The 458541-nt window shown below is 39.2% G+C and overlaps 10 protein-coding genes and 2 long non-coding RNA genes across 36 annotated transcripts; 6 read left to right on the top strand and 6 right to left on the bottom strand.

Moving 5' to 3' along the window:
• The first annotated feature begins 10068 nt into the window (after positions 1-10068).
• TAF13 (TATA-box binding protein associated factor 13) lies at positions 10069-17482 on the top strand. Of its 2 annotated transcripts, none has more exons than XM_014835248.3 (4): positions 10069-10192; positions 11031-11109; positions 14374-14471; positions 15947-17482. In XM_014835248.3, exons 1-4 carry the CDS (start codon positions 10166-10168, stop codon positions 16115-16117), a joined length of 375 nt encoding a protein of 124 aa, XP_014690734.1. In that variant the 5' UTR covers positions 10069-10165; the 3' UTR covers positions 16118-17482. The 2 variants fall into 2 exon arrangements, with proteins under 2 accessions (XP_014690734.1, XP_070343070.1); XM_070486969.1 differs by having other exon boundaries at positions 10138-10353.
• Positions 17483-24545: 7063 nt separating this feature from the next.
• On the top strand, positions 24546-79376 carry WDR47 (WD repeat domain 47). 4 transcript variants are annotated; one of them, XM_070486967.1, is made up of 16 exons: positions 24991-25230; positions 37103-37143; positions 40242-40408; positions 42575-42658; positions 45067-45151; positions 46487-47289; positions 51103-51229; positions 56609-56787; positions 60643-60903; positions 62904-62979; positions 64768-64925; positions 68780-68949; positions 69495-69665; positions 70390-70521; positions 75813-76031; positions 78016-79376. In XM_070486967.1, exons 3-16 carry the CDS (start codon positions 40251-40253, stop codon positions 78156-78158), a joined length of 2766 nt encoding a protein of 921 aa, XP_070343068.1. In that variant the 5' UTR covers positions 24991-25230; positions 37103-37143; positions 40242-40250; the 3' UTR covers positions 78159-79376. The 4 variants fall into 4 exon arrangements, with proteins under 4 accessions (XP_014690712.1, XP_014690713.1, XP_070343068.1 ...); XM_070486968.1 differs by having other exon boundaries at positions 24993-25230; positions 51106-51229; XM_014835226.3 differs by lacking the exon at positions 37103-37143 and having other exon boundaries at positions 24546-25230.
• A 2787-nt stretch (positions 79377-82163) lies between these two features.
• Positions 82164-117880, top strand: CLCC1 (chloride channel CLIC like 1). 15 transcript variants are annotated; one of them, XR_011494878.1, is made up of 14 exons: positions 82298-82433; positions 89144-89221; positions 91727-91867; positions 92269-92370; positions 94628-94735; positions 102872-103093; positions 103333-103473; positions 104727-104820; positions 106114-106211; positions 106485-106631; positions 108290-108583; positions 110143-110403; positions 113033-113211; positions 117392-117880. XR_011494878.1 is itself a non-coding variant. In XM_044749228.2 (13 exons), exons 3-12 carry the CDS (start codon positions 91739-91741, stop codon positions 110371-110373), a joined length of 1566 nt encoding a protein of 521 aa, XP_044605163.1. In that variant the 5' UTR covers positions 82295-82433; positions 89144-89221; positions 91727-91738; the 3' UTR covers positions 110374-110403; positions 112289-112606. The 15 variants fall into 15 exon arrangements, 11 of the variants coding, with proteins under 11 accessions (XP_070343059.1, XP_070343066.1, XP_070343064.1 ...); XR_011494879.1 differs by lacking the exon at positions 89144-89221 and having other exon boundaries at positions 82164-82433; XM_044749228.2 differs by lacking the exons at positions 113033-113211; positions 117392-117880 and adding an exon at positions 112289-112606 and having other exon boundaries at positions 82295-82433.
• Positions 113121-160985, bottom strand: GPSM2 (G protein signaling modulator 2). Of its 4 annotated transcripts, XM_070486953.1 has the most exons (16): positions 160704-160845; positions 150337-150639; positions 142549-142770; positions 142092-142227; positions 141588-141730; positions 140893-141016; positions 140667-140782; positions 137893-138048; positions 136867-136975; positions 135855-135984; positions 128410-128480; positions 125443-125619; positions 122505-122664; positions 121382-121599; positions 116882-117011; positions 113541-114363 (listed from the first exon to the last, which is right to left on the bottom strand). In XM_070486953.1, exons 2-15 carry the CDS (start codon positions 150390-150392, stop codon positions 116907-116909), a joined length of 1923 nt encoding a protein of 640 aa, XP_070343054.1. In that variant the 5' UTR covers positions 150393-150639; positions 160704-160845; the 3' UTR covers positions 113541-114363; positions 116882-116906. The 4 variants fall into 4 exon arrangements, with proteins under 4 accessions (XP_014690632.3, XP_014690633.3, XP_070343054.1 ...); XM_014835146.3 differs by lacking the exon at positions 116882-117011 and having other exon boundaries at positions 113121-114363; positions 160704-160972; XM_070486954.1 differs by lacking the exon at positions 150337-150639 and having other exon boundaries at positions 160704-160836.
• A 2264-nt stretch (positions 160986-163249) lies between these two features.
• Positions 163250-218003, top strand: AKNAD1 (AKNA domain containing 1). Its single transcript, XM_044749225.2, has 15 exons — positions 163250-163373; positions 177564-177679; positions 182564-183655; positions 185695-185734; positions 185893-186038; positions 186134-186196; positions 192319-192452; positions 200821-200977; positions 206025-206110; positions 209173-209270; positions 212262-212393; positions 212488-212595; positions 214705-214786; positions 216860-216989; positions 217726-218003. Exons 3-15 carry the CDS (start codon positions 182672-182674, stop codon positions 217855-217857), a joined length of 2292 nt encoding a protein of 763 aa, XP_044605160.2. The 5' UTR covers positions 163250-163373; positions 177564-177679; positions 182564-182671; the 3' UTR covers positions 217858-218003.
• Positions 205591-218457, bottom strand: LOC123277578 (uncharacterized). The gene is made up of 3 exons (XR_006514619.2): positions 218323-218457; positions 207928-207976; positions 205591-207062 (listed from the first exon to the last, which is right to left on the bottom strand). It is a non-coding gene; the product is annotated as an uncharacterized lncRNA (long non-coding RNA).
• Positions 218458-221842: 3385 nt separating this feature from the next.
• STXBP3 (syntaxin binding protein 3) lies at positions 221843-284325 on the bottom strand. The gene is made up of 19 exons (XM_070486955.1): positions 284062-284325; positions 270732-270781; positions 270043-270124; positions 268067-268143; positions 265305-265383; positions 263852-263952; positions 258799-258953; positions 255904-255994; positions 252815-252939; positions 244039-244134; positions 243847-243904; positions 237765-237830; positions 236895-236975; positions 235356-235494; positions 234959-235065; positions 234322-234414; positions 232560-232645; positions 225151-225299; positions 221843-224103 (listed from the first exon to the last, which is right to left on the bottom strand). Exons 1-19 carry the CDS (start codon positions 284108-284110, stop codon positions 224009-224011), a joined length of 1779 nt encoding a protein of 592 aa, XP_070343056.1. The 5' UTR covers positions 284111-284325; the 3' UTR covers positions 221843-224008.
• Positions 284326-288237: 3912 nt separating this feature from the next.
• Positions 288238-322716, bottom strand: FNDC7 (fibronectin type III domain containing 7). Its single transcript, XM_014835137.3, has 14 exons — positions 322513-322716; positions 318881-319145; positions 318353-318371; positions 312526-312780; positions 311247-311507; positions 307809-308066; positions 304847-305101; positions 302823-303080; positions 302036-302290; positions 300591-300845; positions 298716-298976; positions 292900-292929; positions 289176-289244; positions 288238-289090 (listed from the first exon to the last, which is right to left on the bottom strand). Exons 2-13 carry the CDS (start codon positions 318953-318955, stop codon positions 289213-289215), a joined length of 2214 nt encoding a protein of 737 aa, XP_014690623.3. The 5' UTR covers positions 318956-319145; positions 322513-322716; the 3' UTR covers positions 288238-289090; positions 289176-289212.
• A 5895-nt stretch (positions 322717-328611) lies between these two features.
• On the bottom strand, positions 328612-339073 carry PRPF38B (pre-mRNA processing factor 38B). Its single transcript, XM_014835186.3, has 6 exons — positions 338500-339073; positions 335580-335648; positions 335126-335277; positions 334985-335045; positions 332440-332663; positions 328612-332101 (listed from the first exon to the last, which is right to left on the bottom strand). The coding sequence occupies exons 1-6, from the start codon at positions 338773-338775 to the stop codon at positions 331243-331245; spliced, it is 1641 nt and encodes a 546-aa protein (XP_014690672.1). The 5' UTR covers positions 338776-339073; the 3' UTR covers positions 328612-331242.
• Positions 339074-339120: 47 nt separating this feature from the next.
• Positions 339121-342055, top strand: LOC106827380 (uncharacterized). Of its 2 annotated transcripts, none has more exons than XR_001397118.3 (3): positions 339121-339388; positions 340267-340421; positions 340731-342055. It is a non-coding gene; the product is annotated as an uncharacterized lncRNA (long non-coding RNA). The 2 variants fall into 2 exon arrangements; XR_001397120.3 differs by having other exon boundaries at positions 340727-342055.
• Positions 342056-358430: 16375 nt separating this feature from the next.
• Positions 358431-371558, top strand: HENMT1 (HEN methyltransferase 1). Of its 2 annotated transcripts, none has more exons than XM_070486365.1 (8): positions 358431-358590; positions 359590-359690; positions 360609-360740; positions 364104-364216; positions 364944-365078; positions 368974-369156; positions 369916-370093; positions 370819-371543. In XM_070486365.1, exons 2-8 carry the CDS (start codon positions 359670-359672, stop codon positions 371323-371325), a joined length of 1269 nt encoding a protein of 422 aa, XP_070342466.1. In that variant the 5' UTR covers positions 358431-358590; positions 359590-359669; the 3' UTR covers positions 371326-371543. The 2 variants fall into 2 exon arrangements, with proteins under 2 accessions (XP_070342466.1, XP_044605426.2); XM_044749491.2 differs by lacking the exon at positions 358431-358590 and adding an exon at positions 358809-358949 and having other exon boundaries at positions 370819-371558.
• A 14939-nt stretch (positions 371559-386497) lies between these two features.
• Positions 386498-458337, bottom strand: EEIG2 (EEIG family member 2). Of its 2 annotated transcripts, XM_044749147.2 has the most exons (12): positions 457793-458337; positions 419562-419682; positions 414723-414752; positions 409751-409867; positions 405788-405834; positions 398204-398307; positions 394826-394921; positions 394281-394470; positions 394053-394180; positions 393196-393265; positions 392277-392351; positions 386498-386948 (listed from the first exon to the last, which is right to left on the bottom strand). In XM_044749147.2, the coding sequence occupies exons 1-12, from the start codon at positions 457930-457932 to the stop codon at positions 386906-386908; spliced, it is 1161 nt and encodes a 386-aa protein (XP_044605082.1). In that variant the 5' UTR covers positions 457933-458337; the 3' UTR covers positions 386498-386905. The 2 variants fall into 2 exon arrangements, with proteins under 2 accessions (XP_044605082.1, XP_014690715.1); XM_014835229.3 differs by lacking the exon at positions 392277-392351 and having other exon boundaries at positions 457793-458308.
• Between the last annotated feature and the right edge of the window lie 204 nt (positions 458338-458541).

The raw sequence follows: 458541 nt of genomic DNA, 5'->3' as shown, positions 1-458541 counted from the left end.
CATCACATATGATAAGAATGTCTCATTTACAGTAGTCACGAGATTGCTTTGCTGGCACAGCAAATTGGTGAACACAGCAGGTCAATGGTCACAATTAATTAATCCTTAGTTCAGAGAGAGATGCTTATCCTTAAAGAGATGCTGATACGGGGGGAAGTTACGTCGCTATCTTTAAAGGCATCATTCTTGTCTTTGGGACATGGTAAATATTTAAAGCAGTTATACAATGCATGTACAACAGGCCACGTCAGGCCCTTTGGAAAAACAAGGTCAGGCCGAATTAGTTTTAACCCAAATGGCTTCCTTATTTACTCCATTTATTTATCAACATACAGACAAATCCCCCTGCCCAAAAGAACTGCTCAGGACCACTCAGAAAAAACAACAAAACAAAAATCCCTAATTGTCTTGGCCTTTGAACCTTTCATCGGTTGTTATTGAAAACAGCATTCAGCACTAATATCATCACCAGCAACTGACTGTTAATTCCCTGAACCACGGCTGGATAAAGACCCCAAACTAGGGGCTGGCCCCATGGCGCAGTGGTTAAGTGCGCACATTCTGCTCCAGCCGCCCTGGGGTTCACCGGTTTGGATCCTGGGTGTGGACATGGCACTTCTTGGCAAGCCATGCTGTGGTAGGCGTCCCACATATAAAGTAGAGGAAGATGGGCATGGATGTTAGCTCAGGGCCAGTCTTCCTCAGCAAAAAGAGGAGGATTGGCAGGAGTTAGCTCGGGCTAATCTTCCTCAAAAAAAAGACCCCAAACTATTCTAACCACAGCCTAAAGAAATTTATATTCACTAATTGGACTGAATCACATAGCTCATCTTCATCTAAAAAATTTCTCCTCTTTCTTGGACAATATGAAACTACATTATCCTCGCTGGCCTGTACCTAACTGTTGTCTTTACTCAGGTTCTTCTTCCACTTAAATATAGATGTTTCTAAGATAACCAGACCCTCTTTTTCTCATTGTTAACCTCACTTTGCGACCTATTCTTTTCCATGGCTTCAGCTACCACCTCTACGCACAGTTCTTCAGTTGACGTCCACCCAAGCCCCAGTTCTACATTTCTAACAGATGTTCTTCTGACAGCTGAAATGTTTAAAGCCAAACTCATTCCCCCTCTGATTTCCCAGTTTCTCTGATTAATATTCCTTTTCCCTTAATCATTAAATTTAAAATTTGTAAATAATATTTGAATCAATTAACTCTTGTTTTCAAAATGTCATTCAAATTGCCCCCTTTTCAATCCTACAGCCATCACTTTAGTGATTTTACCATTTCAGTCTTTTTTAAGCATCAATTATATCTTCCAACAATGAAAACTTACACTTGTATAACATTTTTACATTTTCATAGCAAACATACCTTTGTCATATTATCTTATTTAATCCTCACAACTGCCTTATTACACCTATTTTAGAGAGAAACTGAGGTTTAGGGTAAGGACTGTCCAGTATCAAACACAAACAATAATTCTGGTCTTCTGAACTCAGGACTAGAAAATTTTGCTCCACACTACAACTGCAGTTTCCTTTAACAGCAACCACTGCCTGCTGAGTATATGTCTGACTCTGACTCCCTACCCTGCTATTAAAGGCCTTCCAGCAGCATTTTCCACTGTTCCCCTCTCTGGACTTTAAGCTTCAGCTGCGAAAAGACTATTCTATGCTATTCAAATGTTCTCTTTGCCTTCACATTTTTGCTCATGTCATTTACTCTTTTTTTTTTTTTTTAAGATTTTATTTTTTCCTTTTTCTCCCCAAAGCCCCCCAGGTACATAGTTGTGTATTCTTCATTGTGGGTTCTTCTAGCCGTGGCATGCGGGACGCTGCCTCAGCGTGGTCTGATGAGTAGTGCCATGTCCACGCCCAGGATTCAAACCAACGAAACACTGGGCCGCCTGCAGCGGAGCGCGCGAACTTAACCACTGGGCCACGGGGCCAGCCCCATGTCATTTACTCTTTTGGAGATAACTTTATCTTCTCATTTTGTACTATGTGGAAGCCACTCCAATTTTTGTCATGCTCTGAAAGTTAAGTCTTTCCTCCCCTGTCACCCTCAGAGTTTAAGAATAAAGTTTAATGGGGGCTGGCCCCATGGCTGAGTGGTTAAGTTCGTTCTCTTTACTTTGGTGGCCCAGCGTTTCACTGGTTCGAATCCTGGGCCTGGACATAGCACTGCTCATCAGGCCATGCTGAGGTGGCGTCCCACATGCCACAACTGGAAGGACCCACAACTAAAAATATACAACTATGTACTGGGGGGCTTTGGGGAGAAAAAGGAAAAGTAAAATCTTTAAAAAAAAAAAAAAAAAAAGAATAACGTTTAACGAGCCAGCCCTGATGGCGTAGTGGTTAAAGTTTGGTGCTCTCACCACTTCAGTGGCCCAGATTTGGTTCCTGTTTGCAGAATCGCACCACTCGTCTGTCAGTACCCATGCTGTGGCGGTAGCTCACATAGAAAAACTAGAAGGACTTACAATTAGAATATACAACTACGTACTAGGACTTTGGGGAAGAAAAAAAGGAAGAGGAAGATTGGCAATAGATGTTAACTCAAGGTGAATCTTTCCCAGCCAAGAAAATCCCAAGTCATACTTTAAAAAAAATAAATGAATAAAAATAGACTTTAAGGACAAAGAAATCACAGTTGAAGAGCTGGTAAGAGTAATTAGTTGGCTAATTATTTCAAAGGACAGTGATAGACCACAATATCTTACTTTGATTAAGCAGTTATTTTTAACTCTGCTCAGAATTTACCCTTTTCTGTTTCTTCTTTTTCCATATGTCTGTCTCTCTTTCTTCTTCTTCCTACTCTTTCTTCCCACTCTTACATTTATTTCCGTCCTTCTTTCTCCCTCCACCATAGTTTTTCATTTCCTAGGTTTTATAAAGCATTTTACCTTTATTATTGAATAAAGTGAATCTCAACAGATTTTTATTTCAAAATAAGCTATACCAAGAATTTTATATTTAAAAAAATTACATTCTGTTTTCTCTTGGTAAAACTGGGTTATAATGATTTCTTCTTCTACCATTGTTGAAAGATTAAATGAATTACTATTTACAATAATACCTGGCATGAAGTCGGTGCTCCACAGATGTTAGCTATTACTGTTGTTCATTTGTTTAAAAAATACTTACCAATGTCTACTATGTGTTGAGCACTTTGCTAGATTTTGCAGGAATAGAGGTAAAAATGAGTCCCTGCCCTCAAGGAACAAAATATATTGGGGAAGATAGATGAATAAACACATTTCAGCAGAGCACAGGCATTGTGTTTGTAAAGATATTATCTTTGATCTTCACCACCGTTTTGCAGAATATTTTTTTCAATGAGAAATCTGAGGCTCAAGAAGACACATGGGTGAGATCACAGAGCTAGTTAGGACCCAAACCCAGGTCTGTCTGACTTCAAAACTCCCTTCCCCTTGTTATCACACTGCCTCAAATTAGTATGATACCTCCACTGATACTGATCTTTGATGATTTTATTCCAAGCATTACTGTTTCTCTCAACCTGAAAAGCCCCACAGCCTCACATCAGGCCAAAGCCTGGGTCATTGGCTCTTGCAGCCCAACTACAAGGAATAAATAGAGCCCCACTGGCAGGGGACTCAGTTCATTTCAGCCTCCACTGGAGGACGGGCAGTTGTTGCCAAAAGCCTGTCAGTCAAGAACAGTGGCCTGTTTGTTTGGGTTGTTGCAGTCCCTGTGCGAACACTAATCAGTCATGGAGACCATAAGGATGGCATTCTGGTTTAACCAAAGAGTAAGTTCAGTCCCAAAGGCACAGCTTGCAACAATAGCTTTATTTGAATTACAACATATTTGAAAAGGGATGTCAAACAGGCATTAATTTATGCTACAGATATTTGTTCTGGGACTTCTAAGGAATGTGCTAGCCTCTGGGAGCCCAAAGATGAATGAGAAACAGACTCTGTTCTTAATAACTTTAAGATTTAGTAGACAAGATAAGCTCTGTGTATAAATAACTGGAAAATACAGTAGAAAGTGAGAAGTGTTGAAGGAAAATGAAAACTAAGTGCCGTGAGAAGGTAAAGGAGAAAGTTCTTTCAGCTGGAGAGCTCAGCGAAGGCTTTATGGAGCAGGAGCAGACATTTTAGCCAGGGCTGAAAGGCATGTAGCGTTTCAATAGAAAGGAAAGGTATTCTAGTGGGAAAGGAGTAGAGTGATCAAAGGCATGCATATGGGAAAGTACAAGATAAGTTTGGGGCACAGCACTCTTCCCTTCCCCCTTCACTCAAGACCTCTGTTCACTCTCAGATCTCAGGTCAAACCTCACTTACTCAAGGGAGTTCTCTGACCTTGGGTCCCCTTCCCCTATTGTAAGCTTCCAGAGCATACAATACCATTTTAGCCACAGTCCCATAGCAAGTACTGAACATTTTACAGGTGCTGAATAAGTATTTGTTGCATGAATAATTGAATGTGGCCTTGAGGAACTGGAATGTAGAGTTCATGAAGGAGAATAGCAGAAGATAATGCTGAGAGGTTGGTTCTTGAATAAAAACAGCTGACACATAGCAATGTTTACTACATGCCAGGTACTACCCAAAGCACCTTATGGGTATTAACATCTCTAAGCCTCACAGTAACCTTATAAGGTTGGTAACTAGTATTATCCCCATCTCACAGATGAAGAAGTGGATGTACTGAGAGGTTAAGTAATTTGTCTCAAAGTAACAAAGCTTATGTCATACAGCTAGGATTTCAAACCCAACTCACCTGACCTTGGAGCCTGCCTGTTTAACCAAGGAGTGTGGGCATTATTTGGTAAACGATGATATGGTTAAGACTGCATTAGATTATTGTGGAAATTCTGAAAGCCATTTAAAAAATGACACTATCTCACTAAGCCTCAAACAGGGAGCAGCATTGCAGAGGTCTGTACCCTGGGGCAGAGGGGTAGGAGTCAGGGTGGAGGGTGGGACTGCACAGTTTCTGCCTGGATTTGGCGTCTGGTTGGTACTTCCTGCCTGCCCTCTCCCATTATGCCTCAAGTCCACCACCCAGCCTTCTGCTTTCCTCTTTTCTGATAGTCTTGCCCTTGCCATTCCTTCCAAATTATTCTCACAACCCAGCTCTACTTCTCCATTCTATAAGTTTCCCCTGTCTGCCTCTCCACTGACTCTATTCTCCTGTGAACAGACCTCTTTTGTCATTAATGTTTTCTTTAAAAGCTCATTCCACTTTTTTGCTATAATGCAAACCTGGCTTTTCCCAGCTGTTAGCTAAGTGTCTGATGCAAATTCACAGCCTTATTATTCATTCAATAATAATTTATTCAAAGCCCACTTTCCTTGATCCTACTGCACTCTTAAGGTTACTTTCCCTCTCTTTGTTTTTCTACCCTTCAGTATCCAACTATACACTCATTCCTTAACCTTTTATAATCCGGCTTCCATCGTCACCATTGCCCTCAAACTATTTTGTCCAGATTATTCTACCACCTCCTGTCAAATCCAGAGCCTTTTCTTAAATCTCTCTTTTATTTTTTTTGAGGAAGATAAGCCCTGAGCTAACATCTGCTGCCAAACCTCCTCTTTTTGCTGAGGAAGACTGGCCCTGAGCTAACATCCATGCCCCATCTTCCTCCACTTTATATGTGGGACGCCTACCACAGCATGGCTTGCCAAGCGGTGCCATGTCCGCACCCAGGATCCAAACCGGCGAACCCCGGGCCGCGGAAGCGGAACATGTGAACTTAATCGCTGCACCACCAGGCCAGCCCCTTTAAATCTCTTCATCTCTGTAGCACTGAGCACACCGGGTCACTTGCTCCTTTTTGAAATTTTTTTCTCCAAAATATATTCTTCTTCCCTCCTCCTCTGTCTCTTCCTCCTCTTTCCTTTCTTTCTTTCTTTCTTTCTTTTTTTTTATCTTTTGCTACCTTTTGCACCATTCTTCCTGTCTTTCCTGTCTCTTCATGTACCATTTCTAAGGATCTGCCCTTTGCCTCCCTCCCCTCTTGCCTTTGTTCCTGTACAGTCTTTAAACTATCACCTTCGTGTTGACGTCTCCCATACCATTTCTCTAGTCCTAATTTCTCTGTGGATTTCTAGGCCCGCACTTCCAATTGTCTTTAAGACATCTCTAGACTCTCAAACTCAGATTGAACTCATTTTCTTCACTCCCCGGTTGCTTTCCCCTTTTACTTTCCAATTTATATTTATAGCATTCCACCCATCTGGATGTAAAACTCTCTCTCCATAGCTCTCAGATTCATTCAGTCACAAAGTCTTGTAAATTCTCCTCCTAAAGTTCCTTCTTCCTCTTAATTCAGGTTCTAATCATCTCTCATCCTAGGTGGTCTCCCTGTAAGTGATCTTTTTTAAAAAGAGAGGGTCATGTGACTCTTCTGTTTAAAGACCTCCCTCTGCAGTTTGAAGTTCATTCTCTGAAGAGAACATTCAAGGCCTTTCACACTCTTAACTCTAGATTCATTCCAGCCACATTTCCTGCATCCCCACCCAGCAAACTTGGCTCTGGCAATCCACCCAAAACAACCTGTAGAAGCACACCATGACTTTTCACTCTTTGTGCTTTATTTCTGTTCTGCTCACAACACTGTAGTTTTTTTCCTCCTTTATATTTTGCTTTTTCTCCCCAATTCCCCCCAGTACATAGTTGTATATTTCAGTTGTGGGTCCTTCTAGTTATGGCATGTGGGACACCGTGTCAGCGTGGCCTGACAAGCAGTGCCATGTCTGCGCCCAGGATCCGAACCAGCAAAACCCTGGGCTGCCGAAGCGGAGCGCGCGAACTTAACCACTCGGCCACGGGGCCAGCCCTTCCTCCTTTATGTTTTGGATCTCAGGTTCAGCAGGTCGAATTATTCACACTCCACAGTTCATGACATACTCTCATAACTGACCCTTCCAAAGTCCTTCACCTGTTATTTATCTATGCATTCCCTTTATCCCTATTCTCATCTCTCCTACCCCGCAACTGTTCTAATGTATTTAATGTGTAAGCTTTTTTGTATGTTACTGTAAAACATGTATTTTTTGTGTATGTATATTTAATTTACATAAAAGGTAGTGTGTTGTAAGTCTCATTGTGCTTCTTACTTTTTAAATTTAGCACTATGTCTTTAAATTTTGTCTATGTTCCTAATCTATTACTCCTGATTGTTGCACAGTACTCCCTGGTGTGCATCCAGCACATTTTACCTATCCACTCCCCTGATAATGGACATTGTGAATGCTTTATACCTAATCCCCTGGACAAGACCAGCATTTCATCCCTACCTAACACAGTTCTCAACTCTATCAGACTCAACAATCTTTCTGTGTGTGTGTGAGGAAGATTTGCCCTGAGCTGACATCTGCTGCCAATCCTCTTCTTTTTCTCCTGCTTGAGGAAGACTAGCCCTGTGCTAACATGTGTGCCAATCCTCCCCTTCTTTGTACATGGGATGCCTTCATAGCATGGCTGATGAGTGGAGTCGATCCGCACCCAGGATCTGAACCCGCAAACCCTGGGCTGTTGAAGCAGAATGTGTGCAACTTTAACCACTTGGCAACAGTGCTGGCCCCAACAATCTTCTTAAATAACAAATATAATGTATGTTTTATTATTCTAAAATGAAATTCACAGATAATATAACCTACTGTGGTAGGCAGCCTCTCAGATAACCCCCAATGATGTCTGCCTCCTGGTATGCTTATCCTTGTGTAATCCCCTCTCCAGGAGTGTGGGTTGCGCTTATTGACTTCTAGTGAATAGAACAGGACAGAAGTGGCGGGATGTCAGTTCCAAGGTTAGGTTACCAAAAAAAACTGTGGCTTCTGTTTTGGGTGTTCTTCCTGGTTCTCTCCCTCATCTGCTCTGAGAGAAGCCAGCTGCCATGTTGTAAGCCGCCCTATGAAGAGGACCAAGTGGCAAGGAACTGAGGGAGGCCTCTGGCAACAGCCAGTGAAGAACTGAGGCCCTTAGTCTAATAACCTGAAGGAACTGAATCTTGGTGAAAACCATGTGAGTGACTTTGCAAGAGGATCCTTCCACATCAATACTTCAGATGAGACTGCAGCCTCAGCCAACACCCTGACTGTAACATAAGGAACCTTGAGCCAGAGGCACGCAGCTAAACTGCACCTAGATTCCTGACCCACAGAAACTGTATGATAAATGTTCATTGTTGTAAGCCACTAACTTTTGGGATAATTTGTTACACAGCAAAAAAACTAATACACCTAACTACCCACATAATTAAAAAATAATATATAATGCCTGAACTAATATAAAGGTAAAATAAAGACAGTAAATTACAATATGTTTCAATATGTAAATGTTCAGGCATGAGTACACTAGAGAGTGTAATGGTTTCAGATGCTTGCACCTATATGTAGCATCACCATGAAAGCAGGAGCTACAAATGCAGACTGATTCCAGTGAGTATTGGCCAAATTATTACAAGTGATGCGGCTTTTGGTGACATTATTTCCTGAAATGTTTCACAGCCCTTGGTAAGTTCCAAACAAAACAAAGTATAATATCCTTCCAATTTCAGGGTAGTTTCTGTTCCGGGAAAAACTCCCAGTTCTTTCCTTCTTGTGTGTTTTTATCCTTTACTTTCATACAGAATACTTCACTTCTGACACTTCTGGTCACCAAATGTGTGCAGTTTTTTTCTACACCAAGCAATTTTCTGATACCAGCTGGGTGTTCTACAGTTTAACTCAATTCTGACACTGTCTACCTGAAGATAGTGTCAGATCCCACAGGTTAAAGGCTCAGTCCCACAAGACAGCCTGCCACTCTAGATGCCAATTGCAAGCAGTAGGTTTCCCACAACTTCTGACCAACTTGGTTGCAAATTGGAGGTTCTCACAACCTCCTCCCTCTTGGATTCTATTATTTGCTAGAACCAGCTCACAGAACTAAGGGAAACACTTACATACACCAGTGTATTAAAGGATATGATAAAGGATACTGATGAACAGCCAGATGAAGAGATACACAGGGTGAGATCTGGAAGTGTCCTGAGCACAGAGCTTCTGTGCCTGTGAAGTTGGTGTATGTCACCCTCCAGGTATGTGGACATATTCCCTAACCTGGACGCTCTCTGAAAGCCCTACCATTGAGATTTTTATGCTTCATGTAGGCACGGTCAATTATTAAGTCCATTTCCAGCCTCTCTGCCCTCTGTAGAGAACGGGTGGGTGGGGCTGAAAATTCCAAGCTTCTAATCATGGCTTGGTCTTTCCAGTGACCAGCCCGCATCCAGGCACCCACCCAGAGTCACCTCGTTAGACCAAAGGATGCTCCTAGTGCTCTCAACGCTTAGGAATTTACGAGGCTTTTAGGAGCCCTATGGCAGGAACTGGGGACAGAGATAAATATATGTATTTTCTATTATCTCACAGTTGCATTCCTAGAAAACTCAGCGCACCTTAAAAGCATAGGAAAATGCTTTGTGTTTATGTGTTAACAAAGGTTCTAGGCTCAGCTAATTATAAACAGATTTTTTCACTCACAAAAATGTTTAGCAGGACATTCAGAAATAGTGTTGTCCTTGTGTGGCATCATCTCTTGCATTGCAGAACATCTTATATCTCTAGCTTAGCCTTATAATGCCCGTTGTTTTCCCAATCATTGTTCTGACCCCCAAAAAGCCACAGAAATTTAAACCCTGTCTAAAGGGTGGTTCCACCTCCCTGAGAAGTAGTATCAAAGAACAATATCCCTAATAACCAATACTGTGCTTCGCAATAAACAATAGTGGAACTCTAAATTGCTGAAATTGTTTTAAGTACGCCCTCCAGGCAGCCAAGGACCGCTGACTAGCCCCACGATGATCCACAGCTTCGCAGTCCCAACTCAGGAAGCGATGATCCATACGTAGAAACAAATTTAGGGTGACAACGAAATACACGCCTCCTATCCCATGACTCCCTTCTCTTTGCTAATTTTTAATCCCTTCTTCGGGGTTATAGAGCCAATACCTCACCACGCCTGGCCTAAGCACCGCCTGGTTCCACCGCTAGGTGGGACGCACACGTTCCTCTCCCGCAGGCGGGGCGGCTAGGCCCCGCCCCGGCCCCGAGCGTCACCGGAAGTGGGGCGGCGGAAGTAGTAAAAGCGGGTCGGACCGAGGCGGCTGGGTCTTGTAGGTTGCCTGCCTGGTGAGATGGCAGATGAGGAAGAAGACCCCACCGTGAGTGACCACTTCTGTTCCAACCCACTTTTTTCTTTACTCCCCCCGGCACAGGAGCGGAGGCCGAATTCAGAATCGGGTCTGTTTTCCCTAATGAATTCAGCCGACAGAATCGGGGACTTGACGCCGTGCGAGCCTTTCCCTCCGGATTCATGTCTTTAGTACGTGGGGTAGGACGTGAAGGCAGAGTAGGAAGGTGGCCCCTTGCCCTTAGCCTTTGGTCCATATTTGCCAGACACACTTTGAAACGCCTAGAGAGTCACTAGAGGACACAGCTAATACGTCTTTGTTAGCGCTCCTTATGAACCAACAGTTCAACTGCTATCAAAACGCTATACTTATTGTAGTGGAAAAATAATAGACGGAAAATCAGGAAGCCTGGATTTCAAAATCCTTGTTCTCTGTGAGCAAGTTACTTAACTTTGAGCCCCGGTTTTCCTGTCGTAAAATGGGGTTAAGTCTTACTTGACGAAAGTTCCTAGCACTGTATAAGCAGTGATTAGTAAATACTAGTTTTGCTAACTTTGATTTAAAACCACCTCTTTTAATAGTAAAACCGTGTAGCAATAGGCCAACTTAGTTGGTTAAAAAAAAAATATGGTCATTAGCATACCAGAGGCAGTAGGATTATTTGTTAGGGACATTGCAGAAGCCATTCCTGCATGAGTCAGAACTTAGACTGGATAGTCTTTGAGGCCCCTCAGTTGCTACGGTTTCATGATTTTTTGCTGTTTGCTTTAGGCTTTCTGGCCTGATATCAGTGTTAAAAATGGAAAAAAATGTTAATTATTAAAAAATCAAATGCAGTACTTGACATTTCTATACATACATCTTCTAGTTTGAGGAAGAAAATGAAGAAATTGGAGGAGGTGCAGATGGTGGACAGGGTAAAAGAAAGAGACTTTTTTCTAAAGAATGTAAGTAGTATTTGACAATTATTTTATTACAGATGATAAAGATTTTTGGACATAGTTGTTCAAAGTAGATATATCTGTTCTGAATGTGTTTCCCTGTGGGGACAATATTCTCAGACTTGCCTATAAGATTCTGCTAAACTTGTGAATCATAGATAGTAATGATGCTAACCCCAATTTATATGTGTGTGTGTATAGTTTTTTCTTAAGGAAATATGATCAGTGTTTCAATTCAGGGACTAAGAACATACTTCCATTACTTCTCCTTTCCCTTTATCTTTGCAGCATTAGGAGCAGGGGCTGCTTTCATTGGAAGACAAAAGTTGTGATGGATCCTGGAACAGGTGGTGAGGGTAGGAAGTAAGTTGGGGTTTTGGACTAGGACAAGGCAGGAAAGTGGTGAATGGTGTGAGGCATTACAGTGGCGTAGAGATTATAATGTTTTAGTCCTCTCTTCTACTCTCTCAGTAGACAGGTTTGACCCTTTTTGGGCAGCAGCAATAGGGAGAGCTGCTGCTAGTGCAGATGGCCCAGGCCAACCCCTGAAAGGCACTGTGAGAATGTACTCTCCATCTCTCAGTACTGGGTCCTTTACATACAGTTATGTCTGAGTACTGACAGATGAGGCAACACATGAATACCTGGTTTATTTATGCTGGCTCAGACGTAAGCAGTTCCCAAATGCTCTTGAAACTGCAGAATGAGTGTGTCTTTTTTTTTTTTTAAACCACTCAAATTCTTCTCCATATGTCAATTCCTAACCTAAAGCTGACCACTCCTTATTCCATCTCTGATGCTATTTCCTCCATTTGTATGTGGTTGGCTTTGGTTTTTATTTCATCATAAGAAGGGGATTCCTACACCAGAGCATCCCAGAGTGATGCTTGCATAGTCAGTTCTTAGCAGAAACCTTTCTTCCACTTGGATTGTTTTATTTTTGTAATGACAAGAATGTGGAATCTTCACAGCCTTCTCCTTGTCTTACCTGAATCTTCGTATGTCTTATTAACCAAGATATGTTCTCCTAAACCATCTTTTTAAAACAATTTTTGCTACTATAACAGATTTTCGGAGCATTCACTGGTATTTGTCTTTACAGACCCTTTAACTAAATACAGTTTACATACTTCCTATCTAATATAAGTTTCCCTTTTCCAGTGAAATATATTTCACTGCTGGTGAACTCTGCCCATCAAAATGTTAATGACAAAGTACCTTCTTCAAAATATTTAAGGAAAAATAGTAATCTTACAGTGGAGAATCCTGACAGACAGTACTTTACCCAAATGATCAAAGTTAATATCACCAGTAATATATATTGGCATCATGTACCCTTGATATGATGCATAAGAGGGCATCACCTCTGTGGTACCCTTGCTAGGAATGCACAAGCACAATCTAATCATGAGAAAACATCAGAAAAATCCAGACTGAGGGACATTCTGCAAGATAACTGACCAGTATTCTTTGGAAGTGTTGAGGTCATGAACAACGAGGAAAGTCTGAGAAACTGTCACAGATCAGAGGAAATGAAGAAGGCATGACAACTAAATAGTGTGGGATCCTGGAACAGAAAAAGGACGTTAGTGGAAAAACTGGTACCATCTGAATAAGTTTGGTACTTGCACCAGTGTTAATTTCTTAGTTTTAATAAATGTCTGTGGTTATGTAACATATATACATAAGGGGAAGCTGGCTATAGGGTATTTGGGAATTCTGTACTATTTTTGCAACTCTTCTGTAAGTCTGAAATTATCTCAAAAAAAAAAAGGCAAAAAAATTTTCAGAATCCTAAAGAGAGGATATTGGCTTCTGTCTTTCTTTTCTCCCTCCAGTATCTGAACCTAAAGGCTCTTCCCAGTATAGCCCCTAGGGATACCTCCCTATCCCAGGCTGGCTTCCAAGTCACCCCTTTCTTTTCTTCCCTAGGCCTGGTCTACTTTCTTCTCTTTTCAGTTCTACCAGCTTTTGCTTCTGCCTAAATAGGAATTATCCTTAATGTACTCATTCATGCCTTTAGAAGTCTTCTAAGAGTTCGTTCTTTTATTTTTTTAAAACGTGCAACTTACAGACAATAAATTGTACTAGTCTTAAGCGAACAGCTTGATGAATTTTACATATATACATATACTTGTAACCACCACTTATGTCAAGATATAAGACATTTCCAAAGTATGACAGTTTCTTTACGTTTATATCTCTTTGAGAATCTGCTGAGTTGATTTTTTTCCAGAAAAATGCACACACACAAATACTGTATACAATTTTTGCATATAATTTCAGGAGGGTTCAAGGACTTCTTGAAGCTTGTCAGTGGACTAACTGGGAGTTTATAGATTATAGAATACGAATCCATATGGATCCCATCTGCCCTAAACTACCAAGAAGTATAATACTGTTGCGGATAGGAGTATAGACTCTGGAGCCAGATCAGCTGTGTTCAAATTCAGGTTCCATCTCTTACTGTCTGTGTGACTTTAGCTAAGTCACTTAACTCGTGCCTCAACTTCCTCATCTGTATAGAATGGGGATAATAATAGTATCTACTTCAAAGGATTGTTGCGAGGATTAAATAAGTTAAATATGTGAAGGGCTTAAAACAGTGCCTGGCATATAGTAAGAGCTGTGTAAGTTTTAGCTGTTGGCAGTTATTTTTACTACCTTGTATTAAACTTTTCTCCTCTTTTGCATTTTCTATGGTTCCTTCAGCCTTGAAAGGGCTGGCAGTTGCATTGATCTAGGGAATGAAATGTCAAGATACTGTATAGTAAGCCCTTTACTTTTTCCTTTTGATTACCCTGTCCTTCCTCTAAGAAGGTGATTGGAGCACTTTTTCTCATGTCCTTTTCCCTGTAGTCGTATCAGAAAGGATTTTGCTGTTTCTTTTCCAATGCCCCACTGCCACACACAGAGAAAACACTCCTAGTAAAGGCTGAGCCAATGCTACTCCTCCTGTCCCTGCCATGGAGTTTCCTACTCAAAGGTATTCTGGGGTTGTAGGTGGGTAGATAATAGAGGTTAGGGAAAGAATAATGATGTCAGGGTTCAGTAGCCAGGAGGGAAGAGGAGTTCCTACCTAGGGAAAGCTAGGTAGGAACAGTTGGTTAAAACCTTTTACACCAAAACCCATTCGTTGAGACAACAAATACAACGTAAATGTATTTTTATACTAATATCTTCTATAACTTGCTTCAGTTCCAATTGGAAAAAAGTATTGGTCAGATTGTTAAATTTGTTCAAGTAAACAAAATGACTGTTATTTTACAGTACGATGTATGATGTATGGGTTTGGGGATGACCAGAATCCTTATACTGAGTCAGTGGATATTCTCGAAGACCTTGTCATAGAGTTCATCACTGAAATGGTAAGTTGTTTTGTAATTCATGTTAGTTAATTGAGGAATTGATTTGAAATTCTAACTTTTAGATAAGACTAGAACTATGGCATCCTTTTGAAATAAGCTATCCATTTAACAACCTGTTTTATAGAAGTTACTATTTATCATTAAGGATGGAGAGATAGAGAATATATACACACATATACACAATATATATTCCACTCCCCTGAATTTTATTTATTAGGATTTAAGATCCTTGAATAAAATTTAAAATATTACCCATAATCCCACCATCCAACATGTTTCCCCCTTCCAGTATTTATTTAAAGGTATACAATGTTTTCCATAGTGGTGATCATCGTAAACATTCTTTTTTGTTCAAAATTTTATAATATATATTTCCCATGTCCTAATCACAGTTATTTTAGTAGCTATGTAAAATTCAGATTGTATACTTAACCATTTCTCTATTGTATAAGTTATTACAGATTATTTTTAACTGAATAGATAATTTTGAATGACCATATTCATGAAATTTCCCCTCTGTCTCCTGTGGATATATTCACAAAGATAGGAATACTAAGTTTGGTTGTGTTCAGTTCTTAAAAATTTTTACCCTGTGTTTTTGGATCATTTTCTTAGTACAGAATAATAGAAGTTAAATTACTGGGTCAGAGTGTGCATTTTTAAAAATCTTTACCTACTTATAAAAGTAATTAATATTGATTAAATTTAGAAAGCATTTAAAAAGTGCAGGGAAGAAAATAAAAATCTGTAATCCTTCCACCTAGAGACAACTGATGCTAAGATTCTGGTGAATATTCTTTTGTCTTTTTGCACATATTTTTAAACTTTATAAAATTGAAATCATATAGTATATTACAGTCTTAGAACCTTTTTTTGTCTTAGGGAAAGTCTAGAACATTTTCCCCATGTCATTGCATAATACTCTATAATATTTTTAATGGCTTCATAATATTAATTGACTGGATGTGCTCAAATTTGTTTATTCAATGCCTTGTTAAATATTTAGTTTCTCTTTTTTTAGTTATTAGAAATAATGCTATGATCAACTTTTGTTTTTGTACAGGATGGATATATAATGATAGGGGCTGAGATTTGGTTTTAACAAAACCCCCCAATATTTATTGGCTACTGAGATGTACACAAAGCTTAAATGAAATGGATGGTTACCAAAAAATTATAAAATTATTTTATACAAATGAAGACAAAAAGCCAAATATATCAAAAAAACAAACATCAATAAAGTTGATAGTTTTAATGTAATTAATATTAAAAAATGTCTGTAAAGCATTAAGAGAAATATTGTTAAGAACACAGTAGAAAGTAGACAAAGGACATGAATAGACAATTCACAAATGAATAGCTATAATTAGAAGAGAAAGTCTTCAAACTCACTAGCATTAAATAAATGCACATTAAGAGTAAAATGTTAGATTTTTTAAAAAATTGATTGAATTTAATATGTTTCTTTGCAATAGACTCACAAGGCAATGTCAATTGGAAGACAAGGTCGGGTACAAGTTGAAGATATCGTCTTCTTGATTCGAAAGGACCCAAGGAAGTTTGCTAGAGTTAAAGACTTGCTTACAATGAATGAAGAATTGAAACGAGCTAGAAAAGCATTTGATGAAGCAAACTATGGGTCTTGACATCTTTTGTACTTTCTGAAGCTTCATTATCTTTTGGGGAAACCATATATAATAACTGTATGTTTTCCACAATAAGGTCCTGATATCTAGCCATGTAAATGAAAGATGGGGAAACACCAAGTTTCAGCCTTTATTTTCATGTCTTCGATTTTAGAGTGATATTTGAGCGGTCAATTGCCTGCCATTATATTACCATACTTGAATTACTTACTGGGTTTTAATGACCACACGTAAGTTGAAGTACCTTGCAAACCCTTAAGTTCCTTCTGACTTTTGACTCTGTAAATGATAAAGTAGTATTTATGTATCAGGTGTACCTGTATCCTTTGTAGGCTATACTGTAGCTGTTTAATATGTGAAATCTAAATGGCACCTTTGACTTTATAATAGCTAAGTCATTTCATGTATTCTAAAGTTTTTAGACTACAGTAATCTGAGAGGTTATTAAGATAGTGAACTGGTTTGTGTTTCTTTTAAGGAGAGGATGGAGAAGAGGAGAAACAAGAGAAAATGAGAAAAATACAGTCTTTTCTAGGAGTGTTTATTTGTCTTAAGACAAGTTGTGTCAATATTCTTTTAGATAAGTGATTTTTTTTTTTTTTTTTTGGAGAAACTAAGTTTCACGTGAATGCTTCCGTGTTGGAAGCTTTTTTGATTTAAAACCTTTTGGGCTTAGGATATACTACTTGTCAAGTTTTAAGAGAACTCATTTTCTCAGGTCAGATTAAAGCTTCTAAAAGTAAACGCTTTCAGTAACAGGAATGGCATTGCTCAAAAAGCTGATGGCAGGATAAGCATTTGGGGTAGTGTTTTATTAACGTATTTGTCGGTACTTGTTCATTGTGGAAATGTGTATGTGACTAAAACCATATGAGACTACGGAAACCACTTTTGTAGTTCAGGATATACTGGTTTTGTGTGTATTTAGCTTATTGTATAAATTATTGCACTTAGCTTAAAAGAAGGATTAAAATTGCATTCAAAGGGGTCACTGAATATTACTCTGTGAAACAATGTCTTGTGTGCCACTTATAAACATTATCTATAAATCAGTACTTAGGAAAATTTTATTTTCTTAACCTACTGATACAAGGAATAAAGTATGAAAAATTAGAAAGATTAACACTTGAATTTGACTATGTGATTTATCAGCTTTTACCCTCATTACTGGTAATATAATTCTAGTTACTTAATCTCACTAAAGACTGTTTTCTGTATTGTAATGCTCTTGAATTGATAATGAGATTTAAGATAGCTAGGCTGATCTTTTTGTTATTTAAAAAAGTAAACCCACTTGAAAAGCTACTCCATTCTAAGCTGAAATCAAGAATGGGAACGGAATAATAAAAGATCAGTATGTCACTATTTTTGTTAAGTTCTACTTCACCCTAAATAGAGGAATTGGTAGTAATGGCACTAGGGCAGTTATACTGGGTGTCTGTATTAGTCAGCTTGGGTTGCCATAACAAAATATCCTAGACTAGGGGGCTTAGACAACAGAAATTTATTTTCTCACAGTTCTGAAGGCTGATGTCCAAGATCAGGGTGCCATCACGGTCAGGTTCTGGTGAGGACTTTTCCTGGGTTGCAGATAGCTGCCTTCTCACTGTGTCCTCACATGGCTTCGAGAGAGCTCTGTTGGTTCTTACTCTTTTTTTTTTTTTTTTCAAGATTGGCACTTGAGGGGCTGGCCCGGTGGTGCAGCGGTTAAGTTCACATGCTCCGCTTCAGTGGCCTGGGGTTCACTGGTTCGGATCCTGGGTACCGACATGGCACTGCTTGGCAAGCCATGCTTTCGCAGGTGTCCCACATATAAAGTAGAGGAAGGTGGGCACGGATGTTAGCTCAGGGCCAGTCGTCCTCAGCAAAAAGAGGAAGATTGGCAGCAGGTGTTAGCTCAGGGCTAATCGTTCTCAAAAAAAAAAAAAAAAGATTAGCACTTGAGCTAACAACTGTTGCCAATCTTTTTTTTTTCCTGCTTTTTCTCCCCAAATCCCCCCAGTACATAGCTGTATATTTTAGTTGTGGGTCCTTCTAGTTGTGGCATGTAGGTTGCCGCCTCAGTGTGGCCTAGACAGCAGTGCCATGTCCGTGCCCAGGATCTGAACTGGTGAAACTCTGGGCTGTCGAAGTGGGGTGCGTGAACTTAACCACTTGGCCACGGGGCTGGCCCCAGTTCTTACCCTTATAAGAGCACCAATTCTGTCAGATCAGGGTGCCACCTTTTTGACCTCATTTAACCTTAATTACCTCCATAAAGGTCCTATCTCTAATACAGCCAGATATGGGGTTAGGGCTTAGACATGAATTTTAGGGGGATACAATTCAGTCTATAGCAGTGCCATTAGTCTTACTATTGCTAATAATCCTGGCACTCAGGAAATTTTTTATGGGACTTTGTATTAAGACTTTAGGTTGCAATTGATGGAACTTAACTCAAAAATAGCATAAGCAAAAACGAGGAATTTATTGGCTTATATAACGAAGGAAGGGATGGAATTGACTCCAGCGTTGACTGAATCTAAGAACTTGAGGAGAATCGAGACTCTGTCCATCTTTGTCATAATTTTGGTTTTACTTCCTCAGGAACCTCAGTATGTCAAGGGAACATGATGGCCAACAGTTCTAGGGTTCCATCCACACAACTCCTGATGGAGGGCACTACTTCACTTCCTAGTACAGAAAATTCTGAGCAAGGAGTTTGATTGTCCTGGCTCTGGTCATTCTTGAACCAATCACTGTGGCCAGGAAGTTCTATAGCCTGGATCTCATGCCCCACCTCTGTGGTGAAGAATGATTTGGATTTGGGGTGGGAAGTGGGTACAACTATTAGTAAGAAAGGTAAAGAGAGGCTGGGCAGACAAAAATAACAGATGTGCACTCGCTTCACTTGATTCATGAGCTTATAAACTCAATTCTAAGAGTAAGGCAGCATGGCTCTCTTCCCATATCTGGAGCTGAGCTGTGTAATATTGTAGCCATTAACCACAGGGGGCTATTTGAATTTAGTTAAAATTAAATAAAATTCCTCAGTTTCACTAGCCATATTCCAAGTGCTCAGCAACCTCATGGCTAGTGCTACTGCACCGAACAGTGCTGATATGCAACATTTCCATTATCACAGAAAATTCTTTTGGACAGTGCTGATCTATAGTGTTCAAGTGCTCTCTCCTAAGTTAATTCACTTTTTAAAAAGCTTGCTATTTAGTTTTTTAAGTTTGCTCTCAAGTATACACAATAGAATAGTATCATGAGCCCCTAGCTTCAACAATTAACATTTTTCTGATTTTTTTTTTTTTTGAGGAAGATTAGCCCTGAGCTAACTGCTGCCAATCCTCCTCCTTTTGCTGAAGAGGACGGGCCCTGAGCTAACATCCATGCACATCTTCCTCTACTTTATATGTGGGACGCCTGCCACAGCATGGTTTGCCACGTGGTGCCATGTGCGCACCCGGGATCTGAACCGGCGAACCCCAGACCGCCAAAGCAGAACATGCGCACTTAACGGCTGCGCCACTGGTTCAGCCCCTCTAATTTAATATCATATATTTCCCCACCGTTTTTGGGGGGTGGGGGTGGGAGGGGCAGTATTTTTTAAAGCAAATCCCCGATAGTATTGTATCATTTCATCTGTAAATACTTCAGTATGTATCTCTAAGAAAAAGTTTGAAAAGGTAGTCCAAATACTATTATCATACCCTAACAAAAATTAACACTAATTCCTCAATATTCCTTCTAATACCCAAACAGTTTCAATCTCTTGATTTGTCTCAAAATATCTTTTTGAGTTTGTATATTAATGTTCTGTTGCTGCTGTAACAAGTTACTGCTAATTCAGTGACTTAAAACAACACAAATTCATTATCTTACTAGTTCTCTAGGTCAGAAGTCTTTCACAGGCCTCAATGTGCTAAATCAAAGTACCCACAGGGCTACATTCCTTTCTGGATGTTCTGAGAAAGAATCTGTTTACTCGCCTTTTCCAGCTTCTAGAGGCTGCATTCCTTGGCTCATGATCACTTTGCAACTTCAAAGCTAGTGACGTTGCATCTCTGACCCTTCATTCATGGTCATATCTCCCTCTGACCCCAGCCAGGAAAGGTTCTGGGCTTTTAAGGACCCTTGTGATTATATTGGATCCACCTGATAACCCAGGCTAATCCCCACATGTCAAGGTCCTTAACTTAATGACACCAGGAAAGTCTCTTTGCCCATGTAAAGTAACATATTCACAGGTTTTGGGGATTAGGACGTGGACATCTTTCGGGGGCTGTTATTCTACCTACTACAGTTTGTTTGCAACGGGACCTAAGCAAGGCATCACCCGTTGCATTTGGTAGGTATATCTAAATTTCTTTTAATCTATAATAGCTCCCCTCCCCCACTTTGTCTTAAGTGAAGCTCTTGAAAAAAAAAATCTTTTCTTTTTCTAGCTAGTATGTTTATTAGATGCTCAAGCAGAGCATGAAGTCATTGGTTTTTACTGTATTTGGACTGGTTTTCTTAAGTAAAAACTGTAATATTAATTCTAAGTGTAGAAATTTAAAAATCAGGGAAATAGTTCACTTGGCCTCTCATCAATGGAGAGAGATGTTGTCTTGGGAGTCATTTGGCTGCTTCCCAAAAGGCCTCAGCAGGTTGCATTACTTGGGAGAATGTACTACAGTCCAGAGTTTGATTTGCAGCATTGCAGGCTCAGAAACCGATTTCATTAGCAAATGGAGAGCACGTCCATCTCTCTGGGTGGACTCACAGAAACCAAGCTCATAAGACCAGTGTATGAATATGCATGCCAACTTACAGATGTAAGTAAAACCTGTACCTGTATGGCCAGCTAATTCTTCCCTCTCTAGGCATACACAAGTGGGAAACTGAGGGTGAATAAGAATGCAGGAGTTAGATGAATGCATTGGCTACAGCATCAGGTAAGATAAGTAGAATTAATACAGAAACAGGAAAAATGGCTCTCCAGGGCCTGAAGCAATGCAGAGGGGTGTATTGCCTTGGGAGCTACCTTCAAGATTGCCTTGTTACTGACACTGGAAACTTGGCTTGAGTTTTCACTTCCACTGACAATACCCATCCAAGCATTGTCTGCTTGTAGGCTTTAAGGTGACTTTGTGTTTTTCTACTCTAATTCATTTAATGATCTCAGAGGTAATTCAAAGAGGGCAGTTTTTCTTCCAAGTTCTTCAGGGAAGCCTCAAAGAGCTGACAACACTGAGCATTTTACCTGAAAATCAAGAACTTTTAAGAGCTCTCCTTGCATCTCAGAACATTCTCAATTCTCTAGGCTTGATTTTCTTAGGGTCCCTATGCTTCCTTTCTTACCACAAATAGAGACCGAGGGGTAGATGACCAGTGAGCAAGGTGTTAAATGTGTTGTTGAAAGCTGCTGCTTTTCCAGGGTCCTGGTAAATGACTACATGAGCTAGTCAGACTGTTATAGGACAGGATCAAGGCAAACGTTTTGATACATCAGACAAGTATTTATTAAGTACCCATTGTACTTGAGGCATAGCACAGTTACCATTTTGCTATATGGTATCTGGATTAATGGAATTCTAAAGTTATAGAAATAAAGAAAGGAGCAAATTTATGTGTTACCAGTAGATTGATAAGAGTTTCATTTTGAACTTTTGTACAAAATCCCAATTCATGTTGTTTGTAGTACTGAGACTTCTGTGCACTTACTCATTTTATTATACTTACACAAAAAGCCTGGTAAACTGCCTTGAAACGCTTGGGTGTATTCTTTAGGATAGGAAGAACAATTTCTAAAACATAAATCATTTTTTCATTTGCCTTTGCATGGCCATTTTAGATAAATAATTGAAAATTTATTAGGAAAGAACCAACTTAGTTACTGACAGAACTCTAAAAGAAATGCTAATACTATACTTAATTTTTCTGAAATAGGATTTTTATAAGTATTTTGGGGGCACACAAACTTACAATAAGACATCTACCTAGACTCATTTTGCTGAATCTCTGCTTTTCTTCTATTTTTACAACAAGTTCTACTAAATGGTCTCAAGGTTATTACTAGAAACTTACTAACCTTATCCTAAAACACCCATCTGAAATTATGATATTTAATGTGCCTTATGTATTATTAACTTTTCCTAACATATAGTTCCCCCTTTTTTCGATTTTGAAGTATTTCAATAACAATTAAAATGGAATCTTTTTCCAAAATAAAATATTTTATTTACTTTTCTATATAACATCCAGATACTTACTTACTGTAAATAAAAGCACATCTCTTTTATGTTGAAACAAGAATATATTTTTCTTGACTAGGTTTAACCATCCACATATAATGTAAGCTTCTGTTTAGGGGTCTAGACAGGAGCAATGGCAGACCTAGTCTTTTTCCTACAGAATCCTTAAACCTGTTTGAAGGAGAAGCAGCAGTGGTGATACTTTCTTCTCCCAAACCAGGACACTGCTGGCTCTGAAGCACACAGCTCTTTGGTGTGGGTATTTATGAGTGTGTGTTCTAATGATGAGAGTGGAGCTTTTAAAACAAGTTGCTTCTTCCCACTGAATTTTGGCTCAACAGCCTGAAGCAAGATTTCCTTAGTCTTGTACTCAGGTTCCTTTCTACTATTTGGGGAAAGCCAAAAACTTCCATTTCCCTTTTTAGATAGATTTGAGAATCATATTAAAAGGAATCCACCTTAGCCTATAGGCATTTATGTCACAAGGCACCATGAATCAGTCTGTCAAGTTAGAACCTGCATTTTCAAATGATGCCTAACCTAGTTCCTGATCCAGAGTAGGCATTCAGCAAATATTTGGTGAATGATTGAGGCAGTACCTCGGGACCTAAGGACAATCCTTCATCTAAGAAAGCCTTGTCCTTTCTGAACAATTCACTGCTTTGCAACAACTAGAGTGAAAGACAAGAAGATCTAATCTTAACCAGTGTGGCTGAGCACAGAAGGAAAGGTGATACCTTAGGCTAACAGCTATTAAGGTTGTAGTGTAAAACTTGATGTTACATTAGGAAGCAAATACAGTCAATGCATTTATCAGTGTACAAGTGATAAGATGTACCAGATGTCTTGTATTTCAGTGCCTGGTTTCTTTTCTCCTCCCATCACCTTTTTCTGGAAATATAATGGTTACGCATTTACTTCTAAGAATTCTGATTACTATTTACTGCAAATTTGGATGCAAATAACACTATGCCAACGGTATGGGGAATACAAACGTGAAGATCTCTTATTCCCTCTACCTTGTCAGAATAAAGTCCATTTTCTTCAAGCTAAAATTTCTAGTCCTTACGCAGTGAGGTGAGGTGGACAAAGACAGATTTAAGATTCAGAATGGTTAGAGTCTTGACTCTGCTACATTATCAGCTGTTTGACCTTGGGCAAGTTATTTCCCTTAATCTCTAAATTGGGAATAATTAACAGGTATTTTAATAAGGGAGATTATGAGGCTTTAAATGAGAACATAGGCAAAGCACTTCATTTTGTGCTTAATGAATGCAAAACCCAATCTAGTACCAGGTCAGCTTCTTTTGTTTTTAGCAAGCTGCCCCTAATAGGTGGTCAAACGTTTGTTAGATTGTCCCTGATTAGTAACTTCTAGATCCAGTTGAAGATTTAAATATTTAAATAGTGCTGGTTCTTGCAACTGCTATTGTTTGAGAATCAAGATTGAGAATCGGTTCTCAGGTAAACTATACTGGCAAAATAATCGACAGACTATTTATTTCCAGGATATATCATATCTGCCTACTTTTTTAATTTAAACATTCTGTAAAGCTTTTTTTTTTTTTTAAATATCAAGACCCTGAGTAACATTAAGTCGTGTTTATATTTATTTGTCTGTCACTTTTCACTGAAAGGGTTAATGACTTTCTTCCAGGGGTTAATCAGGACTCTGCAATTGAAGTTTTGCAGTTCAGCTTTTGTACTTAAATTGTTTTCCTTGAATTTGTAAATATTTTTCTTAGAATCTTTTCCCCAAGCTATCACTTTGATCTTGAATTGGATCAAATTCTTCCTATCCAGAAATGTTTATGATGTTTATTCTTACCAGTCTCTTTTACCACAATGCCCCACTTTGGGAGGCCCAGCTCACTCTTCGCTTTTCGCCTTCGTGTGGATGAGGTTCTTACAGGTCTGCATCACCGTATTCTTCCTTTACTCTACATGGTTATATCCCCTGAACCCTTAATTCAACTCAGTTGAGCAACACGTATATTTGTGGAATACTACTACACCCACAGGGAGGGAAGTAGTGAGGTTTTGCTGCCAAGGGACTTACAACCAAAAGCGGTAGTCAGAAACAGAGAACATGTTAAGTTTAAGTAACGGAAAAATCCTTCGAGGCCAATCAGCATCACAAAATGGAAACTCAAGAAAGGGGCAAATAAGCTGCTGGAGTTTTCAGGAAGGAAGTGGGGCCTGGGAAAGCGGAGGGTGCGGGGAGGAGAAGAGGAGGCGGCAAGATTTCTTTCATTAGCCTTTATTAATAAGTTATCGGGAAGGAGTAGTAAGAGCCAGTTCTAACGCGCAGACGACTCTCGATTCGGAGGCGACAACCCCTCCGCGCTATTTCTGGACGCAGGGTCACCGACCCGTAGGCGGTCTGCGTCGCGGCTGCCGGTCTCCCCCGCCTTCGCCGCGCCCGCTCTTCCCCCGAGTCCGGCCGGTCCTTACAGCGCAGGCTGGCAGCCCATCCATCCAGGCGGGTCTTCACCTCGCCCCGGGCCTGGGTCCGGCCCGCCGACTCTCCCTTCGGCGCAGGCACCTGCCTGGCCGCCCCACTCGGCGGGGTCCTGAGGCGCCTCGGGGAAGCGCGCCGATTGGCTGAGGCTCGGGGCTGGGGCTCGGCTCCAGCGCCGCTTGACAACCGCAGTCTGCCAGAGGCTGAGCGGAGCGGTCGCCGGCCCGGGAGGGGCTGAGGCGGGGAAGGACGACTGACGAACTGATGGATTGACGCGCGGGTGGCAGGAGGGAGGACCGACGCCAAACCCAGACCGCCGCCCTCGCGCTCCCTCCTCAGCCCGGAGCCAGCCGCTTCGGGGCCGCGTCTGTCGGCCGCTCAACTGCTTTCTCCGCCGCCGCTTCTCCAGGCTCGTCCTGGAGCCTCAGGTGAGCGACTCCGGGAGGCGGGGTCGGGCCGCGCTGCACACCTCGGGTTGCCATGGTCACCCATCGCCACCTGTCACCACTAGACAGGGTTCCGACCCAGGCGACCCCAAGGGCGTTCGCGGCCCCGGGGAAGGGTCTTGGGTGGGCTTGGATGCTGACCCGGTGGGGACTGGGGTCGTGGGTGAGGCCCGGCGCCGTCGGCTGAGGACCTGGGAATGGCCGGGCCCGGATTCGAGGTCGCCGCTCCCTGCCAGCCCAGCTCTGGGGGCAGAGCGACGCCCCTTGCTCTGGCACGACTGTCCCCTCACCCTGAGCAGGAGGCGAGCGCAGCGTTCGTGCCCACCTCGCCAACGCTGAGAGGCGGGAGGAGAGCTGACTGCGCGGATGCTTCCCCCTGCCGAGCCCGGGCGAGGACCGAGGGGCGCGCTCGCGTCCCTTTCTGGGCACGCCTTGGCCGGGAGGAGGGGAGCAAGCTGCGGGACTGGGAGCCGCGCCTCGGCGCGGGGCAGCCCCGCGGCGGCCGGGTTTGGCCTTTCTTACGTCAGTGGTCGGTGGGGGCAGGCCTTTGGGGGTATGGGCGGGGGTCAGGGAGAGGGCCAGCGACTGGATTTGGAACCCGGGTTGTGCCGGGGCGGGGGTTGGGGGGCTGCCTGCGTAGAAGACGCGGGAGCTTGTAGAACTCATAGGGTTAAGCCGCTTTCCTATATTGGGGAGAAAGAGATTGGGGCTCCAGCTCTAGGGCGAGGCCGGGGGCAAAAGGGGCGGGGGGGTGGGGGGATAGGCAGCGGCGGTATTTGACCAGCCTTTGATTTTTTCTCTATACCCAGACGTGCAGTCAGTAACCACGCATGGTGTCTGAGCGGAGCGTTTTTGGCAACTTGGTTCTCTCTGCATAATGAAACGAGAAGTCTTTGTTCCACCCAGATTCATGGGTTGTGATCCTAACACTTAATTCCCTTTGTTGTAGACTTCATAGAATGCTTCAAAAAGTTAATGGCACGGAAATTAACATGTAGGTTTTTAATATGCTATAAATCTTTTTTCGAAGTAAGTCCAAATAGATTTTTTTTTTTGTCTCCAGTGTGGGCATGTGTTGCACTGAAATTTTACTAGAAAGGAGAAACACGTTAGAGCCCGTTTTCCTTTATATGGCATATTCTCGAGGTCTCATTTAGGAGGAAGATGTAATGAATCCTTAGGTTTCAGGGGGTAGATTGCTTCCGCACAGGAAAGTAAAATTATTATACAGTGACCAAGCAATTAAGCCGTAATGTTATATTGTTAGGTAAAAAACCAAAAACGCTTGAATTTAGATGCCGTTATAAATATGTAATTTTCTGTGAAGGGATTTTAACCTGTTTTTTTCCCCACTCTCCCACTTCCTAATTCTTTTCTCTCTTTTTAAAAAAATCCAGTACCAGGAATGTATCATAAGAGAACAGGGGTACTGTCCCATGTTCGTTACGTAATTGTGTTCAGCCTCTTTTTCTGTTTGTGAAATCGAGTTTATCAGTTACTAACTGAATGGACAGCATAGGATAAGCTTCATGTATGCTGCAGTTTCAAAATGAGTATGAAAAGATGTGGTTTTCCTTAGTAGCTCAGTAAGCTGGAAATCAGATTGCCTGGATTTAAGATTCCCTTTGCTGCTGATTACAATCTTGGAAGAGGTACTTAACTTACTATTAATGTAACTTCTAGATCTGTAAAATGGGGATACTACCTGCTGTTGTTTTAGTCTGGGAATGAGCTCTGAAGTTGAACAAAATAATGTATTTGAAAGCATTTTTGGAAAAAAATTTAAGGCATCTGTTGAATATCTTTTAATAGAGTAGAGCATTGGCAAGAATAATTAAAATTTTCTGCGTGATCTATTTAGCATTTCTAGGTCCAGAACCTTATTTTGTTACAATGACCTTAAAGGGCTCATGGGAAGTATTAAGGTGCATCCTTCCTCCTTGGCAGAGGTTTTTTATTACTGTGGTACCATGCAGAAAAGGGTGTTTCCTCCCTGTATGTGGGTCAGGATTGCTTTCCTGCTTTCAGTAGGATATAGTCTCATATTTTAGAAAATAAGGCTGTGGACAGCCTTCCTCAGCAAAAAGAGGAGGATTGGCAGCAGATGTTAGCTCAGGGCTAATCTTACTCAAAAAAAAAAATAAATAAAAATAAAAATATTTGAGGGTCTACTCTGCACTAGCACCATGCTGCATCCCCGGGATACAGTGATTGAGTTAGCTTCATTTGACTTGATGAAGTCAAGTCAATGAGCTTCATTTGTGTTAAATAATCCTTAGTGTGGATCATTGGTCCTTGAATAATCAAGAAATAGCTTACTTTATCCTGTCTAACCTATGCTTTTCAAAGAGGAGTATTTGCACTGTTAGAGATAAGCTGCAATGTGCCAAGAGGAAAATCTGTGGTCACATAACATGGCACACACTTATGGAGTTGTCATCAATTTCACTTGAAGACTTGAATAAAAAATATTGTTTTGATGTTAAAACACAAAAAGATGATATGGAGAATGTAATATTCACACTAATTTCTAAAGTAAAATTCAAAGACTTCTAAGAAATTTCATGCTTAAGAGTTCTCTGGGTGTGTGTTCAGTTTCTTCTGCCTTTAGGGAGAAAAGTTTAAGAAGCATTGCCATAAGCTCAGCTCATCAACAGCAAACCACTGCGTAGTACAGGAAATAAGTTGAATTCCAATACCTAAAACTTTGACTGACATTAAGCTCAAGATTGCTTGAATCCTGATTATCCCCTCTTGTTTTTGCTGCTATAAATGTCAGAATGTTGTAATGGAGAGGTCACAGGATTTTATTCAGATAGACCCACCTGATCGTCCTATTCTTGCTTCTGTACTTTTTGCTGTGTGACTTTACACAAGCATCTGACATCTCTGAGTATTAGTGTAATCATCTGTAAAATGAAATAGAGTTGTAAGAATTACATAGATAATGTCTGGGAATATTTAGCATAGGGCTTGACATAGTTGATGCACAATAAATGTTAGAACCTTTTCCCTTCCCATCTCTGCATATTAGGGTATTAACAATTTTTCAAACTTGTTCTTAGCAGGAAACCTCTTTACTCTGAACTTCTGTAGCATTTTATTTGTAATTCTTTTATGGTACTCTTTATATTTTAGGTATATTATTTTTATACAGAAGACTTGAATCCAAGTCTCCATGCTCCAAATCCAATGCTGACCCATGCCTAAGAGTACTTTTTTTTGCCATTTAATTTTGAGACCATTACATTGAATAGCCAAAGCCTACATATTTTTTCAACTGACTTTTCTTCCTTTTTGTTTTGAGTTTGTTTCTGCTTGACTGAAAAGATACCCTTACAAAACACCACATACTTTGTTGTAAGCTCTTCTTTTGCGTTTTATCATCTTTTCACCATACTAACTCAATCACTGTATCCCGGGGATGCAGCATGGTGCTAGTGCAGAGTAGACCCTCAAATATTTTTATTTTTTATTTATTTATTTATTTTTTGAGGAAGATTAGCCCTGAGCTAACATCTGCTGCCAATCCTCCTCTTTTTGCTGAGGAAGGCTGGCCCTGAGCTAACATCCATGCCCATCTTCTTCTACTTTATATGTGGGACGCTTGCCACGCGGTGCCATGTCCGCACCCTGGATCTGAACTGGCGAACCCCAGGCTGCCGAAGTGGAAGGTGTGCACTTAACCGCTGCGCCACCGGGCTTGCCCCTCAAATATTTTTAAATGAATACTGACTTCAGACATTTATTACCACAAGTGGGAGTCTCTTCATGTTGCATCTTTAACATAACTGATCTAATCAAGCTTCCCAATATTTTTAAATTACACAAAAAATATTTTTAAAAAACAAGGTAGACTTTTTCCAAAATAAATTTTTGTACTTTATCCACAGCACTCTAGCTCTCTCATAGCATGTTATTAGCAGCCCTTTTGACACATTGTCGTTACCAAGAGTATGAGCTCTGAAGAGGAGGAATTTCTATTTATTAAGCACCAATCACATGCTTGCCACTCTGCTGGGAGTGTTATCTCACTTCGAAAATCAACACCTTATTTTATAGAGAAACAGTGCTACATGAAAAAGGACATACAAATATTATACTATTTATACTTGATATGTTTGATTCAATAATTAATTCTATGAAATGAATGAATTTCTATGACTAAGTACCATGTTTTGTGACTTTTGTTGATGTGTTGGAAAAGAAGATGGAAACAAAATCTGCGAGAAAACTTTATAGAACTGAGCTAAAATGGAGCCTTAATGCCCATTTTTGGCTTAACTTTTTTTTTCCTAACAATATTTTGAAAGCTTGGAAATAGAATTGAGTTGGTTTTCTTTCCAACTTTAAGAAAACCTTTGGAAATGAAATTCTAGGAAGTGCAAAAACACTATCTCAGGAACAGGTGATGATGTAAAGCAACTTTTCGTGTTTAGGTGTGTTCATTGCGTAGTGCCCACAGCATGGGAAGTGTTAGTCTCCCTGTAGACAGTTGCTGACCAGATCACACCTGGAGTATTCTACTTTGGGTGCTTTAAAGAGGGAGATTAACAAATGTTCAAAGGAGAATGAGCAGAATGGTGGGGGATCTGGAAGCTGGTTCCAGAATGGTTGAAGGAAGTAGGGGAATAGACGTGATATGGTCAGATTTAAATGTGTGAAAGTTTTTTACGTAACAGAGTTGTATTATGCTGACCCTGAAGACATAACTAGATGAAAGTCACAAGAAAGTAGATTTCAATTCAGTACTAGGGGGAAAAAACCCTACCTTTTTATATTTGTGGAAAAAATTGGAGTTCTGTATTATCTATTGTGCAAAAATTACCCCAAAACTTAATGGCTTAAAATAACAAATATTTATCTCACTGTTTCTGAGGGTCAGGAATCTGGGCATAGCCCCGCTACGTACCTCTGATTTAAGGTGTCTCTTGAGGTTGTAGTCAAGCTGCCACAGGGACTGTGGTCTCTCCTGAAAACTCGAGTCAGGGATGAGGTCCTTCCAAGCTCAATGATGTGGGCCTCTGTTCCTTGCAGGCTGTTGGACTGAGGGCCTCCATTCCTCACTGGCTGTTGACTGGAGGCTTCCCTCAGTTCTTTGTCACTTGGATCTTTCCACAAGGTTGCCTCAAGACATGGCAGCTGGCTTCTCCCAGAGTGAGCAGTCTGAGAGAGGAAACATGCCTGCACTCAGGACAGATATTGCAGTCTCTTTATAAATCTTGGAAGTGACATCTCAATACTACCACTGTACTCTTGGGTAGAAGTGTCACTAAATCCAGCCCACACTCTAGGGCTAGGGACTACAAAAGGTTGTATTGGTGGCCATTGTAGAGACTGCCTTCCACAGTGGCCTTAGAGGGTATAAAAGTTTTCTGTCATTGGAGGCGTTTATGTAGAGATTGGCAGACCATCTGTCAGAGATAATTATTCAGATATTCTCTACTAAATAGGAGAGTGGACTAAAGTACCTTCCAAATCAATTTTGTGATAAATATATAAATGTTAAGGAACTAGAAAAGCTAAGGATGGAAAACTTTAATAGGTAATTATATAGTATATACTCTATTGTATTTCTTCCAGTAGTTAATGCTTGTATAATTTTGGCTTTGTCAGTACATTTTAAAGTTTTTGTGACTCTTGGTTCAGTACATTTCTTTATATGTTTCCGAATGTTGACCTACTGACTTAAACCATTTTTTATGTAGTTCAGCTTTTGAAGCGTACTCAAATATCTTCAGTTTTGCTTTTCTCTTTGAAGACAAAAAAGTAAGTGTGGGAATAAAAAAAGAACATGAAGGACAATTTTAATCTATTTTACAAAGCATACTTTTGGTACCTTGACTTTAGGTGTGACAGAAAACTATACTGGACATCTCATCATATAGTAAAAGGGGACGTTATGTCCTTAGATAAAGCATCCCTTTTACCACAAATAAAACACAGAAGCAAATAAATAACGAATACTGTATGAATTTATATGCATATTTTACTTTGATCTTAGTTGATGTAGCATACATTTGTGATTAGAGTTTAAAATTTTTATTACAAATATTAGTATTAAAAACTTTCCACATTTCTTATTTACATGTGTTTATAGGTTGAAACTCTGCTTAATAAACATTTGAATTTTCCCTGTGAGCTGCTGTGATGACTTAAGGAATAAACTGTTTAAAATGACTTTAATTCTTTGCATGATTAACACCTAAAGCTTTTGCCTGGGAGTCAGGAGACCTTGAGTTCTTAGCTCTGCCTAATGTCTAATAATAATTGTATAATCAAATGGTGGCACTGTTGCTCACTGGTAAGAAGCATTCACATTTTGAATTGTTTTAAAGGATGGATTTGCTTTAGTCTGTCCATACCTAACCCACCAAGTTTCTCTTGAGATTAGTGACACAATTTGTGAGCTTTCTGACTGTAAAAGTATTCAGTCTGAGACCAGAGAACAGAGCAGAGGTCTGATGGGTCTTAAACAGATCCGCTGAACCATGCTCTAAGCAAATAAGCTAAAGAGTGTATTGTTTAAGAATAAAATAAAATTCTCTACACATTTTGTTTTTAGATCTGAGATTCTTATGCCTTAAATTAACACCCTAATTTTGCTTTTAGTTATGCTAAAAAAACTAAATTACGTTTAGTAGTAAAGCATTGTAACAACACAGTTAAAATTTATCTAGATTTATCTGGATTTCCCATATTTGGTGTGGTTTTTAATAGATTTTGAAAACTCAAATTTGTTTTAAACTTGAAAGTTAAACTGTTAAACTTTAGAGTTCTTAGATCTAAATTTTTCTCTTTGGAGGTTCCCTCCCTCCCGATCAGTTTCAGTACTGTTTATTTTTTGATGGCAGTATTCATTTAGGTAACATAATTTAAAAATTAAGTGGAGTTTATTAAGTAAGAGTTAGGAAGTATGTTTTGTCAGACCTGGAGAGACCTTTTAGAATAAGAAGCCGAAAAAAAAAAAAAGCAATCTTTAATTTCATTTTAGTTTCTTACACAGTTGAGCTAATACTTTTTGTCCAGCTAAAAGTGCATGTTTAAAAGTCTGGTTAGATTGTTATTAATGCAGACTTCTAGTTTGATTACGTACCCTATTAACATTGTTTAATATAAAAATAATGTGAAAAATCATAGAACTAGGAACCTGTGTTGGAATCGTTTTTAAAAATTATTTCAGTACTATGAAGCGTTTTCATTTTGGCATATTTAGGTGACTCTATCCATATCCATTTTATGTTTTTCTTTGTTTTTGTAAGCTATCTTTGCCCTTCCCTTTCTTGAGAATCAGTGTGATATAGTAGAAAGAGCTTTAGAATCTGGTAGACTTATGGTTGCAATCTTGCCACAGGGTTGTAACCTTTGGCTTCTGTATTTCCTTCCTTTCTTCTCTCCCTCCTTTCCTCCTTTTCTACGTCTTTCTCTCTCTCTCTTTCTCTCTGTTTCTCTCTCTTTGCCTGTCCTTTCTGTCTCTGCATTTCTGTCTCTTTCTCAGTCAGAAATTCTAATTTTCATTGCTACAAAGCTTAGGATATGAATTGAGGAAGAGGAGACAGTTTCTTCTCTGGCTACCAAGATAAGGCAGCCCAGATGTTTAAGAAACTAATGAAAAATTGATTTAAAAATTAATCTAAAAACATTCGTATTTTTGCCTCCTCTTTGCCCTTTGGTTGTTTTGCTACCCTTTTAAATAGGTTCCCTCTGGTACTTCTGAAAGATTTCCTGGATGGTGTTGACATCGATGCTGATATCAGGACTTATGTCCTGACACAATTCTGAAAGAAGTATTCAGCTGCTAGTGAGATGTGTTTAGCCTTCATGTAAATACTAGGCTAATTCTTAACCTTACAAAGCCAAGTGTAAAATGAGGATGAGCTTGCCTATCTCATAGGATTGTTATAAGGATCAATTAAACAATATAAGTAAAGATCCTAAAAAAAGTCTCCCTTCAGTCGCTTTCCCTTCCTAGTTCCTGCCCTCCATCCATTCCCATTCTTCTCTTTAGAGGTAACCACTCTGAACAGTTTGATATGTATTCCTCCAGACCTTTCTTTGTTATTTATTTAGGCATAGCGATATCATGCCCTCCCTTTTTAAAAAAAATAATGGGCCTATTTATATTCATCCAGTCAGCAAATATTGATAGCTGTATTGTTCTGTGATGTGCCTTTCCATTGTTAGGATTCATGGATCTACATCGCTGTGTTAGTATTCTGTAGTATGAATTTACCATAATTTAACAGTTTGTCTATTGATGGGAGCTCAATTTATTTCTAGTTTTTCTTTATTACAAACAAATCTTCAAGGTACATCTTTGTATATGTATCTTTGTATATATTTGCAAGTATTTTTGCAGGATAGGTTCTTAGAAGTAGAACTGGAATTGGTAAGTCAAGGAGTATATACATTTAAAATTTTCAAAGAGAAAAATTTTATGCTGTCAAACTCTCGCTCAAAAAATCTGTCCCAATTTACATTCTTAACACAATGTATGAAAGGGCGTTTACCCACATTCATGTCAACACTAGATATTATCAGGTCTTTTTTATTTTTGCAAAACTGGTAGGCCATAAATGGTATCTTATTTTAACATCACTAGTGGGGTTGAACATCTTTTCATAAATTTATTGGTCATTTGTAGTTCTGTGAATTGCCTGTATTTTTTGCTCATTGTTCAACTGGAATTTTTGGGGGGGGGGGCGTATTGATTTGGAGATGCTGTTTATGTGTTCTGGATGGTAACCATTTAACTGTTCATGTGTGTTGTTTTTAGTCCTAGCTTGTTCCTTGTCTTTTAAGTTTGTTTTTGGCAACTTCTGTTAAATGGAAGGTTTGCATTTTTAGTGCCAAATTTGACAGTTTTTTTCTTTACTTTTTCTGCTTTATGTGACTTAATTACACAGTCTGTCAAAAATAGCTTTTGCTTCTCTTGTAAATTTTTAGTACTTCAGTAATTAAATATGTTTTTAAAGTATTTGTGGGTTTGGATATGGAAAGAACACAAATACTTTATCTCATAGAGAAAGATGGAAGTAATATTTGAGTCAGATCTGAGAAGAGGGTTTTGGGTTATGAAAAAAATACAAATCACTCTGAAATGTTATTACTTTATTACATACATATTGAATTCATTATATTACTAATTCCTTCCAGTTATTTGCGATTGGAAATTTATTACTTGTTTCATATTTGTTTTTAAATTTTTTGAATAGGTAATATTTGTACGTGGTACAAAATTCAAAAGGTACAAAAGGGTTTATAGTGAAAAGTCTTCTCTCAGTTTTTATTCTTTGATTATCTAGTTTTCCTTCTTGGAGATGACCACTTTTGTCAATTTCTTGTATTTTTTTCCAGAGATATTTTATGCATATATACAACATATCATTTATGTTAATTGAATTCTTTTCTTTTTATAGTTATATAAAGCTGTACCTGCTTTTAACGTAATTTGTTCTTTTGGCCAAAAATCATTCACAGTTCCAGAAGGTAAATTATAATAATTGATGAATAGAGAACAGCTGTCAGCAGTAAGAAGGAACACATGCTGCATCCACATTACAGACGTTAGCTGATTAGCAGTCATGACAGAGCTTTGCAGTTAGAAGGGCTTTTCTTTTGTTTGTTTGCTTAAATGATCTAAACCAAATCTATTTTCCTTCCTCTTATTAAACTGACATTATAGATTAGAGACTTTTGGTTATCCCAGACTTGATATTTCCTGTTAAGAATATATACTTCCTATTATTGAAATGTGAGTTAAGGCAAATTATAAAACTCGAAGGGAAATCATAGAAATTAGCCAAACTAACCCTCTTTTTAAAATTTTTTTTATTTTTTTATTTTAGATTTTTATTTTTTCCTTTTTCTCCCCAAAGCCCCCCAGTACATAGTTGTATATTCTTCGTTGTGGGTCCTTCTAGTTGTGGCATGTGGGACGCAGCCTCAGCGTGGTTTGATGAGCAGTGCCATGTCCGAGCCCAGGATTCGAACCAACGAAACACTGGGCTGCCTGCTGCCGAGCACGTGAACTTAACCACTCTGCCAGGGGGCCAGCCCCAACCCTTTTTTTTTAATGTATGAAGAAATTGAGGCCCACAGACATTAAATGACTTGCAACATCACATTTAGATTCCTGAAGGACCAGACATTTACAATTAAATGACCTAGCGGCAGCATAAATTTTTGGAATGCTATTTTATTAAAAAGATAGGTAGCAAATTTTTTTCTCGATTTTTTTTTTTTTTTTAAGGAAAAGGTATAGTAGTCTTGTGTTGTAATTTGATATTTTATTTAAAAGCTTCATAGTACTTCATTTCCTTATCTGCATTTTTGCCTGTAAACTGGAATGGTAAAGCACTATTGTTCAGTGGTAGGCACTCTGTAATACTTGGAAGATTAAAGAGAGTGGTTTTGTTGTTTGGGATGGAGTTGGGGATTAATGGAGCCTTCCTTAAGCACTTTTTCCTTGACTATAAAATTTATAATGGCTGTGCCCTAATTCTCTTAATCTTGTACTTCTGAATCATTCTTAGCCTTTTGCATTTTGCTTCCTTCCTAGTCTGTATCATAAGTAAGTAAAATAACCTCATTGCAAAGGAACATTTATTATTTTTTTTTTTAAGATTTTATTGTTTTTCCTTTTTCTCCCCAAAGCCCCCTGGTACATAGTTGTATATTCTTAGTTGTGGGGCCTTCTAGTTGTGGCATGTGGGACGCCACCTCAGTGTGACTCAATGAGTGGTGCCGTGTCTGCGCCCAGGATTCGAACTGACGAAACACTGGGCCGCCTGCACCAGAGCGCGCAAACTTAACCACTCGGCCATGGGGCCAGCCCCTGCAAAGGAACATTTAAATTGTATTTATTTATATTTGGTTAGAAAATTCCCACTGATAGATATATTTGTTTTCTCCCCAAAGACCCAGTACATAGTTGTATATCCTAGTTGTGAGTCCTAGTTTTCTATGTAGGATGCCACCAGAACGTGTCTTGACAAGTGGTGTGTAGGTCCACGCCCAGGATCTGAACCTGTGAACCCCGGGCTGCCGAAGTGGAAGGCACAAACTTAACCACTACGCCAGAAGGCCAGACCCTCCACTGATATTTTTTTAATGAAACTTTTTCCATAACTATGTATGGAAATATATATAGAAGTCGATATATTTCTATTGCCATTATTTTTTTCTTATCTATTCTTTTTACCTTTAATCTTAGATTTCTAAAAATAATTTTCTTTCCCCTTAATACATCCTTCTAATCTTGATTCACTAAGATAGTAATCTGTAGGAGTCCACATAGGGACCCCATCTGGAATTTAGTTTCTGTAGGTGTTAATTGCATCCTAGTACTAAAATGCTAACTACCTTCCAGCTGGAAGCTGGATAAACTTGTTTTTATTTTACTTATTTATTTATTTTTTTGAGGAAGATTAGCCCTGAGCTAACATCTGTCGCCAATCCTCCTCTTTTTGCTGAGGAAGACTGGCCCTGAGCTAACATCCATGCCCATCTTCCTCTAGTTTATATGTGGGATGCCCGCCACAGGATGGCTTGCCAAGCGGTGCCATGTCCACACCCAGGATCCAAACTGGCAAACTCCGGTCCGTCGAAATGGAACGTGTGAATTTAACTGCTGCACCACTGGGCAGGCCCCAGATAAACTTGTTTTTAAGGAATACTCTTGTTTCCTTACCTCACCTAGTCCAGATATTTGGATATAAGTAAAAATTTACTTCTTAAAGGAAAATCTATAGAATTATGTTTTCATGATTTTTTTTTTACAGTTAAATCTGTCATTTAATAGGGAAATACTGAAACGTTCTGATTTTTTTTTCATTTTATTTTCTATTTTCAGTGGAATACACTTTATTGTTGGCCTTACATAAATTCTGCCTGGTGAGTAATTGTTCACATGTACCATGGGTGACAGTCTACCTAAGATGTTGTTCGAGTTGACATTGGCTAAATAGTCAGATTGAAGGGCCAGAGCTCTATCCTTTTGAATGGCTTTTAAAACAGTTAGAAACAAAATCATCTCCTCTGTACTTTTTTAGAGACATTTCTTCATTGCTTTTTGCATCTTAAGTTAATTCAACTAACACTTATTGAACAGTTATCATGTACTGTACATCTCATTTTATAAATAATTTTAGTACTTCCTAAGCTAGTTAAATCTTACTGATTTCCAGCCTCTCTTGAGGAGCAGGGGAAGAAGCATTTGTTATTGAATTCTACTGCTCTGAATTAGAGAAAAATTCTGGCTTTGTAGTGATTAATAGTTTAAGGAAATTTAAAAATGTTCGTGAAGTTTATATGTTATCTTTAAAAATACATATATCGTGTATCTAGCTTCTAAATTACATAGCTAGGATTTTCAGACCTTTTACAAATGTTGTAGTAGCACAGGGTAGTTAGAAAAGAATAATTCTAAGGTAAAGTCCTTAAGCCTGTGCCTATGTTTTATACTGTATCCAGCAACAGTGAAGTTTATAAGAATTAAATTCTGGGTTGGGTGATTAAAATACCATACTTTTCTACTGGGAATTTCACAGTATAGAATTAAAACTTGTCTTTTTTTAATTAATTAAAAAAAAAACCCTGAACAATTCTAGGTTAATTAGGATACATTTTCTGTATCTATTCAAAATTTAAATGTAAAGTCAGTTTAAAATATGTATTTGTAAGAATATATTTCTTCTTTTAGGCTTTAGTGACTAGAAATGATGGCAACATGCAACTTGTAGTTATGATTTAAAGTGGGACTATTGCTGTAGATTCATAGTAACTCCAGAGTTACCTAGTATTTAGACTGAATGTTGAATAATATGAGGCCTATAAAATGTTTAATATCATTGGTTGTTTTAAACAACATTAGAAAATTGTAGTCTGAGTTCTGCACTAAGTTGTATGATTGGTATATAGTGATATAAGTGAAGTACCCTCTAAGAACTTAGAGATGGGGGGGAATACAACTATTTTTCTGAGAGTTAAATTTGTAAAAGCTGTTGTTTTGCTGGTAAGAATTATGAATATTTGGGGAATGCTAAAATCACTAATCAGTGTGATCTAGGAGTAATCTCAAGGAGACAGTTCTGAAATGTGCTTAGAATTTAGTGGGTGGAAATATCATTAATTTTATTGTATCTTCTTTTGGACAAAGTCTATCAAAACGCGAGTGGTGCTCAGCTCAGAAAATAGCAAAGAGAAACACAAAGCATGAGGAATTGGGTTGCTGGCCCATCGGGAGACAGATTTGTGATTTGTCTGTTTCCTGAGGCAGGCATGGCCTTCTTGTGGAGATGGGTATTTGAGATTAGCTTAGTCTGATGCCATTAAATATTTAAGTTGTATAGGGGCTGGCCCCGTGGTTGAGTGGTTAAGTTCGTGCGCTCTGCTGCAGGCAGCCTGCTGTTTCATTGGTTCGAATCCTGGGCTCGGACATGGCACTGCTCATCAAACCACGCTGAGGCTGCGTCCCACATGCCACAACTAGAAGGACCCACAACAAAGAATATACAACTATGTACCGGGAGGCTTTGTGGAGAAAAAGGAAGAAAATAAAATCTTAAAAAAAAAAAAAAATTTAAGTAGCGTAATTATCTTCCCATGCTTTGTCCCTTGTTTACCCTACCACCTTCTCTACCTAAGAGGGGAAAATATACTCATCTGATGTGAGCATTCTAGTCTGCTAGATATTTACATTTCTCATTATGCAGAAATAAATTGACAAAATAGCAAAAAAATTGAAAAAAATTAACCTATGTGCATACGTGTACGTGTTTATGTTTCTCTGAGCTTGGTTAAAGTTAGTTGGTCCTCTGAGAAAGATATGCTTACAGTCTATTTCATCTGCTGAGGTTTCTTTGCAGCTAGTCCCCTTTGCATGGTAGACTTTTGTATTACTGAGCCTTAACATTTGAAAACCGCAACAATTTAGGTAATTTAACTTGTATGAACTTGTCTGTAAAACGAGAATGTTGACCTAATGCTATGATAGTACCAGTATGACTTAAAATTGCACATTGTAACCAGCCTTGTTTTATTTGCCTCCAAAGTACAGGGTACAACATTTTATGTGTTGCTGTTAGAGTATAAGCTTCTTAAGGACAGGGCCAGTGTCTCCTGAGTACAGGACAGTGCCTAGTGAGTACAGGACAGTGCCTATCACAGAGAAAAGGCAATAAGTGCTTATTGAATGAGTGTATTAGGGCATACCTAGGGCAAGGTATTTAGGACACAGTTAAATGTGGTTTGGTAATTAGTGACTTTTTAAAATATACTTCATTATAGCTAATTGTAAATGTGTAAGAGTAGATGATATTATTGTCTTATTCCATTTGGGCTGCTATAATAGAATACCATAAACTAGGTGGCTTATAAATAGCAGAAATTTATTGCTCACAGTTCTAGAGGCTGGAAGTCCAAGATCAGGCTGCCGTTGTATCCTTACAAAGTGGAAGGGTTGAGCTAGCTTTCTGGTGTCTCTTTTTATCAGGACACTAATCTCAATCATGAGGGCTCTGCCCTCATGACCTAATCACCTCTCAAGGGCCCCACCTCCTAATACCATCTCTTTGGGGGTTTGGATTTCAACATGTGAATTTTGGGAGGACATAAATGTCCAGACCATAGCAAACTTAATGAACCTCCATTTACTTGTTACCCCACTTTAATAGTCATGATTGTTCTTATTTCATCTTTACCTCCTCCCACTTTCCACCTCTTGTATTATTTTGAAGCAAATCACAGACTATTTAATCTATAATTATTCCAATATGTATCTCTCAAAGATAAGGACTTTTAAAATCATAGCTATACCTTTATCACACATTAAAGAGTGACCTGGTTTTGATAAATATTAAGTTAATTTCACTTCAGAATACTTGTACTAAATATTTCCAAGAAACCTGTTATATGTAGTTTCCAGACAGTTAATAACACTTATAAATAAAGTAATAGGACTAATTTTTGTTTTTGTTTGGTTTAATATTTAGGCTTTCAACATGACGGCTGAAGAAACAGTGAATGTAAAAGAGGTTGAAATCATTAAGCTAATTTTAGACTTCTTGAATTCAAAGAAGCTTCACATTAGTATGTTGGCCCTTGAGAAGGAAAGTGGAGTCATAAATGGACTATTTTCAGATGATATGCTTTTCCTGAGGTATGATTTCATTAGTACTGTGAGGTTTGTAGGTCTTTCAAGGAAATATTAAGTATTAATAAGGTAATATGTATAATATAGGTAGATCTTTAAATCGTGAAAAGGCTATGTAAGTATAATTTTTTAAAATGTTTGTTTTTATAATAGAACATTTACAAAATAATGTTTTCTGTAGAATGTTTTCAGTAGTAAGATCCAGAGGTCCATTAAAAAAACAAGAGTCACAAACTCCATTTTGGTTGTGGCATCATCATAAAAGATATTTGATTTAGAAATCAGAGACCCCAGAAAGATAAAGAAAATATTTCTGAAATGCCTTTTTTTGGCTGTAGAAATAAAACATTCTCATTATATAAACATATTCTTTATAGAAAATATAGAAAAATAAAGAAGAAAAATCACCCCACTACCCAGACACACTACTGGTAATTTTCTGTGCATATTTAAAAAAAAAAACCCATAGCAATTCTGTTGCATTTATAATTTAGTATCATGCTTTATCCTTTAACTTCATAAGGATTCTCTGTGTGATTACAAATTTATACTTAGAAATTTTTCAATTTACTTAATTTCCTAATGGTTCCCCTATTTTTAGACATTTAAATTGTTTCCAATTTTTCTTAAATACTCTACCGAGCATCTTTTATACATATGACTTTTTCTATATCTTGGACTGTTTCCTTAGAGTGAGATTCTTGGAGGTGGAATTTCACAGCAAAAGGGAGTTAACATATTTGCCAAAATGGAAAAATTAAATATATCCTAACTTGAATTGGACGGCAAAAGAAAAACCCAAATTTCCAGACAGAAATGTACTCTGTGCTTATGTGATACCAAATGTCCTTGACAAGGAGTACAGATTCTTGGACATGTGGCATTTTGTGACTTGGAAAGCCTTAAGAAACGAAGTGCTCCTAACTCATGACAAAGGAACTTTTTTTAAAGAAAGCTTTATTGCATTAGGGGAGTTTACTCGTTGCACTTCCCTTTATTTGGTGCTACGAATGTCATTCAGCCCCAGGGAGCTTAGTCAGTGATATGGTCAGGAAACAGTGCTGAGGCAGTATCTTCTGGCCTTGTCTTTCAAGCATTGCTACTCCTGGAATTTAGCAGTGGCTCTCAAATATCCCCCTCCAGGAACCTCTTGGTATGTGATGAAGATTTACTGGTCTGAGGTGAAATGCAAAGAATTATAGAATAGTAAATTTCTCGTTAAATTAAATGTATTCATCTTAAAGGGCTGGCCTTTGAAATTGTGTCCCTTCTACTTTTTAAATATTGTGTCCCTTTATAAAATGATTATGATATATATTGTGATTGCTTTTTATTAATAGTCCTTCTTTATAGAATCAAAAGTTGGCAATCCTATATGGATCCTCCTGCCCATCTCTTCTTTTTAAAATTTTACTGTTCTAAAAATCCAAAAGTAGGGAAATTACTATTATAAAACAAGAACAGCAATAAAAATGCCTTAAACTTTTGGAAGTTTTATAGACCACTAAAGTAGAATGAAACCTGATCTTATTACTTATTATTTCATTCTCAGAGTGTAAACTTTAGTGTCAAATGCCTCAAAGATGTAGAATTCACAGTTTAGAGTAGGATTTCTCAACCTTGGCACTATTAACATTTTGGGCCAGAAAATTCTTTGGGGGGGTGTGTGTGTGTGTGTATGTGTGTATGGTTGTCTTGTGCATTATAGAATGTTTAGCTGCCTCTCTGCCAGTAGCAGTTGTGACAACAAAAAATGTCTCCAGATAGTGCTAGATGTCTCCTGGGGGTAAAATTGCCCATGGTGGAGAACCACTGATTTAGTGAGACTGGAACATACCCACACACTGTCCTCTAAATAAAACAGAATAACTTTAAAACTGTAAGATGAATAGGGAAATAAAGGAACTTTTAGACTTAGTCCAATGTTTTTACATAGGTGAAAAATCCACCTATATATTAGAATAAGGAGTGGTAGTAGATTCATAAATTCTTCTCATATAGCATATGTTGTTAAAAATAAGTTGTGAAAAAATTTTATTATAGTTTTTAGGAATCAAGTAAAACATTAATCTTATTATCTGCTTTGTAAAATTTTAATACTATCTTGTCATCTATTCTGCTTTTAACTAGTATAACCTAAATTTGATGACATGTGAGTTTTTCTTTATATAGGCAGCTAATACTTGATGGTCAGTGGGATGAAGTGCTTCAGTTCATTCAGCCTCTAGAATGTATGGAAAAATTTGACAAAAAAAGGTAAGATTTCATCTGAAATTTTTAGTATCTTATCATTGGTAAAAGCTTAGCAAAATAAAACAATAAACAAAAATTAAAAAATGAGACTCTTAGCTTTCCCAGAAAATAATATATTCAATCCCATGGATTTGGAGCATTTCTAGAGGACAAGTTGCATAGTACTTCAGTTAGTTCAAAATCTGATATCTAAACCTACTTAGTCAACAATGCCTATATACAAAAAGTCACAAGGGCCATATCTGAGGCAGTTGTTTCTTCAAAATAGTGAAAAGATTTTAAAGATGTCATTCCGTTGTCTCCTGGCCTCCAGTATTTCTGACAAACAGTTATCCTTATTCTCTTGTATGTGATGTTTCTTTTTTTGTCTTTCTCTTCTGGCTGCCTTGAAGTTTTTCTTTTTATCACTAGTTTTTCAGCAGTTTGATTATGATGTGCTTAAGTGTGATTTCTTTGTATTTTGCTGAACATTTTGTGTCTGTAAATTAGTGATCTGCTCATAAGCAATGAATTTTTCATTTCAAATATTGTACTTTTCAGTTTCAGAATTTCCTTTTATTTATAATTTTTCTGCTGAAATATTCCCATCTGTCTGTTCATTGTAATTATATTTCCCTTTAAGTTCTTGAACATATTTATAGTAGCTGCTTGTTTGCTAATAGTCCTTATTTGGTAATTCCATTCTAGGTCACATCAGGCTCAGTTTCTATTGATTGCCTTTTCTCTTAACTATGAGTCACTTTCTTTTCCGCCACATATCTAGTCATTTTTTAATGTACTCTGCACATTGTGGGTTCTTTGTTGAAACTCTAGATTCTGTTATCTTCCTTTGAAAAGTGTTGATTTTTATTCATGTAGGGAGTTAACTTGGTTACACTGAAAATGCAAACTCTCTCTCTTGCCCAAATGAATGCCAGGTAAAATCTCTGCTCAGTTATTTAACCTTCTTTCTCTTGCTTTCCTGGGCTCCTTGGAGTGTTCCTTGCATCTTCACAGTTTCAGGGACAGCCAAGGATTTGGTCAGAGTTTATGTAATAGGTTTTGGTGTATTTCTCATTGTTGCTTCCTCCTTTTTTGGGTCTCCCTACTCTCCCTGCTGCTTTTCAGCTGTTCTGACAGTACCAAACTTCTTGCTGATTTCTCAAGCCTGTAAGACTGCAGCTTTCTGCTTGAGTTCTAGCTCCCACTTTGTGGACTGGGGAGTGCCTTCAGCTGGAAGGCTTTATAGCCTTGAATCTCACACCCTAAAGTTCCCTTTTTTCAAGGATTGACTTCCTGCTAGTTGTGCCAGGTTTTTGTTTTTCTTCAGTGCTTTCAAATAGTTATTTTTTGTATTGTGTCTAGGGTTTATAATTCTTATCTGTAGAAAGGTTAGCCAGATACACGTTACTCCACCCAAAAGTGGAACCTCATATTGTTTTTTCATTCTCCATTCATACCATGCTATTTGATACCTCTTTGCTTTTGTATATTCTTCGTTTGTCTGGAATACTATTCCTTTCACCACCACCTGCCTTTACATAGCTCACTCTTGATCATCTTCCAGGAGTCAGTTCTCATAAGATTTTCCTTTTACTTCTTCCCTCTTCTCGTAGAATTGGTTTCATACTCCTTTGAAACCTTACTGAACCCTATATGTATTTCATACAATTTATTAGATGACCCTCTTCATGAAGGCAGGGATTTTGTTTTGTTTGACATGTATTTGCTACTACAACAATGTTGAAAGAATGACTGAAGGTTCATTATTGTTTCCTTTCAGCCCTTAGAAATACTTTTTCTTTAAAGTGCTTAAGGCATCCAACATTTTTTGATTCCTAGAGTAGTCAAGTGGACTCTTTGTTCTCCTTTCTCCTCACTGAAAAATCCCCATTAAAAGTTTTAAGTCTATAGTTATTTTGTGACTTTTTAGAAATCTTGTTCATTTCTTCTTACCCTTTCAGCCCTTATTTTTATTAGACCTTTCTCATGTTTGAAAAGAAAAAAGGACATATTTGGAAAAACAAAACATTTTGAATATAAAAGATTTTGATTTCATATTGGGTGACATTTGACATCTATAAAAACTTGATTTTTGTTTAGAATTGATATTGGAAATAGAAATCCCTCCTTAGAGTATTAAATTGTGATTACTTGCTGCTGAAATTATTTTAATTGTGGCTTCAGTGTGATAAGCTTAGTAAAATATTTTCAGAATTTTCTGAAAGCAAAAGTACTTACAGTAACTTATAAGTATACTTGTCTTATGAAATATTGGAAAATTAATTTAAAAAATTATTTTTTTAGAGAAATAATCCCTTAAAACAAACTTGACTTGTTTTGCTTCATGAACTTGTTTCATTTCTTGTTTTTGACATTTCTGTAATTCAGTTTTTTAATCATTTTAATATTTCCTATTTTATGTTTCACAGGTTTCGTTATATTATCCTGAAGCAGAAGTTTTTAGAAGCTTTATGTGTTAACAATGCAATGTCGGCAGAAGATGAACCCCAGCATGTAAGATTTTTATTCCTGAAGGTTTGCGCCATAGTCTTGTTTTAGTCATAAGTATTTTATTCACTAAAACAAGAGATTAGTATCATGAGTTGACAAGGTTTTTATGAGCCAGGATGAGGCAAGATCTGCTCTTTTCTAGCTGTAGTACTTTCAATCTGTAGTGCTTCTAAGTTTGGTGATTTAGGCAAAGATGATCAATGAATGGCTGGCTGGTTGGAGAATGTATGCTCCCCTCTTGTTTATGGTTTATATAGTAATAGGTGTTTGACTTGATGACTTTACATTTTTATTTCTTTTCATATCCCAGAAATTGATTATCTTTACCTCCTCTTTCTGTCTTTTCAGTATTTTCTTTGATCCGGAGATTGTTTTTTGATAAAATGTTTATGTCTTTATGACAATTTAAATTTAATGGTATTATTTTTGATTAGAGTTACTTTTAAAGTTTTAATATTAGTATCGTTACATCCAAAACCAAGGAAACTTTTATTAAATGCCAGTTAAGTGTTCATTGAAGTAAACCAAAAGGATATTACAGTGGGGACTTTCATATATGATAGAGAAATGTTTACCAGATAGTGATGTTCAAAAGTGGAAAGACCACTGGAATATGAGTTAAAATACCTAATTTTTATTCTATCTTTGTCACTGACCAACTGAATTAACTTGGTTAAATCTGCAACCTGACTTTTCCCATATGTTAAGATATGGACTACATAAGCTCTAAGGTTCCTTACATCGTTAACAGCTTATGATTTCTTAGATAATATTCACTAACAAATTATTGCTAATTTGTCTCTCAGCTAAGTTTTCTTTTGTTCTATCTCTGGACTGTTTTTGTAGTAAATGAACTGTAGATGATTTGCTTTGTTTCCCCACACAGATTTGTTCTATGGCAAGTTTGAGCTAAGAGAATGGCTCTTTTGCTCTTGAGTAAGCTGGAGTGATAGCAAACTATATAAACAATTGGCATGTTTCAGTTTTCATTTCTAGAAAACTCAATTATTCTTACCCTTAAAAAATTATACATTTGAAAATGATAGTCTTAAGCCTGAATTAGAATACTACTTTTATAGATAAAAGTTTAATGTGCAAATTAACCAAATTATTTAATCTTTTTATTGTAGTAGTGAAAAACATTTTGGTTCCTGACTTGAAAGTTGTTAAATATCCTGCAAATTAGATGAGTATTCTGTGACACTAGAGTTTATCCTTTTGTACTTGAATAGTTTATGAAAGTTTGTAAAGTATCTTTGAATTTGAATAAAATACTCTCATTGTTTTCATATTTCACAGCATCTCTGTTTATAGTGACCAGTTATATTTTTCTTACAGCTGGAATTTACCATGCAAGAAGCAGTGCAGTGTTTACATGCCCTAGAAGAGTACTGTCCTTCTAAAGATGATTATAGCAAGCTCTGTTTGCTTTTGACTTTGCCTCGTCTCACCAATCATGCCGAATTTAAGGACTGGAATCCCAGCACTGCACGAGTTCACTGTTTTGAAGAGGCTTGTGTCATGGTTGCAGAATTCATCCCTGCTGATAGGAAGCTAAGTGAGGCTGGTTTTAAAGCAACTAACAATCGTTTATTTCAGCTTGTAATGAAGGGCCTACTTTATGAATGCTGTGTAGAGTTTTGTCAAAGTAAAGCAACTGGAGAAGAAATAACAGAAAGTGAAGTACTTCTTGGCATTGATCTCTTATGTGGTAATGGTTGTGATGATTTGGATCTGAGTTTATTGTCATGGCTTCAGAATCTCCCATCTTCTGTCTTCTCTTGTGCTTTTGAACAGAAAATGCTTAATATTCATGTTGACAAACTTCTGAAACCCACAAAAGCTGCATATGCTGATCTTTTGACTCCTCTTATCAGCAAACTTTCTCCCTATCCATCATCTCCAATGAGAAGGCCTCAATCAGCTGATGCCTATATGACCCGCTCTCTGAATCCTGCTTTAGATGGCCTCACTTGTGGACTCACCAGTCATGATAAGAGAATCTCAGACCTTGGGAACAAAACTTCTCCAATGTCACACTCCTTTGCTAACTTCCATTATCCGGGGGTACAAAACCTCAGTAGAAGTCTCATGCTTGAGAATACAGAATGTCACAGTATTTATGAAGAATCCCCTGAACGGTAAGTATGTGCTCATAAAAATGAGGAAATCTCCCCAAGTGTGATATAGACTAATTGTTGTAGGTGTGTGTTTTTTTCTTAATGTTCAAATCCCTTTAGTTGAAAGTTAGTCCTTAAAACTTTACAGGATTTTAAAATTTTTGATAATTAAAAATATCAGGGAAAATCTTTGTTTTTATATTCCGTATTATTCTTTTGCTGGTTGTAAAGGCAATATATGTGCATTGAAGAAATTTTGGAAAATATAGAAGAGTATAAATATGATAATTAAAATCTTACACTTAGATTACAAGTCTTTTTTCTTTGAATATATTTTTTAAAATTGGAAATGTACTATATATATTTTCATATAATTTTCTTTTTTCACTTGATCATTAATATTTTCCCATATTCTTAAACATTTATTGGAATCAGTGACTAATGATGAGTGCAGTATTCCATTATGTGACTGTGTCATAATTTTAGCTAATTCCTTATTGTAAGGCAAGAGATTGCTTCCATTTTTTTCTCCTGTAAATAGTACTTATATTGAACATGTGTACATAAAAATCTCTGACTGTACCTAGCTTTTTTTTAGTAGTTCTTTATATATGTGAAGGAAATAAGTGTTAAAGCCACCATTTAGTTTTTCCTTCAAACCTGGCATAAAATAATAATTTTCTCATTAATAGTTCTTTATTTCAAGGGTTAGGAGACTTCCAGCCTTGTTTTTCCAGGAAACCCATTGGGACATAAGGCTGGTTTCCTATACTCAGAGTTGATACCATGAAGTATTACTATTGACTGCAATAAATTTATTGATTGAGCACAAAAGAGTGCAAAAACTAAATCTTTTCTCTTTCACATAGGATAGTTGGAGGTATTCTTTATTGAGGAAGGAACACTGGACTTGGAATTTCTGTTTCTAATTAAAGCAAGAGGAGATCTTTAGTTAAGCACAAGAAATACAGGATAAATATATACAGAAGGATTTTCTTTTAAGTTACTGTGAGATTACAGAGGAGGGGAGGTTGTGATACTTTCTTTAATGTCCCGAAAGAGGGGGGGATTCTAGTTAAGTAAGGGGACTTCCTAAAACCTAGGGTGACTTCTTAAGGCATCTTATTGCTCTATATTTCATATTTGAAAGATTAGAAATGATACCTAGTGATGAAAATGGATGAGTATAATTTACTATAGCAGCATCCTATTATCTAAATTCCAAAGGAACAGGGAGTCTTGAGCATTGGTAGAGACTATCTTAAACTTTTCTTGGACTTTCCAGTCCCTTTAGAGAAATTGTTATTGTCTGGAATGCTGGGCTTCAATTCTGGGGCATCTGCTGATATTCTTCTGAGTACATAAGATGACAGCTGCTTCTTGGTCAACATAATGAATGGCATGTTTGGACTTGTGCACCAGTGGGATTGTCTTTATAAAGAAAAAGGACGCAAATCCAGTCAAATCTGACTCTACATGTGCTGTTGCCTACGTAAAATGGTAGAAATTGAGGAATGACTAGATAAAGATGGAAAGAAGTAGAATATGAGTTAATAGACCATTATAGATAAGCAGAGAGGTAAAATGTGACATGTCAAGAAGTAAGTAATACACTTGTTATTAGCTGAGCAGTAGCAATAATCCAGAAAACATCTGTCATGCCTCTGAAATTGGAAAACTTTATGAGGCAAAGCAGTGTGGAATTTAGTGAATAGATCATGGTCTTTGGAGTCAGACTTGGGTTTGCCATTTACTAGCTGTGTGACCTTGGGACAGTTACTTAATCTGTCTGAGCCTCAGTGACCTCCTCTATAAAATAATGTTGACTTGCAAAATGAGATAAAGCTCCTAGTAGTGTGGCAAGCATTTGATTGGTACTTAATCAGTATAAATTCTTCCCCTTCAGAGCCTATGTCCTTGGTAAGGACATTGCATCAAAAGGGCTGCTAATAACATGCTATGGGAGAGCTAGTATGCTGTGGATAAACTACAAAAATTTACTTTGGAAAAAGTTTACCTTGTTTTTAAAAATATTTTTGGTGTAATTTAAAAATATTGGGAAGCTTGATTAGATCAGTTATGTTAAAGATGCCACATGAAGAGACTCCTACTTATGGTAATAGATGTCTGAAGTCAGTATTCGTTTAAAAATATTTGAGGGTCTACTCTGCGCTAGCACCATGCTGCATCCCCAGGATACAGTGATTGAGTTAGTATGGTGAACAAGATGATAAAACAGGAAAGAAAGGTTTATAAAGGAGTGCATGGTGTTTTGAAGAATATCTTTTCAGTTGAAGAGAAACAAAGTGAAAACAAAAAGAGAGAAATCTTAGTTTAAATATATAAGCTTTGACAACTCAAAATTAAATTGCCAAAAAACAGTATCCTCAGGCATGGGCTAGCATTGGATTTGGAATCTGAAGACCTGGATTCAAGTCCTAGCTTTATTTATTAGGTATGCAATTTTAGGAAAATTATTTGTTTTTTGAGTCGGTTTCCTCTTGTGTGAAATGGAAGTTATAATGTATTTTACAAGTTATTCTGCAAGTTAAATGAGATAATGCAAATGGAAGTGCTGTATAAATTGTAAACTTAAATCAAATGTTACTTTTTGAAGGTCATTTTATTCTATCTCTATACAGTTAATAACTCCTACAGATTCTATTTTGTGGACATAAAATGAGACTTCTTATGGTCATTAGCAGCATATAGCACAGTCTAGTATCTGAAGACTCTTCCCAGGTCTTTCTGGTGCATATTACATGTATGTATGTTTAGGTACTTATAAGTACAAGGCTCCTAACTAAGATGCCTATCTAGCTCTGCTTTCCTGAACCCTAGACCTGCATTTTGATGTGTCTTACTTCTGCCTGGGAGGCCATTATGAGGCTACCTGATAATCAAATTCCTTGAAGACAGGGATCATTTTACTTTTGTACTTGTTTTCATGCTGCCTGGTACCAGTACATAATGTGTGTAAATGTCTGTGGTATTCATCATCTTTGGATGATGTTAATTACTAAAAATTTTGAACAGAGTTACTATGAAAAGTAGAAATTGCTCATGTTTTAGAAGAATATTAGGAACAACCTGACGTAAGATGTCAGGCTTACTAATTAGTATACGTTAAAAATATTGGAAAGGTATATGTTTAGCTTTTATGTTAAGTGCAAATAGACCAAAGAAAGCCTTTTAATAAATCTCAACAATTCTTAAAATTTTGTTCAAACATATTGGAGGAAAGAAATAAATGTTTGGATAACAAAATCACAGATTAAGAGTTCATAAAGAGAATTTAAGCATTAGATCATCCAACCTATTAAGAGTCACGTGCTGCATAATGATGTTTCAGTCAATGACGGATTGCATATATGAGGGTGGTCTCATAAGATTAGTATCATGTAGCCTAGGCTGTGTGTAGGCTATACCATCTAGGTTTCTGTAAGTACACTCTGTCGCTTGACGGTGATATCGCTTAAGGACGTAATTCTGAGAACGCATACCCATCGTTAAGCGATGCATGACAGTACTCAGTTTATAGATGAAACTGAACCACAGAGAACGTAAGTGATTTTCCCAAGGCCACATGGCTTATTTTAGATGGAGCACCTACCTTTCTTGCTTAATAATACAGTGCTCTTCCTTTATAAGCATATTCTATTTTTTAAAAAATCTCTTATGTACTTAAGAAAGGAAAATAAAAAAATCTATTTTTGTGCATTTGGTCAACACTTAGGCTAGATATTCATTGTTTTAAATTAAAATTTTTCTAACTAAAATATATTTTCCTTCACTCCCATCTTTTCCTGTTTGTTTTTTGCACCTTTCTGGAAGAAGTGATACACCTGTTGAGGCACAGCGGCCTATTAGCAGTGAAATCCTGGGCCAGAATTCAGTTTCAGAAAAAGAGCCTGCAAATGGAGCACAGAATCCAGGACCAGCTAAGCAAGAAAAAAATGAGGTAATATTTACTACATCTAATGTCTTTTAGAGTTATTCTCTTTGTAAGAAGTAATAGTATTTGCTCAGATAGAATTTTTAGAGAATTTTCTGATATTTGGGAGTAGGAGAGAGAATATCTAGATTTTCTTGTTATTAGTTCATTTTCTCCCCTCTCCCAAAAGAATATATGCTGTTTTCAGTTGTCGTTGTGTATTTTGGAGCATTTTTAACAGGTGGATTTATTAACATTCTAAAATACCATATAAAATACCATATACCATATATTGATTGACATTAATGTTCCATATTTCAGGGCTCATGTAATTGGACTCACATTAAATGTGGATAGCTTGTATTTTTAAGATATATGCTCTATATTTTACTAATTAGATTTAATGAATAAGAAATCCTGACATTTATAATATAGAATAATACTTTAATCTTTTAGAGTTCGAGGTTATTTTTCTGTGCTATTTTGGAAAGGAAATTGTATTGCGAAGTAAGGTGTAAATTTTATCTTATCCAATTTATCATTTAGAAGGGGTAAATAGGTAGTTTTAATAAGTTGAATAAATTTTTTGTTTGTTTTCAACTAAATATTAAGGATGAAGTAGAAAAATTGCTATTAAAAGTATATATGGATATGCACCAAACATGAGAATCCAAAAATATATGAAGCAAGCATTGGCAGAGTTGAAAGGAGAAATAGACAGTTCTGCAGTAATAGTTGGAGACTTCAATATCCCACTTACAGTAAAGGGTTCAACATCTAAACAGGAGATCCATAAGGATATAGAGGACTTGAACAACACTGTAAACCAACTAGACCTTGCAGACGTCTAGAGAACACTCCAACAGATAGCAGAATACACATTCTCCTCAAGAGCACATGCAACGTTCTTCAGCGTAGACCATATGTTAGGACACAAAACAAATTTCAGTAAATTTTAAAAGATTAAAATCATGCTAAGTATTTTCTCTGGCACAGTGGAATGAAGCTAGAAATTAATAACAGAAGGAAAATTGGAAAAAATCACAAATTTGTGGAAATTAAACAACCAATGGGTCAAAGAAGAAATCACAAGGGAAATTAGAAAACACTTGGAGACTAATGAAAAATGAATACAACATACCAAAACATAGAACATCTCAAACTTATAGAAGGCAGCAAAAGCAGTACTCAGGGGGACATTTATATCTGTAAATGCCTAAGTTAAAAAAGAAGGGGCTGGCCCTGTGGCGTAGTGGTTGACTTTGGCGTGTTTGGCTTTGGCGGCCCAGGTTTGCGGTTTTGGATCCCGAGTGCAGACCTACACCCCTTGTCAGCCATGATGTGGTGGCGACCCACATACAAAAAGAGGAAGATTGGCACAGATGTTAGCTCAGGGCTGATCTTCCTCAAGTAAAAAAAAGAGGAAGGTTGGCAATGGATGTTAGTTCACAGTGAATCTTTCTCAGCAAAAACAAATAAACAGATGATCTCAAATCAATAACCTAACTTTATACCTTGAGGAACTAGAAAAAGAAGAGCAAATTACACCCAAAGCTAGCAGAAAGAAGGAAGCAATAAAGATTAGAAGGGAGATAAAATAGAGAATAGGAAAATAATAGAGAGAATCAATAAAACCAAAAATTGATTCTTTGAAAAAATGAACAAAATTGACAAGCCCTTTGCTAAACTGACAAAGAGAAAAAGAGAAAAGACACAACTAACATCAGAAATGAAACTGGGGACATTATTTTTGACCTTAAAATAATAAAAAGGATTATACGAGAATACTGTTCCAATTGTAAGCCAACAAATTAGAGGACCTAGATGCAATAGACAAATTTCTAGAAACACACAAATTACCTAAACTGACTCAGGAAGAAACAGAAAATCTCAGCAGACCTATAACAAGAGATTAAATCAGTAATCAAAAACCTCCTAACAAATACAAGTTCAGGATCAGATGGCTTACTGGTGAATTCTACCAAACATTTAAAAAAGGGTTAACACCAATCCTCAAAATCTTCCAAAGAAATAGAAGAGGAGGGCACACTTCATAACTTATTCTATGAGGCCAGGATTACCTTGATACCAAGGCCAGATGAAGACATTACAAGAAAAGAAAACTGCAGATGAGTATCTTTTATGAATTTAGAAGCAAAGATCCTCAACGAAATCCTAGCAAACTCAATCCATCAGCATATTAAAAGGAGTATACACGCTGACCAAGTGGATTTATCCCAGGATGCAAGGGTGGTTCAACATTAAAAAAATACATCACATTAATAGAATCAAGGAAAAAATACATGATCATCTCAATTGATAGAGAAAAGGCATTTAACAAAATCGAACACTCTTTCATGATAAAAACTCTCAGAAAACTAAGAGTAGATTGGAACTTACTCAACATGATAAAGTGCATTTATGAAAAACCCTAGCTAATATTATACTCAATGGTGAAAAACTAAAAGCTTTCTCTGTAAGATCAGAAACAAAGACAAAGATGCCTGCTTTCACCACTGCTATTCAGCATTTACTGGAAGTTCTAGCCAGAGCAATTAGACAAGAAAAAGAAATAAAAATCACGCAAATTGGAAAAGAAGAAGTAAACCTATCTCTATTTACAGATGATATGATCCTGTATGTAGAAAATCCCAAAGAATTCACAAGAGAGCTGCTAGAGCTTATACAGAGGTCTGCAAAGTTTCAGAGTACAAGATCAACACGTAAAACTCAATTGTGTTTCTATACACCAGTAATGAACAATTCAAAAAGGAAATTAAGAAAGCAGTTTCATTTACAATAGCATGTAAAAGGATAAAATACCTGGGAATAAATTAAACGAAGGAGGTGAAAGACTTTTACACTGAAATCTACAAAACATTGCTGAAAGAAATTAAAGGAGATCTAAATAAACGGAAAGATATCCTGTGTTCATAGGTAGGAAGACAATATTGTTAAGATGTCAGTCCTACACAATATAATCTACAGATTCCATGTAATTCCTATAAAAATTCCACAGCCTCTTTTGCAGTACTGGAAAAGCCATTATTCAAATTCATATGGAATTGCAAGGGTCCCTGAATAGCCAAAACAATCATTCAAAAAAAGAACAAAATTGTAGGACTTAAACTTTATGATTTCAAAACTTACTACAAAGCTACAGTAATCAAAACCATGTGGTATGTGCACAAGGATAGACATATAGACCAATGGAATAAATTGAGGGTCCATAAGTACTCCCATATATCTATGGCCAGTTGAGTTTTGGCAAGGGTGCCAAGGCCATTCAATGGGGAAAGAATAGTCTCTTCAATAGATGATGCTGGATCAACTGAATTTCCACAAGCAGAAGAATGAAGTTGGACTTCTACCTCATATACGAAAATTAACTGGAAATACATCAACAACCTAAGTAAAAGAGCTAAAGTGTAAAACAAAAGAAAACATAGGGGTAAATCTTCATGACTTTGAATTTTGTAATATGTTCTTAGATATGATACCAAAAGCATGTGTAACAAATGTAAAAATTGATAAATTGGACTTCATCAAAATTAAAAACTTTTATGCATTGAAGGACATTATCAAGAAAGTGAAAAGACAGCCTATGGAGTGGAGAAATATTTGCAAATCTTATATCTGATAAAGGTTTAATATCTGGAATATATAAAGAACTACTGTAACTACTATAACAAAAAGACAACCTAATTTAAAAAAGAACTTGAATAGACATTTCTTTAAAGAATATATGCAAATGCCCAATAAGCACATGAAAAGATGCCTAACATCACTAGTCATGAGGGAAATGCAAATCAAAACCACAATGAAATATAACCTCACAACTGCTAGGATGGCTACAATCAAATCAGTGGAAAATAACAAGTGTTGGTAAGGAAGTGGAGAAATTTGAACCCTCATATGTTGCTGGTTAGAATGTAAAATGGTGTAGTCACTGTGGTTTGGTGCTACCTCCAAAAGCTGAACGTAGAATTACCACATGACCCATAATTCCATTCCTGGGTATATACCCAAAAGCACTGAAACAAAGACTTCAACAGATATTTGTACATCCATGTTCATAGTAGCAAAATTCAAAATAGCCAAAAGGTAGAAATAATCTAAATGTCCATCCACAGATTAATGGATAAACAAAAGTGGTATATCCATACAATGGAATGTTATTCAACTATAAAAAGGAATGAAGTTCTGACATAAGCCACAACATGGATGAACCTTGAAAACATCATGCTAAGTGAAATAAGCCAGACACAAAAGGACAAATATTGTATGATTCCACTTATATGAAATATCTAGAATGGGCAAATTTATAGAGACAGAAAGTAGATTAGAGGTTACCAGGGGTTTGGGGAAATGGGGAATTATTGCTTAATTCTTAGAGAGTTTCTGTTTGGGGTGATGAAAAAGTTTTGGAAATAGGTGATGATGGTTGCACAACATTGTGAATATAACTAATGCTGCTGAATTGTACACTTAAAAATGGTTAGAATGACACATTTTATATTTATTTTACCACAAAAAAACTTTTTTAAAAAAGGACATATAATTTTCTCTCAGAGTTATTGCTATAAGTTATGAAATAGAGGAAGGTTGTTATTATTTCCTGGAATAGGGAGACTGTTTTAGTTAACTGTGCAAGACTCTTGGTTAAGCCAATTGTCAGTGTTGGCCAATTTTAGAGATGATTGATTTGTTGCAGGTAACTCCAGTGCACCTGATCCGGGTAATATGACCAGACTCCAGCTTGGCAGGGCAGTCTTTCTTTGCCAATATTGAAATTCGCTAAATATCTAAGTCCAACCTGTATGTTTGAGTGCTATACAATTCTTTTAGAAGAGTGAAGTAGGAAGGTTCAGACTGCTAAGTTTAACACCGGTTTATTCCACTTTCTTGTAAAAGGCCCTTTGAAACCTGAATTATTGTTTTTGAGGGAAATTTTATAAGTTTCTCTCTACAGTAACCTATTAAACCATTTACATGCTTAAACTAACTGCACTGGACAAGATTAATGTTGAGTTTACTAAATATTAATGCAGTCCATCAATAAATATTTTTTCAAGTAATATAGATAGGTTTGTATTAGTCATGTTCTCTAACCGTGTCTCCTTTATGACCACTATAATTTGTATTTGTATTTTAAGGTAGTCAAGGATCCAGGAAGGCCATTCATTTTGGTCAGTCTCTTGCTGTAACATAAAGCAAATTAACTGATCTACTTGACTATTAAGACTCATGGATACTGTTATTTTTCAAAGAGCAGTATATTAACTATTTTCTAGTTGTTAAATATAGCTACTTGTGTATTTTATTCAGCATTTATGTTACTATTGAGTGATGACGTATTCTGTCATAGTCTCCTCAAATATATTATTTTTTTCTAATATTTTTAAGCTTCGAGATTCAACAGAACAATTTCAAGAATATTATAGGCAAAGATTACGCTATCAGCAACATTTAGAACAGAAGGAGCAACAGCGACAGATATACCAACAGATGCTGCTTGAAGGAGGTGTGAATCAGGAGGATGGTCCTGATCAGCAGCAGAATCTCACCGAACAATTCCTTAATAGGTTTGTCTTTTAGTCACTTTTTAAAATATAAGGAATTATTTAAAAGCTGTTTAAAACATGTAGCTGCTACTCTCCATGTATAGTTTGAAACTTTTAGGCTTTTACAGTATTTCATGGAGTGTAACATGGAGTTACATAATATCTTTATTATTAAAGTGTAATGTGGAGTTACATAATATCTTCCAATCACAGCATTCTGAGGGCTTCATCTAATTTCATCTTCCCCTTTTAACGTCCTTTCACATCTTAGCGACAAGACCAAATGAGTGTGGTGCACAGGCTGGAAGCAGACTGCCAGGTGAATCCAGCTCTGTCCCAGGGTAGCTGAGGACTTAGGGGAAGTTACTTAGCTTCTTTTTGCCTGTTTCCTCATCTCCTTCATAGGATTGCCATGAAGCTTAAATGAGTTAATATATATAAAGTTCTTAGAAGAGTACCTGGCACTTAGTAAGCACTATATGAAGTGTTAATTGTTATTTTTATTGTTATTTTGAGTGCTTAAACTTTCATATTCTTTTGAATTCATTATGTTAAAATGATTCTCTCTTATAGTTTCTGCCAGACAGTATGAACTTATGTTGCTTTTAATTATAGGGTATATATATGGTAATGTGTTTTTTAAAAAATCAGTAAACCAGAATGTGTATTTAAATGAGCAGTTGTTGTTGGCAGATTAAATGAGTTACTATAATAAAGTTACTTAGAATAATTCCTGGCATAAAGGAAGTGTGCCATAAATATTGGCTATCATCATGATTATGATTAGGCAATGCAGTGGTGACTGTCAGTTCTTTACTTAGTTCAGTAATATTGGAAGTAATCCGTTTGACACTCTGAGGGTTGTGGAAGTCAATGAGCCTGAAATTGATCCTATCTTCAAACCTGCACACAAGGAATGTTTATAGTAGTGATATATAAAGTCTAAGTAGGCCTCTGAACATTGAATTTTGAGACCATTTTCTTCCTTTTTTTTTTTAAAGATTTAATTTTTCCTTTTTCTCCCCAAAGACCCCCGGTACATAGTTGCGTATTTTTAATTGTGGGTCCTTCTAGTTGTGGCATGTGGGATGCCACCTCAGGGTGGCTTGATGAGCAGTGCCATGTCGGCGCCCAGGATCCGAACGGGTGAAACCCTGGGCCACCGAAGCAGTGCATGCGAACTTCACCACTCAGCCACGGGTCCGGCCCTGTGAAGACCATTTTTGTATCACCTCTGATCAAGTGGGTTATCAGAATTATCCTAATTTGATGAATTACCACTTCTGGTTCTTGCATGTCTTCTTCATATCCATAAAAGTCATTGTTGCAATTTGACTCTCTGATCACTTTATTTTTTAGTAAAAGCAGATAACTAGCAGTAAGTCAGAAGATGAAGTAGTAAGGTTCTGTGATCCCAAAAGTGTTAGGGATGTACTTCCTAGGAAAAGAAGGTAAACTATTCAAGATGGTTTATCCTTCCTTTAAAGACAATCCTAAATAGAATTCAAATTCTTTCTTATAATTTAGGTTCAGTTTAGAGCATATTTATTGTTTAACAGCTGTTCTCAATTTCTTTAGAGATCAGAGTTTAACATTATATTAAGAGGTAAGTACATTGGGGGCCCAGCCCTGTGGCATAGTGGTTAAGTTTGGCACACTCTGCTTTGGCTGCTCAGGTTTGCAGGTTCAGATCCTGGGTGCAGACTTATGCCACTTATCAGCCATGCTGAGGCAGTGACCCACATACAAAAATAGAGGAAGATTGGCACAGATGTTAGCTCAGGGCTAATCTTCCACAAGATGAAATAAAGCTGAAGATTGGCAGCAGATGTTAGGTCAGGGCGAATATTCCTCACCAGAAAAAAAAAGGCGAGTATGTTATAACAATCCATAGGATAACCAGGTCTATCATAAGTGTGAATAGATGTTTATCCTAAACTTTTGTAAATTAGTTTCACATAAATTATGTGTTGTACTCTTAACCTTTTCTTATCTATTCCATTTTCTAACTCTTTAATGTAATACTTTCATTTCATCCTTTTTTTCTATGCCTGTAGTTTTATATATCTGAGCCTATACCAGAATGTTAAAGTACCTGACTAATACCAAGCACAACTTGAATAGAGATAGAATGTATAAATTAATATAGACTTTTTCCCCTTAATGTTTTATTCTTCCAAATCATTCTAGGAGCAGAGTCTAGTTTCCACATTTAAATTTTGCTTCTTCCTTCCAAGAGGCATAGAGAAAGAGAAATTAAAGTCCTGTTATATAATAGGTCTTATTGAAGTAAATAGGATTTTTATTAACGGTACTGTATCCTACTTTATACCTCTTAATATTTTGTTTTTATTAATACTAATAATTGGCACCACTGATTTAGCACTTATTAAAGGTATATTCTGCCCCTCCGGCATCCTCCCCACTTTTAGAGAGCTAAATGATATATGAGCATTTTAGACTCTTCATGCTTAACTCAACATTTCCCAAATTTATTTGACCTCAGGTTCTTTTCTTATGGGGAGCATTTCACAGGATTAGTTGTTTCATAGAACACAATTTGGGAAATGCTGCCTAGTTAAAATTTTTTTTAACTTTTTATTAAGATTATGATAGTTTACAACCTTGTGAAATTTCAGTTGTACATTACTGTCAGTCATGTTGTAGGTGCACCACTTCACCCTTTGTGCCCTCCCTCCACCCCCCTTTCCCCGGGTAACCACCAATCAGTTCTCTTTGTCTAGTTAAAATTTTTAACTGATAAATATTTAGTAATGGCTGCCAGTTCCTTTAATAATATTGAATTGCTCTTTTAAAGTCTTTTTTAAGCCCTAAACACACACATACACTAATGTTTAATGTAGGAAAATTAGAAAATACAATGAAACACACCACCTCTTGGTAATCACACTCTTTGTGTAGTCCTCTCTTATATTGAATCTAGGCTGAAGAAAGTGATGCTGGACCACTTCTGGGTCTAAATTTTAAGAGGGCCTGGCAGCTTCCTCTTTGTGCTCTTTGGAGCCCTGAGTCCAACATAGGAGTCAGGCTATCCTGTTGTAGAGAGAGTTGTGGTGAGGGAAAGGCCCTGAAGGTAACTTGTTTTGTTTACTGTTTTATCTCCCTGGTGCCCAGATCAAAGCCTGGCAAATAGTCTCTGTAATATGAGTGAATAAATGTATGCATAATAGGGATGACACTTGACTTTGTCCCATCATAGTCTGCTCTAGTCATCCATTTCCTAGTTGATATGGTATTATTAGACAGATTAAATGAAAATGGCTTGTTTAGTTGGTGAGAAGTTTGGTAGTGGTGATATTTTTATTGACTATTTTGAGAAATTGTTTTAAATTGAAAATTAAACCGAAGTTATACTGGAGAAGAAACAGATTTTTTTTCCTGTTTTTATGATAAAAGATGCTTTTAAAAAGTCGGAGAGGCTGGCCCCGTGGCCGAGTGGTTAAATCGCGTGCTGTGCTTCGGTGGCCCAGGGTTTTGCCAGTTCAAATCCTGGACACAGACATGGCACCGCTCATCAAGCCATGCTGAGGTGGCATCCCACATGCCACAACTAGAAGGACCCACAATAAAAATACACAACTATGTACTGGGGGGCTTTGGGAGAAAAAGAAAAAAAAATCAGGGATACCCATTATACCTGTCTCCTTTACAGTGGTGTACTGTGGAAAAGTTTGGATCTTCTGTCAGTATGTTGGTTATGTCTTGAGCTGATGATGGTAATTTTGTAGTAGGAAACTTGCCATAAATTATATATTATATGTGCATGCATTTATCTTCTTAAACTTTTAATCTCCTATTTGTTAGGAATGTGATTAAGTTTTTATTTTAATATGATTGCACTGTTTTATTTTATAGGTCCATTCAAAAGCTTGGTGAATTGAATATTGGAATGGATGGCCTTGGTAATGAGGTATCGGTGCTCAACCAGCAATGTAATGGGAGCAAAGGCAATGGATCTAATAATTCTTCTGTAACTAGTTTTCCTACACCACCCCAAGACTCTAGTCAGAGATTAACACATGATGCTTCAAATATTCACGCAAGCACTCCTTGTAATCCTGGATTAACAAATCACTTACCGTTTCTTGAGGAATCACCTCCTTGTGGAAACCAAATGTAAGTGCTTTACTTTGTAAAACCTGGAAATATTAACTTTCTATTAATAAATAGAAACATAGAAAGTTGAACTTCTCTTTGAAGCCTTACAAATAGAAGCTTTTGGAACTCATTACCTACCAATTTTTTTTTTTATCTGCCTTCATTTATCTACATTCTTTTCTACTAACTTTTAAGTCTCTTAATAGTCTTTATTCTCCTATTACTCTTTTTGCTTTCTTACCACCAAGACAATTCTGTTTTTTATAAGCCACCTTACTCAGAAATCATAGTTTTAGCTTTTCTTCTTCCTGATTTTTTTCTTGCCAAGTAGATCTAGCTACCATACTCCTTACCCACAACACACACTCACTTTGTATACACCTTCTTTCCAATACATATCAATTTTTGTTCAAATCAGTATTCAGTTTTAACATTACTACAGTCATGTAAATGTTATTTACAACTGAGTCATATAGTATAATATGATTATATTTCCTTTTTCTACAACTTTTTGTTTTTCATGGGGACAGTAATTGTCTCATGTTTGATGTGCGTGTATATGTGTGCACATGCATAGTTTTCTTAGTACCTATCACTAAATTATCTGCAGATGCTTTGTCAGAACTTTAAAATCATAAAACTCCTTTCATTATGGTAAAAAATAACAGATACTTTCTCTTTACTTTTTTTTTCCCTGGGAGACATCCCAGCAGGATCACTGCTGCTTCACTTTATATTCATTGTTTTTAGGCCATTTTATTCAGGCCTAGAGAGTCTTGAGACTTCTTTTCGTCATTTTCCTAGGAATTTCCTTTGCCTCTTCCTTGTATTGGACCCCCTGTTTTCAGGATCTCATGTAGTTTCCTGAAAAGAGATACATCAGAGGTGATGTTTCCGAGACCTTGCATGTCTAAATATTTCACATTTGATTTGTTAGTATAGCTGGGTATAGAATCATAGGATGGAAATCATTCCTCAGAGTTTCAAAGGCATTGCTACATGATCTTTTAGTTTCAGTGTTCTTATTTAGAGGTCTGATGTCATTGTGACCTGATCCTTTTTATGAGGCTAGCTGCTTTATCCACTGTGGAATTTTTTAGGACTTTCTCTTCCCCGATGTTCTGAAACTTGATGATGATACACCTCTAGCTGGGTCTGTTTTCACTTCATTCTGCTGGGTACTTCATGGGCTCTTGTAAGCTGGAAACTTAAGTTCTGGGAAATTGAAAAATATTATTTATTTAGCATTTCCTCACCTCCAGTTTTTATCGATTAAATTTTTTTCTGCTACCATATTATTTTCTAAGCTCCTTTTTATTCTCTAATAGTCTTAAAAATTTGTTTTTATGTCTTGTTCTTATTTCCTGGATTCATCATTTCCTCTTATATATCTAAAGATTTTAATTATGCTTTTGTAGCTTTTGTTTTCTGAATTGTCTGTCTTCTTCCAGATTCCTTTTTCTGTTTGTTTTAGTCTTTGACTTTTATCTAGGCTGCTTTCTTCAAGTAACTGGAAATCTTTGACTATCTGTAAAGAGTGAGGCATTTAAAAAAAATTGGTTACAATGAAGGGCTACATATATGGATGGATCTGTCTATCTGTTAGCCTCACAAAAAAAGTGATCAAGTGGAAACATTCTATTATTATGGGACCCTCAACTGTCAGTTTCTGTTACTCTTTTCTCCTGAAAAGCAATCTGAGTTCCTGCCTGGGGTAGGATTTAAGCATAGAAGCAAAGATTCTGGAAGTAAGCAGGGGAAAAGTACTTGACATCTCACTGTAAAATTTGTGGACTTTGACTTAATCTCCTTTCCAGAGTGGCTTCTCATTCCTTATGACTATGCTTGGTGTCACTGAGTCCAGAGCCTCTTAATAAATGGCTCCAAAGAGTAACTTTGACTGGGGTCAGTGAGGGTCGTTTGCCAAAAAAATAAATAGTAGAGATTGAAAGGATAAATTAATTTCATTTCTGTTTTGATATTCAGAGTAAACTTTGTTTGAATTTCTGCTCACACAGCTCATCAGAACATTCGGTCATTAAGCCACCCCTTGGAGATTCTTCAGGGAATCTGTCACGGTCAAGAGGGGAAGAGGTAATACTGTGGGGAAGGAGGTTTCGTTATTTTTATATATACTTGCAAATTTTGCTAAGGAATTCTCAATTCAAAAAAAGACCATTTTTAGAAATAACCATTATTGTTAATGCTGATATTTATCTCAAGGTAGTTGAGCTTTCACAGGGCTAAGTGAAGAGGTTGCCTTAGAAAGCACATTTGAGAGTATTCATGTTAATGGCCCAGTAGTGATCTTGGCACATGAGCTGGGGCTGTGCACTACTCTCTGAACTCGGTGGTTAATTTGTTCAGATATTATTTGTATCTCCTTTGGGCTTCTCATCAATGCATCTGTTTTTTGCTTTGGGACCACACATCCTTCCCTAACTAGTATACAGCTTCACTCTATCTTATTTTCCCTAGTTCAGATTTTAACCTCATAAACAAAGTCATTATTTCAGATGCTTATGGGGCCAAACAAGTAACATAAATGAATAAAGTTCATCAGTTTTGTGATAAGCACGTAGGAATATTTGTCCTGTGCACAAATAATTATGCTCGCCTAGTGTTTCCAGTTCTTTGGATTTTCAAGAAGAGCTATAAATGTAGATTTTCATGTGTAATTTATTTTTTAAATGGCAACAAATTTAAAAAATTTTAAACATACTGGAGAAGAACAAATAAAGTTAATTTGTGGCTCTGCCACTTTTGCTATAAAGCAACCCTTAGTAATTATTATTAATTTACTATAGCCCATTTAATCAATTAGTCATTCCCCTCCATTTTTCTATTATCTACTGTGCTATTCATTTGGCAAACAGTCACATTTCATATATATGGATTAATGGAAAATGTAGCATTTCTAGTCATAAATTCATATGAATAGTATAAGAATTCAGTTCAATTACATAAGACAAACATAATGTGACATATCAGATTTACCTCCTACTCCCCCCTGAGGATGTATTACATGAATACATAAAAGTCTGGGTAGGGAGAGATATAATCTCTTCATCACTATAGTCAATTAGGGTCCTAGAGCTCTGAGGATGCAACCAGAGCTGAAGTGATTTGCCTTTGTGTGTGTACACTTGACATTCATACTTCCCAAAGATAGCATTTGGTTGGGTCTGTTGACTACATGCAGTCTGGAGGTCCCTATTCCAGGTACAGTCAGTCCTGATCAGGGTAGCAGGATGATTTCAAATGATGCCAACAGCAGGAGTCACCAGAGCTTTTATACAGAACTGCTTCAACTTGCCTTCCTCAGAAGAGGGCTGTGGACAGACAAGTCAACAGTTTAAAATAAAAATGAGGCTCAAATTAAATGTTCTGATTAAAATTATTTTTACAGTTTTAAAAGGGTATTTTATAATTTCAGTTTGAAATATTAAAGTATTCGTTGCTGGAAATAATGGCAATTTTTTTAACCCTAAATGGATTAAATAGTTGTCCTTTATACTTCCTATTTTTAGAAAAAGGCGATGCTCCGTTGTTTTTGTAGAACTATATATGTGGGCTATTTTTTCCTTGACAGTTAAAGAGAATTTAATATGGGAATGCATAGTCTTATATTTTGTCATAGTAAGTGAAGAAAAACTTGAATGTCTTTGAGCTCTCTGAACTTAGTTTAGCAATGAGTAGCAAAAAATAGAAACATCAGGGTTAATTTAGATTTACCATTTAAAAGATTATATGATTGTAAGTAGTGAACATAAGGTGATAAAGTGAATAATATTGTTCAAATGAATTTAAAATGGGATAAAGATGAATTCTTTTGAATTCATTTTTTTAATAGGATAACTTTCATGTTCCTTCTTTCCATAGGATGACAAATCAAAAAAGCAGTTTGTTTGTATTAATACCCTAGAAGACACACAAGCTGTTAGAGCAGTGGCTTTTCATCCAGGTGGTGGTTTATATGCTGTTGGTTCAAATTCAAAAACTCTGAGAGTATGTGCCTATCCAGAAGTAATTGATCCAAGGTAAGGATAGATGGTTTGTACTGTCATTCTTGCTTCATTTTTTAATTAGTTACATTGGTCCTTTTTTCAGAATTGCCATTCAGTACTGTTTAATTTTTGTTTCCTTTTATTAAATCTTTTTTTTTTAAAGATTGGCACCTGAGCTAACAACTGTTGCCAATCTTCTTTTTTTTTTCCTACTTTTTTCTCCCCAAATTCCCCCAGTGTATAGTTGTATATTTTTCAGTTGTGGGTCCTTCTAGTTGTGGCATGTGGGACACCACCTCGACATAGCCTGATGAGCGGTCCCATGTCTGCACCCAGGATCGGAACTGGTGAAACCCTGGACTGCTGAAGTGGAGCACGTGAACTTAAACACTCGGCCATGGGGCTGGCCCCAAACCTTTTTTTCTTTTTAAAAAAATTAAAAAAATTTTTTTATTTGGTGGGGAAGATTGTCTCTGAGCTAACATCTGTGCCAGTCCTCTTCCACTTTGTATGTGGGACGCTGCCACAGTAGGCTTCATGAGTGGTGTGTAAGTCTGCCTGGGATCCAAACCTGTGAATCCTGTGCCACCAAAGTGGAGCACGCAGCTTAACTACTACACCTCCAGGCCGGCCCCTCTTTTTATTAAGCTTTAAAATTTTTATTTTCAATGCTTACGAAATACACATAAGAATCATAAACTAACTTTATAAGTTTTTTCATAAAAGGTTTTCAATTAGGCCATTGTTCATTCAATACTCTAGTCTTCTTTATTTCCATGGCTTTTGTATTTTTTTATCTGAAAGATCCTTATATTCCAATTAAATTACATAAGATAGAGACAAAGTAATGCTAGTTATAGACTTTGAGAAAATAAAAAATTTCTTACAATAATAGCTTCAAACAAGTATTAGGTTGAACTATATGAAATTGCTGATATTTGACCATGTTGAAATTGGTCAACCTAACCATGATTTTACCCTCTTGTTTTAACAGATTATGGGATTTGAAAATAAGACATATGTCTATAAAGGCATATGCCACTAAAAATGGGCATATGACCTTATCTATAAGGGGTAAATTCTTTAAAGTTACTAAGAAAGCAAATAGATTAGGTACAACCTCAGAGAACATTGAATTTCATTCTTTGATCAGGTACTCTTTTTGTCAATTTATTTGTTAAGCCTTTTACTATGAAAATAAATTGGCGGGACTGGCCCTGTGGCCGAGTGGTTAAGTTCACATGCTCCGTTTCGGTGGCCCAGGGTTTCGCCGGTTCGAATCCTGGGCTTAGACATGGCACTGCTTGTCAAGCCATGCTGAGGTGGCATCCCACATGCCACAACTAGAAGGACCCACAACTAAAAATACACAACTATGTACTGGGGGGCTTTGGGAGAAAAAGGAAAAATAAAATCTTAAAAAAAAATAAATTAAAATTAAAAAAATAAACAGATTGGCATAATAGAGATAATGAGCTATTTTGTAGATTTTGTGACTAGAGAAATGAATGCCACAAATGGAATAGTTTTCATACCAGTAGACAAAACCACGAAACAAAACAAGCTACAGAACTTTAAAATTCTAAATATAAAAAGCAGTACATGTCATAGTATGTTTCGGAAATGTTTTACAACTATTAAGACTTTTTTATTATAACCCCAGTTTGGAGAACAGATAGCTGAGATTATTTATTTGCATTTTGGGGGGTATCTTTTTATCTGAAACCAGAAATTTAGGCTTTTGGACTGCAGTAGCATTTAAAGGTTGGGAAAGCGAATAGGGTTCATGTTAGGTGATAGTATTATAATTTATTGGTGCTCATTGTGTTAGTCAAGTAGGAATACATGAGAAAGAATAGGCTGAATTCCAGATCAGGGAATGGAAAATAGCAATAATTATGGAGGCAGAGCCAAAGACTTAGATATTTAGGCTTAACCTGATCTCAAGGTAACTTTCTTCTCTTTTGTATTTCTTCTGCTGGCACAGATGTTTCATAGACTGTTCATGAAGAAACTGATTTTTATGAAAATAAGTTTGTTTATTTAAGCAATATATTTTGAGCTCCTTTTATGTGCTAGTTACTATTCTAGGCTGTAGGGATAGTTGTGAGTAAAACAAACATGTTCATTGACTTCATGGAACTTCTGGTTTAGTGGGGAAGATGGATATTATGCAGATAGACACACCAATACGTATAATTATTCATTGTGGTAAGTGTTATGAAGAAAAAGTACAAGGTGCTGTAACAGAGTAAAACGGGAGATAAGAGGACTGGGGAGTCAGAGAAAGGTCTCTGAGGAAGAGGTATTAAAGCTGAGGATGAGTAGAACCTAGCCATGTGAAGAGAAGGGAGAAGATAGTCACCAGGGGGGACATAAGTGAGAAACAGCTTGGCCTTTTGAGGAACCATAATAGGTTCAGATTGGCTGGAGTATTGGGATCTGGAGTGTGATGAGGCTACAGGGATAGTCATGAACTAAATTATGCAGAGCTTTATAGCCATTTTGGGTTTTATCCTGAGTGTGGTGGGAAGCTGCTGAAAGTTTTGAACAGAGCTGTGTTGTGATCTAAGTATATTTTGAGATGATCACTCTGGCGGTGGGTCAGATGGCAGTAAGAGTGGTTGCTAGGAGAAGGGTAGGAGGCCGTTGTTGTCGATGGCAGTGGAGATGGAACAAAATGGATAGAGGTAAAATCTTTTTAAAAAAAGAATTAGTAGGCCCTGGCAGTGAATTGGATGTGTGACTAACAAGGGAATCTTTTGATTTGATCTATGTTCCAGATCAATATTAAACACCTTCTATGTTTTGGAGATTTGTCAGTCTTCTTTCTTGTTTCTTAATTTTGAAAATTTTCAAGCATACACAAAAGTAGAGACAGAAATCCAGTAGTTGTCAAGATTTTTATGTTTACTTCATCCGTTTTGTTTGTTTGTTTACTAAAGTATTTTAATGAATCTCCAAAAGCGTACATTTTCTTACATAGACTTGATGTTATATACCTAATAAAATCTTTAGTATCCTTATATTAGTCTGTGTTTTAAAGTGTAGATAAGATGCTGCTACTCCACTGAACCAGTGTTTGACTTCCATTAAAGGCTAAACTCTTGAGGAGCGAGGCATTTAGGACCTTCCACAGCTGTGCCTGCAGCTCCTCACCCACCATTCAGTCTCCAGAATGCCCCGGGCGTCTCCCCTTTAGCCCCACTCTTTCCCAGGCTGAACGCTCAGCTGGTAGTTTCCCTATTGTATTTTTTCTTCACTGAAGCTATTTTCCTGCCTTCATGTTTTTCTGTAAAAATGTCTGTAAATGTAAATGTAAAAATTTTAAATGTAAAAATCTTCTGTAAAAATGTAAAGCTGTCCTTTAAGGCCTAGTACTTTGTACTGGACTGTAACACTTATACTTGCCTTAGTGTTGTGACAACATCTACCTCTCCCAGATTTTAGACTCTGGACAGAGCTCTTGCCTCTTTTATTTTTTATCTGTTTCTGGCCTCCCCTCGGCCCTAGGCAATTGGATATTATATGTTTAATAAACATTTGTTGAGCTTTTTGAATTTGGAAACATTATTAGCTTTTTAAAAATTATTTTCTTTTGTGTTTCTGAGTTAAAAATCTATGAAAAATATGTGAAATGGAGACTTTAATATCCTGTTTCCTATATGGTCTGAAATAGATTAGTCTAATAATGGTTTATAATTTTACTTTTGGATTTCAAATATGCTTTAAATTTATTTCTTCTAAGATTTTGAAAATTGTTATTAACCTGTTGTATGATACTCTTTTTGCTCCCACCCTCAAGAACAACCATAATATAGAACGCCATATCCATTAACTTTAGCAAGCAAGAAATTGAAATATCTTTCTGTAATTTTTCTTTTTAGTGCACATGACATCCCTAAGCAGCCAGTGGTACGTTTTAAAAGGAATAAACATCATAAGGGATCCATTTACTGTGTGGCCTGGAGTCCTTGTGGACAGTTACTAGCAACAGGATCAAATGATAAATACGTGAAAGTGCTGCCCTTCAATGCAGAGACTTGTAATGCAACAGGTAGGGCCCAAGTATGTGAACAGTAGCTTACCAATGTATTCTTTATGTTTTCCCCATCTTATATCTCTGACATACCTCTGTATTGTCTTTAATAAAATCTAAGAATATAGCCTTAAGAAGCATTTTTTTACATTCTAATTGCTTTGTTATATTTGTGAGGCATTATTTTTTTCAGTAAGTTCTTACAGGTGGCTAGGTGCTACCTAATCCTTAGAAAATTATTATCAGAAAAATAACTTTTAAATAACTACCAGATATATATTAATGAATATTTTCTAGAGAGTATCTGTCTTCTCTTTCATTTCTTTGGGATGAAAGACAAGATGGGTCTGTTTTAGGGATGATGGTAACTGATCAGTATTTTGATTTCTTGAAGTTCTTTGCTTAGCAAAGTGAAATTAATTATAATATTAATCCCTAAATGAAAACTTAAACCATACCATTCTACCATTATTCTTGGTCAGTTCTGAGGCAGTTTAACAATCTCAAATTATCATAGTAAGTTGAGCAGCATCTTTTTTTTTTAATTCTTATTGCTGTTTCAGGACCGGATCTGGAATTTAGTATGCATGATGGGACAATTAGAGACTTGGCATTTATGGAAGGCCCAGAAAGTGGTGGAGCTATTTTGATAAGTGCTGGAGCAGGAGACTGTAACATTTACACAACTGATTGTCAAAGAGGACAGGGCCTGCATGCTCTGAGTGGACATACCGGTATGTGATTCAGTCTCAGGTGCTGCTTTTCTTTTTGTTCAACTCGTGCTTTCCCCTCCTCTGTGTTTTCACTAATAGAGTATATTTTATCAAAAGAGATTCCCTCAAGACAGGACATTTTTATTTCCAAAATTTAAATTGTAACTTTATTAAATTGTAAATTAAATTGTAACACAGCAGTGATGGCTAACATTTCCCTGTGTGCTAAATCCTTTAGTGCACGTAATTCCTTAATTTAATCCTCACAACAACCTTATGAGGCAGTAAGTTTTATCCCCATCTTACACATGAAAAAAGCGAAACTTTAAAAGGCAAATGACTTGTCCAATATCTTAGGGGTAAACGTGGCAGAACTGAGATGTGACCCCAGGGTCTGTCTCTTCCAAAGCTGGTGATCCAACCCCACAGTCTTGTGCTTCCTCTGTGGAAACTTGGCTATAATTTCAAATGATAATTTTTTTTCAGTAATAATTATGATGCCCTGAAATACTGAATCACCAAAAAAGATTAAGTTTCTTCAGTATGGTTTTGAAGCTGTGTGTTTTACTGAATTTTAATTTTTTGAAAATAGCCAATATATTTGGTATATGTGGAAAATCTCTACCACATAGTATATTTGATTAACCAGACCATCACATGCCCAATAATAAGGAGTACTTAGCTATGAATGTGTTATAGAAAAGTACTATTCCACAGTAATAACCGAGTGTATGATCTTTTATAGGGCATATTTTAGCACTTTATACCTGGAGTGGCTGGATGATTGCATCTGGTTCTCAGGATAAGACTGTTAGATTTTGGGATCTTCGAGTACCAAGCTGTGTTCGTGTTGTTGGCACAACATTCCATGGAACTGGTAGGTTTTTCTGGAATTTAGATGAATTTATATGAGAAAGAAACTTTATAAATTGCACTTGCTTACCTCCTCTCCCCTGCAACATATATGTTAAAAAAGGTAGGAACAATAGTAAAATAAATACTTGGTATTTTATTGATTACTTTAAATTATTTCAAAATGCTTTTATCTGTTACTTTATTTGTACACATAATATTCAGCCTAGGAAACTGAGGCCCAGGGAGATTAAGTATCATGTTCCAAATTATTCTCTTAGCCAGGGCCATTGTAGAACTAAGACCTTTAAAAAACATTTTTTAAAATGCATGCACATGACAAAAATTGAAATTGAACAAAAAGGGTATACCATTTTCTTCCCACTCCTGTTCCTTGGTGTCTTTCCCTAAGGGACCAGTTTCTTATTTTTTCTTCTGGAAATATTCTGTAAGTATGCAATCAAAAAGCTTATATATGTCATAATTTCTTTTCTCCTTTAAACACACACACACAAATAGTAGCAAGTAATACATGCCTTGCTTTTTTTTTTTTTTTGGTAAGGAAGATTGGGCCTGAGCTAACATCTGTTGCCAGTCTTCCTCTTTTTTTTTCCTCCCCTTAGTCCCAGTACGTAGTTGTATTTCTTAGTTGTAAGTCCTTCTGGTTCTTCTCTGTGGGATGCTCACAGTGCATGGCTTGATAAGTGGTGTGTAGATTCACGCCCAGGATCTGAACCCATGAACCCTGGGCCGCCGAAGCAGAGCACGTAAACTTAACCACTATGCCACTAGGCCAGCCCTAGCCTTGCTTTTTCGACTTAACAATATATCTTGGTTTGTTGCATGTAAACGGAGGCTACTGCTCTTTGCATTGTCTCACCTTTTAAAACACTAAATCTAAGAGTGACACAATATTCTGCCATTGTGTTTATTTTACTTTAGAGTCTTTTTTCTGCCTTTGTAGTTTTTTTTTTTTTAAGATTTTATTTTTTTCCTTTTTCTCCCCAAAGCCCCCCAGTACATAGTTGTATATTCTTCCTTGTGGGTCCTTCTAGTTGTGGCATGTGGGACGCCGCCTCAGAGTGGCTTGATGAGCGGTGCCATGTCCGCACCCAAGATTCCAACCAATGAAACATTGGGCCGCCTGCAGCGGAGCGCGTGAATTTAACCATTCGGCCACAGGGCCAGCCCCCTGCCTTTGTAGTTTTTAATAGCAATTCTGTGGCACTATTCCAAGTGAAAAGGCCTGCCTTATATACTTAATTTTTGGTGGGGTTTTTTTTGATGCTTTATTTATTCTCTTGACTTTAATGGACCCTTTTCTCTACTTTGATTTAAACCAGATTTGATTTGTTACAGCAAATTTGAGTCTGGAACACACACGCACATGTATAATTATATTTTTATATCTGAATATGTGATCATTGATTTGTTAAAGTTTAGTTGGCATTATTATCAAAGTTAATGTATAACAGTTGAAAGAACTAAATAGTTCAATAAGGCTTATTATTAAGAAAAACAGCATTGCCCTGGGATTCACCCCTGCCCTCCAGCCCCTGCCTCACTTCCCATTTCTCAGAAGCAACCAACCATTTTTAACTTTTGTAGCAGTTTTATTTTTGTGTTTATTTCCATATTTCTAAATAACATTCCTGTAACCATAGTTTTAGGATTTATTTTCTTCCCACCATAGAAAACGAAGATTTAACTTTTCATGTCCCTTTCTGACTCCTACCATCCCTCATCCACTTACATACTCCATGTCTCCCATCCTTTCAATGTAGTTTTATCAATTTTGGTAAGATCAGTATTCATTGTTTACTTTATTTTAACCCCAGCTGCTGTTCCTATCTTTTTTTTTCTTTTCTTCCATATCTTTTTGTTTTCCTTGGTGTTAAAAATTGTATTTTTTTGTTTGTTTGTTTGCTTAGTTTCTATACGCTTATCACTAATTTATCTCCAAACTCCCCCCTACTTGTCTAAATTATTTTCAATCCCTTTTCTCTCCTTTTCAGGGTCTTCATTTTTTTATCTTCTTTCTCTTGCAATATTAACATCTCCTTCTCTACTGGATCTCTCCTTCTCTACCATATATAACAAAAATTTTGTAGAATTGGCAATGCCTAAAAGTTCCCCTGTTGACCTCCGTATTCTCCTTCTAGCTCTCACTCTAAATTTTTGCTCCCTTTCTTACCCAGCTGTCTCAAAGGTCTTGCCTATATATGCTGTTTCCCGTTTTCCCATCCTCAGTCTACAACTTACTCCAGTCTGTCTCCTGCTGCAACCACTCGAACAAGAACTGCCTTTTTTAAGATCACCAGCAATCTTCGTGTTGTCAGATCACTTTTGAATTCTCATTTTACTGCAGCTCTCAGCGGCATGCAACACTTGACCTCTTCCTCTTTTCTTTTGGGTTTTCTCCTCTTTACCTCTTGGAGAACTACCTCTTTGCTGGCTCTTCCTCCTTTGCTCAATCTCTAAATTTAGGCATTCCCTAGAGCTCAGGACTTTTGTCTCCTCTCTTTCTCTAGATGAGTACATCTATTCCCAGGGCTTTAAGTATAACTCCTGTGCTGACAGACCTTAAATTTTTATCTCTAGCCCAAACCTCTTCTGTGTGCCAGGCTCACATTTCTAACCCATCTTCTTGATGTCTCCTTTTGGATATCTCACAGAACACTTCAAACTTAACATGGCTTAAACCAAACTATTGAATCATGACCTCTCCCCTTAAACAAAACTGCCCCAGGCCTCCTCACCTAAGTGGTACCACCCACCCATTGTTCATGCCCTAAACTGTGGAGTCTCCCTGGATCCTTCTCTCTCTCTCCTTTCCTCCAGTATCAATCTATAAACAAATCCTGTTGCGTTAGCCTCCAAAATCTATCTGAAATCCATTTACTACTTTGCATCTTTATTGCCGCCACTCTAGGATGAACCACCACCATCTCTCAACCACTGCAATAGCTTCCTCACTCTCCTCTGCACTTCCTCTTGTGCCTCTTCCAGTCTGTGGTTCACACAGCAGCCAGGGCATATGATACCTTGCTTGCAACACCTCAGTGACTTCTCATTGCTCTTGGGTTCAAGTGCAGACTCTTTACCATGGCCTATGAGACCCTGCTTGATCTAGCATTGTTTACCCATTTAGTCTCATCTCAGATCACTTGCTTCTTTCCTTCAGTTCCTGGAATGCGCCAAACTCTTTCCACCTCCAGTGAATTCACGTGTTATTTCCTTGACCTGAAATGCTCTTCCTTTTCATGGTCGGGTCCTTCTCATCTTTAGGTCTTAGCTTCGGTAGCACCTTGCCAGAGAGGCCTTCTTTGATTGCCCCAGTTGGGACCTCGCCATTATTTTCTATCACTCAACTCCATTTATTTCCTTCATAGCTCTTAACACTATTTAAAATAATATATTTGATTACTTGTTTATTGCTGGTCTCCAATAGATTGTAAGTTTCATAAAGGCAGCAATCATATCTGTTTTATTTCCCAGAGTAGATTTAGCACCTGCTGTAGTATTGGCCCAAAGGAGTAGTTATCTAATAACTTTGTTGAATTAATGAACCTGGATTTCTCTTGGCACCATAAAGTTTGAATGTGTAAAACTAAACTCATTATATTTCCGCTGAAAATCAGCTCTCCTTCCCATTTTCCCTGTTTTTGATAATGATTCTCTTATTTCCTCATGCAACTAGATTTGAAATCTCGACTCATTTTTCACTCCTTTTTTTTGTGCCCATCTAGGCAGTTGCCAAGACTGTTGATTCTTTATTCAGTTTTTTTCCTAGAATGTCTATTTGTCCTCATTCAGGCCCTTATTCTCTCATTATTCTATTATTCTATCTTGTCTTCAGTGGCCTTCTGTTTTCTATAATCTGTCCATTTTAATTTGATACACACATTTTTACATAGATTAAGCTTCCAAAAGTACTGCTTGGATCATGTAATTCTCATGTCTAGAAATCTGTAGTGATATTTCACCATAAATAGGAAGAAGCTCAAACTGCAGTTTAGCCTTCAAGATGCTTGATGGTCTGGCCTAACCTGCCTTTTATGTTGCAGCTACAAGCTGCCTTTTTTTTTTTTTTTAAAGATTTTATTTTTTTCCTTTTTCTCAACAAAGCCCCCCAGTACATAGTTGTATATTCTTCGTTGTGGGTCCTTCTAGTTGTAGCATGTGGGACGCTGCCTCAGCGTGGTTTGATGAGCAGTGCCATGTCTGCGCACAGGATTCGAACTAACGAAACACTGGGGCGCCTGCAGCAGAGCTCGCAAACTTAACCACTCAGCAACGGGGCCAGCCCCTACAAGCTGCCTTTTATGTTAACTTGTTAAACCAAGTAACTCCAGCCAAACTAAGCTAAACATTTTTATACTTTTCTTCTAAATTTTCTCATGTAATTCTTCCTGATCATAATAGCCCTCTTCTTTTCTCTATCAAAATTTCAAGCAAAGATGATTTTTAATTGCATATGTGTATAATAAATACAAACATACACACATTCTCTCTCTTATTTATATTGATTGCTGTTCTTCAAGATCTAACTTATGTCCCTTTTTTCTGTGAAGTCTTCCCAGGCCACTTTGGTCTGCAGCAGTGTTCTTTAGCCTTGTTTTCGTTATTGCCCCCACAACGGAGAAAAACTAATTTTTTTCCTAACAAGAGAAATTAAATACCAAGGACTAAGATTTTTTTGGATAGGATTGAGCTCTGAAGGACTACAAATCATTGTTAATGTTTAAGATTTTTTTGTTCCCTGAGAAACATTTTGCATCCCCTTGTGGATGTTATTCCTCCCACTGAGAATGCATAGTCTAGAGTTAGGGCTCCAGCCTGTGGAATCAGAGCTTATTTTCTGTTCAGTTCCTATTGACAGTAAATCACATGTTGCTTTGAGACATTTCCTATACTGTGTCCTAAAACATATTTGTTATTTAATTTCTGGGTCCACCAACTAGACTCTAAGCTGGGTGTGGGAGTATTTCTGGACACTTACCCAGCAGTGAAAAAGTGAATTAGGAAAAGTGGGTCATCTCATCTATTGCATTATAGGTAGTGCTGTCCCAGGGGTTCTCTCAAATGACAAAAAAATGAACCTTTTCATTTCTCACAGAATCTTGCCTCATATCTTACCCCGAAAAAGGACACAAGTGTTTATTGGTTGACTGTTAATTTGGATTTTTCCATAACTGAGCAGTATTGATAAGCTACATTAAATTTTTAGTGTATGGTTCAGTGAACATAATTAGCTGTTGCAGTTAAGCTATATTGATTTTTTCCATATTGAAACTTCCATTCCTCCTGCTACAGGCAGTGCAGTGGCATCTGTAGCTGTAGATCCCAGTGGCCGTCTCTTAGCCACAGGACAAGAAGATTCCAGCTGCATGTTGTATGACATAAGAGGAGGAAGAATGGTGCAAAGTTATCACCCTCATTCCAGTGATGTTCGCTCTGTTCGATTCTCTCCTGGAGCTCACTACTTGTTAACAGGATCCTATGATATGAAAATAAAGGTGACAGACCTACAAGGTGATTGAGATTGACCTCTTTCCTTGTTTTCAGTCTCTCCTGTTCTCTTTGGGGTCTTTCTTTTTGTTAGTGTGATCAACTATACACCATTTTCAAATTTTAGTTTTATATACTGAGCAAATTACTATTACTGTATTGAGATGAGTTGTAGCAAATTATTACATAAATTGAGTGAATAGTCATTTTTATTAAATAATTTTAAAAATATTTAAGAGAGTCAACATTTATTACACTGAATCATTCTGAGTTCAATGATGGTAGATGTTAAAAATACACATTTATGTACTGCTATTTGCTAATACCTTAAAAAACTTAGTTTATAATCTGTGTAATTATGTCTTTGTATCTAGTTTTATTTTTAAAGATTTATTAAGCAAATATTTATTGTGTACCAACTAGGGACACACAGAGAGATGAATAAGACAGGTAACTTCCTCTTTGATGGAGCTTATGTTTTAGAGGTCAATAAAAAGTAAGGCAATAAAAATGTAATTTTAGGTATTGGCAAGTGCTATTATTAAAAATTAGCAAGGTGTAGGAAAGAGTAACTAGGGTGGGTAGGGAAGGCTATTTTAGATTGGATAGAGAGGTCTCTCCAGGGAAGTGCCATTGCGTGGAGACCTGAATGACGAGAAGAAACAAGCCATGCCAGGACCCTAGGAGAAGACCAGTGCACGTGTAAAGGTGCTGAGGCAGGAACAAATGTTGCACGTTCATGACACTGCAAGAAGCCAGTGTGGCGGAACTTCATGAATCAGGGGAGAGAGAGACAGGAGAATACATCAGAGGCAGGGGTTCATAGGGATTTTTAAAAGCATAATGGAATCCTTTGGACGATTTAAAACAGGGAGTGATATGATCTAACTCAGTTTTAGTTGTTTTTTTTTCCTTGAGGAAGATTAGTCCTGAGCCAACATCCGCCGCCTTCCTCTTTTTGCTGAGGAAGGCTGGCCCTGAGCTAACATCCGTGTCCATCTTCCTCTACTTTCTATGTGGGACGCCTACCACAGCATGGCTTGCCAAGCGGTGCCATGTCTGCACCTGGGATCTGAACCAGTGAACCCCAGGGCCACCGAAGTGGAACGTGCACATTTAACTGCTGTGCCACCGGGCCGGCCCCCTAAATTACTTTTAAAGGATGATTTTGAGTTCTATAGGGAGAATGGACTATAAGTATAAATATCAGTAAGGAAGTTACTGGAATAGTTCAGGTGAGAGATTATGGTGGCTTGGACCAGGGTGGTAGAGGTGGAGGTGGTAAGAAGTGACTGAATTTTTCCGGATATATTTTAATTTGTTTGGATTAAATTTGGGAGTGAGGAGGAAAAAGGAATCAATGCTGATTCCTAGGTTTTTGGAATGGGTAACCAGTTGGTGCTATTGAGATGAGGAAGACAGGTAGGAGGAGGAACTGGTTTGGGCAAGAAAATCAAGAGTTTGGTTTTGAACAAGTTAAATTTAAGATGACTGTCAGGCAATCAAGTGAGAAGTTGAATAACTATTTGGATACTAGTCTGGAGGTCAGGTGAGAAGTCAAGGTTGGAGATGAAATGTGTGTGAATTATAAGTATATAAATGGCCATGGTATCATGGTACTAGATGAAATTTTGTAGCAAGTGAGGTATAAAGGGAACAAGAAATCTGAGGGTTGACTCCTGGGATTCACCAAACTTTAAGTCAGGAAGAGAAGAGAAACCAGCAAAGGAGTTGGAGAGGCAGTGGCATCGAAGTCAGGGAGAAATCAAGTTGAGAGAGTTTCAAGGAGAGAGGAGCAGCTGTGTCACATGTTGCTGTGCATATGTTACCAAATTCCGCTAACATAATTAGGTATTCATTAATTTAACCTTGTGTAAACCTTTAGTATATTAATGAAGTTTAGGATTTTTTTATATTGTAATGTCTTAAAGTAACAGGAAGTCAGTGAAATCTATGCATGTACTTAATTTGTATTGTAAATCAACGTCTCTTTTCTTTTTCAATTTAGGAGACCTCACTAAGCAGCTTCCTATCATGGTGGTGGGGGAGCATAAGGACAAAGTGATTCAGTGCAGATGGCATACCCAGGACCTTTCCTTCCTGTCGTCCTCGGCAGACAGAACTGTAACCCTCTGGACTTACAATGGATAGAGTACACCTGACGTCAGTCTATGCAGTGCAAGCACAGAGGCTTAAGACTACTGAGTTGTGAAAATTACAGATTTGAAGAACACAGACTGACTGGGAAAGTGGCTTAGCACGAGGAGGCCCCTTCTTACCGTAGATCCCTTTGCTAGGAGGTGTTGGGTGGTGTTATTCTGCAGTGCTTTCAGTCTTCCGTTGTGAGCTCGTGCTGCCGTGACCTGCTATATGTAGTCTTGTTGCCAAAGTCTGCGAAGAGCTCTTGTTGTCAGTGTGCACTCCAAGTCAAGGTGGATGATGTGTTTACAGTTTAGTATTAAATGCATTCCTTGGTCTTTGCCCAAATAACAGTTTTATATACACATTGAAACGGAACTATACTTTAAGCATATTATTACATGTAATGCAACCAATTCTACACAGATTAAACATAGGTGTTCAGAAATTACTTTTGCTTTTCTCACAATCCAATGATATTGTATCATTTGTCAGCTAGAGGTCAGAATTTTACATCTCTCTCAAAAGTTATATGGTTGTTTTCACTAAGGGTCATTATGGAATTTAAAGATGGATGGAAAACTGCTTCCTAGTTCATTATGTGGTATAGGCCTTTTTTTTTTCTTAAACCCAGGGATATAATTACTATTTAATCACACTATTTTGTTTCAGGCTTAAAAGGTAAATGTGTTTGCTTCAGAAACTTGTTAATTTCAATTTTTTGAATGCAACAAGATACCTCCCTTCTAAACTGTACTGTAGAAGCAGGCAGCAGCGTTACGTGGTGCCACACCCGATGGTACAGTAAACTTACTGGCTAGCATTTTTCCTTTTAAAAATTAAAAACTTTGCCATAGACTATAGCATGGCTTGAAATGCTATGTCCGCATGATAATTTAAAATGGAAAATTTAAACTTTGCACTCCAGAAGCTTATTTGGATTTTTTTCTTGCACTGTTTTGTGTAATGCAGAATAATGATTTTATTTCTATGGCATTGTAGATTCTAACATTTATGTATCTTTATTTTCATATTGTACAGTAATTTTACTTTAAATTATTAAATAGGCTATTTTATTTATTCCAAATGCAGTTGAGTTGTTTCTAATTATTGAACTGTCTGTGCACTGTATGTAGCAAGCATTTTTAATCTATTGTATACAAGTGGAAAGGGTATTAGAAGTGTAACTGTGCTATTATTTCAATAAAGACCTCTTGACACCTGAAACTATCCCCATTTCTCCGTGTCTGTGGCTTTCATTTTAGAGTGTTATTTTTTCCAGTTTACTTGGAGGTAGTGTTGTCCAACGGATGAACTCCACAATCAGTTTCTTACATTTCTTTCTACAGCTCTTCCACTAGCTTACTTTTTAACTGCATAACTTTTGCATGTCTTCTCTCTCTTTTATTGAAGATCTAGAGAACTTTCCTGAATATATTGCGAAATTGATTAATCGAAGCTCAGCAAAATGTATAAATTCTAACTTAGACTACAAATATATTAAATTGAATGCTTTAGAAAAAAATGAAATCTAATTAGCTTGTGGGTATTCAATAGGTGCATAGTCTTCCTATATCTCAGGCATGCAGACGGGAATTCTGCTAAAAATAGGCCATAGTTTCTTCTTTAGTTTACTTTTATTCTTAATTTCATGCATTTTAGATATTATAGCAGGTCATTAGTATTAAGTTTAAAACTAGGAAAATTTCTTGATATAGACCAGCTCAACTTCATGGTAAAAAATTTTCATAAAATTATGTATTCCACCTTCATCACTGTCAGGGAGAAAACTTCAAGATCCTCCTAGATATGCGGTATGGAATTCATTTTGCAGCACATTAGATAATATGCACTAGAAATTGTCTTATTTTAATAAATATCTGGTTATATATGTCCTTTTTCCTGTGCCTCCTATACTGTCTTCTGCTTGGAGGTGAATAGATTATTGGAGGTTCAAGAGAAAGAGAAAATAAGGACTGAAGTACCTACCTTCTCTGAACCCTCCTCAGTTGGGGGTGAGGGGAAAGAAAGTAGAGATGAGACAGTGGTGCAAAGGTTCTTAACTTCTCCCCGGCGGAAGCTTCAGGTCTGATTCAAATTTTATTTTTTAAATATTTAACTAGTTTTAAAAATTGTAACAAGCCAAAGGACACAATCAACAGAGTGAAAAGGCAACCCACGAAATGGGAGAAAATATTTGCAAATCATATATATGATACAAGTTTAATATCCAGAATATATAAAGAACTCCTCCAACTCAACAACCAAAAAAATCAACCTGATTTAGAAATAGGATTTGAATAGACATTTCTCCAGTAAAGATAGACAAATGGCCAATAAGCACACAAAAACATGCTCATCATTAATTATTAGGTAAATGCAAATCAAAACCCAATGAGGTATCACTTCACACCTGTTAGGATGGCTACTATCAAAAAAACAATATAACAAGTGTTGACAAGAAGTGGAGAAATTGGAACTCTTGTGCACTGTTGGTGGTAATGTGAAATGGTGCAGCCACTGTGGAAAACAGTATGGTGGTTCCTCAAAAAGTTAAAAATAGTATTACCTTACGATCCAGCAATCTGAGTATATACCCAAAAGAATTGAAAGCAGGGTTTTAAAGAAATATTTGTACATCTATGTTCATAGCAGTGTTACTCACAATAGCCAAAATGTGGAAGCAACCCAAGAGACCATCAACAGATGAAGAGAGAAACTGTGGTATATGCATACAGTGGAATATTATTCAGCCTTTAAAAGGAAGGAAATTCTGAAACATGCTATACAACCTGGATGTCCTTGTGGACATTATGCCAAGTGAAATAAGCCAGTCACAAAAAGACAAATACTATATGGTTCCACTTATATGAGGTACCTAAAGTACCTCATATAAGGTCAAAGACTACTTTGACCTAAAGTAGTCAAATTCAGAGAGACACAGAGAACAGTGATTTTCAGGGGCTGGGGGCGGGGGGCAATGTTAAGTTGTTTAATGGGTATGGAGTTTCAGTTTTACAGGATGAAAAGAGTTACGGAGATGGTGGTGATGATTGCACAACAATGTGGATGTACTTAATAACACTGAACTATCCACTTAAAACTAGTTAAGATGATAAATTTTGTCATGTGTATTTTAATTTTAAAAAATTGTAGTAAGCAACATGCACAGGTGTACACACTTTAAAATTTTTAACACTTTTTAATTTGTTGCAAATAACTTTGTGCACACCTCTCATTTCCTCCTATTATGTAAAACTCATTTCTTCTTTGGAGATTCCTGAGATTCCTGAGATTGCAAGGCCAGCAGTTAAAGACAAGAACAAAACAAAACTGACTACAGATCTTCCTCCACTCATGATGGGGTTACATCCCAATAAACCCATCCTAAGTTGAAAATATCAAGCCGAAAATGTATTTAATACAACTAAGCTACCGAACATCATAGCTTAGCCTAGCCTACCTTAAACGTGCTCAGAACACACACATTAGCCTACAGTCTGACAAAATCATCTAACACAAAGCCTATTTATAATAAAGTGTTGAATATCTCGTGTAATTTATTGAATACTGTACTGAAAGTGAAATAGAGAATTGCTCTAAGCGTACTGGTTGGTAACCCTCGTGACCAGCTGGTTGAGGGGGAGCTGCGGCTTCCTGCCTTCCCAGCATCAGGAGAGCCTATCGTACTGCTTACCTCTAGTGGGGAAAGATCAAAATTCCAAGTACGGTTTCTACTGAATTCGTGTAGCTCGTAAAGTCGAAAAATGCTAAGTCAAACTATCCTAAGGGGAGGGCCAGCTGTATTTCCAACTACTCCATAGAGTGCAAACTCCTCCTCTTCTGTTGCGTGCCAATCCAAGTCTATGGTTCTCATCCATCACCCCTCATTGAGAAATTATGCTCAAAATAGATTTCCGGCTTTGACTGCAAACGTCACACATTCGAACTAATAAAACAAGTTAATAATTAAGAAACTACGTTTTCTATCCACTCTATGTATTCGGCTTTCCCATCAGATTTCAATTGCACAGAGTCCCGCAGACGAGGGCCTAAAACAAGCCCACAGACGCCGGCCCCCACCGTGGGTCAATCAGCCGCCGCCCAGGCCGGCCCAGCGAATCGAGGAGAACGCGCAGGAGGACGGCGCCCTTCCAGTGACGCCCTTCCGGTGGCGCCCTTCCGGCTCGGGCCGGGGGCGTCTGGGCGTCGCCAGCCGGCGTGGGAAAGGTGTCGGTTTCCCTGAAGAGGCAGGGGGCGACGAGGGACGTGCGTCCGCGCGGAAGGGTGAGTTTGTGCGGCGTCGGGGTGCGGGTTCGGCCCGGCGGGGCCTGCGGAGGACTTGGGAGCGCTGCGCTAGCAGGTTGGGTGGGCGCCCGGCCCGTGGATCGCCCGGGCCGGTTGGCTGCCTTATCTCTGGCGTTGCGCGGTTGTAACCGTTGCGTTACACGGTTCAAAGAGCGGCCTAGGGAAAGAGGCAAGCAAGTGCTGAGCGAGACCCGAGCCAACGGTGAATTTTGTTGTCTTTGGTTATCGCTGAAAACTGTTAAGCACGATTTGAAGTAATATCGTTAGCAGAATAGCTCAGATTTGGTGGTAGTTTTTTAAGTTTCCAAGTCTGATTTGAGTGTAAAAAAAGTTATAGATGCATATTTATCAGTGGGTAGTGAAAAACAGTTCAGATTTTCTCTCTGTGACTGGTTATGAAAGTGTGGTCCCCAGACTAGCTTCATCATCCTTGTCCGAGAACTTGTTAGAAATGCATATTCTCGAGATTCAGAGGCACAGCTCCAGAAACTACACACACGCACGCGAACTAAACTGCAGCCCCCCGACTTTTATGCCGTGCTGCTTCTAGGTCGATACAGAGCTTGACTCTGCTTCCAGATTAGTCTAGCCCCTCTGGCCCCTCAGGCCTGTAAGCACCTTGCACTGGAGAAGCGGTTTAGTTGGAGCTGATCCGGTTTCCACCACTTACCAGCTGAGGGGCCTGCGCAAGTTACTTGTTTTCCTAATCTATAAAATAAAGATAACAGTATTGCTACTTCCAGGAGTTTTCGTGAGGATTAAATGAATGAATGCTTGCAACAGTGTTTGGCACATAGTAATCAAATGCTATACATTATAGTGTTGATAGCCTGAAGCAGATTAAAAAATGATAAATATAGTAGGAACTGGGGGAGAGAGACGATTTCGGACCAGTAGTTGAATGACAGGTGCCACCATTGAACTAAACCGATACAGGATGGTTACTTTTCCTTAACGCTTTGCTGCTCAGAGTGTGGTCTGTGGGCCATCACTTGTTAGAAATGCAGAATCTCAGGCCCACCTCAGACTTAATCAGTCTGTTTTTTAACAAGATCCCCAGCAAGTTTAGATGCAGTTTATTTGGAGGAAGTGTGAGATCAGTAAGAAGATTTCTCAAGGAGTTCCCGCCTTAAGTCAGTGGCCCCGGGGATTTGGCCAGAGGGCTTGGATTTCCAGCTGATTCCACTATTCTCCCTCACCTCCTGGTCTCCCATGTTTCTGCACTGCTAATTTCTAGCCCGGGATAAAGCTCTACATCTGTTGATCCTGATTGGAGAAAGTAACATAGTTGCCAATAGCATGGCTTTGTAGGGGTCATAGTCAAAACTCAGCTGCTTGACAGGCTTTTGGTTCATCTCCCTTTGTATGATGACCCCTGTGGGTGCTGCTTTTCCAAATCTCCATTCTCTCCCATCCCATCCTCCCCCCACGCAGTGACACTCCTGGCTTTCTAGCAGACTGTTTCAGCAGCCTCTTGATATCATATAATAATGTGAACTCTTGTCAGCTTCTCTTCTTTTTGCTTTAGAACCTTTATTTCCATCCCTCCTCATTCATCTCTATTTATGACGTAGTGTAAAACCTCATTACCTATGAAAAGGCTTTCCTGTAGCTTTGATTTCCTACACTCCCATCTTCTTGGAGCCTCTGCTCAGTTCAGTCACTCCCTTTGTCACCTGTTTGGTTTTTAAATGCTTAGAACTAGGCTTCTTCCTGTCATTCTGTGAAAGTCATTTCATGGATGACCAACTAATTAACCAATCCAGTGGTCTTTTTTCAGACGTTATTTTCCTCAGCTTCTCTAAGTATTTAATATAGTTGACTAACACCTCCTTCAAATTAATACCCTCTTGGTTTCTACGCATTGTATTTTTACCTTGCCTTCTATTGCTCTGAATCGTCTTCACTCGCTTCTCTTGTATTTGGTTCTTCCGGAGGCTTAATTTCTCAGCTTAGCTCTTCCTCCCCCCATAAAGTATACACTTACCCAGTGTTTCTGAGTATCTCCAGAGTGTGACGGGGATCTTAGGATGCCTTTCCTATCGTTATTGTTATTTAGTATTTTAGTTTTACATTTTTAAACACAAAAAGTCGGGATTTTTTTGTTTGTATCAAATTTATCAATATATTTGATCCGTTCCTGTGCTCATTGTTGTTTCTTTTATTCACACCTTTCCTCACTGAAGTTAAACTTCTTTAACATATCAGGAATCTATGGGTTGTAGACTTTCTTCATCTTTTTACGTCGGAAGAAATCTGTATAATTTTGCTAGAGCTGCCATAACGAAGCACCACAGACCGGGTGGCTTAAACAACAGAAATTTATTTTCTCACAATTCCAAAGGCTGGAAGTCCAAGGTCAAGGTATTGGCAGGGTTGGTTTCTTTTAAGGCCTCTCTCCTTGGTTTGTAGATGGCCATTTCTTCCCGTGTCTTCACATCATCTTCTCTCTGACCCATCTGTGTCCAAATTTCTCATATCAGGACATGAGGCTTACTGGATTAGGGCCCTTGCTAATAACCTCATTTGAACTCAGTTGCCTCTTATCTCCAAATACAGTCTCCATTTTGAGGAACTGGGAGTCAGGACTTCAACATATGAATTTGGGGGGATACAATTCGGACCATAACAATGATCTTACTCTTCCCCATTTTAAAAAACCTTTTGTAAAATGTGACGTATAGCACACATACAGAAAAGTGTGTAAAATATAAATGTTCACCTTAGCAAATTATTGAGAAGCGAACACCCTTTCTACTACTGTCCAGGTTAAGAAATAGAACGTGGCCAGTGTCCAGTAACCCTCCAGCGCCTTCTCCTTGTCTCATTCTTGATCTCGCAGGAAAAGGTTTCAGTATTTACCACCAAGTATAGTGCTTGCTCTAGTAGATACTCTATCTGACAAAAAAAGTTTTCTTTTATTCCTGGTTTGCTAAGGGTTTAATTTTAATCATGAATGAGTTTATCCTGTTTCATTCTTGATAATAAGTTTTTGGGGCCTTTTTCTTCATTAATCTTACTATGGGTTTATCAGTTGCGTTGGTTGTTTTCAAAGAACCAACTTTTGGCTTTGTTATCTTTATTACATGTTTGTTTTCTAATTTACTAATTTTTACTCTATTTTTGTATTGAAGTCTTTCAGTGGTTCTTCCTGAGGCTGTAGGTACTTTCCTCATATGTGTGTACTGAGCAGTGCCTTGCTGATACTCAAGGGGGGTTGTTCTCATTCCAGTTCACTGACACAAACAGGATGTCCTACAGTTCAGTTCATTTCTGACACTAAATACCCAGAGTTAGTGCATGCCCAACAAGTTTGGGCAAAGTCCTTTACAGGATAGACCCACATTAGACACATATCTTGGGGGCCACCTGCACTTCTAACCAACTAGCTATAGATTTAGGGGTTCCCATTACCCCATCAAGTTGGATAATTTTCTAGAACGACTCACTGAAAGAACTGTACTTACAGTTTTATTACAAGGAATATAGATCAGGATCAGCCAAATGAAGAGATGCATAAGGCAAAGTCCGTGGGGAAAGATGCAGGGCATCTGTATCCTCTCCTCGTGGAATCCAGGCTTCTGCCCTCCCAGCACATCAGTGTGTTCAGCCAGGAAGCTCCTCTGAACCTAGGTGAATCAGAGTTACAGGACACTGATGAACTCATTGGCCACCTGATTGAACTCAATCTCCAACCTGCCTCTAATCCCCAAAGGTTGGATGGCTGAAAGTTCCAACCCTCTAATCGTGTACTGGGTCTTTCTAATGACCATTTCCCCATCCTGAAGCTGTCTAGGGGCCCACTGGAAGTCAGCTCATTAACAGAACAAAGACATTCTAGCACTCAGGAAATTCCAAGGGTTTTTGAAGGAACTGGGGACAGAGACCAGATCCTTTATTATATTGCAGGGACCCTCTGCAGATCTCTGGAGCTCCCTCTCTATGCAGCTTTCTCCTACATTGGTACTTTATCCTGTCAACTCCAGTTGCCTTGGTCTCCCCAGACTCTCAGCTCCATCTCCTCAGGGGGCCTTCTGGACTCTGCCTGAGTCGTGTCATCATCCCCCATGCCCCCCGCCCCCGCCCCCGCCCAGTGCCCATGGCCTGGAAACTCTTATGGCGGTAAACTGGGGCAATGGAAGAGCTGTCCTTGTTTGTCTCCTATCTTTCAAGGACAACTATTCTTTGTTGTCCATTGTGTTGAAAACCATTTAATATATTTTGTGTGGAGTTTTCGGTTGTTCAGGCAGGAGGGTAAATCTGGTCCCTGTTACTCTGTCTTGGCCAGAAGTAGGAATCAAGGGAGTGCTTTGGAGCGTGGAGTTACTGAGTCATCTTGACCCAAAACCTCTACCTGAATTCTTCATTTATTCCTGTCAGGCTCTTGTCCCTACCACTCTGTTAAAGCTGCCGTCCCAAATCCACTGGTCACTTTGCTGCCCTCTGATCACCTACCCTTTCAGCAGTATTTGACCTAGTTATCTGTTCCCTCCTTTCTTCACAGACTTCTGAAATACCAGCCTCTCCTGGTTTTCCTTCTGCCTCACTAGCACTTGTTGGCAGTGTCCCTTACCAGCTGCCCCTCTTCTTTCTGACCTCCAAATGTTGGCATGCCCCAGGACTCAGTCTTTTGTCTCCATAATAGATCTTTTGGTGGTCTTATTCAGTCCATGGCTTTAAACCCCATGTACATCCTGATGGCTCTCAAATGTATTTCTGTAGCTCCACTTCTCTACTTAGCTCTGTGCTGTGTGTTCATCATCTCCACTTGGTCATCAGTAGATATCTGAAATTTACCATATCCAAAAAAAAATCTTGACCTGTCGGAACTTCCTCTCTGTCCACCTGAGTACCCTCAGTCTTCCGCATTCTCCCCGTTCCCCAGGTCACAAACCTAGAAGTCATCCTGAATCTTCGCTTGTCCTTACTTCTTACATCCAATTTACCAGCAATTTCTGCAGTGTATTTCTGTTTTGGTTAGGATAGCACAAGGTGGTATAAAAAACAAATCCCCTAATCTCAGGACTTACCATACAAGAAATTTATTTTTGTTCACGTGAAAAGCAAACATCTTCCCACGTGGTGGGTGACCTTCATGTGGTCATTTAGGGACCCAGGCTCCTTCTGTAGTTTGGCTGCCCTCCTCTAGGGCTCAGTGTCCTCCCTGTTCCCTGGTGGGGAGGGAGAGCTGGTGGAGGATCGAGTGTGGGAGGGTTTCATGGGCCAGACCTGGTTGTGGTGCATATCACTTCCACTCCTGTTGCATTGGCCAGAACTTAATTATCACATGGCCTGACTTAACCAGAAGAGGGGCTGGGATGTGTAGTGACCATGTGTCCAGAAAGAAGAAGAAGAAATGTGCTTGGTGACTTATTAGCTGGTCTTTGCTGCCTGTAATAGTGTCCACCTCCATTTTTAAAATCAGATCATTTATCATCACCTTTGCTTCTCTCTTAGTTCATGCCACCTTCGTCTTTCAGCTAGACTGCTGCAGATCCTCCCAGCTAGTCTCTTGCTTTGATTCTTCCATTCCGATCTCCGCAAAGCAGCCACAGTGATTTATTTTAGAATGTTACCCACATTCTGTCATTTCCCTACTTAAAACCCTCTAGTGGCTTCCTGTTAGAGTAAAAACCACACTCATTACTGTGTCCTATCCCCAACTGCCAACTCATTCATAAGACCCAGCTGTTCGCCATCTTGCTGTTCTTTGAATGCTTCAAACGTATTCCCTACTCTGAGCCTTTATGCTTGCTATGTCCTCTCTCTGTCTGTTCTTTTCCCAAGTCTTCCTAAGGTTAGCTGCTTCTTGTTTTTCTTTCTTTTTTTTTCTCTGCTTTATCTCCCCAAACTCCCCTGCACATAGTTGTATATCCTAGTTGTGGGTCCCTCTAGTTGTGGCATGTGGGACGCCACCTCAACATGACCTGATGAGCAGTGCCATGTCCGCACCCGGGATCCGAACCCTGGGCTGCCGCAGCAGAGCACACGAACTTAACCACTTGGCCACGGGGCTGGCCCCTTGTTTTTCTGCTTAGATGTTGTGGTTATCTACTGCTGTGTAACAAACCACCCCAAAGTTTAGTGGCTTTAAGAACCATTTTATCTCTCATGAGTCTGTGGGCTTATGGGGCTTGACTGGGCTCAGCTGGGTAGTTCTTTTATTCCACGTGATGTTCAGTCACCAAGTCAGTTACTAAGGGATTGGACTGGAAGCACCAAGATGGCTCACTCGCATGGCTGGCTGTTGATGTTGGCTGTCAGCTGGGAGCTCACTGTACCCCTACACATGACCTCTTCACATGGCTTGGCCTTTTCACAGCATGGAGGCTGAGTTCCAGAAAAGCTTTCTCTGGAGCAAGTGTTCCAAAGTGATAAAGTAGAAGCAGCTGATCCTCGTATAGGCTAGACCAGCCAGAACCAACACAGCAACACTTCTGCCACAGTATTTTGGCTAAATAGTCACATAGCCAGCCCAGATTCAGGGGGACGGGAAATAAACTACGTCTCTCACTGGGAAATTGACGAAGAATTTGTGGCCATCCTTCATCTCCTCAGAGGCTTTCCCTAAAATACCCAACATCACCTAATCCAACCGTACTATTGTCTTGCTTTGTATTCTTCATAGGACTTATCACTCTCTGAAGTTATATTTATTTTTTTGCCAATTTATTGTCCTCTTCTCCTAGAATCTAAATTTCTTAAAGAAGACCTGGCTGATCTAGTTTCCTGGTATTCCTTTTACTTAAGACAGTGCCCAATATCCGGTATGTATTTAGTAAATGTTGAACAAATGCCTGCTGAACTTTTTCCCAAAACCATATTCTCATTCTGAATTTCATTTTTTTGGTGAGGAGGATTGGCCCTTAGCTAATATCCATTGCCAATCCTCTCTTTGCTTGAGGAGGATTCTCTCTGAGCTAACATCTGTACCAGTCTTCCTTTATTTTGTACGTGGGCTGCTGCCACATCATGGCTTGTTGAGCGGTATATAGGTCTGTGCCTGGGATATGAGCTCCCAAACCTGGGCCACTGAAGCAGAGCACGTGAACTTAATCACTATGTCAGCGGGCCAGCCCCTTGAATTTCTTTTTTTAAATTAATGATAGCAGTGCTTTTGTTAGCTTACCATCGTTCTTTTCCTTTCCTTCCATGTGCGTTAGTTGCTGAGGTCTGTAGAATTAATTTCAGAATGTGCCACATGTGTTTTCTGTTCTCATTGCCACCACTCTTTCAGACCAACATCCTTTTTCTACTTCAGCCTCCTTCTTGGACTCTCTGAATCCAGTCTTTTCCTCATTCTGTACACTTGCTGCTAGTGTCATCTTCCCAGAATGTAACTCCCATCACCCTTGAAAGTTATTGTTAGCAGATGAAGTTAGTTACAAGCTTTTTACTTTGGCATTGTCATTGCAGCCTACCTCTCCATCTCTACGTCCCACTGCATCCATCCTCACGTTTACAGTTTCTGAAGCATACACTTTGCTCTTCTGCCTCTGCCTCCCTTATCTCACACTCTTAGACTGTTACCCATACTTCAAAATCCATTTCCTATGCCCTTTCCTCCATGAAGTCTTCCCAGTTTCTCCCAATCAGATGTGCTTTCTTCATCCTTTGAGCCTCTAAAACCTTTTGAATCCCTGCTATGGCTTTGATCATTTGCATCTGCTGCTTAACAAACATTTACTGAATGTCTTTCATGTGCCAGCCAGTGGGCTCGGTGTTGCCCTTGGAGAGGTCATTGGGAAGGTGAATTCCAATTTGAGCAAGATGTTACCCTCCCCTGGGAAGGTTCACATTGGAATGCAGCAGTTTTCTACCGTTGCTGCATACTGGGACCACCCGGTATGCATGACATGCCCAGAAGCTCCCAGGTGATTCTAATGCACAGCCAAGATTGAGAGCCACTGTGCTAACTGAGGAGACAGACCAATAAGTGGCTAATTTCGTTGTGTGTTGTGCTGGAAGAATAAGCAGAGCAAACTGGGAGCACAGAGGAGTGTTTAATTTAGCCTGGAGTTACCTGTATTCTTACAGCTAGACTGGGAGCCCTTTATGGGCAGGGCCCAGGGCTTTCTCATCTTGGAATTCCCTTACCTGATTCTCATATGTAGTGGGCATAAGACAAGCTGTCCAACAGAACTTTCTGCAGTGATGGAAATGTTTCGTATCTGCACTGTCCAATATGGTGGCCGCTAGCCACTGTGGCTTTTGAGCACTTGAAATGCAGCTAGTCTGAACGAGAAATTGAATTTTTAATTTTACTTAATTTAAATTTGAATAGCCACATGTGGCTAGTAGCTACTGTATTGGACACTGTTGAATTGAGGAAGTATTAAGTGTTGAAGTGGTTTGAGAGTGTTTATGCAGAGGCTTAGATGGAGCAAATTATTTTTTCTGAATGTTTGGGAGTTCAGTCACCTCATTTGAATCTTAATTTTGCACTTTTCTTTTGCATTTGTTAAAAAAAATGGGAAGGTTTGGTTAAAATGCCTGTTTTATTTTTTTTACCAGTTTACTGAGAAATGATTCACATACTTTACAATTCACCCATTTAAAGTGTACAATTCAGTAGTGTTTAGCATATTCACAGATTTGTACAACCATCGCCACTATCAGTTTTAGATCATTTTTCATCACCTCAAAAAGAAACCCATTACCCTTTAGCTAGCACCCCTCTGTCCCTTATATATCCCCAGCTCTAAGCACCTGCTAATCTGCTTTCTGTCTCTATAGATCTGCCTATTCTGGACATTTCATATAACTGGAATCATATAATATGTGGTCTTTTGTGTCTGGCTTGTTTCACATAGCATAATGTTTTCAAGGTTCATCCATGCTGTGACATGTGTCAGTACTTCATTCTTTTTTATGACCTAATATTCCATTGTATGGATATATCACATTTTATTTATTCATTCATCACTTGATGGACATTTGGGTTGTTTCTACTTTTTGGCTTTTGTGTATAATGTGGCTGTAAACATATGTGTACAAGTTTTTGTGTGGTCACATATGTTCATTTCTCTTGGGTATATGCCTAGGAATGAAATTGCTGAATCATATGGAAAAAGACTTATTTTCTTTTTGTCTCAATGAGAATGTGTGCCTATGTGTATGTATTTCTATGTGAATACCATTTTATTGAGTATTTTGATTTCAGTTGTTATTCAGAAGGAAAACATTGTCTTAGCACTAGGAGGAAGATTTTATTACAAAACAATTTCTTCTAAAAATAATTATTTTATTATATCTATTAAAAATTTTTTTAGCCCTCATGCAGGATGCTGTGTTCTCTGCTCCTTTGTGAGTGTCTGTGGCTGATAACTGGTTATGCTCATGATGATGACTGGATTGACCCCACAGACATGCTTAACTATGATGCTACTTCAGGAACAATGAGAAAATCTCAGGTATTAAAGAAAACGCATGTGTGAGTGTGAGCCCTTATCAGTCCTACGATGGAAATAGTCTATTTTTGTTATTGTTTTACACAGAGCTGTGAGAGTCATCTATCAATGATTAGCAATCAGGCAGAATATCTTTCTGACTCTCTTAGTCTAAGATGATTTCAACCCCTCCTGGTTATTTCTGTTTCAAATGTAAATGTGAAGCCCATCAAGCAGCAAACTGATTTTAGTTCTTAGCTAGTATATACATTTGAGACTCTTACTCTTTTGGTGGTTCAGTACAATTGAAGAGTGTAACAAGCAAAGTCATAAAATGATGAAGCCAAATTTTGGTCTTCGTTAGCTGCAGGTTGTTTTTACAACTGAACTGTAAAGAAATAAAATCTCTCTCTCCTTTGCTTTAGGTGAAATATGATATATCAGAGAAAAAAGAAATCAGTTCCGACTTGTCATATGCTGATGAATTGTCAGAATGTTACAGCAAAGTTGATTCTTTAACTCATGAGGTTAGATTTTTTTCATTCTTGAATTTTATGCTACTTATAGTATGTTAAATTGCTCTCTATTTTCCTGTCTTTGCTAACATAATTTGTGTTTCTATGTGATGTGCAATTTATATATGTATAACTTTTTCTTTAGTTACTCTGGCTTTGGGTTTTTTTAAATAGTACTTTTATGTTCCGGTGATAACATTTATCTCACTATGTTGTAATTATTTCTTTACCAGACTGAAAATTTCTGGGGACAAGGAATATATTTATTCTTTCATGATTCTCTGTCACCTGTCACAGTGATGGGGCTTAGTAGATTCATGACAGATGTAGCAAATGAAGAAATGAGCCTATTACCAGCTTATAAGCATAAGAGTTACTCTTACAAATATAAGGGATTACTATAATTTAGTGTATGGTAGCTCTTCCTTCATTTATTCAATCCTTTTATTTATATGGCTGAAGTGGAGTTTATGAGAAAGGAAATAAGTCATGATTGTTAAGGGGTTTGATATCTGTTATGCCATGGGCACCAGCCTCTGTTGGTTGTGTGGGTAGGGTGGGCTGGTGGCATCTGGAGGGGGCCTGGGATGGAGAGGGGGTGGCAGAGGTCCAGCAATGCTGAAGGCTCCGATTGTGGCAGTGACAGGGGTTGAGGAGAAAAGGAAAGCATTCAACTTTTCCAAGGTAGAATAGGCAAGTTTTGGTATCTGAGGGAGGAGGAAAAAAGGAGAAGGAAGAGTTAGAACAAGGGAGCTTTCCAGCCTGAGAGACTGGGAGGGAGAGCTTGGTAATTGAGATGCCACCATGTCTCAGGTCAAGAACCCTAAGCACAGTGTGTGGTTCTTATCAAACGTGAGTGTTGTCCCGCCCGAGTGTTAGCAGAGACGTGCTTGGATAAGATTGGCCTCAGTTTGACTGCGTTTTGTGTGTAGTGAGCTAGTTTGGCTGCTCAGTGGAAAGGCAGAAATGCCATTTTATAGAAATTTTTCCTTCCATTATTTGTGACTTTGGTTCAAACATTGTAAAAACATGATTGGTAAAATGGAGTCTTGAGTCCTTGTTTTAAAAAAAATGGTTTCTTTTAAAGAGAAATTTACAGAGTCCAGCCTGGTGGCGCAGCAGTTAAGTTCACACATTCTGCTTTGGTGGCCCGGGGTTTGTCAGTTCAGATCCCGGGTGCGAACCTATGCACCACTTGTCAGGCCATGCTGTGGCAGGCATCCCACATATAAAGTAAAGGAAGATGGGCATGGATGTTAGCTTAGGGCCAGTCTTCCTTAGCAAAAAAGAGGAGGATGGGTGGCGGATGTTAGCTCAGGGCTAATCTTCCTCAAAAAAATAAAAATAAATAAATAAAATAAAAAAAAAAAGAGAAATTTACAAATTTTAAAAGGTTTCTAAACCTTCCTGAAACCAGAGGAAACTGACACATGATTTCTCTAGTGTCCTTCTGTCCTGAGTCTGTGTGCTGCTCAGTTACTGTCATGTTTTATCATCTGAAGCCCATTTCAGTGCTCAGCTCAACTCGTGGTCCACACTCAATTTAAAAACAAAAGTTGCTTATCACAAGGTGTAAGGTCTGTAAAATAGTCACTGCCCTCCCTCAGTGACCCTGCGGCATTTGTAGGGCCAAGGGCATAGGAGGTCTGTTCTAATGAAGAATTATGTGCTGAGGGGTTGCCATGTGTAGGACACTCTGGAGAAGCCGTGGTTCCTGCCTTCCTGAAGCATCCCTTATGGGAGGGGATGATCACTTGTTGACAGGAAAAATTAATGAAAGGCCAAAAGTAATATGCACATTCAAGAAACTCTTTTCTGTGTCCTTCATTTCATTTTCTGGCTTCACCCTGTCTCTATTTCTCTTTCTCTGTCTCTCCGTCTGTTTTTTCTTTCTTTCATTCCTCCTTTCATTCCTTTGTTCGTTAAGTCATTACTTTGGAAGTAGGAAGAGGCAGCTTGCTCCAGGTGCTCTGCTTATCCACAGCTCTTCCTCTTGCTTCCCGATTTTCAGCTTTAAAATTGCTGGAAGTCAGCAGAAAAACTGCCGTCAGGGTGAAGTGCTGGACAGGAGTTCCTCATTCCTTGCCTGCTTGCCCTTGGCAAAGAGAACCTGCAGCAAGCTTGAGCAGGCAAGCTCCACATTTCAATGCAAGCTTGATAAAACTAGCCAGCTCTTTACCTTGATCTTGTTGGGGCCACTAGGCTAGAAACTTGACCCTTATGTTAAACTTTGATGCTAACTAATGTTGTATTTATTTTGTGATTACAGATTGATGAATGTGAAAAGAAAAAGAGGAAAGACTATGAAAGTCAAAGCAATCCTGTTTTCAGGAGATACTTAAATAAGATCTTAATTGAAACCAGAAAGCTCGGACTTGTGAGTATCTGGTGGTGTCACACTTATCAGTATAGTGGATGTTTTCGTTATTTATTAATTTCAAATTATGTAGAGCAGTGGGAAAGCATCATTATACTTTAACAGAGAACATGTGACTCACCCTTTTATCAGAACCTGTTCAAAAGGTACCAGCCTGCTTTACAGGGTCTGGTGGAAGACGGGCAGGCAGTACAGACCACTCCTTTTTTATCTTATAGTTCATGGGGAGTTACTTCTTCAATTTTGTGCCCTGCAGTATCACTTAATTGAGTTGGGAGGGTTGTTTTAAATTTGCTATTAAAACTTTACTAAATAGTTGGAAACTTAATAAACTCCTGCCTGGTAAGGAAATTCTGTCCTGGTCTTTACTTCCTGTTCTCCATCACTTCCACACTTACTTATTCAGGTGATGTAAGATCATTATGTGTTGAGGAAAAGAAAAATGTTTTAAGTAGTTTGTTCCCCTAGCTGTTTACTGTGGCAAGTGCTGCTTTATCGAATTATGTATTGTGTGCATATTGTTCATAATGAATGTTAAGATTCCCCTTTTTAGAACCATAGTTTTCATTTTGGGAGTCAAAACATCAAGAAAACTTAAGGGAAAGGAGTGTTAGATGAATGCTTTAATAATCCCACTGTATTTTGGAAATGTAAATGTTCTTATATGTGTACCCTTTGATTCGAGTCTTAGAACTCTGTGAGAGGTGAAACAGGACCTCTTTTATAGATGAGGAAATGGATGGAGCCAGAAAATACCTAACAGGGAGATGCTTGGAATATTTGGTTCCTGATTTTTAAAAAATATTCATCAAGAATGTCAGCATCGTGGTGGAATGAACTTTCCCAGGACTTTCTCCCCTCCAACATACAATGAAAAGGGGCATACAATGAAAAGGCCATACTCCAGCAAAGGACATCCTAGCATAACACAAAAATGTCAGAGAGACATGCAGCCGTACAATGGAGGGTGGAGAGGCTGGAGCCCCACTCAGAGGAGCTGGAACGGGGTAAGAGAGAACTTCTCTCCTGCTCCTAAAGACTGCAATAGCAACCCTGGGAGGATCCATGAGAGAAGGAGTTGGGGAGGGGAATGCTTATTCACAGGAACAAGGACTCCCTAGAGCCCTTGTAGTCTAGAGGGACCCCCTTTAACAGGGTGAAGGCTTTTACGGGGTGGGGGGGGAGTGACCTCATCAAGCAACACCCCAGGAGACCAAATAGTGAGAGCAAGAAGGCCCGGAGAACACACAGGAGAAAGCGCTCCTCCCCGCCCCCCCGCAGCCAGTTCCACTGCCTGGGATCTTGGCTGAAGGCAGAGGGCTCAGAATATGTGGCTCTTGGCCCCCACCCAGTGGCAATAGATGGTAACTGCAGGCGAATAATATCAGATTGTGAAAATCCCTACCCACCTCCTGTAACATCAGACACTACATCAAGTCTCCAGACCAGAGAGAAAATGACAGACACCCAGAATTCAGTCCTGAGGACACAGAAATATGAAAGCTAATTGACAATGAATTAAAAATAGCTATCATCAAAAAACTCAACTAGGTAAAAGAGAATGTAGACAAACAGTTCGACGAGTTCAGGAGCTACTTCACAGAAGAGATTGAAACTATAAAGAAGAACCAATTAGAAATATTAGAGATGAAAGATACAGTGGAAGAGATAAAACAAAATATGGATTCCCTGAATGCTTAGGCAGACATCACAGAGGAGCATATCAGCATAATCAAAGATAAACATGTGAAATGCTCCAGACAGAGAAGGAGAGAGAACCTAGACTAAAAAGAAATTAAGAAAGTCTCTGAGAAATATCTGACTCAATGAGGAAATGCAACATAAGAATTATAGGTATTCGGGCTGGCCCTGTGGCCGAGTGGTTAAGTTAGCGCGCTCCGCTGCAGTGGGCCCAGTGTTTTGTCAGTTCAAATCCTGGGCGCGGACATGGCGCTGCTCATCAAACCATGCTGAGGCGGCATCCCACATGCCACAACTGGAAGGACCTACAACTAAGAATATACAACTATGTACCAGGGGGCTTTGGGGAGAAAAAGGAAAAAAATAAAATCTTTAAAAAAAAAAAAGAATTATAGGTATTCCAGAAGAAGAGGAGAATGGAGCAGAAGCATGTTCAGAGAAATAACAGAGAACTTCCCAAATCTAGGGAAAGAGAGGGAAATCTGTGTGGAAGAGGCTTCCAGATCTCCTAGATTTGTCGATGTAAAAAGACCTACTGCAAGGCATATAGTAGTAAAACTAGAAAAAATGAATGACAAAGAAAGAATACTAAGGGCAGTAAGTCAGAAGAAAATAACCTACAAAGGAACCCCTATCAGGCTTTCAGCAGATTTGCCTGCAGAAACCTTACAAGCTAGGAGAGAATGGAACAACATATTCAAATCTTTAAAAGATAAAAATATTCAGCCAAGAATACTCTATCCAGCAAAAATATCCTTCAGATATGAGGGAGAAATTAAAACTTTCCCAGACAAACAAAAGCTAAGGGACTTTGTAGCTGCGAGACACCTCCCCTACAAGAAATCCTCAAGAAGGCCCTCATACCTGAAGGAAAAAAATGGGGGAGAAAGGGGGTCACAAAACACAGAGTAAGGAGATAAATAGGTAGACAGAATCAGCATAGGATAGCAAATATTCAACTATAGCATTAAGCTAAAGGGAAGGAAAACACCAAAAATAAAGATAATCCTGTCATTTTAACCACAAACTCACAACACAAGTTGGAATAAGATATGAGTAAAACAATCTAGGAGAGGAGGAGGAAAGGGACTGAATCAGTTTAGACTAAGGGAAAAAGAAGCCATCAGAAAATGGGCTATCTTATACATGAGATTCTGAATACAAACCTCAGGGTAACCACTAAACAAAAAAGCAGAGCAGAGATGCAAAAAATAAATAAGGAGAAAACAAAGAAACACATCATAAAAAACTACATAATTCAATGGGTAGACTAAAACACACAGGACAAGAAACAAAGGAAATGCAGGAGAACCAGAAAATGCGTGATAGATGACATCATTAAGCCCTCATGCATCAATAATCACCCTCAATGTAAACAGATTGAACTCTCCAATAAAAAGACGTGGAGTGGTGAGATGGATTAAAGAGCAAGACCCAACAATTTGCTGCTTCCAGGAAACACATCTCAGCTCCAATGACAAACACAGGCTTTGAGTGAAGGGGTGGAAGATGATACTCTAAGCTAATGGCAAACAAAAGAAAGCAGGTGTCATGTTACTTATATCAGACAAAGTAGACTTCAAGATAAGACAGGTAAAGAGAGACAAACAGGGGCAGTATATAATGATCAAAGGGGCACTCCATCAAGAAGAAATAACGCTTATAAATATCTATGCACCCAACATGGGAGCACCAAAGTTCATAAAGCAACTATTAACAAACCTAAAAGAAGATATTAATAACACAATAATAGTAGGGGACCTCAACACTCCATTCACATCAATGGATAGATCATCCAGACAGAAAATCAACAGGGAAACAGTAGAATTAAATGAAAAGCTAAACCAGTTGGGCTTAATAGACATATATAGAACACTCCATCCAAAAACAGCAGAATACACATTCTTCTCAAGTGCACACGGGACATTCTCAAGGATAGACCATATGTTGGGAAACTAGGCAAGCCTCAATAAATTTAAGAAAATTGAAATAATAACAAGCATCTTTTCCAATCATAATGCTGTAAAGCTAGAAATTAATTACAAGAAAACTGAGAAAGGGACAAAGATGTGGAGACTAAACAGCATGTTATTGAACAAGCAATGGATCATTGAAGAAATTAAAGGAGAAATCAAAAAATATCTGGAGACAAATGAAAATGAAAACATAGCATACCAACTCATATGGGATGTAGCAAAAGCTGTATTAAGAGGAAAATTTATCGCAATACAGGCATACTTTTACAAACAGGAAAATTCCCAAATAAGCAATCTCAAATTACACCTAACTGAATTAGAAAAAGAAGAACAAACAAAGCCCAAATTCAGCAGAAGGAGAGATAATAAAAATCAGAGCAGAAATAAATGCTATTGAAACAAGAAAGGTGGTAGAAAGGATCAGTGAAACAAAGAGCTGGTTCTTTGAGACGATAAATAAAATTGACAAACCCATAGCCAGACTTGCAAAGAAAAACAGAGAGAAAGCTCAGATAAACAAAATCAGAAATGAAAGAGGAGAAATAACAACAGACTCCACAGAAATACAACGGATTATAAGACAATACTACAAAAAACCATATGCCAACAAAATGGATTATCTAGAGGAAATGGATAAATTCTTAGACTCTCTTACAACCTCCCAAAGCTGAATCAAGAAGAAACAGACAATCTGAATAGACCAATCACAAGGAAAGAGATTGAAACAGTAATCAAAAGCATCCCAAAGAATAAAACCCCAGGACCAGATGGCTTCCCTGGAGAATTCTACAAAACTTTCAGAGAGGATTTAATACCTTTCCTTCTCAAGCTATTCCAAAAAATTAGGGAGGATGGAACACTTCCTAACACATTCTATGAGGCCAACATCACTGATAGCAAAGCCTGGCAAGGACAGCACAAAAAAAGAAACTACAGGCCAATATCACTGATGAACATGGATGCAAAAATCCTCAACAAAATTTTGGCAACCCAAATTCAGCAATTCATCAAAAGGATCATACATCATAATCAAGTGGGATTTATACCAGGGACACAGGGATGGTTCAACATCCGCAAATCAATGTGATACACCATGCCAACAAATTGAAGAATAAAAACCACATGATCATCTCAATAGATGCAAAGAAAGCATTTGACAAGATCCAACAGCCAGTTATGATAAAAACTCTTAACAAAACGGGGATAGAAGAAAATCACCTCAACATAGTAAAGGCCATATATGACAAATACACAGCCAACATCATACTCACTGGGCAAAAACTGAACGCCATCCCTCTGAGAACAGTAACAAGACAAGCATGCCAATTATCACCACTCTTACTCAACATAGTACTGGACGTTTTGGCCAGAGCAATTAGGCAAGAGAAAAGAATAAAAAGGAATCCAAGTAGGGAGTGAAGAAGTGAAAATCTTGCTGTTTGCAGACGACATGATCTTATATATAGAAAACCCCAAAGAATCTATCAGAAAACTAATAGAAGTTATTAACAACTACAGTAAAGTTGCAGGGTACAGAATCAACTTACAAAAATCAGTTGCTTTTCTATACTCCAATAACAAACTTACAGAAAGAGAACTCAAGAATACAATTCCATTTGTAATTGCAACTAAAAGAATAAAGTACCTAGGAGTAAATTTAACCAAGGAGGTGAAGGACTTATACAATGAAGACAATAAGACATTGCTGAAAGAAATTGGTAATGATATAAAGAGATGGAAAGAGATTCCATGCTCATGGATTGGAAGAATGAACATAGTTAAAATGTCCATACTACCCAGCGCAGTCTACAGATTCAGTGCAATCCTAATCAGAATCCAAATGATATTCTTCACAGAAATAGAGCAAAGAATCCTAAAATTCATATGGGGCAGCCAAAGACCCCCGAATTGCTAAGGCAATCCTGAGAAAAAAGAACAAAGCTGGAGGTATCACAATCCCTGACTTCAAAATGTACTACAAAGCCATAGTGATCCAGATGGCATGGAGCTGGTACAAAAACAGGCACACAGATCAGTGGAACACAACTGAAAGCCCAGAAGTAAAACTGCACATCTGTGGACAGCTAGTCTTCGACAGAGGTGCCAAGAACATAGAATGGAGAAAAAATAGTCTCTTCAATAAATGGTGTTGGGAAAACTGGACAGCCACATGCAAAAGAATGAAGGTAGACCATTATCTCATGCCATACACAAAAATAAACTCAAAATGGATCAAAGACTTGAAGATAAGTCCTGAAGCCATAAAACTCCTGGAAGATAATATAGGTAATATACTCTTTGACATTGAACTAAAAAGCATCTTTTCAAATACCATGTTTTCTCAGACAAAGGAAACAGAAGAAAATCTAAACAAGTGGGAGTTCATCAGACTAAAGAGGCTAAAGCAACTAGAATGAAAACAAAGAGACAGCCCACCAAGTGGGAGAAAATATTTGCAAATCATATATCTGACAAGGGGTTAATCTCCATAATATGTAAGAAACTCACACAACTGAATGATAAAAAAAACAAACAACCCCATCAAGAAGTGGGCAGAGGATATGAACAGACCTTTTTCCAAAGAAGACATACAGATGGCCAAGAAACACATGAAAAGATGTTCAACATCACTAATCATCAGGGAAATGCAAATCAAAACTACACTAGGATCCCACCTTATGCCTGTTGAAATGGCTATAATCCCTAAGACTAAAAACAACAAATGTTGGAGAGGGTGTGGAGAAAAGGGAACCCTCATACACTGCTGGTGGGAACGCAAACTGGTACAGCCACTGTGGAAAACAATATGGAGATTCCTCAGAAAACTAAAAATAGAACTACTGTACGACCCAGCTATCCTACTACTGGATATCTACCCAAACAACTTGAAATCAACAATCCAAAGTAACATATGCACCCCTATGTTCATTGCAGCACTATTCACAATAGCCAAGACGTGGAAACAATCCAAGTGCCCATCGACTGATGATTGGATAAAGAAGATGTGGTATATATATACAATGGAATACTACTCAGCCATTAAAAAAGACAAATTCATCCCATTTGCAATAACGTGGAAGGACCTGGAGGGAATTATGCTAAGCAAAATAAGCTGGACTGAGAAAGACAAGTGCTAGATGATTTCACTCATATGTGGAATATAAACAAACACATGGACAAAGAAAACAGTTCACTGGTTACCAGGGGAAGGGGAGTGAGGGTAGGCACAGGGGGTGAAGGGGAGCACTTATGTGGTGACTGTCAAGAAATAATGTACAACTGAAATCTCACATTGATGTAAACGCTTATGAACTCAATAAAAAAAATGTTCATCAATGACTGCTTTTTTTATGCGTACTGATGATTTGCGTTATTACATGACAGTTTGGTCTTTCTCATTTTACATTTTTTTATATAAATATCTGCATTCACTCCTATAAAAGAAAAAAGAATTCCTCTTATTTGTATTAACTGGTTAATAAATGTAAAAAGTTTATAGTGATTTTGTTAACCTGAACTCACACTAATAAAGATAGTTATAAATGTCATGCATGTTCTTGGGATCCCAGATTTTGCTGCTTTTTGAGGTCCCTTTTTTTCTTATTTGTACTGCTGCAAATTTTAGGCAATCTGAAAACTGTGTCGGCAAATGGAAAGTCATAAACTGAATCATAAAATAGACAGTCGCTCCTCGTTATGGTGGATTCTGTATTTGCGAATTTGCCTACTCACTAAACTTTATTTGTAACCCCAAAATCAATACTCGTGGTGCTTCTGTGGTCACTGTTGGATATGCGCAGAGCAGCAGAATATTTGAGTTGTATGATAAGCCCATTCTCAGCTGAGGTCAAACAAGGCCACATTCTGCCTTGTTTCAGTTCTCATACTATAAACAAGTACTTTTTCCTGGTCTGTTTAGTGCTACATTTTTTGTGCTTTCTTTTTTTTTTTTTGGTGGTTTTGCTGTTTATATAGCTCCCAAGTATAGTGCTGTCTAGTGTTCCTAAGCACAAGAAAGCTGTGATGTGCGTTACAGAGAAAATTCCCTTGCTAGTTAAGCTTGGTTCAGGCGTGAGTTACAGTGCCGTTGGCCATGAGTTCAGTGTTAATGAATCAACAATATATATTAAGATGTCTTTAAATGGAAGCAGGTGTTCAAGGTGACTTTATAGAACATAACTATTGTAGATAGCGAGAATCAACTGGATTTTTAGTAAAATGTACTTGCATGGAGTTTTATAATTTTTGAAATGTTTTTCACACATGTATTATCTTTGATTTTCATGTTGGCCTATGAGACAGACAAGTAGATATTATTACTCATATTTTATAGGTGTTAAATACTGTAAACTAATTGTATATCATTTCCAAATTAGCTTTTGTCTTAAAATATTTCACTGAGTAATATAACAATAAAACTCCTTTTCTGTTTTTTTCTCTTTTTGCAAATTTAATTCAGCCTGATGAAAACAAAGGTGACATGCATTATGATGCCGAGATTATACTTAAAAGACAAACCTTGTTAGAAATACAGAAGTTTCTCAATGGAGAGGATTGGAAACCAGGAGCCTTGGATGATGCCCTAAGTGATATTTTAGTTAATTTTAAGTTTCATGATTTCGAAGCATGGAAGTGGCGATTTAAAGATGCCTTTGGAGTGGATCCATATAATGTGTTGATGGTAAGATGGGATGAGGTGGACAGATTAACAGTTTCTTTTTTAGATACTTTTAAAACTCCACCATAATTGGGGTAAGAACTTGTACTAAGTCACTGATAGTGCATTGAACGTGCAGGAAAATGCTACACGTGATTCTGCGTATTTGAGTTCAGTTCTTTTGGTGTTGCTGACAATGAGCGTTTTCTGGTGGGGAGAACGGCTTGGCAGTGACCCTGCTTTCTCTTCTCTCTGTTTTTGAGGTGCTTCTGTGTCTGCTCTGCGTCGTGATATTAGTAGCTACCGAGCTGTGGACGTATGTTCGTTGGTACACTCAGTTGAAACGTGTTTTTGTCATCAGTTTTGTCTTCAGTTGGGGATGGAATTGGATGTATTTATATAAGGTATTAAATAGGTGGAAGGTTTTAAAATTTAAAAATGTTTTATAATAAGACTCTCATCCATTTGGAGCTAGTATGTAATCTTGCCTCAGGTGAGGATGGGAGGCAGTGATTGGAGATGGTTGGGGGAGGAAACTGGCAACTTCTCAGGTGTACCTGGTTTTTTGGGTCCTTGACCAGTTAGTGGGGAAAAAAGTGCAGTCCTAGTTTTCATAACCCAGTTCCTGATGGGTGGCATCTGGACAGCTAAAACAGAATAGAGCTAGGTAGACACATTTAAAAATTCTTATGTAGGTAATTTGGGGTATGACCCTCTATTCTTTGGTAGAAATGATACTAAAATATCATTTAAAAAATTGAGGTTATTTTCTTAATATAAGTGAATATAAAAGTTCATGGTAGAGAATTTAGAAAAGACAGAAAGATACAGAGAAATCTAGTTTTTTAAAATCACCTATAATTTTATCACCTGGAGATAATCATTGTCAATATTTTGAGGTATTTATTTCCAATCTTGTTTCTGAATTTGATTTCTTGCAAAATTGGGATCATGCTATATATAGAAATTCAAAGAAAGCACTACTGTTCCTGTCAAAACAGCATAATCGTTGAAGGAAAATTTTAGATCTTTCTAGCAAGGTCAGAGTCTATTAGCCAACTGTTTTCATTGAATTCATCTGATTAAATCATTATGATATTTCATTAACATTTTCTCTAAGTTCTATAGCTTCTAGAACTACTTATTTATAAATTGGAGGAAAGGATGTTGTTTGGTTGAATATTGTTATCTTAATGCTTTCTCCTGAGGCTTCGATTTCTAAAGCTAAATTATCTTTATATTGGTCATTTGTGCTGAAAACCATCCAAAGCAAAACACCATTTTGTCATGAATTGTAAAAGAAAATGAGTAGTCATTTAATATGTATAGCTATATTTGGGGGCATGGGATGAACTATATTTGAACTAATTTTTAAAACAATCTTGTTAGGAAAAAGGTTTTCCTTCCTCATCATAATTACTTACAAAGAAGACAATTGTAGTTGGTGCTTTATCCTTACTTGTTGCATTAAGACTGTGCTTTGCCATGAGCTGAAAAGAGCTACTCTTAAAAAATAATATTTTTTTTTCTATTAAAAATTGGCAAACAATCTGGTTTGGATGAATGGGGAAGATACACTTTGAATGTGGGTTTTTGGACGTGTTGGCATAATGGCCATCGTTAGTAGCCTTTGATGTTCCCTTCTGGTCTTGGTCAGGTAGCCTTCGCACAGCATCAGGCCGAAGTTGCCAAGATGAAGCCATTAGACAATGTGTGTGTTGAGAAGATGGACTGGACTGGAAGTATCTGGGGTAAGGTGTTGGTTCACTTGGCCTTATTTTAAGTAGAATTTCTGAGAATGAGAAGACATATTCATAATTACAAAAAAATGATAAAATGCCAGAAAGAGGATTTCCATGACTGACTCTTTAGTTTCAGAAGAACGTGCAAGAAGAGACTTAGTTTCAGACCAGTGACTTGTGTGTTCATGTAATAGCAATGCCACAGGGAAGGAGGAGAAGCTGCATACATGCTGTCTGACGTTACTTGTCTCCTCCTTTAGACTGAAGGAGCCTGTGCCCACTTGTGTTCATTTAGTTCTTAGCACAATGCTTAGTGCATTCTGGGTCCTCAACAGAAGTTTATTAGAGAAGGGAATCAATGTATATAGGAATTAATATCCATCTTAGATTTAATCTCCTTATATTGACTTATGAAATCTTATATTCTAGCTTTACTATACTATTTTTTTTACTAAGGGGAAAATTATTTTACTTTCATTTTTTCTTACAGATTTTTAAACATTCTCACTGATATTGACTGCCTTTAATTATGTATATCTAGCAATGAGAATGGTTTAATGTTCAAAGCCACTTCATAAATGCAAGTCTGTAATGACTGACCCAGAATAGAATCTCAGCAGATTCTACGAATCAAAGTGTCCACAGTTAATGTTTCTTAAAAAGTTGTGGGAATGAAATCAATCCAGCTTTGTTTCCTTGCTTCAGGGGCCAACTAAATGCCTCCTCTAGCTCAGACTCGTACATCATGAATATAAGCCTGATTTTAAAAAATTGGGAGAATTAATGTTCTACTTTATTTTGTGAAATAAATAAATAAGTGACTTTTTAAATTGAAAGTTTATTGAGATAATTGTAGATTCACAGGTAGTTGTAAGAAATAATACAGTGAGATCCTGTGTACCCTTTGTCCATTTCCCCCAATGGAAACCCCTTGAACAACTATAATAGTACGATGTTACTGCCAGCATGTTGACTTTGATACAATCCACCAATCTTATTCCGATCTCCCCAGTTTTACTTGGATTCATTTGTGTGTGTAAAGAACTGCTTTTAATCATCTGCCTTTTAGAAATCTTCATAAAATATATTTTATCTACGTAAGGCTTGTATAATTTGAATGAATTTTTTAAATAAACATTTTGGACAGAAGATGAAAATTTTAAAAATCACCATGAGAAGGAGTCTATTTGTAAAACATTGTAAAATTGGAGGAGGAGGAGAGTTAAAACCAAAATATTGTCTTATTTGGGAATGAAATGTTTTTTTTTAATGACTCAGTGTTTTGTCTGTTTCTCTAAATAGAATGGTTTAGAAGTTCATGGACCTATAAGGATGACCCCTGCCAAAAATACTATGAGCTCGTATTAGTCAACCCTATTTTGTTGGTCCCACCAACAAAGGTATAGAATATATTTTGTAAAAATTACGTATATAAAAGTAAGTAAAAAATCTCTTGTATCTATTAAAAATTGTTGTTTTAGTCATTTTGCTAATAGTAAACCTTTGTTCTAGAAAAATACTTCTGGTACACAGTGATTTTCACATTAAACGCATCTGACAACATTTAAATTTATGTAACATAATCTCGGCCTCGGTGCACAGTGAATTTTGGCTCATTGTAAGTGCCTCAGTCCTTTGAGGAAAAAGTTAAGTTGCTTGCTTTTTTGTTTTAGGCACTGGCCGTTACATTCACCAACTTTGTGACGGAGCCGCTGAAGTACATTGGAAAAGGGTCTGGTGAGTTTATTAGAGCGCTCATGAAGGAGATCCCAGTGATCCTGCACGTTCCGGTGCTGATAACTATGGCATTAGCTGTCCTGGTGAGTAGACATCACCAGTAACAATTACAGGACTGACAGAAAAGAGACAATTCTAAAATGATTAGGCTGCTTTGATTGGATGTTATAAATCAGGCTAAATCATGCTTAATGGTATGAAAAGATTTTTAAGTGATAGAAATTTATTTATACTTACATGTGTATTCCTCTGAGCAAGGAAGTGGTTCTCAAGTTTGATTGTGGATGTCAAAGCAGTGATTTAGAATAATAACCTCTTTTTAAATTTATTCTTTAAGCTTGGTAAATTAATACACATGAGATCAATTGTTTATATCATCTTTGAGAAAGGGGCCCTTCTTATTTCACTCTGAGTTTTTGCACCACTGAGAAGGAAGCACCATTTGGTTTAACACAGAATCAGAAAGAGATGTGGAAGAAGGTAGGTGTATTGAGAAACAGTTTGGGGATCCAGCAGCAGACATCTAAGAAGAAATATTACTCATCATTCATCTACAGTCTCTTCAGCTTTTTTGTTGTTGATTTTCAGCCCTCACCCAAATATAGCAGCTGTCACGTAAAACAACATGTAAAGAACTCGTGTGTGCCATGGGAGATTATTAAAGTATTGTCTTCCCTAAGGATACAAAATTCACCATGCCCTATTCACTTGGGAATTATTACTGCTTTGCTTTTGTTTTTTGGCTTATGATTACAGGATTTAGTAGTTTAGAGGTATGGTTTTGTTAGTTTCTGCAACTGAAATTAAAAGCAAAAACCCCATCATCTCTTGTTCCTTCATGTGCTGCCTAAGAAAAGGCGTTTTGCTGCTTCTGTCTTCAAACAGTAGTATCTCTAAGGCAGGGATTCTCCCCCTTTTTGTTCTCAGGACCCTTTTGCATTCTTAAGAATTGAAGCCCACAAAGAACACTTGTTTATAGGGGTTTTATTTATTGATATTTACTATTGTTAGGAATTTAAAATTCAGAAATATCTAAAATGCAAGTATACCCAAGCACACAGCCCGTGAGCCATCAGAGTGAGGAAGTCATTCTAGCCCCGGAAGACTCCACTGTACACGCAAAGTGAAGAGTGAAAAAGACTGATGTCTTTGTACTATGACAAGTTTGGACTTCACAGGTCCTTGAAAGAGTCTCAGGGATTCCCCCAGGGCTCCCTGGGCCACACTTGGAGAACTGCTGCCTAGTTTTTCCCGTGGAATGTGACTCAAAGCCTCTTGAATTTTAGCTGTAGCTAAAGCCAAGTTTGTGTTTGAAAAAAAAAAACTAACTTATAGGAGAATGTTTACATGAGGTACAACTTTGAATAATTTTCAGCATTTACCTTATATGATCCATGTGGATATAGACAACATATGAGCAATTATCAATTAATACCTTCCAATTTAAATTTCTAGGCTTTAGCCAAATTGCCATATTATATAATTCAGTCAAAATGTATCCAGCTGATTGAAATGTCTACTCAATACCTAGTGATTTCTCAAATTTTATTGGCTACTCTGGTCCTTATTTATCTAAAGAAGAGATCTCTAATGAAAAACCAGTGAAATTAATATGTTTATGCGTATAAATGCCACAAGTTAAATTACATAATTTTGTTAGCACCCTGAGTGAAACACCTCATAATTTCATTTTAAGTCAGCCATTAAAGTACTCAGGAATATGTGTGTCTTTTCCTTCTAGAGTTTCTGCTATGGTACTGGAAAATCACTTAGTATGCTGAGACCTTTAGGTGGTCCTGAAAGAGAACCGCCCCGGCCACTTCAGCCAGATGATAAGAGACCCCTTGGTGGAGCAGGTGATGCAGATTTCTATTATAGAGGCCCTTATGACAGAACATATGAGGGTAGAAGAGATGTTTTGAGAGAGAGAGATGTTGACTTGAGACTTCAGACTGGCAATAAGAACCCTGAAGTACTCCGGGCCTGTGACTTACCAGACGCAGAGGCGAGAGAGCATCCCAAGGTGGTACCCAGTGTAAGTCAGCAACTGTTTATTTTGCTGTCTCTTCATACTAGGCCTAAGTGCTTCCTGTAAGCTTTTGATTAAGTGTTTTTACTCTGACTTTGACTCTTCACAGTTAATTATATCATTAATAATATAATTATTCAATACTCTCTCTGCTCCTTTCTGGTCAGAAGTTAGTCCAGCCTCCTCAGAAGAAAAAAATGAGATTTAATTTTTATGTTAAAAAGAACTTACCAGTGGTTTGCTAGAACAGATGGTAACTCATGAAATTTCATAGGAAACCAACAAGTGAGCACGACTGAAATGTCTGCCTTTGGAGAGAGAGAGAAGATTCCTCACTGAAGCCCAGGAGCCCTCGGGAACCCCAGGGGAGCCGTGAAGGCTGAGCTGGGTGGAAGAGTGGGCTGGGGAGGGATCAAAACCTTCGCTTCCCTGAATCTTTTATATCATTGGCTGGCTAGTCTGTCCTTTTTAACTGCGGAACGGTGAGGTGTTTTTCCACCATGATTGGCCATTTCTGTTTGAGAGGAATTTGTATTGTCATTTGCAAAGTTTAAGTTACAACTATAAACCTTTGAGAAATAGTTGTGAGCACAGTAGAATCTAGGACAGTATAGAATCCCTCCCCATGGAGCTCCCGTTAAGGAGAATAAGCGTGTCTGCATGCACTAGAGAACTTCAAGACGCTCCTTTCCTTTCAGCCCTTAGAGTTAATGGTTATCTCTTCATGGTTATCACATCTCAGAGATCCTCCAGTGACTTCTCATCTCGCTTGAAGGGAAAGCCAGAGTTATGCCCGTGGCCTAGGGCTTCCTTGATCTGCCCACGCCCCTCTCCCTTACTGCACTGATGTCTTCTCCTGCTCTCCCTCCACGCTCATTCTCTGCTTTAGCCACAAGAGGCTCCTGACTATTCCTTGAACTCAGAGCCTTTGTACTTGCTGTTCACTATCTAGGATGCTGTTCCCCTACATATTCATATGGTTCATTCCTCCATCTCATTTCTCCAAGTCTTTACTCACGTCATTCCTCCATCTCATTTCTCCAAGTCTTTACTCTCGGATCACCTTTCAGACCACCCTGGTTTGAATAGCAGTCTGACCCCACCACCCCCATCCCACTTCCAACATGATACTTTGTTAGTTTGTTTGTTGCCTGATTGTCTCCCAACCTGAATGTAAATTCCAGGGAGGATGTAGGGGTGTTTGTCTGTTTTGTTCCTGCTGTATCCCTAGCACCTGGAACTTCACACCTGCTCAATAAATTATTGCTGAATGGAGGATTCTCACAAGGCAAGAGGAGTTACACATACTGGTCACCAATCCTCTTGACCTTCCTAAGCTGGGTCACTAGACCACCTAGCATATCCTAAGTGTGCCCCTCCTCCATGTACAGTTCTGAGGCTTAATGACATTTGTATTACAGTGCAGAGCTAGAACCAGGATTTGAAAGAGTTCAGCATTTGCTACAATAGATCTGCATAGGAATTTGTTAAACATGTTTGATTACTGAACCTTCACATTACATTAAACAATTAAAACAAAATGTAATTCTCTTTTGGATACAAAGCCCAAAGACATTGGTGGAATCCCAGAAGAAAGCAGTACTAAAAGCAGCCAGTTGACTAAGCCTGTCTCTGGCCAAGAGGTGTCAGAGAGTGCGGAAGGTTCACCGGCAGTGGAAAAGGCCCAGCTCAGGACTGATGCCAGAGGCAGCCCAGAGGAAGGCAGCGCTTCCAGCCCAGCAAGCACTGCGGTGGGAGCATGCGGAAAGGATCGGGATGGCGGCCCATGCGGCTAGAGGAACACAGACTTGGACCACAGCTCTGAGGTCATCTTTGAGTTTTGTAAAGTATACTCTTCACAACTATTTACTCTTCTCTACAGAGATTCTGATATTTACTACACAGGTGCCAACTTATTAGTATTTTTATTGACAATCAGAATTAACAAACACATGTATTTCTGTTTAATCTCATCTTCCATCTGTTTAATTTCACTTTCTCTTTGATATGAAGATACATCCCATAAAGTTTTGAAGTGTTAATTTGGGAACAAGATCTCATAGGTGAACATATGGCAGACATCACTGATTCTGAATAATTAAGGAGGCCAGTTTGAATTAGAGGACATTGAAAAAGAAGTTTTATTGTTTACAGGCATATATAGGAACTAACTAACCAAAGTGTGTACTTGTGGAAGTCCTGTAATACCCACTTTAATTAACAGAATAATTAGTTGTGCACTGGATTCAAAATGTTTCCAAAAGTGGTAGGTATTCAAAAACAATGTGGGCTTTTTTTGCTGAGGGAGATTTGCCCTGAGCTTATATCTGTGCCAGTCTTCCTCTATTTTGTATGTGGGTCCCCACCACAGCATAGCCACTGATGAGTGGTGTAGGTCTGTGCCCAGGAACCAAACCCAGGCCACTGAAGTGGAGCATGCTGAACTTAACCACTAGGCCACAGTGCCAGCCTCTCAAAAAACAATTTTTGAGGAAAGTCCACTATAGTCAAGAGTGCCCTCTCTTCATGCACTTCAGCATCTTAAGGCAGCCACAGAGGCTACATCACCAGCGTCAGTTTGGCTCTGTGTAGGCTGCCCACGGATCCAAGTGGCTTTGTACTATCATATCGTACCTTCATCTCTCAACTCTTGGCAGCTATTACTGGGTCTGCTTTCCTATCACCCCTTTCACTTTATCTTTAGATAAGACAGAACTGAAGACTGCCAGGGGAATTTAGATAACATAGCTTGTTAACTCAGTAATCTCAGTTTTTCGCAGTTAACAGACCTATTTTCCTTGCTACTCAGAATCCCAGCAGTTGAGACTGTTAGACGTTACTGTGTCCTTTTTATATTATAGCAAACCATACTGTCCAAGTCACACGAAGTTCTGACTTTTAGAGATCTAGACATAGAGAATACTCTGATAAGGAAAACAGACTAGGGTGTTTTTCTTAACTAGACAGGTGATATAATCAACATTTTTAAATATTCTGATTTTAAAAACTATTCCTCACCGTAAATCTTTTTTAAAAAGCAGTTTATGAATCTTGCACATGTACCTGGCTGGGAAGATTTCACATTCAGGTGTCCTTTAAACCTTCACACTACAGGCTGTGTCCAGCTGCTTACTAAAAATGATACCAGTGAGGAATAATCTTAACATTTTCATGCAGGCTTTTGTTTCAGGAAAAAAGACACATTCAAAGCATCTACTTTTTGATATATTTTTTACATGAATGCAGAATACCCCTTTTTGACTCCTAGAAGTGTCACTTAGATGCCCTTAACAATTTTACATGTTAATATTAGTTTCTAGCTTAATATTGCAAACATCTTTAGTATTTCATCAGAAAGGTAATAATTTTTTCCAAAAATACAAAAGGATTTTATATAAAAATCTGTAACAGTAGGTATGTAACAAGTGAACTAATGAGAGGACGTTTGTGGTTTGGAATCGATCCGTGCACATCGGTGTGTATGAAGTAGTCTCTCTGGGGGCAGACCTGTTCACACTGATCGGTGACTGTGCTCCCAGGGTGGGAGTTCTCCTCTGAGCTGTGATCCGATTCTGAAGAGAAATACATGCACCAGGTGTTAAACTATGAGAGTAGGCTTATTGCTCTTTGCCTTCCTGCTTTTTCTCAGTCCCCAAATGGATCTTTAAAAAAAATTAAGTAAAATTTCATCTTTGTATTCTTTTATTACAGATAACCATTTGGGGATGAAATCTACTTTGACAGCTAGCAAGGCAACATGCTACTGCTGTTGAATGATCACAGCAATTCAGGGAAGACTTATTAAAGCAAACTGAACACACCAAGGCCATTTTATAACTAGAAGAGATAGGCTTGTTTATTGTCCAGCCAATATTTATCATTAAAATCAAGGATTACAGTGACAAGCTTTTAGGAAAATCAGAATGGGGTAGACAGCTTTTAAAAGCAATTTTTAAATGGAATAATGTTCAATGTTTACAGGGTCTAAGGAATACCATATATACAAAATAAACATTTATTTTTACCTTACTGTAGTTTGGTATGCTGTCTTTGCTCATGGGATAATTTTCTTCCCCCTTCTCCCCAAAGCCCCAGTACATTGTTATATATTCTAGTTTAGGTCCTTCTAGTTCGGCTACGTGGGATGCTGCCTCAGCATGGGTTGATGAGCGGTGCCATGTCTGTGCCCAGGATCTGATCCGGCGAAACCCTGGGCTGCCGAAGCGGAGAATGCTAATTTAACCTGGCCCCTCATTGGATATTCTTATAAGAAAAAGTCCCATGAAACTTAGGTGCAGTGTTTAAAAGATGCCATGCAGGACATTATACCCTATATAAATATATAAAACATAATATAATCCAAGTGTTTGTTAACTGAGTACTTTTGACAAAATTTCTGTCTGATCTTAGAACCAAGAATAATCTTTTTTAATTAAGCACTTAATGTGATTCCAGGTTGGGTACCTTCTTTTTTTACACATTGGCCATTAGGCGAAGTGGTTCTCACTGTTTGCCAATCAAAATCACTGAAGGATTTTTAGAAAGAAAGAACAGAACAGCAGTCCAGATGCCCAGATCCCATCCGTGCAGAATCAGAAGCAACCAGCAGTGGATGAGGTGCCAGCTTGTTCCAGGTGTGGCATTTGTATTATGCAATTCAGCCTTGTAGTCCAGGCCCTGCTCTGTCCTGTCCTTGTTCTGCTTTTGCTAAACTTACTTTATGTTATGTTCTATTACGCAAACTACCTCCAGTTGCTGGGACAAGGGGGGCAAGGCTTAATGACAACTGAGGTCCTAACCTACATTGTTCATGCTTAGATTTTGTGAGTTTTCATCTGTTTTCTGTTTTCGTGGCCTAGGCTCTTCACATAACCAGATGACTCTTTTTTTTGACATTAGGTCCTAAAAAGTTTTACAGCAGCATTTTGCAACAGAAGATACAATATTAAACAAAGAGCCCAAACATGCTAAAAGAAGTTTATTTCCTTAAGAGTTTCTTTTATAATGGGTTTGGCCTAAAAATGATATATTGAAAATAGATTTTCTTAGAGGGAAAAAACCCTAGATTTTCTTACAACTACTTTACATAACTTTTTTACACAGTGGTCAAGTACATTATTTTTACTAAACAGCATAATTTCTCACGACATCCATGGTTAAGTATAAAAAAACACCATTTCAATTAAGATTTTAAAAAATTATCTCAGCAAAAGGATTAAATTCTAGTCTAGAATTCATTTAACTTCCTAATTTACAAGCACTAGGTAAAGTAATCTAGCAAGTTGCCAAAGAACACAGTCCCAAGAAGTAACCACAAAAGTTGAGGAAGCACCTTATAAGACATCCACCGGAAACGAGTGAGTGTCCAGAGGAATGTAATTAATAGTATACTCTTAAAGGTTAAATATTTACATCATTCTAAAAACATTTTAAGTGTATTACAGTGCTATAATTTCTCCTCTTAAGGAAAAAAGTAATAACATTGAATTTCCCTGCAGTGTTCTGAAAGGAAATAAGGTCGCTTTTAAAAGATATATTCATAGTAACTAGTGGTTTGCTTATTTTTTTCCTGAATTTTTAAATTCTAACAAAGTATTACTTTGCAAACAGTCCTTCAGCCCAAATTCAGTGTCTCTGTTTTGATCTCTTTGTAAAAGAACTCTCTGCTCATCCATTCTCTTCGCCTGAGACCGTAAAATAAGGCTAAAAAAGTCCTCATCTGGTACCGTCGGTCCCTTTGTGGCAGCAGGTGGTGGAGCACATCTTTGATCATCTAATCTGGACCCCTAAAAATTTATGAGAAAGAGATTAACACACAAATACTGTAGGGAAGGAGAGCACCAAGCTATGTTATGCCTGCCATTCACAACAAGAAAATGTGGCTTTAAACAAATTCCCTTTTTTGCCTCTTCTCAGAAATTTAATCTTTAGACCTGCAACCTAGTAAAATTTTTTCTTTAAAATGACTTACATAATCAGGATGTAACATGTATCTTGTAGAAGTGTAGCCATAGCTTCATGGCTTTGATAAGATTAATTAAGACCAAGGTGAACTGTCCAAGCATGACAATTCAAGATTATAATCCTGCCATAAAAGGCATCAACAAATACAATTTGCCAAATCCTTACAAATAAAATGTTATGTACAAAAATACTGTCTTAGGCCAGAGCTCAGCAAACTAATCTACTGCCAGTTTTTCTAAATAAAGTTTCATTTTCATTTCACCATGACGCTCATTTGTGACCTGTGTATGGCTGCCGGCCTGCTGCAGTGGCAGAGCTGAGCAGTTGTGACGAAGACCACAGGGCCCACAAAGCCTAAAATATTTTCTATCTGGCCCGTTACAGAAAAGTTTGCCTATCTCTGTCTTAGGCATTTAAATCTGTTAAGGAAATAATAGCCCAGACTGAATTTTGCCTTCAAGTTCTAATTTAGGATTCTTATTTTAGAAGTACATTAGAAATGTTGTTGATCAAATAAAAAGTATAAGCACTTAAAAGTCTACAGTATGGTACCTGGTAACAGCTGAGAATAAGAGGAGGAATGTGAGAGCTGGCATTCGCGTGCCCACTACATTGCTAGGCACTGTGCACTTAGGTGCCCTAACATTTAACCCCACAACCCTGTGAGGGTACAGTTGATTGGCCTCCTAGTTGGCACCAACCCCTACACATGCGCCTCACTCACTCTTCATCATTTCATTGTCCTCCAATTCATCCAAAACTCGTGCACTTCAGTTCCTAGACCTCCTTTCTTCTGTGTTTTCATTCTTTACTGTTGGCTTATCCATGAGTTCCCATGGTAACAGGCCACACTCATTTTCATTAATTGCACCATCTTTAAAATCAGGATTTCAAACACCCCATGTTAACCACCACCTCCTATTTTTCCAGATCACATTCCACCATTTGTAAGTGTACAGTCAGTATCATTAAGTACGTTCATATTGTTGAGCACCCATCACCACCGTCCATCTCAAGAACATTTTTCATCTTGCAAAACTGAAACTCTAAACCCATTAAACAACAATTCCCATTCTCCCCTCCCTCCAACCCCTGGCAACTACCATTCTACTTTCTGTCTCTATGAATCTAACTACTCTAAGTACCTCATATGAGTGGAATCACCCAGTATTTGTCCTGTTGTGATTGCTTACTCTCAGCATAATGTCTTCAAGGTTCACCCACTTGTAGCACATCAGAATTTCCTTCGTTTTTTTTTGTTTTTTTGTTTTTTTAGAATTTCCTTCGTTTTTAAAGCTGAAAAACATTTCACTGTATATGTGTACCACATTTTGTTTATCCATTCATCTGCTGGACACTTGGATTACTTCTACCTTTTGGCTATTGTGAATAACGCCACTATGAATATGGGTGTACAAATATCTGATCACATCCCTGCTTTCAGCTGTTTTGAGTATGTACCCAGAAGTGGGATCACTGGATCATATGGCAATTCTATTTTTAGTTTTTTGAGGAACTGCCATACTGTTTTCCATTGCAGCTGCACCACTTTACATTCCCACCTGCAGTGCACAAGGATTGCAATTTCTCCATATTCCTTGTCGATACTTGTTATTTTGGTTTTTTTTATAGCAGCGATCCTAATAAGTGCTATAAAATGGGTGTGTGGTGGTATCTCATTGTGGTTTTGATTTGCATTTCTCTAATGATTAGTGATGTTGAGCATCTTTTCCTGTGCTTATTGGCCATTTGCATATCTTCTTTGGAGAAATGTCTATTTAGGTTCTTTGCCCATTTTGAATCAAGTTTTTTGTTGAGTTTTCGCAGTTCTCTATATTTTGGATTAATCCTTTATCAGTTACATAATTTGCACATATTTTCTGTACGTTGCCTTTTTAGTGTATTCATAGTGTCCTTTGATGTACAAAAGCTTTAAATTTTCATGAAGTCCAATTTGTCTATTTTCTCTCTTGTTGCCTGTGCCTTTGGTGTCATAACCAGGAAATCAGTGACAAATCCAAAGTCATGAGCTTTCCCCTTATAATTTCTTGTGAAATTTTTATAGTTTTAGCTCTTAGATTTAGGTCTTTGATCCATTTTGAGTTAATTTTTGTATACAGTGTTACGTAGTAAGGGTCCAACTTCATTCTTTTGTATGTGGATATACAGTTTTCCCAGTATCATTTGTTAATAAGACTTTGTTAATAATACTTTTCCCATTGAATGGTCTTACACCCTTGTCAAAGTCATTTGACCATATATACAAGGATGTATTTGTGGCCTATTTTATTGCATTGGTCTATATGTCTATCATTATGCCAGTACCATAGTTTTAATTACCATAGCTTTGTAGTAAGTTATTAAATCAAGAAGTGTCAGTCCTCCAACTTTGTTCTTCTTGCTCAAGATTGTTTTGGCTGTTTGGGTTCCCTTGAAATTCCATATGAATTTTAGGATAGATTTTCTCCTTCTGTAAAAAAAAGTCATTGAAATTTTGATAGGGATTCCATTGAATCTGTAGATCACTCTGGGTAGTACTGACATTTTAACAATTTTAAGTCTTCCAATCCATGAACATGGGATGTCTTTCCATTTATTTATGTTGTTTTTAATTTCTTTCAGAAATACTTTGTAGTTTTCATTGTACAAGTCTTTCACCTCCCTGGGATACTTCACCTCCTAAATATTTTATCTTTTGATGCTATTTTAAGTGGAGTTGTTTTCTTAGTTTCCTTTTGGGGCTGTTCATTGTTAGTGTATAGAAACAGAACTTACTTTTGGATGTTGATTTTTATATCCTGTTACTCTGCTGAATTTATTTCTTAACCTTTTTTTTTGCAAAATCTTTAGGGTTTTCTACATATAAGACCCTGTCAGGGGCCAGCCCCATGGCCAAGTGGTTGGGTTCACACGCTCTGCTTTGGTGGCCCAGGGTTTTGCCGGTTTGGATCCTGGGCACGGACATGGCACCGCTCATCAAGCCATGCTGGGGCTGCATCCCGCATGGCACAACTGGAAGGACCCACAACTAAAAACAGACAACTATGTACCTGGGGGCTTTGGAGAGAAAAAGGAAAAATAAAATCTTTAAAAAAAAAAAAAAAAGACCCTGTCATTTCTGAACAGAGATAATTTTACTTCTTTCTTTCCAGTTTAGGTGGCTTTTCTTTTTCTTGCCTAGTTGCTTGGGCTAGAACTTCCAGTAATATGTCGAATAGAAACGGCAAAAGTGGGCATCTTTGTCTTGTTCCTAATCTTAGAGAAAAGCTTTCAGTCTTTTACCATTGAGTCTGATGATAACTGTGGGTATTTCATAAATGACTTTTATTATGTTGTGGTAGTTTCCTACTATTCTTAGTTGGTTGAGTATTCTTATAATGAAAAGTGTTGAATTTTGTCAAATGATTTTTCTGCATCAATTGAGCTGATTGTGTGGTTTTTTTCTCTTTCATTCTATTAATGTGGAGTATTACACTGATTGATTTCCATATGTTGAACCATCCTTGCACTCCAGAAATAAATCCCACAAAGTCATGGTGTATCATCCTTTTAATATGCTGCTGGATTCTGTTTGCTAGTATTTTGCTGATGATTTTTGCATCCATGTGCAAAAAAGGCTATTAGTCTGTAGTTTCTTGTAGGGTTTTGTCTGGCTTTAGAATCAGGGCAATATTGGCCTTGTAGAATGATGTAAGAATAGGAAGTATTCTCTTCTCTTCAATTTTTGGAAGAGTTTGGGAAGGATTGGTGTTAGTTCTTCTTTAAATGTTTGGTAGAATTCACCAGTGAAGTCATTATTAAAATCACTCCCTGGCATATGCTTCTCTCCCCCTCTATCCTATTCTCCTGACAAAATACCAACCTTGATCAAATCTGTCTCCCTAAGCAGCTGGTTATGATTGGAGAAAATAGACAACTGTACTGACTGGTCTTACTTTAGTGACCATGAACTTCAAGTGAGTCCTCATCACAACTCAGCAATTCTATTATTTTCTTCTGGTCAATAGGCTTTCAGTTCCTCAAAGTCATGTTCTATTTCCTCTCTCTTTAAAATTAGAATTCTCCAACCCCAGTTTCAACTAATAGCCCTACTTCTTACTTTACTGAGAAAATAAAACCAACCAGAGGAACACCTACTTACTCCCACCTCCAAATCTGTATATATATACTGTTTTCCTTCTCACCTACACAAAAACTGTATTCTTCAATTATCCCATACTCTCATGCATCACTGGTTCCCCTCTCTACTTGATCATTTCCATCAGCAGACATGTTATGTTAACTCCCGAAACAAGAAAAAACCCACCTTTATCCCCCCTCCAACTAATGATTCATTTCTTTGCTTTGCTTATAAGCAAAACCCCTCCAAAGTTTTCTGTTTACTATCTCTCCTTTTATACTTCCCATGTTCTCAACCCACTCACAACCCTTTGTCCCCATCATGCCACTAAAACAGTGTCTTTCAGTTACTAATAATCTCCATGTTGCCAAATCTAGTAGCTCAGCAATCATCTTACTCAGCTTCTTAGCAGCGTTTGACACAGTTGAACATTCCTTAAAAGACTTTGTTCACTTGACTTCTACTGCACTCTGGCTGATTGCTGCTTTGCTGGCTCATCTTCCTCTCTTCAATTAGTAGATTTTGGAGTGCCCTAGGTTTAGATTTCCTGTTTCCTTTCTATTACTTAGGTAATCTCTTCCCAGGGCTTTACTACCAGCTATATGCTGATGACTCCCAAAGTTACTTCTCTCTTGGGCTCCAGATTTTTTTTTTTTTTTTTTTTTAAAGATTCTATTTTTTCCTTTTTCTCCCCAAAGCCCCCCGGTACATAGTTGTGTATTCTTCATTGTGGGTTCTTCTAGTTGTGGCATGTGGGACGCTGCCTCAGCGTGGTCTGATGAGCAGTGCCATGTCCGCGCCCAGGATTCGAACCGACAAAACACTGGGCCGCCTGCAGCGGAGCGCGCGAACTTAACCACTCGGCCACGGGGCCAGCCCCCTTGGGCTCCAGATTTTTATATCAAATTGCCTACTCAACATCTCCACTTGAACATATAATTAGATATCCCAAATTTACATATCTAAAGTAGAACTCTTGTTTTTTCTTCCCAAACCTGTTTCTCCTCTAGTCTCTTCCATTTCACTAAAGGGTGCCATTCATTTGTTCATTATTCAAGCCAAAAAGGTAGGAGTTATCCTTGATTCTTTCTTATACTCTCCATCCAATTTATTAACATGTCTCGCCATTCAACCATTACTTCAAAATATATCCCCCATTCTGACTACTTCTCATCACTACCACCACCACACTGTCAGAGTCACCAGTATCTTTTGCCTGAATCACCACATTAGTTTCCTACTAACACTTGCCATTCTACATTCTTTCAGTAGTAGCCAGGATGATCCTTCAGAACCCTCCAATGTCTTCTATCACATTTGGAACACAAGACCTCATCGTGGCTTACAAGAGCCTATGTGATCTAGGCCCTGATTACTTCTCCATCCTCATCTCATACCACGCTCCCCTACCCTTTATTCACTCCACACCAGTCACACTGACCATCCCGCCATTCCTTGAACCTGCTAAGCTTTTATATCAAAGAGGGGACTTGCTGTCTCTGCATGCAATGCTCTTTCACTAAATATTAACATGGCTGACTGCTTCACCTCATTCAGTCTCTATTCAAATGTCAATCCAGAAAAGTCTTCCTCCTTAACAACCATATCTGAAACAGACACTCCTCCAACCACCACAACCACCCCTGGTTACCCACTACCCCTTTATCTTGCTTTAATTTTCATTATACTATCTATCTGCACACATACACAGACACACTTATTCAGTCTCTCCCACTAAAATGTAGGATCCTTTAAAAAGCAAGTGTATCCTCAATGTCTAGAATAGCACCTGAAAAATAATGGGTATTTGATAATTTTTTGTTGAATGAATGAGAGGTAGGTACTACCATCATCATGTCACCTTTTTTTTTAATTAAGATTATGATAGTTAACAACCTTGTGAAATTACAGTTGTACATCATTATTAGTCATGTTGTAGGTACACCACTTCACCCCTAGTGCCCTCCCCCCACCTCCCCTTTCCCCTGGTAACCACCGATCAGTTCTCTTTCTCTATATGTTAACTACCACCTATGAGTGGAGTCATACAGAGTTCGTCTTTCTCTGTCTGGCTTATTGCACTCAACATAATACTCTCAAGGTCTATCCATGTTGTTGTGAATGGGACAACTTTGTGCTTTTTTATGGCTGAGTAGTATTCCATTGTATATATATAGATCATGTCGCCTTTTAATGAATGAGAAAACTGAGACAGACAGAACTAGGGTCAGGCAGAGGAAATGTCTCTTTTCAGTGAAAACAAGTATTGTTTTTCTCATGGTCCTGTCCAAACCATTTGAGATATTCCTTAACCACGTTGGTTAATAACTATTAAAATAGCTAAAATATGAAAGCTATCTCAATATATACATTTCTCCCAAATGGTAAACTGTCTAGACTCTAGCCCCAGCTAGACTCTCCCCATATTAATCACTGGTTGCTCTTGATGCTATCCCCTAAAATTCAGAAGAAAGGGACTCTCTTCTAGGTTTCATCCCATATCCTGTATAGTCTCCACCACAGCTCAGAGGGAGTCATCAGCAACATCCGAAAGGAATACACAATAAGAAGCTATCACAAGGGATCTATAGTGTCTGATGGACCCCTGAACTATTAGCCTCCCCAATACAAATGAGCTCTTCCAAATTAGAATTATAAACTGCCAAAGCTCTCAACAGCATCTGAGCTATATACAGAATGAAAAAAATACACAAACATACTTGACATTTTACAAGGATGTCAAAGAAGTCTTCATCAGGTTCTTTGTTGTCATTAGTCATCAGGTGGCCAAGAACTGACTGACTGTTATTTTGTGTCAGACGAAGCCCCGGCAAATTACTGAAACTGGCCCTCTGGTCATCCAGACGGCGGCTCTGTGAGCTGGCAAGAAGATCTAAAAACTCATCCGTGTTAGGGGACACCATGGAAACAGGTGGAGCTATGAATAGGGAAAAAAATCCAGAATATTACAAAAATACTTAAGCACACTTGTTAGATACATGGAGTTCCTTTCTGCCTTGTTCAGTCCGAACATGAGCCCTGCCCTCTTGCTCTAGCTCTTCACAGAGAGTCCCTGATAGGCCAGGGCCCGCCTAGGTGGATGGGGAGGGGAGAATCAATCCCATAGGACTTCATATGACCCACGTGGAGGTTATTCAGATTTGATTATATTTCCCTTTATCTAATGTCCATCCAAAATGTAACTTTACAAGATACAGGGCTAGATTTCTGAAGGTAAATAAACTGATTTTCTTACATAATTTCTCAGTCCAGGATGAGTGGGACACTGTTTTTATTCCATGCCCGGGACAGGAACCATTTAGCTAACTAAGAGTTAAGCGCTGCTGGCAAATCTAGGTCTCTGCTAGAGGAAATCTTCTGCTAGGTGAAATAGAAACATTTAAGTAACTATTTTAGATCTAAGGCTCAGGCAGGCCTTAGCTGCAGCCTTAACTGTAACTTCCTCTTTAGTCTGTCTTGGCTTTTCTTTTTTAATCCAGGTATGAAACTTTTGCATTTTACATACAGATATAAAGCACAGATAACTATAATTTTTTCCTCATTATTTTTATTTTTTAAAGTTAGATTTTATCCCAAGCCCAAAGAAACTAGGAAGGCAGTGTGATACAATCAATAGAAAGTGCAATGGACTAGAAATACAGACAAACTTAGGGGAACTGGAATGAAACCTTGTTTTGAACTGTACGAATACCTGCATTTCAGATATACCTGGATTCAGGCTGACTTATCATACCTCCTATGATGAGAACTAAATTCTCAGAAATAAATCACAAGACTATCAAAGGGAACTATTAAATTGGAGGAGAAGCCTAGATAACTTACTTTTTAGCATCATTCTAGGGGGAGTGGAAGAAGCTGCAGTTGAGGCTGGTCCACAGTTCTTTTCTTGTAAGCAGCACCTCTGATCATCCATCCGACTGCTTTGAAATCGGCTTAATAAATCAAAGAACCCTTCATCTGCAATAGTATCTGCACTGATTTTCTGAAATATTAAGAGAAAATCTAAATATTCCAGCAGCATTTCTAGATCATCAGTGGAACAATATCATGATATACTCCAGTGCAAAAGCTAAAGGATGAAGATTAAAAATAAAAACTGAGGGCTGGCCTCGTGGCCAAGTGGTTAAGTTTGCACACTCCACTTCAGCGACCGAGGGTTTCACTGGTTTGGATCCTGGGCGTGGACATGGCACCACTCGTCAAGCCATGCTGAGGCGGCATCCCACATGCCACAACCAGAAGGACCCACAACCAAAAATACACAACTATGTACTTGGGGGCTTTGGGGAGAAAGAAAAATTTTAAAAAAATAATAATAAAAAAATAATTTTTTTAAAAAGTTGATATGTTTTAAAAAATAAAAATTGACCAAAAGAATACAAGATGGCAACATTGGTAATAAAAACTTATTTTAATACAACTAATAAAAAGCATTTCTAGTTATTTTAGTTTTTAATCCTTGTATTTCTAAGGCTAAAGAAATGTACCTCAGACTCAGGGGAACTGCTTCAGATGCTGAATGAATTATGCAAGTGTTAGTGATGCAGGCATGTACCCCAGGCTCAAAGTGCAGTTCTTAGATTCCACGACAGAATTTAAGTAAACTAATCTAAGAACCGATAAACTAAATAAGAAAGCATGTGTATTTTCCCAGCATAGTGATTTCCAAGGTATTTTATTATATTTAAAGGTTGGAAGATCCTGAAAAAAATATAAACTTCAAATAAGTGAATATTTGGGGCAGAGGGTAACCTGCCACACTTTATTTGGAAGGCTTCAAAACTAAGATGATGAATGCAATGTTTAATAAAAGTAATTACTGTATTTTTCATAATGATAGAGGTACATATACACAAAATGTTATGGGCCTTGGGAGAAGGGCATAACTAATTCTTAGGGGAAATAAGGGAAACTACGTGATAGTTGAGTCGGCTCCTGAAGAATGAATAAGCACTGCAGGATAGAGATGTTTCATATTGATTAATACGCAATCCCAAAGGTTTGTGGGATTCAGGGGACACTGAACTGAAGGGGAGGGGTGGGGAAGAGGAGGGGAAGGAGCAGACAAAACAAGGGGCTTTGTAAGACATACTAACAAGCTAAAACTTCATCCTATGTGAAATAAGAGGAGCACTAATAAAACAGTCCATTGTAAGCAGTTTTGTACAGAAGCAGAACTGGCCCCTCCAGTGAGCTGCAGGGGTTAATAATGCAGGGAGAGAGATCAGTTCAGGTGCCTATTCCAGAAATCTGGTTAAGAGATGAAGCAGGACACAGAACTAAGACACAGTAGCAGAAATTTAAAAGGTGGGGTGGGGTGCAGATCTGGGGGACACAGGGATTGAGTGGATGTGGTCAGTGAAGGAGAGGGAGTCTAGAGTGACACCCAGGCTCCTGGCTTGGGGACAGAGTACATGGCATCCCTTTAACTGAGATAAGGAAACAGGAGGGGTTGAGAGAGTACAGTTTTTAACATGTTAAGTTTGAGGTTTGGGAATGATAAGTATGTATGTAAGCTACAGTCAAATGCATCTAACAAAAATCTAACAAAAAGACTTTTTCCTAGGGGCAAAAAAAGCCTATAATTAAAAATTCTGAATGGCAAAACACAGTAAGGCTCCAGAAATATGGACATTTTCAGTTGGGCTAAGTGGGCTTAGTTAAAACCTCAAACCTTGAACAAAGGTGTGCCTTCCAGTTCTGCTCTGGATCCACAAAAATACTCCTGAGCCATTTTTATATAGCCCATAATGTTTCCTTTTGTTAGTCATACTTGCGTAAGAAATGTGTGTAAAAAAAACTACTGATAAAAGTCAAGGCAAAGGACATTACAAGGGTGCAGATATAGATGGAATGATGACAAGAGGGCCAACAGAAATCTCTGTTAAAAAAAATAAAAGACAATTTTTTCAAAGGCTCTCATTGCTTGAAAAATGGACTTGATAATTTGAAGTATCTTTTTTGCAATTTATTTTGATCCTTTTATCAGAGTGTAGGGTAGCTAGATTAGAGATACTCCTGATACTTATCAGTAAACCCTTGGTATTTTTTTATTTCTAAGTATTTTAAGTTTTATTTAATAACCTGATTCTTGCATTCATTTTTCATCAAAATAGTTTTTAACTCTATTATGTTCAATAATATAAATAGAAGTTGATCCTAGCAGAAACTCTTCATTTTACATTAGTATTTAAAGATCCTTGAGCTGGCCCCGTGGCCGAGTGGTTAAGTTTGCGTGCTCTGCTTCGGCAGCCCAGGGTTTCGCCGGTTCTGATCCTGGGCGCGGACATGGCACCGCTCGTCAAGCCATGCTGGGGCAGCATCCCACATGCCACAAATGGAAGGACCCACAACTAAAAATACACAACTATGTACCGGGGGGCTTTGGGGAGAAAAAGGAAAACTAAAGTCTTTAAAAAAAAAATCCTTGAACATCTGAATTTAGTTTGTTCTGACTGCTAAGCTGAATGGAGGACAGTCTTAATGGAAGACACTGCAGTGAAATAAAAGGTAGTATTTTTGGCAAAAAAGTAACTTGAAACACCAAGAAATAATTACTATCCAAAGCAGTGTAGCAACTTATTTATGAATGGAGTAATTACAGTTTCTAGCTTTGAGGAAATATGGAAGACCTCTTTAGATACCAAAGATATTTTATATTAAATGTCTAATATAAATTACCGAAAATTCAGTATGAATACAAGAAAACTAAAATGTAAGTACTCAAAACATGATACTCAAAAACTTATTTTAAACATACCCTCTGAGAACTTGGAATTCGGTGATCAACAGAATTACTGGCATCTTGGAGAACTTTAGCGGAGGAATTAGTTTTGTATTTTTTCCCCTTCCATCTGTTGACAAAGAGCAGCTTTGCAGAAGGTTTGGCAATAAGAGGTTTTTGTTTAGCTAGAATTTCACTGTTCCAGTTCTGTACCTACAAAATTATAAACATAAATAGAAAGCAGGATATGAAAAAAAAGAACACCAAAGCTCTCTCTGGTTTCCCATAATCTTAACTGGACACCTGCAGTCATTTGGTATGGGGGGTGGGGGTGCAAGGGGGGGCGAGTGCTTTAGATCTCTTAAATTCCCTTTTGCCAGTATATCACTTATTTTCAACAGCTTGTACTGAATGTATACTGTGGATTTCTCATTATCAAAACATTAAAATGGTGGGTTCTAAGAACATAAAATAAGAAAGTTTGCCAAAATCCCATAAAAATAAAATTTGAATGGTCAGAAAAGGAGCCAAAGTTTTATTCTGGATGTGAGTTACTTAAAAATCTACTACAACTGGAAATTTTGGATGTATGTAGAATTTTTAACCATAATTAACATCTACAACTGATATAGCGGTAGTAATTTTTTGTCGATGAAACTGTATTGTTTTCACTAACTAACAGTACTAAATTCTCAACAGGTAAAACATCTAATCAGCAATTTACATAGGTCTAGATCTGGTTTAAATATACATAACACCTGTAAATAAGAGACTCAAAATAAGAAATATTTATTGAGTGCAAAGGAAAAATATACAGAACATACAATAGCTATGTGACATCTGCAACTTTAACATTCAGTCTTAAGTGTTTGCAATTAACTCTAAAGGTCCATGTTATGTAGTAACTGATCATTTGATGAGGCACATACGGTCAAATGCACCGATTTTAAGTGTGTAGTTGAAAGTTATATAACCTCTTCCCCAATCAAGACAGAACATTTCCATCAACCAGAAATTCCCCCATGAGGCACAAATCAGAATTAACTCCTGCACTGAGGCTAATGTGCCTGGTGAGGCAAGGACCTGATAAGTGCACTGAGCCAGCTCTCTCCTTCACAATGAGCTTGATTTTTCTTTCTCTATTCCTTTTCTCATATACGTTATATAAGGGGAAATTATTTACTAGAGTGGAATTCTTCAGGGTCTACTGATTCTAGAAAAAGTAAATGGCCCTTGATGTTAGAACATAAAACCGCATTTAAATCCCATGTGAAAATGTGAAAAATTTTAAATGTTTCCTATAACAGTTATCTGGACTTCTCAGCAAAAACACTGAAGAATACCGAGTGGAACAGTGTCTTCAAAATTATGAAGGAAAATTATTTCCAACCAATAATTCTATAGTCAGCAAAATTACCAATCAAATGTGAGAGTAGGAAATGGCATTTTCCGACATCCAAGGTCTCAAAAGTTTCCTCCAACTGTACTCTTTCCCAAGAAGCATCTTAAGCGAGAAGTCTCCCTTTTTCTTTATATATACTTCTTTACTTTGTTACGAGGAATGAATGATGAATTCTTTGACAACTTTATTATGAGGAAAAGAAACCAACACAAAGAACTAATTCCACTCAAACATATTTTAAATTAAAGCTAAAACTTCCTCATGATTCGGCCCTTGGAAGATGACAGGGTTGAACATGGTCAGTTCTTACGGGATTCCCCGCTAGTACCACTCGGGAGGCAGGCACAAGGTAGAACATTAATTTTGCTACTTGGTAGTAGGTTCCTACAAGAAGGAGGAAAGGAGACATCAACTGACTTAAAAGTTTTTGTGTTCTAGTGTTTTCTTAAAAAATAATTTGTAGATTTAACAGATCTGAGAATCACTCAGAAGGTAAGAGTTGGATATTTTGGGAAAATCACCACATCCTTCATAAGTTAACCAGAGTTTTTAAGCAACACGTCATTGTTTGGAATAAAAAAATAGTGGATATAAGTTCAAATCAATTAGATGTTAGTCTTGTGAAGACTATTCACACAAAAAATGTCAATATTCCAAAGTTATATGGCTATTATTATAACAATAGGGTGGCAGGATAAACATGGAAAGATGTTCTTCATATATTACTACATGTTATAAAATAGTATCTATAATATGATTAATATTCATATGGAAATGCAAGATGAATAAATACCAAAATATTAATTGTAGTTACCATTGGGAGGTGGGGTTACTGGTAATTTTAATTTCCTTGTTGGAATTTTCTGAAGTTGTTATAATGAACATATTTTATAGAAAGTATTTTAAAAAATACACCAACAAGAGTGTACTTAAACAATGTAAAATTAAGTTAAATGAAAGTGGAAGAAAGCAGCCTATATAAAGCCTATAAAAGCTTTCAATAACCTTTTTCCAATTCTAAAGTCCCTACTCTGTTACTTAAAAGAAAACAACAAAAAGCCTAGAGAAGATGCATCTTGAATAAGAAGTTATTAGTTAAAAAAGTGCTTTTCAAAAACGCAGCTAGAAAACCTAGCTTGATCATAAATATCACTAATCTTGCCAATAACATTGCTGTTGTTTAGTTGGAAAAAAAAAAACCTCCTGACTCTTTTTTGATTTTCCTGGTCTTCTTTTAATTAAAAAAAAAGTAATACATGTACACTGTAAAATATTCAAACAGTTCAAACTGGTATATAAAGTAAGTATTTCTCCCAACTTGTACACCCAGTCCTTTTCCCAGAGGCAGTCATGGTTAGCAAGTTTCTCACACATTCTTCCAGAAATATTTTATGCATCTACAAAGGATATACATGCATAAACAGATAGCAGTATACTGTACACCTTTCGCACTGTGCTTTTTTCTGATTCTCTTTAAAGGAAAAATTTCAAGTGACATTCATATAGGACAAGTCTTATTTAAACTATTTCATTTAAGTTAAAAGTTACCAAAATTTTCTATTATAACAGTTCAAGAAATTTAAAACACAAAAACTGCCAACCTTTTCTGGTGTTAACTTCATAAGTTCCATATTTTCCATACTGTGTCGGCGTCCAAACTTAGGGCGTGCACCTTAGTAAAAAAAAATTGATTCAAATAAACCAGGGAGCACTTAAGACTACAAATTCAGCATCACTACATTATTCAATTTTAAAGTCTGTTACATAAACGCATATGGGAGGAGAAACGTACAAACACGTGTTCTTTTAACTATAATAATTTTCGATACCAACTACATAAAAATAGACGATACACTCCCTCTAAAATGGTTTGATGTAAGGAAGTTACATTTTGGTTGGAAACTAACTTTGATTACTAACATTACCCCTTAATTTAGAAAAGGCATTTTATAATAACTAGTTTTATACTATCCACACAGTCTCTTAAAAAAAAAAAAACCCAAACAAACTGTACAGTGGTTTAAGTAAGTAAAAACATAAGGAAAAGGATTTAGGCCTTCTATTTTGAGATAATCAAAATAACATTCCCAGTACTATATTGTTACTCTTTTCTGAGTTATCCATTTCCATTTTAAGATCTCATTAGATGACAGACTTACTGCCAGTTGGGAAACAAGTTAAATAAAAAGGTTCTCAAAAAATTTTTTCAATAAAGTTATCAGTAAATATAGAGAATTTTCATATCCATTCAATCTTTCAAAGATTAAGCAATATTTTAAAAGGCATAATATAAGTAATACAAGATACCTAATACCCAGCTTAAGAAATAAACCATTACCAACACACTAACTGCCCCCATAACTTGCCTCTTCCTCCCTGTAGTTTATATTTTCATTACACATGTGGATGTCTCTAAGCAATACAGCTTATATATAAGATTATATAAAACAGTCTCATTCTGTATATATCCTCCAACTTGCTTACTTTGAGCAACCCTACATTTGTGAGATTCATCCAAGTTGATATGTGTAGCTTAATTTTCATGACCAATTTAGGACTAAGAAATTATTTATCCATTCTATTGGAGACAGATATTTAGGTTGCTCCCAATTTTTTGTTATTATAAGCAATACTACTACAGTAATTCCTGCAAATGTCTCTTAGTGTACATAAGCGAGCGCTTCTTCAACTTTGGGTATCAGAGGTATATAACCGGGAGTGGAGGTGCTGGATCATATGGTTGGCACATCTTCGATTTTACCAGAACGCTGCCAGACTGCTCTTTAGAATATATCAATTTCTATTCCCATCGACACTGCAGAAGAGTTTCCAATACCCACATCGTTTCAATGCTGATATTATCAGACCTTTTAATTTTCGTCTGCCTCACAGGTTTTCAATATTACCTCACTGTGGTTTTCCCTGATTAAATGAGTTCAGTATCTTTTCATATATTTATGAGCTATTTGTATTTCTTCTGTTCATTGTTTTGTGTATTTTTTAGTTAGGTTATTTGTCTTGTTTTTAATTCATAGGAGTTCTAATACATTGAGGATACAAGTCCTTTTTTAATCATAAGTCTGGCAAATGTCTTCTCAGTCTGTTTTCTCTCTTTATGGTTTCTTTCAGTGATATGAAGCTCTTAGTTTCAATGTCAATCTTGTCCTTAATGGTTTTGTTTTTGTGGCTTAAGAAATCCTTCCCCTCTCTGATACCATGAAGATATTCTCCTTTATTTTCAGAGGTAGGACAGCACACTGACTAAGCATGGACTACTCTAAAATTAGACCACTCACTCAATTGTGATATGACCTCGGGCAATTACCTCTCTGTGATTCAGTTCTCTCATCTGTAAAGAACAATACCTATTTCATATTGTATGATGATAAATGCATCATTATCTCTACAAGGGTCAATTAAGCATTAGCCAGCATCACCACTATTATTGCTTTAAATCTGTCATATTTAAATCCTTAATCCACCAAGAATTTATTTTGTGAGATATTAGTTTTCATATATGCAAGGAATTAAAATATAGGCTCTATATTCCATTCCACTGGTCTATTCCAGTAGCACACCATCTTAATTACTGTAGCTTTGCAACCTTTCTATCTGTATAGAAAGCCCATGTCATTTCTTGTTTTTCATCCAGATTGTTTTGGCTTTGAGTTCTCAAACCATTTTTCTTTCATATACATTCATGAATGACCTCATCAAGTTCCACAAAAGAACTGTTGCGATTTGCTTGGCAGTGCATTGAATTTATATCAATTTGGGGAGAATTGACATCCTTTATAATATTTAGTTTTCCATACTTCAAAATATCTGGTTTTCTGATACGAGCAAGTACTGAGAGAAATATGTTAAAATTTCCCATTATGATTCTGGATTTTCCCATTTCTCCTTTTAGTTTGGTCAGTTTTACTTTATGTACATTGAAGCTTTGTTATTAGGCTTAGTAGGCACATACAAATTTAAGGCTTTTATCTTCCTAATGATTTATTAACCATTGTGAAGTGACCACCATCATTTCTAAAAAGATCTTTTGCTAAAAAGGTCTGAGAACTCAAAGCCAAAACAATCTGGATTAAAGTACATTTTATTTGCTATTAATACTGCTATACCAGCTTCCTTTTGATTAATTTTTCCATGGAATAGCTTTTTCTATCCTTTTACTTTCAGGCTTAATACATCCTAACATTTTAGATACTTCTTTTGTATTTAGTTGGATTTTATTCTTTTTCCAATCTGATACTCCTGTTCATTAAATGGAACATGTACATTTAATAGGGTTACTGATATATTTGGGTATTTGGACTATTTCCTCCTTGGTGAATTACATTAATTGATTTTCTAATGTTCAATCCACTTGAATTCCTGCTTATTTAAATAAATTGCTAGATTTGGTTTGCTAATATTTTTAGAATTTTTGCATCTATGTTCATGAGTAAAGACTTGCATGTAATTTACCTTTCTTGTATTGTTCTTGTCTAGTTTGGATATAAAAGATTATACTGCTCTCAAAAAGACTGAGGAAGCGTTCCCACTTTTCCAGTTATCTATAAAATTTTGTGGAAGGCTGGAATCAATTTTCTTGAACGTCTAGTAGATCTCACTTGTAAAACCATGTTGGCCAGGTATTTTCTTAGTGGGAAGATTTTAAATTACTAATCAAATTTCTTTATGGTTTTAGGCATTAAGGATGCCATTTACATTACATTCTACCATTAGATTTTTCTAGATTCAGTTTTAAGTTGTTTTTCTAGAAACTGTCCATTTCACCTAGGCTTTCAAATATTTTGTCATAAAACTATTCAGGATAATCCCTTACCTTTTTAATCTCTGTTGCATCTATAGCATAGCCCTCTCTCTCTCTTTTCTTGAATAATCTTGCTGTAGACTTGTTAGTCTTTCTAAAGAACCAAATCTGGGGTTTTTAAAATTCTTTCTATTGAATTGTCATTTAATTTCAGTTATTATTTCTTTAAGTTTATTTTTTGTTTTGTCTTTTACTTTTTAAAACTTGAAATATTTAGCTCAATTTTCAGCCTTTTTCCTTTTTAAATATCACACAATGTAAAATTTGCTGTCAGAACCAATGTAAGTCATATCCCACAAATTATAATTCAGTCCTAAGTTATTTTTGAATTTAAGATTTCTTCTTCAACCCATAAGTTAGAGTGTGTTTTTAAGTTTTTAAGTGAATATGTTTTATACATTATCTTCTTGTTAATTTCTAACTTAACTGTACTATGCTCAGGGCATGAAATCTATGTGACACATATTCTTTCAAATTTGTTGAGATTTGCTTTATTGACTTAGCATGTGGTCAAATTTTTGGAAATGTTTCATGAATGATGTAAAAGAATGTAAACTGATCAATTTCTAGGTGCAGTATTCTATATATCCATTAAATCAGTGGTTTTCACTTTTTAACTATGACCCATATTAAGAAATACATTTTGCACTGCAACCTGGAACACACATACACAAATGTATAACAAAATCTTCACACAACAGTCCTTGCTCTTATCATGTATGATACCTTGGTTATATGTGTGTGTGAGTGGGTGTGGATGTATTAATGCTAGTTGCAACCCGACATTGATTTTACAACTCAGTTTGAAAAATACTGCACTAGATCAAGCCTATTAATTGTGCTTGTCAAATCCTCTATATTATTACTGATATCTGACTCCTGATTGATTTTTACCTATCAATTACTGAGAGGCAGGTTAAAATCACATTAAGACATAAATAAGATACAGATCCTGAAGCCAGATCGACTAGGTTTAACTCCCATTTCTATACTTACATAGGTAACCCTGGTAAATTTATTTAACCTCCCCTGCTTCCATTTCCCCATGTGTGAATTAAGGATAATAGAAACTTACCTCCTAGAGTTGTTATGCTTAAATGAGTTAAAACAGGTAAAGCACTTAAATCAGTGCCTGGCACATAGTAGGCACTCAATAAACGTTAGCTATTATTACTTTTTTTCAAATCTGCCTGATCACTTTTGTTCTTCCTTTATTTCAATCCTGTTATTTCTGTAAACATTTAACCATAGTCATTTTATATTCTGTATCTGATCATTCCAGTATCTGAAGATCTTGGCGATCTAATTTTGCTGTTTGTTCTCTTACTCATGCTGGCTTGTTTCTCTATGTGTTTGATATTTTGTTGTTGTTGTGAGCCTTTATAGATCTGGATCAAGGATGCTTTCCTCCAAAAAATATGTGATCTTACTTCTGCTAAGTCCCTAGGAGCATTTCTAACCCAAAAGCACTTTAATGGATTGGGGTTTTACACTGAGTACATAGAATAAATCAAATTCCAAACCAGCATGTAGGCAGGCTTATGAATTCAGATTCTTAGGGAAGATTCCTTTTACTCTACGCTGAGCCAAGACCAGAAATACACAAATTTCCCTTGAAGTTCCTTTAGCCAGCAGACTTTTCCTAGCACTGAGGATACGGCAATGAACAAAAGGGACCAAAAAATACCTGTTTTCATGGAGCCAAAATGAGCAAGGGGAGAGTGGTAGGAAATGATGCTGAAGAAGCAAGCTGGGTCCAGATTACAAAAGGCCTTTTAAGCACAGTAAGGACTGAGGATTTGGTGCTAGGTGTGATGGGAAGTCACTGGAAGGTTTTGAACAGAGGAATGACATGACATGAGTTACTTTTTTTTTTTTTTTTGGTGAGGAAGATTTGCCCTGAGCTAACATCTGTGCCAATCTTCCTCTGTTTTGTATGTGGGATGCTGCCACAGCATGGCTTGATGAGCAGTGTGTAGGTCTACACCTGGGATCTGAACCCACAAACCCTGGGGCACTGAAGTGCCCCATGTGAACTTAACCACTATGCCACCAGGCCACCCCATGATTTACATTTTAAAAGAGCACTCTGGCTGCTGTTTGGAAAAGTCAGTGTGAGGGGTCAAGAATGGAAGCAAGGGAAACAGATGGTAGGCTAGTACTCTACTGGGAGATGCTGGCAGCTTCTACTAAGATTGTTGCAGCATATGTTCTAAGTGAGATTAGGGATATACTTTGAAGGTAGGGTTTCTGATAGGTTGGATGTAGGAGTGAGTGGAAGAAAGGGAACAAGGACAACCCCTAGGTTTTTGGCCTGAACACTTGGGTGAATGGTGGTACCATATCCTGAGATGGGGCCGACTGGAGGAAGAACATGTTTAGGGAAAAAAAATAAGAGGTCCTGTTTGGACATGTTGACTTTTAGATGCAAATTAGACGTTCAAATGTAAATGTTAAATAGATGAATCTCAAACTCAAGAGAGAAATTATGACCGGAAATATCAATCTGAAAATCCTCAGTATATAGATGATATAAAAGCCAACCAATGGAATGGTATCATCTAGAGTTGTTCTGTCCGATACAGTGGCCACTAGCCACCATGTGGCTTTTAAACTGTTAATTAATTAAAGTTAAATAATATTAAAATTTCATTTCCTCTTTTGCATTAGCCACATTTCAAATGCTCAACAGCCACATATGACTAGAGGCTATTATATTGAACAGCACAGCCATAGAACATTTCCATTTTCACAGAAAGTTCTATTAGAAGCACTGAGGGTAGGATAAGAGGAAAAAGGATAAAATCAGAAAAGGGCTAGATGGATGAAAAATAGGGAGGAAGAGAGGGAAGGGGCAACGGGAAGGGGAGAAGAGGTCCAAGAACTGAACTCTGGGCAGTACAAATTTCAAGGATGGAAAGATGAGGAGAGGGGAGAGTAATGAAGACTGAAAGTGGCCAGTGAGGGGGAGGCAAATCAGAAAAGGAGGGTAATTCTGGAGGCCAAATGAAGAAAGTATTCTGAGGAGGGAATGATCAGCTGTAAGGAATATTGCTAAGAAATCAAGTAAGCCGACATCTGAAAACTGATTAATGTGTTTGGTAAAATGGAGGTCCTCTCTGGTAACCTTGAAGAAGTTTCAATGTCCTGATGGGACCAAAGCCCGAGTGGAGTGGGTTGAGGAGAGAATGGGAGGTGAGGAAGTAAAGACAATGAACATTGATATTATCTTCAAGTTTTATTATAAAGGGGAACAAAGGAATAGGTTGATAGCTAGAGGTGTCCACAAGGACAAGTGATAGCTTGTTAAAATATGAGAGTTATTTATAACCTATTTGAAAATTAAACACAGGAAAACTTTTTAGCTCATTGTTCAATTGCAAAGCACACAGTCACAATTTATTACACCACTCGTACTTCAGAATTTTTCACTAAATGTTCTTTCAAAGTCTTAATCAGATAACTAGCCACTAACTTCTTTTCCTTCTTCCTTTTCTTTATATGGGTTGAGAAAAGGAAATTGGAAAGGTAAAAGCCAGATTTTTCACTGACTTTCAAAACATATGTCTGTGTCAGTATTTTTTTTAGACTGAGAACTTAAGCGTAGGCCAGATCGTTAAAACGGATCTCACAGAGTCATGCAGATGATATTCAAAAATTGAAAATTCTAATCATGTCCCTTTTTATTTCTTTAATCAAAAGTAGGGTTATTTTTTCCATTTAGAAACAGAGACATTATAGCACATTTTTCCCTGTAGCAGTATCAAACTGAATCAGCACCTAAAGAAAATTTCCTAAGTTTTCTGAATTAAAAAAAGAAAACAATCCTAAGAGATTTCACCTCAGAAATGAAATGGGGAAAAAAGAGCTAAGCAAAAATCAAATATGGGAAAACATTTGAAATAAAAAGGATAAACAAAACAATAAAATGTTTTAATTTTAGCATCTTCACATTTATAAATTTTAAGGTGAGCCTTCAAACACAGAATTTAAATATATTTTTACAAAAGAAAATAATTATACCCTTACCATTCCTAAGTTCATGAGAAAAGCTATAAAACACCGTATTCTATATTGATAAATTAATAGGACTGTGGTAAAGCAAAAACGTAAAAAAAGTTGAGTTTCCTGTGTTATATATTCTCTCTGGATATGGTAAACGTGATCGGTAATTTAAATGTAAATCGTGAAGATAAAGAAATTAGGTTTTGAAGACCTATTACTTACCATGCAAACTGTTATCAATTTCAATATTTTCAGACATTATTGAATTATTTGTGCTGTAACTCAGACCAAGTACCATCTGAAGATCTGAGAGATTCAGTCGTGCTGTTAGCTCACCACTTCTATCCCCAACCTACAACCACAAGCATTTATATTTTAGAGTAGTATTTAAAGACAAAGAATGGTGAAGATTAGTTGACAATGTTGTGAACCTAAAACTGGAATAAAATAGAGAAATGAAAATGGTTATAATAGAATTATGAGACTATGAATGAAATGGGTTTTTTCACTAATAGTTTTTTTTAGAGAAAAAAGAAAAGGGAAGTTTCTAAAATATGGCAATAGGACAGCTAATTGTAGTCTATCAGTTCTTTAGTTCTCTAAATATTCGATTGCTCTTAATTGCTATGATCATATTAAATGATAATGCAGATTATTCTGTGATGTGTTAACTTGGATCACGTGAATAAAATTGTCTTAGAATATTTTATTTTCATTCTGTAGTAACAGTTAACATTTATTTATTAAACCAGAACTAGACATTATACTAGGTACTTTTACATACATTGTCTCTAATCCTTATAATGATTTATAAGGTAGATATTATTATTATTACTATTATCCATAAATGGGAATAAGAAAAATGAGGCTCAGAAAAGGTTTCTAAGCTCAAATAGGCAGCAAGTGGCAGAACTTGATTCTAGAAACCATGTTTTTCCTCCCATACCATGCTACTTTTCCGTGGAGAGAGGAGATATGGTGGAGGCATATTTTAGTAATCCTTCCATGCCCCCATGCCCGGCCTTACCCTCCTGTCCTCCTACATCAAGGCCAGTGCAACCATATCTCTGATCTGTATCTCAGAATGCTTTGTGCAGTTCTTATGCCAAGAGAACAACGTATAATTAAATTTATTACTCAGCAATATAAGAGCGATCTAGAGAAATAACAGGGCTTTCCTCCCTGCTGATTTGTGGGTCACAATAGCACACAGAGCAATTTTTTAATTTCATACCTCTCTTGAAATTTCCAAGTGCTTTTCAGCAAAATGCATGGCTTGATCATGATTTCCTAGAGCTGTGTATGCATTTCCTAAGCTCCAACATGCTCTTCCTTCACCAATTCTACAAAATAATTCAAAACTAACATGCAGTTATCTGAAAGGAGGTCTGTGTGTGGACTAAAAGCTACCCAGCAAAAGTTAAGATATAAACAATGCTTTGGATTTATTTGGTCTTTCTATCATAATAATAGAGACATATTAGAATACCCAGATAATACTGAACTCAGAGACAAGTATTAAAATGGAAAACATCCTTTAAAAATATGCAATGTATTATAAAATAAGCAAATCTCAGGGATTTGGTCTTGTAGTTCAACTACCCCATTTTCTTTCTATGACCAGCCCTACCAGGTAATCATTTGGTCCATGTTTGAACACCTCCAGAGACAGAGAACTCACTGCCTCTTGAGGTAGCATACTTCATTTTGAACAATTGTATACAGAAGTTCTTCTTCAAACTGAGGAAAAATCTCTCGTTCTAAAGCACAGATATGCTGTTTTTTTCATACAGTTAAAAACCACTAGCCGTTAACATGTGAAAGTCAGAAGATTTTTATATAAAACTCAGGACTCCAGCTTCTCTTGAAAAAAGAGGAGGATCTGGACATAACGGACCCTCATTCCTGTCTGGCAACAATTAGCTGGAGTTGCGTAGCAGCTGCCCCGTTTATATTGGGCCTTATCTCTAAGTTTCCCACACTAATCTAATCAGGAGGACCTGTGTTGGCAACTGTTTGTGACCTAGTTACTGATCTTGGTTCAACTATATGGAAGGAGTCTAATCCTCTAACACAAGATAACCTTTCAAACAATAATATACAGAGGATGTCACTGAAACAGAGGAAATTCCTTAAAAAGGAATTAAAAAGAAAACAAAGGAAACAAACAAACCAAAAAGAAACTTAAAGGGAAAATTCTTAGCATTAAACAATGCATCTATATTTTACCATAACTATAGTAAAAAGGTGTACAGCTTACCTATCATTTAGCTCTTGAGCAATTGCTAAGTGCTTCAGATGATAATCAATGGCCTTTTCGTAGTCCTGAAGTAAAGTATATGTGTTTCCAAGACTGTAGCAAGACTGTGCCTCTACAGCCCTGTCTTTAAGCTGTCGAGCCAACAGTAGTGTCTTTCTAAAAGAAGAAATTAATTCTTACATAATGGTCATTTTAATTTTTGGCTATAATAATCAAAAATTAAAACTCTCAGTTTTCCTCCTGCCTTTAAAGTAAATCTGTTTTAGAGCTTAATATGCCATACTTTATTACGTTTAGACAAAATGAAAAGATGTCTTTGAAAACACAAAAAGCAAATTCCACTTTTAGAATAAATTTGAAAGTCCTACTTATTCTCCAGAGAAAAGGAGTACTGACACATGAGATTGAGTGCCTTTAAAGATTAACATAGTTATTTTTAACATTAAAAAAAACTTTCCCTGTTGCAGTGGCAATAACTTAAACTAAGAGACTTTTATCCACATAACCTCTTTTCAATCATAGTGTTGCCTTTACATTTGTCAAAATTTAAAATACTTAGTTAAAATTCTTATACGAAAGGCCATTAGTTACTGATTTATGAAAAATATTAAATACTACATTTAAACATTAACCGAATTCTACCTAACCCATATGGAATCGTCAATGAGACGCCAGTGTAGCAGTTAAGAGCATGGACCCCAGAGCTAGACTGTCTGGGTTCAAATCCCAACTTTGCCAGTTACTAGCTCTGTGATTGGAGCAAGTCACTCAACCTCTCTATGCACTAGTTTCCTCATATGTAAAATACTTCACAGGGTTTTGTGAGAATTAAATGAATTAGTATACATAAAGTGCTTAGAATAGCATCTTGCTCACAGATGCTAATAAATGTTAACACTGTTTTGTTATTATTATCAGTGCTTAAACCTACAGATGCTTTGGGATCCAATAATTTAAATGACTCCTTATAACTTCTGCCAAATAGTATAAATACTTCATATCATTTATAACTATATGAAAAATAAGTATATGATAATGCGATATTTTTTTTTAAGAAAACAAACCTGAAATTATATATTTAACGATGATACCTTCAAAGCTGTCACCATGGGAGGCTACACACTTATTCTAACATTGCCTTTGGAATTGCCTTCAGCTCCTCTGGTGTGACCCTTTCTGGCACACCATTATTCTTTGAAGGTATGGTTAATTTGTAAATGGTCAGAAGTCTTTCTGGAACCACATTCAATTATTAAAGGAGGTTTACCAAACTACTGCTTTCTATCCTGTAGGGTACAGATCTATAATGTTGATAGCCTTCTTGAGTGGCCCTGAAAACAGTTCTGAAGCAGAGTTCTACTATATATATATATATTTTTTTTTTTTTTTTGAGGAAGATTGTCGCTAAGCTAACATCTGTGCCAATCTTCCTCTACCTTGTATATGGGATGCCGCCACAGCATGGTTTAATGAGCGGTGTGTAGGTCTGCACCAGGGATCCAAACTGGCAACCCCAGGCTGCCAAAGCAGAGCACATGGAATTACCCACTACACCCCCAGGCTGGCCATGTAAAATATTTTTAACCAAAATTTTTGGAAGGCGGGGGTTAAGTTTCATTACTTTATACTCATTCTTTTTTTAGCCAAATAGACACCATCCACTTGATTACAGAACTTTTCAGTATTTTATACAAGTACACCATTTATCAATTAAGACTTTTCTATCTTTTGGCTTTAAAATATAAGAAACTTTTATATTTAAAATCAAAATATATACTCCTTATATAATGATGTATTTTATTTGGGAGGATATTTCATACCTAACTAATCAACCAACAAATATTAACCATCAGTCAATGTTTAAAATAGGGTGGGATGACATTCTAGTTTTTCAGATGTACTTAAAGCAATTTTACCTTTTTTTTCAGGTGACAAACTATCTAGAACTTTCTCACACTGGCTTCTTTAATGATAAAATACAAATCAATCACTGTGTCTCTGGTTCAGTCAAACTGGCTTCTACCTAAGGTCCGTATGGGCCTTCAATCCCGATAATTAGGGAAAGCTCCAAACAATTTAGAAAGCACAGACTAGGGAACCTGAAGCAGTCTAAACTTTGCTATCATCTATGCTTTCAAGTCTACTGATAGGTTAAGAAGACCCTGCCACAGAAGACGCTGGGATTGCCCGCTCCTCAGGTAAATGAATGAGGCCTCAGTTTACAGTGAGGATCAAAGATGGGCAGAGAGGGTGGGAGGAGAACTGCTCAACACGAGGGTGCGACGGTGGGGAAAAAAATTCAGTGATCACTGGTGGAAACTAGGGCATATTTTTGTTACCAGGCTTTCTTATGGCCTCCCTGCAAACCCATAATTGAGTGGAAAAAAGGCGTATAAATATACACACCACACATGCTAAACAAATTTAAAAGTTAAGAATTTCATTTAAAACAATTAGTTTTAAAGATAAAAACTAATAAAAATATAAAGGGGTCATACTGTTGCTATTAAATCTTAGGTACAATAATATTTACTGAGCACTATGTGCCAGGACTGTGCTAAGTAAGTGCTTAATATATTCTTTCTTTCAATCCTCAACAATCCCAAAAGCAAGGTATTGATATCTTCCATTACAGATGAGGAAACTGAGGCTTAGACGCCCAAGGTCCTGCTGCTAGTATGCAGCAAAAAGCAGGGTTTAAACCCAAAGCCTATGATTTAATAGGATTGCAAAGCTACTCATTTTACATTTATCTACAGAAATATTAGACTAACTTGTAGTATTCAGAGGCAGTTTCAAATTCACCAAGAAATATATATGCATTTCCCAGGTTGCTATACGCTCTTCTTTCAGCTGCTTTATCTCCAAATTCTTTTGCAATAAGGAGACGCTGAAACAGAAAATTTTAATTAGATATAGCTATAATGTAAAAAAAAAAAAACCTAAAGAATAATCTAATCATTGTTCAAGCACTCATGGAGAAAATGGCCTGCACTGTACCTGCTCATGAGCTATAACGGCATCCCTGAAGTTGCCAAGAAGGTAATGCGTGTTTCCAAGATTTCCAAAGGCACGTCCTTGGGCTGCTCGGTCACCCAAAGCAGTCACTAGTGACAGGTTTTCCCTAAGTGATAACAAAAAGTTGTGAAAAAATAAGTTTGAGAAAAAAATTTATTGATGAGAAAAAAATTTAGTGATTTGATTTACAAATCTAATTCTTTTTATCAGAAAAAAATTTAAATAAGCTTACAGCCATGATGTGCCACATTTTAAAAATATATCTGTGATGGAGGGTGATTACAGGAAACAGCTATGAACACTTGACTAACCATTCAGGTAGGCTTCTGCCCAGAGTCAAGGACAGAGTTAATCTTGGAACTCCTATAGTTAAGAAGTTCTATGAAATTCTATTGATAAAAGACTAAATTTACTCCAAATAACTTAAACGAACCATTGATATTTCTTGTTTTTGCCACTAAGTGGCACTGGTCTGCAGTTTAAATGAAAGCTTTCCTGGGGAGGAAATTACCACTACTACAATACTGTAACATTTGTAATGATTTTTTGATTTATTTTTACTAGTTAGTCCATAACTTTAAAACCTTTGCCAAACCTAAAAACTTACCACCACATACAGAATAGATAGAAGAGCCATGGCTGAGGCGGGCCACATGGACGACATCAGAGCTACTCACTCATAATAATCCACGGCTGCCTGCAGAGCGTTTCTCACTTCTTCAGGAAATTCTCCTACATCCTGAGGACCAGGGCAGCCAAAACTTTTCCCTTTCGCATGATACACATTTCCAAGATTGTAAAGTGCTCTTGCTTCTCCCACCTAAATGAAGATAACAGCAGAGTTTACATTTTGAAATCAGAGGCTAGGTATTATAATACTTATCAAATATATTTATTTGTAATATCCTTGCTATTATGATCAATAGAAAGAAACGTTTACATTGGCAATCTGTACAGAACTAAACAAATGATTACTTAATGAAAGAAGGACCTCTCACTATTTTCTCTTTTTCCTCTATTTAAAAATTTTTATTATGTTTCTCTTTTTCTTCTATTTTTCTACGAATATTTTCTTTTCTGGTATAAACTTTTAGATAAACTACAGAATAAAGAAATAGTATTAAAACACAAAACAATTTCAATGAAAACATCTGGCCTACCATCTAATGTTTCCTTATTACCTTGTCATTAAGCTCTCTGGAAATATCCAGGTGTCGCTGACAACAAACTACAGCTTCATCAAAATTCCCAAGGACCTTTAAGGTGTTCCCCAGGTTACCACTAGCTTTGGCTTCCCCCAGCTGATCTCCAATAGTCCTGAAAAACAAAGCAAATGATGTTAAAATATAAAGCAGCCAGAGTACAGTTTTCCCTAGAGGACAACTGATATGCTTAAGGTAAGAAAGATCTATTAGCCTTGAAACCTACTATAAATAAAAATTTAAAACTTCCATTTCTGTATTTAAATTTAATTAATTTTTATTCATTTAATTAAACTCTAGGATTATTTCACTACTATTCATTCATTGAATCGGAACTCACTAAATGTATTGTCAGCTTTTTTAATTGAAAGAAATTATTTTTTAAAGTGACAGTTAATTTAATGAGAAAGAGTATTAAAAAACTTTAATTAATTACCTTGCAAGAGTTAAATCATGATGATGGTATTCTAATGCTTTAGCATAATCATGCAAATAAAAATAAGCATTGCCCAGCTGGCTGTAAATAGCGCTAAGTGTTTTTAGGTCTTCAGTTCCAACTTGAACTGCAGCTTCAAAGAAGGACACCCCAGCACGGCAGTCTCCTGACTTACACAGACGCTCCCCTTCCAAGGCCAGTTCTAGGCAAGAAGCTTCCATTCTATAAAATCACACAGGACAGACATTTACAACATTACATTACAACACCCCCACAGTGTTTTTAACTTCGAGTAATATAATTTAAATGTGGACTGTGGCTACTCTTCCTCAGAACAGCTGCCTCTATAATTAACGTATATATACATTATTGATAAAACAGTAAACTATTATTTACAGCAAGACCTAATTTGCCCATTCAAATATCTCTGAACCTCCAGAGGTCTTTTATATGGGATAGCTAAATATCTTTATGTGGAGCCCATTTTAATTGGCTCACCCAGAGCAAACCACTTTACCAATGAAAGAACCTAAAGTAGTGTCTCCTAAACTGTTCTGAGTTGTGGCAGACTTACGGACTTCCTGAGAGTTGGGGAGAAGAAGGGTGCCTGCGGAAGGTGAAGGCCCCGAATACTCTTCTCTGTCCAAGTATCCAGGTGATCTACTTACCTGTCCCATCAACCCCTCCTACCATCCATCTCTCTTTCTCTGTCTCCTGCACTCATACACACACATACACACACACACACTCCTTCCTCTTCTTACCACCAAAGGATCACCTGTACCTTAGAAAAACAGAGGAGCAAAATATCTTGATCCACAAGGCACACTTCCATAAGAGAACTAAGTGTCAAGAAACTTTACATTAGAAAGTAATGATTTAAAGATCTGCAGAGATTCTAATTCTCAAAGTCTGCCACTGATACTTCAGGTTCTAATCCTGAACTTCAGTAGATGCCCTTCACCAAAGGTGCCATTGTCTTTCTTCAACATTTCCATGATTTCTGCCAAGTCTATGTACTACCTTATCATTCACTTAAATATGTTTCTATAATTTGGCAAATTTCCTTTAAATTGGCACAGTTATTAAAAAAAAAAACCTAGCTTCATCCAAAGCAGTATCCATGAAACTATGAGTTTGATATGATATTTATGTTTATCTTCTAATGCACATTAAAACAAAGATGTAACTATTAAAATTAAAAAGAGAGTAATATTACCTTATGCGCCACCAGTGGTATACATATCACCCTCTGGAAAACTGATTTAGCTCATCCAGCATTTTAATTTCTGGAGCAGCACTAAATTGCTCCTTACTAGAATTAATTTTGAGCAACTCTAACAGAGCAGTGGTTCTTAACCCTGGCTGCACAAAAGCAGAATTCATATGGAGCACTTTTTTAAACTCTCAATGTCCCTCCCCTTCTCTGGGTGTGAGGTCTGGCCGTCAGTATTTTTTAAAAGCCCCCAGGTAATTCCAACGTACTAGCCAGGGTTGAGAATCAGTGCTTTAACAGGAAATGTGAATTAAACCACCACTCACCCTGAAGTCATTCAAATATGAGTACACTTTTGTACTCCTAGTTGCAGGTCAATTACCTTGTTTCTTCAGGTGCTGTCTTTTAGCCTATAAAACCTCAAAGTTCTTTAGAGCCATAAATTTAAATAGAACTGTAAAAGTGGCAAATAAATCTGATGAAGCTAAAAGAAAAGTCTGGACTACGATTAACAGAGCCAATTACAAAGGTTCAAAGCAGACTTTTGGTTCAGAATAAGCAGATTTATGTAGTCATCTCTGATAGGTAATTTTCAAGTTTTATATCCAGGCATCTTTTTTTATAATTCAAGTGATTTAGCTAAAGCTGACTGTTCACAGTTGGAGCAGTGATTTCACCCTCACTTTACGGATCTAGGCAAAATAATGCAAGCAAAACTCTATTTAACATTTTGCTCCAACATGAGACCAAGTCAAGATATAGGAGGGAAGTTCTAAAGTACATGGAAAAATAAATGAGTTAAAGCAGAAACCTTAAATTGCTAAATTTATATTTCTTTATATGTCATTTCAAATTAATAAAGCTTGTTTTTGTTTTTCACAAGTGAAAACTGCCCTTTAGAACTGTATTTTGAAAATGTGATTTCATAAAAGAAAAACATTATCTTTGTTTAAGATTTTATGAGGTTACTGGTGTATTCTGTGTGTAAAGAGAAATGAGTCAGCAAAAGATTAATATATAAAAATGTGATTTTATTCAAGGGTTCTTTTGCTAGATCAGGTACCTGAACTAGTTGTCTTTATTTGTCTAAATACTGAAATCATTCAGCTTCTAAGAATTATCATAGGGGAAAAATTGGAAAACACATATAAATATATATATTTTTTTTTCCTGAGGAAGATTAGCCCTGAGCTAACATCTGTGCCAATCCTCTCCCACTTTTTATATGTGGGTCACCGCCACAGCATGGCTGATGATTGGTGTAGGTCTGCACCCGAGATCTGAACCCATGAACCCAGGCAGCCAAAGAGGAGCATGCCGAACTTAACGCCACAGGGCTGGCCCCAGAAAAGATATTTTTACATATAAAATATATTACTTTTTCTATTAAGATTTTTTAATTTAAGCATGATTCCAATTATGTAAAAAAATTATACAGTGAGCAATTTCACTGCTAGGAATTGATCTTAAAGCTATATGAACAGAAATTCAAAGATATATGTAAGAGGATATTCACAGCAGCAAAAAACCACAAACAACTTAAATGTCCATCAATAGAGTATTGGTTAAAAAAATTACATGCTACCATACAATGAATACTAATGATGGCACATGATTTCACTGTGGGAGACGGAGAGAAGTAGTCACACACAGCAGCACCATCAGGATGATCAGGTTGCAGGCCAGGAAATTAGAGATAAGGCAGAAGTGGCTCTTCATATTAAGACATGTAAAAATTGGAGTTTACAACAGTGTATCCTATAGCCATATAAAACAGGGAAGTGTCTTCTTCAAATAAATATCTTCACCACAGATATCTGACCTTCTGGATTTAAACCTATACAACACTATACTGGAACCATCAATACAAATGATGTTGCATCTAACAAAATTTAGCGATAGACTGAATGGTGTCTACAAATTTTCAAAAAGGCATTTTACATAATTCTCGTTAGAAAGAGTGATAGCAAATTAGAGCCCTGCTGGCTACCCAGCCATCCTTGAAGTCCACGCAGTGAAAATGCCCCATAGGAGAAACTACCTTAGAAAAGTTACTTCAGTAACTAATTCCCGAAATGAAGTCCAAAACTCCCTAGTTTATGATTAATTCTGAGATATATTATGACTTTGGCATATTTTATTAGAAAAGAAGTCAATATTCTGGCAAAATCTCCAACAACGCAATCAAATATACCTAACTGCGAAATAGTCAAGGAAGGTTGGTTTATAAATTTTTCAGAAGATCATTAAATAGTAACAGAGAAAGTAATTTCATATCCTCTCTATCTCTATGAGAGAATAGAATTACTTCATTTGTTTACCAGTTGAGTTGAAAACAAAGAACATACCCAGAGTAGAAGGCAAACCAGGAAAATACCTCTTCATTAAAATACATCCCATGAGCAATGTTTCTTTTATTCTTCCTAATGGCTTATCTAGTTGTATAAGCAAAGAAACTACATATCTAATAACAATAAACAAACACAGTACTATCTTTGACTGAAATGTTTTCATTTTTGCTAAGAGATTGAACATTATAGCTGTAATTCCTCATTTTCTGCACAAACATGTCATTTCAATTTCTCTTAATTTTTATATTTTATTATTTTTACTTCTACTCTAGAGTTTCTTCTTTACCTCCTTAATTTTGTTTTTTTGCATTCATAGTATGTCAGTGAAAGCAAAAGAAGATTAAAACTTTGATGCTACAGCATTTTAAAAGATTTAATAATGATGATGTCCAAATCTGACTCTCCCCTCAAAGGGCTTACATACTTATTTAAGAATAAATGAGGGGCTGGCCCCATGGCCGAGTGGTTAAGTTCGTGTGCTCTGCTTTCGCAGTCCTGGGGTTCACTGGTTTGGATCCTGGGCGTGGACACGACACCGCTCGTCAGGCCACACTGAGGCAGCATCCCACATGCCACAACTAGAAGGACCCACAACTAAAATATACAACTATGTACTGGGGGGATTTGGGGAGCAAAAGCAGGGGCAAAAAAAAAAAAGAATAAATGATGGGAGGGTTGCCCACGTGGCCTAGTGGTTAAGTTTGGCACGCTCCACTTCAGTGGTCCAGGTTTGGTTCCCGGGCACAGACCTATAACACTCATCAGCAACCACGCTGTCGTAGTGACCCACATACAAAATAGAGGAAGATTAGCACAGACGTTAGCTCAGGGCAAATCCTCCTCAAGCAAGAGGAGGAAGATTGGCAATAGATGTTAGCTCAGGGCGAATATTCCTCAGCAGAAAAGAAAAGAATAAATGATGGGATTCAGGACTTAAGATTCAAAACAAGAGTGCTCTGATGGCATCTTCTCTATTGTGCTGTCTGTCTTCTGTGGTTGCTAAATCTCTTTTTATGGACTTTAGCTCCACCTTCCATGTATTCTAATTGGGCACGGACCTTTTCTATTACCAGTCCTAGCCCCCATAAACAATTTTCACCCATTCACTTTACCACACATATCTAGTTATTCCAAAATTATCTTGATTTAAATTTTGATTGGTAACTTAGTTTTGAAAGTGATTTTACTAGATATTATATCAAATTTAGTTCTCAAAATTACCCTCTGAGATAGGTATTATTACAGAAGGAAAAACTGATGCTCAGACAGGGTTAAGTGACTTGCTCAAGATCATACAAAGGCAAAGATGAGAAATGAAATCCTGTCTTTGTCTCCAAAGCCAGTGTTCTTTCCACCACTCCACATTACCTCAAACTATTCTTCAGGAAAGAATATTATTAATAACTACATTTATCTAGCAAAATTGAAGTATTCAATACCAAAATTATACTCCTTTACAACTTATGTGCAATACTCTAATTTTACAACATTAATGTATTGAAATGCTTATTATTCATAGCAACAAGTATGAACAAGGAAATACCAATGCTTTTCAAATTCAAAACTAGAGAAACTAATGTAATGAACCTGATATATCCATCTTTCAACATCAACAATTACCAATATATGATATACTATCAATATATGTTTCATCTCTACTTCCAACCTCACTCTCCACCACAGATTCTTTTGAAGTACATTCCAGATAGCATATGATTTAATTTGTAAATATTTTAGTATGTATCTCTAAAAGATGAGTCATTTTCAAAAAAATATAATCACAATACTATTGTCATAACTAAAAAAAATTAACAATAATTACTTAAAATCAATCATATACTTTTTTAAAGTTTAGAAACTATTCCATTTTACTATCATTCTCCACTTCTCTCTACCTTCACAAAGAGGTTGCAAAATATTTCATAAAGCATTCTGATTATCTCTCAGGAGGCTGCTTAGTGTCCAAAGAATTATTCCATTTCAAAATTACAAACTCATTGTGCCACAGAAACTCCTCCACGGACAGATGAGGACCTCCACAATGAAAGAACCAGATGGACAAAACATTACATCTAAGTGTTTACCAGAGCAGAAGAGTAACTTATAGTAGGCCATGCCTCCTAACATAAAGGCTTCAAACTACTGCCTGCAATTATAAACCAATCCAATGGATATACAGAATACTGATCGAAGAGCACTGATGAAGGCAGAGAGTTGTTTGGTATATTCTTACTAAAAATAGTTACAGAGTTTTAAGTGTCTTTTGGGGAAGTCCTATACCAATGTATAACCACATTTGACCTATGCTGTATCATGGGAAAAGGACAAATCCAAGACCTTCCTACAGGCAGAGGTACAATCCGCTCCTCCTTATCTACTGCTCTTACAGTATTAAGAGGTATACTCCTCTTGAAAATGTTTAGCAAGATAGATAAACATCTTACTAGGTTCATCTGATGGTTATGTCCAGTGAAGTTCAATACACATTCCATCAAATGTGGACTATGAGCCAGACAACATGCTAGGCATGATGGCTGCCCTAAGGGAGCTAATGGTCAAAGAAGGGATTGGGGGGCGGGGAGGAGACAAATATATAAACAGGTACATTGAATTCTAATATAGTTGGTGCTAAGAAAGAGATATGTACAGGATGTCATGTGAGCCCAGTGAGGGCACATAGCCAAACTATGAAGTTTAGAAATGGTTTCCAGGAGAAGATAATCTCTGAGTTGAATGTTAGATATTGAGTAGACTTAGCTAAACAAAGAAAGTGAGAAGGGTATTCAAGTCATAGGGTATAGCATGAGCAAAGACACTAAGACATGGAACAGCATGACACGTACAGGGAACCAGAGCTCAAGTTCAAGGTGAGGAAGGAAGTAAGGACAAAGGAATAGGTAAAGGCCAGATAATGGAAGATCTTGGGTACTATGTTAAGCCTGGCTCTGCCCTACAGGTGAACAGGAACACCCATAGGGATTAAGCAGAGGTTACAAGGTTAGCTCTGTGTTTTTAGACTGAGCCCTCTAGTGGCAGATTAAAAAGATGGATTCCAAGAGGCTAAGAATGGGATTCAAGGGAGTCTGGAGTGAAGACAACGGGGGCCTGAACTTTAGCAGTGGTGGGGAGGATTGAGACGGGTAGATGAATCTAAGCAACATTTAGGAGGTGAAACTGGCAAGGCTTCACGCTAGATATAGGGAGTGAGAAGGGAAGAAAATATGTAAAATAACTCCCAGGCTTCTAGAACTATGCCCAAAAGGGTAGAGTGAGGGCATTTCATATATTAAAAGTTCATTTTAAGTATATTGAATGTCTTCCATTTTCTTTTATTTGAAACATTTTTATTTTTAATAGAAATGCCCTCACCTTACCTACAGAAACTTCCTTGGCACCATGCCCTAACATGAACCATCTGCTCCAAAGGATGATAAATCTCCTCATCATGTCTTAAAAATGTGTTAAGACATCTAAGATTTGGCAGTAAACACCTTCACTCATTAGAGATTCTGAATACTATTCATTGCTATAAGTTCTGATGTTTATTTAATATTAACTTGTAAAAACTTTGATATAGAATCTGTTAGTATCTAATCACCTTACTAATAATTACATGTCTTCCATTCTAATATTTGTGTTTATTTTATAGTTTAGTGCAATGGCTAGAACTTCCAGAACAAATGTTAAATAATGATGCAGATATCCTTGCTCTGTCCCTAAATGTATCAGAACTATCATTAATATTTTATCACTAAATATTAAACTGGCAATTAGTTTATCATGTTTAGAAAGTACCCACGCATTCCAATGTTAATACCTTTTTAAAAAGCTCATTTATAAAAGATGACCATTTAAAAGTTGTGACACAAAAATTAGGTCATTCAGCTGACCACATTACAAAATTCATCTTTTACCCCCAAAGATTTAGAAACATACTTCATTTTTATATTTGCATATTATATACAGTTATAAATATAGAGTAACTATTCATAAACTCTTCCACAGATTAATAAACAATATAATTTGACTCTACTACCATTTTCTTATAGAAAGGATATAAAACTTACAACCACAACAAAAAGAAAACATTGTTTTCAGGAGACACTAACTATGGCTGGCACATTTTGAATATTTTCAAATTTAAATTTGAAATGATCAGACTTAAACACATTTAAATAAATAAAGATTAAAAATCGCCCACTAAGAAAGCAGTAGTCTTACCTGTAACGAACATGAAAAGAATGGTCTTCCCTCATGCTTATCAAATTTTCCTCCATTGAGTCATATTATAAAGCTGAGTATAAATTGAAATTATTTTATTTTGCCAATCCAGTCCTTTACAATGCAGAATTGTTGCAGAACATTGTCCAGTTAGTATATTAATGAGTTGGTGTTAATACATCCTAAGCGCCTGCTTCTTCTTTGTTAATAATAAAAGGAGGTCAATGTCAGACAGCTTAAAGGTTCAAATTGTGTCCCAATCCTTGCATCTCTGGCCCTTTCAGCAGCACTTCACCAACATTTCTGCAAAAGGAATACAAGATGCTTTGCTTGAAGTCCTATTTTCAAAGAATATCCTAAAGTAATTCCAAGCTGTACATAATCACACAGCTAAGTCCACAGACTGCTGTCATGTCAGTCACAGGAGAAAAACAGCAGAGGGCTTAACTGTCACCATGAGCTTCTAAATACGGATGTGAAGGATGAGATTTATTTGAGAACTGTACTTTAGTTTAATTTTTTAAATTGGCTTGAAATACAATAATTTTATGTAACATTTTCTATTATAAACAAAAATAGAAGCATATTATGATCTTAGTATCTAAAAACAAAATTTTGATCCTTCAAGCTTTTAACAACTGCTATTGGCCCAGCCCCGTGGTCTAGTGGTTAAGTTCAGCTCGCTCCGCTTTGGCAGCCTGGGTTCAGTTCTCAGATGCAGACCTACACCACCTGTCAGCGGCCATGCTGTGGTGGCGACCACCATACAAAAAAGAGGAAAACTGACACAGATGTTAGCTTAGGGCGAATCTTCCTCAGCAAAAAACAAAACAAAACAAAAACTGCTATTAACAAGTAAAATGAAAATTCAATAATTATTTGAACAAGTCAGTTCTAAACTGTACTTTTATTTCTTCAAAGAAGATATTTGTGCTGATAATTAGATTATACTTGTAGTCATTTGCTCTCAAAGTATATTCTATTTAAACTGTTTAAGGTCTTTAAAATGTTTTTATTAATACTGGGTAGGTACAAAAGAAATTTAGGAAATATGTGTATGATAGAATGGCACAATAAGCACTTATACAACACCACCCAGTTTAAGATAAAGAACATTATCACCACCTTTGAAGTCTCCTGGGTGCCTCAACCTAACCCATCACCTTCCTTTCCCCTCTAACGTCATCTCTAAACTGAATTTTGTCATTATTCCCTTGTCTGTCTTTATAATTTTGCCGCAAATATCTGTATAGACCTAAATAATGCATCACTTAGTTTTGCACGGCTTTGCTTAACATTATTTCTGAGATTCATCTCACTTCTTGTTGCATATAGCTAAAATTCACATACTTTTATTGCTATATTATATTCTATTGTATACCAAATTTATTTTTCATTCTGTTAATGGGCAATTGGATTGTAGTTTTTTGGATTTTCTTTTTTCACTACTATTCAAAATATTGCTATGAACATTGAAATTAATAACTCATATACTGGTTAAACAGCAAAGCAGATAAGCTAAGGAGAGAATGAATGTCTAGAAGAATATCTGAAGAAATTATCCAGACATACACAAATAAAGAGATGAAAAATACAAAAGAGTAGTTCAGAGAAAAGGAAGACAAAATGAGAGGCTCTAACATCGGCCTAATTGGAGTACCAGAAGGAAAAACAGTAAGAGGAGTAAAGACAAAATCTTCAGTGATAAAGACAGAATTTTTCAGAATTGAAGACAGACATGAATTAGCAGATTGAAGCACACTAAATCCTAAACAGCATAAATAAAAATGAATCCATACCCAGATATATCATGGAGAAAGTACAGACCATCAGATATAAATTATAATCCTTAAAGTAACAGGTAAGAGAGACAAATAGGTAAGATTAAGATATACGTGTGTGTATACATAAATTAATTAATACAATTAGTATATATAAATTAATAGATACAATCATAAAGTCCTGGAATCTCAGTGTTATAAACAACCTATAGGTCAGTTAGTCCAACATTTACTACAACATTCCCAGAAAGGTCATAAGGCAGCTAATCCTAATTTTGAATAGCCTTTTTAGAAAGCTGTTCTGTACTTTGAGTAATCTTTCCATTTCTACCCTTTTCTTCCTTCTGCTGCCATCTAATAAAGCCTAATTCCTTTTATACATAACATCCTTTTAAGTATTTCAGCTATAACATAAACCAGACTCTAAATAACACACCCCCACGGCTTTGTTAATTAAATACAGTTAGAGAGAGGTTACTAGGGAACAGAGTAGTTAGGACCCGTGAGGAGGAGGAAGGTGGAAGGTGGAAAGGATCAGCCTTGGGAATATTGACAAGCTTCCCTGAGGAAATCAGGTTTTCATATTGATAACCAGTTTTGCACATAAGAAATACAAAACAGTATTTCTCTTTTTCCCATTCCTTGGCCAACAAAGGAAGCAGTGTCTTAATAAAGGAGGAAAAGATATGTAGCAGCCATTAATCCAACAAATATTCTCTTTTCCTTCTGTTCAGAATTCCATTGTGCATCTTTTTTCCTTAATAAAAAACACTATTAAAGGAATTAGTGTAGATAGTCATAGTAATAGCTGCAAAGTGCATCTATATTATACAACTAAACTGTCAACCAAACTATCTGCCACTATCTACTTGAGGTTTAGGCTGTAATTTATAAAATGGGGCAGAAGGTGAGATATTAGAATTAATTTAACTTAGAATTAAATTAAATTATAATTTAATCGAAATATTTTTTCATCCATGAGAGTGTAATGAAAGTCTAAGTTTTACCAATCATTAAAAATATGCTAATTTCATATTTATTAAAATGAAGTAAACATGTAGCCAAATTAACAAATGTATATAAATGGAGTTGTAAAATACCTTACTTGATTAAGACTGCATAAAGAACCATTTTAAAAATAATTAAAACAAGCAAGAAGGCAGAGAGAATGCTATTCATCATTTTACTAAGGACAATTTATAACATGGTTTTACTGTTCTCAAAAGAAGAGTATCCCCAAAAAAGTCACTCTTACATTATAATCTCCGTAACAATTAAGTAGCATTTCTTATCTTACAATTATTCACTGAACAAAAAAGCAAGTCTTGATTCAAGGATTCACGTTATAAGAACTCTCTAACCAATTCAGTAACAAGGTGTTCATTCATGCTCCACATTACCTGGAGTTAACAAACCCACTTCATATTTAGCACATAGTTTACATAGGACCAGTATAATACTAATAAAATTTGCAACAAATATTAAATTATGAATTGCTCATTAGCATAAGAAAATTTAATGACAGGACCAGGAAATGGAATGGAAATTATAGGTTTGAAAGAATATTAAGAACTCAGTAAGTTCAACCTTCAACGTCCATTTAGACTTACAATTTGCAAGGAACACAGATGTCCTTAATAGCATCTCCCACGTTTTAACAAACAATGCTCCAAAAACCTCACTGCTAACCAAACTGTTAGCTCATAGCATCTTTTGGTCTGACCACAGAGAAATAAAGAGAAAGCAACAATTTGTTCCCATATCCTAGAAACTGACAGAACATATAGAAAAATCAACTGGTACATAACTCTGATTGCCTCACATTTAATTCCCTAATTAGGAAGTCAAAATAGGCAGACTCCCGTCATACAAGTAGGTGGACTTCTAGGCACTGTCCAAGGTATGCAATCAGAATGAACAATAAATCCTAGCCCTGCTTTACTCCATTGGCAGTAAAATATTTGCAAACTAGGTGATGGAGAAAAATATAGGATAGACAATTACATTTATATGTTCTGTCCTTCTTTCAATTTATCTAAACTATCTACTCCTGACTGCAATGTAAATGCCAATAAACTTTGTTCTGATTCTTTAAATATCTCTAAAAACTGGTAACACCCATCAAACAATAAATATAATTTAACTTTTCTTGCCTCCAGGTTAGATAATCTAAATTCTTTGAACTTCTCTTATCCTAATAATTCCCTGTAAGGTACAATATCCAAATTCTCCAAATCCCTTTCAGTTGTAATGTTCCAAGTCAGATACAGTAGCCCTTTATCAATTTAAGCAAGGATTAACAATGGAGAAGAATCAAGAACATATAAGTTCTTTCACATTAGAATTTAGGGTACAGGTTACAGTAACAAATACACATCATAGTAATAATGAGCCTAATAAAGTAGGATGCCAAAACATCCACTTATAAAATAAACTGAAGTAACTATCCTAAGTAAACTAGTTATTTTCTGCAAAATTATGTGTCTGTAAGCAGACAGTAACTTATTTTTAGATGGACTAAATACGGCTTGTCATCTAGTCCAAACTTCTATTTCTAATTACATTTTATCTGAAAGATATAGTAGAAATCAGATAGCAAGTATAAGGAACAATACATGCAAAATCAAGAGTAGGAAGGTAAAAGCAGGAAGTGTCCACAGATTAATATGAGAAGAGGGTATGAAAAGGCCATGGGTGTAGTGAACAAAGTCCAGCAGAGAGAAGGTTCAGAGCTTGACTTCAGTGTGGCCGGTGTTGAGGAGCCAATTAAAGGCAAGAAAAATTATTCTGACATCAGAATATACGACTGATGTGGGAAATTAGTGCCTAAAGCAAGAGAAGTCAGGACCAAGAAATGCTGGGTACCTAAGTAATCTGGCTATGAGTACCCAGAGAAAAATGGAAACAATGCTCACTGATTAGATGTGAGAGGAAAGGTCACGCAGTAACAGAGAGCTTACAAGACTGCCAATTTTGAGGAAGGTGCAACGGTAGCCATACACACGATGACTGACAAATTGGACTGCAAAAGTGACATTTCAGAGAGGAAAACATGGAATACTTATATTAAACTGTACTTGGTAAATGCTACATTCACCAATAACAGCTGAAGGAAAAATAAAGATATCAAGCTTGAGATAACTTGAAATCAGATAAAATTTGATAAATGGGGAAGGATCTGGGGAGGGGAGAGTAAACCGAGTGACTGATAGTTTTGAATTTCTGCACATCTTTAGAACTAAAAATTTTTAAAGTACCAATGAAATCTAAATGTTAACACTGCAATAGGTCAGTGGCAAAATTAAAGAGAAATTCCAATAGAAGAAAAAAAATTAAAGCAATGCATAAAAGTTCTGATTCTTTATTCTACATATTCAATCTCTAAACCAACAATATAATCTAACTGTTGCATAATACTACTGTGAGCTAAAGATAACTCAAGACTATTTCTGTGTGTGTATCTGCGTATATCCACCTATAGTGGAGAATATGGTTTTAGCGTTAACTGATAATTGCCATATATATCAAATGTAACCTACTTTACACACTCCCAAATTAATAAACAATCATAGTGCTTAGTTAAGCAGATCATTCTATTCTCTATCATTCTCAAGAAAAGAGAATATACTACAGATTATGCTGTAAAAACTGTATTAATGCAGTTTTTCTTAAGCAAATATATAATCCTAAAGTATATACTCCAATTAAGGTTAAGTCTTAATGTATCACTAGCCTTTAAGTTTGCAATAATCAATGTTAGTCTGTGAGATGTTAGGCCAAAATAGTTTAGAAAATAAGTGTAACTAACAGCATAAATGCTAATTAAACCAAATTTTATTATAAAATTTTGTGTTTGTGACTCACCAGCTAAATAAATAGAATAAAATTCAAAGGATAGATTGGAATAATGGTTCTAGATTCTAAATAAATCTATACCTTAAAGGTGCAGCACCAGTCACAAGGGCTCCCAAGTGTAGTATCTGAAATTAATTCTCATGGGTCATTATAAAAGATATCAAATACATACCAAGGCACTATCAATTTCAAACTCTCATTTTTATTCTTGGCAGCTTTAAAAAAAAACAACTCGGGTCCAGAGCTGTGAACATTAAAAATGTAACACAATGAATGGAACCATTTCAGAGTAAAATAAGCCAAAAATAATTTTAGTAATAAGAAATAAGAATGCCTTTTCATGTTTTCAAATGCTTACACCTAAAAGCTCACCATTCTAAACAAGTAAACTATATATAAACTTCCCTTTTTTTGGTGAGGAACATATATAATTTATCCATCACATAAAGCTAAAGGACTTCAATGAATTACGCTCCCTGGACAACCAAAACACTAATAAAAGCTACATATGAAATTTCAAATTAGATAAATCCTAAAATAAAATGTAACCTAGGAGAAAGATTTGAATATTTCAAGCCTTCATCTTAGCAGTGTTGTTAAGCAGTGAGAAAGGACCAAATGTATGAGTCTACTTAGGTGAGAGATGCTGAATGCTTGTAGTTCAACAGTAGTTTCCAACAGTCTCTACACAAAGCACTATGGCTATAATAATTACTACACCAGCAGCCTCGCAATGTCCTAAGGTTTGGTAGCCCAGGATAAATCAGGAAGAAGTTGAATATTGAACATTTTTTGGAGGGTGATAAACTAGAAAGGGGCTCTATTTTTAGGTTATACATGGAATCAATGTGCATTATGCCAGTGACTACACTAATCATTAAAACTGTTGTTTTATAATTAGAATACTCAGTGACTACAATAATTCAATAGAGCATGAAGCAGTTGCTTAAAAATTTCAAGGACAAAAGGAAGATTACTTTTATGCAACATCCCTAATCTTGGTTACCTTTTTCCCTGCAAAGCAGTTACCGAATCAAAACTCCTACTCCAACAAGATTACTTATTTATATTTAAGACTATAAATATGTCTGACTAAAGGACAAAGATCTTATATATGTTCATTAGAACAAAATTAGTATTTTTCTCCCTAAAACGTGGTTTTATTTCTCATCAAACTGAAGCCCAGAGTTTACAAATAACGTTAATTTTTCCTCCTATAATTTTAAACAGAGATGGTCCTTTTAATCCATTAGTAAAACTAATAACCTGTTGCAAGAGTTTCAATTAGACACTTGCATAAGAAAAACGATTTCTAATTTATTATAAACACATAAAATTGGATGCATATAAGTATTATAATACTGAGGTTATAGAAAACACAATGATGACTTTAAAAAAAAAAGACTTCTAAATTTTAAACAACCCCAATTATATTTTCAGTCCTTTCCAAATGACTACTCAGGTTATAAGACCAGGAGAGCACAAGAAAATGTTTATAATCCAAAAACACTGATGATTCACACTAAGACCAATTTCTACAAAAACCCCCTAAATATATATATTTGTCCTTGCCCTTTTCGATCTGTAATGTTTTGTTAATAAATATATATGTTTATTTTTTTAGGGTCTATACAAATTATTGGACAAACATGATGCAATTAATAGGAGCTCAAAGAAGTAAATTCAAAATATATAGTCTTACGAAGACATTACTATGCCAGAAAAAAAAAATACTTATTAATAAACAATGGGGAGAATACAACTTCAAGAAAAACTGGTTACCAAGTCACCAGAGAATAGGAACCACAGCCACTTACTACTGATGCTGGTCAGCCATCAGCTTAAATCAGTTAATACATAGATGAAAAACTCAGCAGTGAAGTAGAAAAGAAGTGGTCCTTTCTACTGAGCATTGTTCTTGACTTAGTAAATGACAATAAATCAGTTCTCTTAAAAGAAGGACTTTAAAAAGGCAAAATTGGTTTCAAATACATTTTTAAGCAGAAATAAATCCCAAATGCAAAAGGATTATAAATGCCTAAAGAGTATCCCTAGAGACTTTGAATTTAGAATTCTTCATAGGAAAACATAACTCTATCTTCCCCTTCTAAAAGTTATCACCATTCTGTGGAAAAATGTTTCTATTCAATGCAGTAATGTTATGAGAAGATATGGGAAGAATAATTCTAAGTAAAAAGGGCCAAGAAAAGCTTTTGGGAAGCAAGGAAATCTGCACTGCACCTTGAAGGATGGGTAGACCTTATTAGGCAAACGGAGAAAAGCCATTCCAGCACGGGGAAATGGCTCAAGCAGAAGCAAGGAGGTGGGGATGCACAGAATGTGGGCCAGGAAAAGCCCATTGGGTCGGGAGTTGGGAAAGAGCAGTCTAAGGGGGCACTAAATTGTGAGGGACTCTGAATACATATGTGGCTGAAGCACATATTCAGCCTTGTATTCACATAATGGGGAGCCTCATAATTTTTGAACAAAGGAACAGCAAAGTTGAACCCGTGTCAGGAAGATAATCTGGTAGCAACACATAGTGCAGGACAAGGAGACAGATGAAAAATACTGTAAAAACTCCAGAAGCAACTATTGAATAGGAAGCCTTCTAGTGCCATCTTACACTACCAAGGAAATGGCTTTGCATATAATTGATGTCCAGCAAACTTTTTTTGATTTCTTGCTTGGGAAGAAGATAAAAACTACGAAGCAGCAAAGAATCCTATAATAGTGAGAAAACCGGACCTTAATACATTTCTGCTCCACAGTAAAGAGTACATTCATATTCATGTAAATAACTCAGGAAAGTCTTATTCTTAATTTTTTACTGTTTTTATAAAGATGATTAAAAGGATATTGAAATTGTTATGTAATTTATAAGGTATTGTAGGAAAGAAAGAAGTTCTGAAATAAGGACTGGAATGTTTGTGCATAGTTCACAACAAAACACAGCACCTACAGGCATCTTAAAAGTAGGATTATGTCCCCACAAATGGAATCCAGAGACCTGGAGGAGAGTTAAGTAAACACCGAAGCGATACAGCATGTGCTTTGGGATCTGGCCATGGTTTGAATCCCAGCACAGTGACTTAGTTACATGATCTTGAGCGAGTTAAACTCTCAGAGTTGGTTTGGGCACAATGATACTTACCCGACATGTGTTGTGATGATTAGAGATCTGATTCATAAAGCACCTAACTCAATGCCTGGCTCTGGTACTTAAAAGTACTCAATAAAGTATAGTAACAATAATAATAGCTATTGTTATTATTATAAAAAAGAACATGTCTATTAGAATAGATTTAGAAGTCTAAATCTATGCCAGGTTTTCCATTTTAAAATTCCAGAGAAGTAATTACAAAACTTTATCTTTTAGGTAAATCTTGGAAATACTTTATCCTTAAGAAAAAGGCCATTTAAAAAGCTACTATATCCTATCTTTGTTGCAATTAGCCTAGTACCAAGTCTGAGATTTATATTAAGCAATAATACTGTAACACTGCATGTCTGATTGAATAACAGAAGAAAATACACCTGAACTGCTTATCTAGCTAAAGAGGATTGGGGGGAAAATGCCCCGACAACAATATCGCCCAACTTTGTACTTTGTATCCGCTCCACTCCTAACATTATAAACAACAGCCTGAGAAAGCGCTTGCCAGACGAATCCACGGAAGGGGTAGGGTAAGGAAGAGTAGGACTGTCCCTCGTCCCCCGAGCCCCCACTCCTCACACACATGCATGTCAACCAACAGTGATCGGTCGCTCGCTCACTTCCAAACAATCAACCAAAGCTGCTTCTTGAAAAGTGACAGCTCACGCAGGAGTGGTATTTATCAGAGGTAATCGCACTGTGGCTATCAGGCCGGAAATCTTCCGTGCACCCTTCTCAAGCGGCAGCTTGAAAGTTCAGCTCGGTCGGTATGCTGACTTCCCACACACACCACGGGACGCGCCAACACAAGCCGACGGAAGGCAGAGGCAGGAGCCTACTTCGCTTAATTCCACGGCAGGGTTAAATTATGCATTAAGGCAAATAAAATTTCCATCCTTACTCGTTTGCATTAACCGAGTTCAAATGACACTAGTTAAAACGATCAAGATAAAACAAGGAACTTACAGATTTTCCACTTTTTACTATCCGAAGATATTCTACGGGTTTTCAGAAAAGAGCTTTCTTAACATTCTATGCTTACGAAAACTTCTTGCAGCAACTACCGATTTCTACGGTAAATCGACAGGTTGGTGCCCAAAAGGTTCTGAATTTAAACGTGGTAAACGCAGGTGTTTGACAAAAGCTGCCCGGTTTAGACGGCAAGCGCACGACTGCAAGCGAATGCAATCTGCCCGGGATCCAATTCCACGGGGATTCGGATTTTTCAGGGTTGTTTCTCCCATTCAGAATACGTGAGAAGTCACTGTATCCCGACATACTTATTAAGAAAATATTAGGGAACAAAGTTCTTAAGCTTCGGTGTCATTTTAAAACCTCCAACCAGAAAGCAACTGAGCGCTCGTGCGGGACGGAGCCGCTCCTCACAGAGTTTCTGGTTTCTCACCCGCGTCCCCGCCGCGCCGGTCCCCGCCGACCGCCCCGGCTCCTCCCGCCCCGAACAAAGGCGGTCGCCCCCAGACCCCGGACACAGAGCTCACCCCTCACACGCACACACACGCCCCCTCCCTGTCACCCCCCGCCGCGGGCGCCCTCAAACGCCCCTCGGCACTCACCTCCCGCGGGCCGGCGAGTCCGGGGAGCGCGGAGGACGCGGCGGAGCTGCAGCAGCGGCCGCCTCGGGCGACGGGCGGGCGGCGGCGGCCCCTCCAGCCGGCGGCTCAGCGCGCCGCGGACGCCGCGCCAGGCAGGGGCACCGCGGGAGGCCAGCGCGCGCCCCCGACCCGGCCCCCGGCAGGTCACGTGGGCCAGAGCTCCCGGGACTCTCCTCGCCTCCGGGCGCGTCCCACGGCCGACCAGGGGTCCGCCGCGCCGCCCGCTCGCTGCCGCGCCCCTCCTCTGCGCCTGCGCCCCAGCTCCAGGCGCTCCCGTTCAAACCGACACCGCCCCGCGACTTTCGGACCCGCCAATGGCCGGCGCGGGGGGCGGGGCGGGGCCGCCGTCTGCGCGCGGCCTCCGCCTCCTGGGTGGGGGGGGACTGCGTCGTGTCAGGCTGAGGGGGACCTTCGGTGACTCGGTGCTCTGGGATCTGCCCTCCACCACCAAATTGAAGTTTCTCTCCTGTCCTCTTATTTCTTCTTCAGACAGGGAAGGGTGGAGCGATAAATACCGTCCAGAAAGAGTTCTTCAGAGGGGCTCTTGCCCGGACCCCTTGAAAAGACGCGAGCCCCAAACCGGTGCCCCCAGCCCTTAAGGCTGGGTCCCGGCCTAGAGAAGGAGGGTCCCCAGCGGCGTGTGCGGGGTGTGTAAGAAAGCGGGCTCTGTGCAGGGAACAGAGAGCCCCGTGTGAAGTCCGAACAAGGCAGCCTCAGTTCTCGGCGCTGTCACAACTCTGGCGTTTCCAGCTGTTAAAAAAGCAAACTTCTGTTGACTGCAGAATCGCTGGTTCCCAGGAAAACCGGGGAGCTGTTTGACTCAGTTTCAGGCAGCTACATTCCAAATACACTTGGAAGAATAAATCTTATTTCCATTCACTTTCTCTCCATATCAAGTCAACCAGAAAAATAAGTTTCAGCTGTCCTCAAAAATTCCAAGGCTATAGTCTCTCTGGGCTGAAGAATCTGATGAGTTCTATTAGAGTGTTTCTCAAATAGGTATTTCTCCGCTGAAATGAAATTTAAGTGTTTCTACGGGCTTAAGGATATGTGAAAGAAAACCTCGGTTTCAGTCTCTCTCTGAATGATGGCCACAACCCGTGATCCACGCAGCACTTCTATTGGGAACGTGTTACGGCAAATTGGTTAAAATAGCTTTGGCATCCAACTAGACCTGGATTTTGAGTCCATCTCTGCCACTTACTGTCTAATTGACGTTGAACCAGTTACTGATCCTCTTTAGACTTAGTTTCCTCAACTGTAAAATACAGATAATAAACCCTCTTCTAATAAGGGCGGTTGTGATGCTTCAGTGAGGTCAATATTGAGTGGTTAACATAGCGCCTGACTGCTCGATAAATGGTACCTATTAGCGTTATTATCAACGACTACCTTGAGTATCAGGTTCTTAGAAACAAAAACTGAATTAGCTGGCTGTATTATTTCAGGGGTAGATATTATCATTCTTTCTTAATCATAAATTCTTTTTTGGGTGTTCATATGAAAGCCACAAAGGAAGTACAACATATCAAATTCAACATGTCCAAAATGAATCATTATTTCCTCCCTGCAAATCTTCTCTTGCAGTCACTTTCTATCATTGACATTAATCTCCATCTTCCCAATTACTCAAGTTAAATTATCTTTTAAAAGGCAAAAATCAGATATGTCATTCTCCTACTTGAAAATCTTCCGTGACTTCTCATTTGATTTAAAATAAAACCTAAATTCCTTACCATGGCTGTCAGAGCCCTAAGTCATCTTGCCCTGCCCACCTCTCTACTTTCCTTTATTTTTCTCTCCTGCTGGCTCACTTCCCTCCAAGTACACAAGACACTCCTCCGGTCTTGGATTAGACCAAGCCTCAGGGCCTTCTCCCTGGCAGTTCCCTCTGCTTAGATTTTTTTTCCCCAAGCTCTTTAAATAGCTGGCTTCTTTTCATCCTCCAGCTTTCAGCTTATTCATTACAGTATTCAGCAAGTATTTATTAAGTTTCTGCTATGTGTCAGAAACTGATCTGGGTGCTGGGAATATAGTAGCGAGCAAGACAGAACACACCCCCTGCTGTCATGAAGTTCAATAAAAATAAATGACAAGGAAAATATCAGGTTGTGATAGGTACCATGCAGAGAACTCAAAGGAGGATGATGTGAGAGTGGGTGACTGAATGACTGCTTTAGACTGAGGGTCAAGGTAAGAAAGGCCTCTCTGAGAAAATGGTATCAATCTGAGATTTGCATTACAAGAAGGAGCCAGCCTTCAAGCAAAGCTCAGGGAAGAGCGCAGTAGGCAAAGGAAACAACTAACGCAAAGTCCTGTGAGGACAAGCTTTGTGGGTTTGAGAAACTGGAAGAAGGCCACTGTGGCTTAAGCAAAGTGAGGGAGAGAAAAAGTACAAGATGAAGTCATACCAGATCACGTGGGCCTCTGTAAGCCAGGGTAATGAGTTTAGGCCTTATTTTCTGAATGTTGTAGTAGCCAGTGGAACATTTTAAACATAGGACTAACTTCATCTGATTTATATTTTTTAAAAGAGCCCTCTGAAACATATCCAGAATTTGAGATATTCTACAAGAAGTCTAGGCCGGACTCTTCATAAACGTCGTTGTCATGAAAAACAAAGCAAAAAAGGTACGTGAATCTTGACGGAGTCCTGCATCAGAGAGAGAGAAAGAGAGAGAGAGACTACAAAAGACATTTAAGGAACAATTGGGGAAATTTGAATATAGACTGTATATTAGGTGACATTATGGAATTACTGTTAATTTTCTTAGATGTGAAATGGAATTACATTATATAGAATTTCTTTATTATTAGGAAATGCAAGCTGAACTGTTTAAGGGTAAAGAACCATGACTTTTGCAACTTATATTCAAATGATTCGGCAAAAGACAGAAAGAAAGAGAGAAATACAAACCAAATATTAACAATTGGATTTAGATGAAGATATATATATAGCATATATACACTATTCTTGTACTATACTATTCATGTATTATTCTTTTACCTTTTCCAAAAATTTAGAATTTTGCAGAAGAAAAACTAGGGAAGAAAATTACTGTTATAGGCTGAATGTTTGTGTTCCCCCCAAATTCACATGTTTAAACCTAATCCTCAATGTGATGGTATTTGGAGATAGGGCCTTCGGGAAGTGATTAGGTCATGAGGTGGAGCACTCATGAATGGGATTAGTGCCCCTATAAAAGAGATGCCAGGGAGAAACCTTGCCCCTTCCACCATGTGAAGATACAGCAAGAAGGTGGCCCTCTGTGAAGCAGACACTGGATCTGCAGCCACCTTGACCTTGAACTTCCCAACCTCCAGAACTGCGAGAAATAAATGTTTTGTTTAAGCAATCCAGTTTATGCTATTTTGTCAGCCCAAGTTGACTAAGACACCAACTTAACCCAGACCCCAAAGATTTCCACAGAAAATGTTCCAAGAAATGTGAACTTTCACAAATCTCAAATCATACAAAAAAACAAGGCATCCTGTGCAAGAATTAGCAGAAAACACAGATAACAGAATCAAACTCATAGAGACATTGAAACAAGAATTATCAGTTGTAAATTATAAATATGTTTGATATATTTAAAGAAATAAAAGATTGAAAATGAAAATAAAGGCCAAAATTCTGCAAAAAATGAACAGGCAGGTTTAAAAAAGAATCCAATAAAAGTTCTAGTCTTTAAGAAAATGTAATAATTGGAATTTAAAATTCAATGGACAGGTTTAACAGTAGATAGACACAGCTGAAGAGAGAACTAGCAAACTGGAAGAGAAAACTGAAGTAGTTTTTTCACATAAAAGATAAACATGGAGGATAGAGTGAGATGCTCTAACACATGTCCAATCAGAATTCTGAGATGAGAAGAGAATCAGACAATACTTTAAGCAGGATTTTTATAAAGAAGAAAGGAAAAAAGAAATTTACACCTGGACATAAAATAATGAAAATGAAGAGCAGCAAAAACAGAGAAATAATAGTTAAAACCAGTGAGAGAGAAAAGGCTGATTACCTCCAATGGAACAATTAGACTGGCAGGTGACTTAGCAACTGCAAAAACATAAACCTGGGGCCAGCCCTGTGGCCAAGTAGTTAAAGTTCCATGCTCTGCACTTTGGCAGCCCAGGTTTGTGGGTTTGGATCCCAGGTGTGGACCTGATCCACTCGTCAGCCACACTGTGGAGGCATCCCATATACAAGTTAGAGGAGGAATGGCACAGATGTTAGCTCAGGGCTCATCTTCCTCAAGAAAAAAAAAGTAAACTAGAAGAATAATATCTTTGATGTGCTCAGAGAAGATGACTGTCAACCTACAATTATTTATCCAGTGGAAATGTCTTTCAAAAATGAGAGTGAAATAAAGGCATTTTCAGGGAAAGAAAAACTGATTTTGCCACCACAGACCCTCACTAACTAAAATTATAAAGGTTCTCCTTCAAGAAGAAAGAAAATGGTCTTACATGGATGATTAAAGATGTAGGGAGGAAACAGTGATATTATTAAGTGGTCAATTGTAAATATAAACAACTGTAAAAATAGATAACAAAATAGTCATGGATAAATACCAACAACTTTTAACTGATGTCGCTACTTTTTCTTGCCTTGTGAATTCACACATTCATCTGTTCAAGAACACATGTTTAAATGCCTATTATGTGCCAAACACTTTGCTCGGTGCAAGAGACACAGCAGTAGAGTTTTTACCACACCATTTCCGCAATACGAGGTGAAACTCCATGGTGTTGACACTGCTGACAGGCTTCCTTGACCATTTTCCAATGCCATGGAGTAGGGAGAGAGCAATGAGAGGGCAGGGTTGGTAGGATAGACCAAGCTTAGCTTTTCTTTTTAAAGATAAAGCCAGCGTGGATGGACTTTTCTCTGAATTATAAATGACCCCATTGAGTCAAGGCAAATTTGAATAACCAAGGAGATAACACCTGTTGCTTTCCTTTCCTATCAGAGAATTATAGTGTTCCCTTGACTGAAAAAAAGAAGATCAAGTGTAAAGGAACCTCAGCAAGACTGTGGACTCGGCAGCTCCGCCTTTCGGAATACGAGAGGGAAAAAATTAGGGGGTAGGAGCTTTCCAAAGGAATACCAAAGAAAAGGGGCATGAGAGGGAGACTTCAAAATGCAGGGGAAACAGGCTGTTAACAGGCTTATTCTTTCATTTGAAATGTGGAGTGAACCAATAAATAATGGTAGCTAAGATTTATTGGTGCTAAATATGCACCAGGACTGTCCCAAGCACTGTATAGTTTGAAGATTACACCTGGACACTGACTGATATGAGAAAGAAATGAATTAATACATGTAGAGTGCTTAGGACAGCGTCTAGCACATAGGAAGTGCTAGATAATTTTTGCTATTACTATTACTTTAATTATTATTTAATCTTCACAACAACTCTATAAAGTAGGTACTAATATCATCCCCATTTTACAGAATCTTGGCTTGCTTTCCCTCGATGAAGATCCTGAGACAGGGATTCAGATCCACCTGATTATTGAGGCAGGGCTCCTCAGGAGGAATCTGTAAGGAAAGGAGAGAAGCAGAATAGAGAAGAGAAAAGAGCTGAGCAAGAATGGATCTTAAGAAATTTTCACCTTGGTCTGATTCATAGAGGGAAGGCTCTAGAGTCTAGAGCATAATCACACCATAAAATTAGTCCCCACTTTACAAAAGGATGCTGGCTTTTTGTCCCCCTGTATCAGGATGGGGTGTAACTTCCCCAGGTGTGACAGCTCCCTCTGGCACAAATTCTCCAGAGAGGGGCAGCTGTAATCCTTAGTAGCCAACCTCACAGCAGCTGGAAGGTGGGTGTACTGGCCAGTAAAGGGCATCTGAACAGGGCACCTAAACAGCATCCATCACAGCTGGTGAGAGGCAGAGCCAGTCTGTCTCAGGGGCCACGCTTTTAACCTCTCCCTATACCACCTCTTATGAAGTCAAAAGGAAAATGATAAATGGGGACATGTGACTGACAAAGGGTTAATACTAAATACTTAATATTTAAAGAGCTCTTACAATGAAACAACCCAATAGAAGAAAGGGCAACAACCCAATAGAAAGGCAAAGGACAGGGACCAGCACTTGACAATGGAACCTTGAGCGACCACAATGAGCCCACATATGAACTTCAGCTTCACTCTTGTTTAAATAAATGCAAGTTAAAATAACAATGGGACATTGTTTTTTGCCTATCAGATTGCAGATGAAAAAGAATGATAATATTTACCGTTGGTAAGGATATGATGAAATTACCCCTCTCATGTGCTGTAGTTGGGGCTGAAAATTAGTATAACCATTTTGAAGGGAAACTTTATAGTATATACCAAAAACCTCAGTACCTCTTGACCAAATAATTCCATTTTTTAGGACTTTACCTATATTAAAGATCAGAAAAGTGTGCAAAATAAATGTACCAGATGTTCACCACATTCATCACACACCATTTTTAATACAGAAACATTAGGCAAAACTTTACATGTCCAGAACATTGGTGAAAACGGTTCTCGTTAATCTATACAAAGGAATATTATGCAGCCATCAAAACTGATGGCTTAGATGTATACTGGTTGACATAGAAAGGTATTCATAGTGTATTGGTTTGAGTTCTTTAAGGAGTAGGTTATAAAACGCTATAAATATTAACCTTTTCTAATACACTTTAACAATGAACATGTATTACTTGTTGTAATAAAAAAGCTAATCATATTGTGGATAATAAATAAATGAGCAAAGGACCAAGATAACTCACAAATGAAGAAATAAAAATGGCCAATAAACATATGAAAAATGTATAAACTTACCAGTTATCAAAGTACTGCAAGTTAAAACAGCATGGAAATATCCTTTTTAATTGACAAAGATTTTTAACATGTTCCTGTTCAGAGTTGCAGAAAATATCATTATATCACTCCTATGTTGCTGATAAGAATATATGCTTGTACGGACTTTTTTTCCTTGAGGGAGATAAGCCCTGAGCTAACATCCACCACCAATCTTCCTCTTTTATTGCTGGGGAAGATTGGCCCTGAGCTAATACTGCTGCCAATCCTCCTTTTTTTTTTTTTTTTTTTTTGCTGAGGAAGACTGGCCCTGAGCTAACATCTGTGCCCATCTTCCTCTACTTTATATGTGGGACGCCTGCCACAGCATGGCTTGATGAGCAGTGCATAGGTCCACGCCCGGGATCCAAACTAGCGAACCCTGGGGCACCAAAGTAGAGCACACAAACTTAATCACTGTGCTGCTGGGCTGGCCCCTTTTACAGACTTTTTGAAATCAATTTGGTATATATATATTAATAACATTAAAGTACTATATTCTGTCCTAATACTTCTCCATCTAAGAATTTATGCTAAGGAAATAATTTAAAATATAGGCAAGGATGTTTACTCCTACGTTATTTAAAAATCTTGAAAAATTGGATACAACCTAAACGTCTGTCATGAGGAAAATGATTGATTAATTATAGTATAGCCATGTAGTGGATATTACTGTTAAAAACAGGTATTTATTTCAAAGTTTTGATAACATGGGGAAATGTTAAGTGAAAAACGTGTGCCGCAAAATTGTTTATATATTATGACCACACCTATGTAAAACATGTTTAATACACACTAGAATTATGCTGAAGCATTCTAACTCTGCACTTTTTTCTACTTGTCACATTTCTTTCTTTTTTTTTTTTGAGATTGGAACCTGAGCTAACATCTGTTGCCAATCTTTTGATTTTTCTTCTCCTCCCCAAAGCCCCCCAGCACACAGCTGTATATTCTAGTTGCAGGTCCTTCCAGTTGTGGAATGTGGGACGCCACCCCAGCACGGCCTAATGAGCAGTGCTAGCTCCGCGCCCAGGATCCGAACTGGCAAAACCCTGGGCCGCCAAAGCAGAGCACACAAACCCAACCACTCAGCCATGGGGCCAGCCCCTCAGATTTCTTATAACAAGCACAAAAACAAAGCAATTTTTTAAAAGTTTAAAAACTAAGAAAAATTACTGTGGATTTGCATATTCTCCTCTGTCACTTCCTTCTGTTGATTTTCTATAAAGAATACCTAGGTATCAAATGGGATTAAGCGCTTAGGGGTGAGGGGCTAACAGAGCAGTTGGGGGTTTGGCAGGCCTGGGGGAATCTGTCCTGCACTAAGGAGACTAACCATTCCCGGACTGAGGGGTCCCAGGATGCAGAACTTGCTGTTTTAAATCCAGGACGTGAGTTGATAAAGGCAGGGGAGCAGGGCAACCCTTTAGGGCTTGTGGAACAGAGAAGGTAGGTTTAAGAAGCCTATGAGAGGGGCTGGCTCTGTGGCCAAGTGGTTAAGTTCGTGTGCTCTGCTGCAGGCGGCCCAGTGTTTCGTTGGTTTGAATCCTGGGCGCGGACATGGCACTGCTCATCGAGCCACGCTGAGGCAGTGTCCCACATGCCACAACTAGAAGGACCTACAACGAAGAATATACAACTATGTACCGGGGGGCTTTGGGGAGAAAAAGGAAAAAAAAAAATAAAATCTTTAAAAAAAAAAAAAAGAGAAGCAAGTAAGCAATTCAGGGCTTTAGCCAGGAAACGGCCCTGTGCTCTTCCACAGGGTTCACTTTGGCGTTCTCTAAAGTTGAGGTGGTCAATATCACTGCTTAACAGCAGATCTGGAGGCTGCCTGTTAGCAAAGCAATCAAGTGCTCAGATGCCAAAGACGTTGCCCAATGAGTCTTATTTACGATCCCTATTATTCCAAAGATCGCTTAGTAGGGAGGGTTGCTTGGAAAGGAAGTGAGACTCTTATGACTACCCTAGCAATCTTCCATGCGCCTGACTTCCAAGAGCCTGTTTGCCTTTAGGATAGTATGCGTACTCAGATGTCCTCCTCTGAAGACAATACCCACTGTTTTATGACGGGATTGTCAGTCTTAATTATGGGATTGTAAATGTGCCCAGAGGTTCCCTTTGACAGCAAATCATATGAACCTCAATTGTAGTCATTTAGAACTCTTCTTACCTTAGTGGTAGACTCAGATAGGTGCCACCGACCCTTCCCAAACTATGGGTTTTTTGCATCAGTAGGACCTTGGTGTGACCTTGATCTCAGAGACATAAAGGACTAAATAACTTTTAAGAGGCACCTCACTTCCCAGTTAGCTCAAATCCCTCCCAAGAAACCAGGTGTTGTCATGCTACAGATATTTGCTGGCCTGCTGGAGGGATTGTACAGAAAAGAGTAGATCTTTTAAGAATATTGAGTAACACTACCACATCAGTGTCTGTGATGTCTCTTTATTGCTTCTCCTCACAACCCATTACATCTGGCCACCCCCTGACTACAGGCTTTCTTTAAGACATTTGTGAGTTCTCAGAGCCTCTTGAAGTCATTTAGAAGGCTTGTAGATGTTCTCCTCTCTATCTAGCTGAGGATAAAGGCTTTTTAAGTCCAGCTTTCTCACTTAAATTTCTATATTTACAGGCCCTTATGTTAGGGGAAGAGGAGGGAGAGAGGCAAAAAAGATGTGACATTTATTGAGCACCCCGCATGTGTCAGACACTGAACAAGGCACTCCATATATTCATCTCATTTATTCTCTGCAAACACTCTTTATCCCCATTTTGTGGATGAGGAAACTGAGGTTCAAATCTCTTAGATAACTTATCCAAGGTCCTCAGTTAATAAGGAGCAGAACTAAGAGTCTGGTTTTTTAAAACGTGTGCTCTTTCCACTCTCCTCAAGCTGTCAAATGGGTCTTCCTTCCCTCCCTGCCCCCCTTCCCCCCCTCTTCCTTCCTCTCCTTCCTTTCACAAGTATTTTCTAACTGTGATAAATGCCGTTAAAGAGATACACAGAGTGCTCTGAAGGCTTATATCAGGGGAACCAAACCTAGTACAGGAGATGAGGGAAGGTTCTGGAGGGAGTGACATGCTAAGGGACAAGTAGGAAACAACCAGGTAGAAAGGAGGAAGGTGGGGCAGACGCTTTAGGCAGAAGGAACAGCATGAAGGGTAGGCCCTAAGGTGGGAAGGAGACAGGGTGTTTGAGGAACAAAAGAAATGAAGTGCCAAGCATAAGAGGGCAGAGGGAAACCTGGCTGGTGAGGCGGCAGGGCCAAGGAGAGTGAGCGCTTGGAGCTGAGGGAGAGGATTCTGGTCCTTCACCCACTCTACCTCACGCTCACCTGAAACACTAAGGAAGAGGAGTATTTTCGGCCTTCACAGAGAAAACACGTTTTATCTTTAGAGCAGTGTTTCTTTTTCTCCTTCTTCTTCTTCTCAAAGCCCCCCAGTACATAGTTGTATATTCTAGTTGTAGGTCCTTCCAGTTGTGGCATGTGGGACGCCACCTCAGCATGGCTTCATGAATGATGCCATGTCCACGCCCAGGATCTGAACCAGCAAAACGCTGGGCCACGGAAGCGGAGCCCGCGAACTTAACCACTTGGCCACGGGGCGGCCCCTTGAGCAGTGTTGCTTAGTGAAGGCCCTGCTGGCACTTTGGATGTGATAATTCTTCTTTGTCCAGGACTGCTCTGTACCTAACCTCCGCCCTCGCCTCCAGGTACTAAATGCCAGCAGCAGCGTCCCTCCTGCCCAGTCCACCAAAAACACCACACGCGTTTCTGAGGTCCCCTAGTGTGGTCCCGCATCCTGTTGAGAATCATGGCTCTTGTTTGGGCTGCAGGAGTGTCATTGCCATCAATGTCATTACCATGCTTGACCCCTTCACCTATCAACATCCAAACTCCTCTTTTGGTGGATAACCTTCCCTACAGACATCCCAATGGCTCTGATGTTTGTCTCTATGACAGACTGGGAGCATTCCCAATTCCGTGCAGTAACTATTGAGCCTCTGCTATATGCCAAGGTTGGGAGTACAGATAGGCTAGTGACAGAGACAGATGTGAAACAATTAATTACAATATGGTGGGGAAAGGGTAACCGAGGAAGCTTGAACAACCGACGGAGGTGGCGGAGGAGGAAGTAATGACCTCTCCTGGATGAGGAGGCCAGGGAGGGAGGGCATTCCAGGCGGGGAGGACAGCAGCACACGAAAAGACATGGAGACATAAAACGCCAGGTGAGCTTGGGGAGCTATAAATAGCCTGGCATTGTTGAAGCACGAATTTCAAGTCAAGGTGTGGCAGGAAGACAGGTTGGAGAGGTTGGCAGCCACAGTTCACAAAGGCCTCATATGCCGTGCTAAGGAGCTTAGATAATATGCAAAATAAACTCCAAAATGTGTTATACTTGCAAATATTCAATCGTCCTGAAATGATACCATCTGAATGAGGTATTTAAGAGTTTTCTGAAGAGCTATATAGATAAGGTTACTGCAGTGTGACACAAGTTTCTCTCGGGCTCTATAACCTCGCTTACGCAGTTCCTGTGTGCCTTGGAGGATTTTAAAGTTTTTTTTATGTATTGTTATTTTTTAACATTTTATTGAGCTCTAACTGACTAATATAATATAATAAACAGCACATGTTTAAAGTGCATAATTTGTTAAGTTCTAAAATTTGTATGACATGTGTATACACCTGTGAAACTATCACCATGATCAACATATCCATCACCCCTAAAAATTTCCCCCTGCCTCTTGGTAAGTCCTCACCACCCCTCCACCCCAACCCCAGGCAACCACCGATCTGCTGTCTTTCACTCTATGTTAGTTGGCATTTTGTAGACTTTTACTTACATGGAATCATACAGTATGTACTCTTTTTTTTGGTCTGGCTTCTTTCAAGCAGCATAATTATTTTGAGATTCATCCATGTAGTTGCATGTATCAATAGTTATTTTTTATTTTTTAGAACTTTTCATTTTTGAGGTACGCTCTCCTACAGTATTTACTATGTTTCAACAAATTTGCTGTCTGACCAAGCTCCCCATTAGGAAGGGCTTTGGAGGCCACCATCCCCTCTAGAGTCTACAAGAGATGCTGCTTAGGGATGACATGATAAGGCATAAATCCAGTTTTCTAAGAATTCTCCAAATTATAAAAGAGTACTGTGGTAAGCAAAATAACATCTTTCAAAGATGTCCCTGTCCTGATCCCTGGAAACTGTGAAGATGTTACTTTACATTCAAAACGGCCTTTGCAGGTGTGATTAAGTTAAGGATCTTGAGGTGAAGAGACTATCCTGGATTATCTGGGCGTATTATCAATTTAATCACAGGGGTCCTTAAAAGTGAAAGAGGGAGGCCAGAGGGTCAGAGTCTAGAAGAGATTTTAAGATGCTGTGATGTCGGCTTTGAAGATGGAGGAAGGGACCACAGGCCGAGGAATTCAGGCAATCTTTAGAAGCTGAAAAAGGCAAAGAAATGGATTCTTCCCCAAAGCCTGCAGAGGGAATGCAGCCCTCCGACACCTTGATTTTAGCTCAGTGAAACCCATTTTCAGACTTCTGACTTCCACAACTGAAAGACAACAAATTTGTGATGTTTTAAGCCACTAAGTTTGCGATGATTTATTATAGCAACAATAGAAAACTGATATAATTACCAATCCTGTAAAAAAAATATATAACGCTGGTGAGTCTGAACACCTCTCTTTCTTCTTCTACTTTTTGACAAGTGGTCTAATAGGAGTGAAAGCAAGGCAGCTTTGGGATCAAACGACCCATCCTAGCTGCTCCTCTGAGCTCGTTCCCTGTCTTAAAGGAAGGATGATACAGAATTCACCGAGGGGGGCTGTGGAGACGATTGATGAGATGATACACAAAGCAGGCCCTCAATAAAGCTTTGCTTTCCTCACTTCCCACCCAACACTTGAATCAAAGGGACTAAATCCTCGATGCCAGTGACTGGCTGTGTCATTTTGGCTAAATTTCTTTCTCTCCTTCCATCTGTTCCACGAGGTTATAGGGAGATACTTACAAGTCTCTGAGAGCGTTTAATTAGAGTTTGTAATGTGGCTGGATGCTCTTGGTTAAAAAGTGTTATTTAGATGCAAAGTGCTGTTATCTTTTGAGCAAGTAATTATTTCCGGTCCTAAATTGCTTAGCACTGTACTGAGGTTCCAGCTCCGAGATGATGATGTTGCTTGAGAGGGTGAAGAAATACCTCACCGTGGTGTTGGGAGTCTTAATTAATTAATGTTTATTAAGCCTGCACAAGCCTATCATAAAAGGCTGAATGTTGAGTGTTGTTTACCTTTGTATGGTTGTCACTTCCGGTATTTTAATATAGCCGCTAAAATTGTCCAATAACAGTTGGCATTTCAATATTGGATTAGATAATATTTACTTCATAATCATGTTGGGGGGTGTCTGATTAGTATTTAAAGAGCTTTATGCTTTTTACAAGAAAGAGACTAGGGAAAAAGTGTGAGCTAACATTTTTCTATAAAGGCATAATTTATAACAGATTTACATTTCAAATCCTTGTTTCTTATATAAAACCATACCGAATGACTAAAAAGCTAAAATTCTGAAGTACTGAAAGAGATTTTTTTTTGAGGAAGATTAGCCCTGAGCTAACACCTGCTGCCAATCCCCCTGTTTTTTTTCTGAGGAAGACTGGCCCTAAGCTAACATCTGTACCCCTCTTCCTCTACTTTATATGTGGGACGCCTACCACAGCATGGCTTGCCAGTTGGTGCCATGTCCGCACCCTGGATCTGAACCAGCGAACCCCAGGCTGGCGAAGCAGAACGTGCGAACTTAACCTCTGTGCCACCAGCCCGGCCTCTGAAAGAGATATTTTATGTAACAGTTAATAATAATTTTTTTTAACGATTGAGCGTATTGCCAATCTTCCTCTTTTTTTTTCTCCCTCCTCCCCAAAGCCCCCCTGTACATCGTTGTATAGTCTAGTTGTAGGTCCCTCTAGTTGTGGCATGTGGGATGCCACCCCAGCATGGCCTGATGAGCGGTGCTAGGTCCACGCCCAGGATCTGAACTGTAAAACCCTGAGCCATCGAAGTGGGGTGCGTGAACTTAACCACTTGGCCACAGGGCTAGCCCCAATAATAATTTTTTACAGCTAGTATTTCTCAGACTTTATGTGCCGTACACTGTTCTAAACCCCATGCATGTGTTAAAGCTCAAATAGGCATCATCCAGCTCCACTATGCCGCATTTATTTAGAGAGCATTACTATCTGCACACATTTCTGAATACACAACTGGTTCATCAGGATTATTCATCTTGGGGTGAGGGTGGAGGAGGATTTATACTGCATTAGGACTCAGGTTACATTGTAATGGCTGCCATTTATTGGACGTACTGCCTGACAGACACTGAACTAAGTAAATGCATTATCTTATTTCATTCTTATATTAACCCTTTGAGGTAGAGATGTCATCACCACTTTTTCCTACTTTTTATAAAGTAGGAAAATAAGGCTCAGAGAAGTTAGGTAAATTGCCCAAAATTATGAATCTAGAAAGTGGCAAAACCAGGGTTCAAACTCGTGTTCTGCTGTCCCCAGAGCACGAGGTGCCTGAACGAGGGTTAGACAACTATGGTACGTGGCTCATAAGTACTCAGCAAATGGTAGTTGGCTACAAGTATGTTTAAACTATAGAACAATGTGCTCTAATGAAGGTGACCATCTTTCCACGTATTTAGATAATCATCTTTTCATATTTTTAAATGCTACATGTATTTCCTTTTCTATTGATTCATGTGCTTTGCTCTTTGGGGTCATTTTCTTATTGGTTCAAATGAACTTTATTATAAAATACTTGGACAATGCAAGAAAGCATGAGCAAGGAGTCAGGATTAATTCCTCCCTCACCTTCACCTACCTCTACAAGCAAATTGTCAGGTTCTGTTGATTTTTCCTCCAAAATATGGCTTATATCTCAAAGACATTCATTTCTTTAATCTTCACGCTAGCTCCCTTCAGCTTCCCAATACACAAAGTTTTTTTTCACACGTGCCCCTCTGCCCAGAACGTTCTGCCCCGACCCTTTCATGGCTGGCTTGCATCCTTCAGGCTCCAGGTTGAAAAACAGGTCCTCAGAGAGCCTTTCCCTGCCTGTCCTCTCTCAAGAAAGTTTTCCTTCCTTCTCCTAACCTTCATAGCACTTACCGCCATTTATAATATACAATATTCTAAATCCTTTGCATGCAAGTAATGAATTAATATTTGTAAAGTGCTTAGAACAGTGTAAGGCAAATAGTGCTATGTAGGTGATGATTTAAAAAACTAACTCCCATAATCCGCACAACCCTATGTGTGCTATTAATATCCTCGCTTTACAGACGAACAAATGGATGGACAGACAATGTAGAGATGAACATTTTACAGAGGAACAGAGAAGTTAAACAACTTGCCCAAAGTTGTACAGCTAGAGAGTAGCGGAGCCAAGCTACAAACCCAGTCTGGCACCAAAGTCCACACTCCTAACCAATTTCTGTTATTTCCTTTTCAATCCAGGACCTAGCGTAGTGCCTTGCACCTAGTAGGTGTGTTCAATAAATATTTGTTTAATAAATGAAGGAACAGCTCTAATAAGAAAATAAAATTTATTTTCTGTAATCACACCACAGAGAGATTTTGGGAGTCATCCTTTAGATTTTTTTTTTCTAATGCAAGGACAAACTTTTAGTCAAAATGGTAACTTTTAGAAATCATTCTGAGGAGCACAGATCAGGCATCAATGTACAATATGTTTGAGATTTTATTCCTTATTATTATTTTTTAATTATAATTTCAGGTCAGTGTTCCTTCTTTAGGCAGGGGATGGAAGGTCAGGGAGAGAGGGATAAGTCTTTAGATAAAAGAGAAAAAAATTTCCTAAAATATTCTGGCCCTTCTTATCTCCAGACAGAGGTTGCCAAACTTATACTAGAAAGTTTAAGGAAGGGATGAGATTTAAAAATATATATATATACTTCTTTAAATCAGTGTCTTTTCAAATTTGTCATTAGAAGTATTTTTAGAACATCAATTGGTAAGAGTTTTCTAAAGGTTCCCAAAGTACAGCAAAGGTCCATGGTTTACTGTACAAATTAGACAACTTGTGATGATTACGTGGCTATATCAATGGGAAAATTGGATAAAAAGACAGTGCTGACCCCCAAAAGGCAAAAAAAATCGGCAAAGTCTGCTGGTAGGACACTGAGAAGAAGCTTTGCCAAATACTGGTTTGTTCACAGTTTCAAAGATTTTTTGTTCTGACTTTTGAAATAGTTTCAGGATAAATAATTTGTAACAGCTGGTCATCAAATTCATGCACGTTCACGGAAGGCCTATGTCTCTAAGACTGACTATAAATAATATATCCATCTGGTTCCCAAGGGAGTATTGGGTTGATTTGCTGCTCCATCAGAGTGTCTTCCTTCTGCCACTCAACAATAACAGGATGAAGCCAGACTCCCACGCTGAATAGTATATGGATACAGTTACAGACATTGCATTTGTGGGCACCCCACGTTTCTGAGATAAAGTTAGCTGGTAGGATTACCAGAGTGTAATCAAATGCAGTCATTGCAGCGGGAGCTTGTATCACATTACCTTTGGAAATATTTTAATCTAGAAACACGGTACACGGGATACAAAATCCACGAATACCTGACCTCTGGGCGTGGCCTAAGGACATGCTATTCTGAACCATCTCCTATTTGCTTTCATGGGTAAATAGAAATCTTGAGCTAGGAATAGAGGGAGAGAATTTGAAAATTAAAACAGAGTCAAACTAAGTATTTTTGAATGCCCTTAAAAGATTAAAAAAATAATAAAGACAAGTTTAGATCACATCAGAAGTTCCCTATGTGGTCTTCAGGGCTGATTTCTTGCAATTGAAGGAAGCCCAGAAGAAGGAGACACACCATGACATTGAAGCTCACTTATTGTTCTATTATTCATTTGCAGCTGACTTCCAACTATTAAAAAAAAGAAACATGATTTGGAATTAAAGGATTGCTCCTCTGTATTACAAGGCCCTTCGACCAGTTCACTCCATGATGTCCAGAGACCCCAAGATGGAGGTGAGTTTCTATTGCTACTGCTGTTGTCTTAACCTCTTTGTGTTGACTGAAGCGGGTGTTGGTTGAAGACTCAGAGCAGCACATTGCTTTTCGCAGTACAAAATATTGTTGGATCGTGTACTTAAAGCTCCCAACTGTCATCTATTCGCATTCTTAATGATACACATATAAAGGAGTAAGAAGAATTTGGATGTTGAATCATTGCCTCCAGGAGTCAAATCCTATTTTCATTACAGTCTGTAGGGTTGATCTTAGAAGAGTGAGGTTCAGGACCTGAGAGTATTAAGTGGCTGGTACTTTAGTGGAGGAGGCAGGGGAGGGTGCGTGGAAACAACGCCTGCTTTCTCCTCTATCTCTGGTCATATACACCCTGTCTGGAGGTACCAGAGGTCTAAACACAGAAGAGAGGGTATTGGGGATGAAGTTAAGAGCTTGTCACAGGCACATGGCTCCTCAGTTTTCCTTTGAATATGGAGACAGTCCACCGATATGATAAATACCATTTGTATTACTAAGATAATAATGGTAACAATAATAATAATAAATGGGCTTAGTGAATAGAACAAATATCACTTACCAGCCAGAAACAGTGATTCACTGATCATCTTTGACCTCTAATCACTAAGGAGTTTTGGTTTTCCCATCTATAGACACTCTTAATTGATTCCATCAAATTCCCTGTCATCCCAACATGGTTATCCTTCTTCTCTTACACTAGGCAAATTGGTGAGCTTAAGTCAGCACTTCAACACTAAATTCAGACTTCATACTAACATAGACCACACAAGGAAGAGCCATCAGCATAGTGAGCCCCTTGTTCTTCACCCCTGCTCTGGGCCCAGACTGAAGTGTTTTCACAGGGCTGGGTCCCTGGGAGGTGCTGGCTGCATTTGCTCAAAGTGCTCATGCTCAGGGTGATTTGTGAGCTATTGCTGAGCACATAATGGTCAGTATGGCTGCATAAGCTGTCGTGGCCCCAAATGTGCTCACCTGAACTCAGTAAACCAAATCGGGTTCTATAGAAAGATTCTGTTGGGTTCTGACCAGAATCTCTTCAGATGCGCCTTTGAACTTCAAGATTGAGCTGGGTATTGACGTGGGGAGATGTTCCAGTTCCTTCCAGCTGCCTGTAAGGGGTTCGTTACAACGCTAAGGATGTAGATTGTTCTTTTACAGAAGAAATCCTTTTGATAGTTTGCAGGGACATAAAAAAATGACAATAACAATAATAATAACAGAAGTTGTTTTCCTGTGTGTAATGAGAGAGTTTCTCAGGTTTCTGGCTTATCTTGGCCATCTCTCTTTTTTTCTTAAGAGTCATAGCAAAAATTAAATTTTATCAGTTTAAATGGAATGATACTTTAGAAACTAGGATCTGGCTAACAAAGGGTCTTTTTTTCCTTAGCAAGAAGTTCATAGAGCTCACCAATAAGCACCTCAGGATACAAGGAAGGCATGAGATGAGTTTGGGGCTGTAGCTTAGGTCATTAAAAGTCCTACAAAACTAGAATTCATCTTTCTTTTCTCTTTTCCCTGTAGGCACTTAAAGATTCTCTTTTTTTCCCTCAAAAATTAGACAACGTTTTTTTAATTGAAACATATTTGACATATAACATTGTGTAATTTTAAGGTGTACAACATGTTAATGTGTATAAATGATACATTTGTATATCATGATATGATTGCCATTATAGCGATAATTAGCACCTCTATCATGTTACCTAATTATTGTTTCTTTTTAGTGTTTGGAATAACTAGGTTCTAATCTTTTAGCAAGTTTGATGATTATAACACAGTATTGTTGTCTCTATTCACTATACTGTGCATTAGATCTCTAGGGGTTATTTATTACTCGTTGCGAGTTGTTGTGCCCTTAAACAATATCTATCCTATCCCTCCCCGACCCCATCCCCTGGTAACTACCATTTTACTCTCCGTTTTTATGAGTTTGGCTTTTTGATTCCACATAAAAGTGATATCATACAGTCCTTGTCTTTCTCTGGCCGACTTAGCCTATTGTGCTCAAGGTCCATCCACGTTGTTGCAAATGGCAGGATGTCCTTCTTTCTCATGGCTGAATAATATTTCATTGTATACATATTTATCACGTTTTCTTTATCCATTCACCCGCTGATGAGCACTTAAGTTGTTTTCGTATCTTGACTGTTGTGAATAGTGTTGCAGCAAACATGGGAACGCAGATATCTCTTTGAGATCCTGTTTTCATTTCCTTTGGGTATACACCCAGAAGTGGAACTGACAGATCATATGGTAGATCTAATTTTAACTCTTTTTTTTTGTAATTAAAAAAAAATTTGAGTTCATAATGGTTTACATCATTGTGAAATTCCAGTTGTACGTTATTTCTTGTCTGTCACCACATAGAGGTGCTCCCCTTCACCCCCTATGCCCACCTGGTAACCACTTCTCCTGGTAACCACTGAACTGCTTTTTTGTCCATGTGCTTGTTTATATTCCACATATGAGTGAAGTCATCTGGTGTTTGTCTTTCTCAGTCTGGCTTATTTTGCTAAGCATGATTCCCTCCAGGTCTTTCCATGTTGTTGCAAATAGGATGAACTTGTCTTTTTTTATGGCTGAGTAGTATTCCATTGTATATATATACACCACATTGTCTTTATCCAATCGTCAGTTGATGGGCACTTGAATAGTTGACATGTCTTGGCTACTGTGAATAGTGCTGCGATGAACATAGGGGTACATGTACTTTTAAATTTTTGAGGAACCTCCATACTGTTTTCCATAGTGGCTGCACCAATTTACATTCCTAGCAACAGTGCACAACGGGTCCCTTTTCTCCACATTCTCGAGAACATTTGTTATCTCTTGTCTTCTTGATGATAGTCATTCTAACAGGTGTGAGGTGATATCTCATTGTGGTTTTGATTTGCATTTCCCTGATGATTAGTGATGTTGAGCATTTTTTCATGTACCTGTGGGCCATTTGGATGTCTTAGACAATGTTTTATTAAACATTTAAATTTTTGTTAAAATCATTTAGTGATAGTTTTCACCATCAAACATTGTATACATTTACAGGTAGATTTTTAAAAATAGTTTTAAAGCCCTTATAGAGATGATATATGCCATTTCTTCCTTTATCCTTTAACTAGCCCCGTAGATAAAGAGTACCCAGCCTTCTGCACCCGGGCATTCTCCAGTATTCCAGCACTGAGATTGGTTGCGTCTTTCATTTTTAAGCAACATTTATTGAACGTTCACTTATACCAAGCACTACGCCAAGAGCTTCACATGCATTATCTCATGTTCATCTACCAAACCTGTGAACTAAGTATTATTATTACTGTTTTTCAGAGGAGGAAACTAAGACTCAGAAAAGTTAAGTAACTTGCCCGATGGTATGTAGCTAATGAGCAGAGAAGCCAGAATTCAAACCCAGGTCTCGCATCACCTGCTCTCCCACTGGGCTTTTGACTTTCCTGGGAAAGATTTCCCTGGTTCTTCAACTTGGGTTGGAGCAGCCTGTAATTCTGTTCATGAAGATATACCACACTTGACAGTAAATATTAGATACTGTAAATGATTTAAAAGTAATCCTATAGTGATTCTGCTCTCTCTTCATCTATCTCTACTGCTTTAAACAAAATGTCTTTTTGACTTGAGTTTTCTAACATTGGTACATATCTATAAATTAAGATTTTTGAACAATGCTTTATAGACGTCTTTACCACATTTAGTTTGTGCTCCTTTTTTCTTGGAGAATTTAGTTCAATTATTTGGTCAAACATATTACTTTAGCTTTTTGGGCTGCCTAATAAATCACAAGTTCACAGACTCATAAAAACGTAGATGGGGAGAGGACCTCAGAGATCCGCTCATCCAACTCCGTCATTACGTGAGCAAGGGAGGCCGGCCGGTGACTGCGGGTCCCCTGCTTGAGTCAGAGCCTCAGTTACTCCGCCTAAAACCGGAGGAAATTTCACTACTTCTAAAGGGAGTTGTCCTGAATGTTCACAAATCAAGAAGAGCTATCCAAATGGATGTTTTCAGTTTTATTTAAAAGAAAAAAGACATACCAAATGGCAGCTGGTTTTGCTCTGACCATTTTCAGGAGTATCCCCAAATTATACTGCTACCACTAGACTGTGGCAGTTTGTTGTGACTGCTCAGAGCAAGGCATCCTCTCTGACTGGGTTCTGCCTGGGTTCTAATCAGAGGAGGGATACCTAGTGGCAGACTAGCCTTCAGGTGTTCAAAAGGCCTTTTTATTCCTTGTTCGTATTTCTGTCAGTCTTTCTGTGCCTTTCTCCCACAAACGAGGGAAAATCAGGAGAAGGGGACCAGAATGTCTGGAGGGACAGATGAAAAAGCACCAGAACAGAGAAGGATGGTGGTTTTGTTTGCGCTGAGCCAACTTTCAGTGCCACACAACATGGAGGCCCACCAGTGATGTGTGGACAGGGGACTGCCACGGTACTTTAAAAAATCAATCCTTTACTTGCATCCCAAGTTCCCATTTCAGAAGAAATTCCAAATAGCATTTCCTAAGATAAATATTTCATAAATATTTATATATTAAATATATTAAAGATTTTTATATTAAAAATTTGATAAATATTTGGTCGTTAATTAGAGACCAATGTCTCCCTCAAAGTTTAATGAATGAAAAATTTAAAACCTGCGCCCTCTCTTTTTTGAATTCCTTGCTTATATACCACTGATTATGTTAATATGGTATTTAGAATGAGTTAGCTCTTGACTGAGCTTTCTGCCTTCATGTTTATAAGTGAATTTCTCTAAATGAGAAGCATCCATTTTGTTCTGGCATAGACACCAGGATAAGCATAGTTACACACATTATTCCGATATATTTAACAACGAGGCTCCTCTCGTTTTGCACAGAATGGGACACACAATGAAGACAATCCATGAAAACCAGAAGATCTACTCTTACAATTGAGAACATCAAGACCAGGCTGCAAAGGACAAAGGAGGTCAGGCTGCACATACATGGATGAAGCTGATTTCTCAGAAGATACAACTTCTAAGCAACAGGAGGATTTGCCTTATGATGGAGATTTCTCCCAAGTTAAGATATACAGTGATTGCAATTTTACCTCAAAAAATGACATCCTTGATGTCTCAAATCAAATTACTTTAGTGATAGATGACCCTCAAGAAAAGACTACACATAAGGAGACTTGCAGGAACGAAGACATGGCCATGTCTCTGGATAAAATGACTGAAGATGCTGTCAACAGAAACTGTAATGAAGAGAAACAATGCACCGTAAATCTTCATATTCCAGCTGATAAAAGACACCCTGCAAAGTCAAACATTTCTGATATTTTACTCCATCATCTTTCTAAAGAGGAATTCTTAAAAGGTCAAGGCATTAATTGTGAAACTCTCCCAGAGATCTCTAATGCTGACAGTTTTGATGAAACTATTATTAAAAACATTATTTTGCAGTATGTTAAGCATTCTTGGCCAAAAGAACAAACCCCAGAACTCACTGACCAACTCAACCCCAAAGCGGATGATGAAAACAGCAATAAGCCCACTTGTTCTCCAACCACGACAGAAGGAAACAGCTCTGATGTAGAAGAGCTGTCTGGAGACAGCAGCCAGCAAGAAAAGTCAAATTTTCCAACTAAAACCGAGAGTCCAAGTGATAAACAAAAAAGTTGCCAAGGGCAGACACCCCAGAAACAGCAGACTGAAAAAGCAAGTTCAGGCAATGGGTTTAAACATGGCCAAGATCAAGTTCATTGCCTGCTCTCTGATTTCTCTAAGGTTGCTCCCAAAGTAAAAATCCCTAAAAGTAGCATAATTGAGGAACCAATTACAATAGATAAACAAGCCAACTTTTCTCCTAACTGGAGATATAAGTCAGCTATTATGCAAGATATTTTAGAAAACATGTCTAGGTCAAATTGTGTTGAAATACAAGAGCCGAAAATGAAGACTACTGAACCATCGCAACAGATAGAGGTAAGTAACAGTAGTCTCCAGGAAATGTATAATCAGGGCCCCCACTCATCTGTATCAGTGTGTGTCTTTGGAAGGCACATGAAACTGAGTTCTAGCTCTGAGGTTCTGGGTTCTAGTTCTGGCTGAGTGCCTTGACCTCTCAGAAGCTCAGGGAGCGTCCTGATGGGAAGATCAGGGGCCAGACTAACAACAACACATAATAGAATAAAATCCAAATTCTTTGACTTGGAATTTGAGTTTCCCCATTATTTTTGCTTTATCCTACCCTTCTAAACTTAGGGCCCCTTCCCCAGGAGTCATTCTCAGTTACCTGGCTGGTCCCCCAACCTCTCCTTAGGCCCTGAACTCTCTGAGCTCCTGCCTTACATGGAAAATCCCGTCTCTGCTTACCAGAGACCTGCTTGTTTTCATGGCCTCCTTCAAGTCCCCGTTGGCCACAGAATTTTTCAGGTCCCCCCAGTGACAATCTTTCTCATCCTTGTTTTTTCCGTATGCTGTCAGAGCGTTTATCTCAGCCTGCTGTGAATCATAATAATTTGGGAATATCTGTTGCTTCCACTAAATTTGAAAACTAGAGGGCAGCAATCTTGTCTTTATCTTTCCATTACCTAACTTCCTCCAGAGGCCTGGCTTTGGATCTGGCATATGTTATGCCCTTAGTTATTAATGCTAAATTGGATTGAATTAAGATCTTTTTAACCTATTCCAAGATTGTTATATTGGTAACTATTAATTTTGTTAATGCCTAATGTATATTATTTCTCTTTTCCCCATCTTCCCATCTACCTACCCAACTTCCCAACATGCTGAGGCTCAGGGTCTTGTTGATTATTTGAGGTTCAGTAGCTGGGAAAATTCATATTAATGATCAAAGTATATATTTTAGTTTTCTGGCACTTTTCCAGGACTATACACTTTTTTTTTTTAAGCCCTATATGAAGGGCATCCTGGACTGAACAACACTCTCTGTTTCCATTTCCACCCCTTCATACTTTAACTCCCTTCTCTTTCAACTGAATGCTCTGGGGAGTTTCAGCAGAACCCATGCACACACACACCCCCGGCCTGACTGGGATGCTTCTCTAAGTCTTGGAGAAATCTGCACCCTGTGACATTGGGAAGTCTCAGGGTTCCCCATTCTGCTTGCAGGAGAACACCCCTGGGTGTGCACAGTTCTCAGAGCCCCGGTGTTGTTAGTAGGAGCAGAATGGATATCAGGCTCATCTCCCTCTGGCAGTGGGAGTCTGAAGTCAGGAGTCTGATTTACTCTAGTCCTGTCAATTCAGGTTGGTGAACTGGACTCTATCGTCTCCATATCCATCATATAATTAAGGTACTCATAATAACCTTAGTCTAGTTTGACCACTACCATTTAGCTCTCTGGCGCTAGTGTGTTTCTGAACTTTATGTGTTGGGAACAATGGGAGACCCTCATGGTGAATCACTTTGGAGTTTAAACTCCTGTCCAGTTAGCCTGTGGTGAGTAGAAACGCGTCCTGTATAAACAATTACTATCTTGACACACGTTTTGGAACTTAATGCATACTGTTTTATGTTACTGTCCAGAATGCAGCTGTCGTGTGTTTGGTGTTAGTGAGAGCACCAGCAATAGAGCTGGTGATGAGCTCAACAATGGTTCTTGCCCTCGTGGATCTTATGGTCTAGTTTTAGGAGAAATGTTTGAGCATTCCACGGAGTAGTATCAAATAGGATAGTAGTAACAGCTAGCAGATATTGAATACTTACCATGTGCCAAATATTATGGCAAATACTTAACATTTAATCCTCATAACAATCCTATGAGGTAGATTCTATTACTGTTTTACTGCTGAGGAATTTGAGGTTAACCATGATGCAGTCATTGCCCTGGGTCACCCGGCAGATAAGTGCCAGAATGGAATTCAACCTTGGCATCAGGGCCCCAGCTTTTGATGCAACACTGGGCTGCCTCCACAATGACCATAACATCAGGTCATTCTGAGTAATGGCGTCGTTGATCAGTATCAACAGTAATGTTTTCTTATCCTTTAATTGTGCAGATGGAACCCACAATACGTATCCACCAAGAACATCTCACAGGTATTCGTGTTTTTAAACTTCTTTGATTTAGATATACATTTTGAAAACTTTTTAATAACAAATGGTGGTGATTGACACAGACTTCTCTTTTCAGTAGTTAATAAAACTGCAATGGAGTTGGGATGAATGGTGGCCAAAATTTATTCTCTCTTATATAGGACTAAAACCTGAGACAAGTCTCTTTAAGTTGTCATCAGCTTCTCAGAAAGACCCTTCCTCAAGTTCTTGTATATTTCAAAAGATATCCCAAGGGAAACAGATGTGTCAGAAGTTAAAAGAACAGACTGATCAACTGAAGACTAAAGTAATACCTTTAAAGCTTATTATGAACAATAAAAGTAACCAAATTTAAACATAAGATACCATGCCATTAATGAAATGTTGCATTTTTCACTGCAGATACAAGAATTTTCCAAAAGCATAGCACAGGACTCTTCCTATCGTTTTCAAGACAAGAGGCTGGTAATAAATTTTATCCAGTTTTTTAAATCTTTATTAGAGAATTCGCCATGGGTAAATACAAATGACTTTGTATCCCCAAGTTTTCTCTATACTGGTGGGAGTGGAAATGCTCTGGCAGGATATTTCTTGCTGAAGACTAAACTATCTTTGTGTTACACAAGCTAAAAGAGCTTAAAATTCTATTTCTATGTGTATTTAGCCCTCTCTCTTTCTCAGGGGATCTATTCCTTATGACTGTTATTTGTCATCAGTCACCCCATAGTAAATCTGACACCATGGGAGGTTCGAGAGAATAACATGTCAGCTGTTACAAAGGGCAAGCCTGTCCGTAGTTGGGGGTCCTTGTGGGTGCAGGTTATAGAGATGGCGGTATCTGGCCGTTCAAAATAGAAAACTTTGAAAACTTAAACTCTATCTTGAAGCTATGCTTTCCAGATCAAACTCTTTGACTTTCACATCCTTGCTTGTTGTTGCATTTCATCAAATCACTTATTTATGTTGTAACCATTACAGCCGTGTTCATTAGTGCCAGGATCGTGGGAAGTGGGGGTGGAGCATGGCAATGGGGCAAAAAGCTGAGACTGGTAAAGCCAGAAATGTGCGAAGTTGAAGATGTAGTTTAGGCCATTGGGTCAGCAACAAGGCAGGGGGTCAGAAATCTTGACGTAAAGGACACAAGCAAAGCTCAGGGCAGCCTATGCTTCAGAAACCAGACAGCATAGACAAAAACCAGGAGGACCTGAGTGTTAAGAGATACAGGTCATTACTCATTCATTCATTCATCAGATTAATTAAATAACTCATTCATTCATTCAGCAAAGACTTATCAGTTACTTCCTATGTCCCAGACTCCGTAACAGGCACTAGGGATTTGGAGATGAAGAAACAATTTCTTTTTCAAGCAGTTTATAGTCTCCCAGGAACAACAGACTGGTAAACAGACAAATTCAGCTTGAGAATTGTTACAGATGATACTAACGGCAGCCTAGAAGAGGCTCACCCTTGCCGATTAGAGCAAGGCACTTTAAAAGGCTTCCTGGAAGTGACTTATGAGCTGGGCATTATAGGGGGAATATGGATGCTCTAGGAAAAGGAATCAGCAGGTGCAATTGCCCACAAGAAAGTGCTGATAGTGTGAGGAACTAGATGGCACTGTAATTGACCAGGTGGAGCTCAGGGTACATGCGGTGAAGAGGAAGGGAGGAGGCTGGGGAGGTAGATGAGGACTACATCATGAAAGGCCTTTACACCGTGCTAAAGAGTTTAGATTTTATCCTGAGGTTGAGTGATGGGCTAACAATGGAGGATTTAAAGTTGAGAAATGGTGAGCACCGTGGGGGCAAGACTGTCGGCACAGAGACTGGTTAGGAAGCCATAACCCAGGCAACAAGTTATGAGGGCCTGAACCAAGGCTGGCAATGAGGATGGAGAGGAGGACAAATCTAAGGGTTTAAGGAAGTGGCGGCAGACTGAAAGGGGTGAATAAAGGAAGGGAGGAGGCTTGGCTGACTTCCAGATTTCTCGTGTGAGCAACCAAGGTCAGGAATAAAAGTGGAAGATCCAGTTCAGAATGGGTGTGGGAGGCAGGCAGGAGGCAAGATGTCAAGTTGAGCTTGGGGCATTTTGAGGTCCCTATGGGACATCCAATTGGAGGTCTGGTAAGCAATTAGAGCAATGGACCTGGATCTCAGAGGAGTTGTTTGGGTCAGAAATGTAAATTTGGGTATAGTTGTGGGTTGAAGCTATGGGGTGGATGAGACTGCCTAGGCAAACATGCAGAGTAAGCAGTGAAGAAATCCAAGGATAGGCTCATGGGAAACAGCAACTAGGAGCAGGTAAAAGAAAAGAGGTCCACAAAGGAGACCGATGACTAGTGACCTGAAAGTTCAAGGCAGACTTGGAAGGAGCAGAGCTGTAGAAGCCAAGAAAAAAGAGGCTTTTAAGAAGGGGGAGGGGGCTGCACCATCTACTGTTGGAGTAAGGAAGGGAAGCAAGATGTGCATTGGATGGAAAGCAACCAAGAGGTCATGGGGGACCCTGGCAAGACTGGTTTCAATGAAGTGGTGAATCTATGGAAGCCAGATTACGGGAGTTAAGGGGTGAATGACAAAGGGGATCTCCAAAAAGCCAGGCTTTCAGGAACTGGGAGAACCCAGAATTTTAAAGGGCCGAGCAAAGCAGACGGAACTGGTTCAAGGCATGAGCCTCCAGAGGCCTTGATTCAGGAAGTTACTTCCTGATGTTAGAGGGTATGTGGGGATTTGTGTTGGGACTGAGAGGAGAGTAAGGATGACCCCTCACAGAGAGGTCCAGGCCCATGTGGTTCAGTGTTGGAAGAAGGCTGGACAGGGCTAACACTAACCATCTCAGCATGAGCTGCACCACATAGTAGAAAGCATTTGGATTTTGGAGCAGAAATCTTAGTTTTATGTGTTGGTTGTACAATCTTAGACTCCCATCTCAGAGTTTTTATGAGAATTAAACGATGTATAGTTATGGCTAGAAAACTTGCCCTATCTTCTTCTGAGACTTAACACAACTTAAATTCCAAGATCCTAAATTATAGCTCATAATTGGATTTCTTCTCTTTTCTCTTTCCTTTAAACACCTAATTCCTTCTCATGGCTTTAACTGCCATTTTCGCTACCAATTCCTAACTAGTCCTAACTTCTCATCTATAGCTCCAAATGTTTGTATCTTCACTTGGATATCCCACTGTTTTTTTTCAATGTAAAAGATTTAATGCAATGCAAAAAAAAAAAAAAAAAAATACAGGGTAAACCAGAAAGTCCCTCTTTTATCCCCAACTCCCTATTTCTAATCTCTTCCTCTGAGATAACCGCAGAAACATGGTTAATAGTTTGGGAGTACTTCTCCATTACATTTTCTATGCACTTATATTTCCATATATGTGTTATATATATGTTTCCATAATAACACATACAACATATATGTCTTACTCTACATCTTGCTTCTTTCACCCATCAATTTGCCTTGGAGATCTTTCAAAGTTAGTACAAATAGATTTATCCAATTCTGGTAAGGCTAAGTTATTTTGCACTAACCATTTGTTTGATTTAACCTAGTTTCACATTTTGTAGATAAGCATATGTGAACAATGTTTATTTATTTATTTATTTATTTATTTATAAATTTATTTTTTATTAAGGTTATAAAAGTTAACATCCTTGTGAAATTACAGTTGTACATTATTATTAGTCATGTTGTAGTTACACCACTTCACCCCTAGTGCCCTCCCCCCACCCCCCTTTCCCCTGGCAACCACCAATCAGTTCTCTTTGTCCATACATTAACTACCACCTATAAGTGGAGTCATACCGAGTTCGTCTTTCTCTGTCTGGCTTATTTCACTCAAGGTCTATCCATGTTGTTGTGAATGGGACAACTTTGTCCTTTTTTATGGTTGAGTAGTATTCCATTGTATATATATACCACAACTTCTTTATCCAATCATCAGTTGCTGGGCACTTAGGTTGGTTCCATGACTTGGCTATTGTGAATAATGCTGCAATGAAGATAGGGGTGCATAGAGCTTCTGAAATTGCTGATTTCAGGTTCTTAGGATATATACCCAGTAGTGGGATGGCTGGGTCATAAGGTATTTCTATTCTTAACTTTTTGAGGAATCTCCATACTGTTTTCCATAGTGGCTGCACCAGTTTGCATTCCCACCAACAGTGTATGAGGGTTCCCTTTTCTCCACAGCCTCTCCAACATTTGTTACTCTTGGTTTTGGATATTTTTGCCATTCTAACAGGTGTAAGGTGATATCTTAGTGTAGTTTTGATTTGCATTTCCCTGATGATTAGTGATGATGAGCACCTTTTCATGTGTCTATTGGCCATCCGTGTATCTTCTTTGGAGAAATGTCTGTTCATGTCCCCTGCCCATTTTGTAATTGGGTTATTTGATTTTTTATTGTTGAGTTGTGTGAGTTCTTTGTATATTATGGAGATTAACCCTTTGTCGGATAAATAACTTGTGAATATTTTTTCCCAATTAGTGGGCTGTTTTTTTGTTTCAATCCTGTTTTCCCTTGCCTTGAAGAAGCTCTTTAGCCTGATGAAGTCCCATTTGTTTATTCTTTCTATTGTTTGCCTCATGTGAGGAGTTATGGTGTCCGAAAAAATTCTTTTGAAGCTGATGTCAAAGAGTGTGCTGCCGATATTCTCTTCTAGCAGACTTATTGTTTCAGGCCTAATTTTTAGGTCTTTGATCCATTTTGAGTTTATTTTAGTAAATGAGGATATCCCACTCTTACTGAAAATTCTATCTCATCCGACATTGGCATCTTTCTTCAAACTTGTTAGCCTTTCCAAATTCCTCATTTTAGTCAGGGGTTTCACATCCTTCCACCTCCTAGTTTAGAAACCTGAGCATTACCTGTGAGATTTACAGTTATCGGTCAGTGTCCTGACAGGAACTAGACGGTTTACTCCATTGGAGTAATTGAGGAGAGCTTAATAAGGGAAACAAATAAAGGATGGAGAACATCTCACGGAAGGAACAGTGGGGCAGAAAGGACAGAAGAAGAGCAGATACTAGAGCCTAAGGAGAGTAGTTATAGCTGTGGGAGAAGCTGTCAAGCTCTGTGGCTTTTGGCAGAGAGACACAGCCAATCTATGATGATACAGACAGGAGGAAATGAGGGAAATAAAGACCCCTACCTCATCCTTCTTCAATTCCTTTCTCTTGCTGTTGCCTCCCATTGTCTGAAACCAACCAAAGCCAGGGGAATGGGAGCCTGTTGGTGCAGCCCATTGAAGGTCAGCCTCCAGGCTGGGACACAGAGAAAGATGGAGGATGATCTGGGGGGAAAATAGAAAACATCTACCACATTTGCCACTTTTTATACCTCACAACCAATATATTTCCAAACTTGATTATTCATTTTAAATAATAATAAGAATTAATAAGAATGATGATGATAGCTACCATCTATTAAGTATGTACTATGCTCTCAGCACTAAGCATTCTCATTTTCACAATATAAGGTAAGGACTTTTATTATCTGAGATGAGAAAACCGAAGCCTAGAGTTCAAGTTGACTAAAATCATACAGTTAGTAGGTGACAGAGTCTGAACTTGAACTCTAGTGTGTCCGATCCTGTAACCCCACTATGCTATATTCCTGCCCTTGGCAGTATCTTTCTAATTCATCCTTTCCTCTCCATTCCCATGGATGCTGCCTGGTTCAGACCCTCCTGAGCATACTTCAAGCCTCACTGAAGTCTTACTTCTTCCACTGAGCCATGGCAAAGTACTCCAATCCACGGTCTCTTTTCCCAACTGGAATAAAATCCCTGAGACCAGGGACTGTGGCTGATACAACTTTTGTATCTCTCACACTTTTGGCCCAGGGCCAAACATAGGCAGTGCTCAGGGAATGTTTAGTGACTGGGCCAGCTGTGCTGAAGCCTCTGTACATCAAGACCAGACCCAACTTACACAGTTTAAACATTCGTCTGCTCGACGATGTACGTGGTGACATCTGGAGGACACATTTGGAGCTTCTGGCTAAACTTCCTGCTGTTCCTTTCCCATCTCACCCTCCAGGTGCCACAGACTGAAACGCAAACCTCAAACTCAAACTCAAACCCAAATCTCAAACTCAAACTCAAACCCCTGACTTCATTCTTTTTAAGATCCTTGTGGCTTCAGGTATGTTTCTTGGAGCTCCAATTTCCTCCTTTATAAAACTGGGATAATGAAATCTACTTTGCAACATTTACAACATTGTTGTGTGGATTAGATAAGATAACAAACTGGAAAGTGCTCTATAAGCTAAAAATCATTCTGCTAATATGTAGGATTATTAATGTCCCATTAAGGAAGTTCGGAGGCCTCTGAGTGGGTTCTGGGAGAGAAATCAGAAGGAACTGTACTTCTCAGCTTTGTGCTATGAGGGTGTTGTAAATGCTGAGATGGCTCTTAGCTGTATGTACATTAGATGGCAGACTCCGAAACCAAACAATTGCCGGGAGAAGGATGGCAGCTTCATTCTGACACTACTGTAGGTCATACCCTCATTGTGTTTTTGGGAGAAACAACTACACACACAGGCTTACACGTGAATGATTCCAGTGACTTCACTGCTACAGGTCCTGGAGAAGCTGCAGGGACGTCTTGAACTGCTGGAGCAGGAATTTCTGGCCAACAAGGAGAAGCATCTGAGTTTGAAGCAGCAAGTCCACAAGCACGAACCCCCAGCTGTTGGTGACTTTGATCCAGAAAGGTCAGGCTGAAATTGTGTGAGGTGGAGGAATAAGAGGTGACTTCCTTTAGGTGGGATTCTGATATGGCTGCTGGCTTAGCTTTAACATTTTCGTTTTATCGGGATTTGTGGATCCCTCACCCCAACATTAGCCAATCTAACAATGATCCTTTCTTACCCACTGCCCCTTTGGAATTGTCTGTTAATGGGAAGGAAAAAGGGGAAAAAAGAGAGAGAAGAGAAAGCAAAAGAAATAAAGTCAGGAGTGGGGAGAAGGAGAGGACAGAAGGAACTTGGAAAGAAGGCCCTCTAGGGTTAGCGTGTGAGTCTTTCTAGCATTTTCTTGTGCTCCTTTGGGTCTCAGAACCAATTATAATGACATTCAACAAAATGCAATATGGTGGCACAATATCTCTCCTCCAGAAGAAAAATGTTCATTTGGGGCACTCCGTCTGGGTCAGTGCCCAACACAGGGCCTTACACATAACAAGAAGTCCATAGTACCTGTTGCATAGGGTGACACTTGTTCATTGGTGGCAGAGTTTTTGCTGATGCTAGACCAGTGGCTCTCAAATGATTCCTGAGTTAATTCACATTAGAAACCTAATGGGTGCACCTTCGTATTGAAGTTTCCAACTAGCCATTTTTATGGCACCATGCTCCTCTCTCTCCAATCCAAATAATCTTAAGATGCATTCCAGGACTCAAGGCTAGGATTGTTTCCATATAATTTCCTGGTATGAATTAAAAGCATCCATTTAGTAGATTTAATATTTGTAAGTTCAACTCTTTCTATTCAGAGCATTTTAACACGAAATCATGCTTGATGCCAAAATATTTTAATGGTTTATATTTTGGCACTAGCATCCTGAGGTATTTTTCCCAAAGTACAATTTTACTTTTTCAAAATGAATGAACTCTCTGTCTACTGTTATTTCAACACTGAGTAATTAGACAGCAAGGATGGGGTTTTAATATTGATTTTCTTCCCACAAGGGCTTATTTTTTTTTCTGGGAAAAAAAGATCTCCACATGCTTTCACTGTTTGTTTAAAAATTAAGAGTAAGGATATTTATTTTCTAAGGGATCCCACTTGTTTTGGCAATCGTTTTAAAGACAGGCCTCTGTGCACATGAAGGCCAAAGTTATGCAATGCCTTATTTACACCCTGGTTACACCCACACTGTGCCTGGCCCCAGCACAAATCAGAAGAGTTTCAACTGCAATTATATCCCAGTACAGGAGAAGCTTTCAACACTTGGGCAAGGGAAGAACCTGGCCTCTCCCCAAACTCAGTTAAAGCCACCTCAGAGAAGCAAAGACTGCTGAGCTTGAGATTGGTCCTCTTGTTCTTGCTGGGCGTAACAAGGCACTGAGCAGAACCCCATACAGCCCTTGAGGGCTTGGCTTGTTGAGAACCTTCTAAGTGTTGAGTCCAAAGGCCATTGTGGATGGCTTTCTGTAGGGGGAGAAGAACTTTGCAAATTCATCGGCTAATCACTTGTTTAAGTCAGCTACTGTGCTCTTACTAAAACCTTTTATTGCTTTTAAAAGGTAATATGCAAAAATACGTTTGGATTTAAAGCACCTTGTTTGTCAGAATGTAGTCTGTTAGTCATCTGATTCTTTCACACACGAACACCAGAAGCCAAGGAGTCAAGAAATGAGGCTCTAGGGGCTGGCCCCGTGGCCGAGTGGTTAAGTTCGCGCGCTCCGCTGCAGGCGGCCCAGTGTTTCGTTGGTTTGAATCCTGGGCGCGGACATGGCACTGCTCATCAGACCACGCTGAGGCAGCATCTCACATGCCACAACTAGAAGGACCCACAATGAAGAATATACAACTATGCACTGGGGGGCTTTGGGGAGAAAAAGGAAAAAATAAAATCTTTAAAAAAAAAAAAAAAGAAATGAGGCTCTACCTCCATCAATCCCCCTTTCTGATACTATCAGCGTATGATCTCGTCTTCTGCTCTACAAAAAAGATCACAAATTCCCTCAGAAATGTCCTTTCTCCATCCCCAAGTCTGCATGTCTTCACCTCCTCTTTCTTCCTTTACTCACTTTCCAAGCGTGGTCCTTGAGCCCATCTCTTCACTCTACTTTGCTCCATCGTTTCACTTCCTTTCCATTTTCAGGCTCTCCTTGTCCCCTGCTTAATTCTCTTCTGCCTGCTAGATTAGAACATATTTCCCTGTGTTTTATTTGATTATCAGTATGGTTTTTCATGCTTAGGTCTTTGTCCCACCACTTATTGACTAGGGCAGGCTTTCCCCACTGGTTGAAAAAGCCACTTTTATCATATACAAAACCTCCACATATGGATGGACTGGTTCTATTCCATCCCATTGATCTATATTTCCATCATTTCATTAACCACACAGTTTTAAATTACTATAATTTAATGTATATTTTGAAACGTTTCTTCTTTTTAAACTTTCTTTAGCTATTCTTACACACTTTTCTTACTAATAAACTTTATAATGAGTTCACCAAGTTTCCTTAATAAAATTCCATTCGAATTTTGTTTAGGATTGTGTTGAATTTACAGATTAGTTCAGGAAGAGTTAAAATCTTTGTAATGAGTATTCTCATCAAGGAGCGTGTTTTCTTCATGTAGATTTCACACATTTTTTGGTTAGATTTACTCCTAGCTATTTTATAGTTTTTCAGAGTATGGTTAATAGATTTTTCCCTGCTCAATTAACAGGAAATAAACAAAATTGTGTATTTAACTTGTACTGGCTACCTTATGCAATTCTGTTCTTAGTGTTTTGTTGATTTTCACTTTATTATCTTAATTTTTAGGTACCACAATCATAGCATCTGAAAATAATGATGCATTCTCCCCACTCCCATTTTCTGCCTAAATATTTATTCTTTATATCTTTTCTTCCCTCCAGTTCTTATATATCACATTTCTTTGTATTGCTTCATTTTATTTACTAGGTTTTCCAGAACAATATTGAATAATACTAATGAAAGCAAGAATTTTTGTCATGTCCCTAGTGGTACTGGGAATTCTTCCAAGTATGATGATTGCTGTAGGTTCAAGTAAGCTTTATCAAGAAAGTTTCCTTCTATTCCTAGTTTACTAGGACTAGGGTTTTTGGTTTTTTTAGTTTCCTTTTTAAAGATTGGCACCTGAGCTAACAGCCATTGCCAATCTTTCTTTTTTCTTCTCCTTCTTCTCCCCAAAGCTCCCCAGCACATAGCTGTATATTCTAATTGTAGGTCTTTCTGGTTGTGCTATGTGGGATGCCGCCTCAGCATGGCCTGATGAGGGGTGCCATGTCTGCACCCAGGATCCAAACCAGTGAAACCCTGGGCTGCTGAAGTGGAGTGTGCGAACTGAACCACTGGGCCACAGGGCCGGCCTGGTTTTTTTTAATTTAAGAAAATGTTTAAATGAGATTTAGAAATCTATTTTTTTTTTTTTGAGGAAGATTAGCCCTGTGCTAACTACTGCCAATTCTCCTCTTTTTGCTGAGGAAGACTGGCCCTGAGCTAACATCCATGTCCATCTTCCTCTACTCTATATGTGGGACGCCTACCGCAGCATGGCTTTTGCCAAGTGGTACCATGTCTGTACCCGGGATCCCAACCAGTGAACCCTGGGCCTCTGAGAAGGAGAATGTGCAAACTTCACTGCTGCCCCACCAGGCTGGCCCAGAAATCTATTTTTATTAATTTTTATTAGTTTATTAATCTCCTTTAATCTATTAATGTTGTGAAGTACATTAATAAATATCCTAATTTTAACTATAGAATGAGCTGGGAAATTTCCTTCTTTTTTCATGTCCCAGAAGAGTTACTTAAACTCTTTGAAGTACTCACCCATAATCCCACTTGCCTTTTGGGGGGTAGATTTTTTATAATCTTTTCTATTTTTCTCTGGTTATTAATCCTCTCAGATTTCCTACCTCTTTTTGACTAGATCTTAATAATTTATATTTCCCTAGTAACTTATTCATTTCACTAGATTTTAAACTATGTTGATATGAAGTTGTTCAATTCCATTTGATTTTAAATTTTTCTTCTGGTATTTTTCCTTTCTCACTCTTTTTTTTTTTCAGTTATTTTATTGAGATCACCTTGGTTTATAACATAGTATAAATTTCAGGTGTACATCCTTATATTTTGGTTTCTGTATGGACTGCATTGTGTTCACACCGAATGTCTAGTTTCCATCTGCCACTGTACATATGCGTCCCTTTGCCCCTTTCACACTCCCCCAACCCCCCTCCCCTGTGGTAATCACTAATCTGTTCTCCGTATCTATGTGTTTGTTTATCTTCCACATATGAGTGAAAGCATGTAACATTTGTCTTTCTCTGTCTGACTTATTTTGCGTAGCATAATTCTCTCAAGGTCCATCCATGTTGTCACAAATGGCACAATTCCTTTCTCATTCTTAGTGTTATTTATGCTTCTCAGTCAGACTTTCCAGTGGTTTATTTTATAAATATTTTGAACAGAATGTTTTATTTTATTGATCAAATTCTTTTAAATTTAATTTATTTCTCCTTTTGTGCATCTTTTCCTTTCTTAGGTTTATTTTGTTGTTATTTTTATGCCTTCTTGTTTTGGGTACTTAGTTTATTGATTTTTGAATTTTCACTTAATAATGCATTTTAACACTGTGAATTTTCCTCAGAGTACTGCTGTAGCTGTATCACGTTGGTTTTCGTATGTCATTCTCTTATTTACCATCCATTTGTAAATTATCCCTAATCTCCGTTTTTATTTTCTATTTAACCCTAAAGTTATTCAGATGAATGTTAAAAATTCCAATTAGATAGGTTTTTTTTGCTATCTTTTTGTTATTGATTTCTAATGATCAGAGAATGTGAGTGGTATAACTTTTCAAAGACTGTTTTAAGAGCAATTTAGGTTCACAGCAAAATTAAGAGGAAGACACAGAGATTTCCCATATGCTCCCTGCCCCAACACATGCATAGCCTCCCCCACTATCAACATCCCTCGCCAGAGGCTTCATTTGTTACAGCTGATGAACCTACACTGACACATCACCCAAACTGCATAGTTTACATTAAGTTTCACTCTTCCTGCTGTAAATTCTATGGGTTTGGACAAATGTATAATATGTATCCATCTTTATAGTATCATACAGAGAATTTTCTCTGCCCTAAAAATGCTCTGTATTCTACTTATTCATCCCTTCCTATGCACCAACCCCTAGCAACCACTGATCTTTTTATTGTTGCCATAGTTTTGCCTTTTCCAGAATGTCACATAGTTGGAATCATACAATATGTATGTAGCCTGTTCATATTGGCTTCTTTCACTTAACAATACGCATTTAAGTTCCCTCCATGTCTTTTCATGACTTGATAGTTCATTTCTTTTTAGTGCTGAATAACATTCCATTATCTGGATATGCTATAGTTTATTTATCCTTTCATCTACTGAAGGACATCTTGGTTGCTTCCAAGTTTTGGTGATAATGAATATAGCTGCTATAAACATCCATATGCAGGGTTTTTCTTAAATTTTTTTTAAATTTTATTTTTTGAGGATGATTGGCCCTGAGCTAACATTTGATGCTAATCCTCCTCTTTTTGCTGAGGAAGATTGGCCCTGAGCTAACATCTGTGCCTATCTTCCTCTATTTTGTATGTGGGATGCCTGCCACAGCATGGCTTGATAAGTGGTGCTAGGTCCACATCTGGGATCCAAACCAGTGAGTCCTGGGCCACTGAAGCTGAGCACATGAAGTTAACCACCATGCTACTGGGCCAGCCCCCATATGCAGGTTTTTGTATGGACCTAAGTTTTCACCTCCTTTGGGTAAATACCAAGGTGCATGATTGCTGGACCATATGGTAAGAGTATGTTTAGTTTTAAAAGAAACTGCCAAACTGTCTTCCAAAGTGGTGTACCATTGTGCATTCCCACCAGCAATGCATGAGAATTCCTATTGCTCTGCTTCCTCGCCAGTATTTGGTGGTGTTAGTGTTCTGAATTTTGGCCATTCTACTAGTGTATAGTGGTATCTCATTATTCTTTTAATTTGCATTTCCCTGATGACAACCGATGGGAAGCATCTTTCCATATGCTTACTTGCCATCTGTATATCTTCTTTGGTGAGGAGTTTGTTAAGGTCTTTAGCAGCACATTTTTTAATTGAGTTATTTGTTTTCTTATTTTTGAGTTTTAAGGTTCTTTGTATATTTTGGACAATAGTCCTTTATCAGACGTGTCTTTTGCCCATATTTCCTCCCAGTCTGTGGCTTGTCTTCTCATTCTCTTGACATTATCTTTTGCAAAGAAGTTTTTAATTTTAGTGAAATCTAGCTTACCAGTTATTTATTTCATGAATGGTGCTTTTGGTGTTCTATCTGAAAAATCACCGCCATTCCCAAGGTCATCTAGGTATTTTCCTATGTTCTCTTCTAGGAGTTTTATAGTTTTGCATTTCACATTAGGTGTATGATCGATTTTGAGTTAATTTTTGTGAAGAGTGTATAGATTCTGTGTATAGATTCATTTTTTTTGCATGTGGATGTCCAGTTGTTCCAGCACCATTTGTTGAAAAGATTATCTTTGCTTCATTGTGTTGCCTTTTCTCCTTTGTCAAAGATCAGTTGACTGTATTTATGTGAGTCTATTTCTGGGCTCTCTGTTCTGTTCCATTGATCTATTTGTCTGGTCTTTCACCAATACCACTCTGCACTGATTACTGTAGCTTTATGGTAAGACTTAAAATTGGGCAGTCTCAGCCCTCCAACTTTGTCTTTCCTTTCAATATTGAGTTGGCTATTCTGGATCTTTTGTGTCTCTATATACACTTTAGAATCAGTTTGTCAATATCCACAAAAGAACTTGCTGGGATTTTGACTGGGATTGCATTGACTCTATAGATCAATTTGAGAAGAACTGACATCTTGATAATATTGAGTTTTCCTATCCATGCATGGGATCTCTCTCCATTTATTTAGTTTTTTGATTTCATTCATCAGAGTTGTGTAGTTTTCCTCATATAGATCTTGTATATATTTCATTAGATTTATACCTAAATATTTCATTTTTTTGGATCCTAATGTAAGTGGTATTGTGTTTTAAATTTCAAATTCCACTTGTTCATTGCTGGTATATAGGAAAGCAACTGACTTTTGTATATTAACTGTGTATCCTACAACCTCGCTATAATTACTTATTAGTTCCAGGAGGTTTTTTTTTTTCAGTTGATTCTTTTGGATTTTCTACAGATGATCACATCATCAATGAACAAAGATAGTTTTATTTCTTTCCAATCTGTATACATTTAATTTCCTTTTCTTGTCATATTGCATTAGCTAGGACTTCCCGTGCAATGTTGAAAAGGAGTGGTGAGAAGGGACATCCTTGCCTCGATCCTTGCCTTGTTCTTGATCTTAGTGGGAATGCAGTGGTATAATTTTTAATGTTTTGGAATTTGTTGAAATTTTTCTTTTACCAGTTAATACATGTAAATTTTTGTAACATAATGCATTCAAAGAAAATGGATTATCTTTTTTGTGTGAAATGTGTACATATATGTACATATACCTATACATCAAGCTAGCCAGTCCTGGTGGCCTAGTGGTTAAGATTCACTGCCCTCACCACTGCAGCCCAGGGTCATTTCCTTGTTAGGGAACCACATGCCCCATCCGTGGGTTGTCATACTGTGGTAGCTGCGTGTTGCTGTGATACTGAAAGCTACACCGCTTGTATTCAAACACTAGCAGGGTCACCCATGGTGGACAGGTTTCAGCAGAGTTTCCAGACTACACAGACTAGGAAGAAGGACCTGGCCACTCACTTCTGAAAAAGGTGGCCATGCAAACCCTATGAATAGTATTGGAGCATTGTCTAATATAGGAACAGAAGGTGAGAGGATGGCTCAGAAAGACCAGTCAGGGTTTCACTCTGCTATCCACAGGGTCTCTAGGAGTCTAAATTGACTTGAAGGCACTAACAAAAATAGATCAAGCTCATTAATTAAATTATTCAGATACTTCATGGCATTCCTCTTTTTCAATTGATATAAAAAATTATTTGCATAGAATCATAGCTCTTAGAACTATAAAGGACCTCAAAATAATCAGATCCAGATAAGCAAAATATTGTTTTCCTATGTTATAGTTGAGACATTGGAGGCACAGAAAGATTTACTGATTTACCCAAGGACACACAGCTAATGAATAACAAAATGAGGATTAGAGCCCAGGGCTTTGGAGTGAAACTATAAACAGGATGCCTGTCAGGGCAAGTGTCCATTATCCTTCCTGTTTGAAGACAGACCACATTAATAATATGGATCAATGCTACATTCAAGAACTGTTGTTACTAATTAGACTGTTTACTGCGTGCCCTATCAGATGCCTGTCTCTTTATGTTTTCTTAGAAAAGTGGAAGGTGAAATCTTCAAGTTGGAGATGCTACTTGAAGATGTTAAAGAGAAAATTGATAAAGGCAAATGCACTTCAGCTCTCTCTCTTCCTGTGAGCTCTCCAATCATCCTGGATGAGTTGGCATCCACATCCTCTCCATCTTTAAATGAGGTAATACAGCAAGCTACAGCCTGATTTCACGCCAGGAAAAATGGGTTTTATGCCTTTATAGAATCCTAATTCATGGAATCCCTGAAGCCTATTTTAATATTTCATGAAAATTTAACTTCCAGAGTCCTATGAATCATATTATTTAAAATGGAACCAGTTTTTAAAAATTAGAAGCTATTTCAACTGTTGGTTTTTGAAATAGCTCATGAGTTTAGGACTAACAACGCAGTTTAAACTGATGGACCGCTGAAGAGCGATTTCTTCTGGATGAATGGTGACGTTTTTGTGGATGGTGCCGGAAGAAATCAATCTTCTTAAGAGTTTTGTACTCCCTCTTCTAAATAAAAGTAACACGCTCAGAGAAAGAACTATTTCCCATGAGCCCACTTCTGCATCTTCTTTCTCTCAAGTTAACTCTTTCCAATTGTCTACACATGCCAGATTAGGAATTCAAATCAATCACCTTGTCTTTCTACACTTTTTTCTGTGGCCTCAACTATCAGAACATTTCAGACTAAATTAAAATTCTGAGAAATTTAATCATCTGGATAATTGCCTTAAATTGACTCTTTTGTTTCAGACAGTATTTGAAGACTCAGCCTACGGCTGATATTCAAAACTTGAATTTTTTTTTTGTCAGAGTTGAAGACAAGATGGTAAAGATTACATAACTGTCAGCCTTCCAAAGAAGTGTGTTTGCCTCCTCAAAACACTCACTGGCCCGGCAAAATCGCATTCATTTAAGGCCCAGCTTCAGAGTTAGGCCATTTCTATGACCTTGACATGCAGCCCCCACCCCAGGCAGAATTCTTTGCTCTGGCCTCTGTTTCCCCACAGCACTGTGTCTCATCTGTCCTCATGCCTTCACACCCATCTTTGTATCCCAAATATCTGACGGAAGGCCTCGTATAGAGGGAACGCTCAGCAGAGTAAACTCTGAGCCACTGTTGATTTAACAAATGATTTCAACACTTCACAAGCAGTCTCCGAGGTTGGCAGCATGTCACCCCTCGAGAACCTGAACGCTCTTCAAGGTGGTGTGGGGAGCCTAGTGAGTCAGCCCGGCCTTCTGCCCAGCAGCTCCCTCAGGTCTGGGTTTGTTCTTTAATTGGTCCCAAGTTTGCAGCAACTATTGTGAAATAATGAAAACTCTATAATTTTGTGATAAGTAGCCCTGAAAAGAGAGTCTACTGCTAGTGTTATTCATTCATTCAGCAAATATTTATTGCTAAATGCTAGGCACTTGTCTAGGTATGGCGGATTCAACATAAGTGATGCAGACAGATCACCACCCTCAAGATGCTGGCATTTCTGCCAGGGACACAGACAATGAACAAAGAAAATTACAGAATGTTAACAGCGCTATGCAAGAACTAAGAATACATTCCTTATGACTCTGAAGTCAGACCACCTGTGTCCAAATACTGGCTCTGTCACTTATTGGCTTTGTGACCTTGGGAAAGTTATGTAACCTCTGTGCCTCAGTTTCCTCCTCTGTAAAATGAGGATAATATTACCTGCCTAAATTCCAACTCCTCTTCTGCAAAAAGTCTTTACAAACTGTAAAATTCTGAACCAACAGAATTATTTGCTTATTTTAATTTTGTCATTCTCGTTCTAGACCCAGGAGTTTTTAATCTCAGTATTTCCAATTCACTCATAATGAAATAATTGCAAAGTGTGGTCAACAGAGTGGCAGCATGGCATCACCTGGGAGCTTGTTAGAAACTGTTACGATGTTGAAAGGAGTTGATATAGGTAAAGTACTTAAAACAGGGCCCGGCTCATAGAAAGCACGTTACCTGTGTGTTAGCTGTCCATGACTACTCAGTGATGGGATATGACCGAGAGTAACTCACTGTGGGAGGGTAGGGCCACTAGAGAAAGGTGGTTGGGAGGGTTTTCCAGAGGTGGGATTTGAACTGGGTACGTACTGGGGGATGAGAAGGAGGCAGGTAGTGAAGAGTCTGGGGAAAAGGGACTCCAGCAGGATTGATGGTGCCTTAGGGGTGTGTAGGGACGCTCCACTGATTTTGAGTCACCTCCCGTGGGATCGCAGCCCCAACAGCGAGTCCCTCTGTGCGGCTCCCCAGATTCCGGAGGAGCACTCCGGCCGTCCTTTGGGGTCCCCACTACCCTCTTCCTCAGGTTGTTCCTTCCCACCATCCCAGGAATGCTGAAATTAAATTCATGACGACTCTTCACCAGATTTTTAAAAAGCCAAATAATCCCCAAAAGTGGGGCTCCCGGTAACTTAAGAACTGATTCTAAAATTCAAACTTTTTTTAACCAGACCAACCAGATCAAACGGCCAGGAGGTCGTCTTCTGATTCCAAGGTTACGTCCAGCAGACGAGGTCTGGCTCCGTTCAGTTCATTCCATTGGCTCTTGAACCGTAACCAGCATTGCTGGATGTGACTCTGAAATGGGCATGATTGAGATCACTAGCTCTTAGACTAATTGGCACCCTGGATGTTAGTGCTGGCGGCAGCAGCCAGTATCGCTGACATTCCCCACTCTCAGCACTCAGGAGGGACTTGCCCAAGGTGCCTGTTCTAGACTAGGCTTCTCCAACCGGAGTGGGCCGGGGAACCATCTGCACATCTTACTGAAACGCGGGCTGCTCTGGGGACCACGCTTTGAGATTATTTCATTCTGAATGAATTGGAAATACCGGGATTAAAAACTCCTGGGTCTAAAATGATAATGACAAAATTATAAGGAGCAGTAAACAATAATAATTCTGTTGGTTCAGAGCTTTACACTTTGCGAAGACTTTCTGCAGAAGCAGAGTTGGAAGCTTAGAAAGGGGAGATTGGCCCAGGGCAGATGGCAGGGGATCCCAGGTCACAGCTCAGGCAGAGGGCAGCTCCCTACAGTCTGCTCATTAAATCTGCCTTAAATGCAAGGTGCAGAGGCAGCCCTGTAGGCCTGGGAGACATAGACGAGAACACAGGGGGAAGATAGGGGGAAAAAAACCTTTATTTTTAAAATTATAATATATGCTTATTGCAAAAAAAATTCAGAAAATAGAGAAAAGTATAAAGAACATTTCACTGAGAGAAAAATCATTGCTAATATTTTGGTGTATACTGTCCAGTCTTTTTTTCTCTGCATACACATACCCATTTTTGCAAAAATGGGATCATACTATATGTATTGTTTTGTGATGTCCTTTTTATTTAACGTTATATTGTGGGCATCTCAACAGTCACTCCGGATAAACCTACAGCTTCATTTGTAACGACTGCATTTATTTCAGTGTATGGGTGTACCCTGATTCATTTAACCAATCCCTTATGGATGGACATTTAGTTTTTCCCAGTTCTTTGATATTATAAACACTGCTTCAGCACATCATTTTACATGCAAAGTTTTAGTTGATTATTTCCTTAGAATAAAAACCTAGGAGTGCAGTTAATGTTTCAAAAGTGAGCAGTGAAAATTCTGATAAACTGGCCATTAGCAAGGCGGTGCCCGTTCACAGGCCTGCAGCTGTGTGCATGGTCATGGAGGTATTTCCAACCTGGCCTCCCCCATCCCCCAGGGCATATGTTTTCTTTTTCTTTCCAACCGTTGCTAAAATGATAAGTGAAAACTGGTATCTCACTGTTTTAATCTGTATTTTTTTTACTATTTGTGAAATGTAACCCATTTCGATATGTTTCTTGCCACCACCTCTTTGACAGCAACAACATGGTAACCAGTGTTTGCAAAATTGAAACCACAATCTTTTTAAAAAAATAAAGGCAGACAACTTGGAAAGTATTAAGAGCAAATACTGTGTTCAGTGTTGAGATTTTTATGGTACCAAGTGCTCTGACAAGTGCACGAAGGAGCAGCGGAACGGTGGTTAAGAAGGCGGGCTTACTTACAGGCAGGCAGAGGTTCGGATCCCAGCTCTGCGCCGACTCCCTTGTGGCTTTGCCAAGTTGCTTCAGTTCTCTAAGCCTCAGATTATTCATCATTAAAATGGGGACAACGTGCCAGGAAGGTGGGAAGGAACAAAGGAGGCTACATGAGAAGCACCTGGCACACAAGCAATCAACAAATGGCTGTTTTTATTAAAAAGTAAACCCTGAAACCCTCCAAAAAAAATAATGGACAAAGTTTATGAACTAGAAGTCACAAATAGGAAACACAATCAATAAAGAAGCATATGGGAAAATGTTTCTCCCCTTTAATAAGAGAAGAAATGGTAATTAACACAAGGTGCCACACCGCCTTTTTAAGTTAACAAAAACATTTTTAAGTGACAATTCCTGTGCAGAGGAAGGTGTGGTCAAACCGAGCTGCCCACATTGTTGGGGGCTGTGTAACTTGTACCACTTTTGTGGAAAGCATTTTGGCAATATGCATCATCACACAAACATGTTCGCAACCTTTGACCCAGACGTTTCCCGAGGAAGTAATTCAAAATGTGGAGAAAACTCTTTGGACCATGGTGCTTATGCGGCCCTGCTCATAATGGTGAGAGAAGTACGCCTATTTTCTGTTTACATAAAAGGGTAAAACCAGAGTAAAAAATACAGGCTGGGGGGTGTCATCCCTTTCAATTCAGCAGTGTAACTTATTTGTGCTAAAAGGGGACATAGAAACAAGAGTTTAGCCCTCCAGATAGTCCCATAAGCTTGTTTTAATTCATAGTTGAATACATTTCTTTGGAAAAGCTTTTAGAGCTCTAATAATCAGCGGTCAGATTAATAGATTTTAAAATTATCTTCTTAAATCTATTCATCCTCTGGTACAGCTTGGGGTAATTTGAAACAAAAGGAAAGGAAAAAAGGGGGAAAGTATTCTCTCATCTGTAAATGAGATTTTTAAATGTTTGGAGAAAGAAGGCAGGCAAGCCAGTGTTGACGCTTTCTTGCTCTGAGCCCCAGCCATGACAGCACAGACCCCACGGAGCGAGAAATCAGAACCAGAACAGAATCCTGAAATGGTGCGCTCGGCCGAGTCTGAGCTGCTTGCCGGGCTGTGCATGGGCCGCCAAGCGATGAGTCACTTCCTCGGGCACATCCACATCTGTGTGTGCTTTGTGGCGCAGGAGGACCCCGGCACCGCCTCAGGAGGGCAGGAACGTGCAGAGAGAACCAGTCCAAGCTGTGCCTTCTGCCTCCGGGTCCTTGAATGGTGAGGGCTTCTTGCAGCTAAATTCCCAGGATGGGTGGGAGAGTGGGCGTCAACTAACTGAAGGGGTGCCAGAAGCCACTGGCTGAGTTATAGAATTCCAGATCTCAGAGCTGGATGCACAGCCCGCCCTCCCTTCTGAATGACAAATCCCTCTGGCGGTGGTTCTCAACTGGGGAGAACATCAAAGTCACCAGGGAGATTTTTAAACAAAGCACGGGCCTCAGCCCCACCTGCTGTATCAGCCTCGCCAGAGGTGGCGCCCTGGTAGGAATATGTCTTTCAAATCTCCCCAGGTGACTTCAGTAACCCCTTGGGTAAGGACCGAGCTACAGTACAGGGAGGGTGGTTTGTCCTGTAGGCTCTGTTTGAACATTGCCCAGACAGGAGATTTTTAGACAAACACCATTGTGCACCAGCTCCCACAGTCACTGCACTCTCCTCACGATGAGTAAATATCTACCCTGTTGGATCCCATCTCTGCCCCCACCCCCCACCCCGGTCCCACCAGAAATAAGCCTAATCTCGCATCTCAGGGCTTACTTCTCCCCTGTCCCCAGCAAAAAATCTTCCAGAAGTAACAAGCTGTAAATTGTGTAAAAACCTGCAGATGTAAAATCCTCAGGCGAAATCCTTAATGGTTTTGAAACGCTCTTTGGATCAACTGTTAGCTCATGTGGATTCAGAGTCACTTATTTGAAGCTTCGGTGAGTTAATGAGAGGCGCCACCTCCAAGCGCAGGCGGCGCTGTGGACTCGGGCCAGAGCTTGGCTAATTTACCTTTCGAAGGTCAACAGTCAAGGAGGGAGGAGCTGTTTAGCAACCACAATTACATGTACTTAATGGGTTCTAGTAGAAGCAGATGACAAAGTCTGAAAGACTGAAGCTTCCTGGTGGAAAGCATTCCACCACAGGAACGGGCACTTATCATAAATGTTCCATTGATTTTCCGCCCCTGAAAAAAGGGAACAGCATGGTGTTTGTGCTAAAAATTACCATGTGCCATCTGGAGTGGACCATTACCTTAACCCAGCATGACGTCAATCATTAGCTTTGACTCTCCTTTAAATACAGGGGCACTAAGTATGCTCACCCAGAGTCATCCCAGGCCAACTATTTTTATTAATTGTATTAAAATCTAGATTTTGGGGTCTTTTTTTTTTTTTTAGGTTTTTAAAGGATAGTAAAAGTAGTTTGACATCTAAAAAACATTTTGATTAAACATTTAAGGTACAAAATGTTTCTCTTCTAAATTCCTGGTCTAGATGCTACAGAACCACTTAAGTACCAGGACAGGGACCAATGTTCCAGACTAAATTTACTCTTTTATGATGAACAAGATAGAAAGAACAGCACAACCAGTGTAAAATCAGATCCAACAGTGAATCTGCTGCTGGGGAGGGAGAGGAGGTGGCCATGATTTACGAATTGGGGCGTTGGCGAACTGCGTAATCGCTGAGGAATTACTTGAAAGGAGGGCTTTCCACGCTTCACTCTTTTAGAAGATTAGACATCTTTCCAATGGGACCGGTTCTTTATGGAGCTTGCTGATGTACACACTGTTTGTGGGATATTTGCAAAGTGCCATATAAATGCAGACGAGTAACATATATGCCACATGCAAAATGCTTATCCCTTTGTGTTATTGCTGATGCAGAATTTAGGATTTAGGAGTACACTTTAGCTACTTGGTCTTGTTGAAAAACCATCTTCTCCATTAGAATTGCCCTTAGCAGTTATGTTTGGCAAGAAGATTTTAAAGTGCACAAAGAAGTTTAAAAGACGCAGAAAAGGAAAGTCATGTGTTGGGCTGAACTCACTTGAGTGAAATCCAAGTTTTCCACTTTGGAGAGTAGATGTTCAAATGCCCTGGAGGAGGAGGGTGGAGACAGAAAATGAAGTGTGAGAAAATCTGTGACTCAGGAGGAGAGCATGTTTTTCTAAAGAAGGGAAAGGACCTGGCTTCTTGGGCCCCCAAGCCCACACACTCCAAGCACGGCACCTCCATCCCCGTGGCAGGCCTGGGCACAGGCAGGCGCGCACATGTCTGCCAAGCAGCACCCCAGCCTCCTGCCCCATTCCCGGGAATCAGTCTCGGTGCTGCCTCCCCGCTTGGTCCAGGATCTCTGGGGCACGGTGCCCTCCACAGTAGAAATGAGCAACTTTCCCCAGGGGCTGTTACTGTCTCCCAGGGGCTGAGCAAGAGCTTTCAGAATTGTTACTAATTAGAATTCTTCTGGAGGAGTTAGGATTTCTGTGGAGGGAGGCTGAAGCTATAGACAGGTCAGAGGAGGTGTTCTGGTAGATGACAACTGTAGGACATCTTTCTGATGCCCCCTGGTGGCCTTGTACAGCTAAAATTAAGCCCACATGCTCACATAGCCTTTAGCCCCATAGACACTGGACAAAATCCACCTTGCTGGACCTTCTGGATACATTCAGCTGGTACTTATAAAGCCAAAGCCACGTGACCCGGTATTGACACATATCGCAGCTTCTTCCCCCATAATTGATTTTGAGACATGAATATGAAGAAAACTCCAAATTTTATAATCCCATACATCAGATATCTATATTGTGTATGGGTATATGATGATTAGATATTATCCTCTGGGGAACATAACAGATTTACCTTTTTTTTCTGAGGAAGATTGGCCCTGAGCTAACATCCACGCCCATCTTCCTCTATTTTATATGTTGGACGCCTGCCACAGCATGGCTTGATAAGCAGTGTATAGGTCGGTGCCTGGGATCTGAACTAGCGAAACTCAGGCCACCAAAGCAGTGTACGCGAACTTAACCGCTATGATACCAGGCTGGCCCCAAAAGAGGTTTATTTTGAACGCTTGGTGTGTACATTCTTATCAGGCCAAATTGTGCTGGATACACACATAGGGAAGCTCTCAAACAGGCAGGAAGAGGGGATCTCTGTGTCGAGGATGACATGCCACTCCTACGTTGTTCCAGGCTCTGATATAGTAATTAACATTTTTCAGTTTTACCACACTCTATCTCTATTAGAAGTATACTAAAAATTTATGGGATCTTATGCACCTTTTTTTTAGGAAGCAAAAAATGGAGAAAGAAGGCCACAGAAGAATCAACTGTGGAAGGTTTCCCAATGGCATTCAAGACAAGGCACGGCCCGCAGATTCCATTCTCCGTAAGTTGTGGACCCTGGCGCTATGGGTGCTCGGTCTTCGAGGTCCCTCTCCGTGGGGTCTGCTCATGGTGGACGCCAGCTTGCCAGCTGCCAGTCCAAATGGTATTGCCCTAGACTACAGTGTTGAATGTTATATTTTTTTTTGCACAATGTAAAGAATGAATAATTGAATCGATTTAAATAAGATGTGGTCAAGTAGGGTGAAAGTGCCAACATCTGCTTCTGGGTGGAATCGCAGGATTCCACGGACTCAGTCATTAGGTGGCCTCAGGTCTGCGTGTCGTCATCTGTCCAGCATGACCCATAATCCGGCACCTGGTCAGCTTACCCACCCGGGAGAGCTGCTGCTGACTGGTCCACACATCTTTCAGAGAAGCAAAGAGCCTTAGAGCTTCGAGGAGCACGAGCACACGGAATTTGATGACTTTGAGTCATAGGAGCCTTTCTCCAAAGACAGTTTAAGCAGAAAAACATCTCCTGGCAGAACTGCCCTGGGTGAGGAAGAGGCGGGGCCGAGGCCTGCCTGCTCAGGCCTGAGCATGAAGGTCGCCGCCCGGGCCCAATTTACCCAGGTTATACCTGAGGACACCAGGGGCCAGAGAGCTAACAGGGGTCGCTTCAGTTCATGCGGCCTGTTAGCCGAGAGCCTTTCCTCCAACTCTGTATCTTTCTGTGAGGTCGTGTTTCGTTCCATTTCTGCTCTGTACATGATACATTTTCTAATAATAATAACAATAATAGGTTTCATCAATTGAACACTTACTACAGATGCTGTTAACAGAGCAGAGATTTTCAAAGTGTGGTCAGAGGGCCCCTGTCACCCTTTCAGGGGGGCCATGAAGTCCTCTCCTTTCCAGCCACATATCTGTGCAAGGCCAATATTGCAACGGATGGGATGGAGATGCGGCTGTGGAATCCAGCTGCCTCTATGAAGCCAGATATTCAAGATTCTTGCCAAAACATAAAACACTGCCACTCTTCTCATTACATTTTTTTATTTTCAAACATAGCTATTTTTCATTACAAAAAATGTGGCTTTGTGAACATGAAATGGATTATTGTTGTTTTTAAATGACATAACAAATAAATTATTCTTTAAATGCCTCAGTTTAAAATTCTAAAAAAAAAAAAGCCTCAGCACTGACCTTTCAGTCTTAAGAAGATCTGAAGGACTCTGCACAGCAAAAATGACATGAAACTTATACCTAGATACGTCTCGACCAGTCCGTCCTCAGCTGACCGAATGCTGGATGACAGCTCTTCTCCAATGCAGGGGGAGATTTTTGCCACAGGCATAAAGGATGGCAAATATTAATGATATATGGTAGATAGAAACTATAATAAGCAAAAGCTCGTTAGGGTTCTCAATTTTAAGAATATGAAAGTGTTCTGAAATCAAAAGTTTGAGAACTGTTGACATAGGGCATATCACTTAACTATCACACCCCTGTAAGGTAGGAATCATTATTTTATAGATAAGGAAATGGAGGCTCTGAGAAATTAAATGACCTGCCAGGGTCAAAGAGCTGGCATATTTTCTATTGCTGCTTAATGAAGTAACTCCAAACTTAATGGCTCAACACAACAAACATCGCTATCTCATAGTTTCTGTGGGTCAGGAATTCGGGAGCAGCTTAGCTGGGTGGTTCAGGCTCAAGGTCTCTCCTGAGGCTGCAGTCAAGATGTTGGCCAATACTGCCATCATCTGAAGGCTTGACTGGGCCTGGAGAATCTGCTTCCAAGATGGGTCACTCCCGTGGCCTTTGGCTGGTCTCAGTTTGTTGCCATGTGGGTCTCTCCAATAGGCTGCTTGAGAGTCATTACAACATGGCAGCCAGCTTCCCCCAGAGCAAATGATCCAAGAGAAAGACCAAGATGGGAGCATCACTGTCTTTTATGACCTAGTTTTGGAAGTTATACACCCTCACTACCACTTTATCTATTTGTTAGAAGCAAGTCACTAAATCCAGCCTACATTCAAGGAGGGAGGAAATGGTTCTACCTTTTGAAGAACATGTCAATTTGTGGACATATTTTTAACCATCACAGCTAATAAGTGGCAGGGCCAGGCTTCTGAACCTCATGCTCTTTCCACTGTACAACACAACCTTCGCAGGGTAGGCCCCCGTCCTCTATTTATAATTTCCTTGAGTTCTAGATCGAGAAGGCATTCAATGACTATTGACTGAGATTTGGGAAAGAAAAAACTTTCCTAGAGCTCATTCCATTTGTGACTTCCACTTTGAAAGATAACGTCACAAACGAGTGTATCATGAGTGCAGCAGGGCAGGTGGCACTGGCAGAGGATTTGTCCCCTGGCTTCATCTCTCCTGGAGCTGACACGTTGCTTGGACACCCAAACCTGACATACTCACCTGCCTGACCCAGGCTTCCATGCTCTGGCCTTACCTGGAGAGCTCCACTGCCCACAGCCTGCCTAACGACTTCTAGACCTGCACCAGACCCACCTGCCCTCTACTATTAGCTTTTCCGTGGCACTGATGAGGGTAAAGCTCTGACTCAGGTTCCCACATGGGCTTATGAATTCGATGTGGAGGAAAACCATCTTTCCAGTTGCCTGGATGACAACACACAAGCTCTTAGCCCCAGCAGGGTCTGAGAAGAGAATATGGATGTATCAGGGCAAATTGGAAAAATAACCCCAATTGCAAGATTGTCTGATAATTCAGAGGGCCAAATTCCTACGGATCCATCCATTCAGCAGACGTTTGCTAAGCACCCACATGCTCTAGGCAAATCTTGAGACTTTCCTGTCAGACTGTTACTCATCAAAACATCTCTCAGTTGTCAGAAGGGGATCCCAAATGTCTCCCCTAGGCTGGCAACTCCCCTTGGTAACACGGCCGGGGAAAGCGAACACACTGGGGCCTAATGCTTACCTTGCACAGTTGGAGCTCTACTCTCCACACCAGATTTTATGCCTACAATCAAGAAACTCACACTTCCTCTGTGAAACTTGGGCTCTTTCAGGTTATGATACGGTACACAGCTGCTATTCCTGCTATTCTACTTCGGGCACTGGACTGCAGAATAACAAACGTGAGGACTGCGGCACTAAGACTCGTAACTCCAGAAAAGTCTGCGGTAAAGAACCAGCTAAAGGTGAAGGGAACTGGGGAGCCTCAGAAAGAAGGCACCAGTGGGGACAGCTGTTGTTCCTGGGCAATTTGTTGTATTTTTAATCTTTTCTTTTTAGAATTTCATTATAGATACAACATCCCAGGACAGAACTACTTGAATTGTAGCGAAAGAAGAGCCTGTGTCCCGCTCTGCTTTTTAAATGAAAATAAAAATTCTTCACCTTGTAAGTATATCTCCTGCATGATCCCATCTTTATAAAGCTAGTCTCTCAGGTGTGGGAGCCCTGTATTGCACTGGTCATTGCTCCCATCTGGGGAGCCCCTGCTGTCTCCAGTCTCCTGCCTGGGTCTCCAGCACTCATCTGACACTTCCACGTCCAGCCCGACGCCTGGATGGCAAGAGGCTGTGCTGGGGCTGGGAGACATGAAATCCCACTGGTACTAAGTGTACCAGCAGTGTAAGCTGGTCATGAATCATAAATATTTGCTGAACAAATGAACAACTGAGTAATCACAACTATTATTATTATTCAGGAGTGGCAAAAGCTTTAAATATTATCTCTACTAAAAGTCAGCATGGAAAGAAATAGACTATTTTTACACTCCTTAGACATCATATTGCTAATTTCAATGCAAAATTTTGCTGTCTTTGGAAAAAATTAAAATCCCACAAACATTTATTTATAAAGATGAATAAGACATGGCTCCTCCCTCCCAAGGACTTTACAATCTATTGCGAGAAAGGAACTCATGCCCAAATAAGGAATGTTCATGGCAAAATGCGGTAAGTGCTAAAAGCAAAGTCAGAGTGTGCTAAGCACACAGAGGAGGGAAGGAAATGCTCCTTGTTTTGCCTTGGGACAGCCATACCTGCTTCTCAGACAACCTTTCCTTGCGGGTGAGTTCATACCATCAGAGGTCTTTCTCTCCCTCTCTGGAGACAAGGCACCAGGGAGAATGTTTCTTACCTTTCACAATTACCAGAGTCCAAGACTAAGAATGTCATTTACTTGACTGACCTCAGCTGTGTCCCCTCTTCCCACTCCCAGCTGCCAAATCTTCCAATTGGATGTATTTTCTCCAGGCAACAGTCACTAACACTCTGCAGAAGCAACAGGGCAGATTTCTTCACTATCTCTTTGGTCTTTGGGTCTACAGCCCATGAGACCTTTATTGCAATGTATGAATGAGGAAAGTAACTGAGTCATCTGAAACGTGATCTTGAACTTCATTAGTAAACACTAGTGGCCAAGAGGGTAAAAGTCACAGGGAGGTGTTTTTTGCTCAATGTTAAAAAAGAACCTTCCAGCAATTGGGACGGAGAGAAAATGGAGTCGGGTGTTGCAGGAGGTCGTGAGCCCCATCTGTAGACTGGGAGACAATGTACTTCGTCAAGATGTTGTAGATCTGTAGGCTGGACTAGAACTGGACCATATGACCCTATAGTCCTTTCCGACCCTGAGTTTCTCTGTTTCAAATAAAATCCAAACTTATCTTGAAAGACTACCAAAGGACGAAGAATGAGCTCATTAGTGCCTCTGTTCATCATGACTCCAGTCTAGGGGGTCAGCAGGACTAAATTTGGACTTTCTGGCTTCTGCTCTGCCTTCCACGGCTGAGGGACAGTCTTTCCCAGTTTCCTTGTCAAATGAGACCCTCCTGAGGGGGAGGCAAGCCTAGCTACTAGAGACGAGTGAATGAGACAGCAGAAAGGGAAGGAGAAAGAGGAGAAGCTGAGAAGAGCAGGAGGAAGAAGGGGAAGAGAAGAGGAGGGAGCCCCAGCGACAGAGAAGGCAGATTTGTTGGCCACTGAGTTTTCTCTCTTCCTTTCTCTGGCTTTCTTCTGGTCTTCCATGGGGACTTGCCTACATTTATCTTCTTCTCTGTTTATTCTCTATTTTCTAGAATTGTCTTAGTGACATAATTGTTAGTTTCTGACTCCTAGAATCCTTTCTCCTGAAGTTGGAGAGGACTTCAGGGATCCACTGCGCCAACCTCTTGGAAGATATCCCTCCATTTTTCAGATGAAGCAGTCGAGCCCAGAGAATTTAGACAACGTGCCCACGCCCCACAGCTGGCACCCCGGGAACCTAGACTCCTGGTCTCTTGTCTGCTAAGAAAACTCCTTTTAAAAATTTAATTTCTTTTCCTGAATTCAGAATACTTGATAGAAAGTTCTTGGTTTTCTCTGTTCCCTAATTTTCTTATTTATTTATTAAAATTTTATGAAATATTTCATTCATACACAACAGTTCAGGAAGTGATACCTGTATATCCACCATTTGGGGATCATTTTTGATGCTCTGCATTTAATCACAGCTAACATTTTTCAGCTCATTCAAAACCAAACTGGATCTGTTCCCAGAGAGCGAATTCAAAATCTTCTCAAGATGAACGCGAGCCCATACCAGGAAAGTAAGTCTTATTTTATTACAAATGGTAACAAAATTGCCTGCCTACTGGTTGGCGCATAATTACCTGACCAAGATCACCTAGATCCTTGGCAGGGCCAGGATTCAAACCGAAGTCTATCAATACTTTAATCATTCATTTATTCGTTCGACAAATATTTGAGTGTCAACAGCAGCAGGGTGCTAGGCTAGGTGCTGAGCACACAGTGACAAAGTCAACAACTGTCCTTGCCCTCAGAGTCAGTACTTAGGAGCTGGCTTTTTTGGGATTGGAGCCAGTCTTTCTAAGTGCCAAGAAGGGGGCATACAGAATGCTAGCACCCAATTTGGGGGTGCAGGGAAGCCAAACTAGCAAGGGGATGGGGGGGTCAGAGCGAAGAACGTTCAATCTGAGAGCTTCCTGGCATGGAAGGCCCTTGGCAAGTTCGGGAGCCATGTGGCTGGAGCCTAAAAGAGGGAGTGGCGGCGGGGCAAGCTGGGGCTGGGGAGGGAAGGCTGGTGAGGTGGGCAGGGCCAGACTGTGCCCGGGCTTGTCAGTTACAGGAAGGATTTCAGACTCTTAGGTACAATGGGAAGCCAATGAAGTTTTTTCACCCAGAGTTTAAAATTTTTTTTAGTGTTTTAAAAGATCACTCAAGCTACTAAGAGAGCGGGAATGGATTAGAGGAGTCGGGTTGGAGCACAGAGGCCAAATGAGAGGCTTGTGCAATAATCCAGGTGTGATGACGGCAGCTTGGCCAAGGTGGTAGAAAAGGAAAGAGACAAGTCCAGTGCTGGACTGCCATTCAGGAGGCAGAATCATTAGTGTAGCAGGAGGGTTAATAGATCAGGCTCTGCAGTCCCACTCAGCGTGAACCACTACCCACCACCACAGTGCCGTGCAGGGTTTAAGGATGTGGCCTCTGGGGCGTTCTTGGGTTTGCATCTTGGTTCTGTCTTCTTGGGCAGGATGCTTGACCTCTCTGTGCCTCCCCTTCCCCATTGTGCTTCCCCACTATTCCCCATATGGGAACAATAATAGTGCTGACTTCATTGAGGACTGAGTCAATACATATAAAGCACTTAGAAGGTACGTGGCATTCAGCAAGTGATGGCTATTATCACTCTTGATAGTGGTGAGCGATTGGATGTGGGGACATAGAGGACTCCAAAGCCCACGCTCTTCCTACTGCACCACATGGCCACACTCTGCCTAGTTTTTCATTATGGGCCCTGACACTGATCACCTCTCTCAACTGGAGGATAGATCCAATGTGTTCAACTAACCTGCAGAACCAGCTGATGTTAATGTGGTGAGGGGAGAGGTATAAAGAGAGGCTTTGAGCCACAAGCATTTGAAGTCAGACTTTCTGGAGATGATACCGCTCACAACTATTGTTTGTACCAAAGGAGGAATCTCAAGCCAGGAAAAGCTGTGAGGATGGCGCCATGGCCCACTTGTCAACAGGCAAGGTCTTGTGGCATCCCTTAGGGCCACTACTCATGGTTGTGCAAAGCGGAACTCCAGGCAGTGCCTTTCACACAGACTTTGTGAATGGAACTCCCTAGAGCTCTGCAGTGCACACCTGAACAACCATACACTGTGGCCCTGGCACCCCTCATTCACTCAGACCATCGCTAAGAGAGAGTCACAGTCATAGCGGAGCAGTCCAGGGAAGCCTGTTTACTTAAAGAGGCTCTGCTTTTACTTTTCTACTACTGCTGCCTCCTTGCTATATAAGCTCACTGGTGCTAGGATGAACTCATCTTGAAGTGTCTGCAATTGGCAGATTTGCGGGTTTCATAAATAGTGGGGTAGAAGGTTGGCCTCCAAAGAATGAACTGAATAAGAATTTCTTTGGAGTCTTGCCTCTTTCTACGCCAAGGAGACAGGTTCTGGGAGGAAGTGTCCTTCATGGTCATGGGAACAAGCTTTTTCTGAAGCTCAGGTGTGGTCAGCCACCATGGGACTATGAGAGCTGCGAAAGGCAGAGGACGTACAAACTCCTCACTTCCAACACACACACACACGGCCACTGCTGAACCACAGAGCTGAGGGTGGTGCTTTATACAAGTATCAGTGTGCTCTTCCTTCCAGAAAAGATCTTAAGGCTTTCATGACCTACAGTTCAGACCCTGCTACACCTCCGCCCCATTTCCACTCCTGCAGGATTTCTGGCAGCACATCCTTAAGCAACTTTAGCAGTACAGAAGACATGGAAGCTGAGGTGAGGACCTAGAATAAAACATTCTAGAACCCTTGCATCTTGTAAGTTTGGCCTAGATGACCACAGAAGTGATGGCTTTTAAATTATTACAGTATGAAGGCATCAGAAAACAACCCGTGCTCAGCACTAAAATAAAGCCTGAGTAGTCATATGGTTTGTATTATTCCTAAATTGGTTCCAAGGGAAATTTCCTGGAGAAAGGGTTTTGTGGGTGGTGGCTCAGCTACAGAATTCCTCTGGCCCAGGCATGAAGGCACTGAGACGTTCCCAGCAGCAGCTCACAAGTCTGTCCCAGTGACAGTGGGGTAAGAGCTGCCAGTGGTTTCCCATTTTCCAATCAGTTCGCTCTAATCCCAGGCCACTTCCAAATGCATCTGCTGTGTCCCTGGGTGCCCTCAGTGGTGACAGCCCCTAAATCCCCTGCCCTGGCCTCCCAGCAGCTTTTCTTCTTTCACTGCAGTACGGGCACAGCCCCGCAGGAGCTGACCTCACCCTCTGATTCATGTTCATCAGTCACGTGTTGGTCTTTTTTCTGTCCCTTTCCCTAAAAAATATATTCCATCTCAGACGGTTTCCTAGGAAACCAATTCTCAAAAACACAAATAGACTAGGTGGGAAACAGAATACTCCAAAAATCCCACCTTGCAATGTTTAATAATGAAAGAACCTAATTAAAATTATGTAATTTTATGTAGTAAATTTATGTAACTAACATGTGTGGACTTTTCCTCCGCAGATTTTAAACTCGTCTTTGGATCACGCCCTAAGGACGGCAACCACTTTGAAACAAACTACTGATCAAATGATTAGGACCATAGCAGAAGATCTTGCCAAAATACAGAGATGGAGGAATCAACTGAAATATTAGTTTGACGTAAGGATTAAAAAAAAAAAAGCAAAGAAAATTTGACCTTCCCCAAAAAAGTATTTTATTTATAACCCAATTTTGGAAGATGACTTTCCAGAGAAAACACCAAAACCATAAGAAATGGGGGATACAAATTGCTTAAATGACAAAAAAAAAAGGACCTCTGATTCTTAAAATCAAAATCAAGTAATTATTTTATAACAAATCTGTTATTCTTAACATAATAAAAGAAATAAAAAAATATACTTTTACCTATTAGCATGGCAAAAACTAAAGTCTGAAAAACCCAGTGTCATGGAGGATGGGAGAGACAGGTACTCTCATTCACTGCTGGTGGAAATGTAAATTGGTGCAACCTTGTTGGAAGGCAACTTGATAATATCTATCAAATTCTACAAATTCTAAAAACACTCACCCTTTGAGCAGCAATTGCGCTACTAACAATGTAGTTTATAGGTAACTCACCCAATAGGCCGTGGTATGTGTACGAGGATGGCCACTGGAGCATGACGGGAATGGCCCCCAAGAGGAACCAATCTAAATACCCCATGTGATGATTCATAAATAATGACAGGCAATCAATTAATACTCTGCAGCCACTGCAAAGAATGAGAGTGGGTTACCTCAAGATAGTGAAAAGGAGCACGATGCCTAATAATATCTAGAGTGCGGCCTCATCTGCGCATGTTTTCAAAGGGCGTACATATTTTGTAGAAATATACACAAAGTATTCAGTGGACTGCTAGGAAATGGACCTGGGCGTTCTGCACGGAAGGGAGCATCTTTACTTTTCATTGACTTTCTGTACCGTATGAAATTCTTACAATATGCTATATTATAAACTGTTCAAAGATCTCCTGAAGTCAGAAATATGCAAAAACAATAGTCCTAGATTAATGAAATTTGGGGCAAAAGTGAAGACAATTCATTAAAACTACGTACCAGGGATTAAGTCAATTTACAGCATTTCTCGTAGAATGCCAGAACGAGATTTTGATTTGCTTCTTGAAGACTGATTTATAACCTCCTTAAAGACAGAGCAGCAGAATATGGCTCTTTCCCTCTTTCCCAAGGCCTCCATTGACTCCAAACACTCAACAAATGGTTTCCCAACCCCCAGAGCTTCGCCCAGTGGTAAGGAGAGTTGAATCCATTCCCACTTGAAGCTTTCCGTGGTGGCCAAGGCAGCTGCTGTTTGTCTAGCTGGCTGGAGAACGGGCTATTTTTAACTTTGGGGGTTGGAAATTGGTTTAGGGTGTCTTGAAAGAGAAAAAGCAGAGACCAGACTCAAGACACCTCTGACTTTGTAGCTAGACTTATTTTAAGCTGTAGCACTTATTATAAGGAGGATAGTGAAGACCAGCAGTGGTAACTTAAGAGAAAAAAAGGAGCTTACACTGTGTATGTGCTAAGAGACTTCTAGAAACCTAAATTTAATCACAAGATGACAGCCTGTTTTGTGCGCTAAGCATCATTATCCTGTCCCCAAGTTTAAAATTCTACACTTCTCTGGCTTGGTTGAAGTGTTCTTATATGACTGATTAGTTCTTAACCCTTTTTGGACTCGACCCTCTTGGAGAAGCTGATGAAAGCTCTGGAGTCCCCCTCGCCCACGCTCCGCTCTCCCATGGAAGAGGGATATGTGGACACGTATGATTCCACACACAATTCTTAAAAGTTCAAGGACACCTGAAACAAATCCGTGGAACCCAGAGGTTAGAAAAAACTGCCCTATATGAATGCTCCTAATCCCTTAAATTAACCCTTATAGAAAATATACTATTGTAATCATTTTTGATTTAAAAATATGGCCCACCTCTGCTTTATTAAACTGTATTCTAAATGTAACTTTACATTTCTTTGATGATTGAGGATCATTATGACAATCACTGCAACACACTTAATCCAAGAAACAGAAATAGGGCAATGTCCTCATGAAGTTCTGGAAAAGTGCTAGGCTCTGATTTATAAGGATAATTTTATATTTACTGAATCTGTAGCCTTGGCTGTCTCCTCCCTCATGCAACTTGTGTGTGTTGATTCTGAGAGACCTCTCCTCCAGTTCCGCTGCAGTAATAACCCAGAAAAGCAAGCTTATTAACTAAAAGCAGTTGGATCGCTAATGCTGAGTCAAGGGGCTCAGTGTAGACACTTTGCAGTTTCCACGGTGCAGAGGCCTCTCTGTGCTTCTTCCCGTGTGTGGCTGTGCTCCGGCTGCTCGAGGCACCCAGGAGCCGGACAGCAGGATGAGGTGAGCCTGTGTAGAAGACCTTCACCTCTTTAAGAGAAAGTTCTGGCCATCCACTTTAGTTAACTATTATACAAATGGAAACTCATCTTTTTATCATTCCTTTCTATTGTAGTTTTTTTTTTTTTTTAAGGATTGGCACCTGGGCTAACAACTGTTGCCAATCTTTTTTTTTTTTCCTGCTTTATCTCCCCAAACGCCCCCTGTACATAGTTGTATATCTTAGTTGCAGGTCCTTCTAGTTGTGAGATGTGGGACACCGCCTCAACGTGGCCTGATGAGCGGTGCCATGTCCGCACCCAGGATCCGAACCCTGGGCCACTGCAGCGGAGCGCGCGAACTTAACCACTCGGGCATGGAGCCGGCCCCTCTATTGTAGTTTTATTGCTTATGAGTTATTTAAAATAGACCTAATTCATACTACATATCAATATATATTTATGTATATTTAATACCCAAAATGTTGTTTTGGTAGTAGGAATTCTACTGTGGGAGGGAGAAATTTCTTGCTCCTTTGATTTTAAAACAATCTCCGTGCGTGCTGCTGGGATTCACGAGGGTACAAACACCGAGAGCAGAACTGAGTGATGGAGGTGTCACGTCTTACAAAGGAAACTGCTAGGAGCTGGGCCTTTTGGGCTCAAATCCAAGAATTTTTTTCTGTGTGAACTGTTGCTGTGAATTTTTGTGTGTGAACCATTATATTTTGTAAATATGGCTGAATAATGTGAATCCACTATATTTTATAAACCAAGCACATTTCAACAGGAAGCAAAACTGTGCTTCCAAGATAGGGAGTGAATGGTTTCAGTTAGTTGCAACAACAAAAAAGTCTTTTTTGGGGTCTTGATATCAGGATCTATAATTGCTAATCATGAACGGAGAATCAGCTTATACTAGGAATTTATGTGAGATGACCTCTTATGTCTTCAAATTCAGTAAGAGATTTAGGAAACAAAGGGTCTCTCCAACGATAAGCCTGAAATATACAATGTAGGTCTCAAAGGATCTCCTATCAGTGTGATAGGGCAAAGTGATCACTGGGGTGTGAAGTGACTGAGTGAATGGACCACTGTTTGCTGTCACCACACTTTTGCTTCCATTTGTCACATTATTCTAAATCTCTGTTCCAGACGTGTACTAACCCTGGACAGATAGTTACCAAGGCATAGAAGGATCTGAGACAAAACGCAGACACTAAAAATTAACCCTCTCGTTAGCAATGTACTGTTATTATGCTCGATATGCAAAGAGAGCTGTTTATTAATGTCAAGCCTTCCTCTCCACATACACAGCCAGGTTAAATTACATAGCCTCTTTGTGCCTTAATCTCCTCCGCTTTAAAACAGAGATAATAACAATAGCACCTATCCTCACAGGATTAAATGGGGTAATATAAGCACTTAAAAATGGGGCCTGGCACATACAAAGCACTAACTAAGCATTTTCATGTTATTATTTTATTATCATTACTTAGTAAAATACCAAGTTATGAAATTAATATGTCAAAAGCACTAATTTTTCCATATATAAAAAATCTGTTTGAAAAGAATAACACCAAAAAAAGATCCAGTTCACACGGAACCACAAAAGACATTATGGCAATGTGCAGGACCTATATGAAGAAAACGAAGATTCTGAAGGTCATAAAGATTTAGGTAATTGAAAAGACATTCCATACTCCTGAACATCAAGTTTCAAAATGATAAAGATGTCCTTCTTTCCTGACTTAACCTATAAATTTACTGTAAACCTAATGAAAATACCAAAATACTTCTGGTATTAACAAATGACACTAAAATTCATTTAGAAAAATGCAGTAGCCAGAAAATTTCGGAAAAATGACAGCAATTTAGGTGAGGGTGGAGTAGAGATTACGTCCATCACATATCAAAAACACCATGAATTAAAATAGGGAAAAAGAAATACAAACTGTAGGTCAATAAAACAAAATCCAGAAAAACACCAAACTATAAATACAAATATAAATTTAGACGAAAATGTAAATACTATGATAAAGGTAGCATTTCAGATTAGTTGGGGAAAGAGGGTTACCCAGTAAAATCTGGTACGGCATCTGGCTGTTTAGAAAGAAATTATGCCAGCTCCCTGTGCAATACTGGATCAGTCAGGGCTCACGGTAGGAACAGAAACTCTTCTCAGATACTGCAAGCAGAGAGGGATTTAATAGAGAATTAGGTCCTTAAAAATCATGGAAAAAGTTGTAGGGGCAGAAACTTGGGGCCACTATGGTTTTAGACTCAGTCATATCGCCATCTGCGATCCAGGGAACAGGAAGCTAGCGCTGCTGACACCACATTGCCTCACACCATGAAGCAGGTGACAGACACTAACTCGGAGTCTGGTTGCTGCCAACAACTCCCCTGGGCAGGAGCGTGTCCACTGCCACAGCCACGGGAGACGGCCTCTGCCTCCTTTCTACCTTCCAGATCTTTACCAAATGCAAACCACCGGCAGAATCTAACCTGTTTAGAACTCTACTTAGCTTTGAGTCTGCAAAACTTCATTTTTAGCCTTTCATGCCTGTGGTAAGAGATGGGGAGGCATGGGACATAATAATGTCAAGTGCTAAGAGACGATATCTAGCTTACAGCCTCACGCTACAATCAGTTCCACATGGAAGCTACCTGCAAAAAATAAAAATGAACCTATCAAAATGTTCTAGAAGAAACAACGGGTGAATTTATAATCTTGGCTGCAAAAGGTATTTCTAAGTACAACATAAAGTTCAGAGGCCGAAAAGGAAAAGTGATGAAAAGTGATCTACATAAAAATTAAAAATGGTGATGTCCATCAGTATTTTAAATGCACAAATATTCTGACCAGAAATGTCACTGCTAGAAGTTTATATTATAGAAATATCGTGTAAGTTTGCAAAGGTATGTACCCAAACAACGCAGCATTATCTGTTAAGAGCAAAATCCTGAAGACGAGTGATATATAAAATTATGATGTATCATATAACAGAATACTATGAGGCCAGGTAAAAGGAGAGATTTGAAATGAGGTATTCTCTTTGTGTATCACACGTGCTCAGATGTGTAACATGTGTTCCCTTTGTGCAACATATGTACAGACACATCTTATCCAACTGTATACAAATATACTATTTTTTTAAAGTCAGCAGGGGTTAACTTGGTGGGAAGATTATGGTGCATTCTTTTCCTCTTTGTAACTCTCTGATTTAGAACTTTTAAACTTTCCAACTTCCCCTTCCTCCCCCATAAAAAAAAAAAGATAATTTTTGTAACTTATATATTTATTTTCTCTTAGAATGTTTGTGATTATTTTTGGTTTTCTAATTTAAACATACATGATTTCAAAATTATATAAAATTGTGTTCTTTAGGAGTATCTAGCAAGATAGTATACATTGTGAAATCATTCTATTTCTACTAATGACTGAATTATTTTACACATAAAAGAAATTAGGAATTTCAGTTGAAAGAAAAACTGCACTTACAGGAAATCACTCTATCATACATACACATTTACAGTTTTTACTTTTACAACCTTTTCATTTAAAAATTCTTTTCCCAAAAACTATACTTTAGCATAAGACAGATAAGTATCTAACAAGTAATTAGTATGTACATAGGTGGCTGTGACCTGCAACTCTAATATATTCTGTTCCAAAGGTGAAAAAATTTCCTTCTACAAAGCATTTTAACATTTCTTCTCATCATCTACAAAGCAGCAGCAATATTTAAATTATTAAAAATGGCAAATCCAATGACAGGTAATCATAAACAGTGCCTTAAGAAATATATGTGAAAAATCATTACTCCATAAAATATTTACATTGGTTAAATTACATGATAGCAACTTATCTTGATCTAGTTTAGTTGAATATATGAATAAGAATTTCCAAAAAGAAAAAAAGCTATTCATCCTTAATAAAGGAGAGTTTATCCTTGGATTTATTCAGCATCTTTATATCATCCAACAGCTTTTTGGGTGTTAAAATATGAGTAGAACCTGGCAGAGGAAAAGATAAATTTTCAAAGGTCAGCAGTTAAATCAACTTTCACTGGCTAACTGTATTGTCCTTCAAATAAGTAAAATGCAGTAGCTTGGGGCAATTTAACAAAATTTCTATAGGACAGCTTCCTGAAAGCTGCCTATACTATATTTCAATCCTTCCTCTCCATTGAGCATGCTCAGTAAGTCTTCAGACACACTGCCCACTCCTAGTGCTTTGTCTACTTTGTGCTATATACTGATGCACTGAAGAGCAAAATTAGTCACTCTATCCTCCTGACAGAACAGGAAGAGTCACTTCAGTCAGAGAACCGCTCAGCAGCGCTGCAAACCCAGGCTCATACAAATGCTGCACCTCTGCACGTCAGGAGAGCTTACGTACCAGTGGCTTCGACTGAAATTCTTTTTTTTTTTAAGGAAAGGATTTTTTTTTCCTGCTTTTTCTCCCAAAATCCCCCCAGTACATAGTTGTATATTTTAGCTGTGGGTCCTTCTAGTTGTGGCATATGGGACGCTGCCTCAACATGGCCTGATGAGAGGTGCCATGTCTACAACCAGGATCCGAACTGGCGAAACCCTGGGCCACTGAAGCGGAGCGCGCGAACTTAACCACTCAGCCACGGGGCTGGCCCATGACTGAAATTCTTAAAATTAAATTCCATACAGGCCTTGCCAATGTCAGGTCCACATTCACAAAAAAATTCTAAATATTTCTGTAGTAGAAATGTATTTCTCTCTCAAAAATCATTTAATGATGAGAACAAGAAAAGTATGGAACATTATGTTTTAAAGGACATATTTAATAATATTTAAAGAATACAATATTTTGAAGCTCATTCCCTCAAAATTAGAATATTTAAAAATAAAATTATCAAAAGCGTCAACCAGGAAAAAACTCTAGGACATCAGATAAAAGACATTATGATTAAAAAAGGTTTTTTTGCATGCAACAATTTAGTCCTAAATGTAAAATATAAAGTTTTACTTATATATTTTTGCATTTAGAGTTTAAAAAAATAGAAAAGAGGAAAGCAAAAGTCTTACCAATAATAACCTCACAGGATTTATGTGCCTGAGAAACTTCATAAGCACAACGCATTTCAGAGTACGTAATTCCTCCAATTACAAAGACAATCAGCTTTGATCCAGTTTTTCGGTCCTCTAAATAACTAGCTCTGGGCTTCTGGCGAGCACTAAAAAATAAAAAACATAAATGTGTTAAAAACATTCCCAAAGCCACACTGCTTGCAGACCTTTTAAAAAGCTTAACTCAAGCAAGCTCAAATTGGGCTCCAATTACACTGATTTTTAAGGAAATGACTTCACTATGATATGACCGGAGCACCACGGATTAGGCAGGACAGCTGCACTTCAAGTTTGTTTTGATCTGATAGTGTGAACAACTCACTCATAATCTAGCTCAGTATTTTCACCTATAAAAGAAAGCTAACACCCTGTCTTATTTATTTCATATGAAGAAATAATATACTTGAAAAGTCTATAACTGCTTGAAGTTAAAAAAAGGGGGGAGAGGGGAGTGGCACTGAAACAAGAGAGTTTTAAAGACGTGCAGATGGGGCGCAGGTACAGATGGGAGCCGACGTGGTGCTGGGACGTCCCTTGCTGGAATCAGTCAAGTATGACAGCAGGAGACACTGAAGACATATCTGCACTCCCATGTTCACTGCAGCATTGCTCACAAGAGCCAAGATATGGAAACAACCTAAGTGTCCACTGGCAGACAAATGGATAAAGAAAATGTGGTGTATATACACAATGGATATTATTCCGCCTTAAAAAAGAAAGAAATCCTGCCATTTGCAACAACATCGATGAACCTGGAGGACATTCTGCCAAGTGAAGTAAGTCAGACTCAGAAAGACAAATACTGCATGACCTCACTTACATGTGGAACCAAAAACAGTCAAACTCAGAAGCAGAGAACAGAATGCTGGTTGCCAGGGGATGGGGGGAGGAAGAAATGAGGTGATATTGGTAAAAGGGCAGTTTCAGTTATACGAGATGAGTAATTTCCGGAGATCTAATGTACAGCATGGTGACTAAAGTTAACAAAACTGTATTTATACTTGAAATTTGCTAAGAGAGTAAATCTTAAATTAAGTCATCTCACCACACACACACACACAAAGAAAGAAAACGGTAATTATGTGGAGGTGAGAGATATATTAATTAGCTTGTGATGACAATTTCATAATATGTATGTATCAGAACATCAAGCTGTACACCTTAAATATATTCAATGTTATTAAGTCAATTATACCTCAATAAAGTTGTTAAAAAAAAAAGAATTTCACCCGGTTTCAACTCTGTTGGGGGGGAGGATTTACCTATTACTTTTACTTTTCTCATTTCTATTGCATTAATTTTACCTGTTTATCTTTACTATAATTTCCCTCTTTCTAGTTTGTTTTCTTCTTACTGGGTTTCAACTCTGACTCCTTCTAATTCAATATGAGTTTCAGCAAGTTACTTACCCTCTCTCTTAACCTCAAGGATTGTTTTCAGGACTAAACAGAATAATTTACAGAATACACTAAGTATGGAATCTGGTACCAGAAAAACACTCAACAAACAGTAGCCATTATCTCTACCATTTCCTCCCTGAGATTGCTCTAGATCTGCACTGTCCAATACAGTAACCACCACCCACATGATGCTATTTAAATTTAAATTAATTAAAATTAAATACAATTAAAAATTCACTTCCTCAGTCACACTAGCCACATATCAAGTGTTCAATAGCTACATTGAACTAGTGGCTACCACACTGGACAGTACAGACACAGAACATTTCCTTCACTGCTTCAGTTCTACTGGATAGCACTGCTCTAGATCATAGGAATCACTTTTTCTTTCTTTTTTTTAATTTATTTTTTTGAGGAAGATTAGCCCTGAGCTTACATCTGCTGCCTATCCTCCTCTTTTTGTTGAGGAAGACTGGCCCTGACCTAACATCCGTGCCCATCTTCCTCTACTTTATATGTGGGACGCCCACCACAGCATGGCTTGCCAAGCGGTGCCATGTCTGCATCTGGGATCCGAACCGGAGAATCCCAGGCCGCCGAAGCAGAATGTGCAAACTTAACCGCTGCACCACCAGGCTGGCCCTCTTTCTTTATTTTTTTAAAGCTTCAGTGCATATTGTGTATCCTAGTTGTTAGTTTAGTTCTCTATGTGAGCTGCCACCACAATATGACAACTCACAGATAGGTGGTGTGGTTCCACGACGAGGAACCAAACCTGGGCCGCGATGGTGAAAGCCAGACTCTTAACCAGCAGACCACCAGGGCTGGCTCAGGAACCACTTTCTTTTTCCCATACCCCACTGGTCAAAATTCTTAGCTTTTATTTGAAGAGTAAACAAATATTTCAAAATAAACATTTATGTACATCTATTAAAAACATATTAGTTTATAAATTATACATGTGTATCAGTATATAAATAAAGTTTAATTTATCCCTTTTTTAGGTAAAAATAAGTACCCAATAGATCATCCTGTTACCCACTTTGAAAACCATGTCCTAGATGACCACAAATGCTACAATGTGGGACCCAACAGTGAACTTTCAACAATGTCTTAGTCCAGCATTTGGAATGATAACTTTCATCTACCATCTTAAGGAATGACAAGGCAGTAAACAACAGGAAAAAGTAAAGAGAGTTAGTAGCTGGTTTTGAAAGATAAAAGAGGAACAAGATACATTCTTGGTTCTCATACAAAATAAATCAAGGACATACTAAAAGTGCTACTTTGGTTTAAAAACCTTTCCAAAGAGAGAGAAAGAGTAAGAAAGCAAAAGAAAAGGAGATAATACTACTCAAAACAAGTATGTGATTCTAACAATTTTTAAACTTCTGAATAGCAATTTTAGGCCAATGGGATTATATTTAATTTGTTTCATATACATGTGTAAGAACTGTGCTAGTGTTTTATACTCTGAGATACAAAAATAATGACTAAATCCCTAGGTCCTGAAAATCTCACTCGGGAAAGTTCCTAGAAGTATTAGTTAAAATAAGAGCAAACATCTTTTTAAAACCACAGCTGAAAGTAAACAAGTAAGAGAAATCTCCAAGAGCCAGCAGTAAAAAGGAAGAGAAAAACTGGAGTAGTGGGGCCAGCCCGGTGGCACAGCGGTTAAGTTCACACGTTCTGCTTCGGTGGCCTGGGGTTCACCGGTTCGGATCCCAGGTGCAGACGTGGCACCGCTTGGCAAGCCATGCCGTGATAGGTGTCCCACATAGAAAGTAGAGGAAGATAAGCATGGATGTTAGCTCAGGGCCAGTGTTTCTCAGCAAAAAGAGAAGGATTGGCAGCAGTTAGCTCAGGGCTAATCTTCCTCAAAAACAAACAAACAAACAAACAAAAAACTAGAGTAGTAAATTGAGCTGAGGCTTGGTCTGCCTCATGGAGTGTTAGTCTAATCTAGGCAAACACATGGCTTGGGTGTTTACCTGTTTAATGAACAAAGAAGACACAGCCTTAGGTACTGTGCAAGGTAGGGACTGGGAGTCTGCAATAAGGTTGGGACACCCTCAAAAGCAAGGGGAGAGCCAGCCCTGATGGTCTAGTGCTTAAAGTTCGGCATGCTCCACTTGGGTGGCCCAGGTTTGGTTCCCAGGCACAGAATCACATCACTTGGCTGTCAGTAGCCGTGCTCTGGCAGCAGCTCACACAGAACAACTAGAAGGACTGTCAACTAGAATATAAACTATGTCCTGGGGCTTTGGGGAGAAAAAAAAGAGAGGAAGATTGGCAACAGGTGTTAGCTCAGGGCGAATCTTTCCTGGGGAGGAGGAAGCAAGGGGAGACCACGAAGAAGCTTCTCCCAATAATTGCAACACAGGCCTTTCTGAGAAATTAACATATAAAAGAAAAAGTCTCTAACCCCAGCAGAAGCAAACACAAAACCTCTCTGAAGGCACCCACTTCTCAACCCTGGCTACTGGAATAAGCTCAGAATCCAAAATTACATGAAACACGTAAGACTCTACCATCGACAAACCCACACTGAAGGAACTTCTAAAGGATATACGTCAGAAAAGAAGGTAACTGAGCCCAAAAAAGGTGATGTGAGGAGCAGTGGTGAGCAATAACTGGTTAATACACACACACAACTAAAAAAGATAATAAAGCTGATCATTAATTTGGGAAGTAAAAAAGATATAAGTTGAGCAAAACTAAAGTATTAAGATAACATTTAAGGGGTGTTATGTCAAATTCATAACAATTTGAATTAAGTTGTTCTAAGGTTCTTGTATTGCTCAAGAGGAGGGCAAAGATACTAATTAAACTCCTACTTTATCGAGTCAAAGTAGTATACTAAAATTCTAAGGCTAACTGCTACAAAAATACAAATAGGCTATATAACTTCCCAACCAGCAGAAAAGGAAAAAATAAAGCAAAAGAAACAGTCATCAGTTGAAAACAGATACTCAAATACACATGAATGTACAAGAATGCTCACTGCATACTGTTTGTCATGGCACCAGCTTTGATACAGCCTAAATTATCATCTTGTGGAAAACAGACGAATAAACTGTAATACTTATAAGAATACACCAACCAGCAGTGAAAATCTATACATGTATGAATCTGGGATAAATTTCACAAACATAATGTTGAGGAGAACAAAAAAACCATGTTGCAGGAGGACACAGAATATGACACCATTTACATTAAGTTTAAAAACATAACTGCAGAGAGAACTTGTGGTCGTGGTGGAATGAGCTGGTCAGGAGACTCCCCTCTAAGAAAACAAGTGTAAACCTGGAGGAAACTGGGGGAAAAACCATTTCAGGTCAACTGGAAATCAACTACAGGCAGACAACAAATTAAGCAGCGTTTACTCTTGAATATATGCTAGCATATCAAGTAAGAACGGTGGTGGTGACTAAATGACCTTCTAGCTTGAGGCTACACCCAACCTCCACTGTTCCTCCAACTCAGTTGGCAAAAATTATAGCTTTATTGACTTGAGACTAGCTGTGAAAATCAGCAGCTTTACCGCCAGAGGTGGAAGACTTGATTCAAGGTAGGGTGGGAGAGGGAATACGAAATCCTGCAGCTCTGCTGGTTAAAAGTTGTGGCCCTGAGCCAACCCTGATGGCCTAGCGCTTAAAGTTTGGCATGCTCCACTTCAGCGGCCCGGTTCAGTTCTCAGGTGTGGAACCACACCCACGTCTGTCAGTTGCCATGCTGTGGCGGCAGCTCACACAGAAGAATTAAAAGGACCTACAATTAGAACATACAACTATGTCCTGGGGCTTTGGGGAGGGTCAAAAAAAAAAAGAGAGAGGAAGATTGGTAACAGATGTTAGCTCAGGGCAAATCTTTCCCAGCAAGAAAAAAAAAAGGTGGACCTGGTTCAGAACAGAAAGACCTGCAGCTTTGGTAGACCAACATTTCAGTCCCAGTTTTGGGTAGGCAGCAAATCAGCCAGAAATTTAATGGGGAAATTCTGGAAGTAAGAAAGCCAAAGAATGCAAGGACAAGCTCTCCACACATCTTACGTGACTGCTAAACTATGCATGTGGGGGAAAAGCCTGAGAGAGTCAGGGAGAAAAGTGAAAAAAAAAAAGAAAGGGGGACTCAAGAACTGACTGTGACTTGGAAGGCATTTCTTTTTTATGTGGGCTGCCACCACAGCAGGGGTACCGAGTCGTATAGGTCTGTACCCAGGAACAGAACCTGGGCCACGAAAGTGGAGTGGCCTGACCTCAACCACTAAACCACAGGGCTGGCCCCTGGAATGCATTTCCTTTTTTTTTTTTAAGATTTAATTTTTTCCTTTTTCTCCCAAAGCCCCCCAGTACATAGTTGTGTATTTTATTTTAGTTGTGGGTCCTTCTAGCTGTGGCATGTGGGATGCTGCCTCAGCATGGCCTGATGAGCAGCGCCATGTCTGTGCCCAGGATCCGAACCTGGGAAACCCTTGGCCACCGAAGCAGAGCATGCAAACTTAACCACTAAGCCACGGGGCCAGCCCCCTGGAATGCATTTCTTAATCCACACTCAGCTTGATCAGCAGAGGATGGAAGCTTTACAGGCTCAAGCTATCTAAACACAACCTCTGCCCAGATAACTGGCTGACCTCAAACTACAGAGACACACGGGCAACCACTAGAAAACAAGCCAAAAAATTAAAATTAAAAAAAACCTCAACAATGACATCAGTGGCTACAAACTGCAGGGGAGAATAATTTCACAGCTTAAGTCCACATGAGTTATAAAAACAAAAAACAATTTAGTGTTGCTATAATACATTATCAAAAAGGTCCACTTTTCACCTAAAAATTAGTAGATATGCAAATAAATAGTAAAGTGTGACCCACACTTTGGAAAAAACTAATCAATAGAAACTGACCCTGGGTGGACCCAGATCTAGGATCTCACAGACTTCAAAGCAACTATGATAAATATGATCAAAGAATTAAAGAAAATAATAGGGAATCTCAAAAGAGAAAATTTAAAAAAAAAGGAAATTCTAAATGTGAAAGGTATGATAACTGCAATGAAAAATTCACTCAACTGCTGAACTCAACAGCAGATTTGAGATGTCAGAAGAAAGAATCAGAGAACAGGAAGACAGATCAGCAGACATTACCACAGCTGGAGAACAGAAAGAAAGACGATGAATGTAAACAGAGCCGCAATAACCCACGAAAACAACGTCAAACCTTCCAACACGTACGTAATGGGAGTTTCAAAGGGAGAGGAGAGAGACACAAATGGCAGAAAACAATTTGGAAGAAATAATGCGTGAAAACTTTCCAAATTTGATGAAAAGCATTAACCTGTAGATCCAGGAAACTCAACAAACCCCAGACAGAATAAACACAAAGAGAATTCCATCTAGACACATAGTTAAACTGCTGAAAGCCGAAGACCAAGAGAAAATCCTGCAAAACACAACTCTATACATCATTTAGACACAAATATATGCAGAAAACGTATAAAGATATATAGGTGAATGACAACCATCAAATTCAGGACAGGGAAGGAAGGGAGAATAATAAAACCAGAGAGTGACTTACAGGAAGCTTGAATTATATTTATAACGACTCATTTCTTAATCTGGACACTAAGTACAGGGTATGCATTAGAATATTCTCTATAGCTTTCTGAATGTTCCAAATATTTCACCACAAAAAAATTATCAAAGAAGGATTAGAATGTCTTCTGCTATGTGAAGAAAAAAGAGACAAAGGGGAAATCTTCTTTTTTAGTTTCATGAAAATATTTTTTTTATAATAAAACATATTTTTATATTACTTACCTGGACTCATTTACACAGGTTACAGTTAAAGAAAAACTGCTTCTTAAGTGACTATGTGCTTCAAGGAGAGTTGCCAATGTAAGAGTGCCTTTCAATTATTAGTCTGCAACATCACAATGAAAACTTCACTCACTTTCAATTATAGGTTTTACCTTACAGCTCCTGAGCCATTCCATACTGCGGGACACTGGGAACAATATGGCCATTCTTTTGAATCTAATCTATTATCAATGGCATCCTAGGGAAGAAAAGAGTTAAAACCATCAAGAAAGCGTTGTAAATTCCAGGATTTTGTCTGTCTTGCATAAAACTCAAAACTTGTATTTACAACTAAAGAACATAAGGATATATAAATATTCAATAAAATAAGGTCAGTCCTCTCTTTGAAATTCACAAATCTTACTTGATTCAAAAATTAATGCAATCATTTACTTATTTATTAAACCAATATTGATTGCATGCCTTTATCTCTTCATTTGGAGCGTCCCCACATTGGTGTAAGAATTCTGGGCGCCTTACCAGGACCTTTATCTCCAGAGTGCTAGGGGTTTCTAAATACCACCCTAGTCCTGACACACCTCTTAGGCTCCTGGAGAGTCTAAAGCAGTAGCTTTAAAATAGGATGTGCATGCCTGGACTAGAGGTATTCAAGACAATCCAATGGAATGAGGAAAGTTTTCCTTTTCACTTCATTTTAAAAATTTTCCTCTTTTTTAGGGTTACATTTTATGATATACTTATGTGTATGGATATATTGTATACAGATTGTGTTTTATTAATACAGTAATATATAGTTTATAAATAAATAGTCATATACTGTAGGTTCACGTTCACATTTTTTATGATTAAGTGTCCAGGATCAAAAACGTTTGGAGACCGCTGCTTTACAGCATGGTAGTACAAATGGGCATAAGGAGTGGGCAAAAGGTACTCAGTAGTCCAAGAATATTTCAATGAGACTGCAAGAAGCGAACAAACCAAGTTTCAGGAGAAATCCTGAAGGCCTTAGGCTGCTACTGAGCCAAAAGTGGATTTTCTGAGTTTAACATGCAAATCCCTGTTAAAGGATTTGAGAAAGTCAATTCTTATTTTTAAAATACTAGCCAAGAAAAGCTACTTAGTTCTACATCCTTGTTATGGGTAAAGAAAAAAAATCTTATGTTGCAGAAAACAAAGTCTAAATTCTTTAAATTTTTCACCTATGATTAATTAAGCATGTGTGAATGACAAAATTAGCCAAGCAAAACAGAAAAATTATAGTAATAAACTATACACAATTAGTTCCCAAAGGAAAGTAGAAACTGGGGTTTAAGCCGAAGGAAAACCGGAATAAATGGAACTATATGATTATGACCGAAGAATCAACGTCATGATTTTGAGTTCATAATGCAATTTTTAGTAGTTCATTTTCCAATTTCCTCTAATGGAATAGTATTTTCTCAAAGCAAAGAGTACTGAAGACATCAACCATCTGGATCTAACAGCAAACTACAATGAGGTTTACATTTTAATCACAAATACATTTCCAAGAATACTGGAGTCTAACTTTCTAATAGAGGTCACATACAAATGTTATTTGTTGAACTTTCATTCAAACAATTATTTATATTTCTGTTACATACAGTTATTTAAAACAATGGCAGCTTTTTTTCCAAAAAGGACATGTGTGCTCATTTCTTTCTTTATTTTGAGGCAGTCAGTGGAGTGAGTTTGTCTGAAGTTTTCAAGGAAAGAGTCTTCAAGAGTTTGTTTCTTCCCTTGACCCCAGATACAGTCTTGTTTTGTGAACCCTCCCAGTGCTGCAGAAAATTCCTGACCCACAGATATGCTCAGACGGACAGATAAATATACCAAGAGTAAAGAACACTCTGCAGAAGGGCACTTGGGGTATAGGTAAAATTTAATGACTCTTACCTCCAAAATATCTTTGATAAAAGGTGTCCATCGAGAGAGTTGAAAAGTTTCTTCTGCAGATCGATCCTTTCTTAATGGTTTGCTTTGTTGAGACTAATGTCATTAGAGGAAAAAAATTAAAAACCACTAATTTTATTTAATGATAGTGTCTTATTAACTCTTCTAACAAAGATATTTAATTTACAGCAAAGAGTATGTTTATTTGACTTAAAACTAAGAGTGGACATGTCTACTCAAAAAATGTGAATAGGTGTGGTCACATAACTTCACCGAACAGTATTTTGTGCTTTAATGATAAAACTTATAATAGTATAAGAAAATACGTTTACTCAAAATGCTATAAAACTCGGAAAAGAGTAAGATTCTAAACAGAGTTCTTTCAAAATTTGCTATAAATGAATGATAAAGAGAATAGCATAAACAGCAAATTACAACAGAAGCTATAAGATATAAATCCACTAGAAAAATGTATTTGTCGAAATTACTTGTATATGGAAAACAAAATTTTAAACTTTTTACTTATAATTCTATAGAATGAAATCAAGAAGACTGTCCACATGGATTTCCATATAAGAAAATGTATTTAATGCAAACGACCGCATATATATTAGTGTAAACAGAATGTAAGATTTCTTACTGGGGGGACAATGGGAACACCCAGGTAACTCCAGTTACGAATCATGTCACTTTCATTTTCTATCTTTACATTCTGGATCAACCTGTCCAAATTTTCTTCCGTAGTTCCTAAGATAAGTAAAAGTATGAGTGCACAGTCAGATAATTGCTACCACAATCATTTCTAGGTCTTAGGTAGTAACCATAAATGAAGTTTTTTAGATAAAAAGCAAACATTTAAATTACATACCCTTCAGTCTTCTCCCAATTTCTTACCTTTCCTTTTATTTATCTTAACCAACTTCAGCTAACTGAACTTTCTACGATTCTCTATGATCAACAGCAAATCACTTATTATACAGTGCTTTTAGAGCTGTGCATTTTACTATATTCAGGAAAATAAACAAAATCTCCATTACCATTAATACTGAAGATATAAAGTAGGATTGCTCTTATTTTATCATAATTATCATGATTTTTGTTGAGTAGAACTGGAAGGAGTACTCGCATAGAATCTTTCACCTTCTGTCCTTCTGCATCAGTTCCAAGTGCCAAGTCCTTAATGAAGATGAAATACAGTCAGCGGTCTATAATCCAAATTAATTTTCAGTTAAAAATATCTATTATTAAATCTTGTCAAATTTTAATGGAACACTGATGACATTTCACAAGAAAATGCAGACATCACTTGTAAGCGATTGACTATAGAAAATGTAAAAAGTGAAAAAAATAATTCAGAGAAGGAAATCATTAATCTAAACCTGTGCTATCTAATATGGTGGCCATTAGCCCCACGCAGCTATTGAGCACTTGAAATGTGGTTAGTCAGAATTAAGATGTGCTATAAATTAAAACACAAGATTTGGAAGACTTGGTGTGACAAAAAGAATGCAAAATAATTCACCAATAAGTTTTATATTGATTACATGTTGAAAGGATAATACTTTGAGTGTATTGGGTTAAGTCAAATATATTATTAAAATTAACTACACTTGTTTCTTTTCACTTTTTTTTTTCCTGCAGGGAAAGATTTGCCCTGAGCTAACATCTGTTGTCAATCTTTCTCTTCCCCCCCGCCCCCCAAAGCCCCAGTGTATGGTTGTATATCCTAGTTGCAGGTCCTTCTATGTGAGCCGCTGCCACAGCATGGCGACTGACAGACAGGTAGTGTGGTTCCATGACCAGGAAACGAACCTGGGCCACCAAAGCTGTGACAGCGCTGAAGTTGAATCATTAGGCTTGTCAGGGCTGGCTCTCTTTTTACCTTTTTAATGTGACTACTACAATATTTAAAATTATATATGGCTTGCACTCTTATTTCAAGTAGACAACACTGATCTAAACAGTTTTGGCATTATACAAGAAGCCTCTTCAAACTAGTTAAGTGTACCTACATGGTGTTACATTAAAAGCTGCAGCGGGCTGGCCCAGTGGCACAGTGGTTAAGTTTACAAGTTCTGCTTCTCAGTGGCCTGGGGTTCGCCGGTTCGGATCCCAGGTGTGGACATGGCACCACTCGGCAAAAGCCATGCTGTGGTAGGCATCCCACATATAAAGCAGAGGAAGATGGGCATGGATGTTAGCTCAGGGCCAGTCTTCCTCAGCAAAAAGAGGAGGATTGGCAGTAGTTATCTCAGGGCTAGTCTTCCTCAAAAAAAAAAAAAAGCTGCAGCCACCAAGAAAGGCCTGCCAACACTGCTACCCTGAAATCATGCTCCAAACACTTAGATCATCCTATTCAACCAGAAATACATAATCACAGATTAGGAGGGACTGCTATCCATGATACTGTATACGTACTGGTGGGGAATGATGTTTTAAATACTGCCTAGGTGAGTCCCCTTCTAAGAGAGATTCTGTAATTCAGGGCACTGTACTGAACAAAAAGTTAGGCTTTACGTTACAAAGTTCATTCCAGAAATCTACGATGAACACAGGTACTTTGGCTCTGCACATACCTGTTCAGTTTTGCAGAGCTTTTCTATATTAGGCTTGAACTTATTCATGCAATCTTCTGCTAAGTTAAGATGGACAACTTGCTGAAAAACAGAAGACATCAATCATTAAATTATTTTAATTACTTCTCGTGCAATTGATAACATTAAACTTTTGAGACGGGCCTGAAGGAAAGTATCGGCTTAGGTGGAAAGGAGCTACCACGTAAACATGGGAAACAGCTCAAGAAAAAGAAAAAGAAAAAGTAAGAATTAACATGATCTATAGGAAACAACCAACAGCAAAAAATCAGAATGGAAAGGTTGAATGTGTGTTGGGTTTATCAGTAATGAAAAATAAGGTGAGAAAAAAAATAATGAAGTCCTGAAAGTCCAGCAGAAAAAGTCTGAATTTGTATTATTGATTCTTGACTAGGGAGCAAGAGGATAAAAAAAAGTGTGAAGATTATTCTGATAATGACTTGTAAAAAGGACTGGAACACCAAAAAAAATTTTACCTGCCCACACAGCTTAACTGCTCTTAAATCTACTAGCACATAACTATTAATTTAAAGAACTAAGTAGAATAACCACCACTGGCCAATCCAATGTTGAATTTTCTTATTAAGTTGACAAATAACTAAATTTTGCGTTTGGTTATTCAAGACAAATATGTAAAAAAGTTTAAGCTGGATTTGGATAAATCTGGATTATACATAGAGAGAAAATTATTGAGAAGCTTAGATATTTGGGATAGTTCTTAATCCTAGAGTACAATTTTAGAGGACAACTAACACCAAGCATTCCATGATACCCACTGCTAAACCTGACTACAGAACAGGCTGGACTAATAAACTAAAAATGATAAGGTATCTTATACAAAATACTGCTTACCTTAGTAATCTGTTTACGGAAATGGGGCATCTTCTTCATCAGTTGGGTAAGGGCACTAAGTGATGTCTAGGAAAAATCAAACATTTTTAAAGCAAACTTATGATTCAGTTATTCTATATAATATCTTTAAAATACAGCAGTTTTAAATATTTGTTAATTTACTAAATATCTGGCAAATTAAAAAACAAAAACAAATTCAAGAGGTTTCCAGTTTCAGCCACAATAAAGCAGCTAATATCAAAATTACTATTCATCCATAAATAAAAATAAAATTTGACAAAATAAACAAGACAACAGCTTTTAGGAATGGATTAAAAAAACGGGCTCACAGCTAAGACACTTGAGCAAAGGAAAGTACAAAAGGCGATCCCTGCCCTCACCCTGGCTTTTCCCTGGGACATTTTCAAAAACACAGTGAAAGGAAGTAGAGTTCAAGTAGAAAGCAACCATCTCTCTGGGCAGAGGAAAGAGATCAGAGTTTGGGTCTGCTGACGTAGGGTCTGGGGGCAGAGTGCTAAAGGGAGAAAAGCCAGTCACAACATAACCCAAAGAGGTGTAGAGGGGTTGCCTATGGATTCCTGGCCAAACTCTAAGCTGCACATGGACAGGGCATAACTCTTAAAAGCCAGCAGAGAATAGGCGGTGAGTGGCTAAATGCTAGACGGAGATTTCAGAAGGGTCCTAGTGCTAAGAAAACACTGGCATTCTCTGATTCAGACAAAACAGAGTCCTAAGTGAACATCCCAAACATTCAGTCCTAGGACTATGTTTTTGGACTAAGTGCAAAAGTGAAATACACTCACCATAACAAAGTCTGACATGAAATCTCAACAGAACCAAGGTTACTCATCAGAAAAATTAACTGCCTACCAGAAGAAAACTCAACACTCTTTGCAGAGAGAATATCTTCTAGAGCCTGTGCAATGTATCATCCACAATTTTTAATGTTCAATAAAATATTACTGGCCATGTAAAACAGGAAAAAGTGATCGATACTCGAGTCATAAAATAGTCAATAAAGTAGACCCAAGATGATCCAGATGCTGGAATTAGCATTCAAGGACTTTGAAATAATATATTTATCCTAAAGAAAACAGAGGAAAAGATGGGCTAAATGGAGGAAAAGATAGAGTACTTCAACAGAGAATTAGAATTTGTTAAAAAAAAGATTCAATGAATGTCCTAGAACTAAACGCAATATTTGAAATTAAAAACACAATGAATGACTCTCATTCTCTGCTGGTGGGACTGTACAATGGCACAGCCACTTTAGGAAAGAATTTGGAAGTTTCTTATCAAGTTAAACATACATTTACTATATGACCCAGTAATCCCACTCAATCATTTACCCAAGTAAATAAAAACATCTGTTCACACAAAACCTGAATGTTTATGGTAATGTTTTTTGTAACTGCCAACAACTTGGAAAAAACCTAAATGTTCTGCAACTTGTGACTGGATAAATTGTGGTACATCCACACAGTGATTATTTATTTAGCAATAAAAAGTGATGAAACTACTGTTAAACACAACATGGGTGAATGTCAAGTGCATGACACTAAATGAAAAAAGCCATACTGTATTACAGTAGCCCCTCCTTATCTGCAGTTTCGTTTTCTGTGGTTTCAGTTAGCCATGATCAACTGTGGTCTGAAAATATGAAACAGAAAATTCCAGAAATAAACAATTCATAAGTTTTAAATTGCACACCATCCTGAGTAGCCATGTGAAAGAAATCTGATGCCGTCCCACTCTGCCTTACCCAGGAGGTGAACCATCCCTTTGTCCAGCATATCCACGCTGTATATGCTACCCCTCCATGAATGGTCACTTAGTTGCCATCTTGCTTATCAGATTAACTGTTGTGGTACCACAGTGCTTGTGTGCAAGTACCCTTATTTTACTCAATAACGGCCCTAAAGTGCAAGAGCAGTCATTATGGCAATTTGGATATATCAAAGAGAAGCTGTAAAGTGCTTCCTTTAAGTAAAAAGGTGAAACTTCTCAACTTAATAAGAAAAAAAATCATATGCTGAGGTTGCTAAGATCTACGGTAACTTTTATAATAATACACTGTTATAACTGTTCTATTTTATTATTAGTCATGGTTGCTAATCTCTTACTATGCCTAATTTATAAATTAAACTTTATCGTAGGTATGTACGTACAGGGAAAAACAAAGTATATATAGGGTTTGGTACTATCTGTGGTTTCCGGTATCCACTGGGGGTCTTGGAATCAACCCCCGTGGATAAAGGGGGACTACTATATTTCACTTAGATGACATTCTAGAAAAGGCAAAACTATAGGAACAGAAAACAGATCAGTTGTTGGTAGGGAATCCGAGTTGGGTAAAGAGGTTGTCTACAAAGGGGCACAAGGAAATTCTGGGGGGGGGGGCGGGGTGATGCAACTGTTCTCGTTCTCTCTCTCTCTCTCTCTCTTTTTTTTTTTAGGAAGATTAGCCCTGAGCTAACATCTGCCGCCAATCCTCCTCTTTTTGCTGAGGAAGACTGGCACTGGGCTAACATCCATGCCCACCTTCCTCTACATGTAGGACGCCTGCCACAACATGGCTTGACAAGCGGTGCATAGTTCCACACCCAGGATCTAAACCAGCGAACCCCAGGCCACTGAAGCAGAACATGCGGACTTAAGCACTGTGCCACTGGACCAGCCCCAACTACTCTATTTCTTGACTGCGATTATATGATAGGAAGCATTTCTCAAAACTCATGGAATTGTATGCTATAAAGGGGGAACTTTACAACTCAATTTAAAAAAGAAAACGGAATGAGTTTAACAGAAAATTGGACACAACAGAGACAGAAGTAGGGGACTCAAAGTCAGGATAAGAGATAATATTCAATTAATCTTTTAAAAAAAGGAAGAGAATGTAGGAGATGTAGAATATAGTCAAAAAATCTAAAACACAAGTGACTGGAGTCCTGGAAGGAGAAGAGAGAATAGGACAAAATCAAGATGTGAGAAAATAATGGCCAAGAATTTTACAAATATAGTCATGTGCTGCATAATGACATTTCAGTCAACAACAGACACTGATCCCTTAAGACTATAATGGAGCTGAAAAATTCCTGTCTCTTAGGGACATCACAGCCATAGTAACATCACACAGCTGAAGAAGAGGGAAGAAAAAGGAAACTGCAGGAGAAGAAGAAGAATCCCCAAGAAAATTCACAGTGAAGGGTCTGGCAGAAGCTTTTGTAGAGCTCAACAAGCTCCTTAAAAAAAGTTGGAAAACATGGAACCCAACACTGAAAAGTTTTCATTAATGGAGGGGAATGTTCAGGGTGCATTATCTGCTTAAAAGCACATCTGTAACAAAAAAAAGAGACCAACCAACCAAACCACCACGGACATATTTCTTAAAAGAGTGACACTTCCTCAAGAACAGCCTCAGGAGGCTGGCCCCAGGGCCTAGTGGTTAAGTTCAGTGTGCTCCACTTCGGCAGCCTAGGGTCAGTTCCTGGGTGAGGACCTACACCACTCATGGATGGCCATGCTGTGGCAGTGACCTACATACAAAATAGAGGAAGACTGGCACAGATGTTAGCTCAGAGCGAATCTTCCTCAGCAAAAAGGGGATGATTGGCAATGGATCTTAGCTCAGGGCGAAGAGCCTCAGGCAGGTCCTTCAGGAGGTATTCCAGAAGAAGGTATTGTTATCATAGAAGACGACAGCTCTGTGTGTGTTACTGCCCCTGAAGACCCTCCAGAGGGACAAGATGTGGACGTGGAAGACAGTGATATTGAGGATCCTGACCCTGTGTGGGCCTAGGTGAATGTGTTTTTGTGTCTTAATTTTCAATTAAAAAGTTTAAAAAGTAAAAAGAAATACGTTTTTTAATAGAAAAAAAGTTTATAGAATAAAGATACAAAGAAAATATCTTTGTACAGCTGTACAATGTGTTTGTGCTTTAAGCTAAGTGTTATTACAATAGAGACAAAAAGTTAATAAAGTAAAAAAGTTATGGTAAGCTAAGGTTAACTTATTGAAGAAAGAAAATATATTTTTATACATTTAGTGTAGCCTAAGCGTACAGTGCTTATGAAGTCTACCCTAGCGTACAACAATGTCCTGGGCCCTCACATTCACTCACCACTCACTCACTCACTCAGAGCAGCTTCCAGCAGTGCAAGCTCATTCACGGTAAATGCCCTATACAGGTGTACCACTTTCGCTTTTATACTATATTTTCACTGTTTCCTTTCTATATTTAAATATTTTTAGATACACAAATACTTACCATTGTGTTATAACTGCCTACAGTATTCAGTACAGTAACATGCTGTACAGCTCTGTAGCCTATGAGCAGTAGGCTATACCATGTAGCCTAAGTGTGCAGTAGGCTACACCATCTAGGTTTGTGTAAGTACACTCTGTGATGTTCGCACAATGACAAAATCACCTAACAACGCATTTCTCAGAATGCACCCGTGTCATTAAGCAATGCAAGACTGTATGAAGAAAATTACCAACCCAGTGATTCAAGAAGCTCAACAAATCCCAAGGAGAATAAATACCAAGAAAAATACAGCACAGTAAGGCATATCATGGTAAAATTTCTAAAAATCAAAGGTAAAGTGAAAATCTTCAAAAAGATATATCTTCAGAAAATGACAATAACATGACAGCTGATTTCTTTAACAGAAATTATGGTAGCCAGAAGATGATGCATTGAAATCTTTAAATTGCTGAAAGGAAAAAAAAACCCTACTAACTTTGAATTCTAAATCCAGCAAAAGTGTCTCAGAAAAACTTGCAAAACAAAGATATACTCAGATAAAAATAAAAGTTGAGAGAATTCATCCAGCCCCAATGCGAAAACTGAAGAGCAATAAGGAGTAAGGAACAGCAGATTTCATAAATATGTAGGTAATATACAAATCTACAGAGTATTTAACACAAAAATAACATCTTGAGTTTATAACACATTTTGAAGTAAAACATGACAACAATAGCACAAACAAAAGAGGAAGGGGGTAAATGAAGTTAAACTATTACAAGGTTCTTGAATCTTAGGACTTGGCAAAAGTATATCTTAAGATAGACTGTGATAATATAAAGATACATTTTGTAATACCTAGCATGATGACTATAAGAAAGATACTAAAAGGTAAAATAAAACTCTATGCTGGAGACTAAATGAAATAGTTAAAAAAAAAAAAAAAGACTTACTACATAAATACTATCGTGTAACCTTCTGGAATGATGGAAATGTTTTTATCCTGATTTAGGTGGTGGTGCCACAGGTATATATATATATAAGTAAAAAATCATTCAGTATGCACTTAAGATTTGTGCATTTTACTTAGATAAATTATACCTCAATAATAAAAACCTAACAAGAATGCACTGATGAAATTAGGGTAAATGGCATTTTAAAAATAAACTTTAATGAAGCAAGACAGACAAAATGCCGCTAACTGTTGAGGCTAGCTAATGGTTTCATGCGAGTTCATTTGCTCTACTTTTGTAAAAGTACGTTAGAAATTTCCTGGGGCCGGCCCATGGCCAAGTGGTTAATTTTGTGTGCTCCGCTTTGGTGGCCCAGGGTTTCACCAGTTTGGATCCTGGGTGTGGACAAGGCACCGCTCATAAGATCATGCTGAGGCAGCATCCCGCATAGCACCACCAGAGGCACTCACAACTAGAATATACAACTATGTACTAGAGGGGCTTTGGGGAGAAGAAGAAGGAAAAAAACAGAAGACTGGCAACAGATGTTAGCTCAGGTGCCAATCTTTAAAAAAAAAATTTCCGAAAATGGAAAGTGAAAAAGACAAAATAAAAATTTTAAACAAACCTTAAAATTCACCTTCATCATTTTTCTTTCTTTTGTGCTGAGGAAGATTAGCCCTGAGCTAACATCTGTGCCAATCTTCCTCCACTTTATATGTGGGTTGCCACCACAACATGGCTGACAAGTGGTGTAGGTCCACGCCTGGGATCCCAACCTGCGAACCCAGGCCGCCAAAGTGGACCATGCCGAACTTAACCACTACACCACGGGGCTGGTCCCTCTTCATCATTATTTTGAGAATTAAATAAGACTCTTACCTTTCCTTCTGTTGCTTTCTTTGTTGATGAAATTTCCTTCATAAGCTTGGGAATTTCCCTGTCAAATTGTGAGAGAATTCTTTAAATTTCTAAGGTGTAATTCTTTACAGAAATGTTTTAAGATTACAAAATGTATTATCATGTATCTAGAGCCTAAAAAAACAGAATAAAAACTAAAATAGGTTCACATACTCTAATACAACCGCAATATGCCGATGTCGAATTCTGACCCAGAGGTCATCATCTTCTTCCAGGACTGCCTCCTTTTCTTTCCCATCTGTTTTATATCTACAAGTAGAGAGAAGTACAAAACTTTTGGATTATTTTTCCCCAAAAAAAGTGGAGGAAACATTTTTACAAACAATGAGTTTAAGACACAGTGCAAAAAACTGAAGAGTACACGTATTCAATCCACTATTTTAGGAAGATAATGAATACCTACTCAAAACTAAGGCATATTGCTATCCTTAGATTAAAAATCTAAGTATTATGCTTACCAAGACATTTTTACTTTTAAAAGTTAGGTTTAGCTGTCATTATTATAGAGTTTTAGCTCAGCAAAATGGTATCTTATGAAACAAAAATTCAACAATCAACTTTAAGAACAAGACTGAATATACTAACAATTTGTATTCTAAGTGCTTAAAACACTATTTTGATGTACTAATAACCATCAGCACAACTATCAAATATCCACTAAGTGAAGAACAGAAATGTCACCCCCAATAAAGCATATTAAATACTGCAGGTGTTTCAGAGTTGGTACAAAATTCACAAACATATATCATCTGTTCCTATATTCTTCCCTAGCCCTATCACCATATGTCCTTTATAGAATAGGAAAGGAAATGAGAGAAAAACTAATGCAGCCATAAAAAAACTGATTGTTTTAATGAGTTCTGCTGAAGTGAGCAGCAACTGAAGGGGTTCATGAAATTACTCAAAATGAGCTTCCTGACTGCTTCCCCAAATGTAGTTTCTCCCTTCTCTTTTTATGCTGATAGCCTCCTCCAATTTCTGGAGCTAGGGGGATTCAATCATCCTTGAGACCGTCAATTTCCTGAGTCAAGATTAGAAAGGACAGCAATGAGCTGTCCTAGCTCTGGACTGAAGACAATAAATGTGGATTTCTGCTGTATGAATACAATCATTTTCATAGGCCCTTAGAAAATTACAGGTCTCACCTATAAAACCACCTACCTATGTGGTCTTAATTACAGATGCCCCAAGGTAGAAGGACTGTGCTTAATTATAAGACTACACTAAGGATAGAAGCCCTTTTGTCATTTAAAATGCCACTTTGTACTTAACACAATACTTTAACCTTAAGTGATTTATAAACAAAGATTAAGGTAGCAGCCTGAGAATTCGAAAAGATGATGACAATCCCATTTTAAGAGTAAATTTAAAGAGGTCACCAAGATGAAAAATAGAATCTGGATACTTAGAACTTCCTGCTTTGTTTTCTGTTTCCATTAAAAATTGTGATGGAGCACAAACCACAGAGGTTCATGCTTCCATCTACTAGTCACATCCCTGGAGTTTTTTGATTCATAAAAAAGGGAGTATTGCTGGCTGTTTGTTTGTTTGTTTTTTTCAATTTTTTTTTATTGAGTTATTGATAGGTTACAATCTTGTGAAATTTCAATTGTACATTAATGTTTGTCAGTCATGTTGTAGGTGCACCACTTCACCCTTTGTGCCCACCCCCCACCCCATCTTTCCCCTGGTATCCACTAAACTGTTCTTGGTCCATAATTTTAAATTCCTCACATGAGTGGAGTCATACACAGATTATCTTTCTCTCGCTGGCTTATTTCACTTAACATAATTCTCTCAAGGTCCATCCATGTTATTGCAAATGGAATGATTTTGTTCTGTTTTGCAGCTGAGTAGTATTCCATTGTATATATGTACCACATCTTATCCATTCGTCTGTTGCTGGACACTTAGGTTGCTTCCACGTCTTGGCTATTGTGAACAGTCCTGCAATAAACATTGGGGTGCACAGGACTTTTGGGATTGTGGACTTCAAGCTCTTTGGATAAATTCCCAGTAGTGGGATGGCTGGATCGTATGGTAGTTCTATTTTTACTTTTTTGAGGAATCTCCATACTGTTTTCCATAGTGGCTGCACCAGTTTGCATTCCCACCAGCAGTGTATGAGGGTTCCTTTTTCTCTGCAACCTCTCCAACATTTGTTGCTATTAGTTTTAGATATTTTTGTCATTCTAACGGGTGTAAGGTGATATCTTAGTGTAGTTTTGATTTGCATTTCCCTGATGATCAGCGATGATGAGCATCTTTTCATGTGCCTATTGGCCATCAGTATATCTTCTTTGGAGAAATGTCTGTTCATGTCTCCAGCCCATTTTTTGATTGGGTTGTTTGATGTTTTGTGGTTGAGTTGCGAGAGTTCTTTATATATTATGGATATTAAGCCTTTGTCAGATATATGACTTGCAAATATTTTTTCCCAGTTAGTGGGTTGTTTTTTTGTTTCAATCCTGTTTTCATTTGCCTTGAAGAAGCTCTTTAATCTGGTGAAGTCCCATTTGTTTATTCTTTCTATTGTTTCCCTTCTCTGAGAAGGCATGGTGTCCGAAAAGATCCTTTTAACACTGATGTCAAAGAGTGTACTGCCTACGTTTTCTTCCAGAAGCCTTATGGTTTCAGGTCTCACCTTTAGGTCTTTGATCCATTTTGAGTTTATTTTGGTGAATGGTGAAAAAGAATGGTCAATTTTCATTCTTTTACATGTGGCTTTCCAGTTTTGCCAGCACCATTTGTTGAAAAGACTTTCTTTTCTCCATTGTATGCCCTCAGCTCCTTTGTCAAAGATAAGCTGTCCTAGATGTGTGGGTTTATTTCTGGGCTTTCAATTCTGTTCCATTGATCTGTGCACCTGTTTTTGTACCAGTACCATGCTGTTTTGATTACTGTAGCTTTGTAGTATGTTTTGAAGTCAGGGATTGTGATGCCTCCCGTTTTGTTCTTTTTTCTCAGGAGTGCTTTAGAAATTCGGGGTCTTTTGTTGCCCCATATGAATTTTAGGATTCTTTGTTCTAATTCTGTAAAGAATGTCATTGGGATTCTGATTGGGATGGCGTTGAATCTGTAGATTGCTTTAGGTAGAATGGACATTTTAACTATGTTTATTCTTCCAATCCATGTACATGGAATGTCTTTCCATCTCCTTATGTCGTCATCCAATTCTCTCAGAAAGGCCTTGTAGTTTTCATCATATAGGTCCTTCACTTCCTTAGTTAAATTTACCCCAAGGTATTTTATTCTTTTTGTTGCAATTGTGAATGGTAATGTATTCTTGAGTTCTTTTTCTGTTGGTTCATTACTGGAGTATAGAAATGCTACTAATTTATGCAAATTGATTTTATACCCTGCAACTTTGCTGTAGTTGTTGATTACTTCTAAGAGTTTTCCAATGGATTCTTTGGGGTTTTCTATGTATAAGATCATGTCGTCTGCAAACAGCGAGAGTTTCACTTCTTCCCTCCCTATTTGGATTCCTTTTATTCCTTTTTCTTGCCTGATTGCTCTGGCCAGGACCTCCAGTACTATGTTAAATAAGAGTGGTGATAGAGGGCATCCTTGTCTCGTTCCTGTTTTCAGGGGGATGGGGTTCAGTTTTTGCCCACTGAGTATGATGTTGGCTGTGGGTTTGTCATATATGGCCTTTATTATGTTGAGGTAGTTTCCTTCTATGCCCATTTTGTTCAGAGTTTTTATCATAAATGGCTGTTGGATCTTGTCAAATGCCTTCTCTGCATCTATTGAGATGATCATGTGGTTTTTATTCCTCAGTTTGTTGATGTGGTGTATCATGTTGATTGATTTGCGGATGTTGAACCATCCCTGTGTCCCTGGTATGAATCCCACCTGATCCTGATGTATGATTCTTTTGATGAATTGCTGAATTCTGGTTGCCAAAATTTTGTTTAGAATTTCTGCATCTATGTTCATCAGTGATACTGGCCTGTAGTTCTCTTTTTTCGTGGTGTCCGTGTCAGGTTTTGGTATCAGCGTGATGTTGGCCTCATAGAATGTGTTAGGAAGTGTTCCATCTTCCCTAATTTTTTGGAATAGCTTGAAAAGGATAGGTATTAAATCCTCTCTGAAAGTTTGGTAGAATTCCCCAGGAAAGCCATCTGGTCCTGGGGTTTTATTCTTTGGGATGTTTTTGATTGCTGTTTCAATCTCTTTCCTTGTGATTGGTCTGTTCAAATTGTCTGCCTCTTCTTGAGTGAGCTTTGGGAGATTGTAGGAGTCCAAGAATTTATCCATTTCCTCTAGGCTATCCATTCTGTTGGCATATAGTTTTTTTGTAGTATTCTCTTATAATCTGTTGTATTTCTGCAGAGTCTGTTGTTATTTCTCCTCTTTCATTTCTGATTTTGTTTATTTGAGCTTTCTCCCTTTTTTTCTTTGTAAGTCTGGCCAGTGGTTTGTCAATTTTATTTATCTTCTCAAAAAACCAGCTCTTTGTCTCATTGATCCTTTCTAATGCCTTATTCGTTTCAATAGTATTTATTTCTGCTCTGATTTTTATTATTTCTCTCCTGCTGACTTTGGGCTTCATTTGTTCTTTTTTCTCTACTTCAGTTAGGTGTGCTTTAAGGTTGCTTATTTGGGATTTTTCTTGTTTGTTAAGATGTGCCTGTATTGCGATGAATTTTCCTCTTAATACAGCTTTTGCTGTATCCCATATGAGTTGGTATGGCATGCTATCATTTTCATTTGTTTCCAGGTATTTTTTTATTTCTTCTTTAATTTCTTCAATGATCCATTGCTTGTTCAGTAGTGTGTTGTTTAGTCTCCACATCTTTGTGCCTTTCTCAGCTTTTTTCTTGTAATTAATTTCTAGCCTTATAGCACTATGATCTGAGAAGATGCTTGTTATTATTTCAATTTTTTTAAATTTGTAGACGCTTGCCTTGTTTCCCAACATATGGTCTATCCTAGAGAATGTTCCATGTGCACTTGAGAAGAATGTGTATTCAGCTCTTTCAGGGTGAAGTGATCTATTTATGTCTATTAAGTCCAATTGTTTTAGTTTTGTCTTTTAACGCCACTATTTCCTTGTTGATTTTCTGTCTGGATGATCTGTCCATTGATGTGAGTGGGGTGTTGAGGTCCCCTACTATTATTGTGTTGTTTTTAACATCTTCCTTTAGGTCTGTTAATAGTTGCTTTATGAATCTTGGTACTCCTGTGTTGGGTGCATAGATATTTATAAGCGTTACTTCTTCTTGATGAAGTGTCCCTTTGATCATTATATATTGTCCCTCTGTGTCTCTTTTTACCTGTCTTATTTTCAAATCCACTTGGTCTGATATGAGAATTGCAACATCTGCCTTTTTTTCCTTGCTATTTGCTTGAAGTATTGTCCTCCACCCCTTCACCCTGAGTCTGTGTTTGTCCTTGGGGCTGAGGTGTGTTTCCTGGAGGCAACAAATTGTTGGATCGTGTTCTTTAATCCATTTTGCCACTCTGTGTCTTTTTATTGGAGAGTTCAATCCGTTCAAATTGAGAGTGATTATTGATGCATGTGGACTTAATGCTGTCAATCTGTCGCTCATTATCTTGTTTTCCTGTGTTTCTTTTCCTGTGTGCTTTAGACTACCCATTTAATACTGCAATTTCTTATGCTGGGTTTCTTAGATTTTTCCTTATCTATGATTTGTGACTCTGTTCTGTACTTTATTTTAGTGTCTACCTTGAAGTTTGTATTTAGAATCTCGTGTATAATAGACTATTCTCTGGTGGTCTCTTACCTACTTGACCAATACTGATTTAGACCCTTTGCTCTTCCCCTCCTAAATAATTATTTTCATTTTTTTATTCCAACTCGTCTTATTAACTTGTAGTTAGACTGCTAAGATCGTCCTTGTTTTGGTAGTTTCCTTACTTTTACCCTAATGCTATAATTGAATATTTGCTATCCTGTTCTGGTTCTATCCATCGGTCTCCCTAGTCTGTGGATTGTGTCCCCTTTCTCCCTTTTTTCTTTTTTCAAGTATGAGAGCCTTCTTGAGGATTTCTTGTAATGGAGGGCTTTTAGTTACAAATTCCCTTAACTTTTGTTTGTCTGGAAAAGATTTAATTTCTCCCTCATATCTGAAGGAAATTCTTGCTGGATAGAGTATTCTTGGCTGAAGGTTTTTATCCTTTAAAGCTTTGAATATATCACTCCATTCTCTTCTAGCTTGTAGGGTTTCTGTAGAGAAATCCGCTGACAGTCTGATAGGGGCTCCTTTATAGGTTATTCTCTTTTTTTTCCTTACTTCCCTGAGTATTCTCTCCTTATCATTCCTATTTGCCAACTTTACTACTATGTACCGTGGGGTAGCTCTTTTTACATTGACAAATCTAGGAGATCTAAAACCCTCTTCTACACACATTTCTCCGTTGATCCCCAGATTTGGGAAGTTCTCTTCAATAATTTCGTTAAGCACACTTTCTGCTCCATTTTCCTTTTCCATATTCTCGGGAATTCCTATGATCCTTATGTTCTTACTCCTCATTGAATCCATTATCTCTCGGAGATTTTCCTCATTTTTTTAAATTCTTAGTTCTCTTTCTTCCTCTGTCTGGCGCCATTCAGCCTGTCTGTCCTCGATTATGCTCATTTTCTCCTCTATGTTGTCTACACGGGCATTCAGGGAATCCGTATTCTGTTTTATCTGGTCCATTGTGTTTTTCATCTCAAGTAATTCTGTTTGATTCTTCTTTATGATTTCAATCTCTTTTGTGAAGTAACTCCAGAACTCGGCTTATTTCTCTATCTTTCTCTCTACCTCATTGAGTTTTTTGATTATAGCTGCTCTGAATGCATTATCACTTAGTTTACCTAATTCCAAGTCCTCAGGACTTAATTCTGTGTTTTTATTGTTTTCCTTCTGGTCTGGGGCTTTTATAAATTGCTGGATGGTAGAGGAGTGGTTTTTTCGCATGGTGGTAGCATTCAGTTGCAGTTACAGCCTGTTGCCACTAGATGGGGGTTGAGAGCAGCATGTTAGCTCTCCGCCTTGGGGCAAGATGGCTGTGCCCACTGGCTTTGCTGGGGGGGAGGGGCTGTTACTCACACTCGCTGGTCTGGGTTCAGATCAGTTCTGTTCTCTGGTCTCCCAAGGCCCTTGATTCATAGGGTCCCCACAGATGGAAGCTTTCCGCCCCCATCAGCGGGTCTCCACTGAATCAGCGGCAGGAGTCCTGGATGATCCCCCGGTCGCGCGGCCCCTCCCCGGCTCCTTCCCGACCCGCGCCGCAGCGATGGCAGACTCCAGGGGAGGGAGCGATGTTCTCACCTACTGTTCCAGCGCCTCCGAAGGTGTAAAGCTAGGTTTATGATCTCCGCCTTCTTGGTATTGTAGGTCTATAACGAGCTGGCATTACGTTCTCTGAAATTCAGTTCTTCCAATCTTTTGTTGTATTTTGGAGGGGAGAGAATCCCGGGTCAGTTCACCCCGCCATTGCTCCGCCCACCCCAAAAAGCCTGGCTGTTTGTTTTTTTAAGTCTCTCCCTTACTCTTAAAAACTTAAACCTTGCTTTGCTTGCCAGCAAACTTAAGAGAGATAAATATTTTAAATACTAGGTTAGAAGTGTCTCAAATGTATGTCTATAGTCTGGAAGCAAATCCTTTAGTATCTATCAGTTTAATTCTTTTATAAATCTCTTAAGCAATACAGGTTTAGAGAGTTAAAGGATAAGAGATATCCTTTAATAACGATAATAGCCCTTCTGAAAATTCTGAATACAGTCACGTGTTGCTTAATTGACGAGGATACATTCTATAAGATATGCGACTTTAGGAGATTTAGTCGTACGAACATCATAGAGTGCACTTACACAAACCTAGATGGTGTAGCCTACTACACACCTAGGCTGTATGGTACTAATCTTATGGGATGACCGTCGTATATGTGGCCCATCATGGACTGAAACATCGTTATGCGGTATATGACTGTAAACTGCTTGAAACTACTTTTACGTTAGAAAAAGAGCTATGTTGATTTCTCTATGTCATCTGACATTAATACAAATAACACAGAGAAAAACTAAGAAGCCGAGATTTGACCAGAATGCAAATAAAAACAGAAAATACAAAATTAGTTTAACAATATTTGGTTTAAGAAAAAATATTAAGTATTATAATTATCACATGTTTGAATCTTTTTAATCTATTAAAATTACTAAATTAAACATAAAATTTTACAAAAATGCCTAATTTTCATTTTTAATACTATGCTCAAGCAGTAAATCTTAGCTGAAAAATGCCAATTTGGATTTAGAGATTATGATATCAAATAAAATGTAGTATGTATACACACGCACATATATACACACTCATAAATGACACACAGATACAGTAAAATGGTTCCTTGACAGAAAAGACATTTCATTTAGCTTTCTATTTGACATTACTTTTAAAGTAAATATGCTTATATCAAGTTAAATCAATAATAGGTACCAAATTGGTAAAACTGTGCCTATACTCAACAGCCATCCTATTTAGTTTTCCAGTCTTCTAATCTTTTTCAATAAACTACATTGACAAGACACAGATACTTTTGGGTGTGTGATTCAGAATAATTACAGCCTAATCAGTTTGAATATGGTTTCCACACTTCAATAAACACAGTAGTGGTCCTAGTATTCACTCTTAACATAAGTGAAAAGTCAAAATCCACCTGTTTAAATGTAGCTTTGTTTTAGACGTAGTTAAGGAAGTAAATACACCAAAAAAGCTTCAAAGCAGTGAAATTATCCATTAACTTACAAGGTCAAGATATTTTTAATAGATTATGACTACAGGGGTAAGAGAAGGATAAAGTTTCTGAACAAAAAGGTAGAGGGGCTTTAGGTTTCTGGTACCTACATAAATCATTAAATGCGTGTATCCTATCCTGTTTGTATATGCCCTTTATAAGCCCTTCAGGTTACACTTACTTGTATGTATCATTCTCAATTGGCAATAGATCATATGCCATTGCCTGAAAGGTCAGTTCGTGCAGAACAGTAGACACAGGATCAAAGCCACGATCAATTATTAGGAGCTGGGAATGAGTTTTGCCCTGGAATAACAAGATAAAATTATCTTAGGAAACTTCAATTTCTTTGTGTCAACATGTTTTTAACATCTTAGAAAACAAAAGCTGACTCTTCTAAGTTCTGTCCCTGCCCCCCACGAAAACACACAAAAAGAAACAAAAAAACGGCTAATTACCTTAAGAATGTGAAATTATATTAAAACAGAAAAATCTGAGTGGCACAATAGAAGAAAAAAACAAGATTACAAAACCAAAAGCTTTCATAATTAGATTAAGGGGCTATGCACAATGATACTGTGAAAATTCCTTTAAAAACGGTAACATCTGGCTTGCACTAAATCTATTTTCTTAAAAATTCAGCTCCATAAACATTAAAGCTGATAAAATTATGAATAGTAGCTACTACTTGAGCTCTTTGTGCTATACATTGTGCTAAACAAGAAATACATATATTATTTAATTCTTATACCAACCCTGTGAGACAGTATGTATTATTATCTCCATCTGACAATAAGGGCATTAAGGCTTAAAATTAAGTAACTTGCCCAAATCACATAGCTAGTAAGTGGCAGAATGGAGAGTTAAACCCAGGTCAGCTTTACTCCACAGCCTACGTTCTTAACAATTGTGCTACTTTAAAAGATTATATTGATGCCAGATAAGATGATAAATCATAATGAAGGCCTTGTCATCATTAACTCACAAATGGCACTAATCATTAAAGAGTGAATAATAGTGCTGGAAAAATTGTTAATATCAGTATCTTTCATACTTCATTTTAAAAAGTAATAAATTCTTTGGATTATTACTCAAAGTAGTAAGAGATAACTATAATCATTACACAATACTTCCTATTTATTTACATATAGCAGAGGTAAATTACATAGACTAGATCTTCAAAAAAATTTTTAAATTAACCATTCACTCATTTAAATAAACCTTGAGATAGTACGATATAGTGGTAAAGAGCACAGCCTGTGGAATCAGATAGATCTGGGTTTGAGTCCAGCTTGACCACTTTCTTGCTGTATGACTCTGGAGAAATCGCTTAACTTGTTAATATCTCAGTATTCTCATTTGTAAAACAAAATATAACTAGAACCTCTGCCTTATAAGATTATTGCAAAGATTAAATGTAATAATATCATGAAACATTTAGCACAGTGCCTGGAACTCAGTAAGCCCTCAACACTACATCTAAGTTATGAGTCTTCAGAAAGACGAATAGGAAAAAAATAATGCAATACAAGTGCTATATCAGGGCCTGGGGTTATGACAGTATGTGGGAGGATGCATCACTTGACCTGAATAGTCAAGAAAGGCTTCAAAAAAGAGGTGACACTTTATCAGGCCCTTGAATGGAGGAAAGGTATCAAGCATTTGTAGGATGTCTAATTTCTCAAAGAATGGAAAGAACAAGTTTGTTTTTTGTGGATTTTGCCTTTTTTCATTGAAATCATGAAGAACTAATAGGATATTTATTAATATATTGATTGAATATCTCTTCATTCAACACATATTTGTTGACTGTCTATGTGTCTTCAGCGACTGTCTTCATAACTACAACCAGAACAGCTTTCACTAGACCTCCGAAACAAAAACTAATACTTTCTAAAGTTCTAAACTAACCTTACATCTAAGCTTACAACTTCCATTCTAGTCAACTTGTTTCTCTGTGAATTTTGCCTTTTCTCTATGCCTCTGCCTAAAGAATCCTGTTATCCAAGCAATAAACTCCCTCTTCTATAATGTTATACTCACTCTTCAAGCTCAAGGGCCTCCTTCCTCTAGGACGCCTTCCAAGACTCCAGTTGGAGTAAGACAGCCCCCACCTACATTCCCATTGCATTCTACGTATTCTCTCATTCCACCTATCACAGAGCATTGTACTTGGTGGCTTCCTTGCCCATCTCCTCTTCCAAACTATCAGCAGTTCCTTCCTTTCATTCTTCAGCTACTGCAACATGGCTTCCTAGCTTTCCAGTACCAGCTCTGTCAGTCTCCTCAGGCTCTTCATTCTCCAACCCAAGCCTAAATGCTGGTATTCCCCAGGTTCCAACCTTAGTCTTTGATTACTTTATACTATCTTCATAAGATAATAACAGCTGCCATTTATTAAACTTCTACATGTGCCAAACACTTACATGTTAACTCATCTAAGTTTCATGCCAACCAAACAAGCTACATATTATCTCATCCATTTTACAGATGAAAATACATCTCAGAGTAATTTGTCCAAGGTCACAGATTAGTAATAACAGGAATAACTATATTTATTTATTTTTATTTTTTTTAAAGATTGGCACCTGAGCCAACAACTGTTGCCAATCCCCTTTTTTCTCCTTTCTGCATTTTCTCCCCAAATCCCCCCAGTACACAGTTGCATAGTTGTGTATTTTAGTTGTGGGTCCTTCTAGTTGTGGCATGTGGGACACTGCCTCAATGTGGCCTGACGGGAGGTGCCATGTCCGTGCCCAGGATCCGAACCATTGAAACCCAGGGCCGCCAAAGCGGATCTTGTGAACTTAACCACTTGGCCACGGGGCCAGCCCCTAACTATATTTATTAAATAACTAAATTTATTACTCAGTGGCAAGTATTATCCTATGAACTTTACTGTATTAAGTCATTTAATCCTCTCACTCATTTATAAAATACGTATTCTCTTATTATCCCCATTTTATTGATAAGAAAACTTAGGCACAGAGAAGTTATATAATTTTCCCAACTGACATATCTATAAATTAAATGGCAGAGCCAGGAATTGGACACAGTGCTTACTTGAGAACCCATATCTTCCCCACTAAACCACCCTGTCTGTTAAGGTTTCCACGACCATCTATATTAACGAGTCCCAAGTCAATACTGGGGATCTGTGTTAATGATTCCCGACTCAATACTGGAAAATGAACAAACAACAGTGTCTTTGGCTTATAAAGAAATAAGGCACACTTTATGCATAATCTCTGTTTGCCTTTTATACATTACCTTTATTAGGCTCTTTTCATCAATCTTGTAGTAGTTTTCAAGTTTTTTTTCAACAAGCTGGGCAAGCTTACTGGCATTATCTAGAGGTTTACTAGAAAGGGAAAAAATGTTCAAACAATTATTTTTCTTTCAAGACATACTTTACAATATCATAAAGTTGAATTCTAAAATTAAACCATGTAACTTATTTTTATTTACTAATTTATTTTTTTGAGGAAGATTACCCCTGAGCTAACATCTGTGCCCATCTTCCTCTACTTTATATGTGGGATGCTGCCACAGCATGGCTTGATGAGCAGTGTGTAGGTCCACACCCGGGATCCAAACCAGCGAAACCTGGGCCACCAAAGTGGAACATGAGAACTTAAACACTGCACCACCAGGCCAGCCTCCATGTAATTTATTAATTTAGAAGATATTATAAACATGGAAAAGCTCAGATAATATATCAAATACAATGCTATACCAATTTGTCTGTATTTACAAATGTAAACCTTATCATGTGTACTTCAGATATTTATAATATAAAGGAAATAAAATATTATAAATAAAATTGCAGCTCCCTTTATTCCCCTCCCAATTCCTGGTCTTCTCCCCTACCACTATTCCCCCACCAAGGCAACCACTATGATGAATTTGGTGTGTATTCTTCCTGTCATTACTATTACATATTTATAGTTCAACATGTTTTAACAGTATATGTTTTTACTGTTATATACATATTTGAGATCTTTGTTGACACATTTATCCGAATTTATTTTTAGTTCTATATAGTATCCCATCATATGATTTTACTTGATATGTATTCATTCTCCTAAAGATGGACATTTAAGTCATTCTCAATTTTATACTATTGCAAACAACATTGAGACAGATATCTTCAGACATATATCTCCATTTACATGTTTCTCTAGATATATTACATCTAAAAGTATAATTGCTGGGTCACAGAGTATGTACATTTTTAACTTTTCTAGATATTACCATTATTAACTCTCCAAAGTAGTCAACCAATTATCCCGCCCACTAGCAGTGTGAAATTTTCCCACATTCTCCAACATTTAGCCAACTTTCCAATATAGTCTCTTGCATAAAATCTTGTCTATGACTGTATTCTAAAACGATAAAATTGTATTCTAGATTGTAACTTCATGACCAGCGGCATTAGTGTAACTTTCAAGTCTACAAGAAAAATATTGGAAAAGGCTCTTCAAATAGCACGCCAATCTCAAAAATGGAGGGTCTCATTGTGAGGGCTTCAAAATGTTAAAGAATCTTTAGGTTTTATAGCTTAAAAATAAATAAAGCAGGAACTACAAGGAATAATTTATTACATGATTTGCTTTAAAATATTTTCAAAAGGAAATAATTTCACGTTAGAATTGCACTTTAAAAGTCCCTAAGACATACAGTTATACTTTGTGAAAGAACAGGTAGGATTTTAAAAGCCTAGATTATTATTTAACTAGTACAGTAAGTCAAAACGGGTCCCTAGGTGAGCTATTAAATTATAAACTGGTTACATTTACTCATTTCCCTGAACACAGCCAATCACCAAGAGCAGAAGCTTGAACAGAGACCGAACTCTAGCAGAAGATAAACCACTTAGCTCAGCTCCACTGAGTTCAGAATGTAATTAGCATTTCATCTACAAGGAAAAGAATGTTTCCAACATCTGAGGTATGAATAAAGAGCTTGTCTGTTAACATCTGAATTAAGGAGATTTACTATTTACTATAATTTTTCTAAGTAATTAATAGTAGATTTTCTAAATGGTTAAGGATAATGTAACTTGAATGTAAAGCACTACATGAGTTTGAAATTAAACAATTCAGTCAACTAACTTCACAAATGCCAACATTTCAAGAATCTTTTAAAAGAGAAACGTGTGATAATATTATTAGCAGTAGTACAGTGTATTTACTATTACCATTTTATTAATGCCATGCACTATTCTGAGTGCTTTACAGATATTAACTCATTTAATTCTAACAACAACCTCATAAAGTGGGTACTATTACCATTCCCATTTCACAGTTATATAAGGAAACTGAAGGCAGACGACTCACACAGCTAGTAAGTAGCAGAGATTAAAATCCAAGCTGTCTGGCTATACAGAACAACATGGATGACTTTCAGAACATAATGCTGAATAAAGAAGACAGAAACAAAAAATACCATATGATTCCACTTATACCAACTTCAAACTCAGGCAAAACTAAAATATGCGTTAGAAGTCAGGATAGTAGTTACCTTTGGGGAGTGGGAAGGAAGTGGTGACTAAAAGGATCATGAGGGGAGCCTCTGAGATACTGTTTATGTCTTACTTCTTGACCTTAGGGTTAGATGGGTATGTTCACTTTGGAATGATTTATCAAGCCATATATATGTAATTTATATGCACTTTACAGTAAAGCTTATTTTTAAAAAGAAGGAAATAAATAAAGGTACACAGTGCTAAAATCAAACTTCACCTCTTAAAAAAGCCCTGACATCTATTTTAAATGGCCACTGGGATTAGATACTATACATACTTAGACACCATAACCAGTACCCAGATAACATCGTCATTTAAATTTGGTGGAAATTTAACAAAATATTAAATGTAAAACTGTACCCCCATAGGACAAAGACATTTCCTCTAAGCATTCTTTAAACTCATGAAAAAATACGTCCATAAATCATACTAAATTTAAGCTCTAAAATTTAGTAACAGAGGCTATTAGTCACTCTAAAGTTTAAACCTTAAACGTAAAATCTCCTATATGTACAGTATAGGTTTACAGGGAAAATAAATTCTGCAAACCAATACACAAAAGCACAGAGACATTTCTTACCTCTATACTGGAGAGAAACAGAAAGCATAACCTATACAGACACTACTGAATGTCTTACCTTTTATATCTTACTCCAGGATTTTCATCCAGGGTAGCACATACTGTAACTATCTGCTCAGCCATCGCTTCCATTATGGCATCTTTTCCATTTGCATTACTAGGGTCTGGACTGTAACAGTAATAGAATGCATCTGGTACATCAAGAGTATATACCTAAGTTAGGCCAAAAAAAGTGACCTTGTCAATTTGGAGACTTGATTAAAAAAAAAATCTCAAGAAAAATGTGGCTATTATTTGGGACATTAAAAAAATACTTGCACTAACCATGCTGTTTCCTGAAACAACTGTGTCTTTACCTTAATCAAATCTCATTTTCTCTGTCATCTTGATTTCATCCTTTATTTCTTTTCTCTCTCTCCTTTCCTGCTTAGTCTACCTCTCTCCTTCAATTCTTGTTTCATATACAGAGTGTACTGTATGCTTTTCACTACCTGTGCAACAGATGAAGGAATCTGAGGCAGTCAAACTAAAATAAAAATCTAATACCTAGCACAAAGAATACAACAAAGCCAAAACTGGTCTGTATATTTGACGTACATTAAAAATCCTAACCCATTAGAGAATAACCTAGAAACTTTCCATAGTTGACATATATCTTCACTTCTTTAGCTTATACTCTTCACATCCTTAAAATAGAAATATACTTCCCCAAAAGATATGCCACTGTGCCAGACATAGCATTGGTCTTACCATATATACAGTGAAACCTCACAGATGTATTTCTTCAACAACAAAAGCATTTACTTACGTGTGAAAAATTGGATTAGAGATTTACTATTATTGTGTTATTTGAACAACACAAAAGAAGCAGCTCTCTATTTGGGGTTGAGAGTTCCCCCCGATAAAATAATTTTTGGTTTTTTTTAAACAATGATAGTTATCCCTCTTAGCCCAGGATAATGTATTGAGTGTAACAGAGGTGTGTAATAAACATCATAGGTTAACTAATGAATTATGAATAAACTTCCCTGCATTTCTTTTCATACAAACTCATTCACTTCTCTGAACATAACTCACCAACTGCAGCAGCCTGAGCACGGACTGAGATTTAGCTACAGCTAATTTACTTATGTTTGTGCTGCTCAAAGCCTTGGATGCTGTATTAACTACCAACAAGCACCCTATACAGCTGGACTGTGGCTTCCTCATAGTCTACTATCCCACTGCAGTAGATAATACTATTTCTTCAAAAATATTTACTGCCTCTCCCCCCAGGGCCTCTCCCTATGGGAGTACACTTCCCACTCTCTGATGTCAGGCTTGGCTATGGTCATTGGTATGTGAGTAGAAGTGAGATGTGTCACTTCCCCACAGAAGCTTTAAAAGCCAATTTGTGGCTCCACCACCTCTCTTCCCTCTTCTATGTCCCAAACAGCAGCTACTCCTTCAGCCTCAGTCCCAGAATGAAGACGACGTAGAGCAAAGCCCCAGTCAGACCACGATGGACAATGAGATGAATGAGAAATAAACTCTGTTATTGTAACGCACTGAGAGTTGGGAGTTGTTACCACAGTTTAATACTCCAATGAACCAAAAAGAATTTTGGAGCTGCTTTTCATTCTACGCTCACATTTCTTCCCTTTCCCTCCTTCTCCTCCTTCTCCCCACTTTCCATCACCACCATTACAGGTTCCTTTAGACTATTACCAAATGCTTTCTTCATCTTTGTGACCCACAATCAGCTCCTTAAGTACAGACATCCCCCCAACTTTCGTCTGCTTTTCTTGCAATCTATAGCTAACTTAGTTCTTTCTACCTAGACACCTTCTAGCACTCTCTCCACTAACTATACCAGATTCTGTACTCCCTAAGGGTCCACTGTAAACAAACTCTCCTATATTCTTGAATGCTTTCCAACTGCCTTAACATATATGCGATAGCATTAATTACCTTAAACCCTCTGAAAGAGAGAGCTTTCTTTAAACCCTTTGACTCATGGATTTAGGAGAAGTGAGTCAACCTCTTTCCTTTCCAAGCAACTTCATGGCTCAATGTCCAACTTTTCTTCTTTAGAGCACTATCATATCCGACTTCACCAATCTGTCCCCAGTGATCTCCTGAGTTCTACTTTTCCTTAAAGACTTTAGGACTAGTCCCACAATTTTCTGCACCAGCCCATTTTCTACCATCATTCTTGATGAGACCTAGAGGTTCCTACAACATGGTCCCAGCCTACCTAAAGAGACAGCCGATCTATCATACCTTTATCCCTTATAATCCATATTCCTCCTGCTCCTTTGCACTTTTCTGCTTCTGTATCTTTACACTCAGGCTGTTCTCACTTCCTAAAATATTCTTTCCCTCTTCATTACTATCTTATGAAATTCTATCCACTCTTCAAATGTTTTCCCATTCTCCTAGTAAGAATTAATCTCTCTTCTCTTGTGGAAGACTGCAAGCTGCCTCCCAAAAATCATTCTTTCCTTACTCTTCAGCGATCATACCAATTCTTTGGGAAAAGCAGCCACATGCCCAGCCAAAAGACTACCTTTCTCTTTCCTATGCACTTAAGCAGCAATGTGACTAAATTTTAGCTAATAGGATATAAATGAAAATTATGTACTTCGTTCTTTCTCTCTTTCATCCTGCTTCCTCAAATGAAGATGTAATAATTCTACAGTCATCTTGGATCATGAGGGCCATGCCTAAGAGACTAGGCCCCTGACAATTTTGCAGAGCCAGTATACTAGCCTCATATAGCCCATTTCCTGACTTATATTACCAAGAAATAAATTTCCATCTTGTTTAAGCCACTGAAAGTTTAAATTTTTGTTATGTGCAGTTGAACCTAATCTTAATTGATATCATTTTTAAGGTGTATAATACTTTGTATCTCTTTTACAGTGTTCAGGTGAGGGTAAGGCATGTCTCTCGCTCATCTTTTCACAGCAGTTTGCTTTGCACCTAGCAGACAATGTCCACTGAACACGATCTTGATAAATGCTCATATAGGCCCTTGCTCATAGCTCAAAGCACTTAAGTAGTATTTCATTTATATCTTCACTTGTAAACAAACAAAAGTTCAAAATATTTTCACTGTAATTTCTCCATAATAGTTAAATTTATTAAGTAAACCCTCTTAAGATGTTTACCAAGGAAGTAAATTAAAAGAAAAACTTCTTAGGGGAAAAACAAAGCAGACAGGATCTTAAATAATCACAGCATTTTGCAAAGACTGATAAGCACAAGATTCCCATGAGATTTCTCTATACACACAAAAACAAACTATTTCCTTCGGCTGTCAAATTAGTCAGATATTTTACAAACCTCTCCTTCAAATACAGCAATCGCAGAATGTTAACGAAATGTTAGGCTAAAACTATATTTATCTTCTGTGCAGCAAGATGCTCTGAATATGTTTATAATATTTATCACACTACTGTTTACATCCTACATCATTTTAGGAAGCCCATTTTCACCCTACACTAAATTTACACATCATATTAAAAGGAACAGGTCTAAAGGTAACATTTGAAAAACAGTTTAATGCTAAGCAGATATCTGAAAATTTTACAATTTGGACTCTAATCTTTCTTTGTCAAAAACAGCAATAACAAAAAAGAAATCCCTTATCTAGGGCCTTTCTTTTTTTTTTAGTTAATAATGGTTTTTTTGCCAAAATATTTTTCTTTTAGGTGTACACTGTAATATATTTCGAATTCTGTGTAGATTACATCATGTTCACCACCCCAAAACTAACTATAATCCATCACCGTACATGTGTGCCTAATCACCCCTTATGCCCTCCCCGCTCCCACCTTTCCCCTATGGGAACCACCAATCCAATCTCTGTTGCTACGCGTTTGTCATTCTTTTTATCTTCTATCTAGGACCTTTCTATCTCTTATGGTTCCAAACAACAGTACACTATTTCAATTCTGTGAAATGCTAAAATCCAAACACAGAGAACAGAACACAACAAAGCTGAACAATGCACTAGCTGTGTGATGTGGGGCAAGCTACGTACTTAACCTCTTTGATTTCCCCATCTTTAAAATGGAGACAGAATTACCATCTATTCAAAGGGCTATTGTGAGGATTACATGAATACATTTAGAAAAGTGTCTGACACAGTATGTATTTGCAATTATCATTACTATTAATTGGAGGCTCATTCCCAAGGCAAAACAAATCAACAAAAATTCTTTATTTTACAAATCAAAATAAATAATTTATATAATGTTATATAAAAAGTTTATTAAAGAACATTTGTTTTAATATCACAAATGGTTACAGAAGCTAAAAGTATTTATTTCTTTGGAGTCTTTTAACAAAAACTGTGCTCAAAATCTTCTGATTTCATAATCTAAGAGTGTGTGTAAAACTTTACATACACAAGACTTAGCGGCAGATGTGAAATTTAAGCTCCACTTTCATTATTAATGTTGTATTCCAATTTAGCACTCATGTCCCTCCCTTCATCATGGGAAATGTTTATTTATGGACTGTTTAAAATTCTGGGTATACTGGGTATTTATCCCAAGAACTTGAAATCAACAATTCAAAGAGATTTATGCAGCGCTATGTTCATTGCAGCATTATTCACAATAGCCAAAGAGGTGGAATCAACCCAAGTGCCCATCAACTGATGAATGGATAAAGATGATGTGTATATATACAATGGAATACTATTCAGCCATAAAAAATGACAAAATCATCCCATTCACAACAACATGGATGGATCTTGAGGGTATTACGTTAAGCGAAATAAGCCAGACAGAGAAAGACAAACATGGTATGATTTCACTCATATGTGGAAGATAAACTAACACATGGACAAAGGGAACAGTTTAGTGGTTACTGGAGGGCAACAGGGCTTGGGGGTGGGTATAAGGAGTAAAGGGGCACATTTTTATGGTGACTGACAACTAACAATGCACGACTGAAATGTCACAACGTTATAAACTATGATGAACTCAATAAAATTTTTAAAAAATTCACCAAACACATAATATAAAATATCTTTAGGACATACCTTATTAACAAAAAAGCTCACAAAACCAAATCTTAAAATCCATTATAAACTAAATAAAAATAAAAATAGAAAGTACCTGAGATTCAAGTGGAATGAAGGAAATATTTATTTCTTTACATCTTCTTATTGACTTGGAGCAAGAAGTCTTAATTTTGTTAAAGAGACTATCAGGGCAAACTGAGAGGAGGGGAAAAAAATCAAAGTATATAACTCCACCTAAATTTTTATTCTTTTGAACAAATCATTCCAACATCCAAGAATATTTATTTTTTATATATAATTACTGACTTTCACAAAGTAATTTGCTATGAGGACAGAGATAATATGCAAATACTATTCTTCACTTTATAGAGCAGATGTATTCTAATTAAGAGGTGTGTAACAGAAATTCCATTTCACCATTCATATCCACCTTAAATAACCTAAGGTATATTTCCTTAGAGAGCTACTAACACAGCAAACTAACATTGCTAGGAAGGAAAATCAGGTCCAAATGCATGACTTAATAAACTTTTGGTGGACTTTCAGAACTTCTCAGGAACTTACACCGCTTTTATAAATCTGCTATGAAGTGCAACTGTACCACATAAATTAATGTTTCCTTGAATTACAGGAATTTCTCTAATATAAGTAAATTCTAAGACTCTAAACTAGTCCATTCTGGACCTGAAAGCACTTTTTTCTCCCTTTTACCTAAATGTTTACAGTTCCATTAAATCTAGGTTGGAATATCAACCACTGGCTCCTAGTGTCTTTCAACATGATGTTCTTTAGCTTCAAGATTCCTTAAGTTAAAAGAAGCTTCACATTCATTAAATTTTATCATCCATAAACATGAATTGCTGTAATAGTATTATTTAAATGGAAAATACTTATGACATTTTAAAAACTGCATACTACTACTAGGCATGAGATAATAATTTACAGGAAAAGTAATATACTACTTAAAATAATGAATCTCTAAGAGCAGAGACCAAGATTTAACTTAGATAAATGGCATTTTTATTTTGCAATATAATTATATAAGGTACAACACAAAACAGAATTATATGTGTCTCTGGACTTCTCCGTGATTAATTTGGCTGCTTTCTATTTGAACATATGGCATAACAAGAGAAATACGATAGATTTTTCTCCCTTAATATTTGCCAAACAGATGGCAGTTTCTTCAGTGCCCTCCCAAAGGGTCTTATTTTTTATTATATAGTCAAATCCCCAATTGAAACTCTGACTTAAAAAAGGATTCTTCTGTTATCAGCACAGAACCTGAGAGAGCCCTCTCCACCAACCCGCCACCCCTGTATACCAGTGAAAATGACTGTCTTTTGAAACTAGTTTGGAAAGATTTCTTTTAATTTTCTATCACCTTAACTAGAATTAGGATAGCTACATCCTTGTATTTTTTAATTCTTTTTAACCTAATTAGAACAAATAAATAGAAAGTCACCAGCATTGGAATAGTATAAGAAATATTTTATAATTTATAGGATTTTAAACAATGAAGCAATAACTTTTACAAAGCTACTTACAGTCAGTGAAGTACAAATATGCTGCTTTATATTTGTTCTCCGATTTACTTGCAAAATCACGTAAAAAACAGTCTACAGACTTAAAAGAGGTTAGATGTTAATATACATTTCATCAAATACTAACTTACACATGCTAGCTTCAGAAATAACTAAGATTATGTTATTTCAATGATAAAATAAAACCTTAATTGTCTAAACGTTTAATTTGTAAAGTGATTTTTAAGATGCTATGTTGTCTAGCAAGTGATTGCTAGAAACACAAGCAGTAAAGTATCATGTGTATGAAGAGAGTCGTGTTTTGGCGATGAAGAGATCTAGGAACGATCAAGTGACTGGGAAGCTGAAACAACACAGAAGACCAGACCACCGGCAGAGAAGAGCTCAAGGAACCGAGAAGTCAAGGAATGTGGAAGTACTATCTACATGGATAGCGAAACCACCAAGACTATGAGTGTGAGTGGCGAAGCGTTTAAGAAAGCGACAGCCAGCGAGGAGCTAAAATTGTCAAGGGATTAGAATGAAAGACCCACAGGCTGGCAGACGACTGCAAGGAAGAGGAACAGCGGTGATGCAGCCTGGTAGCACACGCCTCAACGCTGGTGGTAGCAAAGATACAGTGGTCTGGAAGCAACAACGAAGAACAAAGAATTTAATTCTCTCTCCTCCATCTGCTCCCTTTTCCCCTTCCGGAACTCCTAGAACTGTACTTCTGTTAGATCTCACGGATCTACCCTGCATCTCTTATCTTTCTTGTCCATTATTTCCATGCGCTTTTTTGCTTTGAGATATTCCATTTTGATCTTCTAGCCTATTAATTAACATTTCAATAGCAATTATCCTCTTCTTCAATTAACTGTTTAACTCAGAAGGCATACTTTTGAGCTTCAGAAAGTTTCTCATGTGCTACACCAGACTCTCCTTATGTGCATTATTTTTCTTCAGGTTGTCATCCTTCTCTCCAAGCAGCTATATTTTGCCAGATGTATGTTTTCTTCATTCTTACAGAACTTCCTCTCTCTGGCAGCTTGACCCACTTAGATGTGTGGTTACTTTCCTTCATCAACTCACTTCAGGCTTAGATTTAGTTGCTGGAGTATCCTAAATAGAGGCAGTTCCAAAAGAGGAGGAAGGCAAAGAGGTTTCTCCTCCCAAGGGCTGCAGTGTGTGCGTAAAACCACCAGGGATTTCCTGAGATACCCAACTGACCTTTCTCCTGGGGTTCACAGATCTCTTACAGTCAATGTCTTCCTGAAATCTGTCATTTTATGATCCTTGCCTGGGAAATCTTTAGTCTCCAGGTGCGCACCCAGCCTGAGGAAGGAAGTCTCGCACCAGGCTTCTCCATTAGTGCCCAAGGAGCCCAAGGCCTTACTTGCACCCAGACACCTAAGGACCCAAGAGGACTTGCACTCAGAGGCCTACAGGACCAACAGGTAATTGACTCAGGACAAGAAGAGAAACTGCAGTTGGCTGTAGTAGAAAAAGGAGTCCCACATTCAGGTACCATTTTCTCTGAATCCTGCACTCCTTTATTAAATAAACGATTTTATATCCTGCTTTTGTCACTTAACATTAAAAATGAACATTTACCTACATCATTAAAATTTCCTGGAAGCATCGTTTTCAATGGCCATATGGTCTTTCATACCATTATCTGTTAATGCTAAGAATTTAATTAGGTTTATTTATTACCAGGAATTTAATTTGACCATTTACTGCATTATTTCTTTACAATAAACTCAAAGATGTAAAACTTTTAAGGTTCTTGATAAAGAATGGCAAATTATTTTCCAAAAGGCTCTATCAATCTATACTCCCACTGGCAGTATAAAGACGTTTCTGCTCCATTACCCACTGACAGCTAGAATATGAGATTTATATACAGACGGCTACATCTATCTGTCAAATAAGTATCTGTCCATTTATATATAAAAATACACACATACTTTTTTTTTTAATCCCTCTGCCAATTTACTAGGTGAAAAATGGTGCTTTTAACTTGCATTTTTTCCAATCATGAATTTTATCTTATGGAATTACACCACAGATAAGATATAAAATGTCATTAAAACCCACCAGCAGCCAATACTAGAAACTAAATAGTGAATATCTAGGTTTATTCCTACTGCCTGCTAGAGTTAGAAGAAATGAAACTGGAATTGCCAAATTAACATTCTAGGCGAGAAAAAGCCATAGGATGTGTTGGAAAATGTATTCTTAGATACTGTACAGAACAAAGAAATATGATACTTTATCAAGCTCTAAAAGTTTGGCTTTAAGTATGAGTTAAATCACAGTTGGATTATAAACTAAAGAAATTTCTTTGACATAAAAAATAAGTATAAACATATGCATATGCACACATGTGTATACACATACAGATATGTGTGCTATAGGGAAGTCATAAGAGAAAGAATTAATCCAAGACTATTTCTTTTATGTACATTTCCATCCTCCCCAAAATTATGATTGAATAGTAACTGCATAAGTAACAAATTATTCAAAGAAATTCTATTATTTTATACAGTTAAATTTAGCTTTAATATAGGAGGGAGAAAGGAATTCTGTCACTTATATATTCTCAATGAGAAGAACACAAATGAAACAATCTTCTAACAAAGAAAAACTTTCCTAAGCAAACTCGTTAATGGCACTATTTTTCTAATAAATGGTATTTTATTACTTTGAATTTTCTATGAGAAAATCATGTGAATGGTGAGAATATTGAAGAATATACTTTTTAAAAGATTCAAAGTACTCACCTTTGATGTTGGAGAGATAAAATAAAGAGCTTTCATTTGTCTGACAGGTTCTCGATTCTTATAAATATTCTCCACAACTAACAGAAAAAAAGTCGTTTTATATAACCAAATATTTATACACTTGAAACAATTTTTAAATAAACTTTACTGTACTTGTTATTTATAATAATTCATTCCTATTCATTTTCTCATTCCTAAATTTCTACTAGTAAAGTATAGGTTTATCATAGCTTCTATTAGATAAGGTATCAAGGAAGATTTCCAAGGAAATATTTAATTTTATTTTTATCTCCATTCCCGACAATTGTAATTTTACCTTTAAAAGATCAAGGTTAAATCTGTGTTAACTTACTTTTATTGCTTAATACTCGAAATGAAGTGTCTTACAGTCATCTTATGCTATATATACTATTACATTCGGTGAATAATATACATGTGAAAATACTGTGATATGACTTAGAACAGAGACTTTGAGAATATTCTGAAATGTCTGGTTATCAATAGCGGAAAGTTCCACTTCTCCAATTCACTGAAAAGTGGATATCTATTAAATTATTTAAAAAAAGAAAGGTTTTTATAAGTACTCCTAGAATAGTGACAAAGGAATAATCTAATTCCCAGTCTATTTTTTTAACGTTTTTCTTTTATTTTATTCTCCACTGAAGTAGCATCATATGCACGTTTTTTCATCTAAGTTTTAAGACTTCTAAGACACTACTGAATATTTTCACAAATGACCTGAATGATGACAGAAAGTCTGATCACCGAAACTGTCAATACCAAGTCTAACAGAGGGGTTCTCAGGAGAGCTCATGTGGAAATCAAAAGGACCATGACCAGTTCAAGTGAGCAGACATGATCATGATTAAACCAGAGCAGACCTGGGTGACTCTGGAGCACACGGAGAACAGTCCGCAGCAACGTGCTCTATGACACACAGTCCTATGAAATGCTTCTCAAAAAAAGCTTTCTGTGGTCAAATAAGTTTAGAAAACTGAATACTATACCTGTACCCAGGGGACCCACATACACACTGGCATATAAAAAACTCTGAAAAGTCCTAAAGAAACCTGTTTAGCTTTGTTTAATGCTGTTTCCCAAACTTACTTGGCCACAGAATCCTTTCCTTGAAGAATATCTATCAACACTGAATACACAGTAAGAAACGATGGTCTACAAAAATTCAGTCAACCTTCCTTACAGTGCAAAATGGTTCTGTACTTTCTTACTGCTTTCACACATATTATCAAATGGTTCTCACTCTAGCTGCACACCAGAATGACCTCTGGAAACTTAAAAACTTAAGTGGTTTAATCAGTATTATACTTGTACAGTAGCAGAAAAAAATCAAGGCTTTACTCTTCTAATTTCTGGTTTAGAGCTTTTTCTACTGAAGGTCATAAAGACTACAAACTGAAAATGTAATCCACAATAAAAGATTATATAAAATATAAAAAAGTAAATATTACAAAAATTTTTAGATAATTCTCCCATTGCACACACTGTTCAGGCTTTGTTGAAAATAGTGGATGTACTGTCGAACTTCACAAGTTAGGAGTGAGAGAGGGTACATATACTACATTAGGATCCAAAATATAAAAGAATTATATTTGACTTTGAGTCTCAAACCACAAACATTCATCAAAACACTGATAAACCCAGTGCAGAAACATACAAAACTATAATAAATATGTAAGAGTAAAAAGTTTAGAGAACAAACTCAACAAGGCAACTGACAGTCTTGGTTAAGGGCATTTAATTATATGTCTCTGTTGAGAAAAAACTTGACTTACAGAAGCTATTCTGAAGATTCACAGAAAAAAGAATACTATCCAGTGTAATTATTATGGCTAGAGTTATTTACAAAAGAAAACATAACCTCCTCAGAAACACAATTACTAATTAAAATTTATTAATATTTCAAACTTTCCCAATCACATTAAAAAAATTTCATGAGGAGTATTGGTAATACTTACCAGTTATACCCTCTGCTAGAAGATCTGTCATTTTGCAACACGATGCCAAAAGCTTAGTGGTAAATTCATCTAAAAGCATTATCTTAAAGTGAGAACATAAATTAAGAAACTATAAGCATTTGATTGCCAAGAATTCACTAAAGACAGAATTTCATCTGTTACACCTACTCAAACATGAACTTTTTGTAACATAAAATTAAAATATCAGGACAGTAGGCAAAATTATCTCAACTCATCTTTTAACCTGCATGAGCAAGAGATTGATTTTCTCAACGTATGTATCTATAGTATTTTACATAAGTAAACAAATAGAAATATTTCCATTTTGAAGCAGAGAACTCGTTCATTTTAAATGTATCTGATGTTTAACATCAAATTTTCTTAAAATTATAAATGCCACTTGTGGAATAACATAATTGTTCCAGGCACTGTTGTAAGCATTTTACATGGATTAATTCATTTACTATTTACAACTACCCTACAAGGTTCTACCATCCCCGTTTTATAGACAAGGAAACAGAGGCACAGAGAGGTCAAGTAATATGGCTCAGAAGCCATAGCTATTAAGTGGCGAAGCTAGGATTTGAATGTAAGCAGTGTGGTTCCAGACTATACACTCTTACAGAAGTAAACAAGGACAAAATTATATTGAAGTCCTTCACATAAAGGGCAAGTCACGTAAATTCTACCTTCCATTCGTCTTCTTTCTTGCAGTCATCAAATACTGCTGCTTTTATCTCTGCAAAAGAAAAATTATTTAGGCATCTTAATCAACAGAAATAGAATAATACGATACTCAAATAACAGAATACACAAAAGGTCCAAGATGGCAGGGGAAATAACCAATTTGAAAAACTGTTAAGAGGCCGGCCCCGTGGCAGAGTGGTTAAGTTTGCGTGCTCCACTGCAGTGGCCCAGGGTTTCGCCGGTTCGGATCCTGGGCGTGGACATGGCACCGCTTGTCAGGCCACGTTGAGGTGGCGTTCCACATGTCACAGCTAGAAGGACCTGCAACTAAGATATGCAACTATGTACCAGGGGGTTTGGGGAGATAAAGCTGAAAAAAAAAAAAAAAAAAGATTGGCAACAGTTGTTAGGTGCCAATCTTCACAAAAAAAAAGAGAAAAACTGCTAAGCCACATAAAAAGCATACACATGTACTTGTTAAATTCTAAGTGAAAATCCAGTTCTCTTTAATACCTAACCTATATGGTACATTTAAACTGTAATATATTTTTAAACTTTTGAGAATAAGAGTATTATAAAAAAGGCTAATATATTGAAGTATACAAACATATCAGGAAAATATTTTTTAGAAGTATTATCTGATTTGGTTTTTCCTATTCTACTTAAATCCCAAGTAAACAAGATGAGAACAAAACCCATAGCAAAATCCCTAACTAGATCATTGCTAAATTACATCTGACAATCAAAACTGGATAAGTACTTTTCTTCCTGACTTACTACAATTTTCAACAATATATAGCACAGCATTGGGATACACATATGCAGTCTTGATTTATAACCAATAAATATTAGTATGTTCCTTGCAATGATTTTCAAAATTAATCTAAATATATTTTTTAAATTAGCTCACTGATTTACAAAAACTTTTTTATGTATTAAATAAAATAATTAAATTAATAATTAAAAGTACATAAATAATTATGTATTTTTCTTATGTATTATTTATGTGTTAAAAGAATACACATAGGCAATTCACACAAATATCTGTTCTCCTACTTTATGAGACAATTTCCCATATTTAATGTTTTATTAATTTTCAATTAATTTTGAAAACTGCAGTAATACATAGTATGTAAAATATAGTTAAAAAATAAATAATAGTAACTTTTCTGTCTTTCATTGATTTTTGGTAGTGAGATGTTCATATAATTCATTTAAACTTTTCTATTTCTTGATTTATATTTAAGTTAAGCCTTTTGGAAATTTACCATGAAGTTTTTGGCATCATGTTAAAAAATGACATGTTAGAGGGGCTGGCCCCGTGGCCGAGTGGTTAAGTTCGCGCGCTCCGCTGCAGGCGGCCCAGTGTTTCGTTGGTTCGAATCCTGGGCGCGGACATGGCACTGCTCATCAAACCACGCTGAGGCAGCGTCCCACATGCCACAACTAGAAGGACCCACAACGAAGAATATACAACTATGTACCAGGGGGCTTTGGGGAGAAAGAGGAAAAAAAATAAAATCTTTAAAAAAAAAAAAAAAAAAAAAAAATGACATGTTAGAGTAGAGAGTATATTTTAATACGGGTTACTAATACTCATCATAAGAATTGTGATCTGGAAGGTTTTAGTCTGATTGGGAAGATTTGAAAGTGTTTAGAAATATTAGTTAAGGTGCTTATATACTTGCCAGGAAGATTATAATGTTATCTGAGAATTATGGCAAAAGCTTGAATTATTTAACCATAACATGACCCTAAAGCACTAGTTTCTGGTACTTCACAGGCAAAGATGCAGGATTTTCTCAAGCAGAGCCCTGACACTGAAACATCATGCTACTTCCCTTTCTAAGCTTGCTTTATTCTTGTATACCTCAAACAAGCTGAAAATCAAAGACAGTTTGCTTGTTTTTATAGGATTTGTGTCTTTCTCTTAAGAAATGAATGCTTGGGGCCGGCCCCGTGGCCAAGTGGTTAAGTTCTCGCGCTCCACTGCCGGCGGCCCAGTGTTTCGTTGGTTCGAATCCTGGGCGCGGACATGGCACTGCTCATCAAACCATGCTGAGGCAGCGTCCCAAATAGCATAACTAGAAGGATCCACAATGAAGAATATACAACCATGTACCAGGGGGCTTTGGGGAGACACAGGAAAAAATAAAATCTTAAAAAAAAAAACCAAAAAAAAAGAAATGAATGCTCACGGAATTTATGGAGCAGACTGAAGAGCTCCCTAGGCAGAAGTCATCTCATAAGTCTTTAAAACCTTAGAAATTACACTGTCCTATATGGTAGAAACTAATCACATGTGGCCAGTAGCCCTTGAAATGTGCCTAGCCTGAACTGGGGTGTCCTGCAAGTATAAAATACACACCAGATTTCGAAGATTTAGAAAAAAGGAATGTAAAATATCATTAACTTTTTATATTGATTACCTGCTTAAATGATAATATTTTGGATATATCAGGTTAACCAAAATATAGTCTTTTTTTCTAAAGGTGTTCTTTTTTTTTTTTGGAGGAAGATCAGCCCTGAGCTAATATCCACTGCCAATTCTCCTCTTTTTGCTGAGGAAAACCGGCCCTGAGCTAACATCCATGCCCATCTTCCTCCACTTTATATGTGGGATGCCTACCACAGCATGGCTTGCCAAGCAGTGCCATGTCTGCAGCCGGGACCTGAACCGGCAAACCCCAGGCCACCTAAGTAGAACGTGCGAACTTAACTGCTGTGCCACCAGGCTGGCCCCAAAAATATATTCTTAAAATAAATTTTACCTGTTTCTTTTTACTTTTTTTTAATGTGGCTACTAGAAAACTTTAAATTACATATGTGGCTTGCGTTATATTTCTACTGGATAGTGTTACCTTAAAATCTGAGGATATCTAGACAGTGTTAGCATCTTAAAAATAAATAAAGAAATAACTAGTTCTTTGGACAAAGATTAGGAGTATTCAGAACAAGTGATATGGTCACAGGTAAGGTATGTTTGGAGAGGAGTCAAAGGAAATACACCAACTAATATTCAGAACTAAAAAAAGGTTCTTCCTCTAAATACTAATGAAGATTATTTGACCTTCTATCCATTTCTCTAGCACCCTAAATATGGATGTATCTCAAGACTCAGTTCTCTTACTTTTGCTCTGCTTGCAGTACGCTCTTCCTCAGAGATCATACTCGTCATCAAAGTTTCATCTATCAGATCAGTCCTTCAATATTTCCCCCAACTTTATTCAGATATAACTGACATATAACATTGTGTAACTTAAAGGTAAATAATATGTTGATTTGATACAAATGTATCACAATATAATTACCACTGTAGCGTCAGTTAACGCCTCTATTACCTCACATAATTACCATTTCTTTTTTGGGGTGAGAACATTTAAGATCTCTTTTAGCAACTTTCGAGTACGCACATATACTATCTATAATTACATATATTATAGTACAACTATATATTGTTGTACTCTAACAACTATAGTACAATATTGTTATCTATAATCACGATGCTGTGCATTAGATTCCCAAAACTTATTCATCTTCTAATTAGAAGTTTGTTCTCTTTGATCAACTTTTTCTTTCCCCTAAACCCCAGCAGTTCTTCAATTTTCCACAAATCCTACAGCCCATCTCTCCCTGGACTTCTTTCAACTACATAATAAGGTTTAAGCACCAACATGCCTCAAATTGAGATTACAGTTCCCTAATCTATGAGTTTTACTGTCATTTTCTTACTCATGGTCTGGCTATTTCCTCCTTCACCCATATCCAATCATTAGGCAGTACTGATTTTTCTTTCTGGTGACTGCCATAGTCACCAGCATTGCCTTGATTCCCAACATCTCTCACGGAACTACTGCAACAGTCTCCTATCTGGATTTCCTGCTTTCCACCTCCAATCTCTGCCTTTTCAATCTGTTTTTCACACTGCTGTCAAAGTGATCTTCCACAAGCACAACCCTTCGTTTATATCAACACCTACCTCAAAATTTCCTCAAATGCGCACTCTTGCCTACAGAATAAAATCTACACTCTACTATTCCACATCCTCCACCAACTGGCCTCTATCTAATCTCTAAGTTGATTCAAATGCTACCCAAATAATGATCTATTGATACCAACAACCCTATCTTTGCTCATTCTGTTTCTCCTAAACGCAAAAATAAATGTATTTAAAACTGTAATGCCAAAGAGGAAGGGAAAACATTGAAGGAAATACAAGAGTGGAACTAACAAAGTAGTTAGTGTGCAGCATCAGCAATGCTGATGGCATACTTGCACAACTATTTTTTTTGGGAAGATTAGCCCGGAGCTAACATCTGCCGCCAATCCTCCTCTTTTCGCTGAGGAAGACTGGCCCTGAGCTCACATTCGTGCCCATCTTCCTCTACTTTCTATGTGGGATGCCTACCACAGCAATGGCTTGCCAAGCGGTGCCATGTCCGCACCCAGGATCCGAACTGGCAAACCCCGGGCCGCCGAAGCAGAATGTGTGCACTTAACTAAGGCGCCACCGGGCCAGCCCTGCACAACTATCTTAATCACAGAGAAACTATTAATAAACCTGATAATAACAATGCAAGAGAAACTGATTTGTCTGGAAAATAGGAAATAATCTATGAATAACAGAGTTTTTAAGGAAACAAACAAAAACCTAGCAGTGTGTAAGCCATAGTTAAGGAAATAAGGGGGTAAAAAGCCAGTACTAAAAGATAATCTCAATATGGACCTGGAAAAGGCAGCCTCTTCTTTTTTCTCCATCTGCTCTTCTTATCTACATCCATGGCTTCCATGACCACCTACACGCTGTGCCCTAAATCTGGATCTCTAATTCAGCTCCCTTTTCTGAGATTTAGATGTATCTATCTTCAAATGCTTACTGGATACCTCAACTTGCCCTTAAAACTGTGTTCTAAACCTAAACTATTTTTTCCCTCCAAAATTGTTCCTTCTCTTTCCCTTTATCAATAAACAGCATCACCCACTATCTAGCCTCCTAGATCTGAATCCTAGTCTAGGATGACTCTCCTCCAGCTTAAATCCTATTGATCCTACCTCCTAAATCTCTCTCATATTCTCACTCGTCTTTTCCTCTCTATCTCCTGTGCCAGAGTTCAGCCTTCCCTCTCGGACCAACACAGTAACCAAGTCTCTTTGCCCCTCACTCCAGTTTATCCGCTAAGTGCACACTCTCTTCTAATCTCTAAGAGTTTTTTTTCTAATAATCAAATTATTACAAAAATGGAATCAGCATATACATATCACTATGTCATTTGCTTTTTAACTCAACAGGCATCATAGATATCCTCCATATAGAATATAAACATATAAATATAAATCATTCTTTTTAATAACCACATAATATTCCTTAGTGCAGGCACACTATAATTTACTTAACTATTCTATGACAGGCAGTCGTCCTGTTTCCACCTTTGCCAGTATAACGCTGCAATGAAGATCTTTATACATATATCTTTCTTTACCATTACTTTTATTTCTGAAGCAGAGGTTCCCATGAGATTGCTGGCATCAAAAGATATGTGTTTCGGGGCCAGCCCGGTGGTGCAGCGATTGGGTGCACACGTTCTGCTTTGGCGGTCCGGGGTCACCGGTTCAGATCCTGGGTATGGACATGGCACCCCTCGGCACACCATGCTGTGGCGGGCGTCCCACGTATAAAGTAGAGGAAGATGGGCATGGATGTTAGCTCAGGGCCAGTCTTCCTCAGCAAAAAGAGGAGGATTGGCAGATGTCAGCTCAGGGCTAATCTTCCTCAAAAAAAAAAAACAACAACAAAAAAGATGTATGTCCCTTATTTTACCACATTTTGCCAAATGCTTTTTCTAAAATGTTATAACAATTCACATTCCACCAACAAGCTTCCCAACCACTGCATGATATCAATCACCCTAATTTTATCAATCTGATGGGTTAAAAAGAGTAGCTGATCTTGATTTGCACTTCCCAGGTTACTACTAGCCAGTCAAAAACAATCAACCGAATGTCCTCATCTGCAAATTGCCTGTTTACATCCTTTCCTCATTTTTCTATTGAGTGATTATCTTTTCCTTATCAATTTGTAGGCACTCTCGCTATATAAAGCCTTTCTCTCCTACGTGTGGTCAATATTTTCTTCAAGTCTATAGTTTACCTCTTGATTTTATTCATGGTATCTTCCACCACACAAAAATTTACAAATTTTATTTAATAAAATCTTTTCTGTTATGGGATCTGGGTTACCAGTTAATTTTTTAAAAAGTCTAACCCACATTATCCTATATTTTCTCCACGTTTTATTGTATTACTTTTTACATTTTTGATATTTAATATATATAAAATTTATTTATTTTTTTTTTATTTTTTAAAGATTGGCCCCTGAGCTAACAACTATTGTTTTTTTTGTTTTGCTTTTTCTCCCCAAATCCTCCCAGTACATAGTTGTATATTTTAGTTGTGGGTCCTTCTAGTTGTGGCATGTGGGACACTGCCTCAACGTGGCCTGGTGAGGAGTGGGTGTCGTGTCCAACCCCAGGATCCGAACTGGTGAAACCCTGGGCCCCTGAAACGGAGCGTGCAAACTTAACCAATCCACCACAGGGCCGGCCCCAAAATTTATTTTTAATTTGCTAAAGTTGGACTAAGATCATGGCTAAGTAAATAAAAGAGCAAAGAACTGGGCCCAGCCTGGTGGCGCAGCAGTTAAGTGCGCACGTTCTGCTTCGGCGGCCCAGGGTTTGTTGGTTCGGATCCCGGGTGTGGACATGGTACCACTTGGCAAGCCATGCTGTGGCAGGCATCCCACATACAAAGTGGAGGAAGATGGGCACGGATGTTAGCTCAGGGCCAATCCTCCTCAGCAAAAAGAAGAGGATTGGCAGCAGATGTCAGCTCAGGACTAATCTTCCTCAAAAAAATAAAAATAAAAATAAATAAAAATACACAACTATGTATCAGGGGGCTTTGGGAGAAAAAGGAAAAAATAAAATCTTAAAAAAAAAAAAAGGAATCTTTATAAAGGTAATCCCTGGGGCCTCGGGCAGAGGCAAAGGCAATACTCATTATGGGTCAGTTAAATAAAAACAGACTGAACTGTGCATGGGAAAGACCACTAGAACTTTCAAGGTACACTGTTTAAAAGCTGTATGAAAGTAGAACACCGGAAAACTGAGGACTGCTATAAACCCAACTAAATGTATACAAAGGCAAACAGTAAAGTAATCATTTCTAGGTAGACATTAGTAAATTCTGTGTCTATTTCTTAAAGAAAATAGTTAACAATAAAGGATCTGGAGGATTTGTCTCTTAAACATAAAGGTATAAAGGCAAAAAGCCAACCTTTATAAAATTACTTGATGACAATATAAGTCATAACAGTAGTTGCTCTGGGGGAGAGGGTGGCCTTTGGACCGGGAGAGGTTATGGGGTACCCGGAAACGTTCTCTCTCTTGATCTAAGAGGCAGTTACATGGATAAAAATTCACCCAGCCGTACACTTAGCTGCTTACTTTACCATTATACTTAATGAAATCTTAAGAGTCATTTCCTTCAAACTAGGAACAAGAAAATGACTTCCTTTCCGCATTGTTTTAATCGCATCCCCAAAGCACTAGTGACCGCTATTTGAGAAGGAGGGGGAAAAAATCTTCCATCTTTAATGGCTCCCCACTGCCTAGAGAATGTCTACACCATTTAGCTCCAACCTAGCTTTTATTCTTTGTCCTCTTATTCCTTGCAACAAATGCTCTGTACTCAAAAGGAAGTGTTCCCTTTTCCACCAACAGTCATGTACTTAGTCACCCTTAGGCCTTGGCTCAGATTTCCCTGTCTGGCAAAACCCTACTACCTTTCAATGTTACCTCCTCTTTGGAGTCTCCCTGATCCAATCCCAAAGAGGACATAATTCGCTTTTCTTCTCTTCTCCCATGAAGCTTTTCCATACTGCTAATACGGCACTGAGTACTTGTATACTTGTCTTCTCCCACCGATCTGTGAATTCCAGAAGGTCAAGGAATATGCACCTAGGGTAGTGTGTAGCCCAGGGCAGATACTAATAAATATTGATTTAAATGAATGCACAACTGTGAAAATATACAAAAATTAAAAGAAAATTTTGCTCAACATAATAAACTTAAAGTAGAAGCGATAAGAATGAAAAATAACATAAAGCAAAGATAACTGATTAAAACAAAAACATATTTCATACATGATTATATTTGCATAGAAAACTTTTAGAATTTATGAAAAACCTAAGAATAGTTGTCTCTGAGAGGGAGGCTGGGGGTCTGGGTTGGAAGATTAATTTTATTTTATAATCTTTTCTGCTATTGAAATTTTTTGCCACATCAAGGTATTTAAAAATGATAAAAATGTTAATTACAGGGGCTGGCCCCGTGGCGGAGTAGTTAAGTTCTTGAGCTCCGCTACTGTGGCCCAGGGTTTCGCTAGTTCGGATCCTGGGTGAGGACATGGCACCACTCATTAGGACACACTGAGGCGGTGTCCCACATCCCACAACCAGAAGGACCCACAACTAAAATATACAACCATGCACTGGGGGGATTTGGGGAGAAAAAGCAGAAAGAAAAAAAAAACAGAAGATTGGCAACAGTTGTTAGCTCAGGTGCCAATCTTTATAAAAAAATGTTAATTACAAAGATTATGAAGGAGTATGGAAAATGTTATGTCAACGTTAGGTGTTTAAAAAAAGCAAGTCACAAAATGACAAATAAAAAATTCATCGGGATCTATATAAGGACTAGAAGGAAAATGTGAAAAAGCGGAAGAGCTTATGATTTAATATGAAAAGAAGTGGCTCAAATAAATACATTCTGATTACTTTTATTTAAAAGCATTTGTAATTCTCCTATGTTCATTTTCTCTAACAATTCCTCTAAAACATATGATATGAATTACAGACATTAGACTACTGTTTATAGACAAGAAAGAAGAGAGACTGTACTGAGTAATATCATGAATAAGGAAAAGAAATGTCATAGGCAGTTTGAACTTGCTTTGTACTTGATTTAATTACTGTTGTTTTGCGTATTTATTTTTTTAAAAAACTCCATCAAATTTTTATTTAAAACCTTTTATCAGTAATATTTTTGCTACCACTTCCCTTAGCAAAAAGTGGCAAATGAGCAATACCAAGCACTAGAAACTTACTGATTTTAAGTATGGGAATTAGTTTTGTAAATAAATGTAGTCTTTTGTGCTCAAAATACTTAAAAAGCAGTTTTAAGGTAGTCCCTAAAGGCTGATTCCTTCTCATGTTTAGGTCTCAGCTCAAATGTCACCTACTCAGAGGAACCTTACCGGATCCAGCTACCTAGAGTAGCCCCCTCTCAGTCTCTTTATAAATATCACAAACTGAATTAATCATGTTTATTCTTTGTTTACATATTTATTTTCTATTATTCTCCATTTGAATGCAAGCTTCGAGAAGGCAGGGAACTTGTCTGCCTTCTATTGCTGTATTCCCATAGGAATTCAATAATACTTATTAAATAAATAGGGGACTTTAGGTAGCCAAAAACGGGGGAAAATTATAAAACTAATATCCTGTTTACTTTTTTTTTTGAGGAAGATTAGCCCTGAGCTAACTACTGCCAGTCCTCCTCTTTTTTGCTGAGGAAGCCTGGCCCTGAGCTCACATCCATGCCCACCTTCCTCTACTTTCTACTTTCTACACCTACCACAGCATGGCGTACCAAGTGGTGCTATGTCCGCACCCGGGATCTGAACCAGCGAACCCCGGGCCGCTGAGAAGCCGAACGTGCGAACTTAACAGCTGCCCCACCGGACCGGCCCCTACTATTTACTTTTAAGCACTGTTATCCATTGCCTTCTGCTAGGGCCTATTAGGAATTTAAAGCTCTAGAAGACACAATATTGGATCTACTTCAAGAAGCTTCTCAGGAGACCCACATTAGACAGTAGTGAGAAGTGCCATTCAACAAAGATAAATTAAATGCTACAGAAACATAAAAGGCTGAGTTAAAATGAGAAGCCAATCTGGAGGTAGTAGCGTCATTTGAGCCAAGACTTGAAGGTTGGCTAAATTTGTAAGGGAAAAGAATAGGGGTGAGGGGAGAACTCTAGCCAGAGGAATCGGCATCAAGACGTAGAAGATTTTGAGAAGAGTAAACAATACAGACTAACTGAATATCAAGATGATACAAGGAAAAAGTAGATAACGTGGTAGGTCAGGGCCAGGTTATAAAACTTCTAAAGCAGACTAAGTGTTTGAAATGATCTTTAGGCAACTGGGGGTCTCCCTCTGCAGGTCTTCAAGCAGGAGATGAGCAAGATCATAGCACAGCACTGTTACAGGAAAATTATTCTGGCAGCAATCGGCCAGACGGACTGGAAAGAGGAAGATGAAGGGCTTGGAGGCTCAGTTAGGAGGCTACTGCAACAGACCAGGAATAAGAGAAGACTCTGAACTAAGGTTTAAATATTATAGAAAGTTGCAAACAGGTCAAACATTAACTCTGCAGCCAAAAAGGGCGGGGCATGAATACTAAGTCTACATTTAACAGCTGTACTGGGCTTTAAAAAAATAGCTTTATTGAGGGGCCGGTCTGTTGGCATAGTGGTTAAGTTCATCCACTCCACTTTAGCGGCCCAGAGTTCACAGGTTCAGATCCCGGGCACGGGCCTACACACTGCTCATCAAGCCACACTGTGGTGGTGTCTCACACACAAAATAGAGGAAGGTTGGCATAGATGTTAGCTCAGCAACAATCTTCCGCACTAAAAAACAAAAAAAATAGCTTCACTGAAATATAATTTGCATACAGTATAATTCACCCAATTGTAGAACTGTGTACAATTAAACGGCTTTCAGTATATTGAGAGTCGTGCATCCATCACCATAATCAATTTTAGAATATTTTCATTACTCCAGAAGGAAACTATTCTCCTTAGCCATCATCCCTGAAGTGAAGCTCTCCATTACCCCCAGATGTAGGCAACCACTAATCTACTTTCTGTCTCTGTAGGTTTTCCTCTTCCGGACATTTAATATAAACGGAGTCATATAACATTTGGCTCTTTGTGACTGGCTTCTTTCATTTGGCGTAATTTTTTCAAGGTTCATCAATGTTGTAGCATGTATCAGTCCTTCATTCCTTTTTATTGCCTAATAATATTCCATTGTATGGCCACACCACATATTATTTATCCATTCGTGAGTCCAAGGACATTTGGGTTGTTTTGACTTTTTGTCTACTATGAATAATGCAGCTATGATAATAGCTGTACCAGTTTAAACATCTGTGAAATAAGAGATAATAATTCTCATGAAGTTTTAATACATGTAAAGAATAGTGCCTGGCACAGAGTAGACGTTCAAAAAATATTAGTTCCCTTTTCCCTACTTTGCAGGTAAATCGAAGGTTGTTATTTAGCTTTCTACTCTCACCTCACTGTACTATCTTCAACCTAGCAAAACCTTTTCCCAGTCAAATCTATGATTTTCCTACCTCTTAGGTGATTCCTTCATCATTTCTTTCAGACTCTGTCATCTTTTGCAAACTGAACTCAGGCTCCCGCTCTCAAATGTTGAATGAGAATATCATCTTCTTTGGTTAGGTTTCTATCTATATAAAGATTCAAAGAACTGTTTTTCAACCCTTATATCTCTTTCCTTCCATTCAGTCTCCCGTCTTTTTTTTTTTTTTTAAAGATTTTATTTTTTCCTTTTTCTCCCCAACGCCCCCCGGTACATAGTTGTGTATTCTTCGTTGTGGGTTCTTCTAGTTGTGGCATGTGGGACGCTGCCTCAGCGTGGTCTGATGAGCAGTGCCATGTCCGCGCCCAGGGTTCGAACCAACGAAACACTGGGCCGCCTGCAGCAGAGCGCGCGAACTTAACCACTCGGCCACGGGGCCAGCCCCTGTCCCGTCTTCTTTACCATACAATACACTCCATCTAGATATCCTGGTGCGACCTCAAGTTAACAGCACCTCCAGTTAACAGCACAACATGGAAATTTTATCTCTAAGCTCCCTCTCGCCTAGTTTCCATGCTATCAAAACTAACAGTACTACCATTAAACCTTTTTTGCTGACAAATACTGATGTTAAGGACCATATATACCTTGGAAATTATTTATACAACACAATTTGTTATCCATTTTCATATAAATGTATTTAAATGTCATTGTGATTTAAAAATATTACCAAATCTTAAAAATCACCCATGTAAATCTTGAAAAACAAAACGCCAACCTTATAATTATACAATTTTTAAAAAGATCTTTTCACAACTTCTTTCTTTGTTATTTTTCCCCCTCTATTTATACACTTGTTTTTAGTACCTGGCACGTTAAGCACTATGTCAGTTACTGATTTGGCGTTTTATTTTATACAAGGAACTCTGCAACTCCCAGAATTTTAACTCGGTCATTTCTGTTCTTAGTGCAACAAGCCGGAGTCAGAAAGACTAATTAGACGTTACTCTCCACTACTAGACTATAATTACTTTGAACCCAGTAACGCCAAACGATGATGGTTCTTCCTGTTTGGGGGGTTCATTTCTTCTCTAACCTGGCAGACTAAGGTTTGGAGCGATCTTTATTAAAGTCGTAGATGATAAGGCAGAATGGCAGAACATCAACAACCAATAAGCAGTACGGTCCCAACAGCAGGGAGTGGCCCAGAGAGTGCAAAGGGAGAAGCGAAGGCGCAGCCTGGCCCCGGCTATGCAGGGAGCCGCCACAGCAAACAGTTCATCACTCCAGTGGTCCCCTCTCGAGAACTCTTTAGAAAGTGGGCTCCTCTAGGAGTAGAGGAGGAAGGATCTGTTTAACTGGGTTTTTTTAAAAGACAAACATTGCAAAGTACGCTTATAAAACCCTCCCTGGTACCAACACAAATGCGCAGAATAAGCAGTCTTCGGAAACCCGGGCGTGGGGAGGCGGGGAGGGGCGGGATAGAGAAGCACAGCGCCCAGACCTTCTCGAGCGGAGCGACATCAGCGACAGGTGGGCCCGGAGGGAGCCGAGCAGCTCGCGGAGCCCGGCCGAGGAGACGCGCGGGGGCTGCGGGGGAAAAGCCGGGCGGAGGGCCGCTCGCCCAGGGCGGGGCTTCGGGGCCAGAGCCCGGGCGAGGCGAGGGGCTGCCCGACGCGAGCAGGAAGGCCGCCTCCCAGGTGCAGGCAAGGACTAGGGCTGGGAAGGGAAGCGGGAGAAGTCCTAACAGGGGCGCGGATCCCAAAGCAACAAGTGCCCGCGGCACCTCCCCAAGAGCCTGTCGGGCTGGGCAGGAAACCCAGGCCCGGCGCGCGGCCTCCCGGCCTCCCCTCTCTCAGCCGCTGCCCCACCGCACTCACTCTGCCACACGACGCTCTTCAGCCCCCGTTCCGTCACCGGCGGCGCCATCTTCCCAACGCGGCGGAGCTGCAGCCGCCGCCCCCAGCCCGTAACCTACTTTTTAGCTGTGAGAAGGGAACTTGGGCTGGCCCCGCCCCTCGTTGCGGGGAAAGCCCCGCCCCACCCACGGGCCGCGCCCTCCGGTGTCGTCACGCGCGCCCGCACGAGGATTCCCGCCCACCCCTGGACGGAGGCTGCGCATTGCGGCTGGAATCTCCCTGGGCAGTCTCGCTTCTCCTAACGGGAGGCTGTGTCAACGCGAGCTCTACGAACCGTGCCGTCGTGCTCTGAACTAACACGATCTAAGCAATTTCGAGTTCACGCTTATGATGCACCAAGAGGGAAGGGATCCTTTGCTTTACAAAAGAATTCTTTACTTTGCGAAGCGTTCATAATAGACTTCCGTCTGTAGCCAGCTCAACTACCAAACGGAAAATTTACACCCAAAAATGTTTATTTGGGGCCAGCCCTGGTGGCTTAGTGGTTAAATTTAGTGCGCTCTGCTTCTGCGGCCAGCCGGGGGCGCGGACCTGTATCACTTGCTGGTCAGCAGCCATGCTCTGGTGGCTTACATGCGAAAAGAGGAAGATTGACAGTGGATGGTAGCTGGGGGCGAATCTTCCTCAGGAAAACAAAACGTTTATTTTATTCATTTTTCAAGGACATAATAATTGTGTGGAAGTGTGAGGTACCCTCGAGTGTGCACAGAACTGTGCGTAACTTTCAGAAAACTCAGAGAAATGAGAGACCCACTTCTGAAGAATTTAAAATCAAATTAGCTCAATTCCTGGCATGTTGAAGGTAGTCAAAAGTTAGTTGAAGAAGTGAATGCCTTAATGATGACAATATATGTAAATGAACCAATAAAACTGATGAGTTATTTAACAAACAAATTCGTATCAAATTGTATGAGAGAGACTATCACTGCTTTAGGATTTAAAATAAGGGAATTATCATTAGCTGATTCACAAATGGTGGTGACTTGAGCTCAGACTTGAAAGTTTAGGCAGAGATCTGTTTCCTGAGGTGGTCCTTTTGAGACTCGAAATCAAAGTAATCAGTTTAGTTGCTGAGGGCTCCAACTGTGACATACCATCACATACACTAGAAAGTAGACTTTCCCACAGAGATTTGCAAGGAACTAATGGTCTGTACTCAAGTTGGTCACGTAGGGAAGTGGAAATGGTTAGTTACTACTAGTAATAATGGCTCGTATTTACTGAGTGCTTACTATATGCCAGGCACCATGCTAAGCGGATTATCTCATTGATCCTCAAAACAAATCTTACGGACAAGGCAACTGAGGCTTAGTGAGGTTAAATAACTTGCCCAGGATGCACGGCTAGTGGTGGAGTGGGAACCAGGATCAGCCTTGAGCTACACAGGAAGCAATAGGGCAGTCTGCGAGATACCTTGCAGTTTTTGCCCTTCAGGAGAGAGAAGGAGAATGAAGAATCAAAAGAGCACAGCCTAAGGTGTGAATGGTTTTTCCATTCGAGGCTTATACGGTAATGGAAGCTGGAGCCCTGGGCCCCTTTTAAATCTACTTAAATGGACCCAGCTGCTCAGAATTTTAAACAAATACACACATTATTTCCCTCTCCCTTTGCAGTTTTAAATCAGATTCTGCTTAGTATAGCAGGGTGGAGCCCCAAGCCATAATAAACAGACGTGACAATGCAGACTCACCCTTCTAAAATGGAGCTCCTTGTCCCAGAGGGTCAAACCAAAACAGAGGAGTGGGGCGGGTGAAGTGCCTCCATCTCCTAACCTTGAAGGAGAATGACCAGGTACTAGGGAACAACACAGAAAGGCCCTTCTGGGTTGGAAGTTTGACTTGAGTCACATGGGTTACAGCTGTGGCTCATGCCTCTGAAGGCCAGATTCCAAGGTGGCAGTGGGGCATAGTGCAGCCAGCATGGGCTTTAACCCCATGTAGACACAGGTCCACGTCCTGCAACTCCTGGCTCTGCCTCTTAGCAACAGTGTGACTTCAAACATTCACTGCATTTATGTGTTGAATACAATATTTCAAACCTCACAACAGCCCAACAAGATGACAATCTTTTTTGCTATTTCACAGATGTGAAAAGTGAGATTCAGGGAAGTTAAATCACATGAGACCTCAAGATGGCTCCAAGACCATTGGCCTTTCCATCGTACCATAATGCCTCCCCTCCCTTGCTCCCCTAGTTTCACATGACCTCCCTGAGCTCTCTCTCTTGTCTCCTCTAGTTTGTTTGCCTAAACAAATTGAACAAGGAATTTTAGTTCCTGAACATGACATGGCAGAATGAAAGGTAAAATCCACCAACAATGGTCAGAGATGAAAAATCTGCTTTGCATAATTCACAGAGCAGATAAACAACCAAAATAACTGACGGCTGAACGTAAAAGCTCTCAAGTTAGGGCAGATCACTCACTCCTGGTCCTGTTCCCAGGTCTTCTCTAATAATTGTTGACTTAATCATGATAATCCAGAGAAATATTTTCCATGAAACTATCATAGATTAGCAGGACCAATCAATGCTATGTACTTACTTGGCTCCTGAGAATTTGTGTTTCACCTGGTTAGTTTTGTGACCATAGATGTGTTACTTGACCTTTCTGGGTCTCATTGTCCTTATATATACAAAGAAATAATCTAATAATCTGTATAAAGGAATAACCCTAGCTCAGAGGGTTGTTATGAGAATGAAATAAGTATGTGGAAAGCACTTAGAAGCACGTAGTATGTGCTACATCCATGTTTTGGTTTTATGTTCACCAAGTATGGACCACATTGTCTTCTGTGGAATTCTGACCAAAGCAGCCCAGCCTTAGATGCCTAGCTAAGTAGATGGCCATTTCATTTTCTGTGTCCTGGTATTTATAGGATATGGGTGTATTGGTCTCAGCTCCCTAGTATCCCAGGACCAGGGATCCTGGCCTTCCATTTGGCCTTTGTCCTTGGCTGTTTGGCCATTCCAGTCAGCCATGGACACGACACAATCCTGCACAGAGGGCACACCCTGTCGGCAAATGGGTTCAGCACACAGTCTCACATGGGCTCTGGATCACAGCCCAGAACACTGCCCCAGTTCATGGTTGCCCTCACTGGGCATAGACCCCCTCTAAACCCTCCAGATCTTCTCACCAATCTTCCCTCATGTGCCACAACCCTCTAACTTTTGTTAAATTAATGAAACAAGGAGGCCCATAGACTAGGGTGGTTCTAATGCCTTAGCAGCCTATATAAGTAAACCAAAACCTAAGCCTTTAAATGCCTCAAGCTTAAGAAATCAAAATCTAAGGACACCCAGTCACAAACAGCCAACTAGGCTTTTCCAAAAAAGGCAACCGCTTAAGCTATAGCCAATCAAATAATATCTTTGTTTTCCTTCTGCCTCTTCTCCACCAAAGTCTTTCCCCCAAGAGAGCTCATAACCACTTCCTGTCTGGTGCTATTGAATTCAAATCCATTTCTGCTCAAATAAACTCTTAACATTTTTAATATGCCTCAGTTTATCTTTTAAACTTCTCGGCCTCCCATCACTGAAATTGTGCTTCAAGGAAGAGCTCACCAAGGCAACCCTTTTAGGGTTCCCAAACCTGGCCATATGTAAGAATCACTTGGTGAATTTGCTGAAAATATAGATTCCCAGGCCTAGTCCAGACCTACTGAGTTAGACTCTCCAGGGGTGGTACCTGGGAATCTGTATTGCATAATGACTTCCTCAAGTGATGTGGATGCAATTCGCCGAACCCTTGTTCATTCACTGGTGTTTAGGAACGAAAGCAAACTAAACTCAGCCCTACTCTGTGTGTGTTCTCAGATGCAGCAAATTCCATTTTTCCAGATCTATGTCTTTGGCTTGTCTCTTTTTCAAGTGCAGATGCTCCGGGGAGCATCTCTTATCAGTGACACATTATGTATCTCTCCTCAGTCTTACACAGAAAGGGAAAGGAGACGTAGAAAGGGAAGTTTGCCCTCCCACCCAGCTTACCTCAAGCCTAACTCCTTGTTCCAATTCCCTCTGGGTAGGGTTTTATGGTCGTTCCTAACTACAGACATTCTTGGCTCCACAGCTGTGCTTCTGGGGAGTAAACACTTTAGTTGCGTGTGTATCACAAAAATCCTGCTCACAGTATTTTTTAATAAGTTTACTGGTATTCGAAGCACAAACATTTTTCTGGGTACAAGGGACTTATATTAGATATAATTGCCTTTCCTCTCCAAAGATGAAAAAAGCATTTACAGTATGATTGAGGGATACAGCCAACAAGATTGATGGTCCTCCCTACAAAAGATGCACATATGTCAGTCTGCCAGTTTGAGGCTCTGTCCCTCTATCTGAAGTCTTTGCTCACTCAAAAACATGACCGCAATCCTTCTAGCAACAGGCCAGCAGCTCTGCTTTCCCAGACACTCACACGGAGGTCACACCACGTGATGCTTGACTTGGTGAACCGTGCAAGCAGTTCAGCTTCCTCCTAACTTGAGATGAAGGTGTTGGCTACTACACATTGCCCTGGAAGTTGCTGCTATCCAAACCGTGGAGGTTTGTCTTGGGATGAGCAGTGTCTCTGCATGGTGGCCTTATTTCTCTGGGAGTGAATGTTTCAGCCCTTGAATGGCTGGAAGGCTGCATGGCAAGTGCTGGGGTCGATAAAGACTTATGAAGTGGATATGTTGAAGTCTGGTGTATGTCTGGATGTAAATTCTCAGAAAGACTTTCTGCTAAGCAGATTCCTTTCACGTGTCCAGGACTCTCCCAGAGTGCTGGCTCACTCTGGCAGCCTTCCAGAGGACTTTCTGGATCCATTTCTCTACTGAGTCCTCTTGGCAGCAGATCTTGAACTCTTCTGCAGGTGAGGACATACTTGACCTTGCCCTCAGGAGGTGGAGTCAGAGCTGTTCTTCTAAAGGCCAAAAGAGCTTGTCCTGTCCTAGAGGCATTTTGTACTCTAATAGATCTCTTCTATCTCACCCTAACAATTGAGACGACTCTGCAAAAGATATGGAAAGAATTTTTAAAAACAAAGACAAAAAACCTTGCCTTCAAATCATGCCATTTCAATTTAAATCACTCACTGGGTCAAGTCTCTGTTTTTCTCTGTGGCTCACGATGTCATTCTGCGTTTCTCTTTCCTCTGTAAATCACTGAAAAGAGCAAGGAAGGGAAGAAGCCACATGATACGTTAAGTATGGAGACATTTTCTTAAATTGAAAGCCCTCAAGTGACCCTGAGATTTAGGTTAGTATTTTAATCTGAAATGCTATTTTTGCAGTACTTCACGGCAAGTAAGCAGGAAATTAAGACAATCTGAACCGTTCAGAGGACAAGAAGACACAGACTAGCAGGTTATGACTAACCAGTATGAGCTCTCTCCCGCTTCAGGAAATGAATCCTTCCTCCCAGAGAATCTCTTTGAGCTCAGACTGCTGACTCGGGACAAAGAACTTCCCTCGCCACCTTTAGGCCAACTTGATGTGTTCTCAGAGAGCTCCAGGATTTTACTGGTTCAGAGAGTTGTGTAGAGAGAACATAAGCCTGTTCAACTGCTGAGGATGTGGCGGAGGGGAACTTTCCCGGAATGTGCAGGTGACACTGAAGCAGGCTGGATGCGGAAGACCATGTATATCTCCATGGAGTCCTGTCGGGCACAAACCCCTCCAGGCTACCTCCTCTTAAAGCCCCTTCACCTCAAATATTGCTTTCCCTCACCCTTCCAACTTGCACCAAACTTCCAGCATCAAAGTAAGCTTCCTTAAATTAGAGCCATGATTCTCAAACTTTAGCGTGCATCAGAATCACTGGGAGGGCTTGTTAAAACAAAGATCGCTCGGCCTCAACCCCAGAATTTCTGATTCATCAGGTTTATGGTAGAGCCCCATAAATTGTATTTCTAAGAAATTCCCAGATGTTGCTCATGCTGTTGGCCCTGGGACCACATGTTGAGAACCAATGAGTTAAGGTATTATGAGGACTGGGATTAAAATGCAAGTAGCTTTAGATAGAAGTAGTTAGAAGTAGCACATTAAAATGTTAATAACTGGCACACAGTATAATAGAGTGTGATATGGGCTCAAGCTGATCCCGAATTAATAACAACTACAATTTAAGTGCTTACTATGGTCCATCACTGTGTCCAACAATTTACATCTCATTTAATCCTCATGACATCTTATCAGGTTATTATTCCAGTTTTCAGATGAGGAAACCGAGGCCTAGAGAGAGTTGAACAACCTGCTTAAAGGTAAGTGATAGCATCGGGATTTGAACCCAGATCTGTCTCTTAAAAATCCATTGACAGGGGCCAGCCCATGGCATAGTGGTTAAGTTTGGTGTGCTCCAATTCAGCAGCCCAGGTTCACAGGTTTGGATGAGGACCTACACCACTTGTCAGCCATGCTGTGGTGGTGACCCACACATAAAGTGGGGGAAGATTGGCATGGATGTTAGCTCAGGGCTAATCTTCCTCAGCAAACAAAACAAAACAAATCAAAACAATTCATTCATGCTGTTGAAAAGCTTTAGGATAATCCAAGAATCAAAGAAGACCAAAAATCTTAAACCAACAAGATTCCCAAGGCTTCCTTTGGTGTATCTGGAGACCCCATGTCAGCCAGGGGTATAATTTGACTAGTCCTGTGTACAGGGAGGAGAAATGCTGAAATTGGAAACAGCACTTTAGAATTTCTCCCTAGATGTAAAGAATTCCATATGATGTACAGGTCCTCAAATTACCTGGCTTACTCTTATTTTTGAGGGTCTTGCAGGATTTCTATAGGGATCTACTTAAAGAGAGGGTCAGGTTTCATGTTGACAACTTAACCTTGCTAAAGAAGGGAGAAGCCATGATCAGGGGAGCCCAGAGGGACAGAAGAAGGGGAGAGTAGTGACTTAGAGCAGTGCTCCTCAAACTTTGAGAGTATCAGATTCACCAGGAACCTGATAGAAATACAGAGGCCCAGGCCCTATCCCACATCAACAGGCCTGGGCCTCAACACTGTTAGCTCTCCAGGAGATTCTGATACACACTAAAGTTTGAGAACTACTCCCTAAGCAGTGTTTCTCAAATTGGAATATGCATGTGAATCACCTGAGGATTTAGTCAATCTGGTGGGCCTGAGAATGTGCATTTTGGGCAGGCTTTCTGGTGATGCCAACCAGTAGCAAGGTCTAAGAGTGATGGTTTTCAAGTATCTTTTTAAAGTATAGCTACTCTTTCTTTAACAAAACCTTAGGGAAGGCCGGTACCACTCCTCTCCTCCTAGGGCCCCCAAGACTCTTCCACTACCCCTCTATGATGGAGGGGAACACTGAATAACAAGCGCCACAATACTGGGAATAGGTTCCAAGAATGCAGACCTTGGCCTGCACACATTTCACTGAAGACCAAGCTTATGGTCATTAGCACTTTGGGAGTTTTTTAAAGTAATTTTTTATAATTTAGAAGTTTCTTCACCGCTTGTTTTTGATAAGCCGTGTCTGTTTCCCTGTTGCCACTGGAAACAGAAACCCTTTAAAAATTAATAGGGATTGTGCTTATTTCAGACCTGCAGGTGGGGTAAGAGATGGAAAGCATGTATCCTGCTGTGCTGCTCAGAGAAGCAATGGGCTGGGAGAGGAAATAGAGAACAGGCAGTGGAGAAAGAGACTCCGACCCAATCCCTGCCAGGAGAAGAACATTTAGATGGGGAGCTGGCCCAGACTGGGAGGCTGTCCAGTGGTAGGAAAGCTTCATTTCCACTCACACAGAAGTCAGCCACATCTGACTGGGCGGCTGTGTGTGTGTGTGTGTGTGTGTCCTGTCTGTAGCTTAGGGTTGATAATATTCCCTGGGAGTTTTCCCAAGGCCCCAAACCTAGCAGGCTCATAGAAGAGTATGGCAAGGGTTCCTCGGGAAGCAGCACAGGCTGCTTACTGGGTCCGCACACACAGCTGTGTGTGATCATCTCTGCAGCTCGGCCCATGAGTAGCCTCCGTGGGGCACTGAGAATAGCCTAGACGGGATCAGCCCTGAGCACACCTGAGGAGGCAGTGAGGGTTATCTTTACCCCAATTCCCCTTTCAGCACCCCTTTTCCTCCACTGGGCATATCCCCCATGCAAACTGGAAGCAGACATCTTAGCTCTCTGCAGGCTGTTAACAGATTCCCTCCAATACCTGGCTACTAAAAAAGTATGGTCAGATCAGCAGCAGCAATGTCACCAGCATCACCTGGACTTTGTAATAAGTGCAAAGTCTCAGACCTTCCCCACCCCGACCAAATCAGAATCTGGTTTTAACAAGGCCCCAGGCGATTTGCATACAGGATAAAGTTTGAGAAGGACTGCTCTAAAGCAACAGTCTTCAGCCTTGGCTACACTTTAGAATCACCTAAGGAGCTTTTAAAAATCTAGACTTTACCCCAGACCAATTAAATCAGCCTGTCTGGGGATAGAGCCTAGGCATCAGTTACGTTTAAGCTCTCAAGGAGACTCGATGTACAGCAGGGCTGGGACCATGCTCTGAAGTGAGGGAGGAAGCGACTGCCTCTCCAAAACATATTTACATTTTCCTGTGGGACCCTGGAAGACTGACAAGACTTCAGAATGCAAAGGAATCTCAACTGGTGGAATCTGAGGGGAGGCATTGTAAGAAGGGAGAAGGAGTTACGGGAGCGGGGAGCAAGAACCCCTCAGGTCACAGCAAGGAAGCATTTGCCTTTCTGACTAATTGAAGTCGGGTTTGATCCTGAGTTTATCAAGTTACACTAAAGAGCAGCAACAAAAATTTCCTTCTATTATATCCATGAGAAAAATGACTTACCCATTCCAAGTTTACTTCCTGAGCAGGTTACTGTAATAAATAAAAACACAAGCATTTAAAATATACTCAGGGGGCTGGCCCTGTGGCTGAGTGGTTAAGTTTGTGCACTCTGCTTCCGTGGCCCAGGGTTTTGCTGGTTTGGATCCTGGGTACGGACATGGCACTGCTCATCAAGTCACGTCGAGTCAGCATCCCACATAGCACAACCAGAAGGACTTACAACTAGAATATACAACTAGGTACTGGAGGGCTTTGGGGAGAAGAAGAAGAAAAAACAGAAGATTGGCAACAGATGTTAGCTCAGGTGCCAATCTTCAAAAAATAAATAAATAAAATATATGTATTGCTGTATTTAAGATGGTGAGGATATAACTTAACAAATAGACAATTAATTTACACAAAGGAGTCAAGAATATACAATGGGGAAAGGAAAGTCTCTTCAGTAACTGGTGTTGGGAAAACTGGACAGCCACATGCAAAAGAATGAAACTAGACTACTATCTTACACCACACACAAAAATTAACTCAAAATAGATTAAAGATTTAAGTGTAAGATCTGAAACTATAAGACTCCTAGAAGAAAACATAGGCAGTATGCTCTTTGACATCAGTCTTAGAAATATCTTCTTGGATATGTCTATCCAGGCAATGGAAACAAAAGAAAAAATCAACAAGTGGGACTACATCAAACTGAAAAGCTTCTGTACAGCAAAGGAAACCATCAACAAATGAAAAGATAACCTACACCAAATGGAAGAAGATATTTGCAAATCATATACCCAATGAGGGGTTAAATCCAAAATATATAAAGAACTCATACATCTCAGCCAAAAAAAACCCCCAAACAACCCAATTAAAAAATGGGCAGAGGATCTGAATAGACGTTTTTCCAAAGAAGACATAAAGATGGCCAAAGGCCCATGAAAAGATGTTCAGCATCACTAATTATTAGAGAAGTGCATATCAAAACCACAATGATATATCACCTCACACCGTTAGAATGGCTACTATCAAGAAAACAAGAAAGAATAAGTGTTGCAAAGGATGTGGCGAAAAGGGGACCCTGGGAGCCAGCCCCATGGCTGAGTGGTTAAGTTTGCTTGCTCCACTTTGGTGGCCCAGGGTTTCGCCAGTTCACATCCTGGGTGAGGACATGGCACTGCTCATCAGACCATGTTGAGGCCGCGTCCCGCACAGCACAACCAGAAGGACCTGCAACTAGAATATACAACTATCTACTGGGGGTCTTTGGGGAGAAGAAGAAGAAGAAGAAAAAAAGAAGATTGGCAGCAGATGTTAGCTCAGGTGCCAGTCTTTAAAAAAAAAAAAAAGGTTTTTTGGGGCTGGCTCCGTGGCTAAGTGGTTAAGGTCGCGAGCTCCGCTGCAGGTGGCCCAGTGTTTTGTTGGTTCGAATCCTGGGCGTGGACATGGCACTGCTCATCAAACCACACTGAGGCAGCGTCCCACATGCCACAACTAGAAGGACCCACAATGAAGAATATACAACTAGGTACTGGGGGGCTTTGGGGAGAAAAAGGAAAAAAATAAAAATCTTTAAAAAAAAAAGTTCCTTCAAAAAAAGAAAAGGGAACTCTGTACACTGTTGGTGGGGATGTAAATTGGTGCAGCCATTACGGAAAAGAGTACGGAGATTCCTCAAAAATTAAGAATAGAGGGGCCGGCCCCATGGCCGAATGGTTAAGTTTGCGCACTCTGCTGCAGCAGCCCAGGGTTTCTCTGGTTTGGGTCCTGGGCACGGACATGGCACCGCTCATCAGGCCACGTTGAGGTGGCATCCCATATGCCACAACTAGAAGGACTTACAACTAAGATATACAACTATGTACCAGGGGGATTTGGGGAGATAAAACAGGAAAAAAAAAGATTGGCAACAGTTGTTATATCAGGTGCCAATCTTAAAAAAAAAAAAAAAATTAAGAATAGAATTACCATATGGTCCAGCTATTCCACTTCTGGGTATACATCCAAGAATATGAAAATGCTAATTTGAAAAGATATATACACTCCTATGTTCATTGCAGCATTATTTACAATAGCCAAGACTTGGAAAAAGCCTAAGTGCCCATTGATGGATGAATAGAAAAAGAAGATGTGGTGTGTGTGTATATATATGTATATATATATATACATATATATATGTATGTATGTATGATGGAATACTGCTCAGCCATAAAAAAAGGTGAATGTTGCCATTTGCGACAAGATGGATGGACCTTGAGGATATTATGTTAAGTGAAATGAGTCAGACAGAGAAGGACAAATATTGTATCATTTCATTCGTATATGGAAGATAAAAGACAAAACAAAACAAAAACAAACTCACGGAAACAGACAATAGCTTGATGGTTACCAGAAGGGAAGGACGATGGGGGGAGGGTGAAATGGGTAAAGAGAGTCAATTGTATGGTGACAGATGGAAACTAGACTTCTGGTGGTGAGCATGCTGTAGTGCAACTTCTGTAGAAGCTGAATTATAACGTTGTATACCTGAAACCTATATAATGTTATAAACCAATGTTAACTCAAACAAAGAAACAACGAAACAAAGAAAGAAGAAGAAGAAAGTGAACCAAAGAATGAATGAGAAGGAGCTTGGGTGATAAGAAGAGACACCCACTAGCAGTGTGACCGTGGGCAAGTCACTTTTCCGTGCCTCAATTTATCTATAAAGTAGTAAGAATAAGAATGCCAACCTCATAGGGTTGCTATAGGATCAATTGAGTAAATACACATAAAGTCTTTAGAGTAGTGCCTGGCACATAGCGCTCAATAAATATTAGTCATTATTATCATTTACAACATTGTCCTAATTATCAGAGTAAGGCATCACTGATATTGAAAAAAACCCTCAAAAACAAAAACAAAAAGCTTCCCCCAATGCATGGTTTTTACTAGGGAGACAGAGCAAAGTTAACTTGAGTCTAGACACCCAAACCCTACTAAAGTGAAGTGGCTGCAGGCTTGAGGTGGCACCTCACCAAAGGGTATTCAAGTTCCGACTAACAAGAACTTCTTGTGGCTAACAAACCAACAGAGGAATGGCTCTCTAAGAGTTGGATTGTGGGTATGGAGCAGGAGAAAGAACAAAAGATTTGTATCACTTATTTACTGGCTGTATGATCACAGGCAAACACATAAACTCATTTATTCACTCTTTTTTTTTTTTAATTTAAAATATACTGGGCAACAGCTTTGTGCTAAGTACTGAGAGTTCAAGAGATTATCATTTATTAGGGGAAATACACATTCAACTCACAGTAATATGGTGTGGTAAAGATAAGAGTGATGTGGGGTCATAAAGGAGGGAGAGAGAAAACTCAGCCTATGGGGAAATGGAGAAGACATCACAGAGGAGGAGAAATCTGGGCTGATGGAGTTCCTTTGGTTGAGGCGGGGAGGAATTCCAGGCAAAGAGAAGAGTATCACATTAGCTGAGAAGCATGATGTGACATGGCGTGTTTGTGCGGCAAGGGCCGGTGCGTGTGAATGATTCCATGTGACTAGACTAGCGAATAGAGTCCTTCAGGAAGGACGCTGAGGAATGAGCCTAGGATTGTACTGTCCTAGATAGCAGCCACTTGCACATGCAGCTACTGAGCACTCAAAATGTGGCTAGTCTGACCCAGGCGTCCTATGAGCATTAACTCAACACCAGCTTTGGAAGATTTAGTACGGGGGAAAAAATGCAAAAATTTTATAGATACTATGTTGAATTTATAATATTTTGGATATATTGGGTTAGCTAAAATATGTTCTTAAATTAACTTCACCTATACCTTTTTCCCTTTTTGATGTGGCTACTAGAAAATTTAAATTTTTCATACATTGATTGCATTAAATTTCTATTGGACAGCACAGGTATAGAAAGACACACTGGGGACAGATTGTGAGAGATCTTGAATGCCACACTCAGAGGACTGAATCTTATCTTATGGGGCAATGGAACACTTTTGAAGATTTTGAAGCATCGAAGTAACACAATCAGATCAGTGTTCTGGAATGTCAATTCTAGTAACAGTATGGAGGCTGGTGCGAGGGCAAGAGGACAAGACTGGTACAGCAGTCTAGGAGAGAGGTGGTGAGGGCCTAGGGTATAGCTGCAGCTGCAGGAATGAAGAAAAGAAGTTGGATTTAGAAACCACCATGAAGTGAACAGGACAGGACTCGGAGACAACTTAGACATGGAGGGTGAGGATGAGGGAAGCTGACTCCAGGGTTTTCAGCTCATGTACCTGAAACAAGGATGATAGGAGGAATATCAGAAACTGCAGAGGATCAGGAGTTCCTTTTGACCCTGAGGAATTGAAATAACTGGGGTACCTCCAGGTAGAGGGATCAAATTTGAAAGTGGATCTAGAGGTTAGAAGAAGGAAGTGTTATAGATAGAGATTTGGGAGCCTCTAAGCCTGAGTTTTCTCGTTTATATTTTGGAGACAATCAAATCTGTTGAACCGACCTCACTGAGTTATTTTGAGCATTCAATGAGGTTTTTGGTGGCTTTTTTTTTTTTTTTTTGGTGAGGAAGATTGGCCCTGAGCTAACATTTATTGCCAATATTCCTCTTTTTTTTTTTCTCCCAAAGCCCTAGTACATAGTTGTATATCCTAGTTGTATGTCCTTGTAGTTCTGTGTGGGACGCTGCCTCAGCATGGCTTGACGAGCAGTGCTAGGTCCGTGCCCAGGATCTGAACCAGCAAACCCTGGGCCCCTGAAGGGGAGCGTGCAAACTTAACCACTACACCACTAGGCCAGCCCCTCAGTGAGATATTGAACGTGAAAACACTTGATAAATTGTAAAACATTATGCAAATATCATGAAGTATTGTTATTAATCTATCAGCTTTTCCTTCTAAGAGCTCATCCTCACCCCAGGAACCTATTCCTGTCCCTTCCCATTGGGCCATGCTTTGGGCCAGCTTGTTCTGTGGACAAGATAATGAAAAAACAAGGAATCAGAGCCTGACAGCCAAGGACAGTGAGAACACCCCCTCAAGAGGAACTGGCCTGGTTCTGTCACCAGGAGCCATCTTGAATTTTCTTGTCACCTATACATAATTGGAAATTTTAGGTTCTGGTTATAAGTAAAGGTTTCTCAGCCAATATTTATTCCTCTTCCTGTGTTTACCTGCAAAGGTCTTAGGCTTCATCATCTCTTTTCTTTTTTTTAAATTCTAAAAACATATGAAAAATATATGAGTATGCCCTGGGCAAAGTAGAAGAAGGTCCTAGAATACGGAGTAAGAGAATTGCTAATGTTTTTATGCCAGCTTTGGTGAGATGGCAGTTGCTGACAGTCATGTTTTGTGATCACAGACTGTCTGCCCACTCATATTTCCAAATCTAGCTTATGATTTATAAATTTGTTTTTTTCTCATCCTCTGACTCTTCCTCAGTCATAAGTCTGACTGTGCAAATAGAGTCAAGTCTCTTAATTTCCAGCATTCTTGGATGTCTATCATTATCTCTGAGACTATGTTAAAAATCTACCCCAAATCTCAAAGCAGACAATCATTTTAAATCTGCTTTACTGTTTAAACAGAAAGCATCTTGTCCTTTTTCTCAAGGAGAAGAGAGGGACAGGGAAGAGATGAGTGTCTCCAAATCAAATAACAATAAAGCATCCCAATTCCAACGAAGCTTGGGGGTCCCAGGGAGCCAGAATCTGCCTGCAGGATGTAGAAATTTCACACCCTCTTGGACCTTCCTACACAGCAACTAAGTGTGATTGCACTGAGCCTTCCTTCACAGATTGGGTTGAGGGTTAGTTTTAAATAAAGGGTCATAACTTGCTCTACCTGAATATATTTTTTTTGGACAGAAAGTAAGCTTCAGTCCTGTCTCAGCAACTGGTGAGACCATCACGGTATATACATCCCCACAGGGTATCTCGGTGACATCACAGAAACTGAGGCCAGCGCTTGGGGCGCATGTGAAAATGCCTTTGGAACCATAGAGGTCAGTGCTGTAATTGGCAGAGCCCCTGGAGGCTTGCCAGTAGATCCGGATGCCATTAGGGCCCAGCCTATATAATTTCACCCCCAAAGGGCAGCAGGCACCTGAAGGATAAAAACAAACACACACCAATCACTCATTCCACCATCACATAAACATGGCCTTTATTACTGTGGGAAACAATATCAGTAACATATTCTAAATAATGCATGATAAGAGCAACATCTGAGGAGGTCCTCAAGCTCTTTCTGTGGTGGGCAACACGATTGGAAATCCATGTGTGTGGGCAGGGGCATGAATTTTTAATAGAGAACAACATGAGTCAAAAAGTTCACACTTGGCAGACACATATTATATATGACTCAAACTTTATGAGTCAAATGCATAGGATCCTGGACAAGATCCTTCATAATGCCTTAGTTTCATACGATTTTAGTAGGATTAAATTTAGATATAATTAACTGCATTCAACTTTCGTTGAAAAGACCTACTTTGCTGAACTGTCTAGCATGATGCCTGGGGAGTCGTCACTTACACAACAGGCAGGTGGCCAAGCTTTGCTGGTCCACACTTTGTCCGTGCTAGCTGACTAGGTATTTTTTTTTCTTTTCTAAATTCCTTGAGCAGGCCACACCTTAGAAGGGCACCAAATGGTGGATTCCTCAGTAACTAAAATAAAGATGTCATTGTATAACAATAAAAATTAAGTTATAGATAATCAGGCTTATCTGATTTAATTTTTTTAAAAAAAGGTTTTTTTAGCTGTGAAGATCAGCAATGGGCCATATTCCCAGAACTGGATATGAGGGTGAGAGCTTAGGCAGCAAACCTGATGAAAGATAACGGGCCAAAAGAAGACATAAGCCGGCTTACATATGTGTAGCACGTTATAAGCGCTTTCACATTATCATCATTCGTATTTCTCTTATCAGTGAGGAAACAGAATCAGGGAAGATAATGCCACACAGCTTATAAGAAGCCACGTCTTTAGACTCCTAGTTGAAGACTCTGCCACCTCTGGGATGGCAAAATTCTGTTTCGAGTCTCTCATGCCATGCCCCAGGGCAGGTACAACTAATGATCAGTGTACACTTTCCTATTAAGCCTGGGAGGCATTCTCAAGAGATTTTTTTTCAAAACAGTGCTCCAAGCAGCCACTTTGGTGGACTAGAATCATGCGAGAGGAAACCTATTTGCTAACCCTGTCCCGCTTCTACCTTCCCCTGCTATTCCCTGGCGGTTTGGTCTTTGTGAAGAACAAGGCACAATACTGTCGGGAGACAGTGCTCTCTCAGCCGGTTGAAATAAGAAACCCTAGAAGGAGCCGGAGTGGTTTAGAAGAGAGAAGTACTGGTGTAATAATGAGAGAAGAAAAAAATTTAAGCCAAATAGAACGTATGATCTAAATGCTGTATGAAAACTCTGCCAGACTGAGTTATCCTGGGCTGCAGGTAGCCGTGTCCTACAAAAATCTGTCTTCCCTTCAGAAACAGTATACCTGAACTTTGTTACCAACGGAGTTAGTTCACCAACTACCAACAGAAGCCTCCGAAGCTTTGAGGTTCTACGTCTAGAGGAAAACCAAGCATTTTAGAAAGTAACCTGAATTTATAATGTGAGCTAGGTGGAGGCGCAGCATCTCTTTAAAGGAGAAGAAAGGCCTATGTCTAGATTTATAATAGTCAAAGTCCGGATTGCTGAGTTGAGAATTCACTTACTAGAGGAATAACTTTGGTAGGCACAGTCCGTAGTCAGCCCGGTGGCACTAATTGCTTTTAATGCCACTGTGTAATTGACGCCACAGGCAATGCATCCCAGGAGGCAGTGGTTCTGAGGGGTGAGACACTTAGATTGTCCAGTGCGTGAGTCCAGAACTGTCACATAGCTTTGGGCCCCGGTCCCGAGAGTCCAGCTCACATTGATTACTGATTGGGTGACCTGCGTTACTGTCAGACCAGCTGGACAGCATGGCACTTAAATGAGGAAAAAGAGAAAGAGTTGGGGATTTATTTCCATTGAGAGTTATTTGTGAAAAACAAGCAAGAATTGTATTTTGCCTGTGTTTCATTCAATATCCTAAATTTCTCAAACCTTCAATTGTTTATCAAAATTTCCTTTTGTTAGGTAAAATCTCATTTCCTCTGATGCATCATTTAACATCAGCTGTATACAGTGGGTGCTTTCCCCCAGGATGCAGCGCACGGACGGGCTGTGGGTAGGTGAGGTTCCCCCCGATTTGTTTTCAGAATAAGAAAGAAATCTCAACTTTAACAATTCCAGTTGCACATTTCAAAGCACTAATTGCGTTCACCTCTTCTTGAAATATAACATTTCATAGCATTTGCAATTAAATGTATTTTGCCCTTTTCATCCATTTCATAGCACATAACTCATAGAAAATCTTGAAATATTCTTAGCCAGCTAAGAATACCACAGACAATTCTCAAATTTTCAGGGACCCATTAGATAGGACACAGGATATCTAGAATCTTCCTGTGTATTTAGTGTTGTCTCCATTGTGCTTCTTTTTATGTTTCAACTTTTATAGTGAAAGGTGCCATCTATCATTGTATATAAGAGAAAATAATGTCCAGAGGCTTTAAGGAATTTGCTAAATTTCATTCCCACACAATGCCACGAAGCACAACCAGCTTTCTTTTATCAAGCTCTTACCCTGCATCAGCACTGTGGTAAGTGTTTGCAGCATTTAACTTAATATTCGCAACCACTTGATGAAGCCATTATCCCCTTTTTGCCAGTTAGGAAACTGAAACTCAGAAAGCATTTTTTAGAGAAAGATTTGAAAGGACTGAGCCAAAGAAATAAACAATAAACCAGCTCCTTTGGTCCCTTGTTAGTTGTTTTGGTAGATGGTGTCATGGGGAATATGAATTCAAATAAATGTTTTTGCAGAGTCAATGTGTTCCCCCTTTGATGTCAGTGTATGAATATATTAGAGTCTTGAGACTTTTGATGATATTTTTATAGAACCTGTGTCCAAATGCTGAAAGTTTTATTTTCTAAGACCAGGGCTCTTTGAAAAGCTCTGAGTTTAATGTGTTTCTATCACACTTAGGGTAGATCAAATAAGAAAGTTCTCGTCTTACAACAATTCCTAAGGATCCCACTGAAGTCAATGTTCAGGCAGGTGGTGGCTACATACCTGTTTCTAGGGGCACACTGTAGCTGGGGAGGCTCTGTCCTGCCTGTGTTTCGGCCACAGCAGTGACAGAGAAGACTGAGCCGCAGGGCAAGCCCTCGATGGTACAGGACTCTCCCGTGCTGCTGCACCGATGCAGCCCTTTCTCTCCCTGGGCAGTCACTGTGTACGTAGCATCATCATTTGTGGATCGCCAGTGCACAATAAACACGGAGAAGGCATCCCTCGTAATGTTTTTTATTTCAGGACTGCAAGGAGCTAAGAGATTTTAGGTTATTAATTGAAACAATGAGAGTGAAAAATATCACGTGTGCCATTTGGTCTAAGACTGATTTTTTTCCCTGTTACTTTCAACCATACCATGCATGTAGGACAAATTCATAGAACCTTTGTGTGGAAACCTGTTGACATTGATATATGGTATTGGGTTTCCATAGCGTCGGTCTAACTGGAAAATGTGAAGGAACATTTTGAACTCCAAAAGCAAAAACAATTGAGACTAATATTTGCAGTCTTAACCTTCACAATGTGAAAACAGGCCTGTCCCCCACGGGTAGGAGGAACTGAATAGCTGAGTGACCACTCTCCCCATGGTCTCCTTTTTTGTTTTCTTTTTTTCCACTTTCCCTCTTCTGCCTCTCCTTAGTAAGACAGGGCCTCTAATGGTCCCCACAAAGAGTGGTTAATGGGAGTTAGCCTTTTTATAGTTCTTGCTGAATGCCCATCCTGAGGGACATAGCTGGGGTGAATTGTTCAGACAGCAGTGGATGAAATCATAGCTGTATCTTACCTGTGGTTATAAATTGGGAAGTACATGACATATTGCTGCCCCGGACTTCACTGAAGGAATACACTGTGATATTGTACTTGGTGTCACACTCTAGAGCTGAAAGGGTGCAAGCAGGAGCGGTGTCATTGCACTCGACCACATTGAACCCATCTACAGCCTTGGTTTCATAAAGTTCGGCACCACGGACAGGAGACCAGACAATCTCTACTCTGTCACTGGACACCAATACAGGGTTAATGTCACTAGGACAACAGGGAGCTGAAAGCAGGAGCAGAGAGAGAATGGTCAGTGCAGGAGCAATGATGTCAGAGGGGGCATTGAGTCCTGACCTCCTTGTGCCCAGAGTCTCTGCTACTGCCCTCCTAAGTTACAGCAAGGACCTCCTACACGTCGCTCCAGCTCTGATCTTGGCCTCACACCCACTACAAAGAGGATAAATCCTCTATGCGTGACATTCAAGGTCATTACAAGCTGTAGCCGGTCTACATGCTCAGTGGTGCCTCCCTCCACCCCCTGCCACACCAAGCTCCTCAATGCTCCACCCCACATGTGCTCTCGTTTTCCTTTGCCTCAAAGACTGCCAACCCCTCTCCTGGAGTGCTGTTCCCCTCTTCTGCTTGACAAAATCATACTTAGTCTGACTGCTAGATTCCATCAGTCTTTCCAGACACTAAACCAGATAAAACTGGGGGAGATGGGAGGGGAGCAGATCTACGTGTACAATGATGTATTATTAGCAGATCTCAGAAGAGACCCTACATTACCTCATGGACAAATTCTGAGAAATGCTTGACTCAGTTTGGAGTTTCTCTGGGATGCTCTTTGCCCCATCTACATTCTATTCATCCTTAAAATTCCAGTTCAAGGCCACTCCTTCTGGAAGGCCCTCCTGTGCTCTTGAGACTTTATTGATAGTTCTTACTCCAATTTCCAAAGGCGCCAATTATTTGAGTCCCTCATCCCAGCAAAATTTATTGTAATCCAGCTAGAATTGTTATTTACATAATTATAGTATAGTATTCTTATTTGTAAATGTAGTTAATTAATTTTTTTAAGGTTTTATTTTTCCTTTTTCTCCCCAAAGTCCCCCAGTACATAGTTGTATATTTTTAGTTGTGGGTCCTCCTAGTTGTGGCATCTGGGACACCGACTCAGCATGGCCTGATGAGTGGTGCCATGTCCGTGCCCAGGATCTGAACCGGCAAAACACCCGGCCACAGAAGTGGAGTGCATGAACTTAACCACTCGGCAATGGGCCCGGCCCCTGTAGTTACTTAATTTCAAGTCACTTACTCTACTCATTCTTCAAAAATCAAGCATCTCCCCTATGCCTATCACACTATGATAAGCATTGAGGATGAAGAGATAAAATATAATCCCTGCCCTGTAGAAGATTCACGCCTAGTGGAAGAGAATAATAGTAACCAACAATGATGCTAGTAAAAGTATCTGCGTTGTGCTTTACCACATCCAAAGACGTTTTTATGTTTGTGTTCTTGTGATTATTTGTCTCATTTTGCAGTGGAGTATACCAAGGAACTAGCAAGGTAGACGTCATAATCCCCATTTTGCAAATGAGTTAGTGGTCAAGTTAGGACCTAGACACAGGTTTCTCACTCCAGAGCCTCTACATCATGAAGTGTCTCTGACTTGCATCTCTGTTTCTCTGGTCTCAGAGAAAGCGTGAACTCCTGAGACGAGGGGATGGATCCCTCAGCACCCGGGAGAAGGCTGAACTGTGAGTATTTCTTGGTGGAGGGTTCAATTTTTCAAAGCAGAGTTGAACCACTACATTCTCTCCCCTCGTTTCACTCCTAAACCTTACATTCTTGATAAACTTGAGTCCATGAAGCCAAAATTCCCTAGTCTGGAAAAAATATGAGAGAAGAGATTCACTTTCCACCCTTGACCCCAGAACGACCCCCAGGCAGTCTCTGTAAGTCAATAACTGCAGTAGGTGATCGATTCTGCTGCTGAATTTAGTAAACTCAGAATTCCCTTTACAAGGGTCAAGTGCGACTTACCTGTAGTATAATTGAACACGTCACCCAGAGGACTCTGCCCCGCCTCGTTGTAGGCAAAAACGCTAATAAAGTAAGTGAAGCCGCACTCAGATAGGAAATTGCACTGGGTGAGGGGTGTGTTGCAGTGCACTTCCAAGCCATCATCACTCTTCACAAAGGCCACATAGTGATCACCCAGATCTGCGCTGGACCAAGACACAGACAGGCGACCAGGGGGATCTTCTTGGATCATCACTCTTGCAGGTGCACAAGCAACTAGGAAATAATAAATAATAAACCGATGTGAGAGTAACGCAAGGGATTTTCTTTGTATCTTTGCAGTTGTCCAGGATTTCAAGACAACCAAAATTGGCAAATCTGAGCTTTGTAATAGACTGAATTTGGTGCACGACACACAAAACTGTGTACCAGAAGCATTAGAAGATTTTCTTTATAGAACCAAAGACTATGATATAAGGCCCAGGCTCCTACAACAAACTCCAAAGACCTGTCCAAGTTCTCTTGTTATATGAAATATTGTTTAAAATAATAGACCATCAGAGTTTAATAGTCATTTTAAGATATGGGGATTTTCATTGTTAGAATATTTGTTGAAAGATTTGACCTCAAGCAGAGATGAAGCCAGACGGTCTGAGCGGAATAGTGAATATCCCAGAAGCTATCCATTTTAGAGATAATAGCCACCATTCATTGTGCTTTCTATTAATTAATTAATTAATAATAATAAATTAATAATAAATAATTAATTAATTCTAATTCTTTCAACAATTATCATCACCTTACAATCGAGGAAACTGAGGCCCATAGAGGTTGGGTGACTTTTCCAAGCTCACACAGCCAGCAAAGGATGGAGCTGGGTGTTTCTGAGGGCTTGTGTTCCAAACTTCCGTAGCACAGGAAGTTCTAACATGCACTGAGTGACAGAACACATTCTTATTCCCATGACTTCCTTCAGGGAGAGTCTTAGAGAGTTAAGATACCAGATGCTATGGACAAGGAACAAATAAATAGTATGTGCAAACCAACGAGGCATTCTCACGTTCTAAAATTTATCTCACGCAATACATGCTAGACTATGTCAGAAACAGGCACAGATCACTTTGGTTAATACTGCCTGCATTTCTGTGTTAAGGCAATGCCAGGATCAGCATAGAATAAAGCCTCCTGAAGGAATGAATTCAAATAAAGGTCATTCTTTCAAGCTCTAAGCTTTTAAACATTTAGTCATCTCTAATGGGAACCATCCTAAGACATATGACACAATTCTGGGATCCAGGAAACACATAATACTTTCTAAACATAGTTCTTTTATTGATAAACCAAGGTCGTTTCCCTGATCATGATTGATTGTGTTCTCCACAAACCACGGTGGTGCCTCTTGGACTGATAAGTGTGCAGGACTATTTCAGTGGCACTTTACCTTGCCTGCACATTAGAATCAACTAAGGAGCTTTTACAAACTATTCATATCCAGACTCCATTCCCAGCAACTGCAATTTAATTGGTCTTTAGGTGAGGCCTGGGTATCGGGATTTTGGAAAAGCTCCCCAGATGCCCTTAATGTGCGTCCAAGATTGAGAAACACTGATGGTTCTTTTCTGTATTAAATGACTAACTTGGAACCGCTGTGCTTTTGAAAATATATTTATCTCTTCCCTCAACTCAGCTATCCCGTCCTCATAACCATTTCTAATGTACCGTTCGCATTAAGTTAAAGTTGTCAAAAGAGAAGCTGAATCACTAAGTTTGTTACCAGGGACCTTAATTTAACATATCTATAAGGAACTGTGGATCTTGGGGTTAGCTGTACTTTTTCCCTGTGAAATACAGTGCATCAGCTTGGTGACGGCTCTTTTCCATTGTGCTCAGAAGCCTCTTAAACTTAGAATGACATAATTCTGACTGTTGGATAAACTGGGCATTATCGTAATTATCTTCACTTTCTTTGGCTTAGTGGAGTGAAATCAGGCAAACATGGGCTTGAATCCCAGCTCTACCACTTACTATTGGTGTGCCCTTGGGAAAATTATTTCACTTCTTTGAGCTAGGATTTTCTTATAGGAAAAAAAAGATAGTAGCTTCTACCTCACTGAGTTGTCATGAAAATTAACAAAATAATGTATTTATAGTGCCTAGTACATAGTAGGTCTTCACTGATTGTTAGTTTCCATCACCAAAACACATAGATATTTCTTTTTTTTCTTTTGAGGAAGATTAGCCCTGAGCTAACATCTGCCACCAATCCTCCTCTTTTTGCCGAGGAAGACTGGCCCTGAGCTAACATCCATGCCCGTCTCCCTCTACTTTATATGTGGGACGCCTACCACAGCATGGCTTTTGCCAAGCGGTGCCATGTTCATACCCGGGATCTGAACCTGTGAACCCTGGGCCGCCGAAGCGGAACGTGAGAACTTAACTGCTGTGCCACCAGGCCGGCCCCGGGGTATTTCTGAATAGAGGAATAAACCTTCACATATGTAAGTCCTTATCTTTCTGGTAAGAATGAAAATAGGAAGATATCTAAACACATATTCAGAACTATAGCCATCTCATTTATCTTAAAAAATAGCTCCCACTAAACCTAGGCCTGTGAAACACGATGTAAAGAAGAGACTGCTATCTGTTCCGCACAGTTAGAGCTGTGGATAACTCAAATGGGGTCTTCAAAGTTTTACAGCTTTACAAATGAAACAGAAAATAAACTAATTAATGAAAGACCTGGAATAGGAGCCAGGCCTCCTAATTTTCAAAGAAGTGCTTTTTCCAGTGCACAATATCTAGTTTCACTATCAACACTGTTCAAAGTCATCAGAATGTCCAACTCAATGCTTTCATTTAGACCAGGCTTTCATTTTCACTTCTTCCAGAGTGTTCTGGAACATTGTTGGGTGATTATTTGTTTCCCTTATGGCAGCCGCTTTGGCTCACCAGCCCCGCATTGATCTCACTCTTGTTTACATACCGGTCTTCAGGGTCACTGCTGAAGCTGACTTGCTGGATCCAGCATCATTACTTGCTAAAACTGAAATCAGGTACTCAGTTCCACACTGGAGAGAGGAGATGATGCAGGAACTGAAAGTCGTACTACAGCTCAGCTCCGAAGAGTCGCTCAAAGCCATCACAGTATAGTTGAAAGCTCCTTCCGTCGGTGCCCATGAAACAGACGCCTTCAGAGCCCCACTATCAAAAGAGACTTGAATATTGGCAGGAGCACGAGGACCTACATTTTTGAGAAACAATTAAGATTTTGCAGCAGCCTCAGGAACCCAAGTAAGATTTGGCCTGACAACGTTGCAGAGATTGGAGATGAGGTATCCCAGTAGTAGGATAATTGCAAATGTTCAGAGCATAAAATTGGGATTTAAGGTACCTGGAAACTGGTGGCATATCTGCCATTAACTATGCAAACTCACAACTATCTATGTGACATTGGTCATGTTATTTAATCTTTTTATTATTTAATTTTTTTTCATCTTTAAAATGGATCCAATAAGATCAACCCCAAGGTGCTCAATAAGCATATTTTGAATGAATGAATGAGTGAATGTACAACTTGACAAGTGATGGAAATAATTAAATGAAATAATAAATGTGAGGGGCTAAAAGGGCCATGTGGGAATGTGATTATGAAGTGGTGGGTCAAATAGTCTCTCTATTATCAATTGATGGAGCTAAACAGATCAACTTCAACAATATGCCGTCTTTACTTTTGGAAACCTGCTACGACTTTTTCTGTAAGAGCTTTTAGGTCATAATCATTTCTAGAAGAGCAAACTCTCATTCCATTCTAAATCAAAATCAAAAGTAAGGAAGGAAAGTATCAAGTGTGATGATCACATATTAAGGCAGTCTTACTAGTGTCTCCAAAATGCTTCCCTCTACATTCTCAAAAACATGCCTTCCTTTCTTCAGCCTTATCTCCCTGAAGAAGCTGGAGGGGTGTTCTCCTGGGCTGGAGAGAGGAGAAGTTGGCCTCAGTTCTCTGGAATCTGAGCTATAAGAAGGCCCATCTGGCAGGCCTCATAGAACTTCTCGGACAGCTTGTGAGTAGAGAACAGCACGCTCTGGACACACATGGGGGTAAACAGGGAGGACCCTGCTTGAGAAAACAGGGACTCAACTCATCCTCTGCAAGGCGGCCACCTGCCATGTTTCTCCTGCCAACCATCTCGACAGGACTCTTCCCCTGCTTCGTGGTCAGCTTGTCTCCAGAGGCAAACCTGCTCTGGGGTTCTGCCGAGCCCGAGGCTGGGAAAGGTAGCCGTAGTGTTTTAGGACAACCTGCTTTGCCCACATGGGGCGTGGAAGAACCAGGAAAAATAAGCAGGGAAGTAGGAGACTGTTATGGGCTGAATCAGTCCCCTCAAAATTCCTGTGTTGCAGTCCTAACCCCTAGGACCTCAGAGTGTGATCTTATCTGGAAATAGGGTCTCAGCAGATGCAAATAGTTAAGACGAGATCATTAGGGTGGGCCTTAATCCAATACAGCTGATGTCCTTATAAAAAGATGAAATTTGGGCCCAGGCATACACGCACCGGTGGAACGCCATGTGAATGTGAAGACGGCCATCTGCAAGCCAAGGAGAGATGCCCGGAACAGATCCTTTCCCACAACCCTCAGAAGGAACCAGCCCTGCCGATACCTTGATCTCATACTTCTAGCCTCCAAAATTTTCTGTGAGACAAATTTCTATTGTTTAAGCCACACACCTTGTGGTACTCTGTTGCGGAATCCCTAGCAAACTAATATAGAGGCTAAATCTAAACTCTCTGAAACTTTTTTTTTTTAAGCAAGATTAGCCCTGAGCTAACTCCTACCAATCCTCCTTTTTTTGCTGAGGAAGACTGGCCCTGAGCTAACATCCATGCCCATCTTCCTCTACTTTATATGTAGGATGTCTCCACAGCATGGCTTTTCCCAAACGGTGCCATGTCTGCACCTGGGATCTGAACCAGCGAACCCGGGGCCGCCAAAGCAGAGCGTGCACACTTAACCACTGTGCCACTGGGCCGGGCCCTCTCTGAAACTTTTTAAAACATAGGAAACAAATAAAGAGAAAGGCTCTAAGAAGAGTTGTCTCTAGGAGGTGGTTCTCCCTGCCCCCTAGGCTGATGCAGATGCTCCTCCTGTGCCACTCTGCGCCTGTGCGTCCTGCTATCAAAGCACTTGATACACAGGACTGAAACCATTGATTTACACACTGGTCTCTCCTAGGACACAATCAGGTCTTTGAGTGTAAGGTCATGCTTTATTTAATTTTGTATCGTCATCAGCTAAACTACATGCAGCACACAGTGGGCCCTCAATAAATGTTTGTGGAAAGAAGGAATGAATGAATGAATGCCTGGAAAAGACCCAGTGAGATTGGTTTGTCTCAGATACCCTGACTCACCAGGTGCATTATGACTCACCTTAGGGCCACTTTTTCGCTCTAAAGAAGTCTTATAAAAGGCAAACCCTTCCCTTCTCCCTGATTTCCTGCCTTGACCCACTGGCAATGGGGCTTCCACTTCCTTCCAAACTTAGGGAATGGTGGAGAGAACATTTCTGGTTTCTTTCCACCCTGTCTTTGGTCCTCCCCAAGGGATGAAACAGTTCATCTGTTGGTGAGTCTGGCATCTATTAGGCCATATTGTCAGTGAATGGCTTACTCTGCCTCAAGAGAAGAAAAAAATCTCTCTCCTTCTCTTTCTCTCCCTCTCATTCTTTTGGGTCACTCCAGCCGCTCAGTGTGGGCTTCCAGTTATCACACAGTAGGATGCCCTGGTTGGGGTATCCCTGCGATGGGGTTGATGAGAGATCATATACCATGCTCTGGCTTCTCAGCCTACAACTGTGGGAGAGGTGATGGAAAGCCCCATGTTGGCCTCAGGCCTAAGTGGAGGCCTTGGGAAGTGTTTCTGAAACACTGCTTGCCGCCACAGCATAAAGTACCTATAACAACAGGAACTTTGTTTTGTTTGCTGCTGTATCTATAGTACAATGCCTGCTCAAAGTTGGCACACACTTATTAAACGCCTCCTGAATAAATGAATTCCTGTTTGTCCCAATTCTTTACTATTGGTCTGAACCCAGGAAGGGACAAGTGGTGCCTGTAAACCTAACAAGAGTCGTCTCCCGCTGTGTGATATTGAACGTGTGCTGAGATGAAGTTGGGTATCAGAGGGGGAGTGCTGTGCTCCGTGTATTCTGAGCAGCATCTCTTTATATATGCAGTAAGCATTCAAACGACTGAGGAGGAATCGTCAAAGCACTATTAATAAACTCATAATAAATTTAAATAGCTGCTGCCAGCTGCTCTGTACTTATCACTTAACACGGCTCTTGATGGCTACAACGCACAGCCCCTCTCATGAATCAAAAGGGAGATTGTTTGGGGCTGAGCCCAGAAGTCCTTACTGGTTCTCTGATTGCAGGTGGAGTCATCCCCAGGGGTTCCATTGGCATTCCATGCATAGGCCTTTATGGTGTAGAGAGTCCCAGAGTCTAAACTGGTGAATGTCAAGGAGGTGTTTGTGGTATTCTCTTTCCATATTCGCCCCAAACCGTTGGCTCGCATAACGGACACAGAGAATCCAATTGCCATATATACAGCTTCCCACTGCACAAGGATAGAGTCAGGACTGGGAGAGCTCACTTCCAGAATTGGTGCTGCCAACACTACAAAGACAAAAACACATGCATTTGTGTTATGAAAGCCCAACAGAGGATAATTCATATTTAGGAATAAGTAATTTGAGGTTGATTATCCATATTATGAAATAATTATTTGCTTTACAAAAGGATTCATGGCAGAGTCCCATTAAATAATTGCTATCTAAACCTATATTAATTATAAATGACTCGGCAGAGGGATGGGGAACAGAGAAACTCTAATATTAGGCATTAATTTCAAGTGGAGGTTGGTAAGAAATTCGATAAAACATCCCTGTAATCATAATACAAGTCAATGGGGGAAATGATGGTTTATACTGTTTTAATGTGCATACAACTTTTCAGAAATATGCCTAAGTACAACTTTATCAATTCAATGTAAGTAACGCCGATGACAAATTCCAAATGTTTTTACTTAAACAAGTCAAAGTGCAGCGAAATCCCTTTGTGTTCTTTTTTTTTTTTTTTTTTTTGAGGAAGATTAGCCCTGAGCTAACGTCTACGGCCAATCCTCCTTTTTGCTGAGGAAGACTGGCCCTCAGCTAACCTCCATGGCCATCTTCCTCTGCTCTATACATGGGACGCCTACCACAGCATGGTTTTTGCCAAGCGGTGCCATGTCTGCACCTGGGATCCCGGCCGGCGAACCCCGGGCCGCCGAGAAGCGGAACAAGCGAACTTAACCGCTGCGCCATGAGGCTAGCCCTCACTTTGGGTTCTTTCTTTAGCATGGTCTTAATGGATACCTAAGGTTAGAAACAGAAATCCCTTTTTCAGAGATTTAAAAGGAGGGATGCTATCAAAGATGCCCAGAAATGGGTTTTATTTTCCAGCACATCTGGAATTTAAATATCCCTCTCCTCCACAGATATCTGAATTCCCAAAAAAACATTATCTGGCTTCCACTCCTGGGCCCTGAATCATAGGCACTCTCATGACACAAAATTACTTGACACATGTGCAGCCTCAGTGAAACTAATCCAAGTCACAAGCAATCGCTCAACAGAGGATGAGCATCCACTACCTGTCTTTGCCTGCTTTGGAGGGGATGCCTGGCTTCTCCCAGCGGCGCTGATGGATCTCACGGTGATTTGGTACAAGGTCGCAGCCTTCAGCCCCGTCACCGTGCCTGGGGAACTGGCCACCATGGTTTCAATGACAGTGTCCCCATCTTTGGCGGTGAGGAGGTAACTGGTGGCCCCTGGCACCGTAGCCCATTCCACGGTGATACTGTTGCTGATTTTTGAATATGCCTGATCAATGGTGGGTATTTCAGGAGCTGAAAGAGATTTTGAAGCTATACATTAGCTAAGATACCTATCAGGATTACTTTTTTCATTTTACTTTTCAAACTAAATTATTCTCGTGGCATCCTTCAGACATAAACTTTGCCCTTATTTTCCAGATCAAGCAAAAACAGAGAAAAAGAAAGGCAAAGCTACACTCTAGAAGAGAGCCAAAAAACTCAAACCTCTCATTCAGGATGAGATTTCAAAGGCTTTTCCCAGTTGCCTCCAGGATAATTTGCATTTTTTGTATTTTTAAAAGAGTTAAACAAGAATGGAGAGTGATTGTGGGAAAGAACTCTGAGAGGAGGGAGAGAGTAATTGAGGGGCTTCATGCCAGAGGATTCTACTCTGTTTTGGCATTCTGTGAATTTCCCAATCTGCTTTGCCCTCAGCTCCCCCCCACCCCACTCCCTCCAACCCCTCACCACCACCCCCCCCCCCCACCGCCCCATGAATCCGCTCCACTGCCTCCACGAGGGTCCTCTGCCACAGTGGCTGCGGTGTCCATCTCATGCACATTTCCCAAGTGTCGTTTAATCTAATGGAGGAAGAGGGAGAAGCGAGTTCTTTGTTTTATAATTGCTCCGTTGTACTTTCTTTCATATTATCACAGTGAAACCATTTTCAGATCCTTCTACATAAAATAAAAATAAACTTTATTCCCCCTTTGTCTATCAAAACATCTTCCCCAGCATAAGAATGTGATGCTGTGGCCCCCTCCTCATCTGGGCCTGGCCATGGTTTGCCAGAGGGGTACGGATGCTTATGTCATGAGTTACACAAAGCATTCCCACGCTTTGGATGTGCGGTAGGAGATACAGCATGGTAATCAGATTTACTACTTTACAAAAATCCACAGACACAAAAATGCCCTGGGTGTTAGAGATCCAAGTGAAAGAAAAGGTCAAACAAAAATAGCTGCATTTTAGGTTTGAAACTGGCACTTGGCCTTTTTTGTTTAATGTACTGCATTTGCTGGGTAAAATCACTCTATGCCAAATTCAAAACTAAAGGGCGAAATAAAACTATAGAGCAAAGAGGAGAGAGAGTAAATACAGACTGACTGTGTGATTTGCCAGCATCAGCTCCCTCCCCCGGCAAACCCCCACCTGCCCAGTCCCTAAGCGCCTGATACAGACAACCTTCTCTTTCTGGCCCGATAGCCCAGAGAGTTGGCTTTAGCGGCATCTCAGAAATAGCCATGCTGCAAGAATGAACAAAGGCTCCACTGTGCACTGGCCAGACATTCCTTGAACATCACCCAGGACTGTCTGCTTTGCCATTGAAAGGAAACTACGATGGTTGTATATGCTGGGGAAAAGTTGCAGGCCTGCTCATCTTAGCCATGTGCCAGCAGAAGCTGACTCTGCAGGAAGAACTGATGTCCCCTCTCCCTTCTGCAGGATAGAAAGCCCCACTAGGGGCTCCCATTTCATCCTTCCCACATACTCATCGATTTTCTGCCCACCCCCCCTGAGTTATTTATCCTGCGTTGTGCGCCTTCTCTCCTCTAACTTCGTGGTGGCTTTCAACTCCTTCTGTTTCCTTTGGCCCCATGGTTCATCTTATCTCCATGTTAGCCAGTCCTGCTCATTAGAATGGGCTAACTTCCTGGAAAAATGACAACCGAGCTAGCCATTGACACAGGAGGCCTGACAGTGCATCCATGGGAGTGGTTTGAAAGGCATGTAAAAGGCTAGCATGACACAGACGATCTCCTCACAAGCCTGCCAAGGGGCCTGAGGATTCCACCAAACTCCACCAAACTGAGCTGGGAGAGGCACATTTGCCTGGAAGGAGTAATACATGAAGCCAGGATCAGCAGGATGAACCACGGGGCTTCAGGGACTCTGGGTTTGAGCCCTGGCTCTGCTGTTTATTTTTGTGTGTGAACGTGTACAAGTCATTTAACGTCTTCTAGTCTTGGTTTTCTCCCTTGAGAAGTCGAAATTAATAATACCTACATCTTAGGATTTACTTTGAAATGTAAAATACCTAGATTTTAGGATGGTTTTAAAGATTAAGCGAAGTACTACTGTATGTAAGGGGACTTTGAAAGGTAGGAAGGGTCGCTGTTTGTGTGTGTGAACCAGGACGAGCAAGTTTTGGGTTTGGAAAAGCCAGACCACACGGCACTGCTATGCAGGGTGCCAGGGAATGTGTGATTCTGGGGAGTCTGGGGGGAGCACAGACTGGGCAGACAGATGGCCCGTTTTACACTCGGTGCTAGGGCAGAATCTGACCACTAACTGCAATGAAAGAAGATCCACACCTCTGGACTATGTTTCCCTTAAAGAGACGAGAAGCTTGAGTGGGCTGTGTGAGGCTCCATAAATTAGCAGAAGTTCTTCACTCTTTTTTAGTTCTGTGTTTGGCCCACTTACTGCTTTGATGAAAGAGAAAACTTTATTCCCTAGATGTGCAGTCAATCACTTTGATCAGACAAAAGTGAAACTGTTTGATTCTCAGCATCTGTGCATTCTACCAACTCAGAGATCTAAATTAGCCTATGTGGCCCCAGTGGCCAGACACAGAAAAACAGCCAAAACAGAGCCGAAAGAGAATCTAAACACACACACTCAAAATGAAACCTCCTACGCAGTTCAGTATTCCCCCAACCCCAGCCATATCTGCAGATGATTCATTCAAAGATTCCCAGTGGGTGCCTGAAACCTTGGATAGTACCGGACCCCATATATACTGTTTTTTCCTATACATACATAGCTATGATAAAGTTTAATTTATAAATTAGGCACAGTAAGAGGTTAACTACAACCACTAATAAAATAGAACAATTATAGGTAATCTTGGTTCCACATCTGCGGATTCAACCAACCCCAGATGGAAATGCCTAGGATAGTTGCATCTGTACCGAAGATGTACAGACTTCTTTTCTTGTTAATATTTCCTAAACAATACAGTATAACAATGACTGTCATACCATTCACATTGTATTAGGTATTATAAGTAATCTAGAGATGATTTAATGTATATGGGAGGATGTGTGTAGGTTATATGCAAATACTATGTCTTTTTAAATAAGAGAGTTGAGCATTCGCAGATTTTGGTATCAGCAGGGATCCTGGAACCAATCCCCCTCGGATACTGAGGGATGATTGTGCTGTAATAAAAGTTACCATAGATCTTAGCCACCTCAGCATCTGATTTTTTTTCTTTCTCCAGTAAGTCAAGAACTTTCGCCTTTTCACTTAAAGGAAGCAATTTACAGCTTCTCTTTGGCATATCCAAATTGCCAGCACCACTACTCTTGTGTTTTAGGGCCATTAATAAGTAAAATAAGGGTTAATTAAGCATGAGCACTGCCATGTAGAGACAGTCCATCTGATAACCCAGATAGCTACTAAGTGACTAACAGAGGGTAACACATAGAGTGTGGATATGCTGGACAAAGGGATGATTCACTACCCGGGCAGGACAGAGTGGGACAGCATGACTGCATCATGCTACTTAGAACAGCGTGCAAATTGAAACTCATGAACTGTTTATTTCTGAATATTCCATTTAATATTTTTGGACGATGGTTGACTGCGGGTAACTGAAACCGTGGAAAACAAAACCTCAGATAAGGGGGGACTGGTGTATCCATAAAACACATCCTGGAAAAAACCAACAACAACAACACATCCCTGGGCTGGCTCCCTGGTGTAGTGGTTAAGGTCATGCACTCAGCTTCCACGGCCCAGGGTTCGCAGGTTCGGATCCCAGGCAGGGACCTACACACCATTCATCAGGCCATGCTGTGGCAGCATCCCATATACAAGGTAGAGGAAGATTGGCATGGATGTTAGCTCAGGAACCATCTTCCTCAAGCAAAAATAAGAAGATTGGCAACAGATGTTAGCTCATGGCCAACCTTCCTCACAAAAAAAACACCCCACATCTCATCTATCGACAAGCCAGGATGAATCAATGAACAGCACCATCAGTGTCTGAGCCAACCAACTCTTTCTTTTGAATAGTGTGAATAGTGTGAGACTAAAAAGATACCCATTCTGAAGGCTCAGCATGTTCTGGGTATCCTGGGACCTTTTTTTTCTCCCCAAAGCCCCAGTACATAGTTGTATACTCTAGTTGTATGTCCTTCTAGTTCTTCTATGTGGGACACCACCTCAGCACGGCTTGAGGAGCAGTGCTAGGTTAGGTCCCAGGATCCAGACCAGTGAACCCTGGGCCACCCAAGCAGAGCAGACGAACTTAACCACTTGGCCACGTGGCTGGCCTAGGACCTTCCAAGAGAAAACAGAGCTAGATTTTGTCTATCCAAAGACCACTTATAAAACAAAAATCACTTCGTACATGGCCAAATAGTCCTTCTCATAGCTTCCTGGTCAATCCTGAAGGTTTCTCAAGAATAAGATAAGTAAATAAGAACAAAGCATGAAATAATAATTTTTAAAAACCGGGGGCCAGCTCCGTGGCTGAGTGGTTAAGTTGGTGCGCTCCGCTGCGGCGGCCCAGGGTTCGGATCCTGGGCGCGGACACGGCAGCGGTCCTCAGCCCACAACCAGAAGCACCTGCAACTGAGACATACAACTATGTATGGCGGGGGGGGGGGGGGGGGGGGGGGGGGGGAGTGGTGTTTGGGAAATAAAGCAGGGAAAAAAAAGATTGGCAACAGTTGTTAGCCCAGGTGCCAATCCTTAAAAAAAAAAGGAAGATTGGCAACAGTTGTTAGCCTAGTGCCAATCTTTAAAAAAAAAAAATTTTTTTAAACCTATGGTATATGCATGGATTTTATGGCTCAGCCATATATCTATATCAATTTTTAAAAATTGTATTATTTACACTTTCTTTTCTGTGGTAGAGACAAAATAATAAGTAAAAATTGTTCTTATTTATGTTAAATTGCTATGAGAGTTTGTTGGTGATATAATCGATATTATATGGCTCCTCCAGATAATCTAAATCCCTTTGAACATAAATTTCCATTCTGGAGACTTAGCTTTCTAGAATGTAGGAGCTAGAAGAGGCCTCTAGAGAAATTACCCTTGCCTTCAGTCATTTATCCGAGAAAGATGGAAATAAATTCTTTTTAAAAGAAAGCCTTTGTCCAGCTCTGAATTATCATTGTCTATATCTTAAGGATGCAATATTAGAAGTGTAAAATCCTTTTTTTATTAAAGTAGAGATTCTCGAAATTTTAATCAAAAATGTTTCTAGTTTTCTCCTCTAATTCCTCAGAAGACAAATAAGAAAATTTAAATAAATTAGATTCTTCACTATTTATGACTAAAATTTTGTTTCTTTGACTGGAACAATGATCATTGTAATATTTTACTAATGGCTAACTGTATTTGAGAAAATTCCTGATTACATGACTCTGTACATCTCAGCACTCAATGAGAATATCACACAAGTACTTAAATCTTTTAAGTTTAATCCATGTATTTGTCTCACCAGTTACACTCACAGTGTGAGCGCTCAGAAAATGCTGAATATTTTTCCTGGTATAGCCTTTATATTTCAGGGCAGCCCAAGAATTAACAGTGGAAATTAAAATCAAATCTGGGGAGGGAAAACTTGCATTTCAGAAAATTTTACCTGTTTTTGCTGAAGCAACCTGAAAAGGAAAGTTTAGAAAATTAGAACGGTAAATAAAAACACCATTTGGGGAAATGTAAAACAGAAATCAGAGCAATAACCAATTTATCACAACATTTTTATACGTAATGTGAGCAATCTTTCAATCCATACAGAACATTTATTTGCACAAGTCATTTCCCAACACTCAAATCTACCACAAAGCAAACCTAAATAGAAGTTCGAGGCTGGAGGCAGATCACGTTACTATTTCATTTTTCTCCCTGAATCTGTCTATTGAACTAAGTCAGTAGCTGCTGACAGATTTTTCAGAAATCTTTGTTCTTAAAATATAATGATGATCTTGTTTTCGTTCTCTAGTAAATCGCATTAAATTTCAAACACGCAAACATATACTATCTTGGCACGATCCAAAATATTTTGATTTCTATCTCCCCACGCTGTAGGCCCTCAAAAAAAGAGAAAGATAGTAACTATGTCTTTTGTCCCCCCTCAATAGTTGCAGGTGGGTCAGAATGGTGAACTCACCATTTTAAGACAGATAAGACTGAATCCGATCAAAGACAAACATGTCTTGGGTCCACCAGCCATCCTGTTGGACATCGCACTCACATGGCACACAACAGAGTGATCAATGTCCTCTTTGGTCCCCAGGAGGGCAGCACTGTTGGTCGCTGGGATGTGGGGCTGTGATGCTGCGAACAGACCCTGGGAAGTGGCTCCTCCCCTTTGCTGTGGAGCTGATCAGTAACTTGGGGCACCTGGAGACCGGCAGGGACAAGTATTGCAAAGACTGAAAAAAAGAAGAGAGTTGAAGAAAGCCATGCCAAGTGGACCCCGAAGTTACTGTAACCTGGGTTTCAAGGTAATATGTAGAATGCTCTCCTTTTGTTCTAAATAAAAATTTTACAAAGCTGTATAGAAAATTGTTGATACGGTGGAATGATCATTTAAAACTTGGGGATCCTGACCAGCTTTATTTATTCTTTTTCACTTTTATTTGTTGTTGTTCTTATTGCTGTTTCAGTACAAAGTGATCGGTCTTGCTGTCAGGAGCAATTTGCTGCAAGTCTTCAATATCTAAGATGAAAGGGTGGGAGCGGCAGGGGGAGGAAATTGCAGAGATGTTGTTGAAGGGTACAAACTTAGACCTAGTAGATAAATAAGTTCTGGAAATCTAATGTGCAACATAGTGATTATAGTCAACAACATTGTATTATAAACCTCAAAGTTACTAAGAGACTAAATCTTTGTTCTCAGCACAAAAGGAAAGGATCATTGTGTGATGTGACAGAGCTGTTAGCTAACGCCACTCTAGTAATCATAGTGCAATATGTAAATGTATCGAATCAACAAGTTGTACACCTCAAACTGACACAATGTTATACGTCAATTAGAGTTAAGAAAAAAAAAAAAAAGACGAAAGTGGGACCTGCTCCATGGCATAGTGGTTACGTTCAGTGCGTTCTGCTTTGGTGGGCCAGGTTTGCAGGTTCAGATAGCAGGTGTGGGCCTACACCATTCATCAGCTATGCTGTGTTGGTGACTCACATAGAAAATAGAGGAAGGTTGGTACAGATGTTAGCTCAGGGCTAATCTTCCTCAGCAAAAAGAAGAAAACTTGAAAGGCCAGGAGCATGTCTCTGTGCTGAGAAAGACAGTGGGAGGTCCTTGACGAGCACATTTTATTCATTCATGCCCAGTATCACCCTGCAGTTCCAGCACCTTTTATTTCCAGAGCTATCTTTCTAGCTTAGGCTCTTAATAATAATTAGTGTTTAGTCCAAGCACTATAACATTTAATTCTAATAATAGACAAATAATAAACATTACTAACTGACTTGTACAGAATCACACAAGTTTTAAATGGTGGAGCTGGAATTAAAACTCATTAGTCTGCCATCTGCTTCCAACCAAGATAGGGTAAAAGGGACTGGATTTATCCTCCCTGACTTCAAGATTTATTATAAAGGTACAGTAATTAAGACAAAATTAATTACAAGGATTGGCATCAAGATAGATAAATAGATCAATGGAACAGGAAAAAGAATCCAAAAATAGAGCCACACATCTATGGATAATTTATTTTCAACAAAAATGTGAAGACAATCCAATGGAGAAAGGATAGTCTTTTCAACAAATGATAATGGAAAGATTGGATAGCCATATACAAAAAACATGAACTTTGATCCATACCACACCATGTAAAAAATTAACTCGAATGATAGACCTAAGTGTACCTCCTGAAACTATAAAACTTCTAGAAAAAAATAGAAGAAAATTTTCATGACCTTAGATTAGGCAAAGATTTCTTAGATACAACACTGAAAGCATGATCCATTAAAAAAATTGATAAATCGAACAATATCAGGAACTTTTGCATTATAAAAGAAAAGAAAAGACAAAGCACAGACTAAGGGAAAATATTTGAAAATCACATATTTAGGATAGAGGACATGCATCCAAAAGATTTTTAATTAAAATTATGTGTGTAAGCATGTATATATATATATACATATTCTCCAAACCCAATAATTAGAAAAACAAGCAACTCCATAAAAATCAGGCAAAAGATTTGAATAAACACTTCACAAAAGAAGCTATAGACATGGAAAATAAGCACATGAAAAAATCCTCATCAACATCATTAGTCATTACGACAATGCAAATTAAAACCACAATAAGACACCACTACACACTTCCTAAACGTCTAACATTAGAAACACTAACTAGACCAAATGTTGACAAGGATGTAGTGTGACTAGAAATCTCATTCCTGATGGGAATGCAAAATGGTGCAACCACAAAAAATTTGGCTATTTCTTAAAAAGTTAAACACACACCTACTATATGATCCAATTGTTTTACTTATAGGTATTTACCCAAGACAAATGAAAGCGGATGTCCATACAAAAACTTCTACACAAATATTCATAGTAGCATTGTTTTTAATAGCCCCAGACCATAAGCACATTGAATGTCCGTCAACCAAGGTGAATGATAAACAAATGGAATACTGCTCAGTAAAGATAGAAGTGAACTGTTGATACACACAATAATGTGGATGAATCTCAAAATAAGTATGCTGAGTGAAAAAATCAAGACCACAAACAAAGAACATACACTGTTTGATTCAGTTATATAAAATTCTAGAAAATGCAGAATACTCTAAAAGCAGAAAGCAAATCAATAGTTTCCTGGTGACAAGAAAGGTGGGAGGGAGGGATTACTAAAGTGCAAGAGGAAACTCTTGGGGATGAAGCATATGTTCATTATCTGAATTGTGGTGATGGTTTCATGAGTGTACACATGTGTCAAAACATATTGAGTTAATGCTTTAAATATGTGCAATTTATTGCATGTCAGTTATATCTCAATTAAGTTGTTTTAAAAAATCAGTCTAACTCCAACACTCTAAGATCCTTCCGCTAAACCACTCTGCCTTCTATGAATTGACTACTATGAATTCAAGGCATTTTCGTTTGGGCATTCAACAAGTATTTTCAAGTACCTACTGTATACCAGGAACTATTCTGGACACTGAGGATATAAACATAACCAAACCAGAGTCCGGCACTCAAGGAGCATACACTCTAGGAGAGGAAGGCCAAAATAAGCAGCTGAAGTAACAAGAATCTCATATGTCAAGTGTTGCTAAATTATGAAGAAAAATAAAGCAGAGTAACAGGAGAGACTATTGAGGGATAGAGTTTAGTTTATACACTGTGGTCAGGGAAGACTTCTGTAGCAACGAGGCGCTTGAGCACAGACCTCAGGGAAGTGAAGACAAGTCCTTCGGCAACGTAGAAAATAGCCAGGCGGAGGAAAGAGGAGGGGTGGAGGCCCTGAGGAGCAAGAGGGCTTGGCTAGAGCAACGTGCGCGCTCATGTCCCGGCTGTGGGGAGTGTTGGTGGCTGACAGCGGTAGCTGAGTCTCCCTTGGACTGGCCCTCGACTGAGATGCCTTGCCCAAAGACACACCCTCTTCCCTGGCACAGCCACATCCAGTGACTGAGAGACGAAGGCGTATAAATGCCCCTTGTCTGAATTCAGAACAGCTCTGGAGGGGAGATCTGAAAGGCTCACTATAGCATCCGCTAGAGCCAGGTGAGGTTGAGGCTAGAGAGGCACTTAGAGAGCAAAATTTAAGGAGGCACTCACTCTCAGGTTCACAGAAGCCAAGAGTTCCAGACGTTTGCGGCCATGAATTTAAAGAGACACCAGTCAGCGTGATTGTACATTTTCTGCAGTCATGTTCAGTCACTTGTGCGGAGGGCCAGCCAGCCGAGCGTTGTATTTAACGAGGACGAGGGTATTACTAGACAAGTATGAGGGAGAGAGACTGCAGCAAGGGAACTGAGGTGATCGGTCCAGCACTAGGGAGTGATTTACAATATTGGGCAGTGGAAACTCAGCTGGGTCAAGGTCAGTATATCTTTATATACAGATAATCCTTTTGACGATCTAAGCCTACAGGAAATGCAATACAGAGCAGTAACCTAAACAGAAACCTAAACTTACAGAGGAAGTGGAGGAGAATATTGTTTACTAAAGTTGTCCATATTTGGGTTCCTCAGGAAACTGAATAATACTGAAATTTAAGTGTAATGGGGCATGAAACAAAATGCAAATTGTGTGCTCAAAATTTCAGCTTGAACTATCGAGGACCCTCAAATCAGCACTTGGGTTTTTTCTGCATGTGGATTTTTCAGTTAGGTTTACAACGTTTCATTCAATGAATGGACTGCCTGAGATTTTGAGGTTTGGAAATGATACATCATTATCCATCAGGGGGGTCAAGAGGATAGCTAAGGATTAATGCCATTGTTTCCTTGAACCCACAGAGCATCCTAATTCAGATATATTCTTTCTCTACCCTTTTTTCTAATATCTCCTCCTTCCCAGAGGGAGAGAGAAACATTATTTAATAAACAATAAAATCTTCTTTGGTTTTCATGTTCTTCTCTCAATTGTGCAAATGTGGGTGTGAAAAGGACAGCCTGTAGTGTACAACGGAGATGGAAAAAATTGTCCAACTTGGCTAATAAAATGTAAAATAATATACCTTAGATGAGGCTTATGAAGATTGCTGAACAATGTGATAAAAAGCATAAAGAACTGGAACCCAGGAAACTAGTCCACCGCCTAGTTTTGTCACCTCATGCAGATGACACTTTCTGGGGCTCAGTTTTGTCCTTTATTAACCTACTTTAAGAGAGGTTGTGAGGAACTAGAGGAGATTAATAGCTTGAAACAAATACAGAACTGGACAAAAGCAGGCTATTATTGACTTTGTGTTATTTTTACTTGTCAGCACGTGAAAGCAGTCCCTTATGAAGAGCATTGGACATAGAATCTGAATTGGAACTTCTCTGGTCCATATTTTCTTTATCTATAAAAGGGAGCAATGCCTCATATGGTTTCTTTGGTAAAAGGCTATTGTATTGATAGGGGCTAGTTATTTGTGTCAAATAACAAGATTACAGGACTTTTTTTCAAAGCTCCAGCTATCATATCAAAGTTCAGCAGAATTCAGTAAGGGGAGAAAGAAAAGAAAAGATGAATTATATGCTCTTAATGCTAAATTAATATAATTGCCCCTTTACTGAGGAATACGTAGCTTCTATATAGTGATTTATTTGGTACAGTAATAAATTGTCTCTGGAAAACTAGGTCCACAACTCAAAAATGGTCTCCAGGGACTACAGAGTTCTTAGCAACTTAACACCCTCTGTCTATGAGAATGAGAAGAATTAAGTGCAAATGACTTAATATGCAGGTGCATATCGAGGCATGGAAACCAAATGACAAATGCAATTTTAGATCGGATAATCCATGTTCTTTAAATAACCTTTGCTGTGCAAGGTTAAAATACTGTGAGAAAATGGAAGTGTGAAAAAATGGTTTATTAAATATTCGTTCTTGAGCCTCAAGGCATCCACGCCTTCATGCATTCGGTGACGCCTAGAAAGCTTTAAAATCATACCCAAAAGAAAACCTGGTGACTCATAACCAACAAGGGATTTATGTATATATTTTATAAAAAATTCCTTCAAAAGAGTACGAAAACATGAACAAATCAATAGAATAATGGGTTTTGAGTATGAACAGGCAATTCACCAAAGAAGTACAAATGCCTAATAAACACATGAAAGGATGGTGAACTTCACCCACTAAACATATAAGTTAAAATAAATATGATTTTTTTCAAATCAGATTATAAAAATTAAAAAGATTGATATTGACAACTGTTGGATAGGTATGGAGTGTGGGGAAATGAGCTCTCTGTTATATTGTTGGTGGAAGTAGAAATTTGTACAAACTTTTGAAGGATATTTTAGTTTTTCCTATTAAAACCCAAAAAGTACATATCCTATTACTCAGTAATCCCACTTTGAGGAATCCATCCTGTGGACACAGTTACATGAGAATGTAAAAATAAAATAGAGGATGGTCATTACAGCATTGTTAGTCACAGCAAAAATGTACTAACAACTGAAATATCTACTGATAAGGGAACAGTTAAATGAATGAAGGTATAGACACAAAACCACTGCAGCCATTGAAAAAGGAGCATTGATAGACAGGGTTTCCAATGCACTGGCAACATTCTTTTTCTTAACCTGAGTAGTGGATGAATGGATGTTCACTATGCATTTATTTATTTTTTTATATAATTGTACATGCTTCTGAATTTTCACCAAAAAAGAGAAGTTCCAATTCAGATTCTATGTCCAATGCTCTTCATAAGGGACTGCTTTCACGTGCTGACAAGTAAAAATAACACAAAGTCAATGGGGTTAGAAAAGAAAGAACAAGGATAAATCTGTATGAACTATGATTCTCTAGGAAAAGATTGGAGACTGCAAAATTTATAGTGGCCCTAATTTACACTCCATTCTTCCACCAGACCCGTATCTCCCCGGTCTGTCCTTGGGCAGATCATTTGTACCAAGGAAAAGCAATTGTACTAGAACTTCTTTTTTTGACTTCTTTGTCAAGTCTAAACAAGTAGACAACATTTTCTTACTGGTGCTGAGCACAGACGGATAAGAATTAAATGTCAAGATATGTCAGGAAGGCTTTCACTGATCAGGAATCCTTGATGGTTATGACAAAAGAAACCAGAGACAGGCTTGTGAGTTCCAAGGAAGAGAAACAGCCCATTTTAAGGAAAACAGAGAAATTGCAAGGATATCCACTGACCAGACTGAAAAATAACCCTAGAAAGTCAGCAGGAAGCAAGGCAGCTTCAGGGTAGTTATTTCTTGTGCTATCTCTTTCACATGAGCATCCTCATACGACAAATACACAAGTCTTGTCCATTCTTGTAAGGACTGGACAATTCTTACTCAATTCTTAGTCAAAATTCTGGAAGAAGCCAGTCTGATTTATTTACATAATTCTCAACAAATTTATTGGGTTGAGTCCTTCGTCCTAGACTACACCAGGGGTTATCAACCAGTCTAGTGAAGCGGCATCTTTATGACTGGTATCTTAATCCAATGTATCAGTCAGGGTCCAGTCAGGAGACAGAAAACAGCTATTTGAACAGGGAAAGTTTGTTATAATTACCACCCAGTAACACGGGATTAATTACTAAGGGTAAAGAGAACACTTCAGTATACAGGAATAGTGACTACAGGAGAAGCCCCTCTGGGGCTGAGATAGAGGACCCAAGGGAGGAAGAAATTTGGAAGAGATTCCCTTGCAAGACTGAGACTCAGACTTTGTTGGAGAGGGTGTGGCTGTGACCCACTGTTTGTTGAGGTACTGAAGCCTGGGGCTGGAGAGAAGGGAATGTCAACTAGACTAGTTAGAGAGCCACCCACTGGGGTACCACTGAGACTTGCTGTGAAGTTGCCTGCTGGAGCACCAGCAAGACTTGCTGGGAAGCTGGCAGGAGGACTAGTGGATTTGCTGGGAAACACCCTCCCATGAGTGCCACTGGGTGTCCTACATACCACTGTCCCCTACACACTGCAGAAACAAGAAAACACACTGAAAACACACCGGAACCAGGACGAGAAGCTCCTTTCCTCTGCAGTATCCCTCCAGCATCCTCTAGTGACAAGTTTAACATTGTGCCAGCAGGCAAAAGAGAAATGTTTAAAGGGCTCAGCTCCAGTATCACAAAGGAGAGCAAGGAAGGGTGGACTTGGGAGCTGAGAAGGAATAAATTGATAACTGACTCATCCACAAATCAGTGGCAGTCCCGGCACAAGGCTCAGCATAACTCAATTTTTCCAGAACTGGGGTTAGAGATAGAGCACTTTATTCAGGAATAAATGTTCCTGAACCAGTACCTGGACTGGCTGGATGAGCCCAGCATTGAAGAAATGTTTTCTGTTGTTACTATTGAACATCAAGGGCATTGGTGACTTCAGAATTTCTAAATAGGGAGGAAGGGGAGAGGGCAAGAGAACTTCTCTTGCATCTGGCCAGTAAGCAGTGTGTTTTATTTTCATTAGATTGTATGTTTATTCAGGACGTATATTTATTCGTCGGGGGGCGACTACATCCACTGACCCAATAGAGAAATAATTCAGCTTTGGAATGGCCAGAAGAAGTACTGACCAAGGGAAACCAACCTTAGCGTACTTTAGGTATTTGCACATCAGGGAAGCTTAAGTGAGGATTTCCCTGCAATAGTAATTCTTTCCCTGATCCTTGTGATAAAACCTCACGGCTTGTATGTTGTATGAAATGCTTTAAGGTCACCTGTTTAACTTGAATAAGTATACAGCACTCCTCCCTTGCCCACGCTTTCACTTTATGCAGTTTCAGCTACCTATGGCCAACCGTGGTCTGAAAATATTCAATGAAGAATCCAGAAATAATTCATTCTGAGGAGCGTGATCAAATTTCCCTCCGTCCCACTCTGTCTCATCCAGGATGTGATCCTTTCCTTTGTCCAGTGTATCCACGTTGTCTACACTACCCCCTCATTAGTCATTTAGTAGCTGTCTCAGTTATCACATCAACTGTCGCGGTACAGCAGTGCTTGTGTTCAAGTAACCCTTAGTTTATTTAATCATTGCCCCAAAGTTCAAGAGTAGTGATCCTGGCAATTTGGATAGGCCAAAGAGAAGCCTTAAAGTGCTTGCTTTAAGTGAAAATGTCTCTCAAGAAAAGTCATATGCTAAGCTTGCTAAGATCTATGGTAACTTGTATTACACTATAGTTATAATTGTTTTACTATTGTAGTTAATCTTACTGTGCTTAGTTTATAAATTAAACTTTATCATAGATATGAATTATAGGAAGAAACATAGTATATATAGGGTTTGTTTGTGTCAGGCATCCACTGGGGGTCTTCGAATATATCCCCCGAGGGTAAGGGGGACTACTGTAACCCATTTTTGCAATAGGCTGAAAAGGCAACACTCTCCAACTTGAGTATATTTTATCTGTGCAATACATTTATGGATCCTGATTATGTAACAGATCCTTGGACTATCAATACTCTGAGAAAAAGAATAATGGATTTTAAGTCAGCAATGATGGCAACATTTTTCAGTTGACTGCATTCATGCTGCCATGCTTCCTACACAACAAATATTGATAGCCAGTGATCCTAAAATGAAAAATGCCACTTCAGAAGTATTTGCAAAGTGCTGGGAGAGCTCAAAGGATGGATTTCAGAGCCTGAGACTATGGGGAAGAAGTGGTTCCTTCCCCATAAACAGCTCTACTGAAGAGGTCCTCTAATTGGATTAGTCATTCACGGATGAATTCAGCATTTACGAGATAATAGAATCAGATTAGAACCAGAACCAATATAACCAGTGAGAACTGGTCAAATAGTCAGTGTTTATCAGAGGCCGCACACTGCAATCAGTTGAAAAAGAAACTGCTGGCCCAGCGTCTGGGCCTCCTCTCTGTGCTACTTACAATCATCAAGGACTTTTCTGTGGAAGGGAATTAAGTGACCACCACTAACCTTTGCCCCTCCCCCCTTCATCTTTTAAGAGAATAAAACCAGCTGTTGCCTTTGGGACACTCCCAGGAACTGAAATTTGCTATTCATTCCCAACTACTGAACATCTAAGGACAGCTTTTAAAAAATCAGTAAACAGCACAAAAGCCCTAGGGCAGTTTCTTTCTGAAATTACATCCAAATTTTGGAGTACTTTTATGTTTCTAGACATGATTTGTATCGTTTATTAGATTCCTAAGGGACCCATAACTCAAAGGTTAAGAACCACTGCCTTAGAGGAACAAAGGAAATAAACCCAACTAATAGATTATAAAATGGGCAGCATTAAAATGGAAATTTTATATTAAAATCTCAAGATTGATAACATACTAGCCCATGAATAGAATTGAATTGCAAAGTAAACATTAGAAAACAGATGAAAGATACTAATACATGGAAAAGTGAAATCATTTTAGTAAATTGAGAAGACCGGATGCAGGCTCCTGTACTAAGCTCTATCAAAAGCTTTTCAAGTTTTCGAATGTTACAGGAAATAATCCTGAGGCGTCCTTCACAGCCACTTGTTTTCCCAGTCTTTTAGGAAACATTCCTAATTAAATCATATATATATTTGACATTAACTAGTATTATTTACATGTTCTCCTATCAAAATGTTCCTCAAAAGAAAACCTAACAATAAATCACAGGAAATCAAATGCAGCTTGTGATAAGTACTTTCACCTCTTTGAAAAATTCTTTCCACCTTTTACTTAAAAGACACCGCTGAGTTAACATTTCAGGTGGGAACTATATTCAAGAGTAGCACCATTAATTGAGGTATGCTAAAAATATTTTCAAATGTAAGATAAATCTACTGGCTTTCATTACTCAAGAATATACCTTTCTAACACGTTAATTCACTTCATACTCAACTTAAAAGACAAGATGACTGCATCTTCTACACCTCAAAAAAATCACAGCGTTTTCATATAGGAATTCCTTCATTTAATGAGATTTTCTGGAGTTAGGTAGGTACAAATGTTAAGCCCACATATTAAGGACTCTTCCAAGTGTACTCCTTTGCTCCATTTAACACTTTTGCAAGGTGGCTTCTGATTGTCAGTTGGCCAATATGAAGTGAGATAGGGGCCAGCCCGGTGGCGCAGGGGTTAAATGGGCACGTTTCGCTTCTCGGCCACCCGGGGTTTGCCGGCTTGGATCCCGAGTGCGGACATGGCACCACTTGGCACACCGTGCTGTGGTAGGCGTCCCACATATCAAGCAGAGGAAGATGGGCACGGATGTTAGCTCAACGAAGAGGAGGATTGGCAGCAGTTAGCTCAAAGCTAATCTTCCTCAAAAAAAAAGAAAAAAGAAAAAAAAGTGAGATAAATGTTAACATGGTAAACACTACCAGGAACACTCACTTTTAGTCCTGGTCCTGACTAAACAAATCACTTTGGGCCTCTATTTGTTCTAAAAAGAACTGGATGAGCTATCTTACAAAAGTTCTTTCAAGTCCAAATTTCAAATGATTCTAATATGTAGTCCAAGCGCAAAGTACCTTAATAAGCACCTTTGATGTGAAACTAAGTTATCACCCAATCCCAGGAACCACCTAGTGACATACATAACACCCCCCGACAAAGGGAACTGGCGTTATTAAGAACTCTAGTAAAGATTATTGAGATAAACCTCTACACAGTGTGACTCTACTAAAATTTTATGAATTTCCACAATAAAAAGACTTTAAAAATGTTAACAAATGGGGGAAAAGCCAACACCCAAGATAAAGGATTTAATCCAGTATTTATTCCACACTCATGATCGTTCTCTGTAATCAGAATACAATTCATAAGAACAATCTATCAAATAATTTGCTGATAATCTTAAATAATGCAGCATAGCATTACTTTTAATACTTCTCTCTTCTAGATTAAGTTTAAAAACTCAAAGAGCAATCTTCATTATCAATAAAAAAAGTTTTGAATTTTAAAAAAAGGACACTATATCAAGCTGTTTCATAATTTACGTATTTTCCATTTATAAAAATGCTTTGGAAGCTTGAGGCTTGAATCTATTTCTCTAGGATCTGCCCCACCCCCTCCCAATTTCACGTTAGTACAGGGTTGCTGCAAGAACACTAGGCTTTAGACATTAATTTTTCCTTTAATATAGTACTTTAAAATCTGAAAAATTCAAGAAAAAAAGATTACATGTCATGTATTTTTTCAAATAAAAAAGGAAAACTAAGTGAATAAATTTTAGGCATACTAACAGTGTCCCTTTGAGGTAGAATGCTAAAAGGACTTTTGATCAAATCACAGCCTAATTTAAACCTCTGCATCAGAAACTAACTTCTCATAAATTCTCTCTAAAGTTCACTGTGGAGAATATTAAGTATAACATATTAACAAGAGCCTTCCAAGATAATATACAGTGGACAAGAATGTTAATCCTACAACTGCTGCCTTCATGTACACTGAAAGGACATAATTCTCCTATAGTAGACATCCAAGATCCATTCTCAAAGTCTTTAGCATTCTATTACGAAAAGCACAGCCATGCTAACTTCAGTACACAAACCATAATCCCACACCTACAAAACAAAAATAGAATTAGTGGCAGTTTATTGCCTTATACAAATTTAACCAACATGGCAACCATGCCAAAGGAATTAAAACATTTTCAGGACATATGTACAGACTGTACATCTCAAAAACAGTTAAACAATAAAAATGCAAGAACAATCTGTGCATCATGTATTAAACTCAACAATTGGGTGAAAACATCAATGCAATAAATGGGATTACAAAGGCACTTCCCTACACAAAAGAGGAAATGAAAACGCAGCCTACAGGGAGCTTGAAGAGTGCGTAACTACTGCACAATCTCAACTTGGGAGGAGGGAAAAAAGCAGATTTAATCAAACATTTATAGGATTCAATGTGATCCACTTTTACAAAAAATTTTCACACAGTCTCGTCTTTGTTTTTAAGTTGTTTTTCTTGGCTCTCTGGTTCTATACTTTGGCTCCTTCGACGATCATGTTTGTCAGACTGGTCCTTACTATCACTGTGATCTCGTTTGTGGGAACGTTCTTTGCTTCTGCTACGCTTCCTAGATTTTTCTTTGCTGGGGCTGTGTTCCCGTTTTCTCGATTTCTCAGCACTGTCAGTTCTTCCTTGACTGCCACTTCTACTTCGCTTGTTTGCTTTCTCTTTGTTTTCGTTTTTATGTTTACTTGATTTCTCTTTGCTCCTGCTCCGACTGCGTTTCCCCGCGTTTCTACTTCTACTCCTACTTCTATGCTTCCTTTCTCTGCTTCTACTTCTACTGTGTTTTTTCTCTTTCTTGGAATCTTTTTTGTCATCTCTATGCCGCCTGTCATCTTTGTCCTCTTTATGTTTCTTTTCTTCTACCTCACCCCTACTTCTCCGTTCCTTGGACCGTTCTCTTGATCGCTCTCTCTCCTTTTCCCGGTCATTACCCCTTTCCTTATCATAGTCACGATCTCGTCTTCTGCCTCTCTCATTCTCTTTCTCTCTTTCCCGATCCCTGTCCCTTCTATCCCCTTTCCTATCACGACTCCGACTCCGACTTCTATGCCTTTCCCTACTCCTGCTACGCCTGCGTTCTAAGCCCCGATCGATACTTCGGGATCTTCGCCTTTCTTTCTCCCTTTCTTTGGCTTCACGCTCTAGTCGCTGGCGTTCTTTCTCTCTTTCTAATTCTCGGTCAAAACTAGAAGATCCATGACCCTCCCGATGATGGCTTCTACTTCTTGATCTTCTTGGGGACCTCCGTGGACTCAGTGATCTCCTTGGAGACCTAATGTTTAAGAAATATGGGGAGGGAAGCAGAAAATTTGAATGAATAAAACATAACAATTTCACTTTCATCAGTGTTATTTATTCAGATCCCCAGCTTACATAAAGATCTGAAGAATAAATAAAGCAAAAATTTGCTTGTTCTCATTTACAGATGCACAATTTTGTTGAAAATGCCCAGAAAGGCAGAAAATGACCTTTTGGGGGGGGGGGGCGAGGAGCGACAAACTAATGAAATGAACAGCATAGACATAATTTCCTAAGAACTTGCTACTGATTTCCAAGGACCTTTGTATAAAGCATATTTTTAACGTGAATGTAATTCAAGAGTAGAATTACCTAGAACGTCTGCGTTCAATATGTCTATCTATTTCCTCTGCACCTTCCTTCCCCTCTTTCTTGATTTTTCTAGGCCGAGTTTTAATCTGTTGATCGATGTTCTTCTGAACTGGAACAGGAATTCTTGGAAACAAGGTAGAAAACCACTCCAGTTTTGTCAGAAAAGACCGCAGCATTTCTCCAATGGTCATTACACAGCCTCCACCAGCCTTCACATCTAGGTCCTACAGAAACACAAAAAATACCCTAGCCGTCAAAAAAGTTATTTCAACATAGACATGAATACTATAAAAATATTACCATCTTTGGAATCTCAATACAAAAATATTCTAACAGAAAAATTTCAATTTGTGTACCTTTCTAATCTGGTAATGAATGATACAGAGAAATATTTGGGCTTAGTGTGTGCATGCAGGTGAGAATAAACCCTGCAGCCTCATGGGCATGGAGAGAACTGATCTCACTCAGTTAACTAGACTAGGAAACAGCCCCTTACATTACTGAACTACGTAGAACAATCAACTTAAATTTACATTCCACATACCTACTAGGTATATATTTAGTTCTGTGGATACGTTTGCATACATCATTCCTAGAGTGTAACCTAGCTACGCATGAACTGCTTCAGACAATTCCTGTCTAACGATTAGCTTTTAATAGCTCTAATATAAAATGAAGCCCTGATAAAACTGGAAGCAATAGCAAACCAACTGCCATGAAGCAGTGAGGTTTCTAATTTAGAGTTATGTAGAAAATAAATAAATGAACAAATAATTGGAAACGCATAATCCATGATGACCATTGTCTCTGAAAAGGGTCATTACCGCATGAAGGCCTTCTTGCTATGCCCTCTCACAGCTCAGGACATGTTAGTCAGCTATTGTCAGTCCCAAACCTATAGTGCAAGCACACAAGGAAAGTGAGATTTGTTATCTAAACAGGAAAACAAGAGCTAAAGGTAAAACTGCTTGCACTCACACACATTTAAGTGTTCAGATATACAGTATTTCCAAATATAATCGCTGCAGATATCTAAGGAAGAAAACAATAAGTTAGCTTAAATAGAGATCCTCAGGTTTGTAAACACAATAAAAAAACATTAAATAGAAACATTCAGAAACAAACCTAATACAATACCCAGTATGAAGAGGGACATGCTTTTTAAATACAGAAGGGAGAAGTGCTTCAGCTTGAAAAATCTCATCTAAAAAGAAAAAAACTTTAAAGACTGTGATTTATCCTCTAACACACTTTTTGCTGTTTCTGATATTAAACAGCTGAGCAAACAGGCCGAAAAAATGTAGAGGAAAAGTTCTCCATGTCTACATGAGTGAGATTTCTTTTTAGGTGTGCACATAATAATAAAAACACACTAGAAAGATTTCCATTAGGCCTATGCTTTAATTCAACAAATTCTTTAGATAAACTTTTAAAATATGACTACTGAAACAGCACTCAAAGTTTACTTTAGGAACCTTAAAATATAAAGTGGTGGTGGGGGTAGATATATGGGCAATACAGCTCATTATTAAGTATCTTTTGAGATCCTGGACTTCACTGTCTAAGCATTAATCTGATACAGTAACGTTTCCCAAAGTAACTTTTCTTTTCTGAACATATCTAACAAGCTTATCCTTATTAAGCTTGAATAGCAAACCAGATTTGCAACTTAAAAAAAGTCTAAACTACTAATTTAAAGAAAAGGTTTTCTTATAGCTTTATAAACATGAATAGTCTAAGTCAGAAAGCTAGAATTGAAATACCGGTCACCGAGGAGCCGGCCTGGTGGCGCAATGGTTAAGTTTGCACGTTCCGCTTTGGCGGCCCAGGGCTCACCGGTTTGGATCCCGGGTGCGGACACGGCACCACTTGGCACACCATGCTGAGGTAGGCATCCCACATATAAAGTAGAGGAAGGTGGGCATGGATGTTAGCTCAGGGCCAGTCTTCCTCAGTGAAAAGAGGAGGATTGGCAGCAGTTAGCTCAGGGCTAATCTTCCTCAAAAAAAAGAAAAGAAAAGAAAAGAAAAAGAAATACTGGTCACCTTGAATAAGTCATCTAAACACTCAGCCTACTTAAGCCCCATTCAGATCTTCAATTTTGCACTTCTATTCAAGTGGGAATATTAATATTTGGAAGAAGTTAGAGGGTTCTGGAATTGAAAAGTTCTAGGGAAAAAAGCTATAATTAGTATTCTATGTGCATGCCTTATCACCTCAATCCTGAACACGGCCCACCTTAAAAAGTCACTACCAACTGTTCAAGTCAAAGTCAATACAATACAGAGAACATAATAAGGAAGATAAAATTTTCAATAACTACCAAAACACATCTAAACAATTTAAAAATAAAACTTAGGAAATTTAACCTAAGATATGTAAAATTCACCAAGTCTTAGTAAAAGGACATTAATTCCAAAAGAATCTGAGTGAAATATATTTAACTACAGAAAATTCTAGAAGACACTAAGCTGTCAATAAATAAAAGGTATTAAAAACACAAGAGTAATCAGAAGAAAACTAATTATTACCCTTGTTGACATACCTCTTCATCATCAAGGAAGGATTCAAACCAGTCCCATAGATCTGTAGGGGGCTGCGTGTACCTAGAATTTCAAAAGACGGATTCAGCTTATGTGAACTAAAATGAAATATTTACTAGCAATGTAGATAAAAGCATGCTCACCTTATATACATAAATCCAAGAGCTCTAATATATGGAGAGTCTGTGTGTGTTATGAGACCCATCACTTGCTTGCGAGTTAACTTCAGAGTAAATAATTTATATAACAGGCAAAATGCCGTAGAAACAATTCCTCCTGTTCCAACACCTCGAACCTTTAGGGGAAAGAGTTAAGAAAATGTAGTGAAATAATTAACAGACACTTAACACCAACTGATTAATCCTATTAGGTATTAACGATAAAAAAAATACAGAACTGAGAAAGGAGCATAAAAAAATAACACTTTTTAAACCACATTCGTGGGACACTTGAATTTAGATTAAAAAAGAAAAAACACAAACTTTTAAGATTTGCCAACTGTCGTTTGAATGTTTAATTGACAGACTTTTAGTTTTTGAAATATAAACTTAGTTATCAGACACAGAAAAACTGAAAAATGCACGTACTTCTACTTACCCCTCCGCACATCCCTGTCTGGCCCGCTGTTTTCCTGCTTCCTTTCTCCCATGGTTCAACATGCGTGACCTAGAAACAGAAAAGAGGAACACAACAAACATTCACACTTTGACTGTTTTTTAAACCCTGATTAAAGTAAACAGAAGTCCATAATAGAGCAGCTCTTCCAAAAGTTGGAAGCTGGATATTTTGACATGATGTATATATTTTGTTTATGCACATTATGTAAACCATCTTTGAAAAACCGCTAGGATATTTATAAGAGCACCAATAAAGCTACTAAGGTTTAACAAAACCTCAACAACTTTAGAGAGTAGAAATCCCAACAAAGTAGCTTCGTAGAGAGCTAACACATGTGGAGCCAGGAAATTCCTAATCTCATAGACTTGTAAAAAATATCTGATAACATATCAACTGTGTATCCTATTCTGAGCTGCTTAAAAAAATTATTTTAAAATGGATTTAAGGTTCCAACTTAAAGCAGAAAGTATTAATGAAGTTTAAGCACTTATTTCAAAAAGAATTTTTAAATACTCTTAATAGTTCAATTTTATGGTGACTTCAAACATAAAGAAAAATGACTTGAAAAAAGTATGCTAAAATGGTAACAGAAGTTACTTTTGATGCAAAATTATGGAACTTTATTCATACATTTTTTTTTACCATGATCAGACATGTTCATTCCTGAGTAAAGAAGAAATTACAAAGCCCACACCTACACAGAGATCATTCTTGTTAGTCAGTGTGTAATTTATTTTCATAATTATGTGAACCAATTCAATTGTCCCAGTATATAAACTGTCAAAAACTGAGTGTGACTAGTTATTATACTAAGTATACTCAAAGATACAGCACCATCTTTGCTAAGGTGGGCACCCTATAAAAACCAAACTTTACTTAAAAATAGCAAATATTAGCTCTACAACACATACAACTTGAGAAGGTCTTTTGGAAAAATAAAACCCATGTTTGTTTCTTAACTTGAAACAAAAACAAAATAAAATTTTGTTCTTTCACTATGTATTTCTAAAACTGTATTTCCACCCACCAGTGGTTACATTTTATAGTCTTTCTCAGTGGCTTCAGAGGAGCATACATTTAAATGTAACCACTACACTATCCTGCTCAGCAGACTCCTGCGCTGCTTTACTATTCCATTTCCCTCCCCCAGCTTGCTGTATACAAGATGTTCCATCCAATCCCTTAAAGGCTGCCAAATGGGTGAATGCAATACAAAATTGCCTTAGAAAACTGGAAGCCTACATATTTCAACATAGTTATTTGATTTGGACATCCTGATAATAAAATCTGAGTCTTCAGTTTTATAACTAAATTTAAGTAATTTCTACTAGAATCTTAAGTTGTTTCAAAACACAGTATTTGAAAACAAGCTTTTCCTCTATCGCATTATGCCTAAGTTATTAGACAGATTAATTAATTATGGCAAATGCCTACGTTATTAAACAGAACCTGCCAGTTTAAAAAGAGCAGGAACCCAGTTTTTAACTCTTTGAAGTTTACTACATAAATAAAGGGTTAAACATTCGCCATACTGTATCCATGCTGACAAAGGCCTTACCTTTTAACAACTAAACAAACTAGTTCATCGTATTATAATTAATTACAATACTTTTGTAAAAGGATATCAAAATATACCCAAAGTTGAAGTGTATTCTCAAAATACAATTTCCTATCAAAAGCAACTAATATCTCAAAAATCCTTCAATAACCTAATGCCATAATTGGGGAAAAGGTGGACAAAACATAATCTAAAAGCACATAAAGAAAATTTCCCTGTCAACACCTCTATAAATATGTTCAGATCACAGAAAACACTTCAGTGGTCTATCAACTGTTTCAAGAATCACTATAAAACAAACGGATTGTATTATATTACATGCTCTAGCTAAAATATTTAAAGACCATTAAGGCTACTATTAATATTCTTCAAAATATAAATTAACCTTAGGAGGCCTGGAAGACATTTTTAAAACTGCATAATTGGCAGGGAAGTGGAGAAAGCCTATCTAAGTGGTAGAGACAAGACCAAAACCAATGGCCAAAAAAAAAAAAAAAAATCTAATCAGCCGTTCATTTAACCAGGGAAATGCATTTATGGCGATTGAGCATGATTAATAGTGCATACCTCTACCTGCGACCCTGGGCTGCTCCGAGCCTCGCTGCAAGACTGAGTCAATCCTGCTAACGAAACAAGAACTGAGACAAGAGTGCAGTGAGGAGGCGCCAGGTGAGCTCCCCAGCACAGCCAAGCCAGCACCGACCCTGCCGCAGAAGCCCAGGGCCCAGATAATTCTAAATAAGCCCAATGCACAGGGAACTGAGACCACTTACTCCTGACTTCCTGCTGAGAAAATTTCCAGGCCTTCGGTACACCTCTCGCACTGGCACGTCTCCACCCTCAACCCTCCCACCCCACCCGACACACGCACTGACCAGGTCCCTGTCTGGATCGGACAATGAATACCAACAACACGAGGCCAACAGTGAAGTCAATACACGCCCTGGCCCGGGGTGAGCGGGAGAAGACCCATGAGCTGGCGCTGAGTAGATCCACGTCAAAAGGAATTAATTTTAAAGCTGTAAATTGGAGAGGCTTCCGGTAACTCTTTTCTCCTCTCCCCCACCTCTCCCCTCCAACTCTCCCCAGGGGTGGGCAGGAGGTTGGGGGAGGAGAGAGATCAATGGTGGCGGGCTCTCTCGGCCCTAAAAATCTGAGAAGGAAATGAGGGGGCGGCCCCACTTTGACCCCTCCCTGGCAGATGCTGGCCACCTCTCCCCCTCCGACCAACCTTCCCCCACCTACAAAGAAATCCTCAGCCCTCGGGGGCCGCCTCCGCGCGTCTCCTCCATGCCCCCTCCTCCGAAAGGAACCCCCCACCCGGGCCTGGACGCTTCGTACCTTAAAGTAGATCTCGTCCACCACCTCGTGGTAGGTCTTGAGCTCGTAGAGCTGCACTTTGAAGTAAGGCGACGACAGGATGTTGGTCAAAATCATGGGGTTGAGGTTCATAGTCTTTTCGTTGCCCCACAGCGGCAGCACATTGCCCTGCTTGCCCGACACCACCGGCTTGGTGGCGCCGCCGCCGCCGCACTGCTGCTGCTGCTGGGCCGCCGCCGCGGCCGCCTGGTGCTGCGGCTGTGAGTTGCCTGTCAGCGCGGGGCTGTTGTTAGCCATGTTGCGGCGGAAGGAAGGAGGGAGGGAGAAGGGAGGGGGAGGGGGCCAGGCTCGATCTCGCTCTTCGGGACAACGGTCCGGGACCCTACTCCATGGAACGCCGTCGGGAAAGGGGGCCGCCTCGATATGCCCCGGCCGGGTGAGGGAGGGCACCAGGGACGCCAACAAACGCCCCCGGGGCAAGAGCAGACGCCGAGACGCGGGCCGCGAGCACTCCCGGCAAAAGGCGAGCCGGCGGCCAGGGAGCGCGATCTCTTCCGCCAACTGCCCCTGGGAACAAGATGGCGGGCCCGGCGGATGTGACGCCGCACGACCCAGAGTTCCAGGCTTAGCCGGCGGCCAATCAGAGACGCCCGGCTGGCCTGGAGATTCCTCTTCCTAGTTCCGCGCGTTCGCTGCTCGCTGCGGTGGCCTCCGGTGCCCGACTGTTTGATTTCCACTGGGAATTTGGGGGCCAAGGGAGGGGGTTGTAGGTCGAATTCGTATGTTAGTATTTCCACTGGGGGCCTGGTTTCTCTCGAAAGCTGGGCAGGAAAGGGTTCGCATGGCTCTGTGCTTGCAAATTCGTGACTCTGCCTCCTGCGGAGTAGCCGAGTCTCCTGAGTTCCCAATTGTAAGATTTTCTGGAAGGCCTGATGGTTAGGACTTAACTCCTCCTTGTGATTGCTATGAAAGGTCTTTACGTCCTCCGCCAGGCTGTAGCGTCCGACCAGAGGTCTTATTGTTAAATTTGTTCAACTGTAAGATCGAGATAACATCTTGCTGCGCATTAAAAAAGCTACCATACCTGTAACGCCTAGTAGAATGCTCAAGGCATTTATTAGATGCCTTTTCTTTCCTCCATATTTGAGTTCTAACACTGCGGATACGTTCTGTGCGGTCAACGTTTGGCGAGGCACCGAATAGGGGGCGAGGGGGTGGGAGGAGTTGGGGAAGAGATGTAAAAATGAGTCCGAATCAGTCTCATCTCTCAATACCTACTGTAAACCAAGAGAAGTTTCATGGCGTTTGGGAGTTAAGACTACAGAAGGCACTTAAGTTCCTCCAGGTGTTATCAGGCTGGGCAGTTTTATCAGCAGAGAACAGCCTGAGCATATATGAAAGCAGGGAAGATCAGACTTATTAGAGGATAAACGGTCTAGTTGAAGCCAGGAAAGATGCTTACGGAGGAATGATGGCTGGATAGGAATTGGGCCGCTGAAGTGCCTGGAATGCCAAGATCAAACATTAGGAGTTTAATGGCATTTAAATCCAAGGGTTACGTAATCACATCGATGACCCCAAAGTCACTTTAAGATCCTAAAATTTCTAATATTCTCTGGCTCCAATTCATTCTTAACAGAGTCATCGTTCCAAAATTGCAGCACTCCCCTGCTCAACCTTGGATGGCTCACTCTGACACCCTGATCACCAAAATCCAGTGACCTTTTTCATTCTCCCGTCCTATTTGGTTTCTCATTGTGGCGCTTTTTATCACTTTCTCTTTCCTAGAAACTATTTGGGCAGGAGATTTGAAGATGGAGATCTTAATTTCAGCGGCTTATACACAGAGGAGGGGAAAAGGATAAGACACAAACCTTGGGGAAAATCCACATCTGGATGAAGATGAACCCGCAGGAGAGAGAAGACAAGCAGAGAAGTAGGAGGTAAGACAGGAGATAGCGATATGACAGCATTCGAGGGAGGAGAAACGATAATTAAATGAATGGTTGAAGTAATTAACGTTCAGAGCTGGACAATACATAGGTGATCATCCTGTCTAGTTCCTTTATTTTACATTGGATAACTAAAGCTTTGAGAGAAGTGGTTTTCACTTCCCTTTTTAGTAGATCTTGTTTTTCTATGCATTAGTTTATACCAGCTTACTTCCCAAGGAAAAAGAATGATCCCAACCTCTAATGAACCAGCAAGTTAAAAATACAACGAAAAAAATTTTTTTTTTTTTCTTGAGGAAGATCAGCCCTGAGCTAACATCTGCTGCCTGTCCTCCTCTTTTTGCTGAGGAAGACTGGCTCTGAGCTAACATCCGTGCCCATCTTCCTCTACTTTTTATGTGGGATGCCTACCACAGCATGGCTTGCCAAGCGGTGCCGTGTCTGCACCCGGGATCCGAACCGGCGAACCCCAGGCCGCTGAAGCAGAACATGTGAACTTAACTGCTGCGCCACCGGGCCGGCCTCAAAAAATGTTTTTGAATCTGGTTCTTCCTTTATGTGTATTTTTTCCCTTGATAATAAGTTTATTGAATTTATCCAGTGACACTCTAATTGCCAAGTCCTACAGTCTTTTCAAAGTTCCTTGGCATATATGATCTATGTAGTCTTAGGCATTCATTTACCTCTAAACTCAGAGTGAAGAGCTCAGTGGAGAAGTTGAAGTTGGATATCAAACTAAGTGTCAAACCAGGCATTATGATAAAAAGCTTAAAATATCCAATGAATCCCTATAACAGCCTAAAGGGATTATCATTATCTCCATTAAAAATTTTATTCATGTTTAATTTAGGAACACTGCACATAGATAAAGATGGAAAATATCATCAGTTTTGACATGTGTACACCCATTGTCTTAGTCTCTTTGGGCTTCTGTAACAAAATACCATAGACTGGGTATCTTATTAACAACAGAAATTTAACTTTCACAGTTCTGGAGGCTGGAGAGTCCAAGAACAAGGGACGACCCTCTTTTCGGTTTCATAGCTGATGCCTTCTAGCTATGTAGTCACGTGGTTGAAGGGGCAAGGAGCTGTTTAGAGTCTCTTTCATAAGAGCACTAATCTCATTCATCAGGGTTCCACCCTCATAATTTAAGCACCTCCCAAAGGCCCCACCTCCTAATACCATCCTCTTTGGGGATTAAGATTTCAAAACACAATTTTAGGGGGACACGTTACACCTCAGCACCCATTAAACCGTCACCACAATCGAGATAACAATCACATCACCGCCAAAAGTTCTCTTGTGCCCTTTTGTAATCCATCTCTCCCTCCAACTCCATCCCCAGGCAACCACTTTCTGTCAATATAGATTAGTTTGCATTTTCTTGAATTTTAAATAAATGGAATCATACCGTATGTTCTTTTTTGGGGGGCTTCTTTGACTCAGCATAATTTTGCGATTCATCCTTGTGGCTTGTATCAGCGGGTTGTATTTGTTTTTTTAAAATTACTGAATGGTATTCCTTTGTATGAATTTACCACAATTTGTTTATCCAATCATCTGTTGATAGGCGTCTGGATTTGTAATTTTGGGTTATTCCAAATAAAGCTGCTATGAACATTTGTGTACTAGTCTTTGTGCAGATGTCTTTTGGTTTCTCTTGGCTAAATACCTAGATGTAGAGTGACTGGGTCACATTATAGATGTATGTTTAACTTTGTAAGAAGCAGTCAAAGTGTTTTCCCAAGGTGGTCGTTACATTTTACATTCCCACCAGCAGTGTGTGAGGGTCTGTACCTTTCAGCTAATCATTCCCAGCACTAGCGCAGTGATTGACACATAGAAGGTACTAAATATTTAAAAGAAAACTGATTCTCTTCTCACAACATGTGACACCAAATGTGTGGGTTTCCCCCACACCCACACCAACCAGTTTTCCAACTCTTTGGACACCAGCTGGGCATCCTATAATTGAGTTCAATTCTGACACTAACTACTCGGAGTTAGAAGACACTGCACAGGGTAAGGACCCTGTCCCTCAACACTGCCCCAACTTAAGACACCAGTCGTAAGTAGTGACGACCGACCGCCCCCCCGCTGCCCATACCTCCTGCTTGGATATAAATCAAAGCTTCCCATTGACACCTTCAGGTTCAATATTTTGCTATCACAGCTCCCAGAACTCAGGGAAACACTTGTTACAAAGGATATTATAAACAATATTATCCTTTAATGTAAAGGATCAGCCAGATGAAGTGGTATATAGGGTGAGGTCCAGAAAAATCCCAAGTGCAGGAGCTTCTTTCCTGTGGAGTTGTGGTGCACCATCCTGTCGGCACATGGATGTGTTCCTCAACCTGGAAGCAATCTGAACCTGATTTCTTTTTTTTTTTTTTTTGAGGAAGATTAGCCCTGAGCTAACATCTGCTGCCAATCTTCCTCTTTTTGCTGAGGAAGACCAGCCCTGAGCTAACATCCCTGCCCATCTTCCTCTACTTTATATGTGGGACGCCTGCCACAGCATGGCTTGCCAAGCGATGCAATGTCTGCACCCGGGATCTGAACCGGAGAACCCGGGGCCGTCGAAGCGGAACATGGGAACTTAACCACTGTGCCATAGGTCCAGCCCCTGAACCTGATTTCTTAGGGTTTTTGTGGAGTTTCTATGCTTGGCATGATTGATCAAATCATTGGCTGTAGGGGTCAGGGGTGGGGCTGAAAGTTCCAACCCACTAATCACATAATTTGGTTTAGCACCCAGCTCCCACCTGAGGCTATCTAGGGTCCCACCTAGAGTCACTTCATTAGCATACAAAAGACTCATCATTCCAGAGATTTGAAGGGTTTTAGAAGCTCTTTTTTCTGGAACTGGGGACTAAGACCAAATATTGTAACAGAGGATGCTCCTATCACCCCTATCCCTCAGGATATTAACAAGCTTTTAGAAGATTTACTGCCAGGAACTGGGGCTGAAGACCAAATATATGTATTTCCTGTATCACGTTTTTAAGATTGGCACCTGAGCTAACATCTGTTGCCAATCTTTTTTTTTTTTTTTCTGCTGCTTCTCCCCAAAGCCCCTCACTCAGTACATAGTTGTATAGTCTAGTTGTGAGTGCCTCTGGTTGTGCCATGTGGGACCCTGCCTCAGCATGGCCTGACAAGTGGTGCCATGCCCACACCCAGGACCCGAACCAGGGAAACCCTGGGCCACGGAAGCTGGATGCTCAAACTTAACCACTCGGCCACGGGGCCAGCCCCTATTTACTTATTGAGTGAACAAACGAATGAATTATTGGTGTTACGTGGTTAAAGAGTAAAACTGATTCAAAGTCTTTAACAAATGTGAGAAGAGTCTAGGCAGTCCGTTAACGCCATGTCAGTGAAGGACAGAAAATAATATAACAAGAGGACGCCTGTCTCAAAGATGCAGCGGTTTCCCTCAAGGGTGGAGCGTTAATCACAATGTCAGCTAGCCCATTCCTAAGAATGAACCTGAATTATTTAAACTATGGTTATTAAGGTATGGGATTATTTTAGACAAGGCATGTAAATTTTAGAAAAATTTACATTAAATTATTCAAGTCACTTAAGGTTTAACTTTCAGTTTGGGCAAGTTACTTGACTTTTCTCTGTGTTTGTTTTCTTATCTGTTACAATGAGGATGATGTTACTGATACTGAACCTCTTAATCTCCAATTCATGTGCCTGATGTACAGTAAGCCAATCACTGCTTGGAGATGGAGAAAGGTTTATTCAAATTGGGCAAAACAGGAAGGGGCAGGATAGGTTCTCTTAAATCTGCCTTAACAGGAGAAGAAAGCAGGTGGTTTTATAGAGCTAAGGGGCTTGGCAGGAGGAGTTTTGGAGAAACAAAGGGGTAATCCATGTTTCTTTCACTCCAATTAAGCCCTTGGGCAATCTGATTTCTGGGTGTCAAGGGCAGCTGGGGGCTGGTTATCAGGTGATGTAACTTCCTTGAAGCCATTCTTTTTCTTCTGTTAAACAAGCTCACAAATCCTTGTGACCCATGAGTCATCCCTCAGGTTAAACAAGAAAACAGCAAATTGACAGGATTAACTTCTTTTCATCTATGTCTATGTTGGCAATAAGGTCGAAGGGTAATCTCATTGAATATTTATAGTAATCCTTAGGTACTCTGCTTCATTATTACCTACCCCATAGAATTTTGGGGGGGTTTTAGATTTTATTTTATTTTTGAGGAAGATTAGTCCTGAGCTAACATCTGCCACCAATCCTCCTCTTTTTGCTGAGTAAGATTGGCCCTGAGCTAACATTCATGCCCATCTTCCTCTATTTTATATGTGGGACTCCTGCCATAGCATGGCTTGCCAAGCAGTGTGTAGGTCTGCACCAAGGATCTGAACCAGCAAACCCTGGGCTGCCAAAGCAGAACGTGCGAAGTTAACTGCCGCACCACCAGGCTGGCCACCCCCATAGGGTTTTATGAGGATCAAATTTCTTGATATCTATGTGAGTGCTTAGAACAATACTTAGCACACATGCTGTGGCATTACGTATTTGCCATTGTTGTTTTCTAAATAGCTTTAACATGTTTTATATTCTAAATTCACCTTGAAAATGTTATTGCAGTCTTATTTTCTTTCTAAATCTCTAACAGTTAGCTTTTTACTTCCCATTAGGAATCTAAATTCTGATACACTGTTTTGCCAGAGACATTTTTGTGTGGCTGCCAACCATGTAGCATGGCCAGAGTTACAGATGGGAGTGATCTACTCAGCAGATGGGTCATAAACTTGTTGATACCAGTTTGTTTTAAGCTGCTAATAGGAAATAAGGAATATTCAGAGGTTATATCTCAAACCTTTGAAAATTATAGAAGGGGAATAGCAGTCAGGATGGGTCATGTCTCTATTTGGCCTTTGCACACTTGTTGACCCTTCTAAGTGAAGTCGTCTCACTCACAGTGCTGTTGACAGGGCAACCCTATGTGGCCGTGATTTATACCAAGAGACTCCGGCTCTCTGGCCACAGCCAGCTGGACTGGAAGTGGTACTGATCTCCATGCTAGCCAGTGACCTGTGACATAGCTCCCTGTGAGGGAGGTGAGCTGGGGCTCCCAGATCCTCGTGGGAATTTGAATGTGGAACAGAGAGAGAATCGAGCAGTTAGCAGTAGGCACTAAAGCAAAAAGAATGGAACGAGGAGGCCAGCCTGGTGGTGCAGTGGTTAAGTGCTCACATTCCACTTCAGCGGCCTGGAGTTCACCAGTTCGCATCCTGGGTGTGGACCTGGCACTGCTTGGCAAGCCATGCTGTGGCAGGCATCCCACATATAAAGTAGAGGAAGATGGGCACAGATGTTAGCTCGGGGTTAATCTTCCTAAAAAAAAAAAAAAAGTCATTTTTTTAATCTTAAATATATACCCTTCTTTACACATTTTAATTCTTCACTTTGCTCACCACAATGCCCCTCTGAAGTAGGCAGGATAGATTTTATTAATCCTCATTCCACAGAGAAGGAAACTAAGGGGCAAGGAAAGCACTGAAAGGGTTAAGAAGGAAAGCTCAATCCTTGAGGGCCTCCAATGTGTTTTTCATATTTCCTTCCCAACCAAACTTCTCTTTGAGAAATCCGGATTTCGCAAGCCCACAGAGACTGCCCTGTGTCCCCAGTGAGCTCAACCATCCACTGCCCTTACATGTGATTGAACCAGGAGTGGAGCTTTGACCAAAGTTGACCAAACAGATTTCCTCTCCTGAAACGTGGCGACTGAACGCACAGACACTGCATCTGTGAAGTGGGAAGACCACCCTCTGCCCGAGGCCCTGCCACATGATAGTGGGAGAACGGGGTCAGAGTCCCTGTGCTGTTGTAGAGGAGTTTTCCTCTTAATCCTGATCCTCGCAGGGCAGGTCCAGGTTTTGTGGGCTTATACCATGTGGGGGCCTTCATTAAGAAAAAATATTTTAAAATTATGGATATGAAATCACAATTCTGCATGTCTGATGACTGGAGGAATTTTCTGCAGACTCTTGGAATCATGCATTTCAAATTTTATTTCTTCTTCTTTATTGCCGACATAGGCTCAGAGCTGGCCCATAGGACACACTCATATTAGGATTCGACATCTGGCCCTGCCCCTTCCCGTCAGGCTGCCAGACAGTTCAGTGGCCATTCTTACACCGAGACAGCCAGCAATAACTTCACTACTATGCAGGAAAAATACCCAACCCTTGGAAATTGATTACTGCATGATATTATAACATCGTGCCAGAGTATTCAGCCTGTCTCACAGACATCTGACTCTCTTGGGGCTTGTAACTTCCTCTGAGTTGCTACCTACAAGTGAGAAGCCCCAGGTTACAACCCTGAAAATTAGAGGTTAACTTGTAGAAAACTGATAAGGTGGGCTAATTTTTTGTTTCCTCCTTGATAGCGAAGATACTCCAAAGGGCTTGCTTTTGTTGATTGGTAGGACATTATACAGTCATTTTTTTTTAAGATTGGCACCTGAGAAAACATGTGTTGCCAATCTTTTTTTCTGTTCTTCTTCTCCCCAAAGCCCCCTGGTACATAGTTGTATATTTTAGTTGTGGGTCCTTCTAGTTGTGGTATGTGGGAGGCTGCTTCAGCATGGCTTGATGAGCGGTGCCATGTCTGCACCCAGGATCCAAACTGGCAAAACCCTGGGCCGCCGAAGCAGAGCGTGCGAACTTAACCACTCAGCCACGGGGCAGCCCCCATTATACAGTTTTACATATAACTTAGCAATCTGAGTTCATTCTTCCTTCCCCTATTAACAATATATACTCCAGTTCTTCAAATCTTTTCTTAAGCAGCTCTGTCATTCTGTTGGTTCTCTCACTGATGAGTTAAATAAAATGTTGCCCCATGTTCACTATCTGTTTGTATGAGAATTATGTCTTTAATAATTTGAGAATTGTACTTTATACTATACTCAGAAGTGACTGCAAAACACATTAAATGTATCTGCAAATCAACTTCCCCTTAGTGCCAGATTCCAGAAATGCTCACAGTCGCTCTAATGCTACCTGACACAAGTGGAAGTGTGACAAATGTGTGTTAGAGTGGAAAAAAAGAGCAGTCTTGGGGCCAGCCCGGTGGCACAGCAGTTAAGTGCACACATTCCGTTTCGGTGGCCCAGGGTTCGCTGGTTCAGATCCCTGGTGCGCACATGGCGCTGCTTCGCCAGCCATGCTGTGGCGGTATCCCACGTATAAAATAGAGGAAGATGGGCATGGATGTTAGCTTAGGGCCAGTCTTCCTCAGCAAAAAGGAGGATTGGTGGCAGATCTTAGCTCAGGGCTAATCTTCCTCAAAAAAAAAAAAAAAGAGAGCAGTCTTTATCAAATACAGCTAAATGTAAAATTCATTTAAAAAATATGACCATGTAACACATTCTAGGCCCTCTCAGGACCTTGGGTGGAGTAAGTGAGGGTAACTGGATAAATCGAGTAATTTTTTCTCTGTAACTCACCTAGCTTAGCTATTACACATTAAATTACTTTTTCTTCGTGATGACTCCATATTAATTACGTGGTTTTAAAAATTCTCTTTATACAATAATCGATCCTCAAACACTGAGTGCAATGCACTGTGGGAGATCCTTTAGTTAAAAGACATTCTTACTCATTCTTTTGTGACTTGGATTATCTTGTTTCCTTTCCTTGGAAGGCCCTTCTCCCCATTTTGCCCTCCAAGCCCAGGTGAGAGGTCACCTCTTCTCTGTAGATTTCTCTGACCCACCCCTACCCAAAGCAGAATGAATTGTCCTCTCATTTTATACCCCCACTGGTTTTTTTTTGTTTTTTGAGGAAGATTAGCCCTGATCCAACATCTGCTGCCAATCCTCTTTTTTGCTGAGGAAGACTGGCCCTGAGCTAACATCCGTGCCCATCTTCCTCTACTTTATATGTGGAACACCTACCACAGCATGGCTTGCCAAGCAGTGCCATGTCCGCACCCAGGATCGGAACAGGTGAACCCCTGGCTGCCGAAGCGGAACGTGCAAACTTAACCACTGTGGCACTGGGCTGGCCCCACCCCCACTGGCTTTTTATATACCTCTCTTATAGTACTTACTGGATTCACTATAATATATATCTTTCTCTCCAACCAGGGTCAATGGAGACACTAAGGAGAAACTGTTCTATAATATTAAGAGATAGCAGAGAATAATTCATAAAGAAGATAACCAGCAAATGCATAGGCCCTAAATTATTTCACTCAATAAACATTTTTGAGTATTTATCATGTACCACAGGAATATGCAGTTGAAGAAAGATATTATTCCCACCCTGAAGGCATCAGGTAGTGCTTTATGTAATATTGGCAATCAACACACATTTATTGAAAAGAGATAGTTAAAACAAGAGCAACGTGAAAGAAGACAAACAGCAACACATACCTTACTTCCTTCTGTGGTAAGCAGACTACTGAATAATTTTTGCTTGTCCCTATAATGCAGCTTGTCCTCGTTATATAGATTAAATGACTGTTCCAGCCCAATTCTTTCCTGTCCAATATTTTCCTTACTCTGGAGTACGTAGATAGCTAAAGATTAATGGTTCCTGACAGCACTGCTTTGGCAGCATTTTATACTGCTTTTAAATCCATTAATTTTTTTTGTTAAATATCATGAGAAAATGTGTGACAAGTGGTGTGATCTAGCCATCAGGAACCATCTAATATCTGATGTTAGGAGGGCCTGACAAATGAGCTGAAGATCTGGTGAAGACAGATTTAACTCCTCTGTAATTTTTCTACCAATTTTCATTTTTGGTGGCTTTAATGTGGCTTTTATACTCATACAAATGGAAAACCACAGACTTTCAGTAATTTATTGATCCAATCAATAATCAATTCTTGAAGGCCAACTATGTGCCCAACACTGTTAAATGGGGTAACATTTAACAGAGTGGATCATCAATAAACATTACTGAACATTGTTTTTCTCTTTTCCTTTAAGAAGTTAAAAACTTTGAGATAGAAAGTTAACATTTATGAACATTATGAAATACCGCAGAATAAGTATCTGTTAAACTGCGTGACTCCAACAGCAGTCACTTAAAAGCAGCTTGAGGAAGAGTGAGATTACAGTAAGGATTAGAATGTTAGGTAAGAGTGAAGTTTAATTTGTTGACATCAGTTTACTGAACACCTTCTAGATTTCAGGCACCATAGCTGGGATATAAGGTTAAAATGCTACGGCCCTTGCCCTAAAGGAATTCACAGCTTCGGGGAGATATATATGTAAACAAACAATTACATTGGATGTAATGAATGACAGCAATGTAACTATGCATGATGTGCTACAGGAACCCAGAGGGAGGAGCCTCTGCCTAGGGAATCAGAGGTTTCTCAGGACGTGTGGCATCTGAGCTGGATCTTAAAGAAGGAGTTAATCAGAGAACAAAGAATAGGCATTCCAAAAAGAAAGCAATGAAAAGCATACAAAACACTTTTTTTTCTTTGAGGAAGATTAGCCCTGAGCTAACTACTGCCAGTCCTCCTCTTTTGGCTGAGGAAGCCTGGCCCTGAGCTAACATCCGTGCCCATCTTCCTCTAACATCCGTGCCCATCTTCCTCTACTTTCTATGTGGGACACCTACCACAGCATGGTGTGCCAATCGGTGCCATGTCCACACCCGGGATCCGAACCAGCGAACCCCGGGCCACAGAGAAGCAGAATGTGCGCACTTAACCGCTGTGCCACCAGGCCAGCTCCACAAACCACTTTTTATAAGGAAGAAGAACTTTCCTCCTGGTTAGCCTTCTGGGCACATCAAGTTTTAAATGGTCGTGATAATCTCATGCATTCAAGATTGAATGCGGGGCTGGCCCCATGGCTGAGTGGTTAAGTTCACAGGCTCCACTTCAGAGGCCAGGGGTTTCACCGGTGTGGATCCTGGCCACAGACATGGCACCACTCATCAAGCCATGCTAGGGCGGCATCCCACATGCCACAACTGGAAGGACCCACAGCTAAAAAAATATACAACTATGTACTGGGGGGCTTTGGGGAGAAAAAAGGAAAAAAAAACAAAACAAAGATTGAATGCTGCCCAGCTGCCACAGAAAGAAGCAGAGGTGCCCAGCAGAGCCCAGTCTAGATCTGCTGACCCACAGACCATGAGCAATAACAAATGACTTGTTTAAGTTGTGGAGTTTATGGTGGTTTGTTATGCAGAAATGGTTGACCAACATAGAGGTGTTATCATCCAGTTATGTACGGGGTCAACGGAAGGGCATAGGTGAAGAAGAATGGAGTCAGTTGGCTTTTTCTGACAGTCCAAGAGCGTGCACATGGAAAAGCAGAGAAATCAAAAGCTACATGAGTCAGGGTTGTCCAGAGAAATAGAACCAACAGGGTGTGTGTCTATTCATATGTATGTACAGTCATGCACTGCACAATGACGTTTCGGTCAACAACGAACCGTATATACCCCATAGTGGTCCCGTAAGATTAGCACTGTATAGCGTAGGTGTGTGGCAGGCTATGCCATCTAGGTGTGTGTAAGGACACTCCAAGATGTTCGCACAACTATGAAATCACCTAATGAGGCATTTCTCGGAATGTACCCCTATCGTTAAGCAACATGTGACTGTACGTAGAGATTTGTTTTAAGGAATTGGCTCATGTGATTGAGGAGGCTGGTAAGTCTAAAGTCCGCAGGATAGGCCAGGAGGCTGGAGACACGGGGAAAAATTGCAGTTGGAATCCAAAGGCAGTTGTTGGGGCCCAGGCTGGGCCATCCCAAAATATCCCACAATAGCATACTGGTTATTTTGAATTAATGTTACTCGAAGAGCAAAAAGGGCATTCTGACCTTCCTGCCTCTGCTCCCCCGAAAGCAGGAAATAAACCTCCCCTGTGAAGGGTGCTCTCCCTGTGTCCTCATCAGCAGAGCTGGGGATTCAGGGCCAGAAGGCTGTGTAAAGAAACCTTGCCCATTGACCACCTCGAGCCGAAACTCTGCTGAAATTCATTTCTATTTATGTCCCTTGAATCTGAGTTTCTCTGTCCTGTCATTCCTCACAAATTTATTGTTTCTTGTTATGCTGCCTGCTTTGTTCACTCTCCAAGCATCGTTTCTCTATGATCTCCAATATGTATGTATTAAACTGGATTTTTCTCTTGTTAATCTGGTCTTGTGTCAGTTTTAGCATTAGTCCAGCCATAAAACACAACAAGGGCAGAAATGGGGTTTTCCCCCACCCCACCCTGACATGTCAGCTGGTAGAATTCCTTCTTGCTCTGGGGGAGGTCAGTCTTTGTTCTCTTAAGACCTTTAGTAGATTGGATGAGGCCTACCCACATTATAAAGGGTAATCTGCTTTGCTCAAAGTCTACCAATTTAAATGTTAATCTAATCCAAAAACCACTTTCCCAGAAACATCCAGAATAATGTTTGATCCAGTATCTGGGCACTGTGGTTTGGCCAAGTTGACTCATAGATTTTAACATTATGCCAGTTGAGAAGAACTGTGGAAAATCAGAGGTGCCTGTATGGAAGCCCTGAATGAGTCCCTCCCGTTCTGTAGCTGCAGGGCATATATGGCTAAGAGCAATGCACAGATCCTCAGAAAAGTCCCTAAGATTAATGGTTTGCTAGAAAAATTGATAGCTCAAATTTTAGTTTCCTAGCATGTGCTTATCAAGTTTTAACTTTAGTTAAAAAGCATTTGGGATGCAATCTTAAACTTTTATCCATTTATCCTTGTTATCTCTACCTGATGTCTCTTTGGCATCTCAAAGTTGACTGATCTCAGATTGAATGCTTAATTTTCAATCCTTTCCAATCTTCTCCCTCCAGTCTTTCCCATCTAGTGATGGCACCTCCATCTTTCCAGTTGATCATACCAAAAACCCGAGAAATATTCTTTTTTGGGGGTGAGGGGGTTCACTATTAATTTGTGACAAATATTCCACATCTGTGATCCTCTCCAATCAGAAGTTCTTGGAGATGATGCTGTTGGCCTTGCCCAATTGACAAATAAAAATGGCAAGTAATAGGATATATTGGAATATATGAGGAAGCCATTTGGTGTAAACCTAATTCGGCCTGACCTTGTCTTTCCAAAAGGGCCTGACCGAGGCCATTGAGCATGTATTGTATATCTGCTTTAGAGATTCCCTATGGCAAGAGCAAAAGGCCCTTGAGATAAAGGTGCAACTTCCCTCCCCCTCCCAACATTGGCGTCTCCTTAAGGATTAAGCATCTTTCCTTAGGCTAGAAGCTGATTGCTGCCCGCACCTGTGACTGCCCAGCTGGCGACAATAGACTTGCCTCCTGCTACGCCCACGGAGATAGCAGACCCACTACCTGCTGTGTCCATCAAGTGCTGTGCCGACAGGGCAATCTTGTGACTATTGTGGGAGGGACATTTCAATCATATGTGAAACACCCTCTTTGAGGGTATGTAACCACCCTTATACCCCCACTTCTTTGGAGTGCTCTGTTCCTTTGTGGAAAGACTCTCCCGGGTTATAATCCTAAAATTTAAGCTCAGAATAAACTCACCCAAATTTTCATTTATAGATTGGTTATGGATTATTTTCGTCGACACAATAAAAGAACAGAGTCATCTGACTCCTCTCTCCTGAGAATGGCCCCACAGATAGCACAGGTTTTAATATGAGATGAAGATTTGTGTGCAAGTAACCTTCCCAGAAGAAGCTGGTAAACGAGACAGGGAAGAAACCAGGCACTGGTGCAATTTTGGGTAAAGTCCTATGGATAATAGCTTCAGCCTGATACAGCAGGGGAACTCTGGAATGTAAAGTATATCCCATTATTGTTCCAACTTGAGGCAAAGGAGTTGACTTTTCTACAACCATACCAGTCAATCACTGGCAAAACGCTACCTAGGGGAATGTAAATTCTCAGACACTTCCAGCTCTCTGTGCACGTGGGCAAAGCTGCTCTAGGAGCTCTCAGGCAGTTAGCCAAAGTGGCTCAACTGGGTCCGGAGGATTCACTTCCAAGATAGTCACTCACATGGCTAGCAAGACAAGTTGATGCCGTTAGCAGGGGGTGGGGGTGGGGCAGATTTAGTTTCTCTCCATGTGGGTTTCTCCCCGGTCTGCTTGTTCTTCCTCACAGCGTAGCATCTGGGTTCCAAGAGCAGATGTGCCAAGAGACACTATTTATTTTATTTTATTGAGGTCATATTGGCTTATAACAGTGTATAAATTTCAGGTGTACATTCTTATGTATCAGTTTCTATATAGACTGCACCGTGTTCACCACCAATAGTCTAGTTTTTTCTGTCACCATACATATGTGCCCCTTTACCGCTTCCACCCTCCCCCCATCCCCTTCCCCTCTGGTAACCACTAATCGCTTCTCCTTATCCGTGTGTTTGTTCATCTTCTACATATGAGTGAAATTATATAGTGTTTGTCTTTCTTTGAGAAGCTGCCAGTCTCTTAACACCTGGACCCAAAATGGCCCCTCATATTGTAGAGGAAGAAGAAATATTCCTCTACCCTCCAGGTTCATCTGGCTGGTGTAAGAATTAAATTGACGTGAGACAGAATAACAGGAGAAAATCAGACAAAGTTTAATAACATGTACACATGGTAGAAACCCAGGGAAACAAAGTAACTTGCCAAAATGGCTGAAGCCACCATCTTAATACCATCTTCAGCTAAAGACAAAGGAGCATGTTGGGGATAGTGGTTTGGGAATTCAAAGGGGAGGAAGGCAATTCACATGGAGATGGAAAAGCAAATGTTTGGTAAACAAACGTTTGTTGGGCCATCTATGGACCATGAGACCTGAGAGAGAACTTTGATAAAATGGGCCTTGCTTGGTTTTCCCCCTCCCCCGTCTAATACTATAGTTATCTATGGTATTAGCTCCTTTCTGAGACAGGCCTTCTATCTTAAAATCTTTTAGGCAGTTAAGGAGAAGGTCAACGTTTCTCACTGAGTCTTTTGTTCTTAAAGATAATCAAGACACCAAAGGTGTCTCTGTGGTGGCAAATTCTGATCCCTCACAGTATTTTATTCATTGGTGATATCACAAAACCCATCCAGATTCAAAAGGAGAAGAAATAGACCCCACTTCTCAATAGGAGTGTCAAAGAATTTGTGCTTTTTAATCTGCCATAATCTTCCTTCTGGCCACAAACTGTTTACATTCCTCTGACATGCAAAATACAATCACCTTCTCCCAGGACCTCGAAATAGTTCATCCTATTGTGAGGATCAGGTTGAAGCTGGCATGCAGGATAACTGTTCATCACTTTTTTTGTGGCGGACACCTACATCTGCTGCTGGACGAGAAGAGCCATAAGACAAGGATCTTTATCTGTCTTTTTCACTCAAACCAGTACTTGGTCCATAGTAGGTACGTCATACATACTTACTGAATGGGTAATATGATTTAATTCTCATTTTTCAACCGAAAAACTTGACACTCAGACAGGGCAAGTAAATTTCCAAAGGTTAGACTCAAATTAGATCAAACAGTCAAATCAGTCAAATAGTCAAATCAGGATTTAAGGTCTATTTGATCTAAAACTCATTCTGAAAATACATAACATGGTCTATGTCTCAATGGACTTAGAATCTGGCAGAGGGAGGTTAAGATTACATATGTGGAGAACATGAGATGACAAAGGGTAAGCTAAGGGCTTACCTTACCCTTGGGAAGGAACAGATGCAAGTGACAGCTTGAAAAGGTCAAGATTTGGTGATTGTCCAAATGTGGGAAGGGTGGAAATGGATAGAGCCAGGGATGCTTTTCAGGCTGAGAGAGTGGGAGGCTAGGTGAATGATGAAATAGGCAAACTTGGAGAGGGAGCTGGACATGAGAGTTCAAGTTCATAAACGAGCCAACTAGCAGGTAAGGCAAAACTCTGGATGCCAGAATCCTGTACAGATCGCTTAATAACTTCTATAAAATTTGTTTAAAAATTTTTAAATTGTGGTAAAATATACATAAAACAGCATTTTTAAGTGTAAGTTCAGGGGCATTAAGTACATTCTCATTGTTGTGCAGCCATCACCACTATTAAACAATCTGTCCTATTTCCTCCTCTTGCCAGCCTTTGGCATCCACCACTCTACTTCCTGTCTCTAGGAATTTGACTACTCTATGTATCTCACATAAATGGAGTCATACTGAAGGGGAGAAAATTAATTTTCCCTCCACCCTTCTAAGTTCTTGCCTGAGACTTCCTGTAATAAAAGACAGATTAATAAGAGAAAAAACTAACAGAAGTTTATTTATTAACATGTATACCTCAGGTGTACATGGGAGGTACCCCGGAAGAATGAATAACTCCCGGAGAAGGCCTGAGGCACCGCCTTAAATACCACCCTCAGTAAAGACAAAAGAAAGTTGTTGGGGTGGGGGTGGGACACGTGGGTTATGGGAGGTTACCAGGTAAACAAGGGTAAGGTTAGTTTTGCAGATTTAAATCACTCTCTTCTCCATTGCTGATTTCTTCTGATGTAGTCATCTTTCTCTGCCTGGGATAGAGAGGGAGACACTCTTACAAATGGAGATTTCCTTCATAAATGTAAATTTCCCCTACAAAGTACAACTCCTACTGTTTTTAGAGCTTCTCCTGTGACTCCTGTTTATTTAAATAATCAACTTAAAAGAATTCGTATGCCAAAGAGGCATATTTTGGGGTGGCATATTCTGCTCCCCTTCATTCCAGAAGGAATGAAGTCTAGAAGCTGAGTTGGTAGATTGTTCCATAGCTCACTGAACCAACTGTTTAATCCTGAGAATAGGTCAGTTAAGTTAAAAGAGTTGTGTCTCATTTTGGGAGGCAGTATTGCAGGTGGGCTCCCCAAGTTAGGCCTATATGGTACAAGCAGTCAGGTACTTAATAAGAAGCATTTTTATGGAAACAAAATAAAAGGAAGGTTAATGGTTAGAACAGACTATAAACTCAGCTTTTGAGTCCAGAGGGCAGTTAGTTGAGATTTCTAGATAACTGAATTTGAAGCATCTTCAGTTGGAATGAGGAGAGGCAGTGGCAATCTGACGGATTTTCCTGGTTTGCAGTTTGAATGTCTCTGGTGATGCCATAAGATGTTTCAGTGAATTCTCTGAGTGGCCCACATGGCAAAAGTCACGACGGTTGTCCATTCATGAGCAGTTGTAGCGATCTCACTGAAGTTTATATCAAGTCATCCAGCTTCAGGGCTGGCCCAGTGGTACAGCGGTTAAGTGTGCACATTCCGCTTCGACGGCCCCAGGTTCGCCGGTTCGGATCCCGGGTGTGGACATGGCACGGCTTGGCAAACCATGCTGTGGTGGGCGTCCCACATATATAAAGTAGAGCAAGATGCACACGGATGTTAGCTCAGGGCCAGTCTTCCTCGGCAAAGGGAGGAGGATTGGCGAAAGATGTTAGCTCAGGGCTAATCTTCCTCAAAAATAAATAAATAAAAAATAAAATAAAATAAAAAGAACCCAGAAGTCATCCAGCTTCAGCTTTCAGGGCTTTGGGAAATGGGCAGTTTTTCTTCTTAGTGATTCCAAGTCAGGAGTGTGGGAGAAAATTGGAAATATTAGTTGAGAGAGTCAGATACTGCAGAAAACTAGAATAATTCAGGATCCAGTCGAGTTTACTGGTAGATAACAGAACCTCAAAGACAATGACCAGAATCTGATAGCCCTAAAAGTTTCCTACTGGACATTATTTTTCCTCCTCCCCCCACACGGCAGTATTTGTTCTTTTGTGACTGGTTTATTTCACTGAGCTTCAATGTCTTCAAGGTTCTGCCATGTTGTAGCATGTCAGAATTTCATTCCTTTTAATAAAGCCTGAATAATATTTCATCGTATGTATACACCACTTTTGTCTATCCATTTATCCAACGATGGACATCATTTTGACCTTTTGCTATCTGAATAACGCTACTGTGAACATTAGAGTATAAACATCCGTTCAATTCTCTATTTTTAATTCTTTTGAGTATATACTGTTAACAGGTAAACTGAGGAATATTGAAATTGTGAGACTTTGAGCAAACATCATTTCAGATTGGGCATCTCCTAACCACTGTCAGGAACCAGAGGAAAGATTTTTACAGGGAAGATGCCAAAGAAAGAGAGGAAAATATTTGATGGGCTAGAGCTTAATCGCGCGCCTTATTTGGGAAACCCTAGCGGCCTGATCGGTTGTCCTTAGGTTCGCATTTCCAGGCTTAGGCTTTGGTTTGCTTCCATAGGCTGCCAACACATTAGAGCCACCTCAGTCTAATGGCCTCCTTGTTTACCTAATTTAAAAATAACCAGAAGTGGAATTCATTTATTATTGTTTAAAGGTTCTGCTTAAATTAAATATTCTGTAATAAGGAATATGCTCCTTTAATGAAGACAGTCTGTTAAAACCGCAGGCCAAGAGGAACCTCTCAAGGAGGGAAGCTTAGCTCGAGTTACATACTTGTTTCTCTGAGACTAGATTCCTCAATATACCAAAACCAAAAATTGTATAATTTAGCTTTGTGATGCCCCAAAGCTACTAACATTGTGCTTTGCATTAAGATATTAAGTGTTTGAAAATACAGTTCCAATATATTACTTATGGTATATTAAGGGGCTATTAATTCATAAGTAGACGCCAGCTTTTCAGTCTCAACATAGGACTAAATTTCTTTTTCCCCAAAGAAGGCATTTCGCTTCTCCTCTCTCCCTCCTACATTTCCATCACATACAAGAATGAAATAACTGATTTATAGTGTCAGGCTGAATCTCTGCAGGGGTAGGAGGCCACGATACACTTTCTTAAGGGATCAGATAGTTGCGTCCCCAGCATGTGGAAACAGTATACCAGTTGGAGGTTTGGGAACTGAAAGAAAGTTTTTCCGAGAGTTCAGGTGTTACTGGAAGCACTTTACTCGGCCCAGAGTCCCCTTAAGGCGCCGTGGATTGCTCCGGGGAGCAGAGCGGCCGCTGCCGCGGACACCAGCCGCTGGCCGGCTCGCGCTCGGCCGGTCGCCCGCCGGCGGCTTTCATTGGCCCGGGCCGTTTCCAGCGCCGCGGCAGCGCACGGGGAGAGCCGCGAAGCCAACAGCCGCCCGAGCCCGCCGCCCTGCTCGCGGCCCGCGGATGCGCCGGGCGCGGCTCCGCCTCCGTCCAACAGTCGCGGCTCTCGGCCGGCCGGGCGGGTCCCCGCGGTGCGCTAGCGGGGGATGCGGCGGGGAGAGGGGACCCCCGGGGTTCGGATGATGACCTAGAAAATGCCTTCGGGGCATGCGCCCCAGGCCGTTAAGAGACACAAAACCGACGCCTCGGAGTCGGGAGCGCCGAAGGATGGGGCTGGGCGCAGGGCTGGCCGGACGCCGCGGGCGCAGGATTGGGGGCGCCGCAGGTGTGGGCGGTGCAGGTGGGGCCGCGGCGGGTAACGTCACGGTGGGCGGGCGCGCGGCGGGGGCGGGGCCCAGAGCTAAATAGGGCCTGGGGTCGCGCTGACCGCTCAGTTCCGCTGCTCGCCGCAGTGCGTGCGCTTCGTTTTGCTCTTGCTGCTCGCTCAAAGGTAATGGATGCCACGACTAATGCCCTGGGACTACCGTAATGCTGGCTCGCGTGGAGGCGGGGGGGGGGGGGGGTGGTGGGGAGGGAGTTCGGAATACGAGTAAGAGAATAACTTGAGAGTTAGGTGATTGACATGTTGCCTACATTTAAGACTAAGTTCTCGTGGATAGAGACAAGGATGCAATAGAGAACCCAAATTTAAATTCAAGTCCATCAGTGAATTGAATAGACGTCGGAGCATCTTTAGTTTATCTATGACTTAGGCCAATTTTTCGCCCTCGAAGTTTCATTTTGACCTTGTGTGACCGAGTAGTTGAAAGCAATTTCAAAGAGGTGAGGGCTTTAATGAAAAAGTCACAACTGAGAGGGTCATTCAGTTTATAGCAAATTAAACTAATAGTCAAAGGGGCCAATGGGTGTTAGTGCGTTTAGCTGGGTTTGGCCTGGTGAAAATTGGCTTAGGCTTTTTGAGCCTGTTTGCTATTGTCTGAAAAAATAGTTAACTGAATAAATTCTGTGGATTAAATGGTAACATTGAAAGAGAGAGGAGAACGCCCATGCTCTTTCTTCCCGGATGAGGTAGCCTCCTAATTGTGTCCAGGCTCCTTTTCTTTATAAAAATTGGGATTTTATATTCACAGCTGAGTCGTTCGTTGCTGATTTCTAGAGCTTGAAGGGTACATCTGCATTTTTGTCTCAACGAAACTTGGAAACAAAGAAAATGGCAGAAAACAAGACCGAGGTAATGCTTCCCTTCTTAACCCACTTTTATGACTCAAGAGTTATTCGGCCCACGTACTGTGCTGTAGTTACAAGCAAAATCCATCACCATTAGCACCTAGCAATTCCTGAGGTGTTGGTTGAGGTAAACAAGGCTTTATGTAGATGAAATTGCACTCAAATAAGCGTTTCTATTTTTATCATTGTTTTAAGTAGCAGAAACTACTTGCAATAAGAGCTTAGCAATAGAGGAGAGACAGCGCTCATGCCATATAGAACAAAGACAGCTGGGGATTTTGAGCCTGTGAGGGGTCAATGGATGGAAGAGAGGAGACATCAAGGGCATGGGGATTCTTGCTAAAAAGATTTAACAATTCTTGCTGAAGGCAGGCCAGAGTGATCAGGTATCAAGAGTGGGGCATGAGGAATTTGGTCAGAAACAGCTTGATCAGATGTCAAGGGTTGGGGGTTTTCTCTAAACTGATATAGCAGGATTTTTTTCAAACGGAGCTGGGCAGGGCAAAAAGAGGATGGGGACTAGGTCAGGGCCTAGTCGGAAGCCTCAAGTTTGGTCAAGGAGAGTCCTTGTCAACCAGTTTCCAGCCTGCTGCCTACCTGGACCACAGGCTTCAGCAGTTCACTCTGCTGAAGGTCCCTTGTGACTAGGAGACTCAAAATCATTTAAATGCCTTCATAAGTAATTTTCTCTGGAGCTGACTCTAAGCTATAGGAAGCATAAAGCCAGATTCTCACTTGATGGAAGACGTGAGAAGGCTTAGGTGAATTGCAGAGGAAATGCAGGGCCACCGAGTGACTTTCAGACAGAGGTGGTTGGAGGGCCAATGTATTCTAAAAGGTAACTGGGAAATAACGCTGTTTTTTTCTTATTTAATTCCTAAAGTCATGCATGATTTAGAACACTTCCCTTTTATTTGTCAAGTTTCAGTGCAGTGGTGTGGTTGGTGGTGATTTTGAAGCTGTCAGGAAGAAGGGGATTGAGTTTGATCCTCCGTTATACAAACAGCGTTACTTCTTCGTGAAAGACTTGGTGAATCAACATAAGACCAAGAAGGTGGGTATTTCTTACCCAACGTTCACTTGTTAAATCTGTCTTATGAAATGTTTTGTCAAACAAGAATGAAATCTTATTAAGGACTTAGTAAGCAGAGACGATTCAAAAAGATTGTCAGGAGGGAAAATGATTATTGTAATAGGGTGAACGCTGTGACTGTGAAATCCACATGTGTCTCAATAGTTGGGGAAAAAGCGTTTTTTTTTTTTTTATATAAGTAAACTAAGAAAAAGCTGGATGAGAACAAGTAGGATAAACGGGTGGTGTGATTGGTAGTAGTTATCCTGAGGCCAGCCTATTTTCTGGGAGGGAGCCTGAAGTAGAGGCCGCTTGTTTCCTGAGATTGAGGGCAGTGCAAAGTTCAGGGGCCTGTGGGAAGGAGAGAAGCTTGACCACAAGTTGGTTAACAAGAATTTTGTTGTGATCAGTGGGATAAGTTGTTAAGCTAACCATTTAAGGCACAAGGTGGCCTCTGAGTATGAGGGAAGATTCTTGAAAGCCTGTGCTCGCATAGGTGGATTCCTGTAACCTGTTTACCGGGAGCACAGGGTTCAGGTAGTTGAACATTGCCAGTTTCAAATGTGAAAATCTTGACATTTTACTGTTGGATGTGATCTTGTAGGTTCCACGTTTCTAGAGAGTTTAGTCAGAACAGCAGGCAGACCAGTCTTGCGGACATAGGTATTGTGGTTCTTTGTAATTGGAGGATAATGAACATACTCAGCTAGTTTCAGGGGACAGTCATGATTTCATACAACATACAAACATCAGGCAGTAGATATCTGGTTACCAAACTATGGATTGGATGGTCTGGATGGAGACCAGAAGCTGGTAAATTGAATTTCTAGATGGAAGGCTTTTTCTGGTTTTATTTTTGAGGAAGATTAGCCCTGAGCTAACATCTGCTGCCAATTCTCTTTTGCTGAGGAAGCTTGGCCCTGAGCTAACATGCATGCCCATCTTCCTCTACTTTATATGTGTGGGATGCCTACCACAACATGGCTTGACAAGCGGTGCCATGTCCGCACTCGGGATCTGAACCTGTGAAACACAGGCTGCCAAAGTGGAACATGCACACTTAACTGATGCACCACCGGGCTGGCCCCAGGCTTTTTCTTGTTTCACTTTCAAGACTTGGTGAAGACTTTGTGTGAAACTTTCCTTGTTTTAACTACACCACTGCTATTTCTATACTTGTACACTGTTGCAGCTACGCGTTTGTAACCCTATCAGGGCACAAGAATTCAGTTGAAGCATTGGAAATTGCCTCTTTGGCAGCTCACAGTTCAGTATGAGTATTTCTTGGGGTTTGAAGTAATGCTTTGTCAAATAAATTAAATGACTATGAGAAACGAAAGTAAAGAAAGTAAAGCTTTCTTTGCTGAAGCATGAAGCTGACTGTTTAAGGACCCAAGTACTGATTTTGGAGGGGAACAGTACGTGTTCCTAATCTTTTCTCCTATTATGTAGACAATAGCAATGACTCTAGATTAGGAGCTCTTTCTATGAAGAAATTACTTTGAAGGGGATTAACTGTGCAAAATTTCAAAGAGGAAATTTAAAAATCTTCCCAGCAACTCTTGTCAACGCACTGGTTCCGTTCCTTGGGTTGCAAACCAATCCAGACTCAAAACCTCCTTTCATTCTCTAAGGACTTGTACTCTAATCCCTCCTGTTAATTTATGATCAGCTTGCTCTTGAAGGCTTTGCCCTTCAGCTGTTGGGCTGTTTTGGTGGGAGTGGGGTACAATGGGACAGTGGGAGGAAGGCATGGAGCCCTTGGTATCCACTTTCCCTTTGTAGCAAAGTTTCGAGATTAGTGTTGGTGTAGGATTCTGTCTGGGTAATGCCTCCTTTCGGTGTCACTGTTGAGTTGTTTGGATTTCCTAGGACCAAGGGAGTCCATGGGCAGGCCTGGGAAACATGAGAATTCTGCAGCGTCAGTTATAGGCTAAAGAATGATAGACCATTAAGGAAAATGGTAGTCTGTCTAATGAGTTTGGTAAAATTAAACTCTATAGACTTTGCTTTTTGGCAGGATTGCACCTACTACTGGGGATCAAATACTTAGTAGGATAGGTTCAGCTCAGTTTCTGCATGGAAGACAGTTGGGCATACTATACCATATATTATACTATGTTGTATTGGGTATAAATTAGTGCAATTTAGTGCTCTTCCCATAATTTGCTTCCTGAAACTAAACTTTTTATTTCAGTTCTGTTTCCCTTCTTCCACTGTCCTATAAAAGTGCCTTCCTCAAAAAGGAAAATTACTGAATGACAGAGGGAGCAACATTCAGGCAGATTGCAAGGTTTACCTAATATGTTTAAGGAAAAGGTTCTGTGGTCAAACTCAATTGAGGAAAAAGTTGGTTAAATAAGGTTGAATGTACCTTCACTGCTAAGATGTAGTATGAATATGCCAGAGGGGAATTAGTGTTCCCTGGAAAACAACTTGGTATATACTGCAGCAGAGAACTCATGATCTCGATTTTACCAAGTGCAGTTTTCTGATGGAGTGAATTTTGAGATACAAAATAGTATGTTTTAGTTTTAAACCCTTAAACCTATTTATGCATTTTAAGAGAATACTTGGGGGCCAGCCTGGTGGTGCAGTGGTTACGTGTGCACGATCTGCTTCAAAGGCAGCCTGGGGTTCACCAGTTCGGATCCTGGGTGTGGACATGGCACCGCTTGTCAAGCCACGCTGTGGTAGGCGTCCCAGATCTAAAGTAGGGGAAAAGGGGCTCGGATGTTAGCTCAGGGCCAGTCTTCCTCAGCAAAAAGAGGATTGGCAGCAGATGTTAATCAGGGCTAATCTTCTTAAAAAAAACTACAAAAAGCATAAAGCATAAGGCTAAAAAAGAATACATGAAATATTATTTAGTATTCAGAAATAGTTCATGTCCCAAGAAAACTACTGAAGGCTGGATTAGAGCCGATTAGCTACCCTAGAAGCTGATTTGAGTTATCTTTTTAGTGTGGGTGCCCTATTCAGGCATACTGATTTGTCTTTTATACAGTATTTTTACTGTACCTTTTCTGTGTTTAGCAGTTGTGTTAAACAATTGTCTACAGGATGCAGTAGAGAAACATTCTGTACAGGTTTATAGCCTGGGAACAATAGGCTGTGCCATATAGCCTAAGTGTGTGGTAGGCTTTACCATCTAGGTTTGTGTAAGTGCTCTCTGATCCCACAATGACAAAAATCGCCTAACGATGCATTTATCAGAACATAACCCCATCGTTAAGGAAGAGACACATGACTGTATTATGGTCTTATTTCTGTTGCTCAGAGTTTTTGAACATATTGTCTTCTGGCTATAAATATCTTTGGAATAATGATACTCTGTCTCATCTACAGGTTGCAGACTTGGGGTGTGGTGACAATACGCTCTTATGGATCCTAAAAATCCACAGTTGTGCTGAACTGCTTGTTGGAGTAGATATCAATGACTCTGTGTTACATTACTCAAGGTAATACCTATTTTCTGAAAAAATTGCTCATTAATCTAAAACTAATCTAAAACACTAATGATACTTAGAGGAAGTGTCTGTTATGTAACTTGTTTTAAAAGATTGGCAGTATGAGAGCCTCAAGCTCACCAAATAACACTAATTGGCTGTATGTGCTGTGAATAATACCTGTGTTTTGTTTCTACCAATGTAGAAAGTATAGCCTCAGTTAAGTAGTTATAGTAGTCAAGGCATTGCAATTCAATTTCAAATTGCGAAATCAATTACTTCAATGCTAGACACCATGATACCTTATAGAAGAGGATGTAAATTGCACCAGAGCACTGGGGCAAAGGCCCCAGGCCTCCAGTTTGAAACAGAGCAGCGCTCCAATCTCTTTGATGTTAGGCTTCCAGAAATTGTTTCAAGAATATTATTCTTCGAAAGAGCAAAAAGTTAAAAAATCACTGATCCGGAGTAAGCTGAAAGACCAAAGGTATTAATAATGAGAGCAATATCAAATATTCAGAAATCTTGTTCTCTAACCAGTTTTTTCCCTGTGAGAGAGGAGGAAGTTACCCTCTGACCTGGTGCTTAATACATCAAGTCAGGGAAAACAGGCCGTGTCAGACTTGGCAATACAGGTAGAAGATAATTATCAGAGGATCAGAGTTCTATTGCTGGTGAGATTTACTATGTAAATTGCTGTGTTCAGATGGTCCTTTCTAATTCAAAAATGCTTCCGCAGGAATAAGCTATCCCCATCCTGGGGGGACCAGCTGAGTCCCCGGGATCTGGATTTGACCGTTACTCTGTATATTGGCTCTGCCGTGGAGAGAGATAGCCGTTTACGTGGGTTTGACTTAATAACATGTATTGAATTGTAAGTATTAAACTGATTCTTACTGTATAAATTCATTTAAAAACTTGAGTGAATTTGCTCAGTAAATTTAGTGTGCTAAATATATACTTGTCATAATCTGAATTCTTATTTGTAAAGAAAATTGCTTGCCAGTTGGGACTAGCTTTTTACTGGACATTTTATTTGGAAATAATTGCAAATTTATAGGTCAGTTGCAGAAGATAAATGGGACCAGAAACACCCAATATCCCCTTGATTATCCAGATTCACCTATTAATATTTTCCTCATTTTCTTTGTCATTTGTGTTTGTGCCTTCCCTCTTCCTCTCTCTCCCCATCTCCCTCCAAACAGTATTTTTCTGAACCATTTAAGGGTAGGTTTTACCCTTTGCCCCGAATAAATTCAGTATGCATTTCCTAAGGCAGGTATTAATGAGAATATTTTTCGTTTTTGGCTCTTGGTGATTAGATTTAGGTTGTGCATTCCTAGAATATTGTAGAACACTGAAGACGTTATTTGGGTTCTTGTCCATCTGGAGGCACCAATGTCCATTTGTTTCTCCTTGGGGATGTTAATTTTGATCCCTAGTCAAGGTGTGTTGCTCTAATGTATAATTAGTGTTTTGTTTTTTCTTGCACAGCTAATAAGCAGTCTAGGAGGAGAAACTTTAACACCGTGCAAATTATCTTGCCACTCATCCATATTTCCCCCTAGGTTTAGCATTCATTAATGGTTCTTTCCTGATCCCATCTATATGCCGAGGTGGTGAGTGTTTTTGCAATTCCAGCACTACCTGTACCAGTTAACCCTACCATATGGGAGACCCTCCCTTCTCTCCATTTATCATCAGGATGAACTCATGAATTCCTGTTTTTTAATGGTTTGTAACTTATCACTGTGCGTTATTTTGTTGCTCAGATTGTCCCAACATTGTTCCAAGCTGGCTCCCATTTTGTTTTGATCTGTCATTTTTGTGAGCTCTTATTTTCTGGCATAGGAAGATGTTCCAGGCTAGTCGTCAACCTTTTGTTCCCCAGCCTTGGAACGAGCCATTTCTCAAAGGAGTTCTGGTTCCTTTTCATGGGAAATGGTATTCAGAAACCAAAATATGTGCCTCTTAGGATCTTCTAGTAGTAGTTAAAGGTTTTACTCTGGGGTCACTTGGCATGATGGTGTGTTCAGATTGATTTCCAATTTTTAGTAATGTGTTCTCCAGAGCAGAGTGTTTGCTTTTTTTGTATTTTCTATTGCCTTACACATAGTAGACACATAATGTTTGAAATTATGGGAAACATTAGAACATTGGAGAACCAAGGAGCAGTGATAAGATTAGAAGGGAGACTGGTGATAACAATCACCTCTTAATATATTTTAGTCTCACAACTTATACATAAATATGTCCAAATTGTCCTTGAATCTGTTTCATCTTTTGAACCCATATACCCCTTTTAATTTAATTTCTTTTATTGTAAAATATACATAACCATTTTCCATCCTAGCCACTTTGAAGTGTATAGTTAAGTGGCATTAGCATTTGTGTTGCTGTGCAAGCATCCCCACATCCACAGAACCTTTCATCTTGGCAAAACTCGCTCTCTCCCCATTAAAGAAGTCCCCCTTAGTTCCTCCTCCAACCCCTGGCAGCCACCATTGTATCTTCTGTCTCTGCGAATGGGCTGTTCTAGGTCCCTCCTCTAAGTATAATGCAGTATTTGTGCTTTTGTGGGTGGCTTGTCTTACTTAGCATGATGTCTTTTAGGGTTCATCCATGCTGTAGCCCATGTCAGAATTTCCTTTTTAAGGCTGAATAGTATTCTATTGTGTGTATATTTTGTAGTTGGTCCATTCATCTGGTTGTGGACACGTGGGTTGGTTTCCACCTTTTGGCTGTTGTGAATAAGGCTATTGTGAACATGGGTGTACAAATATGTGTCCCTGCTTTCAGTTGTTTTGGATGTATCCTCAGAAGTGGAATTGCTGGATCATATTGTAATGTTTGTTTCCATTACATTTGTAACGTACTTTTTTCCATAGCAGATATATCATTTAAACATTTCTACTAAGAGGGCACAAGAGTGAGTTTCTCCACCTTCTTGGCAACACTTAACTACTGTAGTTTCTGTTTTCCTTTACTATTTTTTCCTTTTTTTTTAATGGCCACCATAATGAATGTGAGGTGGTATCTCACTGGTTTTCATTTGCATTTTCCTAATGATTAGTTGAGGGGAAGTCACAGAGGCAGGTATGACATGTCTATGACCCAGACCTGGAAGGGGCACATATCTCTTCCACTCTATTTGTGAGAACTTAGGCTTGTAGCCACACCTGGCCTGAAAAGGGCTGGAAATGTATCCTCTAACTGGGCAGCCATCTGCCTGTGACAGCTCTTACTAGGGAAGAAGGGTAGCTTAGATTTGGTGGGACTGGTAGTGACCAGCACAAGTCGTGAGCAAACCGTCCGCCCTCGTGCTTGTTCTGATGTGTCCTGTTGACCACCTCCCTTCCCCTATTTCCCTGTTGGAGTGTGCAAACCTTTGGATTCCTCTTGGCAGCATTGAAGCTGAGGGGCAGGTCTGCTAACTGAGCCTGGTAACACATCACAAGGTGCTGCCACCTTACCGATGGGACCCCACATTTCTTAGAGATGCGGGGAGGGGGTGGGAGTAGAGAAAGCAGAGGCCCAGGAGGAGTGTTAGAAGGTTTTGTCTTTGAAGCCTGGGGGAGGAAATTGTCTCCCTTTTCTGCACAGTGGCTGGGAATTTGCTCGTGGATTGGTTTGAAGCTCAGCCCCTGGGAAGCACTTGTGGATATCTGGTTTCTTTAGGGCAAATCGATTTAGATGGAATGTCAGCCAGACTATCAGACTCATTTTGGGGAACTTCTAATTTTCATGTAATTGCAAATTCACAGTGAAGTTAGAGGAATAGTACAAGAAAGTCGTTCACCAATTGTTTACATTTACTTTGTCTTTTTCTCTATATATTTGTGAATATTTTCCTATCTGAACCATTTGCAAGTTGGAGGCATATCCCCTAACCCTAAATCCTCTAGTATTTATTCTAAGAACAAAGACTTTTCTTAAACATGGTATAATTATATCAGGAAATTTACCATTGATAAAATACTATTATCCAACCTACAGTCCATACTCAAAATTCATCACTTATTCCTGTGATGTCCTTTTATAGCTGTTCATATTTAGCTCTCATTTAAATTCGTCCAGGATCGTAGGCATTTAATTGTCATGTCTCTTTGGTCTCTTTTAATCTGGAACAGATGTGCTCAGTCTTTCATTGTCTTATTTGTCCTTGATATTTCTGAGGAATACTTGCTAATTATCTTGTAGGGTGTCAATCTGGGTTTATCTATTTCCTCATACATTCAGGGTATGCATTTTTGATGAGAATACCATAGAAGTGATATTGTGCCCTTCCTGGTGTATCATATCAGGGAGGTACCTGCTCAGATACCTTTTTTTAAATTTTTTTTTGCTCTTTTGCTGAGGAAGACTGGCCCTGAGCTAACATCCATGCCCATCTTCCTCTATATATGGGATGGCTACCACAGCGTGGCCTGCCAAGTGGTGCCATGTCCACACCCAGAATCTGAACCGGCGAACCCAGGCCACCAAAGCAGAACATGTGAACTTAACTGTGCCACCGGGCCAGGCCCTCATACCTTTTTTAAGAGGTGTTGACAGTGAGGCCCAGAGATCACAGCAAAGGACCTTAGTTGGATAAGAGGACACCATGGGCCAAGGGGAGGATGAGAATTGTTTTTAGGTCATTTAAGCACTTTTACATATATGCAAAGAAAGGATAAATCAATGTAGAGACAAATTGTTTTGCTAAGACAATTAGGAAATACTTGTAAGTGAAGCTTGATTTTATTCCATTGCTCTCATTACCACTTTAGAATAGAACATTTGAATTCAGAAGATCTGGCCAGGTTTCCTGAAGTTGTATTCGGATACTTCTCTCCATCCATGATCGTCATCAGCACACCAAACTCTGAGTTCAACCCCCTGTTTCCATCGGGTAACGCCTTAAGAGACCTAGATCACAAGTTTGAGTGGAACAGAATGCAGTTTCAGACCTGGTGAGTTCTCAATGTTTTTGTTTACAGTCATGCGGCGCTTGACGATGGGGATGCATTCTGAGGAATGAGAGGAAGTGAGGTGAATGATGTAGGGTTAGGCCAGTATTAACCTTTGGTCTTCTACCCAGAAATGTAATGCCTTTCCATCTTAACTAAGCACTGTGGCTGTCACTTTTGCAGTTTGAGGTGGAACAGCAAAACCAGCGTGAAACTTTTTCCTGCTTCACAATTTCTTGCCTAGAAGATTCATTCTTACTGTAGATCTTAGCAACCTCAGCATAGAATTTTTCTTTCCTTAAGTCAGGAAACTGAGTTTTTCACTTAAAGGAAGCACTTTGATGGCTTCTTTGGCATATCCGAATTGCCAGTATCACTGCTCTTGAGCTTTGGGGCCATTATTAAATAAAATAAGGGTTACTTGAACACAGGCACTGAGATACCAAAGACAGTTGATCTGATAACCAAGATGGCTGCTGACTAATGGGTGGGTTGTGTAGACAATGTGAATACCCTAGACAGAGGGATGATTCACATCCTGGGCAGGATGGAGCAGGATGGCATAAATGAGATTTCATCACCAAATTTAAAACTTATGAATTGTTTGTTTCTGGAATTTTCTATTTAGTATTTTTGGACCATGGTTGCCCATGGGTAACTGAAACCATGGGAAGCAAAACTGGATTGGGTCAGGGAGGATGACGCTTAATATATTTAACAGTAGCTCTAAGTTTAGAAAAATTATTCCTGTTCTGATTTCAGGGCTTTAGATGTGGCAAATCGCTACAATTACTCTGTGGAGTTTACCGGTGTTGGGGAACCACCAGCAGGAGCTGAGAACGTTGGATATTGTACCCAGATAGGGATCTTCCGGAAAAATGAAGCAAAGGCAACCAAATTGTGCATTTCAGAGCAGGACGATGAACACGTTTATGAACTTGTGAGTATCTTCCTGAAGTAGCTCCCAAGGCAAGAAGTACGTTTATTAGGATGGTGAGGTTTTTGTACGAGTCCCCAGTGGAGAGAGAAGTGTAAATGACCTTATTTTGAGGTTGACTCTAGGAGAATCATTCTTGCCCTACAACCACTGGCAGAATTGGTCTATGGCGGCTCTTGAGACTGCCTGGCCTTTTGCCATGTCTCAAAGCATATTACAGAGAATAATCTGCTGGAGTCTTAGAATGCTTCCAAGGTGTTGTGCCAGCAGCCCGCTTTTGTATTCTGCCAGGATCATCAGAAGGAAAGTGGAAAGCCAGCAGCAGTTCCTCTGCAACTTGGCTAAGGAAATGCCTGTCGGAACTGAGCCTTCATGCTTCTCAGACCCTTTTGGTTTGAGGAGGTATGATGAAGAACAAACACAATTTTCCTGTTTAACAGCATTTTTTTTTTTAACTTTTTCCTGTAATATCAAGTAGGAATAATTAAGTTGGTGTGAATTGGTGGAAACCTGGCTGAGAGAGACTTTGTGCCTTAGAATTTTGAAAGCAAATCAGTTAATGTCCATCCGTGTCAATAGTTGACTTCCATTATAATTGGGGCATTTTTGATTCATAGGGTTTGACAATACGTACATATGGTTAATGTGTATATGCAGTTAATTCCTAATTGTGGTAAAATGTTTTGAAAATTTTCCTATATTAAGTGTTTTGTGTTTTTTCCCTTCAGTTTTATACAGAATTGTATCCGAGTTTACAGCAAGAAAAAGTGCGTAAATTTGTAGTGCTTAATGAAGTGTACCGACAAGTCTACCTCATGAGACGCAGATTTATTAAAATTCTGGATCCGCTGGCTGCCTCTATATTTAATTCAGCAGACTGTGACCCTGCAAAAGTGGAGGAGAGACGGCTTCTTGGACCACCAATGTTCACAGATGCCCGATTAGCTGAGATCAGACTCCTTGGACCACCCTTCACAGAAGCTGAAAAAACCGAGTTCATACTCCTTGGACCGGCCTTCACAGAAGCCGAGAAAACCAAGATAGTGAATTCTCCCAAACCTTTTTGTGTTGGAAATGAGTTTTGTGTACCCCTAGAAAGGCTTCTTGCTTATCCCAAGGTGAACCGTATATGTGACAGCATAGAGACGCTAAAAATGTACATTGCTGACACAGTAACACTGAGCAGCGATGGTTCTGCAATGAAGGTTGACATACCTGATCATGATGATTACTGAGCCATCCTCATTTCCTGTAATTCGGGGTCTTAACAGTAGTTGGGTTCATTTAGAATTTAAACTTTTTGTGTAGTCATGATTCAAGAAACTTTTTTGAAATTTCCTATCTTTTTTTTTAATATGCTTTTTTAGCAGGTAGGTGTTGATAGTTTACAATGTAATATACTTATGTTTTTTGTGTTAGAGCTATATGTTGAATGTGACAAATAAAACATTTTAAAGAAAAGTGAATTATCAAATTGTTTTAAAACCTTTCCCCATGGGGTAAGAGTCGCTTTAAAAATCTTTCTAGGGTTCTCTACTTTTGGGCTTAATTCTAACCTGTAATACTTAGCCTAAAACATCATACAAAAGAGGAAGGCAGTTGTTTGAAGGGAACGGAAATCTCTGCATGATGCAACCACAGTCCACAGTTTTTGAGCACCCACCCCTTTTGAGAGCTTCCTGGTTGGAATTGGGGTGGTAATAGCAGTGGGAGAGAGAAACGCAGCTTCATACAATGGGGGAAAACAATGGTCTAAAGGAGAGGTATTTCTTTCTGAGGCACAGGAGTACAGAGGTAAGCCAACCATGCATGGCAGCTCTGGTACCACAGGGACCCATATGTCCATCTTGCTGTTCTGTCCGGGGTGTGCTCATCAGCGACAAAGATGGATGATTGAGCTTTCGCTACCCCTTGCATATTCCAAACCAGCAGAAAGGAAAAAGGGACAAAGGGCATGTGCTGGCTGTCTGGTAAGGTTTTCTGCAAGTTAAACACCACTACTACTTCTTGACCAGATTGAAGTCTCATGGCCACACCTTGCAGCAAAGGAAGCTGGGAGGTGTACTCTTGTTCTGGGAGGCGGTGTGCCCACTTGGTGGCCTTCTGCCAAGGAATAAGGGAAGATAAGACAATGTGGCAACTTGCTACAAGTGGAATAGCCTGATAAGTTGAAACAGGCTGAGGCTTCCTGGGTGCGGTAATTCTCAAGCTGAATATTTGGGGTTAATACAGTCATGCACTGCCTAACGATGTTTCACTCAGTGACGGCCACATATGATAGTGGTCCCATAATAGGACCATATAGCCTGGGTGTATGGTAGACTGTACCATCCAAGTTCATGTCACTATGGGATTTACATAAGGAAACATCCCTAAGAATTTACCCCATCCCTAAGTGACAGATGACTATAGGAGAAAGTGGATTTGGGGTGTGGGTGGGAAGAGATTCTAGAAGAGAACAGTCTATTAGTCACATGACTCCAGGGAACCAGCTGTTCTCTCCTTAAATTTCCTAGACTGCTCCATCAGATGCCTCCCTGCCACATCCTTACACTGATAATCCCTGCTGAAAGCATATGATCTAGAGATTTACACTTCTTTTCCCACCCCTCCGCACCCTCACAAAAGGCCCCCTGCGTGTCCTCAAATTTCTAGGCCTCCCACAACTTTTGTCCTAGGGCATCTTTCTTGTTGCTCTTTGTTACAGCTAAGATTTCTAGAGAAGGCTAGCTAGCCCTTTATCTTTGTTTCAAGTTTAATCACCTCCCAGATGCCTTTAAGTGCTCACGGCCACCCTGAGTGATGGAACCATCTCTTCCTCAGGGCCCCACCCAGTCTCTGTAACTCCAGTACCTGCATTCTTGGCATTTGTCTTGACCCCAACCCCCAATTTGATACAGACATTTCTTTGCCCATTGAAAGGTTTATGAATGCTTTAAGCCAGGGGTCAGCAAATGCTCTTGTAGGGTCAGAGTAAATCTTTTCAACTTTGCAACTGTTTCATACTGAGTTAGGGTGGAAAAGCAGCCAATAGATAGTATGTAAAGGAGTGGATGTGGCTGTGTTCCACTAAAATGTTAATTAGAGCTGCCAGATTTTGTCCATAGTTTACAGACCCGTCGTATAGCCTTAACTCTTCAGCACTACAGAGATCAAGGCCTAGGGGCCGGCCCGGTGGTGCAGCCATTAAGTTCTCACGTTCAGCTTCTCGGCGGCCTGGGGTTCACCAGTTGGGATCCTGGGTGTGGACGTGGCACCGCTTGGCACACCATGCTGTGGTAGGTGTCCCACATATAAAGTAGAGCAAGATGGGCACGCATGTTAGCTCAGGGCGAGGCTTCCTCAGCAAAAAAGAGGAGGACTGGCAGTAGTTAGCTCAGGGCTAATCTTCCTCAAAAAAAAAAAAAAAAAAAAAAACCAAAGAAAAAAAGAAATCAAGGTCTTTCTAAAGGGAAAAAACATTAGACTATTTCCTATTGCTATAAATGCAGCCACAGTCAGGTTTGCTAAGGGAATTTTTAGCCCACTTGTGTGTATAATGGGGGCCGTAACCACATGGTATTCTTGTAAGCACTAAGAATAGTGTTTGGTCCATAATGTTCTGTCTGAGGTAGCTGTGTTAATCTTAGGAGTGTCAGATAATTTCAGTATCCATTCTGGAGAATAAGGCTCATTCTTGTATCCAGGCAGCCAATTTCCATAGTGAAGCATATTGCAGACCTGGAAAGTGAACACAATCATTCTACAAGGTTCTGAGGCAGCATGGTCAAACACCCAATTAGTTAAAAAAATAAAACTGGCAAACCTACCTTTTGTATGTATAGAATCTTCTCTGCTCTATGAACAGAATGGGTTGCATATTGTCAACCAGATCTCAAGTGTCTCACAGATACCTACAGAGAGCTGCTGAAATGAGTCTAGTCCTCTCCAGCCACTGCCCCTGTGAGACTTGCCATCTGCTGTCACTTTACCACCCCTCCTGGGGCATCCCCAGCTCATTGGAAACCTGACCCCCAGGGCGCACTGCTGGATGGTCAGTCCTTTATCTCTGCATTTCTGAGCATAATTGTCCCGGAGCTTCTTGAGAAAGAGGACATAAAAGAAATTTTTTATTCTTGAATGTCTGAAAATGTTTATCCTATCTTAATATCTGAAATGTCACAATCATACGCCTTAGTATGAGTGGGCTTTTTCCCTCCATGTGGGGGGATGCATATCAGTAGGCCCATTCTATCTGGAGAAATGCTTTTATATAATTTCTTTAATAAGTCTTCCCTTTGCTCTTTTGTTGGAGAACTCCTTCTGGTTCTAGATTGTGCCTTACATGTTGGGTAAAGCTGATTTGCCGTGTCATAAAACCAGGGCTCCGCGCTGCGTTAGGTCCTGTGGTTTGAGCAGCCTTTGGTGGCAGAGCCTCCGGGGGAGGAGGGAAGCAGTCTTAACCGCGGCCTCCGGCTGAAACCTGACCTTAAGAGGTTTGAAACCTTGGTGGGGAAGGTGGTTGCTCCTCCTCCTCCAAAAACAAACAAACAAAAAACAATCCTGCCAATCAAAAACTGCATTTTTTTCTATAATCTAAAAAAATAAAATTTTAAAAGTAATACTGTAAAAATTAACACAATTCAGAACTTTATAGAATTTAAAGGAAACTTTATAATAAAGACTTTAAACTTTTTCCTTAATATCTGGCCTCCATCGCCATCTTGGGAGCCTGCCTCTCAAATTCACTGCTTCTCTTGAAGGGAGCAGCCCTGCCCAGCATTCCTCATAGAATTCCTGTGGATAAAATGTCTATTTTTTGATATCAATTAATTACTTTACATAAGTGGTATTCACTATATATTTTGATGCACCTTTATCATTAGCAATATATTTTATAAATTCATTCCCAATCATTTGTACTCCATTCTTTTTAAAGATTACATGTACCTCTTTACAAAACATTAACAGTCATGCAGGTTCATGCTAAAAAATTCCAGACTGCTCATAAAGATGGAAAGAAGAAATTAAATGTTCCTCAACAGTTCACCTCCCCACCGTCCATTTCATTCCCTAGAAACAAGTGTCAAAGGTTTCTTATGTTTCTTCCCAATTAACTACAAGGGGAATCCAGTTTTGCAAGAACCAGTGGGCTTTTCGGGGGGCAGGTTGTTCCTTTTTCTAAGAAAACCACTTGAATGGGCCACATCTTTTTGTAAATATAGAGGCCTCAAGAACAGAAACTTAAGATGCCTTTGCTCCAAGGAATTAAACTGCACTGTACGGCAATGAAAAATGTGGTTCCGTAGGAGGCAGAGTTTTATCTGCAGATTTTCCTTGGAGAGAAAGTTCTCACCACCACCACCGCCATCACCACCACCTACCCCTCTAGCGTCGGTGTGAAATTTGTGTTACCAGATATTAGCTGGAACCTCCTCTGGCCCTTGAGATCGGAGTAAGATTTGTCTCCAAATTCCTATTTCCATGGTCTGGGCGACTCCAAAAGCCTTTTAAAGACTTTTGAAGCCTGTGATTTCCTCGAAGCTTGAGTTCTCACAGCACTCCCAGCCTTCAAGTTCTGTTTCCACATAATTGAGATGTGAAGCACTGCCCCTCAGCATCTCCAGGAGACTCACAAACACTTCCACACAGCAGCAGCCAGTCTCAACATCCCACAGCTTCTTACTCCTCCCCACCCTTTTCTCGCCTCTGTTTTCTTCTTTCCAACCTTCGTTTACTTACAGCATACCCAGCAGTTGAGCTCTCTTCAAAATATGGCTCTTAGCCCCTGGGGCTCTCAAGTCTGTCAGTGATTATCGGGGAATAACTCCAAATGAAAGTAATTCTCTCAGCTAGAGTTTGGGTGCCAACAAAATCACCTCGCTACACCTGGTCCTGTGGACTGAGCACCGGCAGTGGCAAGGTGGGATCTTGATTCTACCTTCATGGAGGATGCTAGGTGTTTACTACGGCCAACGTGGTTTAGCACTGTATATGACACATATCTTTGGGGATATCCTGAAATAGAGAATACTTAGGAGTATTGCTAAGATCTAGCAAACAAGCTCGTAGGAGCTAGAAGTCATAAACTCGTACAGCAAATGTTTATTTCACCTCATTTGCAACTAGTTTTTGAAGCCAGTGTATGCTGGTTATACACCTCTTATGAAAATTGTCAATGTCCTCTTCGCGGTTATCTGCTGGGTTCTTACCGTTCCTGGCAACTTGTATGTACTCTTTGTCTGCACTGCTGCCGTTATCCCAGCCTACTCCATTTCATCCTGCATCCTGTGACGCTAGCTAGAATTAGTCAGATTAAGCTCCGATCATTTTATTGGCTTCCCCAGAAACACTGCATTGCTCCATACTTCCACACCTCATCCTTGACTCTATCAGATTCTTTGCTTTCACTGAATAGGCTCTGTGTTTTTCCAGTGCTATGACTTTGTTCTGCCTCGTCCCTGTGGAAGCTCTTCGTCTTGCTGACCACCATGTCCTTTCTAGTAGGGATCCTCATCGAACTGAATTGACAGAATCTATCATAAATCCCATACTAAAGGAAAACAGTCTTACCTTATGTAACCAAAGTATGCAATGCTTCATAATCTTTTCACAAGTATTTCAAATTAGTACTGAAAAAATATGTGTTTTTCCCTTGGTCTTTATTCCACAGAATACAGGGGAAAGAAGAGTAGACACAGCATCACTCACATGCAAGGAGATTTGAACTGAACCACTGAAGTTCAATGCCAGAAGGTGGCACACTCTGCCCACTTAAAGTAAACACACTCATTTGCTGTGAGGACTTCTTGATATAAATAATACACAAAAACATTAGTTATGCCAATTTTCTCTAGAAGTTTAAAATTTTTTGCAATGCATACTGAGGAAAATTGCTGCTGAAATGGTTTAAAGATCTAGTGGTGAAGTCAATTTCTTTATTTTATCAAGGTCATAATAGTTTATAACATTGTGAAATTTCAGTTGTACATTATTATTTGTCAGTCACCATATAAATGTGCCCCTTCACCCCTTGTGCCCACCTGCCAACCCCCTCTGGTAACCACTAAACTCTTCTCTTTGTCCATGTGTTGGTTTGTCTTCCACATATGAGTGAGATCTTATGTTTGTTTGTCTTTCTCTGTCTGGCTTATTTTGCTTCACATAATACCCTCAAGGTCCATCCATGTTGTTGTGAATGGGATGATTTTGTCTTTTTTATGGCTGAGTAATATTCCATTGTATATGTATCACATCTTTGTTATCCAGTCATCAGTTGATGGGCACTTGGGTTGCTTTCACATCTTGGCTATTGTGAGTAAGGCTGCAATGAACACAGGGGTGCATAAATCTCTTTGAATTCTTGATTTCAAGTTTTTTGGATAAATACCCAGTAGTGGATAGCTAGGTTGTATGGTATTTCTATTTTTAATTTTCTGAGAAATCTCTATACTGTTTTCCATAGTGGCTGCACCAGTTTGCCTTCCCACCAGCGGTATATGAGGGTTCCCTTTCCTCCACAACCTCTCCAACATGTGTTATTTTTTGTCTTGGTGATTACAGCCATTCTAACAGTTGTAAGGTCATATTTTAGAGTTGTTTTCATTTGCATTTCCCTGATGATTAGTGATGTTGAGCATCTTTTCATGTGCCTATTGGCTATCTGTATATATATTTTTTTTTTTTGAGGAAGATTAGCCCTGAGCTAACTACTGCCAGTCCTCCTCTTTTTTGCTGAGGAAGCCTGGCCCTGAGCTAACATGCGTGCCCATCTTCCTCTACTTTGTATGTGGGACGCCTACCACAGCATGGTTTGCCAAGCAGTGCCATGTCCACACCTGGGATCCGAACCGGCGCACCCCAGGCTGCCGAGAAGCGGAACGTGTGAACTTAACTGCTGCGTCCCTGGGCCGGCTCCATCTGTACATCTTTGGAAAAATGTCTGTTCATATCCTCTGCCCAGTTTTTGATCAACCTGGTTGTCTGTTTTTTTTTGTTGTTGAGTTGTGTGAGTTCTTTATATATTTTGGAGATTAACTGCTGGTTGGATATATGATTTGCAAATATCTTCTCCCACTTGGTGGGTTGTCTTTTTGTTTTATTCCTGGTTTCCTTTTCCTTGCATAAGCTCTGTAGTCTGAGGAAGTTCCGCGTGTTTATTTTTCCTTTTGTTTCCCTTGATCAAGTAGACATCGTGTTTGAAAAGATCCTTCTAAGACTGATGTCAAGGAGTATACTGCCTATATTTTCTTCTGGGAGTTTCATGGTTTCAGGTCTTACCTTCAAGTCTTTAATCCATTTTGAGTTAATTTTGTATATGGCAAAAGATAATGGTTTACTTTCCTTCTTTACATGTGGCTGTCCAGTTTTCCCAACATCATTTATTGAAGAGAGTCCTTTCTCCTTGTATGTTCTCAGCTCCTTTGTTGAAGATTAGCTGTCCATAGATGTGTGGTTTTATTTCTGGGCTTTCAATTCTATTCCATTGATCTGTGTGTCTGTTTTTGTACCAGTACCATGCTGTTTTAGTTACTATAGCTTTGTAGTATATTTTGGAGTGAGGGATTGTGATGCCTCCAGCTTTGTTCTTTTTTCTCAGGATTGCTTTACATATTTGGGGGTCTCTTTTTTTTTGAGGAACATTAGCCCTGAGCTAACATCTGCTGCCAATCCTCCTCTTTTTGCTGAGGAAGACTGGCCCTGAGCTAACATCCATGCCCATCTTCCTCTACTTTCTATGTGGGACGCCTACCACAGCATGGCTTTTGCCAAGTGGTGCCATGTCCGCACCTGGGACCTGAACCGGCGAACCCTGGGCTGCAGAAGTGGAACGTGCGAACTTAACCACTGCACCGCCAGGCTTGCCCCTTATTCGACGTCTTTAGTTGCCCCATATGAATTTTAGAATTCTTTGTTCTATTTCTGTGGAGAATATCATTGTGATTCTGATTGGGATTGCATTGAATTTGTAGATTGCTTTAGGTAGTATGGTAAATATTTAGGTAAATATTTTAACTATATTTATTCTTCCAATCCATTTGCATGGAGTAACTTTGCATTTCTTTATATCATCCTCGATTTCTTCCAATAATGTCTTAAAGTTTTCATTGTATAGGTCTTTTGCTTCCTTGGTTAAATTTATTCCTAGATATTTTATTCTTTTTGTTGAGACTGTAAATGGAATTGAATTCTTGAGTTCTCTTTCTGTTCATTATTAGAATATAGAAATGCAACTGATTTTTGTAAGTTGATTTTGTACCCTGCAACTTTGCTGTAGTTGTTGATTATTTCTAATAGTTTTCTGATGGGTTCTTTAGGGTTTTCTCTTTATAGCATCATGTCATCTGCAAACAGTGAGAGTTTCACTTCCTCGTTGCCTATTTGGATTCCTTTTCTTTCTTTTTCTTGCCTGATTGCTCTGGTCAAAACCTCCAGTACTATGTTGAATAAGAGTGGTGATAGAGGGTGTCCTTGTCTTGTTCGTATTTTCAGAGGGATGGCATTCAGTTTTTTCCCCATTGAGTATGATGTTTGCTGTGCTTTTGTCATGTATTGCTTTATTATGTTGAGGTACTTTCCTTTTATACCCATTTTATTGAGAGTTTTTATCATAAATGGATGTTGGATCTTGTCAAATCCTTTCTCTGTGTCTATTGAGATGATCATGTGGTTTTTATTTCTCCTTTTGTTAATGAGGTGTATCACACTGATTGATTTGTGGATGTTGAACCATCCCTGCATCCCTGGTATAAATCCCACTTGATCATGGTGTATGATTTTTTTAATGTATTGTATTCAGTTAGCCAATATTTTGTTGAGGATTTTTGCATCTATATTCATCAGCGATATTGACCTGTAATTTTCCTTCTTTGTGTTGTCCTTGTCTAGCTTTGGGATCAGGGTGATGCTGGGCTTGTAAAATACGTTAGGAAGTGTTGTGTCTTCTTCAACTTTTTGGAATAGTTTGAGAAGGGTAGCTATTAAATCTTCGAATGTTCAGTTGAATTCTCCAGAGAAGCTATCTGGTCCTGGGCTTTTATTTTTTGGGAGGTTTTTGTTTCAATCTCTTTACTTGTGATTGGTCTATTCGGATTCTCTATTTCTTCTTGATTCAGTTTTGGGAAGTTGTATGAGTCTAAGAATTTATCCATTTCTTCTAGGTTATCCAATTTGTTGGCATACAGTTTTTCATAGTATCCTCTTATATTCTTTTGTATTTCTCTGGTATCTGTTGTAATTTCTCCTCTTTCATTTCTAATTTTATTTATTTGAGCCTTCTCTCTTTTTTTCTTAGTGAGTCTGGCTAAGGGTTTCTCAATTTTGTTTATCTTCTCAAAGAACCAGGTCTTTGTTTCATTGATCCTTTCTACTGTTTTTTTATTTCAAATTAATTTACTTCTGCTCTAATTTTTATTATTTCCTTCCTTCTGCTGACTTTGGGCTTTGTTCTTTTTCTAACTCAGTTAGGTGTAGTTTGAGATTACTTATTTGGGATTTTTCTTGTTTGTTAAGGTGGGCCTGTATTGCTATGAATTTTCCTCTCAGGACTGCTTTTGCTGCATCCCATAAGAGTTGGTATGGTGTATTTTCATTTTCATTTGTGTCTAGATATTTTTTGATTTCTCCTTTAATTTCTTCAATAATCCATTGATTGTTCAGTAGCATGTTGTTCAGTCTCCACATATTTGTCCCTATCCCAGCTTTTTTCTTGTAGTTCATTTCTAGTTTTGTAGTATTATGGCTAGAAAAGATGCTTGATATGAATTCAATCTTCTTAAATTTATTGATGCTCCCCTTGTTTCCCAAAATATAGTCTATCCTTGAGAATGTTCCATGTGCACTTGAGAAGAATGTGTATTCTGCTGTTTTTGGATGGAGTGTTCTATATATTTCTATTAAGTCTATCTATTTTAGTTTTTCATTTAAATCCACTATTTCCTTGTTGACTTTCTGTCTGGAGGATCTATGCATTGATGTAAGTGGAGAAGTCAATTTCTTAAGGTAAATGGTTGAGGAGACATCTCAACTTAGCTTAGTTGTAATTGCACAGGAATGGGGTCTAAACTAATTCATACAGGAAAGTCTCTGACACTCCTTATTATGTAGGTCCATATGGGATAGAGATCACTGACTCTGGGGATGTCTAAACTTTAGCCTTTCCTGTTTATATGTTTCCTAAATTTTTGTTACTCCACCAGATTTTTTTTTTTGGAGGAAGACTAGCCCAGCCCTGAGCTAACATCCACTACCAATCCTCCTCTTTTTGCTGAGGAAGACTGGCCCTGAGCTAACATCCGTGCCCATCTTTCTCTACTTTCTATGTGGGACGCCTACCACAGCATGGCTTGCCAAGTGATGCCATGTCCACACCCTGGATCCGAACTGGAGAACCTCAGGCTGCCAAACCGGAATGTGCAAACTTAACTGCTGCGCCACCAGGCTGGCCCCTCTCCCAGATTTCATATCATGCAATTGGAAAGAGTTCATTTCCTTTCTTCTGTGTGCTGCTACCAGGTATATGATATGGAGATACAAGAAGGAAAAGGTAAAATAAGGCAAAAGAGAAAGAGAGTAGGATAGAGGGAGAAAGGGAGAGAAAAACTAGGTGTTGAGGAAAGGTGGTGTAAGTCATAACAAGAAGGCTGGGCCTGGGAACTCCATGCCTGAGATGTGAGCAGGGAGGTCTAGGGGGCAGATCCTCTGTGCTGGGGAGGAGGTTTGAGGGCTTCCCTAGAGTGCTCATACCCCACCTACTCTGCTAGCCAGTAGGGTGCTTTCTCCTTAACTCACATAACCGTTCATAATCAGCACTGTCCAGGGTAGCCATGAAAATCTGCAGAGAAAGATCTGGGTTCAAACTCATACTGAACCTAAAGTTCTTTATTAACTTTAAATTGCTATTTTAATTCGAACATCAGCAGAGGGAGTGTGTTGGCATTGTTTTTCTTCTCTGAGAGGACTTCTAGTCAAAGGGAAGAACAGTCTGTACAAAGGCGTGGTGACCCTGAATATTATTTAAGTGATGATCTTAACCTCTAATAGTGGCTCATTTATTGACCATCTTCTATGTGACTAACATTAGAATTAAGATATGTATGTAGGTGCTACACAAAGGCACATTTTGGTTTGATAAAACAGTTTGATAAAAGTGGCATATTTTTAATACTAGCTCATGTGTTCTTCATCACAACCTAAAAGCCTTAGTGGTTTAATCTCCACCCTAGATTAGAAAACAGGTTCAGAGGGGAGTTTGAATTCAGACTCTGGTCTGTCTGATTCCAAAGTCCATGCTCATTTCCATGCCCATGCCAGGGTTGCTTCAGGGTTCAAAGAAATGTCTTTCCCTGGAGGCAGTCAAGTCTGTGCCGTGCCACCTGGTAGGAAAGAAAGGGAAACTCTCACGAAAAAGTTCTACTGGTCCTTTCACTTCTGTTTTTTGATCTTGGCAAGAATCTGACAGAATCTTAACTAAAATTTTAGAGTATAAACAACATTCTAAACTTAAGATAATTTTTATTGAACATGTATAAGATTCACCTTTACATTATTACAAATACTTTACAATAAAAAATTATTTTTTGTAAAAAAAAAAAGGGAAACATTTCCTGTATTTATAGTTGTACAGTTAAAACAAAGAAATATATAAATATGAAGGTCATTCTCCAAGTATCAGCACAGAATACTAATGGAATCACTTCAGTCAATATTTTTTTCTTAAACATTTACATGATTACTTCAACTGTATCAGCTTTCAGAGGATCAAGTAAATGCATCAGAGGAAGGTGATCCCAAAAATCAGATGAATTTCCAAAAAACAATCAAACTGAATATACCCTAAATGTCTTCCTCTGCATGAGATTTGGTCAATGAATATCAGGAATAGAATTTTCTTTGTTATATCCATAAGATGAAAATAAACATTTGTAAATGTAGAGTATGATGTCCATGTAAATTAAAAATTTTGCCAAGTTTGTCATACAGGGAGTAGCTAGAGACCACCCACACAACCATTTAAAATATACTGTGTATATATTATCCTATGAAAAGTCACATATATAAGGGAATAATAAGGCCTTTATTTCCAGAGCAGTCTTAAAATAGGGTTAATATAGGCATATTTCATCCTTTACATTTTTAGACTTCATATTCTTTAACATCTCAGCTATTAAAATTATGCACAGTACCTAAGCCAACATATGAGTAGTGGCATAACACAATTTCAACTACAGCACTTGATGATATTCACATGACGTACCATCTAGGAGAACTGACCAAGCATAACTTCTGAACTGCCCTAGTTAAAGACCTGTTCAAATATAATGCAACCCCATCATATGAGCCCAGTCTCTTTCAGAGCATTATTATATATACTGGAAGCCTAACACTTCAGAGTACTTCAATGAAGTATTTAATAGTACTGTCAGCTTGAGCTTGCAAAGCGGTCTAGTTAGCATGAAATCTCAAAGTCTAAAATTACTTCTGGATGTTTTCATTTATTAAAACTCATTGCTATCTGAATATGTTTTGACTGGAGGCTAGTAGGAGACTTATTTCCTTTTGCAACAAATGGACTAAGTGGTGGACCTCTGTGGCTCACAGTTTTCACGAAAAAAAAAAAGCACATACAGAAGAATCTACTTTGGATATCACTACTCTGACAGTATTTTACTGGAATGGGATGGTGTACTTTAGGATTCTTGGTCAAGACTTTCTCAGATTATAAGTACTAATCCACATTAGTTGTTTGTATACAGGAGCCTTCAACACCACACAAAGAGGAGTTAACCAGCAAAGGGTAACCCGATGGCCCAGGGCCTTCTCTGCCCTTTGCACCCTTCACATCCTCTCTGGTCTCGGACAGCAGCACAAGTCACAGGAAGTGGGCTCCTGACCAGCCTCTGTATTTCCCCCAAACAAGGTATTTAAGACTCCTCCTTATCTGATCATAAATATATAGCTTTAAAATACCATTAATCTTTTTCTCTGGAACAGGATTAGAAAAAGAAAATGTTATACATCTGCAAATTCTCCGAGACTGGGTAATTTGAAATTTGAGTTAAATACTTAAAAGTCAATTTACTGAGATCTAATGTTTTAAATTTGAATTTCTAAACTCAAACTGGAACCAAAAGTGGATTTGGTATTTAATAAGCAGATTTTTTTCAATAGCTATATGGTTAAGATCTTAACAGCACATGCTCTAAAAAAAGAAAAACTAGAAAGTAAGGTGACACGTAGGCAACCTTTAACAAATATTTTGAAGGACTGTAATGAAATATGATTGTGAAGTATGCTGATGGAACACAAAATAGGGTAGAATAAATCCAGACTTTCACTGACTACACAGGATGTTGCCATCTTTTCTCTTCCTAATCCATGTTTCTATTTATTAAAATGTTTGTTATATATCGCATAAATCAAGATGTATCTGGTGGCTGCTAAAATTATAAAGGTATGATTTTTATGCTTTTCAAAATCTCTCCACATTTTGTTTTTAAATAATAATTCTATATCATTTTCAATACCGACAGCTAGTCTTGTATAAAAGTATTGGGCCAGGAGCAGCCAAGGATGAGTAAGAAGGGCAGTGCCCGGATGACAGCACCTTTGACACATCTGAAGAATGTCCTCACTGAACCTCCTTACAACCTATTTCTATTATCATTTTCAAAACTGCAAAATCATTTGCAGAAGCGCCAATAAAAAATATAGCCTAGAAATAATATTTAAAATAGAAAAATATGTTTTTAAAACATGTCGTAATAAATATCTCTCTAAACAATATCTTCGTATCTCTATTAAAAACTTTGATTTTTTTCCCCCATAATACATAATGAATAGATCACTTGTTTATTCAGACAGCAAGTCTTTACCATTTAAGATAACATTTTTCTTGGGTAGAATAAAATGTTCGGGTCAATTTTATTTTCTTTAAAACAAATCTTAAATAAAGTGTAATGCATGACTCAAAAAACCTTCTCTCTCAACATTCAAATGTTCTAAACTAGAGTGTCATCTCTTTAAAAATCTCAGAATCTGTTTGTTGTAAAAGTAGTGTTGGATTAATTTGGAATACCTGATCCTTGACATATTAAAAAACAAAAGCCCTAACCTGAACTATGGAAAATTTTCCATATCTCTAAATTTGGATATTAAAATAATATTTTCTTAAAAATAATATATTTTTCCCCTTATGTTGCCAACATGAAAATACCTAGACCAAAGCAATTCTATTCTAACATATTACCTTTCTTGGACATGGTGAAAGGAAGGACTGGGTATTACTGGTTCTGTACAATCTACATTTTTCTTCAGGGACCAAGTGATTCCAAGATGGCTGAGATCGTTGCACACAGAAACTGTGATGTAAGACCAGAAAAACTCCTAAGGTTCCTCTGCTGGGCTGTAAATCCTGATCCAGATCGGACACTGTTTTAAAAGCTCTATGTGATGCATGTTATACTCCGTTCTTACCTCAAAACAATGAACTTCTGACATAGTAAAGAAGGGAAAAGAGCATCTGATCAAGGGGCGCTAAAACAGAAAACCACAGGTCCACAGCAGAGACATCATGCAGCTGTCCTGTCTTCTATCCACCACCTCCTTGGAATAAGTTTCAGTTTCAGATAAGTCTCAGCTTACAGGGAAAAGGCTGCTCTGTTTCTGCCCACATCACAGTTTTCCTCCTGTTGTTCTAAATTTTGACTCTGAAATCAGCGGACGTTACTCAGTTAGATAAAACGGCTCTTATGTTAGGGTGCCTTCTGGTAGCCTAACATATCGATTATTAGACTTGTCTTGAATCTCTTATATAGTCTAGTGGGAGTCCTGCAATAAGTAACAATACAGACTGCATAATGATGGCATTATACCCATTCACGTATCTCCGACTTAAACATACTTGTTATTCGATCTATGACTGATACGTTTAGAATTATTAAGCATTCTACACATTTAAATTGTAGTACAACATTTTCCAAAAGCATGAACACCCACACTTTATATCAATTATTACATCAGAAAGAGTTAATGAACTTAGTACAATACTTTAGGCAGAATAATATGGAAGGTTTCCTTCACAGGAATTATAACTATCTTGACAGAATTTACAGGGTTTAAATCACTTTCACTTATTATCTCTCAAACACAAAATTAAATAATGAGAGGCCAAATCTGTTGAGCATCTCTATCATAGGTTTTACACTTCAACACTGAAACTAGACTCAGATGTACAGAGCTGTTTTCCCCACCAGGATGTTTTGAAAGAAAAAGGGGGCTTTTTGATACCCTGTGCAGCGACCACAGAAGCCATGTCCCTGCAGACACATGGCACGCTGCCTTGATGCTACCACGGGATGCTCCCTTTTGGTGGCAGAGAAAGGACAGCGGTGGGCACTTTCAGAGAAGAGCTCAGTGTTGGCTTTCCTCTTTTCTTTCTTTTTTTTTTTTTAAAGATTGGCACCTGAGCTAACATCTGTTGCCAATCATTTTTTTTCTTCTTCTTCTCCCCAAAGCCCCCCAGTACACAGTTGTATATTCTAGTTGCAGCTCCTTCTGGTTGTGCTATGTGGGATGCCGCCTCAGCATGGCTTGATGAGTGGTGCTAAGTCCGTGCCCAGGATCCGAACCAGCGAAACCCTGAGCTGCCAAAGCAGAACGCAGGAACTTAACCACTTGGCCAGGGGGCCAGCCCCTTGGCTTTCCTCCTGATAGAAGAAAGTGCTTCATTTTTTTTAATAGGTTCATTTTCTCATAAGTACTTGAGTAAAGTGCCTTGATTACTGAATTGCCCACATCTTAAACCCACAGGGAGGCTTCAGTTCACCAGCTTGACTTCTAGCGTTTGATCACAACTTGTTCATAAGCTCCAGACCCCATCCTAAAATAGGAGAAAAAAACCTTCAGAATTTTGAGCTGTAGTGTTTGAAACAGTTCTACTTAACCTCGTCTCTAAAGAGATAGTGCATTAGGTATTTCATTTCCACAACGTTTAAAGACATCACAGATAGAAAATGCTTGAAATCTTAAATGTTTATAATTAATACATTGGATTAGTCTAGTCCCTGATCCTCTCATACTTATTTCCACAATAAGCTAGGAATGTTTCCAAATTCTTACCCTAACAACATACCGGCAAACATGTTTATACATAAATCCTAACCCAGTCTCATCCCAGAGCAGCTCTTACACTGAGTTAATGGATGATAGTTTTCAGTTGCATTAGCAGTATGGTGTCTTAATGCATTTTCCTAGAAAATGCGAGAATTCTTTCAATCAATATGCAAATGCCTTTATGTGGTCAGTAATGTAAATTATACCTGTGCAATGTAGATTTGAAGGGAAAACGATCTTGAGAAGGCGTGTACTGCTTCACTGGCTTGGTCTGGCAGACAGCTGCTTGTCCCCCCAAATCTACTCTCCCCTTCTTCATAGTTTTAGCTAGGTACAGGCTGCTTGGCTAGAGGCCATATTTTCTAAATTCCTTTGTAGATAGGTGTGGCCACGTGACTAAGTTTTCCCTCAGGGAATGTGAATGGAGACCAACAAGTTCTGTCTCACTTGCTTAAAGGGAATTCCTTGCCTCGGACTGGTAGCAATCCAATTTTGACAACACAGGTATGGAGGATGGTGAAGAACAAAATGGAGGGTACCTGGGTCGACTTCTGAGGCAAAGCTGTCCTATTGGCCCAGCCACTGTATTTTTGGGTCTCTTTCTTATAGCAACTTTGTCTTTGACCTAATATGCCAGGTACTAACTGACCTCTATGAATGAAATATGGGGAATACTTAAAGACTTAAAATTTCCAAGCTTTGTGAATAAAGTACCTAGAGATATTTAAATTAAGTAGTGGCCTCATCAATAGAAGGGTTTTTGTTAATGTTGACGCATCTAGTACCTTGGGCTTATGTTATAATGGAATGAACAGACATGCACCCTCTACTGTTTCTTGGTCTGGGAAGATAAAGGTTTTCTACCTGTAAAAACACAGGTAAAAAGCCTGAAAAAACACAGTTTTTTGACAGCAGTTGGATTTATTTTTGCATGAAGATCATTCTACCCTTTCCTTGTTCCCTCTTGAGTGATTAGGAGGAGAGTTGAAGTGGTGTTGCATGGAGAGTGGGTGTTATTGCTTACAAAGTTATCCCCAGGTACTCTTCTTCTTATCTGTCGAGATGTTACTCTGAGTATGCCAAAGATCAGTAAGACCAGAAGCAACCATCATGACTGGTCTCTACCCTTAATGGAATTTTAAGAGGAAATTCTAAAAAATGGGAGTAAAGTAGTGGTTACTAGTCTACCATGGACTTCTCAGCTGATTGCTCAGAGACTCCTGTTCATTCTGATTCATTCTAGAGAAGAAATAGGAAAATCTGCAACAGAACGCCAGTGACACCTACTCATAGCTATAGATAATCAGAACTCGAAGGAACCTTGGTGAGCACCATTGCATGCTGGCTTTTAGATGCCCTAAAAGGGTCTGCTTCTGGCAATGGTGGAGCAATGGGAATCAGACTTTCCCTCCTGCTTTAAATAACTAAAAAACTGGATAGAACATAGGAAATGACAGTTTCACACACTGGACAACAGGCAGCACAGAACTGGTCCTGAGAGAAGGGAAATCAATGAAGAAAGCTAGACAGCTGCCCCAGCTTGCTGCCCGAGGTCGCATACTCCCAGCCTGTGGCACAGGGAGGGAGAGCCCAACACAGCTAGGTGGTCTCTCTGAGTGGAGCGGTCAGAGCTCAGGGATGCTGGGGGCTAGAATTTGCAGGTCTGGATATCAGAAGAAGTGGGGCGGGGGAGGAGGAAATAATGGCTGGAGAATTTCCAAATTTGATAAAAATTGTAAACCCACAGATCCAAGAAGCTCAAAGAACCCCAAGCAGAAAAAAACACAAAGAAAATCACTTCAAGGGACACCATAACCAAACTAGTAAAAACCAGAGATAATGAAAAAAGCTTAAAAGCAGCCAGAGATGAAAGACAAATCAGAGGCATAAAAACAGAAACAAAAGCAGACTTCTTGTCAGGAATTCAATGTCCCAAAGGCAAGCAAAGAGTCACATGCAGAGCTCTGTCAGCAACCCTGGGCTGGCCAGGTGCAGTCACTAGACTGAAGCCGGGTTACTGCGGATAGTCCTCACAGAGCCTCTATCACTGGTCGCTCTGGTCCCTTCGTTCTCATGGGTTCCCTTTCTGAACTATGTTCTTGTGCCTCTTCTGTGCCCTATGTAAATGGTTCTGGTTTCATTGTTGTTACCAGTTTATCTCACAGATTAGATCTAATGCCAACACATCAGCTTCTCTGATGAATACCCACTAGTTGTAAAGCCCTGTGTATACGAGTGTGGTGGGCAGTTCAAATAGATTAATCCCTACAGTAACTCTGCAAGACAGATCTTTAATTAGCAAATATAAAGTACTTGAGTGTTTACTGCAGGCCAGATTTTGTTCAAGCATTTACATGTCTTCCCTCATTAAATTTAAACTGTGTAACTCTGATGAGGAGGGTTCTATTATCATCACTATTTTACAGGTTAGGAAACTGAGGCAGAGAGAAGTGAAGCAACTTATCAAAGACACACAGCTAATAAGTGGTGGAGGTTGGGACTGAATCCAGGCAGCCCAACTCCAGTAATGCAGTTGTCTTTTTGGTAGCAAGTGACAGAGGCAATTTGCCAAGATCATGGCTAAGATGGGTCATTATGGCTAAGCCAGGAATAAAACCCATGTCTGACTCCATGGCCCATTCTCTTTTCACTATGACACATTGTCTCTGACATTCCCCAGCCTTTCTGTGGCATGTAATATTAATTATCTACTTGAACCCCTAATTATCACGTTAGGCTTTCGTGTATTGGGTGATTATTCTAACCTTTAGTTGGGAAGGGAGTGGGAGCCAGAATTCTTAACTACATAAATGCCTTTATATCCTAGGTTCCAGATAGAAATTATCTTTCTTTCCTCTAAATTACACCACCACAAATAGCTAGCATATATTGAGAGCTTTCTATGTACCAGGCACTGTGTTAAATACTTTACGTAAATTATCTAACTTAACCTTCACAAAAATTCTCTGAGTTAGGTAACTTTTCATCACTCCCATTTTACAGGTGAGGAAAATGAGGCTTACAGAGGTTAGCAACATCAGTGAAGTCAACGGGGAAGAGTACGACTTGACTCCGAGCAGTCTGCTGAGACAGCCCATGCTTTCGTACATTTGCTATTTTGGTCCCTCTTGGTTGGAACTGTATCTTTTGCTGTTCCTCTTCCTAAACCAGTAACAGCTAGGGCTTACTGAGTATATCATGTCATCTATCCTTTATTATTTATTTATTTGAGGAAGATTAGCCCTGAGCTAACTACTGCCAGTCCTCCTCTTTTTGCTGAGGAAGACGGGCCCTGAGCTCACATCTGTGCCCATCTTCCTCTACTTTATACATGGGGCGCCTACCACAGCATGGCATGCCAAGCGGTGCCGTGTCCGCACCCGGGATCCAAACCGGCGAACCCTGGGCCGCCGAGAAGTGGAACGTGCGAACTTAACTGCTGCGCCACCAGGCCGGCCCCCCATCTATGCTTTAAAACAACCCCATGACGTTGGCATATGACCACCCTTTTCAATAGAGGTAAGTTCAATTTAAGTTAAATTATTTACCCCAAAAATGGTCTGGCTAGGATGTGAACCCAAGTCTCTTTAACTCAAAAACACATGTTCTCTCTACCATACATATCACTGTCCCCATAAATGTTACTTTTCTACTGGTCTCCTGCTACTAGTCTCTCCTTGCTCCAATCTAGCCTCCAAATTATGGCCCATTACTTTTCTAAAATACCAATCTGACAGTTCACTTCCCTGCCAAAGAACGACCACAAGCTCCCAAAATACACATGATAAAAGGTAAATATTTTGTCATGGTGACAGAGGCCTTTTACAAGATGGCTTCAAGACCCCTGCCAACCTCATGTCCTACAACTCCATTTCACATGCCACTCTCCTTAGAAGAACTTGTTTATTGGCAATTCTCTAAGTAGGTTATATAATTCATAAGCCAGTAAGGTATAATGGTTAAGTACAGTGAATGGGCTTTGGACTCAGAGACATGAGTTTGAACCTTAGTTATACCCCTTACTAGTTTTTTTTTTTTTTTGGTGAGGAAGACTGTTCCTGAGCTAACATCTGTGCCAATATTCCTCTATTTTTCTATGTGGGACAACGTCACAGCATGGCTTGATGAGTGGTGTGTAGGTCCAGGCCTGAGATCTGAAGACACGAACCTGGGCTGCCAAAGCAGTGTGTGAGAGCTTAACCACTATGCCACCAGGCCGGCCCTACCCTTTACTAGTTTTAAGGCCTTGCATAAATTACCTTAACCTCTTTGCATCTTTGTTCCCACTTTTTAAAAATTAATAATGTTACGTTGTGAGTATTGAAAGAGATAATGTAAAATTTGAATTAAACATATATCTGGTGCTTGCTATGTAACTAAGAAATGCTCAGTGTTATCTACAATTATTATATATTTTATTATTATTTAATTATATATTATAATTATTATGCCTGTAAGTTTCTTCTATTTGTTCCTACTACTAGGAATATCCGTCTCCCTCCTACCCACCTGGGAACCCCTCACTTATCTTTTATTCTCCCAAAGACTCTCTTCAAGTGTCAACTCTTCCAGGAAGTTTTCTCTGTCTGAGTGAGGACCCATCTCTGTTCTCTCAGAGTTTCTTCTACTTCTCTTATTATAGTACTTATCAGACTGTTATAAATTTTAGTGTATTTGTCTATCTCACCTGCCAAAAGGGGTCAGATAATAAATATTTTAGGCTTGGTGGGCCACATGGTCTCTGTTGCACTACTCAACCCTGCTATTGTAGCATAAAACAGCCATAGACAATAAACAGGTGTGGTTGTATTCCAATAAAACTTTATTTACAAAAACAAGCAGGGGGCCAACTGGGCCCACAGGCTATAGTTTGTCAACCTCATGTACTAGACCATATGCTAGCTGAGGGTAAGAGCCGGATTTTTCCTCATTGCACCATCACCCATGAGTTGGCCCAATAAACAGTTACTGAATTTAATGAGTAGATAAGTCAACGAAAGTTATGAAAGGTCTAAATTGTGTTACATCCTCTATAAACCTCTTTTCAAACTAACTACTCCCCCATAGCATCTTTCTATGTCCCTCTCTTACCTACCTATCACGCCTGATTGTAGTTCGTTGTTGATTGTTGATGTAGGTGTTTGTTGTACCCTTTGGGCCCTGCAACGTGCTGGACACATAGGATGTACTCAGTAAAATGAGTATTGGTAGAAAAAAGCAATTAGAAATTCTTCCAGGTTTTGAGCATTAGAGAATAAAATAACTGTCTTGGACCAAAGGGGCTCCCTCCCCCGGCAACTCTGACTTACTCCGCAGATGCGCTGGAACTCTACAGGAGTATTACGTGGGAACAGTGAGTATCAGGGTCTCACAGAAGGCCAAGAATCAGGCTGTGGAGTGACCAGAATTCCTAAGGTGTCCTCAGTATCTGTGCTAACTATCATTTGCTGTAGTGTTGGGAATGAGAATGGTAAGTTTGGCAGGTGCCTTTTCTTCATCTGAATCTGAATAACTATCCAAATGATATAGTTTTCTGAACTTTTCTTAATATGTATGTTAGACTCTAGTGGGGTGGAGAAAAGGAGAGTACAGGAATGGTTAACATCAGTGTATCTTGCTGAGTGGCTGCGTAACTGCTCGTAACAGAGAAGACCACTGACTGAAAATGTAATTTTGCTTTGCTCTTTCCAAAATATCAGAGTAAGAACTCCTTTCTAAATGTCCTTTTTATATTGCACCTTGCCCAATGCTCTACTGGTCCTCTTAACACAATCTAAAAATACATCTAAGGAAATCAACAAATAAACTTACAAAATATAATTTCAAACATGCTCAGAATAAGGAAAACTGAGAGCCTCACTAAGAACTGCAATTCTTCTCATGAAACTACTAATACTTGTTTTCTAGCCTCCGTCTAACATAAACTTTGTAACCTTCATCTTCTACTTGTGAACATTTAAAAGAAAAAGTCAGTCTATTCTCTATTTTAATAAACTACGTTTTGTACTACATACCTGTTTGGAAGATGCCGACTGCCAAAGGTTGCACGCCCCCCAGGACCCACAAATAACCTCAGTCCTTCTTCTGCAACACACATTTAAAATATTTATTGTAGGTATAACTATTATTGTCAAATATTGTTCATATTGTGACAAACTCATTTTTTACATTTCAGTTTTATTAAAGAAATAAAAACTTTAAAAAAAGCTACACGTTTTAAAACAATTTACAAGATACCCTAATAGCTATTTCTCATCAACTTCCCTAAAGCTATTTTTCTTAAAACTGAGTAAAGAAGACAGCTCTTCCTATAAATTTCTACAAGTAAGGTTTAATTATTTCTCTTTACAACCACTTAGATAATGAAGCTAAGTCCATTGCTAACTGCTCTCTATTTACACCAGCGTGAATAATTATACCTTTCAAATTGGTGGCATGTAAATTTTCAGTTTCAGTAAAAATGCTAAGGAGGGAATGAAGGCTTCTGTTAGTCACTATCATTTCAAGATCACCACTCAACCCTCCAAATTACAATAGTGACTGGAAGTACTTATGTCCAGTTATGATAAAGCAGATGTAGATCCTTGTTATAAGGTATATAAACATGGTAGACATTGATGCATTATTTAAAAATACAATAAATCTTTTTTCAAAATTGATCTTTTAAAACTAAAGCTCTTTCCTTTCTAAATTGAATATACTTTCTTAGAAACAGATAAACCACAAATTAATCTTCTGATTTTTATGGGCATGAGATTTATTTCACAAACGTGCAACAGACAGTGTCACGTCCTGCCTCTTTACTACTGAGCACATGGATTACAAACTCGGACTACATACATCTGTATGTACTTAAGGGTTATCTACTCACCTTCTGCACTGGAATCTAGGCTAAAGTCTTGACTTTGTAGTATTTTCTCCACAATATCATCTGCATCCACTCTGGTGTCATCAACTCGCTTCAGCTGAGACTCTACAGAATCTTGTTTCACTGGGCATCTTTGAAAAGAACAAAAAAATTTTTCTTCCTTTTTATTATGTTATGAAAACAAAGTGTTTTTTCTTTTTTTTCCCATTTAAACTGAAACCAAAAGGATACCTGTTGAGTATTTCTGAAGCTGTATCCTCTTTATCAGCTGTATCGACAGTTGGTTCAGCTATTTTTTGTTCAATTTCATCACACGGTTCTAGAATACTTTCAACTCCTGTTGACGTACTTCCCACGGAGGTATTTCTCCTGTGGCAGAGCTCAGAGAAGCTGGATGACCGGGAGTGGCATGTGCTGTACCCTGTCAGAGAAAATCATTTGGATATAACACTAATATCAAACACACCGCCATCGAACATTCTTCTCCCACACCATAGCAATTTTTTCTTCTTCTTTTTTTTTTGGAGAGGAAGATGGTCCCTGAGCTAACATCTGCACCTATCTTCCTCTATGTCGTATGTGGGATGCCTGCCACAGCACGGCTTGAAGAGGGGTGCACAGGTCTGCGCCCGGGATCCGGACTGGCAAACCCTGGGCCACTGAAGCGGAGTGTGCGAACTTAACAGCTACACTACCGGGCTGGCCCCACCATAGCAATTTCAAGTCCCATTAGAGCAATAAATGGCTAAGGAATTCAACTCCACTTTAGCCTCTACCTGATACTTTTGACTGCTGGCTCGCATAGCTTGATGTTCTAGAATGTCCACAGGCACCAAGTTCGTCTGGAACAGAGGCACTCTTTGCTGACAGATCTGCAATGCGTCATAACACAATGTTACTATTACTGCCAACAAGTCAAGGGTAAACAACTAAAATTGTATTCTAATCTGCGAATTTTATAATCTGCCAACTTCATTATCAAGAAAAATAAGTTACAAAGTGAAAGAGATCCCCTAAATCAGTACAATGGAAACAGCCATACTGCAGGAAATACAAAGAACTCAAATACCTTAGTTTACTGAAGAACTATAGTATTTTTTGTAAGATGTAACAGGACTCTATCTTAAACAAAACTATTTCAGTTTTTATGTTCAGTATTCCTCTAATAAAAATGAGTCAGATGTATTCTTATAAATTCTCAAAAAAGTGCCAGGTTTTTGTGTGCTTTTTCAGGAAATCTCGCTCTCAAAAACCCATCACAGCAGTAAACTAAAGAGCACTTTGTTACTTTAACATTAGTGTTGCTAGTGCTAGGCTTCAATTTGGGCAAATGTCTGTGGTTTAAAATCAACACAGCATGGAATGTAATACTCAGAATAAAAGTTCTTAAGAAATTGATCATAGTATTCAGTTTCAAAGTAAATGTACAAAAAACGGAGTGTCAAAGCCATTTCTAGTACTTTGATAATGTGCATATTCCAGGTGCCAATTACATATTTCTAGAACCAGGCTTCTTCTACAGAATGCAGAACTGTGACCATTTGCATTAGAGTGAAACATTTGGAAACTAGAACTGTTTTTCACTTACATACAGAAGGAAGCCAACTGAGTCATACAGCAATTATAGCAGCAGTTCTATAAACGATATTGAACACAGTTGGATCAACAAACGCTGCCAAACAAGCAAGCTCAGAGCGACGTGGCCCTTCTGCAAAGGTTTCTCCTTTCTGGACAGACTGCAGGATACAGATCCAAACCAGCATGCCTACTCCTCCTAAACCCTAGTGCTCCTAAACCCAAAGGACAGCTATAACAAAATCTGAACTCAAAGAATTGGTTCATATCAAGAATTATTGAGGACTAACCCTTTACTCCCAGGTTAGCTCAGATCTTAATTCACCCATTTATCTATTGGTTTTCAAAATTTATTCATTCAATAAATATTTATTAAGCTCTTACCAAGTCAGGTGCCAAATACTATATAAGACATAGAGAGTACAAAACAAATAAGACAAAATGTATGCTCAGAGTTTAGAGGTAGAAGCTGTTCTAATACAATGTGGCAAGTACTAAAATATGAGAGGCAGAAAGAGGCTACCAAGAGCTCCAAAGCACAAATGCATCAAGCACTGCCTGGTACTGGGGGAAGACCTCCCAGAAGAGGTCAACTCCAGGTCTTTATCAATGTACAGGAATTCCTCAGCTTGACCAGGTGGGGAAAAGCATAGGGGAGAGCACGCCTTGTTTGTAGAAAAGCAAGTAGTCTGGTCCACTTGGCATACAGGGTGGGTAGAGGTGTAGACGACTGATGGGAAAAGAGATGAGCAGATGCCTAATCCAATGACTTTAAGCAAGGGTGTGACATGACCAGATCTACATTTTGGGAAGATCCACTTGGGCAACAGGATGAACAGGGAGTGAAGGTTTTCATGGTAATCCAGCTGAGAGTGAGAGATGTTTAGCAGGCACAGATGACAGGACTCAATTACTGAGCAGAAGTGTGTGTCAGGATAACTGAAAGAAAATACAGGAGGAAGAGTTAGGAAGACTTGTGCCGGATATGTGGAATTTGAGACACCCGAGGACATCCATTCCTTAGTCACTGAATTTTTACTGTGTCCCTGGCCTTAGGCTGGAGATACAAAGACAGGTAAGACCTGATCATGAAGAACTTAGAGTCTAGCTGGGGAGAAAGATAAACAGATGGATTTCAGTATAACATGTGACATGAAGCGGATCTTTCCAAAAAGCATTTGGAAATATGTACCTGGAGTTCAGGAGGGAGGTCAGGAGGCAACACAAATTTGTAAATCAAAAGTATTTAACTCATATTTACATGATCATATTTACATTTATGTGATAGTTAAATCCAAGGGTCTAGGTGACATGGACCAGGGAGAGTAGGTAGAGGGAACCAAACCCTGTGGAACGTCGATATTTAAGAGGAAGGTGGAAGAAGATAAAGAATCCTCCAAGAAGCCAGAAAAGGAAAGGTCAGAGAGGTAGGAGCCCAGGGAAGAGAAAGCTTCAAGAAAGAATAAATGGCCAAGGCAAACGAGAGCAGAAAAAATGCCCCCAGGATTTGGCAATCATGTTACTGGAGACATTTCAAGAGAAGGCAGAAGGTAGAAGCCAGATTGCACATACGTTTAGGAATCAATGGGTAGTATATTCTTTCTAGAAGTTTGGCTACAAAAAGTGTGAGAAAGAGGGAGGGGGAGGGAGTGTGAGAACATGGAAGAGAAGTAGCTAGAGAAGGATGTAGGGCTAATGAGTTTTTGTTTTTATTCAATATGAGAAAGAATACAGAATATGTAAATACTGAAAAGGAGGAGGCAACGGAATGGTAAACAAAGCATTCACTGATCCTAAATCTGGAAATTTCATTGTCCTCATTATCTATAAGAAACCTTACCTTTGCATATCTGAAAAGGTGGTAAAAATGTTATTCGTGTCACTATACTTTTCTTTTCATTCTTTCAAAGAACAACCCTGCTCACATAACGGGAGGAGAAAGGAAGCTCCAAACTCCTTTTTCTCCAGCCAACTTGACATTTTGCCCACCCTGCTGGAGGAGGTTCTGACTGTGGCTGGAATTTGCCTGGAGAAGTGGCTGTCAAGGTGTGGCCTAGGGCCCAGCAGCATCAGCATCACCTGGGAACTTGGTAATGCAATTTTCTAGCCCCAATCCAGGTCTACCTAATCCCAAAACTCTGGCTCCCGTGTCAGCAATCTATGGTCTGACAAGCCCAGCAGGGGGTTCTTATGGACACTAATGTTTGGGAACCACTGACGAGGGACCGTGATTCATGGAAGAGAAGAACACCTGAGAGATGACCGGCAGAAGCTGCTGTGCACATGGAATGGGAAAAATCCTGCAGTATCCTGTTGTATCTGTGGGGAGTGGAAGCATCTGATGTTGGTGGTAAGTCACTGATAGCTCTTAACTTGTCAGAGCATAACACTTTAGACAAAATGAAACATTGACTTAACCAAAAACTGCATAATTAAAACTCTGCTAATATTTATTGGCCCATTTTTCAAGTCGTATACCCATAGAATTTTAAATCTGGGAGGGAATTTGGGAATCTTTTAGGATATCAAAGAGTACTGTCCTACACAAATTAAAAAACCAGTAAGCTACACATTCATACCTGCTATTCCAAGATGGATTTTGAGAGTCTCTCCACCTTTTCTATCTTCTTCCAGAGATTCAGATTCACCAGCAATCGGTATAGACATTGATGTAGAAGGAGGCCTGTAAATAAACATTTCTAAGGATCAGAACTTGATTTATGCGTGAATCTGACAGTTTGAAATGCTCTTAGAGATTGGTTGTATAGTCAGTACACAGCCTTAGTAAGGTGCCTTGTAATGTTACCTCTTTGAGGGTGAAAGTAATAGAAATCAACAAATGACATAAGAGCATCCTCAAAACTTGAATAAAATTCATGGGAGAAAAAAAGGTGTTTTCTTTTTCTGGAGAGGAAGACTGTCCCTGAGCTAACATCTGTCACCAATCTTCCTCCTTTTACTTGAGGAAGGTTGGCCCTGAGCTAACATCTGTGCCAATCTTCCTCTATTTTATATGTGGGACACCGCCACAGCATGGTGAGATGAGCGGTGTGTAGGTCCACGCCTGGGATCTGGGCCACTGAAGCTGAGCATGTGAACTTAACCACTATGCCACCAGGCCATCCCCCCAAAAAAGGTTTTCTACACAACAGAAATGTGAGACCAGAAAGGGCACTGCCTTCCCAGAGTCTGGAAAAGAGAGAAGGAGTCTGTCAGTGTGTTCCCAGCACTATGGGTGGAGGGTGCCCCTCCGTATCTCAGGTTGGAGGGGAAGACCTCATGCCTCCTGCTTCAGCGCCTGAGCTCTCCTGCTGACTCCACTAACTTCTTCAATAGTATCCATGGCTTTATCTTCCACCTTGTTCTCTGTAAACAGTTCACCTGCCCCAGGGAGTCTATAAAGAGCCCCGGTTGTTCAGATTTGCTTTTTGGGCTGGATTCTCTGGGAGTAGGTGATGGATATATTTTTATTGGCTAATTCAAGGCTCCTGTCTCCATGTGGAAGCTGTGAAGCAGAGAGGGGCAAGTTTAAATTCTAACAAGATTCTTTTTTTATTTTATTTTTTCCTTTTTCTCCCCAAAGCCCCCCGGTACATAGTTGTATATTCTTCGTTGTGGGTCCTTCTAGTTGTGGCATGTGGGACGCTGCCTCAGCGTGGTTTGATGAGCAGTGCCATGTCCGCGCCCAGGATTCGAACTAAGGAAACACTGGGCCGCCTGCAGCGGAGCGCGTGAACTTAACCACTCGGCCACGGGGCCCGCCCCCTAACAAGATTTTTTTTTAAAATAAAATATCCCTAAGCTTTTGAGGTTGATATTCTAGAGGAAAACCACATCTTCCTAGAGACTGTCTCTTGGTGTCCTGAGATAAAATAGGAAGGCAGCTGAAGGGATCATGAAGCTGACCCACTATGTGGCAATTCTTAAATTCTTACCATATGATCTCAACAGAATCCTCAGGCTAGTCAGATCCTTGGGGATACAGACATTTAAGACTGCCATTAAACCTACTTAATTTAGAGATTATTTCTATCTCAAGACCTCCTAAATCCCAAAATTGCATATCCTACTGGGATATTTCCAAGTAATTGTCCTCTAAGTACATGTAGGTCAATATATCCCCAACTAAGCATGTTTTTTCCCCATATCTGTTTTCTTCTTGTCTCTGCCATTACAGCCCTCAAAGTCACCCACACTAGAATCCTAGGTATTGTCTCTGCTGCCATCCTACTCACATTTCTCCATATCCAATTAATTTCCAAATCCACAGATTCTCTCTTAATATTTCTCCTATTTATCATCTCTTATCTGCTAACTACTTTAGTTTGGCCTTTGTACCTTTTCCTGCAGGACTGCAAGACTCTCCTAGCTAGTCTGCCTACCTGTATTCCACTCTCTGTGGTCTTTCTGAAATGTGCAAAATGAACATGTCACTCTAGTTTAAAACACTTCAATAGTTCCTTCGGGATAAAGCTCAAACTCTTTAGAATGGCAACACAAGGCCCTTTGCAGTCTGGCCCAGACCTATCTCTTCAACTACTAAAAGCAACATTTTAAAATAATGTAAAACAGCTTGGTGAAAAAAACCCTGCATTCAATAGTCTATAAGAAAAAGTAAAATGTAAAAGAAATACACTTACTAAGAATGGAGTCTACAGTCACAGCCATTAATCATTGATGGTGACTCATGCCTGCCTGTCTAAATTCTTATCTTCTTTTTGTTTTTTTAGGTATGCTTTTTGGTGAGGAAGATTGGCCCTGAGCTAACATCTGTTGTCAATCTTCCTCTTTATTGTTTTTTCTCCCCAAAGCCCCAGTGCACAGTTGTATATCCTAGTTATAAGTCCTTCAAGTTCTTCTATGTGAGATGCCACCACAGCACAGCTTGAAGAGCGGTATGTAGGTCCATGCCCAGGATCTGAACTGGTGACCCGAGGCAGTCAAAGCAGAGCATGTAAATGTAGCCACTATGCCACTGGGCCAGCCCCTGAATTCTTGTTTTTCTAATGTCAGTTCCTTTCTTAGGAATGTCAGGTCACAGGTGGCTTGATTACAGTGTCTCCATCCCTCTACCTCTTAGACCTGTCTTCCAGCCCTTCAGAGCTCCCAGCCTGTGGCCTCTTCCCTTTGTCCCTCTCTATCAGTCTCCCTCTGGCTCCTCTCTTTCCTGTCCAGCCTGACTTCACAGCCACAACACTTTTAGCAGTACCTTCAACTTGGCATCCCTTGTTCTCAAAAAACCTGAAGAACCTCAATCCTCGATCATTTCAGCCATGTGTATTAACTACTCTCATAGTGGGGCTACTCAGCCTTATGGGGAAAATTCGTCAACCACGGCGATTGATATTAAGGCAAAGTTAGAATCTAAAATCTTAGCTGGGCCTTGGCAGCTCTCCTCAGTCTCCCTAGACAACTCAGCCACGTTGAATAAATAATCACGGAGTGCCCATCGTGCGCCAGTTTTTATTCTATCACTCTTTTTGTTCAGAAAATATTTTAATATCCCTTATCAGAAACTGTTTAATATAGCTCAATTACAGAATGAAAGAGATGGGATTATTTTATTTTAATTTCACAGTAATCTTTAGAGTATGTGAAAAATGACCTCCTAAAATGACAATACTATCTACCTGGTATTCCATAAATATTCCATGCCCTATAACAATGCCATAAAACTTGTGCAAGCTGTTTTCTCTTCCTAGAATGTCTCTATCCACTGCCTCTGCTTAGTAATTTTCTATTCGTCCTTTAAAAATCAGCTCAGTGTCACCCCCTCAGTGAAGACTTTCCTGGCCTTCAAGGAAAAGCAGGTAGGGACTCTCTCTTCTAAGCCTCCAGAACATCACACGTTGGGTGTCCGTCTCCCATATGAACAGTGAATCCTTCGAGCGGGGGGCTGCTCTTCTTTAGTCTGGTAAATGTTAGCACACGGTAGGCAATCAATGCACGTGTACTGAATAGACGAGTGAATCCTGGGACCCTGGATAAATTAGTTCCTTAACCTCTGAGCTTCACTGCCCCCACTTAAAAATATGGAAATACTCACAGAGTTGTTTCAAGAATTAAACCGGAAGAGAGTAACATCCATTAAATCATTCTGACAAATGGTAGTTTCCTTCCTTCTAGAATATGAATGCTGCACAGCCCTAGCCATTCGGGAGGATTACACCATCCCTAGATCCACTTTACCAGCAAATGACCAAATACCAGTATTTTCAGAGTCAGTTTCACTCTTTTACAAGAGTTGGTGGATGTTTGATGAGTTGTACAGAACTACAACACGGAGTTCAGGACAGGTGGTTACAGGCTGACTGACCAGCTGTCTTCTTCATAAATACCGGCCTCATGGTACAAAATTTGTATTTCCAAAAAATTATACAATCTATCCCACAGATCTTCTGCTCATAAAATATCAAAACTAGAATTTAAATCTGAGAATGCTAAGGATCTGCTGTACTCTCGTTAGTTTCTCCAGTAGGCTTTCAAAAACTTTATATCATGAAAAATTCACAGACAGACAAAAGCAGAGAGAATAGTAGAATGAACCTCTCCGGAAGTTATTTACGTCTACATTGTACAGACAAATACTCAATCAAGTCACTCAATTGCTCTGTGCCTTGGTGTCCTCATCTGTAAGACAAGAACTTGGATTATACCAAGACTTTTTAAACAGGCTCCATGAAGCTCCCTAGGGACTTCAGTGGGTAGCAGCATACCATACCTTTTCACCCTTCAACAGAAAGATGTTATATACTGGGATTCATAATACATTTCAGCAAAGGATTTTGTGGCTAAATATTCTGGAAAAAAAAAATCACTGGACTAGACAACTTCCAACATTCTTTTTAGCTCTATAGTACTGTGATTACACATATTTAATATATATTGAAATATAATGATAAAAATAATTTACTTTTTATATCAGTAGTTCAAACATTTTTCTATTCAATTCATACTCAGTATGTGAGGGGCATGAATGTGTTAGAGTTGCCCTTTCTCCACTGACAGTTGCGAAATTTCAGATATTGAAAGAAAAGAGAAAACAAATAGGCACGTGCTGCATAATGACTTGAATTGGTCACTGATGGACCGCATGTACGACAGTGGTCCCATAAGATTAGTACCATATAGCCTTGGTGTGCAGTAGGCTATCCTGTCTAGGTTTGTGTAAGTGCACTCTATGATGTTCACACAGCGAAGAAATTGCCTAACAACACATTTCTCAGAACATATCCCTGTTGTTAAGTGACACACGTCTGTACTAGGGCTTTGAGTCTCCTGAGAAATACTTTCATGTATCTTGGGATTAGGTAAGGTCTGTTTATTCTAATGAATTATAAAGTCTTTTTCTATAAATATAAACTCTAGATGGTCAGAATTACATTTGTGGAGATAATACAGAACATAAAGATGATTTATTTTTGAGCTCTTCCATATTTGAATTTCACAAGTAGAGAGAGAAAACGGCAGAGAAAGGGCCAGAAAGGGAACAGTCGTAAAAAGTTCATGAGAAGGAATGATGAACTCACTTTCTTCTACTAAGTTTTGCTGCTCATTTTCTCATTTCACCCTAAATTGATTCCACTAGAAAAACATATTGTTACCTAAGAAACCAAAAAATAGCATAGCACAAACTGTTTAGTTTCAAGAAAACAGGAAATAAAGAAAGAAGCTAGGAAATTATGGTTTGAGAGAAGACAGCACAGGAAGGCAAAGTTATAGGAAAATCCATAGTTTTAATCATTTAATGATTTGTTATTAAAATACATATTTTCATCTCTGCAAAACAGCTTGTAAGTAGAGAACTATATGGATGTGGCTATTAAAAACGCGAAGCTGATGTATAGGGAAGTAATTAATGTTTTCTTTACTTTTCTAAATATATTTGTCTCAGATATTTAAATAATATTTAATTAACTTTCATTTTTAATTATTAAGTGCCTTCAAGACTGCTCAGGCAATCCTACTGCCTTTTCCCATTCAGTTCACTCTCCCACTCTCCAAGGAGACTTTCACATCTTTTCCTCTTTCCTCAACACCCCTGCCTCCGTCTTTCCCAACCTCAATCTTCAATGAACACCTTGTTTCCTATTTCACTGAGAAATTAGGAGAAATTTGAAAATAACTTGTATATGCTTCCTCTTCTCATCTATCTGCATCTGGAGCCATATTCTCTACCTCCATGCCTCTTGACAATCCAAGGACACCATTCTAGCAACTGTCTCTCTTCTCTTCTGACTACATTTCTCCCTCTCTATTGGATCATTCCTATCAGTATACAATATGCTGTACTATCTCCCATCTTAAAAGAAAAACCTGTCCTTGACCTCATATCCTCTTTTTATTTATGACTCCGTTTTTCTGTTCCTTTTTCATAGCAAAATTCCTCATAAGAATTGTTTATACTAAACGTCCCCAATTTTCCTCCTTCAAAATTCTCTTTAACCCTCTCCAATAAGTCTGCAGTCTAAGAGCATTCTACCAAAGTGCTTGTCAGTCACCAATGGTCTCTAGACTGCAAATTCCAAAGGTCAATTCTCAGTCTCCATCCTCCGTGATTACTTCAGTCGATTACTCCCTCCTTTTTGAAACATGTTTCCACTTGGTTCTCAGGCCAGTACTTTCCTTTGGCTCCTTCCTCCTATCTCACTGGTTCTCAGGCCAGTACTTTCCTTTGGCTCCTTCCTCCTATCTCACTGGTTCTCAGGCCAGTACTTTCCTTTGGCTCCTTCCTCCTATCTCACTGGTTCTCAGGCCAGTACTTTCCTTTGGCTCCTTCCTCCTATCTCACTGGTTCTCAGGCCAGTACTTTCCTTTGGCTCCTTCCTCCTATCTCACTGGTTGTTCCTTTGCTGGTTCTTCCCTATCTCCCCAACCTCTAACACACTGGAGTGTTCCATACCTTAGTCTGTGGTTCTTTTCTTTATTTATATTCTCTCCCTCTAGGACATTTAATCAAATCTCATGGCTTCAACTAGTATCTATGTGCTGATGACATCATGATTTCCTAAATTTATATCTCCAGGCTGAGCCTCCCCACTGAACTTGTAGTGATATATCCAACTGCCTCTTGACACGTCTGGCTGGATGTTAAACAGGGATCTCAAATCTAACACGTCCAATGCCCAAGCTCCCAACCTGTTCCTCTAGTAGGCTCTCTCATTTCAACAAATGGAAATATCATTCTTCCAGTTACTCAGGCCCCAAACCCTGAAACAGCCTCCTAACTCATCTACCATTTCTGCCCTTGCCGCCTTCACTGCTCCCACAAATTGTCTATTCTCTACCTAGTGGCCATAAGTCAGATGATTTTACTCCTCTGCTCTAAACCCTCCAGTAGCTTTTTATCTCACTCAGATTATAAGTGGCCCACAAGACTATTATTATCATGGCCTACAAGACTGTTTATCATCTGATTTCATCTCCTGTTACCCTCCTCCTCATTCACTCTGGTCTAGACATACTGGTGTCCTGGCAGCGACTTGAATATGTCAAACACACTCCTCTCTCAAGGCCTTTGTCCTTGTTCCCTCTACCTCAGATGCTCTTTCCCCAAACATCTGCAGGGCCTGCTTCCCCGCTCCTTCAGGTCTCTGCTGAAATATCATCTTTACCAGGGAGGACTTCCCTGACTGCTCTCTGTAAAATAGCCACACTTCTCCCCACCATGGCCCTCCTACCCTGCTTTATTTTTCTCCAAAGCACTTATTGCCATCTTTATATTATATATGTACTGACTAGTTTGTTGTTTGTTTTCCTCTTACAATGCAAGCTCCAAGACATCATGGACTTGGCCTATTTTTTTGACTGCTGTTTTTCTAGCATCTAGAGTAGGGCCTAGCACACTGTAAGGCATTTAACAGATATTTGTTGAAGAAATGAGTAAGTCCATAGAGGTCAAATTAAAAATTTTACTTTGTATAATTTCACCCAAAACCTGAAGATGACAAAAGACCTATAGCTTAAATAATTTAGAGAGGTTGTTTGGTAATAGGTAATAGTAACTTCTATGAGGGTCGGGTCAGTTTCCCAGGAAAGGAGATATTAGTATTTATAAAACGTATTAGCCTATAAACACTACAAAATATTAAGGTAAAAATTTAAACAAATAAATTATTATTACACTTTCAGATAAACAGCTCCTTTATTGAGCATCAACTTACGTTTTAAAGCATGGGTCCCCAGACATCAGCTGCATACTGATCAAAACCTAAACACAAGAAAAATAAAGGCTGTGATTATAAAAGATGTCTTGAGAGGAGAAGCACTGTTCTGCTAAGCTATACAATCTCCACAGCACCTCGTCCAGTGTTTTCTATTTGGAAAGTATTAAATAAAATGATTGTTAAATTAAATTGCTGCTTTGTATAGACATAGATTAAAAATAATTTTTAACATTCAAAACTCTGTATTTGTAAAAATCAGAATGGAAACGACAGAAACAGAAAGCTAGTGCTTCACAGGTAACAATCCTGTAGGTGTGGCTAAGCTGGTCTGGTTTATCTGTCTCTCCTCCCAGGTTCCCATGGTGCTTGAACATCTGGAATGTTTCCCTCCGAGCTGCCCTGCGGATGCTTCAAGGGGTGCCTGCTGGTGGCTTGTAAAGCAGAATGCTTCCGGCTTTTCTTCCAGCTTTAGATCAGAATTTAAAGCTTTGCTAATGCTTTCTGAAATACTGCTGTTCTCTAGTTGCTGAGTGCCTTTTAAGAATCAGCCATAGGATCTTATTATGTTCTGGGAATAATAATAATAATACCATTAACAACAATCATGATTCGAGAATTTATGATGTGCCTGGAGTAAGCTAAGTGTTTTATATGCATTATTTAATCTTCACCACTCTTGTGACAGATTGATACTTTCATTTTAAGCCCAGGTGATTAAGCGATATTTTCAAGATCAGGTAGCTGGTAAATGGTAGAGCTGAGATCTGAACCCAGGACTGCATAATACTAAAATTCACGGTCTTAATGAATAACTGGATATATATATATATTATTGCATGTTTTCCACCTAATGGCTGACATGTATTTTTTTTTTAAAGATTGGCACCTGACCTAACATCTGTTGCCAATCTTCTTTTTTTTTTTTCCTGCTTCTCCCCAAAGCCCCCCAGTACATAGTTGTATATTCTAGTTGTGAGGGCCTCTGGCTGTGCTACGCGGGATACTACCTCAGCATGGCCTGACAAGCGGTGCCACGTCCATGCCCACAATCCAAACCAGCGAAACCCTGGGCTGCAGTAGTGGAGTGCATGAACTTAACCACTCGGCCACAGTCCTGGCCCCCAAGTATTCTTACATAACCTCATTTCCTTATCTCTTCAGCCCAGTGCCTCCACTACTATTCTTTTTCTCTTTAAATGCTAAACTTATCAAAAGCATGACCTACACCTGCTATGCTGGTTTCCCCATCACCTCTTCTTTCAAAGAGCTCTACAACCTGGTTTCCAATTCCATTCAAAACAGCACTCTTGAATATCCCGAATGTCTCAAGAAGGAGATGGAGATGGTACCTACAGCCTTTAAGAAATTGTGTAGGGAAGTAGAATAGAGAAGTGGGACAGTGGTTGAAGGGGATGAGAAGTTGTTTTTTTTTTTAGGAAGATTAGCCCTGAGCTAACCTCTGCTGCCAATCCTCCTCTTTTTGCTGAGGAAGACTGGCCCTGAGCTAACATCTGTGCCCATCTTCCTCTCCTTTATATGTGGGATGCCTGCTACAGCATGGCTTGACAAGCAGTGCATAGGTCCACACTCAGGATCCAAACCGGTGAACCCTGGGCCTCTGAAGCAGTGTGTGCGAACTCAACTGCTGTGCTACCCGGCAGCCCCAATAAGTTGGTTTTTGTTTTTTGTTAAATACAGGAGATACAGAGCTGTTTCTTTATATGTTAATGAGAATGGTTCCTTAGAAGGAGAGACGATTAATAGAAGGGATAATCTACTGGCCAAAGCTCTTGCTTAGGCAAGCTTTGGATTCTAGAACCTAAGAGGAAGGACTGACTTCTAACAGGAAGAGGGACACTTCCTTCGTTGTAACAGGAGACAAAAAGAGTAATAGGGCTGGAGAGACAGGAAGAATTGTAAATTCTGTGATGGGGAGATGAGGGAATTTGAGTTTAAAGCTTCTATTTTCTCAATAAAGGATAAAGCAAGACCATTAGCTGAGAGCAAGAGCGGTGTATGGAGATATAAGGAGAGGAAAAGTATGAAACAGAATATCTGGGAAACTGGGAAAGGAAGCTCACAAAGGAAGGAGAGCACAATTACTTGATGGTGGTGAGCATGACTTCAGCAACGTCAGCTCTGCTGACTGTGGGATCTTTCTAGCAATGTTGGGCAGCTAGGATGCAGACCCAGAGAGGAGAGTTGAGTTTGATTAGGATTGGGGATTACTCAGGCGAGAGCAATGGAGGGAGATGGGGGCAAAGGAGCAAGGAGTATTCTTAAGGGTATAATAATCGTGGGCCATGGAATCCAAGCTGGATAAAGAGGGAAGTGAAAGGAAGTGGAGGCTAACTGAGAGTGAGAAGCAGTAAGGTTAAGGATAGCTAAGTGAGTAGTAGACCAAGAGGACTGGAACCATAAGCGTTAGTGGTAGGAGAGAGGAAAACTTTAAATTGAAATTGTGGAGGTGGTGAAGTTTCTTTTTATTTTATTATTGAGGTAACACTAGCTTATAACATTATATGAATTTCACGTGTACATCATTATACTTCGATTTCTGTGTAGATTACATCATGTTCACCACCCAAAGACTAATGACCAGCCATCACCATACACATGTGCCCAGTCACCCTTCTGGCCCTCCTCCCTCTCCCTTCCCCTCTAGTAAGGTGGGGAAATTTCTATTGGCAAGAAAGTGAAGAGTGTGACCATGGGAGCAGGAATTGAGATGAAGAAAAAGAAAAGGTTGCTGGAAACGAGGAGTTTAAGGACCTGAGAGGCCTCAGGCACATATAAGACTAGCTAGACGGAGAGATTATAGAAAGAAGACAGTCCACAAGGATAGATCACCCTCACAGATGGTGAAGCCACCAAAAAAATGATAATAGAAGGGATGGAGAGAAAAACTGGGAGCCAGGAGCTAAGTCATCACTGAGTAGGAGAGAGAAGGTGAGAGAGAGAGAGAGAGAGAGAGTAAGTGGCCGGGAGATGACAGAGATTGGGAGGGGAGGGAGTGAGAGCTGAACAGTGTGATCTATAAAGAGTATGGTTTTTGTAGACAAAGTGGGAGAAATGGTGTGAAAGGACCAATGGGGAGCCAGAAGGAAACTACTCCATGAGCTGGCCCTAAGGAATGTGGGGGTCTGAAATTAAAAAGTTATTTCAATTTCCAATGAAAATACTGTAATTCAGAGAGTAATTATCCATTTTCTTACACGAGAGATATGAAGAAACTGAATTTAGTGGCTTGTTCAGGATCAGTCCAAGAATGAATAGTGTAGTCTGCATCTTGAGTCTGGTGCTTAGACAGCATGGTAACATGAAAAGACCATCGACCGGTGGCAGAAGATATGCATTCTGGTCTCAGCTCTGCCACCGACTACTTAACCTTCTGAGTCTCAGCTTCTTCATCTACAAAATGGAGATAATCTATCCCCATCTATCCAACCCTGTCTATCTCACAGAGGTAACTGCAAGTTCTTTGAAAATTTTTTATTTATACAGAGACAACCATAAAACCACAAAATCAGCATAACGTGCAATGAAGTTTATATTATGTTATTTTTCTAACTTCCTCCTTGTCTTCTTTCACCATTTCCTCCCCACCTCAACTATACATTCCTTGTTCTTTACAGCTGCTAAACTTGTGCAAGGAATGAACTGGCTATAATAACCATGTCATACATTTTCACATTTTCAGAGTTGTAGTTGTGTTTATCATTCCCTGAATGTTCACAGCAACAGAGAGAAACACCTTAGGATCGTGAAGGTAAACATCTGTTACTTTTCACTGCTTCTGCAATTTGGATAGTTCTTTTCCCTAGGCAGTGAGTACTTCAGGGGTGCGGTCAGTGTATGATGTCAGTGTTGATCTCATCTCGCCCTTGACAGTATATACCTGTGCTTATTTAAAGGCAGAGAACCTCATGTGTTGCCAGGGAAATCCTGAATCATGCTTACTTTAAGAATGGAGTTATCCTGTCTTGTATTTTTGGTATCATAGCCTTCCAGTAAACAGCGACGCGTGGTATTTCCTGATCCAGCAAACTCTGCCAGGTTTAGATCTGCAAAGCCCAGCTATGAAAAGAAAGAGAATTATATTAATAGAATATCTACTAGGCTTCTATCATATTCTTCTTAAAATAAACATTCAAGCCATGCTCTAGACTAGTTTTGTCAAACTTCAGTCATTCCAATTTTTCCCTTCTTAACAATACCCGTTCTATTATTGGCTTAATATGCGTTTTTAAACTGGCTCATTTTTTGCAAAAACTTATTACCTATTCTACTCTTGTCTTAAACAATAGAATCTTTTTTTTAAAGATTTCATTTTTCCTTTTTCTCCCCAAAGCTCCCCAGTACATAGTTGTATTATTTTTGGTTGTGGGTGCTTCTAGTTGTGGCATGTGGGATACTGCCTCAGCGTGGATTGATGAGCGGTGTCACGTCCGCGCCCAGGATCAAACCGGAGAAACCCTGGGCCGTCGAAGCGGAGGGCGCGAACTTAACCACTCGGCCATGGGGCCGGCCCCCCTAACAATACAATCTTTGAAATCCCAGATTTAATGTGCTAAAAATATATTTTTTCTGTACACATTAAAATATATAACTCTTGAAGTAAAAATAAAGCATATCAAACAACTAAAATCATTGCGAGCAGCAGTGCCACTCACATCACACTATGGGACACACTAGCAGACCAATCATGTGCATTTGGCATACACACAGAAAACTGATCAGACTTTTTTCTCCCTTTTCTGGTTCTGGCTCTATTCCCAGTTAACCACTGGTCACGGCAGATAGTTGCAGGTTATTAAATTCTCATTCTCCACAGAAGAACTAGAATGATTTAGGTGTATGACACACTTTCTTTGGTACAAGCCCCTTCTCCTTCATCTCCCTTGAGCTGAATCTCTATTTATGAACCCTACTTTCTCTCTTCCCCACACCAACCCTCTCTGCTGCTATCCAGGAGTTCAGCTCAAACCTGTTCCTCCCTCTTATTACTACCCAGGTTCGGTCCCCAATTTCTACAGCTACCAGAGATTGCCCGACAGTCTTTCCTCTGATGTTGCTCAACCCTACTTCTTGTTTCCAAGTGGTACAACAAATCAACCCCATTATATCATTATTTATTTACTTATTTTTTACAAACTAAGTCTGTTCTACATGACTAAGTGTATATAGAGTCTTTTATTAACCAAAAACATATTCTGAGTTTGCAGTTAATTAAGCATATCTCTCTGAATACATAATAAAAAGTATTAACTACTGCAAACACTGCGTGATTCTAAGTTGCCTGCTTTAAGATTTTAAAACACACATTGGGCACATATGAATGGCATTCAAAGATGAAGATTTTAATTGCAGGAGGAAGCATTTTTTTAGTAGTTTTTAACTGGTACAAAAAGAACGAAGAATAAGAACTTAGAGATCAGTTGAAAGGCCACAAGCCCCAAAAGCAGTAAGTCAGAACACATCAAGCCATAGGCAACATCTACCTAATTTTCACAGTTACTCTGGTCTTATTGCCTTTTAGGGGTCTGACAGATCAGCACAAAAGCCTGGATGTGTCCAGGGCAAAGCCACATCCAAATGAGCATGTGAAGACTCACATGCCTATCCGATCACACATCATCCACATGCCCTATTTTGTACATTATCCTTTCTCTTTAAACCTCCAACACTTCCTTTCTATCTGTACTCTGCTGATGCCTTGCTTCCTATTTCATTCAGAGATAAAAGCAATCAAAAGAGCACTTCACTTACCTTCCACAAGCTCTTCTCGCCAGCCACAGCCACTCACCTACCTGCATCTGTGCCTTTGTACTCACCTTCCCACTTACTGTAAGTGAACTGGCTGTGCTCTGATCTGAGGTCAAGTGCCCTCCTCTTGCCTATTCAAGTTCATTGCTTCCGGAATTCCTCCCTCTCTTTTGCATTCTAAAATTTCCCTTCTCTACTGGATCATTTCCATCAGCACAAAATATGCTGTATTTTCTCCCATCTTAAGGAACAAAAGAAAACAAAACCTCACTCCACATGTTTCTCCAGTCTTTTGGACTATTTTTCTGCTCTCCTTTATAGCAAAACTTCTTCAAGGAGTTGTCTGTGTTGACCGCCTCTGATCCTGTGCCCTTGGCCACCTCATCAACTTCATTTCCCCCCTCTCCTCCTTATTTACTCTTCTAGCCACAATGTCCTTTTCCCTGAAAATGCCCAACCACCTTAAGGCCTTTAAGGCTTACTGTTCTTTTGCTTGACACATTCCCTCTTAGATCTTCTTGTAGCTTTCTTCCTCACTCCATTCAGGCCTATGTTCAAATGCCATCTCTCTAAAGGGGCCTTCCCTGACCATCCTAGAACACGCCCTGCCTCCTCCCTCCCCTCCCCTCCCCTGTAGTTGTTGCCCTCTACCCCTTATCTGCTTCATTTTTCTCCTTAGCAGTTGTCATCACATCATCTACATACACATTTCATATTTATTTTGTGTAGTCTCTGTCCCCCAATCCTCCATTAGAATGTAAGCTCCACAAAGGCAGGGGTTTCAGTCTGTTTTATTCATTGCCATCCTCAGTGCTTAGAACACGGCCAGGAACAGTGCTTTGCACATGGTAGGCAGTTAATACATATTTGAGGAATAAAAAACAGCCCACTGGCTTACCATCCACTGTTGGAATGCTGTATTACAGTGTCACTAAGACTAATGCAAGTTAAAAAACTAAGAAGCTGGTCAGCTCCCATTAAGAAAGTATATTAAAAGCTGGGTATCTCAGTGTGATGTTTACCAATGAAGGCTGTGAGGTTTCGGGCTGAAAGTCCACATTCACTGAGCACCTTTTATATGCCAGGCCCTGTTCTAGACAGTGGAAAGCAGTGATGAACAGGAAAGACAAAGACTGTCTTGAAAGAACTTACATTCTAGTGAGGTACCAGAGAGGCCATATTTCCTTATGATTTTCTCTTTGGCTTCACTGAGATAACTATCTCATTAAAATGGCATATATATGTAAATATTAGCTAGATCTGAGGTAGATACTACTTCATTTGGCAAATAATTTCAAGCATCTACATTCCAGGTAATGTCAGGCATTAGGAATGTAAATCATCCCTATTCTCAAGGAGCTCAAAGTTTAATAAGCGAAGATAGAAAAGAAATTCCTATAAAAAAGTGTAAGTGCTATGATAGAGGAAGGCACGCTTACAAGAAGAGAGGAAAAGAAAATTTCTCCATGGGGAGGGATGACTAAGCTGAGTTTTTAATGATACATGAGTCGACATGACAAGAGGAGGGAGAAGCACACGCATGGCAGGGAAAACATCAAGTTTGAAGGCAGAGAGGCTAAAATAGCATGTACACTCCAGGAGGTTTATGACGGCAGTGTGTCTGAAGCCTAAGGATGAGTGAGAATGTGTGAGTGCATGCACGTGTGCAGAGAGATGATTTGCAAACCATGATGGGTCTACTATGCTGGGTTAAAGACTTTTCCTTTCATTTTCCCTTACAGGCCATAGACAGCTGCTGAAGGACTAAAAGTCGGGGAAAGATACAATCATGTTTGAACCTTAGAACAATCACTCTGGTGATATAGAGGATGGACTGAAAGGAGACAACAGAGGCAGAGAACAAAGGAAAGGAGCCCAAGGCAGGTTTTAAATAAGAACTAATGAAGGCATAACCTAAGGCTGTAGCTTGGGAATGGGGAGAAGGGATGGTTTCGAAAGCTTTTTAGAAGGGAGAAATCAAGAAGATTTGTCAATCACAGCAGATCCTGTTGTTTGCCTGCCCACCATTCAATGCCCTAATATTCTTTGCTAGCAGAGCCCTGATTTTACTCAAGCATCCACTCTTAGTCATCCACGTGCACAAGAAAAGTAACCCAACCTCTAGCTCATTGTTAAGTTGTGATTAGTCTAAGCTAACCATGGCAATCATTCTAATTGTCTGTGACGGATTTAGGAGTAAGCATATGATCCAGTTGTGGCCAATGAAAGGTATGCGGAAGTCCTCTGAGGGCCAAACTAGGCAAAGTTTTCTCACTCAAAAAAAGTCATACATGGAGAAACAGCTGGATTTTGTCATATGTGAATGGGTTAACTAAAACTTGAGCAGCCAGCCACCTGGTGACCATGAGGGGAGCTAGCCAAGGACAAAGTCATCACATAGAGAATGAAACAGTGGAAAGAGAAAAGTAATAGTGGTTCTTGATGATGTTCTTCAGCCAGTGGATTAACCAATCCTGGAGCAGCTCTATCTCACGTCTACTTGTTTTGTGAGGCTAGAAAAAATCTCTAGGTGAGGAGGGTTTTCTGTTACTTGTAGCAAAGAGCATCCTAACAGATGTTGCAGTTAACTAGTTTTAGGGAGTTAGGTAGATCTGATGGTTGAAACTAGTGCCCTGGTCCTTGGCTCAGATGAGTGAACGGATGGAGATACCATCACAGAAACTGGAAATAAAAGAGGAGTATGTGGGCTTCTGGCAGTATTACTAATTACTAATTCCTCCCATTCAGCAAAAGGGTGAGCACGTTCATTCATAATTCCATATTGCTAAAAAACATAAAGGACAGTATGATCACGTACATACAGCGTGCTAAGAGAGCACAGAGGAGGGATCCTATTTCACTGGGGGGAGGTGGGACTGGGAATCCTTCCCAGAGGAGATTGAATTAACAGATGCTATGGCTTAATGCAAACCAGAGATCATCTTCTAGTAGGGAAGCTGAAATTTAATAGCATCCCATAATCAGCATATAGAAAGAAAAGGCCTGTAATTTATCGCTGGATCCAACTGTTCAATCTCCAACTTGCTTTGTTTAAAAACAGCCAACTTGAACAGCAATTAAAAGAGCAAACCATTTAATTTTTAAGCTTATAAACAGCAATGAGTGATATTACAAATTTCAAAAAAGTTAAAAAACATGTACCTACCTTTGCATAAGCTTTTCCACCTTTTAATTCCTGTCAAAGACAGAAAACATGATAAGATTAGCATACAATTAAAGATTTAAAATTAAATATATGTCAAATAATTCTGAAGTACACATTTACATGCTGGCAAATACAGACAGTAAAATTCTGAAGATCTGAAATCCAACTATTTGGATGCCCACCCCTCCACCTGAATGACCAGAATTTTTATTCAGAATTTAACTTAAATCTGAAAGGGACAAATGGTGAGAAGACAAGCTAATATTTTATCTATTTGCTGAATAATAAATTGCCAATAAGTGTTCTAGACACATTGCAAGAACCTGAATCACCAAAGAAAGGTTAAATTACTTAGCTAAGCATATTAACACATTGCAGAAAGATTTTAACAATAGTTGAAACCCCACAGAGACAACCACTGTGATCAATTTTTAGGAATTGTTCAAAGGATGCTCTGTGCATTTACATATACATGTGTGTATATACATACACACACACACTATATATATATATATGTGCCCTGGACTCCAGTTTTTGTCCCTTTAGTCTTATAAAATTGCTGGAATCTCAGCTCAGCTTCTTAGCCTTAGTCATTGTTTTCAGCTCAGCTTCTTAAATTACTGCTTGCAAATCAGCACCTGCTTTGAGGGTAAAAGCAATGCTAAATGTCAGGCTGATCTCTTTACACTTCCCTTGTCTATAATTCTATGCCTCTCAAGTCCTTACTAACTTGGCAGCCTGTGATGCCTTCAAACATCTATTTTTCTTTTTTGAGGAAGATTAGCCCTGAGCTAACATCTGACATCAATCCTCCTCTTTTTGCTGAGGAAGACTGGCCCTGAGCTAACATCCATGCCCATCTTCCTCTACTTTATATGTGGGATGCCTACCACAGCATGGCTTGATAAGTGGTGCCATGTCCGCACCCAGGATCTGAACTAGTGAACCCCAGGCTGCCGAAGCAGAGCGTGCAAATTTACCTGTTACGCCACTAGGCCAGCCCCTCAAACAGCTATTTTTAATATTTTCTAGCTTTTCTGGTTATTCTCAGATGGAGGGGTAGCCTGTAACAAGCTAGTCCCTTAATTTCAGAAGCATAAGTCCCCAGGTTTATTATAATCTTAGGGCCTGTTATGGATTGAATTGTTTCCTCCCTCCAAAAAAGATATGTTGAAATCCTAACCCTCGGTACCTCAAAATGTGATCCTGTTTGGAAATAGAGTCTTTACATATGCAATCTAGTTAGAATGAGGTCCTAATCCCATATGATCGGTGTTCTTATAAAAAAGGGGAAATTTGAACACAGACACAGATACAGAGGGAAAGTGACGTGAAGACACAAATGGAGAAGAGTCGTGTAACTGGAGCGGTGTGTGTACAAGCCAAGGAACGCTTGAGGCATGCAACAGCTTCTTCCCTAGTGCCTTCAGAAGAAGCACGGGCTGTGTGCGACACCTTGGTTTTGACTTCTGGTCTTCAGAACTGGAAGACAATAAATTCCTGTTGTTTTAAGCCACACAGTTTGTTACAGCAGCTAGGAAACTAACACAAGGCCTTTTTACTTTCAGGTCTGTGATGGCTGATTTTATGTGTCCACTTGACTAGGTCATGGGGTGCCCAGATGTCAGGTTAAACATTATTTCTGGGTGTGTCTGTGAGGGTCTTTCTGGATGAGATTAACATTTTAACCTGCTGACTGAGTAAAGTAGACTGCCCTCCCCTGTGTGAGTGGGCATCATCCAGTTTGTTGAGGGCGTGGATAGAAGAAACAGGTTGAATTCTCTCTCTCTGGCTGGCTGAGCTGGGACATCGGTCTTCTCCTGTCCTCGGACTAGGATTTACACCATCAGCACTCCTGGTTCTCAGGCCTCAGGACTCGGATGTACACCACTGCCTCTCCAGTTCTCAGGCCTCTGGACTTAGGCTGGAACTACACCACCAGCTTTCCAGGGTCTCCAGCTTGCAGACGGCAGGTTGTGGGACTTCTCAGCCTCCATAATTGTGTAAGTCAATTCCTTATAATAAATCTCTTTTGTATCTATAGCTATCGCTATAGCTATAGCTATCTCCACTTTATTGGTTCTATTTCTCTGGGGAACTCTGACTAAGACAAGGTCCCACTCCTTCAGAATGGTCTTTCTCTGCATCTTTATATGGGTGCCTCTTCTTCAAATGTTACCCTTCAGAGAAGTCTCCACTGACCCCTCCCCAATTTTCTAAAATGATCTCCTCTCCCTAAGTTGTTCTCTATTACCTCATTGTATTTTATACATAACACTTATCATATCTAAAATAATCTTATTTGGTTACCTGCTTACTGTCTGTCTTTCCTACCACCCTTCCCCCACTCCAACCAGAGGGTCAAGTCCTTGAGGACAGGAATTCATTCCAGTTCATCACTGTCCTTTCAGTGTCTACAATAGTATCCAGCACATTGTAGGAACTCACATATTTGTTGACTGATGATTGACTGCTTCCCTGCATCCTACGCAACAGAGTACATTATCAAACTTTTTGATCTTCATCAAATTTACAGGTAAAAAATGATATCTTACTTGTAGTTTTAATGCATGTGAATGAGACTGAGTAACTTCTTGCATGTTTAAAAGCTATTTATATTCTCCTCTTTGTGAAATGTATATTCTGTCCCTTGCCTATTTTTCTAAGGGGTTGTTGATCTTTCTCTACTGATTTATTTGAAGATGCTCTTTCCATACTAAGGAAATTAGTCCTTTGACATGATTTGCAGATATTTCCCCCTAATTTATGACTTTGCTTAAGGTATTTTTCTGCAATGCAGAAAATGTTCATAAAGTTGAATTTACTCATTTTTCTTTAGGGGTTCTTACTTTTATTCTCATGAGGTTTTTTATCCTTTCTCACTGGTTGAGAGAGAAGAAGACTGGAGTGCTCCCCTGGATCTAAAGATGGCCCCACATGGGGAAGATGGCAGAGCTGCACTACCAGCCCTGGATTCCTTGGCTCTTAACCAAGAGGGACATAAACCTCTATCTTGTTTAAGTCATTGTGTATTTGGGTATTTGCTTCAGAAGCTTATCATACATACCCTAACTAATATATCAAACCATCATAATCTGAGGAACTGGTTTATTTCAGATGAACAAGTCCTATCTTAGCAAAAAAAAATTACTTCTTTTAAAAATAGACTCTGAGTTTCTTTAATTAGCAGTTATGCTTTACTCTAAACTGGTTATATGTTTTCTTTTTCTTAAAATTCAAAAACTGAATGATCGTCTCTCAATAATCATGATTAGAACTCCATTTAGAAAAGTTTTAATGAAAGAACAGCAGCAGCAATTAAGTGAGAAGGGAAAAAACGTAGGATGTTTTACTTAGATCTCAGTTAATCTTTACAATTTCATGAGGAAGCAATTATTATACCCTTATTTGGATGAGGAAACCGATTTTTAAAAAGTCAGGAGAAGGGGCTGGCCCTGTGGCCGAGCGGTTAAGTTTGTGCGGTCTACTTTGGTTGCCTGGGGTTTCACTGGTTCAGATCCTGAGTGCGGACATGGCACCGCTCATCAAGCCATGCTGAAGTGGAGTCCCACACAGCACAACCAGAAGGACCTACAACTAGAATATACAACCATGTACTGGGGGACTTGGGGGAGAAGAAGAAGAAGGGGAAAAAAAAACACGGAGAATTGCCTAAGGTCTTACAGTTAGTAAATGGCGTATCTGGGATTCAAACTCAGGTCAGAATGATGCCATAGGCACTTGCACTGCACTATGCGTCCTTTAGGAAAGCCTCAACTCAGTTACTGCTGCTCCAAACACGACAATTTTACAAGTCTATTTTCATTAAAGTCTTAAAACCTATAAAATGTATACCTGTAGTTATGTTACATTTTAACTAAGTAGATTGAGCAATATAAAAGAATTTAAAATATATCCCACACATCATAGTGCTATCAGCTTACTCAAAAAGCAGAATCAAAAAGAGAGCTAAAAACACAACTTTTTATCTAATACAGAAGGATGTTAAGGCTGGACTGGAAAAGAACAAGGCAAGGGACTCCTACTTTTCATTTTAAGTCCATCTCTATTTAATTTTTGAACATGTATACGTATTACTTTGGTAATTTAAAAAATGCACATAAAATGCAAAACAAAGTTTACATTTTAAAGCCAGTAGTTTAATTCACTAGTAGTGGTGATTAATGGATTCTTCTTTTTCACCCAAAAAAGGTAGGATCACACATTTCTATGCGTATTAAGTTGAACCACCTGAGATGGCCATTTTTGTAGATTGGTAATATGCCTCAACCTAACACGTGGAAAGGAAATACATGAAAAAGAAAACATGGACTTGGAATTAGAAAGATTTGTGTTTGAGTCCCTACTTTGCCATTTATTAGCTATATGAATTTGGGCAAGTAGCAAGCTCTCTGAGCCTTGGTTTTCCCGAAAATGGAAAGAATACACTATTTCAGGGTCGTTATTAGACATAATTTATGTGAAATCCCTAAAACAACGCCTAACAAAGAAGAATTTAATGAATGGCAGGATATAGACATATACAGCCCCTCCAATAATGCAAATAAGGTTAATACTTATATTAAGTTAATACTGATATGCATATACTTATATGTGTGTATAATGATAGTGAGGTAAGGTTCTTGAGTAATATTTGAGTTTATAACTTCAGATTCTTCATCACATGTGTCTCATAGTAATTTAAATTATTGCTGTAAGTGTGAAGCAAAATTACATACACCAGTTCTAATGATAAAGGAGAGCTAAATAAAGTGAGTCAGTGACTATGGAAATTAATTATGGTCTCTGAAAGGGGAGAGTAATAGGCTATTTTTATACCTTCCTCACAGATACTCTGTAGATGCAAGGATCGAGGATGCCCGTGGTGGCGCTGGCACTCATTTTGCACATAAACGAGAACTTCTTCCTCCAGTGAACACAGTTTGCTTGCACCACCTCCCTGAAGGAAAAAAAAAAGAACCAGTTAATTAACTATTATTGATGGCATGTTAAAAAAAGCACACACACCCTTTCACTCAAGTCTATAATGCAAAAGTGATACATTAAAAGCCAGGATTTGGAAACAGTGAAACACCAAGAAAAAGAAAACAAATTCCTGACAAGGTGATCTGAAAATCTTTCGAAAGTTTTAATTATCCCCAGAAACCGAAAAAAAAGTGAATTTACTTATCAGTTTAATCAATATAAATTGAAGGTTCACTATTTATTCATTCAACACACAATACATGTTTATTTTACGTGTGCTGCGTATATGTTAAGTGTTTAAAATATAGAGATGAGAATGACAGTGTTCCTGACCTTGTAGGGCTCATAGTTAGTATAAGAGACAGAAATATAAACACTTATTCTAAAATGAACTGCTGTCACAGATTTACTCCTATTCCAGTCATAACAACAACAGCAGCTACCATTTATTGACAGCTTAGGACAGACTATTTAATCTCACAACAACCCTAGGAGGTAGCTGGCATCTACTTTATAGCCAAGGAAAATGAAGCACAAGGAGAAAAGTTAACTCAAGGTTATTTAGATAGAAAGCAGCAGCACTAACATTCAAATCAGGCCCATTTAACTCAAAAGCCTACTTGTCCACAAAGGAAAATTTATATTTTCCCAACAATTCTGCTCTTTCAAGTTTCCAGTCCTTTGACCATGCTGTTCCCTCTACTGTTATGTCTAAGGATAGGGAGTTTAGCCTTAGAAAGGAAGGATAATTATTCCTCTAACACAGGAATTAAAGAAAGACAATGGGTGAAAATAAAGAGACAGTTGGAGAGAGCAAAAGGGAAAGGCAAGAGAGCCCACGTTCAACAGTTTTCGATTTTCTGAGGAAAGGAATTGGTGAGGTTACTTCTACAGAATGACAGGGGCTGAGGGGTGAGTTGGAAATTTCAATAAAGGCTGAGGACAGTTAGCAATAACCAACATGGTGAATGTGGTAGGGAGTCAACTTGCAGCTGCTTCAGTGAATAAATGAATCTGTACTGGGACCAATCAGTTTGGTTTTATGGATTTCTCCATCAATACACAGAAATCCAAGAACAGGAATTGTAAAGCAAATATAATTTAAAAAACAAGTACGTGTTTGTGTGTGGTAAGTACATGGATGTTTACTTACTTACATATAAACAGATACACAAATGGGAGAGAAGCACACATATTTCATTTTTTTCATTAGGAACCTTTAGGTGATTTAATGAATGATGAAGTGAAAAGAATGACTATGTGTTCTTAGGGGAGTTTCCCTTGAAATCCAGCAGGGGTGCAATTTATACGGTCACAACACAGGCAGAATGAGAGTTATTTGGCAAAGGATGGATCTGAGGTACTGATCAGGCAACATGAGGTATCCCCAGTAAGATTACCATTAGTTAACCTGTAAACTCAAAAATAAATGAATTTTTTCAAAGAAAATCAGTGAATAATGAAAATAACAAAGAGGAGAAAAATAAAACCAGAATTTATTGTTGCTTCCCTCAACATCTCGTGGTCTCAAGACTTGATGGAGGCATTAGCCATGCCCTCCAGAGCTCCCAAAAGAGGTATGCAGGTATACTGATGTGCTGGACCCTTCAGGAGTAAGCTGTTCTTCAGGGTACTGGGTTGTTCCTGTCACTGAGACCACTGATGTATGATCAGGAATCAGAGACAACATTAAAAAAATTACATAAAAACTCCTAGTTAGAGATGGCAGGTTGAAAGCATGTATTAGCCTCTGCTCCTTCCCCAAAACCTTCTATTTAATTTTTAAGGCATCACCTCACAAGGACAAAGAGAACCAGAGAGAACACAAAAATAAGTGGCCAGGGAGCAACAAGTGGTAACTGATGTAGCAAATCAAAGAAAGCTGAACTGTAAGCTGGTAATGGTAAAAGCTAGGAGCGGGAATCTTAAATTGGTGTTGAAGCAGCATGAAGGAAGGACAAAAGGTAGAAGGACTGACTGAAAACTGTTTTAGAAACAGACTCTCAACAGATTCTCTCCCTGATTCCTGCAGAAGACTGAGATTTATTCTCATGACAAGGTAAAATAGAGGGATCTCTGCACTACCTGACTTGAGGGCAGGCATCGGAAACGGCACGATAGCATGGCTACATGGGGTCGGGGAGGGGGATGAAAGATGACTTACTGAATGCTCAGAATTGCAACCTTCTTCCCCTAACCTGTCCCTTAAATGCTAGAGCCAGGCATATACTCTTCCAGAAGATGTGGGAGGAAAATTCTCTGGGGAATCCAGTCAGCCTCAAAGAAAAGATCTAATGAGATGGATGTGAAGGTTCCCAACAAAATGGCTCAGCCAGCTCAATCCACAGTAAAAACCTGAGTGAATGAACACTTTCCACATGCACAAAGCTTCAAGGAACCTTCAGAGCCTCACAGTTACATATGAGCAGAAACTTGAGGAAAGTCTCTTAATATGAAAGACAGAGACCAAAACAAACAGCAAAAGGCAACTTGAACAAAACAGAGTCTATGCTGGAAGAAGAAAAAAGCTTCTCAGAGAGACAGAAATTGCATCTACCCCATAGGAATGGGATGCTATAAAAAAAGAACATACAGGAAACTAAAACGTACTCATAAATATCAAAATTACTGGGCTTAATTGTCTATTTGTTATTCCTGATCCACTCTACCCTTCTCTGTGGCCCCACAGGCTGGCCTTTATGGACTATATCAACCAGGCTCCCTTGCCTCTGCCTCTGAATGTGCTAAAGGGACAAACACCAGAAGGATGGAGGGCAGGAGGGGAGGGAAGTCAGTGTATTTATTCTCCTGGATCCTTTCCTGTCAGGCCATGTGGGAAACAGGTGGGTGGCTGGGGACTGCAGGTTTTCACAATACGCCTTGTAGAACTTAGACTCTAAACTGTGTGCATTTATGACTTTGTTAAAATAAAAACCAAATTAACAAATTCAAAACACTGTCAAATACTGAAGAATCCGAAAATGGGAACAAAAGTATATAACGTTGCAAGCCATTCTTTTCTAATTGCTGTAAAAAAATCTAAGAAATTTCTTTACTGGCAAATATATGAAAATTGAATGGTATCTTAAAATGTTATCCAGTCAATTATTCTAGGAATTAGGTCATAAGTACAAAAAATCTATTAATATTCATTGCAAAACCCTAAAACCTTGCTTTATGTTCTGTTACTTTACATTTGTTTGTGAAATAACAACAACTCCTCAGTAATACTAATTACGGAAACACATTTTTAGATTTTCACCTAGTCTAAAATGTTCTTACAATGTAGCAGGCTTTATATACCAAATAGTATATGCTACCATTTGCATAAATGGAGGGCAGCTTTGGCCTGAGTAACAAAAATAAGAGAAATCAAGTGAACTCTGTATATGAGTGCTTCTCTTAAAAAACAAGCAAGCAGGAACAGAGTATTTACAGAAATATTAATCTAGTTTGGCTAGAGAGTGGAGGAAGGCAACATTAAGTCACGTGGGCTTGGGAAGAAATAAGAGATTAAAAAACTTCAGCATAGCATCATAAATGTGGGCAGATAACTGAAATTATAATGTAGAACAGAGATGAAGAATAGGTTTTCATAAAAGACATGACACTAAGTCTTAAGGGAAAAAAAATACACCTCCATAACCCCAGGTTCCCATCTACTTACTACCTCTCTCTTTCTCTTCAGAGCCAAACTCCTTGAAGATGATGATACTAATGTTCACGATGGTTAGAGTGTCAAGAGCCATCTTGGACCACAAGGCTACCTTGAGGAAAAGCTATGTGATGGTGAAGCACAGAGACAGAAGGAAGATGGGTCCCAACAACCATGTAGCCCTGGAATAGACGTCTCCTCCCAGACTTCTTCTCCTTTTTTTTTTTTTTTATTGAGTTATTGATAGGTTACAATCTTGTGTGATTTCAGTTGTACATTAATGTTTGTCAGTCATGTTGTAGGTGCACCACTTCACCCTTTGTGCCCACCCCCCACCCCATCTTTCCCCTGGTATCCACTAAACTGTTCTTAGTCCATAATTTTAAATTCCTCATATGAGTGGAGTCATACACAGATTATCTTTCTCTTGCTGGCTTATTTCACTTAACATAATTCTCTCAAGGTCCATCCATGTTATTGCAAATGGAATGATTTTGTTCTGTTTTTCAGCTGAGTAGTATTCCATTGTATATATGTACCACATCTTCTTTATCCATTCGTCTGTTGATGGGCGCTTAGGTTGCTTCCACGTCTTGGCTATTGTGAACAGTCCTGCAATAAACATTGGGGTGCACAGGACTTTTGGGATTGCTGACTTCAAGCTCTTTGGATAAATACCCAGTAGTGGGATGGCTGGATCGTATGGTAGTTCTATTTTTAGTTTTTTGAGGAATCTCCATACTGTTTTCCATAGTGGCTGCACCAGTTTGCATTCCCACCAGCAGTGTATGAGGGTTCCTTTTTCTCCGCAACCTCTCCAACATTTGTTGCTATTAGTTTTAGATATTTTTGTCATTCTAACGGGCGTAAGGTGATATCTTAGTGTAGTTTTGATTTGCATTTCCCTGATGATCAGCGATGATGAGCATCTTATCATGTGTCTATTGGCCATCAGTATATCTTCTTTGGAGAAATGTCTGTTCATGTCTCCAGCCCATTTTTTGATTGGGTTGTTTGATGTTTTGTGGTTGAGTTGCGAGAGTTCTTTATATATTATGGATATTAAGCCTTTGTCAGATATATGACTTGCAAATATTTTTTCCCAGTTAGTGGGTTGTTTTTTTGTTTCAATCCTGTTTTCATTTGCCTTGAAGAAGCTCTTTAATCTGATGACGTCCCATTTGTTTATTCTTTCTATTGTTTCCCTTCTCTGAGAAGGCATGGTGTCCGAAAAGATCCTTTGAATACTGATGTCAAAGAGTGTACTGCCTACGTTTTCTTCCAGAAGCCTTATGGTTTCAGGTCTCACCTTTAGGTCTTTAATCCATTTTGAGTTTATTTTGGTGAATAGTGAAAAAGAATGGTCAATTTTCATTCTTTTACATGTGGGTTTCCAGTTTTGCCAGCACCATTTGTTGAAAAGACTTTCTTTTCTCCATTGTATGCCCTCAGCTCCTTTGTCAAATATAAGCTGTCCATAGATGTGTGGTTTTATTTCTGGGCTTTCAATTCTGTTCCATTGATCTGTGCACCTGTTTTTGTACCAGTACCATGCTGTTTTGATTACTGTAGCTTTGTAGTATGTTTTGAAGTCAGGGATTGTGATGCCTCCCGTTTTGTTCTTTTTTCTCAGGATTGCTTTAGAAATCCGGGGTCTTTTGTTGCCCCATATGAATTTTAGGATTCTTTGTTCTAATTCTGTAAAGAATGTCATTGGGATTCTGATTGGGATGGCGTTGAATCTGTAGATTGCTTTAGGTAGAATGGACATTTTAACTATGTTTATTCTTCCAATCCATGTACATGGAATGTCTTTCCATCTCCTTATGTCGTCATCCAATTCTCTCAGAAAGGCCTTGTAGTTTTCATTATATAGGTCCTTCACTTCCTTAGTTAAATTTACCCCAAGGTATTTTATTCTTTTTGTTGCGATTGTGAATGGTATTGTATTCTTGAGTTCTTTTTCTGTTGGTTCATTACTGGAGTATAGAAATGCTACTGATTTATGCAAATTGATTTTATACCCCGCAACTTTGCTGTAGTTGTTGATTACTTCTAACAGTTTTCCAGTGGATTCTTTGGGGTTTTCTATATATAAGATCATGTCGTCTGCAAACAGTGAGAGTTTCACTTCTTCCCTCCCTATTTGGATTCCTTTTATTCCTTTTTCTTGCCTGATTGCTCCTCCCAGACTTCTTAAACCTTATTATTTAAAATGCTTATTTTGGGTTTTGCAGCTGAACTAAATCTTAACTGATAAAGCCTATGGCCAAACACTCCCAAATAAAGGAATCTGCAGAGTTCAGATATTACTCACATTGTGGTAGGTACTCTAGGAATCCTAGGGTCCTGTTCCCCTCATTTAAATTATTCTATGGAGCAAGATGGTGGAATAAGAGATCCTCAGCCTTCGTTCTCCCACAGTAACAACATTTGACAGACATCCATGGACAAAACTGGCTTTGTGGGAGCTTTGGGTTCTAGGTAGGAGGTTGTGACACCCCAGTGGAGCCCATGACTGACAAGCGCTGCTTTAAGAAGGTAGGCCCGTACCTCAGTTGGTACTGGAGGTTTATTAGTTTCTGTTGGTCATATCATGTTTACCTGGTTCTTCGTGATCCTTGCATGGTATCTGTGCATTTGAAAGGGCAGACACCCCTTCCAGTCTTTACAGTCTGGTTTTGGCAGGTAAAGACCTTCTCTTGCCAGGTCCCCGAACTGATGGGACTGCCTCCGGGATTATGGTCAAGTGGGGCTGGAGCTGGACCACATGGCTGCTACCAGGTCCACAGCCAAGGCCAACTGTGGTCCTGTCTGTTGACCTGGAAGCAGCCTGACCCCTGTAGTCTCAGCTCTAGCACCATCAACCAGGGGATGGCAGTCCTGCCACCAGCCCCATCCACTAAAGGATCTGGGAGGAGCCACGTCCATCTGTGCCCTAGTAAAAGGGCCAGTGACCACAGACCCAGAATAGCCTCATGATCTGACTCCAGACCCATGTAACTGTGGTCCTGGAGGTGTCCTGTCTGCCCAGCGACCCAAGAAGAGCCACACCACTGGTAGCAGGGGCACTGACCACAGAACCTGACTGCATACCCTGAAGCAGCCCCATGCACCTGCTCCAGCCCCACTCCACCATGGTCTAGTGGCAGTCCTGCCTGCCCAGGGACCCAGCAGGAACCATGTCTGTCTGTGCCCTGGATAATAGGCTCGCTGACCTTGAACCAGACTGTGGACTCTGAAGAAGCCCTGTGACTCAGCTCCAGCTCTTCTCTACTGTGGTTCTAGAGGTAGTCATGCCCACCTATGGATCCACCCAGGGACCTAGCAGGAGCTACATCTGTCCATGAGTCTGGTAACAGGTCTGTCAAATGTGGACGTGACTGCAGCCACATGACCTGTTTCTAGCCCAACTTGACCATGGTTTCAGAGGCAGTCCTGTCTGCCTGGGTACCCCATGGGAACCATACCTGCCATGCTCCTGGTAAAAGGCCAGCCAAACAGACCTGACTGCAGACCCAGCAGCAACTATATGATCTGGCTCCAGCCCAGCTTGAGCACTATCCCAGAGGCAGTCCCATCAGTCTGACGACCCAGAAGGACAAGGTCTTTACCAGCTGAAACTAGTCTGTAAAGGCCAGAAGAAGTGTCTACTTCTTCAAACATACAGACACCAACACAAGGGTACACAGATCATGAAGAATAAGGTAAACATGACACCATCATGAGAAACCAGTAACCAACTCTAAAGAAATTGAAACCCACAAACTGCTTGACAAAAAATTCAAAATAATCATCTTAAAGAAACTCAATGAACTGCAAGAGAACACTGACAGACAACAAAATAAAATCAAGACAACAACACATGAACAAAATTAGAGGTTCAACGAAGAGAAACCATAAAAAAGAACCAAACAGAAATTCTAGAGTTGAAGAACACAATATCTGAACTGAAACATTCAATAGAGAGTTTCAACAAGAGATTCAATCAAGCAAAGAAAGAATCAGCGAGCTTGAAGACAGATCATTTGAAATTACTCAGTTGCAGGAACAAAAGAAAAAAGAATGAAAAACAGTGAAGAAAGCCCATGAACTTATGGGAAAGCATCAAAAGAACCAACATAGCATTATGGGAGTTCCAGAAAAAGAACAGAAAGAGAAAGGGGCAGAAAACTTATTTAAATAAATAATGGCTGAAAACTTCTCAAATATGGGGAAATAAACATTCAGATTCATGAAGCCCAAAAGACCCCAAATAGGTTGAACTTAAAGAGTTCTATAGTAAGCTGCATTATAATTAAACTGTCAAAAGTTAAAGACAAAGAGGGAATTTTAAAGGCAGCAAGAGAAAAGCAACTCATCACATACAAGGGAATCCTCGTAAGACTATCAACAGATTTCTCAGTAGAAACTTTGCAGTCCAGGAAAGAGTGGGATGATACATTCAAAGTGCTGAAAGAAAAAAACTGCCAACCAAGGATACCCACAAAAATCATCCTTTGAAAATGAAGGAGAGATAAAGACTTTCTTAGACAAATAAAAACTGAGGGAGTTTTCACCACTAGACCTGTCTTACAAAAGGTGCTAAAGGGAGTGCTTCAAGTTGAAACGAAAGAATGTTAAACAGCAACATGAAAGCACTTGAAAGTATAAATCTCACTGGTAAAGGGAAATATACAGACAAATACACAATAAGGTAGTACTGTAACAGTGGTGCATAAATCACTTTTAATACCAGTACAAAATTTAAAAGGCAAAGGTATTAAGACTAATTATAACCAGAAAAATTTGTTAATGGATACAAAATATAAAAAGAAGTAAGTTCTCACATAAACAACAAAGTGTGTTGGGGAGAGTAAAAGAGTTTTTGTAAACGATTGAAGTTACCTGCTTAAAATAGACTCTTACAAGAAGTTTTATGCAAGCCTCATGGTAACCACAAATAAAAAACCTACAGAAGATACAAAAAAGAAAAGGCAAAAGAATCAAAGTACATTATTACAAAAAATCAGCAAATCATAAAGGAAGACAGTAAGATAGGAAGAGAGGAAAAGAATCATAAAAACAGACAGAAAACAATTAACAGCAATGGCATTAAATGGCAGCAATGGCAATTAAAACAATGGCAACAGCAAGTCTTTACCTATTAACAAATACTTTAAATGTTAGTGGACTAAACTCCCCAACGAAAGTCAGAGAATGGATGAATGGGTAAAAAACACCAAGACCTAACTATATGCTGTATATAAGAGACTCACTTTAGATTTAAGGAAAGGGAAGGGGTGGAGAAAGACACTCTATGCAAATGGTAACCAAGAGTGCAGCGGTGGCTACAGTTACATCAGACAAAACAGACTTTAAATCAAAAAGAATGACAAGGTCATTATTTAATGATAAAAGGGTCAATTCAACAGGAAGATATAACAATTATAAATACATATGTATCCAACATCAAAGCATCTAAATATATAAAGTAAATATTGACAGACCTGAAGGAAGAACTAGACAACAATATAATAACAGTAGGAGACTTCAATATCCTACTGATTACAATGGATGGATCATCCAGACAAAAAAATCAGTAAGAAAACAGCAGCACTGAACAACATTAGAACCAAATGGACCTAACAGACATATACAGAACTTTCTACCCATCAGCAGAATACTCTTTTTTTCTCAAGTGCACATGGAACATTCTCCAGGATAGATCACGTTAGGTCATAAAACAAGTCAATAAATTTAAGATCTAAATCATTCCAAGTATCTTTCCCAATCGCAATGAAATAATACTAAAAATCAATAAGACGAGAAAATTCACAAATATGTGGAAACTAAACAACATACTCTTGAATAATCATTGAGTAAAAAAGGAAATCAAAAGAGAATTTTAAAAGTATGTCAAGACAAATGAAAACAAAAACACAACATACCAAAACTCACGGACAGTAGCAAAAGCAGTACTAAGAGGGATGTTTATAGCACTAAACACCTCCATTACAAAAGAAAGATTTCAAATAAACAACCTACCTTTATACTTCAAAACTAGAAAAATAACAAACTAAGCTCAAAGTTAGCAGAAGGGAGGAAAGAATAAAGATTAGAATGGACATAAATCAGAGATTAGAAAAAATTAACAGAAATAAGAGTTGGCTATTTGAAAAAATAAAACAAAAAAACTCTTAGCTAGACTAAGAAAAAAAGAGAGAAGACATATAAAATCAGAAACAAAAGAGGAGATATTACAAAAGATGCTTCAGAAATAAAAAGAATCATAAGGCACTATTATGAACAGTTATACACCAACAAACTGGATAACCCAGAATAAATCAATAAATTCACAGAAACATACAACTTATCAAAACTGGATCATGAAGGAGAAAACTGGAACAGACCAATAACAAATAAGGAGATTGAATCACTAATCAAAAACCTCCCAACAAAATAAAGCCTAGGACCAAATAGCTTCATGGGAGAACTCTACCAAACATTCAAAGAAGAATTCACACCAATCATTCCTAAACTTCCAAGAGGTAGAAGAAGAGGGAACAATTTGAAACTCATTTTATGAGGCCAGCATCACTCTGATATAAAAGCCAAAGATACCACAAGAAAAGAAAACCATAGGCCAATATCTCTGATGAACACAGATGCAAATATCCTCAGTAAAATACTAGCAAGTCAAATTCAACAACACATTAAAAGGATTAACATATGCGAATCAACCAATGTGATACACCACGGTAACATAATGAAAGATAAACCCACATGATGATCTGAAGAGATGTAGAAAAAGGATTTGACAAAATTCAATATTCATGATAAAGACTTTCAACAAAATTGGTATTGCAGGAACTTAGCTTAGCACAATAAATAAATTTCACATATGAAAAGCCCACAGCTAACATCACAATCAATGGGGGAAAAACTGAAAGCTCCTCCTCTAAGATCTAGTACAATATGAGGATGCCCACTCTCAACACTTCTATTCAACATAGTACCAGAAGTCCTAGCCAGAGCAGTTAGTCAAGAAAAAGAAATAGAAGGCATCCAAATCAGAAAGGAAGAAGTAAGATTATCTCTATTCGCAGATGACATGATCATGTATAGAGAAAACTCTAAAGACTCAACAAAAGACAGAACTAATAAGTGAATACAGTAAAGTTGCAGGATACAAAATCAACGTAAGAAAAAAATCAGTGGTGTCTCTATGGAAAACAGTATGGAGATTCCTCAAAAAACTGAAAACAGAACTACCATACGACCCAGCTATCCCACTACTGGGTATCTACCCAAACAATTTGAAATCAACAATCCAAAGTAACATATGCACCCTTATGTTCGTTGCAGCACTGTTCACAATAGCCAAGACATAGAAGCAACCCAAGTGCCCATCGACTGATGATTGCATAAAGAAGATGTTGTATATACATACAACAGAATACTACTCAGCCAGAAAAAAGACAAATTCATCCCATTTGCAATAACATGGAAGGACCTAGAGGGAATTATGCTAAGCAAAATAAGCCAGTCTGAGAAAGACAAACACCAGATGATTTCACTCATATGTAGAATATAAACAAACACATGGACAAAGAAAACAGTTCAGTGGTTACCAGGGGAAGGAGGGTGAGGGGAGCACAGGGGGTGAAGGGGAGCACTTATGTGGTGACAGTCAAGAAATAATGTACAAACTGAAATCTCACATTGATGTAAACAATTATGGACTCAATGAAAAAAAAAAGCTCCCCTCCCCCCCATAAAAAGCAGTGGCGTTTCTATACACAAATAATGAACTATCTACAAAGGAAAGTAAGTAAATAATCCCATTCACAATAGCAACAAAAGGAATAAAATACCCAGGAATAAACTTAATGAAAGAAGTAAAAGACTTGTACACTGCAAATTATAAAACACTGACAAAGAAAGTTAATGAAGTTACAAATAAATGGGAAGACACCCCATGTTCATAGATTGGAAGAATTAATATTGTTAAAATGTCCATACTATCTAAAGTGATCTACAGATTCAATGCAAGCCCTATCAAAATTCCAATGGCATGCTTTACAAAAATAGAAAAAACAACCCTAAAATTCACATGGAACCACAGAAGACCCTGATCAGTCAAAGTAATCTTGAGGAAAAAGAACAAAGCTGGAGGCATCACACTTCCTGATTTCAAAATGTATTACAAAGCCACAGAAATCAAAACAGTATGGTATTGGCATAAAGACAGAAATACAGAACAATGGAACAGAATAGAGAGCCCAGAAACAAATCCACCTGTTTATGCGCAATTGATCTTTGACAAGGGTGCCAACAACACACAATGGAGAAAGGACAGCGGTGCTGGGAAAACTGGTTGTCCACACGTAGAAGAATGAAAGTGGACCCTAATCTCACACCATATATAAAAATCAACTTAAAATGGATTAAAGACTTAAAACATAAGGCCTGAAACAGTAAAACTGTCAGAAGAAAACATAGAGGAAAAAGCTTCTTGACACTGGTCCCGGCAACGATTTTTTGGATACAACACCAAAAGCACAGGCAACAAAAGCAAAAACAGACAAGTGTGATTGCATCAAACTAAAAAGCTTTTGCACAGCAAAGGAAACAATCAATAGAATGAAAAGGATATCTATGGAATGGAAGAAAATATTTGCAAACCATATATCTGATAAGGGGTTAATATCCAAAATATACAAGGAACTCAAACAACTCAATAGCAAAAACCCCCCAAATAACCCAATTATAAAATGGGCCTCCATTTCATAATTGGACATTTAAATGGGCATTTCTCAAGTGAAGATAAAGGCCAACAGATATGTGAAAAGGTGCTCAACATCACTAATCATTAGGGAAATACAAGTCAAAACCACAATGAGATATCACCTCACACCTGTTAGAATGGTTATTATCAAAAAAACAAAAGATAACAAGTGTTAGTGAGAATGTGGAGGAAAAGGAACCCTTGTACACTGTTGGTGGGAATATAAATTGGTATAGTCATTATGTAAAACAGTATGGAGTTTCCTTAAAAATTAAAAATAGAATTACCAAATGATCCAGCAATCCCACTTCCAGGTATATATCCAATAGAAGCGAAATTGGTGTCTTGAAGAGATATCTGCACTCCCATGTTCACCGCAGCATTATTTACAACAGCCAAGATATGGAAACCACCTAAGTGTCTGTCGAGGGATGAATGGGTCAAGAAAATGTGGTGTATATATATATACACACACATACACACAGTGGAATACTATTCAGCCATAAAAAAGAAGAAAATGTGATAACATGGACGAACCTGGAGGGCATTATGCTAAGTGAAGTCAGCCAGACATAGAAAGACAAATACTGCATGACGTCACTTAAATGTGGAACCTAAAATAGTCAAACTCATAGAAGTGCAGAGTAGGATCGTGGTTGCCAGGGAGTAGGAAGTGAGGGAAATGGGGAAAATGTTAGTCCAAGGGTACAAAATTCAGTTATACAAGATGAATAAGTTCTGGAGATCTAATGTACAGCATGGTGACCAGAGTTAACAATACTGTATTGTATACTTGAAGTTTGCTAAGAGAGTAGATCTTAAGTGTTCTCACCAGAAAAAAAAAAAAAAAGGAACTACGTGAGGTGATGGATATGTTAATTAGCCTGATTATGGTGGTCATTTCACAATGAATGTGTATATCAAAACATCAGATTGTACACTTTAAATATTGATACAATTAATTTGTCAATTGTACATCAACAAGGCTAAAGAAATATACAAAACCATTACTACCAGAGAGCTCCTCCTAAAACGCAAATTTGATAAGGTCATTCCTCTGTCCTCTGTTTAAAATCCTTCACTGCTTCCCCATGTTTTAGAGGATTAGGTCCAACCTCCTGAACACAGTATCTCCACGATTAGGCCCCTATCTTTAGTCTTCTCTCTTAATCCTTTCTGTCTCATACTGTTTGTCTGTTCCCCACTTACTTCACACCATTTCTCATTTATATGCCTTTGTTCATAATGTTTGCTTTCCCTTGCATGCCATCTATTCTCCCTTTCAGCTTCCCACATTCACCAGTTTAATTCTAACTCATTTAGTCATCACCTCCTCTAGGAATCTTTCTTCAACTCAGTCATCAAGTGAAAGCCTAGTGTCCTGTATGGCCTGGTCTGCCTCAGTTCCCTGAATACCTCAGTGTCTGACATTCCCTAGCCAGGAGCACTGCCACCCAGGGGATGGGCTGGCAAGAACAGGCCGAATTGGCTTCCTCCATCACTCCATTTAGTCCACATCCCCCAGGACACGGCCCTAATTTCCTTTTCCCCTGCCTTGTTTCTGGCAGATTCTTCTAAGATTACTTATATTTCAAAGGAACCAAAATTGTAAATGAATTTTAAAAATTTATAAGGTTAAATAATTGCTGACTATAACCTTTCTTAATAGGATCTCAAGTAGAAACCGATATGTTAATTTAAATCATCTTTTAGATTTTGTGATATCAAAATAACAGTCCTGGAGTACTAAACAATCTCTCTAAATAAAAAATATCTTCGCGTGCCTAAGGCAATTACTCAGAATTTTTTGTGGTTATCTTTAACGTGTACACACACACACGCACACACATACACACAGCTGTCAGAAAGCTGTCCAAATTATACAAACAAAAAAAAGTGGCAAAGTAGTTTGTGAGAGTTTGTTATACTGATGGGTTACCATGGAAACAAACTCAGACTACTTGGCAACTGAGACAAAAGTCACATTAGTAAATGTTTTCCGTTATATGAGTCATTAATTTCCTATGAGTTTTATATGGTTGCTTAACCACTTTCAAGAAACAAAGCAACAGAATATGATTTGTGTTGATACTGTGGAAAGCCAAGTGCTTCTACAAGAAAATGATAAAGCTGCTGATTGTGAAATACACAAGCAGAGGACTTAAAAGAAGACAAATGTTGCTATGGCCACTGTTTATGCTTCAAAAGAGTCAAAGAAAATCTAAAAAGTCTTTAAAAAATAAGAGTGACATAAAATAAAAAGAAAATTATGGATCCATTTTTTGTGACCACTTAGTTACTATACCAGCAAATTGCATTACTTAATATTCTAAAAATAACTTGCATATGTATACTCTAGGCACATATTTAAAATTATGCCATGTCTTAGGAATTCAAAGTATTTTTAACTTTTTAGAAACAGTGGTAAAAAAAAAAACCTGCTATGAGGAATGCAAGCTGCTTTGCCAGACAATATGACTGCAGGGAGGTTAAGAGCTTGTATCCAGAGCCAGTCGGCTTGGGTTCAAGTCCTGCCTCTGTGACTTGCCAGCTGTCACACTGGACACATTCCCCTAACCTCTCTGCATTTCGGTTCTTTCCTCCGTGAAACAGGGATGGTTAACAGTACCCACACCTCATAGGAATTTTGGGAAACCAAGTGAATTATTACATATGGTATTCAGAACAGTGGCTACATTATAGTGCATCTCAATAATAAATGCTAGAAGTTGTTATTATCAAGGATATAAGTAGTTCTAAGCCCACTGACATTTGCCCTCCAGAGAGAAGTAACGGTTAACCTTACAAGTAGAGAATTTTCTTCAACATTAATGGAAATTTCTATTTTATAAAAGATAGAGATTCCTGAGAAAATGAACTTTTGGGAACTGAAGCAAAAACAAGACTCCCAGGATAAATCAGATCTATAAAATTGTGACTTTTAATTACAACACTAAGGATAAATGAATCTCTTATACTCCAGAGGTACTTTTGGACTGAGTAATTGGGTGGACAGTACTATCATTCAGTGGGAAAACTTGAACACAAGATTTTCTCTTATTCATTCGTTCATTCTGCTGGTCGTGTTAGTAAGGGAAATGATAATCCCGTTTTGGACATTTTGAGGTTGAGGAGCCTGAGAGCCCCTCGTTTGGAAATGTCCCGTGGGCAGACACACATAGAGACCTAGAAATCAAAGAAGATTGGGTTGAAAATACAAATGTGAAAGTCCTCAGCATGTAAATGGTCACTGAGGCCATGGGAATGGAGGAGGCCATTCAGGAAGAGTGGTAGAGTAGGCAGGAAAGAGTCAGGAACTCTAGGGAACACTGGCACGTATGGTATAGGAGAAGAAAGGGGTCAGGGAAAGGAGACTAAAGGGTCAACAGAGAGAGAAGCAAAGGAAATCATGCTATCACCAAAACCAAAGGAAAAGATTTTTTCCCCCTCTGAGGAAGATTAGCCCTGAGCTAATATCTGCTGCCGATCCTCTTCTTTTGCTGAAGAAGATTGGCCCTGAGCTAACATCTGTGCCCATCTTTCTCGACTGTATATGTGGCACGCCTACTGCAGCATGGCTTGATAAATGGTGGGATCCGAACTGGTGAACCCTGGGCTGCCAAAGCAGAGCGCACAAATTCAACCGCTGCACCCCAGGCTGGTCCAAAAGGAAAAGATTTTTAAGAGGAATTGCTCAACAGTATCAAATGTGGTAGAGAGGTCAGGTAAGATAAAGATTAAAAAGAAACAATGAAGTCACTGATAACGTTGGCAAGTGGTTTCAGTGAAAAGGTGGGGGTGGAAGGCCGATTACTATGGGAAGTGGAGACAGGGAACAGAGACAATTGATTTCAAATATTTTAGTAATACAGAGGAGAAAATTAGGGCAGCAGCCAGATGGGGATATGGGGTAGAGAAGCATTTCATTTTAACATGCAAGGGACTTAGGCATGCTTTGGTGCTTACAGGAAAGAACCAGTAAACAGAAAAACACAAAGATTTGAGAGGGTATGAATGATGGTGCCAGAGGGGACCCATCCCTGAGAATGTCAGAGGGGATGGGATCCAGACAATAGTTGGGGGATTGGCCCTGCACAGAAGAAGGGGCTCCTCTTACATCATGAAGAGAGGAAGAGACAAGAACAAGCTCTGACACAGGCAAGTGTGTCAAAAGACCACTGTTCGTTGCCCAGTACTGTTCTAATGAGATATTTCATATAAAAAACACAGTACTACCTGGTACACATAGGACCTCAAATAAATATTTGCTGAATATTTGCTTGTTAGTAATCTGCAGTATATATTACAAGGCAATCTTTGTAGCCTCACGCAGGGAGGATGGCCATTCATTGACTTGGCAGATGTCCTAATGAGAAATTTCATTTAAAAAAAAGTATGCAAAATTATACCCATTTTTATAGTATGATAATTGACTAGTTAATAATTGTTTTATGAGTAAAAATGTTTAAACTCGAAGTATGAATTTATGTTCACCTAAAGAGACACGTATTCTTTAAGTTCCCTCATAAAGAGTCACAGTTCATTCTTTCTATATACTTTTTGATCACATTTCTAAACATTTAATACAAACAATTAGAATAATATAAAAAAAGAAGACAAGCACCCAGTTCACCTGTCAGTTAACACACAGTTTTCTATTCGTAACTTTTCAGCTTAACAGCCAGTGAAAGGAAAGCAGGACGGTATAATGGAAAGAGCAAAAGACAGAGAATCAAGATGTTTTCTATTATAAACTACATAAGTGACTTTGGACTAGTCATTCAACCTGCTAGGGTCTTAATTCTCTCATGAAGAAACAAAAGTGTCGAGGGGCTGGCCCCGTGGCCGAGCAGTTAAGTTCGCGCGCTCTGCTGCAGGCGGCCCAGTGTTTCGTTGGTTCGAATCCTGGGCACGGACATGGCGCTGCTCATCAAACCACGCTGAGGCAGCGTCCCACATGCCACAACTAGAAGGACCCACAACGAAGAATATACAACTATGTACGGGGGGCTTTGGGGAGAAAAAGGAAAAAATAAAATCTTTAAAAAAAAAAAAGGAAACAAAAGTGTTGAATAGATGCTATGTAGCATAAAAGCTTCATGATTCCATGTATCAAAATGAATATTTTTGACAAAAATATTTTATCCAAGAAAATTAACTTGTTTTACTGTAACTATACACATCCTACATTGCATCATTTCCCTACTTTCTAGAAAGGCAGTACAGATGAAGAAGACACAATAAAAAATTAAATAATAGAAAAAAAGTCCTAACCTAAGGAAAGATCTCATACTAAAAACCTAAGAATACACATTATGATCTACGAAAATTTTTTTTTTTAAGATTTTTTAAAAAAAAATTTTCCTTTTTCTCCCAAAGCCCCCAGTACATACTTGTGTAGTTTTAGTTGTGGGTCCTTCTAGTTGTGGCATGTGGGACGCCATCTCAGCATGGCTTGATGAGTGGTCCCATGTCTGTGCCCAGGATTCTAACTGGCGAAACCCTGGGCCACGGAAGCAGAGCGCACAGACTCAACCACTCGGCCACGGGGCTGGCCCCGGTCTAGGAAAATTTAATGAAAAGAAAACTACACAAAACTCCTCAATTGCAATAAGATAAAAATCCTTCAAGAATATAGGAAATTAAAATCAGGTATGTGTGTAGGAATGAAAATATGTTCTCCACAGCTCTTAAAAACAAAGGGACAAGTGACTAACTTTACAGAGCTCAGAAGCTGGTGTGAACTATGGATTCTGTCTCTAGCCCAAACGTCGCACTGTGTGTGAAGGAAAGAGAAAGATATTCTCTCAGACATGCAAGGACTGAACCAAACAAAGCAAAGCAAAAACACTATCACCCAGGTACCCTTTCTGAACAGGACACTTGAATCGTCCTAGAAAAAGAAAAATGAATTAAAAGTTAGATCTTAAGAATCAAAAAAAAGGGCAAGAAAGCAAGTCCGTAAGTTACCTGTTCTTTCAAAAATACTTTACTTTGAACAAAGGACTTTTCTGTCCTTTCTGAATAGTCTAAAAACAAGTGTGAAAGTAACAGCCGAAACAGTTCCTTCCATCACACATTCAGTCAGCCAGTGTCCAGATAAGAGATATACGGTTCCTTCTTGCCTACAGACTAAAGGCCAAATTCTCCCACTATATATTTAACCCTCCATGGTCTGCCTCAACTTCTCCAATTTGATCCTCTATGATTTACCTTTGCTGACTCTTCACTAACTGAATTACCCACTCTTTTCTACCCAGGCACTACGCCTTTCCACACCTGCCTTTTTACTGTTCTCTCCCTTTGGGATGCCCTCCCAAATGCCTTCTATCCATTTCCTACCATCCAACCTCCTCCACCTCCTATAATGGAAAGGGAACAAACTTTAGAGTCAGAAGACCTGGGCTCAAGTCTAATTTCAACTCTGAATGATGTTGAACAAATTACTTTCCACTACGTAAGTTTTCTCTTGTACGAAATGTTTTGTAGTCAGCTACAAATTGGTAAACACATGTTGCCTGAATCTATAAAAGAGTATAAAAACTTACTTCAAAGGGCTCTTTGAAGATTAAATGATATAATATGTATATAAAGGACTGTGTAAACCACAGAGTGCTATGAAGCAAGACCTCCCTCAAAAGCTTTTTCTCTGATACATTTCCTGAGTCCCCGACTAAAATGATTCTCTTGTTCCTATAAACTCCTGAGACAGTTTATATGCATGTCTGGAGGTGCCTTGCAAATGAAAGATGCTGAGAGTAGAGAAATAGGACTTCAGTGAAGTTTGGCTGTGTGTTATGCAAGTGCTCCTCCTTGGGTATTTTCACAAGTATAATTCTTGAAAGGGAACTCTATACTATCAGAGAACATTTTCTGCTACAGCAATGTTAAGTAATGAGCTCTAAAGAACACACACAGGCCATCAAGACCTCTTTGGAAATAGAGATAAGGAGCAGAAGAGTGCAGAAGGTTTACCTTCTTGAGCTTGAGCCAGTGACACAGAATGTGACAAAATAGCATAAAGAGTGTTACAAACTGCTGTGAAGGCTCTCCTCCAGCTGTCTTGGTCATCCTTAAAATCAGATAACGATAATGATATGATAATGAGGAAAAACATGCAAATGAAGTAAATTAAAATCAAAGGCATAGTAACATAGTTTAGCTAACTCTACTATGAAGGCAGGTCTGGGGAAGAGACTGGAAGAGATCTGTGCAGTGGTGAAAGGATGAAGTTACGGGGGGGGTGGTTGTATATAAAAGAACTGTACTAAGATACACATTGGGATACTTCTTGAGTGGCACAGACCTGCTGTGGTATCTCCTACTGACTTTGATCACAGTGTAAACCTCATGCTTATGCATCATATTGTGTTACTTGACATGTCTGATACCACTCTTCACATGGAAGGAAACCCCAGTGGACGTAGCGTAGGTAAGTTGGAGAAATTGCAAAAACTATTTAAAATAGCTTCTCAATTATTCTGTATGCTGGTTTTATATGGGTTATCTTAGCAAAAACAGCTCTCAGATTCATTTTGACTTACTATCAGCGCTAATTTATATTTTCTCAAATTAAGAAATGGCAATTGCTGATATCAGAGTTATTACTGAGTTCTGGTTGCTTCAGGAAGGCTTACATTTTATTGGTATAATGAGCAAGTTTACGGCTCTCAACTACACATAATTACAAATGCATATTATCTGTATCCCTAACAATGATGGAGTTTCTATTTCTATTAACAGAAATTATAAAGGTAATTTACAGTTGCTTATAAAAGGTTCTTTGCTAATTCAGCCTGCAAGCAAAATTTTGTAACCAATTACCTTCTTTTGCAAAGACTATGAACAATCTTTCCTAACTACTTTCCTGGATTGTTATTTCTAAAACTTTCTGTCTCGTACATAGAGGAAATAGTGATGTCCACAGGACAGTCTAATAAGATATTAATTTGAGCTTTCTGGAAGTCATTCCTTAACCATAAGGAACGAATAAAATGGGGAGACCTTCATGTCCAAGATGGTACACAGAGGTGATACTTTGAAAAATACAAAACCTTGTGGGACTCCAAACTGGCCTCAAAAGGTATTAATAGAAGATATAATGTAAACTTTATGTTTAGACACCAGCACTAGAGAATTCTCAGAAATTGCTTTGAAATGTGTTTGCAGTCTGTGAACAAGGAAACATAAAATTTTAACTGGAAAGAAAATGTCACTAAATGAGTCCATTCTAATGCTATGTTAGTGATGACTCACTAACATGAAATGAAGCAAACACATGAAGGCCAAAATCAATACTATGGGTAGGTCCTCATTTCATTAGGATAAAATGAGTCTTGGATGTGTAAGCAAGTTTCTAAGCCACAATGCTTGGAAATAGCATTTGATTAGGAAAAGTCTGAGAATTTTTTCTGAAACCAGTAAATAGATTTCAGGACAGAAAAAAAAATATTTTTCTTTAAGATAACAGACAGACTTTCAATCATAGGTTCGTTTTAAATACCTGTAACCTCATTTTCTCTTACACTATTCTTTTGCCTCAACCTATAATCATGCTCAAGTCTCTATCCTGAAAATAAATATATAAAATAAAATTGTTGTTCCTGTTTGCCCCCTTTTACCTAATTCCACTTTTCTCCTTCTCCTCATTAACAAACTTCCCAAAAGAACAACTGCGCTCAACGCTTCTGCGGCTTCCCAACCTGCTCACTCCCTAACCCCTCGAAACCTCGTTCTGCTCCTATGACTCCAGTGAAACTACTCTCTCAAGTTCACCACCGGACAGCCACATGCAAAAGAACGAAACTGGACTATCTTACACCACACACAAAAATGAACTCAAAACGCATTAAAGACTTGAACATGAGATCTGAAACTATAAAACTCCTAGAAGAAAACATAGGGGGTAAGCATCTTGACATTGGTCTTGGTGATGACTTTTTGGATCTGACACCAAAGCAAAGGCAACAAAAGCAAAAATAAACTAGTGAGACTACATCAAACTAAAAAGCATCTGCACAGCAAAGGAAACCATCAACAGAATAAAAAGGCAATCTACTGAATGCGAGAAAATATTTGCAAATCATATATCTGATAAGGGGTTAATATCCAAAATATATAAAGAACTCATACAATTCAGTAGCAAAAACCCAAAAAATCCAATTAAAAAATGGGCAAAGGACCTGAATGGACATTTTCCCAAAGATGATATACAAATGACCAAGAGGTATATGAAAAGATGCTCACATCACTAATCATCAGGGAGATGCATATGAAAATCACAATGAGATATCACCTCACACCTGTTAGGATGGTTATTATCAAAAAGACAAGAAATAACAAGTGTCGGCGAGGATGTGGAGAAAAGGGAACCCTTGTGCACTGCTGGTGGCAATGTAAATTGGTGCAGTGACCACAGAAAACAGTATGGCAGTTCCTCAAAGAATTAAGAATAGAATTACCCTATGATTCAGCAATTCCACTTCTGGGTATTTATCTGAAAAAAGTGAAAACACTAACTCAAAAAGATATATGCACTCCTGTGTTCACTGCAGCATTATTTAAAATGGCCAAGATATGGAAACAATCTAAGTGTCCCTTGATGGATGAATGGATAAAGAAAATGTGGTATATATACAAAATAGAATATTATTCAGGCATAAAAAAGAATGAAACCTTGCCATGTGCCACATAATGGATAGAACTTCAGGGTATTAAGCTAAGTGAAATAACTCAGAGAAATACAAATACTGTATGATCTCAATTATATGTAGAATCTCAAAAAACAACAAACTAAATCAAAACACTGAGCTCATAGATAGAGAGAACAGATTGGTGGCTGCCAGAGGCAGAGGGTGCAGGTTGGGCAAAATGGGTGAAGGGGGTCCAAAGGTCTACACTTCCGGTTATTAAATAAATAAGTCATGGGAATGTGACGTACAGCATGGTGACTATAGTTATTATTATTATTGCATATTTGAAAGTTGCTAGGAGAGTAGACTTTAAAATTTCTTATCACAAGAAAAAAATTTCTTTTGTAACTACATATGGTGATGGATGTTAACTAGACTTATTGTGGTGATCATTTCACAATACATACAAGTATCGAATCATTATGTTGTACATCTGAAACTAATATAATGTTATATATCAATTATACCTCAACTATTAAATAAAAAAGTTCACCGAAGACTTGCTGATTGCCAAATAAAGAGAGCAGCTTTCGCATCTCCACACGATGTCAGAGCTGAGCACTCCTCGAAAGCTTCTTCCTCAGCTTCTGCGATGCTTCCTTCCTCATCGATGTTTGGGGCTCATTTTCCTTAATCAGGTCTTTTTCCACCAAGCTTCTATCCTTTGGCCCTTGTGTTTAGTTCTATACACTCTCTCTGGCTTTACCTTGCCCATGTGGATTAGTTTAAAATCTAGGTATGCAATCCTGGCCACTCCGCTCAGTTTCAGACATAAACTCTAAGCTGCCTATCATACATCATCACAGACCTTGCTTACACCTCACAGTCAGATGCTCATGGGAAAAAGCTCAGTATTGGCAAGAGAAGGAATAAATTGGAAACAACAGGAATATCCAAAACAGAAGAACTGTTACTTAATTTACAGTCCATTCATGAAAGAATATTATGTATGGCACTATTAAAATAACATGCTAAAGTATTTAATAATGTGGAAAATGCTTATACCATAATGTTCAGTAAATAAAAAAGCAAGATAAAAATTGTGCATGTAGGGGCCAGCTGGGTGGCACAGCGGTCAAGTTCGCACGTTCTGCTTCGGCGGCCCGGGGTTTGCCAGTTTGGATCCTGGGTGCGGACATGGCACTACTTGGCAAGTCATGCTGTGGTAGGCATCCCACATATAAAGCAGAGGAAGATGGGCACGGATGTTAGCTCAGGGCCAGCCTTCTTTAGCAAAAAGAGGAGGACTGGTGACAAAAGTTAGCTCAGGGCTAACCTTCCTCAAAAAAAAAAAAATTGTGCATGTAATTTGGCTTCAGCTGTGTAAAAAATGAATTGGAAGAAACTGGAAAGATATATTTTCAAAATGTTAACAGTGATTATCTATAGCCTGTAACATTTTCATCTTTGTAATTTTAGAATTCTCCAAATTTTCTATACTGATCTTGAATTAACTTTAGAATCAGAAAAAAAAGAGGGTTCAAGGTCATATTGCCTACAGAATAAAATCCAGTCTTCACAGAATGGCATCCAAGGCCTGCCAAAATCCGGCCCCCAAGGCAGTCTTGTCCATTCCACTCTGCTACCTAGCCACCATGTTCTCAACGCTGTCCACTTTTGTGGTTCTGTGCTCCTGTTTATCAAGTCTGTTTCTCTCTATCCCAAAGCAGGACATTATGACAATGAAGAGCTTTGTTCCATAAACCATAATACAGAGCTAGAGGGCAATGCTCAAAATTCTCTCTCAGACTAGGTAAGAAAGAAAAATTCTACAAGTCTTTCCAATCCATAGTGAATATTATTGGTAGCAATAATAAACATAAAACTGGCTAAAATAACTCACTGGCTAAAAAGACACATGATAAAGATCGCCACAAAAATTAAGAATTCTTAACAGAATTTCGATATGTAAAATCTGATCCTGAAAAATTGGACTTCATAAAAATAACAGCCACTACACAGATTATGGCAGATTAACACAAATTAGGATATATATTACAATCTTTACATGTGTTTTATAATTCATGTTCATGGTAAAATATACATAGAAGAGAATAAACACCAAGGAAAGTAATTTCATAAAATAAAAATTGAAGTGAAAAATAATAGAAATAGTTCAATTGCCTGAAATAATGCCTGGCACATATTAGACACTCAACAGGTATTTGTTAAATGAAAGAATGAACTGTTCTCTATAGAAAATTCTCCAGGGAATTAATTAGATTAGCTTAATGGAGTCTTGTCAGAAAATGCTTTTCTTAACAGCTTTATTATTCATACACTATACAATTCACCCATTTAAAATGTACAATTCAATGGCTTTTAGTATACTCAGAGTGTGAAACCACCACCACAATCACTTTTAGGGAGTTTTCACCACCTCCAAAAGAAACCTCATACCCCATCAGTAGTCATTCCCCATTTTCCACCAACCCCCCAGCCCTGGGCAACCACTAACCTACTTTCTGTCTGTGTAGATTTTGCCTATTCTGGACATTTCTTTCATATAAATTGAATCATACAATATGTGGTCTCTTGTGACTGCCATCTTTTACCTAGCATGATGTTTGCAAGTTTCATCCATGTTGTAGCACACTTCATTTCTTTTTATTGCCTAATAATATTCCGCTGTATGGATATCCTACATTTTATTTATCCATCCATCAGTTGACACTGGGTTGTTTCTACTCTTTGACTATTATGAATAATGCTGCCCTGAAAATTCAGGAACAAGTTTTTGTGTTGCCGTGTTTTCATTTCTTTTGGGTATACCAGTGGAATTCCCAGATCATATGGTAACCGGTTAACATCTGTGGACTTCCCAGTCTGTTTTTCAAAGTGGTTGCACTAGCAAATGCTTTTATGATGAAGATTCAGTATTAATGTACTACTCTTTAAAATGGTTTTTAATAATAAACACAAGTCAAAATGTTATTAGAGTCGAAATGTCTGACATTCTCTCATCCCATTTTCCTCCTACTGGTTAAATCCTACTAAACTTTCGCAGCTGAGCTCTCATGCCGCGTCTTCCAAGGAGTCTTCCTACCTTCTCAGTCAGAATTAATAGCTCCCTTCCTCCTATGAACAGCCATACAATTTTATTTGTACATTTACTGTAACCTTTGTCACTCTGCCCTAAACTGCATTTAACAATGACAGTATCTCCCACTAAACTGCAGGCTCCTTGATGCTAAAAAATTATATTTTAGGGGCTGGCCCAGTGGCATAGGGGTTGGGTTCATGCACTCCATTTCAGTGGCCCAGGGTTCGCAGGTTCCGACTCCAGGTGCAGACCTAGCACCCCTCATCAAGCCACACTGTGGTGGCACCCCACATAAAATAGGGGAAGACTGGCACAGATGTTAGCTCAGGGCCAATCTTCCTCACACACAAAAAACAAATAAATTACATTTATACCTATGTTTACAGTAATGACTATTATGAAGAACATATCATTTCAGATGATGAAAAGGGCTCATGTGCAAGATGAAAGTAAATGTCATATGTAGTATTTTCACAGAATAAACTTATCTGCAAGGTAATATATTTAATAAAAGATAAACTTGAAATAATATTATCAATAAATGCTGATTTTGTTGATGAGCAATAAATAAGATATATCTCAAGACTTAAACAACAAGCAAAAATAATGACTTAGATAAGCAGAAACACAAATAGGAAAAAAGAGAGGGAGTTTCCTAAAACTGTTAAATAAAAATTAATTACTGTATAAACCCATGTCTATATTTTATTAAGTCATATTAGTTAGTAGAATAATTGAATGGACTCCACAATGCTATGGCAAAATGAACCTATATTATGAAGTTTAAAAAGGAGAAAACTTTCTTTTTAATGTTAAACCATTTTACTTGAATACACCAATGTGTAAATAATTGGCTTGGCCTAATCAAAATTTGAGGGGATTGAAGTATTTATTTATTTAAAAAATTGTGATAAAATACACATAACATAAAACTTACTATCTTAACCACTTTAACTGTATAGTTCAGTAGTCTTAAGTACATTCATATTGTTCTGCACCAAATCTCCAAGAGCTCTGTTCATCTTCTAAAACTGAAACTCTGTACCATTAAACAACTCCTCATTTCCCCTCCCCCAACCCCTACCAACTACCATTCCACCTTCTGTCTCTATGAATTTGACCACTCTAGGTACCTCACCTAAGTGGAATCACATAGTGAACGGAAGGTGAATGGATAAATAAACTGTGGTACATTCAGACACCAGAAAACTATTCACAGTGCTAAAAAGAAGTGAGCCATCAAGCCATGAAGGCGTGGAGGAAACTTAAGTGCATATTAGTAAGTGAAAGAAGCCAATCTGAACAAGACTACCTACTGTATGATTCCAACTATATGACATTCTGGAAGAGGCAAAACTACGAAGACAATAAAAAGAGCAGGGGTTGCCTCGGGTTAGGAGAAGGGAGGGATGAATAGGCGGCACACAGATTTTTAGGGCACTGAAACAATTCTGCGTGATATTATAATGATGGATACATGTCATTATACATTTGTCAAAGCTTATAGGATATACAACACAAGAGTGAATCCTAATGCAAACCATGGACTTTGGGTGATAATGATGTGTCAATGCAGGTTCATCAATTGTAACAAATGTACCACTCTGGTGTGGGATGTTGATAAAGGGGGGAAGCTGTGTATGTGTTCAGGCAGGGGGTACACGGAAACTCTCTGTACATTTCATTCAGTTTTGCTGCAAATCGAATATTGCTCTAAAAACAAAGTATGTGTGTATACATACATACACACACACACACACACACACACACACACACACACACACACACACACACACACATATATATATATAAAAGCGGGTGGGCAAAAATGCCCTCAGAGAATTCAGTGAAGGAATCAGAGATGTGGGAGGTTGAAGCAGAGAATAAGGTTTATGGAAGCCAAGATAGTCAAGTTTCAAGAAATAGACCATTCTCACAGAATTCCAAATAGAGCAAAAAGGCACAAATGAGAAAATACTGACTAGAAATGACAATTAGAGATGGCTAATGCTATCAGCAAAGACGGTTTCCACTGAGTGATGGGGTGGAGGTTAGAGTGTCGGGTTGAGGGAAGAGGAGGAATGCTTGAGACAGCAAATGTAGATTATTTTTTCACGAAGTCTGGATCATAATTATATATATATATACAGAGAGAAGTTAGATGGAGATGGGTTCAAAGATACAGGGAAATGGGTTGGCGTTGAACAAGAAGAAGAATATTTTGTCCTCTGAAATGGGAGTGAAAAGATTAGTGAAGATGCAGATTAAGTTTGTAGGTAGGGAGGTGTGAGGCAGAAAGAAAGATAGAGACACAGAAAATAAAAGGAGGCAAGGCCTCCTAGGAAGTGGAAGGCAAGACCTAACATGACCTCATTCTTGCACTCCTAGAAGTAGCAGCTGGAGAAACTATCTTGTATTACCTGGGCCTTAGACACGACACTAAATTATTTTACAGCCACGTGCTGCATAACGACATTTCAGTCAATGACAGACCATATATATGATAGTGGTCCTATAACATTAGTGTCATATAGCCTAGGTGTGTAGTAGGCTATACCACCTAGGTTTGTGTAAATCACTCTAGGATGTTCGCATAACAATGAAATCTAACGACGTATTTCTCAGAACATATCCCCATCGTGAAGCAACACATGACTGTATACCATACTGGAAATCCTAAATCCATTCTATGTTCTATGTATACCTCTCATCCCTGTAATCCACAGGAAAAGACTAAAATGCAAGTTCTGGTCACCCATTCTCCATAAATCCCCAGTCTGCTCTTTCCTACTGTCCTATTTTTCCTCACGGATTCATTTTCCTGTTGCTGCTCTCTTTCCCAATCATTCTCCCATCACAGCTGAAACTCTGGTTCCAGGGTTAAACAAGCTCTTACATTCTCAACCTCTTCACTTAACACTCCATTCATTGCCTAACCGAAACCTGCCTATCTCATGAAGACACTACTTGTATTGAAGCCCTGTACGGTAGATGATGTTTATTCTCCACCCTCATCTTCCACAGGAGGCAGAGCCAGCATCTTCCTAACTCCTCAATGCCACTTGTAGGCTGTAACTATTCTACTTTCAAGCTTGAGGCTTAAAAGATTGAAGCACTCGCTATCTGGCTATGTCACACTCTTCCTCTCCTAGTTAACGTCACACTGAAGTACCTGTTTTTCAATCTCTCTCTCTCTTCAGCCCAACACCTGCAATCATACTGACTATTTTAACACTATGCAAACAACCTAACACCCTAGACTCAGAGTTCTTTGCCCGAAGCTTATCATCACACCACTTTAGCGACACACACACCCTGGACCTTGCCAACTCTCTAGACTGCTCTACCTAAGGAATCTCAAGCTTTAATATCCCAGTCTCTGAGCACATCTCCTACCCCATCAAATCTGTCACAGCCTCATTCCTTCCATACGTACCTTTCTTTACAGCCACTGAGGGCTTCATCTTCCAACCACTCTATATTTTCCTGACTTATCTTCTTGTACTGGTTTCTCTCCTCATGAAGTGTGGACCCTATAACCGATTCCTTAAATCCCTTTCTCACCAACACTATTAATTCCCTTGCCTCCTTGGCCTTTCCGCATACCTACAAACAAACTTCTAAGCCTGAATCAATGCTATCACCCATTTTCTCCTATCTGAAACCTAGGAACACTGCTAGAGAAAAACGCATGAACACGCACATTGCCATCACTAAAATTCATGTTTTAAATTTCAGTTGGGCCTTTTGGTCTTGTTTTTGGTCAGCTTCCTCTCCCATTCCTTACAGAAGCTTTTCTGATCTTTTATCATTATCCTCAAGTCCTTTACTCCACCTTTCTTGGTTGCTACTGAGAAAGCTAAAGTCATCAGATGAGAATTCTCTTAAATTCCAGCCCCAAGCCAAGCTACTAACTTTGTGTAAGTCACTCCCCTGCTCCTGGCTCCCTAGATCCCATAGTATCAAAGCAAGTTGAGACTCCTTGAAATGACCACTCTCTCTCCCTCTCTTTATGTGACAGTAGTAATACATCACTATACCCAGAGTGCTCCCAGCTGTGTAAACTCTTCTCCTTGCTGCTGTGTAAACTCTTCCTTCTTTTATTCCATTCCCTTCTTCAGCTAGACGTTTTTCCAAAACCTTGCTAAGGAATTCTCTTCCATGACATTTCCCCTGACCACCCCTCCCCCCGCAAAAAGACCCCCCACCTAAACCTAACCACTTCTTCCTACCTTTTCTTGTATCTATTTTTACTACTACAAACTTTACACCACATGGAAATTTCTCATAAAGGTAATTAAAAGAACAAATTCGGGTGAAATGACTAGTAGAAACAAGAACTATGGGAATTGAGTGAGAGGTGAAATCACAGTGGACAGTGAGGAAAAATCTAATTCATTCAACAAATAACTAGCATTTATTAGGGACGTAGGATGTGTAGCAGGTGCTGGAGGGAAGCAGTGGGAGGAGTGCAGGTTGGCACAGGTGTGGACATAAAGCACACGAGACGTTTGATCTAGATCTTGAAGAATGGTTGGAATTTGAATCAACTAAAACAAGGGTGAAGAGGAGATGGGAAAAAGAGGGAGTACTAAGAAGAAAGAAATGCACACACATTGGCTAATTTAAGCTGACCAGCCTGCAGGTTTAGGAAGAGCAGTATTAGGAAACAAAAATGAAAGCTTAATCATACAATCTTGGAGTTAGAAAGTGCCTTAAGAATCATCTAGGTCACCCATCCTTCTAATGAAGGATTACCTTCTAGACAAATGGATGGGGTACTGAGGTAGCCTATCCACTAATAAACTCTTCTAAATGTTAGGGATTCTTTTTCCTACCATTATACTGAATAGAAACACGCCTTCTTTAACATCTCCCCACTGGTCCTAGTTCTCTCCTCTGAGGCACACAGCATAAGTCTATTCCCTTTCATGGGACAGTCTTTCAAATGTCTTTAACTTAATTGATGTGTGACCTTGAAAAAAACTATGTTCCTTTTCTGAGGATCAACTATCTCATCTCTAAAAGAGAGGTGTGGCAGAGGCTAACTGTCCCCTGATATCTTTCCTTCTCTTTATCATAAATGAATCTTTTGCTGGCACATGGGTGCCCAGCAAAGACTACATTTCTCAGCCTTCCTTGGGGCTGGATGTTGCCTTGTGCTCAACTTCTGGTCAAAGAGCTGTGAGCAACAGGGACTTCCCCATCCTCTTTCCTCCTTCCCAGTGGCTGGAATTCGGATGTGAGGTGAGCCAACTTAGTCCCTGTGGATGAGAACAATACCCTGGGCATGACAGAGCAACAGGATAAAAAGGCAGGGCCCCTGACAACTTGACGGAGCAGAGCTATCACATCAGCCTGGACTTTATATGAGAGAGATTAACTTCTATCTTGTTTAAGCCACTTGTTATTTTTTAACATATGTGTTACAGCACCTGACATGTATCCTAACCCAATAGGAGGTAACACCTCTATAAAAGAGATTTTGTAAGAATTAAGTAAAATTAGGAATGTAAAATACACATATATATATACAAATTCATTTTTTTAGTATTTAAAGACCATCATTTTCTCTCTAGACTTACCCCAGTCCCATTATGAACATAATTCAAGATTCCTCAGAATCTTAGTATACGTCCCTGGATCTCTATATCATAATGTTCCTCAAAGGCTGATGCCTTAAACCGAACATTAATCCTTTAAAAGCTGTGCACACAGAATAGCATATACTTCTCCATGTGATTTCCCCATATATTTAATTTGGGGATCTTTGTGTATCTGTGATCCTTAGCAAAACTACAACAAATCCTTTCTCCAAATATCTGTACTCTTTCAATAAATATTTATAAACTGCCTATTGTGCAAGGCTTAGTGATAGAACGGTGAATATTAACTTACTGGGGTAAAGTGGCATTAATAACATTTTCACAAGATACAACTATCCAGTAATGAGACTGAATTTTGAGGACTTATTATTGGAAAGTTACACCTGGGGGGAAAAAAGTATATACATGAGTACTATGTTTCTTTTCTTATCTTTCATATACAATAACCTTGGGGCAAATCTAAATGGGCCAGGTCTAGTGACCTGTTTGATGGTGTCACATATTGAAACCAGTTTTCTGAGACTGGCATTCAGAAAAAGTCATACTGGGGCCCGCCTGGTGGTGCAGCGGTTAAGTGCGCACGTTCCGCTTTGACCGCCCGAGGTTCACCGGTTCGGATCCCGGGTAGAGACATGGCACTGCTTGGCAGACAATGCTGTGGTAGGCGTCCCACATAGAAAGTGTAGGAAGATGGGCATGGATGTTAGCTCAGGGACAGTCTTCCTCAGCAAAAAGAGGAGGATTGGCAGCAGATGTTAGCTCAGGGCTAATCTTCCGCAAAAAAAAAAAAAGAAGAAGAAGAAGAAGAAGAAAAAGTCATACTATATATTTACCTATTTTGTTAAAATATAAAAATGAGAACACACAACATAAAATCTGAGAGGCAGGAGAGTTTAGTAATTGAGTGTACTCTGGAGCCAGACTGCCTCCCAGCTCTACACTTACTAGCTGGGTAACTTTTGACAACTCTTTGTGTTTCTGTTTCCTCAGGTATAAAATGAGAGTAGTAACCATAGTAATAATAGTAATAATGTAATAATAGTACCTTCCTCCTAAGATTATTTTGAGTATGTAAAGGCTTAGAAAAGTTCCTGGCACATGGAGAAAATGATCAATAAATGTTAGCTACCATTATTATATTTATTATAACAATGTGAATTGATGACTTCATTTCTGGTCAGGGTATAAAGAATTCTGTGCCATATGGTCAAACAGCATTTTCTAGCACTGATTATTTTTTATATTTGCTAACTATTAGTGATTTTTTCATCTTCATAAGTCAATCTAATGCACTGAATGGCAAGTTGATTCTATCAAAAGCCTTAGAAATCTGCATGCCCTTTGACTCAATAATTTCATTTCTAAGACTTAATCCTAAATAAACAATAATGGATGTGCACAAAATTTGGCTATACGGATGCTCATTGTAGTGTGTTTATAAAAGTATCAACAAAAAAGAAAGCAAAGGAGAGACTATTTCAAAAGGGGCTTCGTTCAATACACTATGGAAATCTATACAGTACAATGGTATGTATCTGTCAAGAAATTTTATAAAAAAGTTTTTAAACAAAAAGGTAGATTTAATACAATAACAACATTAATCTGAGGGTAAATAAATCCACAACAGCCTTTAAAGTTTGAAAATTCTTTTTTCTTTGCACAGACAAAGGTTTTCTGAAAGCACATAGGACTGAAGATGTCAAAACAAAACGTGATTTTTAATGTCCAGGTGAAACGGGCCTGGTCCTGTCTGCTGCCCTCCTAACACTTGCCATTGGCCAAGGTGATAGCTTCTCTTGTTAACTCAGGATGGATGTGTGTAACTGGATGGTTTGTTTCCTGAATCCTCCTCTTGTGATCCCCCGCTCTTTTGCATGAACTGGGGGTTCACTGTGATCTCCTGCCTTCAGTGGCTCATCCAACTCCATGGACTTTAGCAGCTCCTGATCAATGTTCAATGATATGGGAAGACACATCAAGTGAAAAAAACATACAAATACAGTATGGTCTCTTTTTTAAAAAGTATTTGCCAAGTGTGTGTTGGGTGGAGATGTGTGTGTGTATATATATATATGTATGTGTACAGACCAATAAAGACTCCTGGGTTATACACCAAAATATTAACAGTGATTACCTCTGGGTGGTTTGTTTATATGCAACTTGTGTTCTTTTCTTTTTCCTTTTGTATTTCTTAAGTTTTCCACGTGAACCTATGTTACTTTTGCAATAAGGAAAAAAGTTACGAAAAAGAAGTACACAATATGCAGTGAACCAAAATCTTGAAAACATGAAGACGTACTCTGGCCAAAGAGACAAAATCCCTTCCGCTTGTTTACAAAGTGGCAGATCCAATACACAGATGTGCTCATTAGCTTCCCAGACACTCCCTGAGTTCACGTGGTTTTTTGCCACAAGCGCATGTGAAACTGAAAAGGAAGCATTCAGCTATGAGCACAAAAAAAGATGAACAAATTAAGGCAAATTTGAGAATCCTAAAAAATACAGGAAAAATTTCTCCCTATTATTCCTTTATTAAAGCAGCCCAGGAATTAAACCTGTTCTGACAGTCCTAATAAAACCTCAAAAGTAATTTACATGTTTTTACAAAGGAAGAGTGCTCTGAAAAGATTTAAATAATGAAATGTTCTGTCTTTTTGAAAGGTCCTCAAAAATATTTATTAGGCAGTAATTTGGCTTCAGTTTATTAGATCACTATAATCATACAACGTATTTTCTGAATGTTTTATTAACTATAGTATGTAAAAATCTGACCAGTTAAATAACATCTATTACAAACAGACACCTTTTAGTCTTTATATTTTTTTCTAACCTCGTCACTGGACAAAGTTTCCCAGGAGAAACTGGATCCTTCTAACATTAATTCTCACTAGTAATCCTTAAAAGGGCAAAGCGGTTTAAGGACATTCTAGATGAAAAGTTCAGTAAGCAGGTCTTCTTAGAAAACACCAGAATCTAAGAAATACACAATAAATATGGCTCCAATTGCTTACAGGTTCACTGTCACCTCAATGTAGTATGTTAAACATATAATTGACTTCCTCATATCCTTCCCCACCATACACTATATTCCTCTCAACAAAATAAAATAAAACAAAGATTCTTCTTGACTTCTTCTATTATGTCATCAAGACATTTGTCATGGCATTATCATTTCATCAGTCACTTATATGAGAAACCTCTGAGTTCAGGTTCTTATTAGCTCCTGCCTGGGTTATTTTAATAGCCTCTTAACTTGTCTCGCCATCTCTAATATATCCCCACTTGGATCCAAAGAGCATCAATCCACTAGCCAGCGTAAATAGCACTTTAATCACATTACGACTAAGTGCAAGAATCTTAGATTGAATTTCATCCCGTCAGGAGTAGAAAGCAAACTCTTCTTAATGGCATTCAAAGTTTGTATCTTCTGTTTCTGTGCAATACGAACTCTCTCTGCAATTAGGCTGATCTTCCATCAACTCCTATTGATGGCTTGCTCAAGCTGTCCTCCCACGCGCACTTCCTTGTCAGTGCAAATTCATCCTCCCAGCACACTCAGCTGAAAAGCTCCCATGGTTTTCAGTAACCATTACAGCTGTAAATAAACTCTTTTCTTCCAGAATTTCAACCACACTCTCCTGTTGTCTGGCCCATTGATTAGGCACTAAATCATACTGTCTCCTACTGTCAAGCGATTATACATCTACGATCTAATTTCATTATCGAGAGGTAATTCCCTCATGGCCTTTATGTTTGTTGTACTTCTCAGAGCCCAGACAGCTAGAAACCCAGTAAATGCTCAATTAGTACTGGGTGAACAATGAATGATCTGCATCTTTAGTTTTTGTACAAAGCCAAATATATTTATAATTTGCTATGTACCTCTAAGTTTTTCTCTAACAAAATGCATATTATTTTACTAAGTAGGTTCATGCTTCAGGGGTCCCCAAGACCACCCCCAGGTTCAGCGATCCATTTGGAGGACTCACAGGACTCAGCATACAGTCTCACTCATGGCTAAGATTTATGACAGTGAAAGGATACAAAGCAGAATCAGCAAAGGGAAAAGGTACATGGGGCAAAGTCCTGTGGCAACCAGGCACAAGCTTCCAAGAGTCTTCTCCAAGGGGAGTCACCCAGAACACAATTTCTCCAGCAACAAAGTGTGACCACACATGTTGTCTACCAGGGAAGTCCAGTAGAAATGCAAGCCCAAAGTGTTTTTAGGGCTGGTCACATAAGCACCCTCTGCCTAGCATATGCCAAAATTCCAGACTCCCAGAAAGCATTCTGCATAAATCACACTGTTTGTAGTCTAGGCACAGTGAGCCACTCTTATCACTTAAGTAAAGTTTTACATCAGTGTAGGGGACTGTTGACCATTCAAGTCCCAAGATGCCAGCCAAGGGCCAACATTGTAGGCAGGCCTTTCTAAGGAGAGTAGTCTCAGACCTGTTATGTTAACCCTTTTCTCTGTAGTTCACTTCTTATTTTTATGGGAGAAATGTTACAGTGTTAACTATACTTGATTTATAAAAGGCACACAAAGTGATTTTTTAAAAATTAAAGTCTAGCATTTAATAAGAGATGCACTGCTCAGACTGGCATCTAAAAATTAAAAGTTATGCAATTTTGAAATGATTCACATCCTTTAGGTATTTCAGGTTTTCTTTCTTTCTTTTTTTCTTTTTTTTTGAGGAAGATTAGCCCTGAGCTAACTACTGCCAATCCTCCTCTTTTTGCTGAGGAAGCCTGGCCCTGAGCTAACATCCGTGCCCATCCTCCTCTACTTTCTATGTGGGACGCCTGCCACAGCATGCGGTACCAAGTGGTGCCATGTCCGCACCCGGGATCCGAACCTGCGAACCCCGGGCCGCCAAGAAGCAGAACATGCGAATTTAACCGCTGCGCCACCAGGCTGGCCCCATCAGGTTTTCTTTCTTTTTTTTCTAGTAAAATAAGGTATCTTTCTCAAATCAACACTTCCATAACCGTCAGGATGGAGGAATTAAGTATAACATCTAAAGGAAATGAACCCTCTTGGACAAGCTCCTTGTCTTCTCTTTAAAGGTCAACTGAGCGCCAGAACACTGTGTTAGGTACATTATCTTACTAAATCTTCACAACAGCCCTATGTCCAGTGGTGGTTTGCATGTACAGAAGCTTTGAGAGGCTACATAACAACCCCCAGGCGCACCATGGTGGAGCTAGTATTTAGGCTCAGATCTGCCTCATTCCAAACCGTTGCTCTGAGCACTACATCAGCACCTCTACCTAACTTCAAAGGCACAGTCTCCTTATTATGAATCATTTCCCTGCAAACCATTTGGTTTGTTTTTGTTTTTGTTTTTTTGGTTGTTTGGTTATACAGAGCACTGTTCTTAACTTTACTGACTGACCTTGATTAAAATCAAATTTTACTTCAAGGAGAAGGGGGTAAGTTTAACCCAGGATACTCTGCTTTTTCCTTTCCTTTTTCTTTTCCTTGTAAAGTACAAATCAAATTATATCTCTTGCTTGTTAAAACCATTAGGAAGTTTCCTATTCCTAAACTCTTCAGCATGGCACACAATCTTCTCCTTTATCTGGCATCGATCAGCTTGAAATCAGACAGACCTGGATCAGAATCTTGGCTTACTAGATTTCACTTACTAGATGTGGGGACTTCGGGAAAGTCAGTTATGCTTTGTGAGTCTCAGTTTATTCATCCACAAAGTAGGAATTCCCTACCTCACAGGCTTCTTGTTAGAATTAAATAAGATAATATATTTAAAGGGACCAGCCTATACATATCTGCTGAACAAGTGACTGCCTGCAACGCCAGAGTAACTGACTCGTGAGGAGCAAGCCAAATAACAATCTGAGGGAGAAAGGAGGTAGTAGGGAAGTACCCTCACCACCAGGTGTCACCAGTGGCCCAGGAGAGCTACTCTAACTGCCAGAGGCGCAGTGGAGGAAGGGGCACCGCTCCTACTGGACATTCAGGAATTGGCTTTGGCTTTTCAACACCTTAAGAGCTGGTACAATATTTGTGACATTCTTCGAGGTTACACTGTTCTCTTACCAGTGTGTTAAAAATGATTGTAGTATAATTAATTAGTCGAATATCCACAGAAGATTTATCACAGTTTAATTTTAAAAACTAACCTCGGCTGACCGTTTTTTAATTCTGAGAACCAACAGTGGTTCATATATCCTTTGCTTTGGCCAACTAGACATTTACATTTTCTGGCTTCCAAAGGCTTCGCTATTTCCACCGTGGACAATTTTCTGGCCCCAATTCCACAACCCATTGGCATTATTTTCTTTACATTATTAATAAGGATGACAGATAAAAGGAAAGTAGAATATTTTTGGGGTAAAAATAGTCTACGGACAGTATGTTTAGGCAAAATAAGCATTAACTGTAAACCTTTCTCCATGATCTCAGTAACTTAAAAGTTCATTTAAAAAATTCTGTAAATTTTCTATTTTCTTCAGGAAACTTCCCTTAGGGTAAATGTGTCAACCCACCAATAGCCCTGAAATGACTCAAGGAAAACTACCACTCCTGACTTCATTCTGGAACCTGCCAACGACTCTCCCTGAGAGTGCCCAGGGGCTCATTTCAAAAGGAGGGCAGGGCCTGGGCCCTCCGCTCCTTCTAAGTCCTCCACGCTGCGAGTCACCAGTGGCCACTTCAAGATGGGTAACCGAGCGAGTGTTAGCGAGTAATTGGAGACGCAGCTTTCTGATGGGGCAGACGGTTGTCCCGTCTATCGGGGAGCACTTGACTCAAGTCAAGCCAGAGCAGGCCTACGCCGGCTGCATCCCAGGCGCCCGAGTCCCGGAGTAACCAACAAGGGAGAAGGAGTTATGCTGAGCACAGGCTTCTGTTCAGAGCGGGCGCTGCTGGAACGTGAGCAGTTTGGGTAATTTTTGTTTTTGTTTTAACAACAGCTCAAGTTCTACTTTGCATTTCACAAATATGGAAACGTCTTAAGAGAAACCAGAAGCATCTTCTCCCTTCTGGCCATCGCTCCCCTCCCATTTCTAGAGAATTTAGGAGGGAAGAGCAGATACCAGGAACCATCTGGAATCAGGAGGGCAGGAGCCAAGCCCAGCCGAGATGAACCCATTTGCGAAGCACTTTGTGCAGATCAATAAATTCCTGACTGATTTCAGCCTGGTCCCCAGAGAAAAAGAGGCTCACGAGGCTGGCCGCCCTCCTGGAGCAAATGGGCCAGGGAAAGAGATGCTACCCAGCAAACCAGCCCCCGCGGGGCAGGCGAGGGCGCAGCCGCCCGGGAGGAGAGCGCGGCGCTGGGGGGCGCGTTACCTGGGGGACTCGGCGGTGAAGCTGCCGCCGTCCAGCAGCCGCATCTTGCAGAAGAGGACCCCGTTGACGAAGGGCACCGAGGAGAGCTCCTCGAGCTCGAAGTCCACCTTAAACTTAAACTTCTTCTTCTTCATCATCATGAGAGCCAGACGCCGGCGGGCGGGGTGCGGGGGCGGCCCCACGGGGCGTGCGGCCCGGCGCCGCCGCCTCAGCTCAGCCGAGCCCCGGGCCCCCGCAGCCCCATGGCCAGGGCCGCGAGCTGCGCGCGGGGGCGCGGCCGGGGGGCGCCGCGCGCCGGCCGGGGCCGGGGCCGCAGCCGCCGCCTCTCGCCGCAGCCCGGGCCGGAGCGCGGCGCGGACCCCGCCCGCCCGCGAGGAGCGGTCGTGCTGCAGCTCGCCCGGGCGGTGGGCGCGCTCTCGGTGCGCAGCTCGCCGCCGCCGCCGCCCGTCTGAGAGCGGGGAGAGGCGCAGCTCGCAGAGCCGCCGCCTCCGCGCCGGGCGCCCGGGGCGCCCCCAGCGGCCGCGGCCCGCAGCGCAGCGCCGGGCGGAAGCGGGAGGGCGGGCGAGGAAAGCCGGGGCGGGCGGGCGCCTCGCCGGGAAACGACCCGCGACGGCAGTTAGGGCGTCCCGCCTCTCTGGGGTTAAAAAAAGACAAACCCAACCAAAGAGGAGCTTCCTTCCACGGCTTCCTCTCGGCCTGGCTTTCAGTGTTTGCTCCGCCTCCTTTCTCCCGGTGATGTTTTTTCCCCT

Source organism: Equus asinus, chromosome 16, assembly GCF_041296235.1.
Source record: "Equus asinus isolate D_3611 breed Donkey chromosome 16, EquAss-T2T_v2, whole genome shotgun sequence".
Lineage (NCBI taxonomy): Eukaryota > Metazoa > Chordata > Mammalia > Perissodactyla > Equidae > Equus > Equus asinus.
The sequence above is the reverse complement of the archived record's forward strand: the minus strand, read 5'-3'. Positions and strand labels throughout refer to the sequence as shown.

Excerpts from the sequence above, each read along its gene's own strand:
- EEIG2 (XM_044749147.2), bottom strand. The coding sequence starts at position 457,932 with ATGATGATGAAGAAGAAGAAGTTTAAGTTTAAGGTGGACTTCGAGCTC. Across the intron at positions 419,683-457,792 it reads TTCACCGCCGAGTCCCCCAG|GGAGGTGGTGCAAGCAAACT; the intron begins GTAACGCGCCCC and ends TTTTTCCTTCAG. Across the intron at positions 386,949-392,276 it reads ACTACAATCAGGCGTGATAG|GATGGGGTCTGGAGCTTATG; the intron begins GTAGGTAAGAGA and ends CTCCTATTTTAG.
- GPSM2 (XM_014835146.3), bottom strand. The coding sequence starts at position 150,392 with ATGGAGGAAAATTTGATAAGCATGAGGGAAGACCATTCTTTTCATGTT. Across the intron at positions 136,976-137,892 it reads GCTCAAGAGCTAAATGATAG|AATTGGTGAAGGAAGAGCAT; the intron begins GTAAGCTGTACA and ends ATTATTTTGTAG. Across the intron at positions 128,481-135,854 it reads AATTGATAACAGTTTGCATG|GTGCACGCCCTAAGTTTGGA; the intron begins GTAAGTAATAGG and ends TTTTTTACTAAG.
- TAF13 (XM_014835248.3), top strand. The coding sequence starts at position 10,166 with ATGGCAGATGAGGAAGAAGACCCCACC. Across the intron at positions 10,193-11,030 it reads ATGAGGAAGAAGACCCCACC|TTTGAGGAAGAAAATGAAGA; the intron begins GTGAGTGACCAC and ends TACATCTTCTAG. Across the intron at positions 11,110-14,373 it reads GAGACTTTTTTCTAAAGAAT|TACGATGTATGATGTATGGG; the intron begins GTAAGTAGTATT and ends GTTATTTTACAG.
- AKNAD1 (XM_044749225.2), top strand. The coding sequence starts at position 182,672 with ATGGATGAAGCTGATTTCTCAGAAGATACAACTTCTAAGCAACAGGAG. Across the intron at positions 192,453-200,820 it reads GGTGACTTTGATCCAGAAAG|AAAAGTGGAAGGTGAAATCT; the intron begins GTCAGGCTGAAA and ends ATGTTTTCTTAG. Across the intron at positions 216,990-217,725 it reads CAGAAGACATGGAAGCTGAG|ATTTTAAACTCGTCTTTGGA; the intron begins GTGAGGACCTAG and ends TTTCCTCCGCAG.
- WDR47 (XM_014835226.3), top strand. The coding sequence starts at position 40,251 with ATGACGGCTGAAGAAACAGTGAATGTAAAAGAGGTTGAAATCATTAAG. Across the intron at positions 42,659-45,066 it reads GAAAAATTTGACAAAAAAAG|GTTTCGTTATATTATCCTGA; the intron begins GTAAGATTTCAT and ends TATGTTTCACAG. Across the intron at positions 68,950-69,494 it reads AGAGACTTGTAATGCAACAG|GACCGGATCTGGAATTTAGT; the intron begins GTAGGGCCCAAG and ends TTGCTGTTTCAG.
- FNDC7 (XM_014835137.3), bottom strand. The coding sequence starts at position 318,955 with ATGTCCAACAGGATGGCTGGTGGACCCAAGACATGTTTGTCTTTGATC. Across the intron at positions 311,508-312,525 it reads TCCAAAGCAGGCAAAGACAG|TGTTGGCAGCACCAATTCTG; the intron begins GTAGTGGATGCT and ends TTGTCTTTGTAG. Across the intron at positions 292,930-298,715 it reads TCCAAAAAAAATATATTCAG|TAACCTGCTCAGGAAGTAAA; the intron begins GTAGAGCAAGTT and ends TATTTATTACAG.
- HENMT1 (XM_044749491.2), top strand. The coding sequence starts at position 359,670 with ATGGCAGAAAACAAGACCGAG. Across the intron at positions 360,741-364,103 it reads ATCAACATAAGACCAAGAAG|GTTGCAGACTTGGGGTGTGG; the intron begins GTGGGTATTTCT and ends TCTCATCTACAG. Across the intron at positions 369,157-369,915 it reads AGAATGCAGTTTCAGACCTG|GGCTTTAGATGTGGCAAATC; the intron begins GTGAGTTCTCAA and ends TTCTGATTTCAG.
- PRPF38B (XM_014835186.3), bottom strand. The coding sequence starts at position 338,775 with ATGGCTAACAACAGCCCCGCGCTGACAGGCAACTCACAGCCGCAGCAC. Across the intron at positions 335,649-338,499 it reads TGGACGAGATCTACTTTAAG|GTCACGCATGTTGAACCATG; the intron begins GTACGAAGCGTC and ends TTCTGTTTCTAG. Across the intron at positions 335,046-335,125 it reads CTTGGATTTATGTATATAAG|GTACACGCAGCCCCCTACAG; the intron begins GTGAGCATGCTT and ends TTGAAATTCTAG.
- STXBP3 (XM_070486955.1), bottom strand. The coding sequence starts at position 284,110 with ATGGCGCCGCCGGTGACGGAACGGGGGCTGAAGAGCGTCGTGTGGCAG. Across the intron at positions 243,905-244,038 it reads CATATTGCGGTTGTATTAGA|GGAAATTCCCAAGCTTATGA; the intron begins GTATGTGAACCT and ends ACAATTTGACAG. Across the intron at positions 235,495-236,894 it reads AGCTCTGCAAAACTGAACAG|GACTTGGCACTTGGAACTGA; the intron begins GTATGTGCAGAG and ends ATCTTCATTAAG.
- CLCC1 (XM_070486959.1), top strand. The coding sequence starts at position 91,739 with ATGCTGTGTTCTCTGCTCCTTTGTGAGTGTCTGTGGCTGATAACTGGT. Across the intron at positions 91,868-92,268 it reads GAACAATGAGAAAATCTCAG|GTGAAATATGATATATCAGA; the intron begins GTATTAAAGAAA and ends CCTTTGCTTTAG. Across the intron at positions 108,584-110,142 it reads ATCCCAAGGTGGTACCCAGT|CCCAAAGACATTGGTGGAAT; the intron begins GTAAGTCAGCAA and ends TTGGATACAAAG.